General features: G+C 51.9%; 2 protein-coding genes across 3 annotated transcripts; one reads left to right on the forward strand and one right to left on the reverse strand.

The window, feature by feature from the left end:
- The first annotated feature begins 37,184 nt into the window (after positions 1–37,184).
- BCL3 (BCL3 transcription coactivator) lies at positions 37,185–280,495 on the forward strand. 2 transcript variants are annotated; one of them, XM_069201444.1, is made up of 9 exons: positions 37,185–39,867; positions 89,462–89,639; positions 131,029–131,137; positions 202,887–203,088; positions 250,554–250,642; positions 257,047–257,124; positions 268,262–268,429; positions 269,420–269,564; positions 276,634–280,495. In XM_069201444.1, the coding sequence occupies exons 1-9, from the start codon at positions 38,925–38,927 to the stop codon at positions 277,407–277,409; spliced, it is 2,688 nt and encodes an 895-aa protein (XP_069057545.1). In that variant the 5' UTR covers positions 37,185–38,924; the 3' UTR covers positions 277,410–280,495. The 2 variants fall into 2 exon arrangements, with proteins under 2 accessions (XP_069057545.1, XP_069057546.1); XM_069201445.1 differs by lacking the exon at positions 37,185–39,867 and adding an exon at positions 88,983–89,036.
- Positions 280,496–355,135: 74,640 nt separating this feature from the next.
- LOC138247110 (uncharacterized) lies at positions 355,136–355,909 on the reverse strand. Its single transcript, XM_069201856.1, has one exon. It carries the CDS (start codon positions 355,907–355,909, stop codon positions 355,136–355,138), a length of 774 nt encoding a protein of 257 aa, XP_069057957.1.
- Between the last annotated feature and the right edge of the window lie 89,426 nt (positions 355,910–445,335).

The following is a 445,335-nucleotide window of genomic DNA, read 5'->3' on the forward strand; positions in this document are numbered from 1 at the left end:
AACATTTTTAAAAACAAGTTTGGGTTCATAAGGCAGCGATAAAACAGTGATTGCAGATTTTAGAGCGTTTAGATTAGCAGAAGTCACATCCAACGGACTGGGTGATAGCGGCGCCCTATAGTGATAAGTGCGCACTTTAGCCTTGCTCAAAGCGGACTTTGGGGGGTCCTGTGAGTAGATTGTATTTTGCACCTTGGATTGGGCCGGGGTGAGGTAGAGTTGTGGGTAAACGTTTGTGTATATTATGGATTTACTGTTTTAGAGACACTTGTATAACATTAATAAACTTGAATTTTGAACTTTTCAAATATATGCATGTCATCCCTAAGACACGCTTTTTAAGCTTTAACACATCCAATTACGCTATCCCACAGCGTTTGTGTTTTGCTTTGCTTTTGCCGCCCTAAGTGCGCCGGGTATGCCCAGACGTGGGTCCCGGGCTCACTGTGCCACTGGATTCAAGCTAGCCTGGCTGAAGAGGGGTGAAACCCCGAAACCGGTCCCAGGATGCTTGTTTCCGGTCCAGGGAGAACCTGGCCTGGCAGTTCGGGCTGGACTGTTCCCATGAGGAACAGGGTCAAGACTGATTTGCATATGGCTGGGTTCAAACTGGGGTGGCATGGTGAGCAAAATAATGGATGGATTAAACCCAGATCTGTGACTGGGGGTGAATGTTTGATTGGTTCCGCATTCCGTCCATCCAATTACGCTATCCCACAGCGTTTGTGTTTTGCTTTGCTTTTGCCGCCCTAAGTGCGCCGGGTATGCCGTGGGTCCCGGGCTCACTGTGCCACTGGATTCAAGCTAGCCTGGCTGAAGAGGGGTGAAACCCCGAAACCGGTCCCAGGATGCTTGTTTCCGGTCCAGGGAGAACCTGGCCTGGCAGTTCGGGCTGGACTGTTCCCATGAGGAACAGGGTCAAGACTGATTTGCATATGGCTGGGTTCAAACTGGGGTGGCATGGTGAGCAAAATAATGGATGGATTAAACCCAGATCTGTGACTGGGGGTGAATGTTTGATTGGTTCCGCATTCCGTCCATCCAATTACGCTATCCCACAGCGTTTGTGTTTTGCTTTGCTTTTGCCGCCCTAAGTGCGCCGGGTATGCCCAGACGTGGGTCCCGGGCTCACTGTGCCACTGGATTCAAGCTAGCCTGGCTGAAGAGGGGTGAAACCCCGAAACCGGTCCCAGGATGCTTGTTTCCGGTCCAGGGAGAACCTGGCCTGGCAGTTCGGGCTGGACTGTTCCCATGAGGAACAGGGTCAAGACTGATTTGCATATGGCTGGGTTCAAACTGGGGTGGCATGGTGAGCAAAATAATGGATGGATTAAACCCAGATCTGTGACTGGGGGTGAATGTTTGATTGGTTCCGCATTCCGTCCATCCAATCACAGCGTTTGTGTTTTGCTTTGCTTTTGCCGCCCTAAGTGCGCCGGGTATGCCCAGACGTGGGTCCCGGGCTCACTGTGCCACTGGATTCAAGCTAGCCTGGCTGAAGAGGGGTGAAACCCCGAAACCGGTCCCAGGATGCTTGTTTCCGGTCCAGGGAGAACCTGGCCTGGCAGTTCGGGCTGGACTGTTCCCATGAGGAACAGGGTCAAGACTGATTTGCATATGGCTGGGTTCAAACTGGGGTGGCATGGTGAGCAAAATAATGGATGGATTAAACCCAGATCTGTGACTGGGGGTGAATGTTTGATTGGTTCCGCATTCCGTCCATCCAATTACGCTATCCCACAGCGTTTGTGTTTTGCTTTGCTTTTGCCGCCCTAAGTGCGCCGGGTATGCCCAGACGTGGGTCCCGGGCTCACTGTGCCACTGGATTCAAGCTAGCCTGGCTGAAGAGGGGTGAAACCCCGAACCTGGCCTGGCAGTTCGGGCTGGACTGTTCCCATGAGGAACAGGGTCAAGACTGATTTGCATATGGCTGGGTTCAAACTGGGGTGGCATGGTGAGCAAAATAATGGATGGATTAAACCCAGATCTGTGACTGGGGGTGAATGTTTGATTGGTTCCGCATTCCGTCCATCCAATTACGCTATCCCACAGCGTTTGTGTTTTGCTTTGCTTTTGCCGCCCTAAGTGCGCCGGGTATGCCCAGACGTGGGTCCCGGGCTCACTGTGCCACTGGATTCAAGCTAGCCTGGCTGAAGAGGGGTGAAACCCCGAAACCGGTCCCAGGATGCTTGTTTCCGGTCCAGGGAGAACCTGGCCTGGCAGTTCGGGCTGGACTGTTCCCATGAGGAACAGGGTCAAGACTGATTTGCATATGGCTGGGTTCAAACTGGGGTGGCATGGTGAGCAAAATAATGGATGGATTAAACCCAGATCTGTGACTGGGGGTGAATGTTTGATTGGTTCCGCATTCCGTCCATCCAATTACGCTATCCCACAGCGTTTGTGTTTTGCTTTGCTTTTGCCGCCCTAAGTGCGCCGGGTATGCCCAGACGTGGGTCCCGGGCTCACTGTGCCACTGGATTCAAGCTAGCCTGGCTGAAGAGGGGTGAAACCCCGAAACCGGTCCCAGGATGCTTGTTTCCGGTCCAGGGAGAACCTGGCCTGGCAGTTCGGGCTGGACTGTTCCCATGAGGAACAGGGTCAAGACTGATTTGCATATGGCTGGGTTCAAACTGGGGTGGCATGGTGAGCAAAATAATGGATGGATTAAACCCAGATCTGTGACTGGGGGTGAATGTTTGATTGGTTCCGCATTCCGTCCATCCAATTACGCTATCCCACAGCGTTTGTGTTTTGCTTTGCTTTTGCCGCCCTAAGTGCGCCGGGTATGCCCAGACGTGGGTCCCGGGCTCACTGTGCCACTGGATTCAAGCTAGCCTGGCTGAAGAGGGGTGAAACCCCGAAACCGGTCCCAGGATGCTTGTTTCCGGTCCAGGGAGAACCTGGCCTGGCAGTTCGGGCTGGACTGTTCCCATGAGGAACAGGGTCAAGACTGATTTGCATATGGCTGGGTTCAAACTGGGGTGGCATGGTGAGCAAAATAATGGATGGATTAAACCCAGATCTGTGACTGGGGGTGAATGTTTGATTGGTTCCGCATTCCGTCCATCCAATTACGCTATCCCACAGCGTTTGTGTTTTGCTTTGCTTTTGCCGCCCTAAGTGCGCCGGGTATGCCCAGACGTGGGTCCCGGGCTCACTGTGCCACTGGATTCAAGCTAGCCTGGCTGAAGAGGGGTGAAACCCCGAAACCGGTCCCAGGATGCTTGTTTCCGGTCCAGGGAGAACCTGGCCTGGCAGTTCGGGCTGGACTGTTCCCATGAGGAACAGGGTCAAGACTGATTTGCATATGGCTGGGTTCAAACTGGGGTGGCATGGTGAGCAAAATAATGGATGGATTAAACCCAGATCTGTGACTGGGGGTGAATGTTTGATTGGTTCCGCATTCCGTCCATCCAATTACGCTATCCCACAGCGTTTGTGTTTTGCTTTGCTGTATGTCGGAGACATGTTTTTTATATGCCTTAATAGTAAAACCCATAAAATTATTGTTTTTACTGCAGAAAGGCTAGTAACCCCATTGCTGAGTACGTGGTTGCACGCTGACAACTCACCAGTGCTAATTTCGGAATGGGACTGCTAAAGTTGGTGCTTCAAGGTATCAAAAGAATCGTTGTATTAAACCCAAATAGATGTCCAAGTTAAATTTAGTTTAACTTTTGAGTAAAACAAAACTTTAGAAAGTTGCCTCTCTGTTGCACAAGTTTTCACCGATGCTGGCCACAAGACAGCCTCCTGCCCTCCTGAGGAGAGGTGCGAGGGACTCCCAGGAAAGGACACAAGTGTGCCTTGCCACTGGAAGAGGTGTTACTTCTTCCTGGCAGTAAGCCACACAGGGTGTGAGTCCAAATGTAGAGCTTCAAAAGGGCACCTGATTTCCCTCCTTCCTCAATGCCAGCCTGTCCACCAGAAGAAAAGGGCAGCCCTTCTTGTGTGACTGCCACTGACCCTTCAAAGGCAGCTTCCCTTAGTCACCGCTGACTGCCCAAGTGCAGCTCAGGAGACCCAACTCTGACACTCAAAACTTACAGACCGGTCTGCTGGACCCAGGAGTTGTTGATTAGCAGCTTGGTCGCCCACGATGACAATGCCCACAGTTAAATGGAACCACTGCCTTCTTCTGTGACTGGAGACCCGTAGACTAGTGGCAACTGGTTTTGGCTCTACGTACCTCCGACTTCATGGGACATCGACCTATGTAGCCAAAGTCACTCCACCATGCACGTGAAATGATTCATCACTCCAGTAAGACCACCATCAGCAAGAGCACCATCCTCAGCATCTTCAGCATTTTGTACTCCTTGCATCAGGACCGCTCCAAGGATGTCCATGGGAGTTGGTCCATAGAGCCTGTGACTGGACTGCAGACTGCTTTGACTGCAAGGTAACTGTCTTACTAAGCCTTACTAGCGCCCCTGACTTGCTCCCTGATGAAGCTGGTCACCCATAATTAGCCGGACTACACAGACACAGCCTTATAAAAAGTTCTCAAAAGTTGTCAAAGTAACCGCAAACCGGAGTAGTTGCCAATACTTATTTGCATTTTGAATGAAAAGCACTGATTTACAATTTGTTTAATCATTTATATCTCTAGAACCCTCAAATGGATTTTGTCCATTTTGATGTCTAAAAATTTATAAAAATAAGATCTATTTTTGTAAATTGCTGTCAGATTTCTGCAGAGCTGTGTTTCTTTCTTATTCAAATGTTTTGGTATTTTTAAATGCTTTGCACTTCTTCTTTTGTTAAATCTTGACTGCTAAAAGCCACAACTACCCAGGGTTGAGCAAAGGTTTTACAAACAAGCCTGACTGGATCCAAGACAGGTTTGTGAGTTCATTACATGGTGAGGTCGCACACCCACACTGTATAATAATCAGCTGCTCTGATGTTAACAGTGTGGTATGTACTATGAAAAACTGTAGATAACTGAACACACAGACTGTCTCCACACTGCCTGCCCTTACACTGTCCTACATAGCCTGTCCTTACACTGCCTATTCTTAGTGTTTATCCTCCCGGACCCTGTAATTAGACTGCCAGTCCTTTTGTTTTCTGCGCTTATCCTTCCTGCTCTAACCATGTCTGTTCATACGGGCTTGCCCATACACTGTTAGCCCTTACAGTACCAGTTCTTACACAGACTGTCCTTACAATGCCAGCCCTTACAGTATCTGTTCTTACACAGACTGTCCTTACACTGCCAGACCCTACAGTATTTGTTCTTACACAAACTGTCCTTACACTGCCAGCCCTTACAGTATCTGTTCTTACACAGACTGTCCTTACACTGCCAGACCTTACAGTATCTGTTCTTACAGACTGTCCTTACACTGCCAGCCCTTACAGTATCTGTTCTTATAAGACTGTCCGTACATTGATAACGCTTACAGAATCCGTCTTACACAGACAGTCTTTACTCTGCCAGGCCTTACAGCACCTGTTCTTACACAGACTGTCCTTACACTGCCAGACCTTACAGTATAATGTCACTACATTGTCTGCACTTGCAATATCTGTCCATACACAAACTGTCCTTACACCGCCAGATCCTACAGTATCTGTTCTTACACAGACTGTCCTTAAACTGCCAGCCCTTACAGTATCTGTTCTTACACAGACTGTCCTTACACTGCCAGCCCCTACAGTATCTGTTCTTACACAGACTGTCCTTACACTTCCAGCCCTTACAGTATCTGTTCTTACACAGACTGTCCTTACCTTGCCTGCCCCTACAGTATCTGTTCTTACACAGACTGTCCTTACACTGCCAGCCCTTACAGTATCTCTTCTTATAAGACTGCCCTTACACTGCCAGGCCTTACAGCATCTGTTCTTACACAGACTGTCCTTACACTGCCAGACCTTACAGTATAATGTCACTACATTGTCTGCACTTACAATATCTGTTCTTACACAAACTGTCCTTACACCGCCAGATCCTACAGTATCTGTTCTTACACAGACTGTCCTTACACTGCCAGCCCTTACAGTATCTGTTCTTACATAGACTGTCCTTACACTGCCAGCCCCTACGGTATCTGTTCCTACACAGACTGTCCTTACACTTCCAGCCCTTACAGTATCTGTTCTTACGCAGACTGTCCTTACACTGCCAGACTCTACTGTATCTGTTCTTACACAGGCTGTCCTTACACTGCCAGCCCTTACAGTATCTGTTCTTAAGTGGGATGTCCTTACACTGCCAGCCCTTACAGTATGTGTTCCTATACAGGCTGTCCTTACACTGCCAGACCCTACAGTAGCTGTTCTTACACAGGCTGACCTACAGTAGCTGTTCTTACACAGACTGTCCTTACACTGCCAGCCCTTACAGTATCTGTTCTTATAAGACTGTCCTTACATTGGTAACGCTTACAGAATCCGTCTTACACAGACAGTCCTTACAGTGCCAGCCCTTACAGAATCTGTTATTACACAGACTGTCCTTACACTGCCAGACACTACAGTATCTGTTCTTGCATAGACTGTCCTTACACTGTCAGCCCTTACAGTATAATGTCACTACATAATCTGCACTTACAGTATCTGTTCTTACACAAACTGTCCTTACACTGCCAGATCCTACAGTATATGTTCTTACACAGACTGCCCTTACACTGCCAGACCCTACAGTAGCTGTTCTTACACATGCTGTCCTTACACTGACAGTCCTTACACTATCTGTTCTTATAAGACCGCCCTTACATTGCTAACTCTTACAGAATCTGTCTTACACAGACAGTCCTTACACTGCCAGACCTTACAGTATCTGTCCTTACACAAACTGTCCTTACACTGCCAGATCCTACAGTATCTGTTCTTACACAGACTGTCCTTACAATCCCAACCCTTACAGTATCTGTTCTTACATAGACTGACATACACTGCCCGACCCTACAGTATTTGTTCTTACACAGACTGTCCTTACACTGCCACCCCTTCCAGTATCTGTTCTGACACAGACTGTCCTTACACTGCCAGACCCTACAGTATCTGTTCTTACAGACTGTCCTTACACTGCCAGCCCTTACAGTATCTGTTCTTATAAGACTGTCCTTACATTGATAACGCTTACAGAATCCGTCTTACACAGACAGTCCTTACACTGCCAGGCCTTACAGCATCTGTTCTTACACTGCCAGCCCTTACAGTATAATGTCACTACACTGTCTGCACTTACAATATCTGTTCTTACACAAACTGTCCTTATACCGCCAGATCCTACAGTATCTGTTCTTACACAGACTGTCCTTACACTTCCAGCCCTTACAGTATCTGTTCTTACACAGACTGTCCTTACACTGCCAGCCCCTACAGTATCTGTTCTTACACAGACTGTCCTTACATTGCCAGCCCTTACAGTATCTCTTCTTATAAGACTGCCCTTACACTGCCAGCCATTACAGTATCTGTTCTTACACAGACTGTCCTTACTCTACCAGACTCTACAGTATCTGTTCTTACACAGGCTGTCCTTACACTGCCAGCCCTTACAGTATCTGTTCTTACACATGCTGCCCTTACACTGCCAGTCCTTACACTATCTGTTCTTATAGGAACGCCCTTACATTGCTAAGTCTTACAGAATCTGTCTTACACAGACAGTCCTTACACTGCCAGACCTTATAGTATCTGTCCTTACACAAACTATCCTTACACTGCTAGATCCTACAGTATCTGTTCTTACACAGAGGGGGTTATTCTAACTTTGGAGGAGTGTTAATCCGTCCCAAAAGTGACGGTAAAGTGACGGATATACCACCAGCCGTATTACGAGTTCCATAGGATATAATGGACTTGTAATGCGGCTGGTGGTAAATCCGTCACTTTTCCGTCACTTTTGGGACGGATTAACACCTCCTCCAAAGTTAGAATAACCCCCAGATTGTCCTTACACCGCCAGCCCTTACAGTATCTGTCCTTACACAGACTGTCCTTACACTGCCAGCCCCTACAGTGTCTGTTCTTACACAGACTGTCCTTACACTGCCAGCCCTTACAGTATCTCTTCTTATAAGACTGCCCTTACACTGCCAGCCATTACAGTATCTGTTCTTACACAGACTGTCCTTACTCTACCAGACTCTACAGTATCTGTTCTTACACAGGCTGTCCTTGAACTGCCAGCCCTTACAGTATCTGTTCTTACACATGCTGTCCTTACACTGCCAGTCCTTACACTATCTGTTCTTATAAGACCGCCCTTACATTGCTAACTCTTACAGAATCTGTCTTACACAGACAGTCCTTACACTGCCAGACCTTCTAGTATCTGTCCTTACACAAACTGTCCTTACACTGCTAGATCCTACAGTATCTGTTCTTACACAGATTGTCCTTACACCGCCAGCCCTTACAGTATCTGTCCTTAAACAGGCTGTCCTTACACTGCTCGACCCTACAGTATCTGTTCTTACATAGACAGTCCTTACACTGCCAGCCCCTACAGCATCTGTTCTTATACAGTCTGTCCTTACACTGCCAGCCCTTATAGTATCTGTTCTTACACAGGCTGTTCTTACACTGCCAGCCCTTAAAGTATTTGTTCTTACACAGGCTGTCCTTACCCAGTCAGACCCCACAATATCTGTTCTTACACAGACTGTCCTTACCCTGCCAGACCCCACAGTATCTGTTCTTACACAGACTGTCCTTACCCTGCTAGACGCTACAGTATTGGTTCTTGCACAGGCTGCCTTACACTGCCAGATCCTACAGTATCTGTTCTTACACGGGCTGTCCTTACCCTGCCAGATCCTACAGTATCTGTTCTTACAGAGGCTGTCCTTACACTAACAGACCCTACAGTATCTGTTCTTACAGATTGTCCTTACACCGCCAGCCCTTACAGTATCTGTTCTTACACAGACTGTCCTTACACTGCCAGCCCCTACAGTATCTGTTCTTATACAGGCTGTCCTTACACTGACAGCCCTTATAGTATCTGTTCTTACACAGGCTGTCCTTACACTGCCAGACCTTACAGTATCTGTTCTTACACAGACTGTCCTTACCCTGCCAGACCCCACAGTATCTGTTCTTACACAGACTGTCCTTACCCTGCTAGACGCCACAGTATTGGTTCTTGCACAGGCTGCCTTACACTGCCAGATCCTACATTATCTGTTCTTACACGGGCTGTCCTTACCCTGCCAGATCCTACAGTATCTGTTCTTACAGAGGCTGTCCTTACACTGCCAGACCTTACAGTATCTGTTCTTACACAGACTGTCCTTACCTTGACAGACCCCACAGTATCTGTTCTTACACAGACTGTCCTTACCCTGCCAGCCCTTACAGTATCTGTTCTTACACAGACTGTCCTTACACTGCCAGACCCTACAGTATCTGTGCTTGCACAGGCTGCCTTACACTGCCAGATCCTACAGTATCTGTTCTTACACGGGCTGTCCTTACCCTGCCAGATCCTACAGTAGCTGTTCTTACACAGGCTGTCCTTACACTGCCAGACCGTACAGTATCTGTTCTTACACAGACTGTCCTTACACTGCCAGACCCTACAGTATCTGTTCTTACACAGACTGTCCTTACCCTGCCAGCCCTTACAGTATCTGTTCTTACACAGACTGTCCTTACACTGCTAGACCCTACAGTATCTGTTCTTACACAGGCTGTCCTTACACTGCCAGATCCTACTGTATGTGTTCTTACACGGGTTGTCCTTACCCTGCCAGATCCTACAGTAGCTGTTCCTACACAGGCTGTCCTTACACTGCCAGATCCTAAAGTATCTGTTCTTACACGGGCTGTCCTTACCCTGCCAGACCCCACAGTAGCTGTTCTTACACAGACTCTCCTTACCCTGCCAGCCCTTACAGTATCTGTTCTTACACAGACTGTCCTTACACTGCTAGACCCTACAGTAGCTGTTCTTATACAGGCTGTCCTTACACTGCCAGATCCCACAGTATCTGTTCTTATACAGACTGTCCTTACCCTGCCAGCCCTTACAGTATCTGTTCTTACACAGTCTGTCCTTACACTGCCAGACCTTACAGTATCTGTTCTTACACAGACTCTCCTTACCCTGCCAGCCCTTACAGTATAGACACTGCTAGACCCTACAGTAGCTGTCCTTACACTGCCAGATCCTACAATATCTGTTCTTACACGGGCTGTCCTTACCCTGCCAGATCCTACAGTAGCTGTCCCTACACAGACTGTCCTTACACTGCCAGACCCCACAGTATCTAGTATAAAATGCCTTCAGTTGTTTCTTCTTGGGAGAGAGAGTGTGTTTCCTCCTTGTGATGCTTTGAAGTAAAGGACGATTCAAATTGGTTTTGAGTGTCTAGTGAAGTCTAGAGTCAGGCTCTCAGAGTGCGAGGAGGGAGAGAGTCGGGTCCATGGAGACTGAGCAGAAACTGCTTCATATTTACAAACGCGTTTACTGAGAGCTTTGGCTCTGAGTTTGTTGGTGCTCAGCTGTGCCCCTTGCGTGGGCCTCTCCTCCTCTTCACCACCTGCCTGGATCCCCTCTACTTCTCACCCATGGCTCCCCAGGGACAGGCTCTTCTGGTTCCGGGTCACACAGTTACCCTCTCCCCTACTCTCCACAGCCCCACCCTGCGGTGCTCCCCGCCCACGGAGCCTGCACACCTGGGTCCTTCGGCCTCTCTGACTCACCTGAGAGGGTGGAGCGCTGGGACTCGAAGTGCACGAACTGTGTGCTCTGAGGCAACCGAACAGTGCATGCACTGTGTGCTCTGAGGCAACAGAACAGTGCATGCACTGTGTGCTCTGAGGCAACCGAACAGTGCATGCACTGTGTGCTCTGAGGCAACAGAACAGTGCATGCACTGTGTGCTCTGAGGCAACTGAACAGTGCATGCACTGTGTGCTGTGAGGCAACAGAACAGTGCATGGACTGTGTGCTCTGAGACCACTGTACTGTGCACTGTGTGCTCTATCACCAAAGCGTGCACTGAGTGATCTGAGGCAACCGAACAGTGCATGGTCTGGGGGCTCTGAGGCAACCGCACTGTGCACTGTGTGCTCTGAGGCAACCGAACAGTGCATGGTCTGGGGGCTCTGAGGCAACCGCACTGTGCACTGTGTGCTCTGAGACCACCGAACAGTGCATGCACTGTGTGCTCTTAAGCAACCGAACAGTGCATGCACTGTGTGCTCTGAGGCAACCGAACAGTGCATGGACTGTGTGCTCTGAGGCAACAGAACAGTGCATGGACTGTGTGCTCTGAGGAAACCGAACAGTGCATGGACTGTGTGCTCTGAGGCCACCGAACAGTGCATGGACTGTGTGCTCTGAGGCAACCGAACAGTGCATGCACTGTGTGCTCTGAGGCCACCGAACAGTGCATGCACTGTGTGCTCTGAGGCCACCGAACAGTGCATGGACTGTGTGCTCTGAGGCAACCGAACAGTGCATGGACTGTGTGCTCTGAGGCAACCGAACAGTGCATGGACTGTGTGCTCTGAGGCAACCGAACAGTGCATGGACTGTGTGCTCTGAGGCAACAGAACAGTGCATGGACTGTGTGCTCTGAGGCAACCGAACAGTGCATGCACTGTGTGCTCTGAGGCAACAGAACAGTGCATGGACTGTGTGCTGTGAGGCAACCGAACAGTGCATGGACTGTGTGCTCTGAGGCAACAGAACAGTGCATGGACTGTGTGCTCTGAGGCAACCGAACAGTGCATGCACTGTGTGCTCCGAGGCAACCGAACAGTGCATGGACTGTGTGCTCTGAGGCAACCGAACAGTGCATGGACTGTGTGCTCCGAGGCAACAGAACAGTGCATGCACTGTGTGCTCCGAGGCAACCGAACAGTGCATGCACTGTGTGCTCCGAGGCAACCGAACAGTGCATGCACTGTGTGCTCCGAGGCAACCGAACAGTGCATGGACTGTGTGCTCCGAGGCAACCGAACAGTGCATGCACTGTGTGCTCCGAGGCAACCGAACAGTGCATGGACTGTGTGCTCCGAGGCAACAGAACAGTGCATGCACTGTGTGCTCCGAGGCAACCGAACAGTGCATGCACTGTGTGCTCCGAGGCAACAGAACAGTGCATGGACTGTGTGCTCTGAGGCAACAGAACAGTGCACGGACTGTGTGCTCTGAGACCACCGTACTGTGCACTGTGTGCTCTATCACCAAAGCGTGCACTGTGTGCTCTGAGGCAACAGAACAGTGCATGGACTGTGTGCTCTGAGGCAACCGAACAGTGCATGGACTGTGTGCTCTGAGACCACCGTACTGTGTACTGTGTGCTCTATCACCAAAGCGTGCACTGAGTGATCTGAGGCAACCGAACAGTGCATGGACTGTGTGCTGTGAGGCACCCGAACAGTGCATGGACTGTGTGCTGTGAGGCAACCGAACAGTGCATGCACTGTGTGCTCTGAGGCAACCGAACAGTGCATGCACTGTGTGCTCTGAGGCAACCGAACAGTGCATGGACTGTGTGCTCTGAGACCACCGTACTGTGCACTGTGTGCTCTATCACCAAAGCGTGCACTGTGTGCTCTGAGGCAACAGAACAGTGCATGCACTGTGTGCTCTGAGGCAACAGAACAGTGCATGGACTGTGTGCTCTGAGGCAACCGAACAGTGCATGGACTGTGTGCTCTGAGACCACCGTACTGTGCACTGTGTGCTCTATCACCAAAGCGTGCACTGAGTGATCTGAGGCAACCGAACAGTGCATGGACTGTGTGCTGTGAGGCAACCGAACAGTGCATGCACTGTGTGCTCTGAGGCAACCGAACAGTGCATGGACTGTGTGCTCTGAGACCACCGTACTGTGCACTGTGTGCTCTATCACCAAAGCGTGCACTGAGTGATCTGAGGCAACCGAACAGTGCATGGTCTGGGGGCTCTGAGGCAACCGCACTGTGCACTGTGTGCTCTGAGGCAACCGAACAGTGCATGGTCTGGGGGCTCTGAGGCAACCGTACTGTGCACTGTGTGCTCTGAGGCAACCGAACAGTGCATGCACTGTGTGCTCTGATGTCACCAAAGCGTGCACTGAGTGATCTGAGGCAACCGAACAGTGCATGGTCTGGGGGCTCTGAGGCAACCGAATAGTGCATACACTGAGACCACTGTACTGTGCACTGTGTGATCTGAGGCACAGTCACAAATTGCACCTCACGCCTAACGGTGGCCGTCACAGAGATAATGGCCTAATGTGGTCAGTGGCCCACCGGGCATGTGACCACCTTTAAAGAAGGTAAACTTCTTTTTTAACCACAGCCCCTATTTCATAAATTAAATGGTGCTGCATTTAAAAATAAAAAGGCCCTTTGTAGGTGGAGCGTGCAAGCATCTGACGTGTTGTAATCTATCTGTGGCTTTTAACCACGCCCATCACTATCACTCGTTCGTGGGCTTGCCTTTCAAAAATCCTTTGTTATTATTGGTAAATTCTTTACGTTTGTCCCTCCTTAGGGTAGTTTTGTTACCGCCTTGACCATCAACCCTGTTACATGGATAATTGCACGTTTGCTGATACGTTTGACTGCAAACGAACTTCTTTTTCCTTTTGTGTCTCTCCTTTGCACTCATGCTCATGGCGGCCACGGCGCTTTGAATCGGCTGCTTACGTCAACTGTTTTACTTTTCATTTTCAAATTATGTGGCAAGAAACGTCCAGTTAGGAATTTACAACGATCTAATAGCTCTACTTTGAGCAAACGCGAGACCCATTGCATTGCAAATGCTTGTTTTATTTAAATGTTTGTGTTAGCTTTGGCAGTGGTCCCCTAGACCACGACCTACTCTCCAAAAACCGTTTTCTTTTGCATTTTCAAAAGGAAAGGGGGCTCAAGGGAACTCATTGCCTTTTGTGAATAGTTCACAACTGGTTTATATAGTTTGTGTAATCCACATAAGAATAGTCCTGTGATCAAAGGAACAAACTGGAATCAGTCCCCAGCGTGTACACCTGCTCCATATTCCCAAGAAGAGATCTGAGCTTCAGTGCTTCAGGCAGGTTTTTCCTTCGACAGTGGCACCGTCTCCTCCATGCACCCCAGTTCTGGTGCCCCGGTGATTTGCCAGGTGCCTCTGCCTTTTTTTAACAAAATTCTGAAAGAGGGTCCATGTTCTTTCGTCTCAGTCACCATGTCTCTGACTATCACTGACAGCTATTCCATTCTATTGTATATTCCATCTCTTGGTCCACCGTATGGTCAGTGTGGGAAAATCCAGACCCCCCCACTCCTGCTGTTCACAAGTGAGTCAATAGTCCCCCGTAGCTGTGGAAAGGGGGTTTAGCCCTCCTTCACCCACTCGACCCAACAGCGTACATGCAATTTTGGATAATCCAAGTAGGCGTGGCCCTGCTCACTCACGCACAATGCCAGTTATTCTTCCGACATACAAGTTACACTGTGACAATGGGAAGTGGGAGCATGGATACAAAGAATTAGAGACCAAATGAAACCCACAAAGTCAAGGACATTCTACTTCATTTACTGAAAATCTCAACAGTCTTGGAGCGTCACACCAAACTTCAAACATTCTTATGCGGGTCCTGTCCGTGTTTAGGATGGCAAAATGTGGAAGACTGAGGGGGTTATTCCAACTTTGGAGGAGGTGGTAATCCGTCCCAAATGTGACGGATTTACCACCAGCCTTATTACGAGTTCCATAGGATATAATGGACTCGTAATACGGCTGGTGGTATATCCGTCACTTTACCGTCACTTTTGGGACGGATTACCACTTCCTCCAAAGTTGGAATAACCCCCTGAGTCTGTCCATGCAGTTAGTAACTGCCGCCATAATTCCTGGCTAGCTCACAGAGCCTCACTCTAACATACAACCCACGGGGGTAAAAAGTGATTATGGCAACCAGAACATGACACTGACTCCCCAGGGAAGCTGCAGAAACAGATCTTGCACATTTAATGCAATTATTCATGGTTGCCAAGGAGAGACAAAAAGTTGTGAAGTAAGTTTTCAATTCATTTATTGAAACAATTGCAATCTAGCATAGAAAGAGTGTCAGCTATATTTTGGCAGATGAAACAAAGCAAGGTAACCAGCATTATGAACATGGTGAAGAAGATGAACAATCCAACCATGATGCTTGTGGCTCTGGATGTGCTAGAGGTTCCTACCTAACCCTATGTCTATTCTGAGAGCATAGCGGGTGTACTCATCTGCCTGGCTCGATCTAAGGGATTAGCCTTCCCATGCCTGAAAAGTGTCATGAGTCAGCAATCAGCCTGTAGCATAGATGATAATCCTCTCGGGAAGCTGGCAGATCTGCGCTAGCCGAGCTGCATGTCATAAAGCGGGCGTCCCAGGATAGTCGTGGCTGGAATGCCCCCTGTCCTCCCTGGGTCAGTGTACCATTTATATATTAAGCCTTACTATGTTGTAGATACAGTTCCAATGCAATGCTGTGTCTGGGTGATAGAAGCTGTCTCCTGAAGCTAGCATATCGGTTACCGCATTCCGTAGCCTTGGGCAGAAAGTGCTGATTATGGGGGTTATTACAACTTTGGAGGAGGTGTTAATCCGTCCCAAAAGTGACGGTAAAGTGACGGATATACCACAAGCCGTATTACGAGTCCATTATATCCTATGGAACTCGTAATACAGCTGGTGGTATATCCGTCACATTTGGGACGGATTAACACCTCCTCCAAAGTTGTAATAACCCCCTATATGTCATTCAAAGCTAAATGAGCAGCATGTTCCCTGGCTTTCCCAGAATAAAAGCAAACTGATAAAAGGCATAAAAGCCTTTTCTAAAAGCAGTCCCGCTAGCATGAATAAAATGTGAACAAAAACATGGACTATAAAACAAAGTTAAAACAGGGGTGAGCAACCCAGGTCCTAAAGGGTCCTCTGGACAACATATTATGATATACACTGTTCTAATTGTTCTAACATCTTTGAAAATTAGCATCACTATGAATATTGGGAAAACATCATAATGTGCATGTGAATCCAAAGAAAATGATTATAACTTCCAATTATATTGTATTTTTACAGGTGGTGTATCAAATGTTCACACCAATGTACATGGGAACTCAGTCCTGGATGTGCCACAGAAGCCTATCAGTGCCTTTCAAGTGCCGACATGTGTTTCGCGGTTCTTCTACTGCTACGTCAGGGCTACAGGGAATAAACGCATGAACCTTCTCACCAAAGTCACACCACCGAGCAAGCACCCTGATCCAAATCACACAACTAAAGCGTACCTCAGTTGTAACTTTCGCCTTCCATCCTCATTAATGAGAAGGTCAGTCAAACCACTTGAGCGTGGTTGCATCCTTTGAATACCCTTGGTAGTAGTGACGTGTTCACGTTCAGCTGGCTGTTATTTTAAAGTTACTCTGTAAAACTAATTTTAAAATTAGACAGTAAGCAAAATATTAACCACTGCCAAAAGATAATTATTTTTAAAAAGTATTTCACAAATTAAGGACCAATGGGGACTTGAACCTTTGTACGACAGTGTAGGAAACAGTTTACTGTACTATCGTGCCACTCTGTTAAATTGTCCCACATATCGCTCTATGTTCTCCTCAAGCAAAACTTATTTCCAACTAAATATCCAGAAAGGGACCCCACATAAGCACACAAAATAAAAATAAAATAAAAAATGGGTTACAGAAAATGTAAACTGAAAAATAAGTCTGAATTATTGGAGCGCAAGCTGGCATGAGAGGGAGCAAACCGCGCATCCAGGGTTGTGCTTCGTAGTTGATGACAAAGTTCTTGTTGATACAAAAAACAGTTATGTGTAGGAAGCTGGGTTCTGGTTGCAGTACCCCCCACACACACTTTTTGCCTGGTTTTTTATACAACTTTGGCTGAAGTGCCCTGGTTTCCTGCTAAGTAGGTCCCCAGTGCCAGTGTTACTTCCCCAAAACAAGACACCTGGTCACTTGATCCCCAAGTGGCCAGCCCCCTTTAGCACCTCTGTAAGTCCATAGTAAGTGGTACCCCTGTATCCTCGGGCATAGCTACTAAAGAGAGTCCCCACAGAACAATTTGTGCAACTCTAAGGGACCCAGCACCAACCTCATGCAGACGGCCATTGCAGGCTGCATGACAAGGTGCTCCTTAAAAGTGAAAATGTGACATGAAGTAAGTCACCCCTAAAGCAGTCCTTACAGTCCTAGTGCAGGGTACAATATATTATATGTGTGGGAATCTTTCTTTGTAGATTTTTAACCATAATGAGTGTGCAATGAAGCCTTTTTAAAATACATGTGCATGGCACCGGGCAATACAAGTTCCCCAGTTACACGATGGCTTCACGAAAACTAGGGATGTTTGGTATCAAACATCTTTTATTAATAAACCCTCACTGATTCCAGTGATGGATTTATTAATAATGGTGCCCTCCTGAAAACTTACCAACTGATGGTGGGTTCACTGACTACTTTTAGCCAGCCTGCAAGCAACAGACAAGAGTCTGACCCCCAAGGGTAAGAGCCTTTGTTCTCTGGAGGTCAGAAATAAACCTGCTCTGGCAAGGGTGTTAACACACCCTTCCCAACAGGATGACCCACAAATCTGCATTCCAAGGCAGAAGGTTTCAAAGACACCTTTGGTATGCAGAACAGGCTCTCCTCAGAGAAGAATGCCGACCCCCCTGCCCCATGGCCCATTTGGCACGTGGGCTTGTGTTGATAATTAGCTATGCAGGAGGTGTGTTACATTTCCAGGCTGGACACACCCGTAGGGTGACCGACCTGAAGTGGACAGAGCCTAGGACATTCCGCCATCACATGGGGTAGAATGTAGGAACTCTAGGCTGGGTGATGCCCACTCCCCAGAAGAAGTGATCATCTATGGAATGTGGTGACCCCAGGGGTACGTAGCCCCTTGGCTACTACCCTTCACTCCCCGTAACACCCTATAAATTGAGTACTTAGGGAGCCCCTTGATACCAGGACTTCATATCTTCACTGGACACAAAAGAAGGAGAGGACAAAGAAGGCTGACGCGAGAACCGAGGAGAACGGCTGACTCGGCGCCAACCCTGCCAGACTCCCTGCTGCACTCAACTGTTGAGGAGAAACCGACCTGTCCTGCCACTACAGCCTCCAAGGAACCAGAGAGCTGGCAGAGCTTTGCAACTCTCCAGCAGAACTCCCTTGGGGCAGAGCAGCTGATTCCCTCCATCTGCAGGCAATCAAGAACCGTGAGGAACTCGGACTGCTAACACCCAGTGCCGGGTCACCACTGCACCCGAGCCACCTAGCCCGTGCTGCCGTAGGCCAGTAGTGTAGACGTGGTCCCCAGGCCTTCCAGAGATGAAGCCCACCTTGAGTTCACCCACTGTGGACTTCTTGATGGTGCTTGCAGCTTCTTTCTGCAGGCCCCCTCCAACTGTGAGTACCTCCTGCACCGGAACCAGACACAAAAAGACACCACTGCACCCGAGCTACATAGCCCAAGGAGAAGTGGGCCGGCGGTGCCCCTATGTGCCTCAAGGGTCGAGCCCTCCTGTGAGTGCCTCCTGCATCGGAACCAGACACCACTGCACCCGAGCTCCACAGCCCAAGGAGAAGTGGGCCGACGGTGTCCCTATGTGCCTGAGGATCTCAAGGGTTGAGCCCCCCTGTGAGTAACCCCTGCACCGGAACCAGACACCACTGCACCCGAGCTCCATAGCCCAAGGAGAAGTGGGCCACCAGTGTCCCTATGTGCCTCAAGGGTCGAGCCCTCCTGTGAGTTTCCCCTGCACCAGAACCAGACACCACTGAACCCGAGCTCCATAGCCCAAGGAGAAGTGGGCCGACAGTGCCCCTATGTGCCTGAGGATCTCAAGGGTCGAGCCCTCCTGTGAGTACCCCCTGCACTGGAACCAGACACCAAAAGACACCACTGCACCCAAGCTACATAGCCCAAGGAGAAGTGGGCCACCGGTGTCCCTATGTGCCTCAAGGGTCGAGCCCTCCTGTGAGTTTCACCTGCACTAGAACCAGACACCACTGCACCCGAGCTCCATAGCCCAAGGAGAAGTGGGCCGACAGTGCCCCTATGTGCCTGAGGATCTCAAGGGTCGAGCCCTCCTGTGAGATCTCCCTGCACCGGAACCAGACACCACTGCACCCGAGCTCCATAGCCCAAGGAGAAGTGGGCCGCCGGTGTCCCTATGTGCCTCAAGGGTCGAGCCCTCCTGTGAGTTCCTCCTGCACCGGAACCAGACACCACTGCACACGAGCTCCATAGCCCAAGGAGAAGTGGGTCAACGGTGTCCCTATGTGCTTCAAAGGTCGAGCCCCCCTGTGAGATCCCCCTGCACTGGAACCAGACACCACTGCACCCGAGCTCCATAGCCCAAGGAGAAGTGCGCCGACGGTGTCCCTATGTGCCTGAGGATCTCAAGGGTCGAGCCCCCCTGTGAGTACCCCCTGCACCGGAACCAGACACCACTGCACCCGAGCTCCATAGCCCAAGGAAAAGTGGGTCAACGGTGTCCCTATGTGCCTCAAGGGTCGAGCCCTCCTGTGAGTTCCTCCTGCACCACAACCGACACCACTGCACCCGAGCTCCATAGCCCAAAGAGAAGAGGGCCGCCGGTGTCCCTCCCTATCTGCCTCAAGGGTCAAGCCCTCCTGTGAGATCTCCCTGCACCTGAACCAGACACCACTGCACCCGAGCTCTATAGCCCAAGAAGAAGTGGGCCGACGGTGCCCCTATGTGCCTGAGGATCTCAAGGGTCGAGCCCCCCTGTGAGTTCCCCCAGACTGGCTGCCCAAACCCTGGTTGCAGCCTCTTTCTAACCAGACTGATCTCCATTGAAGTGAATGGGACACCTGACGCCGTAGAGCACGGCTGCACCTAGAGGCCTCAGTGCCTCCTGAAGTGACTGATAAGTGCTGATGTGGTCCTCGCTCTATATTTACGTTCACTCCAAAAGAATAGCCCTGTTCATCATTGCTAAGTGATGGAATGCAGTATATGCTCCTTTTCCCATAAGATAACATTGCACACCAGACGCTGGAAAGCACCTCTGCACCTAGAGGCCCCAGCGCCACCCGAAGTGACCTGGTGGAACTGCTTTGGACCTTGCCCATCCTTACCTTAAGTCCAGAAGGTTGGTCCTGTAAGATACTGCTATGTACCCATATGCAGTACATGTTTTTCACTCGTAGGATAACAATACCGCTCCAAAAACTGCAGTTTCAACTTTTGAAAACTGTAAAAATGTATAACTTGAAAAGTACATGATTCCAATGATCTTGGTATCAAACTTATATAAAAGTATGTGTTATTTTTATAAATTGGTGTCAGATTTCTTTGAGTGTGTCTCACTTACTGCATGAGTGCGAGCCTTACATGCTTCTCATACTCTCTGACAAGCCTAACTGCTCGTCCACCCTACCACAAAGGAGAGCATTTGGGGTGTCACTTGGGCCTCTGTGATACTTTTGGGGTTTGTCTGGACTTTTTAAAGAGTGTACCTCTTTAGGGTCACTATAGGAAGCGCCAGCTCCCTACATTATGTAAGACAAACTCTGTCATTTCTAGAATCATTTGCACATCTTTTAAATAACTGGCTGATTTAGTCCGGAAGAAATATCTTGGCTTCTTGCCATGATGATGTGGAGTGATGCTCTGTAAGCTTTCAACATCCATTGAGACTGAAAGATAAGTTTAGCTGCTGCCTAAGTGGCCTGAGTCCCAAATGTAGGAAGTTGGCTAAGTATGTACTATTTAAAAGTAAGAAATAGCATGCACAGAGTCCAAGGGTTCCCCTTAGAGGTAAGATAGTGGCAAAAAGAGATAATTCTAATGCTCTATTTTGTGGTAGTGTGCTCGAGCAGTAGGCTTATCAGAGGATAGTGTTAAGCATTTGTTGTACACACACAGGCAATAAATGAGGAACACACACTCAAAGACAATTCCAGGCCAATAGGTTTTTATATAGAAAAATATATTTTCTTAGTTTATTTTAAGAACCACAGGTTCAAGATTTACAAACAATACTTTAAATGAAAGGTATTTCACTCAGGTATCTTAGGAACTTTGAATCAACACAATAGCATGTACAGTTTTGGCAAAATTGGCAATAAGCTATTTTAAAATTGGACACAGTGCAAAATTCAACAGTTCCTGGGGGAGGTGCCCAAAACGTGTAGGCTCCAATGGAGATAGGGGTGCCCCGGTTCTAGTCTGCCAGCAGGTAGGTACCCGCGACTTGGGAGGGCAGACCAGGGGGGTTTTGTAGGGCATCGGGGGGGACACAAGTCAGCACAGAAAGTACACGCTCAGCGGCACAGGGGTGGCCGGGTGCAGAGTGCAAACAGGCGTCGGGTTCGCAATAGGTTTCAATGGGAGATGCGGAGGTCTCTTCAGCGATGCAGGCCGGCAAGGGGAGGGAGGGCTCCTCAGGGTAGCCACCACCTGGGCTATGAAGAGGGCCACCTTGGGGTCGCTCCTGCACTGGAGGTCGGATCCTTCAAGTCCTGGGGGCTGCGGGTGCAGTGTGTTTACCAGGCGTCGGGTTCTTTGAAGCAGGCAGTCGCGGTCAGGGGGAGCCTCTGGATTCCCTCTGTAGGCGTCGCTGTGGTGGCTCAGGGGGGTCAACTCTGGCTACTCACAGGCTTGCAGTCGCTGGGGAGTCCTCCCTGTAGTGTTGGTTTTCCGCAGGTCGAGTCGGGGGCATTGGGTGCAGAGTGGAAAGTCTCACGCTTCCGGCGGGAAACGTGTGGTCTTTAAAAGTTGTTTCTTTGTTGCAAGTTTCAGTCTTTGTGGAACAGGTCCACTGTCCTCTGGAGTTCTTGGTCCTTTTAGATGCAGGGTAGTCCTCTGAGGCTTCAGAGGTCGCTGGACCCTGGGGGACACGTCACTGTTGCAGTTTCTCTTGAAGTGGGGAGACAGGCCGGTAGGGCTGGGGCCAAAGCAGTTGGTGTCTCCGTCTTCTCTGCAGGGCTTCAGGTCAGCAGTCCTTCTTCGTCTTCAGGTTGAAGGAATCTATCTTCGTCGGTTCTGGGGGCCCCTAAATACTCGATTTAGGGGTGTGTTTAGGTCTGGGAGGTTAGTAGCCAATGGCTACTAGCCCTGATGGTGGCTACACCCTCTTTGTGCCTCCTCCCGGTGGGGAGGGGGTCACATCCCTAATCCTATTGGGGGAATCCTCCATCTGCAAGATGGAGGATTTCTAAAAGTCAGAGTCACCTCAGCTCAGGACACCTTAGGGTTTGACCTGACTGGCCAGTGACTCCTCCTTGTTTTTCTCATTATCTCCTCCGGCCTTGCTGCCAAAAGTGGTGCTGTGGCTGGAGGGGGTGGGCAACTCCACTAGCTGGAGTGCCCTGGGGTGCTGTAACAAAGGGGGTGAGCCTTTGAGGCTCACCGCCAGGTGTTACAGTTCCTGCAGGGGGAGGTGAGAAGCACCTCCACCCAGTACAGGCTTTGTTACTAGCCACACAGTGACAAAGGCACTCTCCCCATGTGGCCAGCAACATGTCTGGTGTGTGGCAGGCTGGCAAAACTAGTCAGCCCACACTGGAAGTTGGGTATGTTTTCAGGGGGCATCTCTAAGATGCCCTCTGGGGTGTATTTTTACAAAAAAAATGTACACTGGCATGGGAAACATCCTTTATGCCGACTTTTTTATAACGAAGTCCTGGTTAACGAAAGCGGAACAACGCTTTCTTTAACCACGACTTTGTTATTTTGTGCCTTAACCACGCATGTCCTGAACAACGAACATGCATGGTTAAGGTACAAACAAGGGAGTCGGCTGAGGAGGACGACGCAGATGAGGCGATGACTCAGGTAAGTGGGGGATTTTAGGTTTTGGGGAGGGGGTGGGGGGTCGGGGGTTTTAGGTTTTGGGGTGGGGTTGGGGGGTGGGGTGTTTTTGGTTTTGGGGAGGGGGTGGGGGGTCGGGGGTTTTAGGTTTTGGGGTGGGGCGTTTTTGGTTTTGGGGAGGTGGTGGGGGGTTGGGGGTTTTAGGTTTTGGGGTGGGGTTGGGGGGGTGGGGCGTTTTAGATTTTGGGGAGGGGGTGGTGGGTCGGGGTTTTAGGTTTTGGGGTGGGGTTGGGGGGGTGGGGCGTTTTAGGTTTTGGGGAGGGGGTGGTGGGTCGGGGTTTTAGGTTTTGGGGTGGGGTTGGGGGGGTGGGGTGTTTTAGGTTTTGGGGAGGGGGTTGGGGGTCGGGGTTTTAGGTTTTGGGGTGGGGTTGGGGGGGCCGGCGTTTTTGGTTTTGGGGAGGGGGTGGGGGGTTGGGGGTTTTAGGTTTTGGGGTGGGGTTGGGGGGGTGGGGCGTTTTTGGTTTTGGGGAGGTGGTGCGGGGTCGGGGTTTTAGGTTTTGGGGTGGGGTTGGGGGGGTGGGGCGTTTTTGGTTTTGGGGAGGGGGTGGGGGGTCGAGGGTTTTAGGTTTTGGGGTGGGGTTGGGGGGGGTGGGGTGAGGCATGCAGGATCAATGGGTGCCTGTTACTAATGACTTTACCAGGAATGCCTTTACAACTAAATATCGTTGTTAAGGCATTCGTGGTAAAGGCATTAGTAGTAACAATTTGGTCGGTGTTGCGACCTCATTGTTTAGGCACCCGTTGTTTTGTCAGTCGGCATTCCGTCGTACAACCCACTGGCATCAGTGTGCATTTATTGTGCTGAGAAGTTTGATACCAAACTTCCCAGTTTTCAGTGTAGCCATTATGGTGCTGTGGAGTTCGTGCATGACAGACTCCCAGACCATATACTCTTATGGGTACCCTGCACTTACAATGTCTAAGGTTTGCTTAGACACTGTAGGGGCATAGTGATCATGCACATATGCCCTCACCTGTGGTATAGTGCACCCTGCCTTAGGGATGTAAGGCCTGCTAGAGGGGTGACTTATCTATGCCATAGGCAGTGTGAGGTGGGTATGGCACTCTGAGGGGACTGCCATGTCGACTTAGTCATTTTCTCCCCACCAGCACACACAAGCTGAGAGGCAGTGTGTCTGTGCTGAGTGAGGGGTCCCCAGGGTGGCATAAGACATGCTGCAGCCCTTAGAGACCTTCCCTGGCATCAGGCCCCTTGGTACCAGGGGTACCAGTTACAAGGGACTTATCTGGATGCCAGGGTGTGCCAATTGTCAATCAATCAGTCACATTTATAAAGCGCGCTACTCACCCGTAAGGGTCTCAAGGCGCTGTGGGGGGGGGGGTCAATGCTCAAAGAGCCAGGTCTTGAGCTGCCGTCTGAAGTGAAGGTGGTCTTGTATGGCGCGAAGGTGGCTGGGAAGGGAGTTCCAGGTCTTCGCTGCTAGGTAAGAGAAGGACCTGCCTCCGGCAGTGGCTTTGCGAATGCGTGGTACGGCTGCCAGGGCTTGTCCGGTCGAGCGTAGGGTGCGAGGAGGAGTGTAGAAGGAGATGCGGTGGTTGATGAGTTCTGGTCCACGGTTGTGCAGGGCTTTGTGTGCGTGGGTGAGGAGTCTGAAGGTTATCCTCTTGTTGACTGGGAGCCAGTGGAGTTTCCTCAGGTGTCCGGAGATGTGGTTGTGGCGGGGTATGTTCAGGATAAGTCGTGCAGCAGCGTTCTGGATTCGTTGAAGTTTCCTCTGCAGCTTGATGGTGATGCCGGCGTACAGAGCGTTCCCATAGTCCAAGCGACTGGTGACGAGGGCGTGGGTGACGGTCTTCCTGGTGTCGGTGGGGATCCAGCGGAAGATCTTGCGGAGCATGCGGAGGGTGTTGAAGCATGCTGAGGTCACCGAGTTGACCTGTCTGGTCATGGAGAGGGAAGAGTCCAGGATGAAACCGAGGTTGCGTGCGTGGTCGGTGGGTTGGGGAGTGCTGCCTAGGGCGGGAGGCCACCAGGAGTCGTCCCAGGCGGTAGGTGTAGGGCCGAGGATGAGGACCTCCGTTTTCTCTGTATTCAGTTTAAGCCGGCTGTCTGTCATCCAGTTCGCTACTTCCTTCATGCCTTCGTGTAGTCTGGTTCTTGCTGAGGTGGGGTCGTTGGTGAGGGATAGGATGAGCTGGGTGTCGTCTGCGTAGGATATGAGGTTGAGTCCGTGTTTGCGTGCGATGTTCGCCAGGGGGGTCATGTAGATGTTGAAGAGGGTGGGGCTGAGGGAGGATCCCTGGGGGACGCCGCAGATGATCTCCGTAGCCGTGGATCTGAAGGGGGGGAGGCGGACTCTCTGAGTTCTTCCGGAGAGGAAGGAGGTGATCCATTCCAGGGCCTTGCCTCTGATGCCGGCGTTGCTTAGGCGACGTATCAGGGTGCGGTGGCAGACCGTGTTGAATGCTGCAGAGAGGTCCAGGAGTATGAGGGCCACGGTTTCTCCTTTGTCGGTCAGGGATCTGATGTCGTCCGTGGCTGCGATGAGGGCGGTCTCGGTGCTGTGGTTAGCTCTGAAGCCGAACTGTGAGGGGTCGAGTGAGTCGTTGGTTTCCAGGGTGGTGGTGAGTTGAGCGTTGACGATTTTCTCGATCACTTTGGCGGGGAACGGTAGGAGCGAGATGGGCCGGAAGTTTTTGAGTTCGGTGGGGTCTGCTGTTGGTTTCTTTAGGAGGGCGTTCAGTTCAGCGTGCTTCCAGTTCTCCGGGAAGGTGGCGGTGGAAAAAGATGTGTTGATGACGTCTCGGAGGTGGGGTGCGATGATGTTGTCGGCTTTGTTGAAGATGTGGTGCGGACAGGGGTCGGATGGTGATCCTGAGTGGATGGAGTTCATGACGCGGGTGGTTTCCTCAGTGGAGGTTGGGTTCCAGGTGTGGATGGTGGTGTTGTCGGTGGCGGGTTCCGGTGGAGGGTTCGAGTTGGTTGTGGTGAAGCTGTTGTAGATGTCGGTGATCTTGTGGTGGAAGAAAGCTGCGAGGGAGTCGCAGAGGTCCTGTGAGGGAGGGATGGAGTTGTTTTCGGCGTCGGGGTTGGAGAGCTCTTTGACGATGCCAAATAGTTCCTTGCTGTTGTGGGCGTTGCTGTCTAGTCTGTTCTGGAAGGCTGATTTTCGTGCTGCGCGGAGGAGTTGGTGGTGTTTGCGGGTGGCGTTTTTGAGAGCAGACATGTTTTCGTCGGTCTGGTTGAGGCGCCAAGTCTTCTCGAGGGTGCGGCATTCTTTTTTGGAGTCCTTGAGGTCGGGGGTAAACCAGGAATTTTTCTTGTGGCTGTTTCTGTTTGCTTGGGTCTTCAGGGGGGCCAGGAGGTTGGCGCAGTCTGAGATCCAGCTCGTGAGGTTGTTGGCGGCTTCGTTGGGGTCTGTAGTGCTGGTGGGTGGGTTCTGAGAGAGGGTCGATGTGAGTTGTTCCGAGGAGATTCGGTTCCACTGTCTTCTTGGTGGTTGTTGTGCGTGGTGGTGTACGTTGGTTTTCTTGAAGCTGAAGTGGACACAGCTGTGGTCTGTCCAGGAGAGTACAGTGGTGTGGCTGAAAGAGATGTGTTTGCTGGAGGAGAAGATGGGGTCCAGCGTGTGTCCGGCGTAGTGGGTGGGGGTGTTGACTAGTTGTTTCAGTCCCAGGTTGGCGAGGTTGTCCAATAAGGCGGTGGTGTTGTTGTCGGTGCGATTCTCCAGGTGGAAGTTGAGGTCCCCTAGGAGGATGTAGTTGGTGGACGGGAGTGCGTGTGGGCTGATGAAGTCTGCGATGTCTTCGCTGAACTTTGTGCGTGGTCCTGGTGGTCTGTATATGAGGGTGCCTCTGAGGGTGGTCTTGGGGTCGCTGTTGATTGAGAAGTGGAGGTGCTCGGCGTCGGGCAGTGAGTTGTCAGTGTAGGTTGAGATGCGGATGGAGCTCTTGTGGGCGATGGCGATGCCTCCTCCGGTGCGGTTGGTGTGGTCTTTCCTGATGATTTTGTAGCCGTCGGGGATGGCTATGGCGATGTCGGGTGCCGAGGAGTGGTTCATCCAGGTCTCGGTGAGGAAGGCGATGTCCGGGTTTGTAGAGTCGATGAGGTTCCACAGTTCGATGGCGTGCCTGTGGACGGATCTGGTGTTGACCAGGATCCAGTTGAGGTTGTTTCTGGGCGAGTCGTTCCTGTTGGGTGTAGTGTGAGTTCGTAGGCAGGTGAAATGGCAGTTGCGGCAGGTGAAGGGTCCGTGGGTCCGCTTCGGGGTGGCGCGGCAGCAGGCCGGCGTGCGGCCGGGGTTGAGAGCGGTGAGGAATGAGGAAGAACGGCAGGAGGGGGCACACGGCACTCAGGGGGACACGCACGGGATACACAGGAAAAAAGGAGGATTCCGGTCAGTCAGGGTACACGGGTAAAGAGGGGGCACACTCGCACACACTCACAGGATGAGAACGGTGAGGAGGGCAGTCAGGGACTGGTGGCGCTGCGTGAGCAGGGGAGCGACCTACCCGAGGGTCAGTGGTCGCTACCTTTGCCTCGCAGCGGCCGCCATTTAAGGGTAGCCGGGGAGGAGGGGTCAGCTGGGAGGCGGGAGGCGGGCGGGCGGGGGAATCTGGAGGCGGGAAAAAGAAAAAAGCAGCGAAAAAGGCGGCAAAAGAACGGCGGCAAAAAACGGCGAGAAGGCCAGGTAAAACTCTAAAGGGAGGGGCTGAGAATGAGGAAGAACGGCAGGAGGGGGCATACGGCACTCAGGGGGACACGCACGGGATACACAGGAAAAAAGGAGGATTCCGGTCAGTCAGTCAGCACAAGCACTCGGGGTACACGGGTAAAGAGGGGGCACACTCGCACACACTCACAGGATGAGAACGGTGAGGAGGGCAGTCAGGGACTGGTGGCGCTGCGTGAGCAGGGGAGTGACCTACCCGAGGGTCAATTGTGGAGACAAAGGTACAGGTTAGGGAAAGAACACTGGTGCTGGGGCCTGGTTAGCCGGCCTCAGCACACTTTCAAATCATAACTTAGCATCAGCAAAGGCAAAACGTCAGGGGGTAACCATGCCAAGGAGGCATTACCTTACACCAAAGGAATGTTATTTGGTACAAGCTCTTGAAGCAATAGTTTCTTGGGGGGGTTTAATTTAAGATGTTGAGTCATCATGGACTGAAGGTCTTCTAGGCTCTTCACTTGTCACTGCTTTGGTCTCTGACACAAAGGATTGAAATGCAACTGGCTGTTGGCAGACTGTAGGTGAAAGAAATGTCCCATCTTCCCAGGAGAGACCAGCAGGGTCCATGTAGCGGTGGAATCGCCTGGGTGAGCTGGGATGGGCCCTTCACAAACCTCTTGTTGAAGTAGCGGGTGGCTAGATAGAAAGATAGTCTCACTTGTCAGTGATCGGTGAGGCAGGACTCCACCCATCCAGCTACTGATCCCCTCAGATCTTCTATTACTCCCTCATCTGCGTCCTCCTTGTCTCAGTCCTAACATGATAGGGCATCCCTGCTCCCAGAGGACGTTTCCAAAGTCGCCTATTGAAAGGTCCCTGAACGCACAAACCTTCTTCCATTATATCAGCTGTAGATCCCTCGCCCGTTCCCTCTCTTCCTGTATGTGAAATGTGTGACTGGAGGTGCCCGGGGAGAGGGAGCGTTGATAACTGATACTAAGAGACCTATGAATCGGGCCAGTGAAGATTACTGGCAAGTAATGAGTCATTATTTCCAGGATTCAGAAAATGCTGACAGGCCAAGAAGAATGAGCCTTGAGAGCGATGCGAAGGGTATATTCATTCTAATGTAGGAGGCTGGACTGGCTTGTAGTGAGTACCAAGGGGTACTTTCACCTTGCACCAGGCCCAGTTATCCCTTATTAGTGTAGAAGAGGTGTTTCTAGCAGCTTAGGCTGATAGAAGGTAGCTATGGCAAAGCAGCTTAGGCTGAACTAGGAGACATGCAAAGCTCCTACTATACCACTTATATCATATAGCACTATGCCACAAGAAAACACAATACACAGAGTTACTAAAAATAAAGGTACTTTATTTTTATGACAATATGCCAAAAGTATCTCAGTGAGTACCCTCAGTATGCCAAATATACACAAGATATATGTACACAATACCACAAATATGCAGTAATAGCAAAAGGAAGTAATGCAAGCAGTGTAAAGTTACAGTAGATTGCAATAGGAGCACATAGGTATAGGGGCAACACAAACCATATACTCCAAAAGTGGAATGCGAACCACGAATGGACCCCAAACCTATGTGAGCTTGTAGAGGGTCGCTGGGACTGTCGGAAAACAGTGAGGGTTAGAAAAATTGCCCACCCCAGGACCCTGAAAAGTAGGTGTAAAGTGCACCTACAACCCCCAGAGAGCACAGAAGTCGTGATAGGGGGATTCTGCAAGGAAAACCAACACCAGCAATGCAACAACAGTGGATTTCCGGACCTGAGTACCTGTAAAACTAGGGGGCCAAGTCCAAGAGTCGCGACAGTGTCGAGAATGGGCAGGAGCCCTGGAAATGCCAGCTGAGGGTGCAAGGAAGCTGCCACCGGATGGAAGAAGCTTTGGGTTCTGCAAGAACGAAGAGGACTAGGAACTTCCCCTTTGGAGGATGGATGTCCCACGTCGTGAAGAAGCTTGCAGAGGTGTTCCCACGCAGAAAGACCGCAAACAAGCCTTGCTAGCTGCAAGGGTCGCGGTTAGGGTTTTTGGATGCTGCTGTGGCCCAGGAGGGACCAGGATGTCGCCACTTGGATGAGGAGTCAGAGGGGGCGCCCAACAAGTCAGGGAGCCCTCACAGAAGCAGGCAGCACCCGCAGAAGTACCGGAACAGGCACTTAGAAGAGGAGTGAACCGGAGCTCACCCGAAGACACAACAGGGAGTCCCACGACGCCGGAGGACAACTCAGAAGGTTGTGCATTGCAGGTTAGAGTGTCGAGGACCCAGGTTTGGCTGTGCACAAAGGAAATCCTAGAAGAGTACACAGGAGCCGGAGCAGCTGCAAAACATGCGGTACCCAGCAATGCACTCTAGCGTGGGGAGGCAAGGACTTACCTCCACCAAACTTGGACTGAAGAGTCACTGGACTGTGGGAGTCACTTGGACAGAGTTGCTGAGTTCCAGGGACCATGCTCGTTGTGCTGAGAGGGGACCCAGAGGACTGGTGATGCAGTCTTTTGTTGCCTGTGGTTGCAGGGGGAAGATTCCGTCGACCCACGGGAGATTTCTTCAGAGCTCCTGGTGCAGAAAGGAGGCAGACTACCCCCAGAGCATGCACCACCAGTTAACAGTAGAGAAAGCCGGCAGGATGAAGCGATACAAGGTTGCAGTAGTCGTCTTTGCTACTTTGTTGCGGTTTTGCAGGCGTCCTGAGCAGTCAGCGGTCGATCCTTTGGCAGAAGGTAAAGAGGGAGATGCAGAGGAACTCTGGTGAGCTCTTGCATTCGGTATCTGAAGAATTCCCCAAAGCAGAGACCCTAAATAGCCAGAAAAGGAGGTTTGGCTACCTAGGAAGGAGGATAGGCTAGTAAGAAAGGTAAGAGCCTATCAGAAGGAGTCTCTGACGTCACCTGATGGCACTGGCCACTCAGAGCAGTCCAGTGTGCCACAGACACCTCTGTTTCTAAGATGGCAGGGGTCTGGGGCACACTGGGGGAGCTCTGGGCACCTCCCCTGGGAGGTGCAGGTCAGGGGAGTGGTCACTCCCCTTTCCTTTGTCCAGTTTCATGCCAGAGCAGGGCTGAGGGATCCCTAAACCGGTGTAGACTGGCTTATGCAGAGATGGGCACCATCTGTGCCCATCAAAGCATTTCCAGAGGCTGAGGGAGGCTACTCCTCCCCAGCCAGGGTGCCCACACACTACGTAAATTTGCACCCAACCTTCACCAGGTGAAGGTTAGACATATAGGCGACTTATAAGTTACTTAAGTGCAGTGGTAAATGGCTGTGAAATAACGTGGACGTTATTTCACTCAGGCTGCAGTGGCAGGCCTGTGTAAGAATTGTCAGATCTCCCTATGGGTGGCAAAAGAAATGCTGCAGCCCATAGGGATCTCCTGGAACCCCAATACCCTGGGTACCTCAGTACCATATACTAGGGAATTATATGGGTGTACCAATATGCCAATGTGAATTGGTGAAATTGGTCATTAGCCTGTTAGTGACAATTTGGAAAGCAGAGAGAACATAACCACTGAGGTTCTGGATAGCAGAGCCTCAGTGAGACAGTTAGTCATCACACAGGGAACACATACAAGGCACACTTATGAGCACTGGGGCCCTGGCTAACAGGGTCCCAGTGACACATAGACTAAAACAACATATATACAGTGAAATATGGGGGTAACATGCCAGGCAAGATGGCACTTTCCTACAGTGTTCCTTCGCTACTGATCATGGGATGATTCCTGACTGGAGATCTACCAGGAGCTGGATTCTTCGTATGTGGCTGCCCAGCTCCCAGGTTTCTTTTCCCTGGGAAGGGAGGTCTGAGATTGAGTGACATTGTTGTATCTTCGGGGTCCACACCAGCGCGGTTTGAGCAGAGGAATGACCTGAGCAATCTAGACTTCTAAATAACCTACACAACTCATTCTACTGCAACGTCATCAGTTCATTGGTCACAGCTCTATGCATCAACAAACCTAAAGCGTTCCCAACAATTATTTTCACATTATTTGCACATTTTGTGTATTTCAAAAAATGCTGTCCCACCCCAATCCTTTATTCTATTTTAGTAAAATGTTAAATTAAGTTTATTCACTGACCAGAAGTTTGTGACTATTAGATCCAGCAAACTCTTTATGCCCAAAGGTCTGCCACTCCCTTATGACAACTTATCAGAACACTGCCTGAAACCGTCAGCTGCTTCAGGAGCGCCAACCCCACCAAGATGCCCGAATGCCTTCCTCGCTCTCAGTGGTGCATTACTCCCCACCCCGTCCTCTCTTCAGCCTTCTCGTTCAGCACTTCAGAAAGAGAACCGCAAGGAGGCCGAGTGAGACTCTGTAAGATCAAGAGAGACCCAGAGAGAGAAAGCTCACTGAGTTGCATCTTTGGAAGACACCTTAAAGCACCCTAGGGTTACCTGGTTACCCCCAGACGGTAATGGGGGTGAAGAGGAGAGGCGGAGAAGAGAATTCAGTAGAGAAATGTGGAACAGCAGAAGAAGTGAGGAAAGACTGTGGCTGGAGAGGCCTTTCTGGAGAGGCAGGTTTCTGATCAGTGGAGAGTGCTTTCTGGGGAGTGGCCCCTGGGGGCCTGACTGGCAGGAAGGGAGGGAATTGAGAAGTGAATCCGAGCAGGGCCCACCATGAGGAAGTAGGTGGGCGGGGGGTTTATGGGGGTCATGCGAGGCCTGATGGTGCAGTGTCCAAGAGACACCCATGCAGGCCAGAGAGACACTGAGAGACAGCCTGCCCATCCACTGCAGGAGGGACCCTTATCCAGGAAGGAGTGAGTGGGCTTCAGGGAGGACCCAGACCAGCGGGTCAGGAAGTCAGGTCTAACTCCTCACCCACGCTCACAAAGCACTGCACAACACTGGACCTCAACAGACGACTCTCCTTCTACACCCTGACCGGCATCTCCGCCGACCTGCCACAGTCCCGCGCGTCCACAGAGCTACAACCCGCGGTAGATCATTCTCGCACCTCGCCGCCAAGACGTGGAACACTCTTCCCATCCACCTGCACCAGACCAAAGATCTCCATACCTTCAGGAAACTTCTCAAGACCTGGCTGTTCCAGCAGTAGCAGCACACACCCACATCTTCTCCCTTCTCCCTTCCTCAGCGCCTCGAGGCCCTCACGGGTGAGCACTGCGCTTTACAAATTCCTGATTGATTAACCACGCCTAGAACTGTGGTGGGAAGCTAGGAGCACTGATTTCCTGTTGCAAAATCCAGAGCTACCTTTGAAAATGAAAGGAGGTTGGGACTGGGGCTGTCAGGGCTGACCAGTGCCCCCCCCCCCCCCCAGCCTGATCTCAACAGCAGACCTGGCAGCAGCCTGACGTGTAAAGTAATGAGTGCCGCTGACCGGAAGCCCGAACTAAGCACTTCCGCTAACCTGATGTGCACTGAAGTCTAACGTTTCCTTTTTTGGCGCACTTCCTCTGGGGACTCCGTGTGGATATTGTCAAGTGCTGGTGTTTCTGAGGCCATTGTTAGTGGCCCAGTGCTATAACGAAACTGGACCCCCGACTCACTCAGGCCAGGTACTCCGCTGAAGTGGGGACCACCTGGAGCTCGGGCCCCCCTCGTCGCAGGGGCTGCGAGGGCCTTTGTTACGCCCCAGGCCGCCCCAGTGTTCTTTACAAGTAAACATTCGGCACACTGTCCTAACAATGACCCCCGCGTTGCTGCGTGCAGGAGCCCCCAGAAGTGATGCGCCTCAGACTCAAGGTGGCCCCTCTCTTCCCATCTTAGCCCCCCACAGCTCAGCGCCCCGGACCCGGGACCAGCTCCCTCCGACCCCCAGTAGCGGCGGACAAGAGTTGATCCTCGTTCTGTGGGTGCCTGGACCCCTCGAACTCCCCCTGAGCGCCTCCTCAGGACCGGTCCCCCCTAAACAGGCAAACATCTCTTCTACCAACAACCCCTTGGTGAGCTCTGTGCCACTGAATGTGCACACCGGCGTCTGTGCACTGAATGCCCGGGTGTGTGCACACCGGCGTCTGTGCACTGAATGCCAGGGTGTGTGCACACCGGCGTCTGTGCACTGAATCACCCGCGTCTGTGCACTGTATGCCAGGGTGTGTGCACACCGTCGTCTGTGCACTGAATGCCCGGGTGTGTGCACACTGGTGTCTGTGCACTGAATGCCCGGGTGTGTGCACTGAATGTCCGGGTGTGTGCACACCGGCGTCTGTGCACTGAATCACCCGCGTCTGTGCACTGTATGCCAGGGTGTGTGCACACCGGCGTCTGTGCACTGAATGCCCGGGTGTGTGCACACCGGCGTCTGTGCACTGAATGCCCGGGTGTGTGCACTGAATGTCCGGGTGTGTGCACACCGGCGTCTGTGCACTGAATGCCCGGGTGTGTGCACACCGGCGTCTGTGCACTGAATGCCAGGGTGTGTGCACTAAATGCCCGGGTGTGTGCACACCGGCGTCTGTGCACTGAATGCCCGGGTGTGGGCACACCGGCGTCTGTGCACTGAATGCCCAGGTGTGTGCACTGAATGTCCGGGTGTGTGCACACCGGCGTCTGTGCACTGAATCACCCGCGTATGTGCACTGAATGTCCGGGTGTGTGCACACCGGCGTCTGTGCACTGAATGCCCGGGTGTGTGCACACCGGCGTCTGTGCACTGAATGCCCGGGTGTGTGCACTGAATGCCCGGGTGTGTGCACACCAGCGTCTGTGCACTGAATGCCCGGGTGTGTGCACTGAATGTCGGGGTGTGTGCACACCGGCGTCTGTGCACTGAATGCCCGGGTGTGTGCACACCGGCGTCTGTGCACTGAATGCCTGGGTGTGTGCACACCGGCGTCTGTGCACTGAATGCCCGGGTGTGTGCACTGAATGCCCGGGTGTGTGCACACCGGCGTCTGTGCACTGAATGCCCGGGTGTGTGCACACCGGCGTCTGTGCACTGAATGCCCGGGTGTGTGCACTGAATGTCCGGGTGTGTGCACACCGGCGTCTGTGCACTGAATGCCCAGGTGTGTGCACGCCAGCGTCTGTGCACTGAATGCCCGGGTCTGTGCACTGAATGCCCGGGTGTGTGCACACCGGCGTCTATGCACTGAAAGCCCGGGTGTGTGCACGCCGGCGTCTGTGCACTGAATGCCCGGGTGTGTGCACTGAATGCCCGGGTGTGTGCACACTGGCGTCTGAATGCCCGGGTGTGCACACCGGCGTCTGTGCACTGAATCACCCGCGTCTGTGCACTGAATGCCCAGGTGTGTGCACACCGGCGGCTGTGCAATGCCCGGGTCTGTGCACACCGGCGTCTGTGCACTGTAGGCCCGGGTGTGTGCAAACCGGCGTCTGTGCACTGAATGCACGGGTGTGTGCACGCCGGCGTCTGTGCAATGAATGCTTGCGTGTGTGCATACCAGCGTCTGTCAGCGTCTGTGCACTGAATGCCCGGGTGTGTGCACTGAATGCCCGGGTGTGTGCACACCCACGTCTTTCAGGTTTTGTGCACTGAATGCCCGGGTGTGTGCACACCCGCGTCTGTCAGCTGCTATGCCCTGAATGCTGGGTGTGTGCACACCGGTGTATGTCAGCGTCTGTGCACTGAATTGCTCACCCGCAGCTGTGCACTGAATGCCCGGATGTGTGCACACCTGTGTCTGTTAACCTATGTGCTCTGAATTCATGGGTAGTGCAGAACAGCGTCTGTGCACTGAATGCCGTGGTTTTTGCACACCTCTGTCTCTGCACTGAATGCCCAGGAGTGTGAACACCCACGTCTGTGAACTAAAGGCCCGGGTGTGTGCACACCCGCGTCTTTCAGTGTGTGCGCAATGAATGCCCCAGTGTGTGTACACCCGGGTCTGTCAGTGTGGGTGCACTGAATGGCCGAGTGTGCGCACACTCGCGTCTGTTAGCGTCTGTGCACTGAATGCCCGGGTGTGTGCACACCCACGTCTGTGAACTAAATGCCCGGGTGTGTGCACACCCGCGTCTGTCAGTGTGTGTTAACTGAATGCCCTGGTGTGTGCACACCAGCGTCTGTGCACTGAATGCCCGCGTCTGTTAGTGTGTGTGTGCACTGAATGCCCGAGTGTGCGCACACCCAAGTCTGTCATTGTGTGTGCACTGAATGTCCGAGTGCGTGCACACCCGCGTCTGTCAGTGTGTGTGTGCACTGAATGCCCGCGTCTGTAATTGTGTGTGGACTGAATGTCCAAGTGTGCGCACACCCGCGTCTGTCATTGTGTGTGCACTGAATGCTCGTGTTTGTGCACACCGGCGTCTGTCAGTGTGTGTGCATTGAATACCCGAGTGTGTGTGTACACTCGCGTCTGTCAGTGTGTGTGCACTGAATGCCCGGGTGTGTGCACACCGGCGTCTGTGCACTGAATGCCCGAGTGTGTGCACACCCCCGGCTGTCAGTGTGTGTGTACTGAATGCCCGGGTGTGTGCGTGCACTGAAAGCCCGGGTGTGTGCACAGCAAAGTGTGTCAGCGTGTGTGCACTGAATGCCCGGGTGTGTGCACATCTGTGTCTATCAACATATGTGCAGTAAATACAGGGGCATCTGCATGCCGGGCTCTGTTTCCATCGGTGCACTGAATGCCTGTGCATTGTGTGTCTCTGTGTGCACCCAATGTGTGTGTCCGTTCATCTCCGTGTGCCTCTGTTAACATCCAGCTGACACCTGCACACACAGCGTATGCCCGCTGCTCACCAGTGTATTTTTACTTGTTTGTGTTTGTGTGTGTCTCTGTGTGTGCTTGCGTGTGTGTGTGTCTGTGTATTTACTTCTGTTTGTGTTTGCTTGTGTGTTTATGTGTGTGTTTGTGTGTCTTTGTGTTTGCTTCTGTGTGTCTGTGTTTATGTTTGTGTTTGCTTGTGTGTCTGTGTGTTTGCTTCTGTGTGTGTGTTTGTGTGTCTGTGTGTTTGCTTCTGTGTTAGTTTGCTTGTGTGTCTGTGTGTGTGTTTGTGTGTATGCTTGTGTGTCTGTGTGTTTGCTTCTGTGTGTGTGTTTGTTTCTGTGTGTGTGTGTTTGTGTGTGTCTGCTTGTGTGTCTGTGTGTTTGCTTCTGTGTGTGTGTTTGTGTTTACATGTGTGTGTGTGTGTGTGTTTGCTTCTGTGTGTGTGTTTGTGTTTACATGTGTGTCTGTGTGTGTTTGCTTCTGTGTATGTGTTTGCTTGTGTGTGTTGTTTCTGTGTGTGTTTGTGTGTATGCTTGTGTGTCTGTGTGTTTGCTTCTGTGTGTGTTTATTTCTGTGTGTGTGTGTGTCTGCTTGTGTGTCTGTGTGTTTGCTTCTGTGTGTGTGTTTGTGTTTACATGTGTGTCTGTGTGTGTTTGCTTGTGTGTATGTGTGTGTTTGGGTGTGTGTTTGCTTGTGTGTGTTTGTGTACGTGTTTGTGTAGCTGTCGGTGCACCCGGGTCCTGCCCCAGGTGAGGGCTTGACAGGGGACTGACGTCACCCGCAGCTACACTGAGCTCTGACTGATCTTTGCCCCATCCTTCCCAGCCCCCCGCCAGCCTCTCGCCCAACCCAGCGCCTGGAGCCGGAGAGGGGCCCTCGGGGCGCTGGGTGGGCGCCGGCTGCCCCGGCCCTGCCCCGGGAGAGGCGGCCGGGGAACCCCCGGAGGCGGGCGCCTGGAAGCGTCCCTTCCTTCCCATGCGTGACTCGGCTCGACTGAAGGAACTCCCCTTCAGGGAAGAGCCGCTCGCAAAAGCACCTCCTCTTACACCAGAAGGGCAGGGGAAGTACCTCCGACGCAGCTGCGGCTTCCTCGGCGGGGCTCAGTCTGCCGAGAGTCACTGAGGGCACCGGGGCCTGGGAGCGGCCTGCGCGGAGGGCAGAGAGGGGCTGGCACAGAGTGCAGAGAGAGGTCTGGCGCAGAGGGCAGAGAGGGGGCTGGCGCAGAGGGCAGAGAGGGGGCTGGCGCAGAGGGAGCTGGCACAGAGTGCAGAGAGGGTCTTGGCGGAGAGGGGGCTGGCACAGAGGGCAGAGAGGGGCCTGGCGCGGAGGGGGCTGGCACAGAGGGCAGAGAGTGGCCTGGCGCAGAGGGGGCTGGCACAGAGTGCAGAGAGGGGGCTGACACAGAGTGCAGAGAAGGGCCTGGCCCAGAGGGCAGACAGAGGTCTGGCACAGAGGGCAGAGAGGGGTCTGGCGCAGAGGGGGCTGGCACAGAGGGCAGAGAGAGGTCTGGCACAGAGGGCAGAGAGAGGTCTGGCGCACAGAGAGGCCATCTGGTTTACCGAGGGTAAAGGGGTCCTGGCACAAAAGGCACAGAGGGGGTCTGCCACAGAGTGCAGAGAGAGGTCTGGCGCAGAGAGGGGCTGGCACAGAGAGGCCATCTGGTTCACCGAGGGTTAAGGGGTCCTGGCACAAAAGGCATAGACGGGTCTGACGGAGAGGGGGTCCTGGCACAGAGGGCAGAGAGGGTTGTGGGTGCAGCCTGCACAAAGGGCAGAGGTGGGCCTGGCACTGAGGGCACAGGGGCCTGGCACACAGGCCAGAGACTGGTTTGGCGCAGAGGACAGAGGGATCCAGCCGGACCACCAAGGGTAGAGGGGGCCTGGCACAGAGGGCAGAGGAAGTCCTAGCACAGAGGGCTCCTGGCACAAAGGGGGGCCTGGCACAGAGGGCACAGGGGAGCCTGACATAGAGGGACCACTTGGCTCACCCAGGGTAGAGGGTAACCTGGCACAGAGAGCAGAGGGGGACCTTAGAGCAGACGGCTGAGGAGGACCCCTGCATCAGAGGGTGAGGAGGACCCCTGGATCAGAGAGCGGAGAAGGACCCCTGGATCACAGGCTTGGGGGGAACCCCTGACTCAAAGGCATGAGCAGTGCCCCTGGCCTCAGAGAAAGTGGGTCTTCGTGGCGCAGCAAAGCACCGGAGACCCCCAGCGAAGGCTGAAGGGTAGAGCCCAGCTGTGGTCTCGGTGGACTTGAGGGGGCCGCAGGACTGAGGTGTCCCCGACGTGTTTAAGCTTCAGGGGGTGGAGGGCAGAGACAAGAGGGGCCTGACTGAGACCCACAGGTCAGAGGAGACGGCTTGACCTCAGTGGACGGACTGCCCTCCTAAAAGTGTCATTCAGGACCAAGGAGCCCACCTGGCATCAGAACCCTCGCGACTGGGGTGACCCTGAACCTCAGAAAAATAAACACCCGGCGCCTCCAAAGGATATAGGACGTCAGTGACCTCCAGGTGTGAGGACACCCAGGCACCTCCAACCACCAGAACCCTTGACCCTCCGCCCTAGGATCGAACCCCGGCTTCTGACCCTTCTGGTGACCCCCGACACCAAGGACACCCCCGGATTATCACTGTGCCGTATTGGGTGGACATTCCTGCATGGCGGAAGCAGATGTTGGGGTACTGTGACCCCAGACTGTCCCCCCGTGACCACCTCGTGCCCAGCTCTGCCTGAGGATGCCAGCAGGGGAGAGCTGGTGAGTGCTGTGCCCGGCGGTGCCCCCTGCCCAGGGCGCTCTCCTCCCTGAATGATCCTTGACGCCTGCCTGCGGGACGCCCCCGCTGCCTGCAGGGGAAGGTGGTCCCCTGGACCCGCGGCCATGGAACAGGACCCCAGCTCTGAGAATGTCTCCCCACTGGACCTCCGGACCAAGCGGAGCCAGGACACCCCGGGTCCAGCAGGGGACAGTCAGTGCCAGAGAAGCGGGCACCAGCTGGGCACCCCACCAGGAGACGGGACAATCACTGGAAGGTGCCACCTGAGAGCCAGACCGCCCGAAGTCAGGGACACCGCACCCCTGGGCACACCTGCCCACCTTCCGTGGCCTCACGGGCTCCACCCTGCCCTGCTGTACCACGGGCACCCGGAACCCCCCGCCTTTCATCACCAGCCACAGGGGGTCATCCAGCGTGTGGGGGTCCTGGACCCGCACCCCCTTATGGCACCCTCTGTTACCGGGCGAGACGGTGCCCAACCTCCCGTGGGCATCCCAGAGGAGCGACCAGAGATCTGGAGAAGCCAGCAGAGATCGGTGTGCCCCGTGCCACCTGCCACTGGGTCCCCACGCCCAGGGGACCGGCCCGGATTTCAAAGCCCCCAAACCGTCAGCCCACTGGAGGGCCTTTCTGATGGCGCAACCCCCACCCAGGAGCCGGCGGGCACCCTCCGGGCCCTCGGGGGAGGAGAGGAAGAAGCCACCTCCGTGCCAAGGAGCCTGGGAAAGGCGCAGAACTCCCTGCCCTTGCGCAAGCGGCGCTACGCCGTCCAGGCCTGCGAGGGCACCCCCCTGCCCGCCACCAAGGTGCCCAAGGAGCAGGCGGGGGCACTGGGGGTAAAGGAAGAGCCGGGGGCAGCAGAGAGCGCATCACAGCACCCGCAGCAGCCCCTCTCCTTCACCAACGGCTGTGCCCACCCAGACCTGGGCTGTTCATACCTGGACGAGTGCCCACGGCCGGCGGCCTACTACCCAGGTAAGGGGCTCACTGTGGCTATGGCAGGGGGGTCACCTCCTGCACCGACTGGGGCTCGGTCTGGGTACCAAGCGGCCCTGATGTCTGCTTCCTGCAGGAGGTGCCAGGGGGGTCTGTGTGCACCGTGAGAGCGCTGCGCCAGCCTGTTTATGTAATTGTAATTATATAGCGCTTACTACCCCTGACCAGGCTTTGAAGCGCTTTTCGGCGAGTAGAATGCTACCCCAGAACCCAAAAGAATTAATGGTGGATTAGTATAGGGATATATGAGTACAGTGTTAGTATTTGCGTAGGGAGGTACGGGTTAATTTGAGGGCGGGCCACCTGAGTGTTTGTTGGATTGACAGAGTGATGGAGGGACAGAGGAGGGAAGAACCCAGAGTGTGAAGTAGGAGCTCACAGCAGTAAGGTGAGGTTTGGGGTGAGCCCGAGGGAAGGACCTAGGAAGGGTATTTTGGAGATCGTGGTGGTAGACTGGGTTTGGGGTGAATCATAGAGAGAAGAGATTGATAGAGGTGTAGGGTGAGAGGGAGACTGGTGAATCCATCTTCCTGTGGCAGTGGAGGGGGCAGGGGGTGCGCTGAGTGCTTCTGCTAAGGGTGGGTGCTGTAAGTGTGTTGTTAGGTCTAAAGCATGGCACCAACTCTGCCCACCCACCCACCACATCTGCCCCCGGAATGGCCAGAAGCACACCTCACACCCTAAACCATGGTAGTGAAAGCTGATCTCACTACCGCACCAATCACACACACAACAGCCAAACTCACCTCTGCAGGACCCGGCCAATCACACAACAACACTGGACCAAGGGCTGCCTACAGGTGACAACACCTGCCCTCCAACAACACCAACCACAAATAAACCTACTCCAATGAACATAGCAACACACCATGCAAGTAACACACTACTACAGATCATACAACCAACAACACCACCCCGGTACTCTGATGAGTAGCATGACATGTAGCAACACACCAAATGCACCATCATCATGCTACCATGCAAGCAACATGGTACCATGCTAACATGCAAGGCAAGCAACACACCTCCAAGGATCATACAAAGGGCAACACTTGCCCTCCAACACCACCACAAATAAACCTACTCCAATGAACATAGCAACACACCATGCAAGTAACACACTACTACAGATCATACAACCAACAACACCACCCCGGTACTCTGATGAGTAGCATGACATGTAGCAACACACCAAATGCACCATCATCATGCGACCATGCAAGCAACATGGCACCATGCTAACATGCAAGCAACTCACCTCCAAGGATCATACAAAGGGCAACACTTGCCCTCCAACAACACCAACCACAAATAAACCTACTCCAATGAATATAGCAACACACCATGCAAGTAACTGTACTATGCCACCAGAGATGCAAACACACTACTACAGATCATTCAATGGGCAACACCTGCCCTCCAACAACACCACAAATAAAGCTACTCTAATGAGCAGCATGACACATAGCAACACGCCATGAAAGTAACATGGCACTATGCCACCACACAAACAACACACTACTGCAGGTCATACAAAGGGCAACACCTGCCCTCCATCAATATCAACCACAAACAAAGCTACACTGATGAGCAGCGTAGCACATAGCAACACACATTATGCAAGTCCACCACACAAGCAACACACTGCTATAGATCATACACTTGACGTTCAACAACACTACCACAAATAAAGCTGCTCTAAAACCAGTGTGACACGTAGCAACACACCATGCAAGTAAAACAACACCACGCCACTACACAAGCAACACACTACTACAGATCATACAAAGGGCAACACTTGCCCTCCAACAACACCACCACAAACAAAGCTACTCTAATGAGCAGCATGACACGTAGCAACACAACATGCAAGTAACACAGCACCACGCCACCACACAAGCAACACACTACTACAGGTCATACAAAGGTCAACACTTGTTCTTTAACAATATCATCCACAAATAAAGATACTCTGATGAGCAGAGTGACACGTAGCAACACACTATGCAAGTAACAGACCACCACACCACCATGCAAGCAATTCACTACTACAGATCATACACTTGCCCTTGAATAACACCACCACAAATAAAACTACTCTAAAAACCAGTATGATACATAGCAACACATCAATCAAGTTACAGAGTACCATGCCACCATCCAAGCAACACACTACTACAGACCATACACTTTCCCTCCAATAACACCACCACAAATACAGTAAAGCTACTCTAAAAACCAGTGTGACATTTGAAACCACACATCAGATGCACCATCATCATGCTGCCATACAAGCAACAGAGCACCATGAAACCATGCAAATAACTCACCACCAAGAATCATACAAATGGCAGTAATTGCCCTCCAACACCACCACCTCAAATAAGGCTACTCTACCAAACAGGATGGCATTCAAAGCAACACACTATGTGCACCATTACAATGCAAGCAACATTGTACCATACTAACATGCACGCAACACAGCAGGAAGGCTGTTTAGAAGCCAATGCGTGGGTCCACGGCACATACATGATCTTGAAATTCCTGCGAGTCAGTGCATGTCTTCCTGACATCAGAGCCTGGAAAGAGATGAGGCAATTACTGCCCTGTGTTTCCTGCTTTACAGACTACAGCCCAGGCACTGACTCAGGGGTGTCTAGAGTTCATGTGAGTGCTGAAGACATGAAAGGGGAACACACAGACCCCTGTGCATCGGTGTAGTGCAGAGAACAGGAACAAAGCACACCAAAAAGAAGTCTTCTCAAAATGTCACTGTGCCAATCCCAACAGAACACACCAGACACCCAAAAACCACACACTCACGCAAGCAACACAGCCCCAGATGACAACACAGTCTCTCCAACCTCAACAACCACAAACAAAAATACGGATGCTTGTGTGGCAATCACAATGAAATCTACTGCACACTCCAGGACCTCAATGACACCCAGCCAGCACTGACGCAAGGCATTGTCTGACAGCCCAGACACAAAAAGAGCACAAGTCTGAGGCCACACAGTAAACCCTCCGCAAACACACAGCACTACGCATCATAGAACAGCAAGCAAGTAAACACACAGCACTACGCATCATAGAACAGCAAGCAAGTAAACACACAGCACTACGCATCATAGAACAGCAAGTAAGTAAATATACAATATCACACATCATAGAACAGCATGCAAGCAAACAGCATTACACGTCGTAGAACAGCAAGTAAGCAAACACACAGCATTACACATCATAGAACAGCAATTAAGTAAACACACAGCATTACACATCATGGAACAGTAAGCAAGCAAACACATGGCATTACACGTCATAGAGCAGCAAGCAAGCAGACGGCATTACACATCACAAAACAGCAAGTAAGCAAACATACAGAATTACACATCATAGAACAGCAAGCGAGTAAACACACAGCATTGCACATCATAGAACAGCAAGTAAGCAAACAGCATTACACCATTACACGTCATAAAACAGCAAGTAAGCAAACACACAGCATTACACATCATCGAACAGCAAGCAAGCCAACACATGGCATTACACATCATAAAACAGCAATCAAGCAAACAGCATTACATGTCATAAAACAGCAAGTAAGCAAACATACAGCATTGCAAATCATAGAACAGCAAGTAAGCAAACACAGCATTACACATTGTAAAACAGCAAGCAAACACATGGCATTATACATCACAGAGCAGCAAGCAAGCAAACAGCATTGCATGTTGTAGTATAGCGAGTAAGCAAACATACAGCATTACACATCATAGAACAGCAAGTAAGTAAACAGCATTACACAACATGGGACAGCAGGCATGCAAACACACAGCATTACACATCATAGAACAGCAAGCAAGTAAACACCCAGCATTACACACAATATAACAGCAAGCAGACAAACACACAGCATTACATAGCATAGAACAGCAAGTTTGTAAACACACATCATTACACATCATAGAACCGAAAACATGTAAACACACAGCATTATAGATCATATAACAGCAAACAAGTAAACACACAGCATCACACATAATAGAACAGCAAGCAAGTAAACACACAGCATTACACATAATAGAACAGCAAGCAAAAACACAGCATTACACATCATAAAACAGAAAGCAAACAAACACATGGCATTACACATCATAGAACAGCAAGCAAGCAAACATCATTACACATCATATATCAGCAACCAAACACACAGCACTGCACAACACAGAACAGCAAGCACACAACATTACACAACATAGTATAGCAAGCACACAAACACACAGCAATGCACATCATAGAACAACAAGCAAGCAACCACACAGCATTACACATCATAGAACAGCAAGCAAGCAAACACACAGCATTACACAACATAGAACAGCAAGTAAGCAAACACAGAATTAAACATTGTAGAACAGCAAGAACGTAAACACACAGCTTTACATATCTTAGAACAGAAGCATGTAAACACACAGCATTACACACCATAGAACAACAAGCACAAACCATTGCCCATCACAGAACAGCAAGAAAGTAAACACACAGCATTGCAGATCATACAAAAGTAAACATACAACATTACATATCATAGAACAGCAAGCAGAGAGACACAGCATTACACATAATAGAACAGCAAGCAAGCAAACACAGAGCATTACACATCACAGAGCAGCAAGGAGACAAATACACTGCATTACACATAATAGAACAGCAAGCAAACAAGCACAGCATTAAACATTGTAGAACAGCAATCACATAAACACACAGCATTACACATCATAGAACAGAAGCATGTAAACACAAAGCATTACACATCATAGAACAGCAAGCACACACCATTGCCCATCACAGAACAGCAAGCAAGTAAACACACACAGCTTTGCATATCATAGAACAGTAGTAAACACACAGCATTACATATCATTGAACAGCAAGCAAACAAACACAGAGCATTACACATGATAGAACAGCAAGTAAGCAAACACATGGCATTACACATCATGGAACAGCAAGCACAAACTTAGCATTACACAAAATAGAACAGCAAGTGAGCAAACAAAAAGCACTACACATCGTTGTACAGAAAGCAAACACACAGCATTAAAATTAATGGAACAGCAAGCAAGCAAATACACAGCATTACACATAGAACAGCAAGCAAGCAAACACATTATTACACATCATAGAACAGCAAACAAGTAAACACAGCTTTACACATCATAGAACAGCAAGCATACACACAGCATTGGATATCATCGAACAGCAAGTAAGCAAACACACAGCATTACACATCATAGAACAGCAAGCAAGTAAACACAGCATTACACATCATAGAACGGCAAGCAAACAAACACACAGCATTGCCCATCATGGAATAACAAGTACATAGCATTGCACATCATAGAATAGCAAGTAAGCAAACACAGAATTACACATTGTAGAACAGCAACCAAAAACACAACATTGCACATCATAGAACAGCAAGCAAGCAAACAGCATTACACATCACAGAACAGCAACTGAGCAAACACAGCATTACGCATCAAAGAACAGCAAGTAAGTAGACACACAGCATTAGACGTCATAGAGCAGCAAGTAAGTGTAAACACAGCATTGCATATCATAGAACAGCAAGCAAACACACAGCATTACACATCACAGAACAGCAAGCGAGCAAACAGAGCATTACTCATCATAGAACAGCAAGTAAGTAAACACACAGCATTACACGTCATAGAACAGCAAGTAAGTGTAAACACAGCAATGCACATCATAGAACAGCAAGTAAGTAAACAAACAGCATTGCACATCATAGAACAGCAAGCAAACACACAGCATTACACATCACAGAACAGAAAGCGAGCAAACACAGCATTACGCATCATAGAACAGTAAGTAAGTAAACACACAGCATTACACGTCATAGAACAGCAAGTAAGTGTAAACACACAGCATTACACGTCATAGAACAGCAAGTAAGTAAACACACAGCATTGCACATCATACAACAGCAAGTAAACACACAGCATTACACATCATAGAACAGCAAGTAAGTAAACACACACCATTACACATCATAAAACAGCAAGCAAACACACAGCATTACACATCATAGAATAGCAAGCAATTAAACACACAGCATTATACGTCATAGAAAAGCAAGCACACACACACCATTACACGTCGTAGAACAGCAAGCAAACACACAACATTACACATAATAAAACAGCAAGCAAACAAACACATGGAATTACACATCATAGAACAGCAACCAAGCAAGCAGTGTTACACGTCGTAGAACAGCAAGTAAGTAAACCCACAGCATTACACATCAGAGAACAGCAAGCTCACAAGCACACAGCATTACACATCATAGTACAGCAAGCAAGTAAACACAGCATTTTACATCATAGAACATCAAGCAAGCAAACACAACATTACACATCATAGAACAGCAAGTAAGTAAACACACAGCATTACACATCATAGAACAGCAAGCAAGCAAACATAGCATTGCACATCATAGAACAGCAAGTAAGTAAACACAGCATTGCACATCATTGAACAGCAAGTAAGTAAACACACAACATTACACATCATAGAACAGCAGGCAAGCAAACATAGCATTGCACATCATAGAACAGCAAGTAAGTAAACACAACATTACACATCACAGAACAGCAAGCAAGTAAACACACAGCATTACACATCATAGAACAGCAAGCAAGTAAACACACAGCATTACACATCATAGAACAGCAAGCAAGCAAACATAGCATTGTACATCATAGAACAGCAAGTAAGTAAACACAGCATTGCACATCATTGAACAGCAAGTAAGTAAACACACAACATTACACATCATACAACAGCAAGCAAGCAAACATAGCATTGCACATCATAGTACAGCAAGCAAGTAAACACAGCATTATACATCATAGAACATCAAGCAAGCAAACACAACATTACACATCATAGAACAGCAAGCAAGTAAACACACAGCATTACACATCATAGAACAGCAAGCAAGCAAACATAGCATTGCACATCATAGAACAGCAAGTAAGTAAACACAGCATTGCACATCATTGAACAGCAAGTAAGTAAACACACAACATTACACATCATAGAACAGCAAGCAAGCAAACATAGCATTGCACATCATAGAACAGCAATTAAGTAAACACAACATTACACATCATAGAACAGCAAGCAAGTAAACACACAGCCTTACACATCATAGAACAGCAAGCAAGCAAACAAAGCATTGTACATCATAGAACAGCAAGTAAGTAAACACAGCATTGCACATCATTGAACAGCAAGTAAAGCAAGTAAGTAAACACATAACATTACACATCATAGAACAGCAAGCAAGCAAACAGCATTGCACATCATAGAACAGCAAGTAAGTAAACACAACATTACACATCATAGAACAGCAAGCAAGTAAACACACAGCATTACACATCATAGAACAGCAAGCAAGCAAACATAGCATTGTACATCATAGAACAGCAAGTAAGTAAACACAGCATTGCACATCATAGAACAGCAAGTAAGTAAACACACAACATTACACATCATAGAACAGCAAGCAAGCAAACATAGCATTGCACATCATAGAACAGCAAGTAAGTAAACACACAACATTACACATCATAGAACAGCAAGCAAGCAAACATAGCATTGCACATCATAGAACAGCAAGTAAGTAAACACAACATTACACATCATAAAACAGCAAGCAAGTAAACACACAGCATTACACATCATAGAACAGCAAGCAAGCAAACATAGCATTGTACATCAGAGAACAACAAGTAAGTAAACACAGCATTGCACATCATAGAACAGCAAGCAAGTAAACACACAGCATTACACATCATAGAACAGCAAGCAAGCAAACATAGCATTGTACATCATAGAACAGCAAGTAAGTAAACACAGCATTGCACATCATAGAACAGCAAGTAAGTAAACACACAGCATTACACATCATAGAACAGCAAGTAAGTAAACACAGCATTGCACATCATAGAACAGCAAGCAAGCAAACACAGCATTGCACATCATAGAACAGCAAGTAAGTAAACACACAGCATTACACATCATAGAACAGCAAGCAAGCAAACATAGCATTGTACATCATAGAACAGCAAGTAAGTAAACGCAGCATTGCACATCATAGAACAGCAAGTAAGTAAACATACAATATTACACATCACAGAATAGCAAGCAAGTAAACGCACAGCTTTACACATCACAGAACAGCAAGCACACAGGCACACAACATTGCACATCATAGAACCACCTGAATTCTACCCTCCAATGCCCAGCTGCCCACCAGGCACCGTGCACAGCCAGAACTAAGCTGCCACCTCCCAGCACACGCCACCACCACCGAGGGGTGCGCCATTAGACCCAACAAGCACAGAGGTTCCACCCAGAAGTAAAACACTCATTACTGGCCCTATAGCTCACTCCGACCCAGTCCGAGAATGAACAGAACCGCACACGGTCTGTCACCTAGAGCGCCACGAAGCCAGTGAAGCAGCCGGGCGCTAGGCAAACACCATTAGAGTAAGATGTCAACATTTCTACAGCTTTTTCTTTCAAACCTCGCTGCTGTTTGCCTTTTTCTCGTTCTGGTTTTGCGCGGGCCTGAGCGTGTTGACTGCCGGACCATGCCGGAAATGAGTCGCCCACTTCCAAAGACAGCGGCTTCTGGCCGCAGTCAGGTTAGTTTTCAGTGCTGGAGGCCTCCGTGATTTCTATTGTTAAAACGTTTTTGAAAATAATAGCAAACGAGGAAGGAGTAAGCAATGATTGTAGGAGTGTGAGCGTGAGGTCAGTGCAGTGGCAGTGAGGGCCAGTGGAGGAAGTGCTGTGGCAGTGAGGGCCAGGTGAAGTAGGACGTGGTCGTGAGGGCCAGTGGCTGCAGGGCTGTGGCAGTGAGGGGCATTGGAGGCAGGGCTGTGGTATTGAGCGCCAGTGGCTGCAGGGCTGTGGCAGTGAGGGGCAGTGGAGGCAATGTTGTGGCAGTGAAGGCCAGTGGAGGCAGCGCTGTGGTCGTGAAGGCCAGTGGAGGCAGGTCTGTGACTGTGAAGGTCAGTGGAGGCAGTGCTGTGGCAGTGAAGGCCAGGTGAAGTAGGACGTGGTCGTGAGGGCCAGTGGCTGCAGGGCTGTGGCAGTGAGGGGCAGTGGAGGCAGGGCTGTGGTATTGAGCGCCAGTGGCTGCAGGGCTGTGGCAGTGAGGGGCAGTGGAGGCAGGGCTGTGGTATTGAGCGCCAGTGGCTGCAGGGCTGTGGCAGTGATGGTCAGTGGAGGCAGGGCTGTGGTATTGAGCGCCAGTGGAGGCAGGGCTGTGGCAGTGAGTGGCAGTGGAGGCAGTGTTGTGGCAGTGAAGGCCAGTGGAGGCAGGTCTGTGGCAGTGAGGGGCAGTGGAGTTAGTGTTGTGGCAGTGAAGGCCAGTGGAGGCAGGGCTGTGGTCGTGAAGGCCAGTGGAGGCAGGTCTGTGGCTGTGAAGGTCAGTGGAGGCAGTGCTGTGGCAGTGAAGGCCAGGTGAAGTAGGACGTGGTCGTGAGGGCCAGTGGCTGCAGGGCTGTGGCAGTGAGGGGCAGTGGAGGCAGTGTTGTGGCAGTGAAGGCCAGTGGAGGTAGGTCTGTGGCAGTGAGGGGCAGTGGAGGCAGGGCTGTGGTCGTGAAGGTCAGTGGAGGAAGGGCAGTGGTCGAGAAGGTCAGTGGAGGAAGGGCAGTGGTCGAGAAGGCTAGTGGAGACAGGGCAGTGGTCGTGAGGGCCAGTGGAGGCAGGGACGTGACTGTGAAGGTCAGTGGAAGCAGGGCTGTGACTGTGAAGGTCAGTGGAGGCGGGGTTGTGATTGTGAAGGTCAGTGGAGGCAGAGCTGTGGTTTTGGAGGTCAGTGGAGGCAGGGCTGTGACTGTGAAGGTCTGTGAAGGTAGGGCTATGATCGTGAGGGCCAGTGGAGTCAAGGCTGTTGTTGTGAAGGTCAGTGGAGGCAGGGCTGTGGTCGTGAAGGCCAGTGGAAGCAGTTCTGTGGCTGTGAAGGTCAATGGAGGCATGGCCATGATCGTGAAGGTCAGTAAACTGTAAACTTTCCACTTGTATAGCGCACTACTCACCCGTTAGGGTCTCAAGGCGCTGTACGCATACCGCTGTGGAACCCCTCCTGGCTTTTCCCTGTGAGACGCCCACTCCTGGACAGCCCCAGGGTGAAGCCAGGCATCCAAGCGCTGTGAGGGGCGTTGTGGAGATTAAGCAAGCTATTGCCCAGAGTTACAGAGTGGGAACCATTAATTAGATGAGGCACAGAGGAGAGAATTATCTGGTCCAAAGGAATTGAGCCCAAGACCCACCCAGGGGAGAATTGAACCCTGGCCCTGGGCCAGATCTCTGCATCTGGGTCTGCCGCTCTAACCATGGCTATGATCGTGAAGGCCAGTGGAGTCGGAGCTGGGGTTTTGAAGGTCAGTGGAGGCAGGGCTATGATCGTGAAGGCCAGTGGAGTCGGAGCTGGGGTTTTGAAGGTCAGTGGAGGAGGGCTGTAGTCATGAAGGCCTGGGAATGCAAGACACTGACCGTAAATGCCTGGGGCGGCAGGAGTATGGCTGTGAATGTCAGTGGATGCAGGAGACTGACTGTGAAAGGAAGTGCCTGCAGGGGGGGTTGCATGAGTGTGGCAGTGAAACTCAGTGTTTCCAGTTCTCCCAGTGGCTGACACCTACCAGCGTCCCTTATCCAGATGGCTCCAGTGACCAGGAATATTTCCTGTCCTGATCAGATAGTTCAAGAGGCCCATGGTACCCCCTTCCGTGGTCCAGACACTTCCAGTGCCATCTCCCCAGGTTTCGATGTCTCCGGTGGGCCAAGGTTGACACCTGGCTTGGTTCAGATCATTGTGGAAGCTCCAGGTGACAGCCAGCCTTGGTTCAAGAGGGGCAGGTCTTCCCCTTCAACTTTAAACAGATGGTTTCAGTGGCTCAGGGCTGTCACCTCCTCTGGTTCAGATATATCCAGTGGACCAGGCTGGCCGCCCCTCTGGTTCAATGGTTCTAGTGATGCAGGACTATCACATCCTCTTGTTCAGATGCTTCTAGTGACCCATGAATGCCACTTCCTCTGGTCCAGATGGGTCTAGTGGTCCAGACCGGTTACCTGCTGTGGTTCAGATGGTTTCAGTGGCCCAGGCTGGCCACCTGTTGTTGTTCAGATGGTTTTAGTGACCCAGGGCGGCCACCTCCTCTGGCTCAGATGGGTCTGGTGACTTCGAGTGACTACATCCTCTGGCTCAGACGGGTCTGATGACTTTGAGAGACTACATCCTCTGGTTCAGATGGTTCTAGTGACCCAGGGCAGCCACCTCCTCTGGCTCAGATGGGTGTAGTGACTTTGAGAGACTACATTCTCTGGTTCAGATGGTTTTAGTGACCCAGGGAGGCCACCTCCTCTAGCTCCTCTAGCTCAGATGGGTGTAGTGACTTCGAGTGACTACATTCTCTGGTTCAGACAGTTCTAGTGACCCAGGGCGGCCACCTACTCTGGCTCAGATGGGTGTGGTGACTTCGAGTGAGTACATCCTCTGGTTCAGATGGTTCTAGTGACCCAGACTGGCCACCTACTTTGGCTCAGATGGGTCTGATGACTTTGAGAGACTACATCCTCTGGTTCAGACGGTTCTAGTGACCCAGGGCGGCCACCTCCTCTGGCTCAGATGGGTCTGGTGACTTCGAGTGAGTACATCCTCTGGTTCAGATGGTTCTAGTGACCCAGGGCAGCCACCTCCTCTGGCTCAGATGGGTCTGTTGACTTCGAGTGACCACATCCTCTGGTTCAGACGGTTCTAGAGACCCAGGGCGGCCACCTCCTCTGGCTCAGATGGGTCTGGTGACTTCGAGTGAGTACATCCTCTGGTTCAGACGGTTCTAGAGACCCAGGGCGGCCCCCTCCTTTGGCTCAGATGGGTCTGGTGACTTCGAGTGACCACATCCTCTGGTTCAGATGGTTCTAGTGACCCAGGGCAGCCACCTCCTCTGGCTCAGATGGGTGTAGTGACTTCGAGTGACCACATCCTCTGGTTGAGATGGTTCTAGAGACCCAGAGTGGCCCCCTCCTTTGGCTCAGATGGGTCTGGTGACTTCGAGTGACCACATCCTCTGGTTCAGATGGTTCTAGTGACGCAGGGCAGCCACCTCCTTTGGCTCAGATGGGTCTGGTGACTTCGAGTGACCACATCCTCTGGTTGAGATGGTTCTAGTGACCCAGGGCGGCCACCTCCTCTAGTTGAGATAGTTCTGGTGAGGCAGGGCTACCTCCTCTGGTTCAGATGGTGCTAGTGGTCTAAGGCTGCTTTCCGTCCTGGTTCGGGCATGGACGTTATGTAGGGGTCACCAGGAGTCGCAGCTGCGACCCCGAGTCTGCCTTCTGCGACCCCGAGTCTGCCTTCTGCGACCCCCAGACTCAGAGATTGCAGAATCGGTGCCAGGACACAGGCGCGGTACTGTTGGGGCTCTGTTCTTTGTTTTCTTCCATTTTGTTATGACACTAATATTAAATAATGTTTAATTATTCACTATTCGTATAATTTAAAATGGAGGGCAGGTTTATGTTGTGTGTTGCTCGGAGGTGTGTTTCCGTGAATGTGTGTGCTGTGTGTATGTGAGTGAAACTGAAGGTGAGAGGGCGTGTGATATCACTTCCGCTGCCCCTGGCATTTGGGGGACTTGGCGTTCATGGGCCCGGGGTGCTGTGTCTGTGGTTGGAGCTGTGCTGCCCGTGCGGACCAGGGGACCCCTCATTTCAGAAGAGGGGGGGGGGGCATTTCACTCAAAATGTCACTCTTTGCTCTGATTTGCACCACAGGTACTTTTACATAGAAACTAACTGCTTCACGACATTTTATTTGAAATCAGAGTTTCTACTGATCTCCGATCCCCTCTTTCTTTCACAGTTTTTTTTAACGTTGTCTAGAATGTTTTTAGAACACCATAACCTCAGCTTCGACCCAGCCCAGGGGCTAAGCCACATAGCGCCAACCACCACCTCGAGGCTAGTGCCAACCCCGACGTTACCCTCACCGAAACAATATCCCACCCTTGACTCTAACGTCTTCCTACCTAACCCTGGTCACGTGCATCACTGTGGGATCCAAAGTTCACTTAAATGCGTTTCTCCCATTGTGTTTCTCCTATGAAATGTTTCCACTATATTTTGTCACTTGAAACAGACGCGAGGCTGGAGTTTCCAGAGCTCCGGGTCTGTTGTCTCTCCTGGTGCAGATGCCTCCAGTGTTCGAGGCGATCAGGTGCTGGTTCTGATGTCTGGAGTCGTCTCGGCTTGGTAGCTGCCCTGGTTCCGGGGACTCTAACAAGTCATTTACTGGTTCTGATGTTTAGAGTAGCCTATGCTTGTTATGTTACCTAGTGTGGATGGCTGCAGTGGTCCAGGCTGCCCTTGACCCTGGCCTGGATGGTTTAAGTGTTAGAGGGTTGTCAAGTGCAGGTTCTGATGTTTGGAGTAGCCTATGCTTGTTATCCACCCTCTTTTAGATGTGGCAAGTACTTTAATCCTCTTACATAGTGGTTCTCATATTTGACGTCGTCTACACTTGGTATCTGCCCTGGTTCACGTGGCCCTAGTGTTCTAGGACTGTCAAGTGCTGGTTATGATGTTTGGAGTTCTCTGGACTTGGAACCTGCATGGATTCGTATGGTCCTCATATTCTATGGTCGTCATGTATTGCTTTCAATGTTTGAAGTAGTCTATACTAGATATCTGCCCTGGTTCACGTGGCCCTAGTGTTCTATGGCCGTAATGTACTGTCTCCGATGCTTCAAGTAGTCTATACTAGGTATGTGTCCTGGTTCACATGGGGCTAGTGCTCTATGGCCGTCATGCACTGTCTTCGATGTTTGAAGGATTCTACTCTTGGTATCTGCCATGGTTCAGTTGGTCCTAGTGTTCTATGGCCATCATGTGCTGTCTCTGATGCTTGAAGGATTCTACACTTGGTATCTGCCCTCGTTCACACGTCCCTAGTGGTCTATGGCCGTCATGTACTGTCTCCGATGCTTGAAGGATTCTACACTTGGTATCTGTCCTGGTTCACATGATCCTAGTGTTCTATGGCCGTCATGTACTGTCTTCGTTGCTTGAAGTAGTCTACACTTTTTATCTGCCCTGGTTCAGTTGGCCCTAGTGGTCTGTGACCGTCATGTACTGTCTCCGATGCTTGAAGTAGTCTACACTTGGTGTCTGTCCTGGTTCACATGGTCCTAGTGTTCTATGGCCGCCATGTACTGTCTCCGATGCTTGAAGGCTTCTACACTTGGTATCTGCCATGGTCCACATGACTCTAGTGTTCTATGGCCGTCATGTACTGTCTCCGATGCTTGAAGTAGTCTACACTTGGTATCTGGCCTGGTTCAGTTGGTCCTAGTGGTCTGTGACCGTCATGTACTGTCCTCGATGCTTGAAGGGTTCTACACTTGGTATCTTTCCTGGTTCACATGACCCTAGTGTTCTATGGCCGTCATGTACTGTCTCCGATGCTTGAAGGATTCTAAACTTGGTATCTGCCCTGGTTCAGTTGGTCCTAGTGTTCTATGGTCGTCATGCAGTGTCTCCGATGCTTTAACTAGTCTATACTAGGTATGTGTCCTGGTTCACATGGTGCTAGTGCTCTATGGTCGTCATGCACTGTCTTCGATGTTTCAAGGATTCTACACTTGGTATCTGCCCTGGTTCAGTTGGTCCTAGTGTTCTATGGCTGTCATGTACTGTCTCCCATGCTTGAAGGATTCTACACTTAGTATCTGTCCTGGTTCACATGACCCTAGTGTTCTATGGCATTATGTACTGTCTCCGATGTTTGAAGGATTCTACACTTGGTATCTGCCCTGGTTCAGTTGGTCCTAGTGTTCTATGGCCGTCATGTGCTGTCTCCGATGCCTGAAGGATTCTACACTTGGTATCTGCCCTCGTTCACATGTCCCTAGTGTTCTATGACCGTCATGTACTGCCACTGAGGCTTAAAGTAGTCTATACTAGGTATCTGCCATGGTTCACTTGGTCCTAGTGGTCTATGGCCGTCATGTGCTGTCTCCGATGCTTGAAGGGTTCTACACTTTGTATCTGCCCTGGTTCACACATCCCTGGTGTTCTATGGCCGTCATGTACTGTCTCCGTTGCTTGAAGTAGTCTACACTTGGTATCTGCCCTGGTTCAGTTGGCCCTAGTAGTCTGTGACCGTCATGAACTGTCTTCGATGCTTGAAGGATTCTACACTTGGTATCTGTCCTGGTTCACATGACCCTAGTGTTCTATGGCCGTCATGTACTGTCTCCGATGCTTGAAGGCTTCTACACTTGGTATCTGCCATGGTTCACATGACTCTAGTGTTCTATGGCCGTCATGTACTGTCTTCCAAGCTTGAAGGATTTTACTCTTGGTATCTGTCCTGGTTCACATGACCATAGTGTTCTATGGCCGTCATGTACTGTCTCCCATGCTTGAAGGATTTTACTCTTGGTATCTGTCCTGGTTCACATGACCGTAGTGTTCTATGGCCGTCATGTACTGTCTCCGATGCTTGAAGGTTTCTACACTTGGTATCTACCCTGGTTCACGTCTCCTTAGTGTTCTATGACCATCATGTACTCTCTCCGATGCTTGAAGGGCTCTACACTTGGCATCTGTCCTGGTTCACATGGCCCTAGTGTTCTATGGCCCTCATGTACTGCCTCCAATGTTTGAAGGGTTCTACACTTGGTATCTGTCCTGGTTCACATTACCCTAGAGTTCTATGGCCGTCATGTACTGTCTTCGATGCTTGAAGGGTTCTACACTTGGTATCTGTCCTGGTTCACGTGACCCTAGTGTTCTATGGCCGTCATGTACTGTCTTCGATGCTTGAAGGATTCTACTCTTGATATCTACCCTGGTTCACGTGGCCCTAGTGTTCCATGGACGTCATGTACTCTCTCCGATGCTTGAAGGATTCTACACTTGGGGCCAGATGTAGCAAAGGTTTTTACCCATTCTGTGTCTATGGGAAAAAGTGTTCGTACATATGGCCCTTGGTATCTGCCCTGGTTCACATGACCCTAGTGTTCTATGGCCGTCATGTACTGTCTCCGATGCTTGATGGATTCTACTCTTGGTATCTGCCCTGGTTCACATGACCCTAGTGTTCTATGGCCGTCATGAACTGTCTCCGATGCTTGAAGGATTCTACACTTGGTATCTACCCTGGTTCAGTTGGTCCTACTGTCCTATGGCTGTCATGTAGTGTCTCCCATACTTGAAGGATTCTACACTTAGTATCTGCCCTCGTTTACATGACCTTAGTGTTCTATGGCCGTCATGTACTGTCTCCCATGCTTGAAGGATTCTACACTTAGTATCTGTCCTGGTTCACGTGGCCCTAGTGTTCTGTGGCGTCATGTACTGTCTCCGATGCTTGAATGATTCTCCACTTGGTATCTGTCCTGGTTCACTTGACCCTAGTGTTCTATGGTGTCATGTACTGTCTCCGATGTTTGAAGGATTCTACACTTGGTATCTGCCCTGGTTCAGTTGGTCCTAGTGTTCCATGGCCGTCATGTGCTGTCTCCGATGCTTGAAGGATTCTACACTTGGTATCTGCCCTCGTTCACATGTCCCTAGTGTTCTATGGCTGTCATGTACTGTCTCCGATACTTGAAGGGTACTACACTTTGTATCTGCCCTGGTTCACACGTCCCTGGTGTTCTATGGCCGTCATGTACTGTCTCCATTGCTTGAAGTAGTCTACACTTGGTATCTGCCCTGGTTCAGTTGGCCCTAGTGGTCTGTGACCGTCATGAACTGTCTTCGATGCTTGAAGGATTCTACACTTGGTATCTGTCCTGGTTCACATGACCCTAGTGTTCTATGGCCGCCATGTACTGTCTCCGATGCTTGAAGGTTTCTACACTTGGTATCTGCCATGGTTCACATGACTCTAGTGTTCTATGGCCGTCATGTACTGTCTCCGATGTTTGAAGTAGTCTACACTTGGTATCTGCCCTGGTTCAGTTGGTCCTAGTGGTCTGTGACTGTCATGTACTGTCCTCGATGCTTGAAGGGTTCTACACTTGGTATCTTTCCTGGTTCACATGACCCTAGTGTTCTATGGCCGTCATGTACTGTCTCCGATGCTTGAAGGATTCTAAACTTGGTATCTGCCCTGGTTCAATTGGTCCTAGTGTTCTATGGTCGTCATGCAGTGTCTCCGATGCTTCAACTAGTCTATACTAGGTATGTGTCCTGGTTCACATGGTGCTAGTGCTCTATGGCCGTCATGCACTGTCTTCAATGTTTCAAGGATTCTAAACTTGGTATCTGCCCTGGTTCAGTTGGTCCTAGTGTTCTATGGCCATCATGTGCTGTCTGCCATGCTTGAAGGATTCTACACTTAGTATCTGTCCTGGTTCACATGACCCTAGTGTTCTATGGCATCATGTACTGTCTCCGATGTTTGAAGGATTCTACACTTTGTATCTGCCCTGGTTCAGTTGGTCCTAGTGTTCTTTGGCCCTCATGTACTGCCTTCGATACTTCAAGTAGTCTATACTAGGTATCTGTCCTAGTTCACATGGCCCTAGTGTTCTATGACCGTCATGTACTGCCACTGAGGCTTAAAGTAGTCTATAGTAGGTATCTGCCATGGTTCACTTCGTCCTAGTGGTCTATGGCCGTCATGTGCTGTCTCCGATGCTTGAAGGGTTCTACACTTTGTATCTGCCCTGGTTCACACGTCCCTGGTGTTCTATGGCCGTCATGTACTGTCTCCGTTGCTTGAAGTAGTCTACACTTGGTATCTGCCCTGGTTCAGTTGGCCCTAGTGGTCTGTGACCGTCATGAACTGTCTTCGATGCTTGAAGGATTCTACACTTGGTATCTGTCCTGGTTCACATGACCCTAGTGTTCTATGGCCGTCATGTACTGTCTCCGATGCTTGAAGGCTTCTACACTTGGTATCTGCCATGGTTCACATGACTCTAGTGTTCTATGGCCGTCATGTACTGTCTCCCATGCTTGAAGGATTTTACTCTTGGTATCTGTCCTGGTTCACATGACCGTAGTGTTCTATGGCCGTCATGTACTGTCTCCCATGCTTGAAGGATTTTACTCTTGGTATCTGTCCTGGTTCACATGACCGTAGTGTTCTATGGCCGTCATGTACTGTCTCCGATGCTTGAAGGTTTCTACACTTGGTATCTACCCTGGTTCACGTGTCCCTAGTGTTCTATGACCGTCATGTACTCTCTCCGATGCTTGAAGGGCTCTACACTTGGCATCTGTCCTGGTTCACATGGCCCTAGTGTTCTATGGCCCTCATGTACTGCCTCCAATGCTTGAAGGGTTCTACACTTGGTATCTGTCCTGGTTCACATTACCCTAGAGTTCTATGGCCGTCATGTACTGTCTTCGATGCTTGAAGGGTTCTACACTTGGTATCTGTCCTGGTTCACGTGACCCTAGTGTTCTATGGCAGTCATGTACTGTCTTCAATGCTTGAAGGATTCTACTCTTGATATCTACCCTGGTTCACGTGGCCCTAGTGTTCCATGGACGTCATGTACTCTCTCCGATGCTTGAAGGATTCTACACTTGGGGCCAGATGTAGCAAAGGTTTTTACCCATTCTGTGTCTATGGGAAAAAGTGTTCGTACATATGGCCCTTGGTATCTGCCCTGGTTCACATGACCCTAGTGTTCTATGGCCGTCATGTACTGTCTCTGATGCTTGATGGATTCTACTCTTGGTATCTGCCCTGGTTCACATGACCCTAGTGTTCTATGGCCGTCATGAACTGTCTCCAATGCTTGAAGGATTCTACACTTGGTATCTACCCTGGTTCAGTTGGTCCTACTGTTCTATGGCTGTCATGTAGTGTCTCCCATACTTGAAGGATTCTACACTTAGTATCTGCCCTCGTTTACATGACCTTAGTGTTCTATGGCCGTCATGTACTGTCTCCCATGCTTGAAGGATTCTACACTTAGTATCTGTCCTGGTTCACGTGGCCCTAGTGTTCTGTGGTGTCATGTACTGTCTCCGATGCTTGAATGATTCTCCACTTGGTATCTGTCCTGGTTCATTTGACCCTAGTGTTCTATGGCGTCATGTACTGTCTCCGATGTTTGAAGGATTCTACACTTGGTATCTGCCCTGGTTCAGTTGGTCCTAGTGTTCCATGGCCGTCATGTGCTGTCTCCGATGCTTGAAGGATTCTACACTTGGTATCTGCCCTCGTTCACATGTCCCTAGTGTTCTATGGCTGTCATGTACTGTCTCCGATACTTGAAGGGTACTACACTTTGTATCTGCCCTGGTTCACACGTCCCTGGTGTTCTATGGCCGTCATGTACTGTCTCCATTGCTTGAAGTAGTCTACACTTGGTATCTGCCCTGGTTCAGTTGGCCCTAGTGGTCTGTGACCGTCATGAACTGTCTTCGATGCTTGAAGGATTCTACACTTGGTATCTGTCCTGGTTCACATGACCCTAGTGTTCTATGGCCGCCATGTACTGTCTCCGATGCTTTATAGGTTTCTACACTTGGTATCTGCCATGGTTCACATGACTCTAGTGTTCTATGGCCGTCATGTACTGTCTCCGATGTTTGAAGTAGTCTACACTTGGTATCTGCCCTGGTTCAGTTGGTCCTAGTGGTCTGTGACTGTCATGTACTGTCCTCAATGCTTGAAGGGTTCTACACTTGGTATCTTTCCTGGTTCACATGACCCTAGTGTTCTATGGCCGTCATGTACTGTCTCCGATGCTTGAAGGATTCTAAACTTGGTATCTGCCCTGGTTCAGTTGGTCCTAGTGTTCTATGGTCGTCATGCAGTGTCTCCGATGCTTCAACTAGTCTATACTAGGTATGTGTCCTGGTTCACATGGTGCTAGTGCTCTATGGCCGTCATGCACTGTCTTCAATGTTTCAAGGATTCTACACTTGGTATCTGCCCTGGTTCAGTTGGTCCTAGTGTTCTATGGCCATCATGTGCTGTCTGCCATGCTTGAAGGATTCTACACTTAGTATCTGTCCTGGTTCACATGACCCTAGTGTTCTATGGCATCATGTACTGTCTCCGATGTTTGAAGGATTCTACACTTTGCATCTGCCCTGGTTCAGTTGGTGCTAGTGTTCTTTGGCCCTCATGTACTGCCTTCGATACTTCAAATAGTCTATACTAGGTATCTGTCCTAGTTCACATGGCCCTAGTGTTCTATGACCATCATGTACTGCCACTGAGGCTTAAAGTAGTCTATACTAGGTATCTGCCATGGTTCACTTGGTCCTAGTGGTCTATGGCCGTCATGTGCTGTCTCCGATGCTTGAAGGGTTCTACACTTTGTATCTGCCCTGGTTCACACGTCCCTGGTGTTCTATGGCCGTCATGTACTGTCTCCGTTGCTTGAAGTAGTCTACACTTGGTATCTGCCTGGTTCAGTTGGCCCTAGTGGTCTGTGACCGTCATGAACTGTCTTCGATGCTTGAAGGATTCTACACTTGGTATCTGTCCTGGTTCACATGACCCTAGTGTTCTATGGCCGTCATGCACTGTCTCCGATGCTTGAAGGCTTCTACACTTGGTATCTGCCATGGTTCACATGACTCTAGTGTTCTATGGCCGTCATGTACTGTCTCCCATGCTTGAAGGATTTTACTCTTGGTATCTTTCCTGGTTCACATGACCGTAGTGTTCTATGGCCGTCATGTACTGTCTCCCATGCTTGAAGGATTTTACTCTTGGTATCTGTCCTGGTTCACATGACCGTAGTGTTCTATGGCCGTCATGTACTGTCTCCGATGCTTGAAGGTTTCTACACTTGGTATCTACCCTGGTTCACGTGTCCCTAGTGTTCTATGACCGTCATGTACTCTCTCCGATGCTTGAAGGGCTCTACACTTGGCATCTGTCCTGGTTCACATGGCCCTAGTGTTCTATGGCCCTCATGTACTGCCTCCAATGCTTGAAGGGTTCTACACTTGGTATCTGTCCTGGTTCACATTACCCTAGAGTTCTATGGCCGTCATGTACTGTCTTCGATGCTTGAAGGGTTCTACACTTGGTATCTGTCCTGGTTCACGTGACCCTAGTGTTCTATGGCAGTCATGTACTGTCTTCAATGCTTGAAGGATTCTACTCTTGATATCTACCCTGGTTCACGTGGCCCTAGTGTTCCATGGACGTCATGTACTCTCTCCGATGCTTGAAGGATTCTACACTTGGGGCCAGATGTAGCAAAGGTTTTTACCCATTCTGTGTCTATGGGAAAAAGTGTTCGTACATATGGCCCTTGGTATCTGCCCTGGTTCACATGACCCTAGTGTTCTATGGCCGTCATGTACTGTCTCCGATGCTTGATGGATTCTACTCTTGGTATCTGCCCTGGTTCACATGACCCTAGTGTTCTATGGCCGTCATGAACTGTCTCCGATGCTTGAAGGATTCTACACTTGGTATCTACCCTGGTTCAGTTGGTCCTACTGTTCTATGGCTGTCATGTAGTGTCTCCCATACTTGAAGGATTCTACACTTAGTATCTGCCCTCGTTCACATGACCTTAGTGTTCTATGGCCGTCATGTACTGTCTCCCATGCTTGAAGGATTCTACACTTAGTATCTGTCCTGGTTCACGTGGCCCTAGTGTTCTGTGGCGTCATGTACTGTCTCCGATGCTTGAATGATTCTCCACTTTGTATCTATTCTGGTTCACATGTCCCTAGTGCTCTATGGCCGTCATGCACTGTCTTCGATGCTTCATGTAGTCTATGCTAGGTATCTGCCCTGGTTCACATGGTCCTAGTGTTTTATGACCGTCATGTACTGTCTCCGATGCTTGAAGGTTTCTACACTTGGTATCTGTCCTTGTTCACGTGTCACTAGTGTTCTATGGCCGTCATGCACTGTCTTCGATGCTTCATGTAGTCTATACTAGGTATCTGCCCTGGTTCACGTGGCCCTAGTGTTCTATGACCGTCATGTACTGTGTCCGATGCTTGAAGGATTCTACTCTTGGTATCTATCCTGGTTCACGTGGTCCTAGTGTTCTATGGCGTCATGTACTGCCTTCGATACTTCAAGTAGTCTATACTAGGTATCTGTCCTGGTTCACGTGGCCCTAGTGTTCTATGGCCGTCATGTACTGTCTCCGATGCTTCATGTAGTCTATACTAGGTATCTGTCCTGGTTCTCATGGCCCTAGTGTTCTATGGCCGTCATGTACTGTGTCCGATGCTTGAAGGATTCTACTCTTGGTATCTGTCCTGGTTCACGTGGCCCTAGTGTTCTATGACCGTCATGTACTGCCACTGAGGCTTCAAGTAGTCTATACTAGGTATCTGCCATGGTTCACTTGGTCCTAGTGGTCTATGGCCGTCATGTGCTGTCTCCGATGCTTGAAGGGTTCTACACTTTGTATCTGCCCTGGTTCACACGTCCCTAGTGTTCTATGGCCGTCATGTACTGTCTCCGTTGCTTGAAGTAGTCTACACTTGGTATCTGCCCTGGTTCAGTTGGCCCTAGTGGTCTGTGACCGTCATGAACTGTCTTCGATGCTTGAAGGATTCTACACTTGGTATCTGTCCTGGTTCACATGACCCTAGTGTTCTATGGCCGTCATGTACTGTCTCCGATGCTTGAAGGCTTCTACACTTGGTATCTGCCATGGTTCACATGACTCTAGTGTTCTATGGCCGTCATGTACTGTCTCCCATGCTTGAAGGATTTTACTCTTGGTATCTGTCCTGGTTCACATGACCGTAGTGTTCTATGGCCGTCATGTACTGTCTCCCATGCTTGAAGGATTTTACTCTTGGTATCTGTCCTGGTTCACATGACCGTAGTGTTCTATGGCCGTCATGTACTGTCTCCGATGCTTGAAGGTTTCTACACTTGGTATCTACCCTGGTTCACGTGTCCCTAGTGTTCTATGACCGTCATGTACTCTCTCCGATGCTTGAAGGGCTCTACACTTGGCATCTGTCCTGGTTCACATGGCCCTAGTGTTCTATGGCCCTCATGTACTGCCTCCAATGCTTGAAGGGTTCTACACTTGGTATCTGTCCTGGTTCACATTACCCTAGAGTTCTATGGCCGTCATGTACTGTCTTCGATGCTTGAAGGGTTCTACACTTGGTATCTGTCCTGGTTCACGTGACCCTAGTGTTCTATGGCAGTCATGTACTGTCTTCAATGCTTGAAGGATTCTACTCTTGATATCTACCCTGGTTCACGTGGCCCTAGTGTTCCATGGACGTCATGTACTCTCTCCGATGCTTGAAGGATTCTACACTTGGGGCCAGATGTAGCAAAGGTTTTTACCCATTCTGTGTCTATGGGAAAAAGTGTTCGTACATATGGCCCTTGGTATCTGCCCTGGTTCACATGACCCTAGTGTTCTATGGCCGTCATGTACTGTCTCCGATGCTTGATGGATTCTACTCTTGGTATCTGCCCTGGTTCACATGACCCTAGTGTTCTATGGCCGTCATGAACTGTCTCCGATGCTTGAAGGATTCTACACTTGGTATCTACCCTGGTTCAGTTGGTCCTACTGTTCTATGGCTGTCATGTAGTGTCTCCCATACTTGAAGGATTCTACACTTAGTATCTGCCCTCGTTCACATGACCTTAGTGTTCTATGGCCGTCATGTACTGTCTCCCATGCTTGAAGGATTCTACACTTAGTATCTGTCCTGGTTCACGTGGCCCTAGTGTTCTGTGGCGTCATGTACTGTCTCCGATGCTTGAATGATTCTCCACTTTGTATCTATTCTGGTTCACATGTCCCTAGTGCTCTATGGCCGTCATGCACTGTCTTCGATGCTTCATGTAGTCTATACTAGGTATCTGCCCTGATTCACATGGTCCTAGTGTTTTATGACCGTCATGTACTGTCTCCGATGCTTGAAGGTTTCTACACTTGGTATCTGTCCTTGTTCACATGTCACTAGTGTTCTATGGCCTTCATGCACTGTCTTCGATGCTTCATGTAGTCTATACTAGGTATCTGCCCTGGTTCACGTGGCCCTAGTGTTCTATGACAGTCATGTACTGTGTCCGATGCTTGAAGGATTCTACTCTTGGTATCTATCCTGGTTCACGTGGTCCTAGTGTTCTATGGCGTCATGTACTGCCTTCGATACTTCAAGTAGTCTATACTAGGTATCTGTCCTGGTTCACGTGGCCCTAGTGTTCTATGGCCGTCATGTACCGTCTCCGATGCTTCATGTAGTCTATACTAGGTATCTGTCCTGGTTCTCATGGCCCTAGTGTTCTATGGCCGTCATGTACTGTGTCCGATGGTTGGAGGATACTACTCTTGGTATCTGTCCTGGTTCACGTGGCCCTAGTGTTCTTTGGCCGTCATGTACTGTCTCCGATGCTTTATGTAGTCTATACTAGGTATCTGTCCTTGTTCACGTGTCCCTAGTGTTCTATGGCCGTCATGCACTGTCTTCGATGCTTCATGTAGTCTATACTAGGTATCTGCCCTGGTTCACGTGGCCCTAGTGTTCTATGACCGTCATGTACTGTGTCCAATGCTTGAAGTATTCTACTCTTGGTATCTGTCCTGGTTCACGTGGTCCTAGTGTTCTATGGTGTCATGTACTGCCTTCGATACTTCAAGTAGTCTATACTAGGTATCTGTCCTGGTTCACGTGGCCCTAGTGTTCTATGGCCGTCATGTACTGTCTCCGATGCTTCATGTAGTCTATACTAGGTATCTGTCCTGGTTCACGTGGCCCTAGTGTTCTATGGCCGTCATGTACTGTGTCCGATGCTTGAAGGAATCTACTCTTGGTATCTGTCCTGGTTCACGTGGCCCTAGTGTTCTTTGGCCGTCATGTACTGTCTCCGATGCTTCATGTAGTCTATACTAGGTATCTGTCCTGGTTCACGTGGCCCTAGTGTTCTATGGCCGTCATGTACTGTCTCCGATGCTTCATGTAGTCTATACTAGGTATCTGTCCTGGTTCACGTGGCCCTAGTGTTCTATGGCCGTCATGTACTGTCTCCGATGCTTCATGTAGTCTATACTAGGTATCTGTCCTGGTTCACGTGGCCCTAGTGTTCTTTGGCCGTCATGTACTGTCTCCGATGCTTCATGTAGTCTATACTAGGTATCTGTCCTGGTTCACATGACCCTAGTGTTCCATTGCCGTCATGTACTGGTTCTGTTACTTTTATCAGTCTTCAACTGTTACCTTTCTTCGTCTGGTTGGTTCCACTGGTACAGGGGTGTCCTCTGCTCTTCCTCAGATGGTTCCAGTGGCCCATAGCTGCCGCCTGCCATGGGTTAAAGGATTGCAGAGGTCTAGGGTTGATACCCTCCCTTCGCTGTATAGTGGATGTTGTCTGGGGTTCCCATTGTACTTGGTTTGGTTTGTGCATTGGCACAGGGCTGCCTCCTGGTTTAGTCTGGGTTGGTCATTGCCCTGGGGCTGTCCTTTACCTGTCCTGGTTTGGGTCTAGTGTCCCATCACACCAGTTGTAGATGGTGACAGAGGCACAGTGATGCTGCCTCTGTTGGCTAAGGGATGTCACCTGCCCTGGTTTGGGTCTAGGGTCCCATCATACCAGTTGTAGATGGTGACAGAGGCACAGTGACGCTGCCTCTGTTGGCTAAGGGATGTCACCTGCCCTGGTTTGGGTCTAGGGTCCCATCACACCAGTAGTAGATGGTGACAGAGGCACAGTGACGCTGCCTCTGTTGGCTAAGGGATGTCACCTGCCCTGGTTTGGGTCTAGGGTCCCATCACACCAGTTGTAGATGGTGACAGAGGCACAGTGACGCTGTCTCTGTTGGCTAAGGGATGTCACCTGCCCTGCTTTGGGTCTAGGGTCCCATCACACCAGTTGTAGATGGTGACAGAGGCACTGCCTCTGTTGGCTAAGGGATGTCACCTGCCCTGGTTTGGGTCTAGGGTCCCATCACACCAATTGTAGATGGTGACAGAGGCACAGTGAAGCTGCCTCTGTTGGCTAAGGGATGTCACCTGCCCTGGTTTGGGTCTAGGGTCCCATCACACCAGTTGTAGATGGTGACAGAGGCACAGTGACGCTGCCTCTGTTGGCTAAGGGATGTCACCTGCCCTGGATTGGGTCTAGGGTCCCATCATACCAGTTGTAGATGGTGACAGAGGCACAGTGACGCTGCCTCTGTTGGCTAAGGGATGTCACCTGCCCTGGTTTGGGTCTAGGGTCCCATCACACCAGTAGTAGATGGTGACAGAGGCACAGTGACGCTGCCTCTGTTGGCTAAGGGATGTCACCTGCCCTGCTTTGGGTCTAGGGTCCCATCACACCAGTTGTAGATGGTGACAGAGGCACAGTGACGCTGCCTCTGTTGGCTAAGGGATGTCACCTGCCCTGCTTTGGGTCTAGGGTCCCATCACACCAGTTGTAGATGGTGACAGAGGCACTGCCTCTGTTGGCTACACAGAGGCACAGTGAAGCTGCCTCTGTTGGCTAAGGGATGTCACCTGCCCTGGTTTGGGTCTAGGGTCCCATCACACCAATTGTAGATGGTGACAGAGGCACAGTGAAGCTGCCTCTGTTGGCTAAGGGATGTCACCTGCCCTGGTTTGGGTCTAGGGTCCCATCACACCAATTGTAGATGGTGACAGAGGCACAGTGAAGCTGCCTCTGTTGGCTAAGGGATGTCACCTGCCCTGGTTTGGGTCTAGGGTCCCATCACACCAGTTGTAGATGGTGACAGAGGCACAGTGACGCTGCCTCTGTTGGCTAAGGGATGTCACCTGCCCTGGTTTGGGTCTAGGGTCCCATCACACCAGTTGTAGATGGTGACAGAGGCACAGTGACGCTGCCTCTGTTGGCTAAGGGATGTCACCTGCCCTGGTTTGGGTCTAGGGTCCCATCACACCAGTAGTAGATGGTGACAGAGGCACAGTGACGCTGCCTCTGTTGGCTAAGGGATGTCACCTGCCCTGGTTTGGGTCTAGGGTCCCATCACACCAGTTGTAGATGGTGACAGAGGCACAGTGACGCTGCCTCTGTTGGCTAAGGAATGTCACCTGCCCTGGTTTGGGTCTAGGGTCCCTTCACACCAGTTGTAGATGGTGACAGAGGCACAGTGACGCTGCCTCTGTTGGCTAAGGGATGTCACCTGCCCTGGTTTGGGTCTAGGGTCCCTTCACACCAGTAGTAGATGGTGACAGAGGCACAGTGACGCTGCCTCTGTTGGCTAAGGGATGTCACCTGCCCTGGTTTGGGTCTAGGGTCCCATCACACCAGTCGTAGATGGTGACAGAGGCACAGTGACGCTGCCTCTGTTGGCTAAGGGATGTCACCTGCCCTGGTTTGGGTCTAGGGTCCCATCACACCAGTCGTAGATGGTGACAGAGGCACAGTGACGCTGCCTCTGTTGGCTAAGGGATGTCACCTGCCCTGGTTTGAATGCAGCTGGTGTCCCAGGGTCTCATATGCAGACGACACTCGGCCATCTCCTTGGATCATTGAAAACCTTAAACAATGATTTGTCATCTGCATAAAGAAAGAGCCTCCTGGATGCCCCTTAACTGTGTTCAATGAAGTGGGGACACACAGAGATGCTTGTATTTGGTAAAGCTGAGCTCCAGGGTGGATGACTGGTGGCCCGGGGCGTGGGGTCTGCTCCAGCTCCTGGGTATAGAACCGGCTGAGAAGCTATCAATGATAGACCAGATTACACCCATCTGGGGCGCTTCTTTGGGGACTATGCCTCTCCTTAGGACAATATTCCAGTGGCTTTCCTTGAGCTCTTCACTCTCCCGAGCACTGATCATCAGCCTCTTGATTATTGCAATGCTCTGATTCTTGCATCCAAGGAATCTCTCTTATCTAAAGTCCAGGTGGTCCAAAACATGGCAGCTCACCTGGTCAATAACCTGCCACTACTCTCAGAGCCCCCACTGGCCCTCCTCAGACAAGAGCTCTGTTCAGATTGCTTTGTCTGACTCACAGATCTCTGTCAGGCAAAGGCCCTAACTACCTACAGGACACACTGATTCCCTACCAGACACAAACTTTGGATCTAAAGACCAACATCTTTCATGTCCTTGGCGTATCTGCATATCAAAATAGCGCACCTGCATTTTCCTACCTCGCCCCCTTCTCCTGGAACAGGCTCCCTCTGTCCAGTTGTGTCTGCACTGACCTCTCTGGCTCCAAGGAACATCTTGAGACTTGGCTGTTCTCATAGGCTGCTGTTCCATCCGTCTGCCAACACAGCGCCGAGATGCCTCTCCGAGGATGAGTTTTTTGCGTTATACCAAGAAGTTCTTAATGTAACATAACCATTGTACATGAGATGACTGCAGTGCCATAGGTCTGCTACTTGTTGTGGTTGGGATGGTTCCATCTACCTATGGATGTCACCCACCAATATCTGTTTGCGGTTAGTGTTCTATGCTCACCATTGCACCTGATCGGATGGTTCTGTTGGCCTATGGATGTCACCCACCAATATCTGTCTGTGGTTAGCGTTCCAGGCTCACCATTGCACCTGATCGGATGGTTCCGTTGGTCTATGGATGTCACCCACCAGTGTTTGTCTGCGGTTAGCGTTCCAGGCTCACCATTGCACCTGATCGGATGGTTCTGTTGGCCTATGGATGTCATCCACCAATATCTGTCTGTGGTTAGTGTTCCAGGCTCACCATTGCACCTGATCGGATGGTTCTGTTGGCCTATAGATGTCACCCACCAGTGTTTGTCTGTGGTTAGCGTTCTAGGCTCACCATTGCACCTGATCGGATGGTTCTGTTGGCCTATAGATGTCACCCACCAGTGTTTGTCTGTGGTTAGCGTTCTAGGCTCACCATTGCACCTGATCGGATGGTTCTGTTGGCCTATGGATGTCACCCACAAGTGTTTGTCTGCAGTTAGTGTTCAAGGCTCACCATTGCACCTGATCGATGGTTCCGTCGGCCTATGGATGTCACCCACCAATATATGTTTGCAGTTTGTGTTCTAGGCTTCCCATTGCACCTGATTGGATGGTTCTGTTGGCCTATAGATGTCACCCACCAGTGTTTGTCTGTGGTTAGCGTTCTAGGCTCACCATTGCACCTGATCGGATGGTTCTGTTGGCCTATGGATGTCACCCACTAGTGTTTGTCTGCGGTTAGTGTTCTAGGCTCACCATTGAACCTGATTGGATGGTTTTGTTGGCCTATGGATGTCACCCACCAATATCTGTTTGCGGTTAGCGTTCCAGGCTCACCATTGCACCTGATCGGATGGTTCTGTTGGCCTATGGATGTCACCCACCAGTGTTTGTCTGCGGTTAGCGTTCTAGGCTCACCATTGCACCTGATCGGATGGTTCTGTTGGCCTATGGATGTCACCCACCAGTGTTTGTCTGCGGTTAGCGTTCTAGGCTCACCATTGCACCTGATCGGATGGTTCTGTTGGCCTATGTATGTCACCCATCAGTGTTTGTCTGCGGTTAGCGTTCTAGGCTCACCATTGCACCTGATCGATGGTTCCGTCGGCCTATGGATGTCACCCACCAATATCTGTTTGCGGTTAGCGTTCCAGGCTCACCATTGCACCTGATCGGATGGTTCTGTTGGCCTATGGATGTCACCCACCAGTGTTTGTCTGCGGTTAGCGTTCTAGGCTCACCATTGCACCTGATCGGATGGTTCTGTTGGCCTATGTATGTCACCCATCAGTGTTTGTCTGCGGTTAGCGTTCTAGGCTCACCATTGCACCTGATCGATGGTTCCGTCGGCCTATGGATGTCACCCACCAATATCTGTTTGCGGTTAGCGTTCCAGGCTCACCATTGCACCTGATCGGATGGTTCTGTTGGCCTATGGATGTCACCCACCAGTGTTTGTCTGCGGTTAGCGTTCTAGGCTCACCATTGCACCTGATCGATGGTTCCGTCGGCCTATGGATGTCACCCACCAATATATGTTTGCAGTTTGTGTTCTAGGCTTCCCATTGCACCTGATTGGATGGTTCTGTTGGCCTATAAATGTCACCCACCAGTGTTTGTCTGTGGTTAGCGTTCTAGGCTCACCATTGCACCTGATTGGATGGTTCTGTTGGCCTATGGATGTCACCCACCAGTGTTTGTCTGCGGTTAGCGTTCTAGGCTCACCATTGCACCTGATCGGATGGTTCTGTTGGCCTATGTATGTCACCCATCAGTGTTTGTCTGCGGTTAGCGTTCTAGGCTCACCATTGCACCTGATCGATGGTTCCGTCGGCCTATGGATGTCACCCACCAATATCTGTTTGCGGTTAGCGTTCCAGGCTCACCATTGCACCTGATCGGATGGTTCTGTTGGCCTATGGATGTCACCCACCAGTGTTTGTCTGCGGTTAGCGTTCTAGGCTCACCATTGCACCTGATCGATGGTTCCGTCGGCCTATGGATGTCACCCACCAATATATGTTTGCAGTTTGTGTTCTAGGCTTCCCATTGCACCTGATTGGATGGTTCTGTTGGCCTATAGATGTCACCCACCAGTGTTTGTCTGTGGTTAGCGTTCTAGGCTCACCATTGCACCTGATTGGATGGTTCTGTTGGCCTATGGATGTCACCCACCAGTGTTTGTCTGCGGTTAGCGTTCTAGGCTCACCATTGCACCTGATTAGATGGTTCCGTTGGTCTATGGATGTCACCCACCAGTGTTTGTCTACGGTTAGCGTTCTAGGCTCACCATTGCACCTGATTGGTTGGTTCCGTTGGCCTATGTATGTCACCCACCAGTGTTTGTCTGCGGGTAGCGTTCCAGGCTCACCATTGCACCTGATTGGATGGTTCCGTTGGCCTATGTATGTCACCCACCAGTGTTTGTCTGCGGTTAGCGTTCCAGGCTCACCATTGCACCTGATTGGATGGTTCCGTTGGCCTATGTATGTCACCCATCAGTGTTTGTCTGCGGTTAGCGTTCCAGGCTCACCATTGCACTTGATTGGATGGTTCCGTTGGCCTATGTATGTCACCCATCAGTGTTTGTCTGCGGTTAGCGTTCCAGGCTCACCATTGCACTTGATTGGATGGTTCCGTTGGCCTATGTATGTCACCCATCAGTGTTTGTCTGCGGTTAGCGTTCCAGGCTCACCATTGCACCTGATTGGATGGTTCCGTTGGCCTATGTATGTCACCCATCAGTGTTTGTCTGCGGTTAGCGTTCCAGGCTCACCATTGCACCTGATTGGATGGTTCCGTTGGCCTATGTATGTCACCCATCAGTGTTTGTCTGCGGTTAGCGTTCCAGGCTCACCATTGCACTTGATTGGATGGTTCCGTTGGCCTATGTATGTCACCCATCAGTGTTTGTCTGCGGTTAGCGTTCCAGGCTCACCATTGCACTTGATTGGATGGTTCCGTTGGCCTATGTATGTCACCCATCAGTGTTTGTCTGCGGTTAGCGTTCCAGGCTCACCATTGCACCTGATTGGATGGTTCTGTTGGCCTATGGATGTCACCTACCAGTGTTTGTCTGCGGTTAGCGTTCTAGGGTCACTATTGCACCTGATTGGTTGGTTCTATTAGTGACTGCCCTAGAGATGGCACCTGCGCTGCTATGAATGTTATGAATGTAGGTGGTTACAGAGGGCCAGCGCTGCCACCTCCCTTGACCTACGAGATGCCACTTGCCCTGCTGTGACCCAGTCTGATTTTGGCAGCTCTGCCTCACAGGGATCCGTGCTGGGCCTGTGCCCGCCACACCGCAGTTTTCATGAACGGAAGTTGTAGCTATTTGCGCAATGCCATCTTTGGCCAAACAAGTGGGGATCCCGTCTTTATGCGGATTCGGTCCAAGTAAAAACAAAACGTTTTATTTCCTTCTGTATTTGTCCATTTTACGTCTCTCCGTCTGCCATGCTGTGGTGATCCTGCACAGTGCCCAGCAAAGCTCAGCTAATAACCTGTGACGCAAAGGACGAAAGGAAGGTCAGCCATGTGCTCGCCCGAGTCCAGGTGTGCCAGGGGGTCAGGTGTGCCGGGACAGGTGTGCCCTGGGACAGATGTGCCCGGGGTCAGGTGTGCTCGGGTACAGGCCCAGGGGTCAGGTGTGCCCGGTGACATGTGTGCTTGGGTACAGGCCCAGGGGTCAGGTGTGCCCAGAGACATGTGTGCTAGGGTACAGGTGTGACCAGGGGTCAGATGTGCCCGGGGTCAGGTGTGCCAGGGGACAGGAGTGCCCAGGGTAAGGTGTGCTCGGGAATAGGTGTACTCCTGGGGTCAGGTGTGCCTGGGGACAGGTGTGCCCGGGGTCATGTGGGCCCGGTGACAGGTGTGCTCGGGTACAGGACCAGGGGTCAGGTGTGCCCGGTGACATGTGTGCTAGGGTACAGGTGTGACCAGGGGTCAGGTGTGCCCGGGGTCAGGTGTGCCCGGGGACAGATGTGCCCGGGGTCAGGTGTGCCAGGGGACAGGAGTTCCCAGGGTAAGGCGTGCTCGGGAATAGGTGTACTCCTGGGGTCAGGTGTGCCTGGGGACAGGTGTGCCCGGGGTCATGTGGGCCCGGTGACAGGTGTGCTCGGGTACAGGCCCAGGGGTCAGGTGTGCCCGGTGACATGTGTGCTAGGGTACAGGTGTGACCAGGGGTCAGATGTGCCCGGTGACAGGTGTGCTCGGGTACAGAACCAGGGGTCAGATGTGCCCGGTGACAGGTGTGCTAGGGTACAGGTGTGACGAGGGGTCAGGTGTGCCCGGGGTCAGGTGTGCCCGCTGACAGATGTGCCCGGAGGTCAGGTGTGGCTGGGGTCAGGTGTGCCAGGGGACAGGAGTGCCCAGGGTCAGGTGTGCTCAGGAATAGGTTTACCCGGGGTCAGGTGTGCCTGGGGCAGGTGTACCCGGGGTTAGGTGTGCCCGGTGACAGTTGTGCTCGGATACAGGTGTGACCAGGGGTCAGGTGTGCCCGGGGTCATGTGTGTCTGCTGACAGATGTGCCCGGAGGTCAGGTGTGCCAGGAGACAGTCATGCCCAGTGTCAGGTGTGCTCGGGGTCAGATGTGCTTAGGGACAGGTGTGCCCGGGGTCAGGTGTGCTGGGGGACAGGTGTGCTTAGGGACAGGTGTACCCGGGGTAAGGTGTGCCTGGGGACAGGTGTACCCGGGGTAAGGTGTGCCTGGGGACAGGTGTGCCCGGTGTCAGGTGTGTCCGGTGACAGTTGTGCTCGGATACAGGTGTGACCAGGGGTCAGGTGTGCCCGGGGTCAGGTATGCCCGCTGACAGATGGGCCTGGAGGTCAAGTGTGCCAGGGGAGAGGCGTGCCCAGGGTCAGGTGTGCTCGGGGGTCAGGTGTGCTTAGGGACAGGTGTGCCCGGGGTCAGGTGTGCTGGGGGACAGGTGTGCCCACGGTCAGGTGTGCCGGAGAGGTGTGTGGCTTGGGATAGGTCTGCCTTGGAGCAGGTGTGCCCGGGTACAGGTATACCAAGGGTTGGATATGCCCAGAGGCAGGTGTATCAGGGGACAGATCTGCCTGGGGAGAGATGTTCCCGGGACAGGTGTGCCTGGGAGAGGTGTGCCTGGGGACAGGTGTGCCGGGACAGGTATGCCAGGGGACAGGTATATGCCCCGGGTCAGGTGTAAGGGACAGGTGTACCTTGAGAGTGGTGTGCCCGGGGTCAGTTGTTCCCCGGGGACAGGTGTGCCTGGAGAGAGGTTTGCCAGGTGACAGGTGTCCCTGGGGTCAGGTGTGCTCGGGAGTAGGTGTACCCGGGGGTCAGGTGTGCCTGGGGACAGGCGTGCCCGGGGTCAGGTGTGCTATGGGACAGGTGTACCCAGGGTCAGGTGTGCCGGAGAGGTGTGTATCTTGAGACAGGTGTGCTTGGGGACAGGTGTGCCTGGGAGAGGTGTGCCTGGGGACAGGTGTGCCCGGGGTCAGGTATATGCCGAGGGTCAGGTGTAGGCACAGGTGTACCTGGAGAGAGGTGTGCCCGGGGTCAGTTGTTCCCCGGGGACAGGTGTGCCTGGAGAGAGGTTTGCCAGGTGACAGGTGTGCCTGGGGTCAGGTGTGTTCGGGAGTAGGTGTACCCGGGGGTCAGGTGTGCCTAGGGACAGGGGTGCCCGGGGTCAGGTGTGCTAGGGGACAGGTGTGCCCAGGGACAGGTGTGCCAGGGAGGTGTGTGGCTTGGGACAGGTGTTCTTGGGGACAGGTATGCCTGGGAGCAGGTGTGCCTGGGGACAGGTATACCAAGGGTTGGGTATGCCCAGAGTCAGGTGTGTCAGGGGACAGTTCTTCCTGGGGAGAGATGTGCCCGGGAAATGTGTGCCTAGGAGAGGTGTGCCTGGGGACAGGTGTGCCGGGACAGGTATGCCAGGGGACAGGTATATGCCCGGGGTCAGGTGTAAGGAACAGGTGTACATGGGGAGAGGTGTGCCCGGAAGGTCAGGTGTGCCCGGGGTCAGTTGTGCCCGGGGACAGGTGTGCCTGGAGAGAGGTTTGCAGGTGACAGGTGTACCTGACGTCAGGTGTGCCCAGAGTCAGGTGTGCCCGGTGCCAGGTATACCAAGGGTTGAGTATGCCCAGAGTCAGGTGTGTCAGGGGACAGGTCTGCCTGGGGAGAGGTGTGCCCGGGACAGGTGTGCCTGGGAGGGGGTGTGCCTAGAGACAGGTGTGCCAGGACAGGTCTGCCAGGGGACAGGTATATGTCCGGGGTCAGGTGTAAGGGACAGGTGTACCTGGGGAGAGGTGTGCCCAGGGTCAGTTGTGCCCTGAAACAGATGTGCCTGGAGATAGGTTTGCCAGGTGACAGGTGTGCCCAGAGTCAGGTGTGCCCAGGGCCAGGTATGCCATGGGTCTGGGATGCCCTGGGGACAGGTGTGCCAGGGGACATGTCTACCCAGGGATCCTCTGCCCCTCCTCCTTAATGTTACGAATTAGGATTCCTGTTTGCCTCGGGTCTTCCCTGGGTGCCCAGAGAGAGACTGCTGTGGGTAGTTTAGTTTGGGGGTGCAGGTGGCCACAGACGGATAATGTGTGATACCCCTGAGCACACTCACTCACGGTTCGTTATTTACTCCCTGACGCACATGCGTATGCGTGTCACGTGACGCTATGTTCCTCTCCAGGTTATTCTTATGCCTTCTCTATGGAGAACCCAAAGCCAAACTCTGCAACCAGGGCCAAGGGGCAGGGATCTCTAACACCTCAAGTCTTACACCAGTTAGCAGACATGGGGGCCGATTTAAACATAGGCAGAGCTGTCCTCACTCCATGGCGAGGGTATGTCACTCACGGTAGTTAGAGTATGGGGCGTAACTTGTGTAATTCAGTGTAGCGTAATCACATGGAATTACCAGAACGTTCTGCAAGATGACACATCATTACGTGAAAAGAGTCATTCTGCGTTTCTCGCTATTTCTTAGCACAAACCTGCCCCTCACGTCCAAAATGGGAAGATATAATGCTAAATGCAACAGAACACACATATCGTGTGCAAGCAGCCGCTCACGCTCGCTAAACGCTCAGCGTTGTACCAGAAACGCATCCCCGGCCCTTAGCAGCAATTTGTTAATGCTAAATGTCCTCCTTTACTCCAACATGGGCGAGAGGATGCATTTTGCGTTCAGAAATTGCACTAAATGCAGCAGGACACAAATAACGAGCGTGAGCGGGCTCTCATGGTCGCTCACTGTGCTCTCGGGGTAGCATTGTTTTCACCCAAATTATTCTTAAATATGCAGCAGGCATGATTATGTTACTATTGGTAATTCCATGTCAAAGATTAATATGAGAGTACCTAAAGTACTCTGCTTACCTCAGTGTAATCAAAGTTACTCCTGGGCCTAATTTAGAGATGTCCGTTGCCCCTCCAGACGCCGCGTTCATTTCCAGGAATCGCCACCGCGCAGGCGGTTCCTAGAAATGCATTGTACTTTGACTGATGGCTCCATCAACAGGATGGAGCCATATATCAAATTTACAACTTCTTTTATTTTCAAAAAAGTGGGATCTTCTATTTGAAACTAAATATGAAGCAGTGACTCAATGGGGACATTCTTCAATAATGTTCTGGGGATCATTTAAAAGTTTTCACTGCCCCTTGCCTCAATGTTTTTCACGGCAGTGAGTGGCGGTGGAAACTAGCCACGTGTCTACCCAATCTAATTATGGTGGGTGGGCACATGGCCAAACCTCCAACGGCACTGAAGGTCCACCTGACTCTACATGTGGCAAGCAGATCTTCAGGTTGGTGGTGCAATGGAGTACCTTCAGGTGGTGGTGTAACGGAGTACCTTCAGGTTGGTGGTGCAATGGAGTACCATCAGGTTGGTGGTGCAACGGAGTACCTTCAGGTTAGTGGTGCAATGGAGTACCATCAGGTTGGTGGTGCAGTAGAGTACCTTCAGGTTGGTGGTGCAACAGAGAACCTTCAGGTGGTGGTGTGACAGAGTACCTTCAGGTTGGTGGTGCAATGGTGTACTGTCAGGTTGGTGGTGCAAAAGAGTACCGTCAGGTTGGTGGTGCAATAGAGTACCTTCAGGTGGTGGTGTAACGGAGTACCTTCAGGTTGGTGGTTCAACAGAGAACCTTCAGGTTGGTGGGCAATGGAGTAACTTCAGGTGGTGGTGCTGCAGCGTACTTTCAAGTTGGTGGTGCGACAGAGTACCCTCAGGTTGGTGGTGCAACAGAGTACCTTCAGGTTGGTGGTGCGACAGAGTACCTTCAGGTTGGTGGTGCGATAGAGTACCCTCAGGTTGGTGGTGCAACAGAGCACCTTCAGGCTGGTGGTGCGACAGACTACCTTCAGGTTGGTGGTGCAATAGAGTACCGTCAGGTTGGTGGTGCAATGGAGTACCTTCAGGTGGTGGTGCGACAGAGTACCTTCAAGTTGGTGGTGCAACAGAGTACCTTCAGGTTGGTGGTGCGACAGAGTACCCTCAGGTTGGTGGTGCAATAGAGTACCTTCAGGTTGGTGGTGCGACAGAGTACCTTCAGGTTGGTGGTGCGACAGAGTACCCTCAGGTTGGTGGTGCAACAGAGTACCTTCAGGTTGGTGGTGCGACAGAGTACCTTCAGGTTGGTGGTGCAATAGAGTACCTTCAGGTTGGTGGTGCAATGGAGTACCTTCAGGTTGCTGGTGCAACAGAGTACCTTCAGGTGGTGGTTTGACAGAGTACGTTCAGGTTGGTGGTGCAATGGAATACCTTCAGGTAATGGTGCGACAGAGCACCTTCAGGTTGGTGGTGCAATGGAGTACCTTCAGGTTGGTGGTGCGACAGAGTACCTGCAGGCTGGTGGTGCGACAGACTACCTTCAGGTTGGTGGTGCAATAGAGTACAGTCAGGTTGGCGGTGCAATGGAGTACCTTCGGGTGGTGGTGCGACAGAGTACCTTCAAGTTGGTGGTGCGACAGAGTACCCTCAGGTTGGTGGTGCGACAGAGTACCTTCAGGTTGGTGGTGCGACAGAGTACCTTCAGGTTGGTGGTGCAGTAGAGTACCTTCAGGTTGGTGGTGCAATGGAATACCTTCAGGTTGGTGGTGCAACAGAGTACCTTCAGGTGGTGGTGTGACAGAGTACGTTCAGGTTGGTGGTGCAATGGAGTACCTTCAGGTGATGGTGCGACAGAGCACCTTCAGGTTGGTGGTGCAATGGAGTACCTTCAGGTTGGTGGTGCGACAGAGTACCTTCAGGTTGGTGGTGCGACAGAGTACGTTCAGGTTGGTGGTGCAATGGAGTACCTTCAGGTGATGGTGCGACAGAGCACCTTCAGGTTGGTGGTGCAATGGAGTACCTTCAGGTTGGTGGTGCGACAGAGTACCTTCAGGTTGGTGGTGCGACAGAGTACCTTCAGGTGGTGGTGTGACAGACTACGTTCAGGTTGGTGGTGCAACGGAGTACCTTCAGGCTGGTGGTGTGACAGACTATCTTCAGGTTGGTGGTGCAATAGAGTACCGTCAGGTTGGTGGTGCAATGGAGTACCTTCAGGTTGGTGCTGCAACAGAGTACCTTCAGGTTGGTGGTGCAACAGAGTACCTTCAGGTTGGTGGTGCAACAGAGTACCTTCAGGTTGGTGGTGCAACAGAGTACCTTCAGGTTGGTGGTGCAACAGAGTACCTTCAGGTTGGTGGTGCGACAGAGTGCCCTTTCTGTCAATATGTAAATACAGTCTCTAAACTTCTGAGTTTGTTGGGGATAGGCCTCCGTGCATATGGCTAACCTCTCTGGTCCATGACCATCCCTAATGACTCCTCCAGTCCTTCAGTGGGTATTTGTTCCCGGTTCTTCCTCTACCGGGGTGTTCTCTGATCCTGGGGACTGACAGGGGCTTCACTCTCTGCGGTTCCCAGTTACCGGCATCCTCCAGAATCTCAGGTTCAGTGTTCCTTGCTTCCGATGCTAAATTGGCCTACCACCTTGGAATTCTGACACATTCTGAGCGATTATGCCAAAGGTTCTTGTTGCTGTCATCATGGTGCCATGGCGCCTCTCTACCACCCATTGACACCTTTCAAAGGCAGGCAAAGTTCGCCTCCACTCTGTCTATTGCACTCTAGAACCAGGTCACCTATGCTTATGTCAGAATCTCGCAATCGTCGGCCTCCACTCGCTCTGTGATCAGTCTGCCTCTGATGTCTAGCAGTCACATCCACCAGGGATGGGGCTCATGACGTCACGTGAGGTATCACATCTTGCACCGCTCTCCCCAACATTACCCACCAGGGATGACTGCGTAGTGCTGTGTGGTGTTCACTGTACGCCCAGAGGAGTCCAAGGGTGGTGAGCTCATGTCTTCTAGTTGTAAGAGGTCCATGCAAATTAGCTTGTTTAAGGTTCTCATTAGTCTTCCCGCCTCCCCGCTAGCCCGGTGCCAACTTGGCATTATCTTCCTTGCCTACCACATGTCTGAACTGGTGCTGGTAGTAATTCCAGTCACCGGGAACTTCGGAGAGGATGTAGCGTTACTGCCAGAGTGACCAGCGCCGGCTCAACATCCTGTGATCCTGGGCGAATCACTTAGTGTAGGAGGCTGGACTGGCTTGTAGTGAGTACCTAGGGGTACTTGCACCAGGCCCAGTTATCCCTTATTAGTGTATAGTGTGTCTAGCAGCATAGGCTGATAGATAATGGTAGCTTAGCAGAGCAGCTTAGGCTGAACTAGGAGACGTGTGAAGCTACTACAGTACCACTAGTGTCATATGCACAATATCATAAGAAAACACAATCCACAGATATACTAAAAATAAAGGTACTTATTTTTATGACAATATGCCAAAGTATCTTAGAGTGTACCCTCAGTGAGAGGATAGGAAATATACACAAGATATATATACACAATAGCAAAAATATGCAGTATAGTCTTAGAAAACAGTGCAAACAATGTATAGTTACAATAGGATGCAATGGGGAAACATAGGGATAGGGGCAACACAAACCATATACTCTAGAAGTGGAATGCGAACCACGAATGGACCCCAAACCTATGTGACCTTGTAGAGGGTCGCTGGGGCTGTAAGAAAACAGTGAGGTTTCGAAAAATAGCCCACCCCAAGACCCTGAAAAGTGAGTGCAAAGTGCACTGAAGTTCCCCAAAGAGCACAGAAGTCGTGATAGGGGAATTCTGCAGGAAAGACACAAACCAGCAATGCAACAACGATGGATTTCCAGTTGAGGGTACCTGTGGAACAAGGGGACCAAGTCCAAAAGTCACAAGCAAGTCGGAGATGGGCAGATGCCCAGGAAATGCCAGCTGTGGGTGCAAAGAAGCTGCTACTGGACAGTAGAAGCTGAGGTTTCTGCAGGAACGACAAGGGCTAGAGACTTCCCCTTTGGAGGATGGATCCCCCACACCGTGGAGAGTCGTACAGAAGTGTTTTCCCGCCGAAAGACCGCCAACAAGCCTTGCTAGCTGCAAATCGTGCGGTTAGTGTTTTTGGATGCTGCTGTGGCCCAGGAGGGACCAGAATGTCGCCAATTGCGTCTGGGGACAGAGGGGGCGTCGAGCAAGACAAGGAGCCCTCTCAGCAGCAGGCAGCACCCGTAGAAGTGCCAGAAACAGGCACTATGAGGATGCGTGAAAAGGTGCTCACCCAAAGTCGCACAAAGGAGTCCCACGTCGCCGGAGAACAACTTAGGAGGTCGTGCAATGCAGGTTAGAGTGCCGTGGACCCAGGCTGGACTGTGCGCAAAGGATTTCTGCCGGAAGTGCACGGAGGCCGGAGTAGCTGCAAAAGTCGCGGTTCCCAGCAATGCAGTCTGGCGTGGGGAGGCAAGGACTTACCTCCACCAAACTTGGACTGAAGAGCCACTGGACTGTGGGAGTCACTTGGACAGAGTTACTGGATTCAAGGGACCTTGCTCGTTGTGCTGAGAGGAGACCCAGGGTACCGGTGATGCAGTTCTTTGGTGCCTGCGGTTGCAGGGGGAAGATTCCGTCGACCCACGGGAGATTTCTTCGGAGCTTCTAGTGCAGAGAGGAGGCAGACTACCCCCACAGCATGCACCACCAGGAAAACAGTCGAGAAGGCGGCAGGATCAGCGTTACAGAGTTGCAGTAGTCGTCTTTGCTACTTTGTTGCAGTTTTGCAGGCTTCCAGCGTGGTCAGCAGTCGATTCCTTGGCCGAAGGTGAAGAGAGAGATGCAGAGGAACTCGGATGAGCTCTTGCATTCGTTATCTAAAGAATCCCCCAAAACAGAGACCCTAAATAGCCAGAAAAGAGGGTTTGGCTACTTAGGAGAGAAGATAGGCTAGCAACACCTGAAGGAGCCTATCAGAAGGAGTCTATGACGTCACCTGCTGGCACCGGCCACTCAGAGCAGTCCAGTGTGCCAGCAGCACCTCTGTTTCCAAGATGGCAGAGGTCTGGAGCACACTGGAGGAGCTCTGGGCACCTCCCAGGGGAGGTACAGGTCAGGGGAGTGGTCACTCCCCTTTCCTTTGTCCAGTTTCGCGCCAGAGCAGGGCTAAGGGGTCCTTGAACCGGTGTAGACTGGCTTATGCAGAAATGGGCACCATGTGTGCCCATGAAAGCATTTCCAGAGGCTGGGGGAGGCTACTCCTCCCCTGCCTTCACACCACTTTCCAAAGGGAGAGAGTGTAACACCCTCTCTCAGAGGAAGTCCTTTGTTCTGCCATCCTGGGCCAGGCCTGGCTGGACCCCAGGAGGGCAGAAGCCTGTCTGAGGGGTTGGCAGCAGCTGCAGTGAAACCCCGAGAAAGGCAGTTTGGCAGTACCAGGGTCTGTGCTACAGACCACTGGGATCATGGGATTGTGCCAACTATGCCAGGATGGTATAGAGGGGGCAATTCCATGATCATAGACATGTTACATGGCCATATTCGGAGTTACCATTGTGAAGCTACATATAGGAAGTGACCTATATGTAGTGCACGCGTGTAATGGTGTCCCCACACTCACAAAGTCCGGGGAATTGGCCCTGAACAATGTGGGGGCACCTTGGCTAGTGCCAGGGTGCCCACACACTAAGTAACTTAGCACCCAACCTTTACCAGGTAAAGGTTAGACATATAGGTGACTTCTAAGTTACTTAAGTGCAGTGTAAAATGGCTGTGAAATAACGTGGACGTTATTTCACTCAGGCTGCAGTGGCAGGCCTGTGTAAGAATTGTCAGAGCTCCCTATGGGTGGCAAAAGAAATGCTGCAGCCCATAGGGATCTCCTGGAACCCCAATACCCTGGGTACCTCAGTACCATATACTAGGGAATTATAAGGGTGTTCCAGTAAGCCAATGTAAATTGGTAAAATTGGTCACTAGCCTGTTAGTGACAATTTGAAAGAAATGAGAGAGATTAACCACTGAGGTTCTGATTAGCAGAGCCTCAGTGAGACAGTTAGTCATAACACAGGTAACACATTCAGGCACACTTATGAGCACTGGGGCCCTGACTAGCATACAACTAAAACAACATATATACAGTGAAAAATGGGGGTAACATGCCAGGCAAGATGGTACTTTCCTACACTTAGGACCTGATTTAGATATTGACGGATGAGTTACTTCGTCAGAAAGCTGGTGGGTATCCCATTCACCCAAGTCTAAATCCCACCGCAGATAATGGGGTTTAGATTTCCAGGGGCAGGATATCCGTCGCCGCTGTGCCAGAGTACTCTGTCTGCCGAGCTCTAAATCAGGCCACTAATCTCCCTGAATCTAAAAGAAGAAAACAGTGAACATGAGCTTGTGTAGCTGGTGCTCATGCAAAGCTCTCCAGTACCTGTGGGTCCAGCTTGTGCTGTATAAAAAAGAAACCTGCAAAACAGAAAGAGAGTGGAGAAGGCGTCTGACGGCACCAAAATGTTTCCCATCTGACAGGTTCCGAAAGGTGGAACCCACGTCCTGCCACAGGCCTTCAGGTGGTTCTTCCGTGATCACTGGGGCAGGTCTGTGATTGGGCCCAGTACATCGATACCAGTGGCACTGGGCTGCCAGGTCCTCCACCAGGGAGTCCATCAAAGGAGAAGAACTTAGTCGTGAAGGTGGGCCCTTGTTTTACTGCCCTCTGGTTACTAGATGTGCTCATTAGAGGAATATGTTGTGAAGTATTCACCGACCCCAGTGGTTTTGGTGCAGTTTAGGAGGGTGATCCACTCTGCATATTTATCAGCTCTTTCTGTAAAGCTTTCGTTAATCATCTGGACCTGGGGTGTCACAGGAGGTAGTCAGGTGGGTTCGCGGGGTTTGTACCCTAGTGTGGACTGGTGCTTCTCAGTCTTCTCGGAAGGATGGGGATTCGTGCTGGTGACCACCGGGATGAGAGGTCTGCTGTTGGCTTGAAGAACTCTCCGCATAGTTGAAGGTAGAAATGTGTGCACCACACTTGGATGGCAAGGGCTTCCTTTTCTAAGACTACATATTGTTATCTGTTCAGCCTCCATCCATCCCTTCCAGTGTGCTGCACAAGGACAGCCTCTAGACCCACCATGAGTTCCGAATCCATAGGGGTTCAAATGATCCTGTGTTCTGAGTCTTGGAGTAATGCATCTTTGATGTTGTGAAACGCTGTCTCCTCTGTTTCCCCCACACCAGGAAGTCGTTGTCCTGGGGCTCTTGTCCAAACACTGCAGCAAGGGTATGCCAATGCAAAGGTTTTTCCCTGGACTCCTTGCTAAAATCCAAACTGTTGCTCTGTGGATGCCTAATGATCAAGATAAGAAAACAGATATAACTTCAACCTCAAACAATAACCATTTATTCTCCAATCACAATATTTAGACTCTCATAAATATTTCATAAAATACACATAAAATACTAGTGGCACTTGTTAATATAGTTCATCATCCATTGAGTTAACAAAACATCTCATCCAATAACAACATAGGAAGCAGCTGTATACAATCAGAGTACACCAAATAAGTTACTGTGTTGAAGCCGTGTTTCGGTTCCACTTGACCTTCATCCCACCTTGTTCAGGACCAATTACTGAATTAGGACTAGGAGGATAAGCATTGTTTGCACTTCCCCAGCCGTCTCCTTGTTAGCTCTGAAGCAATTGTTGAGGTTGGTGACCCAGGTACACCAGTCACTCAGTTCACTAAATGGAGGCGTAGGATTGACTACTCCACCCACCGGGTGCATGGGCCTGTGCTGCTGAAGGGCACTGCGATATTGCACCATCGGGCAGGTGTATGAGCGGTTGCTTCTGCAGCACTTGGCTCTGCTCATGTCCGGCTAGAAATACAGCGGTTGTGGCTAAGATGTTATGGTCCTGCTAGAGATGTGATGGCCCTGCTAGAGATGTGATGGTCCTGTTAGAGATGTGATGGCCCTATTAGAGATGTGATGATCTTGGCTGGAGATGAGACAGCCCTGCTAGAGATATGAGAGTCTTGCTAGAGATGTGATGGTCCTACCTAGAGACGTGACAGTCCAGGCTAGAGATATGATGGTCATGGCTAAGATGTTATGGTCCTGCTAGAGATGTGATGGTCCTGGCTACAGATGTGACAGCCCTGCCTGAGATATGAGTCTTGCTAGAGATGTGACGGTCCTGTTAGAGATGTGATGATCTTGCTAGAGATGTAATGGTCCTGTTAGAGATGTAATGATCTTGGCTAGAGATATGACAGCCCTGCTTGAGATATGATAGTCTAGCTAGAAATGTGATGGTTCTACTTAGAGACATGACAGTCCAGGTTAGAGATATGATGATCATGGCTAAGATGTTATGGTTCTGCTAGAGATGTGATGGTCCTGTTAGAGATGTGATGATCTTGGCTAGAGATATGACAGTCCTGCTTGAGGTATGACAGTCTTGCTAGAGATGTGATGGTCCTACCGCAAGATGTGACAGTCCAGGCTAGAGATATGATGGTCATTGCTAAGATGTGACGGTCCTGGCTAGAGATGTGACTGTCCTGGCTAGAGATGTGACAGCCCTGCCTGAGATATAAGGCTTGCTAGAAATGTGACGGTCCTGGGAAAAGAGATGTGACAGTCCTGCCTGAGATATGACAGTCTTGCTAGAGATGTGACAGTACAGGATAGAGATATGACAGTCTTGCTAGAGATGTGACGGTCCTGGCTAGATATGTGATGGTCCTGTCAAGAGATGTGATAGTCCTGCTAGAGATGTGACAGTACAGGATAGAGATATGAGAGTCTTGCTAGAGATGTGACGGTCCTGGCTAGAGATGTGACGGTCCTGGCTAGAGATGTTACAGTCCTGCTAGAGATATGACAGTCTTGCTAGAGATGTGATGGTCCGGCCGAGAGATGTTACAGCCCTGTCTGAGATATGACAGTCTTGCTAGAGATGTGATGGTCCTGCCAAGAGATGGGATAGTCCTGCTAGAGATGTGACAGCCTTACTAGAGATGTGATGGTCCTGCAGAGAGATGTGACAGTCCTGCTAGAGATGTGACAGTACAGGATAGAGATATGAGAGTTTTGCTAGAGATGTGATGGTCCTGGCTCGAGGTGTGATGGTCCTGCCAAGAGATTTGATAGTCCTGCTAGAGATGTGACGGTCCTGGCTAGAGATATGACAGTCCTGCTTGAGAGATGAGGCTTGCTAGAGATGTGACGGTCCTGGCTAGATATGTGATGGTCCTGCCAAGGGATGTGATAGTCCTGCTAGAGATGTGACGGTCCTGGCTAGAGATATGACAGTCCTGCTTGAGAGATGAGGCTTGCTAGAGATGTGATGGTCCTGGCTCGAGATGTGATGGGCCTGCCAAGAGATGTGATAGTCCTGCTAGAGATGTGACGGTCCTGGCTAGAGATGTGACAGTCCTGCTTGAGAGATGAGGCTTGCTAGAGATGTGATGGTTCTGGCTAGATATGTGAAGGTCCTGGATAGAGATGTGAAGGTCCTGGATAGAGATGTGACAGTCTTGCTAGAGATGTTATGGTCCTGCTAGAGATGTGACAGTACAGGATAGAGATTTGACAGTCTTGCTAGAGATGTGATGGTCCTGCCAAGAGATGTGACAGTCCTGCTAGAGATGTGACAGTACAGGGTAGAGATATGAGAGTCTTGCTAGAGATGTGATGGTCCTGGCTCGAGATGTGATGGTCCTGCCAAGAGATGTGATAGTCCTGCTAGAGATGTGACGGTCCTGGCTAGAGATGTGACAGTCTTGCTTGAGAGATGAGGCTTGCTAGAGATGTGACGGTCCTGGCTAGAGATGTGAAGGTCCTGGATAGAGATGTGACAGTCTTGCTAGAGAAGTGATGGTCCTGCCAAGAGATGTGACAGTCCTGCTAGAGATGTGACAGTACAGGATAGAGATATGAGAGTCTTGCTAGAGATGCAATGGTCTTTTTAGAGATGGGACAATCTTAGCTGGTGATGTTTTCGCAGGCTGGCACTAAGGATGGTGCATCACACTAGAGGAGGTATGTTGTACAGGAAAGGCACCATAAGTACCAACAACTTTTGTGATGGGTGCAACATTGTGAGTGGGTGCTGCTTCATTCCTCCAGGATCACAGCCATGTGATGGGGTAACTCACCACATGAAGTGTGGCACTTCATGGCAGCAGTGCCATATCAAACAACATGCCAAGGCATGGCACAATGTCATGCGTGCTACATCATGCGAAGGGTGGCACAGCATGCGAGGGGTGGCACAGCATGCGAGGGGTGGCACAGCATGAGATGAGTAGCACTTCAAGCAAGGGGTACAAAACATGCGGAGGGTGACACACCATGCGAAGGGTGACACATCGTGCGAGGGGCGGCACAGCATGCGAGGGGCGGCACAGCATGCGAGGGGTGGCACAGCATGCGAGGGGTGGCACAGCATGCGAGGGGTGGCACATCATGCGAGGGGTGGCACAGCATGCGAGCAGTGGCACATCATATGAAGGGAGGCACATCAATCAATCGATCAATCAAACTAATGTGTAGAGCGCGCTACTCACCTGTGAGGGTCTCAAGGCGCTGGGGGGGGGGGGAGGTCAAGGGGGGGGCAGGGAGGGTCACTGATTGAACAACCATGTCTTGAGGTTCTTTCTGAAGAGCAGGAAGTCTTTGGTTTTGAGAAGGTTAGTGGGGAGGGAGTTCCAGTTTTTGGGGGCGAGGTAGGAGAAGGACCTGCCGCCTGTGTTGGTGCGTTGGATGCGGGGGACTGTGGCTAGGGTGAGGTCGGCTGATCGGAGGTTGCGTGTGGGAGTGTGGAAGTTGACTCTTTCGTTGAGGTAGGTTGGGCCGGTGTTGTGGAGGGATTTGTGTGCGTGGATGAGGATCTTGAATGTGATTCTCTTGTCTATGGGGAGCCAGTGAAGGGATTTGAGGTGTGGTGAGATTCGTTTGTGGCGGGGGAGGCCAAGGACGAGGTGTGCGGCTGTGTTCTGGATTCTCTGGAGTTTGCGTTTGAGTTTGAGTGTGGTGCCGGCGTAGAGGGCGTTACCGTTGTCCAGTCTGCTGCTGATGAGTGCATGGGTGACTGTCTTCCTGGTTTCTGGGGGAATCCATTTGAAGGATTTTTTTAGAGTGCGGAGCGTGTGGAAGCAGGAGGAGGTTAGAGCATTGATTTGCTGTGTTATGGAGAGGGAGGGGTCCAGGGTGATGCCGAGGTTGCGTGTGTGGTTTGCAGGGGTGGGTGCGGGCCTAGGGCGGTGGGCCACCAGGAGTCGTCCCATGTGGTTTTGTTGGGGCCGAAGATGATGATATTGGTTTTGTTTGAGTTTAGCTTGAGGTGGTTAGTGGTCATCTAGTTGGCGGTGCCGAGGAGAGCAGCGTGTAGGTTGGTTTTGGCGGTGGTGGGGTTGTGGGTGAGGGAGAGGATGAGTCCGGTGTCATCTGTATAGGAGAGGATAGTGATTCCGTATGCTCGGAGGATGTTGGCTAGGGAGATCATGTAGATGTTGAAGAGTGTGGGGCTGAGGGAGGACCCTTGGGGGACTCTGCAGGTGATCTTGGTAGTGTTGGAGTGGAAGGGTGGAAGGCGGACTCTCTGGGTCCCGTCGGTGAGGAAGGAGGTGAGCCAGTCTAAGGCTTTGTGGCGAATTCCTATGTTGTGGAGGCGTGTGCGGAGTGTGTGGTGGCAGACGGTGTCAAAGGCTGCAGAGAGGTATAGGAGGATGAGTGCGACGGCCTTTGTCGACTTTTGTCCTGATGTCGTCAGTGCATGCGATGAGGGCTGTTTCCGTGCTGTGGTTCTTGCGGAACCCGGATAGTGAGGGGTCAAGAGTGTTGTTTGCTTCAAGGAAGTGGGATAGGCGGACGTTGACTAATTTCTCTGCAACCTTGGTGGGGAAAAGGAGGAGGGAGATGGGGCGATAGTTGGAGAAGATCTCCGGGTCGGCTTTTTTTTTTTTTTAGGAGAGCGGTGATTTCCGCGTGCTTCCAGGGGTCTGGGTAGGAGGCGGAGTCGAAAGAGGAGTTGATTATGTTGTAGAGTATGGGGGCGATGGTTGGGCTGGCTTTGTTGTAGATGCGATGTGGGCAGGGGTCGGAGGGGGATCCGAGTGGATGGAGATCATGTTTTTTTTGGTTTCTTTGTGTGTGGTGGGGGTCCAGGTGGAGAGTGTGGTGGGGGGGTCAAGAGTGGGGGTTGGGTTGGGTGAGTGACGGGTGTGAGTGGTGGGTGTGTGTGGTATGAAGCTGTTGTGGATGTCCAGGATTTTGTGGAGGAAGTGGTTGGAAAGGGTGTCACAAAGGGGCTGTGTCTGCGCGGGGTCTATATTGCTGGCTTTGGGTTTGGCAAGTTCATTAATGATGGTGAAGAGTTCTTTGCTGTTTTGAGAGTTGTTGTTAAGGCGTGTCTTGTAGTGATCTCTTTTGGTGGTGCGTATGAGATGGTGATGGGTGCGAATGGTGGTTTTGAGGGTGGAGAAGTTGGTTTTGGAAGGTTCTAGTCGCCATATTTTTTCAGCTTGATGGCATTTGCGCTTGGAGTCTTGGAGCTCAGGGGTGAACCATGGGGCGTTCTTGATGTTGCGGGTGGCGATGTGTTTTCTGAAGGGGGCTAGTGTGTCTGCGCAGGTGGTGATCCATTTGGAGAGGTTGTGTTCTCCTGTGTTGGGGTCGTTGGCGTGGGGGGGGGGGGGTTATGGGCCAGTTGGGAGTTTTAGTCGTTCTGTGGGGATCTTGTCCCACATGCGGTAGGGTGTGGCATGTTGATGGTAGTGTGTGGGGGGTTTGGTGAAGGAGAAGTGGACGCAGTGGTGGTCAGTCCAGAGGAGTTCAGTGGTGTGGGTGTAGGCCATGTGTTGGCTTGCGATGAAAATTGCGTCGAGCGTGTGTCCTGCTGAGTGGGTGGGTGCGGTAACCAGTTGTTTGAGTCCAAGGTTGGTGAGGTTGTCTATGAGGGAGGTAGAGTTGTGGTCTTGTAGGTTTTCTAAGTGAAAGTTGAAATCACCGAGGAGGATGTAGTCTGTGGATGTGAGGGCGTGCGAGCTGATGCTGTCGCCGATGGTGTCGCAGAAGGCGGGGCGTGGTCCTGGTGGTCTGTAGATTAGTGTAACTCTGAGGGTGGAGTTGTTGTTAATGTGGATTAGGAAGTGCATGTGTTCTGTGTTGTCGATAGTTTCTTGGGAGCTGGTGGTGACTTTGATGGTGTCTCTTTGTAGGATGCAATGCCGCCACCTGGCCTGTTGAGGTGGTCTTTGCGTTGGAGTTTGTATCCCTTGGAGGTGGCTATGGCTATGTCGGGTTCTGAGGAGGGGTTGGTCCAGGTTTCCATGAGGAAGGCGATGTCAGGTGAGTGTGATGAGGTCCCAGAGTTCTATGGCATTTTTGTGAAGGGAGCGGGTGTTGAGGAGCAGGCAGTTGAGGTGGTTGTGGCCGGTGGCATTGGTGTGGTGCGTGAGGGTGTTGTTGCGGGGTGTGTTCTGGTTGTGGGCTGGTGTGCGGCGGGGTTGGTTGGTGGGGGCAGAGCGGGTGAGAAGCAGGAGAAATGACAGGTGTGGCAGGTGAAGGGGTGGCACATCATGCGATGGGTAGCACATCATGTGAGGGGTGGCACATCATGCCAGCAGTGGCACATCATGCGAGGGGCAGCACATCATGTGAAGGGTGGCATCTCCCGCTGGGAGACTGGCACTTCTGTGCCCAAGTGACCTTCTTGCCTTTTCTTCTTGCATTCTCTAGTCTGTCATTAATAAGTCTCTTCTGCTATGTTTCAGGTCCCCACCGCTCTTACCCGCCGCACCACCTGCCCCTCTACCCGTTAGCGTCCCATGCCCTGGGGCAAGGAGCGATGCTGGGCATCCACCCCTCCCCCTACCAGCTCATCTGCCCCCTGGAGAACCAGCTGAACAGTGACATCGCCTTGGCATCGAAGCAGGATGAAGATGGGGACACGTAAGAGAGCTTAAAGTTGTTTGTGTGGGTGGGGGGCATGGGTTAGGTGAATGGGGTGTGGCAGGGGCAGTGAATAGGTATGGGCAGTTGAAAGGGAAGGGGCAGTTGAACGGGGAGGGTCAGGTGAATGGGAAGGGGCAGTTGAGCGGGAAGGGGCAGGTGAACGGGGAGGGGCAGGTGAATGGGAAGGGGCAGGTGGATGGGGAGGGGCAGTGAGCAAGTAGGCGTGGGTGAATAGGTAGGTAAGGGTAGGTAAATGGGGAGGGATGGGGCAATTGAATGGCAGGGGCTAGATGAATGGGAAGTGGTGGGGCAGTAAATAGGTAGAGCAGGTGAATAGTTAGGGCAGTTGAATTGGAAGGGAAGGGGGCAGGTGCATGGGGGTTGAAGGGTGAGAGAACAGATAGAGGCAGGTGAGTGGGGTGGAAGGGTAAGAGAACAGATAGGGGCAGGTGAAAGGGGGTGGAAGGGTAAGAGAACAGATAGGGGCAGGTGAGTGGGGGTGGGAGGGTGAGAGAACAGATAGAGGCAGGTGAGTGGGGGTGGGAGGATGGGAGAACAGATAGGGGCAGGTGAGTGGGGGTGGGAGGGTGGGAGAACAGATAGTGACAGGTGAGTGGGGGTGGGAGGGTGGGAGAACAGATAGAGGCAGGTGAGTTAAAACAGATAGAGGCAGGTGAGTGAGGGTGGGAGGGTGGGAGAACAGATAGGGGCAGGTGAGTGGGGGTGGGAGGGTGGGAGAACAGATAGGGGCAGGTGAGTGGGGGTGGGAGGGTGATAGAACAGATAGAGGCAGGTGAGTGGGGGTGGGAGGGTGGGAGTACAGATAGGGGCAGGTGAGTGGGGGTGGGAGGGTGGGAGAACAGATAGAGACAGGTGAGTGGGGGTGGGAGGGTGGGAGAACAGATAGAGGCAGGTGAGTGGGGGTGGGAGGGTGGGAGAACAGATAGCGGCAGATGAGTGGGGGTGGGAGGGTGGGAGAACAGATAGAGGCAGGTGAGTGGGGGTGGGAGGGTGGGAGAACAGATAGGGGCAGGTGAGTGGGGGTGAGGGGGGAGAACAGATAGGGGCAGGTGAGTGGGGGTGGGAGGGTGGGAGAACAGATAGAGGCAGGTGAGTGGGGGTGGGAGGGTGGGAGAACATATAGAGACAGGTGAGTGGGGGTGGGAAGGTGAGAGAACAGATAGGGGCAGGTGAGTGGGGGTGGGAGGGTGATAGAACAGATAGGGGCAGGTGAGTGGGTGTGGGAGGGTGGGAGAACAGATAGAGGCAGGTGAGTGGGGGTGGGAGGGTGGGAGAACAGATAGGGGCAGGTGAGTGGGGGTGGGAGGGTGATAGAACAGATAGGGGCAGGTGATTGGGGGGGGAGGTGGGAGAACAGATAGGGGCAGGTGAGTGGGGGTGGGAGGGTGATAGAACATATAGAGACAGGTGAGTGGGGGTGGGAGGGTGGGAGAACAGGTAAAGGCAGGTGATTGGGGGTGGGAAAACAGATAGAGGCAGGTGAGTGGGGGTGGGAGGGTGGGAGAACAGATAGGGGCAGGTGAGTGGGGGTGGGAGGGTGGGAGAACAGATAGAGGCAGGTGAGTGGGGGTGGGAAGGTGAGAGAACAGATAGGGGCAGGTGAGTGGGGGTGGGAGGGTGGGAGAACAGATAGGGGCAGGTGAGTGGGGGTGGGAAGGTGAGAGAACAGATAGGGGCAGGTGAGTGGGTGGGGTCAGAGGCAGGTGAAAGGGGAGTTGAAGGGTGAGATTACAGATAGGGGAGGTGATTGGGGGTGGGAGGGTGGGAGTACAGATAGGGGCTGGTGAGTGGGGGTGGGAGAACAGATAGCGGCAGGTGAGTGGGAGTGGGAGGGTGGGAAAACAGATAAGGGCAGGTGAGTGGGGGTGGGAGGGTGAGAGAACAGATAGGGGCAGGTGAAAGGAGGTGGGAGGGTGAGAGAACAGATAGAGGCAGGTGAGTGGGGGTGGGAGGGTGGGAGAACAGATAGGGGCAGGTGAGTGGGGGTGGGAGGGTGGGAGAACAGATAGAGACAGGTGAGTGGGTGTGGGAGGGTGGGAGAACAGATAGAGGCAGGTGAGTTAAAACAGATAGGGGCAGGTGAGTGGGGGTGGGAGGGTGGGAGAACAGATAGAGGCAGGTGAGTGAGGGTGGGAGGGTGGGAGAACAGATAGGGGCAGGTGAGTGGGGGTGGGAGGGTGGGAGAACAGATAGGGGCAGGTGAGTGGGGGTGGGAGGGTGATAGAACAGATAGAGGCAGGTGAGTGGGGGTGGGAGGGTGGGAGTACAGATAGGGGCAGGTGAGTGGGAGTGGGAGGGTGGGAGAACAGATAGGGGCAGGTGAGTGGGGGTGGGAGGGTGATAGAACAGATAGGGGCAGGTGAGTGGGGGGGAGGGGGGGAGAACAGATAGGGGCAGGTGAGTGGGGGTGGGAGGGTGATAGAACATATAGAGACAGGTGAGTGGGGGTGGGAGAACAGGTAAAGGCAGGTGAGTGGGGGTGGGAGGGTGGGAAAACAGATAGGGGCAGGTGAGTGGGGGTGGGAGGGTGGGAGAACAGATAGAGGCAGGTGAGTGGGGGTGGGAGGGTGGGAGAACAGGTAAAGGCAGGTGAGTGGGGGTGGGAGGGTGGGAGAACAGATAGAGGCAGGTGAATGGGGGTGGGAGGGTGGGAGAACAGATAGGGGCAGGTGAGTGGGGGTGGGAAGGTGAGAGAACAGATAGGGGCAGGTGAGTGGGGGTGGGAAGGTGAGAGAACAGATAGGGGCAGGTGAGTGGGTGGGGTCAGAGGCAGGTGAAAGGGGAGTTGAAGGGTGAGATTACAGATAGGGGGAGGTGATTGGGGGTGAGGTGATGAGAATGGGGCGGGGCAGGTGAATGGGTGGGGTCAGAGGCAGGTGATTGGGGGTGAAGGTGATGAGAAAGGGGGGGCAGGTGATACTTATGATATTACTGCATGATTCCTTCTCTTTGGGGCAGGGATGGGGGTAATGTCTGGAATCACAGTTCGCTCTACAGTTTATTCCCGGTTGCACCCTCGGTTTCCATCTGCACAATTTAGCTAGAATGGAGCTCAGTCTGTGCGGTGGGTGGGGGGGGGGGGCAGGTGTGTGAATGACCAGAGCACCGGGGTGTGATACCACAAGTGTTGGTGCTTCACCGGGAGCTTCCCACCTACTTGTAATAAGAAGGCTGCGGTGCGATTTCGATCACGATGCAGTAATCAGAACAATTTTGGTAATTGCACATTAATCTGTGAGATGGAATTACTGAACGGAATGAGATTACACCCGCTCGTGTAATGTGAAGTGATTTGAGGGGAAGAATCCTGTGGCAAGGGCAGATTGAAGTGAGCGCAAAGGCTGCTCACCCTGTGGTGTATGTTCACTCACTGAGAGCGATCTTCCCAGCCCAAGGCGCAGCCTTGTTTCCATTTTGCACCCGAGGGGCAGATTTGAGCTAAAACCGAAGCGACAAATGCAGAACTATTCTTCGCACGTAATTCCTCGTAATCGTGCTGATTGTTCGAGTAGTGCTGCCTGAATACGATACACAGAATTCTGCAGGCCTACGTCCGTCTGTATTAATCAGGGCCTCGGCAGGGCGGCCCATCGGAGCCCGGTTTTGAAAGGACTGACCCTGCCTGTCTCTGCTCTGGGTTCCTGCAGGATGCAGGACGAGAGGGCAGGAGAGAGACTGGAAAGAAAGAAGCAGGGAGGGACGAGGTAACCTTCAGGGGGGCTGGTTTAGTTTCCAGGCTGGCTCTGATCTCAGTCTGCGAAGTACTAGCTGCTAACATCAGTGTGATCTTCTGCACACAAGTTGGAATTCTGCCAAAGCAAACTCAGGCTTTCATCCTCCTGGGGTTGATATATATAGTAACATGGTGTTCAGTGATAGAATGACTGAGGGTCTGATCTAGAATGTGGCGCCTGGGGTTACTCTTTCACAAACAGGATGAATATCCCGTCCACTGTATTACGATTTCCAGGGGTTGTGATGGACTGGTAACATGGCGGACGGGATCTCCGTCACATTTGTGATGGAGCAACCCTACCCGCCAAACTCAGGGCCCTTGGTGAGTGCAGCGCCTAGAAGCTGCATCAAGCACTGTGCTCCTTGGTGATGTGTGTGCAGGTGGTTTGCAGATGTGCTTGTTGAGGTGGTGTGATGCGTCGTGTTTGCTGATGCTTGCATGTTGCATGTCCTGTGGCTCCTACCAATGCAGTGGCGCTACCTACGTCACAGCCCTGCAGCGTCTGTCCCCAGCGGCTCCCCTGTGGTTACTGCATCCTTACGCCTGCTCGAGCGGGGCTGCATGTGCCCGTGGCCTCCTCACCTGTGGTCCCAGCCCCCCCCCCCCCCCCCCCCCCCCCCCCCCCCCGCAGCGAGGTATTTATCGGAAGAGAGAAAGAGTTTCATTCTGAAGAAACCTGAAGTACCACAGACTTCCCTCCAATCAGCTGACTCCGTCTCACGCTCAGTCTGAGCTCCCGGTCTCTCATTTCCCTCAGCCTGGCAGAAACCCTCTGTGAAACCTCATCCTTATAACATCTGCTGACTCTCTCACATTCTCTCTCTCTCTCTCTCTCTCGCTGTCTTCCACATTCCCTCTCTCCCCCTTCTCTCCCTCTCTCTCCTGGCTTGTCTCTCACACACTCTCTCTCTCTCTCTCTCTCTCTCTCTCTCGCTGTCTTTCACATTCCCTCTCTCCCCCTTCTCTCCCGCTCTCTCTCTGTCTCTCTCTCTCTCTCTCTCACACTCTCTCTCTCTCTCTCTTTCTCTCTCCCGCTCTCTCTCTGTCTCTCTCTCACATTCTCTCTCTCTCTCTCTCTCGCTGTCTTTCACATTCCCTCTCTCCCCCTTCTCTCCCTCTCTCTCCTGGCTTGTCTCTCACACTCTCTCTCTCTCGCTGTCTTTCACATTCCCTCTCTCCCCCTTCTCTCTCACTCTCTCTCTGTCTCTCTCTCACACTCTCTCTCTCTCTCTCTCTCTCTCTCGCTGTCTTTCACATTCCCTCTCTCCCCCTTCTCTCCCGCTCTCTCTCTGTCTCTCTCTCACACTCTCTCTCTCTCTCTCTCTCTCTCTCGCTGTCTTTCACATTCCCTCTCTCCCCCTTCTCTCTCACTCTCTCTCTGTCTCTCTCTCACACTCTCTCTCTCTCTCTCTCGCTGTCTTTCACATTCCCTCTCTCCCCCTTCTCTCCCTCTCTCTCCTGGCTTGTCTCTCACACACTCTCTCTCTCTCTCACTCTCTCTCTCTCTTTCTCTCTCTTTCTCTCTCACTTTCTCTCTCTCTCTCTCTCTCTCTCTCTCTCTCTCTTTCTCTCTCTCTCTCTCACACTCTCTCTCTCTCTCTCACACTCTCTCTCTCTCTCTCTTTCTCTCTCCCGCTCTCTCTCTGTCTCTCTCTGTCTCTCTCTCACACTCTCTCTCTCTCGCTGTCTTTCACATTCCCTCTCTCCCCCTTCTCTCCCGCTCTCTCTCTGTCTCTCTCTCACACACTCTCTCTCTCTCTCTCTCTCTCTCTCTCTCTCACTGTCTTTCACATTCCCTCTCTCCCCCTTCTCTCCCGCTCTCTCTCTGTCTCTCTCTCACACACTCTCTCTCCCCCTTCTCTCCCGCTCTCTCTCTGTCTCTCTCTCACACACTCTCTCTCTCTCTCTCTCTCTCTCTCTCTCTCTCTCTCGCTGTCTTCCACATTCCCTCTCTTCCCCTTCTCCCCCTCTCTCTCCTGGCTTGTCTCTCTCTGTTTGCTTGAAGCTGCCCTCGCGCTCTCTCTCTCACTCACTCTCTCTCTCTCTCACTCTCTCTCTTTCTCTCTCCTGCTCTCTCTCTGTCTCTCTGTCTCTCTCTCTCTCTCTCTCTCACTCTCTCTCTTTCTCTCTCTTTCTCTCACTCTCTCTCTTTCTCTCTCCCGCTCTCTCTCTGTCTCCCTCTCTTTCTTTCTCTGTGAGAAGGTAGCCTCTTTCTAGCATGGTTACCCCCATTTTGGCCTGTTTGTGAGTATATGTCAGGGTGTTTTTACTGTCTCACTGGGATCCAGTGCTCATAGTTTGTGGCCTGGATGTCAGTCTGTTTCACTGATGTTGTCAGTAGTGCTTGCCTGTGTCACTGGAGTCCTGCTAACCAGAACCTCAGTGCTTCTGCTCTCTCTGTTTACCAAATTTGTACTTACATACTGGTAACCCAGTATTCCACTCCAAATTGGCACACTGGACCCCCCTTATAAGTCCCTAGTATATGGTACTGAGGTACCCAGGGTATTGGGGTTCCAGGAGATCCCTATGGGCTGCAGCATTTCTTTTGCCACCCATTGGGAGCTCTGACAATTCTTACAAAGGCCTGCCACTGCAGCCTGAGTGAAATAGTGCACATCTTATTTCACAGCCATTTTCACTGCAGCAGGTAAATTATAAGTTACCTATATGTCTAATGTTCCTTTACTGAAGGCTAGGTGCAAAGTTACTGTGGTTGAAGGCACCCGTGCACTAGCAGAGGTGCCCCCACATTGTCCAGGACCATTTCCCCAGACTTTGTGAATGCAGGACGACATTATAAGTATGCACTACATATAGGTCAATACATATATGTAGCTTCACAATGGTAACTCCAAATATGGCCAGGTGAGGTGTCTAACAACTGGGAATTGAACCCCCATACTGATTCTAGTATTAGGGGGCCCATTCCATGAACCCTGCCAAACCAGCCTTCTGAGATTTTCACTGAAGCCCCAGCTGCTGCCACCTCACAGACAGGTTTCTGCCATCCTGGGGATTGAGCAGCTCAAACCTAGGAAAGCAGAATAATTCACTTCCTTTAGGAGAAGGGTGTTACACCCTCTCCTTTTTTAAATAGATGTTACAGGCATAGGAGGGCTATCCTCCCAGAGCCTTTGGAAATGCGCTGAAGGGCATAGATGGTGCCCATCTCTGCATAAGCCAGTCTACACCGGTTCAGGGATCCCCAGTCCCTGCTCTGGTGCGAAACTGGACAAAGGAAAGGGGAGTGACCACTCCCCTGACCTGCACCTCCCAGGTGAGGTGCCCAGAGCTCCTCCAGAGTGTCCCTAGGTTTTGCCATTTTGGTTTCAGGATGCTCAGGGACCTCCGGGAGCACCTGAGTGGCCAGTGTCGACAGGTGATGTCAGAGACCCCTCCTGATAGGTCCATACCTGGTTAGGTAGCCAATCCCCCTCTGAGTGCTATTTAGGGTCCCTCCTCTGGGTGTTTCTTCAGATTCGGATTGCGAGACTCCAGCAGGAATCCCCTGCATCCTTTACTTCATCTTCTACCAACTGATCAACCGCTGACTGCTCCAGGAACTCTACAAAACTGCAACAAAGAAGCAAAGACGACTTCTACAACATTGTAACTTCAGCTCCTGCAAACAACTGCAACAGTTTCCAGGTCGTGCATCCTCCGAGGACTGACTGTGTTCACCCTGCACCAGAAGAAGCAAAGGAATCTCCAGTGGAGAGACGGAGTCACTTCCCTGCTTCAGCAGTGTTGACCGGTACACTGGGTCACCTCTCCTGATGATGAGCATGAATCCTGGAGCACAGGTGGTGGACTGAAGTGACCCAGACTGTCCAAAAGAGCTTGCCTCCCGTGCCAGACAGTACCCCTGTGCACCGCGTTTTTTTAAGCTCCTAGGGCTTCTGTGCAATTTTCCAAGAATTTCTTTGTGCACAGCCTAGCCCAGGTCCCCAGCACTCTATCCTGTGATGCTCATCTCAGTGAGCTGTTCTCCGGTGGCGTGGGATCCCTTTGTGTAGTGCTGCAATGACCGCCATGTGCAACTCTTTTGTCCCCATGCTGTGGGACTCCTGTGTACGAAGGCTGATCTTCTGAGGGCTCTCTGAGTCGCTGAGAGCCCCCTCTGCCTTCCCCTCCCGGGTAGAGTCGATCTGATTCTTCCTGGGCCCAGGCAGTGCCATTTTTCATGAAACACGAGTTTGGCATGTACCAAGGCTTGTTTTTGGAATCCAGTGACTTAAACCCAACTGCATTTATCCTTCCAGCGTGGGACATCATCTGCACCAGCCAGGAACCCGCATCTATCTTCTTTGGTGCAATACTGACTTTGTCTTCTCACCAGTGGTTCTCCTTTTGCGCCTTCATCCGGGTTAGCAGGGGCTCCTGATCTCCCTGGACTCTTCAGTGCTTCTCAGACTTGGTCCCCTTCTTCTACAGGTCTTCAGATCCAGGAATCCATCACTGGTGTCTTGCAGTCACTTCTGGTTCTTGCAGTGTCCTCTACCACGACTTCTACTGTGTTTTAGGAAACTTGTTGTGTTTTACTCCTGCTTTCCTGGGCTCTGGGGTGGGGTATTTTACTTACCTTTGGTGTTTTCTTACACTCCCAATGCCCCTCTACACACTCCACTTGCCCTAGGTGGGAAACAAACTTTCGTATTCCACTATTTTACGGTATAGTTTGTGTTCCCCTAGGCCCATTGCAACCTATGGTGATTTTCACTATTTGCACTATTTTCTGACTGTTTACTTACCTGTTATTTTTGGTTACTAGTGTAGATATTATGTAATTTACTAACCTCCTAAGGGAGTATAGTCTCCAAAGTATTTTTGGACTTGTGTCACTAAAATAAAGTACCTTTATTTTTAGTAGCACTGAGTATTGTCTTTCTTGTGTGTTAGTACTTTGTGACTATAGTGGTATTGCAAGAGCTTTGCATGTCTCCTAGATAAGCGTTGGCTGCTCAGCTACAGCTACCACTAGAGAGCCTGGCTTCTAGACACTGCCTACATTTCACTAATAAGGGATACCTGGTACAAGGTGTAAGTACCTTAGGTACCCACTAAAAACCAGGCCAGCCTATTACAGCCTCTCTCTGCCACTCTGTCTCTCTCCCTCTCTCTCACTATCTGTTTCTGATTCTCACTTTGGGTATCATCTGGTCACCCTAGGCCCAAGCAAAGTCACAAGTTCAGTTGGAATGTGATCTGGAAACAGGGACCAGGTTAGTCCTGCTGAAAAAGTTGCATTCTCCAATTCTGGCATGCAGAGTTCATAATTTCAGGATTTCTCAGGAGCTCAACTAAAGCCAACTAAGGGTCATGGACCTGGGGAAACACCTCTTAGGGATCGGGAACTCACTCCAGCAGAGGCCGGCAAGGATCAGGCAGGGCCACTGTAGCCGGTCTGCTGGGCAGTTGCAGCCAACTGACCCTGGGAGTCACTCAGGTGACCTTCAGGAAACTTCTCAAGACCTGGCTGTTCGAGCAGTAGCAGCACCTCCCCCCACCCCTCAGCGCCTTGAGACTCTCACAGGTGAGTAGTACTTTTCACAAATTTCTGATTGATTGATTGAAATGAAGGAAGTACATGCAGCCTTCCTCCTCAGAGATGAGGGAGGACACTAGCAGCAGGCAAGGGTATAGCCTCAGGGGATGTTTGGGGTGTTACACCCCTCTAATAAATATGTTGTCTGATAGTTGGGTACAAGTGGTTTCATTTGAGAATGGTGAGGTGTCTGTCGGGTTTCACCAGATATTTTCACATGTACACACTCTTCCTTACTCTGTTTTGAAAGTCTTAACAAATGTTTATTTTTACAAAATCATGAGTTTTCTCTAACTTACTACTCTTACCAATCTGCATTCCTCTCCCTTCCCACTGTCCCCCAAGCCCCTCTCATGTGTCCTCCTTCTGGTATAACTTATTCTAACATTACGTGCCAGTGTAATTGTTTGAAAATCTTAAGCTCCTCCATTCTCACTGACCAAGCTGAGCCCTGGCAGCAGGTGGTCATCTGGGGAGCAAGGTGGTCTTTCTTCTGTAATGCCCGGGGGCATGGAAGTGTACTGATGAGTGGCTCGAGACACCTGGTGCCACCCTTTGAAGTGGGAGAAACATCTATTCCACCCCCACATCTGTTTCAGGAAAGTTCATTCCCCTTTCTTCCCTTGTCCGGGTTCCAAGAGGACAATGGTGATTAAAGGCTGTTATCAAGCTCCTTTTTGAGTGTGCCGAGACACGCTTTTAAATGTAAGTGGATCAGTAAACAGCTCCAACCCTCCCACCCTGGCAGGATGTCCATTTCCCAGCTACACCCAGGTCCTATTGTTCACTGTTTGGGCCCAAATATGCATCCCTAACAGGGGAGAAAATAGCAGGACCAGTCAGCTGGAAACTCCTAGAATCTTTAGAAAGTTTAGGACAGAAAAATGCCACTCTTTAAAGTTTGGTATTTTCCAACTTTCTAAAAGGTGTGTTTTAAAAACTGTAATCTAAAATCTGACTTTACCATTAAGAAGGATTTTAAATTAGAAATTCATTTGAGTCCAAACATGAAATTTCTACCTGCTCCCAATCAAAAGTTAGAATCTATTAAATATAATAAGGTAAACAAATGTTATCCTATGGGGAAGGTAGACCTTACAGTAGTGGAAAACAAAATTAGGAGTTTTTCACTACTAGTATATGTAAAACTTAAAATCACGTCCTTTTTCAAAACAATGAACCCTGCCCTATCAAATCAAATCAAATCATTAACATTTATAAAGCGCGCTACTCACCCGTGCGGGTCTCAAGGCGCTAGGGGAAAAAGGGGGGGGTTATCGCTGTTCGAACAGCCAGGTCTTTAGGAGTCTCCGGAAAGCGGAGTGGTCCTGGGTGGTCCTGAGGCTGGTGGGGAGGGAGTTCCAGGTCTTGGCCGCCAGGAAGGAGAAAGATCTCCCACCCGCCGTGGAGCGGCGGATGCGAGGGACAGCAGCGAGTGAGAGGCCAGAGGAGCGGAGGAGGCGGGTGGGCACGTAGAAGCTGAGACGTCTGTTGAGGTATTCCGGTCCCTTGTCGTAGAGGGCTTTGTGTGCGTGGGTGAGAAGTCGGAAGGTGATCCTTTTGCTGACAGGGAGCCAATGCAGGTGTCTCAGGTGTGCGGAGATGTGGCTGCTGCGGGGTATGTCGAGGATGAGGCGGGCCGAGGCGTTTTGAATGCGTTGCAGGCGATTTTGGAGTTTGGCTGTGGTCCCGGCGTAGAGGGTGTTGCCGTAGTCCAGGCGGCTTGTGACGAGGGCGTGGGTCACGGTTTTTCTGGTGTCGGCGGGGATCCAGCGGAAGATCTTGCGGAGCATGCAGAGGGTGAGGAAGCAGGCGGAGGACACGGCGTTGACTTGCTTGGTCATGGTGAGAAGAGGGTCCAAGATGAAGCCGAGGTTGCGGGCGTGGTCTGTGGAGGTCGGTGCGGTGGCGAGGGCCGTGGGCCACCAGGAGTCGTCCCAGGCGGACGGGGTGTTGCCGAGGATGAGGACTTCCGTTTTTTCAGAGTTCAGCTTTAGGCGGCTGAGCCTCATCCATATGCTCTCCTTATTGCCTACCGTAGTGGTGACATATATGTACTAAAAAGGGACTTTTAGGTCTGGCAAATGGTTGAATTGGTAGCTTGAAACTGTACACAGGCTGCAACGGCAGACCTAAAAGGCATGAGGCATGTTCTAAAAGATTACTGTTAGACCTGGCATGCTTAGAGTGATCTTACCCCAGTCTTTTTGTCTTTACCTCCTGTTTGTTGCTGTAACTTTTCGTTGGCCTTAAGACTCGGAGCACCTCACCACTGCTAATCAGTGATCAAGTGCATCTGTGTCTTCCCTAAACGTGGTAACATTGGTATATCTATGAATGGCTTATTGGATTTATATGTAAGTCCCTTTCTAAAGTGGCATACCATATACCCAGGGCCTGTAAATTAAATGCTACTAATAGGCTTGCAGCACTGATTGTGCCACCCACTTAAGTAGCCCCTTAACCATGTCTCAGGCCTACCAGTGCAGAGCCTGTGTGTGCAGTTTCACTACCACTTTGACTTGACATTCAAAACCTCTTCGCAAAAATTAAAGTCGCATTTTGTTGCATATGTCACCCCTAAAGTAGGCCGTAGGTAGCCATTGGGCAGGATTCCATGTAAGGAAAAGGCAGGACATGTGCCCTTAAGTTTTACATGTCCTGGTAATGAAAAACTCCCAAAGTTGTTTTTCATTAAGGTGAGGCCTGCCCCCTCATCGACCAGCATTGGGAATTCCTTATACTACCTTTAAGCTGTAATTCCTGATCTGAGAGGAGCAGCTGCAGCATGTTTGGTATCACTGGAAGGGAAATGATAAAGCATCTTCACTGGTAAAGGCGGATGTCTTATTACTATCTCCGAAATGCCACTTTTAGAAAGTGGGAATTTTTCTGCTCTCACTATCCTTACACTTTAAAGGGTAGTGGCCCGAGCCCACACAAAGGGGGTGATTACCTCCCACTGATAGCCTGGAGCCGGGGCTGGGCTGAAAGGGGGCCTGTGCACTGTGGATAAACCTTCTGACGTCATCCCCCACATCAAAGGCACTTTTGGTATAATTACTGGGTCTCTGACCCCCTAAATCCAGTGCACTTCTGGACGTAAACAGAACTCTGCTGGAGTAAAGACTGCTGTGCTGTCCAGATTGCCACTCTGCAAGGATTGGCTGTTCCCAGGAGCTGCTGCCTGCTGATCTCTGCCCTGCCAAGGACTAAACCCAGAGTGACTCCAGGGGCTTGTTGGCTAGACCCTGATCTGTGGGAAATCTCAGGGACATCAAAGATTTCCTTCTAGTGTGGCTGTCGCTGGACCCCTACAAGCTATGAGTCCTGTAACCACGTTCTACGTGTCAGTATCTCGTTCGCCAGTGCTGAGGAACCTGCTCTCACTGATCAACACACAGAGAAGACAAGTGAAGTGCTACCCTGCCCCAGGACCCAAGTAGCAGGGGTTCCCCTCTCTGCAACTATCTCCAACATCTAAGTGCCGGCGGGCTTCCCCGAGTGACTGCACCGCAGAGCAATTTGCCGACACTTGGACAGCAGGAGTGCCTCACCTGCTAGCTGCATTGCAGCGTGACTTGCCTCCTGGAACAGTTGGCCTTGTGTGGGAGGGCCGCTGATACAAGGACAGCAGGAGTGCCTCACCCGCTAGCTGCATTGCAGCGTGACTTGCCTCCTGGAACAGTGGGCCTTGTGTGGGAGGGCCGCCGACACCTGGACAGCAGGAGTGCCTCCCCCGCTAGCTGCATTGCAGCGTGACTTGCCTCCTGGAACAGTGGGCCTTGTGTGGGCGGGCCACCGACACCTGGACAGCAGGAGCGCCTCACCTGCTAGCTGCATTGTAGCATGACTTGCCTCCCAGCACAGTGGGCCTTGTGTGGGAGGGCCACCGACACCTGGACAGCAGGAGTGCCTCACCCGCTAGCTGCATTGCAGCGTGACTTGCCTCCTGGAACAGTGGGCCTTGTGTGGGAGGGCCGCCGACACCTGGACAGCAGGAGTGCCTCCCCCGCTAGCTGCATTGCAGCGTGACTTGCCTCCTGGAACAGTGGGCCTTGTGTGGGAGGGCCACCGACACCTGGACAGCAGGAGCGCCTCTCCTGCTAGCTGCATTGCAGCGTGACTTGCCTCCTGGAACAGTTGGCCTTGTGTGGGAGGCCCGCCACTGATACAAGTACAGCAGGAGTGCCTCACCCGCTAGCTGCATTGCAGCGTGACTTGCCTCCTGGAACAGTGGGCCTTGTGTGGGATGGCCGCCGACACCTGGACAGCAGGAGTGCCTCCCCCGCTAGCTGCATTGCAGCGTGACTTTCCTCCTGGAACAGTGGGCCTTGTGTGGGAGGGCCGCCGACAGCTGGACAGCAGGAGTGCCTCACCTGCTAGCTGCATTGCAGCGTGACTTGCCTCCCGGAACAGTGGGCCTTGTGTGGGAGGGCTGCCGACAGCTGGACAGCAGGAGTGCCTCACCTGCTAGCTGCATTGCAGCGTGACTTGCCTCCCGGAACAGTGGGCCTTGTGTGGGAGGCCCGCCGACAGCTGGACAGCAGGAGTGCCTCCCCCGCTAGCTGCATTGCAGCGTGACTTGCCTCCTGGAACAGTGGGCCTTGTGTGGGAGGCCCACCGACAGCTGGACAGCAGGAGTGCCTCACCTGCTAGCTGCATTGCAGCGTGACTTGCCTCCCGGAACAGTGGGCCTTGTGTGGGAGGGCCGCCGACACCTGGACAGCAGGAGTGCCTCACCCGCTAGCTGCATTGCAGCGTGACTTGCCTCCTGGAACAGTGGGCCTTGTGTGGGAGGGCCGCCGACACCTGGACAGCAGGAGCGCCTCACCTGCTAGCTGCATTGCAGCGTGACTTGCCTCCTGGAACAGTTGGCCTTGTGTGGGAGGCCCGCCGCTGATACAAGGACAGCAGGAGTGCCTCACCCGCTAGCTGCATTGCAGCGTGACTTGCCTCCTGGAACAGTGGGCCTTGTGTGGGAGGCCCGCCGACAGCTGGACAGCAGGAGTGCCTCACCTGCTAGCTGCATTGCAGCGTGACTTGCCTCCCGGAACAGTGGGCCTTGTGTGGGAGGCCCACCGACAGCTGGACAGCAGGAGTGCCTCCCCCGCTAGCTGCATTGCAGCGTGACTTGCCTCCTGGAACAGTGGGCCTTGTGTGGGAGGCCCACCGACAGCTGGACAGCAGGAGTGCCTCACCTGCTAGCTGCATTGCAGCGTGACTTGCCTCCCGGAACAGTGGGCCTTGTGTGGGAGGGCCGCCGACACCTGGACAGCAGGAGTGCCTCACCCGCTAGCTGCATTGCAGCGTGACTTGCCTCCTGGAACAGTGGGCCTTGTGTGGGAGGGCCGCCGACACCTGGACAGCAGGAGCGCCTCACCTGCTAGCTGCATTGCAGCGTGACTTGCCTCCCGGAACAGTGGGCCTTGTGTGGGAGGGCCGCCGACACCTGGACAGCAGGAGCGCCTCACCTGCTAGCTGCATTGCAGCGTGACTTGCCTCCCGGAACAGTGGGCCTTGTGTGGGAGGCCCGCCGACAGCTGGACAGCAGGAGTGCCTCACCTGCTAGCTGCATTGCAGCGTGACTTGCCTCCCGGAACAGTGGGCCTTGTGTGGCAGGGCCGCCGACAGCTGGACAGCAGGAGTGCCTCACCTGCTAGCTGCATTGCAGCGTGACTTGCCTCCCGGAACAGTGGGCCTTGTGTGGGAGGCCCACCGACAGCTGGACAGCAGGAGTGCCTCACCCGCTAGCTGCATTGCAGCGTGACTTGCCTCCTGGAACAGTGGGCCTTGTGTGGGAGGGCCGCCGACACCTGGACAGCAGGAGCGCCTCACCTGCTAGCTGCATTGCAGCGTGACTTGCCTCCTGGAACATTTGGCCTTGTGTGGGAGGCCCGCCGCTGATACAAGGACAGCAGGAGTGCCTCACCCGCTAGCTGCATTGCAGCGTGACTTGCCTCCTGGAACAGTGGGCCTTGTGTGGGAGGCCCGCCGACAGCTGGACAGCAGGAGTGCCTCACCTGCTAGCTGCATTGCAGCGTGACTTGCCTCCCGGAACAGTGGGCCTTGTGTGGGAGGCCCACCGACAGCTGGACAGCAGGAGTGCCTCCCCCGCTAGCTGCATTGCAGCGTGACTTGCCTCCTGGAACAGTGGGCCTTGTGTGGGAGGCCCGCCGCTGATACAAGGACAGCAGGAGTGCCTCACCCGCTAACTGCATTGCAGCGTGACTTGCCTCCTGGAACAGTGGGCCTTGTGTGGGAGGCCCGCCGACAGCTGGACAGCAGGAGTGCCTCACCTGCTAGCTGCATTGCAGCGTGACTTGCCTCCCGGAACAGTGGGCCTTGTGTGGGAGGGCCGCCGACACCTGGACAGCAGGAGCGCCTCACCTGCTAGCTGCATTGCAGCGTGACTTGCCTCCCGGAACAGTGGGCCTTGTGTGGGAGGCCCGCCGACAGCTGGACAGCAGGAGTGCCTCACCTGCTAGCTGCATTGCAGCGTGACTTGCCTCCCGGAACAGTGGGCCTTGTGTGGGAGGGCCGCCGACACCTGGACAGCAGGAGCGCCTCACCCGCTAGCTGCCCCACAGTACAACTTTATCCCTGCAACGCGGGCCCTGAGGATGAGCCCCGCTCACAGCCACCGCAGCAGCAACTATCCACCCTGGTACTGGAGAGAAGAGGCGTTTTGAGCCGTGAGCCTAATTCCTATCATTGCACCGCTGAACTTAAGTGTGTGAAGGCTCTAATAAAAGGAGCATACGCAAATATAACACTTATTCTTGAAACAAATCATCTTACCACCTACTGATTGAACTGGACTTTTGTCCTTTTACCCAGATAATTAGCTTCTACTTTCCTAAACCTGAGTTCAGTCTTTTTTAAATGTTTCCATTGTGGTTGGCGTGTGGGTGTTGCACAAATACTTTACACATTGCCTTCTAAGTTAAACCTGCCCGCTCGGTGCCAAGCTACCACTGGCATTTAATGTCCTTCCGGTCTGAGTACCAGAGGTCCGTATACAAGGGACCTGCACATTAATTAAATGTTGCAATCAGGTGTGGGCCAGTTGTGCCATGTTTTAGGGGGACAGCACAAGCACTTTAGCACTGGTTAGCAGAGTCAACAAAAATGGGTGCAGAAAACAGGAGGGGTGAAGACAAAAGGTTTGGGGGAGACCCTGCAGAGGGAGCCAAGCCAGAGAGGTGCCTCCCCCTGCACACAGGGGTGCATGTGCCCTACCCTTCCTTGAACCCTTGCCCCCAGCTCCCCTGCCTCTCCCTCCACAGTCCTGCCCGGGTGTCCCCCCCTCTCTGCCTGTGTGCCTCGGGGCCCCCTGCACACTCGTGCATGATGGAATGAAGGTGCGCGCCCTGCTGCCCTGAGCTCCGCCTTCCTACGAGACCCTCAACCCCCCCACAGAGGGACAGGGCCCTACCAGACCTCCAAACCCCCCCCCTCAGAGGGACGGGGCCCTAGGAGACCTTCAACCCCCCCCTGAGGAACGGGGCCCTAGGAGACCTTCAACCCCCCCCCTGAGGAACGGGGCCCACCGAGACCCTTCAACCCCCCACAGAGGGACGGGGCCCACCGAGACCCTTCAACCCCCCACAGAGGGACGGGGCCCACCGAGACCCTTCAATCCCCCCCAGAGGGACGGGGCCCTACGAGACCCTTCACCCCCCCCCACAGAGGGACGGAGCCCTACGAGACCCTTCACCCCCCCCCCCCAGAGGGACGGGGCCCTACGAGACCCTTCACCCCCCCACAGAGGGACGGGGCCCTACGAGACCCTTCAACCCCCCACAGAGGGACGGGGCCCTACGAGACCCTTCAACCCCCCCCCAGAGGGACGGGGCCCTACGAGACCCTTCACCCCCCCCCACAGAGGGACGGAGCCCTACGAGACCCTTCACCCCCCCCCCCAGAGGGACGGGGCCCTACGAGACCCTTCAACCCCCCACAGAGGGACGGGGCCCTACGAGACCCTTCACCCCCCCCCCCAGAGGGACGGGGCCCACCGAGACCCTTCAACCCCCCCCAGAGGGACGGGGCCCAACGAGACCCTTCACCCCCCCCACAGAGGGACGGGGCCCACCGAGACCCTTCAACCCCCCACAGAGGGACGGGGCCCACCGAGACCCTTCAATCCCCCCCAGAGGGACGGGGCCCTACGAGACCCTTCACCCCCCCCACAGAGGGACGGAGCCCTACGAGACCCTTCACCCCCCCCCCCCCCCAGAGGGACAGGGCCCTACGAGACCCTTCACCCCCCCACAGAGGGACGGGGCCCTACGAGACGCTTCACCCCCCCCCCCCCCGAGGGACGGGGCCCTACGAGACCCTTCACCCCCCCCCAGAGGGACGGGGCCCTACGAGACCCTTCACCCCCCCCACAGAGGGACGGAGCTCTACGAGACCCTTCACCCCCCCCCCCCCCCCAGAGGGACGGGGCCCTACGAGACCCTTCACCCCCCCCACAGAGGGACGGGGCCCACCGAGACCCTTCAATCCCCCCCAGAGGGACGGGGCCCTACGAGACCCTTCACCCCCCCCACAGAGGGACGGAGCCCTACGAGACCCTTCACCCCCCCCCCCCAGAGGGACGGGGCCCTACGAGACCCTTCACCCCCCCACAGAGGGACGGGGCCCTACGAGACCCTTCAACCCCCCACAGAGGGACGGGGCCCTACGAGACCCTTCAACCCCCCACAGAGGGACGGGGCCCACCGAGACCCTTCAATCCCCCCCAGAGGGACGGGGCCCTACGAGACCCTTCACCCCCCCCCCCCCCCCAGAGGGACAGGGCCCTACGAGACCCTTCACCCCCCCCCCCCCCAGAGGGACGGGGCCCTACGAGACCCTTCACCCCCCCACAGAGGGACGGGGCCCTACGAGACCCTTCACCCCCCCCCCAGAGGGACGGGGCCCTACGAGACCCTTCACCCCCCCCACAGAGGGACGGAGCCCTACGAGACCCTTCACCCCCCCCCCCCCCCCCCAGAGGGACGGGGCCCTACGAGACCCTTCACCCCCCCCCCCCCCCCCGAGGGACGGGGCCCTACGAGACCCTTCACCACCCCCCCCCCAGGGACGGGGCCCTACGAGACCCTTCACCCCCCCCCCCCCCGAGGGACGGGGCCCTACGAGATGCTTCACCCCCCCCCCGAGGGACGGGGCCCTCTCTGTCTGCCCCTGGCCCCTGGGGTTGTGACGGGCCCTGCCGATCTGCGAGACCCCGGGCGAAAAACTTCCAAGAAAACTGATCTCTGCAGTTTCTCCTGCCGAGGATCACAGGGTGCGCCGCAAGCGGCGTGTGAACCGGGCAGAACCCAGAGCTCTGAAGTGAAACAGCCCAGGGGCGAGTCCCGCAGGTTCCCCAAAAGTGAAACCAGCGCGCCTCATCTGGAAGGAAGTGTGCTGGGGGGGGGCTTACTGGAAACGCGTTTGTTTCCCACCCCCGAGCCCCGTGCCAGTCCCAGGACCCACCCAGGCCCCACCCCCTCTGACCCAGGTATGGGAGGCAGTGCCACGAAAGAGGGTGCACAACTTAAGGGGGGGAGTGTCAGATGCACCGTGCCCTCCCACCCCCCATATAGATCCGTGGCCCGGAGCCACCAGACACCCCGACCACACACCCCAGACCCTATACATAGATAAGATAGATCCTGGCCCACCAGACACCCCGCACCCCCTCCGTAGATACGATCCTGGCCCAACAGACACCCCCTCCCCGCACCAGACACCATGCACCCACTTCATACTTAGATAAATAGGATCCTGGCCTACCAGACACCCGCCCCCCCCGCCCCCTCCCCCCCGCACCAGACACCATGCACCCACTTCATAGATAGATAGATAGACAGGATCCTGGCCCACCAGACACCCTCCCACCCCCAGCACCAGACACCATGCACCTCCTTCATAGATAGATAGATACGATCCTGGCCCACCAGACACCCCGCCCCCACCCCCCCACCACCCGCACCAGACACCCCGCACCCCCCATCCCGCACCAGACACCATGCATCCCCTTAATAGATAGATAGCTAGGTTCCTGGCCCATCAGACACCCCGCCCCCCCATCCATAGATAAGATCCGGGTCCACCAGACACCCCGTCCCCCCGCACCAGACATCATGCACCCCCTCCATAGATAAGATGATCCTGGGCCATCAGACACCCCGCCCCCTCCCCCCCCCCCCCCCCACCGCCCACCGGCCCGTCCTCATCAGCCACCCTGAGCCCCTCCCTAGCGCCGACAGCAGTTTCACTTTATTGTAAGCGCTGCCGGCGACGCTGCTGTTTCCTCGAAATCACTTGTTGCGCTGCGGCCCAGGGAGGGGGTGCTTGGGGGAGGAGGCAGGATGAAAGAACCCCGGGCCAGCACCAGTGGGGGCAAGAGCCTGTTGCATGGGGGATGGCAGTGTGGAGGGGGGTCAGGAGGAAGGGGCCCTAGAAATGGAGCATTTTATGGAGCAAGATGAATGGGGGGGGGGGCTTCTGGGGGCTGGCAGTGCATGGGGGAGTCAGCGCACATGATAGGAGTGTGCCCAGCGCTTGTAGGAGACAGGATGAAGGCGCTACAGTGCATTGGAGGGGTAGGATGAAAGGGGTGGGGCCTGAGGGGGTATTAGAAGGAGTAGGGTAAAGGGGGAGTGGTTCTTTGGTGACTGTAGAATGAAGGGGCGTGGTGCATTAGTGAGCGTAGGATGAAGGGGTGTGGTGCATTGGTGAGCGTAGGATGAAGGGGTGTGGTGCATTGGTGAGGGTAGGATGAAGGGTTGTGGTGCATTGGTGAGCGTAGGATGAAGGGGTGGTGCATTGGTGAAGGTAGGATGAAGGGGCGTGGTGCATTAGTGAGCATAGGATGAAGGGGCGTGGTGCATTGTGAGCGTAGGATGAAGGGGTGTGGTGCATTGGTGAGGGTAGGATGAAGGGGGGTGGTGCATTAGTGAGCGTAGGATGAAGGGGCGTGGTGCATTGGTGTGGGTAGGATGAAGGGGCGTGGTGCATTAGTGACCGTAGGATGAAGGGGCATGGTGCATTGGTGAGCGTAGGATGAAGGGGCGTTGTGCATTGGTGAGGGTAGGATGAAGGGTTGTGGTGCATTGGTGAGCGTTTGATGAAGGGGTGGTGCATTGGTGAAGGTAGGATGAAGGGGCGTGGTGCATTGGTGAGGGTAGGATGAAGGGGCGTGGTGCATTGGTGAGGGTAGGATGAAGGGGCGTGGTGCATTGGTGAGCGTAGGATGAAGGGGAGTGGTGCATTGGTGAGGGTAGGATGAAGGGGACTGGTGCATTGGTGACCGTAGATTGAAGGGGAGCGGTGCATTTGTGAGCGTAGGATGAAGGGGAGTGGTGCATTGGTGAGGGTAGGATGAAGGGGCGTGGTGCATTGGTGAGCGTAGGATGAAGCGGAGTGGTGCATTGGTGACGGTAGGATGAAGGGGAGTGGTGCATTGGTGAGGGTAGGATGAAGGGGAGTGGTGCATTGGTGAGGGTAGGATGAAGGAGCGTGGTGCTTTGGTGAGGGTAGGATGAAGGGGGAGTGGTGCATTGGTGAGCGTAGGATGAAGGAGCATGGTGCATTGGTGAGCGTAGGATGAAGGGGAGTGGTGCATTGGTGAGGGTAGGATGAAGGGGACTGGTGCATTGGTGACCGTAGGTTGAAGGGGAGCGGTGCATTTGTGAGCGTAGGATGAAGGGGAGTGGTGCATTGGTGAGGGTAGGATGAAGGGGCGTGGTGCATTGGTGAGCGTAGGATGAAGGGGAGTGGTGCATTGGTGACGGTAGGATGAAGGGGAGTGGTGCATTGGTGAGGGTAGGATGAAGGGGAGTGGTGCATTGGTGAGGGTAGGATGAAGGAGCGTGGTGCTTTGGTGAGGGTAGGATGAAGGGGGAGTGGTGCATTGGTGAGCGTAGGATGAAGGAGCATGGTGCATTGGTGGGACTAGGATGAAGGGGCGTGGTGCATTGGAGCAGGTGGGATGAAGGGGTGTTGTGCATTGGAGCGGGGTAGGATGAAGGGGCGTGGTGCATTAGTGAGCGTAGGATGAAGGGGCGTGGTGCATTGGTGAGCGTAGGATGAAGGGGTGTGGTGCATTGGTGAGTGTAGGATGAAGGGTTGTGGTGCATAGGTGAGCGTAGGATGAAGGGGTGGTGCATTGGTGAGGGTAGAATGAAGGGGCGTGGTGCATTGTGTGGTAGGATGAAGGGGCGTGGTGCATTGGTGAGGGTAGGATGAAGGGGAGTGGTGCATTGGTGAGCGTAGGATGAAGGAGAGTGGTGCATTGGTGAGCGTAGGATAAAGGAGCATGGTGCATTGGTGGGACTAGGATGAAGGGGCGTGATACATTAGAGAGGGGTAGGATGAAGTGGGTGTGGTGCAGTGGTGGTGATACATTGAAGGGGCATTGTGCATTGGAGCGGGGTGGGATGAAGGGGTGTTGTGCATTGGAGCGGGGTGGGATGAAGGGATGTGGCACATTGGAGGTGAAATGATGAACGGGTGTTGTGCATTGGAGAAGGATAGGAGGAAGGGGTGTGGTGCATTGGAGGTGATACGATGAAGGGGTGTTGTGCATTGGAGTGGGGTGGGATAAAGGGGTGTGGTACATTGGAGGTGATTCAATGAAGGGGTGTGGTGCATTGGAGGTGAGATGATGAAGGGGTGTTGTGCATTGGAGAGGGGTAGGATAAAGGGTTTGGTGCATTGGTGACAATAGGATGAAGAGGTGTGGTGCACTGGAGAGGGGTAGGATGAAGGAGGTGTGCAGCATTGGAGGGGATAGGATGAAGGGACATGGTGCATTGGAGAGGGGTAGGATGAAAGGAGTGGGGCATGAGGGGTATTAGAAGGAGTAGGATGAAGGAGGCCATGTTGCATTGGTGGGAGTAGAATGGAGGGGGATGGATGGAGGGGGTATAGTGCATTGGTGGGGGTAGGATTAAGGGTACGTAGTGCACTGGAGAGGGTAGGATAAAGGTCCATGGTGCATTGGCGAGGGGATGGATGAAGGGTGCATGGTGCATTGGTGTTAGTGTAGGATGAAGGGGCTAGGATGGTTGGTGGGAGTAGGATGAAGTGGGTGTGGTGCATTGGAGCGGGGATGGATGAAGGGGGCATGGTGCATTGGTGTTGGTGTAGGATGAAGTGGAGCATTGGAGAGGGGATGGATGAAGGGGGCATGGTGCATTGGTGTTAGTGTAGGATGGTTGGTGGGAGTAGGATGGAGTGGGTGTGGTGCATTGTAGATGGTAGGATGAAGGAGGTATGGTGCATTGGAGAGGTTAGGACATAGAGCCATGGAGCATTGGAGAGGGGATGGATGAAGGGGGCATGATGTACTGGTGGGAGAAGAAGGAAAGGGGCAGGGTGCATTGGTGAGAATAGGATGAGGTGGGTGTGGTGTATTGGAGAAGGGTAGGGTGAAAGGGGCATGGTGCATTTGAGGAGGTAGAATCAAAGGGGCAGGGCAATGGGGTAGGATGAAGGGGTTGTGGTTGATTGCAGAGGTAGGATGAAAGATGTGGCTGTACGGTCAGAGCTGCCAACTTTGGAACTGGGAGTACCAGATTTATGTCTCAGTGTCAGCTCAACATCCAGTGATTCTGGGCAAATTACTGCCAGATTTATTAAAAAGTTACGCACTGAAGCAAGACAACTTGCTGGGCTGTGTTATCTGACAAGGAGAGGGCAGGAATGTGCCATATTAACTAATAAATGATGCCATAAGATATTTCTACTCATTACACCTCCCTGGGAAGGCGTAGCATTTTGAAATATTCTTAGGTTCACTTATGTTCCTAAATCTGGGAATGCGCCAAAATGCATGAGTAGAGGTATGGGAACACCCACTCTCCACCCATGGAGCGCCTTCCTGGTGCAGAGTAACACAAGGCAGTGACTTGTGTTGCCCTGTGTTACTACAGATTTACTGTGCCACGCAGGGCCACGCAAAGGGGTGGATGGGAGAGCTCCTCATGGGCCTTGAACTGGAGGATCTCAGATGAAGTCACAAGGGCGGATGAAAATAAACGGGGGAAGGCTGTGGATGCCTCTTTCCCGACTAGTTTATAGGGTAGAGGTAGCAAGATCGCGTTCCTTAGTGAGAATCCTTAGCTTTAAGCTTCCACTTAAGAACCACATGGTTCTCACTTAAGGAATACTGACTTGAGCACAACCTTTCGGTCCAGATGATGGTCCAGGCATCCGTGTCCAGGGTGAGGGACTAGGTACTGGTGTCCATGGTGAGGAACTAGGCATTGGTATCCAGGGTGAGGGACCAGGCTTCGGTATTCAGGGTGAGGGACCAGGCATTAGTATCCAGGGTGGGGGGCTATGCATTGGTGTCCTGGGTGAAGGACCAGGCTTCGGTGTTCAGGGTGAGGAACCAGGATTCAGTGTTCAGGGTGAGGGACCAGGCATTAGTATCCAGGGTGGGGGGCTTTGCATTGGTGTCCGGGGGAAGGACCAGGCTTTGGTGTTCAGGGTGAGGGACCAGGCTTCGGTGTTCAGGGTGAGGGACCAGGCATTAGTATCCAGGGTGGGGGGCTAATCATTGGTGTCCGGGGTGAAGGACTAGGCACTGGTGTCCATGGTGAGGAACTAGGCATTGATGTCCAGGGTGAGGGACCAGGCTTCGGTGTTCAGGGTGAGGGACCAGTCTTCGGTGTTCAGGGTGAGGGACCAGGCATTGGTATCCAGGGTGTGGGGCTATGCATTGGTGTCCAGGGTGAGGGACCAGGCATTGGTGTTCCGGGTGCGGGACCAGGCATTGGTATCCAGGGTGGGGGGCTATGCACTGGTGTCCAGCGTGGGGGGCTATGCACTGGTGTCCAGAGTGAGGGACCAGACATTGGTATCCAGGGTGGGGGGCTATGCATTGGTGTCTCGAGTGAGGGACTGGGCATTGGTGGCCGGGGTGAGGGACTAGGCATTGGTGTCCAGGGTGAGGGACAAGGCATTGGTGTCCAGGGTGAGGGACTAGGTGGTGGCATCCAGGGTGAAGAACCAGGCTTCGGTGTTCAGGGTGAGAGACCAGGCACTGGTGTGCAGGGTGAGGGACAAGGCACTGTTGTCCAGGGTGAGGGACTAGGCATTGGTGTCCAGGGTGAGGGACAAGGCACTGTTGTCCAGGGTGAGGGACTAGGCACTGTTGTCCAGGTTGAGGGACTAGGCATTCGTGTCCAGGGTGAGAGACAAGGCATTGGTGTCCAGGGTGAGGGACTAGGTGCCCAGGGTGAGGGACAAGGCATTGTTATCCATGGTGAGGGACTAGGCACTGGTGTCCAGGGTGAGGGACTAGGCATTGGTATCCTGGGTGAAGGACTAGACATTGGTGTCCAGGCTAAGGGACTAATATTAGTCTGGGTGAGGGATCAGACATTGTGTCACTCTCCCTTCAGACCGCACACTCTACAGACCCTACTCCGGCAGGGCGAGGGACCATAATGTGTCTCTCTTCCCCCCAGAGTGCACAGACTACAAACCCTGCTGTGTCAGAGTGAGGGGGGCACAGTGTCTGTCTCCCCTCTGAGTGCACTCCACAGACCCTGTTGTGGCAAGACGAGGGACCACATTGTGTGTGTCTCTCTTTCTTCCCTCAGATTGCCAGAGCAGTATGCCCCCACTGTGTCCTTACCAAACCTGGGACATAGTGAACGAACAGAGCAGCCATTTTAATACATGTGCTGGTCACTGGTCAACATGAGTTCACAGCTACATAATGGCCACTCTGAACCCTGGGTTGTTTGGTATCACACAACTCAGAATGATAAATCCAAACTGGTACCCGTGTTGGATGTATCCCTAAATGTACCCAGGGGTGACCTTAGAGGTGCCCCCTGCACAAGCTAACTACCCTGGCATGGTTGCTGACTGGTTCTATCTAGCCTGCCACCACCAGACAACCAATCTACAACCTTGGGGTGAGAGATCCTTCTCTCTGGGTTGCAGAACAAAACCCTTCCTGGTTAGAGGTGCTAACAACCCCTCCCTCAGGAATGTGCACTGTCCTGGCGGCGAGCTTCAAAGGGCTACAACCTTTGAAACACAAACCCCCGGCCTGCTGCTAGCAGCAGATGGCCAACCCCATTGCAAACCCCCATGTTTGGCAGGAGCAAGAGCAGGAAATTCAAACAAAGCACGGGAGGAGTGGCCCTACCTGGCACAAACCACCCCTAGGGTGTTGCCGTTCAGATGAACCCTCTATTTAAATTTCCTTAATCTTGGATTGAAGGAAAATAGCCAAACACCACAGGAAGTGGTCACTTAATGAGTGTAGCCTCCCTAAGGTAGATGACCCTTAAGCCACTAAGAGGTTCCCCCTAAAATGCCCACTAAATACAGTACTTAGTGAACATCCCTAGACCAGGAAATCAGAGTCAATGGACAAAAGGAGACCAGCAACAAGAAGGTCCGAAGCACGAGAACTGTGGACCTGCTGCACCAAAGAAGAGGCGGCAAACCCTGCCTGCTACACCCAGGACCCGACAATCACCACTGAGGAGCTGCTGGACAACTGGAAAAACCCTAAAGAACCCCAGAGGCTTCACTGATTGCCAAAGAACTCCCGCCAGAGTGGAGGTACCACTCCAAATCCACAAGGAACCAACAAGTCAGTGAGCTCCACTTCACTGACTGGATGTTAACTCCAGAACTGGATGCCAGAGCCAGACCAAACTTCACATCGACACCTGTCAGTGTGCCAAGTATGGTAGCACTGCACCTCATAGCGGCTGAAATGTACCAATACCCCAAACACCAAGAAAACAGTCCACCTGGGACTGAAAAAAGATCAGGAGGAAGCCACATTTAAGGGACTTCAGAAACAATCAAGACCTCCCACCAGAGGGCCTCCTTTGTCCTGCAGTCGACCCTTGAACCGACTTACCTCCTGCTTCTGAGGGCATCTTTGTGCACAGCTTCTGGCTCATGAATTCGCTCTCCTCCTGGCCGCCCGGTGCCCTGCACCCGAACCAAAGAACCTGCAGTGCCTTAAGGGTCCCTGCGACCTCAACACTCTAAGGGGACCCCCAGGATTCACCTTTAAACGTACCTGAGCAGAGCTTTTCCTAGTGGTTCCCCGCAGTGGCCCTGCACCAGCTCCAGAGACCTTGCCCCACTGCTCCCGACGAAACTGGGAGCCGCCCGAACTGCTCCAGCTGGCACAGTGTGCCCACCAACAACCCCGACCAACCTGCAAAAGGAGAAGTTGTTAAACCTACTGTGTGATTTTATATGTATTTGTAAATTATATCCTTCATTGATTCCTATAGTGCGTAATTACCCACAAAAAACTATTTTTATTAAACTTCAAACATTCATATCTCAAAAAGTATTTAACCAAAACTGATGATCTTATGCTTAGAAATTACACAAAAATCTGAAGTATTTTTTATTAATTGGTCTTGAGTTATTCCTTTGAGTGTGTGAGTTGCAAGATTGATGCTGTGAGTACAACAAGCTGATCTAGTTTTTACCCCTTTAAACCAATGTGCCTAGCTTTGCACACTACATAGGGGACCAGCCTCCGGGAACCTGCCATCACAGGAAGTGGCATCACAACCCATGACCTCACAGGAAGCAACATCAGATCTAAACACTTCAGACATATGTTTAGCAGGTCTATCATGAGAACATTTTAGAGCATTGCAATATTTAACAAATTAGATTTTGCTTTGGGCTTGTGCAAAAAAGTGAAGCAACCCCTAATCAAAATCTGGAGCTCAAGTTATACATTTAGGGACATATGACAAAGACATTTTCCCATAGACATAGAATGGGTAAATTCCTTTGCTACATCTGGCACTTAATTTTTAAAACCCTGCAGCAAAGAAACTGGCAGCAAGGAGAAACGTGGCAGTAAATCAATACTACTTAATTGGTTGAAAGTCTGCATTGTAATTAGGGCTTCCAGGTTTATGGTATTTTATTTATTGAACATTTCCGTCTGTATTGATCGATATTTATGTTTTGGCCACCATCTTATTGGTATTTATCCATATTTATTGCGTTTTTCTGTGAATAAAATAAGTTGGAACTTGTACATTTCCACACTTAATCAAGTGATATCCAGTCTACTTTGATGCATCTTGTGCTTAAACGTATTGAATAGGCAAATACAATAAAAAAAAAACCCTGTTTGAAAATTGTAGCATTATATGACAATTATACAATGAGATATGCATTGATTTAAGCAAATCTCACCCAGTTCTTTAACCCTCCTGCGCTGTGAATCCGCTCAGCAATTGGCCTGGAAGTCATGAATAACAGCACAGAGCGTCACTCAAAAGGGGCCCAATTTTCAGTATTTTTTTGCTTCTAAAAATGAATACAAAACAGCATTATTTTCTCTCTGTATTTATCTGTATAAAACAGTAAAAACAGGAAACTTTGAGCCTTAATTTTAAAATACCTTATGGGGCTATGGCACCTGCTGAAGAAATCTTTGTGTGATGCGTACATCTCAAGGAATCATATTATTGGTAAGATCATTCAGGAGGATAATACATTTGCTGGAGCAATCTGCATTTTTTCTAGTCCCAGATTTGACTCAAAGTAACAAAGAGGGTTATTGTGCCTTCCGCAAAGCACATTATGTAACACGCAGAGGATACATTTTTATTTTATGTTGCTAGGTAAATAGGTTACTGCTTTTAACACAGAGAGTCTTTTGTTACGTCCAGTTCATAAAGTGCAATCTTTGTAATATAGCACAGTGAGCTGTGGAGGACGTGTGACTCGTACACATTGCAACCCTCACTGTCTCACACAGCACATCCTGTGCATTGACGTACATGCATATGATTGTCAGGGCCTCATTTACAAGTCCTTTGCACCACTGTTGCATCATGCTTTTGTGACGCAGCAGTGGCACTAGCAGTGCTTAACATTGCTGCAAATTTACAAACTGACGCTTTGGGCCGAATGCGTGAGTTTGCAAAGCCTTGCGTCACATTATACCTGCGCCAGGTATAATGTATGCAGGGTAGGTGTTCCCACATGAAAGGCCACGCAGACCTGATGCAGTGAAATTTACATTTCACTGTCTCATTCTGCGACTTCACTGCGTCAAAATGTTACTGCCTGCTTAGAGCAGGTGTAAAATTGACGCAGGGGTTTTCTGTATGGGGGCTTCCTTGAATTGCTGGAGTAGCATTATTTTTTTGACACTAGTCCAGCAATGCAAGAGTTTAGCGCCAACAGATGCGTCAGAATTTCTGACGCATCTGTGAAAACGTACACAATGGAGCTCTGTATTGTAAATACAGCGCATCAATGGTGTCGTTAGAGGATCGTAGGGCAGCACAAGAAATCTGACGCATTGAAGCCGATGCGTCAGACTTTTGTAAATGAAGCTCTCAGTGTATAATGTATACGTATGATGTAAAGCGCTCTGACACACAGAGATGAGATGAGTAGCACTATGGTGCTGTCAAATAAATAAAGCAAAATAGTGGTATTTAAATTGTTATTTTTGTATATACTGGGACAGACCAGCACATTTGACATTCTTACCTTGCATGGAAATCTCTTAAATACAGAGATGGTCAAAAGTCAAAAGCTGCCTCTCTTAAGCACCTTTGAAGAGATAAGCTGAGAGCCTTTCTTACCCCTCCATTGCATGTAGGTGTGAGGCTCTGATAGCTCCCAGCTAGGATACCATACTCCAGCAAATGGAGGCCTGGTGGCCCCTGAACTTCAGCGTTTGTTTTGGGCCCGGCTGGAATCTGGCAAGCCCCCTCCCCACCAGCACATTGCTGTTGGTAACAGCAGCAGACAAGGTGCGGGTGCTACTGAATATATGCCTGACAACTACACAGGGACAGGTTTATCATATTTCGGTGAGGCCCAACCTCCTGGCAGGGTAGATGGCATCCAGACTGTGAAAAGAGTGGGTGGACGCTGTCCAACCCATTTGCACCTTTGAGGTGTGCCCTGGGCGTAGCCTAGAAGCCTGTTGGTGAAGAGCACCTGTCAGGGGACTCATGAGACGAGTCTCCGGCTCGGACAACACACCAGGTCAACCATAATGAAGACATTAGGAGCCGGAAGGCAGGGGCGTCACACAGCCACCAGCAGCTCAGCTGATGCTACTAGCCTCAGTGTCCTGACAGATGTCGTGCTCCCTGGCCTCAGTATCCTGACAGGTGTCATGCTCCTAGCCTCGGTATCCTTACAGGTGTCGTGCTCCTAGCCTCGGTATCCTGACAGGTGCCGTGGTCCTAGCCTCGGTATTCTGACAGGTGTAGTGCCTCTAGCCTCGGTATCCTTACAGGTGTCGTGCTCCTAGCCTCGATATCCTGACAGGTGTCATGCTCCTAGCCTCGGTATCCTGACAGGTGCCGTGGTCCTAGCCTCGGTATTCTGACAGGTGTAGTGCCTCTAGCCTCGGTATCCTGACAGGTGTTGTGCTCCTAGCCTCAGTATCCTGACAGGTGTCGTGCTCCTAGTCTCATTATACTGACAGGTGTCGTGCACCTAGTCTCATTATACTGACAGGTGTCGTGCACCTAGTATCATTATACTGACAGGTGTAGTGCCCCTAGCCTCAGTATCCTGACAGGTGTCATGCCCCTAGCCTCGGTATCCTGACAGGTGTCGTGCTCCTAGACTCAGTATCCTGACAGGTGTCGTGCCCCTAGCCTCGGTATCCTGACAGGTGTCGTGCTCCTAGCCTCAGTATCCTGACAGGTGTCGTGCTCCTAGCCTCGGTATCCTGACAGGTGTCGTGCTCCTAGCCTCAGTATCCTGACAGGTGCCGTGCTCCTAGCCTCGGTATTCTGACAGGTGTAGTGCCTCTAGCCTCGGTATCCTGACAGGTGTCGTGCTCCTAGCCTCAGTATCCTGACAGGTGCCGTGCTCCTAGCCTCGGTATTCTGACAGGTGTAGTGCCTCTAGCCTCGGTATACTGACAGGTGTCGTGCTCCTAGCCTCAGTATCCTGACAGGTGCCGTGCTCCTAGCCTCGGTAATCTGACAGGTGTAGTGCCTCTAGCCTCGGTATCCTGACAGGTGTCGTGCCCCCAGCCTCAGTGTCCTGACAGGTGTCGTGCCCCTAGCCTCAGTATCCTGACAGATGTCGTGCTCCCTGGCCTCGGTATCCTGACAGGTGTCGTGCTCCTAGACTTGGTATACTGTCAGGTGTCATGCTCCTAGCCTCGGTATCCTGACAGGTGTCATGCCCCTAGCCTCGGTATCCTGACAGGTGTCATGCCCCTAGCCTCGGTATCCTTACAGGTGTCGTGCTCCTAGTCTCATTATACTGACAGGTGTAGTGCTCCTAGTCTCATTATACTGACAGGTGTCATGCTCCTAGCCTCAGTATCCTGACAGATGTCGTGCTCCTAGCATCGGTATTCTGACAGGTGTCATGCTCCTAGCCTCGGTATCCTGACAGGTGTCGTGCTCCTAGCCTCGGTATCCTGACAAGTGTCGTGCTCCTAGCCTCAGTATCCTGACAGGTGTCCTGCTCCTAGCCTCAGTACCCTGACAGGTGTCGTGCTCCTAATCTCTGTATTCTGACAGGTGTAGTGCCTCTAGCCTCAGTATCCTGACAGGTGTTGTGCTCCTGGCCTCGGCAGGTGTCGTGCTCCTAGCCTCGGTATCCTGACAGGTGTCGTTCCCCCAGCCTCAGTATCCTGACAGGTGTCGTGCTCCCAGCCTCAGTGTCCTGACAGGTGTCGTGCCCCTAGCCTCAGTATCCTGACAGGTGTTGTGCTCCTAGACTTGGTATACTGTCAGGTGTCGTGCTCCTAGCCTCGGTATCCTGACAGGTGTCATGCCCCTGGCCTCGGTATCCTGACAGGTGTCATGCCCCTAGCCTCAGTATCCTGACAGGTGTCATGCTCCTAGCCTCGGTATCCTTACAGGTGTCGTGCTCCTAGCCTCGGTATCCTGACAGGTGTCGTGCTCCTAGCCTCGGTATCCAGACAGGTGCTGTGGTCCTAGCCTCGGTATTCTGACAGGTGTAGTGCCTCTAGCCTCGGTATCCTGACAGGTGTTGTGCTCCTAGCCTCAGTATCCTGACAGGTGTCGTGCTCCTAGTCTCATTATACTGACAGGTGTCGTGCACCTAGTCTCATTATACTGACAGGTGTCATGCACCTAGTATCATTATACTGACAGGTGTGGTGCCCCTAGCCTCAGTATCCTGACAGGTGTCATGCCCCTAGCCTCGGTATCCTGACAGGTGTCGTGCCCCTAGCCTCGGTATCCTGACAGGTGTCGTGCTCCTAGCCTCGGTATCCTGACAGGTGTCATGCTCCTAGCCTCGGTATCCTGACAGGTGTCTTGCTCCTAGCCTCAGTATCCTGAAAGGTGCCGTGCTCCTAGCCTCGGTATTCTGACAGGTGCAGTGCCTCTAGCCTCGGTATCCTGACAGGTGTCGTGCTCCTAGCCTCAGTATCCTGACAGGTGCCGTGCTCCTAGCCTCGGTATTCTGACAGGTGTAGTGCCTTTAGCCTCGGTATCCTGACAGGTGTTGTGCTCCTAGCCTCAGTATCCTGACAGGTGTCGTGCTCCTAGTCTCATTATACTGACAGGTGTCGTGCACCTAGTCTCATTATACTGACAGGTGTCGTGCCCCTAGCCTCAGTATCCTGACAGGTGTCGTGCCCCCAGCCTCAGTGTCCTGACAGGTGTCGTGCCCCAAGCCTCAGTATCCTGACAGATGTCGTGCTCCCTGGCCTCGGTATCCTGACAGGCGTCGTGCTCCTAGACTTGGTATACTGTCAGGTGTCATGCTCCTAGCCTCGGTATCCTGACAGGTGTCATGCCCCTAGCCTCGGTATCCTGACAGGTGTCATGCCCCTAGCCTCGGTATCCTTACAGGTGTCGTGCTCCTAGTCTCATTATACTGACAGGTGTAGTGCTCCTAGTCTCATTATACTGACAGGTGTCATGCTCCTAGCCTCAGTATCCTGACAGATGTCGTGCTCCTAGCATCGGTATTCTGACAGGTGTCATGCTCCTAGCCTCGGTATCCTGACAGGTGTCGTGCTCCTAGCCTCGGTATCCTGACAAGTGTCGTGCTCCTAGCCTCAGTATCCTGACAGGTGTCCTGCTCCTAGCCTCAGTACCCTGACAGGTGTCGTGCTCCTAATCTCTGTATTCTGACAGGTGTCATGCTCCTAGCCTCGGTATCCTGACAGGTGCCGTGCTCCTAGCCTCGGTATTCTGACAGGTGTAGTGCCTCTAGCCTCGGTATCCTGACAGGTGTTGTGCTCCTAGCCTCAGTATCCTGACAGGTGTCGTGCTCCTAGTCTCATTATACTGACAGGTGTCGTGCACCTAGTCTCATTATACTGACAGGTGTCGTGCACCAGTATCATTATACTGACAGGTGTCATGCCCCTAGCCTCGGTATCCTGACAGGTGTCGTGCTCCTAGCCTCGGTATCCTGACAGGTGTCGTGCCCCTAGCCTCGGTATCCTGACAGGTGTCATGCTCCTAGCCTCGGTATCCTGACAGGTGTCATGCTCCTAGTCTCGGTATCCTGACAGGTGTTGTGCTCCTAGCCTCAGTATCCTGACAGGTGCCGTGCTCCTAGCCTCGGTATTCTGACAGGTGTAGTGCCTCTAGCCTCGGTATCCTGACAGGTGTCGTGCTCCTAGCCTCAGTATCCTGACAGGTGCCGTGCTCCTAGCCTCGGTATTCTGACAGGTGTAGTGCCTCTAGCCTCAGTATCCTGACAGGTGTTGTTCTCCTAGCCTCAGTATCCTGACAGGTGTCGTGCTCCTAGTCTCATTATACTGACAGGTGTCGTGCACCTAGTCTCATTATACTGACAGGTGTCGTGCACCTAGCATCATTATACTGACAGGTGTAGTGCCCCTAGCCTCAGTATCCTGACAGGTGTCGTGCCCCTAGCCTCAGTATCCTGACAGGTGTCGTGCCCTCAGCCTCAGTGTCCTGACAGGTGTCGTGCCCCTAGCCTCAGTATCCTGACAGATGTCGTGCTCCCTGGCCTCGGTATCCTGACAGGTGTCGTTCTCCTAGACTTGGTATACTGTCAGGTGTCATGCTCCCAGCCTCGGTATCCTGACAGGTGTCATGCCCCTAGCCTCGGTATCCTGACAGGTGTCATGCCCCTAGCCTCGGTATCCTTACAGGTGTCGTGGTCCTAGTCTCATTATACTGACAGGTGTGGTGCTCCTAGTCTCATTATACTGACAGGTGTCATGCTCCTAGCCTCAGTATCCTGACAGATGTCGTGCTCCTAGCATCGGTATTCTGACAGGTGTCATGCTCCTAGCCTCGGTATCCTGACAGGTGTCGTGCTCCTAGCCTCGGTATCCTGACAAGTGTCGTGCTCCTAGCCTCAGTATCCTGACAGGTGTCCTGCTCCTAGCCTCAGTACCCTGACAGGTGTCGTGCTCCTAATCTCTGTATTCTGACAGGTGAAGTGCCTCTAGCCTCAGTATCCTGACAGGTGTTGTGCTCCTGGCCTCGTCAGGTGTCGTGCTCCTAGCCTCGGTATCCTGACAGGTGTCGTTCCCCCAGCCTCAGTATCCTGACAGGTGTCGTGCTCCCAGCCTCAGTGTCCTGACAGGTGCCGTGCCCCTAGCCTCAGTATCCTGACAGGTGTTGTGCTCCTGGCCTCGGCAGGTGTCGTGCTCCTAGCCTCGGTGTTCTGACAGGTGTCATGCCCCTAGCCTCAGTATCCTGACAGGTGTCATGCCCCCAGCCTCGGTATCCTGACAGGTGTCGTGCCCCCAGCCTCAGTATCCTGACAGGTGTCATGCCCCCAGCCTCAGTATCCTGACAGGTGTCGTGCCCCCAGCCTCAGTATCCTGACAGGTATCGTGCCCCTAGCCTCAGTATCCTGACAGATGTCGTGCTCCTAGCCTCAGTATCCTGACAGGTGTCGTGCCCCCAGCCTCGGTATCCTGACAGGTGTCGTGCCCCCAGCCTCAGTATCCTGACAGGTGTCATGCCCCCAGCCTCAGTATCCTGACAGGTGTCGTGCCCCCAGCCTCAGTATCCTGACAGGTATCGTGCCCCTAGCCTCAGTATCCTGACAGATGTCGTGCTCCTAGCCTCAGTATCCTGACAGGTGTCGTGCCCCCAGCCTCGGTATCCTGACAGGTGTCGTGCCCCCAGCCTCAGTATCCTGACAGGTGTTGTGCTCCTGGCCTCGGCAGGTGTCGTGCTCCTAGCCTCGGTATCCTGACAGGTGTCGTTCCCCCAGCCTCAGTATCCTGACAGGTGTCGTGCTCCCAGCCTCAGTGTCCTGACAGGTGTCGTGCCCCTAGCCTCAGTATCCTGACAGGTGTTGTGCTCCTAGACTTGGTATACTGTCAGGTGTCGTGCTCCTAGCCTCGGTATCCTGACAGGTGTCATGCCCCTGGCCTCGGTATCCTGACAGGTGTCATGCCCCTAGCCTCAGTATCCTGACAGGTGTCATGCTCCTAGCCTCGGTATCCTTACAGGTGTCGTGCTCCTAGCCTCGGTATCCTGACAGGTGTCGTGCTCCTAGCCTCGGTATCCAGACAGGTGCTGTGGTCCTAGCCTCGGTATTCTGACAGGTGTAGTGCCTCTAGCCTCGGTATCCTGACAGGTGTTGTGCTCCTAGCCTCAGTATCCTGACAGGTGTCGTGCTCCTAGTCTCATTATACTGACAGGTGTCGTGCACCTAGTCTCATTATACTGACAGGTGTCATGCACCTAGTATCATTATACTGACAGGTGTGGTGCCCCTAGCCTCAGTATCCTGACAGGTGTCATGCCCCTAGCCTCGGTATCCTGACAGGTGTCGTGCCCCTAGCCTCGGTATCCTGACAGGTGTCGTGCTCCTAGCCTCGGTATCCTGACAGGTGTCATGCTCCTAGCCTCGGTATCCTGACAGGTGTCTTGCTCCTAGCCTCAGTATCCTGAAAGGTGCCGTGCTCCTAGCCTCGGTATTCTGACAGGTGCAGTGCCTCTAGCCTCGGTATCCTGACAGGTGTCGTGCTCCTAGCCTCAGTATCCTGACAGGTGCCGTGCTCCTAGCCTCGGTATTCTGACAGGTGTAGTGCCTTTAGCCTCGGTATCCTGACAGGTGTTGTGCTCCTAGCCTCAGTATCCTGACAGGTGTCGTGCTCCTAGTCTCATTATACTGACAGGTGTCGTGCACCTAGTCTCATTATACTGACAGGTGTCGTGCCCCTAGCCTCAGTATCCTGACAGGTGTCGTGCCCCCAGCCTCAGTGTCCTGACAGGTGTCGTGCCCCAAGCCTCAGTATCCTGACAGATGTCGTGCTCCCTGGCCTCGGTATCCTGACAGGCGTCGTGCTCCTAGACTTGGTATACTGTCAGGTGTCATGCTCCTAGCCTCGGTATCCTGACAGGTGTCATGCCCCTAGCCTCGGTATCCTGACAGGTGTCATGCCCCTAGCCTCGGTATCCTTACAGGTGTCGTGCTCCTAGTCTCATTATACTGACAGGTGTAGTGCTCCTAGTCTCATTATACTGACAGGTGTCATGCTCCTAGCCTCAGTATCCTGACAGATGTCGTGCTCCTAGCATCGGTATTCTGACAGGTGTCATGCTCCTAGCCTCGGTATCCTGACAGGTGTCGTGCTCCTAGCCTCGGTATCCTGACAAGTGTCGTGCTCCTAGCCTCAGTATCCTGACAGGTGTCCTGCTCCTAGCCTCAGTACCCTGACAGGTGTCGTGCTCCTAATCTCTGTATTCTGACAGGTGTCATGCTCCTAGCCTCGGTATCCTGACAGGTGCCGTGCTCCTAGCCTCGGTATTCTGACAGGTGTAGTGCCTCTAGCCTCGGTATCCTGACAGGTGTTGTGCTCCTAGCCTCAGTATCCTGACAGGTGTCGTGCTCCTAGTCTCATTATACTGACAGGTGTCGTGCACCTAGTCTCATTATACTGACAGGTGTCGTGCACCAGTATCATTATACTGACAGGTGTCATGCCCCTAGCCTCGGTATCCTGACAGGTGTCGTGCTCCTAGCCTCGGTATCCTGACAGGTGTCGTGCCCCTAGCCTCGGTATCCTGACAGGTGTCATGCTCCTAGCCTCGGTATCCTGACAGGTGTCATGCTCCTAGTCTCGGTATCCTGACAGGTGTTGTGCTCCTAGCCTCAGTATCCTGACAGGTGCCGTGCTCCTAGCCTCGGTATTCTGACAGGTGTAGTGCCTCTAGCCTCGGTATCCTGACAGGTGTCGTGCTCCTAGCCTCAGTATCCTGACAGGTGCCGTGCTCCTAGCCTCGGTATTCTGACAGGTGTAGTGCCTCTAGCCTCAGTATCCTGACAGGTGTTGTTCTCCTAGCCTCAGTATCCTGACAGGTGTCGTGCTCCTAGTCTCATTATACTGACAGGTGTCGTGCACCTAGCATCATTATACTGAAAGGTGTAGTGCCCCTAGCCTCAGTATCCTGACAGGTGTCGTGCCCCTAGCCTCAGTATCCTGACAGGTGTCGTGCCCTCAGCCTCAGTGTCCTGACAGGTGTCGTGCCCCTAGCCTCAGTATCCTGACAGATGTCGTGCTCCCTGGCCTCGGTATCCTGACAGGTGTCGTTCTCCTAGACTTGGCATACTGTCAGGTGTCATGCTCCCAGCCTCGGTATCCTGACAGGTGTCATGCCCCTAGCCTCGGTATCCTGACAGGTGTCATGCCCCTAGCCTCGGTATCCTTACAGGTGTCGTGGTCCTAGTCTCATTATACTGACAGGTGTGGTGCTCCTAGTCTCATTATACTGACAGGTGTCATGCTCCTAGCCTCAGTATCCTGACAGATGTCGTGCTCCTAGCATCGGTATTCTGACAGGTGTCATGCTCCTAGCCTCGGTATCCTGACAGGTGTCGTGCTCCTAGCCTCGGTATCCTGACAAGTGTCGTGCTCCTAGCCTCAGTATCCTGACAGGTGTCCTGCTCCTAGCCTCAGTACCCTGACAGGTGTCGTGCTCCTAATCTCTGTATTCTGACAGGTGAAGTGCCTCTAGCCTCAGTATCCTGACAGGTGTTGTGCTCCTGGCCTCGGCAGGTGTCGTGCTCCTAGCCTCGGTATCCTGACAGGTGTCGTTCCCCCAGCCTCAGTATCCTGACAGGTGTCGTGCTCCCAGCCTCAGTGTCCTGACAGGTGCCGTGCCCCTAGCCTCAGTATCCTGACAGGTGTTGTGCTCCTGGCCTCGGCAGGTGTCGTGCTCCTAGCCTCGGTGTTCTGACAGGTGTCATGCCCCTAGCCTCAGTATCCTGACAGGTGTCATGCCCCCAGCCTCGGTATCCTGACAGGTGTCGTGCCCCCAGCCTCAGTATCCTGACAGGTGTCATGCCCCCAGCCTCAGTATCCTGACAGGTGTCGTGCCCCCAGCCTCAGTATCCTGACAGGTATCGTGCCCCTAGCCTCAGTATCCTGACAGATGTCGTGCTCCTAGCCTCAGTATCCTGACAGGTGTCGTGCCCCCAGCCTCGGTATCCTGACAGGTGTCGTGCCCCCAGCCTCAGTATCCTGACAGGTGTCATGCCCCCAGCCTCAGTATCCTGACAGGTGTCGTGCCCCCAGCCTCAGTATCCTGACAGGTATCGTGCCCCTAGCCTCAGTATCCTGACAGATGTCGTGCTCCTAGCCTCAGTATCCTGACAGGTGTCGTGCCCCCAGCCTCGGTATCCTGACAGGTGTCGTGCCCCCAGCCTCAGTATCCTGACAGGTGTTGTGCTCCTGGCCTCGGCAGGTGTCGTGCACCTAGCCTCGGTATCCTGACAGGTGTTGTGCTCCTAGTATCATTATACTGACATGTGTCGTGCACCTAGTCTCATTATACTGACAGGTGTTGTGCACCTAGTATCATTATACTGACAGGTGTAGTGCCCCTAGCCTCAGTATCCTGACAGGTGTCATGCCCCTAGCCTCGGTATCCTGACAGGTGTCGTGCTCCTAGCCTCGGTATCCTGACAGGTGTCGTGCCCCTAGCCTCGGTATCCTGACAGGTGTCGTGCTCCTAGCCTCGGTATCCTGACAGGTGTCGTGCTCCTAGCCTCGGTATCCTGACAGGTGTCGTGCTCCTAGCCTCGGTATCCTGACAGGTGCCGTGCTCCTAGCCTCGGTATTCTGACAGGTGTAGTGCCTCTAGCCTCGGTATCCTGACAGGTGTCGTGCTCCTAGCCTCGGTATCCTGACAGGTGCCGTGCTCCTAGCCTCGGTATTCTGACAGGTGTAGTGCCTCTAGCCTCGGTATCCTGACAGGTGTCGTGCTCCTAGCCTCAGTATCCTGACAGGTGTCGTGCTCCTAGTGTCATTATACTGACAGGTGTCGTGCACCTAGTCTCATTATACTGACAGGTGTCGTGCACCTAGTATCATTATACTGACAGGTGTAGTGCCCCTAGCCTCAGTATCCTGACAGGTGTCGTGCCCCTAGCCTCAGTATCCTGACAGGTGTCGTGCCCCCAGCCTCAGTGTCCTGACAGGTGTCGTGCCCCTTGCCTCAGTATCCTGACAGATGTCGTGCTCCCTGGCCTCGGTATCCTGACAGGTGTCGTTCTCCTAGACTTGGTATACTGTCAGGTGTCATGCTCCTAGCCTCGGTATCCTGACAGGTGTCATGCCCCTAGCCTCGGTATCCTGACAGGTGTCATGCCCCTAGCCTTGGTATCCTTACAGGTGTCGTACTCCTAGTCTCATTATACTGACAGGTGTAGTGCTCCTAGTCTCATTATACTGACAGGTGTCATGCTCCTAGCCTCAGTATCCTGACAGATGTCGTGCTCCTAGCATCGGTATTCTGACAGGTGTCATGCTCCTAGCCTCGGTATCCTGACAGGTGTCGTGCTCCTAGCCTCGGTATCCTGACAAGTGTCGTGCTCCTAGCCTCAGTATCCTGACAGGTGTCCTGCTCCTAGCCTCAGTACCCTGACAGGTGTCGTGCTCCTAATCTCTGTATTCTGACAGGTGTAGTGCCTCTAGCCTCAGTATCCTGACAGGTGTTGTGCTCCTGGCCTCGGCAGGTGTCGTGCTCCTAGCCTCGGTATCCTGACAGGTGTCGTTCCCCCAGCCTCAGTATCCTGACAGGTGTTGTGCTCCCAGCCTCAGTATCCTGACAGGTGTCGTGCCCCTAGCCTCAGTATCCTGACAGGTGTTGTGCTCCTGGCCTCAGCAGGTGTCGTGCTCCTAGCCTCGGTATTCTGACAGGTGTCATGCCCCTAGCCTCAGTATCCTGACAGGTGTCATGCCCCCAGCCTCGGTATCCTGACAGGTGTCGTGCCCCCGGCCTCAGTATCCTGACAGGTGTCGTGCCCCCAGCCTCAGTATCCTGACAGGTGTCATGCCCCTAGCCTCAGTATCCTGACAGATGTCGTGCTCCTAGCCTCAGTATCCTGACAGGTGTCGTGCCCCCAGCCTCGGTATCCTGACAGGTGTCGTGCCCCCAGCCTCAGTATCCTGACAGGTGTCGTGCCCCCAGCCTCGGTATCCTGACAGGTGTCGTGCCCCTAGACTCGGTATCCTGACAGATGTCGTGCTCCTAGCCTTAGTATCCTGACAGGTGTTGTGCCCCCAGCCTCAGTATCCTGACAGGTGTCGTGCTCCTATCCTCAGTATCCTGACAGGTGTTGTGCTCCTGTCCTCGGCAGGTGTCGTGCACCTAGCCTCGGTATTCTGACAGGTGTCGTGCTCCTAGGCTCTGTATCCTGACAGGACTCGGGCTCCTATCCTCAGTATCCTGACAGGTGTCAGGCTCCTGCCCTCACTATCCTGACAGGGGTCATGACCTTGTGCGGGAACCACCTTTTGCTGTGGCACGCATCCTTCTGTGCCCTCTCTATTCCGTACTGTGGACTCGACCCTTCCTGCAGTCTCCTTCCTTATACAGAGAGGCTTTGCATCCTGTGAGACTTCCTACATGTTGCAGACTCCCCTATCCTGCTGTCTCTGCGCGTCTTCTGAGGGACTCTTGTAATGCTGTGGGACTATCTTTGTGCTTTTTAACTCTTCTCATGCTGTGTCACAGCAGCTGTGGACCTCTTCTCATGCTGTGGTACTCTCCTCATGCTGCACAACTCTCTCCATGCTATAAGACTCTCCATGCTGTGGGACTCACCTCATGTTACCGGACTCTCTTCATGCTGTAGGATTATCTTCATGCTGCAGGACTCTGTGCATGCTGTGGCACCTTTCTCGTGCAGCAGGATTCCCGTCTTTCTGTGGGACTCTCTCCATGCTCTGGGACTCTCCTCATGCTGCAGGACTCCTCATGCTGTGGCACCTTTCTCATGCAGCAGGATTCCCGTCTTTCTGTGGGACTCTCTCCATGCTCTGGGACTCTCCTCATGCTGCAGGACTCCTCATGCTGTGACACCTTTCTCATGCAGCAGGATTCCTGTCTTTCTATGGGATTCCCTTCATGCTGCAGGACTCTTTTCATTCTATGGCACTTCTGTAGGACTCTCTGCATGCACGTAGGACCCTCTTTGTACTGGGGACCTTTCCTCATGATGCAGGAATCTCTTTGGGCTGTGGCACTTTCCTCATGCTGCACGATTCTCTTCATGCTGTACAACTGTCCTCATGCTGTGGCACCTTCCTCATGCATCAGGATTCTCATGCAGTGGCATTTTCCTCATGTTGCAGGATTCACATGTGGGTCTCTCCTCCTGCTGCAGGCTTATCTTCATGCTGTAGAACTCTTCTCATGCCATAGGACTCTCCTCATGCTGCAGGATTCTCATGCAGTGGCATTTTCCTCTTCTGCAGGATTTTCATGTGGGACTCTCCTCATGCTGCAGGTTTCTCTTTGTGCTGTAGAACTCTCATGCTGTGGCACTTTTCTCATGCCGCCAGATTCTCATGCTGTGGGACTCTCCTAATTCTGTTGGACTTTCTTTGTGCTGTGGCAATTTCCTCATACTTCCAGATGATCTTCATGCTGTGGTACTCTCCTCATGTTGTAGGGCTCTATTTGTGCTGCAGATCTCTCTTCTTGCAGTGGCGCTTTCCTGATGCTACAGGATTCTCATCATGCTGTGGCACTTTCCTCATGTTGCAGGATTCTCCTCATGCTGTGGGATTCTCCTCGTGCTGTGGGACTCTCCTAATATTACTAGGCTCTCTTGCTAACCACATTCTCATCTTATTCCAGGGCTCTGCACATTGCTGTTGCGCAGGGAAACTTCCCAGCCATCCAGCGCCTCGTCCACCTCTTCCTGCAGGGGCAGAAGAACCTGGACACATTCAACAACCTCCGGCAGGTGAGGCACAAAATCCTACCTGTCTGTATGTGAAGTGGTGAAGGGATGCCCTCTCCTACACCTGAGTTCTATATGTGATCCCTCACCTGAAAGTGAATTCTTGTGGTGGAGGTGCTCAAGGGGTCTGTGTAGCCAAATGTACCCCCTCTACTGCCCCTGAGGTCTGTATATTAGAAGGTATCATCATTGTGCTGCCTCTGTGGTCGGTGTGTGAGGGGATGGACACACCCTCAGAGCTTAATTTGAGCCGCTGGTCTCCAGTGCTCGGCACCGACACTTAATTGCCAACTCCCACAATTATGACAATCTGCCACATGGTGGTGCTGTTTGCCTGATTTGGAGATGAGCAAAACAACAGTAGTTTATTAATTCAATAAACTTACAAAATAACTAATACCTGTCACCCAAGCCATTCTCATAGTTTTGGGGGCATTGAATAGTCTGGATTGCCATGCTTGTAGAGTGTGGTGGTTAGTAGTTGTGTTGGCTCTGTCCTTGGCAGCGCTGGCAGGGACGATGGGGGCTGCAAGCTACTGTGGCCACCTGACGAGGGACCTGACACTTTTGTCTTGTTTACAAATTAAGCACTGCACTCCCTGCTTCCCCTGAGGTCTGTATGTGAGGAGGTAGGAACACTCTGCACCCCTGAGGTCTCTCTGTGAGGAGGTAGGGACACTCTGCTTCCCCTGAGGTCTGTGTGTGAGGAGGTGGAGACACTCTGCACCCCTGGGGTCTGTATGTGAGGAGGTAGTGACACTCTGCTTCCCCATGAGGTCTGTATGTGAGGAGGTAGAGACACTCTGCTTCCCCTGAGGTCTGTATGTGAGGAGGTAGAGACACTCTGCGGCCCCTGAGGTCTGTATGTGAGGAGGTAGAGACACTCTGCTTCCCCTGAGGTCTGTATGTGAGGAGGTAGAGACACTCTGCGGCCCCTGAGGTCTGTATATGAGGAGGTAGGGGCACTCTGCTTCCCCATGGTCTGTATGTGAGGAGGTAGAGACACTCTGCTTCCCCCTGAGGTCTGTATGTGAGGAGGTAGAGACACTCTGCGGCCCCTGAGGTCTGTATATGAGGAGGTAGGGGCACTCTGCTTCCCCATGGTCTGTATGTGAGGAGGTAGATACACTCTGCTTCCCCCTGAGGTCTGTATGTGAGGAGGTAGAGACACTCTGCTTCCCCCTGAGGTCTGTATGTGAGGAGGTAGAGACACTCTGCTAACCCTGAGGTCTGTATATGAGGAGGTAGAGACACTCTGCTAACCCTGAGGTCTGTATATGAAGAGGTAGGGACTGTCTGCTGTCCCTGAGGTCTGTATGTGAGGAGGTAGGGGCACTCTGCTGTCCCTGAGGTTTGTATGTGAGGAGGTAGGGACACTCTGCTTCCCCCTGAGGTCTGTATGTGAGGAGGTAGAGACACTCTGCGGCCCCTGAGGTCTGTATATGAGGAGGTAGAGACACTCTGCTAACTCTGAGGTCTGTATATGAAGAGGTAGGGACTGTCTGCTGCCCCTGAGGTCTGTATGTGAGGAGGTAGGGACATTCTGCTTCCCCCTGAGGTCTGCATGTGAGGAGGTAGAGACACTCTGCAGCCCCTGAGGTATGTATATGAGGAGGTAGAGACACTCTGCTAACCCTGAGGTCTGTATATGAGGAGGTAGGGGCACTCTGCTTCCCCATGGTCTGTATGTGAGGAGGTAGGGACAATCTGCTTCCCCCTGAGGTCTGTATGTGAGGAGGTAGAGACACTCTGCGGCCCCTGAGGTCTGTATATGAGGAGGTAGAGACACTCTGCTAACCCTGAGGTCTGTATATGAAGAGGTAGGGACTGTCTGCTGTCCCTGAGGTCTGTATGTGAGGAGGTAGGGGGACTCTGCTTCCCCCTGAGGTCTGTATGTGAGGAGGTAGGGGCACTCTGCTGTCCCTGAGGTCTGTATGTGAGGAGGTAGGGACACTCTGCTTCCCCCTGAGGTCTGTATGTGAGGAGGTAGAGACACTCTGCGGCCCCTGAGGTCTGTATATGAGGAGGTAGAGACACTCTGCTAACCCTGAGGTCTGTATATGAAGAGGTAGGGACTGTCTGCTGCCCCTGAGGTCTGTATATGAGGAGGTAGAGACACTCTGCTTCTCCCTGAGGTCTGTATGTGAGGAGGTAGAGACACTCTGCTTCCCCCTGAGGTCTGTATGTGAGGAGGTAGAGACACTCTGCTTCCCCCTGAGGTCTGGATGTGAGGAGGTAGGGACACTCTGCTGCCCCCGAGGTTTGCATGTGAGGAGGTGGGGTTACTCTGCTGTCCCTGAGGTCTCTCTTTGAGGAGGTAGGGACACTCTGCTTCCCCTGAGGTTTGTGTGTGAGGAGGTGGAGACACTCTGCTGCCCCTGAGGTCTCCATGTGAGGAGGTAGAGACACTCTGGTGTCCCTGAGGTCTGTATGTGAGGAGGTGGAGCCACTCTGCTTCCCCGGAGGTCTGTATGTGAGGAGATAGAGCCACTCTGCTGTCTCTGATGTCAGCATGTGAGCAGATTTACGTGGGAAAGGAGATGTAACTCCCCCCACTGCATCTGAAATATCTATATTGGAGGTGTAGACCCCTCCACCCCTGCTGAGGTCTATATATCAGAGGTGTAGACCCCTCCACCCCTGCTGAAGTCTATATATTGGAGGTGTAGACCTCTCTACCTCTGCTGAAGTCTATATATAGGGGATGTAGACCTCTCCACAGCTGCTGAGGGCTTTATATTGTAGGTGTAGACCCCTCCACCAATGCCAAGGTCTATATATTGGAGATGTAGACCCTTCCACTGCTGCTGAGGTCTATATATTGGAGGTGTAGACCCCTCCGCCGCAGCTGATGTCTATATATTGGAGTTGTACACCGCTCCATCGCTGCTGAGGGTTATATATTGCTGGTGTAGAGCCCTCCACTGCTGCTGAGGCCTATATATTGGAGGTGTAGAACCCTCCACCACTGCTGAGGTCTGTATATTGGAGGTGTAGACCCATCCACTGCTGCTGAGGTCTATATATTGGAGGTGTAGACCTCTCTACCTCTGCTGAAGACTATATGTTGGAAATGTAGACCCCTCCACAGCTGCTGAGGTCTATATATTGGAGGTGTAGATCCCTCCACCAATGCTGAGGTCTATATATTTCAGGTGAGACCCCTCCATCGCTGCTGAGGTCTATATATTATAGGTTTAGACCCCTTCATCGCTGCTGAGGGCTATATATTGTAGATGTAGACCACTCCACCAATGCCGAGGTCTATATATTACACGTGTAGACCCCTTCACAGCTGCTGAGGTCTATATATTTGAGGTGTAGACCCCTCCACCAATGCTGAGGTCTATATATTGCAGGTGTAGACCCCTTCATCGCTGCTGAGGTCTATATATTGGAGGTTTAGACCCCTCCATCACTGCTGAAGTCTATATATACTGGCAGTGTATACCCCTCCACCACTGCTGAGGTCTATATATTGGAGATGTAGACCCTTCCACCTTTGCTGAGGTCTATATATTGGAGCTATAGACCCTTCAACCGCTGCTGAGGTCTATATATTGGAAGTGTACACCCCTCCACCGCTGCTGAGGTCTATATATACTGTTAGTGTAGACCCCTTCACCACTGCTGAGGTCTATATATTGGAGATGTAGACCCTCTCACTGCTGCTGAGGTCTATATATTGGAGGTGTAGACCCCTCCACCGCAGCTGATGTCTATATATTGGAGTTGTACACCGCTCCATCGCTGCTGAGGGTTATATATTGGCGGTGTAGAGCCCTCCACTGCTGCTGAGGCCTATATATTGGAGTTGTAGAACCTTCCACCACTGCTGAGGTCTGTATATTGGAGGTGTAGACCCATCCACTGCTGCTGAGGTCTATATATTGGAGGTGTAGACCTCTCTACCTCTGCTGAAAACTATATGTTGGAGATGTAGACCCCTCCACAGCTGCTGAGGTCTATATACTGGAGGTGTAGACCCCTCCACCAATGCTGAGGTCTATATATTTCAGGTGAGACCCCTCCATCGCTGCTGAGGTCTATATATTGGAGGTTTAGACCCCTCCACCACTGCTGAAGTCTATATATACTGGCAGTGTAGACCCCTATCCACCACTGCTGAGGTCTATATATTGGAGATGTATACCCTTCCACTGCTGCTGAGGTCTATATATTGGAGGTGTTCACCCCTCCACTGCTGCTGACATCTATATGTACTGGCAGTGTAGACCTCTCCACCACTGCAGAGGTCTATTTATTGGGGGTGCAGCCCCCTGCACAGCTGCTGAGGTCTATGTATTGGATGTGTAGACCCTTCACTGCATCTGGAGTCTGTATAGTGGAGATAAAGACCTTTACACAGACCTTTCCACTGCATCAGAAGTCTTTATGCAGGAGATGTAGACCCCCCACTTTATCTGAAGTATGTATGGCGAATGTAGACCCCTCCACCGCTGCTGAGGTGTATATATTGGAGATGTAGACCCTTCCACCACTGCTGAGGTCTATATATTAGAGGTGCAAGCCCCTCCAACGCTGCTGAGGTCTATATATTGGAGATGTAGACCCTTCCACTGCTACTGAAGTCAATATATTGGAGGTGTAGACCCCTCCACCGCTTCTGAGGTCTATATATTGGAATTGTACACCCCTTTATCGCTGCTGAGGTTTATATATTGGAGGTGTAGACCCTTCCACTGCTGCTGAGGTCTATATATTGGAGGTGTAGACCCCTCCACTGCTGTTGAAGTCTATATATTGGAGGTGTACGCCCCTCCACAGCTACTGAGGTCTATATATACTGGCAGTGTTGACCTCTCCACCGCTGCTGAGGTCTATATATTGGAGCTGTTGACCCTTCCACCACTGCCGAGGCCTATATTGGAGGTGTAAAGCCTCCACCACTGCTGAGGTCTATATATTGGAGGTTTAGGCCCCTCCACCACTACTGAGGTCTATATATTTGAGATGTAGACCCTTCACTGCATCTGGAGTCTGTATAGTAGAGATATAGACCTTTATATAGACCTCTCATAGACTTTATGCAGGAGATATAGACCCCCCACTGCATATGATGTCTTCATGGGGAAGATGTTGCCCCCTCCAAATCTGAAGTCTTTGTGGGGGAGATGTAGACTTCTCTCTGCATCTGATGTCTTTATAGGTTAGATGTAGACCCCCCCCCCCTCTGCCCCTGAAGTCTGTAGAGGGAGGGGTGTCTGATGAGCCCTCACAGACCTCTTCTGAGGTCTGTATGGGGGAGACATAGCCCCTCCTCTGCCTTTGAAGTCTGTAGAGGGGCATGTCTGATGACCCCTCAAAGACCTCTTCCAAGGTCTGTATGGGGGTGGGACACCACCCCTGAAGTATGTATGTGTGTAGATGGAGACATCTCCTGTCCTCTCAGGTCAGCTGGTGTGGGATATCTGCTGACCCCACACAGCCCTCTTCTGAGGTCTGTATGGGGAGGGTTAATCATCCCCGAGGTAGGTATGTATGTAGAGGGAAGGTCTCCTGTCTTCCGATGTCAGCTGGTGCCAGATGCATGATGACCCCTCACAGACCATTTCTGAGTTCTTTATGGGAGAGGGACACCAAACCTGAAGTAGGTATGTGTACAGATGGAAAGGTCTCTTGTCCTCTCAGCTCAGCTGGTGGGGATGTCTGATGACCCCTCACAGATCTCTATTGAGGTCTGCATGGGAGGAGGTTAATCATCCCTTAAGTGGTACATGTGTAGATGGAGACTTCTCCTGTCCTCTCAGGTCAGCTGGTCCCGGATGTCTGATGACCCCTCACAGACCTCTAATAAGGTCTATATGGGGAGGGTTAACCACCCATGAAGTAGGTATGTGTGTAGATGGGGACATCAGAGCAATAAACAAAGGGATGGGGAGGAATTTTGGTCCAGTGTATAGCCTCCCAATAGATATACTAATAAAGATAATGCACTGTTCCAGCTAGAAAAAGAGAGGATATTCAAGAGGGGTCCTAATTTTTAGGAGCAAAAAACCTCACACACCCAAAAGGGTGTCATGCTTCATCATCGGAGTTGCTCCTCATCAGACCGGCGCTGCAATGTCTGACAGGCACCACCCCGAGTGGGGGAGCTCTTTACCAGGGATCTTATCACTGATGATGCCACGACCCCAAGTGTGAGTGTAAAGGAAGGAGATCAAAGGATGGGGGTTTAAAATTGACTCTCTAAACCTAAAGTGAATGATCTGTTTATTAGTCCAAACGGGGGTCAGAGGCCAAGATTAAAAATTGTCACAAGAGTGAAACAGAGGTAATTTTCAATCACTCTATAACGAAAAAGAAAAGAGGATAGGGAATTTCCAAGCCATCTCTCATAAGGGTCAACATGTTTCGCGTCTCTTGTGGCCCATATGGGTCCAGTGACGCTTCTTCAGGACCAGTTGACTATATGTATCTCCTATTAGTAAAAAACGTAGATAACTACAATCTGAAATTGTCAGAACAAACGTATCCAATCACTTACACTACTGTAGTATGGGAAGGATCTATTAATCCTAACTGTCGCCATGTAATTAAAATAAACACAGGTAAAGCAAGGGAAATAATATCAATACGGATCCACATAGTGACATAATCTTCAATATGGGAGTAGGGAAAGGAGGTTTTTTGCTCCTAAAAATTAGGACCCCTCTTGAATATCCTCTCTTTTTCTAGCTGGAACAGTGTATTTTCTTTATTAGCATAGATGGGGACATCTCCTGTCCTCTCAGGTCAGCTGGTGGGAGATGTCGGATGAACCCTCACAGACCTCTTCTGAGGTCTGTATGGGGGGGGGGCACCAACCCTGAAGTACGTATGTGTGTAGATGGAGACATCTCCTGTCCTCTCAGGTCAGCTGGTGAGAGATGTCTGGGTCTCCATCACTCCCAGTGGGCAGTGACATAAAGATATCCCACCGTCCACCACCACTGCCAGGGCAGCATCTTCTAGATGGTAAACACATAAGTGGCTTGTTTTGTTTTTGGATAGTTTGCATGTTTGCACTTTTGTTAATTCCTTTCATCTTAGGGCACGGTCAGTAACCTCAGTTACATGACCACCAAACTAGGGTACGCTGGGATTGTATTTTAGTTTTCAATCCCATGGTGCACAAATGTTTGTATTAACATACGCCAACGTATGAATGTCATACATTGTATAGCAGTATCCTACATGTTGTATCACTTGCCAATAGAAAAATATACTTTCTTCCCCAAGTTGGAAGACATCCAAAACTGGTGTGCAAGGGACACCTTCTTACCTGGGACCCAAGGCTTTGCTTGAGTTATCTGATAGACAAACAATCGGACGTGAAGACAAACATTGGATTAAAGCATTGTTTGCACAAAACCACAACTGAATTCTTCTGGTGTTTTCGTTTTTGCTCACAAACCGAGACTTTTCAAGCTGCCCGCGTGTGCCCGAGTGCCCCACTCAGTTCTGTGGATGTCAGCCAATGCTCCCACCTTCTAGTTACATGTCTGTGCAAGAGAACATGGCTGATATGGCAGGGTCAATATGCGCCCTTTATACCTACACAAAAACCTGGTGCCCTCATGGCATGGGCAGAATAGAGTCTTTATAGCTATGCGTGCACCTGGCACCCCCAGAGCAGGGCCAGGGTGCAGCTGTATGCCTGTGCATCAACCTGGTGCCCTAAAAGCAGGGCCAGGGGTGCAGCTGTATGCCTATGCATGAACCCGATGCCTTCAGGACCAGGGTGCAGCTGTACGCCTATGCATGAACCCAGTGCCTTCAGCCAGGGTGCAGCTGTATGCCTATGCATGAACCCAGTGCCTTCAGCCAGGGTGCAGCTGTACGCTTATGCATGGACCCAGTGCCTTCAGGGCCAGGGTGCAGCTGTATGCCTATGCATGAACCCGATGCCTTCAGGACCAGGGTGCAGCTGTACGCCTATGCAGGAACCCAGTGCCTTCAGCCAGCGTGCAGCTGTACGCCTATGCATGAACCCAGTGCCATCAGGGCCGGGGTGCAGTTGTACGCCTATGCATGGACCCAGTGCCTTCAGCCAGGGTGCAGCTGTACGCCTATGCATGAACCCAGTGCCTTCAGGGCCAGGGTGCAGCTGTATGCCTATGCATGGACCCAGCGCCATCAGGGCCGGGGTGCAGCTGTATGCCTATGCATGGACCCGATGCCTTCAGGACCAGGGTGCAGCTGTACGCCTATCCATGAACCTAGTGCCTTCAGCCAGGGTGCAGCTGTATGCCTATGCATTAACCCAGTGCCTTCAGACAGGGTGCAGCTGTACGCCTATGCATGAACCCAGTGCCTTCAGGGCCAGGGTGCAGCTGTACGCCTATGCATGGACCCAGTGCCTTCAGCCAGGGTGCAGCTGTATGCCTATGCATGAACCCAGTGCCTTCAGCCAGGGTGCAGCTGTATGCTTATGCATGGACCCGATGCCTTCAGGACCAGGGTGCAGCTGTACGCCTATCCATGAATCCAGTGCCTTCAGCCAGGGTGCAGCTGTATGCCTATGCATGAACCCAGTGCCTTCAGCCAGGGTGCAGCTGTACGCCTATGCATGAACCCAGTGCCTTCAGGGCCAGGGTGCAGCTGTACGCCTATGCATGGACCCAGTGCCTTCAGCCAGGGTGCAGCTGTACGCCTATGCATGAACCCAGTGCCTTCAGCCAGGGTGCAGCTGTACGCCTATGCATGAACCCAGTGCCATCAGGGCTGGGGTGCAGTTGTACGCCTATGCATGGACCTAGTGCCTTCAGCCAGGGTGCAGCTGTATGCCTATGCATGGACCCAGTGCCATCAGGGCCGGGGTGCAGTTGTATGCCAATGCATGAACCCAGTGCCTTCAGCCAGGGTGCAGCTGTATGCCTATGCATGGACCCAGTGCCTTCAGGACCAGGTGCCTTCAGGGCCAGGGTCCAGTTGTATGCCAATGCATGAACCCAGTGCCTTCAGCCAGGGTGCAGCTGTATGCCTATGCATGAACCCAGTGCCATCAGGGCCGGGGTGCAGTTGTACGCCTATGCATGAACCCAGTGCCTTCAGGGCCGGGGTGCAGTTGTACGCCTATGCATGAACCCAGTGCCTTCAGGGCCGGGGTGCAGTTGTACGCCCATGCATGAACCCAGTGCCTTCAGCCAGGGTGCAGCTGTATGCCTATGCATGAACCCAGTGCCTTCAGCCAGGGTGCAGCTGTATGCCTATGCATGGACCCTATGCCTTCAGGACCAGGGTGCAGCTGTATGCCTATCCATGAACCCAGTGCCTTCAGCCAGGGTGCAGCTGTATGCCTCTGCATGAACCCAGTGCCTTCAGCCAGGGTGCAGCTGTACGCCTATGCATGAACCCAGTGCCTTCAGGGCCAGGGTGCAGCTGTACGCCTATGCATGGACCCAGTGCCTTCAGCCAGGGTGCAGCTGTACACCTATGCATGAACCCAGTGCCTTCAGCCAGGGTGCAGCTGTACGCCTATGCATGAACCCAGTGCCATCAGGGCCGGGGTGCAGTTGTACGCCTATGCATGGACCCAGTGCCTTCAGCCAGGGTGCAGCTGTATGCCTATGCATTAACCCAGTGCCTTCAGGGCCAGGGTGCAGCTGTACGCCTATGCATGGACCCAGTGCCTTCAGCCAGGGTGCAGCTGTATGCCTATGCATGGACCCAGTGCCATCAGGGCCGGGGTGCAGTTGTATGCCAATGCATGAACCCAGTGCCTTCAGCCAGGGTGCAGCTGTATGCCTATGCATGGCCCAGTGCCTTCAGGACCAGGTGCCTTCAGGGCCAGGGTGCAGCTATACGCCTATGCATGAACCCAGTGCCTTCAGCCAGGGTGCAGCTGTACTATGCATGGACCCAGTGCCATCAGGGCTGGGGTGCAGTTGTATGCCAATGCATGAACCCAGTGCCTTCAGCCAGGGTGCAGCTGTATGCCTATGCATGAACCCAGTGCCATCAGGGCCGGGGTGCAGTTGTACGCCTATGTATGAACCCAGTGCCTTCAGGGCCGGGGTGCAGTTGTACGCCTATGCATGAACCCAGGGCCTTCAGGGCCAGGGTACAGCTGTACGCCTATGCATGAACACAGTGCCTTCAGCCAGGGTGCAGCTGTACGCCTATGCATGGACCCAGTGCCATCAGGGCTGGGGTGCAGTTGTATGCCAATGCATGAACCCAGTGCCTTCATCAGGGTGCAGCGGTATGCCTATGCATGAACCCAGTGCCATCAGGGCCGGGGTGCAGTTGTACGCCTATGCATGAACCCAGTGCCTTCAGGGCCGGGGTGCAGTTGTACGCCTATGCATGAACCCAGTGCCTTCAGCCAGGGTGCAGCTGTACGCCTATGCATGAACCCAGTGCCTTCAGGGCCAGGGTGCAGCTGTATGCCTATGCATGGACCCAGTGCCTTCAGGACCAGGGTGCAGCTGTACGCCTATGCATGGACCCAGTGCCATCAGGGCCAGGGTGCAGCTGTATGCCAATGCATGAACCCAGGGCCTTCAGGGCCAGAGTGCAGCTGTACGCCTATGCATGGACCCAGTGCCTTCAGGGCCAGGGTGCAGCTGTACGCCTATGCATGGACCCAGTGCCTTCAGGGCCAGGGTGCAGCTGTACGCCTATGTATGGACCCAGTGCCTTCAGGGCCAGGGTGCAGCTGTATCCCAATGCATGAACCGAGGGCCTTCAGGGCCAGGGTGCAGCTGTACGCCTATGCATGGACCAAGTGCCATCAGGGCCGGGGTGCAGCTGTACGCCTATGCAGCTAGCTTGAAACTACTGTCCTCGTGAGTGGATGAAACACTAATGCCTATGCATAACGCCAGTTACCTCAGGGCAGAAGCAGGGTCAGGTTATAAGCCTGTGTTTGAAGTCGAGAACCTTGTGACGGCATGGCGTCTGTATGCCTGTGTATGAAGTGAGTGTCCAGAGCCTGCATAGGGGCTCTGTGCCTCACCTGCGCCCTCTGTCCTGAGGGCGGGACACGGTCTGTGGCACTTTGCCCAGATGGAAGCCTGTAGATGAGCTTCAGCGGAAGAGAGAGGCGTCAAAACGAGCCTAGAATCCGATACAAAGTGTCAGGGCTTTAGGTGCAGCAAGGACCCTGCAGGAGTACCCTGGGGGGCTGACTTCATGCACTGCAGCTCTCCTGCCAGCTGCATCGAGCTAGGAAGGGTCTTGAAGGCCTGTTTGTGATATCCGTGCCCTAAGGAGAGGTCCAGGTAGGACCCTTAAGATCTACCTGTGATGCCAGGGCCCAGGGGCAGGGGTAGGAAGGACCTTACAGGCCTACATGTGATATCAGAGCCCTAGGGACAGGTGCAGGTAGGAGATTACAGACCTACCTGTGATATCAGTGCCCTGAGTACAGGTGCAGGGAGAAGCCTGCATATCTACCTGTGATGCCAGGGGTAGGCATAAGGATCTAACAGGCCTACTCGAGATATCAGAGTCCGGAGGGCAGTGTGTGAGGGCCTCTTTTTGGCATGGTTAGTCCCCACTTTTTGCTTGATGTATGATGTACCCTAGAAATTGTAGTGCCCATGGTCCCTGCTAACCAGGTTCCCTGGGCCAGAGCTCTTTCCCTAAATCTGTTGTGATGCAATGGCACAATTGGATACATCCTTAACTACCATTATAAGTCCCTAGTAACTGGGTACCTATGTATCCAGGGCATGGGGTACTAGGGGTAGGTCCCCGGGGGAAGCAGCACTGATTGTGTCACCCTCAAGGGCCATGCATCCAGATGTTCCCAGCACTGCCATTGCAGGCTGAGTGTCCTGGTGCAAACCCAAAACACTATCTCGACAGGCGCACTACCTGTGTGCCATGTCCACCATACACTGCTTACACGATATAGATAAGACACCCCCTGGCAGGCCTTAGAGCCCAAAGGCCGGGTGCTCCATATTATATGTGAGGGCATAGCTGCCTGAGTAATGTGCCCCCACTGTGTCCTTGCCAAGCCTGGGACATAGTGAATGAACCACGCAGCCATTTAATACATGTGCTGGACACTGGTCAACACGAGTTCCTCAGCTACATGAAGGACACTCTGAACCCTGGGTTGTTTGTTATCAATGATAAAATAAATCCATACTGGTGCCAGTATTGGATTTATCCCTAAGTGTACCCAGGGACCATCTTAGAGGTGCCCCCGCAAAAGCTAACCCTGACTGGCAGAGTTGTTGGCTGGTTCCATCCAGCTGCCACCTCTAGACACCCAATCTACAAACCTGGGGGAGAGCCCTGTCTCTCTGGTTTGTAAGACAATGCCCTTCCTGGGTAGAGGATCTAACTCCCTCCCTCAGGAATGTGCACTCTCCTGGCGGTGAGCTTCATAGGGCTACAGCCCCTGAAACTCGAGCCCCCAGGCCTTTCTGCAGCAGAGGGCTTCCCCCTTTGCAAGCCTCCTCTTTTGGCGGGAGCAAAGGTGAGAAACCTAACAAAGTGTAGGAGGAGTGACCTCACCTGGCATGCACCACCCATAAGGTGTTGCCTGTGAGGTGTACCCTCTTTTTCATTTTCCTCCATCTTGGATTGAAGGAAAATAGCTAATTAGGTTTAGGGCAGTGACACTTCCCACAGGAAGTAGTCACTATTGTTGGTGTAGCTACCCAGAGGTAAGTGTCCAATTGGATACTACCAGGTTCCCCCCTAAAATGCCCACTAAATTCAGTATTTAGTGAGCATCCCTAGACCAAGAAATCAGATTTGTTAGAACAAAGAAGACTAGCCCAAAGAAAATACAAGGCACGAGAAATGTGGACCCGCTTCACAAGAAAAAGACGCCAAACCCTGCCTGCTGTACCCAGGACCTGACAATCGCTGCTGCGGATGAGCTGGATACTAGACTGACCACAAGAGACCCAGAAGATCTCCAGGCTTCCCAAATCACTCAAGATCTCCCTTCTGAGTGGAGGCACCACTCTGCAACCAACAAAGAACCAGCAACCAGTGAGGGTCACTTCACTGACCTACTGATATCTCCCGAACACAATGACAACCGCAGGGACAAACCCTGAAAGTGTGCCAAGTTTAGTGGTAGATCGCCCCTTGTGGCCGTACCATATCAATGCCCTGGGTACTGGTCAGTTGACATCGTACAATGAGAAAATAAGCTCCCCCAGAGCTGAAAAAGGATCAGGAGGAAGCCCCTGTTTAGGGACTTCAGGAACACCCTAGACCTTCCGCCAGAGGGCCCCCGTTGTCCTGTCAGTGACCGACAAAGGGACTTACCTCAGCTCCAAAGGGTTCCATTGGGCACAGTTTCTGGATCAGCAACTCGCTCTGCACCTGGCCGCCCTGTGCCCATCAATGAGGAACCAGCTGTGCCCGAGGGTCCCACACCCCTTGCAACCTCGACGCCACAAGGGAACCCCAAGGCACCACTGTTGCAAGAACCACCCTTTTCCAAGTGGTCCCCCTCAGTGGTCCTGCACCTGCTCAAAGAGACGGTTCCATGCTGCTCCTGCCGGAACTGGGAGCCACCGAGCCTCTCCAGCTGGCACAGTGTGCCCACTGATGACCCTGACCAACCTGCAAAAGCGGAACTTGGTAACACAACTGTGTGATTTTATATGCATTTTTAAAAATGACTGCCTATTGATTCCTGTAGTGCGTAATTACGCACAGAAAGACAGCATTTATGAAAACTTCAAAAATTCATATCTTAAAAAGTACTTAACCAATTTTGATAATCTTGGTCTTAAAAATTATAGAATAATCTGAAGTATTTTTCTTTTAATTGGTCTTGAGTTATTCCTTTGAATGTGTGAGTCGTGTGATTGATTCTGTGAGTACAGCAAATGATTTGCACTTTTCCATGATTGGCCTAACTGCTCGACCAAGCTACCTAAAAAATTAGAGTATTAGGTGATCTAGTTTTTACCCCTGTAAACCAACATGTGGTTACCAGGACCCCCTGCACAGTGTGCCTAGATTGGCAAACTACATAGAGGGCCAGCGTCCTGCAGAAATGTGCAAAGATTAGCCTGCAGATCTATCTGTGATGCCAGGGCCCAGGGCAGGGGTAGGAAGGACCTAACAGGCCTACCTGTGGTATCAGAGCCCTGAGGACAGGTACACAAGGAGCCTGCAGACCTACATATCAGCCAGGGCCCAGGGTCAGGGGTAGGAAGGACCTAACAGGCCTACCTGTGATATCAGTGCCCTGAGGACAGGTGCAGATAGGAGCCTGCAGACCTACCTGTGATATCAGAGCCCTGGGGACAGGTGCACAAGGAGCCTGCAGACCTACCTGTGATATCAGTGCCCTGAGCACAGGTGCACAAGGAGCCTGCAGACCTACTTGTGATATCAGTGCCCTTAGCACAGGTGCACAAGGAGCCTGCAGACCTACATGTGATATCAGAGCCCAGAGCACAGGTGCACAAGGAGCCTGCAGACCTACCTGTGATATCAGAGCCCTGAGCACAGGTGCACAAGGACCCTGCAGACCTACCTGTGATATCAGTGCCCTGAGTACAGGTGCACAAGGAACCTGCAGACCTACCTGTGATATCAGAGCCCTGGAGACAGGTGCACAAGGAACCTGCAGACCTACCTGTGATATCAGTGCCCTGAGCACAGGTGCACAAGGAGCCTGCAGACCTACCTGTGATATCAGAGCCCTTAGAACAGGTGCACAAGGAACCTGCAGACCTACCTGTGATATCAAAGCCCTGGTGACAGGTGCGGGTAGGAGCCTGCAGACGTACCTGTGATATCAGAACCCTGAGGACAGGTGCACAAGTAGCCTGCAGACGTACCTGTGATATCAGAGCCCTGAGGAAAGGTGCACAAGGAGCCTGCATACCTACCTGTGATATCAGTGCCCTGAGCACAGGTGCACAAGGAGCCTGCAGACCTACCTGTGATATCAGTGCCCTGCGCACAGGTGCACAAGAAGCCTGGTTCCTACATATCAGCCAGGGCCCAGGGTCAGGGGTAGGAAGGACCTAACAGGCCTACATGTGATATCAGTGCCCTGAGGACAGGTGCAGATAGGAGCCTGCAGACCTACCTGTGATATCAGAGCCCTGAGCACAGGTGCACAAGGAGCCTGCAGACCTACCTGTGATATCAGAGCCCTGAGCACAGGTGCACAAGGAGCCTGCAGGCCTACCTGTGATATCAGAGCCCTGGGGACAGGTGCAGGTAGGTGCCTGCAGACCTACCTGTGATATCAGTGCCCTGAGCACAGGTGCACAAGGAGCATGCAGACCTACCTGTGATATCAGTGCCCTGAGCACAGGTGCAGGTAGGTGCCTGCAGACCTACCTGTGATATCAGTGCCCTGAGCACAGGTGCACAAGGAGCCTGCAGACCTACCTGTGATATCAGTGCCCTGAGCACAGGTGCAGGTAGGAGCCTGCAGACGTACCTGTGATATCAGAGCCCTGAGCACAGGAGCACAAGGAGCCTGCGAACCTACCTTTGATATCAGAGCCCTAAGCACAGGTGCAGATAGGAACCTGCAGACCTACCTGTGATATCAGTGCCCTGAGCACATGGAACCTGCAGACCTACCTGTGATATCTGAGCCCTGGAGACAGATGCACAAGGAGCCTGCAGACCTACTTGTGATATCAGAGCCCTGGGGACAGGTGCACAAGGAGCCTGCAGACCTACCTGTGATATCAGTGCCCCGAGCACAGGTGCACAAGGAGCCTGCAGACCTACCTGTGATATCAGAGCCCTTAGAACAGGTGCACAAGGAACCTGCAGACCTACCTGTGATATCAAAGCCCTGGTGACAGGTGCGGGTAGGAGCCTGCAGGCGTACCTGTGATATCAGAACCCTGAGGACAGGTGCACAAGGAGCCTGCAGACGTACCTGTGATATCAGAACCCTGAGGACAGGTGCACAAGGAGCCTGCAGACGTACCTGTGATATCAGAACCCTGAGGACAGGTGCACAAGTAGCCTGCAGACGTACCTGTGATATCAGAACCCTGAGGACAGGTGCACAAGTAGCCTGCAGACGTACCTGTGATATCAGAGCCCTGAGGAAAGGTGCACAAGGAGCCTGCCAACCTACCTGTGATATCAGAGCCCTAAGCACAGGTGCAGATAGGAACCTGCATACCTACCTGTGATGCCTGGGCCCAGGGCAGGGCTTTGAAGGACCTTACAGGCCTACATGTGATATCAGAGCCCTGGGGACAGGTGCAGATAGGAACCTGCAGACCTACCTGTGATGCCAGGACCAACGGAGGGAGGTTAGGAATGACCCTGAAAAGTGCCCATGCTGAAAGCGCACTGGGTATGTGCGGGCCACTGTAGGCCATGTTTGAGCCCAGTGCCCTCTTTGCACAGCGGGCATGACTTGGTATGGGTTAGAACGCCACAATGGAACTAGAAGGGCAGTATCTTCTGCTCTCTGAATCCAGTTGCACAGATGTTCCTAATATGTGACTCTCACCAGGAATACTCCCCAATGTTAGATCACTCTAACGTGGTGAGGCCGGGGCAAATTCATAGCTTGAGGGTGGCCCGCCTCTTTCAGAGCCATGTTTGACCAATGTTAAGTATTAGAAATCCTCCACAAAATATAATCCAAAATCATTCTAAAATATACATTATTGTTTTAATTCTACCTACTTAGAAGTACACGACAGACGTCATTATTACACAGCAGTAGCTGAAAAACAGCCAAAGAATATATTTTGCAAATAAAGTGCAGTACATTTACTGATAGTGAAAAAAACTGGAGAAAAAAATCATTTTAGTTCAGTAGATTCTATTTAAAGACTTTCCAATGGCGGTGACTGAACCTCTTCTTTCTCAGTCCACATTGAATTTGCCAGCAGTGAGTAGTTCTGCATTCCTCCTTTCGTCCTGCCAGCCAGTCACATGGCCCCTCCCCCACCAATGCCGCGGCCATCTTGAAGCAGTATGAGAATACATCAACGCCACACATTTAAGTGTTTCAATTGTATTTACCGCATATTCAAATTCGAACTAAAGTAAAGTACTCAAGCTCCAAGGAACCTTGACACATGACCCTACAGTAGGTTCTATATATTTCAAACAGAGACTTGGTCATTCCAATCACACCGTAATCGACAAACAATCCTGTTTTAATAATTTCTCAGCAAACCTTACTGAATGTTAAATTGCTGGGGCAGGTACTGGGATGAGTTAAAGTACCTATGTGGGTGGGAATGTAGTGTAGCACACACCACTGAAAGTTAGAATATGCTAACCTGGGGTGGCTTCTGCCCCAGGCATGGAACATGGATCATGATTATTCAGGGAACCACTTCTGATGAACTGCGTTGTACAAGAGATGCGGGTCAACTGACAGAACTTGCACTGCGTGGCCACTCTGCTGCCTTGGATACAGTCAACACCTACATCGTGGGGACCATCACGCATCACTCGGTGGCTGGGGAACCTGAGAATAGATAACACTTCTGCTGCTTGACGCCTCAGCTGCCTTTGATACCGTCATACTCCATCCTGGTCAATATCCCGCTGTGGTGGAGATAGATGATCCTGCATCTAGGCACAGCTTCTGCAGTTTCACCTTTCTGCTGCCGTTCATACGGTCAAACTCCACCCTCACTGCCATCTCACCATGATGGAGGGAGGGGATGCTGCGTAGAGACTGGACTTCTGCTGCATGACGCCTCTGCTGCTATGATATGGTCAAATTCCACCTTGGCCGATGTGCCTCCGTACGAGGTCTAGGATGCTGCGTATGGACAGGACTTCTGTTGCTTGACCCCTCTGCTGCCTTCGATACGGTCGAACTCCACACTGATGCTGTGTCTCTCTGGCAGAGGTAGAGGATGCTGGATATTGTTGCTGGAGTGAGAATTTACCTTAAAAAACAGAAGACAAGAGGTGTCTTGCATAACAGGAAACAGTTTCTTTAATTAAACATTTCAGGTGGGAGAGCAGTTGCAGATCCAGGGTCTGAAGAATGTCTTATTTTATACTTTTCTCTGGGTGCAATAAAACCATAAAAATGAGAATAGTTGTCATGGAGTCATAGGCACATTTTCAGATAGGGAATGCAGGTGGGCCTTGGCCTGGGTTGGTCATAATGTGGGCCAGCGAGTACGTATCCAGATGTCCGGCCTGAGGGGTGCATGGTCACTGTGTGTCCTGTGTGTGCTGTGTCCTGATCGGCTAAGTGTACCTAAATACATGAGGCATCTAACTTTATGGTGTTTTGGGAATGCCCTGGTCCCTCTGGCCATTTGTGCTTTATTGGGCCCAATCTCAGGGGATCATTGTAGTGTTGCTGCCTCTCCGTGTGATCTGATCTCAGTTTTCCTGTTTGTGCGATTGTCTAGTGGCTAAGTGTTACCTCACCTGTGGCTTGTCAGTCATTAACCTTCAGGCCTGGATCTCAGAGCCTGTCTGACCACGCATCTACGTACTGGAGTTGACAGAGTTCACAACAGGGGAATCTAACACTTGTGATGCAATTTCATTTGTGTATGAAAATGTTGCTGTGCTCAATGCCACTGATCAATCTAACATCACGTTCCCCCGTTCAGTTGAATTTTCAACTACACCATTGAACACACAAGTTATGGCGGTCACATTGTCGGTACCTTGTTGCTCCATCTCCTTCGCTACTAGTACTCTACCCAGTTTGGGGATTGTGTTTTTACTGCAGGAAACTCCCAACTGTACGAAGCCACACAAAAACAGTAACACAGTGAAAACAGGCAAGAATGACCGGTCAGCCACCGGGGGAGCCAGAAGAACCAGTTTGTTAAGCACTCCTGCTCAGGGGCACCTCCCTCTGCACACATGTCCTCCTGTAGTCGGTGCAATGCTTGAATGGCAAGTGTCGAAGTTCCAATGTCCATGTCATTGTCAGGTATGAAAGTGCAGCAGGATGCACCGATCTTGTCTCACACCCCACCCACCATTGCAGTCATCAAGTCCAAGACATACCGATGTTGCATTACCATGCGGCGGATGGCTCTCAGTTCTTCCTTGATTGCATTAACGCTGAGCTCAGTACTGTTCACCATTTTGAGCATTTCCCACTGGGTTATTTGCAACCAGCAGGCATTTGCTTTCGTCTGCAAGGTGAAGAAGGGTATTGACTGTCCCTCCGATACTTGGGCATCGGTGAACAGTCTAAACTCCTTGGGATTGTCCTTGTAGATTGTCCTTGTACTGAGTGCTGCCAAAATAATCGTCAGCTCTTCTCTTTCGAGCCTGATCCAACAGTGTTGTTTTTTCCTCAGCGGGTGCTGGTACAGATCAGACAGACCTTCTCTGGGGATGACCAGGGTTAGTGTATGTATGGTGACGAGGGAGCAGAGGCCATGCCGCCCAGGGACTAGCTGGGTATAAGCAAACTCGCCGCACTGCCGGTAGGTTTCAATCAGTGTGGAGGTGCCCCCATTTCATGTCCACAGTGTGCTGTATTGTGCCACAGTTCTTGTTCATGCCCATCAGAATGGTTTCTTTGCCTGTGAAACATAAGGAATACAGTGTGGGTTTCCGTACAATAAGGGGTTGCCCCTTCACTTCTATCCACATGTACCTTTCTATCGCAGTGTCCCAGATCTCCTGACACAGGGTATCTACGCTGTTATTTAACTCTCCCCTACAAGACCCATTTCCTTTCGTGTCATCGAGGTGGACAGCCCTGCACTGAAACTCTATGTCTGGGTTCCATTTGTTATTAACAAAGACAGTTGCAGACACCTTAAGGGCCAGCAGGAGAGGACATGTTTGTGCACTGTTGAGGTGGTTTAGCTACCTCCACAAATCTCTTCTTGTGAACACCTCAGGGCCAAACAGTGTCCTCCCCTATAGCTCCCTTCCTGCACCTCCTGTCTACCTTAGTTTGGAGATCACTAGACTCTGTGAGAAGGTACAGTGCTGTAGTTCCGGTCTCGTAGTGGGTCAGATTTAGAACTACCCTATAGGGCTGTACTCTATTAGGTTGTATTTTGGTCCTAATTCTGCACAGGTACAGATGGAGAAGGCATTTTGCTTGTTCAGGGGCTGCCTCTTGGGATAATTAAAGCTGATCTGCACCTACTGCATGTGGTATCAGCAAGCCAACATAACAGGACCCGGCTGATGTCTCGGAGCCCATGGCAGTCATGCACTGATACCACATGTTGTGTAAACGAGCGCTGTGTAGTGCATGTGGGATGCTGGTGCTAGGTGAGGTGTAGTTAAAGGTGACCTGAGAGAGGTCCCTACCACGTGTGGTGACATTTTTCGAATAGACTGTTCTTTGGAAATGCAAGGATGTGGTAGCAGCTCTATCAAACGGAGACTGGATCAATGCATGAAAATACATCACTTAGGAAACATTGTGGGCCTTGAGGTTGTTCCAGCAGAGATGACCGTGCTCTTCTATTTGATGGGAGTTTCTGAGTTCAGAAACAGTTCAGAAAAAGTCTTTGGCGCAAGGGATGGTGTGGGATCCCACTGGGGGTTTGGGTGTGAAAAGTCCCTGAGGTGCGTTGTGGCTCTTGATCCTGCTGGATGCAAGAGTTTTGTGGAGCAGTCTGTGGTTCTTGGTCCTGTTGAGGGCGCTGGGGCACCTAAGAGGGCGCTGGTCCAAAGTAGAGGTGGTGCACTCGGCAGCTCAGTTGAGGCCTGCTGGGTAAGAGTTATGTTTGGTCGTTATAAAAGAAAGGAACATTGCACCTTTGTATGTCTTACACTGAATCCTTAAGAATTCCTGCATTTTCAATGAATTTGATGAGGCACCAGAGGTGGCCCCTATCGGGATACCTGGTTCTAGTAAAATAGGTTATTTTATGTGCCTCGGGTCTCCGTCCCTTGCTGTGCTTGATCAAGGGTACGTTTGACTGGTGAGCTTTGCCGAGTAATCCTTGTGTATGCGGGTAGTGTTTACCTTTAGCTGGCGCTCTGTTGGCGTCGTCAGCCGTTCAGTGACCTGGTGCACGCATTGGGGTGTCATCAGCACCAGGGGACGTTTCTGGCCTACACGTGTGAGGGGATGTAAAAGAGGAGGGAGGGTGACATGCCACCAGAGACCTCGGGGAGGGTGACATGCCATCAGACACCTGAGGGAAGCTGACATGCCATCAGACACCTGAGGGAAGCTGACATGCCATCAGACACCTGAGGGAAGCTGACATGCCACCAGACACCTGAGGGAAGCTGACATGCCATCAGACACCTGAGGGAAGCTGACATGCCATCAGACACCTGAGGGAAGCTGACATGCCATCAGACACCTGAGGGAAGCTGACATGCCATCAGAGACCTCTCGGAGAGTGACATGCCATCAGACACCTGAGGGAAGCTGACATGCCACCAGACACCTGAGGGAAGCTGACATGCCACCAGACACCTGAGGGAAGCTGACATGCCATCAGACACCTGAGGGAAGCTGACATGCCATCAGACACCTGAGGGAAGCTGACATCCCATCAGACACCTGAGGGAAGCTGACATGCCACCAGACACCTGAGGGAAGCTGACATGCCATCAGACACCTGAGGGAAGCTGACATGCCATCAGACACCTGAGGGAAGCTGACATGCCATCAGACACCTGAGGGAAGCTGACATGCCATCAGAGATCTCAGGGAGGGTCCCATGCCATCAGAGACCTCGGGGAGGGTGACATGCCATCAGACACCTGAGGGAAGCTGACATGCTATCAGACACCTGAGGGAAGCTGACATGCCATCAGACACCTGAGGGAAGCTGACATGCCACCAGACACCTGAGGGAAGCTGACATGCCATCAGACACCTGAGGGAAGCTGACATGCCATCAGACACATGAGGGAAGCTGACATGCCACCAGACACCTGAGGGAAGCTGACATGCCATCAGACACCTGAGGGAAGCTGACATGCCATCAGACACCTGAGGGAAGCTGACATGCCATCAGAGATCTCAGGGAGGGTCCCATGCCATCAGAGACCTCGGGGAGGGTGACATGCCATCAGACACCTGAGGGAAGCTGACATGCCATCAGACACCTGAGGGAAGCTGACATGCCATCAGACACCTGAGGGAAGCTGACATGCCATCAGAGATCTCAGGGAGGGTCCCATACCATCAGAGACCTCGGGGAGGGTGACATGCCATCAGACACCTGAGGGAAGCTGACATGCCATCAGACACCTGAGGGAAGCTGACATGCCATCAGACACCTGAGGGAAGCTGACATGCCATCAGAGATCTCAGGGAGGGTCCCATGCCATCAGAGACCTCGGGGAGGGTGACATGCCATCAGAGACCTCAGGGAGGGTGACATGCCATCAGACACCTGAGGGAAGCTGACATGCCATCAGACACCTGAGGGAAGCTGACATGCCATCAGAGATCTCAGGGAGGGTCCCATGCCATCAGAGACCTCACGGAGACTGACGTCATCAGAGACCTCAGGGAGACTGACATGTCAGCAGAGACCTCAGAGAGGCTGGCATGCAATCAGAGACCTCAGGGAGGGTAACAGGCCATAAGAGACCTCACGGAGAGTGGCGTCATCAGAGACCCCAGGGAGGGCAATATGCCATAAGAGACCCCAGGACGGGTGACATGTCATCAGAGACCCCAGGGAGGGTAACAGGCCATCAGAGACCTCACGGAGGCTGACGTCATCAGAGGCTTTAGAGAGGGTGACATGCCACCAGAGACCTCGGGGAGGGTGACATGCCACCAGATACCTCGGGGAGAGTAACATGCCACCAGAGACCTCGGGGAGGGTGACATGCCACCAGAGACCTAGGGGAGGGTGACATGCCATCAGAGACCTCAGGGAGGGTGACATGCCATCAGAGACCTCGGGGAGGGTGACATGCCATCAGAGACCTCAGGGAGGGTCCCATGCCATCAGAGACCTCACGGAGACTGACGTCATCAGAGACCTCAGGGAGACTGACATGTCAGCAGAGACCTCAGAGAGGCTGGCATGCAATCAGAGACCTCAGGGAGAGTAACAGGCCATAAGAGACCTCACGGAGAGTGGCGTCATCAGAGACCCCAGGGAGGGCAATATGCCATAAGAGACCCCAGGGAGGGTGACATGCCATCAGAGACCTCACGGAAGCTGACGTCATCAGCGGCTTTAGAGAGGGTGACATGCCACCAGAGACCTCGGGGAGGGTGACATGCCACCAGAGACCTCGGGGAGGGTGACATGCCACCAGATACCTCGGGGAGAGTGACATGCCACCAGAGACCTCGGGGAGGGTGACATGCCACCAGAGCCCTAGGGGAGGGTGACATGCCATCAGAGACCTCAGGGAGGGTGACATGCCACCAGAGACCTCGGGGAGGGTGATATGCCATAAGAGATCTCAGGGAGACTGACATATCATCAGAGCCCTTAGGGAGGGTAACATGCTAACAGAGACCTCAGGTAGGCTGACATCATCAGAGAGCTCAGGGAGACTGACATGTCAGCAGAGACCTCAGAGAGGCTGGCATGCAATCAGAGACCTCAGGGAGGGTAACAGGCCATAAGAGACCTCACGGAGAGTGGCGTCATCAGAGACCCCAGGGAGGGCAATATGCCATAAGAGACCCCAGGGAGGGTGACATGCCATCAAGCAGCTCAGGGAGGGTGGCATGCCATCAGGAGACTGGCATGGGAGGGTGACTCGTCACCACTCACAGGCGTACATGGGGACTGATCTCCGAGTGAGGGCTACAGTGGGGATGGTGTATCATCAGAGACCCCTGCCAGATAGATATAGAGTCGGTCATAGTGGGGGGGAGGGGCTGAGAGTGAAGCGGTGCAGAGTCCCCAGCAGGATAGCTATGGAACTGGTTATTGGGGGCGCTGACATTGAGACAGTGCAGAGACCCCAGAATGTAGGCCCCTGAGAGTGAGGGGTGCAGAGAACCCAAAGGGTAGGCCCCTGAGAGTGAGGATGCAGATACTCCGAAGGGTAGACCCCTGAGAGTGAGGGATGCAGAGACCCCAGAGGGTAGGCCCCTGAGAGTGAGGGGTGCAGAGACCCAGGGGGGTAGGCCCCTGAGAGTGAGGGGTTTCAGCAACCCCAGAGGGTAGGCCCCTGACAGTGAGGGGTGCAGAGACCCCAGAGGGTAGACCCTGAGTGTGAGGGGTGCATATACCCCGGGGAGTAGGCCCCTGAGAGTGAGGGGTGCAGAGATCTCGGAGGGTAGACCGCTGAAAGTGAGGGGTTCTGAGACCCCAGAGAGTAGGCCCCTGAGAGTGAGGGGTGCAGAGACCCCGGGGGGGGTAGGCCCCTAAGAGTGAGGGGTGCAGATACCCCGAAGGGTAGGCCCCTGAGAGGGAGGGGTTTCAGGAACCCCAGAGGATAGGCCCCTGACAGTGAGGGGTGCAGAGACCCCAGAGGGTAGACCCCTGAGTGTGAGGGGTGCAGATACCCCAGGGGGTAGGCCCCTGAGAGTGAGGGGTGCAGAGATCTCGGAGGGTAGACCGCTGAGAGTGAGGGGTGCAGATACCCGGAAGGGTAGGCCCCTGAGAGTGAGGGGTGCAGCGACCCCAGAGGGTAGGCCCCTGAGAGTGGGGAGTGCAGATACCCCAGAGGGTAGACCGTTGAGAGTGAGGTGTGCAGAGATCTCGGCGGGTAGGCCCCTGAGAGTGAGGGGTGCAGAGACCCCGGGGGGGGGTAGGCCCCTGAGAGTGAGGGGTGCAGATACCCTGAAGGGTAGGCCCCTGAGAGTGAGGGGTGCAGAGACCCCGGAGGGTAGGCCCCTGAGAGTGAGGGTTCAGATACCCAGGGGGGGTAGGCCCCTGAGAGTGAGGGGTGGAGAGACTCCGGAGGGTAGACCCCTGAGAGGGAGGGATGCAGGTACCCCAGAGGGTAGGCCCCTGAGAGTGAGGAGTTCTGAGACCCCGGAGGGTAGGCCCCTGAGAGTGAGGGGTGCAGAGACCCGGTGAGGGGTAGGCCCCTGAGAGTGAGGGGTGCAGATACCCTGAAGGGTAGGCCCCTGAGAGTGAGGGGTGCAGAGACCCCGGAAGGTAGGCCCCTGAGAGTGAGGGTTCAGATACCCCGAAGGTAGACCCCTGAGAGTGAGGGGTGCAGATACCCAGGGGGGGGTAGGCCCCTGAGAGTAAGGGGTGCAAGACTCTGGAAGGTAGACCCCTGAGAGGGAGGGGTGCAGAGATCTCGGAGGGTAGACCGCTGAGAGTAAGGAGTGCAGCAATCCCGGAGAGAAGAGCCCCTGAGAGTGAGTGAGGGGAGGCACCGCACCCTCTCCCCCCCGTCACCGGGAGGGTCACATGCCCCCAAGTGCCCATTGGGGGGGTAAGGCCCTCTGAGAGTGCAGAAGAGCGCACACCCCCTTGAGATGGTCACATGCCAGGTATGAGAAGTGTTAAGCCCAATCAATCAATCTGGAATTTGTAAGTGCACTACTCACCCCTGAGGGTCTCAAGGCGCTGAGGGGGGGGGGGGGGTGGAGGGGGGAGAGGGGTTGCTACTGCTCGAACAGCCAGGTCTTGACAAGTTTCCTAAAGTTAAGGAGGTCTTTGGTCTGGCACAGGTGGGTGGGAAGAGTGTTCCACGTCTTGGCAGCTAGTGAGGGGGGCACATACCGCCTGAGAGGGTCACATGCCTGCCATGGGCAGGGTTAGGCCCTCTGAGAGTGAGTGAGGTGGGCACACACCTCTTGAGAGGGTCACATGCCATGCATGGGGAGGGTTATGTCCCCTAAGAGTGTGGGAGGCACACACCTCTTGAGAGGGTCACATGCCATGCATGGGGAGGGTTATGTCCCCTAAGAGTGTGGGAGGCACACACCTCCTCAGAGGGTCACATGCCAAGCATGTGTAAGAGTTGTTGTGAGATCCTCTCCATGAGAAGTGACTGCCCGATACTGACTGCTTTAGAAGAAATCACGTGCCCAGATCCACCGAGCCCTACCCAGGGTGCACCGCGCGCTGAGGTCGGGGACTTTCCCTGTCTGCGGTGGGTACACAGACGCTTCCGCCCCAGCCCTGCGAGCTGCCTCGGCAACAGGGTCATCTGTGAGGGCTCCGGGCCTGGGTGCGTCCCGAGGAGCCACCCCAGGCTGCCTCTGTGCCCATGCAGCGCCTTGAAAGCCAGTGCCACCCCAGGCTGCCAGCTATGCTCATGCCAGTGCCATGAGAGCCATTGCCACCCCAGGCTGCCAGCTGTGCCCATGCAGCGCTTTGAGAGCCAGTGCCACCCCAGGCTGCCAGCTATGCTCATGCCAGTGCCATGAGAGCCATTGCCACCCCAGGCTGCCAGCTGTGCCCATGCAGCGCTTTGAGAGCCAGTGTCACCCCAGTCCAGCTGTGCTCCTGCCAGAGCCTCGGGAGCCAGTGCCCCTCCACACTGCCAACTGTACCCCTGCAGCGCCTTGAGAGCCAGTGCCACCCCAGGCTGCCAGCTGTGCCCATGCAGCGCCATGAGAGCTAGTGCCACCCCAGACTGCAACCTGTGCCCATGAAGCGCAATGAGAGTCAGTGCCACCCCAGGCTGCCAGCTGTGCCCATGCACCGCCTTGAGAGCCAGTGCCACCCCAGGCCAGCTGTGCTCATGGCATAGACTCGGGAGCCAGTGCGGCCCCACACTGCCAGCTGTGCCCATTTAGCGCCTTGAGAGCCATTGCCACTCCAGGCTGCCAGCTGTGCCCATGCCAGTGCCATAAGAGCCAGTACCACCCCAGGCTGCCAGCTGTGCCCTTGCAGCGCCTTGAGAGCCAGTACCACCCCACACTGTCAGCAGTGCCCATACAGCGCAAGGAGAAGCAGTGCCACCTCAGGCTGTCAGCTGTTCCCATGCAGTGCCATAAGAGCCAGTGCCACCCCAGGCTGCCAGCTGTGCCCATGCAGTGCCATTAGAGTACGTGCCACCCCAGGATGCCAGCTGTTCCCCATGCCAGTGCTATGAGAGCCAGTGCCACCCCCCTGGGCTGCCAGCTGTGCCCATGCCCTTGCCAGCGCCATGAGAGCCAGTGCCTCGCCAGGCTACCAGCTTTGCCCATGCCAGCTCCTCGGGAGCCTAGTGCCACCCCGGACTTCCAGCTGTGTCCATACAGTGTCTTGAGAGCCATTGCACCTCACGTTGCCAGCTGGGCCCATGCCAGCATCATGAGAGCCAGTGCCATGAGAATCAGCGCCACCCCAGCTGCCAGCTGTGCCCATGAGCTGCCATGAGAGCCAGTGCCACCCCAGGCTGCCAGCTGTGCCCATGCAGGGCCATGAGAGCCAGTGCCACCCCAGGCTGCCAGCTTTGCCCATGCAGCGCCATTGACACCCCACACTACCAGCTGTACCCATGCAGTGTCATGAGAGCCAGTACAACCCCACAATGCCATCTGTGCCCATGCAGCGCAAGGAGAAGCAGTGCCACCTCAGGCTGTCAGCTGTTCCCATCCCCATGCCAGCGCCATGAGAGCCAGTGCCTCGCCAGGCTACCAGCTGTGCCCATGCCAGCTCCTCGGGAGCCTAGTGCCACCCCAGTCTTCCAGCTGTGCCCATACAGTGCCTTGAGAGCCATTGCACCTCACGCTACCAGCTGTGCTCAAGCCAGCGCCATGAGAGCCAGTGCCATGAGAGACAGTGACTCCCCAGGCTGCCAGCGTTGCCCATGCCAGCACCATGAGAGCCAGTGCCACCCCAGGCTGCCAGCTGTGCCCGATGCCAGCACCTCGGGAGCCTAGTGTCTAGACAGCCAAGCCTCTCGAAGTGAATGTGGCAGCTGCCAATGGAAGAAACTGCAGAAGAGCAATGGGGCTAATAATTCTGTTTTTATATAGCGCTCATACCGCAATTATTGTGGTTTCTAAGCGCTGTAAATAAAAGGAGTTGCTGCTGAAGGCCAGGCCCTGACGACCTCAGCCAGGCACGTCCGCAGGTCTGGCAATAAATGGTCTTAAGAACACAAATGCATCCACGCCTGGCAGTGACTTACCCTAGAGGCAGCACATCTCTCCAGGCCTGGCATTTAGCACCCCTAGAATAACTCCCTCCCCCACCCCTGGACTTAGCATTAAGTATCCCCATAGAGAACACGTCTCCCCAGGCCTGCAATTGACAGTTACAGGAGGTCAAACATCTCCCCAGGCCTGGCATTGACAGTCGCAAGAGGCACCCCTAGAATACCCTCTCCCAACCCCTGGACTTGGCCTTAAGTATCCCCATAGAGAACACATCTCCCCAGGCCTGGCATCGACAGGCACAGGAGGTCAGACATCTATCCCCCTCACACTTGGCATTTAATATCCCCAGAGGGAACGCATATCTCCATGCTTGGCATTGACAGTCCCTGAAGATCAGACATCTTCCAATGTCTGGCATGGACAGTCCATGGAAGTCAGACATGTCCCCAGGCATGACATTAGATACCTCTATAGGTCAGACATCTCCCCATGCTTGACACTGACAGTCCCTGGAGGTCAGACATCTGTCCCTAGAGGTCAGGCATCTCCCAGGCTGGCGTTGACAGTCCCTAGAGGTCAGACATCTTCCTATGCTTGGCATTGACAGTCCCTAAAGGTCAGAAATCCCCCCAGGCCTGAGGTGAGACATCTCCTTAGGCCTGGCATTGACAGTCCCCAGAGGTCAGACATCTCCTCAGGCTTGGCATTGACAGTCCCTAGAGGTCAGACATCTCCCTATGCTTGGCATCGACAGTCCCTAGAGGTCAGGCATCTCCCTATGCTTGACATCGACAGTCCCTAGAGGCCAGACATGTTTCCAGGCCTGGCTTTGACAGTCCCTATAAGTCAGACATCTCCCCAGGCCTGGCACTGACTAAGCTCAAACGTAGCACATCCCTCCTGCCCCAGGAGAGCTCAGGAGGAGTTTTGGGCGCACGACTCCCCCATCCCCCCCAACAAACCCCCTCCACCGCATCCCTCTCTCCTGAGTGGGGGCAGGTCTCTCACAGTGAACCCCTGGACTCTCTACCCCTCTAATCAGGGGGAGTCTGAAGACAGCACGTTTTATTCATTCACAGTCCTTCAGGACAGCCTGCTACACGTGCCGTTCTGTGAGTGCTTCGAAGCGCTAGGTTCCGGCAATGTTGTGTAATGCGCATAGTAAAAGGAAGCGGTACAGGGGACTCGCAGCGCTTCTTTTTCTTATTTTATACTGTGTCTGTGCGTGAGTGGCGCTATATTCACCCCAGTACACACATAATGAAATAATTTAAAAAGGGCTGTCAAGTCCCCTGGGGATGGGACTACTTTCACACACACACATACTAAAAAGAGGCGCTGCGAGGCTCCTGGGCATGGCGCTATATTTGACCTGTAGACTCGAGCGCCCACCCCCTTCACCAGAAGTATAGTATATTTACTGTAGACTGACACCAGCACTCACAGCTCTGCAAGACCCCTGGAGATGGGGCTATATTCGACCTGAGTATAAGAGGCTGGCCTGGTGTGTAGTGGGTACCTTGGGTACTTACACCTTATACCAGGTCCAGTTATCCCTTATTAATGGAATGTAGTCAGTGCCTAGAAGCCGGGCTCTCTAGAGGTAATGTGGATGAGCAGCCAAGGCCTAACTAGGAGACTTGCAAAGCTCATGCAATACCATGTAGTCACACAGTACTAACACACATGAAAGAAAACACTCAGTTGTACAAAAATAAAGGTACTTTATCTTGGTGACACAAATACCAAAAATACTATAGAGACTTTACTCCCTTAGGAGGTAAGTAATACACAAGTATATACACTAGTATGCAGAAATAGCTGTAAAAACAGTTAGAAAACAGTGCAAATAGTGAAAATCGCAATAGTTAGAAATGGGCCTGGAGGGAACACAAACCATATACTAAAATAGTGGAATGCGAAAGTCAGTTTCCCACCTAGGCAAGTGTAGTGTGTAGAGGGGCGCTGAGAGTACTAGAAAACACCAAAGGTAAGTAATAGAACCCACCCAGAGCCCAGGAAAGCAGGAGTAAATCACAGTAACCTTCCCTGAACCCACACAGATTACTTATAGGCAGTCCCCCAACTGGAGGTAAGTACACAATATAGCTTTACACAGTAATAGCTAGGAATTAGCATATAGAAACAAGCATTGGCAGAAAATAGCATAAAATAGCTAGGGCCCTGAAGGGTGGTCAAACCATATACTAAAATAGTGGAATGCGGAGTTAGGTCCCCTATCCAAGGATGTGGAGTAGTTAGTAGGGAGCTGGGAGACCTCTGGACCCACCGCTTCTCTCTGGGGATCAAACTATTTATAAAAGCAACAGGCTAATCCTGACCCTCTTCATTTAGTTGTGAATGAGCTGCCCCTAACCCTCCCTCAGAATCATCTGTTTGGACAATGAATTGTTTAAAGTAATCAGGGCTTCTTAGAATGGGAGCAGAGTCCATGGCCTGTTTCAGAGGACTTTCTGTGGCATCCCCTTGGATGTGAGGTCCTTTAAGGGGGCTACAATGGAGTTATACCCTTTAATGGACCTCCTCTAGTACCCAGTCAGACCTAAGACGGCTCTGACTTGGATTTGAGTGGTAGGGGCAACCCAATCCACGTTTGTCTGGATTTTGACCTGGAGTGGCTGAATTTGGCATCCACCTACCAGGTGGCCCAAATAAACCACTTTGCCCTGCCCTGCCTGGCATTTTGATGTCTTGATGGTGAGGCCTGCCTTTTCTAAGGTGACCAGGTGATCCTCCCAGGTGGAGCTGAAGACATCTACATTGTCTAGATATGCTGCACTAAAGCTGTCCAGGCCTTGAAGAACTTTGTGCACCACCCTTTGAAATGTTGCAGGGCATTCTTCAAACTAAAGGGCATCACTGTAAAGTGGTAATGCCCACTAGGTGTTTAGAATGCTGTTTTAGGTTTCGCATCCTCTGATAATTTGATCTGCCAGCATTGAGCAGTCAAATCAAAGGTGCTAAGATACTTGACAGCAGCCAGATTATCTATCAGCTCATCTGCCCTAAGGATTGGATGAGCTTAAGTCCTGGTGACTGTATTGAGGCATTTGTAGTCAACACAGAGCCTCATCTCTTTCTTACCATTTTGGGAGTAAGGCTTGGGTACCAAGATTATACGACTAGCCCAAGGGCTGTCTGAAGGCCCAATTAATCCTAAACTGAGCATCTTTTGCACTTCAGCTTTGATGCATTCCCTGACATGATCAGGCTGCCTATATATTTTCCCCCACTCTGCATCCTCCAGCACTCTTTGGGACATCTTCTGCATGAAGGAGAAGTTCCCTGCCCTCCATTGTTGCAGAATCTTCAGCTTCTTCCACCAGAGGCAGCCATTTTGTGGGCTCCTGCCCCACCTGGACACTTTAGTGACTCTTGGACTTGGTCCCCCTTCCTTTGCAGATCCTCAGGTCCAGGAATCCGTCTTCAGTGCTTTGCAGTCTGTTCTGGTCTTTGCAAAATCCCTTATCACGACTTTAGTGTGTTTCTGGGGAAATAGTAGTACTTTACTCCTACTTTTCAGGGTCTTGGGGTGGGGTATCTTGGACACCCTTGGTGTTTTCTTACACTCCCAGCGACCCTCTACACACTACACTAGGCCTGGGGTCCATTCGTGGTTCACATTCCACTTTTTGAGTATATGGTTTGTGTTGCCCCTAGACCTATTGCATCCTATTGTATTCTACAGTGTTTGCACTACTTTCTGACTGTTTTACTTACCTGATTTTGGTTTGTGTGTATATTTTGTGTATTTTACTTACCTCCTAAGGGAGTATATCCTCTGAGATACTTTTGGCATATTGTCACTAAAATAAAGTACCTTTATTTTTAGTAACTCTTGAGTATTGTGTTTCTTGTGATATAGTGCCTATATGATATAAGTGGTATAGTAGGAGCTTTGCATGTTTCCTAGTTCAGCCTAAGCTGATCTGCTATAGCTACCTCTATCAGCCTAAGCTGCTAGAACACTACTAATCTACTAATAAGAGATAACTGGACCTGGCACAGGGTATAAGTACCATTGGTACCCACTATAAGCCAGGTCAGCTTCCTACAGGGAGTCCCTAAATAGCCTTAACCGGGGGCTTGGACACTCTGCAGGGTACCTACCTATCAGAGGGGGTCACTGACATAAGTCACCTGTCCTGACCAACCAGATGCTCCCAGGTGCCTCTGCACATCTTGTTTCCAAGATGGCAGAATCAAGTGGTCACCTGGAGGAGCTCTGGGAAGCATACCTGGGGTGGTGATGGACAGGAGAGTGGTCACTCCCCTTTCCTTTGTGGAGTTTCATGCCAGAGGAGGCACTTGGGGTCCCTGGACTGGTGAAAACCAGATTACGCAAGGAGGGTACCAAATGTGCCCTTCAAAGCAAGCCAGTAGTGCTGGAAGGCTACCCTCACCAGCCTTGTAATACCTTTTTCCAAGGGGAAGGGTGTTGCCTCCCTCTCCCACAGGAAATCCTTTGTTCTTCCTTCCTCTGCCTGAGCTGGTCAAGCAGCATGAGGGCAGAGACCTGTCTGAGGGGCTGTAGAAGCGTGGGCTGCTCGTAGACCCCGGAAGACTGGTAGGAGCAATACTGCGGGTCCTCTAAGGAGCCCCCAGGGTGCATGGAATCATGCCACCAATACTGGCATTGGTACTGAGGTATGATTCTGACATGTTTGATACCAAACATGCCTGTGGCCAGTACACGGGAAAAATGCCCAGGTTGAGAGTTACCCTTATGTAGCTGGACATAGGTAGTGACCTATGTCCAGTGCACACGTAAAATGGAGTCCCACACTCACAAAGTCCAGGAAAATTGGCCTGGACTTTATAGGGGCACCTATGCTCATGCGGGGTGCCCTCACACACAGGGACCTGCACCCTTCCCTCTGGGCGAGGACAGCCTACCAGAGCGGTGACTTACAATGACCTGGTGCAGCGACCAGCAGTGAAAGGGTGCACGCACCCTTGCACGCCGGCTGCAATGGCGGCCTGCAGACAGTCTGCATGGGCTCCCATGGGTGACATAACACATGCTGCAGCCCGTGCGGGACCCCTGGGGTACCAATGCCCTGGTTATCGAAGTACCATAAGCTAGGGACTTACAGGGGTACACTAGTGTGCTAATTATGGGGTGTGAAGGGTACCAGACCCCTGGAGATGGCGCTATATTCGAGCCTGAGGACATGAGTATATTTACTGTAGACTGACACCTACAGTCACAGCGATGCGAGACCCCTGGGGAGAGCGCTGCGAGACCCCTGGGGATGGCGCTATATTCGAGCCTGAGGACATGAGTATATTTACTGTAGACTGACACCTACAGTCACAGCGCTGCAAGACCCCCTCTAGACGCCCCGCCCCTCTTTCCCAGCAGTGTAATATATTTACTCTACACTGACACCTGCACTCACAAGGCCGGCAGCATCGAGAGCTTCTCGGCGCTTCCCGTCAGCCCAGCAGCGGGTGAGCGCCTCTGTGCGTCATCAGCAGGAGCGGGACCCGGATGTGGTTACTGAGTGTGAGACCTGAGACCGCTAGACAAAGGAGATCAACAGATGCCAGCGCCTGGAAGCCCAAAGGTGATTAGCAGCGCTTCATAAATCCTGATTGGTTGATTGAGTGGCTCCATGGTCAGCCACCAGTGCTTGGCAGACACCGGAGACAGACACCAAAGATTAACAGATACCATAGACAGCCACCAGTGACTGACAGACACCGGAGACAGACACCAAAGGTCTACAGATACCATGGACAGGCAGCAGTGACTGGCAGACACCGGAGACAGACACCAAAGATTAACAGATACCATAGAAAGGCACCTGTGAATGACAGACACCAGAGACAAGATCTACAGATACCATACCAGATACCAGTGTATATCAGACACCGGAGTCAGACACCAAAGGTTAACAGATACCATAGACAGCCAGGCAGCAGTGACTGGCAGACACCGGAGACAGACACCAAAGATTAACAGACACCATAGACAGGCAACTGTGAATGACAGATACCAGAGACAAGATCTACAGATACCATACCAGATACCAGTGTACATCAGACACCAGAGACAGACACCAAAGGTTAACAGATACCATAGACAGCCAACAGTGACAGACAGCCAGCAGTAACCGTCAGACACCGGAAACATACACCAAAGATCTAAAGATACCTTAGACAGCCACCAGTGTACATCAGACACCGGAGTCAGACACCAAAGGTTAACAGATACCATAGACAGCCAGGCAGCAGTGACTGGCAGACACCGGAGATAGACACCAAAGATTAACAGATACCATAGACAGGCACCTGTGAATGACAGACACCAGAGACAAGATCTACAGATACTATAGACAGCCACCAGTGTACATCAGACACCAGAGACAGACACCAAAGGTTAACAGATACCATAAACAGCCAACAGTGACAGACAGCCAGCAGTAACCGTCAGACACCGGAAACATACACCAAAGATCTAAAGATACCATAGACAGCCAGGCAGCAGTGACTGGCAGACACCGGGGACAGACACCAAAGATTAACAGATACCATAGACAGTCAGCCACCAGTGACTGCCAGACACCGGAAATAGGCACAAAAGATCTACAGATACCATAGGCCGCCAGTTGTGACTGGCAGACACCGGATACAGACACCAAATATCTACAGATACCAATGACAGCCAGAAGTGACTAGCATACACCAGGAACAGACACCAAAGAGTAACAGATACCATAGACAGCCAGCCACCAGTGATTGGCAGACACCGAAGACAGACCAAATATCTACAGATACCATAGACATCCAGCCAGCAGTAACTGTCAGACACTGGAAAGAGATACTAAAGTTTAACAGATACCACACAAATCCAGTCAACAGTGATTGACAGACACCAGAGACAGACACCAAAGATTAACAGATACCATAGACAGCCATTAGTGACCTACAGACACCAGGGACAGACACCAAAGATTAACAGATACCAAAAGCAGCCATTAGTGACCGTCAGACACTAGAGACAAACACCAAAGATTAACAGATACCATGGACATCCAGCCAGCAGTAACCGTCAGACACTGGAAACAGACACCAAAGATTAACAGATACCACACAAATCCAGTCAACAGTGATTGACAGACACCAGAGACAGACACCAAAGATGCCGTAGATAGCCAGCAGTGACTGGCAGACTCCGGAGACAGACACCAAAGATTGACAGATACCATAGACATCAAGCCAGTGCCAGGCAGACATCAGAGACAGACACCAAAGGTCTACAGATACCATAGACAACCAGCAGTGACTGGCAGACACTGGAGACAGACACCAAACAGTGACAGATACTATAGACAGCCACCAGTGCCAGGCAGACACCAGAGACAGACACCAAAGGTCTACAGATACCATGGACAGCCACCAGTGCCAAGCAGACACCAGAGACAGACACCAAAGGTCTACAGATACCATGGACAGCCAGCAGTGACTGGCAGACACCGGAGACAGGCACCAAAGAGTAACAGATACTATAGACAGCCACCAGTGACCGGCAGACACCGGAGGCAGATACCTAAGTTCAAGATTGGCTCCCAGTGCCTCAGCGCATCCAGGGCCCTCGTTTACGGGGATTTGGGGGGCAGAGGAGTGAGTATTCGTCCTGCGGTGCTCTACACCAAAGTGAAAGGGCAGCGATGCACAGTATTTAAGGAATACGGCACACTCCTGTGCTTGCCCCCTGCGCTGGTACCTTTCAGCAGCCTAGTGCCATTGCAGGCCCCCATCTACCATGGTGCAAGGGCACCTGTGTTGTCAGCAGGATGCTTTGTGTACAGGAAGGGGCACCTTCCTGCACAAAACAAACCTGGGAGGCCTTTTCCTCTTTCTATGTGCGCTGCAGAATGAAGCACACAAGGAAAGAAGAACAAAAGGAGAAGAAATGTGTAGGAAAATGCCACTGTTGGCATGGTTCCCCCCTAACTTTTTGCCTTTGCTGATGCCAGTTATGATTGAAAGTGTGCTGGGACCCTGCTAACCAGGCCCCAGCACCATTGTTCTTTCCCTAAACTGTACCTTTGCTTCCACAATTGGCACAGCCCTGGCACCCAGATAATTCCCTTGTAAATGGTACCCCTGGTACCAAGGGCCCTGATGCCAGGGAAGGTCTCTAAAGGCTGCAGCATGTCTTATGCCACCCTGGGGACCCCTCACTCAGCACATGCACGCTGCTTCACAGCTTGTGTGTGCTGGTGGGGAGAAAATGACTAAGTAGACATGGCACTCCCCTCAGGGTGCCATGCCAACCTCACACTGCCTGTAGCATAGGTAAGTCACCCCTCTAGCAGGCCTTACAGCCCTAAGGCAGGGTGCACTATACCACAGGTGAGGGCATATGTGCAGTAGCACCATGCCCCTACAGTGTCTAAGCAAAACCTTATACATTGTAAGTGAAGGGTAGCCATAAAGAGTATATGGTCTGGGAGTCTGTCATGCACGAACTCCACAGCACCATAATGGCTACACTGAAATCTGGGAAGTTTGGTATCAAACGTCTCAGCACAATAAATGCACACTGATGCCAGTGTGGGATTTATTATAAAATACACCCAGAGGGCATCTTAGAGATGCCCCCTGAATACCTGTCCAACTCCTAGTGCTAGGCTGACCAGTTTCTGCCAGCCTGCCACAACCAGATGAGTTTCTGACCCCTTGGGGTGAGAGCCTTTGTGCACTCTATGACCATGAACACATCCTGCACTGGGTGGAGGTGCTTCACACCTCCCCCTGCAGGAACTGTAACACCTGGCGGTGAGCCTTAAAGGCTCAAGCCTAGTGTTACAATGCCCCAGGGCACTCCAGCTAGCAGAGATGCCCGCCCCCCCGGACACAGCACCCACTTTTAGCGGCAAGTCCGGAGGAGATAGTGAGAAAAACAAGGAGGAGTCACCCACCAGTCAGGACAGCCCCTAAGGTGTCCTGAACTGAGGTGACCCCTGCCTTTAGAAATCCTCCATCTTGTTTTGGAGGACTCCCCCAAATAAGATTAGGGATATGCCCCCCTCCCCAGAGGGAGGAGGCACAAAGAGGGTGTAGGCACCCTCCAGGACAGCAGCTGTAGGAGGCTGGCCTGGCTGGTAGTGGGTACCAGAGGTTCTTAATCCTTGTGCCAGGTTCAGTTATCCCTTATTAGTAGATTAGAGGTGTTCTAGCAGTTTAGGCTAATAGAAGGTAGCTATGGCAAAGCAGCTTAGGCTGAACTAGGAGACATGCAAAGCTCCTACTATACCACTTATATCATATAGCACTATATCACAAGAAAACACAATACTCAGAGTTACTAAAAATAAAGGTACTTTATTTTAGTGACAATATGCCAAAAGTATCTCAGAGGATACCCTCACTTAGGAGGTAAATAATATACACAAATTATATGTACACAAACCCAAAACAGGTAAGTAACAGTAAGAAAACTAGTGCACACACTGTAGAATCACAATAGAATGCAATAGGTAGACATGGGTTTAGGGGCAACACAAACCATATACTCCAAAAGTGGAATGCGAATCACAAATGGACCCCAGGCCTATGGGAGAATGCAGAGGGTCACTGGGACTGTGAGAAAACAGTAAGGGTGTCCAAAATACCCCACCCCAAGACCCTAGAAAGTAAAGTTACCCTATTACCCCAGAAAGACACAATAGTCGTGATAGGGGGATTCTGCAAGAACCACAAGCACCAGCAAAACACTGAAGACGGATTCCTGGACCTGAGGACCTGTAAAGGAAGGGGACCAAGTCCAAGAGTCGCGATAGTGTCCAGGGGGGGCAGGAGCCCACTAAACCCCGGATGAAGGTGCAAAAGGGCTGCCTCTGGGTGGAAGAAGCTGAAGATTCTGCAAGAACGAAAAGGGCTAGGAACTTCTCCTTTGGAGGGAAGATGTCCCACGGCGTGCTGGGGATTTCAGAAATCTTTCCAGGCAGAAATACCACAAACAAGCCTTGCTAGCTGCAAGAGTCCTGGTTGAGGATTTTGGATGCTGCTGGGGACCAGGAGGGACCAGGATATCGCCCCTTGGAGGAGGAGACAGAGGGGGCGCTCAGCAACTCAGAGAGCCCCCTCAGAAGCAGGTGGCACCCGCAGAAGTACCGGAACAGGCACTTAGAAGATCTGAGGACAGTGGTCGACTCAGAGTCACAAAGGAGGGTCCCACGACGTCGGAGTCCAACTCAGCGAGTTGGGCAATGCAGAACGGAGTGCTGGGGACTCAGGCTAGGCTGTGCACAAAGGAATCCTTGGAGAAGTGCACAGAAGCCGGAACAGCTGCAAATCAAGCACTACGCAGGTTTGCTGTCTGGTGTGGGGAGGCAAGGACTTACCTCCACCAACTTTGGAAAGAAGGGCCACTGGACTGTGGGAGACACTTGGACCCAGCTCCTGTGTTCCAGGGACCACGCTCGTCAGGATGAGAGGGGACCTAGAGGACCAGTGATGCAGAAGTTTGGGGCCTGCGTTGGCAGGGGGAAGATTCCGTCGACCCACGGGAGATTTCTGCTTGGCTTCCAGTGCAGGGTGAAGGCAGACAGCCCTCAGAGCATGCACCACCACGAAACAGTCGAGAAAGCCGGCAGGATGAGGCACTACAATGTTGCTGGTAGTCGTCTTGCTACTTTGTTGCGGTTTTGCAGGCGTCCTGGAGCAGTTAGTGGTCGATCCTTGGCAGAAGTCGAAGAAGGAAGTGCAGAGTAACTCTGGGGGGCTCTTGCATTCGTTATCTGAGGAACAGCCCAGAGGAGAGACCCTAAATAGCCAGAAAAGGAGGTTTGGCTATTAAGAAAGGAGGCTTGGCTACTGAAAGAGGTAAGCACCTATCAGGAGGGGTCTCTGACGTCACCTGCTGGCACTGGCCACTCAGAGCAGTCCATTGTGCCCCAACACCTCTGAATCCAAGATGGCAGAGGTCTGGGACACACTGGAAGAGCTCTGGGCACCTCCCCTGGGAGGTGCAGGTCAGGGGAGTGGTCACTCACCTTTCCTTTGTCCAGTTTCGCGCCAGAGCAGGGCTGGGGAAATCCCTGAACAGGTGTAGACTGGCTTATGCAGAGATGGGCACCATCTGTGCCCATCAAAGCATTTCCAGAGGTTGGGGGAGGCTACTCCGCCCCAGCCCTTCACACCTATTTCCAAAGGGAGAGGGTGTAACACCCTCTCTCATAGGAAATCCTTTGTTCTGCCTTCCTGGGACTGGGCTGCCCAGGCCCCAGGGGGGCAGAAACCTGTCTGAGGGGTTGGCAGCAGCAGCAGCTGCAGTGGAGACCCCGGAAAGGCAGTTTGGCAGTACCCGGGTTCTGTGCTAGAGGCCCAGGGATGCATGAAATTGTCACCCCCATACCAGAATGGTATGGGGGTGACAATTCCATGATCCTATACATGTTACATGGCCCTGTTTGGAGTTACCATTGTGACGCTACATATAGGTAGTGACCTATATGTAGTGTACACGTGTAATGGTGTCCCCGCACTCACAAAGTTCGGGGAATTTTCCCTGAACAATGTGGGGGCACCTTGGCTAGTGCCAGGGTGCACACACACTAAGTAACTTGGCACCTAACCTTCACCAAGTGAGGGTTAGACATATAGGTGACTTATAAGTTACTTATGTGTAGTGAAAAATGGCTGTGAAATAACATGGACGTTATTTCACTCAGGCTGCAGTGGCAGTCCTGTGTAAGAATTGTCAGAGCTCCCTATGGGTGGCAAAAGAAATGCTTCAGCCCATAGGGATCTCCTGGAACACCAATACCCTGGGTACCTAGGTACCATATACAAGGGAATTATAAGGGTGTTCCAGTGTGCCAATGAGAATTGGTAAAATGAGTCACTAGCGTACAGTGACAATTTTAAAGCAAAGAGAGAATAAACACTGTTAGCAGAGCCTCAGTGATACAGTTAGGCACCACACATGGAACACATATAGGCCACAAACTTATGAGCACTGGGGTCCTGGCTAGCAGGATCCCAGTGACACATATCAAACATACTGACAACATAGGGTTTTCACTATGAGCACTGGGCCCTGGCTAGCAGGATCCCAGTGAGACAGTGAAAACACCCTGACATACACTCACAAACAGGCCAAAAGTGGGGGTAACAAGGCTAGAAAGAGGCTACCTTCCTACAATAGCCATTGGCTACTGTCCCCCAAGACCTAAACACACCCCTAAATTGAGTATTTAGAGTAGACCCTGAACTCAGGAACCCAGATTCCTGATGACCTACAACAAGAAGAAGGACTGCTGACGTGAATGCCCCGCAGAGATGACGGAGACGACAACTGACTTGGCCCTTGCCCTACCAGCCTGTCTCCAGACTCAAAGAACCTGCACAGCGATGCATCCAGCGTGACCAGTGACCTCTGCTGACTCAGAGGACTGCCATGAACCCAAAGGACCAAGAAACTTCTGTGGACAGTGGCTCTGTCCAAAGCAACAAAGAAGAAACCATCTTTAAATGGACTCTCACCTCATTCCTGAAGCGTCAGTCCCCAACATTCTGCACCCGATGCCCCCCGGCCCGTTTCCAGAGAAACCAACACTGCAGCGAGGACCCACAGGCGACTTCCATGGTGTGTCCACCCTGAGACGACCTCCCTGCACCCCCACGGTGACGCCTGCAGAGAGAATCCAGAGGATCCCCCTGACCGCGACTGTCTGGTAACAAAGAACCCAATGCCTGGAAGAAGCACTGCACCCGCAGCCTCCAGGCCCGAGAGGGACCAACTACCAGTGCCGGAGTGACCAGCAGGTGGCCCTCATCTTTGCCCAGTTGGTGGCTGGCCCGAGAAGTCCCCCTTTGCCCTGCCTGCATCGCCAGAGTGACCCCCCGGGTCACTCCATTGATTTCTAATAAAAACCCGACACCTACTTTGCACACTGCACCCGGCCACCCCTGTGCCGCTAAGGGTGTATTTTGTGTGCTTGTTTGGGACCCTCCCAGTGCTCTACAAATCCCCCTGGTCTATTCCCCTAGGGCGCAGGTACTTAACTGCTAGCAGACTGGAACGAGAGCACACCTACTCCCCTTAGGTGCCTATGTTAATTGGGCACCACTTTGACCTCGGCACCTGACTGGCCATCTGTTGCTGGTGCTGGGTGTTTGGAGTTAACTTGAACCCTCAACTGTGGGCTGCCTATGTCCCAGACACTGAACTTGTAAGTGCTTTACTTACTTGTTAAACTAAATTATACTTACCTCCCCCAGGAACTGTTGATTTTTGCACTGTGTCCACTTTTAAAATAGTTTACTGACACTTTTGACAAAACTGTGTACATTACTGTTTTAATTCACAGTTCCATATTTACCTATGCCAATTACCATACCATTTATGGATTTACTTGAATTCTGAATCTTGTGGTTCTAAAAAAAATTAAGAAAACAATATTTTTCTATGTTAAAACCTATTTGCCTGGAGTTAAGTCTTTGAGTGTGTGTTCCTCATGTATTGCCTGTGTGTGTACAACAACTGCTTAACACTACCCTATGATAAGCCTACTGCACGACCACACTACCACAAATCCACAAATAGAGCAATGGTATTATCTACTGTAGCCCCTGGACTCTGTGCACACTATCTCTCCCTTTGAGATAGTATATACGGAGCCAACTTCCTACAAATTGAAAACATTTCCCCTCGTTGTGCCTCCCCTGCGGAGGCGTAAGGTTTTGGCTCATTCCCAGGCTTACATGTTTTTGTAAATGTGGACAAGCGTGGAAACCATGGGTGTTACGTGCGAACACCCACCGCAAAGCCCATGGATCGTCTCCCTGATGGCAACGCAGCGACTTCCGCTCCCTTGCCTTACTCCATATCCATGAGGCCTTTGAAAGCCACGCAAAGTGGCCGAGGGTTGAAAGGACTGCGTCACCGTTGCATCACAAAAAGTGATGGCGGCGCAGGTGGCTTGTAAAAATGTGCCATAGTTTGGAGAGTTTCTAGTATCTGTCTAAAGAGGTGAGTTAGAGGCCTCATCACAATGGGAATGACGTGGATGGGTGAGTGACTGGCGGTGTCTCACTTTCTGAGTCCTGGGAGGTCACACAAACACCCAGGGCGGATGGCAGTGTGCGTTGGCACCCGCCGCACTGCCCAGGGCATTCTTCTCCATGGGTTCCCTCTCTACCGCCTCCTCATCTCCTCGTAACCCCAAAGTATGGTGTCAGCAGGCTTTACGTCACACACACAGTACACAGAGACAGTGACTCATACATGTGTGTAAATCAGTGTTAGGAAATGTTGCATAAGACAATGTGAGCTGCAAGGTGTAGGAATCACCTCATCCATACTGGTAGGCAACACGCATTATATGTTGAGAGTGCGTTCTCTGGAGAAACACAGACTCCAAATTTAAAATGTAACAAGGGATAGGGTTGTCTATGTTAATAAGATTTTTGTAACTACTGAAATGAACCCTATTTAGCAACCTTAGAACAACAAACATTTGAGATAAAAATGAGGTTCTCAGCTTGTGCCTCGCAGTTTGTACGATGGGTCATAGCTCGCTGTGCTAGATCACCAGGACTGTAGCTTAGGAACTGCAAGCACCAATCCTTTCTCTGAGACCAAAGCCGTATCCCACTGAGCTATCACCTACAATACATATCTACGCGCCTCACAGGTATCACCATACAATACAGATCTACGTGCCTCACAGATATCACCATACAATACAGATCTACACACCTCATAAATATCACCATACAATACAGATCTACGCGCCTCACAGATATCACCATACAATACAGATCTACACGCCTCATAAATATCACCATACAATACAGATCCACGTGCCTCACAGATATCACCATACAATACATGTCTACGCGCCTCACAGATATCACCATACAATACAGATCCATGCGCCTCACAGATATCACCATACAATACAGATCCACGCGCCTCACAGATATCACCATATAATACAGATCTACGTGCCTCACAGATATCACCATACAATACAGATCCACACGCCTCATAGATATCACCATACAATACAGATCCACGTGCCTCACAGATATCACCATATAATAAAGATCTACACGCCTCACAGATATCACCATACAATACAGATCCACGTGCCTCACAGATATCACCATACAATACAGATCTATACGCCTCACAGATATCACCATACAATACAGATCTATGTGCCTCACAGATATCACCATACAATACAGATCTATGCACCTCACAGATATCACCATATAATACAGATCTACACGCCTCATAAATATCACCATACAATACAGATCCACGTGCCTCACAGATATCACCATACAATACATGTCTACGCGCCTCACAGATATCACCATACAATACAGATCCATGCGCCTCACAGATATCACCATACAATACAGATCCACGCGCCTCACAGATATCACCATATAATACAGATCTACGTGCCTCACAGATATCACCATACAATACAGATCCACACGCCTCATAGATATCACCATACAATACAGATCCACGTGCCTCACAGATATCACCATATAATAAAGATCTACACGCCTCACAGATATCACCATACAATACAGATCCACGTGCCTCACAGATATCACCATACAATACAGATCTATACGCCTCACAGATATCACCATACAATACAGATCTATGTGCCTCACAGATATCACCATATAATACAGATCTATGCACCTCACAGATATCACCATATAATACAGATCTACACACCTCACAGATATCACCATATAATATAGATCTCCGTGCCTCATAGATATCACCATACAATACAGATCTACGGGTCTCAGAGATATCACCATATAATACAGATCTCCGTGACTCACCGATATCACCATACAATATAGATCTCTACGTGCCTCACAGATATCACCATACAATACAGATCCACGTGCCTCATAACACCATTCGATACAGATCCACGTGCGCTGTAGTGAATCCTAGTTTGTTTTAATGGGATAATAGGAGTTAGCTTAGCCTCTAGCTTGCAGACTTGTGCCCCCGTCACCTAGTGACTTTTAACCTACTTAGCTGGCTCTGTCTTAGCTCATTTAATTATTTATTTCTTCTAAGATGGCTGCCTTGTTTATAGTTAGGCCACTTGTTATGAGTTACATTATCAGTGTCTCTGCGCCAAGGCGTCAAGATCGAGCACCAAAGACAAACAGTAGGTGTTCACACTTAGGGACTTTCCCTCTCTATACTTTAGAGGGATTGTTTATATTAATTGCCGTCCCAAGTATGTCTGTTATCTATTGTTTGGGAACACACCTACGTCAGGGGACCTTGCAGATCAGTATAAATGCATCACACTTTAGACAGATAATCAGAGGGATTCCGACCAGAGGGCATCGCCACCTTCGCTGATACCGATGCTGCAGTCGTCTTGGCGCTGACCCAGTCTTCCTGTCCCTGCGGAGTCTGAGATAGAGACCTCATTCCAAGGTAACGAGGGTTGGGTGGCTCCTCTCATGGACACGGCATTGGCAGATTAGGTTTAACAGACCCAGCTCTCCTTTAGGTAGGAGGTTAGGCCTCTCACATTAGGGTATTAGGGCATATTACATCTGGTATGTCTTTTCTACACACTGCATGATGGTGGGGGTCTTTGTAATAATGACTCTTGTCTTCACAATACTGTTACTTGCTATATTCATTATCCTAATCATTGCAGTTCATGCAACTTATCACAAATTGCAGATATGTTAAATAAAAACTATTATAACTTCACTGCATCTGTGTCATTGCCTGTGTTTGTATGAGACATAATATATCTGTGAGAAAAGGGTCATCTCCGTTTAACCACGACACTCCCTGAGATGTCTTATTTTGAGTCCATGCGTAACGGCTGCCAGAAATCACCTTTTACTATTGTGTTTCTGGTGAGGTGCTGCTAGTGAGCCGGTAAGGTTGGGACAACAGTTGCGACTTGTTGTAGGAAAGACGCAGTCGCCTACAACCAAAAGTACTGTCATCCTTTAACCAGCAGTCTTGCCCAGAGCAAGAGTCCAAACTACGACATGGCACCCATAGATATCACCATACAATACAGATCTAACTGCCTCATACATATCACCATACAATAAAGATCTCTGTGCCTCATAGATATCACCATACCATACATATCTACGTGCCTCACAGATATCACCATAAAATACAGATCTCTACGCGCCTCACAGATATCACCATACAATACAGATCTCCGTGCCTCACAGATATCACCATACAATACAGATCTACGCGCCTCACAGATATCCCCATACAATACAGATCTCCGTGCCTCACAGATATCACCATACAATACAGATCTACGCGCTTCACAGATATCACCATACAATACAGATCTTCGTGCCTCACAGATATCCCCATACAATACAGATCTCCGTGCCTCACAGATATCCCCATACAATACAGATCTCTACGCGCCTCACAGATATCACCAGACAATACACATCTATGTGCCTCACAGATGTCACACATCTCCATGCCTCACAGATATCACCACACAATACAGCTCTCCGTGCCTCACAGATATCCCCATACAATACAGATCTACGCGCCTCACAGATATCGCCATACAATACAGATCTCCGTGCCTCACAGATATCACCATACAATACAGATCTCTACCCGCCTCACAGATATCACCATACAATACAGATCCACGTGCCTCACAGATATCACCATACAATACAGCTCTCCGTGCCTCACGGATATCACCATACAATACAGATCCACGTGCCTCATAGATATGAACTTGCAATGCCTCACAGATATCACATATCTCCGTGCCTCACAGATATCACACATCTCCGTGCCTCCCAGACGTCACACATCTCCGTGCCTCACAGATGTCACACATCTCCGTGCCTCACAGACGTCACACATCTCCGTGCCTCGCAGACGTCACACATCTCCGTGCCTCGCAGACGTCACACATCTCCGTGCCTCGCAGACGTCACACATCTCCGTGCCTCGCAGACGTCACACATCTCCGTGCCTCGCAGACGTCACACATCTCCGTGCCTCACAGACGTCACACATCTCCGTGCCTCACAGACGTCACACATCTCCGTGCCTCACAGACGTCACACATCTCCGTGCCTCGCAGATATCTCCATAGGATACAGATCTGTGACCTGCTAGTTACTCCTCTGCAGCAGGCTCCCTAACCCTCGGTGCTACCTTACAGGTCAGGCCCACAAGAGCCCGGACCAGCAGGCACATTACTCACCCGATATCTGCCAGGTGTGACTGCTGCCCTGACCCGCCTTCAGCCAGGCACTGCAGACTGCTTTCCAGTGTCCTCTCCAGTGCCCTGTGCCAAACTGGAGGTGAATCAGGAAGAGGGGGGCATTCCTTGACCCCCAAGCGGCCCCCGCTCTCAGAGAAGAGGCACTGCTTGTGGGTTGTTTCATTCACCCCTGAGGCCGCATGCGCAGCTTGTGGTGCCTGGATTCTTTTGCATTACAGATTCTCAGCAGCTGGGCTGCTGGATCTGTGGGGGCCCTCTGACATCTGAGGTGCAGCCCCCGCCCCTGCACCGTGCCCTCCTGTGTGTGCCAGGCCACAAGAGACCCCCAGTCAGAGATTCCTCCGGCAGTGCCCATCAGTGCCGTAGGCCTCCCAGCAATGATCGCTTCCTTCAGCAGTGCCCACCCGTGCCGAAGGGCCCCCAGAGGTGAGCGTTTCCTCCAGCAGTGCCCTCGGCACTGCAGGGCCCTAGTAGTGAGACTTTCCTTCAGCAGTGCCCATCCGTGTCACAGGAACCCTAGAAGTTAGCGATTCCTCAAGGAGTGCCCATCAGTGCCAAAGGACTCCTAGAAGTGCCCATCGGTGCTGTAGGACCCCCAGCAGTGACAGCCTCCATCAGCAGTGTCTGTGGGTGTTGTAGGATCCCTGCAGTGAGTGCATCCTCTAGCAGTGCCCATCAGTGCTGTAGCACCCCCAAAAGTGAGAGTTTCCTTCACCAGTGCCCATCAGTATCACACGACCCCTAGAAGTCAGACATTCCTACAGCAGTGCCAACCAGTGCTGTAGACCCCCAGCAGTAACAGCCTCCCTCAGCAGTGCCTGAAGGTATTGTTGGACCCCAGCAGTGAGTGCATCCTCCATCAGTGCCCATCACTGCTGTAGACCCCGGCAGTAAAAGCATCCCTCAGCAGTGCCTGTAGGTATCGTAGGACCACTGCAGTGAGTGCATCCTCCAGCAGTGCCCATCAGTGTTGCCCGACCCCCAGGAGTGAGCACCTCCCTCAGCAGTGCCCATCAGTGCCCATCAGTGCCGTAGGACCCCAGACGTGATTGCATCCTCTAGCAGTGCCTGCCAATGTTGCTCGAACCTTAGGAGTGATCTCCTCCCTTAGAAGTGCCCATCAGTGCCGTAGGACCCCTGCAGTGAGTGCCTCCCTCATCTATGCCCCCAGCAGTGAGCGCCTCCCTCAACAGTGCCCGTCAGTGCCGTAGGACCCCCAGCAGTGCGCGCCTCCCTCAGCAGTGTCCGTCAGTGCCATAGTACCTCCAGCAGTGACAGTCTCCCCCAGCAGTGCCTGTAGGTATTGTTGGACCCCAGCAGTGAGTGCATCCTCCATCAGTGCCCATCAGTGCTGTAGACCCCGGCAGTGAAAGCCTCCCTCAGCAGTGCCGATAGGTATCGTAGGACCCCTGCAGTGAGTGCATCCTCCAGCAGTGCCCATCAGTGCTGTAGACCCCGGCAGTGAAAGCCTCCCTCAGTAGTGCCTGTAGGTATCGTAGGACCCCTGCAGTGAGTGCATCCTCCAGCAGTGCCCATCAGTGTAGCACGACCACCAGGAGTGAGCACCTCCCTCAGCAGTGCCCAGAAGTGCCGTAGGACCCCAGAAGTGATTGCATCCTCCAGCAGTGCCTGCCAATGGTGCTCGAACCTTAGGAGTGATCTCCTTCCTTAGCAGTGCCCATCAGTGCCATAGGACCCCTGTAGTGAGTGCCTCCCTCATCTATGCCGTAGGACTCCAGCAGTGAGCGCCTCCCTCAGCAGTGCCTGTCAGTGCCGTAGGACCCCCAGCAGTGAGCGCCTCCCTCAGCAGTGCCCGTCAGTGCCATAGTACCACCATCAGTGAGCGCCTCCCTCAGCAGTGCCCATCAGTGCCGTAGGGCCCTAGCAGCGAGCGCTTCCCTCAGCAGTGCCCGTCAGTGCCATAGTACCACCAGCAGTGAGCGCCTCCCTCAGCAGTGCCCATCAGTGCCGTAGGGCCCTAGCAGCGAGCGCTTCCCTCAGCATGCCCGTCAGTGCCATAGTACCACCAGCAGTGAGCGCCTCCCTCAGCAGTGCCCATCAGTGCCGTAGGGCCGTAGCAGTGGGCGCTTCCCTCAGCATTGCCCATCAGTGCCGTAGGACCCCAGCAGTGAGCGCCTCTCTCAGCAGTGCCCGTCAGTGCCGTAGGACCCTAGCAATGAGCGCCTCCCTCAGCAGTGCCCATCAGTGCCATAGGACCCCAGCAGTGAGCGCCTCCCTCAGCAGTGCCCATCAGAGCTGTAGGGCCCTAGCAGTGAGCGCTTCCCTCAGCAGTGCCCGTCAGTGCCATAGTACCACCAGCAGTGAGCGCCTCCCTCAGTAGTGCCCATCACTGACGTAGGACCCCAGCAGTGAGTGCCTCCCTCAGCAGTGCCCATCAGTGCCATAGTACCACCAGCAGTGAGCGCCTCCGTCAGCAGTGCCCATCAGTGCCCTAGGAACCTAGCAATGAGCGCCTCCCTCAGCAGTGCCCATCAGTGCCTTAGAACCACCAGCAGTGAGCACCTCCCTCAGCAGTGCCCATCAGTGGTGTAGGGCCCTAGCAGTGAGCGCTTCCCACAGCAGTCCCCGTCAGTGCCATAGTACCACCAGCAGTGAGCGCCTCCCTCAGCAGTGCCCATCAGTGCTGTAGGGCCCTAGCAGTGAGCGCTTCCCTCAGCAGTGCCCGTCAGTGCCATAGTACCACCAGCAGTGAGCGCCTCCCTCAGCGGTGCCCATCAGTGCCATAGTACCACCAGCAGTGAGCGCCTCCCTCAGCAGTGCCCGTCAGTGCCGTATGACCCCAGCAGTGAGTGCCTCCCTCGGCAGTGCCCATCAGTGCCGTAGGACCCCAGCAGTGAGCACCTCCCTCAGCAGTGCCCGTCAGTGCGTTAGGACCCCAGGAGTGAGCGCCTTCCTCAGCAGTTTCCATCAGTGCCGTAGGACCCCCAGCATTGAGCACCTTCCTCAGCAGTGCCCGTCAGTGCCATAGGACCCCAGCAGTGAGCGCCTCCCTGAGCAGTGCCCATCAGTGCCGTAGGACCCTAGCAATGAGCGCCTCCCTCAGCAGTGCCCATCAATGCCATAGTATCACCAGCAGTGAGCGCCTCCCTCAGTAGTGCCCATCACTGACGTAGGACCCGAGCAGTGAAACGCCTCCCTCAGCAGTGCCCATCAGTGACATAGTACCACCAGCAGTGAGCGCCTCCCTCAGCAGTGCCCATCAGTGCTGTAGGGCCCTAGCAGTGAGCGCTTCCCTCAGCAGTGCCCGTCAGTGCCATAGTACCACCAGCAGTGAGAGCCTCCCTCAGCGGTGCCCATCAGTGCCATAGTACCACCAGCAGTGAGCGCCTCCCTCTGCAGTGCCCGTCAGTGCCGTAGGACCCCAGCAGTGAGCGCCTCCCTCAGCAGTGCCCATCAGTGCCGTAGGACCCCAGCAGTGAGCACCTCCCTCAGCAGTGCTTGTCAGTGCCATAGGACCCCAACAGTGAGTGCCTCCCACAGCAGTGCCCGTCAGTGCCATAGTACCACCAGCAGTGAGCGCCTCCCTCAGCGGTGCCCATCAGTGCCATAGTACCACCAGCAGTGAGAGCCTCCCTCAGCAGTGCCCGTCAGTGCCGTAGGACCCCAGCAGTGAGCGCCTCCCTCGGCAGGGCCCATCAGTGCCATAGGACCCCAGCAGTGAGCATCTCCCTCAGCAGTGCCCATCATTTCCCCGGGGACTTCACCAGTGAGCGCCTCCCTCAGCAGTGCCGATCAGTGCAATAGGACCCCAGCAGTGAGCGCCTCCCTCGGCAGTGCCCGTCAGTGCCGTAGGACCCCAGCAGTGAGGGCCTCCCTCAGCAGTGCCCATCAGTGCAATAGGACCCCAGCAGTGAGCGCCTTCATCAGCAGTGCCCATCAGTGCCGTAGGACCCCAGCAGTGAGCGCCTTCCTCAGCAGTGCCCATCAGTGCCGTAGGACCCCAGCAGTGAGCGCCTCCCTCAGCAGTGCCCGTCAGTACCTTAGGACCCCAGCAGTGAGTGCCTCCCATAACAGTGCCTGTCAGTGCCATAGTACCACCAGCAGTGAGCGCCTCCTTCAGCGGTGCCCACCAGTGCCATAGTACCACCGGCAGTGAGCGCCTCCCTCGGCAGTGCCCATCAGTGCCATAGGACCCCAGCAGTGAGCGTCTCCCTCAGCAGTGCCCATCATTTCCCCGGGGACTTCACCAGTGAGCGCCTCCCTCAGCAGTGCCGATCAGTGCAATAGGACCCCAGCAGTGAGCGCCTCCCTCGGCAGTGCCCGTCAGTGCCGTAGGACTCCAGCAGTGAGGGCCTCCCTCAGCAGTGCCCATCAGTGCAATAGGACCCCAGCAGTGAGCGCCTTCATCAGCAGTGCCCATCAGTGCCGTAGGACCCCAGCAGTGAGCGCCTTCCTCAGCAGTGCCCATCAGTGCCGTAGGACCCCAGCAGTGAGCGCCTCCCTCAGCAGTGCCTGTCAGTACCTTAGGACCCCAGCAGTGAGTGCCTCCCATAACAGTGCCCGTCAGTGCCATAGTACCACCAGCAGTGAGCGCCTCCCTCAGCGGTGCCCACCAGTGCCGTAGTACCACCGGCAGTGAGTGCCTCCCTCAGCAGTGCCGTAGTACCACCAGCAGTGAGCGCCTCCCTCAGCAGTGCCCGTCAGTGGCGTAGGACCCCAGCAGTGAGCACCTACCTCAGCAGTGCCCGTCAGTGCCGTAGGACCCCAGCAGTGAGCGCCTTCCTCAGCAGTTTCCATCAGTGCCGTAGGACCCCCAGCATTGAGCGACTTCCTCAGCAGTGCCCGTCAGTGCCATAGGACCCCAGCAGTGAGTGCCTCCCTCAGCAGTGCCCATCAGTGCCGTAGGACCCTAGCAATGAGCGCCTCCCTCAGCAGTGCCCATCAATGCCATACTACCACCAGCAGTGAGCGCCTCCCTCAGTAGTGCCCATCACTGACGTAGGACCCGAGCAGTGAAACGCCTCCCTCAGCAGTGCACATCAGTGCCATAGTACCACCAGCAGTGAGCGCCTCCCTCAGCAGTGCCCATCAGTGCTGTAGGGCCCTAGCAGTGAGAGCTTCCCTCAGCAGTGCCCGTCAGTGCCATAGTACCTCCAGCAGTGAGAGCCTCCCTCAGCGGTGCCCATCAGTGTCATAGTAGGAGGTAAGCACCTCCCTCAGCAGTTCCCATCAGTGCTGTAGGGCCCTAGCAGTGAGCGCTTCCCTCAGCAGTGCCCATCAGTTCCATAGTACCACCAGCAGTGAGAGCCTCCCTCAGCGGTGCCCATCAGTGCCATAGTACCACCAGCAGTGAGCGCCTCCCTCTGCAGTGCCCGTCAGTGCCGTAGGACCCCAGCAGTGAGCGCCTCTCTCAGCAGTGCCCATCAGTGCCGTAGGACCCTAGCAATGAGCGCCTCCCTCAGCAGTGCCCATCAGTGCCATAGGACCCCAGCAGTGAGCGCCTCCCTCAGCAGTGCCCATCAGAGCTGTAGGGCCCTAGCAGTGAGCGCTTCCCTCAGCAGTGCCCGTCAGTGCCATAGTACCACCAGCAGTGAGCGCCTCCCTCAGTAGTGCCCATCACTGACATAGGACCCCAGCAGTGAGTGCCTCCCTCAGCAGTGCCCATCAGTTCCATAGTACCACCAGCAGTGAGCGCCTCCGTCAGCAGTGCCCATCAGTGCCATAGGAACCTAGCAATGAGCGCCTCCCTCAGCAGTGCCCATCAGTGCCTTAGAACCACCAGCAGTGAGCACCTCCCTCAGCAGTGCCCATCAGTGGTGTAGGGCCCTAGCAGTGAGCGCTTCCCACAGCAGTCCCCGTCAGTGCCATAGTACCACCAGCAGTGAGCGCCTCCCTCAGCAGTGCCCATCAGTGCTGTAGGGCCCTAGCAGTGAGCGCTTCCCTCAGCAGTGCCCGTCAGTGCCATAGTACCACCAGCAGTGAGCGCCTCCCTCAGCGTTGCCCATCAGTGCCATAGTACCACCAGCAGTGAGCGCCTCCCTCAGCAGTGCCCGTCAGTGCCGTATGACCCCAGCAGTGAGTGCCTCCCTCGGCAGTGCCCATCAGTGCCGTAGGACCCCAGCAGTGAGCACCTCCCTCAGCAGTGCCCGTCAGTGCGTTAGGACCCCAGGAGTGAGCGCCTTCCTCAGCAGTTTCCATCAGTGCCGTAGGACCCCCAGCATTGAGCACCTTCCTCAGCAGTGCCCGTCAGTGCCATAGGACCCCAGCAGTGAGCGCCTCCCTGAGCAGTGCCCATCAGTGCCGTAGGACCCTAGCAATGAGCGCCTCCCTCAGCAGTGCCCATCAATGCCATAGTATCACCAGCAGTGAGCGCCTCCCTCAGTAGTGCCCATCACTGACGTAGGACCCGAGCAGTGAAACGCCTCCCTCAGCAGTGCCCATCAGTGACATAGTACCACCAGCAGTGAGCGCCTCCCTCAGCAGTGCCCATCAGTGCTGTAGGGCCCTAGCAGTGAGCGCTTCCCTCAGCAGTGCCCGTCAGTGCCATAGTACCACCAGCAGTGAGAGCCTCCCTCAGCGGTGCCCATCAGTGCCATAGTACCACCAGCAGTGAGCGCCTCCCTCTGCAGTGCCCGTCAGTGCCGTAGGACCCCAGCAGTGAGCACCTCCCTCAGCAGTGCTTGTCAGTGCCATAGGACCCCAACAGTGAGTGCCTCCCACAGCAGTGCCCGTCAGTGCCATAGTACCACCAGCAGTGAGCGCCTCCCTCAGCGGTGCCCATCAGTGCCATAGTACCACCAGCAGTGAGAGCCTCCCTCAGCAGTGCCCGTCAGTGCCGTAGGACCCCAGCAGTGAGCGCCTCCCTCGGCAGGGCCCATCAGTGCCATAGGACCCCAGCAGTGAGCATCTCCCTCAGCAGTGCCCATCATTTCCCCGGGGACTTCACCAGTGAGCGCCTCCCTCAGCAGTGCCGATCAGTGCAATAGGACCCCAGCAGTGAGCGCCTCCCTCGGCAGTGCCCGTCAGTGCCGTAGGACCCCAGCAGTGAGGGCCTCCCTCAGCAGTGCCCATCAGTGCAATAGGACCCCAGCAGTGAGCGCCTTCATCAGCAGTGCCCATCAGTGCCGTAGGAACCCAGCAGTGAGCGCCTTCCTCAGCAGTGCCCATCAGTGCCGTAGGACCCCAGCAGTCAGCGCCTCCCTCAGCAGTGCCCGTCAGTACCTTAGGACCCCAGCAGTGAGTGCCTCCCATAACAGTGCCTGTCAGTGCCATAGTACCACCAGCAGTGAGCGCCTCCTTCAGCGGTGCCCACCAGTGCCATAGTACCACCGGCAGTGAGCGCCTCCCTCGGCAGTGCCCATCAGTGCCATAGGACCCCAGCAGTGAGCGTCTCCCTCATCAGTGCCCATCATTTCCCCGGGGACTTCACTAGTGAGCGCCTCCCTCAGCAGTGCCGATCAGTGCAATAGGACCCCAGCAGTGAGCGCCTCCCTCGGCAGTGCCCGTCAGTGCCGTAGGACTCCAGCAGTGAGGGCCTCCCTCAGCAGTGCCCATCAGTGCAATAGGACCCCAGCAGTGAGCGCCTTCATCAGCAGTGCCCATCAGTGCCGTAGGACCCCAGCAGTGAGCGCCTTCCTCAGCAGTGCCCATCAGTGCCGTAGGACCCCAGCAGTGAGCGCCTCCCTCAGCAGTGCCTGTCAGTACCTTAGGACCCCAGCAGTGAGTGCCTCCCATAACAGTGCCCGTCAGTGCCATAGTACCACCAGCAGTGAGCGCCTCCCTCAGCGGTGCCCACCAGTGCCGTAGTACCACCGGCAGTGAGTGCGTCCCTCAGCAGTGCCGTAGTACCACCAGCAGTGAGCGCCTCCCTCAGCAGTGCCCATCACTGGCGTAGGACCCCAGCAGTGAGCACCTCCCTCAGCAGTGCCCGTCAGTGGCGTAGGACCCCAGCAGTGAGCACCTACCTCAGCAGTGCCCGTCAGTGCCGTAGGACCCCAGCAGTGAGCGCCTTCCTCAGCAGTTTCCATCAGTGCCGTAGGACCCCCAGCATTGAGCGACTTCCTCAGCAGTGCCAGTCAGTGCCATAGGACCCCAGCAGTGAGTGCCTCCCTCAGCAGTGCCCATCAGTGCCGTAGGACCCTAGCAATGAGCGCCTCCCTCAGCAGTGCCCATCAATGCCATACTACCACCAGCAGTGAGCGCCTCCCTCAGTAGTGCCCATCACTGACGTAGGACCCGAGCAGTGAAACGCCTCCCTCAGCAGTGCCCATCAGTGCCATAGTACCACCAGCAGTGAGCGCCTCCCTCAGCAGTGCCCATCAGTGCTGTAGGGCCCTAGCAGTGAGCGCTTCCCTCAGCAGTGCCCGTCAGTGCCATAGTACCTCCAGCAGTGAGAGCCTCCCTCAGCGGTGCCCATCAGTGTCATAGTAGGAGGTAAGCACCTCCCTCAGCAGTGCCCATCAGTGCTGTAGGGCCCTAGCAGTGAGCGCTTCCCTCAGCAGTGCCCGTCAGTTCCATAGTACCACCAGCAGTGAGAGCCTCCCTCAGCGGTGCCCATCACTGACGTAGGACCCCAGCAGTGAGTGCCTCCCTCAGCAGTGCCCATCAGTGCCATAGTACCACCAGCAGTGAGCGCCTCCGTCAGCAGTGCCCATCAGTGCCATAGGAACCTAGCAATGAGTGCCTCCCTCAGCAGTGCCCATCAGTGCCTTAGAACCACCAGCAGTGAGCACCTCCCTCAGCAGTGCCCATCAGTGGTGTAGGGCCCTAGCAGTGAGCGCTTCCCACAGCAGTCCCCGTCAGTGCCATAGTACCACCAGCAGTGAGCGCCTCCCTCAGCAGTGCCCATCAGTGCTGTAGGGCCCTAGCAGTGAGCGCTTCCCTCAGCAGTGCCCGTCACTGCCATAGTACCACCAGCAGTGAGCGCCTCCCTCAGCGGTGCCCATCAGTGCCATAGTACCACCAGCAGTGAGCGCCTCCCTCAGCAGTGCCCGTCAGTGCTGTATGACCCCAGCAGTGAGTGCCTCCCTCGGCAGTGCCCATCAGTGCCGTAGGACCCCAGCAGTGAGCACCTCCCTCAGCAGTGCCCGTCAGTGCGTTAGGACCCCAGGAGTGAGCGCCTTCCTCAGCAGTTTCCATCAGTGCCGTAGGACCCCCAGCATTGAGCACCTTCCTCAGCAGTGCCCGTCAGTGCCATAGGACCCCAGCAGTGAGCGCCTCCCTGAGCAGTGCCCATCAGTGCCGTAGGACCCTAGCAATGAGCGCCTCCCTCAGCAGTGCCCATCAATGCCATAGTATCACCAGCAGTGAGCGCCTCCCTCAGTAGTGCCCATCACTGACGTAGGACCCGAGCAGTGAAACGCCTCCCTCAGCAGTGCCCATCAGTGACATAGTACCACCAGCAGTGAGCGCCTCCCTCAGCAGTGCCCATCAGTGCTGTAGGGCCCTAGCAGTGAGCGCTTCCCTCAGCAGTGCCCGTCAGTGCCATAGTACCACCAGCAGTGAGAGCCTCCCTCAGCGGTGCCCATCAGTGCCATAGTACCACCAGCAGTGAGCGCCTCCCTCTGCAGTGCCCGTCAGTGCCGTAGGACCCCAGCAGTGAGCACCTCCCTCAGCAGTGCTTGTCAGTGCCATAGGACCCCAACAGTGAGTGCCTCCCACAGCAGTGCCCGTCAGTGCCATAGTACCACCAGCAGTGAGCGCCTCCCTCAGCGGTGCCCATCAGTGCCATAGTACCACCAGCAGTGAGAGCCTCCCTCAGCAGTGCCCGTCAGTGCCGTAGGACCCCAGCAGTGAGCGCCTCCCTCGGCAGGGCCCATCAGTGCCATAGGACCCCAGCAGTGAGCATCTCCCTCAGCAGTGCCCATCATTTCCCCGGGGACTTCACCAGTGAGCGCCTCCCTCAGCAGTGCCGATCAGTGCAATAGGACCCCAGCAGTGAGCGCCTCCCTCGGCAGTGCCCGTCAGTGCCGTAGGACCCCAGCAGTGAGGGCCTCCCTCAGCAGTGCCCATCAGTGCAATAGGACCCCAGCAGTGAGCGCCTTCATCAGCAGTGCCCATCAGTGCCGTAGGACCCCAGCAGTGAGCGCCTTCCTCAGCAGTGCCCATCAGTGCCGTAGGACCCCAGCAGTGAGCGCATCCCTCAGCAGTGCCCGTCAGTACCTTAGGACCCCAGCAGTGAGTGCCTCCCATAACAGTGCCTGTCAGTGCCATAGTACCACCAGCAGTGAGCGCCTCCCTCAGCGGTGCCCACCAGTGCCGTAGTACCACCGGCAGTGAGTGCCTCCCTCAGCAGTGCCGTAGTACCACCAGCAGTGAGCGCCTCCCTCAGCAGTGCCCATCAGTGGCGTAGGACCCCAGCAGTGAGCACCTCCCTCAGCAGTGCCCGTCAGTGGCGTAGGACCCCAGCAGTGAGCACCTACCTCAGCAGTGCCCGTCAGTGCCGTAGGACCCCAGCAGTGAGCGCCTTCCTCAGCAGTTTCCATCAGTGCCGTAGGACCCCCAGCATTGAGCGACTTCCTCAGCAGTGCCAGTCAGTGCCATAGGACCCCAGCAGTGAGTGCCTCCCTCAGCAGTGCCCATCAGTGCCGTAGGACCCTAGCAATGAGCGCCTCCCTCAGCAGTGCCCATCAATGCCATACTACCACCAGCAGTGAGCGCCTCCCTCAGTAGTGCCCATCACTGACGTAGGACCCGAGCAGTGAAACGCCTCCCTCAGCAGTGCCCATCAGTGCCATAGTACCACCAGCAGTGAGCGCCTCCCTCAGCAGTGCCCATCAGTGCTGTAGGGCCCTAGCAGTGAGCGCTTCCCTCAGCAGTGCCCGTCAGTGCCATAGTACCTCCAGCAGTGAGAGCCTCCCTCAGCGGTGCCCATCAGTGTCATAGTAGGAGGTAAGCACCTCCCTCAGCAGTGCCCATCAGTGCTGTAGGGCCCTAGCAGTGAGCGCTTCCCTCAGCAGTGCCCGTCAGTTCCATAGTACCACCAGCAGTGAGAGCCTCCCTCAGCGGTGCCCATCACTGACGTAGGACCCCAGCAGTGAGTGCCTCCCTCAGCAGTGCCCATCAGTGCCATAGTACCACCAGCAGTGAGCGCCTCCGTCAGCAGTGCCCATCAGTGCCATAGGAACCTAGCAATGAGCGCCTCCCTCAGCAGTGCCCATCAGTGCCTTAGAACCACCAGCAGTGAGCACCTCCCTCAGCAGTGCCCATCAGTGGTGTAGGGCCCTAGCAGTGAGCGCTTCCCACAGCAGTCCCCGTCAGTGCCATAGTACCACCAGCAGTGAGCGCCTCCCTCAGCAGTGCCCATCAGTGCTGTAGGGCCCTAGCAGTGAGCGCTTCCCTCAGCAGTGCCCGTCACTGCCATAGTACCACCAGCAGTGAGCGCCTCCCTCAGCGGTGCCCATCAGTGCCATAGTACCACCAGCAGTGAGCGCCTCCCTCAGCAGTGCCCGTCAGTGCCGTATGACCCCAGCAGTGAGTGCCTCCCTCGGCAGTGCCCATCAGTGCCGTAGGACCCCAGCAGTGAGCACCTCCCTCAGCAGTGCCCGTCAGTGCGTTAGGACCCCAGGAGTGAGCGCCTTCCTCAGCAGTTTCCATCAGTGCCGTAGGACCCCCAGCATTGAGCACCTTCCTCAGCAGTGCCCGTCAGTGCCATAGGACCCCAGCAGTGAGCGCCTCCCTGAGCAGTGCCCATCAGTGCCGTAGGACCCTAGCAATGAGCGCCTCCCTCAGCAGTGCCCATCAATGCCATAGTATCACCAGCAGTGAGCGCCTCCCTCAGTAGTGCCCATCACTGACGTAGGACCCGAGCAGTGAAACGCCTCCCTCAGCAGTGCCCATCAGTGACATAGTACCACCAGCAGTGAGCGCCTCCCTCAGCAGTGCCCATCAGTGCTGTAGGGCCCTAGCAGTGAGCGCTTCCCTCAGCAGTGCCCGTCAGTGCCATAGTACCACCAGCAGTGAGAGCCTCCCTCAGCGGTGCCCATCAGTGCCATAGTACCACCAGCAGTGAGCGCCTCCCTCTGCAGTGCCCGTCAGTGCCGTAGGACCCCAGCAGTGAGCACCTCCCTCAGCAGTGCTTGTCAGTGCCATAGGACCCCAACAGTGAGTGCCTCCCACAGCAGTGCCCGTCAGTGCCATAGTACCACCAGCAGTGAGCGCCTCCCTCAGCGGTGCCCATCAGTGCCATAGTACCACCAGCAGTGAGAGCCTCCCTCAGCAGTGCCCGTCAGTGCCGTAGGACCCCAGCAGTGAGCGCCTCCCTCGGCAGGGCCCATCAGTGCCATAGGACCCCAGCAGTGAGCATCTCCCTCAGCAGTGCCCATCATTTCCCCGGGGACTTCACCAGTGAGCGCCTCCCTCAGCAGTGCCGATCAGTGCAATAGGACCCCAGCAGTGAGCGCCTCCCTCGGCAGTGCCCGTCAGTGCCGTAGGACCCCAGCAGTGAGGGCCTCCCTCAGCAGTGCCCATCAGTGCAATAGGACCCCAGCAGTGAGCGCCTTCATCAGCAGTGCCCATCAGTGCCGTAGGACCCCAGCAGTGAGCGCCTTCCTCAGCAGTGCCCATCAGTGCCGTAGGACCCCAGCAGTGTGCGCCTCCCTCAGCAGTGCCCGTCAGTACCTTAGGACCCCAGCAGTGAGTGCCTCCCATAACAGTGCCTGTCAGTGCCATAGTACCACCAGCAGTGAGCGCCTCCTTCAGCGGTGCCCACCAGTGCCATAGTACCACCGGCAGTGAGCGCCTCCCTCGGCAGTGCCCATCAGTGCCATAGGACCCCAGCAGTGAGCGTCTCCCTCAGCAGTGCCCATCATTTCCCCGGGGACTTCACCAGTGAGCGCCTCCCTCAGCAGTGCCGATCAGTGCAATAGGACCCCAGCAGTGAGCGCCTCCCTCGGCAGTGCCCGTCAGTGCCGTAGGACTCCAGCAGTGAGGGCCTCCCTCAGCAGTGCCCATCAGTGCAATAGGACCCCAGCAGTGAGCGCCTTCCTCAGCAGTGCCCATCAGTGCCGTAGGACCCCAGCAGTGAGCGCCTCCCTCAGCAGTGCCTGTCAGTACCTTAGGACCCCAGCAGTGAGTGCCTCCCATAACAGTGCCCGTCAGTGCCATAGTACCACCAGCAGTGAGCGCCTCCCTCAGCGGTGCCCACCAGTGCCGTAGTACCACCGGCAGTGAGTGCCTCCCTCAGCAGTGCCGTAGTACCACCAGCAGTGAGCGCCTCCCTCAGCAGTGCCCGTCAGTGGCGTAGGACCCCAGCAGTGAGCACCTCCCTCAGCAGTGCCCGTCAGTGGCGTAGGACCCCAGCAGTGAGCACCTACCTCAGCAGTGCCCGTCAGTGCCGTAGGACCCCAGCAGTGAGCGCCTTCCTCAGCAGTTTCCATCAGTGCCGTAGGACCCCCAGCATTGAGCGACTTCCTCAGCAGTGCCCGTCAGTGCCATAGGACCCCAGCAGTGAGTGCCTCCCTCAGCAGTGCCCATCAGTGCCGTAGGACCCTAGCAATGAGCGCCTCCCTCAGCAGTGCCCATCAATGCCATACTACCACCAGCAGTGAGCGCCTCCCTCAGTAGTGCCCATCACTGACGTAGGACCCGAGCAGTGAAACGCCTCCCTCAGCAGTGCCCATCAGTGCCATAGTACCACCATCAGTGAGCGCCTCCCTCAGCAGTGCCCATCAGTGCTGTAGGGCCCTAGCAGTGAGCGCTTCCCTCAGCAGTGCCCGTCAGTGCCATAGTACCTCCAGCAGTGAGAGCCTCCCTCAGCGGTGCCCATCAGTGTCATAGTAGGAGGTAAGCACCTCCCTCAGCAGTGCCCATCAGTGCTGTAGGGCCCTAGCAGTGAGCGCTTCCCTCAGCAGTGCCCGTCAGTTCCATAGTACCACCAGCAGTGAGAGCCTCCCTCAGCGGTGCCCATCAGTGCCATAGTACCACCAGCAGTGAGCGCCTCCCTCTGCAGTGCCCGTCAGTGCCGTAGGACCCCAGCAGTGAGCGCCTCCCTCAGCAGTGCCTGTCAGTGCATAGGACCCCAGCAGTGAGTGCCTCCCATAACAGTGCCCGTAAGTGCCATAGTACCACCAGCATTGAGCACCTCCCTCAGCAGTGCTTGTCAGTGCCATAGGACCCCAACAGTGAGTGCCTCCCACAGCAGTGCCCGTCAGTGCCATAATACCACCAGCAGTGAGCGCCTCCCTCAGCGGTGCCCATCAGTGCCATAGTACCACCAGCAGTGAGAGCCTCCCTCAGCAGTGCCCGTCAGTGCCGTAGGACCCCAGCAGTGAGCGCCTCCCTCGGCAGGGCCCATCAGTGCCATAGGACCCCAGCAGTGAGCGTCTCCCTCAGCAGTGCCCATCATTTCCCCGGGGACTTCACAAGTGAGCGCCTCCCTCAGCAGTGCCGATCAGTGCAATAGGACCCCAGCAGTGAGCACCTCCCTCGGCACTGCCCGTCAGTGCCGTAGGACCCCAGCAGTGAGGGCCTCCCTCAGCAGTGCCCATCAGTGCAATAGGACCCCAGCAGTGAGCGCCTTCATCAGCAGTGCCCATCAATGCCGTAGGACCCCAGCAGTGAGCGCCTTCCTCAGCAGTGCCCATCAGTGCTGTAGGACCCCAGCAGTGAGCGCCTCCCTCAGCAGTGCCCGTCAGTACCTTAGGACCCCAGCAGTGAGTGCCTCCCATAACAGTGCCTGTCAGTGCCATAGTACCACCAGCAGTGAGCGCCTCCCTCAGCGGTGCCCACCAGTGCCATAGTACCACCGGCAGTGAGCGCCTCCCTCGGCAGTGCCCATCAGTGCCATAGGACCCCAGCAGTGAGCGTCTCCCTCAGCAGTGCCCATCATTTCCCCGGGGACTTCACCAGTGAGCGCCTCCCTCAGCCGTGCTGATCAGTGCAATAGGACCCCAGCAGTGAGCGCCTCCCTCGGCAATGCCCGTCAGTGCCATAGGACTCCAGCAGTGAGGGCCTCCCTCAGCAGTGCCCATCAGTGCAATAGGACCCCAGCAGTGAGCGCCTTCATCAGCAGTGCCCATCAGTGCCGTAGGACCCCAGCAGTGAGCGCCTTCCTCAGCAGTGCCCATCAGTGCGGTAGGACCCCAGCAGTGAGCGCCTCCCTCAGCAGTGCCCATCAGTACCTTAGGACCCCAGCAGTGAGTGCCTCCCATAACAGTGCCTGTCAGTGCCATAGTACCACCAGCAGTGAGCGCCTCCCTCAGCGGTGCCCACCAGTGCCGTAGTACCACCGGCAGTGAGTGCCTCCCTCAGCAGTGCCGTAGTACCACCAGCAGTGAGCGCCTCCCTCAGCAGTGCCCGTCAGTGGCGTAGGACCCCAGCAGTGAGCACCTCCCTCAGCAGTGCCCGTCAGTGCCGTAGGACCCCAGCAGTGAGCGCCTTCCTCAGCAGTTTCCATCAGTGCCGTAGGACCCCCAACATTGAGCGACTTCCTCAGCAGTGCCCGTCAGTGCCATAGGACCCCAGCAGTGAGTGCCTCCCTCAGCAGTGCCCATCAGTGCCGTAGGACCCTAGCAATGAGCGCCTCCCTCAGCAGTGCCCATCAATGCCATACTACCACCAGCAGTGAGCGCCTCCCTCAGTAGTGCCCATCACTGACGTAGGACCCGAGCAGTGAAACGCCTCCCTCAGCAGTGCCCATCAGTGCCATAGTACCACCAGCAGTGAGCGCCTCCCTCAGCAGTGCCCATCAGTGCTGTAGGGCCCTAGCAGTGAGCGCTTCCCTCAGCAGTGCCCGTCAGTGCCATAGTACCTCCAGCAGTGAGAGCCTCCCTCAGCGGTGCCCATCAGTGCCATAGTACCACCAGCAGTGAGCGCCTCCCTCAGCAGTGCCCATCAGTGCTGTAGGGCCCTAGCAGTGAGCGCTTCCCTCAGCAGTGCCCGTCAGTGCCATAGTAGCACCAGCAGTGAGAGCCTCCCTCAGCGGTGCCCATCAGTGCCATAGTACCACCAGCAGTGAGCGCCTCCCTCTGCAGTGCCCGTCAGTGCCGTAGGACCCCAGCAGTGAGCGCCTCCCTCAGCAGTGCCTGTCAGTGCATAGGACCCCAGCAGTGAGTGCCTCCCATAACAGTGCCCGTCAATGCCATAGTACCACCAGCAGTGAGCGCCTCCCTCAGCGGTGTCCAGCAGTGACATAGTACCCCCAGCAGTGAGCGCCTCCCTCAGCCTTGCCCGTCAGTGCCATAGTACCACCATCAATGAGCGCCTCCCTCAGCAGTGCCCATCAGTGCCGTAGGGCCGTAGCAGTGGGCGCCTCCCTCAGCGGTGCCCATCAGTGCCGTAGGACCCCAGCAGTGAGCGCCTCTCTCAGCGCTGCCCGTCAGTGCCGTAGGACCCCAGCAATGAGCGCCTCCCTCAGCAGTGCCCATCAGTGCCATAGGACCCCAGCAGTGAGCGCCTCCCTCAGCAGTGCCCATCAGTGCTTTAGGGCCCTAGCAGTGAGCGCTTCCCTCAGCAGTGCCCGTCCGTGCCATAGTACCACCAGCAGTGAGCGCCTCCCTCAGTAGTGCCCATCACTGACGTAGGACCCCAGCAGTGAGTGCCTCCCTCAGCAGAGCCCATCAGTGCCATAGTACCACCAGCAGTGAGCGCCTCCCTCAGCAGTGCCCATCAGTGCCGTAGGAACCTAGCAATGAGCACCTCCCTCAGCAGTGCCCATCAGTGCCTTAGAACCACCAGCAGTGAGCGCCTCCCTCAGCAGTGCCCATCAGTGTTGTAGGGCCCTAGCAGTGAGCGCTTCCCACAGCAGTCCCCGTCAGTGCCATAGTACCACCAGCAGTGAGCGCCTGCCTCAGCAGTGCCCATCAGTGCTGTAGGGCCCTAGCAGTGAGCGCTTCCCTCAGCAGTGCCCGTCAGTGCCATAGGACCCCAACAGTGAGCGCCTCCCTCAGCGGTGCCCATCAGTGCCATAGTACCATCAGCAGTGAGCACCTCCCTCAGCAGTGCCCGTCAGTGCCGTAGGACCCCAGCAGTGAGTGCCTCCCTCGGTAGTGCCCGTCAGTGCCATAGTACCACCAGCAGTGAGCGCCTCCCTCAGCGGTGTCCACCAGAACCATAGTACCACCAGCAGTGAGCGCCTCCCTCAGCAGTGCCCATCAGTGCCGTAGTACCCCAGCAGTGAGCGCCTCCCTCAGCAGTGCCCATCAGTGCCATAGTACCACCGGCAGTGAGCGCCTCCCTCGGCAGTGCCCATCAGTGCCATAGGACCCCAGCAGTGAGCGTCTCCCTCAGCAGTGCCCATCATTTCCCCGGGGACTTCACCAGTGAGCGCCTCCCTCAGCAGTGCCGATCAGTGCAATAGGACCCCAGCAGTGAGCGCCTCCCTCGGCAGTGCCCGTCAGTGCCGTAGGACTCCAGCAGTGAGGGCCTCCCTCAGCAGTGCCCATCAGTGCAATAGGACCCCAGCAGTGAGCGCCTTCATCAGCAGTGACCATCAGTGCCGTAGGACCCCAGCAGTGAGCGCCTTCCTCAGCAGTGCCCATCAGTGCCGTAGGACCCCAGCAGTGAGCGCCTCCCTCATCAGTGCCCGTCAGTACCTTAGGACCCCAGCAGTGAGTGCCTCCCATAACAGTGCCTGTCAGTGCCATAGTACCACCAGCAGTGAGCGCCTCCCTCAGCCGTGTCAACCAGTGCCGTAGTACCACTGGCAGTGAGTGCCTCCCTCAGCAGTGCCCGTCAGTGCCGTAGTACCACCAGCAGTGAGCGCCTCCCTCAGCAGTGCCCGTCAGTGCCGTAGGACCCAAGCAGTAAGCACCTCCGTCAGCAGTGCCCGTCAGTGCCGTAGTACCCCAGCAGTGAGCGCCTTCCTCAGCAGTTTCCATCAGTGCCGTAGGACCCCCAGCATTGAGCGACTTCCTCAGCAGTGCCCGTCAGTGCCATAGGACCCCAGCAGTGAGTGCCTCCCTCAGCAGTGCCCATCAGTGCCGTAGGACCCTAGCAATGAGCGCCTCCCTCAGCAGTGCCCATCAATGCCATAGTACCACCAGCAGTGAGCGCCTCCCTCAGTAGTGCCCATCACTGACGTAAGACCCGAGCAGTGAAACGCTTCCCTCAGCAGTGCCCATCAGTGCCATAGTACCACCAGCAGTGAGCGCCTCCCTCAGCAGTGCCCATCAGTGCTGTAGGGCCCTAGCAGTGAGCGCTTCCCTCAGCAGTGCCCGTCAGTGCCATAGTACCTCCAGCAGTGTGAGCCTCCCTCAGCGGTGCCCATCAGTGCCATAGTACCACCAGCAGTGAGCGCCTCCCTCAGCAGTGCCCATCAGTGCTGTAGGGCCCTAGCAGTGAGCGCTTCCCTCAGCAGTGCCCGTCAGTGCCATAGTACCACCAGCAGTGAGAGCCTCCCTCAGCGGTGCCCATCAGTGCCATAGTACCACCAGCAGTGAGCGCCTCCCTCTGCAGTGCCCGTCAGTGCCGTAGGACCCCAGCAGTGAGCGCCTCCCTCTGCAGTGCCCGTCAGTGCCATAGTACCACCAGCAGTGAGCGCCTCCCTCTGCAGTGCCCGTCAGTGCCGTAGGACCCCAGCAGTGAGCGCCTCCCTCAGCAGTGCCCGTCAGTGCCATAGTACCACCAGCAGTGAGCGCCTCCCTCAGCGGTGTCCACCAGTGCCATAGTACCCCCAGCAGTGAGCGCCTCCCTCAGCCTTGCCCGTCAGTGCCATAGTACCACCATCAATGAGCGCCTCCCTCAGCAGTGCCCATCAGTGCCGTAGGGCCGTAGCAGTGGGCGCCTCCCTCAGCATTGCCCATCAGTGCCGTAGGACCCCAGCAGTGAGCGCCTCTCTCAGCAGTGCCCGTCAGTGCCGTAGGACCCTAGCAATGAGCGCCTCCCTCAGCAGTGCCCATCAGTGCCATAGGACCCCAGCAGTGAGCGCCTCCCTCAGCAGTGCCCATCAGTGCTGTAGGGCCCTAGCAGTGAGCGCTTCCCTCAGCAGTGCCCGTCAGTGCCATACTACCACCAGCAGTGAGCGCCTCCCTCAGTAGTGCCCATCACTGACGTAGGACCCCAGCAGTGAGTGCCTCCCTCAGCAGAGCCCATCAGTGCCATAGTACCACCAGCAGTGAGCGCCTCCCTCAGCAGTGCCCATCAGTGCCGTAGGAACCTAGCAATGAGCGCCTCCCTCAGCAGTGCCCATCAGTGCCTTAGAACCACCAGCAGTGAGCGCCTCCCTCAGCAGTGCCCATCAGTGTTGTAGGGCCCTAGCAGTGAGCGCTTCCCACAGCAGTCCCCGTCAGTGCCATAGTACCACCAGCAGTGAGCGCTGCCCTCAGCAGTGCCCATCAGTGCTGTAGGGCCCTAGCAGTGAGCGCTTCCCTCAGCAGTGCCCGTCAGTGCCATAGTACCACTGGCAGTGAGCGCCTCCCTCAGCGATGCCCATCAGTGCCATAGTACCACCAGCAGTGAGCGCCTCCCTCAGCAGTGCCCGTCAGTACCGTAGGACCCCAGCTGTGAGTGCCTCCCTCGGCAGTGCCCGTCAGTGCCATAGTACCACCAGCAGTGAGCGCCTCCCTCAGCGGTGTCCACCAGTGCCATAGTACCACCAGCAGTGAGCGCCTCCCTCAGCAGTGCCCATCAGTGCCGTAGTACCCCAGCAGTGAGCGCCTCCCTCAGCAGTGCCGTAGGACCCCCAGCATTGAGCGCCTTCCACAGCAGTGCCCGTCAGTGCCATAGTACCACCAGCAGTGAGCGCCTCCCTCAGCAGTGCCCATCAGTGCCATAGGGCCCTAGCAGTGGGCGCCTCCCTCAGCAGTGCCCATCAGTGCCGTAGGACCCCAGCAGTGAGAGCCTCCCTCAGCAGCGCCCGTCAGTGCTGTACAACCCGAGCAATGAGCGCCTCCCTCAGCATTGCCCATCAGTGCCATAGGACCCCAGCAGTGAGCGCCTCCCTCAGCAGTGCCCATCAGTGCTGTAGGGCCCTAGCAGTGAGCGCTTTCCTCAGCAGTGCCCGTCAGTGCCATAGTACCACCAGCAGTGAGCGCCTCCCTCAGTAGTGCCCATCACTGACGTAGAACCCCAGCAGTGAGCGCCTCCCTCAGCAGTGCCCATCAGTGCCATAGTACCACCAGCAGTGATCGCCTCCCTCAGCAGTGCCCATCAGTGCCATAGGACCCTAGCAATGAGCGCTTCCCTCAGCAGTTCCCATCAGTGCCCTAGTACCACCAGCAGTGAGCTCCTCCCTCAGCAGTACCCATCAGTGCCATAGTACCACCAGCAGTGATCGCCTCCCTCAGCAGTGCCCATCAGTGCCATAGGACCCTAGCAATGAGCGCTTCCCTCAGCAGTTCCCATCAGTGCCCTAGTACCACCAGCAGTGAGCTCCTCCCTCAGCAGTACCCATCAGTGCCATAGTACCACCAGCAGTGAGCGCCTCCCTCAGCAGTGCCCGTCAGTGCCGTAGGACCCCAGCAGTGAGCACCTGCCTCAGCAGTGCCCGTCAGTGCCCTAGGACCCCAGCAGTGAGCGCCTTCCTCAGCAGTTTCCATCAGTGCCGTAGGACCCCCAGCATTGAGCGCCTTCCTCAGAAGTGCCCGTCAGTGCCATAGGACCCCAGCAGTGAGCGCCTCCCTCAGCAGTGCCCATCAGTGCCGTAGGACCCTAGCAATGAGCGCCTTCCTCAGCAGTGCCCATCAATGCCATAGTACCACCAGGAGTGAGCGCCTCCCTCAGTAGTGCCCATCACTGACGTAGGACCCGAGCAGTGAAACGCCTCCCTCAGCAGTGCCCATCAGTGCCTTAGTACCACCAGCAGTGAGCGCCTCCCTCAGCAGTGCCCATCAGTGCTGTAGGGCCCTATCAGTGAGCGCTTCCCTCAGAAGTGCCCGTCAGTGCCATAGTACCACCAGCAGTGAGAGCCTCCCTCAGCGGTGCCCATCAGTGGCATAGTACCACCAGCAGTGAGCGCCTCCCTCTGCAGTGCCCGTCAGTGCTGTAGGACCCCAGCAGTGAGCGCCTCCCTCGGCAGTGCCCATCAGTGCCGTAGGACCCCAGCAGTGAGCGCCTCCCTCAGCAGTGCTTGTCAGTGCCATAGGACTCCAACAGTGAGTTCCTCCCACAGCAGTGCCCGTCAGTGCCATAGTACCACCAGCAGTGAGCGCCTCCCTCAGCGGTGCCCATCGGTGCCATAGTACCACCAGCATTGAGAGCCTCCCTCAGCAGTGCCCGTCAGTGCCGTAGGACCCCAGCAGTGAGCGCCTCCCTCGGCAGTGCCCATCAGTGCCATAGGACCCCAGCAGTGAGCGTCTCCCTCAGCAGTGCCCATCATTTCCCCGGGGACTTCAGCAGTGAGCGCCTCCCTCAGCAGTGCTGATCAGTGCAATAGGACCCCAGCAGTGAGCGCCTCCCTCTGCAGTGCCCATCAGTGCCGTAGGACCCCAGCAGTGAGGGCCTCCCTCAGCAGTGCCCATCAGTGCAATAGGACCCCAGCAGTGAGCGCCTTCATCAGCAGTGCCCATCAGTGCCGTAGGACCCCAGCAGTGAGCGCCTTCCTCAGCAGTGCCCATCAGTGCCGTAGGACCCCAGCAGTGAGCGCCTCCCTCATCAGTGCCCGTCAGTGCCTTAGGACCCCAGCAGTGAGTGCCTCCCATAACAGTGCCCGTCAGTGCCATAGTACCACCAGCAGTGAGCGCCTCCCTCAGCGGTGCCCACCAGTGCCATAGTACCACCGGCAGTGAGCGCCTCCCTCAGCAGTGCCCATCAGTGCCGTAGTACCACCAACAGTGTGCGCCTCCCTCAGCAGTGCCCGTCAGTGCCGTAGGACCCCAGCAGTGAGCGCCTTCCTCAGCAGTTTCCATCAGTGCCATAGGACCCCCAGCATTGAGCGCCTTCCTCAGCAGTGCCCGTCAGTGCCATAGGACCCCAGCAGTGAGTGCCTCCCTCAGCAGTGCCCATCAGTGCCGTAGGACCCTAGCAAAGAGCGCCTCCCTCAGCAGTGCCCATCAATGCCATAGTACCACCAGCAGTGAGTGCCTCCCTCAGTAGTGCCCATCACTGACTTAGGACCCGAGCAGTGAAACACCTCCCTCAGCAGTGCCCATCAGTGCCATAGTACCACCAGCAGTGAGCGCCTCCCTCAGCAGTGCCCATCAGTGCTGTAGGGCCCCAGCAGTGAGCGCTTCCCTCAGCAGTGCCCGTCAGTGCCATAGTACCACCAGCAGTGAGAGCCTCCCTCAGCGGTGCCCATCAGTGCCGTAGTACCACCAGCAGTGAGCGCCTCCTTCTGCAGTGCCCGTCAGTGCCGTAGGACCCCAGCAGTGAGCGCCTCCCTCGGCAGTGCCCATCAGTGCCGTAGGACCCCAGCAGTGAGCGCCTCCCTCAGCAGTGCTTGTCAGTGCCATAGGACCCCAACAGTGAGTGTCTCCCACAGCAGTCCCCGTCAGTGCCATAGTACCACCAGCAGTGAGCGCCTCCCTCAGCGGTGCCTATCAGTGCCATAGTACCACCAGCAGTGAGAGCCTCCCTCAGCAGTGCCCGACAGTGCCGTAGGACCCCAGCAGTGAGCGCCTCCCTCGGCAGTGCCCATCAGTTCCATAGGACCCCAGCAGTGAGCGCCTCCCTCAGCAGTGCCCATCATTTCCCCGGGGACTTCAGCAGTGAGCGCCTCCCTCAGCAGTGCCGATCAGTGCAATAGGACTCCAGCAGTGAGCGCCTCCCTCGGCAGTGCCTGTCAGTGCCGTAGGACCCCAGCAGTGAGGGCCTCCCTCAGCAGTGCCCATCAGTGCAATAGGACCCTAGCAGTGAGCGCCTTCCTCAGCAGTGCCCATCAATGCCATAGGACCCCAGCAGTGAGCGCCTTCCTCAGCAGTGCCCATCAGTGCCGTAGGACCCCAGCAGTGAGCGCCTTCCTCAGCAGTGCCCGTCAGTGCCTTAGGACCCCAGCAGTGAGCGCCTTCCTCAGCAGTGCCCATCAGTGCCGTAGGACCCCCGGCATTGAGCGCCTCCCTCATCAGTGCCCGTCAGTGCCGTAGGACCCCAGCAGTGAGCGCCTCCCTCATCAGTGCATGTCAGTGCCGTAGGACCCCAGCAGTGAGCACCTCCCTCAGCAGTGCCCGTCAGTGCCGTAGGATCCCAGCATTGAGCGCCTTCCTCAGCAGTGCCCATCAGTGCCGTAGGACCTCAGCAGTGAGCGCCTTCCTCAGCAGTGCCCGTCAGTGCCTTAGGACCCCAGCAGTGAGCGCCTTCCTTAGCAGTGCCCGTCAGTGCCTTAGGACCCCAGTAGTGAGCGCCTCCCTCAGCAGTGCCCATCAGTGCAATAGGACCCCAGCAGTGAGCGCCTTCCTCAGCAGTGCCCATCAGTGCCGTAGGACCCCAGCAGTGAGCGCCTTCCTCAGCAGTGCCCATCAGTGCCATAGGACCCCCGGCATTGAGCGCCTCCCTCATCAGTGCCCGTCAGTGCCGTAGGACCCTAGCAGTGAGCGCCTCCCTCATCAGTGCCCGTCAGTGCCGTAGGACCCTAGCAGTGAGCACCTCCCTCAGCAGTGCCCGTCAGTGCCGTAGGACCCCAGCATTGAGCGCCTTCCTTAGCAGTGCCCATCAGTGCCGTAGGACCTCAGCAGTGAGCGCCTTCCTCAGCAGTGCCCGTCAGTGCCTTAGGACCCCAGCAGTGAGCGCCTTCCTCAGCAATGCCCGTCAGTGCCTTAGGACCCCAGTAGTGAGCGCCTCCCTCAGCAGTGCCCATCAGTGCAATAGGACCCCAGCAGTGAGCGCCTCCCTCAGCAGTGCCCATCAGTGCCGCAGTACCACCAGCAGTGCCATAGTGCCTTCCTCAGCAGTACCCATCAGTGCCGTAGGACCCCCGGCATTGAGCGCCTCCCTCAGCAGTGCCTGTCAGTGCCTTAGGACCTCAGCAATGAGCGCCTCCCTCAGCAGTGCCTATCAGTGCCATTGTACCACCAGCAGTGCCATAGTGCCTTCCTCAGCAGTACCCATCAGTGCCGTAGGACCTCAGCAGTGAGCGCCTCCCTCAGCAGTGCCCATCAGTGCTGTAGGACCCCAGCAGTGAGCGCCTCCCTCACCAGTGCCCATCAGTGCCGTAGGACCTGAGCAGTGAGCTCCTTCCTCAGTAGTGCCCGTCAGTGCCGTAGGACCCCAGCAGTGAGCGCCTTCCTCAGCAGTGCCCATCAGTGCCGTAGGACCCCCGGCATTGAGCGCCTCCCTCATCAGTGCCCGTTCAGTGCCGTAGGACCCCAGCAGTGAGCGCCTCCCTCATCAGTCCCCGTCAGTGCCTTAGGACCCCAGCAGTGAGTGCCTCCTATAACAGTGCCCGTCAGGGCCATAGTGCCACCAGCAGTGAGCGCCTCCCTCAGCAGTGCCCGTCAGTGCCTTAGGACCCCAGCAGTGAGTGCCTCCCATAACAGTGCCCGTCAGTGCCATAGTACCACCAGCAGTGAGCGCCTCCCTCAGCAGTGCCCGTCAGTGCCGTAGGACCCCAGCAGTGAGCGCCTCACTCAGCAGTGCCCATCAGTGCCATAGGACCCCAGCAGTGAGCGCCTTCCTCAGCAGTGCCCATCAGTGCCGTAGGACCCCCGGCATTGAGCGCCTCCCTCAGCAGTGCCCATCAGTGCCGTAGGACCCCAGCATTGAGCGCCTTCCTCAGCAGTGCCCATCAGTGCCGTAGGACCCCAGCAGTAAGCGCCTTCCTCAGCAGTGCCCATCAGTGCCGTAGGACCCTAGCAGTGAGCGCCTTCCTCAGCAGTGCCCATCAGTGCCGTAGGACCCCAGCAGTGAGCGCCTCCCTCAGCAGTGCCCATCAGTGCCGTAGGACCCCAGCATTGAGCGCCTTCCTCAGCAGTGCCCGTCAGTGCCTTAGGACCCCAGCAGTGAGTGCCTCCCATAACAGTGCCCGTCAGTGCCATAGTACCACCAGCAGTGAGCGCCTCCCTCAGCAGTGCCCGTCAGTGCCGTAGGACCCCAGCAGTGAGCGCCTCCCTCAGCAGTGCCCATCAGTGCCATAGGACCCCAGCAGTGAGCGCCTTCCTCAGCAGTGCCCATCAGTGCCATAGGACCCCAGCAGTGAGCGCCTTCCTCAGCAGTGCCCATCAGTGCCGTAGGACCCCCGGCATTGAGCGCCTCCCTCAGCAGTGCCCATCAGTGCCGTAGGACCCCAGCATTGAGCGCCTCCCTCAGCAGTGCCCATCAGTGCCGTAGGACCCCAGCAGTAAGCGCCTTCCTCAGCAGTGCCCATCAGTGCCGTAGGACCCCAGCAGTGAGCGCCTTCCTCAACAGTGCCCATCAGTGCCGTAGGACCCCCGGCATTGAGCGCCTTCCTCAGCAGTGCCCATCAGTGCCGTAGGACCCCAGCAGTGAGCGCCTTCCTCAGCAGTGCCCATCAGTGCCGTAGGACCCCAGCAGTGAGCGCCTCCCTCAGCAGTGCCCATCAGTGCCGTAGGACCCCAGCAGTGAGCGCCTTCCTCAGCAGTGCCCATCAGTGCCGTAGGACCCCAGCAGTGAGCGCCTTCCTCAGCAGTGCCCATCAGTGCCATAGGACCCCAGCAGTGAGCGCCTTCCTCAGCAGTGCCCATCAGTGCCGTAGGACCCCCGGCATTGAGTGTCTCCCTCAGCAGTGCCTGTCGCTATTGCACGACCCCGAACCCTGGGCCCCTTCTTCAGCAGTCATTTTCTGTCTCTTGCTTCTTTTTTCGTCACCTGATTTCTGTGCCTCATTTGCTCCTTGTATGTTTCCCAGACTCCTCTGCACCTGGCAGTGATAACAAAGCAGCCGGAAGTGGCTCAACTGCTGGTCAGACACCGAGCCTCGCCCATGGCACTGGACCGCAACGGTCAGACATCCATCCACTTGGCGTGTGAGCATGGAAGCCTCCAGTGTCTGCAGGCGCTGATCAGCCAATCACAGGAGGCCCTGGACCTGGAAACCAGGAACTACGAAGGTGAGTGCAGCCCTCAGGGCGCCAGGGTAGGTTACACGCAGTGCACTGCCCTCAGTGGAGGGCACAGGAACCAGGGCACCTGCAATACATGCATGTAGGTCTTGGATGCAGGCGGAGGCCCCTGGTGCGTACTTGGAACGCTGAGGCCCTCAGTGCATACTTATAGAGTGTGGATAAACACCAGGGCCCTCAGTGGTACTTATAGACTGTGGGTAAACACCGGGGCCCTCAGTGCGTACTTGTAGAGTGTGGGTAAACACCGGGGCCCTCAGTGCGTACTTGTAGAGTGTGGGTAAACACCGGGGCCCTCAGTGCGTACTTATAGACTGTGGGTAAACACCGGGGCCCTCAGTGCATACTTATAGACTGTGGGTAAACACCGGGTCCCTCAGTACATACTTATAGAGTGTGGATAAACACCAGGGCCCTCAGTGCGTACTTGTAAACTGTAAACAAACACCGGGGCCCTCAGTGCGTACTTGTAGAGTGTGGATAAAAACCAGGGCCCTCAGTGGTACTTATAGACTGTGGGTAAACACCGGGGCCCTCAGTGGTACTTATAGACTGTGGGTAAACACCGGGGCCCTCAGTGCGTACTTGTAGAGTGTGGGTAAACACCAGGGCCCTCAGTGGTACTTATAGACTGTGGGTAAACACCGGGGCCCTCAGTGCGTACTTGTAAACTGTAAATAAACACCGGGGCACTCAGTGCGTACTTGTAGACTGTGGGTAAACACCGGGGCCCTCAGTGCGTACTTGTAGAGTGTGGGTAAACACCGGGGCACTCAGTGCGTACTTATAGACTGTGGGTAAACACCGGGGCCCTCAGTGCGTACTTGTAGAGTGTGGGTAAACACCGGGGCCCTCAGTGCGTACTTATAGACTGTGGGTAAACACCGGGGCCCTCAGTGCATACTTATAGACTGTGGGTAAACACCGGGTCCCTCAGTGCATACTTATAGAGTGTGGATAAACACCAGGGCCCTCAGTGCGTACTTGTAAACTGTAAACAAACACCGGGGCCCTCAGTGCGTACTTGTAGACTGTGGATAAACACCGAGGCTGTCAGTGCATACCTATAGAGTGTGGGTAAACACCGGGGCCCTCAGTGCGTACTTGTAGAGTGTGGGTAAACACTGGGGCCCTCAGTGCGTACTTGTAGACTGTGGATAAACACCGAGGCTGTCAGTGCATACTTATAGACTGTGGGTAAACACCGGGGCCCTCAGTGCGTACTTATAGAGTGTGGATAAACACCAGGGCCCTCAGTGCGTACTTATAGACTGTGGGTAAACACCGGGGCCCTCAGTGCATATTTACAGACTGTGGGTAAACACCAGGGCCCTCAGTGCGTACTTATAGACTGTGAACAAACACCGGGGCCCTCAGTGCGTACTTGTAGACTGTGGATAAACACCGAGGCTGTCAGTGCATACCTATAGAGTGTGGGTAAACACCGGGGCCCTCAGTGCGTACTTGTAGAGTGTGGGTAAACACCGGGGCCCTCAGTGCGTACTTGTAGACTGTGGATAAACACCGAGGCTGTCAGTGCATACTTATAGACTGTGGGTAAACACCGGGGCCCTCAGTGCGTACTTATAGAGTGTGGATAAACACCAGGGCCCTCAGTGCGTACTTATAGACTGTGGGTAAACACCGGGGCCCTCAGTGCATATTTACAGACTGTGGGTAAACACCAGGGCCCTCAGTGCGTACTTACAGACTGTGAACAAACATCGGGTCCCTCAGTGCGTACTTACAGACTGTGAACAAACACCGGGTCCCTCAGTGCGTACTTATAGACTGTGGATAAACACCGAGGCTGTCAGTGCACACCTGTAGAGTGTGGGTAAACACTGAGACCCTCAGTGCGTACTTGTAGACTGTGAACTAACACTGAGGGCCTCAGTGCGTACTTACAGACTGTGGGCAAACACCGGGGCCCCCAGTGCGTACTTGTAGACTGTGGGCAAACACCGGGGCCCTCAGTGCATACTTATAGACTGTGGGTAAACACCAGGGCCCTCAGTGCTTACTTGTAGAGTGTGGATAAACACCGAGGCTGTCAGTGCACACCTGTAGAGTGTGGGTAAACCCCGGGGCCCTCAGTGCGTACTTGTAGACTGTGGATAAACACCGAGGCTGTCAGTGCGTGCTTGTAGAGTGTGGGTAAACACCGGGCCCTCGGTGCGCACTTACAGACTGTGGGTAAACACCAGGGCTCTCAGTGCATACTTATAGAGTGTGGATAAACACCAGGGCCCTCAGTGCGTACTTGCAGACTGTGGATAAACACCGAGGCTGTCTGTGCATACTTGTAGAGTGTGGATAAACACCAGGGCCCTCAGTGCGTACTTGTAGACTGTGGATAAACACCGAGGCTGTCTGTGCATACTTGTAGAGTGTGGATAAACACTGAGGCCCTCAGGACATACTTGTTGAGTGTGGATAAACACTGAGGCCCTCAGTACATACTTGTAGAGTGTGGATAAACACTGAGGCCCTCAGTACATACTTGTAGAGAGTGGATAAATATTGAGGCCCTCAGTACATACTTGTACAGAGTGGATAAACACTGAGGCCCTCAGTACATACTTCTAGAGAGTGGATAAACACTGAGGCCCTCAGTACATACTTGTAGAGTGTGGATAAACACTGAGGCCCTCAGGACATACTTGTAGAGAATGGATAAACACTGAGGCCCTCAGTACATACTTGTAGACTGTGTTGTCTGTAGCTAGTGTGCCTAAGCTTTTGGGCTTACATGCAGGCTACCCAGAAACTCCAACCTTTAAAGCATGCATGAAAACTGCACAATAACCGTGTCCCTCAGTCCGTCCATGCAGAGGGCACAGAACCTGTGCCCTGCAGTACATATATGCAGACTGCAAAGCTTGTTCCTTGGTGCATGTATGAAGACATCACAGAAACTGCGACCTCAGTACCTGCATGCAAACTGCACTGAAACTGTGTCCTTCAGCGCATACATGCAGACTGCACTGAAACTGTATCCTTTAGCGCATACATGCAGACTGCACTGAAACTGTGTCCCTCAGCGCATACATGCAGACTGCACTGAAACTGTGTCCTTCAGCGCATACATGCAGACTGCACTGATCTGTATCCCTCAGCGCCTACATGCAGACTGCACTGAAACTGTATCCCTCAGCGCCTACATGCAGACTGCACTGAAACTGTGTCCCTCAGCGCCTACATTCAGACTGCACTGAAACTGTGTCCCTCAGCGCATACATGCAGACTGCACTGATCTGTATCCCTCAGCGCCTACATGCAGACTGCACTGAAACTGTATCCCTCAGCGCCTACATGCAGACTGCACTGAAACTGTGTCCCTCAGCGCCTACATGCAGACTGCACTGAAACTGTATCCCTCAGCGCCTACATTCAGACTGCACTGAAACTGTATCCCTCAGCGCCTACATGCAGACTGCACTGAAACTGTGTCCCTCAGCGCATACATGCAGACTGCACTGAAACTGTATCCCTCAGCGCCTACATGCAGACTGCACTGAAACTGTGTCCCTCAGCGCATACATGCAGACTGCACTGAAACTGTGTCCCTCAGCGCATACATGCAGACTGCACTGATCTGTATCCCTCAGCGCCTACATGCAGACTGCACTGAAACTGTATCCCTCAATGCCTACATGCAGACTGCACTGAAACTGTGTCCCTCAGCGCCTACATGAAGACTGCACTGAAACTGTATCCCTCAGCGCCTACATTCAGACTGCACTGAAACTGTGTCCCTCAGCGCCTACATGCAGACTGCACTGAAACTGTATCCCTCAGCGCCTACATTCAGACTGCACTGAAACTGTATCCCTCAGCGCCTACATGCAGACTGCACTGAAACTGTGTCCCTCAGCGCCTACATGCAGACTGCACTGAAACTGTATCCCTCAGCGCCTACATGCAGACTGCACTGAAACTGTGTCCCTCAGCGCCTACATGCAGACTGCACTGAAACTGTATCCCTCAGCGCCTACATTCAGACTGCACTGAAACTGTATCCCTCAGTGCCTACATGCAGACTGCACTGGATCTGTGTCCCTCAGCGCCTACATGCAGACTGCACTGAAACTGTGTCCATCACCGCGTACATGCAGAATGCACTGAACTGTGTCCATCACCGCGTACATGCAGACTGCATTGAAACTGTGTCCCTCAGCGCATACATGCAGACTGCACTGAAACTGTATCCCTCAGCGCCTACATGCAGACTGCACTGAAACTGTATCCCTCAGCGCCTACATGCAGACTGCACTGAAACTGTGTCCCTCAGCGCCTACATGCAGACTGCATTGAAACTGTGTCCCTCAGCGCATACATGCAGACTGCACTGATCTGTATCCCTCAGCGCCTACATGCAGACTGCACTGAAACTGTATCCCTCAGCGCCTACATGCAGACTGCACTGAAACTGTGTCCCTCAGCGCATACATGCAGACTGCACTGAAACTGTGTCCCTCAGCGCCTACATGCAGACTGCACTGAAACTGTGTCCCTCAGTGCATACATGCAGACTGCACTGGATCTGTGTCCCTCAGCGCCTACATGCAGACTGCACTGAAACTGTATCCTTTAGCGCATACATGCAGAATGCATTGAAACTGTGTCCCTCAGCGCATACATGCAGACTGCACTGATCTGTATCCCTCAGCGCCTACATGCAGACTGCACTGGATCTGTGTCCCTCAGCGTCTACATGCAGACTGCACTGAAACTGTATCCCTCAGCGCCTACATGCAGACTGCACTGATCTGTATCCCTCAGCGCATGCATGCAGACTGCACTGAAACTTTGTCCATCACCGCGTACATGCAGACTGCACTGAGCTGTGTCCCTCAGCGCATACATGCAGACTGCACTGAAACTGTATCCCTCAGCGCCTACATGCAGACTGCACTGAAACTGTGTCCCTCAGCGCCTACATGCAGACTGCACTGGATCTGTGTCCCTCAGCGCCTACATGCAGACTGCACTGAAACTGTGTCCATCACCGCGTACATGCAGACTGCACTGATCTGTGTCCCTCAGCGCATACATGCAGACTGCACTGAAACTGTATCCCTCAGCGCCTACATGCAGACTGCACTGAAACTGTGTCCCTCAGCGCCTACATGCAGACTGCACTGGATCTGTGTCCCTCAGCGCGTACATGCAGACTGCACTGAAACTGTGTCCCTCAGCGCCTACATGCAGACTGCACTGATCTGTGTCCCTCAGCGCATACATGCAGACTGCACTGAAACTGTATCCCTCAGCGCCTACATGCAGACTGCACTGAAACTGTATCCCTCAGCGCCTACATGCAGACTGCACTGAAACTGTGTCCCTCAGCGCCTACATTCAGACTGCACTGAAACTGTATCCCTCAGCGCCTACATTCAGACTGCACTGAAACTGTGTCCCTCAGCGCCTACATGCAGACTGCATTGAAATGTGTCCCTCAGCGCATACATGCAGACTGCACTGATCTGTATCCCTCAGCGCCTACATGCAGACTGCACTGAAACTGTGTCCCTCAGCGCATACATGCAGACTGCACTGAAACTGTGTCCCTCAGCGCATACATGCAGACTGCACTGGATCTGTGTCCCTCAGCGCATACATGCAGACTGCACTGATCTGTATCCCTCAGCGCCTACATGCAGACTGCACTGAAACTGTATCCCTCAGCGCCTACATGCAGACTGCACTGAAACTGTGTCCCTCAGCGCATACATGCAGACTGCACTGAAACTGTGTCCCTCAGCGCATACATGCAGACTGCATTGAAACTGTGTCCCTCAGCGCATACATGCAGACTGCACTGATCTGTGTCCCTCAGCGCATACATGCAGACTGCACTGAAACTGTATCCCTCAGCGCCTACATGCAGACTGCACTGAAACTGTGTCCATCACCGCGTACATGCAGACTGCACTGAAACTGTGTCCATCACCGCGTACATGCAGACTGCACTGAAACTGTATCCCTCAGCGCCTACATGCAGACTGCACTGGATCTGTATCCCTCAGCGCATACATGCAGACTGCATTGAAACTGTGTCCCTCAGCGCATACATGCAGACTGCACTGATCTGTGTCCCTCAGCGCATACATGCAGACTGCACTGAAACTGTGTCCCTCAGCGCATACATGCAGACTGCACTGATCTGTATCCCTCAGCGCCTACATGCAGACTGCACTGAAACTGTATCCCTCAATGCCTACATGCAGACTGCACTGAAACTGTGTCCCTCAGCGCCTACATGCAGACTGCACTGAAACTGTATCCCTCAGCGCCTACATTCAGACTGCACTGAGCTGTGTCCCTCAGCGCATACATGCAGACTGCACTGAAACTGTATCCCTCAGCGCCTACATGCAGACTGCACTGAAACTGTATCCCTCAATGCCTACATGCAGACTGCACTGAAACTGTGTCCCTCAGCGCCTACATGCAGACTGCACTGAAACTGTATCCCTCAGCGCCTACATTCAGACTGCACTGAGCTGTGTCCCTCAGCGCATACATGCAGACTGCACTGAAACTGTATCCCTCAGCGCCTACATGCAGACTGCACTGAAACTGTGTCCCTCAGCGCCTACATGCAGACTGCACTGGATCTGTGTCCCTCAGCGCCTACATGCAGACTGCACTGAAACTGTGTCCATCACCGCGTACATGCAGACTGCACTGATCTGTGTCCCTCAGCGCATACATGCAGACTGCACTGAAACTGTATCCCTCAGCGCCTACATGCAGACTGCATTGAAACTGTGTCCCTCAGCGCCTACATGCAGACTGCACTGGATCTGTGTCCCTCAGCGCGTACATGCAGACTGCACTGAAACTGTGTCCCTCAGCGCCTACATGCAGACTGCACTGATCTGTGTCCCTCAGCGCATACATGCAGACTGCACTGAAACTGTATCCCTCAGCGCCTACATGCAGACTGCACTGAAACTGTATCCCTCAGCGCCTACATGCAGACTGCACTGAAACTGTGTCCCTCAGCGCCTACATTCAGACTGCACTGAAACTGTATCCCTCAGTGCCTACATGCAGACTGCACTGGATCTGTGTCCCTCAGCGCCTACATGCAGACTGCACTGAAACTGTGTCCATCACCGCGTACATGCAGACTGCACTGAGCTGTGTCCATCACCGCGTACATGCAGACTGCATTGAAACTGTGTCCCTCAGCGCATACATGCAGACTGCACTGAAACTGTATCCCTCAGCGCCTACATGCAGACTGCACTGAAACTGTATCCCTCAGCGCCTACATGCAGACTGCACTGAAACTGTGTCCCTCAGCGCCTACATGCAGACTGCATTGAAACTGTGTCCCTCAGCGCATACATGCAGACTGCACTGATCTGTATCCCTCAGCGCCTACATGCAGACTGCACTGAAACTGTATCCCTCAGCGCCTACATGCAGACTGCACTGAAACTGTGTCCCTCAGCGCATACATGCAGACTGCACTGAAACTGTGTCCCTCAGCGCCTACATGCAGACTGCACTGAAACTGTGTCCCTCAGTGCATACATGCAGACTGCACTGGATCTGTGTCCCTCAGCGCCTACATGCAGACTGCACTGAAACTGTATCCTTTAGCGCATACATGCAGACTGCATTGAAACTGTGTCCCTCAGCGCATACATGCAGACTGCACTGATCTGTATCCCTCAGCGCCTACATGCAGACTGCACTGGATCTGTGTCCCTCAGCGTCTACATGCAGACTGCACTGAAACTGTATCCCTCAGCGCCTACATGCAGACTGCACTGATCTGTATCCCTCAGCGCATGCATGCAGACTGCACTGAAACTGTGTCCATCACCGCGTACATGCAGACTGCACTGAGCTGTGTCCCTCAGCGCATACATGCAGACTGCACTGAAACTGTATCCCTCAGCGCCTACATGCAGACTGCACTGAAACTGTGTCCCTCAGCGCCTACATGCAGACTGCACTGGATCTGTGTCCCTCAGCGCCTACATGCAGACTGCACTGAAACTGTGTCCATCACCGCGTACATGCAGACTGCACTGATCTGTGTCCCTCAGCGCATACATGCAGACTGCACTGAAACTGTATCCCTCAGCGCCTACATGCAGACTGCACTGAAACTGTGTCCCTCAGCGCCTACATGCAGACTGCACTGGATCTGTGTCCCTCAGCGCGTACATGCAGACTGCACTGAAACTGTGTCCCTCAGCGCCTACATGCAGACTGCACTGATCTGTGTCCCTCAGCGCATACATGCAGACTGCACTGAAACTGTATCCCTCAGCGCCTACATGCAGACTGCACTGAAACTGTATCCCTCAGCGCCTACATGCAGACTGCACTGAAACTGTGTCCCTCAGCGCCTACATTCAGACTGCACTGAAACTGTATCCCTCAGCGCCTACATTCAGACTGCACTGAAACTGTGTCCCTCAGCGCCTACATGCAGACTGCATTGAAATGTGTCCCTCAGCGCATACATGCAGACTGCACTGATCTGTATCCCTCAGCGCCTACATGCAGACTGCACTGAAACTGTGTCCCTCAGCGCATACATGCAGACTGCACTGAAACTGTGTCCCTCAGCGCATACATGCAGACTGCACTGGATCTGTGTCCCTCAGCGCATACATGCAGACTGCACTGATCTGTATCCCTCAGCGCCTACATGCAGACTGCACTGAAACTGTATCCCTCAGCGCCTACATGCAGACTGCACTGAAACTGTGTCCCTCAGCGCATACATGCAGACTGCACTGAAACTGTGTCCCTCAGCGCATACATGCAGACTGCATTGAAACTGTGTCCCTCAGCGCATACATGCAGACTGCACTGATCTGTGTCCCTCAGCGCATACATGCAGACTGCACTGAAACTGTGTCCCTCAGCGCATACATGCAGACTGCACTGATCTGTATCCCTCAGCGCCTACATGCAGACTGCACTGAAACTGTATCCCTCAATGCCTACATGCAGACTTCACTGAAACTGTGTCCCTCAGCGCCTACATGCAGACTGCACTGAAACTGTATCCCTCAGCGCCTACATTCAGACTGCACTGAGCTGTGTCCCTCAGCGCATACATGCAGACTGCACTGAAACTGTATCCCTCAGCGCCTACATGCAGACTGCACTGAAACTGTGTCCCTCAGCGCCTACATGCAGACTGCACTGGATCTGTGTCTCTCAGCGCCTACATGCAGACTGCACTGAAACTGTGTCCATCACCGCGTACATGCAGACTGCACTGATCTGTGTCCCTCAGCGCATACATGCAGACTGCACTGAAACTGTATCCCTCAGCGCCTACATGCAGACTGCACTGAAACTGTGTCCCTCAGCGCCTACATGCAGACTGCACTGGATCTGTGTCCCTCAGCGCGTACATGCAGACTGCACTGAAACTGTGTCCCTCAGCGCCTACATGCAGACTGCACTGATCTGTGTCCCTCAGCGCATACATGCAGACTGCACTGAAACTGTATCCCTCAGCGCCTACATGCAGACTGCACTGAAACTGTATCCCTCAGCGCCTACATGCAGACTGCACTGAAACTGTGTCCCTCAGCGCCTACATTCAGACTGCACTGAAACTGTATCCCTCAGCGCCTACATTCAGACTGCACTGAAACTGTGTCCCTCAGCACCTACATGCAGACTGCACTGAAATGTGTCCCTCAGCGCATACATGCAGACTGCACTGATCTGTATCCTTCAGCGCCTACATGCAGACTGCACTGAAACTGTGTCCCTCAGCGCATACATGCAGACTGCACTGAAACTGTGTCCCTCAGCGCATACATGCAGACTGCACTGGATCTGTGTCCCTCAGCGCATACATGCAGACTGCACTGATCTGTATCCCTCAGCGCCTACATGCAGACTGCACTGAAACTGTATCCCTCAGCGCCTACATGCAGACTGCACTGAAACTGTGTCCCTCAGCGCATACATGCAGACTGCACTGAAACTGTGTCCCTCAGCGCATACATGCAGACTGCATTGAAACTGTGTCCCTCAGCGCATACATGCAGGCTGCACTGATCTGTGTCCCTCAGCGCATACATGCAGACTGCACTGAAACTGTATCCCTCAGCGCCTACATGCAGACTGCACTGAAACTGTGTCCATCACCACGTACATGCAGACTGCACTGAAACTGTGTCCATCACCGCGTACATGCAGACTGCACTGAAACTGTATCCCTCAGCGCCTTCATGCAGACTGCACTGGATCTGTATCCCTCAGCGCATACATGCAGACTGCATTGAAACTGTGTCCCTCAGCGCATACATGCAGACTGCACTGATCTGTGTCCCTCAGCGCATACATGCAGACTGCACTGAAACTGTGTCCCTCAGCGCCTACATGCAGACTGCACTGGATCTGTATCCCTCAGCGCATACATGCAGACTGCACTGGATCTGTGTCCCTCAGCGCATACATGCAGACTGCACTGGATCTGTGTCCCTCAGCGCATACATGCAGACTGCACTGATCTGTATCCCTCAGCGCCTACATGCAGACTGCACTGAAACTGTATCCCTCAGCGCCTACATGCAGACTGCACTGAAACTGTGTCCCTCAGCGCCTACATTCAGACTGCACTGAAACTGTGTCCCTCAGCGCATACATGCAGACTGCACTGATCTGTATCCCTCAGCGCCTACATGCAGACTGCACTGAAACTGTATCCCTCAGCGCCTACATGCAGACTGCACTGAAACTGTGTCCCTCAGCGCCTACATGCAGACTGCACTGAAACTGTATCCCTCAGCGCCTACATTCGGACTGCACTGAAACTGTATCCCTCAGCGCCTACATGCAGACTGCACTGAAACTGTGTCCCTCAGCGCATACATGCAGACTGCACTGAAACTGTATCCCTCAGCGCCTACATGCAGACTGCACTGAAACTGTGTCCCTCAGCGCATACATGCAGACTGCACTGAGCTGTGTCCATCACCGCGTACATGCAGACTGCATTGAAACTGTGTCCCTCAGCGCATACATGCAGACTGCACTGAAACTGTATCCCTCAGCGCCTACATGCAGACTGCACTGAAACTGTATCCCTCAGCGCCTACATGCAGACTGCACTGAAACTGTGTCCCTCAGCGCCTACATGCAGACTGCATTGAAACTGTGTCCCTCAGCGCATACATGCAGACTGCATTGATCTGTATCCCTCAGCGCCTACATGCAGACTGCACTGAAACTGTATCCCTCAGTGCATACATGCAGACTGCACTGAAACTGTGTCCCTCAGCGCATACATGCAGACTGCACTGAAACTGTGTCCCTCAGCGCCTACATGCAGACTGCACTGAAACTGTGTCCCTCAGTGCATACATGCAGACTGCACTGGATCTGTGTCCCTCAGCGCCTACATGCAGACTGCACTGAAACTGTATCCTTTAGCGCATACATGCAGACTGCATTGAAACTGTGTCCCTCAGCGCATACATGCAGACTGCACTGATCTGTATCCCTCAGCGCCTACATGCAGACTGCACTGGATCTGTGTCCCTCAGCGTCTACATGCAGACTGCACTGAAACTGTATCCCTCAGCGCCTACATGCAGACTGCACTGATCTGTATCCCTCAGCGCATGCATGCAGACTGCACTGAAACTGTGTCCATCACCGCGTACATGCAGACTGCACTGAGCTGTGTCCCTCAGCGCATACATGCAGACTGCACTGAAACTGTATCCCTCAGCGCCTACATGCAGACTGCACTGAAACTGTGTCCCTCAGCGCCTACTTGCAGACTGCACTGGATCTGTGTCCCTCAGCGCCTACATGCAGACTGCACTGAAACTGTGTCCATCACCGCGTACATGCAGACTGCACTGATCTGTGTCCCTCAGCGCATACATGCAGACTGCACTGAAACTGTATCCCTCAGCGCCTACATGCAGACTGCACTGAAACTGTGTCCCTCAGCGCCTACATGCAGACTGCACTGGATCTGTGTCCCTCAGCGCGTACATGCAGACTGCACTGATCTGTGTCCCTCAGCGCCTACATGCAGACTGCACTGAAACTGTATCCCTCAGCGCCTACATGCAGACTGCACTGAAACTGTGTCCCTCAGCGCCTACATTCAGACTGCACTGAAACTGTATCCCTCAGCGCCTACATTCAGACTGCACTGAAACTGTGTCCCTCAGCGCCTACATGCAGACTGCACTGGATCTGTGTCCCTCAGCGCCTACATGCAGACTGCACTGAAACTGTATCCTTTAGCGCATACATGCAGACTGCATTGAAACTGTGTCCCTCAGCGCATACATGCAGACTGCACTGATCTGTATCCCTCAGCGCCTACATGCAGACTGCACTGGATCTGTGTCCCTCAGCGTCTACATGCAGACTGCACTGAAACTGTATCCCTCAGCGCCTACATGCAGACTGCACTGATCTGTATCCCTCAGCGCATGCATGCAGACTGCACTGAAACTGTGTCCATCACCGCGTACATGCAGACTGCACTGAGCTGTGTCCCTCAGCGCATACATGCAGACTGCACTGAAACTGTATCCCTCAGCGCCTACATGCAGACTGCACTGAAACTGTGTCCCTCAGCGCCTACATGCAGACTGCACTGGATCTGTGTCCCTCAGCGCCTACATGCAGACTGCACTGAAACTGTGTCCATCACCGCGTACATGCAGACTGCACTGATCTGTGTCCCTCAGCGCATACATGCAGACTGCACTGAAACTGTATCCCTCAGCGCCTACATGCAGACTGCACTGAAACTGTGTCCCTCAGCGCCTACATGCAGACTGCACTGGATCTGTGTCCCTCAGCGCGTACATGCAGACTGCACTGATCTGTGTCCCTCAGCGCATACATGCAGACTGCACTGAAACTGTATCCCTCAGCGCCTACATGCAGACTGCACTGAAACTGTATCCCTCAGCGCCTACATGCAGACTGCACTGAAACTGTGTCCCTCAGCGCCTACATTCAGACTGCACTGAAACTGTATCCCTCAGCGCCTACATTCAGACTGCACTGAAACTGTGTCCCTCAGCGCCTACATGCAGACTGCATTGAAATGTGTCCCTCAGCGCATACATGCAGACTGCACTGATCTGTATCCCTCAGCGCCTACATGCAGACTGCACTGAAACTGTGTCCCTCAGCGCATACATGCAGACTGCACTGAAACTGTGTCCCTCAGCGCATACATGCAGACTGCACTGGATCTGTGTCCCTCAGCGCATACATGCAGACTGCACTGATCTGTATCCCTCAGCGCCTACATGCAGACTGCACTGAAACTGTATCCCTCAGCGCCTACATGCAGACTGCACTGAAACTGTGTCCCTCAGCGCATACATGCAGACTGCACTGAAACTGTGTCCCTCAGTGCATACATGCAGACTGCATTGAAACTGTGTCCCTCAGCGCATACATGCAGACTGCACTGATCTGTGTCCCTCAGCGCATACATGCAGACTGCACTGAAACTGTATCCCTCAGCGCCTACATGCAGACTGCACTGAAACTGTGTCCATCACCGCGTACATGCAGACTGCACTGAAACTGTGTCCATCACCGCGTACATGCAGACTGCACTGAAACTGTATCCCTCAGCGCCTGCATGCAGACTGCACTGGATCTGTATCCCTCAGCGCATACATGCAGACTGCATTGAAACTGTGTCCCTCAGCGCATACATGCAGACTGCACTGATCTGTGTCCCTCAGCGCATACATGCAGACTGCACTGAAACTGTGTCCCTCAGCGCATACATGCAGACTGCACTGATCTGTATCCCTCAGCGCCTACATGCAGACTGCACTGAAACTGTATCCCTCAATGCCTACATGCAGACTGCACTGAAACTGTGTCCCTCAGCGCCTACATGCAGACTGCACTGAAACTGTATCCCTCAGCGCCTACATTCAGACTGCACTGAGCTGTGTCCCTCAGCGCATACATGCAGACTGCACTGAAACTGTATCCCTCAGCGCCTACATGCAGACTGCACTGAAACTGTGTCCCTCAGCGCCTACATGCAGACTGCACTGGATCTGTGTCCCTCAGCGCCTACATGCAGACTGCACTGAAACTGTGTCCATCACCGCGTACATGCAGACTGCACTGATCTGTGTCCCTCAGCGCATACATGCAGACTGCACTGAAACTGTATCCCTCAGCGCCTACATGCAGACTGCACTGAAACTGTGTCCCTCAGCGCCTACATGCAGACTGCACTGGATCTGTGTCCCTCAGCGCGTACATGCAGACTGCACTGAAACTGTGTCCCTCAGCGCCTACATGCAGACTGCACTGATCTGTGTCCCTCAGCGCATACATGCAGACTGCACTGAAACTGTATCCCTCAGCGCCTACATGCAGACTGCACTGAAACTGTATCCCTCAGCGCCTACATGCAGACTGCACTGAAACTGTGTCCCTCAGCGCCTACATTCAGACTGCACTGAAACTGTATCCCTCAGCGCCTACATTCAGACTGCACTGAAACTGTGTCCCTCAGCGCCTACATGCAGACTGCACTGAAATGTGTCCCTCAGCGCATACATGCAGACTGCACTGATCTGTATCCCTCAGCGCCTACATGCAGACTGCACTGAAACTGTGTCCCTCAGCGCATACATGCAGACTGCACTGAAACTGTGTCCCTCAGCGCATACATGCAGACTGCACTGGATCTATGTCCCTCAGCGCATACATGCAGACTGCACTGATCTGTATCCCTCAGCGCCTACATGCAGACTGCACTGAAACTGTATCCCTCAGCGCCTACATGCAGACTGCACTGAAACTGTGTCCCTCAGCGCATACATGCAGACTGCACTGAAACTGTGTCCCTCAGAGCATACATGCAGACTGCATTGAAACTGTGTCCCTCAGCGCATACATGCAGACTGCACTGAAACTGTGTCCATCACCGCGTACATGCAGACTGCACTGATCTGTGTCCCTCAGCGCATACATGCAGACTGCACTGAAACTGTATCCCTCAGCGCCTACATGCAGACTGCACTGAAACTGTGTCCCTCAGCGCCTACATGCAGACTGCACTGGATCTGTGTCCCTCAGCGCGTACATGCAGACTGCACTGATCTGTGTCCCTCAGCGCATACATGCAGACTGCACTGAAACTGTATCCCTCAGCGCCTACATGCAGACTGCACTGAAACTGTATCCCTCAGCGCCTACATGCAGACTGCACTGAAACTGTGTCCCTCAGCGCCTACATTCAGACTGCACTGAAACTGTATCCCTCAGCGCCTACATTCAGACTGCACTGAAACTGTGTCCCTCAGCGCCTACATGCAGACTGCACTGGATCTGTGTCCCTCAGCGCCTACATGCAGACTGCACTGAAACTGTATCCTTTAGCGCATACATGCAGACTGCATTGAAACTGTGTCCCTCAGCGCATACATGCAGACTGCACTGATCTGTATCCCTCAGCGCCTACATGCAGACTGCACTGGATCTGTGTCCCTCAGCGTCTACATGCAGACTGCACTGAAACTGTATCCCTCAGCGCCTACATGCAGACTGCACTGATCTGTATCCCTCAGCGCATGCATGCAGACTGCACTGAAACTGTGTCCATCACCGCGTACATGCAGACTGCACTGAGCTGTGTCCCTCAGCGCATACATGCAGACTGCACTGAAACTGTATCCCTCAGCGCCTACATGCAGACTGCACTGAAACTGTGTCCCTCAGCGCCTACATGCAGACTGCACTGGATCTGTGTCCCTCAGCGCCTACATGCAGACTGCACTGAAACTGTGTCCATCACCGCGTACATGCAGACTGCACTGATCTGTGTCCCTCAGCGCATACATGCAGACTGCACTGAAACTGTATCCCTCAGCGCCTACATGCAGACTGCACTGAAACTGTGTCCCTCAGCGCCTACATGCAGACTGCACTGGATCTGTGTCCCTCAGCGCGTACATGCAGACTGCACTGATCTGTGTCCCTCAGCGCATACATGCAGACTGCACTGAAACTGTATCCCTCAGCGCCTACATGCAGACTGCACTGAAACTGTATCCCTCAGCGCCTACATGCAGACTGCACTGAAACTGTGTCCCTCAGCGCCTACATTCAGACTGCACTGAAACTGTATCCCTCAGCGCCTACATTCAGACTGCACTGAAACTGTGTCCCTCAGCGCCTACATGCAGACTGCATTGAAATGTGTCCCTCAGCGCATACATGCAGACTGCACTGATCTGTATCCCTCAGCGCCTACATGCAGACTGCACTGAAACTGTGTCCCTCAGCGCATACATGCAGACTGCACTGAAACTGTGTCCCTCAGCGCATACATGCAGACTGCACTGGATCTGTGTCCCTCAGCGCATACATGCAGACTGCACTGATCTGTATCCCTCAGCGCCTACATGCAGACTGCACTGAAACTGTGTCCCTCAGCGCATACATGCAGACTGCACTGAAACTGTGTCCCTCAGCGCATACATGCAGACTGCACTGGATCTGTGTCCCTCAGCGCATACATGCAGACTGCACTGATCTGTATCCCTCAGCGCCTACATGCAGACTGCACTGAAACTGTATCCCTCAGCGCCTACATGCAGACTGCACTGAAACTGTGTCCCTCAGCGCATACATGCAGACTGCACTGAAACTGTGTCCCTCAGTGCATACATGCAGACTGCATTGAAACTGTGTCCCTCAGCGCATACATGCAGACTGCACTGATCTGTGTCCCTCAGCGCATACATGCAGACTGCACTGAAACTGTATCCCTCAGCGCCTACATGCAGACTGCACTGAAACTGTGTCCATCACCGCGTACATGCAGACTGCACTGAAACTGTGTCCATCACCGCGTACATGCAGACTGCACTGAAACTGTATCCCTCAGCGCCTGCATGCAGACTGCACTGGATCTGTATCCCTCAGCGCATACATGCAGACTGCATTGAAACTGTGTCCCTCAGCGCATACATGCAGACTGCACTGATCTGTGTCCCTCAGCGCATACATGCAGACTGCACTGAAACTGTGTCCCTCAGCGCATACATGCAGACTGCACTGATCTGTATCCCTCAGCGCCTACATGCAGACTGCACTGAAACTGTATCCCTCAATGCCTACATGCAGACTGCACTGAAACTGTGTCCCTCAGCGCCTACATGCAGACTGCACTGAAACTGTATCCCTCAGCGCCTACATTCAGACTGCACTGAGCTGTGTCCCTCAGCGCATACATGCAGACTGCACTGAAACTGTATCCCTCAGCGCCTACATGCAGACTGCACTGAAACTGTGTCCCTCAGCGCCTACATGCAGACTGCACTGGATCTGTGTCCCTCAGCGCCTACATGCAGACTGCACTGAAACTGTGTCCATCACCGCGTACATGCAGACTGCACTGATCTGTGTCCCTCAGCGCATACATGCAGACTGCACTGAAACTGTATCCCTCAGCGCCTACATGCAGACTGCACTGAAACTGTGTCCCTCAGCGCCTACATGCAGACTGCACTGGATCTGTGTCCCTCAGCGCGTACATGCAGACTGCACTGAAACTGTGTCCCTCAGCGCCTACATGCAGACTGCACTGATCTGTGTCCCTCAGCGCATACATGCAGACTGCACTGAAACTGTATCCCTCAGCGCCTACATGCAGACTGCACTGAAACTGTATCCCTCAGCGCCTACATGCAGACTGCACTGAAACTGTGTCCCTCAGCGCCTACATTCAGACTGCACTGAAACTGTATCCCTCAGCGCCTACATTCAGACTGCACTGAAACTGTGTCCCTCAGCGCCTACATGCAGACTGCACTGAAATGTGTCCCTCAGCGCATACATGCAGACTGCACTGATCTGTATCCCTCAGCGCCTACATGCAGACTGCACTGAAACTGTGTCCCTCAGCGCATACATGCAGACTGCACTGAAACTGTGTCCCTCAGCGCATACATGCAGACTGCACTGGATCTATGTCCCTCAGCGCATACATGCAGACTGCACTGATCTGTATCCCTCAGCGCCTACATGCAGACTGCACTGAAACTGTATCCCTCAGCGCCTACATGCAGACTGCACTGAAACTGTGTCCCTCAGCGCATACATGCAGACTGCACTGAAACTGTGTCCCTCAGCGCATACATGCAGACTGCACTGAAACTGTGTCCATCACCGCGTACATGTAGACTGCACTGAAACTGTATCCCTCAGCGCCTTCATGCAGACTGCACTGGATCTGTATCCCTCAGCGCATACATGCAGACTGCATTGAAACTGTGTCCCTCAGCGCATAGATGCAGACTGCACTGATCTGTGTCCCTCAGCGCATACATGCAGACTGCACTGAAACTGTGTCCCTCAGCGCCTACATGCAGACTGCACTGGATCTGTATCCCTCAGCGCATACATGCAGACTGCACTGGATCTGTGTCCCTCAGCGCATACATGCAGACTGCACTGGATCTGTGTCCCTCAGCGCATACATGCAGACTGCACTGATCTGTATCCCTCAGCGCCTACATGCAGACTGCACTGAAACTGTATCCCTCAGCGCCTACATGCAGACTGCACTGAAACTGTGTCCCTCAGCGCCTACATTCAGACTGCACTGAAACTGTGTCCCTCAGCGCATACATGCAGACTGCACTGATCTGTATCCCTCAGCGCCTACATGCAGACTGCACTGAAACTGTATCCCTCAGCGCCTACATGCAGACTGCACTGAAACTGTGTCCCTCAGCGCCTACATGCAGACTGCACTGAAACTGTATCCCTCAGCGCCTACATTCAGACTGCACTGAAACTGTATCCCTCAGCGCCTACATGCAGACTGCACTGAAACTGTGTCCCTCAGCGCATACATGCAGACTGCACTGAAACTGTATCCCTCAGCGCCTACATGCAGACTGCACTGAAACTGTGTCCCTCAGCGCATACATGCAGACTGCACTGAAACTGTGTCCCTCAGCGCATACATGCAGACTGCACTGATCTGTATCCCTCAGCGCCTACATGCAGACTGCACTGAAACTGTATCCCTCAATGCCTACATGCAGACTGCACTGAAACTGTGTCCCTCAGCGCCTACATGAAGACTGCACTGAAACTGTATCCCTCAGCGCCTACATTCAGACTGCACTGAAACTGTGTCCCTCAGCGCCTACATGCAGACTGCACTGAAACTGTATCCCTCAGCGCCTACATTCAGACTGCACTGAAACTGTATCCCTCAGCGCCTACATGCAGACTGCACTGAAACTGTGTCCCTCAGCGCCTACATGCAGACTGCACTGAAACTGTATCCCTCAGCGCCTACATGCAGACTGCACTGAAACTGTGTCCCTCAGCGCCTACATGCAGACTGCACTGAAACTGTATCCCTCAGCGCCTACATTCAGACTGCACTGAAACTGTATCCCTCAGTGCCTACATGCAGACTGCACTGGATCTGTGTCCCTCAGCGCCTACATGCAGACTGCACTGAAACTGTGTCCATCACCGCGTACATGCAGACTGCACTGAGCTGTGTCCATCACCGCGTACATGCAGACTGCATTGAAACTGTGTCCCTCAGCGCATACATGCAGACTGCACTGAAACTGTATCCCTCAGCGCCTACATGCAGACTGCACTGAAACTGTATCCCTCAGCGCCTACATGCAGACTGCACTGAAACTGTGTCCCTCAGCGCCTACATGCAGACTGCATTGAAACTGTGTCCCTCAGCGCATACATGCAGACTGCACTGATCTGTATCCCTCAGCGCCTACATGCAGACTGCACTGAAACTGTATCCCTCAGCGCCTACATGCAGACTGCACTGAAACTGTGTCCCTCAGCGCATACATGCAGACTGCACTGAAACTGTGTCCCTCAGCGCCTACATGCAGACTGCACTGAAACTGTGTCCCTCAGTGCATACATGCAGACTGCACTGGATCTGTGTCCCTCAGCGCCTACATGCAGACTGCACTGAAACTGTATCCTTTAGCGCATACATGCAGAATGCATTGAAACTGTGTCCCTCAGCGCATACATGCAGACTGCACTGATCTGTATCCCTCAGCGCCTACATGCAGACTGCACTGGATCTGTGTCCCTCAGCGTCTACATGCAGACTGCACTGAAACTGTATCCCTCAGCGCCTACATGCAGACTGCACTGATCTGTATCCCTCAGCGCATGCATGCAGACTGCACTGAAACTTTGTCCATCACCGCGTACATGCAGACTGCACTGAGCTGTGTCCCTCAGCGCATACATGCAGACTGCACTGAAACTGTATCCCTCAGCGCCTACATGCAGACTGCACTGAAACTGTGTCCCTCAGCGCCTACATGCAGACTGCACTGGATCTGTGTCCCTCAGCGCCTACATGCAGACTGCACTGAAACTGTGTCCATCACCGCGTACATGCAGACTGCACTGATCTGTGTCCCTCAGCGCATACATGCAGACTGCACTGAAACTGTATCCCTCAGCGCCTACATGCAGACTGCACTGAAACTGTGTCCCTCAGCGCCTACATGCAGACTGCACTGGATCTGTGTCCCTCAGCGCGTACATGCAGACTGCACTGAAACTGTGTCCCTCAGCGCCTACATGCAGACTGCACTGATCTGTGTCCCTCAGCGTATACATGCAGACTGCACTGAAACTGTATCCCTCAGCGCCTACATGCAGACTGCACTGAAACTGTATCCCTCAGCGCCTACATGCAGACTGCACTGAAACTGTGTCCCTCAGCGCCTACATTCAGACTGCACTGAAACTGTATCCCTCAGCGCCTACATTCAGACTGCACTGAAACTGTGTCCCTCAGCGCCTACATGCAGACTGCATTGAAATGTGTCCCTCAGCGCATACATGCAGACTGCACTGATCTGTATCCCTCAGCGCCTACATGCAGACTGCACTGAAACTGTGTCCCTCAGCGCATACATGCAGACTGCACTGAAACTGTGTCCCTCAGCGCATACATGCAGACTGCACTGGATCTGTGTCCCTCAGCGCATACATGCAGACTGCACTGATCTGTATCCCTCAGCGCCTACATGCAGACTGCACTGAAACTGTATCCCTCAGCGCCTACATGCAGACTGCACTGAAACTGTGTCCCTCAGCGCATACATGCAGACTGCACTGAAACTGTGTCCCTCAGCGCATACATGCAGACTGCATTGAAACTGTGTCCCTCAGCGCATACATGCAGACTGCACTGATCTGTATCCCTCAGCGCATGCATGCAGACTGCACTGATCTGTATCCCTCAGCGCCTACATTCAGACTGCACTGAAACTGTGTCCCTCAGCGTCTACATGCAGACTGCACTGAAACTGTGTCCATCACCGCGTACATGCAGACTGCACTGATCTGTGTCCCTCAGCGCATACATGCAGACTGCACTGAAACTGTATCCCTCAGCGCATGCATGCATTCTGCACTGGAACTGTATCCCTCAGCGCATACATGCAGACTGCACTGAAACTGTGTCCCTCAGTGCATACATGCAGACTGCACTGAAACTGTATCCCTCAGCGCATACATGCAGACTGCACTGAAACTGTATCCCTCAGCGCCTACATTCAGACTGCACTGAAACTGTGTCCCTCAGCACCTACATGCAGACTGCACTGAAACTGTGTCCATCACCGCGTACGTGCAGACTGCACTGATCTGTGTCCCTCAGCGCCTACATGCAGACTGCACTGGATCTGTGTCCCTCAGCGCCTACATGCAGACTGCACTGAAACTGTATCCCTCAGCGCCTACATGCAGACTGCACTGATCTGTATCCCTCAGCGCCTACATTCAGACTGCACTGACATTGTGTCCCTCAGCGTCTACATGCAGACTGCACTGAAACTGTGTCCCTCAGCGTCTACATGCAGACTGCACTGAAACTGTGTCCATCACCGCGTACATGCAGACTTCACTGATCTGTGTCCCTCAGCGCATACATGCAGACTGCACTGAAACTGTATCCCTCAGCGCCTACATGCAGACTGCACTGGATCTGTGTCCCTCAGCGCATACATGCAGACTGCACTGAAACTGTGTCCCTCAGCGCCTACATGCAGACTGCACTGGATCTGTGTCCCTCAGCGCCTACATGCAGACTGCACTGAAACTGTATCCCTCAGCGCCTACATGCAGACTGCACTGATCTGTATCCCTCAGCGCCTACATGCAGTCTGCACTGAAACTGTATCCCTCAGCGCATACATGCAGACAGCACTGACACTGTCCCTCTGCGCATAAATGCAGACTGCACTGAAACTGTGTCCCTCAGCGCATACATGCAGACAGCACTGACACTGTCCCTCTGCGCATACATGCAGACTGCACTGATCTGTATCCCTCTGCGCATGCATGCAGACTGCACTGACACTGTCCCTCTGTGCATACATGCAGACTGCACTGATCTGTATCCCTCAGCGCCTGCATGCAGTCTGCACTGACACTGTCCCTCTGCGCATACATGCAGACTGCACTGATCAGTATCCCTCAGCGCCTACATGCAGACTGCACTGATCTGTATCCCTCAGCGCCTACATGCAGACTGCACTGAAACTGTATCCCTCAGCGCATGCATGCAGACTGCACTGAAACTGTGTCCCTCAGCGCCTACATGCAGACTGCACTGACACTGTCCCTCTGTGCATACATGCAGACTGCACTGACACTGTCCCTCTGCGCATACATGCAGACTGCACTGATCTGTGTCCCTCAGCGCCTACATGCAGACTGCACTGATCTGTATCCCTCAGCGCCTACATGCAGACTGCACTGAAACTGTATCCTTTAGTGCATACATGCAGACTGCACTGAAACTGTGTCCCTCAGCGCCTACATGCAGACTGCACTGAAATTGTATCCCTCAGCGCATGCATGCAGACTGCACTGATCTGTATCCCTCAGCGCCTACATGCAGACTGCACTGAAACTGTATCCTTTAGTGCATACATGCAGACTGCACTGAAACTGTATCCCTCAGCGCATACATGCAGACTGCACTGAAACTGTGTCCATCACCGCGTACATGCAGACTGCACTGATCTGTATCCCTCAGCGCCTACATGCAGACTGCACTGATCTGTATCCCTCAGCGCCTACATGCAGACTGCACTGAAACTGTATCCTTTAGTGCATACATGCAGACTGCACTGAAACTGTATCCCTCAGCGCATACATGCAGACTGCACTGAAACTGTGTCCATCACCGCATACATGCAGACTGCACTGATCTGTATCCCTCAGCGCCTGCATGCTGACTGCATTGAAACTATGTCCCTCATCGCATACATGCAGACTGCACTGATCTGTATCCCTCAGCGCCTACATGCAGACTGCACTGATCTGTGTCCCTCATCGCCTACATGCAGACTGCACTGAAACTGTATCCCTCAGCGCATGCATGCAGACTGCACTGAAACTGTATCCCTCAGCGCATGCATGCAGACTGCACTGGATCTGTGTCCCTCAGCGCATACATGCAGACTGCACTGATCTGTATCCCTCAGCGCCTACATGCAGAGTGCACTGAAACTGTATCCCTCAGCGCCTACATGCAGACTGCACTGAAACTGTGTCCCTCAGCGCATACATGCAGACTGCACTGAAACTGTGTCCCTCAGCGCATACATGCAGACTGCACTGATCTGTATCCCTCAGCGCCTACATGCAGACTGCACTGAAACTGTATCCCTCAGCGCCTACATTCAGACTGCACTGAAACTGTGTCCCTCAGCGCCTACATGCAGACTGCACTGAAACTGTGTCCCTCAGCGCATACATGCAGACTGCACTGAAACTGTATCCCTCAGCGCCTACATGCAGACTGCACTGAAACTGTATCCCTCAGCGCATACATGCAGACTGCACTGATCTGTATCCCTCAGCGCCTACATGCAGACTGCACTGAAACTGTGTCCCTCAGCGCCTACATGCAGACTGCACTGAAACTGTATCCCTCAGCACCTACATGCAGACTGCACTGAAACTGTGTCCCTCAGCGCATACATGCAGACTGCACTGAAACTGTGTCCCTCAGCGCATACATGCAGACTGCACTGGATCTGTGTCCCTCAGCACCTACATGCAGACTGCACTGAAACTGTATCCTTTAGCGCATACATGCAGACTGCACTGGATCTGTGTCCCTCAGCGCATACATGCAGACTGCACTGATCTGTATCCCTCAGCGCCTACATGCAGACTGTATTGAAACTGTGTCCCTCAGCGCATACATGCAGACTGCACTGATCTGTATCCCTCAGCGCCTACATGCAGACTGCACTGGATCTGTGTCCCTCAGCGTCTACATGCAGACTGCACTGAAACTGTATCCCTCAGCGCCTACATGCAGACTGCACTGAAACTGTGTCCCTCTGCGCATACATGCAGACTGCACTGGATCTGTGTCCTTCAGCGCCTACATGCAGACTGCACTGAGCTGTGTCCCTCAGCGCATACATGCAGACTGCACTGAAACTGTATCCCTCAGCGCCTACATGCAGACTGCACTGAAACTGTGTCCCTCAGCGCCTACATGCAGACTGCACTGAAACTGTATCCCTCAGCGCCTACATGCAGACAGCACTGACACTGTCCCTCTGCGCATACATGCAGACTGCACTGATCTGTATCCCTCAGCGCATGCATGCAGACTGCACTGATCTGTATCCCTCAGCGCCTACATTCAGACTGCACTGAAACTGTGTCCCTCAGCGTCTACATGCAGGCTGCACTGAAACTGTGTCCATCACTGCGAACATGCAGACTGCACTGATCTGTGTCCCTCAGCGCATACATGCAGACTGCACTGATCTGTATCCCTCAGCGCCTACATGCAGACTGCACTGAAACTGTATCCCTCAGCGCCTACATGCAGACTGCACTGAAACTGTATCCCTCAGCGCCTACATGCAGACTGCACTGAAACTGTGTCCCTCAGCGCATACATGCAGACTGCACTGAAACTGTGTCCCTCAGCGCATACATGCAGACTGCACTGGATCTGTGTCCCTCAGCACCTACATGCAGACTGCACTGAAACTGTATCCTTTAGCGCATACATGCAGACTGCACTGGATCTGTGTCCCTCAGCGCATACATGCAGACTGCACTGATCTGTATCCCTCAGCGCCTACATGCAGACTGCATTGAAACTGTGTCCCTCAGCGCATACATGCAGACTGCACTGATCTGTATCCCTCAGCGCCTACATGCAGACTGCACTGGATCTGTGTCCCTCAGCGTCTACATGCAGACTGCACTGAAACTGTATCCCTCAGCGCCTACATGCAGACTGCACTGAAACTGTGTCCCTCTGCGCATACATGCAGACTGCACTGGATCTGTGTCCCTCAGCGCCTACATGCAGACTGCACTGAGCTGTGTCCCTCAGCGCATACATGCAGACTGCACTGAAACTGTATCCCTCAGCGCCTACATGCAGACTGCACTGAAACTGTGTCCCTCAGCGCCTACATGCAGACTGCACTGAAACTGTATCCCTCAGCGCCTACATGCAGACAGCACTGACACTGTCCCTCTGCGCATACATGCAGACTGCACTGATCTGTATCCCTCAGCGCATGCATGCAGACTGCACTGATCTGTATCCCTCAGCGCCTACATTCAGACTGCACTGAAACTGTGTCCCTCAGCGTCTACATGCAGACTGCACTGAAACTGTGTCCATCACCGCGTACATGCAGACTGCACTGATCTGTGTCCCTCAGCGCATACATGCAGACTGCACTGAAACTGTATCCCTCAGCGCATGCATGCATTCTGCACTGAAACTGTATCCCTCAGCGCATACATGCAGACTGCACTGAAACTGTGTCCCTCAGTGCATACATGCAGACTGCACTGAAACTGTATCCCTCAGCGCCTACATGCAGACTGCACTGAAACTGTATCCCTCAGCGCCTACATTCAGACTGCACTGAAACTGTGTCCCTCAGCGCCTACATGCAGACTGCACTGAAACTGTGTCCATCACCGCGTACGTGCAGACTGCACTGATCTGTGTCCCTCAGCGCCTACATGCAGACTGCACTGGATCTGTGTCCCTCAGCGCCTACATGCAGACTGCACTGAAACTGTATCCCTCAGCGCCTATATGCAGACTGCACTGATCTGTATCCCTCAGCGCCTACTTTCAGACTGCACTGACACTGTGTCCCTCAGCGTCTACATGCAGACTGCACTGAAACTGTGTCCCTCAGCGTCTACATGCAGACTGCACTGAAACTGTGTCCATCACCGCGTACATGCAGACTGCACTGATCTGTGTCCCTCAGCGCATACATGCAGACTGCACTGAAACTGTATCCCTCAGCGCCTACATGCAGACTGCACTGGAACTGTGTCCCTCAGCGCATACATGCAGACTGCACTGAAACTGTGTCCCTCAGCGCCTACATGCAGACTGCACTGGATCTGTGTCCCTCAGCGCCTACATGCAGACTGCACTGAAACTGTATCCCTCAGCGCCTACATGCAGACTGCACTGATCTGTATCCCTCAGCGCCTACATGCAGACTGCACTGAAACTGTATCCCTCAGCGCATACATGCAGACAGCACTGACACTGTCCCTCTGCGCATACATGCAGACTGCACTGAAACTGTGTCCCTCAGCGCATACATGCAGACAGCACTGACACTGTCCCTCTGCGCATACATGCAGACTGCACTGATCTGTATCCCTCAGCGCATGCATGCAGACTGCACTGGCACTGTCCCTCTGCGCATACATGCAGACTGCACTGATCTGTATCCCTCAGCGCCTGCATGCAGTCTGCACTGACACTGTCCCTCTGCGCATACATGCAGACTGCACTGATCAGTATCCCTCAGCGCCTACATGCAGACTGCACTGATCTGTATCCCTCAACGCCTACATGCAGACTGCACTGAAACTGTATCCCTCAGCGCATGCATGCAGACTGCACTGAAACTGTGTCCCTCAGCGCCTACATGCAGACTGCACTGAAACTGTATCCCTCAGCGCCTACATGCAGACTGCACCGAAACTGTGTCCCTCAGCGCCTACATGCAGACTGCACTGATCTGTATCCCTCAGCGCCTACATGCAGACTGCACTGAAACTGTATCCCTCAGCGCATGCATGCAGACTGCACTGAAACTGTGTCCCTCAGCGCCTACATGCAGACTGCACTGACACTGTCCCTCTGTGCATACATGCAGACTGCACTGACACTGTCCCTCTGCGCATACATGCAGACTGCACTGATCTGTGTCCCTCAGCGCCTACATGCAGACTGCACTGATCTGTATCCCTCAGCGCCTACATGCAGACTGCACTGAAACTGTATCCTTTAGTGCATACATGCAGACTGCACTGAAACTGTATCCTTTAGTGCATACATGCAGACTGCACTGAAACTGTGTCCCTCAGCGCCTACATGCAGACTGCACTGAAACTGTGTCCATCACCGCGTACATGCAGACTGCACTGATCTGTATCCCTCAGCGCCTACATGCAGACTGCACTGATCTGTATCCCTCAGCGCCTACATGCAGACTGCACTGAAACTGTATCCTTTAGTGCATACATGCAGACTGCACTGAAACTGTATCCCTCAGCGCATACATGCAGACTGCACTGAAACTGTGTCCATCACCGCATACATGCAGACTGCACTGATCTGTATCCCTCAGCGCCTGCATGCTGACTGCATTGAAACTATGTCCCTCATCGCATACATGCAGACTGCACTGATCTGTATCCCTCAGCGCCTACATGCAGACTGCACTGATCTGTGTCCCTCAGCGCCTACATGCAGACTGCACTGAAACTGTATCCCTCAGCGCATGCATGCAGACTGCACTGAAACTGTATCCCTCAGCGCATGCATGCAGACTGCACTGGATCTGTGTCCCTCAGCGCATACATGCAGACTGCACTGATCTGTATCCCTCAGCGCCTACATGCAGACTGCACTGAAACTGTATCCCTCAGCGCCTACATGCAGACAGCACTGAAACTGTGTCCCTCAGCGCATACATGCAGACTGCACTGAAACTGTGTCCCTCAGCGCATACATTCAGACTGCACTGATCTGTATCCCTCAGCGCCTACATGCAGACTGCACTGAAACTGTATCCCTCAGCGCCTACATGCAGACTGCACTGAAACTGTGTCCCTCAGCGCCTACATGCAGACTGCACTGAAACTGTATCCTTTAGCGCATACATGCAGACTTCATTGAAACTGTGTCCCTCAGCGCATACATGCAGACTGCACTGATCTGTGTCCCTCAGCGCATACATGCAGACTGCACTGAAACTGTATCCCTCAGCGCCTACATGCAGACTGCACTGAAACTGTGTCCATCACCGCGTACATGCAGACTGCACTGAAACTGTGTCCATCACCGCGTACATGCAGACTGCACTGAAACTGTATCCCTCAGCGCCTACATGCAGACTGCACTGGATCTGTATCCCTCAGCGCATACATGCAGACTGCATTGAAACTGTGTCCCTCAGCGCATACATGCAGACTGCACTGATCTGTGTCCCTCAGCGCAACATGCAGACTGCACTGAAACTGTATCCCTCAGCGCCTACATGCAGACTGCACTGGATCTGTATCCCTCAGCGCATACATGCAGACTGCACTGAAACTGTGTCCCCCAGCGCATACATGCAGACTGCACTGAAACTGTATCCCTCAGCGCCTACATGCAGACTGCACTGAAACTGTATCCCTCAGCGCATACATGCAGACTGCACTGATCTGTATCCCTCAGCGCCTACATGCAGACTGCACTGAAACTGTGTCCCTCAGCGCCTACATGCAGACTGCACTGAAACTGTATCCCTCAGCACCTACATGCAGACTGCACTGAAACTGTGTCCCTCAGCACATACATGCAGACTGCACTGAAACTGTGTCCCTCAGCGCATACATGCAGACTGCACTGGATCTGTGTCCCTCAGCACCTACATGCAGACTGCACTGAAACTGTATCCTTTAGCGCATACATGCAGACTGCACTGGATCTGTGTCCCTCAGCGCATACATGCAGACTGCACTGATCTGTATCCCTCAGCGCCTACATGCAGACTGCACTGAAACTGTATCCCTCAGCGCATACATGCAGACTGCACTGATCTGTATCCCTCAGCGCCTACATGCAGACTGCACTGGATCTGTGTCCCTCAGCGTCTACATGCAGACTGCACTGAAACTGTATCCCTCAGCGCCTACATGCAGACTGCACTGAAACTGTGTCCCTCTGCGCATACATGCAGACTGCACTGGATCTGTGTCCTTCAGCGCCTACATGCAGACTGCACTGAGCTGTGTCCCTCAGCGCATACATGCAGACTGCACTGAAACTGTATCCCTCAGCGCCTACATGCAGACTGCACTGAAACGGTGTCCCTCAGCGCCTACATGCAGACTGCACTGAAACTGTATCCCTCAGCGCCTACATGCAGACAGCACTGACACTGTCCCTCTGCGCATACATGCAGACTGCACTGATCTGTATCCCTCAGCGCATGCATGCAGACTGCACTGATCTGTATCCCTCAGCGCCTACATTCAGACTGCACTGAAACTGTGTCCCTCAGCGTCTACATGCAGGCTGCACTGAAACTGTGTCCATCACCGCGTACATGCAGACTGCACTGATCTGTGTCCATCAGCGCATACATGCAGACTGCACTGATCTGTATCCCTCAGCGCCTACATGCAGACTGCACTGAAACTGTGTCCCTCAGCGCCTACATGCAGACTGCACTGAAACTGTATCCCTCAGCGCCAAAATGCAGACTGCACTGAAACTGTGTCCCTCAGCGCATACATGCAGACTGCACTGAAACTGTGTCCCTCAGCGCATACATGCAGACTGCACTGGATCTGTGTCCCTCAGCACCTACATGCAGACTGCACTGAAACTGTATCCTTTAGCGCATACATGCAGACTGCACTGGATCTGTGTCCCTCAGCGCATACATGCAGACTGCACTGATCTGTATCCCTCAGCGCCTACATGCAGACTGCATTGAAACTGTGTCCCTCAGCGCATACATGCAGACTGCACTGAAACTGTATCCCTCAGCGCCTACATGCAGACTGCACTGAAACTGTGTCCATCACCGCGTACATGCAGACTGCACTGAAACTGTGTCCATCACCGCGTACATGCAGACTGCACTGAAACTGTATCCCTCAGCGCCTACATGCAGACTGCACTGGATCTGTATCCCTCAGCGCATACATGCAGACTGCATTGAAACTGTGTCCCTCAGCGCATACATGCAGACTGCACTGATCTGTGTCCCTCAGCGCAACATGCAGACTGCACTGAAACTGTATCCCTCAGCGCCTACATGCAGACTGCACTGGATCTGTATCCCTCAGCGCATACATGCAGACTGCACTGAAACTGTGTCCCTCAGCGCATACATGCAGACTGCACTGAAACTGTATCCCTCAGCGCCTACATGCAGACTGCACTGAAACTGTATCCCTCAGCACATACATGCAGACTGCACTGATCTGTATCCCTCAGCGCCTACATGCAGACTGCACTGAAACTGTGTCCCTCAGCGCCTACATGCAGACTGCACTGAAACTGTATCCCTCAGCACCTACATGCAGACTGCACTGAAACTGTGTCCCTCAGCACATACATGCAGACTGCACTGAAACTGTGTCCCTCAGCGCATACATGCAGACTGCACTGGATCTGTGTCCCTCAGCACCTACATGCAGACTGCACTGAAACTGTATCCTTTAGCGCATACATGCAGACTGCACTGGATCTGTGTCCCTCAGCGCATACATGCAGACTGCACTGATCTGTATCCCTCAGCGCCTACATGCAGACTGCACTGAAACTGTATCCCTCAGCGCATACATGCAGACTGCACTGATCTGTATCCCTCAGCGCCTACATGCAGACTGCACTGGATCTGTGTCCCTCAGCGTCTACATGCAGACTGCACTGAAACTGTATCCCTCAGCGCCTACATGCAGACTGCACTGAAACTGTGTCCCTCTGCGCATACATGCAGACTGCACTGGATCTGTGTCCTTCAGCGCCTACATGCAGACTGCACTGAGCTGTGTCCCTCAGCGCATACATGCAGACTGCACTGAAACTGTATCCCTCAGCGCCTACATGCAGACTGCACTGAAACGGTGTCCCTCAGCGCCTACATGCAGACTGCACTGAAACTGTATCCCTCAGCGCCTACATGCAGACAGCACTGACACTGTCCCTCTGCGCATACATGCAGACTGCACTGATCTGTATCCCTCAGCGCATGCATGCAGACTGCACTGATCTGTATCCCTCAGCGCCTACATTCAGACTGCACTGAAACTGTGTCCCTCAGCGTCTACATGCAGGCTGCACTGAAACTGTGTCCATCACCGCGTACATGCAGACTGCACTGATCTGTGTCCATCAGCGCATACATGCAGACTGCACTGATCTGTATCCCTCAGCGCCTACATGCAGACTGCACTGAAACTGTGTCCCTCAGCGCCTACATGCAGACTGCACTGAAACTGTATCCCTCAGCGCCTACATGCAGACTGCACTGAAACTGTGTCCCTCAGCGCATACATGCAGACTGCACTGAAACTGTGTCCCTCAGCGCATACATGCAGACTGCACTGGATCTGTGTCCCTCAGCACCTACATGCAGACTGCACTGAAACTGTATCCTTTAGCGCATACATGCAGACTGCACTGGATCTGTGTCCCTCAGCGCATACATGCAGACTGCACTGATCTGTATCCCTCAGCGCCTACATGCAGACTGCATTGAAACTGTGTCCCTCAGCGCATACATGCAGACTGCACTGATCTGTATCCCTCAGCGCCTACATGCAGACTGCACTGGATCTGTGTCCCTCAGCGTCTACATGCAGACTGCACTGAAACTGTATCCCTCAGCGCCTACATGCAGACTGCACTGAAACTGTGTCCCTCTGCGCATACATGCAGACTGCACTGGATCTGTGTCCCTCAGCGCCTACATGCAGACTGCACTGAGCTGTGTCCCTCAGCGCATACATGCAGACTGCACTGAAACTGTATCCCTCAGCGCCTACATGCAGACTGCACTGAAACTGTGTCCCTCAGCGCCTACATGCAGACTGCACTGAAACTGTATCCCTCAGCGCCTACATGCAGACAGCACTGACACTGTCCCTCTGCGCATACATGCAGACTGCACTGATCTGTATCCCTCAGCGCATGCATGCAGACTGCACTGATCTGTATCCCTCAGCGCCTACATTCAGACTGCACTGAAACTGTGTCCCTCAGCGTCTACATGCAGACTGCACTGAAACTGTGTCCATCACCGCGTACATGCAGACTGCACTGATCTGTGTCCCTCAGCGCATACATGCAGACTGCACTGAAACTGTATCCCTCAGCGCATGCATGCATTCTGCACTGAAACTGTATCCCTCAGCGCATACATGCAGACTGCACTGAAACTGTGTCCCTCAATGCATACATGCAGACTGCACTGAAACTGTATCCCTCAGCGCCTACATGCAGACTGCACTGAAACTGTATCCCTCAGCGCCTACATTCAGACTGCACTGAAACTGTGTCCCTCAGCGCCTACATGCAGACTGCACTGAAACTGTGTCCATCACCGCGTACGTGCAGACTGCACTGATCTGTGTCCCTCAGCGCCTACATGCAGACTGCACTGGATCTGTGTCCCTCAGCGCCTACATGCAGACTGCACTGAAACTGTATCCCTCAGCACCTACATGCAGACTGCACTGATCTGTATCCCTCAGCGCCTACATTCAGACTGCACTGACACTGTGTCCCTCAGCGTCTACATGCAGACTGCACTGAAACTGTGTCCCTCAGCGTCTACATGCAGGCTGCACTGAAACTGTGTCCATCACCGCGTACATGCAGACTGCACTGATCTGTGTCCATCAGCGCATACATGCAGACTGCACTGATCTGTATCCCTCAGCGCCTACATGCAGACTGCACTGAAACTGTGTCCCTCAGCGCCTACATGCAGACTGCACTGAAACTGTATCCCTCAGCGCCTACATGCAGACTGCACTGAAACTGTGTCCCTCAGCGCATACATGCAGACTGCACTGAAACTGTGTCCCTCAGCGCATACATGCAGACTGCACTGGATCTGTGTCCCTCAGCACCTACATGCAGACTGCACTGAAACTGTATCCTTTAGCGCATACATGCAGACTGCACTGGATCTGTGTCCCTCAGCGCATACATGCAGACTGCACTGATCTGTATCCCTCAGCGCCTACATGCAGACTGCATTGAAACTGTGTCCCTCAGCGCATACATGCAGACTGCACTGATCTGTATCCCTCAGCGCCTACATGCAGACTGCACTGGATCTGTGTCCCTCAGCGTCTACATGCAGACTGCACTGAAACTGTATCCCTCAGCGCCTACATGCAGACTGCACTGAAACTGTGTCCCTCTGCGCATACATGCAGACTGCACTGGATCTGTGTCCCTCAGCGCCTACATGCATACTGCACTGAGCTGTGTCCCTCAGCGCATACATGCAGACTGCACTGAAACTGTATCCCTCAGCGCCTACATGCAGACTGCACTGAAACTGTGTCCCTCAGCGCCTACATGCAGACTGCACTGAAACTGTATCCCTCAGCGCCTACATGCAGACAGCACTGACACTGTCCCTCTGCGCATACATGCAGACTGCACTGATCTGTATCCCTCAGCGCATGCATGCAGACTGCACTGATCTGTATCCCTCAGCGCCTACATGCAGACTGCACTGAAACTGTATCCTTTAGTGCATACATGCAGACTGCACTGAAACTGTGTCCCTCAGCGCCTACATGCAGACTGCACTGAAATTGTATCCCTCAGCGCATGCATGCAGACTGCACTGATCTGTATCCCTCAGCGCCTACATGCAGACTGCACTGAAACTGTGTCCCTCTGCGCATACATGCAGACTGCACTGAAACTGTGTCCATCACCGCGTACATGCAGACTGCACTGATCTGTATCCCTCAGCGCCTACATGCAGACTGCACTGATCTGTATCCCTCAGCGCCTACATGCAGACTGCACTGAAACTGTATCCTTTAGTGCATATATGCAGACTGCACTGAAACTGTATCCCTCAGCGCATACATGCAGACTGCACTGAAACTGTGTCCATCACCGCATACATGCAGACTGCACTGATCTGTATCCCTCAGCGCCTGCATGCTGACTGCATTGAAACTATGTCCCTCATCGCATACATGCAGACTGCACTGATCTGTATCCCTCAGCGCCTACATGCAGACTGCACTGATCTGTGTCCCTCAGCGCCTACATGCAGACTGCACTGAAACTGTATCCCTCAGCGCATGCATGCAGACTGCACTGAAACTGTATCCCTCAGCGCATGCATGCAGACTGCACTTAAACTGTGTCCATCACCGCGTACATGCAGACTGCACTGATCTGTATCCCTCAGCGCCTACATGCAGACTGCACTGATCTGTATCCCTCAGCGCCTGCATGCTGACTGCATTGAAACTGTATCCCTCAGCGCCTACATGCAGACAGCACTGACACTGTCCCTCAGCGCATACATGCAGACTGCACTGATCTGTATCCCTCAGCGCCTGCATGCTGACTGCATTGAAACTATGTCCCTCATCGCATACATGCAGTATCAAGCTTTTTTCCAGTCAAAAATGGGCCAGTTCGCAAAATCAGCCTGTTTGTGACCAGAAAAACAGCGATTTGTTATGTTTCAAGCCAAAACTGTGATTCGGTAGCACATGACAGAATTGTAATTTTGGTTTGCGACCAAATACTGATTTAGTATTTGGAAGGGGAGTCCCTTCCAAAAAGTGAATCGGAATGGTATGTATTACTGTTTTGAAACCAAATTCTGGTCGCAAAACAGGAATACTTTACCACCAGTTTAAAACTGGCGGTAACCCATTCGCAGCGGGGACGGGGTTCGCAAGGGACCCCTTCCCCTTTGACAATGTAAATAATAATAGTATTTTACAGCATGCAGTTCTCCCACTGACCACTGCCAACTCTTAAAAATGAAACTTCCATGTTTATTTTTTTCTTTTTAAACGTATCCTTTTTTCCTTTAGGGAAAATGGGCTGCATTAAAAAAAAAGATTACTTTATCAAAAAGTTATCACCAGTACAGGCCACCATCACTGTTATGGCTGTGATTCCTTGTGGGTTGCAAATTGATCCTGCCTCATTAATATTTATGAGGTAGGTCGATTTGCGACCCGCTCGGAATTGCTGAATGAGTTTCACGCATTAGGAAAAGCGATTTCCCAATTGTGTTTCACAGAAAACCTCTATTACGTAATCACCATTCTTAATATTGGTACATCTGTCCTTTAGTTAGAAGGTAAAGTATTTGAGCAGGACGAACCTCCTTGGTGTATCCGACCCACACTCCATTGCTTATGTCTCAGTCCACTTCACTACTGACTGTCATTTGTGCATTGAGTCTTGCGATGCTGTTTCTACTTAAAACTTTAAAAAATACTTTCTCCAGTTCCCTTTATTCGATTGTTGACATTTTGGTGTTATTTTGTTTACTAAATTGTCGTCTATTTTTCTAATGCGTTTTGGTATTTTTATGACTTTGCATTTTACTTTATTATTGTTTTGATACTGCAAAAATACTTTACGCATTGCTCCATGAACTTTGCATCGAGACCCTTCAAGTTTCGTTGCACCACTTTTCAGATTAATTTAGTGACTTTGAAGGGTTAGCCTGACAAGGGTTGAGATTTTTCCTTGAGGTGGGTAGTCACCCACCCTAAATAATAATCTAATTTCTTACATCCTGTAGTTGCTTGAGGGGTCAAACAGCGTCTGCAGGAGCTTGAGCGATCAAGCAGTGTCTTTAGGAGCTTGAGGGGTCAAGCAGTGTCTGTAGGAGCTTGAGGGATCAAGCAGCGTCTGTAGGAGCTTGAGGTGTCAAGCAGTGTCTGTAGGAGCTTGAGGGGTCAAGCAGTGTCTGTAGGAGCTTGAGCGATCAAGCAGTGTCTGTAGTTGATTGAGGGGTCAAGCAGTGTCTGTAGGAGCTTGAAGGGTCAAGCAGTGTCTGTGGGAGCTTGAGGGGCTTTCTGTAGGAGCTTGAGGGGTCAAGCAGTGTCTGTGGGAGCTTCAGGGGTCCAGCAGTGTCCGTGGGAGCTTGAGGGGTCAAGCAGTGTCTGTAGGAGCTTCAGGGGCTTTCACTAGGAGCTTGAGGCGTCAAGCAGTGTCTGTAGGAGCTGGAGGGGATTTCTGTAGGAGCTTGAGGGGTCAAGCAGTGTCTGTAGGAGCTTGAGGGGTTAAGCAGTATCTGTAGGAGCTTGAGGGGTGAAGCAGTGTCTTTAGGAGTGTGAGGGGTCAAGCAGTGTCTGTAGGAGCTTGACGGTCAAGCAGTGTCTGTAGGAGCTTGAGGGTCAAGCAGTGTCTGTAGGAGCTTGAAGGGTCAAGCAGTGTCTGTAGGAGCTTGAGGGGTCAAGCAGTGTCTGTAGGAGCTTGAGGGGTCAAGCAGTGTCTGTAGGAGCTTGAGGGGTTAAGCAGTGTATGTAGGAGCTTGAGGGGTCAAGCAGTGTCTGTAGCAGCTTGAGGCGTCAAGCAGTGTCTGTAGGAGCTTGAGGGGTCAAGCAGTGTCTGTAGGAGCTTGAGGGGTCAAGCAGTGTCTGTAGGAGCTTGAGGGGTCAAGCAGTGTATGTAGGAGCTTGAGGGGTCAAGCAGTGTATGTAGGAGCTTGAGGGGTCAAGCAGTGTCTGTAGGAGCTAGAGGGGTCAAGCAGTGTCTGTAGGAGCTTGAGCAGCTTTCATTAGGAATTGAGGGGTCAAGCAGTGTCTGTAGGAGTTTGAGGGGTCAAGCAGTGTCTGTAGGAGCTTGAAGGGTCAAGCAGTGTCTTTAGGAGCGTGAGGGGTCAAGCAGTGTCTGTAGGAGCTTGAGGGGTCAAGCAGTGTCTGTAGGAGCTTGAGGGGTTAAGCAGTATCTGTAGGAGCTTGAGGCGTCAAGCAGTGTCTGAAGGAGCTTGAGGGGTCAAGCAGTGTATGTAGGAGCTTGAGGGGTCAAGCAGTGTATGTAGGAGCTTGAGGAGTCAAGCAGTGTCTGTAGGAGCTAGAGGGGTCAAACAGTGTCTGTAGTTGCTTGAGGGGTCAAGCAGTGTCTGTAGGAGCTTGAGCAGCTTTCATTAGGAATTGAGGGGTCATGCAGTGTCTGTAGGAGTTTGAGGGGTCAAGCAGTGTCTGTAGGAGCTTGAAGGGTCAAGCAGTGTCTTTAGGAGCGTGAGGGGTCAAGCAGTGTCTGTAGGAGCTTGAGGGGTCAAGCAGTGTCTGTAGGAGCTTGAGGGGTCAAACAGTGTCTGTAGTTGCTTGAGGGGTCACCCAGTGTCTGTAGGAGCTTGTGGGGTCAAGCAGTGTCTGTAGGAGCTTGAGGGGTCAAGCAGTGTCTGTAGGAGCTTGAGGGGTCAAGCAGTGTCTGTAGGAGCTTGAGGGGCTTTCTGTAGGAGCTTGAGGGGTCAAGCAGTGTCTGTGGGAGCTTCAGGGGTCCAGCAGTGTCCGTGGGAGCTTGAGGGGTCAAGCAGTGTCTGTAGGAGCTTCAGGGGCTTTCACTAGGAGCTTGAGGCGTCAAGCAGTGTCTGTAGGAGCTGGAGGGGCTTTCTGTAGGAGCTTGAGGGGTGAAGCAGTGTCTGTAGGAGCTTGAGGGGTTAAGCAGTATCTGAAGGAGCTTGAGGGGTGAAGCAGTGTCTTTAGGAGCGTGAGGGGTCAAGCAGTGTCTGTAGGAGCTTGAGGGTCAAGCAGTGTCTGTAGGAGCTTGAGGGTCAAGCAGTGTCTGTAGGAGCTTGAAGGGTCAAGCAGTGTCTTTAGGAGCGTGAGGGGTCAAGCAGTGTCTGTAGGAGCTTGAGGGTCAAGCAGTGTATGTAGGAGCGTGAGGGGTCAAGCAGTGTCTGTAGGAGTTTGAGGGGTCAAGCAGTGTCTGTAGGAGCTTGAAGGGTCAAGCAGTGTCTGTAGGAGCTTGAGGGGTCAAGCAGTGTCTGTAGGAGCTTGAGGGGTCAAGCAGTGTCTGTAGGAGCTTGAGGGGTCAAGCAGTGTATGTAGGAGCTTGAGGGGTCAAGCAGTGTATGTAGGAGCTTGAGGGGTCAAGCAGTGTCTGTAGGAGCTAGAGGGGTCAAGCAGTGTCTGTAGGAGCTTGAGCAGCTTTCATTAGGAATTGAGGGGTCAAGCAGTGTCTGTAGGAGTTTGAGGGGTCAAGCAGTGTCTGTAGGAGCTTAAAGGGTCAAGCAGTGTCTTTAGGAGCGTGAGGGGTCAAGCAGTGTCTGTAGGAGCTTGAGGGGTCAAGCAGTGTCTGTAGGAGCTTGAGGGGTTAAGCAGTATCTGTAGGAGCTTGAGGGGTCAAGCAGTGTCTGTAGGAGCTTGAGGCGTCAAGCAGTGTCTGAAGGAGCTTGAGGGGTCAAGCAGTGTATGTAGGAGCTTGAGGGGTCAAGCAGTGTATGTAGGAGCTTGAGGAGTCAAGCAGTGTCTGTAGGAGCTAGAGGGGTCAAACAGTGTCTGTAGTTGCTTGAGGGGTCAAGCAGTGTCTGTAGGAGCTTGAGCAGCTTTCATTAGGAATTGAGGGGTCAAGCAGTGTCTGTAGGAGTTTGAGGGGTCAAGCAGTGTCTGTAGGAGCTTGAAGGGTCAAGCAGTGTCTTTAGGAGCGTGAGGGGTCAAGAAGTGTCTGTAGGAGCTTGAGGGGTCAAGCAGTGTCTGTAGGAGCTTGAGGGGTCAAACAGTGTCTGTAGTTGCTTGAGGGGTCAAGCAGTGTCTGTAGGAGCTTGAGGGGTCAAGCAGTGTCTGTAGGAGCTTGAGGGGTCAAGCAGTGTCTGTAGGAGCTTGAGGGGTCAAGCAGTGTCTGTAGGAGCGTGAGGGGTCAAGCAGTGTCTGTAGGAGTTTGAGGTGTCAAGCAGTGTCTGTAGGAGTTTGAAGGGTCAAGCAGTGTCTGTAGGAGCTTGAGGGATCAAGCAGTGTCTGTAGGAACTTGAGGGGTCAAGCAGTGTCTTTAGGAGCGTGAGGGGTCAAGCAGTGTCTGTAGGAGCTTGAGGGTCAAGCAGTGTCTGTAGGAGCTTGTGGGGTCAAGCAGTGCATGCAGGAGCTTGAGTGGTCAAGCAGTGTCTGTAGGAGCTTGAGGGGTCAAGCAGTGTCTGTAGGAGCTTGAGGGGTTAAGCAGTATCTGTAGGAGCTTGAGGGGTCAAGCAGTGTATGTAGGAGCTTGAGGCGTCAAGCAGTGTCTGAAGGAGCTTGAGGGGTCAAGCAGTGTATGTAGGAGCTTGAGGGGTCAAGCAGTGTATGTAGGAGCTTGAGGGGTCAAGCAGTGTATGTAGGAGCTTGAGGCGTCAAGCAGTGTCTGAAGGAGCTTGAGGGGTCAAGCAGTGTCTGTAGGAGCTTGAGGGATCAAGAGGTGTCTGTAGGAGCTTGTGGGGTCAAGCAGTGTCTGTAGGAGCTTGTGGGGTCAAGCAGTGTATGTAGGAGCGTGAGGGGTCAAGCAGTGTCTGTAGGAGCTTGAGGGGTCAAGCAGTGTCTGTAGGAGCTTGAGGCGTCAAGCAGTGTCTGTAGGAGCTTGAGGCGTCAAGCAGTGTCTGAAGGAGCTTGAGGGGTCAAGCAGTGTCTGTAGGAGCTTGAGTGGTCAAGCAGTGTCTGAAGGAGCTTGAGGGGTCAAGCAGTGTCTGTAGGAACTTGTGGGGTCAAGCAGTGTCTGTAGGAGCTTGATGGGCTTTCTGTAGGAGCTTGAGGGGTCAAGAAGTGTCTGTAGTTCCTTGAGGAGTCAAGCAGTGTCTGTAGGAGCTTGAGGTGTCAAGCAGTGTCTGTAGGAGCGTGAGGAGTCAAGCAGTGTCTGTAGGAGCTTGAGGGGTCAAGCAGTGTCTGTAGGAGCGTGAGGGGTCAAGCAGTGTCTGTAGGAGTTTGAGGTGTCAAGCAGTGTCTGTAGGAGTTTGAAGGGTCAAGCAGTGTCTGTAGGAGCTTGAGGGATCAAGCAGTGTCTGTAGGAACTTGAGGGGTCAAGCAGTGTCTTTAGGAGCGTGAGGGGTCAAGCAGTGTCTGTAGGAGCTTGAGGGTCAAGCAGTGTCTGTAGGAGCTTGTGGGGTCAAGCAGTGCATGCAGGAGCTTGAGTGGTCAAGCAGTGTCTGTAGGAGCTTGAGGGGTCAAGCAGTGTCTGTAGGAGCTTGAGGGGTTAAGCAGTATCTGTAGGAGCTTGAGGGGTCAAGCAGTGTATGTAGGAGCTTGAGGCATCAAGCAGTGTCTGAAGGAGCTTGAGGGGTCAAGCAGTGTATGTAGGAGCTTGAGGGGTCAAGCAGTGTATGTAGGAGCTTGAGGGGTCAAGCAGTGTATGTAGGAGCTTGAGGCGTCAAGCAGTGTCTGAAGGAGCTTGAGGGGTCAAGCAGTGTCTGTAGGAGCTTGAGGGATCAAGAGGTGTCTGTAGGAGCTTGTGGGGTCAAGCAGTGTCTGTAGGAGCTTGTGGGGTCAAGCAGTGTATGTAGGAGCGTGAGGGGTCAAGCAGTGTCTGTAGGAGCTTGAGGGGTCAAGCAGTGTCTGTAGGAGCTTGAGGCGTCAAGCAGTGTCTGTAGGAGCTTGAGGCGTCAAGCAGTGTCTGAAGGAGCTTGAGGGGTCAAGCAGTGTCTGTAGGAGCTTGAGTGGTCAAGCAGTGTCTGAAGGAGCTTGAGGGGTCAAGCAGTGTCTGTAGGAACTTGTGGGGTCAAGCAGTGTCTGTAGGAGCTTGATGGGCTTTCTGTAGGAGCTTGAGGGGTCAAGAAGTGTCTGTAGTTCCTTGAGGAGTCAAGCAGTGTGTGTAGGAGCTTGAGGTGTCAAGCAGTGTCTGTAGGAGCGTGAGGAGTCAAGCAGTGTCTGTAGGAGCTTCAGGTGTCAAGCAGTGTCTGTAGGAGCTTGAGGTGTCAAGCAGTGTCTGTAGGAGCGTGAGGAGTCAAGCAGTGTCTGTAGGAGCTTGAGGGGTTAAGCAGTATCTGTAGGAGCTTGAGGGGTGAAGCACTGTCTGTAGGAGCTTGAGGGGCTTTCTGTAGGAGCTTGAGGCGTCAAGCAGTGTCTGTAGGAGCTTGAGGGGTCAAGTAGCGTCTGTAGGAGCTTGAGGGGTCAAGCATTGTCTGTAGGAGATTGAGGGGTCAAGCAGTGTCTGAAGGAGCTTGAGGTCGCCTCTTGGATGAGAGGAGAACTCAGTCTCTGTCCGGACTTCAGCCCGGGGGTGGCTGGTCATCTATGGGAAGGGAGGAGAGCTTTTTGACTGAGGCTCTTAAAGTCCTTGGACGGGTGGTCACGTCTGTGAACAGAGGAGCTCTCATTCTTTGTAGTGACTACAAGGATGCGGGATGGTGACCTCTGGGTTTAGAGAAGAGCTCAGTCTCGAAGGTGATAGCAGCTCTAGGGCGGGGGGTCGCCTCTGGAGTGAGAGGAGCGCTCATTCTTTGTGCTGACCAGCCCCAGGGCGGGTTATCACTTTGGAATGAGAGGAGAGATCACTGTCTTCAGTGACTGAAGCCCCAGGGTCGGTCGAGTCTGCTGAGAGAGAGGAGAGATCAGACTTTGTAGTGGCTGAAGCCCTAGGGTGGGTGGTTATCTCTGGGATGAGAGGAGAGATCAGTCTCTGTACTGACTTAAGCCCTGAGGTGGGTGGTCGGTCCCTTCTAGAGTAAGAGGAGCGCTCAGTCTCTGAGGTGATAGCAGCTCTGGGGCGGGTGGTCACCTCTGGAATGAGAGGAGAGATCAGTCTCTGTACTGACTTAAGCCCTGAGGTGGGTGGTCGGTCCCTTCTAGAGTAAGAGGAGCGCTCAGTCTCTGAGGTGATAGCAGCTCTGGGGCGGGGGGTCACCTCTGGAATGAGAGGAGCGCTCAGTCTCTGAGGTGATAGCAGCTCTGGGGCGGGGGTCACCTCTGGGATGAGAGGAGCGCTCAGTCTCTGAGGTGATAGCAGCTCTGGGGCGGGGGTCACCTCTGGGATGAGAGGAGCGCTCAGTCTCTGAGGTGATAGCAGCTCTGGGGCGGGGGGTCACCTCTGGGATGAGAGGAGCGCTCAGTCTCTGAGGTGATAGCAGCTCTGGGGCGGGGGGTCACCTCTGGAATGAGAGGAGCGCTCAGTCTCTGAGGTGATAGCAGCTCTGGGGCGGGGTCACCTCTGGAATGAGAGGAGCGCTCAGTCTCTGAGGTGATAGCAGCTCTGGGGCGGGGGTCACCTCTGGGATGAGAGGAGCGCTCAGTCTCTGAGGTGATAGCAGCTCTGGGGCGGGGGTTCACCTCTGGGATGAGAGGAGCGCTCAGTCTCTGAGGTGATAGCAGCTCTGGGGCGGGGGGTCACCTCTGGGATGAGAGGAGCGCTCAGTCTCTGAGGTGATAGCAGCTCTGGGGCGGGGGTCACCTCTGGGATGAGAGGAGCGCTCAGTCTCTGAGGTGATAGCAGCTCTGGGGCGGGGGGTCACCTCTGGGATGAGAGGAGCGCTCAGTCTCTGAGGTGATAGCAGCTCTGGGGCGGGGGGTCACCTCTGGGATGAGAGGAGCGCTCAGTCTCTGAGGTGATAGCAGCTCTGGGGCGGGGGGTCACCTCTGGGATGAGAGGAGCGCTCAGTCTCTGAGGTGATAGCAGCTCTGGGGCGGGGGGTCACCTCTGGGATGAGAGGAGCGCTCAGTCTCTGAGGTGATAGCAGCTCTGGGGCGGGGGGTCACCTCTGGGATGAGAGGAGCGCTCAGTCTCTGAGGTGATAGCAGCTCTGGGGCGGGGGGTCACCTCTGGGATGAGAGGAGCGCTCAGTCTCTGAGGTGATAGCAGCTCTGGGGCGGGGGGTCACCTCTGGGATGAGAGGAGCGCTCAGTCTCTGAGGTGATAGCAGCTCTGGGGCGGGGGGTCACCTCTGGGATGAGAGGAGCGCTCAGTCTCTGAGGTGATAGCAGCTCTGGGGCGGGGGGTCACCTCTGGGATGAGAGGAGCGCTCAGTCTCTGAGGTGATAGCAGCTCTGGGGCGGGGGTCACCTCTGGAATGAGAGGAGCGCTCAGTCTCTGAGGTGATAGCAGCTCTGGGGCGGGGGGTCACCTCTGGGATGAGAGGAGCGCTCAGTCTCTGAGGTGATAGCAGCTCTGGGGCGGGGGTCACCTCTGGGATGAGAGGAGCGCTCAGTCTCTGAGGTGATAGCAGCTCTGGGGCGGGGGGTCACCTCTGGGATGAGAGGAGCGCTCAGTCTCTGAGGTGATAGCAGCTCTGGGGCGGGGGGTCACCTCTGGGATGAGAGGAGCGCTCAGTCTCTGAGGTGATAGCAGCTCTGGGGCGGGGGTCACCTCTGGAATGAGAGGAGCGCTCAGTCTCTGAGGTGATAGCAGCTCTGGGGCGGGGGGTCACCTCTGGGATGAGAGGAGCGCTCAGTCTCTGAGGTGATAGCAGCTCTGGGGCGGGGGGTCACCTCTGGGATGAGAGGAGCGCTCAGTCTCTGAGGTGATAGCAGCTCTGGGGCGGGGGGTCACCTCTGGGATGAGAGGAGCGCTCAGTCTCTGAGGTGATAGCAGCTCTGGGGCGGGGGTCACCTCTGGAATGAGAGGAGCGCTCAGTCTCTGAGGTGATAGCAGCTCTGGGGCGGGGGGTCACCTCTGGGATGAGAGGAGCGCTCAGTCTCTGAGGTGATAGCAGCTCTGGGGCGGGGGTCACCTCTGGGATGAGAGGAGCGCTCAGTCTCTGAGGTGATAGCAGCTCTGGGGCGGGGGGTCACCTCTGGGATGAGAGGAGCGCTCAGTCTCTGAGGTGATAGCAGCTCTGGGGCGGGGGTCACCTCTGGGATGAGAGGAGCGCTCAGTCTCTGAGGTGATAGCAGCTCTGGGGCGGGGGGTCACCTCTGGGATGAGAGGAGCGCTCAGTCTCTGAGGTGATAGCAGCTCTGGGGCGGGGGGTCACCTCTGGGATGAGAGGAGCGCTCAGTCTCTGAGGTGATAGCAGCTCTGGGGCGGGGGGTCACCTCTGGGATGAGAGGAGCGCTCAGTCTCTGAGGTGATAGCAGCTCTGGGGCGGGGGGTCACCTCTGGGATGAGAGGAGCGCTCAGTCTCTGAGGTGATAGCAGCTCTGGGGCGGGGGGTCACCTCTGGGATGAGAGGAGCGCTCAGTCTCTGAGGTGATAGCAGCTCTGGGGCGGGGGGTCACCTCTGGGATGAGAGGAGCGCTCAGTCTCTGAGGTGATAGCAGCTCTGGGGCGGGGGGTCACCTCTGGAATGAGAGGAGCGCTCAGTCTCTGAGGTGATAGCAGCTCTGGGGCGGGGGTCACCTCTGGGGTGAGAGGAGCGCTCAGTCTCTGAGGTGATAGCAGCTCTGGGGCGGGGGTCACCTCTGGAGTGAGAGGAGCGCTCAGTCTCTGAGGTGATAGCAGCTCTGGGGCGGGGGTCACCTCTGGGATGAGAGGAGCGCTCAGTCTCTGAGGTGATAGCAGCTCTGGGGCGGGGGTCACCTCTGGGATGAGAGGAGCGCTCAGTCTCTGAGGTGATAGCAGCTCTGGGGCGGGGGTCACCTCTGGGATGAGAGGAGCGCTCAGTCTCTGAGGTGATAGCAGCTCTGGGGCGGGGGGTCACCTCTGGGATGAGAGGAGCGCTCAGTCTCTGAGGTGATAGCAGCTCTGGGGCGGGGGTCACCTCTGGGATGAGAGGAGCGCTCAGTCTCTGAGGTGATAGCAGCTCTGGGGCGGGGGGTCACCTCTGGGATGAGAGGAGCGCTCAGTCTCTGAGGTGATAGCAGCTCTGGGGCGGGGGGTCACCTCTGGGATGAGAGGAGCGCTCAGTCTCTGAGGTGATAGCAGCTCTGGGGCGGGGGGTCACCTCTGGGATGAGAGGAGCGCTCAGTCTCTGAGGTGATAGCAGCTCTGGGGCGGGGGTCACCTCTGGGATGAGAGGAGCGCTCAGTCTCTGAGGTGATAGCAGCTCTGGGGCGGGGGGTCACCTCTGGAATGAGAGGAGCGCTCAGTCTCTGAGGTGATAGCAGCTCTGGGGCGGGGGGTCACCTCTGGAATGAGAGGAGCGCTCAGTCTCTGAGGTGATAGCAGCTCTGGGGCGGGGGTCACCTCTGGGATGAGAGGAGCGCTCAGTCTCTGAGGTGATAGCAGCTCTGGGGCGGGGGGTCACCTCTGGGATGAGAGGAGCGCTCAGTCTCTGAGGTGATAGCAGCTCTGGGGCGGGGGGTCACCTCTGGGGTGAGAGGAGCGCTCAGTCTCTGAGGTGATAGCAGCTCTGGGGCGGGGGTCACCTCTTGGATGAGAGGAGCGCTCAGTCTCTGAGGTGATAGCAGCTCTGGGGCGGGGGGTCACCTCTGGGATGAGAGGAGCGCTCAGTCTCTGAGGTGATAGCAGCTCTGGGGCGGGGGGTCACCTCTGGGATGAGAGGAGCGCTCAGTCTCTGAGGTGATAGCAGCTCTGGGGCGGGGGGTCACCTCTGGGATGAGAGGAGCGCTCAGTCTCTGAGGTGATAGCAGCTCTGGGGCGGGGGGTCACCTCTGGGATGAGAGGAGCGCTCAGTCTCTGAGGTGATAGCAGCTCTGGGGCGGGGGTCACCTCTGGGATGAGAGGAGCGCTCAGTCTCTGAGGTGATAGCAGCTCTGGGGCGGGGGTCACCTCTGGGATGAGAGGAGCGCTCAGTCTCTGAGGTGATAGCAGCTCTGGGGCGGGGGGTCACCTCTGGAATGAGAGGAGCGCTCAGTCTCTGAGGTGATAGCAGCTCTGGGGCGGGGGTCACCTCTGGAATGAGAGGAGCGCTCAGTCTCTGAGGTGATAGCAGCTCTGGGGCGGGGATCACCTCTGGGATGAGAGGAGCGCTCAGTCTCTGAGGTGATAGCAGCTCTGGGGCGGGGGTCACCTCTGGAATGAGAGGAGCGCTCAGTCTCTGAGGTGATAGCAGCTCTGGGGCGGGGGGTCACCTCTGGGATGAGAGGAGCGCTCAGTCTCTGAGGTGATAGCAGCTCTGGGGCGGGGGGTCACCTCTGGGATGAGAGGAGCGCTCAGTCTCTGAGGTGATAGCAGCTCTGGGGCGGGGTCACCTCTGGGATGAGAGGAGCGCTCAGTCTCTGAGGTGATAGCAGCTCTGGGGCGGGGGGTCACCTCTGGGATGAGAGGAGCGCTCAGTCTCTGAGGTGATAGCAGCTCTGGGGCGGGGGGTCACCTCTGGGATGAGAGGAGCGCTCAGTCTCTGAGGTGATAGCAGCTCTGGGGCGGGGGGTCACCTCTGGAATGAGAGGAGCGCTCAGTCTCTGAGGTGATAGCAGCTCTGGGGCGGGGGTCACCTCTGGGATGAGAGGAGCGCTCAGTCTCTGAGGTGATAGCAGCTCTGTGGCGAGGGTCACCTCTGGGATGAGAGGAGCGCTCAGTCTCTGAGGTGATAGCAGCTCTGGGGCGGGGGGTCACCTCTGGGATGAGAGGAGCGCTCAGTCTCTGAGGTGATAGCAGCTCTGTGGCGAGGGTCACCTCTGGAATGAGAGGAGCGCTCAGTCTCTGAGGTGATAGCAGCTCTGGGGCGGGGGGTCACCTCTGGAATGAGAGGAGCGCTCAGTCTCTGAGGTGATAGCAGCTCTGGGGCGGGGGTCACCTCTGGGATGGCAGTAGAGCTCACTCTCTAGTGACTGGAACCCTAGGGCGGGTGGTCACCAGTGGAGAGAGAGGAGAGTTCAGTCTCTGTACTGACTGAAGCCCTAGAGTCGGTGGGACTGCTGAGATGAGAGGAGGGATGAGTCTCTGTAGTGACTGAAGGCCACGATTAGCTGGAGACCCCTTGTCCTTCAAGAGGGCCCCGAGGACAGGCCTCCTTCCTGTGGGAATGTTATAGGAATGCGGACATGCCCCTGCCGCCCCCCCCAGCCCCGCTGGCACCAACAGGGCCTGGCACAGTGCAGGAGGTGGCAAAGACGATTGAGCCCAAACGCAGGCCCTGGATCAGAGCAGCAGCTGACCCCAAGGCCTAGGATGCGCCCATCCCTGGAGGTGCAGGACTCCCTGTATGTACTAATGTATTCATGTCTGCCACATGTGACGTCACATACTGACATGACCCTTCTCTGATGGTTTCAGGGTTCACCCCTCTACACGTGGAGGTGCAGGCCTCCCTGTATGTACTAATGTATTCATGTCTGTCTGTCTGCCACATGTGACGTCACCTACTGACAAGACCCTTCTCTGATGGTTTCACGTGACGGTGGAGACCTCCCTGTATGTACTAATGTATTCCTGTATGTCTGTCTGCCACATGTGACGTCACCTACTGACAAGACCCTTCTCTGATGGTTTCAGGGTTCACCCCTCTACACGTGGAGTTGGAGGCCTCCCTGTATGTACTAATGTATTCATGTCTGTCTGTCTGCCACATGTGACGTCACCTACTGACAAGACCCTTCTCTGATGGTTTCAGGGTTCACCCCTCTACACGTGGCGGTGGAGACCTCGGACTCTGACCTTGTCCTGTTTCTGCTGCACCAGGGAGCGGACATTGATGCTGTGGTAAGTAAGTAATATACGCTGTGCTGTTGTGCGGGAGTACAGACGAGTAAAGAGGCCGTGCTGCTCTACAAGAGTACAGAGAAGTAAAGAGGCTGTGCAGGAGTACAGACGAGTAAACAGGCGGTGCAGGAGTACAGACGAGTAAAGAGGCTGTGCTGCTGTGCGGGAGTACAGAGAAGTAAAGAGGCTGTGCTGCTGTGCAGTAGTACAGAGAAGTAAAGAGGCTGTGCTGCTGTGCGGGAGTACAGAGAAGTAAAGAGGCTGTGCAGTAGTACAGAGAAGTAAAGAGGCTGTGCTGCTGTGCGGGAGTGCAGACAAGTAAAGAGGCTGTGCTGCTGTGCAGACAAGTAAAGAGACTGTGCAGGAGTACAGACGAGTAAAGAGGCTGTGCTGCTGTGCAGTAGTACAGAGAAGTAAAGAGGCTGTGCTGCTGTGCGGGAGTACAGAGAAGTAAAGAGACTGTGCAGGAGTACAGAGAAGTAAAGAGGCTGTGCTGCTCTACGGAAGTACAGAGAAGTAAAGAGGCTGTGCTGCTGTGCGGGAGTACAGAGAAGTAAAGAGGCTGTGCTGCTGTGCGGGAGTACAGAGAAGTAAAGAGGCTGTGCTGCTGTGCAGGAGTACAGACGAGTAAAGAGGCTGTGCTGCTGTGCGGGAGTACAGACGAGTAAAGAGGCTGTGCTGCTGTGCGGGAGTACAGACGAGTAAAGAGGCTGTGCTGCTGTGCGGGAGTACAGAGAAGTAAAGAGGCTGTGCTTCTGTGGGGAAGTCGAGACAAAGAGGCTGTGCTGCTGTGCAGGAGTACAGAGAAGTAAAGAGGCTGTGCTGCTGTGCAGGAGTACAGAGAAGTAAAGAGGCTGTGCTGCTGTGCGGGAGTACAGAGAAGTAAAGAGACTGTGCAGGACTACAGACGAGTAAAGAGGCTGTGCTGCTCTACAGAAGTACAGAGAAGTAAAGAGGCTGTGCTGCTGTGCAGGAGTACAGAGAAGTAAAGAGGCTGTGCTGCTCTACAGAAGTACAGAGAAGTAAAGAGGCTGTGCTGCTGTGCGGGAGTACAGAGAAGTAAAGAGGCTGTGATGCTGTGCGGGAGTACAGACGAGTAAAGAGGCTGTCATGCTGTGCGGGAGTACAGACGAGTAAAGAGTCTGTGCTGCTCTACGGCAGTATAGAGAAGTAAAGAGGCTGTGCTGCTGTGTGGGAGTACAGACGAGTAAAGAGGCTGTGCTGCTGTGCGGGAGTACAGAGAAGTAAAGATGCTGTGCTGCTGTGCAGGAGTACAGAGAAGTAAAGAGGCTCTGCTGCTGTGCGGGAGTACAGAGAAGTAAAGAGGCTCTGCTGCTGTGCGGGAGTACAGAGAAGTAAAGAGGCTGTGCTGCTGTGCGGGAGTACAGACGAGTAAAGAGGCCGTGCTGCTGTGCGGGAGTACAGAGAAGTAAAGAGGCTGTGCTGATGTGCGGGAGTACAGAGAAGTAAAGAGGCTGTGCTGCTGTGCGGGAGTACAGACGAGTAAAGAGGCTGTGCTGCTGTGCGGGAGTACAGACGAGTAAAGAGGCTGTGCTGCTGTGCGGGAGTACAGAGAAGTAAAGAGGCTGTGCTGATGTGCGGGAGTACAGAGAAGTAAAGAGGCTGTGCTGCTGTGTGGGAGTACAGACGAGTAAAGAGGCTGTGCTGCTGTGCGGGAGTACAGACGAGTAAAGAGGCTGTGCTGCTGTGCGGGAGTACAGACGAGTAAAGAGGCTGTGCTGCTGTACAGATGAGTAAAGAGGCTGTGCTGCTGTGCGGGAGTACAGAGAAGTAAAGAGGCTGTGCAGGAGTACAGACAAGTAAAGAGGCTGTGCTGCTGTGCAGTAGTACAGAGAAGTAAAGAGGCTGTGCTGCTGTGCGGAATTACAGAGAAGTAAAGAGACTGTGCAGGAGTACAGACGAGTAAAGAGGCTGTGCTGCTGTGCAGTAGTACAGAGAAGTAAAGAGGCTGTGCTGCTGTGCGGGAGTACAGAGAAGTAAAGAGACTGTGCAGGAGTACAGACGAGTAAAGAGGCTGTGCTGCTCTACAGAAGAGCAGAGAAGTAAAGAGGCTGTGCGGGAGTACAGAGAAGTAAAGAGGCTGTGCTGCTGTGTGGGAGTACAGACGAGTAAAGAGGCTGTGCTGCTGTGCAGGAGTACAGACGAGTAAAGAGGCTGTGCTGCTGTGCGGGAGTACAGAGAAGTAATGAAGTTATGCTTCTGTGCAGGAGTACAGACTAGTAAAGAGACTGCTGGTTTTCGGGAGTACAGACAAGTAATGCAGCCTCAGCACGTGCATATTATAGCACCGGTGGGTCCACGTGCCAGTGTGCTTTAAAACAGCTGAGGGTGTGGAAGCATGTCTGTGTGTTACTGCAGCTGAGGGGTTCAGTCATGGCTGTGTGTGTCACTGCAGCTGAGGGCGTTCAGTCATGTCTGTGTGTTACTGCAGCTGAGGGGTTCAGTCATGGTTGTATGTGTCACTGCAGCTGAGGGCGTTCAGTCATGTCTGTGTGTTACTGCAGCTGAGGGCTTTCAGTCATGACTGAGTGTGTTACTGCAGCTGAGGGCTTTCAGTCATGGCTGTGTGTGTGTGTGTTATTGCAGCTGAGAGGTTTCAGTCATCGCTGTGTGTTACTGCAGCTGTGAGGTTTCAGTCAAGCTTGGGTGTGTTCCTGCAGCTGAGGGCTTTCAGACATGGCTCTGTGTGTTACTGCAGCTGAGGGCTTTCACTCATGGCTGTGTTTGTGTGTGTTACTGCAGCTGAGAGGTTTCAGTCATCTCTGTTTGTTACTGCAGCTGTGAGGTTTCAGTCATGGCTGTGTGTTTTACTGCAGCTGAGGGCTTTCAGTCATGGCTGTGTGTGTTACTGCAACTTTGGGCTTTTAGTCATGGCTGTCTGTGTTACTGCAGCTGAGGGCTTTCAGTCATGGCTGTGTGTGTTACTGCAGATTTAGGCTTTCAGTCATGGCTGAGTGTTTTACTCCAGCTTAGTGCTTTCAGACATGGCTCTGTGTGTTACTGCAGGGAGGGCTTTTAGTCATGTCTGTGTGTTATTGCAGCTGAGGGGTTTCAGTCATGACTGTGTGTGTGCTACTGCAGCTGAGTGCTTTCAGTCATGGCTGTGTGTGTTACTGCAGCTGAGGGCTTTCAGTCATCCCTGTGTGTGTTACTGCAGCTGAGGGCTTTCAGTCATCCCTGTGTCGGAGCCGAGGGCTTTCAGTCATCCCTGTGTGTGTTACTGCAGCTGAGGGCTTTCAGTCATCCCTGTGTGTGTTAGTGGAGCTGAGGGCTTTCAGTCATCCCTGTGTGTGTTAGTGGAGCTGAGAGCTTTCAGTCATCCCTGTGTGTGTTAGTGGAGCTGAGGGCTTCCAGTCATCCCTGTGTGTGTTAGTGGAGCTGAGGGCTTTCAGTCACGGCTGTTTGAGTTACTGCAGCTGGGGGGTTCAGTCATGCCTGTGTGTGTTCCTACAGCTAAGGGCTTTCCGTTGTGGCTCCGTGTGTCTCTGCAACTGAGGGCTTTCAGTCATTACTGTGTGTGTTACTGCAGCTGAGGGGTTTTAGTCATGGATGTGTGTGTTACTGCAGCCAAGGGCTTTCAGACATGGCTGTGTGTGTTACTGTAGATGAGGGTGTTCACTCCTGGTTGTGTGTGTTACTGCAACTGAGGGTTTTTAGTCATGGCTGTATGTGTTACTGAAGCTGAGAGCATTCAGTCATGGCTCTGTGTGGCACTGCAGCTGAGGGTTTCAGTCATGTCTGTGTGGGTTACTGCAGCTGAGGGCATTCAGTCATGTCTGTGTGTGTTACTGCAGATGAGGGCTTTCAATCATATGTGTTTGTGTGTGTGTGTATCACTGCAGCTGATGGCTTTCAGTCATGGCTGTGTGTGTGTTACTGCAGCTGAGGGCTTTTAGACATGGCTGTGTGTGTTACTGCAGATGAGGGTGTTCAGTCATGGCTGAGTGTGTTACTGCAGATGAGAGCTTTCAGTCCTGGTTGTGTGTGTCACAGCAGCTGTGGGCTTCCAATCATGGCTGTGTGTTACTGCAGTTGAGGGCTTTCATTCATGGCTGTGTGTGTTACAGCAGCTGAGGGCTTTCAGTCATGACTGTGTGTTACTGCAGCTGAGGTTTTTCACTCACGGGTGAGTGTGTTAGTCATTGCTGTGTGTTACTGCAGCTGAGGGCTTTCTGTCATGGCTGTTTGTGTTACTGCAGCTGAGGGCTTTCAGTCGCGGCTGTGTGTGTGTTACTGCAGATGAGGGTGATCTGTCATGGCTGTGTTACTGCAGCTGTGGGCTTCCAATCATGGTTGTGTGTTATTACAGTTGTGTGCTTTCAGTTATGGCTGTGTGCTACTGCAGCTGACGGCTTTCAGTTATAGCTCTGTGTGTTAATGCACCTGTGGGCTTTCAGTTGTGGCTGTGTGTGTGTCACTGCAGCTGAGGGGTTTCAGTCATGGCTGTGTGTGTGTCACTGCAGCTGAGGGCGTTCAGTCATGTCTGTGTGCGTTACTGCTGCTGAGGGCTTTCAGTCATGTCTGTGTGGGTTACTGCAGCCGAGGACATTCAGTCATGTCTGTGTGTGTTAATGCAGATGGGGGCTTTCAGTTATGTGTGTGTGTGTGTTACTGCAGCTGAGGGCTTTCAGTCGTTGCTGTGTGTGTGTGTCACTGCTGCTGAGATGTTTCAATCGTGGCTGAGTGTGTGTCACTGCAGCAGTGGGCTTTCAGTCATGGCTGTGTGTTTTACTGCAACCGAGGGCTTTCAGTCATGGCTGTGTGTGTTACTGCAGCTGGCTGGGTGAGTTCAGTCATGTCTTTGTGTGTTACTACAGACGATGGCTTTCAGTCATGTCTGTGTGTGTTACTGCAGGTGAGGGCATTCAGTCGTTGCTGTGTGTGTGTCACTGCAGCTGAGGGGTTTCAGTCATGGCTGTGTGTGTGTCACTGCAGATGTGGGCTTTCAGTCATGACTGTGTGTGTTACTGCAACTGAGGGCTTTCAGTCATGGCTGTGTGTGTTATTGCACCTGAGGACTTTCAATCGTGGCTTTGTGTGTCACTGCAGCTGAGGGCTTTCAGTCATGTCTGTGTGTGTGTTACTGCAGCGCAGGGCTCTTAGTCGTGGCTGTGTGTGTTACTGCTGCTGTTGGCTTTCATTCATGACTGTGTGTTACTGCAGCTGAGTGCTTTTAGTCACGGATGGGTGTTACTGCAGCTGAGGGCTTTCAGTCATGGCTGTGTGTTACTGCAGATGAGGGCTCTAAGTCGTGGCTGTGTGTGTTACTGCTGCTGTTGGCTTTCAGTCACGGATGGGTGTTACTGCAGCTGAGGGCTTTCAGTCATGGCTGTGTGTTACTGCAGATGAGGGCTCTAAGTCGTGGCTGTGTGTGTTACTGCTGCTGTTGGCTTTCAGTCACGGATGGGTGTTACTGCAGCTGAGGGCTTTCAGTCATGGCTGTGTTACTGCAGCTGAGGGCTCTAAGTCGTGGCTGTGTGTGTTACTGCTGCTGTTGGCTTTCAGTCACGAATGGGTGTTACTGCAGCTGAGGGCTTTCAGTCATGGCTGTGTGTTACTGCAGATGAGGGCTCTAAGTCGTGGCTGTGTGTGTTACTGCTGCTGTTGGCTTTCAGTCACGGATGGGTGTTACTGCAGCTGAGGGCTTTCAGTCATGGCTGTGTTACTGCAGCTGAGGGCTCTAAGTCGTGGTTGTGTGTGTTACTGCTGCTGTTGGCTTTCAGTCACGGATGGGTGTTACTGCAGCTCAGGGCTTTCAGTCATGGCTGTGTGTTACTGCAGATGAGGGCTCTAAGTCGTGGCTGTGTGTGTTACTGCTGCTGTTGGCTTTCAGTCACGGATGGGTGTTACTGCAGCTGAGGGCTTTCAGTCATGGCTGTGTGTTACTGCAGATGAGGGCTCTAAGTCGTGGCTGTGTGTGTTACTGCTGCTGTTGGCTTTCAGTCACGGATGGGTGTTACTGCAGCTGAGGGCTTTCAGTCATGGCTGTGTTACTGCAGCTGAGGGCTCTAAGTCGTGGCTGTGTGTGTTACTGCTGCTGTTGGCTTTCAGTCACGAATGGGTGTTACTGCAGCTGAGGGCTTTCAGTCATGGCTGTGTGTTACTGCAGATGAGGGCTCTAAGTCGTGGCTGTGTGTGTTACTGCTGCTGTTGGCTTTCAGTCACGGATGGGTGTTACTGCAGCTGAGGGCTTTGTAAGCATGTGACTGGTTTGTAATATAACAGAATGCTCTCCACAGTCTCTCTCTGTGTGTCTAACATAACTGATGCATCTGAAGTATTACTCTAAGGTAAGTGTGTAGTAACTTCCACCAGCAGGAGTAGCACAGACCTTGCAATGTACAGTTCTGCCTTTTTAACCCTGTTCTCACCTCTTCCCTCAGGACATTAAGAGTGGACGCTCTCCGCTGACCCATGCGGTGGACAACAACTCCATGGACATGGTGTCTCTCCTCATCAGAGTGAGTATTTGTAAGGGGGGCTGCCTAAGGCGAGTCTTTGTGAAGTGAAGGTTGTGTAAGGAGAGGTTAGGTAAGGTGAGATTGAGTAAGGAGATGAGATGTGAGGGAGGCTGTGTAAGGTAAGGCTGTATAAGAGGAGGGTATGTCAGGTGAGGCAATGTAAGGTGAGGCTTTGTAAGGGGGCTGTGTAAGGTGAGACTGAGTGAGGTGATGAGCTCTAAGGTGAGGCTATGTAAGGTGAGGCTATGTAAGGTGAGGCTATGTAAGGTGAGGCTATGTAAGGTGAGGCTTATGTAAGGTGAGGAAGTGTAAGATGAGACTGCGTAAGAGGAGGCTGTGTAAGGTGAGAATGGGTAAGCTGAGGCTGTGTAAACTGAGGGTATGAAAGGAGAGGCTGTGTAAGAGGATGCTGTGTAAGGTGAGGGTATGTAAGGAGAGGCTGTGTAAGGTGAGGCTGAGTAAGGAGAGGCTGTGTAAGGGGAGGCTGTGTAAGCTGAGGGTGTGTAACATGAGGGTATGTAAGGAGATGCTGTGTAAGAGGAGGCTGTGTAAGCTGAGGCTGTATAAGGTGAAGGTATGTAAGGCGAGGCAGTGTAAGGTCAGGCTGTGTAAGGTGAGTCTGTGTAAGGGGAGGCTGTGTAAGCTGAGGCTGAGTAAGGAGAGGCTGTGTAAGGGGAGGCTGTGTGAGGGGTGGCTGTGTAAGCTGAGGCTGTGTAAGGTGAGGGTATGTAAGGAGAGGCTGTGTAAGGTGAGGCTGAGTAAGGAGAGGCTGTGTAAGGGGAGGCTGTGTGAGGGGTGGCTGTGTAAGCTGAGGCTGTGTAAGCTGAGGGTATGAAAGGAGAGGCTGTGTAAGGTGAGAATGGGTAAGCTGAGGCTGTGTAAGCTGAGGGTATGAAAGGAGAGGCTGTGTAAGAGGATGCTGTGTAAGGTGAGGCTTATGTAAGGTGAGGAAGTGTAAGGTGAGACTGCGTAAGAGGAGGCTGTGTAAGGTGAGAATGGGTAAGCTGAGGCTGTGTAAACTGAGGGTATGAAAGGAGAGGCTGTGTAAGAGGATGCTGTGTAAGGTGAGGGTATGTAAGGAGAGGCTGTGTAAGGTGAGGGTATGTAAAGATAGGCTGTGTAAGAGAAGTCTGTGTAAGCTGAGGGTGTGTAACATGAGGGTATGTAAGGAGATGCTGTGTAAGAGGAGGCTGTGTAAGCTGAGGCTGTATAAGGTGAAGGTATGTAAGGCGAGGCAGTGTAAGGTCAGGCTGTGTAAGGGGAGGCTGTGTAAGGGGAGGCTGTGTAAGCTGAGGCTGAGTAAGGAGAGGCTGTGTAAGGTGAGAATGGGTAAGCTGAGGCTGTGTAAACTGAGGGTATGAAAGGAGAGGCTGTGTAAGAGGATGCTGTGTAAGGTGAGGGTATGTAAGGAGAGGCTGTGTAAGGTGAGGGTATGTAAAGATAGGCTGTGTAAGAGAAGTCTGTGTAAGCTGAGGGTGTGTAACATGAGGGTATGTAAGGAGATGCTGTGTAAGAGGAGGCTGTGTAAGCTGAGGCTGTATAAGGTGAAGGTATGTAAGGCGAGGCAGTGTAAGGTCAGGCTGTGTAAGGGGAGGCTGTGTAAGCTGAGGCTGAGTAAGGAGAGGCTGTGTAAGGGGAGGCTGTGTAAGGGGTGGCTGTGTAAGCTGAGGCTGGGTAAGGTAAGGGTATGTGAGGAGAGGCTGTGTAAGGTGAGACTGAGTGAGGTGATGAGCTCCAAGGTGAAGCTATGTAAAGTTAGTGAGGCTGTGTAAGGTGAGGCTGTGTGAGAGGATGGTATGTAAGAGGAGGGTATGTAAAGTAAGGCTGTGTGAGAGGAGGGAAGTTAAAGTGAGGCTATGTAAGGTGGGGAGGCTATGTAAGAGGAGGGTATGTAAGGTGAAGCTGTGTAAGGAGAGGCTGTGTAACAGGAGGGTATGTAAGGTGAAGCTGTGTAAGGAGAGGCTGTGTAAGTGGAGGATTTTTAAGTTGGGGCTGTGTAAATGGAGATTATATAAGGAAAGGTTGTGTAAGGTGGGGCTGTGTTAGACAAAAGTATGTAATGTGAGGCTATGTAAGGTGATGCTGTGTAAGGTGAGTCTGTGTAAGAGGAGGGTATGTAAGGTGAAGCTGTGTAAGAGGGTAAGAGGAGGGTATGTGGGTATGTAAGGTGACGCTGTGTAAGAGGAGGGTATGTAAGTTGAGGCTCCTCAAGTGAAGACTGTGTAAGCTGAGGCTGTGTAAGGTGAGGCAGTGTACGTGGAGGTTATAGAAGGAGAGGTTTTGTAAGGTGAGGCTGTGTGAGAATAGGGTATGTAAGGTAAGGTTGTGTAATAGGAGGGTTTGTAAAATGAGGCTGTGTAAGAGGATGGTATGTAAGGTGAGGCTGTGTAAGAGTAGGTTGTGTAAGGTGAGGCTGCATAAGGTGAGGCTTTGTGAGAGGAGGGTATGTAAGGTGAGACTGTGTAAGAGGAGAGTGTGTAAGGTGAGGCTGTGCCAGAAGAGGGTATGTAAGGTGAGGCTCTGTAAGGAGAGGATGTGTAAGGGGAGGCTGTGTAAGGAGAGGATGTGTAAGGGAAGGCTGTGTAAGGGTAGGCAGTGGAAGGGGTACAAGAACAAGCTGTGTTAGGTTAGTGTCTCTAGGGAGAGTATGTATAAGGGGAGGCTGTGTAAGAGGAGGGCATGTAAGGTGAGGATGTGTAAGGTGAGGCAATGTAAGTGGAGGCTGTGTAAGGGGAGGCTGTGTAAGTTGAGGCTGTGTAAGGGGAGGATGTACAGGTTGAAGCTGTGCAAGTGAAGACTGTGTAATTGGAAGCTGTGTAAGGGGAGGCTGTGTAAGTGGAGGCTGTGCAAGTGGAGGCTAAGTAGAGCCTGTGTAAGGGGAGGCCATGTAAGGATAGGCCATGTATGATGAGGCCGTGTAAGTGGAGGCCATGTAAGGAGCGCTGTGTAAGTGGAGATGGTGTAAGTGGAGGCTGTGTAAGTGGAGGCTATGTAAGGGGAGGCTGTATAAGTGGAGGATGTGTAAGGGGAGGCTGTGTAAGTGTAGGCTGTGAAAGTTGATGATGTGTAAGTGGAGGCTGTGTAAGGGGAGGCTGAATTAGTTGAGGATGTGTAAGTGGAAGCTATGTAAGTTGAGGCTGTGTAAGGGGAGGCTGTGTAAGTTGAGAATGTGTAAGTGGAGTTTGTTTAAGTGGAGGCTGTGTAGGGGGAGGATGTGTACGGGGAGTTTGTGTAAGTGGAGACTGTGTACGTGGAGGTTGTACAAGGGGAGGCTGTTTAAGTTGAGGCAGTGTAAGGCGAGGATGTGTAAGTTCAGGCCGTGTAAGTGGAGGCTGTGTAAAGAGAGGATGTGTAAGATGAGGCTGTGTAAGCTGAGGCTATGCAAGTGGAGACTGTGTAAGTTGAGACTGTGTAAGGTGAGGCAGTGTAATGGGAGGCAGTGTAAGTGGGGGTTGTGCAAGTGGAGGCTATATAAGGTGATGCTGTGTGAGAGGAGGGCATTTAAGGTGAGGCTGTGTAAGAAGAAGGTATGAAAGGTGAGGCTGTGCAAGGTGAAGCCGTGTAAGTGGAGGCTGTGTAGGGGGAGGATGTGTGATTTGAGGCTGTGTAAGTGTAGGCTGTGCAAGTGGAGGCTGTGTAAGAGGAGGGTATGTAAAGTGAGTCTGTGTAAGGGGAGGCTGTGTAAGGGGTGTTTGTACAAGAACAAGCTGTGTAAGGTTAGTGTCTCTAGGGAGAGTCTTTATAAGAGGAGGCTGTGCAAGGGGAGGCTGTGAAACAGGAGGGTATGTAACATGAGGCTTTGTAAGGTGAGGCTGTGTAAGGGGAGGATGTGTAAGTGGAGGCTGTGTAAGTGGAAGATGTGTAAGTGTAGGCGGGTAAGTTGAGGCTGTGTAAGCTGAGGCTGTGCACATGGAGACTGTGTAAGTGGAGAATGTGGAGAATGTGTAAGGGGAGACTGTGTCAGTTGAGGATGTGTACGTGGAGGCTGAGTAAGCTGAGGATATGTAAGTGGAGGTTGTGTAAGGGGAGGGTGTGCAAGGGGAGGCTGTGTAGGGTGCAACAGTGTAAGGAGAGGCTGTGTAAGGGAAGGATGTGTAGGGTGAGGCCAGGTAAGGGGAGGATGTGTAGGGGGAGGATGTGTAAGTTGAGGCTGTGTAGGGGGAAGATGTGGAAGTGGAGGCTATATATGGTGAGGCTGTGTAAGGTGAGTCTTTGTGAGAGGAGGGTGTGTGAGGTGAGGCTGTGTAAGAGAAGGGTCTGTAAGGTGAGGCTGTGTAAGGTGAGGCTGTGTAAAAGAAGGGTATGTCAGGTGAGGCTGTGTAAGAGGATGGTATGTCAGGTAAGGCTGTGTAAGTGGAGGTTACATAAGGAGAGGTTATGTAAGGTGAGGCTGTGTAAGAGGAGGGTATGCCAGATGAGGCTGTGTAAGTTGAGGCTGCGTGGGGGAGGATCTGTGAGCTGAGGCTGTGTAAGTGTAGGATGTGCAAGAGGAGGGTATGTAAGGTGAGGCTGTGTAAGGGGAGGCTGTGTAAGGGGTGGTTGTACAAGAACAAGCTGTGTAAGGTTAGTGTCTCTAGGAAGAGTATGTATAAGTGGAGGCTGTGCAAGGGGGCGCTGTGTAAGAGGAGGGTATGTAAAGTGAGGCTGTGTAAGGGGAGGCTTTGTAAGGGCTGTTTGTACAAGACAAAGCTGTGTAAGGTTAGTGTCTCTAGGGAGAGTCTGTATAAGTGGAGGTTGTGCAAGGGGAGGCTGTGCAAGAGGAGGGTATGTAAGGTGAGGCTGTGTAAGTGGAGGATGTATAAGTGGAGGCTCTGTAGGTGGAAGATGTGTACGTGAAGGCTGTGTAAGTTGAGGCTGTGTAACGGGAGGCTGTGTAAGTTGAGGCTGTGCAATTCGAGACTGTGTAAGTGGAGGCTATGTAAGTTGAGGATGTGTAAGTGGACGCTGTGTAAGGGAGGCTGTGCAAGCTGAGGATGTGTAAGTGGAGGCTAAGGGGAGACTGTGCAAGTTGAGGATGTGTAAGAGGAGGGTATGTAAAGTGAGGCTGTGTAAGGGGAGGCCTTGTAAGCGGTGTTTGTACAAGAAAAAGCTGTGTAAGGTTAGTGTCTCTAGGGAGAGTCTGTATAAGTAGAGGTTGTGCAAGGGAAGGCTGTGTAAGAGGAGGGTATGTAAGGTGAGACTGTGTAAGGGGAGGATGTGTAAGTGGAGGGTCTGTAAGTGGAAGATGTGTACGCAAAGGCTGTGTAAGTTGAGGCTGTGTAAGGGGAGGCTGTATAAGTTGAGGCTGTGCAATTGGAGACTGTGTAAGTGGAGGCTGTGTAAGGGGAGGCTGTGTAAGCTGAGGATGTGTAAGTGGAGGCTGTGTTAGGGAGGCTGTGCAAGTTGAGGATGTGTAAGTGGAGGCTGTGCAAGTTGAGGATGTGTAAGTGGAGGCTGTGTAAGGGGAGGCTGTGCAAGGGGAGGAGGTGTAGAGGAGGATGTGTAGGGTGAGACAGTGTAAGGAGAGGCTGTGTAAGGGAAGGATGTATAGGGTGAGGCCGTGTAAGGGGAGGGTTTGTAGGGGAGAATGTGTAAGTTGAGGATGTGTACGGGAGGCTGTGTAAGTTGAGGCTGTGTAAGGGGAGGATGTGTAAATTGAGGCCATTTAAGTTGAGGCTGTGCAAGTGGAGACTATGTAAGCTGAGGCTGTGCAGGGTGAGGCTGTGTAACTGGAGGCTGTGTAAGTTGAGACTGTATAAGGGGAGGCTGTGCAAGGGGAGGCAGTGTAGGGGAGGATTTGTAGGGCGAGACAGTGTAAGGAGAGGATATGTAAGAGAAAGATGTTGCTGTGTAAGGGAGGATGTGTAGAGGAGGCTGTGTAAGTGGAGGCCGTGTAAGTGGAGGCTGTGCAAGTTGAGGCTCTTTAAGGGGAGTAGGTGTAAATTGAGGCCATTTAAGTTGAGGCTGTGCAAGTGGAGACTTTGTAAGCTGAGGCTGTGCAGGGTGAGGCTGTGTAACTGGAGGGTGTGTAAGTTGAGGCTGTATAAGGGGAGGCTGTGCAAGGGGAGGCAGTGTAGGGGAGGATTTGTAGGGTGAGACAGTGTAAGGAGAGGATATGTAAGAGAAAGATGTTGCTGTGTAAGGGAGGATGTGTAAAGGAGGCTGAGTGAGTGGAGGCCGTGTAAGTGGAGGCCGTGCAAGTTGAGGCTGTTTAAGGGGAGGCTGTGTATGTTGAGGATGTGTAAGTAGAGGTTGTGTAAGTGGAGGCTGTATAAGTGGAGGCTGTGTAAGGGGAGGGTGTGTAGGGGAGAATGTGTAAGTTGAGGATGTGTACGGGAGGCTGTGTAATTTGAGGCCGTGTAAGGGGAGGATTTGTAAATTGAGGCCATTTAAGTTGAGGCTGTGCAAGTGGAGACTATGTAAGCTGAGGCTGTGCAGGGTGAGGCTGTGTAACTGGAGGCTGTGTAAGTTGAGGCTGTATAAGGGGAGGCTGTGCAAGGGGAGGCAGTGTAGGGGAGGATTTGTAGGGTGATACAGTGTAAGGAGAGGATATGTAAGAGAAAGATGTTGCTGTGTAAGGGAGGATGTGTAGAGGAGGCTGTGTAAGTGGAGGCCGTGTAAGTGGAGGCTGTGCAAGTTGAGGCTGTTTAATGGGAGTATGTGTAAGTTGAGGATGTGTAAGGGGAGGCTGCGTATGTTTAGGATGTGTAAGTAGAGGTTGTGTAAGTGGAGGCTGTATAAGTGGAGGCTGTGTAAGGGGAAGCTGGGTAAGTGAATGCTGCGCAAGTGGAGGCTGTGTAAGGGGAGGATGTGTGACTTGAGGATGTGTAAGTGGAGGCTGTGTAAGGCGAGGCTGTGTAAGTTGAGGATGTGTAAGTGGAGGTTGTGTAAGAGGAGGCTGTGTAAGGGGAAGATGTGTAAGGGGAGGCTGGGTAAGTGGACGTTGTGTAAGTAGAGGCTGTATAATGGGAGGCTGTGTACGTTGAGGATGTGTACATGGAGGCTGTGTAAGGAGAGACTGTGTTAGTTGAGGATGTGTACGTAGAGTTGTGTAAGTTGGGGGGGTGTAAATGGAGGTTGTGTAAAGGGAGGCTGTGTAGGGGATGATGTGTAGGGCGAGACAGTGGAAGGAGAGGATAAGTAAGGAAAGGATGTGTAAGTTGAGGATGTGTAAGTGGATGCTGTGTAAGGGGAGGCTGTGTAAATTGAGGATGTGTAAGTGGAGGCTGTGTAAGTGGAGGCTTTGTAAGGGGAGGCTGTGCAAAGGGGGGATGTGTAGTGTGAGACAGTGTAAGGAGAGGATGTGTAGGGGAGGCTGTGTAAGGGGAGGCTGTGTAAGTTGAGGATGTGTAAGTGGAGGCTGTGTAAGTGGAGGCTTTGCAAGAAAGGCTGTGCAAAGGGAGGATGTGTAAGTGGAGGCTGTGTAAGTGGAGGCTTTGTAAGGTGAGGCTGTGCAAAGGGAGGATGTGTAATGTGAGACAGTGTAAGGAGAGGATGTGTAGGGGAGGCTGTGTATGTTGAGGCTGTGTAGGGGAGGGTGTGTAGGGGAGGATGTGTAAATTGAGGCTGTGTAGGGGAGGAATGTGTAAGTTGAGGCTGTTTAAGGGGAGAATGTGTAATTTGAGGCTGTGCAGGGGAGGATGTGTAAGTTGAGGCTTTGTTGTGGGAGGATGTGTATGGTGAGGCCATGCGAGGGAGGATGTGTAGGGGGAGGATGTGTAAGTTCAGGCTGTGTAGAGGAGGATTTGTAGGGGAGGCTGTGTTGTGGGAGGATGTGTAGGGTGAGGCAGTGCAAAGGGAGGATCCTTAAAGGGAGGGTGTGTAATTTGAGGCTGTGTAGGAGAGGATGTGTAAGTTGAGGCTGTGCAGGGGAAGAGGGGAAGATGTGTAGGGGAGGCTGCGTAAGTTGAGGCTGTGTAGGGGGATGTGTAGGGTAGGCTGGGTAAGTTGAGGCTGTTTCGGGGAGGATGTGTAGGGGAGGCTGTGTAAGTTGAGGCTGTGTAGGAAGAGGATGTGTAGGGTGAGGCCATGCAAGGGGAGGATGTGTAGGGGAGGCTGTGTAAGTTGAGGCTGTGTAGGGGAGGATGTGTAGGGTAGGCTGGGTAAGTTGAGGCTGTTTAGGGGAGGATGTGTAGGGGAGGCTGTGTAAGTTGAGGCTGTGTAGGAAGAGGATGTGTAGGGTGAGGCCATGCAAGGGGAAGATGTATAGGGGAGGCTGTGTAAGTTGAGGCTTTGTAGAGGAGGCTGTGTTGTGGGAGGATGTGTAGGGTGAGGCAGTGCAAGGGAGGATGTGTAGGGAGAAGAATATTGAGGCTGTGTAGGGGAGGATGTGTAAATTGAGGCTGTGTAGGAGGAGGATGTGTAGGGTGAGGCCATGCAAGGGGAGGATGTGTAGGGGAGGCTGTGTAGGGGAGGATGTGTAGGGGAGGCTGTGTAAGTTGAGGCTTTGTTGTGGGAGGATGTGTATGGTGAGGCCATGCAAGGGAGGATGTGTACTTGGAGGATGTGTAAGTTGAGGCTGTGTAGGGGGAGGATGTGTAGGGAGAAGAAATGTATAATGAGGCTGTGTTGGGGAGGATGTGTAAGTTGAGGCTGTGTAGGAGGAGGATGTGTAGGGTGAGGCCATGCAAGGGGAGGATGTGTAGGGGAGGCTGTGTAGGGGAGGATGTGTAGGGGAGGCTGTGTAAGTTGAGGCTTTGTTCTGGGAGGATGTGTATGGTGAGGCCATGCAATGGAAGATGTGTACTTGGAGGATGTGTAAGTTGAGGCTGTGTACGGGGAGGATGTGCAAGTTGAGGCTGTGCAGGGGAGGCTGTGTAGGGGAGGATGAGTAAATTGATGCTGTGTAGGGGGAGTATGTGTAGGGTGAGGCTGTGCAAGGGGAGGATGTGAAGGGGAGGCTGTGTAAGTTGAGGCTATGTAGGGGAGGATGTGTAGGGGTGGCTGTATAAGTTGAGGCTGTATAGGGGAGGATGTGCAGGGGAGGCTGTGCAGGAGAGGCTATGTAAGTTAAGGCTGTGTGGCTGTTGTGGTGCCCACTGTGGAGTGTGCCGTGGGTGCCAGGCTACCCACCATGGAGTGTGATGTGGCTGGTGCGGTGCCCACCATGGAGTGTGCCATGGGTGCCAGGCTGCCTACCATGGAGTGTGTTGTGTTCTGTTGTGGAGGGTGCTATGGCTACTGGGCTGCCCGCCATGGAGTGTGCCACTGCTACTGGGCTGCCCACCATGGAGAGTGCTACTGATATTGGGCTACCCACCGTGGGGAGTTCCATGGCTACTGCGATGCCCACTGTGCAGTGTGCCGTGGGTGCTGGGCTGCACACAGTGGAGTGTGCTAGGGTTTTCATGCTGCCTTCTGTGGAGTGTGCTGTGGATGCTGGACTGCTTACTGTGGAGCGTGTCATGCCTGCTGGACTGCCAGTCGTGGATTGTGCCAGGGGTGTCAGGCTGCTCACTGTGGAGTGTGTCACAGCTGCTGGACTGATCTCTGTGGAGTGTGCCATGGATGCTGAGCCCACCGCATACTGTGTCATGGGTGCATTCCTGTGTTGTTCCCCAGGGCTCATGCAGATCTCCTGCTCTCTTGAGTATTTATGTCAGGTAACTACATCAAGGTATACAGACCATGGGTGTTATTTCATACTATGTGGATGATGTAACTGACTCATCACCATGTGTCCTGCAGTCATTGTATCCTTTTTCTGACTGTCCAGTTTTAGATGAGTTAAAACTGATTGTTCCTAAATGGGACCAAAACCTAATTTCTATTGTTGAAACTCCCTCTTAATCTTAATGGAATAAGATCTGATTGTTGAATAATAGGCCCAGTCATGTCACCTCCTCCCTTCAGACTGGATTTAAAGCTATGTAATCCCATTTGGATCCTCCACGTTTACGATAGGACCTTGATTCTTCTTGGTCTTCCTTTACCATAGTGATCCTTTGTGTTATTTCATGGCATCTTCATTCCTTGCGGTCTATGATAACATTGTCATTCCTTGTGGTCTATGATGGCCATCATCATTCCTTTATGGACTATGATGGCCATCGTCATTCCTTCTGGTCTATGATAGTCATCGTCATTCTTCTGGTCTATAATGGCCATCATCATTCCCTCTGGTCTATGATGGCCACATTGATCCTTTGTGGTCTTGCATAGCCGCATTGATTTTTCTTGGTCTTTAAAAACCATCGTGATGCGACCTGTCCTGTGATGGCCATATTGATGCATCTTGGTCTTTGATGGTCATAGTGATGCCACCTGGTTTATGAAGGCCATATTGATGTGCCTTGCTCTATCGTTGCCATATTGATTCAACCTGGTCAATGATGGCCGTATTGGTTCAATTTATCTTATGGTGGCCATATTGTCTGGCATTGTTCTCTGTAGGCCGTATTGATTTGTCCTGGTCTGTGCTGCACATATTGATCCATGCTGGTCTGTGCTGCCCATATTGATTTAAGCTAAGTTATAGTGGACAGATTGATATGTCTTGGTCTTCTGTGGGTGTATTGCTGCATGCTGGTATATGATGTTCGTCTTAGTGTGGTGCGACCACCATCGAGCTACTATTACTATATCAGGCTACTGCACTAAAAGTGTCCCCTATATAGTAAAACACATAGAGGCAATATTGCTGGAGCTATCTACAGTTCTTACATACACTGCCAGTGACACCTTATTTGCTTACCAAGAAGCAGATAAGAGGATCTCACATGCTATAGAGCTCAGTCGCCAGAGCAGTTGCAAACAAGACAACAAGTTCCCGCTGCATCAACTTTCAGGCTCTACTAAGATGCAACTCAATGGTTTTACCTTAACAGATAAGGCTATGATTGGGGATCATATAACCTATTAAGGATCCTACAACCTAACTCTTAAGGTTTAAGATGCACATCCTCCCCAAAAGGTTTTCTTCTACTGCAAAATATCACATGGTCATACCCATGACATAATTTGAAGAAGCAGATCTGTGGGAAGAAGAGGGGTCCTCAAATGTGGTGTGTGTGGGTGTAAAGTTGACGAGTGTAGTGTCCTAAGTATTGGGCTGTAGTCGCACGCAGTATCATGACGCAAAAGCTCTCGCTAGATAGAACCTTAGTGTTGATGGTACACTCTGAGCAATGCTAACCCTCCTGTGTTGTCCATTTCACAGAATGGAGCTAATGTGAACTCACAGACATACTCGGGGAACACAGCCCTGCACTCTGCCAGTGGCCGAGGGCTGCTCGACATCGTGCGGGTGCTGGTGAAGAATGGAGCCGACAGCAGCATCAAAAACTACCACAACGACACCTCGCTGATGGTGGCCAGCAACAAAAAGGTCTGTTCAAAGGGAACCGGGACGGGGGATGAAATGGGACAAGAGAGAAAGGTCCAGAGGCAGGATGGGGGAAGAGGTCACTCAGGATCCTTGAGGGAGCCACCTTGGGGATATGGGAATCTCATTGACAGGAGAATGGTAGTAGAGAGGCTAGCACCACAACACGTCTCTGATGATGGACAACTCCAAGACAGAGTAAATTCTATGAACAGGAGAATTGTCTTAGAGATGCAGTGGGATGGTCTAAGGGTCCCTGTGGGGTCCAGAGTATAAGGTTGAAGATCCTACACAGGATGAGCAGAGAGAGGGCAGGATTCCTGTGATTACCCAGGTGGTTTGGGTGAGAATCCTGAGAGCACACAGGCCAGTGAATCACAGGTTCTTGATCTTCTAGGTTAGAGATGAAAAATCAGGACAGTAGGGATAGGATCATGGGACAGAATGGCAGACATTTGCACAAAGATGGGTTTCTGGGTATAGGACAGAGTCTATCTGTAGATGCAGATTCAGGGGTAGTGATGAGCAACCCAACATTCCTCTTTCTCATTTGCCCCGCTGAGGTTGCCTGCGCTTGGCATATTGCTTAGAAGAAATCATCAATAAATTAATAGATAGATGAAATGTCCTCTTCTTTACCCCTTCTTTTTCAACTGTCTCTGGTCACTGTAAATAGTTCCCATCAAAATCCTTTAGTTTTCTATTGTGTCGCTTCTATCTCAGCACTCACTGTCTTTCCAACCTGTACTCCCACTTTTCCTCTATCATGCCTTCCTCTTCTCATCTCTTGTCCTCTCTTGTCAATATTTCTCAACCATTCAATATCTTTCTATCCTAGACTGTGTTCCCTCTCTCAGCCTCTGCCTCCCTATCCTACTTTTCCTTGCTGCCTATGTTTATTACCCAGATTGTCATCTTCTCCCCTCTCCAATGTAACTTTCTTCTCTGACTTCATCTCTCTTCCCCTTTCTCAACCCTCTCCTTTATCCCTAGGTGACTGATATCCTACGCGGGAAGGCATCGCGGCCACTGCCGCATCAGTGCAGCACACCAAAGGCTGCAGCAGAGATTGTCAAAGAGATGCCTTCTCCAGGCAGCAGCTGCACCAGTTCCCCCTCCAGGCAGCTGGTCTGCAATGGTGAGACTTCTCATTCACTTGGAGGGAATTCTGACTCAGTGCACGCACATCCCATAACAGATATTCTGCAGCTTGGAGCCTGTTTTGCATTTCAGCGGATGGGTTGCTCCATCACAACGGTGACGGATAAGCCGTCCGGCGACATATAAATCCCATAGGATATAATGGGATTTATATTTCAGCAGACAGGGTACCCGTCAGCGTTGTGACGGAGTAACTCGTCTGCTGACATCTAAGCCAGGCCCTTGGTCTCTTCATGGCTAGACCTAATACTTCTCCAACGCCTCTATGGCTGAGCTTGATGCCAACAGAGGCCATGACGGCATAACTTGGTTCTGTCCATGGTTCAGTACCAGTGGGGTACCTCCGGGGCATGATGTTTTCATAATATGGCTACCTACAGCTTCAGTGTCTCAGCCTAGTAGCTCTGCATCCTTGGAATGGCTAGAGGTCCTACTGCTAGGATCGTTGTTTAGCAGGACTTAGACTCTTCTTGGCCTGTTCTAGTATATATTGCAGGTTGGATCTATCTTTGGCTTGGCTTCATACCACTGAGATTTGAAACTCCTCTTCGCTTCTCTTAATACTGCTGGGATTTGTGTGTGGCTTTCCTTAATACGGCTGGGATTTGTGTGTGGCTTTCCTTAATACGGCTGGGATTTGTGTGTGGCTTTCGTTAATACGGCTGGGATTTGTGTCTGGCTTTCCTTAATACGGCTGGGATTTGTGTCTGGCTTTCCTTAATACGGCTGGGATTTGTGTCTGGCTTTCCTTAATACGGCTGGGATTTGGGTGTGGCTTTCCTTAATACGGCTGGGATTTGTGTGTGGCTTTCCTTAATACGGCTGGGATTTGTGTCTGGCTTTCCTTAATACGGCTGGGATTTGTGTCTGGCTTTCCTTAATACGGCTGGGATTTGTGTCTGGCTTTCCTTAATACGGCTGGGATTTGTGTCTGGCTTTCCTTAATACGGCTGGGATTTGTGTGTGGCTTTCCTTAATACGGCTGGGATTTGTGTGTGGCTTTCCTTAATACGGCTGGGATTTGTGTGTGGCTTTCCTTAATACGGCTGGGATTTGTGTGTGGCTTTCTATAATACGGCTGGGATTTGTGTCTGGCTTTCTATAATACGGCTGGGATTTGTATCTGGCTTTCTGTAATACTGCTGGGATTTGTGTCTGGCTTTCCTTAACATTGCTGGGATGCTTGCTGTGTCAGAAGCACGCTGTATACGTGGTGTGTCTCAGTACTGCTTGTCTTTGAGCACTGTACTCACTTTACAGCTTTTCCTAGTGGCTTGACACAGCTGAACTGAGATATCCTCAAGACTTGTCACATTACAGCGGGCATCTCACTGAGGCTTGGGTTGGTAAAGCTGGCATCTCAGCAAGAGATCCCTCAAAGGCTTCACTTTGCACCAGTATGATATCTCTTTGGACCCCCTGTGTGCCAGTGGGCCCTCCCATTACATCATCACTGTAGCAAGTGATCTTTTCACAGCTTTACTTAGTGTCCCAGACTCACCTTCCTTGGCATCACGATGATGACATGTCCTCAGGGCATTGCGCACCAAGTTTATGATCCTTCAGTTGAAAGTCTCAAGTGGGACTTATCCTCGTCTTGTGCTTTGGATTTGTACTTAACTTGGCTTTTGCTACTAGGATCAATTCTTGGCTTTGTTTAACACCGATGTGATCTGTCCTTGGATGGGCTTCGTACTAATGGGATGTGTCTTCAGCTGGCCTTTTTACTAATGGGATTTCTCCTTAGTATAACTTTGTACCAATGGGATTTCTCCTTAGTATGACTTTGTACCAATGGGTGTTTTCCTTAGTATGCCTTTGTACCAATGGGATCTCTCCTTAGTATGAGTTTGTATCAATGGGATTTCTCCATAGTATGACTTTGTACCAATGGGATTTCTCCATAGTATGACTTTGTACCAATGGGATTTCTCCATAGTATGACTTTGTACTAATGGGATTTCTCCTTAGTATGTCTTTGTACCAATGGGATTTCTCCTTAGTATGACTTTGTACCAATGGGGTGTTTTCCTTAGTATGGCTTTGTACCAATGGGATTTTTCCCTAGTATGTCTTTGTACCAATGGGATTTCTCTTTAGGATGACTTTGTACCAATGAGGTGTTTTCCTTGGTATCGCTGTTTACCCGTGGGATCTCTCCTTAGGCTGACTTGGTAACAATGGCATCCATTTTTGCTTTAGCTTTGTGTGGTCAGGATCCCTCCTTGGCTTCTCTTAGTACCACTGCATTCTCCTGGAGTTCTCCAGGTCCTGAGGGTACTCAGTGGTGCTAAGCAGTCCTTGTGACAGGTATTGCCTGTTATCATTGGAGCAGGGGCAAGATACTGCTGGGTGTTGACTATCAAGACATGGCAAAGTTACACAATTAGAGATTACGCTTGGATGGGGTGTAAATGTAGACGTTCACATAACATCAATGTATGAGTGACATACATTCATTGCATTGTTCAGTCAGTGCTTGGGATTCTGAAAAACAGGACGGGTAGATAAAAACTTTTTCAATAATATAGCAAACTATGATAGTTGTAAGACACTGGTATCTCTGCCAAATGCGGACTTCTGTGTATCTCGGCTCTGCCTGCATATTCTTGCTCTAAAGCTAAGAAAGTTAAAGGAGGTTGTTTCTCTGCATGCTGAATAGGCTGGATATTTTTTGTTCTATGAAGGCAAATTCTCACATAAATTTTCATTATGAAAATTTCAAGGAACTTCCCAGCTGTTCTTGGAGGTGAAATTTCACATGATTGTTGTCATCTGGAGGTTTGTTCCAGCGGAGCACGCCTCCCAGGAGCAGTAGAATTGCAACCAACCGACATTTAAGTCTTGGACCAGTCTGCTGGTGGCTTTTCAACACTTGTAATTTTGTTTAATTAATAGAGTTTTTGGGGAATTGTTTTAAAATATTTGGAGCAATTGTGTTGAGATGTTGTGCATGTGAAAATGTGGGATGCAGTTCTGAATGCTCATTTTAGGGTTGCTTGCACACGTGACTTGGTGTTGCTGAGACACACGTTTTGGTGTTGACATGGCTGTGCTTGTTATCATGGTCTCTCAGGGTCTTCTCACCTTGAATGTATGGGTGTGATCTGGATTGGCCTTGTCGATCTGCTGGTGAGCAAGCCTGCAGCATGTAAAACCCGAGAGCCACACCTAACACTAGCCACTCCTTGCCCAAACAAACAGGGATTACAGCTGTGCATCTTTGTGGTGGAACCTTTGTGGTTGAGCCTCTTAAGTAGACCTCAGTCGGAAGGACTGAGAAGGGCCATCAAGTACCGCACTAAGCTTCAGTTTTAGCTGTGGTTTGGCGCAGAGGCACCTTGAGTTCTTATCTCCTCAGTTTCCATAACTGCAGAGGCAATCTTCACATTAGAAGAGTTACAGAGTGGATAGAACAGTTGGAACTTTGCGCTACTGAAGTGTGTCATGTTGGCCATTAAAGGGGCTGCTGCTCAGAAGTTTTGGTACAACCTCTACCTTCAAGGAGCAATAGCCGGTCACACAATCTCAAAGGAGCTGGACCTCGAGGTTCTTCAGCGTGATCTCAGAGTCATTCTCTGCACCATTGCCTTCTACTTCCTCCTCAGCTCATGGAAAAGGAATCCTTCCTCTGTCCTAGAGGGCATCCTTAGCTCTCAAGGGTGGAAGCAATGTGATTATATTCTCTGCTAAATGAGCATCCAAGACAAATGGAACTAACTTACAGATGTCAAACTCCAACATGCACCCAGAAATCATGGCAGTGGGAGTCACTTTATTTTTGTCGTGTTGAGTCTCATGTTAAGGAAAAATTCAAAAATACTTTCAGTTTTGGGGTTTCAATGCCTCCAAATGAGCTCAAGCCCAACAGATCATCTTGTTCATACATGTACTCGCACAGCATTGAGGGCAGGACCTCCTAATGACGTTTTGTGTCCTTTATGGGTCCATCCATTTCTTCCTCACAGAAGCCCACCGAGATGCCTGATCACAAAGCTTGCGACACAGACACTGATCCCCAGATCCCCTGCAGCTCTGCGTAAGACAAGGATGTTGTTGGAAAGGGCCTCACTGCAGGGTCACCCCCAAACATTTTGCCTTAATCCTCTTCTTTTTCTGACCTCATTTTTGCTGCCTTTAGGATTCTGGTCACTTTACCACTGCTAACCAATGCTAAAGTGCATATGCTCTCTCCTTGGTAACATTGGCTCATACCCAATTGGCTTATTTAATTTACTTGTACGTCCCTAGTAAAGTGCACTATATGTGCCCAGGGCCTGTAAATTAAATGCTACTATTGGGCTGCCGCACTGATTGTGCCACCCACACAAATATCCCCTTAACGATGTCTTAAGCCTGCCTCTGCAGGTCCTGTGTGTGCAGTTTCGCTGGCACTTCGTCTTGGCATTTATAAGTACTTGCCAAGACTTAAACTCCCCCTTTTCTACATATAAGTCACCCCTAAGGTAGGCCCTAGGTAACCCATTGGGCAGAGAGCTATGTATGTAAAAGGGAGGACATATACAGGTGGGTTTTATATGTCCTGGTAGTGGAAAACTCCTAAATTTGTTTTCCACTACTGTGAGGCCTGCTCCTTTCATAGGATAGCATTAGGTCTGCCCTCACATAGTGGTTGAGTGGTAGATTCTGATCAGAAAGGGGTAAAAAGGTCATGTTTAATATGGCCAGAATGGTAATAGAAAATCCTGCTTATTGGTGAGGTTGGATTTTATATTACTATTTTAAAAATGCCACTTTTAGAAAGTGAGCATTTCGCTGCACTTAAAATCCATCGGTGCCTTACAGCCTGTCTCCAAACCAAGTCTGGTTGGGCTGGTTGACAGCTCCCTTGTGCATTCCACCCAGACAACAACAGACTCAGGACACTGAGACAAACCTGAACTCATCTGCATACTGAATGGGTCTTCCAGGGCTGGAAGGGTGAGGGCCTGGCATTTACGTTTCAAAGGCTAGTGGCCTGCCCTCACACAATGGACTGCCAAAATCTTTACTGGGAACCTGGCAGACAGACCTGTACTGAAAAGGGACCTTGTACACTTCATAACCACTCTTTGACGCCCCCCCCCCCCATTTTAAAGGCTTTTTTGGGTATATAAACTGGGTCTCTGAGCCAAACAGATCAGACACTTCTGGACCTTAACCTGCAACCTGTCAAGGGGAACTGCCTGGCTGCCCAAAGGACTCATCTGGACTGCTTTGCTGTGAAGGACTGCTGCCCTGCTATTGCCCTGCTGCCCTGCTGTCCTCTGACTTTGCTGAGTAGTGCTCTCCAAGGGCTTGGATTGAGCTTGCCTTCTGTTTTCAAACGTCTCAGGGCCAAAAACACTTCATCTCTTCAAGGAAACTTCTTGTGCGCTGAAAATTGATGCACAGCCTGCTAAAAACGACGCACAGCCTGCCCTGCAATGAGAAAATCGATGCACAGACAAACCAGAACAAAGCAGCCCAACTTCCCGAGCAAAGATTGACGCAGTGCCTGGGTTGCAACTGGAAATTTGACGCACGGCCCTACCGGATTGATGCACAGCCAAGCCGGAACGATTTAGCCTGACTTCCTGAGTATAGAATTAATACAGCGCCTGCTGGGTGACAGAAAATTTGACGCATCGCCTATTGGATCGACGCAACGCCTGTGACTTCTGCCCACATGCCCAGGATTTTCCCCACATAGTCCCTGGACGTCCAAAGATCCCCGCATCGCAGTGAGGAACCAAGATTTCACGCCAGAAATCAATGCAAAGCCCCTTTCAGCGTGGAAAGAAACAAAGCATCGTCTGTGCCGCATCAGAAAATCTGACGCACACCTTATTTTTCCACACATCTCCTATTCCGTGGTCTCCATGCGTGATCATTTTGAAGCAAAGAAGGTACTTTGTGCAAACAAGAGAAAACTGTTGATTTCTGAGATTTAAGACTCGTCAAAATTGCAAAAGTGATATCTCAACTTGTGCGTATTGAATCTTTGATCTTAATTTCACCTGATAAATATCTTATATTTTTTTAAACCTGTATGGTGTATTTTTGTGGTGTTTTCACTGTGTTACTGTGTGGTTTATTGCACAAATACTTTACACACTGCCTTCAAAGTAAAGCCTGACTGCTCAGTACCAAGCTACCAAAGGGTGGGCACAGGATAATTTGGATTGTGTGAGACTTACTCTTATTAGGACTGTGGTCCCTATTTGGACAAAGGTGAATACCTTTGCCAACAAGAGACCCCGTTTCTAACAGCTGTAGTCCTGAGTAACACCAATGATGCACTATTCTGTGCTGTCTTCCTCTATTTCAGTAGTGGGGTACTTCTGATGGGGGTGGAGGACTCCCATTTTTCCCACATTTGGGTGTATTTGTCTCAGGTATGAGCAGGTGATCATGGACTGGGCCATAGTCTGTGAAAGGATGTCTTCCTACAAGCCACTGCGTGGCCACCTAGAACTCGCTCACACCCAGAACGGTGCATTCAGAGGTATCCTTCTCTGTCTCTCCACTGCAGAGCCTCGCAGTACTAGGCTTCATCTTCATTCACAGACAGGAGAGCATGTACAGCATCTGTGACATGCAAGGGAGAGTGAGGGACACAAGAGCTACCAACAAGGTCCACAGCTGTACTTAGTGGCTATTGTTCATCTAAGGGCTTCAAAAGTAGAAGATCCAGAATGAGGTAGCGCAGTTCCCCATGTAAACAAACTGTGTTCACCAACAATGGACATGAGGAGTCCCAGTTAAGAGGCTGGCTTACATTTGAAACGGTCGGTGGGGTGGAACTAAGGGCGTAGTAGGGCCCATTCTCACTAGGGATGCAACCACCACATGAAGTATCCCTGTCACAGGAAGGCCAAGCATTCTGCTGAAGAGCAACATAACAAACATGGGTTGTTTTTGTTTTTGTTATCTGTGGCGTTTGAGTCTTGCATCCATGTTTCAGTTTTCAGAGCATTTCTTTGCTCCCTTCAGTTATGCTGAGTTTCCCTTCTCTTGCTCTGTAATTCTTGATTGATGACGTGTCTCCTTTAATTTTTCCCCAGATTCTCTCTGCCAATCTCCAGCCACTGTGCATCGTTCCTCCCTGATGACGTCTCACCAAGTACTTCCCGCTAGTCCACCTCAGACACTCCGGTCTATGTCCAACTATTCCTGTGAGCCCAAGATCTCCCAGAGGAAAGGGACATCTCTGCCCCAGGCCAGCCACAGACCAGATGGGATATCTGATGGAGTGAGAACTCTGGGTCTAGGGTGTGACCAGTTTTGTAGTGGTCAGAGTGACGTTTTGAGACCAATAGTGACATACCCAATGCCATATTCCCCACACCCTGTAAAGCTGGAGGATGGCTTGACACATTTTGCACCTTGTACCCCTCAGACTGTGAAGTTGGAAAGTGGTCTGTACACTTCAACAGCTATAGCCTCTGATGTGAGTCTCCTTGCTTTGGGTCATATGAGAACGCACAAGGAGACCTCACGAGTCCTGGCTCCTTTAAGAAATGGTTTGATGGATCCCACGTTTCCTGCTCGCTGCTCTCCAAACTCTACCTCCACCATGTTCATGTGCTCAGAGTATCTAACCTCTCACGGAAAGGCAGTCACATCCATAGTGTGCCCATCACCTTCTGTCTTCCAGCATGTGGCAGGCTCACCCACCAAAATAAATAACTCTGATCAGACTGCTGCTGTTAGGAGCACAGGGCAAGATCTGCCACAGGTGCAGACCTTCACCGGAACTACGAGCCCCCCGCTACCACATAGGACCGGGGACAGTGGCCAGGATGAACACTCTAAGGATATGGGGCAAAAAGCTGTGTGATGCCATCTTAATCAATCAATCAATCAAGGAATTTGTAAAGCGCACTACTCACCCATGAGGGTCTCAAGGCACTTCATGCCACACATTCCTGTAAGAAGCATATTGTCCCACAGGAAGCAGAACTGAAATGTAAAACTTTCTGTGGTATGAGGCGAGAAAGCATAAAGGAAAGAACAGTTCAGCTCAGATGAGCCGAAAATAGGAAGTCGCTTGTAAAAGACCTTGATGTGAGCGTCCATGCTTGCACTCTGCCTGTGCGTGTGATGCGTCTATTATTACCTGTGTGTGTGCTTTGGGTGATGAGTGTGCAACTGTAGAGCATGCTGTGTTGCTACCTGAGCATGGCTGCTCTTCAGTGAACATACCACAACTGACTGCTGGCCATGGCCATATGTACATATCTTCATCATCAAAATGCTTGTTTTCAGTTCATGGTTCCCCACTCGTGTGGAGCACATTCCTCTATGGAGAACTCTTGTGTATACCTCAGGTAAACTCACTTTGCATTGCAGGCAGAAATGGTGGGAGCTGCCTCTTCCCCGAGGGTGCGAGGTGGAGATAGCGCCGGTGTCGCACATGGAATCCCACCAACTGAATGTAGCTGGGTAACAAACCCACCATCTTACATAGGACAGTACAGCCTGTTGTGCTCCACAAGGACAGGTGCAAGGATGTTCTTGATAGTCCTCAGTTATTCATTGCCTTGCACTTTGACCTTTCTCGACACATTACAGTGTAATGTTTATTAATCTTTTAAATCCTGCATGCTTTTTCAAAAATGTCTTTGTAGCATTTGTTCAAAACAGTCCAAACCTAATCCAAAACATTGCTATTGCAGAGGTCCCTGGAGCAATTCAACAACAACTGGCAGTATCTGTAAGCATGAGCTTATATGTAAACTTGAAACTTGATGAGGGTCTCATGGCAGAGTCTGTTCTGAAGGTAAATGAGAGTCTGTCACTGAGCCATTTTAAGGTCTTCTTCAAAATAGAATATTTGCCTAGTGTCTTTTCCAAAGTTAGTTGGTTTTCTAGCTTTTAGCAAAGGTATCTTCCAAAGGATGTTTGGGAGCTTTTTTAAGTTAATTGCTTCTAGAGTTGAGTGAGGGCCAGTTTTAGAGTTCGGTGAAGGTTACTTTTTAAGTTGGGTTATGGTTACTATTAAAGTTAAGTGTGAGTCACTTTATAAGGTGGAGAGTCACTTTATTGCATCCAGAGTTGGATGAATGCCCAGTGGGTAGGTGAATTATGTCTCTTTCCAAATGTGGCTGAGAGAGAGATGCTGAATGAGCCTCTGGCATGAACAATACCCCTTCTCTAACCTGGCTGAGGTTACTTCTCTGTAATTGTAGAGGAATTGTCCAAGATTAGATCATATTAGTTATTTCAAAACAATTGGGCACATATGTAGTCCATGGCCACCTAGGACTCTGTGCCATTTACTCAGTAGAGACAACACTGGTGCATCATCATATGTGCTGTATAAGCATGACATTCTCTGGCTTGCATAGGGATACATTCTTTGCTGCTGTGCATGTGACTATCAATAAAGTGTGCAGGGGGCAAAGACACACGCAGGGAAATGCTGAAAACCTGATCTATACAGGTAGTGGATATTTAGAGTGCCCTGGTGGGGTATGGAACAGGGCGGGAAGTTTCTAGAGTTCTTTAACAGCCCCCAGTGTGAACGGTGCAGGGAAGACTGCACCTCACCTTGGTAGAATGGCACGGGAGGAGTTCTGGCCTTCGTGCACAGGGTGCATGGGGATTTACATGCCATCCCACAGCCCGTGTAGCTGTTAGCTTTGTATGTGTGCACTCTGTACCCTGACCAGTGAGAGAAGTCCTGAGATTGTGATCTCAAGCAAGGTTTGCAAAGCAGCAATGACAACACCAATGCAGCAGAAATTTTTTCTCTCCATCAAAGTGCAATTAATGCTTTCCATTGAGCGCACCCAGTGTCAGTCTGTGCATTTACATTGAGTGTGTTATATGTAATCATGCAGCACACAACAGAATTAATGCATGATGCTTCCATATGTGTGTATGTGCTGCCATGCACCATTTTTAGGTCAGTCAGTTGACAGCTCATTTGTTAGAAAGACATTTTGCTAATAATTTTCAAAGACCGGGCTTTGGGTCTGCTCTTTTCAACCATTGGCTTTCTTTGACTAGTGACTCTCAACCATTGGCTGTAAACTTTCTCAATCACAGTTGGATCATCCCAATTGAGTATTTACCCCTCATCTAATGCCATTGGCTGATTGGCTGTCTAGGTGTATACTTCGGCCTTCACATGCACTGAACTGCCCAAGGGACTGCTTCACAACTACAGCCCTCTTCGTACACTCCTGTCTGTCTCACCAGAATGCGCTAATATTTTATGCATTAACAGCATCTGATCATCTTTAATTAAGCTGCTTTATTCCACAAAAATACAAAATTGTGAGAATGTCTTCATCTGGAACAAAGACGCTTGTTCTCCCCAGCCAATGGAGGCTCTTCCTAAAGTAGCATTCTTTACCATAGATTGGCAAGGCTTTCCTCTAAAATGCAAACCTTGTTTTTTGTTTTAAATAAATGGAAAATGTGATTATCAGACCTCAATGTGATTCTAGGATCAGCTCACAGTCTCTTATGTTGCAATCAGGGGTGTTTTTGTGGAATGACAGGTTTCTGTAGGGAATAATTCCTGAGTCTAGACTAGATAATAGATGGGCAGACTCCCACTCACTGAGTTAGGGTGAGGATGTCACTGAAAAGGCATTGTCTGTATGTCAAATACCCCAGAAAACCAAAAACAAACAATTGTGTATGTGAACTGAGAGAGTGTGGTGAGTAAGCATCCTACAATACTTGAACATTTTTTTTTGTGTGTTAACCTTCAGGAGAACTTACAACATTGCTAATGACCGCTCCCCCCCCACCATATTTTCCTCACTTCCTTTCATCTGCGGACGCCCCCTCCATTTCACCCTACCATGGCTCAGCTCTTATTAGGCCTGGTCATCATGATACCTGCTTGTTTTTTTACAATGTAAGTTATTGATGCTTTCAAAACATTTAATAAAATATTTTTGTATTTTATTCTGGTGTGGTTTATGTTTCCAGGTGTGAAGAAAGTGCCAGAAATATGCTTGGCAAGAAAACAAAATTACAGAGAGGTTATGACCATGTGGAAAATCACAACATCGTCTGATAGAAAAAATAGTTTCTAATATTGCTGGGATTAGTTTCTAGGAAGTTCAGGACATGTAAGTGATAAAACAAGTGTGGCTGAAGTCCACAGCATCTCGCTGCAACCTTTCCTCCAAAGAGAGCTGCTTCTGATCATTGAAATCACCCAGAACTACTAATGAATGTTAACACAACCCTGTCTGATAAGGGCACAATAGTGATCACTCCAAGCAGGATTACTAGTGGTGGCCACCCCAATGAATGAAGGGGTTAGCAACAGAAATATATATAAACACCTTATCAATATCAAGTGCCTCAACAACTCTATGGTCCAGATTTACTTTTTTCACGCACTGTAACACAGCAAGGCAGCTTGTGGTGCTGCGCTGTGTGAAAGGTGGAGAACAGCACAGCGACATGTCTACTAAGATATGGCACTCATCTACTCTCTCTTTGCACTGGCTTACTGTGTTGCCTAAAGTCAATGTAGAAGCCCTTTCGTCATAGTGCAAGAGTGTCTGCATTACGGGCAGCTTTGTCTTTGTGCAGGAACGGACATCTTCCTGCACAAAAACAATCCTTAGAGGCATATTCCCTTCCTACATGTGCTGAAGAACTCAGCACCCATAGAAAGAGGAAGTAATAAGGAGAAATAAACATATTTCCACTTGTTATGTCTCTGCCACATACACACCTCTTTGTAAATCTGGGTTTGCATCATAAATGCATGGGTGAATGCATGGATATGCCCCTGCTTCACCAATGCAAAGTAAATATGCACTGTGTTGCTTTGTATTTGCCAAGGCTTGCAAAGATAAGCAAATTGACTTTCTGTAGCATAGTAAATGCCAACTAGAATTCAGCATCAGGCCTGCACAGTAATGCAGCACGGATGCAAAACTCATTAAATGCGGGCCTATGTTCCTCAAATGTGGAAAGAAATTTCACTCAAATATCAGTTTTCAATATGTTTTGGAAAAATATTTGTCTTTATATATCAGTAGGTCACTTTCTAGGACAAATAAACTAAAGAAAAACCTTGCATTTTTATGTAAACACAAAAGATATTTTGTCAAAGGCAGGGTTCCTATACATTTGTGTGCTATTTTCATCAAGTACCACGTGTACAAATTCCTAACAGGAACAAATGTTTCCAACACAGGCCAGGTATGCCCACCAAAATACAAAGAATGCCTAGAAAATGCCAAGAATGTCCAATGTAATGTCAGTGCCACAGTGGTGTCGAGGAACTGTAGTACCATTGGGGCCCAAAATATGCCACAATTGTTTAGCATTATCTCAGGGTCTCCAGTTGTGCCAGAGAGGAAAGCAGAGCAGCGCCAGATACTTCTGGTTGTCCTTGGCACTAAGAAAGGCAGGGAGGGACGCTGTTTGCCAGGAAGGAACAAAACTACAGACAGTGAAACAACACACAGAAATACATACGTACACACACACTCACAAACAGACACAGACTCAGAAAATGCATTTTTAGATACATATGTACACACAAACTGCATGCATGCACATAAAACACCCTTCCCCCTGAAACAAGGGAGGGTGCTATCTCTCTTTGTGCTCCATGTAGCTCCTTCCCACCTCGGCTCCTGGGGTGCTCACATGCTTAGCCTAAGTCCCTGGTCCTGCAGTCCCACACTCTGGCAACGCCGCCCTTGCCCCTGCTAGCTCTCTCCTTCCTGGGTCCAGTGTTCACGCACACACTGAGGTCACATGACCGCCTCGCACGATGACCAATCTCCATGAGGCCTTGCCACATTCAGAGTGGAGATAGGTGACCACCTGGCAGCTTTGCAGACTTTCACATCATGTGTTAATATGGAACCATGCCAGAGGACTCCAGAGCTCTGAAGACTAGCAGCGGTGCCTTCCTCTAGGTCCTCAGACCCTCTGAGTGACATTCTAGGCTGGACTTCACTCTCACAAGATTCTCTCAGGGTCCTGGCCGAGCCGTGCTCCACACCTATTGGAACTTGGCAGACATGTATTCATCCACACGGAAAGAAGAAAGACTGTGAGGTAATCTGAGGTTAGGTGAGGCACTCCTTTCGTGCTGTACCAAGGGCGCCCAGTGATGCTTGCACCGGTGCACAAAAGCCTCAGTAATGCTGCACTCCAACCCTACAGTGAGCTTACAAGACATGAATGTACACTCACTGCTGCGCCTCTAGAGACAGAAGAAAACACGACACATCACACCTTCTGGGGCAGAGATAAAAGCACTTACAATATTATAGCGCCCTTGCGCTACGCAAAATATAATAATGGCCGATGACAGGTTCTGCATGGGGACCGAGCCCAGAAGTCACCGGAGCTCCAGACACATTCTGTGTTTCCAGGTTGTGCTGACGCCCTTTCATTCCCCTTTTCCTTAATCTTTTCGAAAATGAATTGAGAGAGTGACAGAGATCGTCCCTCAGCCCGACCCTCTTCAACGTCTACGTAGATCCGCTCACTAACATCGCCCGATCCCACAACCTCAACATCATCTCATACGCCGACACCCAGCTGATCCTCCGCCAAGACCTACCTCCACGAAGAAATGAAGGCCATCGCTGACTGGATGAAGAGCAGCTGCCTCAGACTCAATTCTGACAAGACGGAAGTCCTCATCTTCGGCTCCACTCCCTCTGCATGGGACGACTCCTGGTGGCCTGCCACTCTCGGAACCGCTCCGACTCCCACCAACCACGCATGCAACCTAGGATTCATCTTGGACTCCTCATTATCCATGACCCAGCAAGTCAACGCCATCTCCTCCTCCTGCTTCAACACCCTCCGCATGCTCCAAAAGATCTACAAATGGATATCCACCGAAACCAGACGAACAGTCACCCAAGCCCTTGTAAGCAGCAAACTAGACTACGGCAATTCCCTCTACGCAGGAACCACTGTCAAACTCCAGAAGCTTCAACTCATCCAGAACACCTCCGCACGCCTCCTCCTGGACATCACTGCCACACCACTGACCACCTCAGAAACCTGCACTGGCTCCCAGTCAACAAGAGAATCACCTTCAAACTCCTCACCCATGCTCACAAAGCACTGCACAACACCAGACCAGAAAACCTCAACAGACGGCTCTCCTCCTACACCCCAACCCAGCATCTCCACTCTGCCAACCTCGCAACCGTCCCACGCGTCCACAGAACTACAACCGGTGGTAGATCATTCTTCCACCTTGCCGCCAAAATGTGGAACACTCTTTTTACCCACCTGCGCCAGACCAAAGACCTCCTTACCTTCAGGAAACTTCTCAAGACCTGGCTGTTCAAGCAGTAGCAGCACCTCTCCCATCCCCCCTCAGCGCCTTGAGACCCTCACGGGTGAGTAGTGCGCTTTACAAATTCCTGATTGATTGGCAGAAACATGTGGAAAGGAGCTCTGTAAACTGATGAATGCAGCCCCCATTGGTAGGAGACTCCTCTCCATCTGCGGGGAGTTGAAGGTTAGAGAAGAGGTAAAAGATCACTGTATTCAGTTTTTCCCTAGGGTGAGATTTCTTTCTGTGAACAAGAAGATTCTTTCTCTTGAGAAATGTAGAGAAGCAGAAGAGTAACAGAAAGAAGGAGAACTCAGGCCCAACTAATGGACCAAGCAGGATACAGCAACAGAGAATCAGTCAGAACGAAGAGAGGGCATATAGAAAGAGCACATGCAATAAAACACACCCTAACAGCAGAACAAGCACAACAATACTTATAATACCCCAATGGTACTTTAATAACGGGGGAGGAGTAGGGAAGGAAGGTGGCGGGGGAAGGGTTTGGACATCAAACAGAAATGGGTGAATACAGTCAATTAGAGAACCAGCCAATCGAAGAGCATCAGTAGTCTCTTCTGGTGGAGTTGTGGCAGCTAGCCCCCAGATAGACCTCAGCGAGACCCCAGCTAGACCCCTGCTAGACGTCAGCTAGATCTCAGATAGACTCCAGCTAGACCTCAGCTAGACCACACATAGACCTTAGCTAGACTCCATGCAGACCCCACTAGATCTCCGGTAGACCTCAGCAAGAGCCCAACCACCCCTCATCTACACTTCAACTAGACTGCAGCTAGACCCCAGCTAGTTCTCAGCTAGACCCTCTCTACACTTCAACTAGACCTCATATAGATCTTAGCTAGACACCAGCTAGACCTCAGATAGACCTCAGATAGACCCCAGCTAGATCCCAACTAGAACCTGGTTAGACCTCAGCTACTCCTAGGATAGACTTCAGCTAGACCTCAGCTAGATCTCAGATAGGGATCAGCTAGACCTTAGCTAGACTCTAGCCAGACCCCAAAACATCTCAGGTAGACCTCAGCTAGACCTCATCTAGACCCCAGTTGACCTCACTTAGGCCACTAGTAGATGTCAGCTAGATCTCAGCTAGACCCTAGCTAGACTGCAGCTGGACCACACCTAGACCCCAGTTAGACCCCAACTAGACCTCAACTAGACCCCAACTGTGCCACAGCTATACCTCAGCTACACCTCAGTTAGACGCCAGCTAGACCACAACTGCACCCCACCTAAACCCCAGCTAGACCACAGTTATACCTCTGCTAGACCTCAGCTAGACCCCAGCTAGACTTCACCTAGACCTCAGCTACACCCCTGCTAGACCTCAGCTAGACCCCAGCTACACTTCAGCTACACCTCATATAGACTTCAGCTAGACCTCAGCTAGACCTCAGCTAGATCCCAGCAAGACCCCAGCTATACCCCAGCTATACCCCAGCTAGACCTCAGCTAGACCCCAGCTAGACCTGAGCTAGACCTCAGCTAGACCCCAGATAGACCCCAGCTAGACCTCAGCTAGACCTCAACTTGTCAGGGTTTGCACGTCTCTTACCGCTGTAGTCTGCAAGTCTTGGAGCACCACCTGGTTCCTTGCTTGCTCTAGATTGGCCAAGATCAGGGGGACCCCTTCCGGTAGCCACGGGGCTGCCGAAAATATAATGCCAAAGCAGGCCGTACCCTCCAGAAGGAGTCCCAGAGGAAAAACCCAAAATATGGGAAAAAACTTCAACCACAGGAACTCCTGAAATTAGGCAAAAAGAGAAACAGTAAGAACTCGGAATGTGGAACAACAAAGACTGCTGGAAAAAACAGGACAGAGATCCAGAACAACTGGGAGCAGGAACAAAGAGTCACCAACAAAACTGAAGTGTTTCCAGCACAATAACAGAAAGATCTTTGATGCTTTTATACTACCAAACAGGAAGTGACATGCACAAAGAACTCATGCTACTGTCTTGGATTGGGAAAGCCACATAGAGATGAATAAAGAAAATGCCATGTCAGAAAAAGGAGTGCAATGCATGAAGGGAAGAACCACAGACACCTGGGACAAAGACAATATGGCCACAAAAAGAAAAAGGAAAAAGAAAACAAGAAAAGATTTCAGAACAGCAGGCAAGAGAAAGAATTTGCGGGATCTGCCGGTGGAAGCGGAGCGGACCGGAGCCCAAGAGAAGACTCACAGGCCACCCTGCAACTGAGAAAACAGGTCGCGGCCCAAAGATTGGACCGGGCGCCCGAAATGTAGACCGCCGATCCGACCGGTGCCCACGAGTGGGATGCCACGAGAACCTGCGGCGTCACACAACTAGACCTCAGGTACAGCTCATTAGACCTCATCTTCATTGGAGGGGATGGGATGCAGATGCAGCCAAGAAGAACTGCTTGTTTAGAAGTCCTTTTGGAGGAAATAAGCTGTTCGGGGAAGAGCAAGAGGAGATGCTTCATAAGTCATCGAAGAACCAGAGGAATGTGCTACCTTCCATCATAAGCATAAATGGAATCTAAAAAGTATGAAGAACTTTCACAGGAGCAGACATAGAAATCACTCCTTTTCTTTTAGCAGGTCTCGCTTTGAGCCTAAGAACAATGATCCCTCATGTGCTCTTCCGAGGTAAGGGAAATCAGCGGCGGTGCCCCCGCCTATGCCAAGTTCTAAGTAGATTTGAACCCTGGAGTTAGGGTGGGGTCTACTTTTGTTAGTGAGTTTGTGGGGCGCTTCAGTGACCAGCAGGTGAGTTCTGGGCACAATTGCTCAAGGTATATGATGGGCTTCTATTACATTTTTCCAGTTTTTATTCTGTTCAGATCTCCTGATCCAAGGACTAAGTGCTGAAAGCAGATGTTACAGGACAATGTTCTTTTGTGGACCAGGAAAAGGGCCCCCCTGCCTGTCCCTTCAAGATGGAGGGTCACAGTGGCACGTGCTACTGTTTCTAGCCCAGAAAGCTTTGTGTCAGTAGAAGATGATTATACATCTGAAATCCCCCACTGGTTTATGCTGACTGCCCACTTCAAGGGTTCATCTGGGCAAGGTGGCTCCAGGTTCAACTGTCTGATAAAGAGCCTTGGAGTTCAGGAAGCGCTATCGGGGTGATAGAGTGTATAGGGAGGGAGTGTCTACAGTATTAGAAACAGACAACAGCCTCAGGAGGTGCAGACTCATCAGGTAGAGGATGAACCATAGACAAGTAAGCACTGGGACAAGGAAGGAAGAATCAGAATAATGAGGATTACCAGTATTGCATGGTGTGCACAAAAATGAGAATATCTAGGGGTAAAAAGTTTCAGAGTTTACTGTGTCTCCTTCCAAGCAGAAATCAGAGTCTCATCACTTCTCTTAATTTCACTAGTTCGAAAGAGCCATCACCAGCATGACTGAGGGATGGGACAGGGCGCTTTTGGCAACATAACTCAAGCACACCCCTGGACACGAATGAGGATGGCTGAGGTCACTGCCTGCATCAAAATAAGCGAACCTGCCTGAAACACAGAGGGAGGTGTCTATGTCCAATGCACACTGCACATTTGAGCAAATGAAGACTCACCAGCATGTAGGTGTAAATGCACCCTTCACTCACACACAGAAACAAAGAAATCAGGGGCCTCCTTTGGAGGTCAGCAGGGGTTGCATCTGCAACCCCTGGCTTGGCTCTCGTGACCCATGGCACTGCCTTTGTGACCCCTGGTGTCAGAGCTGGCAAAATCAATACCAAGGACACATGGGGGCTCTATATTGTCTGCCTGTTTCTCATCCTGCTAATAGTGAATAATGCTCTTTTACTTACTAGTGTAATAACATTTGAAGCACATTTAAGCCCTCTGGTAAGAGCTGTGATAAGAGACCTGTTTTTAAGTGTACGTTGCTTGCCTACAGCTGGTGCCAGCATCTTTATGTGAGAGGGAGGGTGCATGTGTGTGAGAAAATGCTTCTGATTGTGAAAGCATATTTGTGTGATTGAAAGTGAGTGAGAGTGAGTGACAGGTAATGAGTGAGATTGTGTGTGACTGAGGCCAGGATTTACTATTCTTTGACACAAGGCATCGCCACACCAAAGTTGCTGAGCTGCTTTGCATCAAAGAAGGAAAGATATACTGCACCATATCTATTACGATATGGCACATTTGTGCCCTCCCGGTGGCTGGCGCACTTCTGGCAGCCATGCACCAACCCACATACCCTTGTGCTCAAGAGTAAGGTGCGCATAGTAGATTTTGTACTGGAAGTGGCCTCGAGGAGGCAGACCATTTTGGTTCAAGTTCTCTTCTACCAATGGTTGTGGATAGGGATTTGGGTCACAACCCATGCACCATCCGTGGAAGACCCCCTTGGTACCAACCAGTGTATGTGGATTTGGGTCACAACCCATGCACCATCCGTGGAAGACCCCCTTGGTACAAACCAATGTATGTGGATTTGGTTCACAGCCCTTGCACCATCCGTGGAAGGCCCCCTTTGTACAAACCAAAGTTTGTGGATAGGGATTTGGGTCACAACCCATGCACCATCCGTGGAAGGCCCCCTTGGTACAAACCAAAGTTTGTGGATATGGATTTGGGTCACAGCCCTTGCACCATCCGTGGAAGGCCCCCTTTGTACAAACCCAACGTTTGTGGATAGGGATTTGGGTCACAACCCATGCACCACCCATGGAAGACCCCCTTGGTACAAACCAATGTTTGTGGATAGGGATTTGGGTCACAACCCATGCACCATCCATGGAAGGCCCCCTTGGTACAAACCAATGTATGTGGATTTGGTTCACAGCCCTTGCACCATCCGTGGAAGGCCCCCTTGGTACAAACCAAAGTTTGTGGATAGGGATTTGGGTCACAACCCATGCACCACCCGTGGAAGACCCCCTTGGTACAAACCAATGTTTGTGGATAGGGATTTGGGTCACAACCCATGCACCACCCGTGGAAGACCCCCTTGGTACAAACCAATGTTTGTGGATATGGATTTGGGTCACAGCCCTTGCACCATCCGTGGAAGGCCCCCTTGGTACAAACCAATGTTTGTGGATAGGGATTTGGGTCACAACCCATGCACCATCCATGGAAGGCCCCCTTGGTACAAACCAATGTATGTGGATTTGGTTCACAGCCCTTGCACCATCCGTGGAAGACCCCCTTGGTACAAACCAATGTTTGTGGATAGGGATTTGGGTCACAACCCATGCACCACCCATGGAAGACCCCCTTGGTACAAACCAATGTTTGTGGATAGGGATTTGGGTCACAACCCATGCACCACCCGTGGAAGGCCCCCTTGGTACAAACCCAACGTTTGTGGATAGGGATTTGGGTCACAACCCATGCACCACCCGTGGAAGACCCCCTTGGTACAAACCCAACGTTTGTGGATATGGATTTGGGTCACAGCCCTTGCACCATCCGTGGAAGGCCCCCTTGGTACAAACCCAACGTTTGTGGATATGGATTTGGGTCAGAGCCCTTGCACCATCCGTGGAAGGCCCCCTTGGTACAAACCCAACGTTTGTGGATATGGATTTGGGTCACAGCCCTTGCACCATCCGTGGAAGGCCCCCTTGGTACAAACCCAACGTTTGTGGATATGGATTTGGGTCACAACCCTTGCACCATCCGTGGAAGGCCCCCTTGGTACAAACCCAACGTTTCTGGATATGGATTTGGGTCACAACCCATGCACCATCCGTGGAAGACCCCCTTGGTACAAACCAATGTATGTGGATTTGGGTCACAACCCATGCACCACCCATGGAAGACCCCTTGGTACAAACCAATGTATGTGGATTTGGGTCACAGCCCTTGCACTATCCGTGGAAGACCCCCTTGGTACAAACCAATGTTTGTGGATAGGGATTTGGGTCACAACCCATGCACCACCCATGGAAGGCCCCCTTGGTACAAACCAATGTTTGTGGATAGGGATTTGGTTCACAGCCCTTGCACCATCCGTGGAAGACCCCCTTGGTACAAACCAATGTATGTGGATTTGGGTCACAGCCCTTGCACCATCCGTGGAAGGCCCCCTTTGTACAAACCCAACGTTTGTGGATAGGGATTTGGGTCACAACCCATGCACCATCCGTGGAAGACCCCCTTGGTACAAACCAATGTATGTGGATTTGGGTCACAACCCATGCACCACCCATGGAAGACCCCTTGGTACAAACCAATGTATGTGGATTTGGGTCACAGCCCTTGCACCATCCATGGAAGGCCCCCTTGGTACAAACCAATGTATGTGGATAGGGATTTGGGTCACAACCCATGCACCACCCGTGGAAGGCCCCCTTGGTACAAACCAATGTTTGTGGATAGGGATTTGGGTCACAGCCCTTGCACCATCCATGGAAGGCCCCCTTTGTACAAACCCAACGTTTGTGGATAGGGATTTGGGTCACAACCCATGCACCATCCGTGGAAGGCCCCCTTTGTACAAACCCAACGTTTGTGGATAGGGATTTGGGTCACAACCCATGCACCACCCATGGAAGACCCCCTTGGTACAAACCAATGTTTGTGGATAGGGATTTGGGTCACAACCCATGCACCATCCGTGGAAGGCCCCCTTGGTACAAACCCAACGTTTGTGGATAGGGATTTGGGTCACAACCCATGCACCATCCATGGAAGGCCCCCTTGGTACAAACCAAAGTTTGTGGATATGGATTTGGGTCACAGCCCTTGCACCATCTGTGGAAGGCCCCCTTGGTACAAACCAAAGTTTGTGGATATGGATTTGGGTCACAGCCCATGCACCACCCATGGAAGACCCCCTTGATACAAACCAATGTTTGTGGATAGGGATTTGGGTCACAACCCATGCACCATCCATGGAAGGCCCCCTTGGTACAAACCAAAGTTTGTGGATATGGATTTGGGTCACAGCCCTTGCACCATCCGTGGAAGGCCCCCTTGGTACAAACCAAAGTTTGTGGATATGGATTTGGGTCACAGCCCATGCACCACCCATGGAAGACCCCCTTGATACAAACCAATGTTTGTGGATAGGGATTTGGGTCACAACCCATGCACCACCCGTGGAAGGCCCCCTTGGTACAAACCAATGTTTGTGGATATGGATTTGGGTCACAGCCCATGCACCATCCATGGAAGGCGCCCTTGGTACAAACCAATGTTTGTGGATAGGGATTTGGGTCACAACCCATGCACCATCCATGGAAGGCCCCCTTGGTACAAAGTAATGCCAAGTAGCGCATAGTGCAACTTTGTATTACTTTGTGATATTATCAATGCAAATCCTCAATTGTGATGTTGTAATGTGAGAAGTCTTGCTGGAAAAATCAGGGTCAGGGGTCATATGGTGTCATTTATTGTGATGTCATTGAGGCCAAAGGGTATGTGATATCACTTCTGTTACCTCTAGCATTTTAGTGAATGTACATCAATGATGCAGGAGGCGGGCCTGGCCTGTAGTGGGTTCCAGAGGTACTTACACCTTGCGCCAGGTCCAGTTATCCCTTATTAGTGTAGAAGAGGTGTTTCTAGCAGCTTAGACTGATGGAAGGTAGCTATAGCAGAGCAGCTTAGGCTGAACTAGGAGACATGCAAAGCTCCTACTATACCACTTATATCACTTAGCACTATATCATAAGAAAACACAATACTCAGAGTTACTAGAAATAAAGGTACTATATTCTAGTGACAATGTGCCAAAAATATCTCAGAGGATATACTACCTTGGTGGTAAGTAACATGCACAAAATATACACACAAACCAAATCAGGTAAGTAAAACGGTCAGAAAGTATTGCAAACACTGTAAAACACAATAGGATGCGATATCCCTAGGGGCAACACAAACCATATACTAAGAAAGTGGAATGCAAACCACGAATGGACCCTGTAGGAAAGTACCATCTTTCCTGGCATGTTACCCCATATTTCACTGTATATATGTTCAATCAATCAATCAATCAATAGTTTATTCGGCCTAAGTTTAGACCATATAAAAAATTAAAAGTAAACATACATACAAAAAAATAGAGATCGTAAACCATCACATAAGAAGGAAGCATTAACAGATGGCACACTGCTTATCCAACGGGCCAGAAGTTAAATAAAATTCCTCAGTTTGTACTTCCTAGATAAATAAGTACCATTTACCAAGACAGTTACAAAGAGGAACAGATAATATGCCAAATCCTTTCAAAGAGTGTCTAAGAAAACTGTCCTAGAGCAGATTATACTTAAAAAATGGTTCATAGTACTTCGTAGAGGATTTCATAAATAATTAAAAACCAGACATTTAAAATGGTACCTAAATCTAACCATTTACAAAGTGCTATGTGCTAAGATAATATAAATCGGTTTAAAAAAAATAGTATACCAAATCTTTTCTAATAATACCTATAAAAACTATTCTAAGACAGGTTTATGCATAAAATAGATCATAAAACTTCATGAAATGGTTCCTGTTTACAAAAGTTAAAAACCAAACAATGGAAATAGATCATAGAACTTCATAAAATGGGACCTGCTTACAAAAATTAAGAGCCAAACAATGGAAAGGGGTACCCTAGAATTGGCCTCATCTCTCAAATAAATTGGTCAGAGGAATTAGGTCTTGCCGTTTGCGAGGTAGTATATGCTAAGGTACTGTAAACCGCTTTAAATGGGGAAACCCATTGGAAAACATACACGGGGGTGCAATCTGATATCATCAATAGATCAGCACTGATAGTTATATTTAAGATCCCTTTCTATTGTGACAATCCACGTCCGCTAACTGCTAGACCGTTCTTCAGCCAGTGGATTGAGATCTGAAATAATCCTACTGCGGATTGTCCATGCTGCTGACAGATATTTAGAGACAGAGCTTACTATCAGCATGGAAGTGTCATATTTACATAATCTATAGGCACTGGTTCGGCTTTGCAATAGCAGTGCTTTACACAGAGGAATAATCCACTTTCCTCTAGGGCATTTATACAAGGGACAGAAAAATAGGACATGCTCAGGAGTTTCCTTGCATAAATGACAGTTTGTACATTTGTCAGACATAGGACTATTGGACGGCCAACGAGCCGTAAAGCTGTTGACCGCCAATGTTCTGTATCTGAACTGAAGTAGTAAAGTACGGGCACGTGCTGGTATAGGGAGATCCAGGAAACTTTCAGGCAAGGGTTCGTGCTTGACCAGCAGGAACTCTGCTGTCAGCCGACCTCGCCCATTTGAGCCGAAAAATTCCTCATAGATTTTCCCCCAATATCGATCTTTGATCAGCAATCTGGCGTTAGCAGGAATCATCTCAGGATTCTCCCAATAATGGTATAAGCCCAATTTGACCCAAGCTGCTTTCATCTCCCTCAACCAGCGAACTTTTTCCCATCCATGACAAGGTGATATTAGATCTTTAACTGCTGTCCTAAAGGGTTCGAGTTCTTCCGTTTTCCATAGTCGAACCCAATATAGAAGTGGCCTTAAGTATGCTGTATCTTTGATGCTATTTATACCCAGGTCTAATCTTAGGGGGAGCATCGGCGTGCCCTTCCCTAGTCTAGATATGTGTGTAAGGAAATTGTTTTCTTTGGTTTGAAGGGTGTCCAGTTGTTTGTATGAACCCGAGTTCCGCACCATATAGGGCAGCGGCACGGATTTGGACTTTATAAATTTCAGAAATAAGAGTCAAAGGGGGGCTTACTGCAGTACTGGCCTTCCGCTCTAACACTCCACATCTTTGGCTGATGGTAAGCGCCCCTTTCCTTATAGCTGCATCCCAGCTACCCTTATCAGATAGTCTAATGCCCAGGTAATCGTATTCCATTACCCTCTCCAAGAGGACTGAATCCAACTTTATATTTGCTTTGAGCTTCTTGTTCGTGGCGCTATATATATATCATGAGTTTGGTTTTCTTGGCATTGATATCCAACCCGTAATCTCTACAAAATGCACAGAACTGGTTAACCAGATTTTGGGTTCCCATGGATGTTTTGGCCAGCAGGATAATTTCATCTGCATAGAGTAAGCATGCCACTTTGATCCCGGCCAACTTTGGGGAGTCATTAGTACAATTTGCTAAATAATTAATACAATTATTTATATATAAAAGAAAAAGGGTAGGGGCCAGGACACAGCCCTGCCTGACTCCTCTCTCAATAGCCACTGGATCTGTAAGGTCGCCATCCTTACCGCTCCTGATTCGTGCGTAGGTGTTCTCGTGTAATCGGGCCATAAGTTTCAAAAGACCATTTGGGATGCCCATGTTGGCTAATGTCAACCATAACTGGTTTCTGGGGACCAGATCAAATGCGGCTCTAAGATCAATGAAAACTACAAAAAGGTTACCCCCTCCTACCTCCGCAGTCTTCCATTTGATTGTTAGAAATCTTAAAACTTGATCTATGGTACTGACTGCTGGCCTAAACCCTGCTTGCAGATCGGAAATAGCATTATTTTCCAGAATCCATTCTTCTAGATGAGACAAGGTTTGCTTTGCGAAAAGTTTTTGGAAATTATCAAGTAAGGAGATTGGACGGTAGTTGGCAGGGTCAGAGGGGCTGCCTTTCTTTAAGATGGGGACTATCTCCGCTCCCATCCAGGAGCTCGGGACAGGCGCTCCTGCAGCTACTGCATTGGAGATCAGGTTCAGGTATGGGGCCCATATATCTGGGCTTGTCTTGTACAAGTCACCTGGGATTTTATCAAGGCCAGGGGCCTTTCCCCATTTCAGTGAAGCAATCGCAGCCTTGGTTTCTGCCAGGGTGAATTCGATTGGGGGGGTCTCAAAGGTCATAATATGGTTCAGTTCCCTGGTAGAAACACCTAAGGTCCCAGAGTATAATCGGGCAAAGTGATCTGTCCACTCTACGGGGAGTATTGAAGAACCAGGCAAACGGTTAGGTTCTTCACTAGCATCAGCCACCAGTTTCCAGAATTTCGAGGTATCATGTGCTTTAGCAGACTCCAGGAGGGATGCCCATCTAAATTTATCCCATCTCCTACGGGCTCTGCTTAGTTCCTGTTTGTAGTCTTTCCTAGCTTTCCTTATATGCTCTGTCTGACCCCTCTTAAAGCTCTCAATAGTTTTTGCTGTGCTTCCCTGCATGCGGCACTGAACCACCTTGCGTTGCACTTCTTTTTGGCTTTTTTGGCAATCGCTTTAGTAAAAAGGTGTTTTAAAGAATTCAATAATTGTGTGTGGGCTGCTATAAGCCCTTCACTGTCTTCTAAAAGCTGGGGTATGCGCTCCATATGATCAGCCAACTGGCTGTACACAGATGCCATTATGGCTGTGTCAGTGCTCATAGATTCCCATTTAACATTTCGTCTATTATTTGTCACTGCGAGCTGCTGCTTGTAAATCTTGGGGCAAGGGGCTTCAAGTAGGGGTAATATGCTCCTGAGAGATAAAATCAATGGCTCATGATCACTTTCCTCGTGTTCTACAATGTTCATATCAACCATGTGACCCCACAGCCGGATATCAAGCAAAATATAGTCTATCTGGCTCTTCTGTGTTCCGCGCCTAAATGTAGGGTGAAGATCAGGGTCCGAGCGGGAACGACCGTTGCAGGCCCGAAGGCCATGTGCCAGTGTAATATCCACAACCTGATGTGTTAGTCTATTAGTTTTCGGTCTTGTGCTTGACACCAGTTGGGGAATACCCCAGTAGGCGTCCTCATCTTTGTATAGTTCCTGAGCCAGCAAGTAGGGTTCGAAAGTGACATTAAAATCCCCTGCGATAAGAATAAAATGGGAGGATGATTTGCAAGAGAGAAAGCTATCCAAAATAGTCAATGCGTCTGACTCATATTTGCTGCCCAAGCTCCTATTATAAATGTTAATTATTAGGAGCGGTCTCTCATTAAGGGATGGTAATGATAAACCCATCAGATCGGGACAGCCCAAGTCAATTGTTTCAATCCGGCATTTAAGGGAGCAACTAAGCCATATAAGCAGCCCACCTGAGGGTCTCCCTGAGTTTACCTTACTTGCTGGGACCCAATAACTTTTTTAACCAATTCTGTATTTGGGCTCCAATGCCCACGTTTCTTGGAAAAGACATATTTTATGTTCATCTATGAATTTACCCCATTCAGGAATACTCATTTTATTCTCCAGCCCTGCAATATTCCAGCTAAGAACGGTGTCTAGACCATCTATTTTGTCTTGGGGAGCTTCAGCCGTAAGGTTCCCTCTTGCAAATGGAGTGCCATGGAGAGATTTTATACCTTTTTCAATCGTAATTATACCGGCCTCAGTTGGGTTTCCCACTACAGTATCACCCAAAATATTACTTACCCCGTTTAGATCGGGGCCTAGCGTAGTCAATTCGGATGCCTGGGCTGGTGGAGAGAACCCATAATTACTGGGACCTATTAAATCAGGGGCTAGATTGATCTCATTCGCCTTACCCTCCTTGCTTGCTCCCCAAATGCAGATTTCCAAACTCTGATCACAGAAGGAAAGAGGGGAACTGTTTGCCATCCTAGGAGGTTCTAGCTGGGCAAGTGCAGGGGTTAGCGTGAAGTCTCTGATGTCTGCAGTAAGAATCTGATCGGTCTCAGGATTGCCTAACCCCATTTCATATGTTTCAATATTTCCGACTATAGGGTACTTCTTATCCCAATTTTTTAATTCTTGATGCTGGGGTGAGCCGTACACAGTACTAATTTTTAGTCAATCGATTTCAGAAAGCGAGAGGGAGCTACGTCTCGACTGGGGGTCAGGCTGCATCTGCAAACTAGTGGCACCTCTGGGTGGGATTAGCGCCCCCTTAATAGCTGGTACAACTTTATGAGGGTAGAAAGCCTGAAGTCTACACAGAGATATTTCTCCCCCTAGAGGGTTAGATTGGCACACATTCAAAGAGAGCTGCTGAACAAGGGAAGGTGCATCAATTTGATAACAATACAATCTCCCGTACCAGGATTCTTAAGTGGACCCACCCAACCCACCCTCCTCACCATTAATATTGAGGGTACCATATGAAAAGCAAATCTAGCGTATCCAGTGAATGACCTTGTTTTTCAGTTCTGTAAATGTTCCAGAGATGTTGGTCTTAAGCTTGGGAACACTCGTGATAACAAGCACATAAGGGCAAGCTTCCAGTGGTAGATGTAAAGTTCTCATGTTAGTTCCTTGATCCCTATGTATCCGATCTACTGGAGGGTGGATCTGATCAGGGGTATCTTTGTGGAATTTTGTGCCCATATTATTGGAAGAAGCAGTTCCGACATTCCCCCTCGGAAAGAGAGGAGCAGTCTTAGAACACTTGGCTTTTGAGGCATTGGCCAGTCTAACAGTTGGAGCCTTCACTGGTTGATATGAATAATCAGGGCAGTTCGTTAGAGGGTTATGGTCCATTCTCAGTGATAAGGGAAGGCTACTGGCACTGTTGCCTGGAGGGCTCGGGGGAAGATTTTGGCGGGAATACTGTGAATCTGGTGAGGGAGAGATGGTCATCTGCTTGAGCTTAATGAGACCATCAAGTTTCTCCTCAATGGCTAATAGGCGAGTTGATATAGGGTGTAGCTTTTTAGAGAGCTCGTCTTTTATATGATCTATTACATAAACTAATTCTGGACTGTCATTGTTAAGTGCTTGTGTAGGAGGCTGGACTGGCTTGTAGTGAGTACCTGGGGGTACTTACACCTTGCACCAGGCCCAGGTATCCCTTATTAGTGTAGAGGGGTGTCTAGCAGCTTAGGCTGATAGATAATGGTAGCTTAGCAGAGCAGCTTAGGCTGAACTAGGAGACGAGTGAAGCTCCTACAGTACCACTAGTGTCATATGCACAATATCATAAGAAAACACAATACACAGATATACTAAAAATAAAGGTACCTTATTTTTATGACAATATGCCAAAGTATCTCAGTGAGTACCCTCAGTATGAGGATAGCAAATATAAACAAGATATATGTACACAATACCAAAAATATGCAGTATAGTAATAGAAAACAGTGCAAACAATGTATAGTTACAATAGGATGCAATGGGGACACATAGGGATAGGGGCAACACAAACCATATACTCCAAAAGTGGAATGCGAACCACGAATGGACCCCAAACCTATGTGACCTTGTAGAGGGTCGCTGGGACTGTAAGAAAACAGTGAGGGTTAGAAAAATAGCCCACCCCAAGACCCTGAAAAGTGGGTGCCAAGTGCACCTAAGTTCCCCAAAGAGCACAGAAGTCGTGATAGGGGAATTCTGCAGGAAAGACCAACACCAGCAATGCAACAACGATGGATTTCCAGACGAGAGTACCTGTGGAACAAGGGGACCAAGTCCAAAAGTCACAATCAAGTCGAGAGTGGGCAGATGCCCAGGAAATGCCAGCTGTGGTTGCAAAGAAGCTGCTACTCGGAAGTAGAAGCTGGGGATTCTGCAGGAACGACAAGGGCTAGAAACTTCCCCTTTGGAGGATGGATGTCCCACGTTGCGAAAAGTCGTGCAGAAGTGTTTTCCTGTCAAAGACCACAAACAAGCCTTGCTAGCTGCAAGCGTGCGGTTTAAGGTTTTTGGATGCTTCTGTGGCCCAGGAGGGACCAGGATGTTGCAAATTGCGTGAGGAGACAGAGGGAGCGTCCAGCAAGACAAGAAGCCCTCTCAGAAGCAAGCAGCACCCGCAGAAGTGCCAGAACAGGTACTACGAAGTGGAGTGAAACGGTGCTCACCCGAAGTTGCACAAAGGAGACCCACGCCGCCGGAGGACAACTCAGGAGGTCATGTAATGCAGGTTAGAGTACCGTGGACCCAGGCTTGGCTGTGCACAAAGGATTCCCTCGGAAAGTGCACAGGAGCCGGAGTAGCTGCAAAAGACACGGTTCCCAGCAATGCAGTCTGGAGTGGGGAGGCAAGGACTTACCTCCAACAAACTTGGACTGAAGAGTCACTGGACTGTGGGAGACACTTGGACAGAGTTGCTGGATTCAAGGGACCTCGCTCGTTGTGCTGAGAGGAGACCCAGGGGACCGGTGATGCAGTTCTTTGGTGCCCGCGGTTGCAGGGGGACGATTCCGTCGACCCACGGGAGATTTCTTCGGAGCTTCTAGTGCAGTGAGGAGGCAGACTACCCCCACAGCATGCACCACCAGGAAAACAGTCGAGAAGGCGGCAGGATCAGCGTTACAGAGTTGCAGTAGTCGTCTTCGCTACTTTGTTGCAGTTTTGCAGGCTTCCAGCGCGGTCAGCAGTCGATTCCTTGGCAGAAGGTGAAGAGAAAGATGCAGAGGAACTCTGATGAGCTCTTGCATTCGTTATCTAAGGAAATCCCCAAAGCAGAGACCCTAAATAGCCAGAAAAGAGGGTTTGGCTACTTAGGAGAGAGGATAGGCTAGCAACACCTGAAGGAGCCTATCAGAAGGAGTCTCTGACGTCACCTGCTGGCTCTGGCCACTCAGAGCAGTCCAGTGTGCCAGCAGCACCTCTGTTTCCAAGATGGCAGAGGTCTGGAGCACACTGGAGGAGCTCTGGGCACCTCCCAGGGGAGGTGCAGGTCAGGGGAGTGGTCACTCCCCTTCCCTTTGTCCAGTTTCGCGCCAGAGCAGGGCTGAGGAGTCCCTGAACCGGTGTAGACTGGCTTATGCAGAAATGGGCACCATCTGTGCCCATGAAAACATTTCCAGAGGCTGGGGGAGGCTACTCCTCCCCTGCCTTAACACCTTATTCCAAAGGGAGAGGGTGTAACACCCTCTCTCTGAGGAAGTCCTTTGTTCTGCCATCCTGGGCCAAGCCTGGCTGAACCCCAGGAGGGCAGAAACCTGTCTGAGGGGTTGGCAGCAGCAGCAGCAGCTGCAGTGAAACCCCTGAAAAGGCAGTTTGGCAGTACCCGGGTCTGTGCTACAGACCCGTGGGATCATGGGATTGTGCCAACTATGCCAGGATGGCATAGAGGGGGCAATTCCATGATCATAGACATGTTACATGGCCATATTCGGAGTTACCATTGTGAAGCTACACATAGGTAGTGACCTATGTGTAGTGCATGCGTGTAATGGTGTCCCCGCACTCACAAAGTCCAGGGAATTGGCCCTGAACAATGTGGGGGCACCTTGGCTAGTGCCAGGGTGCCCACACACTAAGTAACTTAGCACCCAACCTTTACCAGGTAAAGGTTAGACAAATAGGTGACTTATAAGTTACTTAAGTGCAGTGTAAAATGGCTGTGAAATAGCGTGGACGTTATTTCACTCAGGCTGCAGTGGCAGGCCTGTGTAAGAATTGTTAGAGCTCCCTATGGGTGGTAAAAGAAATGCTGCAGCCCATAGGGATCTCCTGGAACCCCAATGCCCTGGGTACCTCAGTACCATATACTAGGGAATTATAAGTGTGTTCCAGTATGCCAATGTGAATTGGTGAAATTGGTCACTAGCCTGTTAGTGACAATTTGGAAAGAAATGAGAGAGCATAACCACTGAGGTTCTGGATAGCAGAGCCTCAGTGAGACAGTTAGTCATAACACAGGTAACACATTCAGGCACACTTATGAGCACTGGGGCCCTGGCTGGCAGGGTCCCAGTGACACATACAATTAAAACAACATATATACAGTGACAAATGGGGGTAACATGCCAGGCAAGATGGTACTTTCCTACAGCTTGGGCTGGAATATAATCCTTGGTCCGAGTAGATATGACATGATTGGGGGAGGTCAAGATGCGGGCCCGTTTATTCCTTAGGTTTGCCTCCCCTCGCTTTCATTTGCCCTTTATGCTGTGCTCTAAGGTGGATACAGACCTATCTGGAAGAGGCTGTGTAAGTTCTGGATGATGTAAAACATTTTCCAGGGTCTCCGCAGCAGACACTTGGGTAGTTGGAGGTGGGATTGCCGGGGCAGGCTGAAAAGCGGGTGGGTGGAAGGATTGTGCTGGAGTTTTCGGTGGAGCCTCCATCAATGGGGGGGCGATTAGACGGCGCTCCACCATTTCAATTTCCTTTTCTAGTGCCCCAACCGCTTTTTGGAGGAAACCGTCTAGGGTCTTGTTGTTGCCGGCCTTTTCCAGGAGCACCCCCCCTTCCGTCTACCCATCTTGGCTTATTAAGACACTTTTAATCCAGCCCGAATTTTGGCAGTCTTTTTCTATAGGTGCTTTTCCTCCCCTGTTCCCACCCTATTTTCGCCCCACTGGGGCCTTGTTGAAGAGGCTAGAACAACAGAAGGGCACAAAATTCTGCTCACCTATGTTAGTATGGTGTCCAGGTGACTGGAGTATATTCGGCCGCTAGTCACCGGCCTCAGTATCAGGATGAAAATGGTGTGGCCCAGCCCGGCCTCCTCCGATCGCCGACGGGTGCAGGACGGGCCCCCGCGAGGCGGGAGCGCTGATGTAGATTTAAAGGGCTCCTGCCCTGTAGAGAGTGGTGCCGCCTCCTGCTGCCCTCCGAAAAGCGCATCCCGCGAGGCGGGAGCGCTGATGTAGATTTAAAGGGCTCCTGCCCTGTAGAGAATGGTGCCGCCTCCTGCCGCCCTCCGAAAAGCACGTCCCGCGAGGCGAGAGCGCTGATGGAGATTTAAAGGGCTCCTGCCTTGTAGATAGTGGTGCCGCCTCCTGCCGCCCTCCGAAAAGCGCGTCCCCTGCATATATGTTGTTTTAGTGTATGTGTCACTGGGACTCTGCCAGCCACGGCCCCAGAGCTCATAAGTGTGCCCTGTATGTGTTCCCTGTGTGATGACTAACTGTCTCACTGAGGCTCTACTAACCAGAACCTCAGTGGTTATGCTCTCTCTGCTTTCCAAATTTGTCACTGCAGGCTAGTGACTAAATTTACCAATTCTCATTGGCACACTGGTACACCCTTATAATTCCCTTGTGTATGGTACTGAGGTACCCAGGAAATTGGGGTTCCAGGAGATCCCTATGGGCTGCAGCATTTCTTTTGCCACCCATAGGGAGCTCTGACAATTCGTACACAGGCCTGCCACTGCAGCCTGAGTGAAATAACGTCCACGTTATTTCACAGCCATTTACCACTGCACATAAGTAACTTATAAGTAACCTATATGTCTAACCTTCACCTGGTGAAGGTTGGGTGCAAAGTTACTTAGTGTGTGGGCACCCTGGCACTAGCCAAGGTGCCCCCACATTGTTCAGGGCAAATTCCCCAGACTTTGTGAGTGCGGGGACACCATTTCACGCGTGCACTGTACATAGGTCACTACCTATGTATAGCGTCACTATGATAACTCCGAACATGGCCATGTAACATGTCTAAGATCATGGAATTGTCACCCCAATGCCATTCTGGCATTTGGGGGACAATTCCATGATCCCCCGTGTCTCTAGCACAGAACCCGGGTACTGCCAAACTACCTTTCCGGGGTCTCCACTGCAGCTGCTGCGGCTGCCAACCCCTCAGACAGGTTTCTGCCCTCCTGGGGTCCAGGCAGCCCTGGCCCATGAAGGCAGAACAAAGGACTTCCTCAGAGAGAGGTTGTTACACCCTCTCCCTTTGGAAATAGGTGTCAGGGCTGGGGAGGAGTAGCCTCCCCCAGCCTCTGGAAATGCTTTGATGGGCACAGATGGTGCCCATCTCTGCATAAGCCAGTCTACACCGCTTCAGGGATCCCCCAGCCCTGCTCTGGCACGAAACTGGACAAAGGAAAGGGGAGTGACCACTCCCCTGACCTGCACCTCCCAGGGGAGGCGCCCAGAGCTCCTCCAGCGTGCCCCAGACCTCTGCCATCTTGGATTCAGAGGTGTGCTGGCACACTGGACTGCTCTGAGTGGCCAGGGCCAGCAGGTGACATCAGAGACTCCTTCTGATAGGCTCTTACCTTTCTTACTAGACTATCCTCCTTCCTAGGTAGCCAAACCTCCTTTTCTGGCTATTTAGGGTCTCTGCTTTGGGGAATTCTTCAGATACCGAATGCAAGAGCTCACCAGAGTTCCTCTGCATCTCCCTCTTCACCTTCTGCCAAAGGATTGACCGCTGACTGCTCAGGACGCCTGCAAAACCGCAACAAAGTAGCAAAGATGACTACTGCAACCTTGTTTCGCTTCATCCTGCCGGCTTTCTCAACTGTTTCCTGGTGGTGCATGCTCTGGGGGTAGCCTGCCTCCTTCTTGCACCAGGAGCTCTGAAGAAATATCCCGTGGGTCGACGGAATCTTCCCCCTGCAACCGCAGGCAACAAAAGACTGCATCACCCGTCCTCTGGGTCCCCTCTCAGCACAACGAGCGTGGTCCCTGGAACTCAGCAACTCTGTCCAAGTGACTCCCACAGTCCAGTGACTCTTCAGTCCAAGTTTGGTGGAGGTAAGTCCTTGCTGCCCCACGCTAGACCGCATTGCTGGGTAGCTTGTGATTTGCAGCTGCTCCGGCTCCTGTGCACTCTTCCAGGATTTCCTTCATGCACACCCAAGCCTGGGTCCCCGACACTCTAACCTGCAGTGCAAAACCTTCTGAGTTGTCCTCCGGCATCGTGGGACTCCCTTTTCTGACTTCAGGTGGACTCCGGTTCACTCCTCTTCCAAGTGCCTGTTCTGGTACTTCTGTGGGTGCTGCCTGCTTCTGTGAGGGCTCCCTGACTTGCTGGGTGCCCCCTCTGTCTCCTCGTCCAAGTGGCGACATCCTGGTCCCTCCTGGGCCACAGCAGCATCCAAAAACCTTAACCGCAATCCTTGCAGCTAGCAAGGCTTGTTTGTGGTATTTCTGTGTGGGAACACATCTGCAAGCTTCTTAACGACGTGGGACATCCATCCTCCAAAGGGGAAGTTCCTAGTCCTCTTCGTTCTTGCAGAACACAAAGTTTCTTCCATCCGGTTACAGCTTCTTTGCACCCTCAGCTGGCATTTCCTGGGCATCTGCCCACTCTCGACACTGTAGCGACTCTTGGACTTGGTCCCCTTGTCTTACAGGTACTCAGGTCCAGAAATCCACTGTTGTTGCATTGCTGGTGTTGGTTTTCCTTGCAGAATCCCCCTATCACGACTTCTGTGCTCTCTGGGGGTTGTAGGAGCACTTTACACCTACCTTACAGGGTCTTGGGGTGGGCTATTTTTCTAACCCTCACTGTTTTCTTACAGTCCCAGCGACCCTCTACAAGCTCACATAGGTTTGGGGTCCATTCGTTGTTCGCATTCCACTTTTGGAGTATATGGTTTGTGTTGCCCCTATACCTATGCGCTCCTATTGCAATCTATTGTAACTTTACACTGCTTGCATTACTTCCTTTTGCTATTACTGCATATTTTTGGTATTGTGTACATATATCTTGTGTATATTTGGCATCCTCATACTGAGGGTACTCACTGAGATACTTTTGGCATATTGTCATAAAAATAAAGTACCTTTATTTTTAGTATATCTGTGTATTGTGTTTTCTTATGATATTGTGCATATGACACCAGTGGTATAGTAGGAGCTTTGCATGTCTCCTAGTTCAGCCTAAGCTGCTCTGCTATAGCTACCTTCTATCAGCCTAAGCTGCTAGAAACACCTCTTCTACACTAATAAGGGATAACTGGACCTGGCACAAAGTGTAAGTACCTCTGGTACCCACTACAAGCCAGGCCAGCCTCCTACATTGGTTGTGCAGTGGTGGGATAAGTACTTGTAACTACTTACCACTTTCTCATTTTGTACTTTTCATAAGAGAAAAATATACAAAACAAGTTCAGTGTATGTACACCTAACCAAAAAGTTTTGCTTTTCTCCTCTTACACTTTCTGCTAAGTGCTGAAAAGTACTCCTAAACTTTCTAAAAAGTTTCAAAAAGTTTGAAAGAGTTTTTTTTTCTGTTCTTTAAAAAGTCCTGAAACTTTTTCTCTCTACTCACTGTCTCTAAACCTTCTTCTATCATGTCTGATGTGGGAACTTCTCTTAAAATGGTCAATACAACATATGACAATCTTAATTTTAAGAGCCTAAGGAGTCTCTGCATTGATAGAGGTTTAGTGGTAGGAAAGAACCCTTCTAGAGAATTTCTGTCAAACATTCTTATTGAGTATGATAAGGCCCAGGGTGCAACTTCAATAGAGAAGTTAGGAGATAGCTCACACTCTGACTCAGGTGAGCCCCCTGAGGGAAGTGTACAGGGTTCTCTTCCAAATCTGCCCCCTAGCAGACCTCATAGCAATGCTGGTAGTAATAGAAGCTCCCATCATTGTAGGGATGGTTTTGTTCCTGAAGGCCAGGTTGTTAGAGTGCATGCTGTTAGAGGCAGGTCTCCCTCTGTTGAATCCAATATTTCTTCTGTGTCCAAGCATTCCCAACCCACCCACCCTCAAGACAAATTGTTAGAAAGGGAACTCAATAAGTTGAAAGTGGAAGAGACCAGACTGAAGCTTAAACAGCAACAGCTGGCTCTAGACAGGGAATCCCTAGATCTGGAGAAGGAGAGACAGAGGTTGGGGTTTGGACCCCATGGTGGCAGCAGCAGTATTCCTGATAGCAATCCTGTGAGAGAGCATGATTCCAGGAATCTGCACAAGATAGTTCCCCCTTACAAGGAGTGGGATGACATTAACAAGTGGTTGGCTGCACTTGAGAGGGCCTGTATGGTACAGGGGGTCCCTCAAAGGCAGTGGGCTGCTATCCTATGGCTATCTTTCAGTGGAAAGGGTAGGGATAGGCTCCTTACTGTTAGAGAAAGTGATGCAAATTATTTTGCAGTTTTGAAGGATGCACTCTTGGATGGATTTGGCTTAACCACTGAACAATACAGGATAAAGTTCAGAGGAACCAGAAAAGAGTACTCACAAGACTGGGTAGACTTTGTTGACTATTCAGTGAAGACCTTGGAGGGGTGGTTACATGGCAGTAAGATTTCTGACTATGAAAGCCTGTACAATCTAATCCTGAGAGAGCATATTCTAAATAACTGTGTGTCTGATTTGTTACACCAATATCTAGTGGACTCAGATTTGACCTCTCCCCAAGAATTGGGAAAGAAGGCAGACAAATGGGTCAGAACAAGAGTGCACAGAAAAGTTCATACAGGGGGTGACAATGATGGCACGAAGAAGGATGGTAAGTCTTCTGACAAGGGTGGGGACAAATCTAAAAATGAGTCTTCATCAGGCCCACACAAACAATCTGGTGGGGGTGGTGGGTCCAAATCCTCTTCTAATCAAATCAAAAAGCCTTGGTGTTATTTATGTAAAGTAAAAGGCCATTGGACAACTGATGCCAGTTGTCCAAAGAAAAACACCAAACCTCCCACTACCACAACCGCTACTGCAACCTCTAGTGCCCCTAGTAACAGCAGTGGTGGTGGGAGCAAACCTACTAATAGCCAACCAAGGGAGTAGCTGGGCTCACTTTTGGTAATTTTGTTGGGGTTAGTCTTGTTAGACTCAGGCCAAAAAGCAAAAAGGACAGGGTGACTTGGATCCTGGAACAATGGATCAAGTGCTCCCTAAAGCTAGGGGTAGCAAGGGTAAACCCCTACCCACTATCCCTCCCTCTACAGATGATTCAACTTCTGAGGAAGAAGAATTTCCACCCTGTGCAGAACCTTCACCAGAGGAGCTGGCAGCAGACACTGCTGAGCTTTTGGGTGGAGGGGGGCCTGCCAGGGAGGAGCTGAGTGTGGCACAGAAATCCTGTCCCACATTAGAGGGTCTCAGACAGCAAGCTGTCAATCAGCAAAATGGGGATGTCATTGACTCACATAGAGTTTACTGGGAGGACAACCTCTTGTACACAGAGGCAAGGGATCCAAAACCTGGAGCAGCCAGGAGATTGGTCATTCCCATGCAGTACACTGAGTTCCTCCTAACTCTGGCACATGACATTCCCTTGGCTGAACATTTGGGTCAGATTAAAACATGGGAAAGGCTTGTCTCCCTGTTTCACTGGCCTAGGATGTCAGAGGACACAAAAGATTTTTGTAAGTCTTGCGTGACCTGCCAAGCCAGTGGTAAGACTGGTGGCACATCAAAGGCTCCCCTTATTCCCCAGCCTGTGGTTGGGGTTCCCTTTGAAAGGGTAGGGGTTGACATAGTTGGCCCCCTTGACCCTCCTACTGCTTCAGGCAATAGGTTTATCTTGGTGGCTGTGGACCATGCCACAAGATATCCTGAAGCTATTCCTCTAAGGACCACTACAGCACCTGCAGTGGCAAAAGCCCTCCTGGGAATCTTTTCCAGGGTAGGTTTCCCAAAAGAGGTGGTATCAGACAGGGGTAGCAACTTTATGTCTGCATACTTGAAGGCCATGTGGAAGGAATGTGGTGTAACATACAAATTCACCAAACCTTATCATCCACAAACAAATGGACTGGTAGAGAGGTTTAATAAAACTCTCAAAGGAATGATAATGGGACTCCCTGAAAAACTCAGGAGGAGATGGGATGTCCTGTTACCTTGCCTACTTTTTGCTTACAGGGAGGTACCCCAGAAAGGAGTGGGCTTCAGCCCCTTTGAACTCCTCTTTGGGCACCCTGTAAGAGGTCCCCTAAGACTTGTGAAGGAGGGTTGGGAACAACCTTTAAAAGCTCCTAAGCAAGATATAGTGGACTATGTACTTGGCCTAAGATCCAGAATGGCGGAGTACATGAAAAAGGCCAGTAAAAACCTTCAGGCCAGCCAAGAGCTCCAAAAGCAATGGCATGACCAGAAGGCTGTTCTGATTCAGTACCAATCAGGACAGAAGGTGTGGTTATTGGAGCCTGTGGCCCCAAGAGCACTCCAAGACAAATAGAGTGGACCCCATCTCATTGTTGAAAAAAGGACGAGTTCACCTACTTGGTTGACCTGGGCACTGCCAGGAGTCCCCTTAGGGTACTCCATGTCAATCGCCTAAAACCCATCTATGACAGGGCTGATCTCACCCTGCTCATGGCAACAGATGAAGGACAGGAAGAAGAGAGTGACCCTCTCCCAGATCTCTTCTCTTCCACAGAAGAGAATGCTCTAGTGGAAGGTGTAGTTTTGTCAGACTGTCTTACTGCTGAGCAGAAAGACAACTGCATAAATCTCCTAGGTCAATTTTCTGAACTCTTTTCAACTGTGCCAGGCACCACATCTTGGTGTAAACACACAATTGATACTGGAGACAGCATGCCTGTCAAAAGTAATATTTATAGGCAGCCTGACCATGTCAGGGACTGCAGAAATCAAGAAGTTCAGAAAATGCTTGAACTTGGAGTGGTTGAACATTCTGAAAGCCCATGGGCCTCTCCTGTGGTGCTTGTAACAAAGCCTCACTCGAAAGATGGAAAAAGGGAGAACAGGTTTTGTGTAGATTACAGAGGTCTCAACCAGGTAACTAAAACTGATGCTCACCCTATACCCAGGGCAGATGAGCTCATAGATACACTGGCATCTGCCAAGTATCTAAGCACCTTTGATTTGACTGCAGGGTATTGGCAGATCAAGTTATCAGAGGATGCTAAAGCAAAAACTGAATTTTCGACTATTGGAGGGCACTACCAATTCACAGTAATGCCCTATGGTTTGAAAAATGCACCTGCCACTTTTATGAGGTTGGTGAATACAGTCCTGCAAGGGTTGGAGGCTTTCAGTGCAGCATATCTGGACGATATAGCTGTCTTTAGCTCCACCTGGGATGATCACCTGGTCCACCTGTGGAACGTTTTGGAGGCCCTGCAAAAGGCAGGCCTCACTATCAAGGCTTCAAACTGCCAGATAGGGCAGGGGAAAGTGGTTTATCCGTGACACCTGGTAGGTGGAGAACAGATGGCACCACTTCAGGGGAAAATCCAAACAATCATTGATTGGGTTCCCCCTACAACTCAGACCCAGGTGAGAGCCTTCTCAGGCCTCACTGGGTATTACAGGAGATTCATTAAAAACTATGGGGGTCATTCTGACCCCGGCGGTCTAAGACCGCCAGGGCCAGGGTCCGCGGGAGCACCGCCGACAGGCCGGCGGTGCCCTGCAGGGCATTCTGACCGCGGCGGTTCAGCCGCGGTCAGAAGAGGCAAACCGGCGGTCTCCCGCCGGTTTACCGCTGCCCTTAGAATCCCCCATGGCGGCGCAGCTTGCTGCGCCGCCATGGGGGATTCTGACACCCCCTACCGCCATCCTGTTCCTGGCGGTTCGCCGGCCAGGAACAGGATGGCGGTAGGGGGTGCCGCGGGGCCCCTGGGGGCCCCTGCCGTGCCCATGCCAACGGCATGGGCACGGCAGGGGCCCCCGTAAGAGGGCCCCGCAAAGTATTTCAGTGTCTGCTAAGCAGACACTGAAATACGCGACGGGTGCAAACTGCACCCGTCGCAACCCTGCAACTACGCCGGCTCAATTCTGAGCCGGCGTCCTCGTTGCAGGGGCATTTCCTCTGGGCCGGCGGGCGCTCTTTTGGAGAGCGCCCGCCGGCCCAGAGGAAATGTCTAAATGGCCGCCGCGGTCTTTTGACCGCGGTGCGGTCATTCAGCGGCGGTACCTTGGCGGACGGCCTCCGCCGTCCGCCAGGGTCAAAATCAGGCCCTATGTCTCCATTGCAGCCCCACTTAATGATGTCACTTCCAAGAAGATGCCTAAAGGTATTGTGGACAGCTAGCTGTCAGAAAGCTTTTGAGGAGCTCAAACAGGCCATGTGCACTGCACCTGTCCTAAAAAGCCCATTTTACTCCAAGAAATTCATTGTTCAAACTCATGCATCAGAATTAGGGGTAGGGGCAGTCTTATCACAACTCAATTCTGAGGACCAGGATCAACCTGTTGCTTTTATCAGCAGGAGGTTGACCCCTAGAGAAAAGCGTTGGTCTGCCATAGAGAGGGAGGCATTTGCTGTGGTCTGGGCACTGAAGAAGTTGAGGCCATACCTGTTTGGAACTCACTTCATTGTTCAGACAGACCACAAACCTCTACTTTGGCTAAAACAAATGAAAGGTGAAAACCCTAAATTGTTGAGGTGGTCCATATCTCTACAGGGAATGGACTATACAGTGGAACATAGACCTGGGAGTACCCACTCCAATGCAGATGGACTCTCCAGATATTTCCACTTAGACAATGAAGACTTATCAGGTGATGGCTAGTCTTATTGTCCTTCATTTGGGGGGGTTGTGTAGGAAAGTACCATCTTGCCTGGCATGTTACCCCCATATTTCACTGTATATATGTTGTTTTAGTGTATGTGTCACTGGGACCCTGCCAGCCAGGGCCCCAGTGCTCACAAGTGTGCCCTGTATGTGTTCCCTGTGTGATGACTGTCTCACTGAGGCTCTACTAACCAGAACCTCAGTGGTTATGCTCTCTCTGCTTTCCAAATTGTCACTAACAGGCTAGTGACCAATTGCACCAATTCACATTGGCATACTGGAACACCCTTATAATTCCCTAGTATATGGTACTGAGGTACCCAGGGTATTGGGGTTCCAGGAGATCCCTATTCGTACACAGGCCTGCCACTGCAGCCTGAGTGAAATAACGTCCACGTTATTTCACAGCCGTTTACCACTGCACATAAGTAACTTATTTGTCACCTATATGTCTAACCCTCCACATCATCAGCTTTATTCGATCAATTGACCATAAAAGCAACATAGAAAAACAAAAACTTATAAATAGTACATAAATAAATAGTCATTTTTGTTTAAATACAGCATCTACCCATCTATAAATTAGTTTAAGATCATCAAAACAATAAAAACTCGGATTACACCTAAACTCTAAGAAAAATAAAACCTTAGGATGCTTTTTGGAGATGACAGCGTGTGCGATATGCTGTCACTAGATACTTACTTACTGGAAGAATTACATCAACTGAGTTATGACTTTTTAACACCCGTAGAGCCAAGGAACAGTTCTTAAATCCCATAGCCCTACAGGTATTGCAGATATGTCTAACCCTCACTTGCTGAAGGTTAGGTGCAAAGTTACTAAGTGTGCGGGCACCCTTGCACTAGCAAAGGTGCTCCCACATAGTTCAAGGTCATTTCCCTGGACTTTGTGAGTGCGGGGACAACATTACACGCGTACATTACATATAGGTCAATACCTATATGTAGCTTCACAATGGTAAATCCGAGTATGGCCATGTAACATGTCTAAGATCATGGAATTGTCCCTCCATTCCAAATCTGGTATTGGAGAGCCAATGCCATGCATCCCGGGGGCTCCACTATGGACCCCCAGTACTGCCAAACCAACTCTCTGGGGTTTTCACTGCAGCTACCGCTGCTGCCAACCCACAGACAGGGTTCTGCCCTCCTGGGGTCTGGGCAGCCCAGTCCCAAGAAGGCAGAACAAAGAATTTCCTCTGAGAGAGGGTGTTACACCCTCTCCCTTTGGAAGTATGTGTTAAAGCCTGGGGAGGGGGGTAGCCTCTCCCAGCATCTGGAAATGCTTTAAAGGGCACAGATGGTGCCCTCCTTGCATAAGCCATTCTACAGTGGTTTAGGGAACCCCCCAGTCCCTGCTCTGGTGCAAAACTGGACAAAGGAAAGGGTAGTGACCCCTCCTCTGTCCATCACCACCCCAGGGGTGGTGCTCAGAGCTCCTCCAGTGTGTCCCAGACCTCTGCCATCTTGAATGCAGAGGTGTGAGAGCACAATGGAGCCCTCTGAGTGGCCAGTGCCAGCAGGTAACGTCAGAGTCCCCTCCTGATAGGCTCTTACCTGGTTAGGTGGCCAATCCTCCTCTGAGGGTTATTTAGGGTCTCTCCTGTGGGTTTCTCTTCAGATAACGAATGCAAGAGCTCACCAGAGTTCCTCTGCATCTCTCTCTTCAACTTCTGCCAAGGATCGACCGCTGACTGCTCCAGGACGCCTGCAAAACTGCAACAAAGTAGCCAGAAGACTACCAGTAACATTGTAGCGCCTAATCCTGCCGGCTTTCTCGACTGTTTCCTGGTGGTGCATGCTCTGAGGGTTGCCTGCCTTCACCCTGCACTGGAAGCCACAAAGAAATATCCAGTGGCAGTCCTATGTAAAGGTTTGTCTGAGATCCCTATGGGTGGCAAAAGAAATGACGCAGCCCATAGGGATCTCCTGGAACCCCAATACCCTGGGTACCTCAGTACCATATACTAGGGAATTATAAGGGTGTTCCAGTATGTCAATGTAAATTGGTAAAAATGGTCACTAGCCTGTCAGTGACAAACTTAAAGGCAGAAAGAGCATGAGCACTGAAGTTCTGATTAGCAGAGCTTCAAGGAAACATTAGGCACTACAAAGGCATACACATTTGGGACACAAACTATGAGCACTGGGGTCCTGGCTAGCAGGATCCCAGTGAGACAGGCAAAAACATACTGACATACATGTAAAATTGGAGGTAACATGCCAAGAAAGATGGTACTTTCCTACACATGATAGAAACAAGTTTAGGAAGAGAATTAGAAACATTTTAGAGGTGGTTCTTTGTGTTGTTATCATTTGCAGAATACCAACCGGGGAGGGGTGGAAGGGTGGGGTGCAATACTGTGGGGAGAGGGTAGAAATAATACTGATTTGAAGATTCATTGCTAACTCGAGGATGACAACTGGAATATATTTAATGATTTCCCTTTTAAATGATTTACTGAGGGTGACAGGCTTGAAAATCAAGCCTTAGAAGCCAGACAGCTAGTTCCAACCCCAGCTGGTCACCTCCTTAGAGGCAAAGAGTCAGGCAATAGACCTGACGTGGAGGCAACTAGGAGTCAAGCCATCTGAGGCCACTGTGGTCCAGGCCTGTGCCCTAACCTTACTGCATCGCAGGTGAATATATCGGGAGTCATTATGTTACAGTCATTATATCATACATACATGAACTCCTTATTACTGGAATTCTTCGTATCCATTTCAAATTCTTATTATAAGTACACATCATTATTTTATAATTCTAATAGTTTTTAATGTTATTTATTTCAAATATATTCCACTATTTAAGTCCACCAAATCTTTGTCTCTATACATCCCTCCCACAATGTAATGACCATCAATATACCTCCTGCGATGGGATAATTCCCTGATGTACCTCCTGAGGTGTAATGACTCATGATGTACCTCTTGCGATGTAATGACTCCTGATGTACCTCCTGAGGTGTAATGACTCATGATGTACCTCTTGCGATGTAATGACTCCTGATTTACCTCCTGAGGTGTAATGGCTCCTGATGTACCTCCTGCGATGTAATGACTCTCGATGTACCTCCTGCAATGTGATGACTCCCGATCTACATCCTTTGATGTGACGATTCCCCGATGTACTTGCTGTGAGGTGATGATTCCCTAATGTACCTTCTGTGATGTAATGACTCCTGATATACCTCCAGTAATGTGATGAGTCCTGATGTACCTCCTGCAATGTGATGACTCCCGATGTACATCCACTGATGTATTGACTCCCAATGTATCTCCTGCGATGTAATGACTCCTGATGTTCCTTCCAGCATGTATTAACTCCTGATGTACCTCCTGAGGTGTAATGACTCCTGATGAACCTCCTGCGATGTGATGACTCCCGATCTACATTCTGTGATGTGATGATTCCCTGATGTACGTCCTGTGATGTAATGATTCCTGATGTGCCTCCTGCGATGTTATGTCTCCTAATGTATCTTCTGTGATGTAATGACTCCCGATGTACCTACAGTGATGTGATGACTCCTGATGTACCTCCTGCAATGTAATGACTCCAGATGTACATCCAGTGATGTATAGACTCCTGATGTATCTCCTGCGATGTAATGACTCACGATCTACCTCCAGCGATGTATTGACTCCCGATGTACCTCCTGCGATGTGATGATTCCCTGATGTATCTTCTGTGATGTAATGACTCCTGAAGTACGTCCTGCAATGTAATGACTCCCGATGTACATCCACTGATGTGTTGACTCCCAATGTATCTTCTGCGATGTAATGACTCCTGATGTTCCTTACAGCATTCATTGACTCCTGATGTACCTCTTGCGATGTAATGACTCCTGATTTACCTCCTGCGATGTGATGGCTCCTGATGTTCCTCCTGTGATGTAATGACTCCTGATGTACCTCCTGCGATGTGATGACTCCCGATCTACATCCTGTGATATGACGATTCCCTGATGTAGGTCCTGTGATATAAAGATTCCTGTTGTACCGCCTGTGATGTAATGATTCCTGATGTACCGCCTGCGATGTTATGGCTCCTGATGTACCTCCTGCAATGTGATGGCTCCTGATGCTCCTCCTGTGATGTAATGACTCCCGATATACCTCCTGCGATGTGATGACTCCTGATGTACTTCCAGCGATGTGATTGCTCCTGATGTTCCTCCTGTGATGTAATGACTCCTGATGTACCTCCCGCGATGTGATGACTCCCGGTCTACATCCTGTGATGTGATGATTCCCCGATGTACCTCCTGTGATGTAATGATTCCTGACGTACCTCATGCAATGTAATGACTCCCAATGTACTTCCAGTGATGTATCGACTCCCACTGGACCTCCTGCAATGTAATGACTCCAAATGTATCTGCTGTGATGTAATGACTCCCGATGTACCTCCAACAATGTATTGACTCCTGATGTACCTCCTGAGATGTAAAGGCTCCTGATCTACCTCTTGCAATGTAATGACTCCTGATGTACCTCCTGCGATCTAATGACTTCTGATGTACCTCTAGAGATGTGATGACTCCTGATGTACCTCCTGCGATTAAATGACTCTCAAGGTACCGCCTGCAATGTGATGACTCACGATATACCTCCTGGGATGAAATGACTCCCGATGTACCTTCTCCAATGTGATGACTCATGATGTACCTCCTTGTGATGTGATTAATGACTCCTGATATACCTCCTGCAATGTATTGACTCCCAATATACCTCCTGCGTTGTAATGACTTCCAAGGTACATCCTGCAATGTGATGAATCATGCGGTGAGATGACCTATGATATAATGACTTTCGATGTACCTCAACAAATGTGATGACTCTCAATGTACCTCCTGCAATTTACAGACTCTAATGTAAGTCTTGCAATGTGATGACTCCTAATGTACCTTCTGAACTGAATTGACTCCCAGTGTACTTTCTCAGATGAACTGACTCCCAGTGTACCTCCTGTGGTTCGATACCCCCTGGTGTAGCACAGAACTGACTCCCAGTGCACTGACTTCTCATGTATCTCCTTTGACTATATGACTCCCGATGTACCCCCTGTGATGTAATGACTCCCGATGTACCCCCTGTGATGTAATGACTCCCGATGTACCCCCTGTGATGTAAAGGTGGCACCAGTTAGGGCCATTTCTTCACTCCTCAGCTCTTGAACTCTGTAAGAAGCTGGAGACCTGGTTTTTCACCCAGCCCGGGCCATGTCTCTGCCCATACAGCTCCTGTTTCAGTGTCGGGATACCTGCCTGGGTGAGATGTGTGCTATACAAATACACATAGCATAGCACCTTATTTGACGGATGAGGTTTGAAATTATTTTTCCACATACCTGTTCAACTGCTTCATTAATAGAGTCTGTTCTCCCTTAATTATCAGTCTTGATGGGCAGGGAAACCTGAACTTCAAGCAGTCCTTATGTTAGAAGTTTCCCCTGACCCCCGTACACGTAGAATGTTTGGTGGACATGGAGTGCAATGGTTCCCCTTTTCTACCCTCCTTTTCCACCCTTAAGTTATCCTACTCCTGGGTGGAAGCACCAGCACTTGGGACTTCTCTTACCTCTTGAATGTTCCTTGCTTCCTCCCTCCGTGATTGTCCATTCCACGTAGCTGCCCATCCTTTCCTACAGCTGCATGGTCTACAAAGCCACCACGGAGCGGGCCCCGGGCCCAGCTCTTCCTGTGCTGCTGCATGGCTCATGCTCCTGTCTGCTCCTGGCTTTTTCCCCACGGTTTTTGAGTGACTTCTCCTCGCTCTTCTCTTGTTTTCACTGCTTTCGCCTTTCTTTTTCCCCAGTTTTTTTTGTGCCTTCTCCTTGCCTTTCCCTCATTGTCACTGCTTTCTCCTCGTCTTTTCCGCATTGCCACCCCTGCATGCTGCATAGCCCCCCCCCACTGCCTCCCAGGGCCCCTCCCACCTTCTAGGAGCTACTTAAGGGAGGTCGCAGAGCTACTCTATTGAGCAGGTTCAAGGCCCAGCTCCCCCTGTACTGTTGCATTGTTTTTGCTTCTCTCTTCTCCCTCCCCTTGCTTTCTCAGCACCTTGAGGCCCCAACAGGTGATTTTTCGGCACTTTTTAAATCCCTGATTGATTGATTCACTAGCACCACTGCCTAACTGGCAGACAAGGTCCCCAACTCCTGTGGCTCTCGGCACCCTCGCAGCCAGGACACCATCGGACTGGAAACAAAGAACTGCAAAAGATTCAAAAAGGCCACAAGCATTGGGCATGTGCGCACCCATCATCTGGAAGAACATTCCTGTGTCCCTCAGAACCACCCAGCGCTGCTTCCATTTAGAGAGACACCTCTGTGAAGGGATAATACTTCACCCCCTCTGCCTCCCACGTCTAACACCTGCACAAGTGGATCCCTGGGTGAAATCCAGAGAGCTATTGTGAGATTTGGATACTGGCCCATGGCTTACCCCATCACAATGGTGACAGCTGTCCCCTTACTCAGGGCTAATCCTGAACAATTCTTCTTTTACATGTCACAGTACTGAGAGCTTCGAGCTCCTAGCGTACCACGACTGAGCTAAGAATAACGTGTAAATATTGCAATCCTTTTAGAAAGTGCTGCTGGTTAGCTCAGTCCTCCCTCCTGTGGGTCTGAGTACCTGTAGGGGATGCTGTGTGGATGATACAAGGAAACACTTACCAATGTCCCCCCTGACCCCAGGCTCTGCTGTACTCAGCCTGGGTACCTTAATCCCCTTCTCAAATGTAAATATAAAATACCTGCATGGTCTCATGTGTTTGTTATTGAACCCAGGGCTGAAAAGACATATACCTTAGTGTGATTCTTTACCCAGGCCACTGCAGCACATTTCTAACATTGTTTAACAAGTAACTGTTATCATTTTTTTATTTAGTGACTGTGTTGTTTCACGTCAGGTTTTTGTGTGACCCGGGATTAAACCATATTTGCAGGTATTTGGTCATCCCTCTGCCTGCTGCCCCAGCTGTGATCTACTGAAAAGTATAGGGGGGATTTACGACCTTTTGGCGCAGGGCATTCACTTTGCTGCACTGCCCTGCATCACAAGGAGAGGGTAGGAATGCACTGTGTCTGTGGAAGGTGGCACATTCCTGTCCCCCCTGCCTAGCACCAACGCAGGCTCCACAGTGCAAGGGCACCTGCGGTGTCGGCAGGATTGTTTCTGTGCCGGAAGGGGCACCTTCCTGCACAGAAGCAGTCCATGGAGGCGTCTTCCGCCATGTGTGCTGCACAATGCAGCACACATAGAAAGAGGAACAAACGAGGAGAAACAAAGGTATTTCTCTTCCGTACACCTGCCCTGCAGAGGTGCACAGTTTTGACACAACCCCCAGTTTACAGAGCCTTTTAAATCTGTGAATGTGTCAAAATCCATGGGTGTTGAGTGGGAACACCCACAGCAGCGCCCATGGAACGCCTGCCTTGCCTTACTCCACGTCTATGAGGCGTTGCTTTGAACGGCCTCCATGATATGGGTCGCACTATACGCTGCGGTGCGTTACAAAACATTGCCGCTCCGGCGGAGCGAGGGGCTTGTAAATATGCCCCTTTCCTGACCCTCCTTCCGCTCACTCATATAGCGCCCACTGAGGCACTATGGAACCTTCTTTCTATGTCAGCAGTTCTGCCTGGAGGTATGCAGTGCCTCTATCACCCCCCTGATTACTGAAGACGGATAAACCCTCCCAGACCTTCTCACAGGGTGCTGAGTGCCCTGGCTGTTCATGATATAGGTATTAGGCACTGCCTTCCTAACCCCCCTCCCAGGAGAGGTGTCACCAGGGCTCCTTATCTGGCTTACCCTGGTTATCTGGCACTGCCATCCTAGCCCCCCTCCCAGGAGAGGTGTCACCACGGCTCCTTATCTGGCTAACCCTGGTTATCTGGCACTGCCTTCCTAGCCCCCCTCCCAGGAGAATTGTCACCACGGCTCCTTATCTGGCTTACCCTGGTTATCGGGCACTGCCTTCCTAGCCCCCCTCCCAGGAAAAGTGTCACCAGGGATCCATATCTGGCTAACCCTGGTTATCTGGCACTGCCTTCCAAGCCCCCCTCTCAGGAGAAGTGTCACCAGGGCTCCTTATCTGGCTTACCCTGGTTATCTGACACTGCCTTCCTAGCCCCCCTGCCAGGAGAAGTGTCACCAGGGCTTCTTATCTGGCTTACCCTGGTTATCTGGCACTGCCTTCCTAGCCCCCCTCCCAGGAGAAGTGTCACCAGGGCTCCTTATCTGGCTTACCCTGGTTATCTGGCACTGCCTTCCTAGCCCCCGCCCAGGAGAGGTGTCGCCAGGGCTCCTTATCTGGCTTACCCTGGTTATCTGGCACTGCCTTCCTAGCTCCACGCCCAGGAGTGGTGTCGCCAGGGCTCCTTATCTGGCTTACCCTGGTTATCTGGCACTGCCTTCCTAGCCCCCCTCCCAGAGAGGTGTCACTAGGGCTCCTTATCTGGTTTACCCTGGTTATCTGGCACTGCCTTCCTAGCCCCCTTCCCCCATGAGGAGTCTCCATTGCTGCCTAGCTGGCTTACCCTGATTATCTGGCACTGCCTTCCTAGCCCCCCGCCCAGGAGAGTTGTCACCAGGGCTCCTTATCTGGCTTACCCTGGTTATCTGGCACTGCCTTCCTAGCCCCCTTCCCCCATGAGGAGTCTCCATTGCTGCCTAGCTGGCTTACCCTGGTTATCTGGCCTGCCTTCCTAGCCCCCCTCCCAGGAGAAGTGTCACCAGGGCTCCTTATCTGGCTTACCCTGGTTATCGGGCACTGCCTTCCTAGCCCCCCTCCCAGGAGAAGTGTCGCCAGGGCTCCTTATCTGGCTTACCCTGGTTATCTGGCACTGCCTTCCTAGCCCCCCTCCCATGAGAAGTGTCGCCAGGGCTCCGTATCTGGCTTACCCAGGTTATCTGGCACTGCCTTCCTAGCCCCCCTCCCAGGAGAAGTGTCCCCAGGGCTCCTCATCTGGCTTACCCTGGTTATCTGGCACTGCCATCCTAGCCCCCCTCCCAGGAGAGGTGTCGCCAGGGCTCCTTATCTGGCTAACCCTGGTTATCTGGCACTGCCTTCCTAGCCCCCCTCCCAGGAGAAGTGTCACCAGGGCTTCTTATCTGGCTTACCCTGGTTATCTGGCACTGCCTTCCTAGCCCCCCTCCCAGGAGAAGTGTCACCAGGGCTCCTTATCTGGCTTACCCTGGTTATCTGGCACTGCCATCCTAGCCCCCCTCCCAGGAGAGGTGTCACCAGGGCTCCTTATCTGGCTAACCCTGGTTATCTGGCACTGCCTTCCTAGCCCCCCTCCCAGGAGAAGTGTCACCAGGCCTCCTTATCTGGCTAACCCTGGTTATCTGGCACTGCCTTCCTAGCCCCCCCCACCTCCCAGGAGAAGTGTCACCAGGGCTCCTTATCTGGCTAACCCTAGTTATCTGGCACTGCCTTCCTAGCGCCCCCCCCCTTCCAGGAGAGGTGTCACCAGGGCTCCTTATCTGGCTTACCCTGGTTATCTGGCACTGCCTTCCTAGCCCCCCTCCCAGGAGAAGTGTCACCAGGGCTCCTTATCTGGCTAACCCTGGTTATCTGGCACTGCCTTCCTAGCCCCCCCCCCCACCTCCCAGGAGAAGTGTCACCAGGGCTCCTTATCTAGCTAACCCTGGTTATCTGGCACTGCCTTCCTAGCGCCCCCCCCCCTTCCAGGAGAGGTGTCACCAGGGCTCCTTATCTGGCTTACCCTGGTTATCTGGCACTGCCTTCATAGCCCCCCTCCCAGAGAGGCGTCACTAGGGCTCCTTATCTGGTTTACCCTGGTTATCTGGCACTGCCTTCCTAGACCCCTTCCCCCACGAGGAGTCTCCATTGCTGCCTAGCTGGCTTACCCTGATTATCTTGCACTGCCTTCCTAGCCCCCGCCCAGGAGAGGTGTCACCAGGGCTCCTTATCTGGCTTACCCTGGTTATCTGGTACTGCCTTCCTAGCCCCCTTCCCCCATGAGGAGTCTCCATTGCTGCCTAGCTGGCTTACCCTGGTTATCTGGCCTGCCTTCCTAGCCCCCCTCCCAGGAGAAGTGTCACCAGGGCTCCTTATCTGGCTTACCCTGGTTATCGGGCACTGCCTTCCTAGCCCCCCTCCCAGGAGAAGTGTCACCAGGGCTCCTTATCAGGCTTACCCTGGTTATCTGGCACTGCCTTCCTAGCCCCCCTCCCAGGAGAAGTGTCACCAGGGCTCCTTATCTGGCTTACCCTGGTTATCTGGCACTGCCTTCCTAGCCGCCCTCCCAGGGGAAGTGTCACCAGGGCTCCTTATCTGGCTTACCCTGGTTATCTGGCACTGCCATCCTAGCCCCCCTCCCAGGAGAGGTGTCACCACGGCTCCTTATCTGGCTAACCCTGGTTATCTGGCACTGCCTTCCTAGCCCCCCTCCCAGGAGAATTGTCACCACGGCTCCTTATCTGGCTTACCCTGGTTATCGGGCACTGCCTTCCTAGCCCCCCTCCCAGGAGAAGTGTCACCAGGGATCCATATCTGGCTAACCCTGGTTATCTGGCACTGCCTTCCAAGCCCTCCTCTCAGGAGAAGTGTCACCAGGGCTCCTTATCTGGCTTACCCTGGTTATCTGACACTGCCTTCCTAGCCCCCCTCCCAGGAGAAGTGTCACCAGGGCTTCTTATCTGGCTTACCCTGGTTATCTGGCACTGCCTTCCTAGCCCCCCTCCCAGGAGAAGTGTCACCAGGGCTCCTTATCTGGCTTACCCTGGTTATCTGGCACTGCCTTCCTAACCCCCCTCCCAGAGAGGTGTCACTAGGGCTCCTTATCTGGTTTACCCTGGTTATCTGGCACTGCCTTCCTAGCCCCCTTCCCCCATGAGGAGTCTCCATTGCTGCCTAGCTGGCTTACCCTGATTATCTGGCACTGCCTTCCTAGCCCCCCGCCCAGGAGAGGTGTCACCAGGGCTCCTTATCTGGCTTACCCTGGTTATCTGGCACTGCCTTCCTAGCCCCCTTCCCCCATGAGGAGTCTCCATTGCTGCCTAGCTGGCTTACCCTGGTTATCTGGCACTGCCTTCCTAGCCCCCCTCCCAGGAGAAGTGTCGCCAGGCCTCCTTATCTGGCTTACCCTGGTTATCTGGCACTGCCTTCCTAGCCCCCCTCCCAGGAGAAGTGTCGCCAGGGCTCCTTATCTGGCTTACCCTGGTTATCTGGCACTGCCTTCCTAGCCCCCCTCCCATGAGAAGTGTCGCCAGGGCTCCTTATCTGGCTTACCCTGGTTATCTGGCACTGCCTTCCTAGCCCCCCTCCCAGGAGAAGTGTCGCCAGGGCTCCTTATCTGGCTTACCCTGGTTATCTGGCACTGCCATCCTAGCCCCCTCCCAGGAGAGGTGTCGCCAGGGCTCCTTATCTGGCTAACCCTGGTTATCTGGCACTTCCTTCCTAGCCCCCCTCCCAGGAGAAGTGTCACCAGGGCTTCTTATCTGGCTTACCCTGGTTATCTGGCACTGCCTTCCTAGCCCCCCTCCCAGGAGAAGTGTCACCAGGGCTCCTTATCTGGCTAACCCTGGTTATCTGGCACTGCCTTCCTAGCCCCCCTCCCAGGAGAAGGGTCACCAGGCCTCCTTATCTGGCTAACCCTGGTTATCTGGCACTGCCTTCCTAGCCCCCCCCACCTCCCAGGAGAAGTGTCACCAGGGCTCCTTATCTGGCTAACCCTGGTTATCTGGCACTGCCTTCCTAGCGCCCCCCCCCTTCCAGGAGAGGTGTCACCAGGGCTCTTTATCTGGCTTACCCTGGTTATCTGGCACTGCCTTCCTAGCCCCCCTCCCAGGAGAAGTGTCACCAGGGCTCCTTATCTGGCTAACCTTGGTTATCTGGCACTGCCTTCCTAGCCCCCCCCCCCCCCCACCTCCCAGGAGAAGTGTCACCAGGGCTCCTTATCTAGCTAACCCTGGTTATCTGGCACTGCCTTCCTAGCGCCCCCCCCCTTCCAGGAGAGGTGTCACCAGGGCTCCTTATCTGGCTTACCCTGGTTATCTGGCACTGCCTTCCTAGCCCCCCTCCCAGGAGAAGTGTCACCCGGGCTCCTTATCTGGCTAACCCTGGTTATCTGGCACTGCCTTCCTAGCCCCCCCCTTCCAGGATAGGTGTCACCAGGGCTCCTTATCTGCCTTACCCTGGTTATCTGGCACTGCCTTCCTAGCCCCCCCCCTTCCAGGATAGGTGTCACCAGGGCTCCTTATCTGCCTTACCCTGGTTATCTGGCAATGCCTTCCTAGCCCCCCCCCCCACCTCCCAGGAGAAGTGTCACCAGGGCTCCTTATCTGGCTAACCCTGGTTAGCTGGCACTGCCTTCCTAGCGCCCCCCCCTCCCAGGAGTGGTGTCACCAGGGCTCCTTATCTGTCTTACCCTGGTTATCTGGCACTGCCTTCCTAGCCCCCCTCCCAGGAGAAGTGTCACCCGGGCTCCTTATCTGGCTTACCCTGGTTATCTGGCACTGCCTTCCTAGTCCCCCCTTCCAGGAGAGGTGTCACCAGGGCTCCTTATCTGCCTTACCCTGGGTATCTGGCTCTGCCTTCCTAGCTCCCCCCCCTTCCAGGAGAGGTGTCACCAGGGCTCCTTATCTGGCTAACCCTGGTTATCTGGCACTGCCTGCCTAACCTCCCACCCCCACGAGGACTCTCCAGTGCTGCCTATCTGTCTTGCCCTTATTATCTGGCACTGCCTTTCTAGCTCATTCTGACCTGAAAATCTGGCACTGCCTTCCTGTCTCTCCTTAATGATAGCATCTGGCATTGCATTCCTGGCTCACTGCAGCCTGATTGTCTGGCTCTGCCTTCCTGTCTCTCCAAGATAGGAGTATCTGGCACTGTCTTTCTGGCTCTCCTTGACCTGAGTATGTGGCTCTCATACGAGTCTCCCCCCCTGGCTTCAGCGTCTGGTGCTACCTACCTGTCTCTCTCTAACCAGAGGGCATGGCACTTTTGTTCAGGCTCTTCTTCATAAGAGCATCTGGCACTGCTGTCTAGAATCTCCGACTTGAGTACATGGCACTTGCTTCATGTTTCCAGGATCTCCCTGAGTACATGGCACTTGCTTCCTTTCTCTCCACAACCTGATTATCTGGCACTGGTGACCTGCAGTTCCCTGATCTGATTACCTGGCACTGGTGACCTGCCGTTCCATGATCTGATTATCTGGCACTGGAGTCCTGGTGCGCCCTGACCTGATTATCTGGCACTGGGTCCTGTTGCTCCTCGATCTGATTATCTGGCACTGGAGTCCTGGCGTTCCCTAATTTGATTATCTGGCACAGGTGTGATGGCGCTCCCTGCTCTAATTATCTGGCACTGGAGTCTAGCGCTGATTATCTGGCACTGCTATGCTTGTACTTTCTCTTCTCAGACTGAAACAGGGGGTATTGAAGGCAAAGCTTCACCCACTATGATATGTGACTGCCAGGGAGTACCTGTGAGGGGGTAACTGGTCCCCTAGTAGTGAGGCCAGCCTGGGATGGAGGTGAGAAGGAGTGTCCCTGTGGCAGCTGAGACTTGTATGTCTCACGGCAGAGGGACATGTGAAAGCCAGGTGTGAGAAAGTAGCCTCTTTCTAGCCTTGTTACCCCCACTTTTGGCCTGTTTGTGAGTGTATGTCAGGGTGTTTTCACTGTCTCACTGGGATCCTGCCAGCCAGGGCCCAGTGCTCATAGTGAAAACCCTATGTTTTCAGTATGTTTGTTATGTGTCACTGGGACCCTGCTTGTCAGGACCCCAGTGCTCATAAGTTTGTGGCCTATATGTATGTGTTCCCTGTGTGGTGCCTAACTGTCTCACTGAGGCTCTGCTAACCAGAACCTCAGTGGTTATGCTCTCTCTTTACAAATTGTCACTAACAGGCTAGTGACCAATTTTACCAATTTACATTGGCTTACTGGAACACTCTTATAATTCCCTAGTATATGGTACTGAGGTACCCAGGGTATTGGGGTTCCAGGAGATCCCTATGGGCTGCAGCATTTCTTTTGCCACCCATAGGGAGCTCTGACAATTCTTACACAGGCCTGCCACTGCAGCCTGAGTGAAATAACGTCCACGTTATTTCACAGCCATTTTACACTGCACTTAAGTAACTTATAAGTCACCTATATGTCTAACCTTTACCTGGTAAAGGTTAGGTGCAAAGTTACTTAGTGTGAGGGCACCCTGGCACTAGCCAAGGTGCCCCCACATTGTTCAGAGCCAATTCCCAGAACTTTGTGAGTGCGGGGACACCATTACACGCGTGCACTACATATAGGTCACTACCTATATGTAGCTTCACAATGGTAACTCCGAATATGGCCATGTAACATGTCTAAGATCATGGAATTGCCCCCTCTATGCCATCCTGGCATTGTTGGCACAATTCCATGATCCCAGTGGTCTGTAGCACAGACCCTGGTACTGCCAAACTGCCCTTCCTGGGGTTTCACTGCAGCTGCTGCTGCTGCCAACCCCTCAGACAGGCATCTGCCCTCCTGGGGTCCAGCCAGGCCTGGCCCAGAATGGCAGAACAAAGAACTTCCTCTGAGAGAGGGTGTGACACCCTCTCCCTTTGGAAAATGGTGTGAAGGCAGGGGAGGAGTAGCCTCCGCCAGCCTCTGGAAATGCTTTGTTGGGCACAGATGTGCCCAATTCTGCATAAGCCAGTCTACACCGGTTCAGGGGACCCCTTAGCCCTGCTCTGGTGCGAAACTGGACAAAGGAAAGGGGAGTGACCACTCCCCTGACCTGCACCTCCCCTGGGAGGTGTCAAGAGCTCCTCCAGTGTGCTCCAGACCTCTGCCATCTTGGAAACAGAGGTGCTGCTGGCACACTGGACTGCTCTGAGTGGCCAGTGCCACCAGGTGACGTCAGAGACTCATTGTGATAGGCTCCTTCAGGTGTTGCTAGCCTATCCTCTCTCCTAGGTAGCCAAACCCTCTTTTCTGGCTATTGAGGGTCTCTGTCTCTGGGGAAACTTTAGTTAACGAATGCAAGAGCTCAGCCGAGTTCCTCTGCATCTCTCTCTTCACCTTCTGATAAGGAATCGACTGCTGACCGCGCTGGAAGCCTGCAAAACTGCAACAAAGTAGCTAAGACGACTACTGCAACTCTGTAACGCTGATCCTGCCGCCTTCTCAACTGTTTTCCTGTTTGTGCATGCTGTGGGGGTAGTCTGCCTCCTCTCTGCACCAGAAGCTCCGAAGAAATCTCCTGTGGGTCGATGGAATCTTCCCCCTGCAACCGCAGGCACCAAAAAGCTGCATTACCGGTCCCTTGGGTCTCCTCTCAGCACAACGAGGGAGGTCCCTCGAATCCAGCAACTCTGTCCAAGTGACTCCCACAGTCCAGTGACTCTTCATTCCAAGTTTGGTGCAGGTAAGTCCTTGCCTCACCTCGTTAGACTGCATTGCTGGGAACCGCGACTTTTGCAGCTACTCCGGCCTCCGTGCACTTCCGGCGGAAATCCTATGTGCACAGTCCAGCCTGGGTCCACGGCACTCTAACCTGCATTGCACGACCTCCTAAGTTGTTCTCCGGCGACGTGGGACTTCTTTGTGCGACTTCGGGTGAGCACCATTTCACGCATCCTCATAGTGCCTGTTTCTGGCACTTCTCTGGGTGCTACCTGCTGCTGAGAGGGCTCCTTGTCTTGCTCGACATCCCCTCTCTCTCCTGGACCAATTTGCAACCTCCTGGTCCCTCCAGGGCCACAGCAGCGTCCAAAAACGCCAAACGCACGATTTGCATGTAGCAAGGCTTGTTGGCGTCCTTCCGGCGGGAAAACACTTCTGCACGACTCTCCAAGGCGAGAGGGATCCGTCCACCAAAGGGGAAGTCTCTAGCCCTTTTCGTTCCTGCAGAAACCTCAGCTTCTTCTGTCCAGTCGAAGCTTCTTTGCACCCGCAGCTGGCATTTCCTGGGCATCTGCCCATCTCCGACTTGCTTGTGACTTTTGGACTTGGTCCCCTTGTTCCACAGGTACCCTAGATTGGAAATCCACAGTTGTTGCATTGCTGGTTTGTGTCTTTCCTGCATTATTCCTCTAACACGACTCTTTTGTCCTTAGGGGAACTTTAGTGCACTTTGCACTCACTTTTCAGGGTCTTGGGGAGGGTTATTTTTCTAACTCTCACTATTTTCTAATAGTCCCAGCGACCCTCTACAAGGTCACATAGGTTTGGGGTCCATTCGTGGTTCGCATTCCACTTTTGGAGTATATGGTTTGTGTTGCCCCTATCCCTATGTTTCCCCATTGCATCCTATTGTAACTATACATTGTTTGCACTGTTTTCTAAGACTATACTGCATATTTTTGCTATTGTGTATATATATCTTGTGTATATTTCCTATCCTCTCACTGAGGGTACACTCTAAGATACTTTGGCATATTGTCATAAAAATAAAGTACCTTTATTTTTAGTATAACTGTGTATTGTGTTTTCTTATGATATTGTGCATATGACACTAAGTGGTACTGTAGTAGCTTCAGACGTCTCCTAGTTCAGCCTAAGCTGCTCTGCTAAGCTACCATTATCTATCAGCCTAAGCTGCTAGACACCCTATACACTAATAAGGGATAACTGGACCAGGTGCAAGGTGCAAGTACCCCTTGGTACTCACTACAAGCCAGTCCAGCCTCCTACATTGGTTGTGCAGCGGTGGGATAAGTGCTTTGAGACTACTTACCACTCTTGTCATTGTACTTTTCATAAGAGAAAAATATACAAAACAAGTTCAGTGTAAATACACATAACCAAAAAGTTTTGCATTTCCTCTTTTCACTCTTTTCTAAGTGCTGAAAAGTACTTCTAACTTTCTAAAAAGTTCTAAAAAGTTTAAAAAGTTATTTTTTTCCAGTCTTTCTAAAAGCTCTGACAAACTTTTTTCTCTTTTTCTATCACTTTAACTCTCTCTAAAAATGTCTGGCACAGGCCAAAATGTTGATCTGTCCAAACTTGCATATGATCACCTTAGCTGGAAAGGAGCAAGGAGTCTCTGCAAAGAGAGAGGTTTGAGTGTAGGGAAGAATCCTTCCTTGGAACTGTTACTTAACATGCTTAGAGAACAAGATAAGGCTATAGGTGCCCCATCTGTTGAAAAAGTACCTAATAGTTCCCAATCTGATTCAGGGACTCCCCCAGGAAAAGATTCAGGAAATAAACTTCCTAGCCTGCCCATTACTAGACAGTCTAGCATAGTTGGTATTGATGATGAGCCACACCATACAAATAGTGTTGTCTCACATCATAGCAAAAGCATTTATTCTCACCATACTGGTAGTAATGTTTCTGTTAGCCAAGCTGTTAGGGTGGCTTCTGTAAGGGACAGGTCTCCTTCTGTTCATTCCCATCATACCTCTGTATCTAGGAATGTACCTCCCACCAACCCTGATGACAGAATGTTAGAGAGGGAACTCAATAAGTTGAGGGTGGAACAAACCAGACTGAAGCTTAAAAAGCAACAGCTGGATTTGGATAGACAGTCTTTTGAACTAGAGAAGGAAAGACAGAAGTTGGGTTTAGATACCCATGGTGGCAGCAGCAGTATTCCCCATAGTCATCCTGCAAAAGAGCATGATTCCAGGAATCTGCACAAGATAGTTCCCCCTTATAAGGAGGGGGATGACATTAACAAGTGGTTTGCTGCACTTGAGAGGGCCTGTGTTGTACAGGATGTCCCTTAAAGGCAGTGGGCTGCTATCCTATGGCTATCATTTAGTGGAAAAGGTAGGGATAGGGTCCTTACTGTGAAAGAAAATGATGCTAATAATTTCCAAGTTCTTAAGAATGCACTCCTGGATGGTTATGGCTTAACCACTGAACAATACAGGATAAAGTTCAGAGAGACCAAAAAGGAGTCTTCACAAGACTGGGTTGATTTTGTTGACCATTCAGTGAAGGCCTTGGAGGGGTGGTTACATGGCAGTAAAGTTACTGATTATGACAGCCTGTATAACTTGATCCTGAGAGAGCATATACTTAATAATTGTGTGTCTGATTTGTTGCACCAGTACCTGGTAGACTCTGATCTGACCTCTCCCCAAGAATTGGGAAAGAAGGCAGACAAATGGGTCAGAACAAGGGTGAACAGAAAAGTTCATACAGGGGGTGACAAAGATGGCAATAAGAAGAAAGATGGTGAAAAATCTCAAGATAAGCATGGGGATAAGGGTAAAACCAAAGATCCCACTTCAAATCTTAAACACTCTTCAGAGGGTGGGGATAAAACAAATTCTTCTTCTTCTTCTCAACCCACACACATTAAAAAGCCTTGGTGCTTTGTGTGTAAAAACAGAGGCCATAGGCCAGGGGATAAGTCCTGTCCAGGTAAACCCCCTGAGCCTACCACCACTAATACATCAAGCTCTAGTGCCCCTAGCAGTAGTGGTACTAGTGGTGGGACTGCTGGCAAGAGTCAAGTTAACGGTGTAGTTGGGTTCACTTTTGGGTCCATAGTAGAAACTGGGGTAGTCAGTCCCAAGACAGTTTCTGTCACACCTAGTGGCATTGGCCTTGCCACACTGGCTGCTTGTCCCCTTACAATGGATAAGTACAGGCAGACAGTTTCAATAAATGGTGTTGAGGCCTTGGCCTACAGGGACACAGGTGCCAGTATCACTTTGGTGACTGAAAACCTAGTGCATCCTGAACGTCACATCATTGGACAACAGTATAAGATTATTGATGTCCATAACTCCACTAAGTTTCTTCCCTTAGCTATAATTCAGTTTAGTTGGGGTGGAGTTACTGGCCCTAAGCAGGTGGTGGTATCACCTAGCTTACCTGTAGACTGTCTCTTAGGTAATGACCTAGAGGCCTCAGGTTGGGCTGATGTAGAGTTTTATGCCCATGCAGTCATGCTGGGCATCCCTGAGGAATTGTTCCCACTCATTTCTAGTGAAATGAAAAAGCAAAGGAGAGAAGGCCTGAAAACTCAGGATCCCTCTCCATCAACAGGTAGTAAGGGTATCACAGTATCCCCTAACCACCCTACCATTCAGGATACCATTCCTGTGGTGGGAGAAACCTCTCCTGGGGTGGCACCTGTTCCAAGGGAATCATCAGCTGGCAAAGCTGGACTCCCTGAGGTAGAAGTACCTCTCTGTGGGATAACTAACATTGGTGAGAAAAAGAGCACCATTTTAGTTAACATGGAGCATCCCTCCAACCCTCCCAGAGAAACTTTAGTGCAGAAACTCTGCACTGCCTCACAACACTTAGGACAGCATCCCTGCCATAGTGTGGAGCTCATAGGACAGCATCCCTGCCCTGCTCCAACTCAAGAGAAACAGCATCCCTGTTCTCTCTTCCAGCCATATGGACAAAGTTTTTGCCCAGCCATGGCTTTTCTGAGACAGCATCCCTGTCTGGCATTTCCATCACTACAAATAGGTTCAGTGGACAATTCCCACTGCTCTAAACTAAAACTTACTGATAGAAACTCTGAAAATACATCTTCACATTGTTGCTTAGCTAAAAAACTTCAAACAGGGTGGTTTACATCCCCACAGGGAAGTAACCATATAGTGGATGATAAAGGGAGTAACCAGTCTATTGCAGAGCTACTCTCTACTTATCACCACTTAGACAATAAAGTCTCAACTGGCCAAGGTTAGCCTTATTGTCCTTCGTTTGGGGGGGGGTTGTGTGAGAAAGTAGCCTCTTTCTAGCCTTGTTACCCCCACTTTTGGCCTGTTTGTGAGTGTATGTCAGAGTGTTTTCACTGTCTCACTGGGATCCTGCCAGCCAGGGCCCAGTGCTCATAGTGAAAACCCTATGTTTTCAGTATGTTTGTTATGTGTCACTGGGACCCTGCTAGTCAGGACCCCAGTGCTCATAAGTTTGTGGCCTATATGTATGTGTTCCCTGTGTGGTGCCTAACTGTCTCAATGAGGCTCTGCTAACCAGAACCTCAGTGGTTATGCTCTCTCTTTACAAATTGTCACTAACAGGCTAGTGACCAATTTTACCAATTTACATTGGCTTACTGGAACACTCTTATAATTCCCTAGTATATGGTACTGAGGTACCCAGGGTATTGGGGTTCCAGGAGATCCCTATGGGCTGCAGCATTTCTTTTGCCACCCATAGGGAGCTCTGACAATTCTTACACAGGCCTGCCACTGCAGCCTGAGTGAAATAACGTCCACGTTATTTCACAGCCATTTTACACTGCACTTAAGTAACTTATAAGTCACCTATATGTCTAACCTTTACCTGGTAAAGGTTAGGTGCAAAGTTACTTAGTGTGAGGGCACCCTGGCACTAGCCAAGGTGCCCCCACATTGTTCAGAGCCAATTCCCAGAACTTTGTGAGTGCGGGGACACCATTACACGCGTGCACTACATATAGGTCACTACCTATATGTAGCTTCACAATGGTAACTCCGAATATGGCAATGTAACATGTCTAAGATCATGGAATTGCCCCCTCTATGCCATCCTGGCATTGTTGGCACAATTCCATGATCCCAGTGGTCTGTAGCACAGACCCTGGTACTGCCAAACTGCCCTTCCTGGGGTTTCACTGCAGCTGCTGCTGCTGCCAACCCCTCAGACAGGCATCTGCCCTCCTGGGGTCCAGCCAGGCCTGGCCCAGGATGGCAGAACAAAGAACTTCCTCTGAGAGAGGGTGTGACACCCTCTCCCTTTGGAAAATGGTGTGAAGGCAGGGGAGGAGTAGCCTCCCCCAGCCTCTGGAAATGCTTTGTTGGGCACAGATGTGCCCAATTCTGCATAAGCCAGTCTACACCGGTTCAGGGGACCCCTTAGCCCTGCTCTGGTGCGAAACTGGACAAAGGAAAGGGGAGTGACCACTCCCCTGACCTGCACCTCCCCTGGGAGGTGTCCAGAGCTCCTCCAGTGTGCTCCAGACCTCTGCCATCTTGGAAACAGAGGTGCTGCTGGCACACTGGACTGCTCTGAGTGGCCAGTGCCACCAGGTGACGTCAGAGACTCATTGTGATAGGCTCCTTCAGGTGTTGCTAGCCTATCCTCTCTCCTAGGTAGCCAAACCCTCTTTTCTGGCTATTGAGGGTCTCTGTCTCTGGGGAAACTTTAGTTAACGAATGCAAGAGCTCAGCCGAGTTCCTCTGCATCTCTCTCTTCACCTTCTGATAAGGAATCGACTGCTGACCGCGCTGGAAGCCTGCAAAACTGCAACAAAGTAGCTAAGACGACTACTGCAACTCTGTAACGCTGATCCTGCCGCCTTCTCAACTGTTTTCCTGTTTGTGCATGCTGTGGGGGTAGTCTGCCTCCTCTCTGCACCAGAAGCTCCGAAGAAATCTCATGTGGGTCGATGGAATCTTCCCCCTGCAACCGCAGGCACCAAAAAGCTGCATTACCGGTCCCTTGTGTCTCCTCTCAGCACAACGAGGGAGGTCCCTCGAATCCAGCAACTCTGTCCAAGTGACTCCCACAGTCCAGTGACTCTTCATTCCAAGTTTGGTGCAGGTAAGTCCTTGCCTCACCTCGTTAGACTGCATTGCTGGGAACCGCGACTTTTGCAGCTACTCCGGCCTCCGTGCACTTCCGGCGGAAATCCTATGTGCACAGTCCAGCCTGGGTCCACGGCACTCTAACCTGCATTGCACGACCTCCTAAGTTGTTCTCCGGCGACGTGGGACTTCTTTGTGCGACTTCGGGTGAGCACCATTTCACGCATCCTCGTAGTGCCTGTTTCTGGCACTTCTCTGGGTGCTACCTGCTGCTGAGAAGGCTTCTTGTCTTGCTCGACGTCCCCTCTCTCTCCTGGTCCAATTTGCAACCTCCTGGTCCCTCCAGGGCCACAGCAGCGTCCAAAAACGCCAAACGCACGATTTGCATGTAGCAAGGCTTGTTGGCGTCCTTCCGGCGGGAAAACACTTCTGCACGACTCTCCAAGGCGAGAGGGATCCGTCCACCAAAGGGGAAGTCTCTAGCCCTTTTCTTTCCTGCAGAAACCTCAGCTTCTTCTGTCCAGTCGAAGCTTCTTTGCACCCGCAGCTGGCATTTCCTGGGCATCTGCCCATCTCCGACTTGCTTGTGACTTTTGGACTTGGTCCCCTTGTTCCACAGGTACCCTAGATTGGAAATCCACAGTTGTTGCATTGCTGGTTTGTGTCTTTCCTGCATTATTCCTCTAACACGACTCTTTTGTCCTTAGGGGAACTTTAGTGCACTTTGCACTCACTTTTCAGGGTCTTGGGGAGGGTTATTTTTCTAACTCTCACTATTTTCTAATAGTCCCAGCGACCCTCTACAAGGTCACATAGGTTTGGGGTCCATTCGTGGTTCGCATTCCACTTTTGGAGTATATGGTTTGTGTTGTCCCTATCCCTATGTTTCCCCATTGCATCCTATTGTAACTATACATTGTTTGCACTGTTTTCTAAGACTATACTGCATATTTTTGCTATTGTGTATATATATCTTGTGTATATTTCCTATCCTCTCACTGAGGGTACACTCTAAGATACTTTGGCATATTGTCATAAAAATAAAGTACCTTTATTTTTAGTATAACTGTGTATTGTGTTTTCTTATGATATTGTGCATATGACACTAAGTGGTACTGTAGTAGCTTCACACGTCTCCTAGTTCAGCCTAAGCTGCTCTGCTAAGCTACCATTATCTATCAGCCTAAGCTGCTAGACACCCTATACACTAATAAGGGATAACTGGGCCTGGTGCAAGGTGCAAGTACCCCTTGGTACTCACTACAAGCCAGTCCAGCCTCCTACACCAGGGAGTACCTGTGAGGGGGTAATTAGTCCCTCAGTAGTGAGGCCAGCCTGGGATGGAGGTGAGAATGAGTGTCCCTGTGGGAGCTGAGAGTGGTATGTCCCCTGGCAGAGGGACATGTGACTGCCAGGGAGTACCTGTGAGGGGGTAACTAGTCCCCCAGCAGTGAGACCAGCCTGGGATGGAGGTGAGAATGAGTGTCCCTGTGGGAGCTGAGAGTGGTATGTCCCCTGGCAGAGGGACATGTGACTGCCAGGGAGTACCTGTGAGGGGGTAACTAGTCCCCCAGCAGTGAGACCAGCCTGGGATGGAGGTGAGAATGAGTGCCTCTGTGGGAGCTGAGACTGGTGTGTTTCCTGGCAGAGGGACATGTGACTGCCAGGCAGTACCTGTGAGGGAGTGAATGAGCACCCACGGACCCCTGACCCCACCACATCATCAAACTTGGGAGCAAGACGATTGGCGACAAGCTCAAAAAGTCCTGAACACCTCCATCACCGTGGCATCCTTCCCTGAGGACTGGAAACACGTGCAGTAGGAAAGGGCCCCTTTTTGATATGGTCACCCCCACTTCTTGCCTGGTGAAAGTGCACTGGGTTCCTGCCAACCAGGTCCCCATTGCTAGATCTCTTTCCCTGAAACTGTGCAATTGTTCTCTAATTGACCATATGTTTGGCAAACCCCCATAAGTCCCTCGGAAATGGTAGCCCTGGTTCCTAGGGCATGGGTACCAAAGAGGGCCCCCAAGGGGTGCAGCATACATTGTGCCAGCCTCAGGGACCCCTCACCTAGCACATGCAGACTGCCAGAGGCATGTCTTGGTGCAGCTGAAAGTGAAAACATGACATGGGACACAGCCTGTGTACCATGTCCCCTAACACGCCATGAATATATGCAAGTCACCCCTACTGCAGGTCTTGCAGCACTAAGGCAGGGTGCATTATAATACATGCGAGGACACTTATGCAAGAGCAGATGTGCCCCCACTATATCTTTGTCGATTCTCAGACATAGTGAGCGAAAAGGAAGCCCTTTGAAGTGCATGTGCTGAGCACCAGTTCCCCAGCTACATGATGGCTTCACTGAAAATAGGGATGTTTGGTATTACACACCTCATATTAATAAACCCTCATTGAATCCAGTGATGAAGGTATTAATACAAGCACCCAGAGGGCACCTTAGAGGTGCCCCCTGAAAACACTCCAGTTACCCGTGTGCTGGCTGACCAGTTCTAACTGGCGTGCAACCACCAGACAAGGTTCTGACCCCTAAGAGTGAAAGTGTTTGCTCTTGGACGGACAGAAACAAAGCCAGCTCTGGCAGGGGTGTCGGCACGCCCCTCCCAGCCGGATGACCAGTGAGTCTGCGTTCCAAGGTTCAGGGCTTCAAAGAAGCCCACTGCCCTTGACCTGTAGATCTGGACTCCCTCAAAGTGGAGGAAACCAGCCCGCCTGCCCCAGGGCCCAATTGGCACCTGGACAAGCGGGAAAATCAAAAGTCATGTAGGTGTGTCCACTTCTCAGGCCAGCCTCACCCCTAAGGTGAGCTGCCTGACGTGGGCACCACGTTTAAAAATCTGCCATCTTGGTGTGGGCAGAATTAGGAACTCTGGGGCCAGGTTATTCCCACTGCGCACTGGAAGTGGGAATATAGGGGGTGTAGTGACCCCAGCACTGAGTAGTTCACTGGCTACGCCTCTACACTCCCAGAAATGTCCCTTCTTTAGTAATTAGGGGAGCCCCTGGCACAAGGAAATCAGATCCTGCTGCCCTAAAGAAGAAGGACACTGCAGAGACGCAAACATGAAGACCAGTGACGGACTCAGAGCCAGCCCTGCCAGTCTGCCTGCCACTTTTGACAATTGTGCCACAGTCGCTTTCTCTTCCAGCTGGTGAAACTTCCAAAAGCCTGGAAAGACTGCCAGCCTTCACGCTATCACAGGGGAACTCCCCTGGAGTAGCGGAGCTGCACCCCTGCATCCTTGAAGGCACCCAAGAACTGCGGAATAGGACTCTGAACCACCAAAACTGTCACTGGCCAGCACCACTGACCTGATCCTCCCACCCAGTGTTGAAGTGGGCCAACGGTGCCAACCTGGTCCCCAGCCTCTCCAGAGACATAGTCCATCATGGGTTTCACACCACCTTCACTCCGATGCCTGCAGTCTCTTTATGCAGGTGCTCCTCAACCGCGACCGCCTCTGGTGACGGAAACCCTGAAGGTCCACTGCACCTCTGCCCCAGGATGTCCCGGACCGAGGAGAAGAGGACCACTGGTGCCTCTTCATCGCTCAGGCTTGTGAGACTTGAGCTCACTTGTTGGTTTGCCCGGACTGGTCTCCCAGTCCACGTCAACAGTCTCTTTCTGCGGATCCCCTCCACCATGACCGCCACTGGTGATGGACATCTGACGGTCCAAGAACCCTTTGCAGTCAGACGCCCCGAACTGAGGAAAAGAGGATCACTGGGGTCTCTACATCCCTGAGTATCACAAGACCTGAGCCCTCTTGGTGGCTCAGCCAAACTGTTTCTCAATCTGGATTCCAAGCCAACCACAGCACTGAGATAGCCCTGGTAGCAGCCACCAATGACATTAGGGCTCTACTAAACCGCTCTGAAACTGCAGCCCTTATCCTCCTGGACCTGTCAGCTGGGTTCATCACCGTCTCCCATCACACCTTGATCAACAGACTCCACCACATTGGAATCCAGGCAGATGTCCTCCAATGAATTGCCTCATACTTTATAGGAGGAACCAGAGAATACATCTTCCATTTGTCACCACTGAACCCAAGAAATCGTCTGCGGCATCACACAAGGATCGTCCCTCAGTTCCACTCTCTTCAACATGCACATGATGCCCCTGGCCAAAACCATGAGATGACACAGACTTAACATCATCACCTACTCTGATGTTACCCACTTCATTTGTTGCCAGAAGACCCCTCCACCACCTGAGCCAATTTCCACAGATGTATGATGAACATCACCAACTGGATGAAGGACAACATTGTGAGAAAGTAGCCTCTTTCTAGCCTTGTTACCCCCACTTTTGGCCTGTTTGTGAGTGTATGTCAGGGTGTTTTCGCTGTCTCACTGGAATCCTGCCAGCCAGGGCCCAGTGCTCATAGTGAAAACGCTATGTTTTCAGTATGTTTGTTATGTGTCACTGGGACCCTGCTAGTCAGGACCCCAGTGCTCATAAGTTTGTGGCCTATATGTATGTGTTCCCTGTGTGGTGCCTAACTGTCTCACTGAGGCTCTGCTAACGAGAACCTCAGTGGTTATGCTCTCTCATTTCTTTCCAAATTGTCACTAACAGGCTAGTGACCAATTTTACCAATTTACATTGGCTTACTGGAACACCCCTATAATTCCCTAGTATATGGTACTGAGGTACCCAGGGTATTGGGGTTCCAGGAGATCCCTATGGGCTGCAGTATTTCTTTTGCCACCCATAGGGAGCTCAGACAATTCTTACACAGGCCTGCCACTGCAGCCTGAGTGAAATAACGTCCACGTTATTTCACAGCCATTTTACACTGCACGTAAGTAACTTATAAGTCACCTATATGTCTAACCTTTACCTGGTAAAGGTTGGGTGCTAAGTTACTTAGTGTGAGGGCACCCTGGCACTAGCCAAGGTGCCCCCACATTGTTCAGGGCCAATTCCCCGGACTTTGTGAGTGCGGGGACACCATTACACGCGTGCACTACTTATAGGTCACTACCTATATGTAGCTTCACAATGCTAACTCCGAATATGGCCATGTAATATGTCTATGATCATGGAATTGCCCCCTCTATACCATCCTGGCATAGATGGCACAATCCCATGATCCCAGTGGTCTGTAGCACAGACCCTGGTACTGCCAAACTGCTTTTCCCGGGGTTTCATTGCAGCTGCTGCTGCTGCCAACCCCTCAGACAGGCAGCTGCCCTCCTGGGGTCCAGCCAGGCCTGGCCCAGGATGGCAGAACAAAGGACTTCCTCTGAGAGAGGGTGTTACACCCTCTCCCTTTGGAAAATGGTGTGAAGGCAGGGGAGGAGTAGCCTCCCCCAGCCTCTGGAAATGCTTTCTTGGGCACAGATGTGCCCAATTCTGCATAAGCCAGTCTACACCGGTTCAGGGGACCCCTTAGCCCTGCTCTGGTGCGAAACTGGACAAAGGAAAGGGGAGTGACCACTCCCCTGACTTGCACCTCCCCTGGGAGGTGTCCAGAGCTCCTCCAGTGTGCTCCAGACCTCTGCCATCTTGGAAACAGAGGTGCTGCTGGCACACTGGACTGCTCTGAGTGGCCAGTGCCACCAGGTGACGTCAGAGACTCCTTGTGATAGGCTCCTTCAGGTGTTGCTAGCCTATCCTCTCTCCTAGGTAGCCAAACCCTCTTTTCTGGCTATTTAGGGTCTCTGTCTCTTGGGATTCCTTAGATAACGAATGCAAGAGCTCATCCGAGTTCCTCTGCATCTCTCTCTTCACCTTCTGCCAAGGAATCGACTGCTGACCGCGCTGGAAGCCTGCAAAACTGCAACATAGTAGCAAAGACGACTACTGCAACTCTGTAACGCTGATCCTGCCGCCTTCTCAACTGTTTTCCTGGTGGTGCATGCTGTGGGGGTAGTCTGCCTCCTCTCTGCACTAGAAGCTCCGAATAAATCTCCCGTGGGTCGACGGAATCGTCCCCCTGCAACCGCAGGCACCAAAAAGCTGCATTACCGGTCCCTTGGTTCTCCTCTCAGCACAACGAGCGAGGTCCCTCGAATCCAGCAATTCTGTCCAAGTGACTCCCACAGTCCAGTGACTCTTCAGTCCAAGTTTGGTGGAGGTAAGTCCTTGCCTCACCTCGCTAGACTGCATTGCTGGGAACCGCGACTTTTGCAGCTACTCCGGCCCCTGTGCACTTCCGGCGGAAATCCTTTGTGCACAGCCAAGCCTGGGTCCACGGCACTCTATCCTGCATTGCACGACTTTCTAAGTTGGTCTCCGGCGACGTGGGACTCCTATGTGCGACTTCGGGTGAGCACCGTTTCACGCATCCTTGTAGTGCCTGTTTCTGGCACTTTTCTGGGTGATACTTGCTGGTGAGAGGGCTCTTTGTCTTGCTCGACGTCCCCTCTCTCTCCTGACGCAATTTGCGACATCCTGGCCCTTCCTGGGCCACAGCAGCATCCAAAAACGCTTACTGCACGATTTGCAGCTAGCAAGGCTTGTTGGCGTTCTTTCGGCGGAAAAACACTTTTGCACGACTCTACAAGGCAAACGGGATCGGTCCTCCAAAGGGGAAGTCTCTAGCCCTTTGCGTTCTTGCAGAAACCACAGCTTCTTCTGTCCAGTAGAAGCTTCTGTGCACCCGCAGCTGGCATTTCCTGGGCATCTGCCCATCTCCGACTTGCTTGTGACTTTTGGACTTGGTCCCCTTGTTTCACAGGTACCCCAGATTGGAAATCCAGCATTGTTGCACTGTTGGTTTCTGTCTTTCCTGCCTTATTCCCCTATCACGACTTCTTTGTCCTTTGGGGAACTTTGGTGCACTTTGCACTCCCTTTTCAGGGTCTTGGGGTGGGCTATTTTTCTAACCCTCACTATTTTCTAATAGTCCCAGCGACCCTCTACAAGGTCACATAGGTTTGGGGTCCATTCGTGGTTCGCATTCCACTTTTGGAGTATATGGTTTGTGTTGCCCCTATCCCTATGTTTCCCCATTGCATCCTATTGTAACTATACATTGTTTGCACTGTTTTCTAAGACTATACTGCATATTTCTGGTATTGTGTATATATATCTTGTGTATATTTCCTATCCTCTCACTGAGGGTACACTCTGAGATACTTTGGCATATTGTCATAAAAATAAAGTACCTTTATTTTTAGTATAACTGTGTATTGTGTTTTCTTATGATATTGTGCATATGACACTAAGTGGTACTGTAGTAGCTTCACACGTCTCCTAGTTCAGCCTAAGCTGCTCTGCTAATCTACCATTATCTATCAGCCTAAGCTGTTAGACACCCTATACACTAATAAGGGATAACTGGGCCTGGTGCAAGGTGCAAGTACCCCTAGGTACTCACTACAAGCCAGTCCAGCCTCCTACAAACATCTCAAGCTCAACACAGGTAAGACGGAAGTCCTCATCTTTGGGAACAATACCTCACCATAGAATGACGCATGGTGGCCTGCTGAATTTGCCCCATTCCCTGCCCCAACAAATCATGCCAGAAACCTCAGCATTATCTTGGACAACAAGCTATCTATGAAGAAACAGGCAAATGCAGTCTCACGTGCCTGCTTCCACACCCTAAGCATGCTCCATAAGATCTTCAGGGGGCTCCCAGTCAACAACAGAAACCATCATGCAGGACCTCGTCACCAGCAGGCTGAACTACAGAAATACACTGTAAGTAGGAATCACTGCATACCTCCTGAAGAGACTACAGACAATTCAAAACTCAGCTGCAGGAGTCATCCTCTCCCTCTCCAGATGAACTCACATCACACCACAACTCAGGAAGCTACACTGACTCCTCCTCCAGAAGAGAAGCCAGATCAAGATGATGACCCACGCATGCTGAGCCTTGCATACATCAACACACGCTTAACCTTCCACCAACCGACCAGACTCCTACAATCTGCCTCTGTCTTCCTCACAGACAAGCGATTGATCCACTGAGGCAATAGCAGAAGAGGTTGCTTCTCACACCTGGCGGCAAAAGCTGAGAACAACCTTCTGCTGCACCTATGAATCGCCTCATCGCCCCGGGAATTCAGAAAAGGACTCAAGCCCTGGCTGTTTAAATAGACAGGTCACCACAAAGCAGCTACCAACTACAGTGCCTTGAGACCCTCATGGGTGATTTGCCATGCTTTATAAATCTTGATTGATTGATTGACAACAACTTCGGTCTGTGTTCGTGCAAATTTAAAACTGCAGAAAAAAATGAATCATTTACCAAAATGAAATGTGTCAACTCCAGTCTGGAATGTCAGCAGCGACTGGTAATATATGAAAGTGATGGTGCGAACGAAGTGCCCCACCACATCCCAAAACAGAGAAAACAGTACACAAACATAACACAAACATGCACATTAAAACACTTGCATGAATTATATTAAAATAAAATAAATGTACTTACCCGGGCTGAGTCCTGTGTGTCCCTTGCAATCTCCGACCAGCACTAGTGAAAGAGGACACTTCCCTAACCAATCTGGACGCTGCTCTCATGCTGTTAGTCAGCCTGAGAGCAGCGCCAGGATTGGATGGAGCAGGCTGGCTAGATGCTCTTTCAGGCCTTTTAGGCCTGTGCTTGGTCTCCACTCAACTGTCCAAAGCAACTGGAGGGAGAGCTTCAAAGTGTGCATGTCAGTTTGGCCGGAAAACAGGTATCAAGCCACATCCAGGGATACACAATTATAAAATATAATGAAGTCAGGTAGACCAAAAGAAAGCAGTAGTAAACAGGGACGTGTGAGTGAGGGACTGCGCATGTAACACAGAGACCTGTGAGAGAGGGACTGAGCATGTAACACAGAGATCTGCAAGAGAGATGTTGAGCAGGTAACACAGGGACCTGTGAGAGAGGGACTGAACAGGTAACACTAGGGCCTGTGAGAGAGGAACTGAGCAGGTAACACAGAAATCTGCAAGAGAGGTACTGAGCAGGTAACACAGAGACCTGTGAGAGAGGGACTGAGCAGGTAACACAGGGACCTGTGAGAGAGGGACTGAGCAGGTAACACAGGGACCTGTGAGAGACGGACTTAGCAGGTTACACATGGACCTCTGAGTGAGGGACTGAGCAGGTAACACAAGGACCTGTGAGTGAGGGACTAAGCAGGTAACATTGGGACCTCTGAGAAAGGAATTGAGCAGTTAACACAGGGACGTGTGAGAGAGGGACAGAGCAAGTAACACAGGGATCTGCGAGAGAGGGACTGAGCAGGGCACTAGGACCTGTGAGAGAGGGACAATGAAGGTAACACAGGGACCTGTGAGAGAGGTACTGTAAAGCTAACAAAGGGATCTGCGAGAGAGAGACTCAGAAGTTAAGACGGACCTGTGGGAGGGGTACTGAGCCGGTAACACAGGGACTTATGGTGGAGGGACTGAGCAGGTAACACAAGGACCTGTGAGTGAGGGACTGAGCAGGTAACACAAGGACCTGTGAGTGAGGGACTAAGCAGGTAACACAGACACCTTTGAGAGAGGGACTGAGCCGGTAACACAGGGACTTATGGTAGAGGGACTGAGCAGGTAACATTAGGACCCGTGAGAGAGGGAGTGACCAGGTAGTGCAGCGATCTGTGGGAGAGGTACTGAGCAGCTAGAAGAGTGATCTGTGAGAGAGGGTCTGAGCAGGCAACACAGGGCATGTTAGTGAGGGACTGTGCAGGTAACAGAGAGAACTGTGAGAGAGGGAGTGAGCAGGTAACACTAGGACAGGGGTGAGAGGGACTGAGCAGATAAATCTAAGACCTGTGAGAGAGGGAATAAGCAGGTAACACTGAAGTCCTCGAGTGATGGACTGAGCTGGTAACATAGGAACCTGTGAGAGAGGATCTGAGAAGGTAACTGAGGGACCTTCGAGAGAGGGAGTGAACAGGTAAGATTGGGACCTGAGAAAGAGGGACTGAGCAGGTAACACATGGACCTGAGAGAGAGGGACTGAGCAGGTAACAATGGCCTCTGTGGTGGAGGGGCCTGCCAGACAATGCAGTAAATGGTTATTATTACACTGTTTGTGATTTCGACAGAGTTGCTTAATGATCTCTGCACGTAAGAACGTAAATCTGTGCTATTTTAATAGACTCTGTCCTGAGTATGAGATGTCTCTGGGTCAAACAAGGACACAGGCAGGACTCAGAGCAGGGCACCCTGGGACACAGGCAGGATCAGAGCAGGGCAGGCTGGGGCACAGGCAGGAGGCAGAGCAGGGCAGTCTGGGGCGCAGGCAGGAGGCAGAGCAGGGCACCCTGGGACACAGGCAGGAGGCAGAGCAGGGCAGGCTGGGACACAGGCAGGAGTCAGAGCAGGGCACCCTGGGACACAGGCAGGACTCAGAGGAGGGCACCCTGGGACACAGGCAGGACTCAGAGCAGGGCAGGCTGGGGCACAGGCAGGAGGCAGAGCAGGGCACCCTGCGACACAGGCAGGATCAGAGCAGGGCAGGCTGGGGCACAGGCAGGAGGCAGAGCAGGGCAGGCTGGGGCACAGGCAGGAGGCAGAGCAGGGCACCCTGGGACACAGGCAGGATCAGAGCAGGGCAGGCTGGGGCACAGGCAGGAGGCAGAGCAGGGCAGTCTGGGGCACAGTCAGGAGGCAGAGCAGGGCACCCTGGGACACAGGCAGGAGGCAGAGCAGGGCAGGCTGGGACACAGGCAGGAGTCAGAGCAGGGCACCCTGGGACACAGGCAGGACTCAGAGCAGGGCAGGCTGGGGCACAGGCAGGAGGCAGAGCAGGGCACCCTGGGACACAGGCAGGATCAGAGCAGGGCAGGCTGGGACAAAGGCAGGACTCAGAGCAGGTCAGGCTGGGACACATGCAGGGTCAGAGCAGGGCAGGCTGGGACACAGGCAGGATCAGAGCAGGGCAGGCTGGGGCACAGGCAGGAGGCAGAGCAGGGCAGGCTGGGGCACAGGCAGGAGGCAGAGCAGGGCACCCTGGGTCACAGGCAGGACTCAGAGCAGGGCAGGCTGGGACACATGCAGGACTCAGAGCAGGGCAGGCCGGGACACATGCAGGAGTCAGAGCAGGGCAGGCTGGGACACAGGCAGGAGGCAGAGCAGGGCAGTCTGGGGCACAGTCAGGAGGCAGAGCAGGGCACCCTGGGACACAGGCAGGACTCAGAGCAGGGCAGGCTGGGGCACAGGCAGGAGGCAGAGCAGGGCCCCCTGGGACACAGGCAGGATCAGAGCAGGGCAGGCTGGGACACATGCAGGACTCAGAGCAGGGCAGGCTGGGACACATGCAGGACTCAGAGCAGGGCAGGCTGGGACACATGCAGGGTCAGAGCAGGGCAGGCTGGGACACATGCAGGAGTCAGAGCAGGGCAGGCTGGGACACAGGCAGGAGGCAGAGCAGGGCACCCTGGGGCACAGGCAGGAGGCAGAGCAGGGCAGGCTGGGACACAGGCAGGACTCAGAGCAGGGCAGGCTGGGGCACAGGCAGGAGGCAGAGCAGGGCAGGCTGGGACACAGGCAGGACTCAGAGCAGGGCAGGCTGGGACACAGGCAGGATCAGAGCAGGGCAGGCTGGGGCACAGGCAGGACTCAGAGCAGGGCACCCTGGGACACAGGCAGGATCAGAGCAGGGCAGGCTGGGGCACAGGCAGGACTCAGAGCAGGGCACCCTGGGACACAGGCAGGAGTCAGAGCAGGGCACCCTGGGACACAGGCAGGACTCACAGCAGGGCAGGCTTGGACACAGGCAGGAGTCAGAGCAGGGTAGGCTGGGGCACAGGCAGGAGTCAGAGCAGGGCACCCTGGGACACAGGCAGGACTCACAGCAGGGCAGGCTGGGACACAGGCAGGACTCACAGCAGGGCAGGCTGGGGCACAGGCAGGACACACAGCAGAGCAGGCTTGGACACAGGCAGGAGTCAGAGCAGGGCACCCTGGGACACAGGCAGGAGTCAGAGCAGGGCAGGCTGGGACACAAGCAGGACTCAGAGCAGGGCACCCTGGGACACAGGCAGGAGGCAGAGCAGGGCAGGCTGGGGCACAGGCAGGAGTCAGAGCAGGGCACCCTGGGACACAGGCAGGAGGCAGAGCAGGGCACCCTGGGACACAGGCAGGAGGCAGAGCAGGGCAGGCTGGGACACAGGCAGGACTCAGAGGAGGGCAGGCTGGGACACAAGCAGGATCAGAGCAGGGCAGGCTGGGACACAGGCAGGAGTCAGAGCAGGGCACCCTGGGACACAGGCAGGACTCACAGCAGGGCAGGCTTGGACACAGGCAGGAGTCAGAGCAGGGTAGGCTGGGGCACAGGCAGGAGTCAGAGCAGGGCACCCTGGGACACAGGCAGGACTCACAGCAGGGCAGGCTGGGACACAGGCAGGACTCACAGCAGGGCAGGCTGGGGCACAGGCAGGACACACAGCAGAGCAGGCTTGGACACAGGCAGGACTCAGAGCAGGGCAGGCTGGGGCACAGGCAGGAGTCAGAGCAGGGCAGGCTGGGACACAAGCAGGACTCAGAGCAGGGCACCCTGGGACACAGGCAGGAGGCAGAGCAGGGCAGGCTGGGGCACAGGCAGGAGTCAGAGCAGGGCACCCTGGGACACAGGCAGGAGGCAGAGCAGGGCACCCTGGGACACAGGCAGGAGGCAGAGCAGGGCAGGCTGGGACACAGGCAGGACTCAGAGGAGGGCAGGCTGGGACACAAGCAGGATCAGAGCAGGGCAGGCTGGGACACAGGCAGGATCAGAGCAGGGCAGGCTGGGACACAGGCAGGACTCAGAGCAGGGCACCCTGGGACACAGGCAGGAGGCAGAGCAGGGCACCCTGGGACACAGGCAGGAGGCAGAGCAGGGCAGGCTGGGACACAGGCAGGACTCAGAGCAGGGCACCCTGGGACACAGGCAGGATAAGAGCAGGGCAGGCTGGGACACAAGCAGGAGTCAGAGCAGGGCAGGCTGGGGCACAGGCGGGACTCACAGCAGGGCACCCTGGGACACAGGCAGGACTCACAGCAGGGCAGGCTGGGACACAGGCAGGACTTAGAGCAGGGCAGGCTGGGACACAGGCAGGAGTCAGAGCAGGGCAGGCTGGGACACAGGCAGGACTCAGAGCAGGGCAGGCTGGGACACAGGCAGGACTCAGAGCAGAGCAGGCTGGGACACAGGCAGGACTCAGAGCAGGGCAGGCTGGGACACAGGCAGGACTCACAGCAGGGCAGGCTGGGGCACAGGCAGGAGGCAGAGCAGGGCAGGCTGGGACACAGGCAGGAGGCAGAGCAGGGCACCCTGGGACACAGGCAGGACTCAGAGCAGGGCACCCTGGGGCACAGGCAGGAGGCAGAGCAGGGAAGGCTAGGACACAGGGAGGTCTCAGAGCAGGGCACCCTGGGACACAGGCAGGACTCAGAGCAGGGCACCCTGGGACACAGGCAGGACTTAGAGCAGGGCAGGCTGGGGCACAGGCAGGAGGCAGAGCAGGGCACCCTGGGACACAGGCATGAGGCAGAGCAGGGCAGGCTGGGACACAGGCAGGACTCACAGCAGGACAGGCTGGGACACAGGCAGGACTCAGAGCAGGGCAGGCTGGGACACAGGCAGGACTCACTGCAGGGAAGGCTGGGACACAGGCAGGAGTCAGAGCAGGGCACCCTGGGACACAGGCAGGAGGCAGAGCAGGGCACCCTGGGACACAGGCAGGAGGCAGAGCAGGGCACCCTGGGACACAGGCTGGACTCACAGCAGGGCAGGCTGGGACACAGGCAGGACCAACAGCAGGGCAGGCTGGGACACAGGCAGGACTCAGAGCAGGGCACCCTGGGACACAGGCAGGACTCACAGCAGGGAAGGCTGGGACACAGGCAGGTGTCAGAGCAGGGCACCCTGGGACACAGGCAGGAGGCAGAGCAGGGCACCCTGGGACACAGGCAGGAGGCAGAGCAGGGCACCCTGGACACAGGCAGAGCAGGGCACCCTGGGACACAGGCAGGACTCAGAGCAGGGAAGGCTGGGACACAGGGAGGTCTCAGAGCAGGGCAGGCTGGGACACAGGCAGGACTCACAGCAGGGCACCCTGGGACACAGGCAGGACTCAGAGCAGGGCAGGCTGGGGCACAGGCAGGAGGCAGAGCAGGGCAGGCTGGGACACAGGCAGGACTCTGAGCAGGGCACGCTGGGACACAAGCAGGAGGCAGAGCAGGGCAGTCTGGGACACAGGCAGGAGTCAGAGCAGGGCACCCTGGGACACAGGCAGGAGTCAGAGCAGGGCAGGCTTGGACACAGGCAGGACTCACAGCAGGGCAGGCTGGGACACAGGCAGGACTCAGAGCAGGGCACCCTGGGACACAGGCAGGACTCAGAGCAGGGCACCCTGGGACACAGGCAGGACTCACAGCAGGGCAGGCTGGGGCACAGGCAGGACTCACAGCAGGGCAGGCTTGGACACAGGCAGGACTCAGGGCAGGGCAGGCTGGGGCACAGGCAGGATTCACAGCAGGGCAGGCTTGGACACAGGCAGGACTCAGAGCAGGGCAGGCTGGGACACAGGCAGGACTCACAGCAGGGCAGGCTGGGGCACAGGAAGGACACACAGCAGAGCAGGCTTGGACACAAGCAGGACTCAGAGCAGGGCAGGCTGGGACACAGGCAGGAGTCAGAGCAGGGCAGGCTGGGACACAGGCATGACTCACAGCAGGGCAGGCTTGGACACAGGCAGGACTCAGAGCAGGGCAGGCTGGGGCACAGGCAGGACTCACAGAAGGGCACCCTGGGACACAGGCAGGAGTCAGAGCAGGGCAGGCTGGGACACAGGCAGGACTCACAGCAGGGCAGGCTGGGACACAGGCAGGACTCACAGCAGGGCAGGCTGGGACACAAGCAGGAGGCAGAGAAGGGCAGTCTGGGACACAGGCAGGACTCAGAGCAGGGCAGGCTGGGACACAGGCAGGAGTCAGAGCAGGGCACCCTGGGACACAGGCAGGAGCAGAGCAGGGCAGGCTGGGGCACAGGCAGGACTCAGAGCAGGGCACCCTGGGACACAGGCAGGACTCACAGCAGGGCACCCTGGGACACAGGGAGGATCAGAGCAGGGCAGGCTGGGACACAGGCAGGAGGCAGAGCAGGGCAGGCTGGGACACAGGCAGGAGTCACAGCAGGGCACCCTGGGACACAGGCAGAGCAGGGCACCCTGGGACACAGGCAGGAGGCAGAGCAGGGCACCCTGGGACACAGGCAGGAGGCAGAGCAGGGCACCCTGGGACACAGGCAGGACTCACAGCAGGGCAGGCTGGGACACAGGCAGGACTCACAGCAGGGCAGGCTGGGACACAGGCAGGACTCAGAGCAGGGCACCCTGGGACACAGGCAGGACTCACAGCAGGGAAGGCTGGGACACAGGCAGGTGTCAGAGCAGGGCACCCTGGGACACAGGCAGGAGGCAGAGCAGGGCACCCTGGGACACAGGCAGGAGGCAGAGCAGGGCACCCTGGGACACAGGCAGAGCAGGGCACCCTGGGACACAGGCAGGACTCAGAGCAGGGAAGGCTGGGACACAGGGAGGTCTCAGAGCAGGGCAGGCTGGGACACAGGCAGGACTCACAGCAGGGCACCCTGGGACACAGGCAGGACTCAGAGCAGGGCAGGCTGGGGCACAGGCAGGAGGCAGAGCAGGGCAGGCTGGGACACAGGCAGGACTCAGAGCAGGGCAGGCTGGGACACAAGCAGGAGGCAGAGCAGGGCAGTCTGGGACACAGGCAGGAGTCAGAGCAGGGCACCCTGGGACACAGGCAGGAGTCAGAGCAGGGCAGGCTTGGACACAGGCAGGACTCACAGCAGGGCAGGCTGGGACACAGGCAGGACTCAGAGCAGGGCACCCTGGGACACAGGCAGGACTCAGAGCAGGGCACCCTGGGACACAGGCAGGACTCACAGCAGGGCAGGCTGGGGCACAGGCAGGACTCACAGCAGGGCAGGCTTGGACACAGGCAGGACTCAGGGCAGGGCAGGCTGGGGCACAGGCAGGATTCACAGCAGGGCAGGCTTGGACACAGGCAGGACTCAGAGCAGGGTAGGCTGGGACACAGGCAGGACTCACAGCAGGGCAGGCTGGGGCACAGGCAGGACACACAGCAGAGCAGGCTTGGACACAAGCAGGACTCAGAGCAGGGCAGGCTGGGACACAGGCAGGAGTCAGAGCAGGGCAGGCTGGGACACAGGCATGACTCACAGCAGGGCAGGCTTGGACACAGGCAGGACTCAGAGCAGGGCAGGCTGGGGCACAGGCAGGACTCACAGAAGGGCACCCTGGGACACAGGCAGGAGTCAGAGCAGGGCAGGCTGGGACACAGGCAGGACTCACAGCAGGGCAGGCTGGGACACAGGCAGGACTCACAGCAGGGCAGGCTGGGACACAAGCAGGAGGCAGAGCAGGGCAGTCTGGGACACAGACAGGACTCAGAGCAGGGCAGGCTGGGACACAGGCAGGAGTCAGAGCAGGGCACCCTGGGACACAGGCAGGAGCAGACCAGGGCAGGCTGGGGCACAGGCAGGACTCAGAGCAGGGCACCCTGGGACACAGGCAGGACTCACAGCAGTGCACCCTGGGACACAGGGAGGATCAGAGCAGGGCAGGCTGGGACACAGGCAGGAGGCAGAGCAGGGCAGGCTGGGACACAGGCAGGAGTCACAGCAGGGCACCCTGGGACACAGGCAGGACTCACAGCAGGGCACCCTGGGACACATGCAGGACTCACAGCAGGGCAGGCTGGGACACAGGCAGGAGGCAGAGCAGGGCAGGCTGGGACACAGGCAGGAGTCACAGCAGGGCAGGCTGGGACACAGGCAGGACTCAGAGCAGGGCAGGCTGGGACACAGGCAGGACTCAGAGCAGAGCAGGCTGGGACACAGGCAGGACTCAGAGCAGGGCAGGCTGGGACACAGGCAGGACTCACAGCAGGGCAGGCTGGGGCACAGGCAGGAGGCAGAGCAGGGCAGGCTGGGACACAGGCAGGAGGCAGAGCAGGGCACCCTGGGACACAGGCAGGACTCAGAGCAGGGCACCCTGGGACACAGGCAGGATCAGAGCAGGGCAGGCTGGGGCACAGGCAGGACTCACAGCAGGGCACCCTGGGACACAGGGAGGATCAGAGCAGGGCAGGCTGGGACACAGGCAGGAGGCAGAGCAGGGCAGGCTGGGACACAGGCAGGAGTCACAGCAGGGCAGGCTGGGACACTCTGGGAAGAGCCCGGGCAGGTGAAACAGGTTCAGTGATCTGCGCAGGTTACACTGGGTCACCGGGAAGGGACCGTCCCCGAGAGGGCAGGGTGGGGCCCCCTGTGTGATCCTTTCACACCTGTATCTTCTCCAGTGCATGCTCCAGGCAGGGTGAAGCCAGGTAACAGTGATGTCACTGAGGGTGAGTGGGGTGCAGTGAGCATACACCCTCACATGCTTTGAGTGTGATGACAGTGAGGTGCATGCCCGGAAGAGGCAGGTTACTGGTGGGCGGTGCCAGGGGCATCACGCAGATCACTTCTGACCATGTGGTGCAGGGCTGTGGGGGCTACACCTGAGCCCCCCAACACATCTCTAAGCCCATAAATGTCTGTGATCTTCCAGTGTTTCAGGGGACCCTTAGCGCATTCTGCGGGGTCCCGATGATCTTGCATTAGGCACTGAGAGATGTAAAGCAGCTGCTGGTTCTCTGCCCTGTATTTGCTTCTTGTTTTGTACCCTGTCCTGCGCAGTGCCTTGTTTCTGGCGCCCTGCTCTGTCTTCTTGTTTTATTTGCTTACCTTATGTGTCTGCAGCCTCCCCTCCGCCCCTGTCTTGTTTGTTGGTACCTTGTCGAGAACTCCCATCTTGTTTGCTGGTACTCTGCCCTGACTGGGCTCCTGTCTTATTTGTTGGTGCCCTGCTCTCCTGCGCTGTTTGTTGGTACCCTGCCCTGCTCTCCTGTGTTGTTTGCTGGTACTCTGCCCTGCTCTCCTGCGCTGTTTGCTGGTACTCTGCCCTGCTCCCCTGTGTTGTTTGTTGGTACTCTGTCCTGTGCTCCTGTGTTGTTTGTTGGTACTCTGCCCTGCTCCCCTGTGTTGTTTGTTGGTACTCTGTCCTGCGCTCCTGTCTTGTTTGCTGGTACTCTGCCCTGCTCTCCTGTGTTGTTTGTTGGTACTCTGCCCTGCTCTCCTGTGTTGTTTGTTGGTACTCTGCCATGCTCTCCTGTGTTGTTTGCTGGTACTCTGTCCTGCGCTCCTGTGTTGTTTGCTGGTACTCTGCCCTGCTCTCCTGTGTTGTTTGTTGGTACTCTGCCCTGCTCTCCTGTGTTGTTTGTTGGTACTCTGCCCTGCTCTCCTGTGTTGTTTGTTGGTATTCTGCCCTGCTCTCCTGTGTTGTTTGTTGGTACTCTGTCCTGTGCTCCTGTGTTGTTTGCTGGTACTCTGTTCTGCGCTCCTGTGTTGTTTGTTGGTACTCTGCCCTGCTCTCCTGTGATGTTTATTGGTACTCTGTCCTGCGCTCCTGTCTTGTTTGCTGGTACTCTGCCCTGCCCTCCTGTGTTGTTTGCTGGTACTCTGCCCTGCTCTCCTGTTTTGTTTGCTGGTACTCTGCCCTGCTCTCCTGTGTTGTTTGTTGGTACTCTGCCCTGCTATCCTGTGTTGTTTGCTGGTACTCTACCCTGCTCTCCTGTGTTGTTTGTTGGTACTCTGCCCTGCTCTCCAGTGTTGTTTGTTGGTATTCTGCCCTGCTCTCCTGTGTTGTTTGCTGGTACTCTGTCCTGCTCTCCTGTGTTGTTTGCTGGTACTCTGCCCTGCTCTCCTGTGTTGTTTGTTGGTACTCTGCCCTGCTCTCCTGTGTTGTTTGTTGGTACTCTGCCCTGCTCTCCTGTGTTGTTTGTCGGTATTCTGCCCTGCTCTCCTGTGTTGTTTGTCGGTACTCTGTCCTGTGCTCCTGTGTTGTTTGCTGGTACTCTGTCCTGTGCTCCTGTGTTGTTTGCTGGTACTCTGCCCTGCTCTCCTGTCTTGTTTGCTGGTACTCTGCCCTGCTCTCCTGTGTTGTTTGCTGGTACTCTGCCCTGCTCTCCTGTGTTGTTTGCTGGTACTCTGCCCTGCTCTCCTGTGTTGTTTGCTGGTACTCTGCCCTGCTCTCCTGTGTTGTTTGTTGGTATTCTGCCCTGCTCTCCTGTGTTGTTTGTTAGTACTCTGCCCTGCTATCCTGTGTTGTTTGTTGGTACCCTGCCCTGCTCTCCTATCTTGTTTGCTGGTACTCTGCCCTGCTCTCCTGTGTTGTTTGTTGGTACCCTGTCCTGCGCTCCTGTCTTGTTTGCTGGTACTCTGCCCTGCTCTCCTGTGTTGTTTGCTGGTACTCTGCCCTGCTCTCCTGTGTTGTTTGTTGGTAGTCTGCCCTGCTCTCCTGTGTTGTTTGTTGGTACTCTGTCCTGCGCTCCTGTGTTGTTTGCTGGTACTCTGCCCTGCTCTCCTGTGTTGTTTGCTGGTACTCTGCCCTGCTCTCCTGTGTTGTTTGCTGGTAATCTGCCCTGCTCTCCTGTGTTGTTTGTTGGTGCTCTGCCCTGCTCTCCTGTGTTGTTTGTTGGTATTCTGCCCTGCTTTCCTGTGTTGTTTGTTGGTACTCCGTCCTGTGCTCCTGTGTTGTTTGCTGGTACTCCGTCCTGCGCTCCTGTGTTGTTTGCTGGTACTCCGCCCTGCTCTCCTGTGTTGTTTGTTGGTACTCCGCCCTGCTCTCCTGTGGTGTTTGTTGGTACTCTGCCCTGCTCTCCTGTCTTGTTTGTTGGTACCCTGCCCTGCTCTCCTGTGTTGTTTGCTGGTACTCCGCCCTGCTCTCCTGTGTTGTTTGTTGGTACTCCGCCCTGCTCTCGTGTGGTGTTTGTTGGTACTCTGCCCTGCTCTCCTGTGTTGTTTGCTGGTACTCTGCCCTGCTCTCCTGTGTTGTTTGTTGGTACTCTGCCCTGCTCTCCTGTGTTGTTTGTTGGTACTCTGCCCTGCTCTCCTGTGTTGTTTGTTGGTACTCTGCCCTGCTCTCCTGTGGTGTTTGTTGCTACTCTGACCTGCTCTCCTGTCTTGTTTGTTGGTATTCGGCCCTGCTCTCCTGTGTTGTTTGTTGGTACTCTGCCCTGCTCTCCTGTCTTGTTTGTTGGTACTCTGCCCTGCTCTCCTGTCTTGTTTGTTGGTACTCTGCCCTGCTCTCCTGTGTTGTTTGTTGGTACCCTGCCCTGCTCTCCTGTGTTGTTTGTTGGTACTCTGCCCTGCTCTCCTGTGTTGTTTGTTGGTACTCTGCCCTGCTCTCCTGTGTTGTTTGTTGGTACTCTGCCCTGCTCTCCTGTGTTGTTTGTTGGTACCCTGCCCTGCTCTCCTGTGTTGTTTGTTGGTACTCTGCCCTGCTCTCCTGTCTTGTTTGTTGGTACCCTGCCCTGCTCTCCTGTGTTGTTTGTTGGTACTCTGCCCTGCTCTCCTGTCTTGTTTGTTGGTACCCTGCCCTGCTCTCCTGTGTTGTTTGTTGGTACTCTGCCCTGCTCTCCTATCTTGTTTGTTGGTACTCTGCCCTGCTCTCCTGTGTTGTTTGTTGGTACTCTGCCCTGCTCTCCTGTGTTGTTTGTTGGTACTCTGCCCTGCTCTCCTGTGTTGTTTGCTGGTACTCTGCCCTGCTCTCCTGTGTTGTTTGCTGGTACTCTGCCCTGCTCTCCTGTGTTGTTTGCTGATAATCTGCCCTGCTCTCCTGTGTTGTTTGTTGGTACTCTGCCCTGCTCTCCTGTGTTGTTTGTTGGTATTTTGCCCTGCTCTCCTGCGTTGTTTGATGGTACTCTGCCCTGCTCTCCTGCGTTGTTTGTTGGTACTCTGCTCTTCTGTGTTGTTTTTTGGTACTCTGCCCTGCTCTCCTGTGTTGTTTGTTAGTACTGTAGGAGGCTGGACCGGCTTGTAGTGAGTTCCAAGGGGTACTTACACCTTGCACCAGGCCCAGTTATCCCTTATTAGTGTATAGGGTGTCTAGCAGCTTAGGCTGATAGATAATGGTAGCTTAGCAGAGCAGCTTAGGCTGAACTAGGAGACGAGTGAAGCTCCTACAGTACCACTAGTGTCATATGCACAATATCATAAGAAAACACAATACACAGATATACTAAAAATAAAGGTACTTTATTTTTATGACAATATGCCAAAAGTATCTCAGTGAGTACCCTCAGTATGAGGATAGCAAATATACACAAGATATATGTACACAATACCAACAATATGCAGTATAGTATTAGAAAACAGTGCAAACAATGTATAGTTACAATATGATGCAATGGGGACACATAGGGATAGGGGCAACACAAACCATATACTCCAAAAGTGGAATGCGAACCACGAATGGACCCCAAACCTATGTGACCTTGTAGAGGGTCGCTGGGACTGTAAGAAAACAGTGAGGGTTAGAAAAATAGCCCACCCCCAAGACCCTGAAAAGTGAGTGCAAAGTGCACTAAGGTTCCCCAAAGAGCACAGAAGTCGTGATAGGGGAATTCTGCAGGAAAGACACAAACCAGCAATGCAACAATGATGGATTTCCAGTTGAGGGTACCTGTGGAACAAGGGGACCAAGTCCAAAAGTCACAAGCAAGTCGGAGATGGGCAGATGCCCAGGAAATGCCAACTGTGGATGCAAAGAAGCTGCTACTGGGATGTAGATGCTGAGGATTCTGGAGGAACGACAAGGGCTAGAGACTTCCCCTTTGGAGGACAGATCTCTCACGCCGTGTAGAGTCGTGCAGAAGTGTTTTCCTGAAAAAAGACCACAAACAAGCCTTGCTAGCTGCAAGTCGTGCGGTTAGGGTTTTTGGATGCTGTTGTGGCCCAGAAGGGACCAGGATGTCGCCAATTGCGTCTGGGGACAGAGGGGGCGTCGTGCAAGACAAGAAGCCCTCTCAGAAGCAGGCAGCACCCACAGAAGTGCCAGAACAGGCACTACAAAGTAGAGTGAAACAGTGCTCACCCGAAGTTGCACAAAGGAGTCCCACGCTGCCGGAGGACAACTTAGGAGGTCGTGCAATGTAGGTTAGAGTGCCGTGGACCCAGGCTGGACTGTGCACAAAGGATTTCCACCGGAAGTGCACGGAGGCCGGAGTAGCTGCAAAAGTTGCGGTTCCCAGCAATGCAGTCTGGCGTGGGGAGGCAAGGACTTACCTCCACCAAACTTGGACTGAAGAGTCACTGGACTGTGGGAGTCACTTGGACAGAGTTGCTGGATTCAAGGGACCTCGCTCGTCGTGCTGAGAGGAGACCCAGGGTACCGGTGATGCAGTTCTTTGGTGCCTGCGGTTGCAGGGGGACGATTCCATCGACCCACTGGAGATTTCTTCGGAGCTTCTAGTGCAGAGAGGAGGCAGACTACCCACACAGCATGCACCACCAGGAAAGCAGTCGAGAAGGCGGCAGGATCAGCGTTACAGAGTTGCAGTAGTCATCTTTGCTACTTTGTTGCAGTTTTGCAGGCTTCCAGCGCGGTCAGCAGTCGATTCCTTGGCAGAAGGTGAAGAGAGAGATGCAGAGGAACTCGGATGAGCTCTTGCATTCGTTATCTAAGGAATTCCCCAAAGTAGAGACCATAAATAGCCAGAAAAGAGGGTTTGGCTACTTAGGAGAGAAGATAGGCTAGCAACACCTGAAGGAGCCTATCAGAAGGAGTCTCTGACGTCACCTTCTGGCACTGGCCACTCAGAGCAGTCCAGTGTGCCAGCAGCACCTCTGTTTCCAAGATGGCAGAGGTCTGGAGCACACTGGAGGAGCTCTGGGCACCTCCCAGGGGAGGTGCAGGTCAGGGGAGTGGTCACTCCCCTTTCCTTTGTCCAGTTTCGCGCCAGAGCAAGGCTGAGGGGTCCCTGAACCGGTGTAGACTGGCTTATGCAGAAATGGGCACCATGTGTGCCCATGAAAGCATTTCCAGAGGCTAGGGGAGGCTACTCCTCCCCTGCCTTAACACCATTTTCCAAAGGGAGAGGGTGTAACACCCTCTCTCAGAGGAAGTCCTTTGTTCTGCCATCCTGGGCCAGGCCTGGCGGGACCCCAGGAGGGCAGAAACCTGTCTGAGGGGTTGGCAGCAGCAGCAGCTGCAGTGAAACCCCTGAAAAGGCAGTTTGGCAGTACCCGGGTCTGTGCTACAGACCTGTGGGATCATGGGATTGTACCAACAATGCCAGGATGTCATAGAGGGGGCAATTCCATGATCTTTGACATGTTACATGGCCATATTCGGAGTTACCATTGTGAAGCTACACATAGGTAGTGACCTATATGTAGTGCACACGTGTAATGGTGTCCCCGCACTCACAAAGTCCGGGGAATTGGCCCTGAACAATGTGGGGGCACCTTGGCTAGTGCCAGGGTGCCCACACACTAAGTAACTTAGCACCCAACCTTTACGAGGTAAAGGTTAGACATATAGGTGACTTATAAGTTACTTAAGTGCAGTGCAAAATGGCTGTGAAATAACGTGGACGTTATTTCACTCAGGCTGCAGTTGCAGGCCTGTGTAAGAATTGTTAGAGCTCCCTATGGGTGGCAAAAGAAATGCTGCAGCCCATAGGGATCTCCTGGAACCCCAATACCCTGGGTACCTCAGTACCATATACTAGGGAATTATAAGGGTGTTCCAGTATGCCAATGTAAATTGGTAAAATTGGTCACTAGCCTGTTAGTGACAATTTGAAAGAAATGAGAGAGCATAACCACTGAGGTTCTGATTAGCAGAGCCTCAGTGAGACGGTTAGTCATAACACAGGTAACACATTCAGGCACACTTATGAGCACTGGGGACCTGGCTGGCAGGGTCCCAGTGACACATACAACTAAAACAACATATATACAGTGAAAAATGGGGGTAACATGCCAGGCAAGATGGTACTTTCCTACAAGTACTCTGCCCTGCTCTCCTGTGTTGTTTGTTGGTAATCTGCCCTGCTCTCCTGTGTTGTTTTTTGGTACTCTGTCCTGCCCTTCTGTGTTGTTTGTTGGTACTCTGTCCTCCGCTCCTGTGTTGTTTCTTGGTACTCTGTCCTGCGCTCCTGTGTTGTTTCTTGGTACTCTGTCCTGCATTCCTGTGTTGTTTGTTGGTACCCTGGCCTGCTCTCCTGTGTTGTTTGCTGGTACTCTGCCCTGCTCTCCTGTGTTGTTTGTTGGTACTCTGCCCTGCTCTCCTGTGTTGTTTGTTGGTACTCTGCCCTGCTCTCCTGCGGTGTTTGCTGGTACTCTGCCCTGTTCTCATGCGTTGTTTGCTGGTACTCTGCCCTGCTCTCCTGCGTTGTTTGTTGGTACTCTGCCCTGCTCTCCTGTGGTGTTTGTTGGTACTCTGCCGTGCTCTCCTGTGTTGTTTGTTGGTACTCTGTCGTGCGCTCCTGTGTTGTTTGTTGGTACTCTGTCCTGCTCTCCTGTGTTGTTTGTTGGTACTCTGTCCTGTGCTCCTGTGTTGTTTGTTGGTACTCTGTCCTGTGCTCCTGTGTTGTTTCTTGGTACTCTGTCCTGCGCTCCTGTCTTGTTTGTTGGTACTCTGTCCTGTGCTCCTGTGTTGTTTGTTGGTACTCTGTCCTGTGCTCCTGTGTTGTTTCTTGGTACTCTGCCCTGCTCTCCTGTGGTGTTTGTTGGTACCCTGCCCTGCTCTCCTGTGTTGTTTGTTGGTACTCCATCCTGCCCTCTATGTTGTTTGTTGGTAGTCTGTCCTCCGCTCCTGTGTTGTTTGTTGATGCCCTGTGCTCCTGTCTTATTTGTTGGTGCCCCGCCCTACTGTCTTGTTTGTTGGTACCCTGCCCTACACTCCATTCTTGTTTGTTGGTACTCTGCCCTGCCCTCCTGCCTTGTTTGTTGGTACCCTGCCCTACACTCCTGCCTTGTTTGATGGTACCCTGCCCTACACTCCTGTCTTGTTTGTTGGTACCCTGCACTCCTGTCTTGTTTAGAACAAAAGGCCAGGGCACACCCAAAATGTAACCTCGTATGGTAGATCCAAGTGGTGCTTCAGGAATTCAATCAAAGTCCGGCAAGCAGGTGACACTCTATATTTATTACAGGTGACCAAAATCAAATACAAGTCCAAACAGCAAAAAAAGAGCCGACACGTGTTTCGTCTTTAAGACTTTGTCAAGGCTTTAGCTACGTGGATGTATGTAAAAAAGAATATAAGGTGCAACAGAGTCACAAGAATCCATTGGACGGAAGTAAGTCTGTCGATGAGTCGATCATGTGGATTATAATGGCAGAAGAAGGGCTATGCTAGGCCTTGTAGTATTTCAATTGTAACCTTGCGGTCGCGTCGGTGTATGTAGAGTACTGTCTTGTTTGTTGGTACCCTGCCCTACACTCCATTCTTGTTTGGTGGTGTCCTGCCCTCCTGCCTTGTTTGTTGGTACCCTGCTCTCCACTTCTTTCTTGTTTGTTGGTACCCTGTTGCGTGCTCCTGTCTTGTTTGTTGGTGCCCTGCACTCTTGTCTTATTGGTTGGTGGTCTGCACTTCTGTCTTCTTTCGCTGGTACCCTGCCCTACTCTCCCATCTTCTTTGTTGGCACCCTGCTCTGCTCTCCTGTCCTGTTCGTTGGTGCCCCACACTTCTTTCTTATTTGTTGGTGTCCTGTCCTCCTCACTTGTTTGCTGGTACCCTGTCCTGCGATCCCATCTTGTTTTCTAGTACCCTGCCTGCACTTCGTCTTGTTTGCTGGTACCCTGACACTCGCTCCATCTTGCTTGTTGGCACCCTGCCTTTCGCTTCTGTCCTGTTTGCTGGTATCCTTCCTTGAGCTCCCATCTTGTTTGTTGGTACCCTGCTGTGCTCTCCTGTCTTTTTTGTTTATGCATGTCCTCTGCTCTCCTCTTATTTCCTGGTACCCTGCTGTGTGCTTCCGTCTTGTTTGTTAGTGCCCTGCTCTTGCTACCATCTTGTTCCTGGCACTTACCCAGCACTCCATCTTGTTGGTACCGGCCTTACGCTCTCATCTTCTTTGTTGTGACCCTGTCCTGCGCTCCCTTCTTCTTTGTTGATACCATGTCCTGCACTCTCATTTTGTTTGTTTTATTGGTACTCTGCCCTGCTCTCCTGTGTTGTTTGTTGGTACTGTGTCCTGTGCTCCTGTGTTGTTTGCTGGTACTCTGCCCTGCTTTCCTGTCTTGTTTGCTGGTACTCTGCCCTGCTCTCCTGTGTTGTTTGCTGGTACTCTGCCCTGCTCTCCTGCGTTGTTTGTTGGTACTCTGCCCTGTTCTCTTGTGTTGTTTGTTGGTACTCTGCCCTGCTCTCCTGTGTTGTTCGTTGGTACTCTGCCCTGCTCTCCTGTGTTGTTTGCTGGTACTCTGCCCTGCTCTCCTGTGTTGTTTCTTGGTACTCTGTCCTGCGCTCCTGTGTTGTTTCTTGGTACTCTGTCCTGCATTCCTGTGTTGTTTGTTGGTACCCTGGCCTGCTCTCCTGTGTTGTTTGCTGGTACTCTGCCCTGCTCTCCTGCGTTGTTTGTTGGTACTCTGCCCTGCTCTCCTGTGTTGTTTGTTGGTACTCTGCCCTGCTCTCCTGCGGTGTTTGCTGGTACTCTGCCCTGTTCTCATGCGTTGTTTGCTGGTACTCTGCCCTGCTCTCCTGCGTTGTTTGTTGGTACTCTGCCCTGCTCTCCTGTGGTGTTTGTTGGTACTCTGCCGTGCTCTCCTGTGTTGTTTGTTGGTACTCTGTCGTGCGCTCCTGTGTTGTTTGTTGGTACTCTGTCCTGCTCTCCTGTGTTGTTTGTTGGTACTCTGTCCTGTGCTCCTGTGTTGTTTGTTGGTACTCTGTCCTGTGCTCCTGTGTTGTTTCTTGGTACTCTGTCCTGCGCTCCTGTCTTGTTTGTTGGTACTCTGTCCTGTGCTCCTGTGTTGTTTGTTGGTACTCTGTCCTGTGCTCCTGTGTTGTTTCTTGGTACTCTGCCCTGCTCTCCTGTGGTGTTTGTTGGTACCCTGCCCTGCTCTCCTGTGTTGTTTGTTGGTACTCCATCCTGCCCTCTATGTTGTTTGTTGGTAGTCTGTCCTCCGCTCCTGTGTTGTTTGTTGATGCCCTGTGCTCCTGTCTTATTTGTTGGTGCCCCGCCCTACTGTCTTGTTTGTTGGTACCCTGCCCTACACTCCATTCTTGTTTGTTGGTACTCTGCCCTGCCCTCCTGCCTTGTTTGTTGGTACCCTGCCCTACACTCCTGCCTTGTTTGATGGTACCCTGCCCTACACTCCTGTCTTGTTTGTTGGTACCCTGCACTCCTGTCTTGTTTAGAACAAAAGGCCAGGGCACACCCAAAATGTAACCTCGTATGGTAGATCCAAGTGGTGCTTCAGGAATTCAATCAAAGTCCGGCAAGCAGGTGACACTCTATATTTATTACAGGTGACCAAAATCAAATACAAGTCCAAACAGCAAAAAAAGAGCCGACACGTGTTTCGTCTTTAAGACTTTGTCAAGGCTTTAGCTACGTGGATGTATGTAAAAAAGAATATAAGGTGCAACAGAGTCACAAGAATCCATTGGACGGAAGTAAGTCTGTCGATGAGTCGATCATGTGGATTATAATGGCAGAAGAAGGGCTATGCTAGGCCTTGTAGTATTTCAATTGTAACCTTGCGGTCGCGTCGGTGTATGTAGAGTACTGTCTTGTTTGTTGGTACCCTGCCCTACACTCCATTCTTGTTTGGTGGTGTCCTGCCCTCCTGCCTTGTTTGTTGGTACCCTGCTCTCCACTTCTTTCTTGTTTGTTGGTACCCTGTTGCGTGCTCCTGTCTTGTTTGTTGGTGCCCTGCACTCTTGTCTTATTGGTTGGTGGTCTGCACTTCTGTCTTCTTTCGCTGGTACCCTGCCCTACTCTCCCATCTTCTTTGTTGGCACCCTGCTCTGCTCTCCTGTCCTGTTCGTTGGTGCCCCACACTTCTTTCTTATTTGTTGGTGTCCTGTCCTCCTCACTTGTTTGCTGGTACCCTGTCCTGCGATCCCATCTTGTTTTCTAGTACCCTGCCTGCACTTCGTCTTGTTTGCTGGTACCCTGACACTCGCTCCATCTTGCTTGTTGGCACCCTGCCTTTCGCTTCTGTCCTGTTTGCTGGTATCCTTCCTTGCGCTCCCATCTTGTTTGTTGGTACCCTGCTGTGCTCTCCTGTCTTTTTTGTTTATGCATGTCCTCTGCTCTCCTCTTATTTCCTGGTACCCTGCTGTGTGCTTCCGTCTTGTTTGTTAGTGCCCTGCTCTTGCTACCATCTTGTTCCTGGCACTTACCCAGCACTCCATCTTGTTGGTACCGGCCTTACGCTCTCATCTTCTTTGTTGTGACCCTGTCCTGCGCTCCCTTCTTCTTTGTTGATACCATGTCCTGCACTCTCATTTTGTTTGTTTTGTTGGTACTCTGCCCTGCTCTCCTGTGTTGTTTGTTGGTACTGTGTCCTGTGCTCCTGTGTTGTTTGCTGGTACTCTGCCCTGCTTTCCTGTCTTGTTTGCTGGTACTCTGCCCTGCTCTCCTGTGTTGTTTGCTGGTACTCTGCCCTGCTCTCCTGCGTTGTTTGTTGGTACTCTGCCCTGTTCTCTTGTGTTGTTTGTTGGTACTCTGCCCTGCTCTCCTGTGTTGTTCGTTGGTACTCTGCCCTGCTCTCCTGTGTTGTTTGCTGGTACTCTGCCCTGCTCTCCTGTCTTGTTTGTTGGTACTCTGTCGTGCCCTCCTATGTTGTTTGCTGGTACTCTGTCCTGTGCTCCTGTGTTGTTTGTTGGTACTCTGCCCTGCTCTCCTGTATTGTTTGTTGGTACTCTGCCCTGCCCTCCTGTGTTGTTTGTTGGTAGTCTGTTCTCCGCTCCTGTGTTGTTTGTTGGTACTCTGCCCTGCTCTCCTGTGTTGTTTGTTGGTACTCTGTCCTGCGCTCCTGTGTTCTTTCTTGGTACTCTGCCCTGTACTGTGCTCCTGTGTTGTTTGCTGGTACTCTGTCCTCCGCTCCTGTATTGTTTGCTGGTACTCTGTCCTCCGCTCCTGTATTGTTTGCTGGTACTCTGTCCTCCGTTCCTGTGTTGTTTGCTGGTAATCTGCCCTGTACTGTGCTCCTGTGTTGTTTGTTGATACCCTGCTCTGCTGTGTTGTGTGTTGGTCCTGTGTTGTTTGTTGGTACTCTGCCCTGTACTGTGCTCCTGTGTTGTTTGTTGGTCCTGTGTCCTGTGTTGTTTGTTGGTCCTGTGTCCTGTGTTGTTTGTTGGTACTCTGCCTTGTACTGTGCTCCTGTGTTGTTTGTTGGTACTCTGCACTGCTCTCCTGTGTTGTTTGTTGGTACTCTGTCCTGCCCTCCTGTGTTGTTTGTTGGTACTCTGCCCTGTACTGTGCTCCTGTGTTGTTTGTTGGTACTCTGCACTGCTCTCCTGTGTTGTTTGTTGGTACTCTGTCCTGCTCTCCTGTGTTGTTTGTTGGTACTCTGCCCTGCTCTCCTGTGTTGTTTGTTGGTACTCTGCCCTGTACTGTGGTCCTGTGTTGTTTGTTGGTACTCTGCCCTGCTCTCCTGTGTTGTTTGTTGGTACTCTGTCCTGCGCTCCTGTGTTGTTTCTTGGTACTCTGCCCTGTACTGTGCTCCTGTGTTGTTTGCTGGTACTCTGTCCTCCGCTCCTGTATTGTTTGCTGGTACTCTGTCCTCCGCTCCTGTATTGTTTGCTGGTACTCTGTCCTCCGTTCCTGTGTTGTTTGCTGGTAATCTGCCCTGTACTGTGCTCCTGTGTTGTTTGTTGATACCCTGCTCTGCTGTGTTGTTTGTTGGTCCTGTGTTGTTTGTTGGTACTCTGCCCTGTACTGTGCTCCTGTGTTGTTTGTTGGTCCTGTGTCCTGTGTTGTTTGTTGGTCCTGTGTCCTGTGTTGTTTGTTGATACTCTGCCCTGTACTGTGCTCCTGTGTTGTTTGTTGGTACTCTGCACTGCTCTCCTGTGTTGTTTGTTGGTACTCTGTCCTGCCCTCCTGTGTTGTTTGTTGGTACTCTGTCCTGCTCTCCTGTGTTGTTTGTTGGTACTCTGTCCTGCTCTCCTGTGTTGTTTGTTGGTACTCTGCCCTGCTCTCCTGTGTTGTTTGTTGGTACTCTGCCCTGTACTGTGGTCCTGTGTTGTTTGTTGGTCACATGGTCCTTCAAGAAGAGTTGGTACCCCAGGTATTTCTGGGAGGGAGATCATCCATACACCACGAGTATCTCAATTCTTTTGGGGGTTCCGATTGGGGCAACAGCCCCCCTAAACCTGAGGGGACTATTTTCAAGGACAAATGTGCGCATCTGTGAAGCTACTCTTATTGCAGTAAATTTACGACTTTTGGTTGCACGCCTTTTACGAGTGTATTTTAGTACAATGTGTACATTTACGCTTCTGAATACGTACCCAGACACTTTTGATGTGGCTTACTTAGTTCAGGGGTGGAACCTAATATACGAGTGTAAACTTCAGCCCAAATTTGCTAAGATTTTGCGTTGGGGTTACATCACCTTTTGGCTTGTCCCGATGCAAAATCCAAAGTGATTTCTCGGTTTGCCCGGTTTAGTAAAACAAACGCAGAGCGTTACCCTGCGTCAATTAGCTATTGCATGCGCGTAGCTACGGTGTCCTCGGGCACTCGCCCACGTTTTTGATGCGATCCCATACTTACAGAGACTTGTCAACACGGGTTTGTGCCAAAATGGTGTTACTACCCGACTGAGGCATAACCATATTTCTGCTCGTGATGTCCTCCTTGCACGAGGAGGCAGAACTGTGCCCCATCCTTGAAAAGGTGGTACCTTCTGCTCTCTCCCTTTCACACAACGCAGTGCAGCAATCTCCCTTACTACTTTTGTGACATGCTGGTGTATATGTGCCCTGGGGCGTGGTTTGCAAGTAGTCCGCTGAGAGTCCTGGGGGTGGGGCTAATTGCACCCCTCCATGAAGCCCCTCTTGATCACCTCTGCCTCCATGATGATTGATTTTAGCCTCTGAACTATATTTTGACATTTTTGGAGTATTTCCTAGAGTGGATACACTGGCACAGGAAATCTGTTTACTAGAGAAACACAATATTGCATAAATGACACATTTCATGATATTTGGACATTTTGCGGTCACTTAAGTTCACCCACCCCCTAATCCGAGCCCTTGGCAGAGATTTTTATGTGAGCGGCGACTCCCCAGGAGCTCCCCTGACAGGAGTGCATGTGTCTAGGCACACAGCAGGAGGTGACGGGGGTGAACCTGCCAGGGCGTGTGTGGTTGGTACCTCACACACCTCACATTACACCTGTGTACAGATGACACACAGTTTAACCGCATGTGAGAGTCAGGACCAGGACATCAGCGATGGCTCCTCTGTGACCCCGCTGTGACCCCGTGGCCAGATTTGAAATCCACACAAATAGGCACCACTTTTGCAGAGAATGGGGCACGTGTGTGATCCCCGACTTTGTGCTGGATCCTAAGTGCTGCAGTAACAATACTTCTTTAAATACTCATGCTTAGACAGGATCTGCTGGTGTGTAATGTGTGAGGGTCATTTGTTCCTGAGGGTTTCATTTGTTGGACGAGTTACAATTCTGCATGGAAATAAGAAAATGTATCAAAACCGAGACGTCAAGGCCTGCGAGCGCATGAGTGAGCTCCTCCCTTTTAAAGAATGATATACCAGGGTGGAGGTGACCTGGCTATAACTAAGGACTGGCAGCTGAGAGTGACTGGTCTCGCGGCGGGAGTGGAACATGTTCTCGAATGATGTCAGGGAGTGCATCCATCACTACTGAGGGACCTTGAATCCTTAGAAGTCACTGATCTGCTGAAAGTCATTGAAGGGGGGTGTTGGGGGGCAAGAGAGGAATCAGACATAAAGGAAAGAAGAACAGGAGTCAAGGTAGAAGAGACAGAGACAACAGGAGGGTGTGTGGTCATTATATGGCACTTGGCCACTCCACACTGGATCCATCCGCTGATCACAAGTTTATTAAACCAGATCCCTTCTCAGGTAGGTACCCCGAGCCCACCCACCAGATACTTAACATTTGCTCAAATATTTCAATCAATTAGTAGATTTGTAGAGCGCTTCTTGTCACCCGTGAGGGTACCAGGCGCTAGCAGGGTCCAGTTGAGTAGCCGAATAGCCAGGTGTTCTGGGACTTTCGGAACTATGAAAGAGACGGGAGGTCCAGGGATTAAAGGGTAGCTCATTCCGTGTCTTCTCCGCCACGTCGGGTACATGGGGAGAGGGTTAGAGAGAGGGAAACAGAGCTGAGGCGTCTAGTGGGCTGATGGAAGTTCAGGTGATGGTTCAAGTAGGCGCATCCGCAGTTGTGTAGTGCCTTGAATGTGGGAGTCAGGAGCTTGAACTGTCAGCACTTGTGCACAGTAAGCCAATGGAGCTCCCTGGGGGGGGGGGTGATGTGGGTTCATCTAGGGAGATCCAGGACGAGTCTGACTGTGGCATTCTGTAAGTAATCATCGGAGAAGGTGAGCTGTGGTCCCTGATTAGAGTGTAACCATAGTTTAGTCAGCTGGAGATGAGGGCCTCAGTGTTCTCTCACCATTTTCATCATCTCGCTCTCAAGGTCTGAGAGCAGTAAAGCCTTCTCAAGATCTGAGAGGAGTAAAGCCTTGCCCAGCTGCAGCCTACCTCCCCGGGCCCGACCCTAGTATGACCTCACCTACTTTGATTCTATTGAGTAGGATTTTGGACATCTTATTTTCCATATGATTCTTCAACACCTTCCTTTCCTAAATTAGATCTCATATGTTCCAAATCGACTTCCTATTGATTATGATTTCAGTGTCAGCATAAGGGGTGCATTTCAAGCCTAAGAACTGAATCCTTCTGGGGTCCCTCCTAGTCTGTGGGCTGAGCAATGCCCTGATTGAGAAAGTGATGCTGTTATCTTGTGATGGAAAAGAGAAGACCAAAGTCTTTCTCACTTAAGAGTGAACATGTCTAACTGTTATCCTTATTTATCTGGGAAATCCATTCGCTCTTTACGTGATGTAAAGAATCAGGGTGACTGATTAATCTTTTATACCTCTGGGCACCCCATGACTTTGCCATAGAGTGTGTGGCCGACTGCAAAGGACCTGCAGAAGCCACGAGGGTAAAAGGCACATCATTCTATCTCAGGCAAACCTCTGGAGGTCTCACATGTAAACCTCTCCAAGAATCCAAGGCGTAAATAAACTCTGCCTTAGCTGTCTGCAGGCGGGATCCAGAAGCCCATTTAAATGCACTGGGTCTCCCAACTAAAATGGTGTTTTCCTGCAACTACTGAAGTGAAAAGATCAGGTCCCTCATTGAACGCTCGCAGACACACAGCTACTGCCCTACTTCTGGGTGACATATGGTGGTCAGGGTCTTTGTGTGTGTGGGGGGGGGGCACGTAGATCTGGTGGAACATGTTTGTGGGAAAAGTAAGACCATACATAGCAGAAGAGAACAGTGCATTGCTCTGAGAATCAACTGGGGCCGGATGTACATATCTTTTTTGTGCTTGCAAATGGCCCAATTCACAGAATCAGGCTGTTTGTGACTGCAAAAAGTGTGTTTTTTGTATACAAACCATATTTTGTGATTCAACAGTCTGTTACCCAATCGCAAAATAGAGCTTGTAATTCTGTATTAAGAAGGGTTGTGTTTAGGGCGTCCCTTCCTAATAGTGACTTGCACTGGCAGAATGTTTTGCAACCTAAATATGGCCGCAAAACATTCCCAGTTTACCACCAACGTGAAGCTGGTGGTTTTGGCCCCATTATGGTCAGTTGCGACCCACTGGGAATCGCAAACAGTGTAAAACACACTGTTGTACATAGCCGTTTGTGATCTCCTAATATCAAATTTCATAAATTCACAAACCCAAAGCTACGTACATCTGGCCCTTGTTGCGTTTCTTTACATGAAATAGGTCACTAGGTATAATCACAGAACAGCTTCCTCTGTGGTGGGTTCACATGAAGATGAGAAACCAGCTCAGGACACGTGGGTCTGTCCCGTCACTCAAGAAGAAACCAAGATGGTGGAAGCTCCAGGTAGGCAGAGGCGGGCTCATTGTGTGACTCCAGACCACGAAGGGAATGACCAATGAGTGGGGGGAGAGCTCCTCAGTGTGATGTGCATGAAAGACCAGAGTTCGTAGGAAAGCGCTTGTATCTCAGGCACTATGAAGATACTTAGCAGAAGTAACACACTGATCCAGTTATATAGGGACAGGTGAGTAAAGTACAAAGCTGTAATGCAGGGAACTGCGTAAGAACCTGCGCTTGTAATACAGGAGTTGACTGAGGAACTGAGCAGGTAATGCAGGGTGCAGCTAAGGACTGAGCAGGTAATGCAGGGTGCAGCTAAGGACTGAGCAGGTAATGCAGGGTGCAGCTAAGGACTGAGCAGGTAATGCAGGGTGCAGCTAAGGATTGAGCAGGTTAGGCAGAAACTCATCAGGAAGGTTTTGGCGAGGGAACCCCGAGAGAATAAATGCCGGTTGTGATAGAAGTGTGATGCTGTCTCAAGGTTACGCAAGGACATGTGAGTACGGACTACAGTAGTAACTCTCTAGCGCCGGGAAACCCTTGTGGGTAGCTGTGTGCTTTACAAGACGCTACAATAATAATAGCACAGTTTGTCAGGAGGCTCGGAGGATGAAAAGCTCAGGTGGGTGATGCAACATTGAGGTCGCACCGGGACAAGTAGACCGGGCTGTCCTGAAGAGACGACACTGTCACTGACTCAGCTGTTAAGTAGCTGCTTTCTGTTTCACACCTTTCATCCTGTTCACTCACCAGGAAGGGTGATGTGAGGTCAGACACGTCTGTCACCCTCAGGCTTCTTTTACTGCTTCAGAGTGCAGTGCCAGTCAGGCACCTCCCTCACATTCAAGGAAACCTCTTACTGGATGTTGGCACAAAGCCTGCCCTTCTCCCTGGTTTGTATTCAAACATTAGTAACCGGCTCCCGCTTGGCAAGCCCACACCATCTCCACTTCACAGTATGGTACTGCGTGGCCTCGACTCTTGCCCGCTTTTAGTCACCTAACACTCACAGACCATGTCCATCTCCTCCTGGGCACCTTTAACTCCCAGACATTCCCCCTCCCTGAGCATCTACCTGTCCTACAGAGAGGGGGCCAGCAGGACCCTGAAACACACAATCCTGCAATTGTATGGCTACTTCCTGCCCTGGGGGACAGGCGGTGCTTGATTTGAGCCAGTGGTTTCTGGTGGTCAGCACCAGTATTTAATTGTCAACACTGGCACGTATGACAGTCTGTCACATGGTGGCGCTGTTAGTTTGCTTTTGAGATAAACACAACAGCAGTTGCTATTAGTTACATATTCATTCAAAATGACCACTACCTGCACCCAGGCCAGTCCTATGGCTGTGGGGGTTGGAATAGTCTGAATTGTCACTTGTGAGGGTCAGTAGCTGTGCTAGGCCTGGCACTGGCAGCCCTGGCAGGGGCAACGGGTGGTGCCAGCTGCAGTGTCCTCTTGAGAAAGGCCCGGGTACATACAATTTTACAAATCAAGCAGTGGGGATGGCCCAGAAGTGCCTGGCCCAAGGGACGCTCCATGGCAGAGTAATTCTGGGGGGCACTGAAAAAAGGTGGATAAGATGCAGGAAAATGTAGGAAGTCTCATGCAGAACGTTGCACTAACAATGTGATGTATGTTCATTGCAACTTGTGTGAGTGAGAGGACACTATATGGGGCGTGAGCGGACTCGGCCCACTTGGACCTTTGCAATGAGCCCCACTTGTTATGGTGCAGTGAACACAGCTGGACAAGAGCGCTTCTCAGCATGGGCTCCACACAGCAGGGCTCCTACAGCGCCAGGAGGCTGGACATCAGTGCGCCACCAGGCACCCAGCCCCAGCAGTTAATACAGAGTGATGGCATCACCTGTATTCATCTTGTGCTTTCATCTTGGCACCTGGGCTGACACCTGACTACCGTGACCTTCGAAAGGAGCGGCTGGCTTGTGCCCCGGGGCAAGGAGCAGCCTCTCGGCCTGGCTAGGAAGCATGGGAGTGTCAGTTGTTACTCATGGTAACTTATATCATGGTACATTACACCTCTCCCTTTACATTGGGTGCCCATACATTGTAATATCATATACCTCTATGTAAAATACCTCCAGACATAGCATGGGCATGTGCAAGGTGTGCCAGTCTTGGGTGCGAGTACTACACAGTAGTCCAGACAGGATTTTAGAAACGGTGAAATGTCCGCCCAGAATGTGCCTCCTTGGCCTGGTAAAACTCATGCAAACAGTGAACCCTAAATTTGCAGCCGCTGCCCTACTCTTGGCTAAACGGAGACTGGCGATGCATTGGGGGAGTCAGTCTGCCCCCACAGTGCCTGAAAGACATGGCATACTGGCAGCAGCAACCAGAACTACTGGGAGCATCCGGACCAAGAGCTGCCTGGGGACCACTCACAGCATAGGCATTGCCTAGACCCATGGAAAACTAGGGCTACGCTGAATCGGGTGGCTGTGATCATGACTCCCTCATATAGTGTCAACACCACCACCTTGTGATGCCTTCTCATGTACTGTGGTCCATTCAGAGAGGTCACCTGAATTGAGAGTTGTTTCTTGCACATTGGGATTTGTTGTTATAAAATCTTATAAAAATAAATGTTTAAAATACCAGCAGAGCCTGCGCCTTTACATGGGAATACTTCTCTCACTTCACATGTGTAAAAACACTACGGCCCAGACTTAGGAAAAGTGCTGCTTCACACCCTGCAGCCCCACGTTTCTTGCACCCCCCTCTACTCCCCTAACGTCACCATGTGCGCGCCGTATTTAAGATACTGTGCACCATAGCGGTATTAGGTGGTCCGACTGGCAGGGTTGTAATGTGGAGGTCGGACCGCCGCATTGGGGGTGGTGCAGATTGCCACCGTAAGTGTGGCTGTGTCCCGAGCACCGCACTCATAATCGGGCCCTAAATATGAAAACACAAACCACTATTTAAATTTCCTTTATTTGTTCTGTATTTTTATCTTAGCCAGAGTGATACAAAATGGAGAAATGGAGGGTGAATCAGTTGCTAAAACACGTTGGGTGCCTGTTCTGCAAAAAATGTCTCCCTGAACCAAGAGCTGATGGAAAATGTTCCAGTTGTTTCTCTGGCAGCTGCATACAGAGCGGTCCCACTGAGTGACTTTGTTAAAACAACTTCAGAACATAACCACTCTGTCTCTGCATCTGAAATAGCGGTTAAATAAACAGTTGGCCAGATCCAGGCACTAGCTATCTCTTTTGATGAGGCTTTGGGTGCAGTCAATTAATGTGAGGATTGCAGGGTGAGGTATAGTGAAGGATGGCGAGTCCTGTTTTAAACGTAGAGAAGGAGTGAAGGAGAGAAGCTGCCGGGAGGTGGCAGGATGCTGCTTCGGGCACTATGGGGGCCACTGCAAACAGGTCGCCCCGAACGGGCCGCTCTGAGTGGGCCACACCAAGAGGGAGACGCTAGCAGGGCCCAATGGCGTGAGTGACGAGCAGACAGGACAATACAGTGAGGGAGATGAGGACCCTGGCAGCAATCTGCCCCCCCCAACAGCCGCCAGTCCGTCAATATACGCCATCTGCTGCCTCACGCCTGACATTTACTACCCGGGCTATTTGGAAGTCTTCATTTGCCTATCATTAGGGCGAGCATAGCAGCGCGCAAGCGTTGCTTTTCCACGTGTTGGTATGTATCTGGGCTTTTAGCTACGCCCACCGTACGCCTATCACTATCACTCGTTGATGGGCTTGTGCTTCAAAAATCCTTTATTTTCGTTGGTAACGGCTTCACGTTTGTCCCTCCTTGGGGAGGTTTTGTTACCGCCTTCTCCATCATCCTCGTTACGTGAATAATTGCTCTTTTGCTGATACGTTTGACTGTGACCGAACTTCTTTTTCCTTTTGTATGCTGCTTCATGCTCATGCCGTGGCACTTTGAATCAGCTCTCTAATGTGAAACTGGATTACTTTTCATTTTCATTTTCTGTGACAAGAAAAGTCCGGTTAGGAGTTTATAAGGCTAATAGCTGTAACTTGAGCAAATGCGAGACCCATTGCATTGTAAATGCTTTTTTTTTGGCCCTACTGGCCCTAAGGCATTATAACTTTGTAGAACTTCATGGAAGGGGCAAGTGCTCTTCTGCTGGGCCAGGGTCTGGCTCGTGGTGCCTGGGGTGGAGTCGGTGAGGTGCATGGGCAGTACAGGGGAGCACAGGTAATGCACCGCATCGGCTTGTGCCCAAGGGTGAGCTCCCATCCTCTTAGCCTCTCCCTTCCTTCCTTTTTCTTGTAGAAAATCAAGAAAATCAAAGATGTTCTTCTCCTATTTTAATTCAGTAGCAGCCAAGCTCTGAGCTCTATTAGGCCACCACCAGGGAGCCATCAGTCATTGGACCTCACCTTTCTATCAGTTGCCCTCTGTGTTTCCTCTGTGGAGTTTGGAGACTTGTGGCAGGAGGAGGAGGTCAGGTGTCGTGGGCGCTGCTCCCGTGTTTCTGCCACTGTTGCCCGCTAGTGTGCTGCTGTGGCACCGGCTGCAGGCCCCAGACGTGGTGCGGGCGGTTGGCATTAGATTGCGGTGGCTTGTGCTTCTTTGAAGGGAGACTGTTTTCACGCAAAAGATTATTTTAAGACTGGCATCATTGTCCAAGTTGCTGACTCCTCCCCAGCATCCAATGATGACTTTAAAGAAAGTGTGCTAATGTCAAGTAATTTCCTCTTCTCCTTCTAAAAGCCAAAGAGTAAAGAAATGTACCCATTGCACCAGAAGTTCTCAGCAACTCCTTTCTAAATCTCACACGGTTATTGCTGGGTTCTTTCAGAAAATCCAGAAAGCAGCCCCCATAGCGCTGTCGAGCATTTATGCCATGGCCGTGCTCTCCTACCAGTCCTGAGTTTGTCTACTCCTCGAGAAGGCCAGCAGGGACCAAGGGTCTTCATTGGATTGTGAGGTTCTGGGGGGTATGGCCCCCTCGCTCCTCAACATCCAGGCTGTATCCGCAAGGTAGGCTCTGTTAGCTGTTCAATCCACCCTCCTGAGAGCGCACTGAGAGACAACTGTCCCCCAATCACATCCGTGGGGATCATCAACTGCGAGGGGCTTTGCGCAGTTCCAGCCTCAGTAGAGTGTCACAGAAGAGAGATGAGTGAAGTCATGGACCATCAGTCTCTAAAGAGGTGCTGATTGGTGGAGACTTTACTCTCCCAGACAGTGGCTGATCAGAATATGGCGGGCAGGGGGTTTCTTCCCAGAAAATGTTGGATAAAGGGGGCCTATCCAACATTCCCCCACTTTTTGCCCAGTGCCCATCCTTACCCCTTTGCTTTGTAGCTCTGCTCCCCTGCAGGGTTCACTCTCTGACCTATACCATGGCTCCTTCTTGCCAAGTTTGCAATTTAATACAGCTAATGGTGCGCAGAGGGAGAGTGTTCAATTTGATATTTTATTGTGTATTGAGAATATTTTACATTCTATTTTGTCTTTACTGGAAAAAAGTATGTTGAGTTCTAACTATGATTTGGAAATGATGTCATCTGTTCTGCTGGAAGTGCAAACTGTAAACCATAGTGGCCCTCTAAGCTAAAACCATTTGCAACTTCTGTTAAGGTCCCTTGCAGGGAGAACTATGTAAATCAAAGGTTTATTGTGGTTGGGCCCCTGGGAGGGATAAAGGATTCCTCTGTCCAAGCTGGTTAACCACTATCTCGTATTTCATCCTCTAACCATGAGAGTGACTGTGTTAATGAAGAGTTATATTTAATTATGTTGTTGGGGGGCTTGGATCAGTGGTCCTCTTTCGATAATGTGGACACAGTTATTTCCAATGTACAAAAAGGGGACAATAAAGGGACTATAAACTCTGGGAATGGATGTGGATGTGTGCCGCAGTCAGGTGCGGGGTCAGAAGGGAAGTCCCTCATTCTTGGTGCATCGCCTGTAAAAGATGAGATTGTCTCTTGGGGCGCCAACCAGAGGGAAGGCTGGGTCCTCTGAAAGGAGTCAGGAAGGTCTGCCCAAGAGAAGGAAACATAAAATAACTAGAAGCTTTCCTAACAATAAACCAAAAAAAGTTTTTTCCCCCCGGATATTGATATTGATAAAGAAATGTCGAGATGTCGAGTGGGGGGCTGACATGGCTTTATCCAGAAGGCACACTCATTATGGAGAGTACCTAGTTTGTGGGTCCCATTGGGGCAGAGACATGTTCCGGATTCTTGCCAACCATCAACGGTGGGGTCTCCTACCCATCTCCAATGCTACATCAGAGCCTCTTGGTGTGGAGGTGGGGTTGGGTAGTGGGGTCACAGTGAGGCCACTAGATCAGATGGGCGGACCCGGGTAGAAGGCTCATACTTAGGACGGGTAGAAAAAGGGTCATTTTGGAACTCAGCTGTTGTGTAGGAATAAAGTAGATCAGGGACCCCCAGAGGTCCCCCCTCAACTCTGTTCCTGGCCTAATCAGGGGACAGGCAGGTTTCATCCCCAAGCAAGGATCTTTTAGGGTTGTCCTTGCAGCCTGGTTTCCAATGTCTGGGGTGGAACAGAGAGCATTGTCTTCTCTCTGGATTTTATCTTGTTCTTTGACAATGAGACTCGTTTGGCAAAGAGAAGTCTTTTCAGAGATGGACGCTTTAGAGTTGGTAACAAGTGGTGATGTTACCAATGCTGCCCCGCCCCGTGTCCAGAGTCACCTTGGGCTCTCTGGCTATTGCACATTTGGTAGTTCAAGATTGTGAGTATTTTCTAAAGCGAGGGATTAATGTTGTTTCTGTGACTGAGTGCAGGGAATCCCCGATCCAGCATTTAGATGGATCAGGGGTGTCCAAGCCACCGGTGACTGAGTTAGTGGGGTCCGATTCCGGCTTTAGTTATGGGAATCCCAAGGATATAATTCTCTCCCTGAGGCAAGGGGTCGAGTAACCAATGGGATGGCGGCCCCGAAAGTCACTGCGGGTCACTGCTCTGGAGGATTACCCCTCTCATTGGAGCTGGTGGCAGGTGTGCAGAGTAACCCCCCTCCTTCAACTAGGATCAAGGCGCCTTGAGGGAGAGTGGGGGGGCTACTCATGCCCTTCAAGGTTGCCGAGCTGGGGCAAGATGAGGGTGAAATGAATTTCCTGAAATCATGTAATAACTCTGATTATATCCACAGGAAACCTGGTTATGTACAGAGTTGGATTGCAGGGGCTTCTTGCTCAAGGGATGGTTGATTGGAAACATGTAGTTTACATTCACCCTTGCAAGTTGTGTACATGTCTTTTCATGCTTCCTCTGCTCAGAGCTTATTAAAGTATGTGGTAGTCTCCTTTCAAATGTTTGGGGTTTGTGAGAAACCCACTGTTTTTCCTTCTGATATGAGTGATCTTTGCATGGCTGATGGGTCTCTGATTTCTAATCTAGAGGAGTTGGACCTGGGACAATTGGTTTCAGCCGGTGAATTGGTCACTGTTCCTGGACACCAAAGACTCCAGTCGCCGCTGGTGCTTGCTTTAAACGCTGCTTTATGAATCCTGTAAGGAAGAAGTCTGTAAATTAAATTCCAGTCCCGGTGGAGTTCAGGCATTGAAAAAAATGTAAATCCCCATTAAAAGAGTTAAATCGGAAAATAAATCTACTAATATCTTTGGGCAGACAGCGTGAAATTGACTGAATTAAATGGTTAAGAACTTAACATAAATATCTTGTGACTATGAGGGTTTGTGATAAAACATGGATTCCTCTAAGGGAGGCGCTAGGGCTGATGATCCCGCAAGCACTGGCGTCTGGTCGCCTAATATTATGATTCAAGGGTGAAGGCGCTCAAAATACTTGGGTAGATTATACCTGCAGTTGTATGCGAGTGATACCGGGATAGACTCCCCTGGAGTATTGGGGGGATGGGGACTCCCTTGCAGCGGCTGGGATAGGGGGTGATGAAGAATGCCAGACTCCAGCGCTTCGGGCCCAATGAGGTTGCCTGGTTCTTCTTATGGTTCTGGGGAAACCCCCCTGTAACGGAAGGGTGGTGTGGACAGGTGGCAGGACTTCATCCCTCTGGCAAGTTATGTGCCAAGGGGGCACTTTGTCATCTGCTGCAGAGGGCCGACAACCAGAATGTTATTCCACCCGTAACAAGCGTCCTTCAAACGGTAAAGGAAATCTCGGGGTGCGCAGGTACAGACGCGTTTCTTGATTTCTCCCTGGCACTCGGTGGAGTACATCATCCGATGCTGTGAGGAAGCTTTTCCTTTCGGGCGTTGCACATCACCTTTTGGGTCTTATAATAGATCTTCACATAAAACCTGGCGTCAGGGCTTACCTTGTAAGGTAAAGGTACATAATGGTATCACTCGAGGCTATCTGTGAGCCCCCCTCTTCTTTTCTTTTGTATTTTTTATCTTCCTGGCATCCTTAATCACGTCAGGGGGACCCTCCTAAAATTGGTGCAATGTCCATCGGTTCCCTGCTTTCTGCTGACGGAGTATCTGTAAGGGATCTTTCCACTACTCGTTTGCAGCGTCGTCTCGCAGCATTGTCAAAGAATGCTGGTGCCCATTTCTCGAAAATCAATATTTCTAAAATCTAAGATTTGATACTTAGGAAGAATGATTTTAGATTAAAAACGAATCTTAATTGGTACCTGGGTACTGATCAACTGGAAACAGTGGTATTGTATCTCTATCTTGGGAATGCTTTCTCTAAGAACGGGTGGGATCTGGATCATGTGAAGCTTTGCATGAACAGGGGCCTCTCACAGGCGAATGCCTGCTCAGATTTGATAAAACGCGTGGGAGCCGACACTGTCAGTGTCTGGGGTAAAATCCCTCCCTCCCTCCCTGTGTTACGCATGTGAGGGGGTTGATATGAGCTATTGGCAGTCCTTTGAGGGGACTGAGGGTCGAATTCTTCATCAGCTGTGTAATTTAAATACTCTTGTGGCCCCCTTGTGATGCCCTTGGAATATGGCTTTTTATCCTCTTTTGCCTGTCCCTGGCAGCTGTCCTGAGGTGGGAAAACTCCCTGCTGAGTGGCGAGTAGGGAACATTATGGGCAGCCATGAGGGTTGACATTTTATTCTGGTTGAAGGAGCGTAGAATGTATTTTAGGTCTTTTGGGCAGGATAACAACATTTTCTAGAGTAACTTGAAGAAAGATTCCTACATGTCCAAAGCCGCTCTGAAGATCTAATAAAGGGCTCCTTGCTCAGAATACGTTTGGCCAGACATATGACTTTAAGGGCCAGATGTAGCAAAGGTGTTTACCCATTCTGTGTCTACGGGAAAAAGTGTTCGTACATATGGCCCCTAAGTCAAGTACATCTGAGCAATGAGGCGGTGCCCAAAAGTACGCAAAGGAACAAACACCAGCCTTACCCACCGTGGAATATCCCCCAAAGATCCGGAGGGTGATCCTACTCTGAGATTGGATCTGATTCCTCTGCGGGTTGTTATCGGCATTTGGGATAACATTCCTAGAAAGGATAGCTAATGGGAGCTCATATATCCAAGACCTCAACCACATATTATTTGTGTGTCCTGGGTTGTGAGAGGCTTGTCGACAATGTTGACAGCTCATGCTTATTAAAGATAATGTTCTCTCCGCTTCGGAGGCTCGTAATTTTGTACAGTCCCCTCCGAATTTAATGATCTGTAATAAGCTTTATCGATTTTTTAGATCCTTTTTAAAGATATTTTAGGGTCCACTTTTTGAAGATTTTCTTTGTGGGCTTTGGTGTAGCAGATGTGGGTGCTCACAGCTAAAGAATCATTTTCTTGGAATAACTCAATTTATGGATGGGTTTGTGTAATAATTCTATAAGTAATGGTGTGTTAACTTTGGCTAAGCACGCTGCTATGTTCAGATGGTGAACTGAGGTTGCTCATGTAACAACGTATCAGGTATTTTACACTCCACATATTGCGCTACGCAGGGTGGCCTTTACAGAGGCTGGTAAAAGAAGTCATTGTTTAGCTTTGTATTAGGATAAGGTTTTTTGTCTTCCTTTAGGTAGGTGGGCATAAGTGTGTGCATATTGCTTTTAGTGTTGTGTGATTTGCATTTTGTCGTTTACACTATTGTTACCGTACTGATTGATGACATATTCTTCTGCTTTTATTCACGTAGCTGCAATTCTGTATTTTATTCTCTTGTTGTGTTATGTATGTTGCTATTTAATATAGTATTAATATTGTTGGTTTTAGATGATGTTTGTAATTCCTTGGAGGTTATTTTTTATTTCTCCTTTTTCATTTTTGGGATTTTAATATGTAGTGTGTTTTCTGTTTGTTATTGTATCATGTTATGTGGACCTCCGTAGGAGTTTATGTCATCATAAAATTCAGTTGAGGTTTCAGGTGCAGTGTTGTGAGAGGTGTCACACAATGACACATCGCAGGCTGCCAGTCAAGTGAGTAAACGTCCCCCTTCCCAAAGTTGTAATAACCTAAGAATTCATAAAAAACAAAAATATTCAACCAATAACCATTTATACTCTACAAAACAATGACCTTCAGAAACGTGTACAGATATTTAACACTCTACAGTACATTGCTACTCTGGAAAATAGTGAAATTTGGATGATGGGTGAGACATTTGAAAGTGCACCCCACTGATTCACACAAATATAAAATAATACCAACGTGCCGGCTGTATGTGGATTGTATCGGATAAACAGTCTTCAATATCTAATGCATTTTTTGCAACAAAAGACCAAAAACAGTACATTACTTCAAGCTAACAATGATTACAGTAATATAGTCTGCCCTAGCTTCCAGATTCAGTGATGTTTCTTCAATTTTACCCACGTGATCTGGAGAGAAATGCAGAAAATATCCCTTGTAGGAAACTGTTTAACTAATAGTAAATTAAAAGCTGAAAACTAAAGACTTCCTGCACTAACTTTTCTGCTTCTGAACAGGACGATGATTTGCAGAATACAATAATATTACTTTTCAAAAATGAAGTAAAATTGCCAGTTTTAGTGAATTATTACACAGGCCAAGATACAGACAAGTCTCTCGATTTCATATTGATTTATTTTGCATGTTCTACCTGGAGATTCCTCTAATAGAGGTGGTTTCAGAACCCCACCCCCACTTCATAGAAATCCGCAGTCCAATGTGATTAACATCCAAAACCAGGAAAAATGTGAAAGTATCACATCCGTTAAAAAAACAGAAAAAAACTGATTTTAAAGAGAATGCTTGTTTTGCTAACAATTTCCAACAAGCAAAAATCAGTTCTTAAAAAAACCCTGATTCTAATTCATTGACTTGTAATCCAAGAAATATACCCTCAAGCACCCTAAAAGGAGCCTAGCAATAAAATCCTGCATTAAAGTAAGCCTGATAAAACCAAAACTAAAGCAGCAAAAACCAATCGAATATAGTGGTAACCGTCGTTTTATTAAAAAAAGGATTAAAAACCAGTAAAAGAGAAAGGCTATGAAAAGTTTTTAAAAAACTTACACTCTACTAATACTAATCTTTAATTTCTTTGAAAAAAATTACCTACACCCCCAAAAGAAAATCCATAATCAAGAATGAACTTCAACAACTTGCAGAGGAATGCTGGTAAAAAAAATGAAAACAAATGAAAATCCATCAACATCTACTGACTAACGAGATCCCGCTTAACCTTCCATGTAATACAGTTAGTCTTCAAGACGCTACACGTGGGAAACACCAAAGAAAATGGCAGCTATAAAAATAAAGAAAGGACTATTTCTTCAAAATACTTCAATGGAATTCTGTGGGAAAAGAAGAAAAATAAATGTTATTAAATGTTTACAAAATAAACAAAAACAGTCTAAAAGAGACCCTTACCTTCCTGAATCCCAAACCACCTCAGAGCCCTAAAAATGCTTTATGTACTTACTTATGCCTACTACCCCCACCTCCCCCCCCCCCGGGTATAGGCCATCAGCCAGGACATCCAGCCACCCTGTCCTGGCCTTTTCTTCCAATCTGACTCCAGGTGTGGTCCTCCTCTACGCAGCCAGCCTCCAGGCCTTGATGCCAAGTGTTTCTGGGCCTTCTGATTTTCCTTTAACCTTGAGGGTTCTAGGTCAGGGCTTGCCTGGTGATGTTGATGAGGGCTTGTGGTGGGTGTGACCTGTTCAGCCTCAGCATCTTTTCATGATTTCTTCATGAGCAGGGAGTTGGAACGTCTGCTGCCAAAGGTTGTTGTTGCTGATGGTGTTTGGCCAGCAGATTGGAGGATTCTCCTCAGACAGTTGTTGATGAACCTCTGCACTTTGTTGGTGGTGGTGACTGTTGCCCTCGAAGATTCTGCCTCATACAGAAGGACCTACTTAACACTGGTGTTAGAAAGCCTGATCTTGGTTTGCACCATTAGATCCCGACCAGGAAGTGCCTTACCTTGGCACCACAACCACCTTTCAGGTGGCCTTTGTGAAGCTCGGCACACCAGGTTCAAGGAGGGCATTCAGCGGCCTGGCACGGTTTCTTGGCCAACACAGCCACCTTGTGTGTTTAGATTGGAACAGACTCCATCCTTTGGGACTACTGATGTATATTGTAGGTATTCTTTGTGCTTTGTTCTCATTGCTTGTGGTGCAAGGGAAGAATGCAGGTTGTGCTTTAGGACACCCTGGGTGAATCTGAGTCCAGTTTCTTGGGGTCCTTGCCCAGTGAGGATGACAGTAAGGAAGAAGGAGAGCTGTCCGACCCTGGCAGACTACACTCTGGTGATTTCTGAATAAAGCCTTACCTTCAAGGCAGAGGCTCTGTCCTCCCTCACTACAGAGCTCTCCAGGGAGAGGCTGAGGGTTGGTACAAAATAGACTCAAATATACGTACTGCCAAATCCTATAATTGGGAACATCCACTCCAGTTATTTAGTTTTTAAAGGAAGTAAATATTTTACTATAAACAAAAATAACTTTGATTTAAATTAAGACCCAGAGATGAAACTGAGGAGTCTAGCTATTACTGTTCTTCAGGCAGGCCTGTGAACATGTAGGGTAATGCTGGACCTATGCGCCACAGGAAAAAATGGGGTCAGAGTTACTCTGTAGTACAGAGAGATTTCCACTGCTGCCTCTATGCACCAAAGAAGATAATTGGAGTTATTCTGTGCACACACAGAGCTGTCCAGTGCTAGCTCTGTGCACCATAGAAGGTCATTGGAGTTATTCTGTGCACACACAGAACTGTCCAGTGCTAGCTCTGTGCACCATAGAAGGTCATTGGAGTTATTCTGTGCACACACAGAGCTGTCCAGTGCTTGCTCTGTGCACCATAGAAGGTCATTAGAGTTATTCTTTGTACAGAAAGCGGTCCAGTGTGGGTTCTGTGCACTATGGAAGGAGCACAGTCACGTATAGGGCCAGATTTATAAGGCGCTATCGCCACCGTGCGCCACGTTAGCCTCATTTATTTTTACATTAATGCATGCATTGCGCCACTTTGCGACTCCTTGCGCCACATTATGCCTGCGCCATGCATAATGTATGCAGGGGAGGGTGTTACGGCATTAGGAAGCCCACAAAATGTCGCAATGAAATCTACATGATTTCATTGCGCCATTTTTGCCGTCATTTTTAATGCCGGCTCAAAGCAGGTGTTAAAAGGATGCAGCGATTGAAGTCAACGGCCTCCTTGCACTTTGCTGCACTACCGTCAAAATGTTTGATGCTAGCGCAGCAAAGCGCCACAAAAGTGTTAAAAATGTTATTGTAAATACGGCGCACCCATGGTGTTGCTGGGTGGCAGTGGAAGGGGTGCAAGAAACCTGGCGCATCTGCACTGATGCTCCAGATTCTTGCAATTCCTGGCCACACAATCAGTGGCCTCTCTCCGCGGAGGTGAACGGTGTGGCTCCTACCTGGGACTTCAGAGAGAGCCCAGCCAGCATTTTCCCGGAGCACAGTATTGAGTGTTTTTGCTTTTAAAATGCATGTAATGCACACCTAAACTCACCAGAAGGGGGAGTGTTGCACACAAAATGACAAAACACATTTTTGAAGTTCTGCTCTGGTGGAGGGGCCTGCGTGGTGGGGGACATTTAGGGCCATATTTATCAAGGGTCTGTGTCACTTTCTCACCATACAATGGGGTGCAAAAGTGACGCAACCCATTAAATGTGATTTATCGAGCCACGCAAGGTCCCTTTGCTTGGACCTGAGTGGCTTCATAAATTCAGAGTAATGCAGAGCAGCACAAATCACTGAGCTGTGTTACTCTGCCCCAAGGAGGCGTTCCATGAGTGAGATGTGGATCAGCTGGAGGAGGGTGGTGGAAGGGGGGCTCGTGAGGAGAGAGGGAAAGCCACCCGAAGGAAGAGAGAGGCCGCGGAGGACAAAGTCACCACATCAGTTACATCCGGGGCCTGGCAGACGCATCTCAGAGGAGGGCCCAGGCAAGGAGGAAGGTCACCCTCAGTATCCTGGGCTCTGGCATAGTTTCTGGGGGTTCCTGCATCTCCACAGCATCTTGGTGACTGCTTTTTGGTGGGCTTGGTGCTGCTGGCATGGTGCCCCTCTTGCCAGCATGCAGACTGTGAGGATGAGCTGTGAGGGCAGCCCTGCTGAGCTGCTGCAGAGCACAGTGTTAGAAACATGCCTTCCCCCTAGGAGTGTAGTAAGGAACAATGAACACCTGCAGTGAAGGGGCCCTAAACCAGCAGGGCACCAGCCCTTATGCAGCAGCTGGCCAGGGTGGCATTGCCCACGCTCAGGCGATGCCTGATAACCGGGGGAGCTGTTTGTGAGTCCACAGAAGCGTAGACCATGCTCCAGGCACTTGATGGTTATTCTGGGGCCAGCAGTGAAGCATGTTTGAGGCCCGCTGGGGTGTCCAGAGCTTTGGGGTGAGTGGGAAGGGGTTTGTAGAGGCCCAGGTGTGATGCTGCCTCCTGGGAAGGTGCTGAGCCTACCCTGGGTTTGTGAGTGATGTGGGAGATGCTGCAACAACCTGGAGTGGACTCCTCAGTGGGAGGGGCCGGGGCACAGGTGTTTAGGGGAACAAGCTCCTTGACCCCTCAGATAGGGTGACCATCCATCCGTTAATTTCACGGACTGCCCGTAATTTCTCCCAGGGAGTCTTCTGTGCTCCGAGGGAGGGAGGGGCAGACAGATAAGAAAAGGCCTCTTGCCAGAGGGTCTCCTTCCCTAAAGAAATGCAAATGTGCGCAACTGCTAAATCTGCAAATGCAAAGGGGCTTGGAAGCCTGCATTGACTTTAATCAAAGGAGTAACTTGAAGCTTTCTGATGGCAAAGATATTTTCTTTTAGAGAGGTACCTCAAGGGTGTTCCAAGGTGAGCTATGGAGTGTGTGGTTTTAATGGAGTGTTATAAAAAAGTTAGTACTAGGTATAAACTGTATATTATTCAAATCTGTATTTGAGAGGCACTTTTTTTTATTTAACTGAACTGTATTTGTGCATTTTGTAGCAGCATTTATTATAATGTAATTGTATTTATATAACACTTACTAACCCTGATGAGGCATCAAATGCATGTATAAGATAAGGACTTACACATTCACAGTTTTTTCAGGGACCTCAGTACCTCATAGTACTAACAAACATTGGCAAAGCCAATAGATCTAGTCTACACAAGAGTTATTGGCTTTGCCAATGTGTTTTAGCCATGTTTTACACCAGAGTGGCTGCTGTTCATGGCTAAAAGTTAGTGCCATTGTTGTTAAGAGTGGAGTAAAGTGGCATAGGAGCAGTGGCGTAGAACACAGTGGTGCAGAGTATAGTGCAGTTGTTTAGAGTGCATTGTCGTAGAGTGCAGTGGCATGAAGTGGCGTGTGGCAGAGTAGATAGGCATAGAGTACAGGGGACTAGAATGGCATACAATAGAGTGGCAGAGAGTGCAGTAGTGTAGAGTGGTGCAGTGGCATAGAGTGCATAGTAGAGTAGCATGGCAGAGAGTGCAGTGGTGTAAAGTGGAGTAGTGTATAGGGGTGCAGTGTAGAGTATAGTGCTGTGGAGTGCAGTTGCGTAGAGTGGAGTGATGCAGAGTACAGTGGCATAGAGTGCAGTAGTACAGAGTAGATTGGTGTACAGTACAGTGGCAGAGAGTGCAGTGTTGCGGAGTAGAGTGTCCGTGCAGTGATGTAGAGTGGAGTAGAGTGGCAGAGAGAGCAGTGACTTAGAGTACAGTGGTACAGAGTAGAGGGCAGTGGCGTGCAGTTGTTTAGAGTGCATTGGTACAGAGTGCAGTGGCATAGAATGGCATGGGGTAGAGTAGCATAGAGTGCAGTTGGGTAGAGTGGCATATAATAGAGTGGCAGTGAGTGCAGTAATGCAGTGTCAGAGTGAAGAGCAGACTCATGGCATAGAGTGCAGTGGCGTAGAGTGGTGCAGTGCAGAGGAGAGTATAGTATAGTGCCTAGAGTGCAGTGGCATAGAGTGCAGTGATGCACAGTGCAGTAGCATAGAATGCAGTAGTACAGAGTAGAGTGGTGTTGAGTGCAGGGTTGTAGAGTGTCAGTGAAGAGGTGTAGAGTGGTACAGAGAACAGTAGCAAAGAGTACAGTGGTGCAGTGCAAAGGGCAGTGGCATACACTTAAGTTGTTTAGAGTGCACTGGCGTAGAGTGCAGTGACATAGAGAGGCATGGGGCAGAGTAGAGTGGCATGGAGTGCAGTGGAATAGAGTGTATTGGTGCAGAATGTAGTAGTACAGATTAGTGGTGCAGAGTATAGTGGTGGCCAGCGCAGTGTTGCAGAGTAGAGTGTCAGTGTGCAGTGGTGTAGAGTGCACTGAACTAGAGTGCAGTGGTCAGAAGGATACGGTAAATGAGGTTTAGGCAAGGGAAGGGAAGAACTCAACCGGCATAGCCTAAAACAAATAAAGCCAGCAAATTGTAAAAAACAAAATGTGAGTTACAAACCACAAGGCCAATGGCAAGCAACGGGCAGAGTGCATTCCCAGGGAAGCTCTATGAATTTACTTAAAGTGACAGCCGTGGATTACTTTGTGGGGAAAGTCCAGTATTTTAGTCCAGTCCGTATCTTGCAGAGGTTTGGCCACATCAATCACCCAGGTACTTGAAGAGAAGACGTGGAATTGTTTCCATGTTGCAGGAAAGGTCTGTGCACCCGTTCTATCAGTTTGCCACCAGTTCCTATGGTGTAGAGCTTCTGGCACACCTCTTGTAGGGTTAGTGCTAGGTGGCAGACATGGAATAGGGCTTTTAATGATTATTTAAGGTGGTTGTAAGTAAGGAGTTGACCGAGGTGAAGATGGTAGTCTGCCACAAGGGTTTGGAAATTTAGTAGCTTGTCGTCCAGAAACAAATCCCCCAATTTTAAGATACCTGCAGCATTCCACTGATGGAGTTTCTCTGAGCACAGCCGTCCTGTGCGAGTGGGAAGGCTTAGCAAAGGTAGTGAAGGAGCACAAGGTTTCTTTGTGTCAGTGAGTTTACAGGTTCCAACAAGGCAAGAGAAAGCCATGCATGATAACCCCGGATGGTGGTCCATAGAATGGTCAGTAGGAAACAATGAGCAGTGCATTAAGCTTTACTTAAAAGTCTTTACGAATAAACCTCATCTCATGCAGGGGGGCGGGCAGAAAGCCAGCGTGCCACCCTTTGGACCTTTGCAGCTGAAAAATAGCATTCTAAGTCCAGAAGACCTAATCCACCCGCAGTCACAGTTAGCTTTAGAGTGGAAAGAGCTCCCGATGGTGCCCCAGAGACCAAATCAGATGTGTGGCCTGTCTGAAGAAGGAATGAAGGACGAGCAGGGGAAGGTTTGTAAAATAATACTATCATTGGGGTAGCACACCATCTTCACTAGTGCCACATGGCCTCTACAGAAAGCAGAAGAGAAGGCCAAAAAGCAAACTTGGCTTGGAGGGACTGTGACGCTCTGCCGAGAATTCCATCATGCAAATCGGTGGGAGAATGGTAGATATTAATCACTAGGTATCAAAAGGTAACTGGTTCCCAGTTCAATCTGAGATCTAATTGTATATAAATTTCACAACCATTTAAAGACATGGACGAAGCGGGTAATTGCGTTGCACAACCTTGACCCCTGCTCACCCTTCACGGGCACGAACAGCGGACCACTGCACCAGAAGAGTTTGCCAAGGTGGACGGGTGTTGCTTGTTCTATGAATTGACAGGGCCTCTTCTGTTTCTCTCCTGTCTGCACAGACAACTCCCCAGGTACCCAATACCATCCGAAAGTCTTGGTGGACCCATCTTGTCTGATTTTCGGAATTGTCCCTTGTTCTTCTCTTCCTTAATTATCCAGTTCTTAGCAACATCCCTTTGAATTACTTGCCGTGGATCTCCCATTTGATCTCAGTTTCATCCTCCTCTTTTATTATCTTTGATTGGTAGTCCGGGCTCCCATTTCCGAGATAAATGTAGAGTCCCAGACATACGCTCTAGTGCTGTGAGACTACAGACAAGTTGTGGATACCTCACATCCTGGCACTGGGGGTGAGACTGTCACCCAGACCATCTGCCCTGCCTTTTAAAAAAAATGTTAGGTTGAAAGTCCCTGGGCGGTTGGGGTAAGCCAGATGTTTTTGTTCAATTTGGTTTCTTACCTTAATGTTTCTCAAACTGTTTGCCAGGGGTTTAAAAATGTTCAGAAACATAATCAAAATGTTGCCGTCACTTTCTCTTCAGGAAAGAGCGGGTAGATTTGGGTAGGGGTGATGGCCTTGCCGTGAAGGGCATTAATTTACTACTGAACAAGGACGTCATGTGACACATGAATGTAGCACACCAGGAGGCAATCACAAAAGGACCACAGTGAATAAATAGTGCTATGTTAAAAAAGAGTAAATAAATGCACTGTCAGCATAGTGAGGCATGAACTCTCTTGCGTGTGTCTGTAAAACTGAAGTTTGAGCTTGAATTTTTGTCCTCAATTTTGAGCCTTTGTCCTGATTTTTTTACAGTCCTGTCCAGAATGTGCCTCAATGCCAGGTGGTCACCCTACCCTCAGACCTGTCACCCCCAAACTGGCGTCCACTGCCCCTTGGTCCTGGAAATAGGAACTGTTTAGGGTGAGGCGCAGCTCAACATTGATGCAACAGCGCCACCGCCCGGCTCTTAGCCGGAACTGACATAAACGCGCCGAAACCCCCAGTCGCGGGCTTCAGGGCGCAATTCAACGCTGTATCTATCATATATTCCATTTAATTAAATATTCGTTTCTCAGATCACAGTTACAAAGTAAGAACTCTTGAAGTGTAATACTCTGATTTATATGTTTAGTCTAAAATGCTGTATTCAGTGGAAATGAAATATATCCTACGCAGAAAATTCGTGAGCATCGCGCTGTATATCCAGATACAAGTCCCCGAATCATGTTCATATAAATCAGTCACCCATTCCGAACTCAGTCATGGCAGACATGAAATATCCATCACCCCCCAAAATACCCCTGTCCCCTTCCTCGGCGTGAGTCTAAGGCAGAGGAGCAGTTGTACTCTATGTGCAGCCTGGGCCGCGTGGGGTCCACTCTGTGCTCCATCTCTGAGCCCACCCAACGGTGGCGGCGACCCTCACCTGCTGGGGGGCGCTGGGACATTGTGCTGTCTGTTCTACAATGCTTTACCACCCCGTGGCCCTCCGTGTGTGCATCAAACTTACTAAAAGTCAATAACACACATTTAGATAGTAAAGTGTTTCTGTGCTTTAAACCTAAACCGCCCCTCGCTGACCCCGCGATGGGTGAAGGTGTAATAGTCACCAGACTGGCATGACGTGGAGTGTCAGACCCCTCGTGGCGCCGGCAGGCTCTGGTGACACGTCATATACATATATATATAGGTTCGGTCTGGCACTGGGTCATGGGGTGCAGTACAGCACGTGGTAAACGACGCCCCGTGTGCGGAACGTCCCAGGTGTGGGCTGAGGGAACCCACAAACACCGAGGAAGAATTACTGCAGACACATCTGCTCTGCAGGACCTCCGGGTCCGGGCTGTACCTGGGCAGAAGAGGCGACACGGACACCTCGAGTTAGACGAGACCCCCCTGCTTGGTCTCGAGCCGGAGCATCTCTTTACAGCTCTTGTTCCCATAACGACCCCTCATTGGCTGTAATAAAAATGTTGCGCTACACTACACTTTGCACAGGTGCATCGGTGCCCTTCTCCCGCACATCGCCACTGTGCGTAAAAAGGCCCCAGGAACGGTAAACATGCAGGGAGGCCACAGGCGATCTCCACGGGGCTGGGGAGAAGTAACCAGGGAAATGTCAACCATACCCCAGAGGGGGCGGCTCCTCCATTAAATGGGGAAAAACTCACACACCCCTGTGAATTATACCCAAGCGATTCCCAACCCCCAAACCGCAAAAGGATAAAATGAAGATTTAATACAAATAAAATGTATTTGAATAAAACCACTAGTATTCAGTATTTATTTGGTTAAACACCTTATAGGCTTCAAAACAGTGATTACTTCCGAAGAGGGCCGGATCTACTCAGGAGCCAGAATTATTCTTAGCAGGTGACATGTGCTTAGAAGCAAAAACCCGGAGCGCCTTCAGGGTCCATTGGAACATCTGATTCCTATTCCAAAGTGGATTGTCCTAGGGTCAGTTAAATAGGACCAGGATTGAAGATACTTGGTAAAGCCAGAATCATACATCATTGGTGCATTGGAGGAATAGAGCTATAAAGCGTGTCCATCCATCCATCCAACCGTCCGTCTGTCTGTCCATCCACCAATCCATCCACCGATCCATCCACCGATCCATCCATCCAACCATCAATTCATCCATCCGTCCATCCATCCATCCATCCATCTCTCTGTTTCTCCATCCATCCATCCACCCATCCATCCGTCCGTCCATCCGTCTGTCCATCCAACCATCCATTCATTTATCCATCTGTCAGTCCATCCATCCATCCGTCCATCCGTTCGTCTGTCTGTTCATCCATCCATCCATCCATCCATCTATCCGTCTGTCCGTCCATCAATCCATCCATCCCTCCTTCTGTCTGTTCATCCATCCATTCATCCATGCATCCATCCATCCATCTATCCATCCACCCATCCATCTATCTATCCATCCATTCATCCGTCCGTCAATCCATCCATCCATCCACCTATCCATCCGTCCATCCGTCCGTCCATCCATCATCCGTCCATCCGTCCATCCATCCATCCATCCATCATCCGTCTCTCCATCTGTCCGTCCATCCATCCATCCGTCCGTCTGTCTATACATATGCTGAATTATCAAGAATCCCCTATTCCATGTTCATCGGTGGCGGTGAGTCCTTTACGGCGCCACATAACGCAGTCAATCAATCAATCAAACAGTAGATTTGTAGCGCTCCTAGGGTGACCACCCGTCCGTAAATTTCACGGACTGTCCGTAATTTCACCCTGCTGTCCGTTGTCCGTGATGAAAGCTTTAACGGACAGCATTTGTCCGTAATTTTAGCTTTCACCTAAATGGCAACGGAGGCAGGGCGAAATTACGGGCAGAGGAGTTTCCCCAGCTGGGCTGGAAGGCAGGGGGTCTCCTGTGCTCTGAGGGAGGGGCAGACAGATAAGAATCAGACCCTCTTGCCAGGGGGTCTCCTTCCCTAAAGACATGCAAATGTGCACAACTGGTAAATCTGCAAATACAAAGGGGCTTGAAAACCCCCATTGACTTTACTAAAAGGAGCCACTTGAAGCTTTCTGATGGCAAAGATATTTCTTTCAGAGAGGTATTGTAATGGTGTTCCAAGGTGAGCAGTGGAGTGTGTGGTTTTAATGGAGTGTTATACTTCTTTTAGTACTAGGTATAAACTGTATATTATTCAAATCTGTATTTGAGAAGCACTTTTTTTTTTATTTAACCGAAATGTATTTGCGCATTTTGTAGCAGCCTTTATTATGATGTAATTGTATTTTTCACAGTTCTTTCAGGTACCTCGGTACCTCATAGTACTAACAAACATTGGCAAAGCCAATAGGTCTCATCTACGAAAGAGTTATTGGCTTTGCTAATGTGTTTTAGCCATTAGCCATGTTATACACCAGAGTAGCTGCTGTTCAGCATGGCTTAAAGCTAGTGGCATAGTGGAGTGGAGTAAAGTAGCATAGGAGCAGTGGCGTAGAGCCCAGTGGTGCAAAGTACAGTGCAGTGGGGTACAGTGCAGTTGTTTAGAGTGCGTTAGCGTAGAGTGCAGTGGTTTAGAGTGCAGTGGCATGGGACAGAGTAGAGTGGCATAGAGTGCAGTGGAGTAGAGTGGCATACAATGGAGTAGCAGAGAGAGCAGTAGTGTAGAGTGGTGCAGTGGCATAGATTGCAGAGTAGACTCACGTTGCAGGGAGTGCAGTGGTGTAGTGTAGAGTGGTGCAGAGTAGGGCAAAGTGCTGTAGAGTGGAGTGATGCAGAGTAGAGTGGCATAGAGTGCAGTGGCATAGAATGCAGAAGTACATAGTACATTGGTGTATAGTACGGTGGTGGAGAGTGCAACACTGCAGAGTAGAGTGTCAGTGCAGTGATGTAGATTAGAGTGGCACAGAGCAGTGGCATAGAGTGCAGTGGCATAGAATGCAGTAGTACATAGTACATTGGTGTGCAGTATAGTGGCGGAGAGTGCAATGTTGCAGAGTAGAGTGTCAGTGCAGTGATGTAGAGTAGAGTGGCACAGAGCAGTGGCATAGAGTGCAGTGGCATAGAATGCAGAAGTACATAGTACATTGGTGTACAGTACAGTGGCGGAGAGTGCAATGTTGCAGAGTAGAGTGTCAGTGCAGTGATGCAGAGTGGAGTAGAGTGGCACAGAGAGCAGTGGCATAGAGTACAGTGGTACAGAGTAGAGGGCAGTGGCGTACAGTGCAGTTGTTTAGAGCGCATTGGCGCAGAGTGCAGTGGCATAGAGTGGCATGGGGTAGAGTTACATAGAGTGCAGTGGAGTAGAGTGGCATACAATAGAGTAGCAGAGAGCGCAGTAATGCAGAGTGGTGTCATAGAGTGCAGAGTAGACTCATATGGCATAGAGTGTAGTGGTGTAGAGTGGTGCAGAGTAGAGTGGTGTAGAGTATAGTGCCTAGAGTGCAGTGGCATAGAGTAGAGTGGTGTAGAGTGCAGAGTTGCAGAGTAGAGTGTCAGTGCAGTGGTGTAGAGTGGTACAGAGAACAGTGGCATAGAGTACAGTGGTGCAGAGTAAAGGACAGTGCAGTTGTTTAGAGTGCACTGGTGTAGAGTGCAGTTGCATAGAGTGGCACTGGGCAGAGGAGAGTGGCATAGAATGCAGTGGAATAGAGTATATTGGTGCAGAGTGCAGTAGTACAGAGCAGAGTGGTGTAGAGTATAGTGGCGGCCAGAGCAGTGTTGCAGAGTGTCAGCGTGCAGTGGTGTAGAGTGCATTGAACTAGAGTGCAGTGGTCAGAGTGGTATAGAGATTAGTGGCGTAGAATAGATTGTTTCAAAGTAGAGTGCAGTTGCATAGAGTGGAGAGGTGCAGGGTAGAGTGCAGTGGCATAGAATGCAGTGGCACAGAGTGCAGTGGCATAAAGTAGATTATTTCACAGTAGAGTGAGGTGGCTTAGAGTGGAGAAGTGCAGGTTAGAGTGGAGTTGCATAAAGTGGCATAGAGTGTGATGGCATAGAGTAAAGTAGTGTAGAGTGCTGTGGCATAGAGTGCAGAGTAGATTAGAATGATGTACAGTGTATTTCTGTAGAGTGCAGGGGCATAGAGTTGAGTGTTACAGAGTAAAGTGCATTAGCATAGAGTGTATTAGCTTAGAGTGCAGTGGCGTACAGTGCAGCGTTGCAGAGTGGCAGAGAGTGGAGTTGTGCGGATTAGATTGGTGTTGCCTAGACTGGAGTGGTATGGTGTGCAGACTAGCAGAGTGCAGTGGTGTAGAGAGGCATAAAGTGCAGTGGCATAGAGTAGAGTAGTACAGAGTAGAGTAGAGAGGCATAGTGTGAAGTAGCGTAGAGTGCAGTGGCATAATGTGGAGTGGTTCCGAATGGAGAAGAGTGCAGTGGCATGGAGTGGCGTAAAGTGGAGTGATACAGAGTAGGGTGCAGTGGTGTGTAGTGGTGCAGAGCAGAGTGGAGAGGAGTGCAGTGGCATGGAGTGGTGTGAAGTGGAGTGATGCAGAGTAGGGTGCAGTGGTGTGGAGTGGTGCAGAGCAGAGTGGAGAGGAGTGCAGTGGCATGGAGTGGTGTGAAGTGGAGTGATGCAGAGTAGGGTGCAGAGCAGAGTGGAGTGGAGCATGCACGGTGTGGTAACACACTGCCATTACAGACAACACATTTTTGATTGAAATGACCATTACATTTGCACAGATATACAGTTTTTCAAATCAAACTATATTGTGCACAGACGATGATGTGTGGAAATTGCATCACCTAATGCAATGATTTGTTTTAATCATTTAAAGGTATTTGTTTCCAGCGCAGTTCAGAATTAACAAAAATGTGCTTGATTTGTACTTCGAATTCATATATATTCTGAAGTCTATTTAAATGTTGTCATGTGATAGAAAAAAATAGTTCCTAACCCCAGTATCCAGCAAGATTGTTGCATAAATCCTCTCACTTTGAAGTCAGAGAAAGGAAAGTAAACACTAAGTTCCCACCGAAGACAGAGCCTGACATTTGACTTTGTTCTTTGAATGCACAGCAAATATGATAAGATAAGAACAAGATTTACAGGCCTGTTTACAGAAAGGGAGCGCTCGGCCGGATACTGTAATTAAGGTTTTGGCAAGGGAAGGGACGGATTCAAGCTGCATAGCCTAAAACAAATAAAGCCAGCAAATTGAAAGCAGCAAATAGTGAGTTACAAACCAGAAGGCCAATGGCAAGCAACGGGCAGAATGCATTCACAAGGAAGCACTATGAATTTACTTAAAGTGACAGCTGCGGGATACTTTGTGGGGAAAGTCCAGTATTTTAGTCCATATCTTGCAGAGGTTTGGCCACATCAATCACCCAGGTAGTATGACGAGAAGACCTGGAGTGGTTTCCATGTTGCAGGAAAGGTCTATACATCCATTCTATCAGTTTGCCACCATTTCCTATGGTACAGAGCTTCTGGCACACCTCTTGTACAGTTAGTGCTAGGTGGCAGACATGAAATAAGGCATTTAATGATTATTTAAGGTGGTTGTACGTAAGGAATTGACCGGGGTGAAGATGGTAGTCTGCCACAAGGGTTTGGAAATTTAGTAGCTCATTGTTCAGAAACAAAGTCCCCAATTTTAAGACACCTGCAGCAGCCACTGATGGAGTTGCTCTGAGCACAGCCCTCCTGTGCGAGTGGGAAGGCTTAGCAAAGGTAGTGCAGGAGCATAGGGTTTCTTTGTGTCAGTGAGTTTCCAGGTTCTGGCAAGGCAAGAGAAAGCCGTGCATGATAACCCCGGATGGTGATCCATAGAATGGTCAGTAGGAAACGATGAGCAGTGCATTACGCCTTCCTTAAAAGTCTTTACTGGTAAACCCCATCTCATGCAGGGAGGTGAGCAGAAAGCCAGCGATCCACCCATTGGACATCTGCAGCTGAATAAAAGCATTCTAAGTCCAGAAGATCTAATCCACCCGCAGTCACGCGTAGCTTTAGAGTGGAAAGAGCTCCCGATGGTGCTGCAGTGACCAAATCAGATGTGTGGTGTGTCTGAAGGAGGAATGAAGGACGAGCAGGGGAAGGATTGCAAAATAATAGTATCATTGGGGTAGCACCCCATCTTCACTAGTGCCACGTGGCCTCTACAGAAAGCAGAAGAGAAGACCAAAAGGTAAACTGGGCTTGGAGGGACCGTTCGCTCTGCCGAGATTTCATCCTGGAAATCAGTGTAAGAATGGTAGATATTAATCACTAGGTATCAAAAGGTAACTGGTTCCCAGTTCAATCTGAGATCTAATTGTATATGAAGGTGAAAACAGTGACATATGTTTAAGAAACACTAATTACATTTTAAAATTTCTAAATTTTGTTTGTGCAATTTACATCCCAAATATTTTGAAGATTCTGTGTGTACTTGACACTTCGGGATAACCCAGATCACAAGTTTGGCTTTTGCTCAATTTCAAAACCATATAAAGACATGGACTAAGCGGGCAATTGTCTTGCACAACCTTGCAAGGGGTCTGGGCCCTGCTCACCCTTCACAAGCACTAACAGCGGACCATTGCACCAGAAGAGTTTGCCAAGGTGGATGGGTGTTGATTGTTCAACCACTTGACAGTGCCCCTTCTGTTTCGCTCCTGTGTGCAGACAACTCCCCAGGTACCCAATACCTTCAAATAGTCTTGGTGGACCCATCTTGTCTGATTTTAGGAATTGTCCCACCTTGTTCTTCTCTTCTTTATTTATCCAGTTGTTAGCAACAACCCTTTGCATCACTTGCCGTGGATCTCCCATTTGATCTCGATTTCATCCTACTCTTTTATTATCTTTGATTGGTAGTCCGGGCTCCCATTTCTGAGATAAATGTAGAGCCCCAAACATACACTCTAGTGCAGTGAGACCACCGACAAGTTATGGGTACATCACATCCTGTCATTAGGTGTGAGACTGTCACCCACACCATCTGCCTCTTTAAAAAAAATTAGGTTGAAAGTCCACGGGCGGTTGGGGTAAGCCAGATGTTTTTGTTCAATTTGTTTAAACTAGCATAAGGTTAATTACCTTAATGTTTCCCAAACTGTTTGCCAGGGGTTTTGAAATGTTCAGAAACATAATCAAAATGTTGCCGTCACTTTCTCTTCAGGAAAGATCGGGTAGATTTGCGTAGGGGTGATGGCCTTGCCGTGAAGGGCATTAATTTACTACTGAACAAGGATGTAATGTGACACCTGAATGTAGCACACCAGGAGGCAATCACAAAAGGTCCACAGTGAATAAATAGTGCTATGCTAAAAAAGAGTAAATAAATGCACTGACAACATAGTGAGGCGTGGCCTCTCTTGTGTGTGTCTGTAAAACTGACGTTTGTTCTTGAATTTTTTGTCCTGAATTTTGACCCTTTGTCCTGAATTTTTGTCCTGAATTTTGACCCTTTGTCCTGAATTTTTACAATCCTGTCCAGAATTTGCCTCAATGCCAGGTGGTCACCCTAAGCGCTCCTTGTCACCCGTGAAGGTATCCAGGCACTACGCTTTACGCTGCTGTGTCTGGGCTCGTGGCACGGTGAACTACGGTGGCTTTGCTTGGACAAGTTGCCTATTGCAGCAGCCACTGGTTTAGGACTCATTCGCTATTATTTGTAGATAGGATTTCAGAGTTGGTTAGTCTCTGAGCACAGTTCCAGGGTTTGGCCTAAATTGCACTGTTCACACGGGAGGCGCGTGGGTGGGAGGTCGCCCCTGCGCGAGGTCGCGGGTGAGTGGAAGCTGAGAGTAGCAAACTTTAAACAGCTGGTGAAATTCAAGAATAATTATTGGTTTATTCCGGTTTGAAGAAATGAGTTCAATAAAATGCATATTGAAATGCTTTGAATCACTTCCTGCTGTATGCGGATCAGTTCACGGTTGTGAGTTCCACCTGATGTCACCAGGTGGGTGTGCACCTTCTCAAGCAGGGCTGCAGACACTGAGCCAAAGCGGCTGAGTTGCTAGAACAGTGTTTCCCAAACTGTGCGTCACAACCCAAAGGTGGGTGCAAACCAGTTTTTGGTGGATCAGGAAAGACCAACCAAAAATAAAGATGCCTTTAAATTCTGTAAACGTTTGCTGCTCGAAGACAGAAGTCAACTTTGATGCTAAGGCCCAGATGTAAGAGGCCTAGCGCCTCCTTGAGCCACATTAGCGCCATTTTTTATGCAGCTAATGTGGCTCGAGGCAAAGTTCCCTGCACCAGATTTACAAAGTGGCGCAATGCACACAATGCATCACTTTGTAACTCTTTGCGCCACATTATTCCTGCACTAAGGGTATGAAGGGGGGCGTTGCCCCGTTACGGGGACTGCAAAAATGATGCAAGGAAATCGATGAGATTCCACTGCGCCATTTTTAAAGGCTATTTTAACGGCTGCACAGAGCAGGCGTTAAAAGGGGACACGCCATTGTTTTCAGTGGGCCCCTGCGTACTCTGCAGGATTAGCACCAACATTCCTGGCGCTGATACTGCAAAGTACAACAATAGCATGAAAAATGTTGACACTTATGTCCCTAACCCCAAACCTGCACCACAGTGCCCCGTATGTTTAATACAGTTCCAAAATGGTGGCGTTAGGGGGGGCGCTAAGGGACGCAGCAAAAGTGGCGCGTTTCTGAAATGTGGGACTAGGCCGTCTGGGAAAATGGCTGCCTATGTGTCTAACACGGGGACTGGTGTTTACAAAGCTCTCTCAGTTCACAGCCAGGGAATGACGAGTAGAGTGGATTATGTGACACTCTTGCTGGGGCACAGGGAGTGTGAAAAGGAAGGTTGTAGGGTGTCAGTTTTTTTTCTAACACACAAGAAAATGTTAATATAGGTAAATTAACTGTACATATTCAGTAGTTATGACACCAAAAACAAAGCACTTTTTTGGTAATTCTGAAGTGTGATGAAAAGAAACATTTTAGTATGATCTAAAGAAATCAGAACCCTTTACTTGGTGATGCACAAATGATAAATATTTGTTGATGGTCCGTTTGTACAGATTATAATTTGTGTGGAGTATATTTCTTTCAGAACAGCCGTATGTCTGTGCAAGACACCGCACAGGGCTTTAGTTACATTAAGCGAGTGGGTCACAATGTTTGCTGGTCTGAGAAGCAGCTCTGGCTACAGTAAGTGTGTGCAGCACTGATCTAGAACATTTGTTTTTCTTATGAATTCTTTTCCAGGCACTAAATTCCACTTTTTATGACTTTCTCACCCTCGGCTTGAAGCAGGAATGTACCTCAAGAGCATCACATTGTGATATATGGACCTTTGGTACCCAGAGGCTTCCGCTGTGATGCGCCCAGCGGTACTTTTAAGGAGTCGGCCTGACAGTTTTCAAGGCGCTCTAGCGGGTATTTGCAGCCTGGATGTTGGCAGCTGTTTGCACGCGCTCCCGGATCCCCGCACAGCGTCTGCCTGCCAGGGGCTGAGTCCGGCCAGAGGCAGGAGCCGCCGGTGACCTCTGGATCACTTCTCATGGAGGAGCTGCTTGTGCAAGCTTTTCATGCAGCCGGGTCTGCACCGGGATCCACAGAGCTGAGCCTGACATGGCAGGGGCTGGGCGGTCCACATCTGCCCTGGAAGTACCGACCACACTCCCACAGACCCCCCCCCCTGCGAGGCTGGCTCAGCTGCGCAGAAATCCCTCCTCAGGACTCTCTGGGGGTGGTCACTGCTGTCCGGTGCTGGGGCGACCGTCCATCCATCCTGCTGCCCCGCACTGAGCATCCTCGGCTCACCCGGGTCCTTCCCAGCTCTGGGTTTAACACGGAAAGGCAGGGCCCCCCCATGTAGCGCACAGCGGCAAAAGAACCCAAAGAAGCACTTACTCAGGGTAGAGCTCACTCCAGCTCAGGGCGGCTGGAGCTACCGAGAGGCGAGCGACTGAGTTCACAAAACTGAAGCCCTTCAGAGTTTCCTGAGCGCAGGGCGACACCTACTGGCTGCAGGTCCGTAAGCGTCGCGTGTAATCACCCAGCCCCGGCGAGGACGGATCGTGTCTAGGCAGCAGGCCAGGTGATCTCTACTTGTCCCTTGAATTACAGCTGCGGCAGAGGAGACCCACAGCGCTTCCCCTGTAAGAGCTGCTCCTACAAACAGAACCTCTCCTTCATCTCCTTCATCTCCGTTTATCAACCGGATTCATTTCAAGCCGACCGTGTTTATTATTTGTTCACTCACGCGTGGGGCTCAGGAAGTCACCCCCTGCTTAGGTCGAGCACAGCAGCACTTAGGGGGTTATTCTAACTTTGGAGGAGTGTTAATCCGTCCCAAAAGTGACGGTAAAGTGACGGATATACCACCAGCCGTATTATGAGTTCCATAGGATATAATGGACTCGTAATACGGCTGGTGGTAAATCCGTCACTTTTCCGTCACTTTTGGGACGGATTAACACCTCCTCCAAAGTTAGAATAACCCCCTTAATGTGTTGTCATCTATTCTGTGGACTTTAACCACGCCCACCGCACGCCCATAACTTTCATTGGTTCCTGGGCCTGCCTTTCAAAAAACACTTGGGGGGGTCATTTCAACCCTGGCGGTCATTGACCGCCAGGGTTGTTTTGGCAGATTTCACCACCAGCAGGCTCGCGGTGAAATCCTTGCCGCGGTCGCACCACTGTACCGGCGATTTCCCACCACTTTAGTCCCGGCGGCACCACCATGAAAAGGCTGGCGGAAAGGGGAGTCGAGGGGGCCCCTGCCACGGCCCGTGCAGCTTTTCACTGTCTGCTATGCAGACAGTGAAAAGCGCAACGGGTGCAACTGCACCCGTCGCACGCCCGCAACACCACGGGCTCCATTTGGAGCCGGCTCCTGTGTTACGGCCGAGATCCCCGCTGGGCCGGCGGGCAGAAACCAGGTTTCCACCTGCCGGCCCAGTGGGGATCTCATAATGGCCGTGGCGCGAGTGCGGACGCATTATCGGCCGCCCGGCGGTCAGACCGCCAAGGTCGTAATGACCCCCTAGATATCCTTTGCAAATGCTTTACTATGTCCCGCCTTGAGACTGTTTTGTTACCGCCTTAGAGACTGACCCTCTTAGATAGGTTATTGCAGGGTCGGCCAGAAAGCTCTATGTCGGCGCACTATATTTAGGGTCGAGCCTGCATAGCATGCGCTTGCGAGACACTAAAGTAGTTAGAAAAGGGCTCGGAGCCCCGTCCATGTCACGTCAGTGTCTTTTATTGGTTCATGGACTTGACTGTTAAAATCTGCTTGCTTTCATTAATGGAAGGCACGCCTACATCATGCCTTTTCCGGTGGTTAGCCCTCCTCGAGCGCAGCAACCAAGTACTGAAAACATACAAGGCTCACTGTTTTCCGTCCGGTTTGTGGACTACTTTTTCTCTTTCTCTTTTTTTGCAGCGCAATCTCGATTGTTTAGCAGCGTGATTGCGCTAGTTTTTTTTTCTCCATTTAATGAGGCAAGAAAAGTCCAGTTGAGTTTACAACTGCTAATAGCACTAACTCGGAGAAATGCAAGACCCATTGCATTGCAAATGCTTGTTTCTTTTGCCTCGCTGCTTTGCTCATCGCGGTATGCTATTTCTTTGTCTTTCTTGATTTTGGGCATCTTGATGTTTTTTTGAGATGTCTGCGGGGCTTTTTTATTTACTATTTTGTTGCAGTTTTGTGTAGCACAAGCTCGACACTAAGGTATTACAGAGCTTTACATGTGACAACATTACACAAGAACACATTTATTTTTGGCAGTAAGGAGGAGATTAAGGCCCTTATTACAACATTGGCCGTAAGTGCCTCTTACCGCCATGCTGACTGCCGCCAACATACCGGGATCGCGGCAATATACCGCTACCCGTATTATGAACCACACATAGAAATACGCCACTATACAGACACACACACAAGTCCGCCACACCAAAAGACAGTGATAAACTGGCGGTACCAAAACCTAAACCGTTACGCCAACAGAAATACACCCACAGCATCATGACCCACGAATCACCGCATCGGTCATTCAACCGCAGTAAACCATTGGCGGTACACACCGCTGTGCTCAAAATACACACACACTAACAAAACAACACCACATTGGACAACTACCCGCACCTGACACACATACACACACACACACACACACAACAATATAAAACACACACCCACACTACCAACAACCCTTTACAACCCAAAGATTTTGGCAAGTGAGAGAGAGGCAAGCCAGGAGCACCCACTGAATCTGAGCCACAAAACACCATCACCTATACACCATCCACGCACCTCACAGCACACACCCCAACACAGCACCCCACACACCCTCACACATACCACTCACACTACACCCATGGCACCACAAAGACACCCCAGGTTCTCAGAGAAGGAGCTAAGGGTCATGGTGGAGGAAATCATCTGGGTATAGCCACAGCTATTCGGATCACAGGTGCAGCAGACGTCTATTGCAAGGAAGATGGAGCTATGGCGGAGAGTCGTGTACAGGGTCAATGCCGTGGGACAGCATCCAAGAACCAGGGATGACATCGGGAAGAGGTGGAACGACCTACGGGTGAAGGTGTGTTCCATGGTTGCAAGACACCAGGTAGCTGTACAGAGGACTGGCGGCGGACCCCCAGCTCCTCCCCCACAACTAACAACATGGAAGGAGCAATTCTTGGCGATCATGCATCCTGAGGGCCTGGCAGGAGGAATGGACTCTGGTAAGTCAAATCTTCACTACTTTTTCCCCCACCCTACCTGCAGAGCCTCCTCCCTCAGGAAACACCACCACAGCACCAACCCAGCGGGCCCATCCTTCTGTCCCCAGGACATATCAATCAGCAGTGTGTTCACCACTACAGGGACCCCAGGCAACTCCACAAACACAGGACGATCAGGGACCCGGGGTCAGTGGCAGTGGGCCCACTGATCAGGGGACAGAGGCACAGGACAACAGTGAAGCTGGGAGGACTGCTGTGTGACAGGGGGAGGACAGGCCCAGGGAACCCACTCTCCACAAGGCACTCACCAAGATCCTGGGAGCATACCACCATTTCCAGGAGACGATGGGCCAGATGCTGGCCAAGTTGCAAGAGACCCAGCGGCTGCAGGAGAGACAGTACCTGGGGATCAGGGAGGACCTGAGGGACATCCACACCACCCTGGTCACCATAGCAGGGGTGCTGGCAGACATGGCCAACACCATGAGGGAGGCAGTGGCACACCAACAGGCCCCTGACACTAGCCAAACCGCCATCCACCTCCGCTGACGCTGGTGGACAGGAGGCACCACCACAGGAACAATAGGTCACCAGCACCCCACCCCCTGCAGAAGGAGAACCACCACGCAAACGGTTCCTGCGATCCAGGCAGAAGCCAGAGAACATTGCCAAGACCTCTGCCAGGAAATAAGACTCTCCTGATTGTCACCCTTCTGTCCCACTCTGTGACCCTGTCCACCTTGAACTGCCATTGCTCCTCTTCCTATGCCGCATTGGAAAATTCACCTGTGATACAAATAGACTGGACTCTACCCTGGACTTTCCTCCATCATCACCCAGCCCATTGCAATACCCTGTCCACTTATTAGCACCTAAATAAACACCCTTGGAACAAAATCAAATATGGAGTCTGCCAATTGTTTGACAAATGTATTAGTTTCACAAACTGTAAACATTGCAATTCAAATATACTGTAATATTTACATAGGTATGACCTGTAGTGGGCAGCAGTAAACACACCAGGAGCCAGAGTGGGGCACAGAGATCTGAAAATGGAGATGCCAAAGGGTGCAGTGAGTGGCCATAGACATAGGGAAATCTGCCTGCCATGTACATTGTCCAACAGAAAACTGAAAATAAAAGTGAAGTTACAGTGTCTTACCTGTGTGTCACTGGAAGTACTGTTGAATAAGGGTAGTTCTGTTGTCAACATCTTTTTCCTCTGCCTCCTCTTCCTCACTGTCCACAGGCTCCACCGCTGCCACACGCCCATTTCCAGCCTCCTCCTCCTGCAGAAAAGGCACCTGGCTTCTCAAGGCCAGATTGTGCAACAAGCAACATGCAACGATGATCTGGCACACATTGTTGGGTGAGTAGTACAGGGATCCACCTGTCAGATGGAGGCACTGGAACCTGGCCTTCAGGAGGCCAAAGGTTCTCTCAATGATCCTCCTTGTTCGCCCATGTGCCTCATTGTAACGTTCCTCTGCCCTTGTCCTGGCGTTCCTCACTGGGGTCAGTAGCCATGAGAGGTTGGGGTAACCAGAGTCACCTGCAAATATCGAGGTATAGCTGTTAGCCACACACTCACCCTTAGGCCAAACCCACACCCATATACCTACATCAACTGAGTGGGGACCATGGGCTCACCTATTAGCCACACCCGGTGCCTCTGGAGTTGAGGCATAACATATGGGAAGGTCATATTCACACATATTTCAACATTAATATGCAATTTTTGCTTTGCTGAAACAGTATGTGAACTCGTAAGTCAGTTGATGTGCCAATGTCTGCTATGATGCAGTTAGGTGCCATGGCCTGTGCCCCCCTGAAATGGCGGCTACCTGACCTGTGAGGAGGGACAAATGGAAATGAGGTAATTCAGCTGCCGTTGTGCGTCGTTGCAGTTGGTGGTCGACGACTGCCACGCAACACCGCATTCGTTATCATTGGGCCCTATGCGTTCCAGGAGCCAATGGCGATGTACGCCAGTGGTGACGGTACGCACCGCTGTGGACGTGACTGCCATTTTCTATCTGTGCACTCACTTGCTACCTGACCTTCAACAGGAGAGGACCTACACTGCAAGTACTGCTGTGACCTGTGTCTGGAAGTGACAATGGCTCATGTGTCTGGGGAAAGGACCCCTGCCTTCACTTCGGAGGAGTTGGAGAAACTGGTGGATGGGGTCCTACCCCAGGGCCCTTTACTCTATGGTCCTCCAGACAAACAGGTGAGTACACTGGGAGCATTATGCGTGGGCCATGAATGCATGGAGTGCTGTGTGCATAAGCCTCGTGTGGGAGGGTCTGAGGGGTCCTGGGCAGAGTGCTGCATGTATAGTAGGCAATGTATGTGCTAAGGGGGTAGGGGGGATATGTTGGGCCATGAGCATAACAGTCCGGACTGTATGACTAATACCTTTTCTGCATTTTTTTTCCTGCAGGTCAGCTCCCATCAGAAAAAGGGTATTTGGTGTGCCATCGCCATGGAGGTGCGGACCCTGGGGGTCTTTGACAGGCGGAGCACCCACTGCTGCAAACTGTGGGAAGACCTGCGCCGCTGGGCAAGGAAGACGGCAGAGGCCCAGCTGGGGCTGGCCTCCCAACGAGGAAGGGGTACCCGTCGTACCCTGACCCCCCCTGATGTTCCGCATCCTGTCGGTGGCCTCTCTGGAGTTGGATGGGCGCTTGAAGGTATCACAGCAGCCACAAGGGGGTGAGTACAGATTCTGAATCATGACTTTGCATGCGTTAAGGTATTACCTGGGTGGGGGTGTGGGCTGTGGGTGCACCCAGGGCAGGGGGAACATGGTAGGGTATGTTCAATGATGGGCAAGTTCAGATGCACTCCAGCCCCAATACTGTTAATGGGCATCAACTACTGGGCAGGGTCCTGTGGGTTTCAGGTGTGCAGCTAATGGCTTTAGGCATTGTACCCCACGGGCTGGCGAATAGCATTGTAACTGGTAGTGCATGGCCTAGTGCATAGGGCTGTTCGTTGCTGGCATTGACCAAGTGTATCCTCTGTCTCTCGCCCCCCTTTTTTTTTGTCACCCTGTCCTTGTGTGCATTAGCATTATCTGGCGGAGGAGCAGAGGCACGGTGACGGAGGGAGCTGCATTCCACATGGGCCTTGAGGCCGAATCCACGGACGGTGAGAGCACTAGTGGGACGGAGGGCGAATGGAGCACCATGACAGGGACAGGAGGGGACAGTACCAACAGCAACACCTCCTCTGATGGCTGATTTCTGGTGGTGGCGGACACCTCTGCGGCCACCCCAACTACAGCTGCTAGCCCCGTACCAGCACCGCCCTCCCAGCAGCCCTCAGCGTGTTTCCCGTGCCCACTCACCAACGAGGGTGGGCATCTCCTTCGCCCCAGGCACCTCAGGCCCGGCCCCAATCAGCGCTGCTGCCGTCAGTGAGGAGGCTATTGACCTCCTTAGATCCCTCTCTGTTGGGCAGTCAACCATATTGCCACAACAAATGTATACCTGGAGGACATTCACTCTGGCGTGGCGGCCCAACAGACAGCATTCCAGGCTCTGGCCAACTCCCTGATGGCAGCCATTGTCCCTGTCTCTAGCCTCCAGCCTCTCCCCTCCAACTTCCTCTACCCAGTCCCAGTCCCCTCAATCCCAGCCTATCCCAAGCACACCTTCAGACCAGCAATCACCCAAATAAACACACAGAAGTAGCTCAGGCAAACACAAGCGCCACACTTCATCTCACAGGCACTCACACAAGCACCATCCACATGCAGACACACCAACATCCACTGCCTCCACTGTGTCCCCCTCCTCCTCCTTGTCCACCTCCCTCCCAGTAGCATCTCCACTCACACCTGCATGCACTACATCCTTATCCACTACCTCCATCACCAGCACGCCCCTCACTGGCAATCACCACCCCCACATCCATGCACACGTCCCCTATGTCCTCTCCCACTGTGTTTGTGACCCCTCCTCCCAAAGTACACAAACGCAAGCACACAGAAACCCAACAGCCATCCACCTCACAATAGCATCCAGCCCATGTACCCGCACCCAAACACAGTAGACTGACACCTCCTACAACCACTCCTTCTTCCTCCACTCCCAAACCTTCACCCTCTTCCCGCCCCACTGTCCCTAAGAAGCTTTTCCTTGCCACCCTTGGCCTATTCCCTCACCCTCCCCCCCGTCCTTCACTTCGGGCCACGGTGGCCAGAACCCAGCCCAGCACCTCAGCCACCCAGTCCACGGCCACTATGGTTTGTGCAGCTACTGCAGATGTGAGAGGCTCCAAGGAGGCACCCGTCAGCCCAGCCAGTGTGCCAGCACCACCTGCCAAGGCCAAGAGTGGTCCGCCACCTAGCAAGAGCAAGAATGGGACACCAGCCAGCAAGGGGAAGGAGGCACCACCAGCCAGCAAGGGCAAGAAAAAGACACCAGCTGGCAGAAGCAAGGAGGCACAACCATTTGCCAAGGGCAGGAAGGGGCACACAACACCAGCCATGGCACTTCACCCGTCTAAGGCTGCAGGTGAAGGCCTGTAGGCTACCACCACCACTGCCAGCACCACCACCAGCACCGCGGCCAGCACCGCCACATGCACCGCCGCCAGCAACACCACTGCCGGCAGCAGCGCCCCAGTCGGCAGCCGTCCGAGGCTGCAGGTGAAGGCCTGGAGGCTATCACCACCACTGCCAGCACCGCCACCTGCACAGTGGCCAGCACCGCCACCTACACCGCCGCCAGCACCGCCACCTGCACCGCAGCTAGCACCGCCACATGCACCGTCGCCAGCAGCACCACTGCCAGCAGCAGCAGCCCCAGTGGCAGCCGTCGGAGGCTGCAGGTGAAGGCCTGGTGGCTACCACCACCACTACCAGCACCGCCACCTGCAGTGCAACTGGCATCCACTGAGCAGCCGTCACCACCGGCGAGCAGTGTGTAGTGGTGACTACATGGGCTGCAGTGCGTCCTGGCCCCTGCAACACCTGTCGGTGTGACACACAGGTGAGAGAATGTGGCCTTGCCCCATCCAGGATGAACCACACTGGACACAAGACCCCCTCCATAACCAGTAGAAGAAGCCATCTACTGAGCCCCTCCTTGCCAGGATAAAGCACACTGGGCACAAGACCCCCTCCAGAACCAGTGGAAGAAAACATCCACTTGAGAGATTCTGGCCCTGCACTCCCCAGGACCAAGCAGTGGGCAAACCACCCACTTGAGAGACTGTGGCCATGCACTCCCCAGGACCAAGCAGTGGACAAACCATCCACTTGAAAACTGTGGCCTTGCATTCCACAGGACCAAGCAGTGGGCAAACCACCCTCTTGAGAGACTGTGGCTTTGCACTCCCCAGGACCAAGCAGTGGGCATGGAGCCCCCTCCAGGCCAGTGATGTTGTACCATCTTCCGGATGAGGTGCCCCCCCATTCCCCGTCCCCCTTAGGTGCCTGTGTGTTTTCGACCTGATGCCCCTGCAGTGTTCTCTCCATATTGAGGCAGGAGTCAAGTGTGGCTTTGGCCTATGTGTTTTGGCCCAGTGGGGCACGGACATTTTGGAGTGGGCATTGTCTCTCCTTTTGTATATATTGTATATATTGTACATACTGTTTATTGATTTAAGTACGTATTTATCTAAAACTGTACTATTACACTCATTTTACTCCATTCCTTTTGTCCTTGCGTTATTCCTGAGGGTTACGTGGTGTATATGTAATGTTGTTGCATCTGTTTGTGTGTATGGTGTTGGGGGTGGGGGTGTTGCGTGTTGTGTGTGTGTGTCACTCTCTTTTTCCTCCCCCCTCCCTTGTGTGCTAAGTACAGTACTCACCGTAGTCGTTCCTGGTGCATGAGAAGGTACACCAGCATTGGGAAAACGTGCAGCTCGGGCTCCATGGCGTGGTGGTTCTTCCTTGAGTGTCGAGAGGTGAGTTGTTTCCCTTCAGAGTACTGTTTCCGCTGTGCTTCTGATGGCGTTGGTACCGCCCCGGAAAAGGTGGCGGATAGGCGTGTTGTAATGCAGTGGGTGGTACATTGTCTTCTGCCTGGCTGTTGGCAGTTACCGTCACGGTGTTTGTTGCTACCGCAGTGGCGGTCGGTGTGTTAAAGTGGCTGTTTGTGTTGGCAATTTCTGCCGTGGTCTTGATTCCAATTGTTTTACCGCCGGCCTGTTGGCGGTGTTACCGCCATTTTATCACCTACCGCCAGGGTTGTAATGAGGGCCTAAGTGATTTGTCCAGAAGCACAGGATGCTGGGCCGACATCAAGCCTCAAACCTGGACCCCCAGCTCCAAAATCGGCAGCTCTGACCCTTACGCCACATCCTCTCCCCTTGGTTTTTTGTCTGGTACGTGTTGGGGAGACTGAAAATAACTATTTTCTTAATTTAGCGCATGGTAATGCAGGTTCTGCCATTTCATAGCGCTACAAACCAGCTGCCATTCTTTAAAAAAAATCGATATAACTCATTTACAGTTAAGCTGCCTCTTCTGTTATTCTCTGAATCCAGTCAATGTTTTTAAAAGTTCCGCTCGTATTGCCAATGTAGAGAAATACTTCCTTTAAAAGTATAACACACTGAAATATATTGCTGCCCCCTTTTCTTTGCTCCTAACTCTTATGACCCCCTCATTCTCTGGGTTAAATGCCATGAAGGTGACTCTTTGTGGCTTGTTTGGTGCTATAAAAGTTTAGGTAAACAGACTAGAAAGGGTTGCATCTCCAGGGTATCACTGCCAGTCTATAGGAATGAGGCAAAAACACTCCCAAGATGGCGCACTTGTTTTGTCCTCTCTCCGACAGCTACAGGCCTGGGAGGGGTGCTCTGGCACCTGGCATACATCCAGTGCACTCCAAACCAAAATGCGTAGGTAAAAAACATTGGCCCTCATTATGACCTTGGCGGCAAATGCCGCCTACCGCCATGGCGACGGCCGCCAATATACTGTCGCTGTGGCTACCAACTGTCCATGGCATTATGACCGTAGATGGGATTCCGCCAGAAGTCTGGCAGAATTCCGGCTACGGTCATAGCGGCGGATGGCGGTAAGGTGGTGCTGCTGCACACCAGCAAAACACCGCCTACCGTATCATGTCCCATGATACGGCCTGGCTGTGTTTTGCTGGCGGACGCTGCTGCTGGCAGCAGCGCCGCGTCCCATCTCCTGCCAGAGGACGCCTGCAAGCAAAGTTGGATTCTCTGACAGGAGAGGGGGATGAGAGGGTTGTGTGCATGTGTGGGTGTGTGTGTGAATACATACATGCATGTCTAATGCTTGTGTGCATGAGTGGGTGTGTGTGTACGTGCATGTTGTGTCATGTGAGTGCGTGTGTGTAGGAGGCTGGACTGGCTTGTAGTGAGTACCAAGGAGTACTTGCACCTTGCACCAGGCCCAGTTATCCCTTATTAGTGTAGAGGGTGTCTAGCAGCTTAGGCTGATAGATAATGGTAGCTTAGCAGAGCAGCTTAGGCTGAACTAGGAGACGAGTGAAGCTCCTACAGAACCACTAGTGTCACATGCACAATATCATAAGAAAACACAATACACAGATATACTAAAAATAAAGGTACTTTATTTTTATGACAATATGCCAAAGTATCTTAGAGTGTACCCTCAGTGAGAGGATAGCAAATATACACAAGATATATGTACACAATACCAAAAATATGCAGTATAGTCTTAGAAAACAGTGCAAACAATGTATAGTTACAATAGGATGCAATGGGGACCATAGGGATAGGGGCAACACAAACCATATACTCCAAAAGTGGAATGCGAACCACGAATGGACCCCAAACCTATGTGACCTTGTAGAGGGTCGCTGGGACTATTAGAAAATAGTGAGAGTTAGAAAAATAACCCTCCCCAAGACCCTGAAAAGTGAGTGCCAAGTGCACTAAAGTTCCCCTAAGGACAAAGAAGTCGTGTTAGAGGAATAATGCAGGAAAGACACAAACCAACAATGCAACAACTGTGGATTTCCAATCTAGGGTACCTGTGGAACAAGGGGACCAAGTCCAAAAGTCACAAGCAAGTCGGAGATGGGCAAATGCCCAGGAAATGCCAGCTGCGGGTGCAAAGAAGCTTCTACTGGACAGAAGAAGCTGAGGTTTCTGCAAGAATGAAAAGGGCTAGAGACTTCCCCTTTGGTGGACGGATCCCACTCGCCGTGGAGAGTCGTGCAGAAGTGTTTTTCCGCCGAAAGAACGCCAACAAGCCTTGCTAGCTGCAAATCGTGCGGTTAGCGTTTTTGGACGCTGCTGTGGCCCTGGAGAGACCAGGAGGTCGCAAATTGGACCAGGAGAGAGAAGGGACGTCGAGCAAGACAAGGAGCCCTCTCAGTAGCAGGTAGCACCCGGAGAAGTGCCAGAAACAGGCACTACGAGGATGCGTGAAACGGTGCTCACCCGAAGTCGCACAAAGGAGTCCCACGTCGCCGGAGACCAACTTAGAAAGTCGTGCAATGCAGGTTAGAGTGCCGTGGACCCAGGCTTGGCTGTGCACAAAGGATTTCCGCCGGAAGTGCACAAGGGCCGGAGTAGCTGCAAAAGTCGCGGTTCCCAGCAATGCAGCCCAGCGAGGTGAGGCAAGGACTTACCTCCACCAAACTTGGACTGAAGAGTCACTGGACTGTGGGGGTCACTTGGACAGAGTCGCTGGATTCGAGGGACCTCGCTCGTCGTGCTGAGAGGAGACCCAAGGGACCGGGAATGCAGCTTTTTGGTGCCTGCGGTTGCAGGGGGAAGATTCCGTCGACCCACGGGAGATTTCTTCGGAGCTTCTGGTGCAGAGAGGAGGCAGACTACCCCCACAGCATGCACAAGCAGGAAAACAGTTGAGAAGGCGGCAGGATCAGCGTTACAGAGTTGCAGTAGTCGTCTTTGCTACTATGTTGCAGGTTTGCAGGCTTCCAGCGCAGTCAGCAGTCGATTCCTTGGCAGAAGGTGAAGAGAGAGATGCAGAGGAACTCGGATGAGCTCTTGCATTCGTTATGTAAAGTTTCCCCAGAGACAGAGACCCTAAATAGCCAGAAAAGAGGGTTTGGCTACTTAGGAGAGAGGATAGGCTACTAACACCTGAAGGAGCCTATCAGAAGGAGTCTCTGACGTCACCTGGTGGCACTGGCCACTCAGAGCAGTCCAGTGTGCCAGCAGCACATCTGTTTCCAAGATGGCAGAGGTCTGGAGCACACTGGAGGAGCTCTGGACACCTCCCAGGGGAGGTGCAGGTCAGGGGAGTGGTCACTCCCCTTTCCTTTGTCCAGTTTCGCGCCAGAGCAGGGCTAAGGGGTCCCCTGAACCGGTGTAGACTGGCTTATGCAGAATTGGGCACATCTGTGCCCAACAAAGCATTTCCAGAGGCTGGGGGAGGCTACTCCTCCCCTGCCTTCACACCATTTTCCAAAGGGAGAGGGTGTAACACCCTCTCTCAGAGGAAGTCCTTTGTTCTGCCATCCTGGGCCAGGCCTGGCTGGACCCCAGGAGGGCAGATGCCTGTCTGAGGGGTTGGCAGCAGCAGCAGCTGTAGTGAAACCCCAGGAAGGGCAGTTTGGCAGTACCAGGGTCTGTGCTACAGACCACTGGGATCATGGGATTGTGCCAACTATGCCAGGATGGTATAGAGGGGGCAATTCCATGATCATAGACATGTAACATGGCCATATTCGGAGTTACCATTGTGAAGCTACATATAGGTAGTGACCTATATGTAGTGCACGCGTGTAATGGTGTCCCCGCACTCACAAAGTTCAGGGAATTGGCTCTGAACAATGTGGGGGCACCTTGGCTAGTGCCAGGGTGCCCTCACACTAAGTAACTTTGCACCTAACCTTTACCAGGTAAAGGTTAGACATATAGGTGACTTATAAGTTACTTAAGTGCAGTGTAAAATGGCTGTGAAATAACGTGGACGTTATTTCACTCAGGCTGCAGTGGCAGGCCTGTGTAAGAATTGTCAGAGCTCCCTATGGTTGGCAAAAGAAATGCTGCAGCCCATAGGGATCTCCTGGAACCCCAATACCCTGGGTACCTCAGTACCATATACTAGGGAATTATAAGGGTGTTCCAGTAAGCCAATGTAAATTGGTAAAAATGGTCACTAGCCTGTTAGTGACAATTTGGAAAGAAATGAGAGAGCATAACCACTGAGGTTCTGATTAGCAGAGCCTCAGTGAGACAGTTAGTCACTACACAGGTAACACATTCAGGCACACTTATGAGCACTGGGGCCCTGGGTTACCAGGGTCCCAGTGACACATACAACTAAAACAACATATATACAGTGAAAAATGGGGGTAACATGCCAGGCAAGATGGTACTTTCCTACAGGTACCGCCAGCCTGTTGGCGATAATACATCCACTATAGCACCGACCGTCTGGGTCTTAATGACCCCCATAGTCATTTACAATGCTAATAGCTCTAACTTTCACAAATGCCAGACCTATTGCATTGAAATGCTTGTTTTACAAAGACATTGTTGGTAGGGTTAGCTGCCACTTAGTAATGCGGAAGCTTTGTTCTAACTTCTATTACCTCAGAGAACCAAAGTTCCTGACTACACAACAATGGCGAGACCTCGCCAGATCACAGCCTGAAGGAGGCTTGCCTGGCTTGTAGTGGGAACCAAAGGTACTTACACCTTGTGCCAGGTCCAGTTATCCCTTATTAGTGTAGAAGAGGTGTTTCTAGCAGCTTAGGCTGATAGAGGTAGCTATGGCAAAGCAGCATAGGCTGAACTAGGAGACATGCAAAGCTCCTACTATACCACTTATATCATACAGTATAGCACTATGGCACAAGAATCACAATACTCAGAGTTACTAAAAATAAAGGTACTTTATTTTTATGACAATATGCCACAAGTTTCTCAGTGAGTACCCTCAGTAAGAAGGTAAGTAATATACACAAGTTATATGTACACAAACCACAAATAGGTAAGTAAGAGTCAGAAAAGTAATGCAAACAGTGTAGAATTACAATAGGTTGCAATAGGCAAGCGTAGGTCTAGGGGCAACACAAACCATATACTCCAAAAGTGGAATGCGAATCACGAATGGACCCCAGACCTATGGTATCTTGTAGAGGGTCGCTGGGACTGTAAGAAAACAGTCAGGGTGTCCAAGATACCCCACCCCAAGACCCTGAAAAGTAGGAGTAAATTACACTTACTGCCCCAAGAGAGCACAATAGTCGTGAAAGGGGAATTCTGCAAGAACAAAGAGGACTAGGAACTTCTCCTTTGGAAGGAAGATGTCCCACATCGCGATGAAGGTTGCAGAAGTGTTCCCATGCAGAAATACCGCAAACAAGCCTTGGTAGGTGCAAGGGTCGTGGTAGAGGTTTTTGGGTGCTGCTGAGGACCAGGAAGGACCAGGATGTCGCCCCTTGTAGGAGGAGACAGAGGGGGCGCTCAGCAACTCAGAGAGCCCTCACAGAAGTAGACAGCACCCGCAGAAGTACCTGAACAGGCACTTGGAAGATTTGTGAACCGGAGTCCATGCAGAGTTACAAAAGAGGGTCCCATGACGTCAGAGCCCAACTCAGTGGTGTAGGAAAGTACCATCTTGCCTGGCATGTTACCCCCATTTTTCACTGTATATATGTTGTTTTAGTTGTATGTGTCACTGGGACCCTGCCAGCCAGGGCCCCAGTGCTCATAAGTGTGCCTGAAAGTGTTACCTGTGTTATGACTAACTGTCTCACTGAGGCTCTGCTATCCAGAACCTCAGTGGTTATGCTCTCTCATTTCTTTCCAAATTGTCACTAACAGGCTAGTGACCAATTTCACCAATTCACATTGGCATACTGGAACACCCTTATAATTCCCTAGTATATGGTACTGAGGTACCCAGGGTATTGGGGTTCCAGGAGATCCCTATGGGCTGCAGCATTTCTTTTGCCACCTATAGAGAGCTCTGACAAATACTACACAGGCCTGCCACTTCAGCCTGAGTGAAATAACGTCCACGTTATTTCACAGCCATTTACCACTGCACTTAAGTAACTTATAAGTCACCTATATGTCTAACCTTTACCTGGTAAAGGTTAGGTGCAAAGTTACTTAGTGTGAGGGCACCCTGGCACTAGCCAAGGTTCCCCCACATTGTTCAGGGCAAATTCCCCGGACTTTGTGAGTGTGGGGACACCATTACACGCGTGCACTACACATAGGTCACTACCTATGTGTAGCTTCACAATGGTAACTCCGAATATGGCCATGTAACATGTCTATGATCATGGAATTGCCCCCTCTATGCCATCCTGGCATAGTTGGCACAATCCCATGATCCCAGTGGTCTGTAGCACAGACCCTGGTACTGCCAAACTGCCTTTTCAGGGGTTTCACTGCAGCTGCTGCCAACCCCTCAGACAGGTTTCTGCCCTCCTGGGGTCCAGCCAGGCCTGGCCCAGGATGGCAGAACAAAGGACTTCCTCAGAGAGAGGGTGTTACACCCTCTCCCTTTGGAAAATGGTGTGAAGGCAGGGGAGGAGTAGCCTCCCCCAGCCTCTGGAAATGCTTTCATGGGCACAGATGGTGCCCATTTCTGCATAAGCCAGTCTACACCGGTTCAGGGACCCCTCAGCCCTGCTCTGGCGCGAAACTGGACAAAGGAAAGGGGAGTGACCACTCCCCTGACCTGCACCTCCCCTGGGAGGTACCCAGAGCTCCTCCAGTGTGCTCCAGACCTCTGCCATCTTGGAAACAGAGGTGCTGCTGGCACACTGGACTGCTCTGAGTGGCCAGGGCCAGCAGGTGACGTCAGAGACTACTTCTGATAGGCTCCTTCAGGTGTTGCTAGCCTATCCTCTCTCCTAAGTAGCCAAACCCTCTTTTCTGGCTATTTAGGGTCTCTGCTTTGGAGATTTCCTTAGATAACGAATGCAAGAGCTCATCAGAGTTCCTCTGCATCTCTCTCTTCACCTTCTGCCAAGGAATCGACTGCTGACCGCGCTGGAAGCCTGCAAAACTGCAACATAGTAGCAAAGACGACTACTGCAACTCTGTAACGCTGATCCTGCCGCCTTCTCGACTGTTTTCCTGGTGGTGCATGCTGTGGGGGTAGTCTGCCTCCTCTCTGCACTAGAAGCTCCGAAGAAATCTCCCATGGGTCGACGGAATCGTCCCCCTGCAATCGCAGGCACCAAAGAACTGCATCACCGGTCCCCTGGGTCTCCTCTCAGCACGACGAGCGAGGTCCCTTGAATCCAGCAACTGTGTCCAAGTGACTCCCACAGTCCAGTGACTCTTCAGTCCAAGTTTGGTGGAGGTAAGTCCTTGCCTCCCCACGCCAGACTGCATTGCTGGGAATCGCGACTTTTGCAGCTACTCCAGCCTCTGTGCACTTCCGGCGGAAATCCATTGTGCACATCCAAGCCTGGGTCCACGGCACTCTAACCTGCATTGCACGACTTTCTAAGTGGCCCTCCGGCGACGTGGGACTCCTTTGTGCAACTTTGGGTGAGCACCGTTTCACTCTTCTTCGTAGTGCCTGTTCTGGCACTTCTGTGGGTGCTGCCTGCTTCTGAGAGGGCTTCTTGTCTTGCTCGACGCCCCCTCTGTCCCCAGGCACAATTGGCGACATCCTGGTCCCTCCTGGGCCACAGCAGCATCCAAAAACCATAACTGCATGATTTGCAGCTAGCAAGGCTTGTTGGTGGTATTTCGGCAGGAAAACACTTCTGCACGACTTTCAACGGCGTGCGGGATCCATCCTCCAAAGGAGAAGTCTCTAGCCCCTGTCGTTCCTGCAGAATCCTCTGATTCTACTGTCCTGTAGCAGCTTCTTTGCACCCACAGCTGGCATTTCCTGGGCATCTGCCCATCTCCGACTTGCTTGTGACTTTCGGACTTGGTCCCCTTGTTCCACAGGTACCCTTGACTGGAAATCCATCGTTGTTGCATTGCTGGTTTGTGTCTTTCCTGCAGAATTCCCCTATCACGACTTCTATGTCCTTTGGGGAACTTTAGTGCACTTTGCACTCACTTTTCATGGTCTTGGGGTGGGCTATTTTTCTAACCCTTACTATTTTCTAATAGTCCCAGCGACCTTCTACAAGGTCACATAGGTTTGGGGTCCATTCGTGGTTCGCATTCCACTTTTGGAGTATATGGTTTGTGTTGCCCCTATCCCTAGGTGTCCCCACTGCATCCTATTGTAACTATACATTGTTTGCACTGTTTTCTAAGACTATACTGCATATTTTTGGTATTGTGTACATATATCTTGTGTATATTTGCTATCCTCATACTGAGGGTACACTCTGAGATACTTTGGCATATTGTCATAAAAATAAAGTACCTTTATTTTTAGTATATCTGTGTATTGTGTTTTCTTATGATATTGTGCAAGTGACAATAGTGGTACTGTAGGAGCTTCACTCGTCTCCTAGTTCAGCCTAAGCTGCTCTGCTAAGCTACCATTATCTATCAGCCTAAGCTGCTAGCCACCCTATACACTAATAAGGGATACCTGGGCCTGGTGCAAGGTGTAAGTACCCCTTGGTACTCACTACAAGCCAGTCCAGCCTCCTACAAGTGGGTTGAGCACTGCAGGACAGAGTGCTGGGGATCCAGGCTAAGCTGTGCACGAAGGAAATCCTGGAAGAGTGCACAGAAGCCGGAGCAGCTGCCAATCACGCAGTACACAGGTTTGCAGTCTAGTGTGGGGAGGCAAGGACTCACCTCCACCAAACTTGGACTGAAGGGCTACTGGACTGTGGGAGTCACTTGGATAGAGTTCCTGTGTTCCAGGGACCACGCTCGTCAGGATAAGAGGGGACCCAGAGGACCAGTGATGCAGTCTTTTGGTGCCTGTGTTAGCAGGGGGGAGATTCCGTCGACCCACAGGAGATTTCTTCTGTGCTTCTGGTGCAGGGTGAAGGCAGGTGACCCCCAGAGCATGCACCACCAGGAAACAGTCGAGAAAGCAGGCAGGATTAGGCGCTACAATGTTGCTGGTAGTCGTCTTGCTACTTTGTTGCGGTTTTGCAGGCGTCCTGGAGCAGTCAGCGGTCGATCCTTGGTAGAAGTCGAAGAGGGAGATGCAGAGGAACTCTGGTGAGCTCTTGCATTCGTTATCTGAAGAATTCCCCAAAGCAGAGACCCTAAATAGCCAGAAAAGGAGGTTTGGGTACCAAGAAAGGAGGATTGGCTACCAAGAAAGGTAAGAGCCTATCAGATGGGGGTCTCTGACGTCACCTGCTGGCACTGGCCTCTCAAAGCAGTCCAGTGTGCCCCCAACACCTCTGTTTCCAAGATGGCAGAGGTCTGGGACACACTGGAGGAGCTCTGGGCACCCCCCCTGGGAGGTACTGGTCAGGGGAGTGGTCACTCCCCTTTCCTTTGTCCAGTTTCACGCCAGAGCAGGGCTGGGGGATCCCTGAACCGGTGTAGACTGGCTTATGCAGAGATGGGCACCATCTGTGCCCATCAAGCATTTCCAGAGGCTGGAGGAGGCTACTCCTCTCTAGCCCTTCACACCTATTTCCAAAGGGAGAGGGTGTAACACCCTCCCTCAGAGGAAATCCTTTGTTCTGCCTTCCTGGGCCAGGGCTGCCTGGACACCAGGAGGGCAGAAACCTGTCTGAGGGGTTGGCAGCAGCAGCAGCTGCAGTGGGAACCCCGGAAAGGCAGTTTGGCATTACCCGGGTTCTGTGCTAGAGACCCAGGGGATCATGGAATTGTCCCCCCAATACCAGAATGGTATTGGGGTGACAATTCCATGATCTTAGACATGTTACATGGCCATGTTCGGAGTTACCATTGTGACGCTATACATAGGTAGTGACCTATGTATAGTGCACAAGTGTAATGGTGTCCCTGCACTCACAAAGTCCTGGGAATTTGCCCTGAACGATGTGGGGGCACCTTGGCTAGTGCCAAGTAACTTTGCACCCAACCTTCGCCGGGTAAAGGTTAGACATATAGGTGGCTTATAAGTTACTTAAGTGCAGTGGAAAATGGCTGTGAAATAACGAGGACGTTATTTCACGCAGGCTGCAGTGGCAGGCCTGTGTAAGAATTGTCAGATCTCCCTATGGGTGGCAAAAGGAATGCTGCAGCCCATAGGGATCTCCTGGCACCCCAATTCCCTGGGTACCTCAGTACCATATACTAGGGAATTATATGGGTGTACCAGTATGCCAATGTGAATTTGTGAAATTGGTCACTAGCCTGTTAGTGACAATTTGTAAAGAGAGAGCATAACCACTGAGGTTCTGGTCAGCAGAGCCTCAGTGAGACAGTTAGTCATCACACAGGGAACACATACAGGGCACACTTATGAGCACTGGGGCCCTGGCGGGCAGGGTCCCAGTGACACATAGACTAAAACAACATATATACAGTGAAATATGGGGGTAACATGCCAGGCAAGATGGTACTTTCCTAATCAGCCCCACGGACATTTTAGAAAACACATCGCCCGAGTCACAAAGGTATACTTAGACATTTAGTTTAAAATTGACCAAATTCAACAGACAATATCAGCTTTTCTAGGTCCAACTTAGAGAAAGGTTTGGCTGTCCACCAACCTTCTGTTTTCTAAAACAAATATCCAATAATATATAAAGAAATGGACTCCGTCTTTCAGTCTCCTTTTGCCATTAGTGAGTTTGGCATTGAGACGGAGTGAATAGTTGGGCCAGCCTCCAGGACTATTGACAAAAGGGGAAGTCATGAGACGCTGACTCATGGATGCTGTAAGTTGTCAGTCCTTACGAAGTCACATTGCATTGGTTGCTGATGATGGGGCCTCTTTACAAACTGCATTCTGTAGAACACTGATATCATGGGTGATGTCATCAGTGGTGGCATCAGTATTGCCTTCAATTATGTCACGAGTGATCTCATTTATCATGTCATGAGTGGTGTAATTTGTGAGTTCATAAGTGGTGTATCACGGTGTGCACATTATGGTTTGTTTACAGAGCCATAACTAGATGTAGGAGGCTGGCCTGGTGTGTGGTCGGTACCTTGGGTACTTACACCTTATACCAGGTCCAGGTATCCCCTATTAGTGTAGTGTAGTCAGTTTCTAGAGGCCAGGCTGTCTAGAGGTAGCTGTAGCAGAACAGCTTAGGCTGAACTAGGAGTCATGCAAAGCTCCTGCAATACCACTATAGTCACACAGCACTCACACACATGAAAGAAAATACTTAGTGTTACAAAAATAAAGGTACTTTATTTTGGTCACACAAATACCAAAAATAACATAGAGACTATACTCCCTTAGGCGGTAAGTAATAGACAAATTATGTACTATGCAGAAGTAGGGATTAAAACAGTTAGAAAACAGTGCAATTAGTGAAAATCACAATAGTTAGAAATTGGCTTGGGGGAGCACAAACCACATACTAAGAAAGTGGAATGTGAAAGTCGGTCCCCCACCTAGGCAAGTGTAGTATGTAGAGGGAAACTGGGAGTACTAGAAAAGACCAAAGCTACGTACCACAACCCACCCCAGCGACCAGGAAAGCAGGAGTAAATCAGAGTAACTTTCCCAGAACACACACAGAAACAAGAAGAATTATGCAAAACCCAGAAGAGACTGCAAGACACCAACAGTGGATTCCTGGACAAGAAGACCTGTGGAAGAAGGGGACCAAGTCCAAGAAGCACAGAAGAGTCCAGGAAGAATAGGAGTCCCTGCTAACCCGGATGAAGGTGCAAAAAGGAGAACCACCGGTGGAGAAGAAAAGTCAGCACTGCAACCAAGAAGACGAAGTCGGGTTCCTGGAGGGTGCAAGTGATGTCCCATGCCGGATGGAGGTTTGCAGTTGGGCTTACATTGTCGGAGTGTGCCAACAAGCCTTGGCACACGCAAAGCTCGTGGTTAGCGGGAAATGGCATTGCCCGGAACCAGGAAGGACCAGGTGGACTCTACCCAGGAGGGAGTCAGAGGCGGCCCTCAGCAACTCTGAGAGGCCACAGAATACCAGGCAGCTCAAACAGGAGTCCCACAGCATGGAGACAATAAATTTGCAGAAGAGGCCCATGCAGCACTATGACAAATGTTTCGAAGCCGCTGGAGAACCACTCAGGAAGCTGTGCGACACAGGATAGAGTGCTGGGAACAGGAGCTACAAGATGCTCAAAGGACTTGGAGGAAGAATGCAGCTGCAAAAGACACAAGGCACAGGGGTACTCTCTTACATGGGGAGACAAGGCCTTTCCTCCACCAAAGTAGGACAGCTGGGAGAGAGGACCATCGTGACCACTTCAGTCCATCTCCTGTGATGCAGGATCCATGCAGCTCACCACGCGAGGGGATCCACACAGCTGGGCGTCATTACAGTTGGTGCTTGCAGAAGCAGGGGAGTAACTCCTTCACCCCTGTTGGAGTCTTGCAATCTGAATCTGAGGAACCACCCAAAGGAGAGACCATAAATAGTTCCAAAAGGGGGACTGGTCACCTAACCAGGTAATCACCTATCACGGGGAGGTCTCTGACATCACCTGCTAGCACTGGCCACTCAGATGCTCCCAGAGTTCCCTGCCAACTTGGAACCCAAGATGCCAAAACCAAGGGACCCCTCTGGAGGAGCTCTGAGCACCACCCCTGGGATGGGGATGAACTGAGTCCAGTTTCGCGGCAGAGCAGGGACTGGGGGGCCCTGAACCGCCATAGACTGGTTTATGCAAGAGGGCACCAAATGTGCCCTTCAAAGCATTTCCAATGGCTTGGGGAGACTACCCTTCCCAAGCCTATTACACCTATTTCCAAAGGAAATGCTTTGTTCTGCCTTCTTGGGCTCGAGCTTTTCAAGCAACAGGATGGCAGACACTTGTCTGGGAGGTGTCAGCAGCTTGGGTTCCCTGGAAACTCTCAGAAGGCTGAAATGCCAATACTGGGGGTCCTCTAAGGAGCCCCCAGAGTGCATGGAATCATACAACCAATGCTTGAAAAAGCCTTGGGGTATGATTCCAGCATGTTTTATACCAAACATGCCTATGTTCTGAGTTACCATTGTATATCTGGATATAGGTAGTTACCTGTGTCCAGTACACACGTAAAATAGCGTCCCTGCACTCATGAAGTTCAGGAAAATGGGCCTGGAGTTTGTGGGGGCACCTCTGCTAGTGCCCTCTGGACTAAAAGGCCACCATAGGGGTGACTTATAAGTGACCTGGTGTAGTGAAAAATGGAGGTGAAAGGGTGCTTGCACCTTTTCACGCTGGCTGCAATGGCAGTCCTGCAGAAGCCTTTGCATGGGCTCCCTATGGGTGGCAAAAGATATGCTGCAGCCCCTGGAGATCCCCCGGAGCCCCAATACCCTATGTACCTAGGTACCATATACTAGGGACTTAAAATGGGGCACCAGTGAGCCAATTGTGGGTGAGATACTGTGACAACAGGAACTAACAACCACATTTAAGGGAGAGAGCATAACTACTGGGGTCCTGGGTAGCAGGATCCCAGTAGACACAGTCAAACACACTGACAAACAGGCCAAAAGTGGTGTGAACCAAGCTAGAAAGAGGCTACTTTCCTACACTAGAGCATTTCATTTAAAAACAAAAGATTTTTGGTTGTAACCATAACTACACATTAACCTTTTTTTCACTGAATTCCAGAGGTTTGTTTAAACATTCATTAAGGAATTATAAGCAAACATAAACATAAACGCTCCTGCTGACAACGACGCCGCTGCCTGCACCGTGGCCTGTGGACACCGCTCATGAGGAGCACAAAGCACCGTTCCGTCCCGCACTGTAGCACCGGACCACCGACGCCAGCACCATCGACTCTAGTGTCGTCACCAGGCATCCCATCCCTGCCTGCACCGTGGCCTGTGGACAGCGCTTGTGAGGAGTACGAAGCACCGTCCCGTCCCGCACTGCAGTCCTGGTCCACCGACACCAGCACCATCGACTCTAGTGTCGTCACCAGGCATCCCATCACTGCCTGCACCATGGCCTGTGGACACCGCTCGTGAGGAGCATGAAGCACCGTCCCGCCCCGCACCGCAGCCCTGGTCCACCGACACCAGCACCATCGACTCTATTGTCATCACCAGGCATCCCATCCCTGCCTGCACCATGGCCTGTGGACACCGCTCGCGAGGAGCACAAAGCACCGTCCCGTCCCGCACTGTAGCCCCGGACCACCGACGCCAGCACCATCGACTCTAGTGTCCTCACCAGGCATCCCTGCCTGCACTGTTGCCTGTGGACACCGCTCGTGAGGGTCACAAAGCAGTGTCCCATCCCGCACCGCTGGTTTGGGCCTACCGACGACAGAGCTTCTACAACGACAACATTGTTGCCTGCACCGTGACCTGTGGTCATCGTCGTTGCACTGCCCAGCTTCACACCGCAGCCCTGGTCTCACCGACGCCACTGGACGCCGTCACCGAACCACTGCCTGTACTGTGACCTGTAGGCACCGCACGTCGCATCATCCTGCCTTGCATCGCAGCCCCAATGCCATCCACGCCAGGGCTCCTGACTTCATCAGACCAGAGTTCAATCTGCAACGCATATGACTTGAAGGGCCCGACGACTCCCGCACCGACTCCGGAAGCGACACTGCAATGCTAGTGATGCCGCTCTCCAGAGCTCAATGTGAGGATTATGATGCCCTGCAAATCCAAAGTACTGTTTGTAGGACTTTCTGACATCGTAGCTGGCTCGCAATGACACGGCAGGCCTGAACTGCTGGTTTTGTTGATCACAATGCCATGTTAGCCCCAGGTGGAGCTATCGACTTCAAGGAACTGTATTTTTGAGTAAATCTTGCAGAATTCATATTTTTATTACTGTACGCTGGATTTGTATTGTTTTGGTATTGTTTTATATAGATAAATTTTGGCTATTTTTCTAAAACTGGCGTGGTGTCCTTTTGGAATGTTTTCACTCATTACTGTGTGTTATATGCAAATGCTTTACACATTGCTTCTGAGTAAGTCTGACTGCTCGTGACAAGCTACCAAGGGGGTGAGCAGGGGTTATATGAGCAGGTATCTCCCTTATCCTGACTAGAGTGAGGGTCCCTACTTGGACAGGGTGCAAACCGACTGCCAACTTGAGACCCCATTTCGAACACCCAATATCACCAGGTATCCTTTGTGTGCAACTGAAGGTGGGGCATGTGGCCTGGGATCTGGCAACTGTGAGAGACTGGCTCCTTGTTCCAGTACCCCCCCACACACTTTCTGCCTGGTTTCTGAATGCAACTTGGACTGGAGTGCACTGGGATCCTGCTAACAAGGGTCCCAGTGCCAGTGTTCTTTTTCTAAAACATGGTAAAAGCAATTGGATACAACTTTAGCTAGCAATATAAGTCCATAGTAAAAGGTACTTAGGTACCCAGGGCATGGGGTACTAAGGGTAAGCCCCTGAGGGCAGCAGCACTGATTGTGCCACTCTCAAGTGCTATGCATCCAGATGCACCCAGCAGTGCCAAAGCAGGCTGAGTGTCCTGGTGCAAACCTAAAATACAAACTCAACATGGCACACTCCCTGTGTGCTCCGTCCGCCCTACACTGCATATTCTGTTGGTAGGTCACCCTTCTAGCAGGCCTTCCAGCCCTAAGGCAGGGTGCACCATACTATATGTGAGGGCATAATTACATGAGCAATATGCCACCACTATGTCCTTGCAAAACCTGGGACATAGTGAGTGAACAGAGCAGCCATTTTAATATATGTGCTGGACAGTGGTCAATATGAGTTTCCCAGCTACATGATGGCTACTCTGAACCTTGGGTTGTTTGGTATCAAACAACTCAGAATAATAAATCCAAACTGGCCCCAGTACTGGATTTATTATAAAAAAAAGTACCCAGGGGTCACCTTAGAGGTGCCCCCTGAAAAAGCTAACTATCCAGGCATGGTTGCAGACTGGTCCCATCCAGCCTGCTGCCTCCAGACAGCCAATCCACAAACCTTGGGGGAGAGCCCTGCCTCTCTGGTTTGTGAAACAATGCCCTTCCTGGGTGGAGGAGCTAACTCCCCCTCCCTCATGAATGTGAACTGCCCTGGAAGTGAGCTTCAAAGGGCTACCGCCATTGAAACTCAACCCCAGGCCTGCTGCTAGCAGCAGGTGCCCTCCCCCTTTGCAAACCCCCGCTCTTGGAGGCAGCAAAGGCGGGAAACCAGACAAAGGGTAGGAGGAGTGGCCTCACTGGGCCTTGCATGCGAAGTGGACCCTCTGACTCATTCTTAGAATGGAGGAAAAGAGCCAATGAGGTTCAGGGAAGTGACCCTTCCCACAGAAAGTGGTCCTTATAGTGGGTGTAGCCACCCAAGGGTAAGTGCCCCATTGGACACTGCCAGGTTCCCCTAAAATGCCCACTAAATTCAGCTTTTAGTGGGCTCCCCTAGAGCAAGACTTTAGATTTGAAAATGAACCCAAGAAGACAAGAAGACCAGCACCAAAGAAACCGCCAGGACGAGAACTGAGGACCTGCTGCACCAGAAGAGGCACCAAGACCCCTGCTTCCTGCATCAGAGTCCCGACAATCACGACAGCGGAATAGCTGAACACTGGACTGACACCAAGAAACCCACTGGACCTCCAGACTTCAAGGAACACCCCACATCCCCCTCCTGAGTGGAGGCATGTGAGAAGGTAGCCTCTTTCTAGCCTTGTTACCCCCACTTTTGGCCTGTTTGTGAGTGTATGTCAGGGTGTTTGTCACTGTTTTCACTGTCTCACTGGGATCCTGATAGCCAGGCCTCAGTGATCATAGTGAAAACACCATGTTTTCAGTATGGTTGTTATGTGTCACTGGGATCCTGCTGGTCAGGACCCCAGTGCTCATAGGTTTGTGGCCTATATGTATGTGTCACTGGGACCCTGTCACACAGGGCCCCAGTGCTCATAGGTGTGCATGTGTATGTTCCCTGTGTGGTGCCTAACTGTCTCACTGAGGCTCTGCTAACCAGAACCTCAGTGGTTATGCTCTCTCATTACTTTCAAATTGTCACTGACAGGCTAGTGACCATTTTTACCAATTTACATTGGCTTACTGGAACACCCTTATAATTCCCTAGTATATGGTACTGAGGTACCCAGGGTATTGGGGTTCCAGGAGATCCCTATGGGCTGCAGCATTTCTTTTGCCACCCATAGGGAGCTCTGACAATTCTTACACAGGCCTGCCACTGCAGCCTGAGTGAAATAACGTCCACGTTATTTCACAGCCATTTTACACTGCACTTAAGTAACTTATAAGTCACCTATATGTCTAACCTTTACCTGGTAAAGGTTAGGTGCAAAGTTACTTAGTGTGAGGGCACCCTGGCACTAGCCAAGGTGCCCCCACATTGTTCAGAGCCAATTCACTGAACTTTGTGAGTGCGGGGACACCATTACACGCGTGCACTACATATAGGTCACTACCTATATGTAGCTTCACCATGGTAACTCCGAATATGGCCATGTAACATGTCTATGATCATGGAATTGCCCCCTCTATGCCATCCTGGCATTGTTGGTACAATTCCATGATCCCAGTGGTCTGTAGCACAGACCCTGGTACTGCCAGACTGCCCTTCCTGGGGTTTCACTGCAGCTGCTGCTGCTGCCAACCCCTCAGACAGGCAGCTGCCCTCCTGGGGTCCAGCCAGGCCTGGCCCAGGATGGCAGAACAAAGAACTTCCTCTGAGAGAGGGTGTGACACCCTCTCCCTTTGGAAAATGGTGTGAAGGCAGGGGAGGAGTAGCCTCCCCCAGCCTCTGGAAATGCTTTGTTGGGCACAGATGTGCCCAATTCTGCATAAGCCAGTCTACACCGGTTCAGGGACCCCTTAGCCCCTGCTCTGGCGCGAAACTGGACAAAGGAAAGGGGAGTGACCACTCCCCTGACCTGCACCTCCCCTGGGAGGTGTCCAGAGCTCCTCCAGTGTGCTCCAGACCTCTGCCATCTTGGAAACAGAGGTGCTGCTGGCACACTGGACTGCTCTGAGTGGCCAGTGCCACCAGGTGACGTCAGAGACTCCTGCTGATAGGCTCCTTCAGGTGTTAGTAGCCTTTCCTCTCTCCTAGGTAGCCAAACCCTCTTTTCTGGCTATTTAGGGTCTCTGTCTCGGGGGAAATTTTAGATAACGAATGCATGAGCTCAGCCGAGTTCCTCTGCATCTCCCTCTTCACCTTCTGATAAGGAATCGACCGCTGACCGCGCTGGAAGCCTGCAAACCTGCAACATAGTAGCCAAGACGACTACTGCAACTCTGTAACGCTGATCCTGCCGCCTTCTCGACTGTTTTCCTGCTTGTGCATGCTGTGGGGGTAGTCTGCCTCCTCTCTGCACCAGAAGCTCCGAAGAAATCTCCCGTGGGTCGACGGAATCTTCCCCCTGCAACCGCAGGCACCAAAAAGCTGCATCTCCGGTCCCTTGGGTCTCCTCTCAGCACGACGAGCGAGGTCCCTCGAATCCAGCGACACCGTCCAAGTGACTCCCACAGTCCAGTGACTCTTCAGCCCGAGTTTGGTGGAGGTAAGTCCTTGCCTCACCTCGCTGGGCTGCATTGCTGGGAACCGCGACTTTGCAAGCTTCTCCGGCCCCTGTGCACTTCCGGCGGAAATCCTGTGTGCACAGCCAAGCCTGGGTCCACGGCACTCTAACCTGCATTGCACGACTTTCTAAGTTGGTCTCCGGCGACGTGGGACTCCTTTGTGCAACTTCGGTGAGCACCGTTTCACGCATCCTCGTAGTGCCTGTTTCTGGCACTTCTCCGGGTGCTACCTGCTTCAGTGAGGGCTCTTTGTCTTGCTCGACGTCCCCTCTCTCTGCAGGTCCAATTTGCGACCTCCTGGTCCCTCCTGGGCCCCAGCAGCGTCCAAAAACGCCAAACGCACGATTTGCGTGTAGCAAGGCTTGTTGGCGTCCATTCGGCGGGAAAACACTTCTGCACGACTCTCCAAGGCGTGGGGGATCCATCCTCCAAAGGGGAAGTCTCTAGCCCTTGTCGTTCCTGCAGTATTCACAGTTCTTCAGCCTAGTAAGAGCTTCTTTGCACCAACCGCTGGCATTTCTTGGGCATCTGCCCCTCTCCGAGCTGCTTGTGACTTTTGGACTTGGTCCCCTTGTTCCACAGGTACCCTCAGACAGGAATCCATCGTTGTTGCATTGCTGATTTGTGTTTTCCTTGCATTCTCCCTCTAACACGACTATTTTGTCCTTAGGGGAACTTTGGTGCACTTTGCACTCACTTTTCAGGGTCTTGGGGAGGGTTATTTTGCTAACTCTCACTATTTTCTAATAGTCCCAGCGACCCTCTACAAGGTCACATAGGTTTGGGGTCCATTCGTGGTTCGCATTCCACTTCTGGAGTATATGGTTTGTGTTGCCCCTATCCCTATGTTTCCCCATTGCATCCTATTGTAACTATACATTGTTTGCACTGTTTTCTAAGACTATACTGCATATTTTTGCTATTGTGTATATATATCTTGTGTATATTTCCTATCCTCTCACTGAGGGTACACTCTAAGATACTTTGGCATATTGTCATAAAAATAAAGTACCTTTATTTTTAGTATAACTGTGTATTGTGTTTTCTTATGATATTGTGCATATGACACTAAGTGGTACTGTAGTAGCTTCACACGTCTCCTAGTTCAGCCTGAGCTGCTCTGCTAAGCTACCATTATCTATCAGCCTAAGCTTCTAGACACCCTATACACTAATAAGGGATAACTGGGCCTGGTGCAAGGTGCAAGTACCCCTTGGTACTCACTACAAGCCAGTCCAGCCTCCTACAAGGCATCACTCAAGAAAAGCAAGTAAATTGCAAAAGACAAAGAAACCAGTGAAGGACCCTTCACTAAATCGCCGATATCTCCGCGACCGGAAGTCACAGCCAGTCCCAATGAAACACAGACAACAGTCCGGAAGTGAACCCTTAACTGTACCAAGTTTGGTGGCACTGCAGCTGACATCAGACCAGCAGAAAACCATCTCCCCCAGAGCTGACAAAGGATCAGGACAAAGCACAAGTCGAGGGACTTGAGGAACACCGCTGACCTCCACCCAGAGTTTCCCCGTTGTCCTGCAAGCGACCCTCAAAGAGACTTACCTCCAGCTCCAGAGGACTGCGTTGCGCACAGCATCCAAGACCTCCAAAACGCCCTGCACGTGGCCACCCTGGGCCTTGCATCATGGGTTCGGCTGTGTACCCCGGGTACCCACCCTCTTGTGACCTTGACAGTCAAAGGGGACCGCCAGGCACCACTTTGAATTTGCAAACCAGCTCCTTTTCCAAGTGGCCCATCCAGGTCGCCCTGTGCCTGTGCCAAGAACTTTGCCAACGCTGCTCCCATCGAAACCGGGAGATGCCTGAAGCTCTCCAGCTGGCAGAAGGTGCCCACCAACCTGTGCAACCATCCTGCAAAAGACAAGACTGGTAATTTAACCGTATGATTTTTAATGCATTTTTAAAAGTGACTGCCTATTGATTCCTATGGTGCGTAATTACGCACAGAAAAACGAACTTTGCTAAAACCTTAAAAAGTCATAACAAGAAAAGTACTTAAAGTATTCCAGAGATTTTGGTCTTAAAAATTATATAAAAGTCTGAAGTATTTTTATAAATTCTGGTCTCAAGTTATTCATTAAGTGTGTGTGGTGCATGATTGGATTTGTGAATACAGCAAATACTTAGCACGTCTCCTGGATTAGCCTAACTACTCGACCAGCTACCTTAAAAATTAGAGCATTAGGTGGTTTGATCTTTCCCCCTAAAACCTAACATATGGTTGCCCGGACCCTCTGCATAGTGTACTTGGTTTTTGTTCACTACATAGAGGGCCAGCCTACAACAGTGACGCTCTGCACCTCATCCTTCCTAGGCGTCCAAACTCCACTGTGAAGTTACTTACGCTGTATGCAGCAGTGGGGGAGACTGAAGGGCATTGCAGGCCAAGACCTGAGCTCCAATATTACCAGGGATCCTTTATGTGCAACAGAAGGTGGGACACAGCCTGGGGATGGGCCAAGCTCTGCACCCCATCCTTCCCAGGCATCCACACTACACTGTGCACTTACTTAAGCTGTATGCAGCAGTGGGGGAGACTGCAAGGCATTGCAGGCCAGGACCTGAGCTGCAATATTACCAGGGATCCTTTTACTGTGGGCAACAAAGGGCAGGGCACACGGCCTGGGGTCTGGCCAAGCCCTGCACCCCACCCTTCCCAGGCGTCCATACTCCATAGTGCACTAAAGGGGTTTCCATCAGTTAGTGTAGGCAGCAGGAGGGGATCAAGGTGGCAACATCACAGCTGGAGATTTCGCATTAGTGAAGGTAATGTGCTGGGAAGAGGCTTCCAGTGAAGGTTGGGCAGAGCTGTCAGTGTGAGAGGCGCTGCGGTGGTGTGGGGTGGGATCAGGAAGGTCTCATAATATAACAGCTTTAAGCCCCTCGTGGCATAGCAGGACCCATATAAATTCAGCAGTCATTGGTGCCGTCACTGGTCTTGTGTAACACTCTATGGTCCCTATTGTGAAAGAAAACTTACATTCAGGAAAGCTCAGTGAGGTCTAACACAGTTTAATATAGAAAGCAGCAAAAACATTCCAAGTGCAGTTTGCAGTGTCAACAGACAGCGCTTCAGTGTCTGAAGCCCTGGAGGATGTAATGATGAATTCAGTAAGTGGAGAAAAGATGAAGTAATTACATCAAAACCCAAGACACAGGGTCCTGGCAAGAAGCAGGCGTGCAGCTTTTCTAATGGGAAGAATGCAACCAGCCCTTGAGAAGAAGATACTGTGGGTTAAGCAGAACAGCTGACGTCACTAACTCTGCAGCTTTGGCGAGGCTATGCTTACTCAAACAGTTGGACTAAGGGAATTATTGAGATATTGGCAGAGGGTTTGCTCTGTCACAGATGGGACAGTGGGATCCATATGTTGGGGTTCGGTATATCCCTCACCCTTGTGACGGAGTAACCCGTCCACTAAGAACTAAATCAGGCCCTGAATGTGCAGAGTACAAAATGGCTTAAAATGTGTGCTATATTTCTTTTATACACGAGTCTAAAAGAAATATTATTACATGGGTTTATAAATACTGGCCGATATAAAATACATATATTGCACAGATATGGTAGATCCGCGAATCCACTCATAAAAAAAAGAAAAATGAAGCGCAGTCTCGTGCACTTCGTTGGTCTAATGCCCCCAGGTTAGCCAAGTCCCTGGGGCTTATATGTTTGCAGGGCCACCGCACTGCCCTGGGAAACACCACTTTCTCAGGGCATTTATGTAAAATGCGGGCGGGCATTTGGCCCCCTCCTGCTGCTTCAGGGACCACCACAGGGCCCTGGCGACCACCAGCACCGAGGACAAAATGGGATGTATTTGTGGGAGGGGGGTGGCCACCCAGCTACCTCAGGGACCACCGCCCCTGGGACAAATGTTAAAAAAAGAAAGAGGCTAAGTACTTGTAGGAGAGAGGCCACACAGCCCCCCTCATGGAGCCACTGATGTCCCTGGGCACCCCCTCCTCCCCAGGGCAGGCACCCATGGGACAAAGATGTTTGCTGTGGCTTGGCGGCAGTGCTACATGTGCAGCCAAGCCACAGCAAAAACTGTGCTATTTGACAGGGGTCCTTTAAATCAGGTCCCGCTCAGCAGAGCTTTCATATGTCTCCTGCACGCATGCAGAGGACAGAGCTTAAATATTTCCGCAAGCGTGGAGCTGCTGTCAAAGCAGCTCCATGTGTGCTGAAGCTAGGGTACCGTGAGGGAAGCCTTAAGGCCCTAGTCAGACCCTGATGCACCCACTCACAGCCCCAGTCAGACCCTGATGAACCCACTCACTCAGACACTGATGCACCCACTCAAATACCCACTTACAGACCCACTGATACCCTGATGCACCCACTCACTGACCCATGCACATACGGACGCACCCACTAAAACACTGATATACGCACTCTCACACCCAGACACTCTGACAGCCACTTTTACCCCCAGATACAGCTTTCTACAGCTATTCTCACACCCAGAGAACCAGCGAACAACTTCTGCAGTGCGTGCGCACAGGGCCATGCACAGCATCGGGTTGATTGGTTAGCGAGATTGGCAGTAGCCCCTACGGGCAACCTCTACTGTGCACAGGAGAAGGCCGTGCACGGTACAAGGTTGGATGCTTCTGGGCCAGGCCCTGAGGCTATCCGTCGCCGTGCACGCTAGTGCGTGGCCATGGAGTGAGGAGGAGTGGGTGAGATGATGGGCATTGAGTGGGTGAAGAGAACACAGGTAGGATACAAACTGCATGGAATGAGAGAGACTGAGGGAAGGAGAGAGTGAGATGATGGGCACTGAGTGAAAAAAGACAGCATAGGGGGGATACAAACTACTTTGAGTGAGAAGGAGTGAGAGAGGGAGTGGGTGAGATGATGGGCACTGAGTGAAAGAAGACAACACAGGGAGTGAGTGAATTGATCGGCAGAGTGCACACATGGGAAGTCAGTGGGGAGGGGAGTGAGGGACACAGGAGGGGGAGGGGCGGGCACAGGTAAGTTCTAGAATCATCTTGAGATGTCAGACAGAGGAGATCCACACATGACGTGTAGAACATTAAAGCTTCTTTCTCTTTGCCCCACCCGTCTCCCTCCCTCTCTTCCTGTCTGTCCGCTCTCTCTCTGCATCTCCCTCCCTCCCTCTCTCCCTCTCTTCCTGTCTGTCCGCTTTGTCTCTGCATCTCCCTCCCTCTGTCCCTCTCTTCCTGTCTGTTTGCTGTCTCTCGGCATGTCCCTCTGCCCCTCCCTCCCTCCCTCTCTCCCTCTCTTCCTGTCTGTTTGCTGTCTCTCGGCATGTCCCTCTGTCCCTCCCTCCCTCACTCTCTCCCTCTCTCCCTCTCTGTTTGCTGTCTCTCGGCATGTCTCTCTCTCCCTCTCTTCCTGTCTGTCCGCTCTCTCTCTGCATCTCCCTCCCTCCCTCTCTCTTGCCGCCTTGCTCCTCATAGCATGATTCCTGACTGACTATCTGCTTTGCTTCCCTGTAGGCTCACTTCTTCAGAGTCGGGGGCAGTACAGAGAGGGCCCTTTTCAGAGCTCGGGCTATCCGGCGCATCTGGGGGACCCGGCCCTGAAGAGAAGCGTGCGGGTGTGTGTGTGGGAGAGGGGGTGCGGGGGTCACTGCTGGACTCCTCCTCTGGTGCTGGAGCACTGTGAACGCCCACAGAGTCACGGGGTGCAGAGTGAAGGTGGCCACAGCGCGGGCCTTGATGTGGGTACTTGACCTCTGCCCTTAAGGGTCTTCGAGTGCCCTGTTCTGGCCGTGGAGCCCCCATGTCTCCTGGGCCGCTCATGTCCTGGAGACCTCTTTAGGTCCTCTAGACAGCTGGGCTTTGCCTTAGTCCCCCTCGCTGGACAGGGCAGCAGACCATGGTTCCGAGTAGGCCACACCCGCAAGCCACTCCAGTGTCCTAGGCCAGGATACTCCAGTGTCCACAGGGCACTCCAGGGTCTTGGGTCATGCCTCACAGGCCACATTGCTCTCCAGTGTCCTAGGCCAGGCCACTCCAGTGCCCACAGGGCACTCCAGGGTCCTTGGTCATGTCTCACAACCCACATTGCTCTCCAGTGTCCTGGGCCAGGCCACTCCAGTCCCTTAGGCTAGGCCCCAGGGCCCACAGGGCACTCCAGGGTCCTGGGTCATGCCTCACAGGCCACATTGCTCTCATGTGTCCTAGGCCAGGCCACTCCAGTCCCTTAGGCTAGGCCCCAGGGCCCACAGGGCACTCCAGGGTCTTGGGTCATACCTCACAGGCCACATTGCACTCCAGTGTCCTAGGCCAGGCCCATACCCACAGGGCACGCTTCTGTCCTAGGGCAGGCCTCAGTCCCCACAGACCACCCCAGTGTCCTAGGCCAGGCTCCAGTGCCCACGGGGAACTCCAGTGTCAGAGGCCAGGTCCCCTAGGGTAGGTCACAGGGCCTGCAAGGTACTCCAGTGGCCCAGGCCAGGTCCCAGACATTGGTGATACAACAACAAGCACACTTGTCCTGATCAGACACTCTGTCTAAGAAAGGCCTCCCTGGGGAGGGCCAAGAGGGCCAGTCCTCGCCCAGTCCTGTGGAGGGCAGTCCTCATCTTGTAGTAGGGGGCTAGGTGGCCCAGTCCTCGCCCAGTCCTATGGCGGTCAGTCCTTATTTAGTTAAAAAAGAGCTGGGAAAGGCGGCCCTCGTCCAGTTCTGCGTGAGGCAGAAGGGCCAGCCCTCGTCCAGTACTATGGGGGCCAGGAGGGCCAGTCCTTGTGTAGCCTTGTGGGGGCCAGGAGGGCCGGTCCTCACCCTGTGGGGAGCTGCCAGGCAGCCAGGCCACTTGCACAAATCAATAGGGTGCCCCTCTCCCCTGGGTATCTGCAACACAGCGGGAGACATCTGCTGGTCCAAGAGAGGCTCATCCTTGAAGAAACAAGCAATAGGGGGCCCTGGATATGTGAAGTCAGCCCCACACAGCTCAGCTATCCTCACGCAGATCAGGAAGTAAATCTTCTCCGGAAAAAATAACCAGCTGAAGCCGAACTTTGCTTTCTGGCCTGGCTCCAACTATGCAGGAGGCCTCGTTCAGGATCCAGGCGCGAGGTGCATCCAGACAGATGATCAGCCAGCAGCAGTAAAACACCTTCTTACACTGGATGAAAGAGGACACCACTGCAGCCGTCTCCATGTGCACCACTGACACTGGATGCAAGAGGACACCCAGCCGTCTCCATGCGCACCACTCACACTGAATGCAAGAGGACACCCAACCGTCTCCATGCGCGCCACTCACACTGGATGCAAGAGGACATCCAGCCATCTGCATGCGCACCACTCACACTGGATGCAAGAGGACACCCAGCCGTCTCCATGCGCACCACTCACACTGGATGCAAGAGGACACCACTGCAGCCGTCTCCATGTGCACCACTGACACTGGATGCAAGAGGACACCCAGCCGTCTCCATGCGCACCACTCACACTGAATGCAAGAGGACACCCAACCGTCTCCATGCGCGCCACTCACACTGGATGCAAGAGGACATCCAGCCATCTGCATGCGCACCACTCACACTGGATGCAAGAGGACACCCAGCCGTCTCCATGCGCACCACTCACACTGGATGCAAGAGGACACCACTGCAGCAGTCTCCATGTGCACCACTCACACTGGATGCAAGAGGACACCCAACCGTCTCCATGCGCACCACTCACACTGGATGCAAGAGGACACCCAACCGTCTCCATGCGCACCACTCACACTGGATGCAAGAGGACACCACTGCAGCAGTCTCCATGTGCACCACTCACACTGGATGCAAGAGGACACCCAACCGTCTCCATGCGCACCACTCACACTGGATGCAAGAGGACACCCAACCGTCTCCATGCGCACCACTCACACTGGATGCAAGAGGACACCACTGCAGCAGTCTCCATGTGCACCACTCACACTGGATGCAAGAGGACACCCAACCGTCTCCATGAGCACCACTCACAGTAGATGCAAGCAGACATCCAGCCGTCTCCATGCGCACCATTCATACTGGATGCAAGAAGACACTACTGCAGCCGTCTCCATGCACACCACTCACACTGATGCAAAAAGACATCCAACCATCTCCATGAACACCACTCACACTGGATGCAAGAAGCCATCAAGCCGTCTCCATGCGCACCACTCACACTGGATGCAAGAATACATCCAGCCGTCTCCATGCGCACTGATCACACTGGATGCAAGAGGACAGAACTGCAGCCGTCTCCATGCGCTCCACTTACACTGGATGCAAGAAGACACCACTGCAGCCGTCTCCATGTGCACCGCTCACACGGGATGCAAGAAGACATCCAGCCGTCTCCATGCGCACCGCTCACACTGGATGCAAGAAGACACCACTGCAGCCATCTTCATGTGCACCACTCACACTAGATACAAGAGGACAACACTGCAACCATCTCCATGTGCACCACTCACACTGATGCAAGAAGACATTCAACCATCTCCATGCACACCACTCACACTGGATGCAAGAAGACATCCAGCCGTCTCCATGTGCACCGCTCACACTGGATGCAAGAAGACATCCAGCCGTCTCCATGTGCACCACTCACACTGGATGCAAGAGGGCACCACAGCAACCACCTCCACACAAACCGCTCACACTGGATGCAAGAGGATGTCACTGTAGCCGTCTCCATGCACACCGCTCACAGTAGATGAAAAAGACATCCAGCTGTCTTCATGCCCACTGCTCACACTGGATGCAAGAAGACATCTAATCGTCTCCATGCTCCCTGCTCACACTGGATGCAAGAGGACACCACTCCAGCCGTCTACATGCGCAACATTCACACTGGATGCAAGAAGATATCCAATCGTCTCCATGTGCACCGTTCACACTGGATGCAAGAAGATATCCAACTGTTTCCATGCGCACCGCTCACACAAGATGAAAGAGGACGTGACTGCAGCCATCTCCATGCGCACTACTTACACTGGATGTAAGAAGACATACAACCGTCTCCATGTGCACCGCTCACATTGGATGCAAGAAGACATTCAACCTTCGCCATGCGCACCACTCACACTGGATGCAAGAAGACATTACTGCGCCGTCTCAAAGTGCAGAACTCACACTGGATGCAAGAAGACACTACTGCGGCTGTCTCAATATGCACAACTCACACTGGATGCAAGAAGTCATCACTGCAGCCATCTCTATGTGCACCACTCATACTGGATGCAAGAGGACACCACTGCAACCGTCTCTATGTGCACCACTCACACTGGATACAAGAAGACATCCAACCATCTCCATGCACATCACTCACACTGGATGCAAGAAGACATCCAACCGTCTTCATGCGCACCGCTTATATTGGATGCAAGAAGACACCACTGCAGCTGCCTCAATGTGCACAACTCACACTGAATGCAAGAACTCATCACTGCAACTGTCTCCATGTGCATTACTCACACTGGATGCCTGAAGACATCCAATCTTCTCCATGTGCAATGCTCACACCGGATGCAAGAACATTTCCAACCGTCTCCATGCGCACCGCTCACACAGGATGCAAGAGGACATGACTGCAGCCTTCTCCATGCATACCACTCACACTGGATACAAGAAGACATACAACCGTCTTCATGCGCATCGCTTACATTGGATGCATGAAGACACCAATGCAGCTGCCTCAATGTGCACAACTAACGCTGAATGCAAGAACTCATCACTGTAACTGTCTCCATGTGCATCACTCACACTGGATGCAAGAGGACACCACTGCAGCCGTCTCCATGTGCACCACGCACACTGGATGCAAGAACACATCCAACAGTTTCCATGCACACCTCTTACACTGGATGCAAGAAGACATCAGATCATCTCCATGTGCACCGCTCACACTGGATGCAAGAAAACGTTCAACAAATTCCATGCGTCCCACTCACACTGGATGCAAGAAGACACTACTGCTGCTGTCTCAATGTGCACAACTCATACTGGATGCAATAAGTCATCACTGTAGCCATCTCCATTTGCACTGCTCACACTGGATGCAAGAGAACACCTCTACAGTTGATGCAAGAAGACATCCAACCGTCTCCATGCACACGGCTTACACTAGAAGACACTACTGCGGCTGCCTCAATGTGCACAGCTCACAGTAGATGCAAAAATACACTACTGCGGCTATCTCAATGTGCACAACTCACACTGGGTGAAAGAAGACACCACTGCTGCCATCTCCATGCGCACCACTCACACTGGATGCAAGAAGACATTCAACTGTCTCCATGCGCACCGCTCACACTGGATGCAAGATGACACTATTGCGGCTATCTCAATGTGCACAACTCACACTGGATGCAAGAAGTCATCACTGCAGCCATCTCTATGTGTATCACTCACACTGGATGCAAGAGGACACCACTGCAGCCATCTCCATGCGCACCACTCATGCTGAATTCAAGAAACCACCACTGTGCCTTTCTCAATGTCCACATGTCACATTGGATGCCAAAAGACACCACTGCAGCCATCTCCATGTGCGCAACTCACACTTGATGCATTCAGATGCCACTGCGACAATTTCCATGTGCAACACTCACAATGGATGGGAGGAGACACCATTGCAACTGTTTCCATGTGCACCACTCACACCGGGTGCATATGCACTGTGAGAAAAGGCCTCTTTTGTCATGGTTAGGCCCCAATTTATGCCTGGTATTTAATGTGGTCGCAAAGCTGTTAGTACCTAGGGCTCTGCTATCCAGGTTCCCTAGGCGAGATCTCTTTCCCAAAACTGTTGTGATGCATTGGCATAATTTTAACACCTTTAGCTGTCACTATAAGTTCCCTGTAAATGGTACTTAGATACCTAGGGCATGGGGTACTACGGGTAGGCCCCTGAGGGCAGCAGCACTGATTGTGCCACCCTCTAGGGTCATGCATCCAGATGCACCCAACACTGCCATTGCAGGCTGAGTGTCCAGGTGCAATCTGTAGGAAAGTACCATCTTGCCTGGCATGTTACCCCCATTTTTCACTGTATATATGTTGTTTTAGTTGTATGTGTCACTGGGACCCTGGTAACCCAGGGCCCCAGTGCTCATAAGTGTGCCTGAATGTGTTACCTGTGTAGTGACTAACTGTCTCACTGAGGCTCTGCTAATCAGAACCTCAGTGGTTATGCTCTCTCATTTCTTTCCAAATTGTCACTAACAGGCTAGTGACCATTTTTACCAATTTACGTTGGCTTACTGGAACACCCTTATAATTCCCTAGTATATGGTACTGAGGTACCCAGGGTATTGGGGTTCCAGGAGATCCCTATGGGCTGCAGCATTTCTTTTGCCACCCATAGGGAGCTCTGACAATTCTTACACAGGCCTGCCACTGCAGCCTGAGTGAAATAACGTCCACGTTATTTCACAGCCATTTTACACTGCACTTAAGTAACTTATAAGTCACCTATATGTCTAACCTTTACCTGGTAAAGGTTAGGTGCAAAGTTACTTAGTGTGAGGGCACCCTGGCACTAGCCAAGGTGCCCCCACATTGTTCAGAGCCAATTCCCTGAACTTTGTGAGTGCGGGGACACCATTATACGCGTGCACTACATATAGGTCACTACCTATATGTAGCTTCACAATGGTAACTCCGAATATGGCCATGTAACATGTCTATGATCATGGAATTGCCCCCTCTATGCCATCCTGGCATAGTTGGCACAATCCCATGATCCCAGTGCTCTGTAGCACAGACCCTGGTACTGCCAAACTGCCCTTCCTGGGGTTTCACTGCAGCTGCTGCTGCTGCCAACCCCTCAGACAGGCATCTGCCCTCCTGGGGTCCAGCCAGGCCTGGCCCAGGATGGCAGAACAAAGGACTTCCTCTGAGAGAGGGTGTTACACCCTCTCCCTTTGGAAAATGGTGTGAAGGCAGGGGAGGAGTAGCCTCCCCCAGCCTCTGGAAATGCTTTGTTGGGCACAGATGTGCCCAATTCTGCATAAGCCAGTCTACACCGGTTCAGGGGACCCCTTAGCCCTGCTCTGGCGCGAAACTGGACAAAGGAAAGGGGAGTGACCACTACCCTGACCTGCACCTCCCCTGGGAGGTGTCCAGAGCTCCTCCAGTGTGCTCCAGACCTCTGCCATCTTGGAAACAGAGGTGCTGCTGGCACACTGGACTGCTCTGAGTGGCCAGTGCCACCAGGTGACGTCAGAGACTCCTTCTGATAGGCTCCTTCAGGTGTTAGTAACCTATCCTCTCTCCTAGGTAGCCAAACCCTCTTTTCTGGCTATTTAGGGTCTCTGTCTCTGGGGAAACTTTAGATAACGAATGCAAGAGCTCATCCGAGTTCCTCTGCATCTCTCTCTTCACCTTCTGCCAAGGATAGACTGCTGACCGCGCTGGAAGCCTGCAAACCTGCAACATAGTAGCAAAGACGACTACTGCAACTCTGTAACGCTGATCCTGCCGCCTTCTCGACTGTTTTCCTGCTTGTGCATGCTGTGGGGGTAGTCTGCCTCCTCTCTGCACTAGAAGCTCCGAAGAAATCTCCCGTGGGTCGACGGAATCTTCCCCCTGCAACCGCAGGCACCAAAAAGCTGCATTACCGGTCCCTTGGGTCTCCTCTCAGCACGACGAGCGAGGTCCCTCGAATCCAGCAACTGTGTCCAAGTGGCCCCCACAGTCCAGTGACTCTTCAGTCCAAGTTTGGTGGAAGTAAGTCCTTGCCTCACCTCGCTAGACTGCATTGCTGGGAACCGCGACTTTTGCAGCTACTCCGGCCCCTGTGCACTTCCGGCGGAAATCCTTCGTGCACAGCCAAGCCTGGATCCACGGCACTCTAACCTGCATTGCACGACTTTCTAAGTTGGTCTCCGGCGACGTGGGACTCTTTTGTGTAACTTCGGGTGAGCACCGTTTCACGCATCCTCGTAGTGCCTGTTTCTGGCAGTTCTCTGGGTGCTACCTGCTGCTGAGAGGGCTCCTTTTCTTGCTCGACGTCCCCTCTACTTCCTGGTCCAATTTCCGACCTCCTGGTCCCTCCTGGGCCACAGCAGCGTCCAAAAACGCTAACCGCATGATTTGCAGCTAGCAAGGCTTGTTGGCATTCTTTCGGCGGGAAAACACTTCTGCACGGCTCTCCACGGCGAGAGGGATCCGTCCACCAAAGGGGAAGTCTCTAGCCCTTTTCGTTCTTGCAGAAACCTCAGCTTCTTCCACAGCTGGCATTTCCTGGGCATATGCCCATCTCCGACTTGCTTGTGACTTTTGGACTTGGTCCCCTTGTTCCACAGGTACCCTAGATTGGAAATCCACAGTTGTTGCATTGTTGGTTTGTGTCTTTCCTGCATTATTCCTCTAACACGACTTCTTTGTCCTTAGGGGAACTTTAGTGCACTTTGCACTCACTTTTCAGGGTCTTGGGGAGGGTTATTTTTCTAACTCTCACTATTTTCTAATAGTCCCAGCGACCCTCTACAAGGTCACATAGGTTTGGGGTCCATTCGTGGTTTGCATTCCCCTTTTGGAGTATATCGTTTGTGTTGCCCCTATCCCTATGTTTCCCCATTGCATCCTATTGTAACTATACATTGTTTGCACTGTTTTCTAAGACTATACTGCATATTTTTGCTATTGTGTATATATATCTTGTGTATATTTTCTATCCTCTCACTGAGGGTACACTCTAAGATACTTTGGCATATTGTCATAAAAATAAAGTACCTTTATTTTTAGTATAACTGTGTATTGTGTTTTCTTATGATATTGTGCATATGACACTAAGTGGTACTGTAGTAGCTTCACACGTCTCCTAGTTCAGCCTAAGCTGCTCTGCTAAGCTACCATTATCTATCAGCCTAAACTGCTAGACACCCTATACACTAATAAGGGATAACTGGGCCTGGTGCAAGGTGCAAGTACCCCTTGGTACTCACTACAAGCCAGTCCAGCCTCCTACATTGGTTGTGCAGCGGTGGGATAAGTGCTTTGAGACTACTTACCACTCTTGTCATTGTACTTTTCATAAGAGAAAAATATACAAAACAAGGTCAGTGTATATACACATAGCCAAAAAGTTTTGCATTTCCTCTTTTCACTCTTTTCTAAGTGCTGAAAAGTACTTCTAAACTTTCAAAAAGTTCTAAAAAGTTTAAAAAGTTTTTTTCTCTCTGTCTTTCTAAAAGCTCTGACAAACTTTTTATCTTTTACTATCACTTTAACTCTCTCTAAAAATGTCTGGCACAGGCCAAAATGTTGATCTGTCCAAACTTGCATATGACCACCTTAGCTGGAAAGGAGCAAGGAGTCTCTGTGTAGAGAGAGGTTTGAGTGTAGGGAAGAATCCTTCCTTGGAACTGTTCCTTAACATGCTTAGAGAACAGGATAAGGCTAGAAGTGCCCCATCTGTAGAAAAAGTAGCTAATGGTTCCCAATCTGATCCAGGGACTCCCCCAGGAAAAGATTCTGGAAAGAAACTTCCTAGCCTGCCCATTACTAGACAGTCTAGCATAGTTGGTAATGATGATGAGCCACACCATACAAATAGTGTTGTCTCACATCATAGCAAAAGCATTTATTCTCACCATACTGGTAGTTATGTTTCTGTTAGCCAAGCTGTTAGGGTGGCCTCTGTAAGGGACAGGTCTCCTTCTGTCCATTCTCACCATACTTCTGTTTCAAGGCATGTCCCTCCCACCCACCCTGATGACAGATTGTTAGAAAGGGAGCTCAATAGATTGAGAGTGGAACAAACCAGACTGAAGCTCAAGAAGCAACAGCTGGATTTGGATAGACAGACTTTAGAAGTAGAGAAGGAGAGACAGAAACTGGCTTTAGAAACCCATGGTGGCAGCAGCAGTGTTCCCCATAGTCATCCTGCAAAAGAGCATGATTCCAGGAATCTGCACAAGATAGTTCCCCCTTACAAGGAGGGGGATGACATTAACAAGTGGTTTGCTGCACTTGAGAGGGCCTGTGTTGTACAGGATGTCCCTCAAAGGCAGTGGGCTGCTATCCTATGGCTATCATTTAGTGGAAAAGGTAGGGATAGGCTCCTTACTGTGAAAGAAAATGATGCTAATAATTTCCAAGTTCTTAAGAATGCACTCCTGGATGGTTATGGCTTAACCACTGAACAATACAGGATAAAGTTCAGAGAGACCAAAAAGGAGTCTTCACAAGACTGGGTTGATTTCATTGACCATTCAGTGAAGGCCTTGGAGGGGTGGTAACATGGCAGTAAAGTTACTGATTATGACAGCCTGTATAACTTGATCCTGAGAGAGCATATTCTTAATAATTGTGTGTCTGATTTGTTGCACCAGTACTTGGTGGACTCTGATCTGACCTCTCCCTAAGAATTGGGAAAGAAGGCAGACAAATGGGTCAGAACAAGGGTGAACAGAAAAGTTCATACAGGGGGTGACAAAGATGGCAACAAAAAGAAGGATGGTAAGTCTTCTGACAAGGGTGGGGACAAATCTAAAAATGAGTCTTCATCAGGCCCACAAAAACACTCTGGTGGGGGTGGTGGGCCCAAATCCTCTTTTAATCAGAACAAGGAAAAGAAACCATGGTGCTATTTATGTAAAATAAAAGGCCATTGGACAACAGATCCCAGTTGTCCAAAGAAAGGCACCAAGCCTCCTGCCACTACAACCCCTACTGCTACACCTAGTGTCCCTACTAATAGCAGTGGTGGTGGAAGCAAACCTACTAATAGCCAATCCAAGGGAGTAGCTGGGCTCACTATTGGTAACTTAGTTGGGGTTGGCCTTGTTAGGGAGGCCACAGAGGCTGTGTTAGTCTCTGAGGGGGCTATTGATTTAGCCACCTTAGTTGCTTGTCCCCTTAATATGGATAAGTACAAGCAGCTACCCCTAATAAATGGTGTTGAGGTTCAGGCCTACAGGGACACTGGTGCCAGTGTGACTATGGTCATAGAGAAACTGGTCCACCCTGAACAACACCTACTTGGTCACCAGTACCAAGTAACCAATGCTCACAACAACACACTTAGCCACCCCATGGCTGTTGTTAATCTCAACTGGGGGGGGGTTACTGGTCCAAAGAAAGTTGTGGTAGCCACAGATTTACCTGTAGACTGTCTACTAGGAAATGATTTGGAGACATCAGCTTGGTCAGATGTGGAGTTGGAGGCCCATGCAGCAATGCTGGGCATCCCAGGGCATATTTTTGCTTTGACAAGGGCTCAGGCCAAAAAGCAAAAAGGACAGGGAAGCTTGGATCCTGGAACAATGGACCAAGTGCTCCCTAAAGCTAGGGCTAGTAGAAGCAAACCACTTCTTACTATCCCTCCCTCTACAGTGGATTCTACTTCTGAGGAAGAAGAATTCCCTCCCTGTGCAGAACCTGCACCAGAGGAGCTGGAAGCAGACACTGCTGAGCTTTTGGGTGAAGGGGGGCCTGCCAGAGAGGAGCTGAGTGTGGCTCAGCAAACCTGTCCCACATTAGAGGGTCTTAGACAGCAAGCTGTCAAACAGGCTAATGGGGATGTCAGTGACTATCACAGAGTTTACTGGGAGGACAACCTCTTGTACACTGAGCATAGGGATCCTAAACCTGGAGCTGCCAGGAGATTAGTGATTCCTCAGGAGTACAGAAAGTTCCTCCTAACCCTGGCACATGACATTCCCCTAGCTGGGCATCCAGGACAAATGAAAAATTGGGACAGGCTTGTTCCCCTGTTTCATTGGCCTAGAATGTCTGAGGACACAAAGGAATTTTTTAAGTCCTGTGAAACCTGTCAAGCCAGTGGCAAGACAGGTGGCACCCCAAAGGCACCCCTTATTCCACTGCCTGTGGTTGGGGTTCCCTTTGAAAGGGTAGGGGTTGACATAGTTGGCCCCCTTGACCCTCCTACTGCTTCAGGCAATAGATTCATCTTAGTGGTAGTGGACCATGCCACAAGATATCCTGAAGCTATTCCTTTAAGGACCACTACAGCACCTGCAGTGGCAAAGGCCCTCCTGGGAATATTTTCCAGGGTGGGCTTCCCAAAGGAAGTAGTATCAGACAGGGGAAGCAATTTCATGTCTGCATACTTAAAGGCCATGTGGAAGGAGTGTTGTGTAACGTACAAGTTCACAACACCCTATCATCCACAAACAAATGGACTGGTGGAGAGATTTAATAAAACTCTCAAAGGCATGATTATGGGTCTCCCTGAAAAACTCTGCAGGAGATGGGATATCCTTCTACCATGCCTCCTTTTTGCCTACAGGGAGGTACCCCAGAAAGGAGTGGGCTTCAGCCCCTTTGAACTTCTTTTTGGACACCCTGTTAGGGGTCCACTCACACTTGTAAAGGAGGGTTGGGAACAACCTTTAAAAGCTCCTAAGCAGGATATTGTGGATTATGTACTTGGCCTCAGATCAAGGATGGCTGAGTACATGAAAAAGGCCAGTAAAAACCTTCAGGCCAGCCAAGAGCTCCAGAAGCAATGGCATGATCAGAAGGCTGTTTTGGTTCAGTACCAACCAGGGCAGAAAGTGTGGGTCTTGGAGCCTGTGGCCCCAAGAGCACTCCAAGATAAATGGAGTGGACCCCACACAATTGTTGAAAAGAAGGGTGAAGTCACCTACTTGGTTGACTTAGGCACTGCCAGGAGTCCCCTTAGGGTGCTCCATGTCAACCGCCTGAAACCCTACTATGACAGGGCTGATCTCACCCTGCTCATGGCAACAGATGAGGGACAGGAAGAAGACAGTGATCCTCTACCTGATCTCTTCTCTTCCACAGAACAAGATGCTCTTGTGGAAGGTGTAGTTTTGGCTGATTGTCTTACTGCTGAGCAGAAAGATAATTGCATAAATCTCCTAGATCAATTCTCTGAACTCTTCTCTACTGTGCCAGGTACCACTTCTTGGTGTGAGCACACTATAGATTCTGGAGACAGTTTACCTGTCAAAAGTAAAATCTATAAGCAGCCTGACCATGTCAGGGACTGCATAAAGCAAGAGGTCCAGAAAATGTTAGAACTAGGAGTAGTTGAGCACTCTGACAGTCCATGGGCTTCTCCTGTGGTACTGGTACCAAAACCCCATTCCAAAGATGGAAAGAAGGAAATGCGGTTTTGTGTAGACTATAGAGGTCTCAACTTGGTAACCAAAACTGATGCTCACCCTATACCCAGGGCAGATGAGCTCATAGATACACTGGCATCTGCCAAGTATCTAAGCACTTTTGACTTGACTGCAGGGTATTGGCAGATCAAATTGTCAGAAGATGCTAAACCTAAGACTGCATTTTCAACCATTGGAGGACATTACCAGTTTACTGTAATGCCTTTTGGTTTGAAAAATGCACCTGCCACTTTTCAGAGGTTGGTGAACACAGTCCTGCAAGGGCTGGAAGCTTTCAGTGCAGCATATTTGGACGATATAGCTGTCTTTAGCTCCAGCTGGGATGATCACCTGGTCCACCTATGGAAAGTTTTGGAGGCCCTGCAAAAGGCAGGCCTCACTATCAAGGCTTCAAAGTGCCAGATAGGGCAGGGTAAGGTGGTTTATCTGGGACACCTTGTTGGTGGAGAACAGATTGCATCACTTCAGGGGAAAATCCAAACAATTATTGATTGGGTTCCCCCTACCACTCAGACTCAGGTGAGAGCCTTCCTAGGCCTCACTGGGTATTACAGGAGTAACATTAAGAACTATGGCTCCATTGCAGCCCCTCTTAATGACCTCACATCCAAGAAAATGCCTAAAAAGGTATTATGGACAGCAAACTGTCAGAAAGCTTTTGAGGAGCTGAAGCAGGCCATGTGCTCTGCACCTGTCCTGAAAAGCCCTTGTTACTCTAAAAAATTCTATGTCCAAACTGATGCATCTGAATTAGGAGTAGGGGCAGTCCTATCACAACTTAATTTTGAGGGCCAGGATCAACCTGTTGCTTTTATTAGTAGGAGGTTGACCCCTAGAGAAAAGCGTTGGTCTGCCATTGTGAGGGAGGCCTTTGCTGTGGTCTGGGCACTGAAGAAGTTGAGGCCATACCTGTTTGGCACTCACTTCATTGTTCAGACAGACCACAAACCTCTACTTTGGCTAAAACAAATGAAAGGTGAAAATCCTAAATTGTTGAGGTGGTCCATATCCCTACAGGGAATGGACTATACAGTGGAACATAGACCTGGGAGTAGCCACTCCAATGCAGATGGACTCTCCAGATATTTCCACTTAGACAATGAAGACTCATCAGGTCATGGCTAGTCTTATTGTCCTTCGTTTGGGGGGGGGGTTGTGTAGGAAAGTACCATCTTGCCTGGCATGTTACCCCCATTTTTCACTGTATATATGTTGTTTTAGTTGTATGTGTCACTGGGACCCTGGTAACCCAGGGCCCCAGTGCTCATAAGTGTGCCTGAATGTGTTACCTGTGTAGTGAATAACTGTCTCACTGAGGCTCTGCTAATCAGAACCTCAGTGGTTATGCTCTCTCATTTCTTTCCAAATTGTCACTAACAGGCTAGGGACCATTTTAACCAATTTACATTGGCTTACTGGAACACCCTTTGTAGGAGGCTGGACTGGCTTGTAGTGAGTACCAAGGGGTACTTGCACCTTGCACCAGGCCCAGATATCCCTTATTAGTGTATAGGGTGTCTAGCAGCTTAGGCTGATAGATAATGGTAGCTTAGCAGAGCAGCTTAGGCTGAACTAGGAGACGTGTGAAGCTACTACAGTACCACTTAGTGTCATATGCACAATATCATAAGAAAACACAATACACAGTTATACTAAAAATAAAGGTACTTTATTTTTATGACAATATGCCAAAGTACCTTAGAGTGTACCCTCAGTGAGAGGATAGGAAATATACACAAGATATATATACACAATAGCAAAAATATGCAGTATAGTCTTAGAAAACAGTGCAAACAATGTATAGTTACAATAGGATGCAATGGGGAAACATAGGGATAGGGGCAACACAAACCATATACTCCAAAAGTGGAATGCGAACCACGAATGGACCCCAAACCTATGTGACCTTGTAGAGGGTCGCTGGGACTATTAGAAAATAGTGAGAGTTAGAAAAATAACCCTCCCCAAGACCCTGAAAAGTGAGTGCAAAGTGCACTAAAGTTCCCCTAAGGACAAAGAAGTCGTGTTAGAGGAATAATGCAGGAAAGACACAAACCAACAATGCAACAACTGTGGATTTCCAATCTAGGGTACCTGTCGAACAAGGGGACCAAGTCCAAAAGTCACAAGCAAGTCGGAGATGGGCAAATGCCCAGGAAATGCCAGCTGCGGGTGCAAAGAAGCTTCTACTGGACAGAAGAAGCTGAGGTTTCTGCAGGAACGAAAAGGGCTAGAGACTTCCCCTTTGGTGGACGGATCCCACTTGCCGTGGAGAGTCGAGCAGAAGTATTTTCCCGCCGAATGAACGCCAACAAGCCTTGTTAGCTGCAAATCGTGCGGTTAGCGTTTTTGGACGCTACTGTGGCCCTGTAGGGACCAGGAGGTCGCAAATTGGACCAGGAGAGAGAGGGGACGTCGAGCAAGACAAGGAGCCCTCTCAGCAGCAGGTAGCACCCGGAGAAGTGCCAAAAACAGGCACTACGAGGATGCGTGAAACGGTGCTCACCCGAAGTCGCACAAAGGAGTCCCACGTCGCCGGAGACCAACTTAGAAAGTCGTGCAATGCAGGTTAGAGTGCCGTGGACCCAGGCTTGGCTGTGCACAAAGGATTTCCGCCGGAAGTGCACAGGGGCCGGAGTAGCTGCAAAAGTCGCGGTTCCCAGCAATGCAGCCCAGCGAGGTGAGGCAAGGACTTACCTCCACCAATCTTGGACTGAAGAGTCACTGGACTGTGGGGGTCACTTGGACAGAGTCGCTGGATTCGAGGGACCTCGCTCGTCGTGCTGAGAGGAGACCCAAGGGACCGGTAATGCAGCTTTTTGGTGCCTGCGGTTGCAGGGGGAAGATTCCGTCGACCCACGGGAGATTTCTTCAGAGCTTCTGGTGCAGAGAGGAGGCAGACTACCCCCACAGCATGCACAAGCAGGAAAACAGTCGAGAAGGCAGCAGGATCAGCGTTACAGAGTTGCAGTAGTTGTCTTTGCTACTATGTTGCAGGTTTGCAGGCTTCCAGCGCGGTCAGCAGTCGATTCCTTGCAGAAGGTGAAGAGAGAGATGCAGAGGAACTCGGTTGAGCTCTTGCATTCGTTATCTAAAGTTTCCCCAGAGACACCCTCTCTCAGAGGAAGTCCTTTGTTCTGCCATCCTGGGCCAGGCCTGGCTGGACCCCAGGAGGGCAGATGCCTGTCTGAGGGGTTGGCAGCAGCAGCAGCTGCAGTGAAACCCCAGGAAGGGCAGTTTGGCAGTACCAGGGTCTGTGCTACAGACCACTGGGATTATAAGGGTGTTCCAGTAAGCCAATTTAAATTGGTAAAAATGGTCACTAGCCTGTTAGTGACAATTTGGAAAGAAATGAGAGAGCATAACCACTGAGATTCTGGTTAGCAGAGCCTCAGTGAGACAGTTAGGCACTACACAGGGAACACACACATATAGGCCACAAACTTATGAGCACTGGGGTCCTGACTAGCAGGGTCCCAGTGACACATAACAAACATACTGAAAACATAGGGTTTTCACTATGAGCACTGGGCCCTGGCTGGCAGGATCCCAGCGAGACAGTGAAAACACCCTGACATACACTCACAAACAGGCCAAAAGTGGGGATAACAAGGCAAGAAAGAGGCTACTTTCTCACACCCTTATAATTCCCTAGTATATGGTACTGAGGTACCCAGGGTATTGGGGTTCCAGGAGATCCCTCTGGGCTGCAGCATTTCTTTTGCCACCCATAGGGAGCTCTGACAATTCTTACACAGGCCTGCCACTGCAGCCTGAGTGAAATAACGTCCACGTTATTTCACAGCCATTTTACACTGCACTTAAGTAACTTATAAGTCACCTATATGTCTAACCTTTACCTGGTAAAGGTGAGGTGCAAAGTTACTTAGTGTGAGGGCACTCTGGCCCTAGCCAAGGTGCCCCCACATTGTTCAGAGCCAATTCCCTGAACTTTGTGAGTGCGGGGACACCATTACACGCATGCACTACATATAGGTCACTACCTATATGTAGCTTCACAATGGTAACTCTGAATATGGCCATGTAACATGTCTATGATCATGGAATTGCCCCCTCTATGCCATCCTGGCATAGTTGGCACAATCCCATGATCCCAGTGGTCTGTAGCACAGACCCTGGTACTGCCAAACTGCCCTTCCTGGGGTTTCACTGCAGCTGCTGCTGCTGCCAACCCCTCAGACAGGCATCTGCCCTCCTGGGGTCCAGCCAGGCCTGGCCCAGGATGGCAGAACAAAGGACTTCCTCTGAGAGAGGGTGTTACACCCTCTCCCTTTGGAAAATGGTGTGAAGGCAGGGGAGGAGTAGCCTCCCCCAGCCTCTGGAAATGCTTTGTTGGGCACAGATGTGCCCAATTCTGCATAAGCCAGTCTACACCGGTTCAGGGGACCCCTTAGCCCTGCTCTGGCGCGAAACTGGACAAAGGAAAGGTGAGTGACCACTCCCCTGACCTGCACCTCCCCTGGGAGGTGTCCAGAGCTCCTCCAGTGTGCTCCAGACCTCTGCCATCTTGGAAACAGAGGTGCTGCTGGCACACTGGAGTGCTCTGAGTGGCCAGTGCCACCAGGTGACGTCAGAGACTCCTTCTGATAGGCTCCTTCAGGTGTTAGTAGCCTATCCTCTCTCCTAGGTAGCCAAACCCTCTTTTCTGACTATTTAGGGTCTCTGTCTCTGGGGAAACTTTATATAACGAATGCAAGAGCTCATCCGAGTTCCTCTGCATCTCTCTCTTCACCTTCTGCAAGGAATCGACTGCTGACCGCGCTGGAAGCCTGCAAACCTGCAACATAGTAGCAAAGACGACTACTGCAACTCTGTAACGCTGATCCTGCCGCCTTCTCGACTGTTTTCCTGCTTGTGCATGCTGTGGGGGTAGTCTGCCTCCTCTCTGCACTAGAAGCTCCGAAGAAATCTCCCGTGGGTCGACGGAATCTTCCCCCTGCAACCGCAGGCACCAAAAAGCTGCATTACCGGTCCCTTGGGTCTCCTCTCAGCACGACGAGCGAGGTCCCTCGAATCCAGCAACTGTGTCCAAGTGGCCCCCACAGTCCAGTGACTCTTCAGTCCAAGTTTGGTGGAGGTAAGTCCTTGCCTCACCTCACTAGACTGCATTGCTGGGAACCGCGACTTTTGCAGCTACTCCGGCCCCTGTGCACTTCCGGCGGAAATCCTTCGTGCACAGCCAAGCCTGGGTCCACGGCACTCTAACCTGCATTGCACGACTTTCTAAGTTGGTCTCCGGCGACGTGGGACTCTTTTGTGTAACTTCGGGTGAGCACTGTTTCATGCATCCTCGTAGTGCCTGTTTCTGGCACTTCTCCGGG

This window comes from Pleurodeles waltl, chromosome 7, assembly GCF_031143425.1.
Source record: "Pleurodeles waltl isolate 20211129_DDA chromosome 7, aPleWal1.hap1.20221129, whole genome shotgun sequence".
Lineage (NCBI taxonomy): Eukaryota > Metazoa > Chordata > Amphibia > Caudata > Salamandridae > Pleurodeles > Pleurodeles waltl.

Coding starts and splice junctions, on each gene's coding strand:
- LOC138247110 (XM_069201856.1), bottom strand. CDS start 355,909: ATGGAGTACCAACAAACAACACAGGAGAGCAGGGCAGGGTACCAACAA.
- BCL3 (XM_069201444.1), top strand. CDS start 38,925: ATGATCCTTGACGCCTGCCTGCGGGACGCCCCCGCTGCCTGCAGGGGA. Junction 89,640..131,028: donor CAGGATGAAGATGGGGACAC/GTAAGAGAGCTT, acceptor ATCTTATTCCAG/GGCTCTGCACATTGCTGTTG. Junction 268,430..269,419: donor TGGTGGCCAGCAACAAAAAG/GTCTGTTCAAAG, acceptor CTTTATCCCTAG/GTGACTGATATCCTACGCGG.